A 576,716-nucleotide genomic window follows, 5' to 3' on the forward strand; every position below is an offset into this window, starting at 1 on the left:
CCGCCGGGGCGGGCAGCTGCGCTTCGCCAGGGGAACCTCCTGCCGGCGGCGCGGCGCGGCCTGGGGCACACCCCGCTCCGGAAGAGGCGGCGCCCTGAAGCCGGCCCCCAGCGGCGCTGTTAGCGGCCCAACACCGACCCCACCGCGAGTTGTCCTACCCCTGCCTCGGGACCGCTGCGGGGCGCGGTTAGCCGCCCGCCGCAGCTTCCCCGCCGCCATTTCCCAGGCGGTGCGTCCCTCGGCCTGACAGGACAGGACCGGACAGGACAGCCGGCGCGGCGCGGAGCTGCCGGGATGCCGCCTGCTGCGAGGTACGGCTGGGAGGTGGCGGGGTGTCCTGTGTCCCGCCGCTCATCTCTCCTAACGGCTCGCTGTCCGTGGTGCGGGGGTGCTCGTCTGTGTCGCGGCTGTTGGAGACGTTCCGTTAGAGCGACCGGAGCGAGGGCCTGGACGGACCCCGACCCCCCTCAGGGCCCAGGCCGGCCGCGCCCGGCGGAGCTCCGCGGTGTGCTCCGCGCTCTCTCTCAGCCAGGGGAGGTGTGTGTGCGCCGGGCTCGGCGTCCCCAGCTGCAGGGGTTTCCTGGAAAGGCCGCTGGTTTGTGTTAGCGTTTCGGTGGGGGCGTAGAGGAGGCCGCTGTTGCCTGAAACCGGTAACCCCGCAGCACGGCTTGGTGTAATACCAGCGGAATCGCACTTAAAAACGGCGGGTTCTGGGGATTGTTCCTTCGGCGATGTCACTGGCTGCAAAACAGAACCTAGTGATATCCTGTGGGTTGCATTGTAGGTAATCGTGTAGCCCAGGAACACAAATTTGTCAGAAAAAAATGAGCAGCGGTAGAGTCTGACGAGGTTTTTTGGCATCAATGCTGTTTCACTGTGTCCTCCCCGCCGTGCTGGAGCGGCACACCACAGCCGAGGAGTTTGTCTATCCCTCTGTTTTAATGCTGTATGACCCACGCTGGCCCTTCCAGGGGCATGCCTGGCTCACCAGGAGCACTGCTGGCAGTGTATGCAAGATGGACTTGTGGGTAACGGACTTGGATTATTAAGGTTAAATTCTTTCAATATCCTTAGAAGCAACTTATCCAAAGTCCCCCAGCAAAGCCAAGAATAGAGCATGGGCATAATACTACAACCCACAGAGCGATTCCATAGTTCACATGGTTTCAGTAGTAAAGTTAGTTTGTACATTGTATTACCTGTGTGTAGATTTAGGACAATTCTCTGCTGACTTCTCTGCCTGAAACGTCTTCTGTGGTTTCTGTCTCTCTCATTCTCACTCAACGTTCCAATAAGTAATTTATATAAATGAACACGCCATCTGATTATTTTGAAGAAAAAGGTGTGTTTTCTGCTTTACTGATGTGGAGCTTTTCTGAAATACAAGTCAGTGGCTTTCAAAACCTGCTTTGTCTAGTTGGAGGCAAATACAAAACAACCCAGCCTGAACTCCAGTTCAGGACTCGGTGAAGTTGAGTTTTGATAGTGCTGAAGGCTTCAAGCAGCTCTGAGGGGAGTTACTGTGAGCTCAGGCTGATGAGGTGGGCGAGGGCTAAACTCACGGGTATTTCTGTGACTTCTCTCCAAGGACTGCTGGGGCCCTGAAGAGGAAGAGTAACAAAACCTAATCAGAGTTCTGACAGAAATGGTTTCCCCCTGGAATTTCCTCTGGAATTTACCTGACATTGATAGATCTGCGGATGACATCCACATTGAAACAACTGTGCAAAGTCAGAGATAACCTTCATTTTTTTCACTTCATATATACATATATATATATGTATACATATATATATGTATACATATAAAGTTAATATATGTGTGTGTATATATATATACACACACATATATTCTATGGTGCTAAATGCATAACCTGACTTTGAACATGCATCATTTAAGATATGTGTGGTGTTCAGCATACAGAGCCATACAAGAGTCACTTTAGATTCCAAGAGTGGGATAGTTGTTATTCACGACAGCATGTACAGCAAGGATCAAAGATATGCAAATATATCTATTGCATAATACCATATATGGAGTGGTTTCAATATGGTTTGTGATTAATTGCGAGGATTAAGACAAAGGATATATTTTGTGAAGTAAATTTGGGATCCTCAAAATTTTCACCTCAAGAGAAAATTCTGAACAGCCTAAAACTTCAGATCCCAGGGCTGTAACTGTTCTCTAAAGTGACTGTGAAAGTAGTATTGTTTGGCACTATGTTTCTATGTGACTTCCGAACAAAGCTGGTAACCTTGTTGAAGTAAAAAGATATTTTTTCATATATATATACATACATATGTACACACACACTGTATAACCTGTACACTTGATCCGAATGAGAAAGTCAAATGATTTTTTTTTTCTTCTGTCACATTCACTAGTGCCAAGACTAAATGGACTTGGTAGGTATGTGACTTAATTGCTTTCTAGTTTGCTGATATTAGTGATAAACTTTAAGATTTTGTGATTAGTAAATTCTACTTATCGATAGTTTTTCATTTTGATTGAAAAGAGGACGACTGGTATTTTATATCTCCTAAATATTCCTTGTGCTTGAATGAATTAATAAATGAACCAAATCGAATTGAAAAGAACATTCTCTTTGTCTGTGAAATGATGATTATCAGTTGCACAGATACAGGTTTTCAACATTTAACTAGTGGCTTCCTATAGTCATGCTAAAACTTTGAATAGAGGAAGGTTGACATCTCCAATCAGATTTTAACATACTGTGTTAAGTTTGACCATAGTATGCTTTGCCATGATTTTAAATTTTAAGCTGTGGTTTGTTTGGTTGTTATTTTCCAGAGAAAATAATATTTTTTAAAGACAATTTAAATTATTTTCTCTGAAATGTTATGTTCCACAAAAAATAATTTAAGTTGTATTTGAAAAATAATTTTAAGTGTAAAAAACATTTTTTGTATTAATCCTGAGGAGAAGATTCTTTGGAAATAGTTATACCCTTGCCCAGACATCTGTAACTTCACAGTTGTTCCTTAATACTTTGCCTATAATCCGAAACCAGATCCTGCAAATATTAACACTATGGGGATAATAAATAAAATAAAAATACAAAATCAATGAGAGGAAATATTTTAATAGATCATCTGTATTAGAAAAATGTAGCAGAAACTTCATAATTAATTTTATAATTGTTTTTTTTTTCTAACCCCCCTCTTTCTGCCAACAATTTTTACAATGATGAGTTCTTGTAATATTTGAAATAAAGCCAAGTAGTGCTTATTTTCATTGTACCATACAGTGTTTTCTGTGTTCATTTAAAATTGTAAGAGATCTTTCCACAGAAAAAAACGGAAGGGCTGTTGTCATAAAGTTGCCTGTCTGATCTGAGGATCCTGGCCTCACTCACTGATAGCCGTAACTGTTTCAGAACCTCTGCCTCTCCCTAGACATTGAGGAGGTTAAAGTAACTCTTTGTACATAGGCCTGTTTTTCTTGCAAGTAATTTACTGAGGTGATTTGCTGAATGTGGTTGGTTTTCATCTGTTTGCAGGTACAGGAGCAAAATGGTTGTTCTGCAATCAGTAGGTTATATTTCTTAACTGCCATGGAAACACTGATGAATATACCAATGCATTTTCATCAACTTGGTAAGTTGCCTGTATCTTTATATTGTAAGAGGAGTAATAACGCTAATTTTTCACTAACACTCCTCCTGAGTTACTGAAGTAAGATACCATCATCTTATAGAGCTTTCCCTGGAATAATTCACAGTATCAAGAATCTAGTGTATTACATTCTACACACTCATTCTATACATAAACATGGATTTTTGACATAATAAAGAAATGCTTTGACACAGCATACTGCATTCTGCCTATAAATGTCCAATGAACTCTTAGTTGGATATGTTGTTTTTCATCTCTTATTCTAACTTTTTCAGGATTCCTTAGTTTCTGAATCAGCAGGCACAACAGACCTAGCTTGTTAGCTAGGTTAGCTCCTAGCATGCTAGCTGGGAGCTGTAGTTATAGCGAGAAACTGCTTTGCTAGGAACACTTAATTCTGTAAAAAAGATAAGATGGAAAAAAGTTCTACATTTGATTTGCAAACCGTCTTTATCTCTCCAGTCTTAATTTTCCCTCTTATCTGGTCTAAGTTTTTTTTTCTTGTGTCTCTTACGTAAGAGCATAACCAACAAAATTTTGCAACTCTCCAACTGTATTAGCTAAGCATGTTTGTTGAATCAAAATTCTGAGGCAGGTTGAACTCTTGATGAATGGAATTTGATTTTGAGAGGAGAGACACATTTAAAAATTACAAATATTGGCATAAAATTGCCTGTCTAATCTGAGGATCCTTGAATGGAAAAAACATTGTGTCGCCACACAATATATTGGCAAGATGGCTGACACGTGTGAGGTGGCTGGTGCTAGAGAGAGTGACAACAGACTGTTTACATTCCCTAATCTGAAAGGCTTGCTCCAAGGAAGTGTGTCATTACTAGAACCTGCACCCTGAAACTACCTGTTTCTATAATGGGATTAGTCTTCATGTGGTAAAGGCTGTGTGCCTGTTAGCACATTAGAATTCCTCACACAAATGATCACAAATTTGAGCTTGTGTTCAGGTAAAGAATAATAACTGTTAAAGTATTGCTTTGTTATTCATACCTATAGGATGTTTTTTCCAGATAGGTGATCTGTTGCTATATGACAGGAAATTAGTTGTTCTACTTTTAACTGCACTTCTCTAAGGGGATGTTTATTACTCAGTAATAATGTAGAACAAGTACTGAAGGAAGACATGCAAAAAAAGAAGATGTCTGTGGTTTGGATGGCAAAATGAAGCTTGAGAGATGAGTTTTCTCTCGTGAGTTGCATATGCAGCAAATTTATATTTCCACAAGTGATCTGCTTAATCTCTTTGCATCTAATTTCAGAAAGGATGCTGGGAGCATTGTTTAATGTTTGCGAGACAGATAACTGAAGAGCCAGATTTATAAGAGATACTTGGCTAAGTATCCATCCTAAATGACTTCCACCAACTTAGTGCCCAAGCGTATTTGTGTGTGCTTCTGTGTATGCCCACTGCTAATTAAAGGTCATCTTTTAAGACACTTTCCTGCAGCCGTAAAGGTTTGGTCCAGGTATCTCTTTAATTAACTGAGCAGGAATTTTTTTCCCTCTTGCAGCCCTCTCTGTAAAAGTAGACAAGGATTGTAAAATGACTGCATTAATACATTAGGAAATTCTCCCAGTGTCTCTGGGACAGGACAGTTCCCACTGACCTGCTACTATTCTGAATCCCCTCTACTTGACCAGGAATTTGTATCCTGGTACTAGGATGCACATCACAGTGTAGCACCTGAGAACCTTAGTTGTGGACCAGAGTGCTGCTGTGTTAGTTGCTGTATAAATGTAAAGTCAAAGACATTTGTCATGCTACAGAAAATACCATTCTAAGTGAGATTAGGAAAATAAAAGAAAATGTTAAGGCAGTATTAATCAGCACAGTTCATCAGACACAGCAGGCCGGTGGTGTTTGGGGTATTGTCATATTTTTGGGTAGAGGGTTTAGGTGTCAAGGAGAAAGAGAGTACATAGTGAAGAGTTTTAAGGAAAATAAGTTATTTTGCAGATATTTCCATGGAATTATTCTATAGCATGAGAACAAGCATATATATTTGAAATTAAACCAACTTCTTTGGCCAACTAAATATGGGAGTTGACATCAGTAGAAGGACAGATCACAAAATGCCTTTAAAATGAGGACAGGAATTTTATTTTTGTTGCAGTCAGAAAGCGGAAGGGAAATGAAGGATCCTGAGGAAAAAAAAAATAAATAGAAAGGTCAGAACAATTATTTCAAGAGTGTCTTGAAGCACTGTGCTGAAAATGTATGAATGATGCAGGACTGGGTTGGTCAAAGAAAAGAACTCTGTATACAGTGAGGATGTGGGTGAACAGTCTCGTACAGAGGTTATACAAGAAGATGTGGGATCTCTAAAATGTCAAGATCTGCAAGAAGGCTGGGTTCAAGAGTCTACTTGGATAGTAAGGCCTGACTAACAGTCTGAATGTGGCCTCAACCACGTTCTGTGGCAGAAGTGCTGTGGCATCTGTTGGTGGCGTTCTTTCTGTTCCTTTGCAGGCAGAGAATAGAATGCTGTAGAGTTAAACACCACAGGGAAATGTTACTTCTGTAGCATTGCAGGACACAAAATAGAGAGGGAGTTACAAAATAGAGACTGAAATACGGAGTTAACAAGTGTTAGCTGTCTGGAGACAGTGGGTGGTACATCAAAGTTGTTAAAACTACAGCTTTGAGAACTCCCCACATTTAGCAAAGAATGGCATCTGTGAAGTTGATTCAACAATGTTCTTCAAGCAGTAACAGTATTTTTTCCCAGACCAGCCTTAAGATTCTTTTTACGACTTAAAACGGTGTTTAATAGGCAGGGTGAGCTACTTGAAATATAGTCAGAATCTTTTAAGACAATATTTGATAAGAACATCCTAAGAACATTTATTCACACTGAGTCATGAACCTCATCTGTCAGGGATCAGCATAAGCCTGAAGCACAGTATAGTAGTGTAGTTATCAAAGAGTTAGCTCCTGGGAGCCTTCAATTAATGACAGAGGTTGGAAGGGATCATCCCATACTCTAAGGAGGGAAGGGTAGGGGAAAGTTGCAGCAAGAATATGTGAAAGAAACAGTTCCACTGACGGAACTGAGTATTGTCTCTAATTGTTGGAAATTAATACTGCCAATAGTAGGCTAGTAATCAGATATATGTACAAATGCATTAATACATAGTTTTATTTTCCAGTGTTAATCAACATTCTATCTACGGCTTGTCACAGCTTGCCTGGTAAGAGGCTTTTATTGTCTTTCAAATGATTTTCTTAACAGAGTTCAAAAAACTTGCATCGTCTTAAAACTTCATGCTTTTTGAAGGAAGGACTTAATAAAGGAGGACAGTCCTTTCCATTATTGTTTCTGTTGTGCTGAACTCTATATTTTGGGACAAATATTGGGCTGCTCTAATTGGGTTTATTTATTAGAATTGTTGCAATCTCACATTTGTTTGCCATTCATGTGGCAAACAATATACCAAACATACTGATTGTTTCTGGGTGTTTTTTTTCCCCTTTCTAGAAAGATTTCTGGGAGAGCTACCTCAAAAGCTACAAATGGAATCTTACAATTTTCAGCACATTTTGTCCTGGCAGGCAAAAAGTGATCCAACTATGCCAACATACTATCGTGTGCTGTACACTGACCGCAGGCAAGTCATATTTTATGGCACAATTTTTAATTTTTATGTTTATCAACTCAAAATATTAAGACTAGAGGGGGGTTTATTTGTCTGTTTTTCCACTCTGAAATGCTTCCTCCCCTCCCCCTGCCCCTTACTTTTTTATACGAGAAACCCCAGATAGATTGTTTTGGTCTTCTTTTAACTTGTCTTAATTTACAGGAACTGGAAGACTGCTAAACAATGTTCAAATATTATGCAACTCTCCTGTAATCTGACAGATGATTTTAAACAGGTGAACACTCAGTATTCTGCATTGGTTCAGAGCTTTGTAGGAAATCAAGAATTCAATTCTTCTGTACTTCATTTTGTGCCAATTACTGACAGTAAGTTCTTTGCATTTGCTCATTTTAGTAGTTTTTATTCATAGCTCATGTGTAAATGATATTCTGCTAGCTTTACACTAAAATACAGCAAACTAACTGGGTCAGTAGCTTATTGTTTTATGTAAGAGAAGATGGATTTGTATCTAATCTAGCACATATGAGTTACAAGACCTGGAATATATAGATAGCTTTCTAAAATAAGTGGCTACAGTAGTAGTTCTGGTAAATGACAAGGCTCTGATTTTCAAATAAAATGTATGTGTAAATATAGAGGATATAGGATCATATGACGCATTGACAAGCAAAAAACTCTAAACGCTTAAGATACATAACCCACAAAACATTTTTTTTGTGTGTCTTCAAGTAGTCAGTGTTAAAGTGTTAAAGAAATACTGTGCCTGCACTAGGTGTAGGGGAAGAGATTTACTTGTTTGCTCATCAATGTGCTCTTCTCCCTTTCCTTGCTGAAAGAAGACATTTATTAGCTGTGACGTCTTCTAATGCCAGAGGTGGTTTCACCCTTAGTTGTGCTTAGTATTCAGTTTTTAAGTAACAGAGTGAATGAGGAACAATTGGAGGACTATGGAGGAGAAATTGTAGGTCATATTACCCCTAAATTCGACACAGAGCTAGCCACTGCTGTGTCCACTTACAGTCTCAGAAATGATGAAAAATTGGATGGGATGGAGAGAATAACCACAAGGATAACAAAAGGATTTGAGAACATTCCTCCAAGGTGGATGTCTTCAGTCTTTCAGCAGTTAGTTTTTTGAAAGTGTAAGATCAGAAGGTGCATTGACCAGCAATTAACATGGTGGCAAGCTTCTTCAGTCTCAAAACCAAAGCATAACAGCATGCTCTGACAGGAAGCTGAAGCTAGATTTAATTTTAGCTAGGAACAGAAGCATATATTGGATTGACCACTGGAACAAAATATCAGGTGCTTTGACCGGTTGTCCATTACTGGCAATTTGTAAATTGAAGTTGGATGCTTTGCTAGTAGTTCTCTAGTTCAAACCATAAGCAATTGAGTAAAGTCATGTTTTCCAGGGCACAGGACTTAGATGAGCCCTGTAGCATTTTCTTCTTTTACAATGCCTGAATAGGAAAGAATCAATATTCTGAGATATTTTCTTACTGGGTGTAGTTGATGGCTACCTTCAAAATACCTATGTTGGAATCTCACTACCATTGACAGATGGATTTGAGCAAAGACAGAAAAGCTTCGTGACAAAGAGCCAGCAATAATAAAAAACACTTCTGGCTGTAACCAGATTTAAGTTAATTTGTAACTTAAAGCAAAAGATGAGAAAGGAATAAGTGTGTAATCATTTGACTAGGACATACTTTCCTGTTTGGGAGTAGATGAAAGCTCACATTTGTTCTGAGTATTAAACTTGTCTGGAGTTTGGCTTTTGGGTTGTTTTTTGTTTGTTTGTTTGTTTTTTCTTTCTACACTATTTCAGGAACAGAAGTAGTTAGCAAATGCGTGTTGCTTTTTTGAATTTTGCAGAGATTGGCAAACCAGTCTCTACCTTGATCAAAACGCACATGCCTCTGGAAAAGACAAAGTGAAATGCAAACTCTACATTTTGATGTTTCCCCCCACCCTCCCAGTGAACTACACAGAAATGGAGGTTTATGGACATAGTTTGTTCTCCTGCCATTTTCCGACGTTCCTGCTCCTTTCTTGTGTGCAGATCCTAGGCTTGATTCACTATGGAAGTTCCTCCAGTATTGATGGATGTGTAGTTGGGGAAAGGAGACAAGCAGCATGCACGGCTCTTGGAACACAGGCGTGTTTTGAGGATCTGAACGCTCAGTGGAAGTTTCACAGAAGTGTCACTATGTTTCACTATGTTCTCTGTCCCACTCTCAGTAGAGTTTTAGTGTTTGGAGCTCAGCTGTTTAGTCCTATAGCCTTTCTTGCAACTAGCATGAATATGTGCAGGACTACACGCCACTGAATTTCTACAAAAATTTCTTCTAGAGAGTGGCTAGAAGATGATGATGAGCAAGAAAATAAACAGCTTTTCCTATACATTAACCTCAGCTTTGTTCTCAAATAGATAAAAAGCTCACATCTCTGGAGCTGAAGCAAAGCCTTTGTCACCTTTCTGCTTCTTCCCTCTTCTCCATTGTTTTCTGTTTTTCAAATCTAGTCATGTGGGAAAAGACGTTTTGACTGTGGAACTTAAATGTTGCAAGGCCTTGTGGTTTTATAGCAGTGAAATGCTCTGGAACCTGATTAGTCAGCTACATGTCTGTCACCAAAATAGAAGTGGTACTGAATACACAGTGTATATTTTTTCCCCCTCTTCTTTTTTTCTTTTTTTTTTTTTTTTTTCAATAGCATTCCTTGGACCACCAGAAGTTAATATCAGTTCCTGTATAAACTGCATAAATGTCTCCATAAAGCTGCCAACCTCTTACTTCAGAGAAAATGGAAAGCTACTGTCTTTAATTGATATATATCAAGAGCTTGATTATGATATAACACTGAAAACACTTAATGGAGAGCATAAGGTAAAGATTTTTTTTTGTTTTTTTTTTTATGCATTAGAGGAGAAATATAGAAAACATAAAATGGCACTGGTTAGCAGATTCACAGAAGCAAATATGTGAATATATGAACAGAAGATACTTAGAAGGAAACAAAGAGAATGGCCATCATAACCTCAGTTTCCTTTTACTGCATAGTAGCGGGCCTAGAAGAGGAATACTAATTGTCCTGTATCTTTACTTGAAATAATCACTTGAGCCAATGCTCTATGTTTTATTCCCTGAGAAGACAAGGGAAAGACATTTTAGCAGAAACTACTAGCAGGTGTAGGCACGCTAGCAGGTGTAGAGCATGGAGTGTCTGTACTGGAAGTTGTAAGCAGTAGGTAAGGCAGATACCTGTTGGGAATTTAATCTAACTCATCCTGCCAGGAGACAGAGAAAGGATCGCAGCTTTCCCACCACAGATTTTTTTTTTATTTTTTTTTTTTCTCTCCTGATTTCTGAATCAGAATGTCACTTGCAGTTTCAAATCTGTAGCATCTATCTGAGGCTACTTCAAGGGAACATACAGTGACCAACAGTTAGGGACAATAGGCAACTTACCTTTGATAATACTATGCTTACAAACGGATGTAAGGTAGGCATCTTGACAACAGCGACAGCTAGGGATGAAGCAGCTGGCTAGGTAAACCATTGAGTTACTGTGTCAGTCTTTGCAGTTTCACCAGCTGTTGGGGATCTTTTTTTAGGCACATAGCTAACTTTGAAACATTGTCTTTCATGGCAGAGGCCCCATGAGAAAACCACTGAAGATGTTTTTAATACTGTCATTGAAGAATTGTATCCAAATAGAAATTACTGTGTGTCTGTTGTGGTCACTGCATCTCTAAACAAACATTCCATCCCATCCACCTGGAAATGCGTAGCTGCAGGCTCTGTAGCTCACCAAGGTAACTGTCCTATGGGGCAGGAAGGGACTGTGTGACTTAACTAGGTGCATGTGGGTTTCTATTTTGTTTTTTGGTGGTTTGTTTTTTTTCTTTTGTTATTTTTGGGTGGCTTTTTTTTTGTTTTTGTTTTTTAATATAGGAACAATTACAAGTCAATTAATCCTAAAAGTACTAAGAGAGGAAGTACCTTTTGAGTGATAAACATTGTGGGGACTTTTAAGTGAAACATAAACCCCCGTCCACTTTGGGGCTATAGATCTATTCTTAATCCTGCAAGCCATACAAATCTTCACTAACTGCATTTATCTGCAGTTATCAATGATGCCGTAATTTCTTTTTTAATTCCTGAATCTGAGATTTGGTTTTGTTTTGACTTTGGACCAGATGACCTCTGATCACAGAGGTTCTGTGATTCTAAATAGCTGTTCTGAATGTGAAATATGGATACTGGAAACTTCATTTACATATGTTAATTGGTTTTGTTTTTTTTTCACTTGCAGATTATTATGCAGTTGTTATCACATGTGCTGTATGTTTTTCACTGATGTTAGCTGGTGCCTTGAAGTGTGTGCATGCAGGAGGCTATATTCTTCAAAATAAATCACTTCCACATACTTTGGTATGTATTAATTCTCATTTTTAACCTTCCTGGTTGGGAGGAGGAAGTTTTACCCTCTGAAATTTCTAGTCCTGTTCATTAGGTATGAGTTATATAAGTACATATGGTTTAATTTGCAGTTTACATGTGTCAAAGATAGAACAGACAAGATTCAGCAGCCTGTAGGCTATGGAACAAATATTCAGGCTTTTGCAAAACCATTTCTTGCTACTTCTGTGGCAAGTTACTAACAGATAGAGATCATTCCACCCTACTCAGCATTTGTCAGGCCACACCTGAAGTATATCTGTTTCTGGTCACCACAGTGCAGGACAGATGTGTACAGAAACCTGAGTCTACTGAGTAACATCACCAGTAGCTTCTCAGTCAAAGGAAAAATGCTACTAGAAAAATCTACTGAAAGTAGATATACTCTGCAAGTCCCCAACCTTTCAGTTTCACAGGTGTCTCATACTGTAGATTGGAATGCAGTTATGTGCAAATATGTCCCTGCCAGAAAAGTATCCTACTTGTTACTTCCAGAATTGTTACTAGCAAGTTCAGGATCATTTCTCTGGGTCACCTGTCTTCTTTCTTCCATCTCAGTAATGTTTTTTTACTGTATTCTGATACACACAGGTGATAGTGAATGCCTGATTAGTGATACACTTAGCAGAAAAAAAAAAAAGGGTATTCATATGCAAGTTACCGCTGCTGGAACCTAGAGCTAGGCATAGCACCTTAGAAACTAACTCCTGGACCAGGCTGTTGGGATCTACCCAAATAGTGGAGTTGAATGAAAATAAAAAGCAAAGGAAAAGAAACAGTGTGGCTCTGGAAGAAAACATACTTGAGCTGGGGACTGGGGGAAGGAGGTGCACATACAAGCAGATTGGTATCAACTCCTTGTGTTTCTGTCCTTTGCTGTGTCCTTACCTTCACATCTGTAAAATTGCTGAACATGGCTTTGCCAAGTAATGTCTAAGGTTATTTTTTTAATTATTGTTGGCATTTCCCCCCAGTGCTTTGAACTTTCAGCAATTCACAATCCAGGGAGGTGCAGAGTAAAGCTGAGCCCTGAAGTCTGCAGAAAAAGCCAAAAATGTGGCACAGAGGGAATACTTTGTTTGACAACCTTGTGACTGAGGGTTTTTTCATATTTTGCATATGTGCAAATTTGACTGATTTTTTTTTTTTTTTTAATTCATTTTGTTCTTTTAGGTATTCATCAGGAGGTTAGCCTATCCGCCTTGGACATTTGAATCTGAAAAAATAGCCTCTATAGAGATCATTTACAAAGAGGCTAAAAAAAGGGCAAATAATTCCAGTGGTGGTGTCAGTGATGAAGACGAGAGTGATGACAGTGATGTCATAAGTAATCATGACTATACAAGGCGTGATATCTTAAACAGAGTACCTCATTCCTCTGACGTACCAGATGCATCCATGCAGTACTCTGCAAGTAGCATGTGTGATGACAGCAGCAGCCAGGCAAGTGAAAATCCAAACACTGACCCAGAAGATGTTGAAGAGCAGGAGTCGGACATTGAAGAAGACAAAAACACAAGTTGTGAGTTACTTAATCCTTTCTCTGAGGCAAATTGTAACTATTCTTCGAGGCCAAAGGACAATGCTTGTTTTACCATTAACTTAAAAACTGTGCTGTTGGGAACCTCTGAAGAGAATGTGGATAGTTCTGCAGCTCTTCTTTCTTCCCAAGAAGATGCAGCTGATTGGCAATGTACTCACGCTGTTGAAGCAAAACTCCTGGATGATGCAGAAAGTGTGCAGAAACCCCACTGTCATAACAACTCTCACGAGTGGCAAAACTCTTCTGATGATGAAAGTGACTCATCAGATTCAGATATGTACCAAAAAAATGAATACATAAGAAGATGAACAAATAAAAACCACTATTGTTTTATGACATACAAATCAATGTTGCCCAACAACATTGATTTATGGACTCAACATACAGATCTTCTGTTTGTTTTTTTTAACATTCTGTGAGTATATGCCTGAACATTGAAAATACACAACATGCATATTTAACAGCTATTTTTCTAATCTCACCAGGTATGGTTCAGGTTGGATGAGCCACAGAGAAACAAAAATGAGTGTTCAGATGCAGCAGAGTAGTTACTTCATTTTGCAGTTGGATAGTGAACTATACCTTTTAGCTGTTCCAAAGCAAGTATTTCCTGTAACTCAAGTGCAAAGTTAGTTTGCAGTATAGGGCCTGTGAGTGGATGGTTCCTCAACCAGACCACTTTTTTCTTTTTTTTTTTTTTTTTTTTCTTTTTTCTTTAGCGCCATTGCTGGATTACTCTGGAACCTGTTTTGCTGGATGGATTGCTGTGTTTGAGTCAGAGAACTGAGTTCTACATTTGTGCAGAGAAACCTGGTCAAGTGAAATAATGGGGACAGAAACAAGAATATTCAATCTTACAGAAGAGTTCTTACTGTGAATGAAGGCATTAAATATACCGTTTTATATATTTTTTAGTATAATTATGTGCAATTATTGAATACTACACTTTTAAAATGTTTTTATGATGTCAAACTGTACACTGTAGTAACTGTTAAACATTTGTGCTTCATAAAATGAAAGTTTTTTCGTATCCCTGTCAAAATTTTTACTGTGGCTCTTACATGCTACATGATTATGAGCATGTACTCCTTATACTTCTAGGTATCACACCGCTGGAAAAAAAAAATTCTCAGCTTTTCTCACCTGGTGTTGCTCTGTTTAGGTACTAGTTTTCTTGCCCCAGTTTAGTAACCACAGCAGTCAGATATTCATTTGGTCAGGATAGCTGAGACCAGTTTCAGAGGTGCTGGAATGTACGCTGCTGCTGTACCTGCTTAGTTCAGAACAAAGTAAGTGTAAGTACCTGGTATCTTGAATCTTGAGTAGCTAATTATTTGCAGATTTACACATCTGTAGCATTAGTAGGTGAAACCTGCACTCACACTCACCCTGCGCCACTGGGTGCAGCTGGTGTGCATATCTCCAGGGTGGTTGGTTCCAGGAAAATTGTTCACATGTAAATGAAGGCTGGGGGGCTGTGTGCAGCCCCATTTAACGACAGGAGGTGACAGATGGGCTGGAAAAAAAGTCTATTAAACCCTCACAAAGAATTGGCATTTTCAGTCGGTGACATTAATCAGTTGAGAAACAACTGGTTTTTCTCTGTGATTAATAAAAATGCTCCCTCCTTCCCCCAAGTTTATGCTGATTTTGATCAGGGATGCTAAATGGTCTGGTAGAAGTACTAGTGTTGGCATCTGGTGCGGGCCAGATCCTGAAGATAAAAGGCAAACCTTTCCTCAGGTAACATTTGTACTGACTGCAGAGGAAATTTCACTCAAGGTCAGGTTTGACGCTGTTCATCGTCTGGCCTCTGTTTATGTGTTATCTATCTATCTATCTATCTATCTATCTATCTATCTATCTATCTATCTATCCACTTTGTAACGAGCTCCCACCTCCTGCCTTCCCAGCTGCCCGCCTGAAGATGCTCTTTAGCGATCCTAAGTATCCGAGCAGCCAGCACCGCCGAGATACTTAAAGCACAGTGCCCATGAGCCCCCTGCGAAGGTTTCAGGCTCTGGATGTGCTTCTGCTGGAAAGGCTTTGGAACCGGCGGGGTGAGCCGGCCGCGGTGCAGGCCGTGTCCCCTGTTGCTCGCAGGCAATCAGCCCCGCTGGCGGAGGGTTGAGCCCCGCAGCTGGGGGCGGCAGCGGAGCCGTACACCGCCCCGCCCCGCAACGGGAAGACGGAAGGGTTTCGGGGCAGCCCCGCTCCTCGTCGGAGAGGGCAGCACCCGGTGCCATGGCGCGACTTCGCTGGCAGCCCCACTGCTGAGGGAACCCCGCGCCGGGAGCCGCCATGGCAGCCCTTCGGTCTGCCCTCTGTAGCTGCCTCCTACTCTGCGGTGAGTCCGCCCCAGGGCCGGCGGGGGACAGCGGTGGGTTGCGGCCCCCTCGGAAGAGCGACCGTCCTCCCGCGGGGAGCAAGGGGGGAGGCGGCGGCGGGGGTCTCTAGAAGCGGCCGGCTTTGTCCTCCGGGGCCACGCTGCCTCGAGATTCCCAGGACCGGCTGCTGCGCGGAGGGCGCTCCCAGGTGCCGCTGCCGGCGGGCTTTCCGCCACCTCAGAGGCTGTATCTGTGCAGGGAAACTGAAATTGCCCTTTGGACGCTGGTGCAAGTCCCGATGGTGAAAAGCGTGTGTGGAAGAGAAACCACGCTCCTGCAGGCACAACGAGCTTGGCACGGGAGCAGCGGTGCCTGAGCGGCCGGCACGGGCTGGGCTGCTCCGGCAGCACACCCTCAGCGGGGACGGCCACGCGTTCCCCAGGCAGGCCGTGGCCGAGGCTGGGGTGTGCTATGAGCAGTGTACAAACCTCCCGCTTGCAAAGTGTAAACCCACAGAAGTATATTCTCATCAATTTGGGTCCACAGTGCCCAGTAAAAAATTGAGCTGGAGGCTTTTCAAGTAGGAAACACCATCTGGGAAGCGAACCTTCAAAGGCATCACGCTTACTGCGGTTTTACCATCCCTGCTTCAGAGGGAGCTTCCTCAAAATGTAGGCAGCGCCCTAGCAAGGGTTCTTCATAGCAAGGACCACATCGTAGGGGACAGGAAAAGTCAGAGGCCTTGTACTAGCCAGATTTTCTTCAGCTGTGTTGTTTACACTGGGGCTTTGCAGTCCATTGTTACCTGTGCCCATCTTCCTTAGCGTCCTGCACACCTGGGGTTTTGCAGGGAGGAGACCATGTGGGAGCAGGAGGCTGGAGGTGCCTGCAGAGGGGCACAGTGTGTGCTTGGGCAGAGGTCTCTGAAGGAGAGTGCCCGAGGTTTGTACAGGGATGGCATCTCTCGAGAAGGCTGGGGTGCAGGGAAGCAAGCAACTTCTGCTTTTATAGCTCGAAGTGCATTCAAGTTGATTTGTTGGGTGCAAGGCAAACATTGCAGGAATTGAGTCTGTGAAACAGTTTTTATTTAAGCAGGGTCTCGATTCAAAACTCATCTGCTAAAGGTGGGTAAGCAACACATTAATTTCATGTATTTATGCATCAACTGTAGACATACAAGTTATTTATCTTAGAACGTGTGTCATTAGGTTTTATTCCTATGACATTTAAGCACTAGTCTGACCTGATGGGGATTTCTTTGCCTTTGCAAGTATGGGCCAAAATCTTTTTGATTTTAGTTTCAATATCAACAACTATTTTAAAATAATTAAATCATAACAGTAATGGTCTGTTCATCAATACTAACTTAAGAATTTCCTTTATTCGGTTTCAATAAAGCAAGATAATTGTGTCTCCATCACTTGTGAAGAGTGCCAGTTAATATTATATAGTGTATTTAATGGCTCTCTTGCCTTCCAAGGTAGTTTGTGTTTATCTCTTTTTCAAAAGGGTGGTTGAATAACAGCATGTATAACAGCAATGCTACTCCATGCAGTGATGACACAAACATGCTTATGGTGGGTGGATTTTTTGAATTATTTCAGCGTTATACACAGGTCTATGTATAAAGACTGTTCATGTTCCTCTTAAAATAAAACCAAAACCAGCACATCAATCCCCACAGCTGTGTTATTTCCGTAGTGCTAGTGAAAACAACTGATTTTGACAATCTCAGTGAGAGTTCATCCATGTAGCTTTATGGGCCCTGAGTCTTAGGCAGTAACAAGTTAGTCATGCATAATAAATGATGATATCATGAAGACTGCACTTACTGGAAATCACTGATGCTGGCTAACTTGTTTTTGTTGCACAAGGTCACAAGGAAGGGTATGCATCAGGATTAAAATTAATCACATTAAAGTCTGTTTTAAAAATGTTTCTGAGGCAAGGTAGAGAAAGGAGGCTGTATTTAAGTTATGGATGATTGAGAAGTGGGCAGAGGAACATATACTAAAATGTTTGTTTGGTTTTGATTGCTCCCACAGTATCTGGAATAGTGCCAAAACCCCAAAACACAAGGATTACTTCAGTTAATCTTCGTAGCATTTTACAATGGGATGCACCTAGGTTTTACAAAGGGAATATAAGTTACACTGTCCAATCTAAGAGGTAAGTGTGGAAAGCTTGCTTTCTTTAGTCCATGTTTTACAGTTTTACAGTACATGTTGCACACCGGATGAGGCTTCTTCATTACATCTACACGCAGAAGTTCCAAGGTAGTACACTCCCAGTTAGTGGTTGGTCAGTAATCTACAATGATTGGCTCTTAGATTCTCTGTTTAAAGGCACAGTATGGATTTCTTTCACTACACGTTTGTGAGTAAGTGTCTCTGTGGGCAAGGGTCTCTTATCTCAAGGGGGTGTGATTTTTAGTATTATAATGGAGGCAGTTCCCTTCAGTAATGCCTCGAAAGTTAGTTCCATTGCCAGCTTCTTGTTAATGAGATATATGTCATTGGTCTGAGGATGTTACCCTCCTCCGGGGCCCTTTGGCCTTTGTTCATTCAGTCATCTACTCAAAACAAGACAGTTCTTCTAAACCTTGACAGATATTCACATAGTTTCTCCTGCGGTAAACTTCGATCTTCCTACTGCAAACCCAGCATTAAAGGCAGCTTTGCACATACTTCTTTTGGAACCAGAAACACATTTTAATGTTGGCTGTTATTAGCTGTCTGTGTGGTTTTTTTCTCTATCATGAAGCTGTTACCTGTGATTCAAAGACTTAGTCCTGCAGAGTGTTTAGGACTTTATCTGATCTTTCACTCCAGTAGCAGTTTGTTCTCTGCCACCAATGCAGTCAGCTTGCCTGTGCCCTTAGTGGAAATGCCTGATGAACTGCAGGCTGGTGGCTCATCCATTCAGTGCCTTAAACTTGGGACACATTTTCTGAGGTCTCCTTTTGTCATTTTTGGTAGGTTGATTTAGCTTTGATTTGGTTTTGGCACTGTGTCGTTCCGAGTTGGTCCTTCATGTTGGGAAAAGTGGTCTGTGCAGCTGAACCAGGGAAGGCGGCCACTTCCCCAGCGCAGTGGTGGGCTCCATACCTGCCTCTGTGCTTGGCAACAAAACTGTGTGGTGGGGCAGAAGTCTTGTGTTCCTGCCAAAAGTTGAATTCTTTGGCCAAGACAAGGTAAAAGCCAAGACAGGGTGTAAAGTGGAGATGGTGGTGCCCACAGGCAGGCGCCTTTGAGGGAAATCCCTCGTCTTAGTTGAAAGAAGATTTTCCTGGGTTCTGGTAGCAAATACCTTTTGATCACTACATTCCTGCATGGGCTTTTGATGCAAACCAGAAATAGTATCATGTACTGAATGGTTGCAGTGAGTTTTCAGGCTCTGTTTTCTCAGGCTGTTCCTTATATGTGTATCTAAAATTTTCTCTGGCTTTTCCTTATACGCATATCTTAAAGACAGTTCTGAACAAAGTCCAAGTTAGACAGCAAAGCCATGCATAGCGATGCTGTCTTGATATTTGCAGACTTGTCTGATAACTACTGCCTGTTGAATCAAGGCAGTAAATGTTAATAAAAGGGCACCTATTTACTGTATCATAATTTTAATCTCTAACTTTATCATGGCTTAATAGATGCATATAAAATGCTCAGTGTGTGTGTACACACTAGTAATGGTGTTTCTTATACACTGCATCCAATTTTTCTTGTTCATGAGTCATAGCTGGTTGTATTAACAAACAGATATTGCACTTTTCCAGTTAACTGAGAGGAAATATATTTATTCATGTATAATTTAAACATCATAGCCATGTTGTTTCTCTTCCATACAGCATCAATTTACCTGGAGACACATACGAAAATGTGAGCACAAATTTGAGACTCACAGAGTGTGATGTCTCTTCTCTGTCTGCATATGGAGACTACATTTTACAGGTCCGAGTGGAGTCAGAAAATGACCATTCAGACTGGACGGCCATCAGATTTAAGCCAATGGATGACAGTAAGCATTTTTGTAATCTTCAGGAAAATCCACCATATTGCATGCTATTAATGCACCTTTACAGTTTGACTCCATAAGAAAACCTATAGCATGCAGATAATTTTTAAATGTAATTACATTGAACAATAGAACCTTAGTTGTAACATTTCCAGTTTTTGAAGGCAGAAGTTGCTGTCAGAAGGCACTGTAGATTCACTATTATAGCTAGATGATAGTATTGGTACTTGAAACCTCTTTTGAGGAGGTTTTCAAAAATGTATCTTTCCCTTAAAATGAGGGTCATATCAAAACAAGGGTCATATATATTTTTCAATCAGGGAGATTCAATCTGAGCCAAGGATTCAGATGTCCTGTATATCTCAGTAAGTTCAATTACTTTCCTTTTCATTGCTATGCCAGGCAAAAAGCTTTCTTTCTTTTTTTTTTTGTTGAAAATGTCACAGAGAAAGGTTAATTTTTAGGTAAGAAATCTTCATTACACAATACTGCCATTCTTTTAGAGAAGCTTGACAGTCTTTCATGAGAAGTGATTTAGGCATTGATTTGCATTAGAGTGTACAACAGAGATGTTAATCATGTTGCTGTCACCTGAGCTTGGGAATGAGAGGGTGGTTTTTACCAAGTATTTTGTTTTGTACGTTCTTACTCCACTCATAAGCAAAAATCAAATTATTTTAGATTACATAGTTAATGTTACCCAAGACTTTTTCCCCTCACAGCTGTTAATACAAAACGATTCATGAAGTTTCTGTTGCATCTCATATTTGAGAAAAAACTTTACATTTCTTTTTCTTCTCCTGTTCTGCCTCCATTTGCTGAAATTTCATCATTCTATTCCTTGGATTTCAGAATGCAATTTTACAGTTTACAGCTTTGTTTTTCAAGATGCTTTTATTACCTCTCCAAAAGTGTAATGTTGATATAATTTAATCTGCCTATAAGGGAAGCACTGAAACATAGTAACATCAACATTGCAATTATGAGCTACAGCCAAAAGAAGATGTAATACAAAAAGCATGGGTAGATTTTCAGAGTAGAGAGCAAACTTGTAAATCATTAACAGAGTTGTAGTTTGACATATAATTGAAATAGTGTGTGGCCTTCAGAGCAGGCTTGGCTTTGGAAAGGCAGCTTATTCCTGAATGGGAAACTCTAGGTATCAAACTACTTGAAAAGAACTACCTGGGAGTACTGGCCAAATCTCTGAGGAGGACATGAGTATTTTTAAGGTCGCCATAACTGATCTGAGCAGGGTATCATGATCAAAATGTCTGATATTCCTTTCTGTGTTACTATTCCTATTAGTGCTTTTTTACTAAATTCCACTCTGTATTATAGGAATAGCCTAAGAAAAGCAGAGCAGCCAAGACCCTCCTCACATTGTTTTTTGTAAGCTCAACAAACCATTCATGACCTTGCATGAATGTATGGTTCAGCGAGCAATTTGTCTGAGGCTTTTTATTATTATTTTTAATTATAGAAGCACATATTTCTAGAGGAATGCAAAATCATCTTTTTTGAGCTTTTCCTTTCTTAGACCCTTTATAGCGTGACTGCAGCCAGGCAGAACTTTGGTGAGGCAGCCAGGGTAGAGATTTTTGCTGGAATTATAGGAGACTTTAATGGAGAGCTCATTTCTGACTAAGGTGAAGTCATGAAATAATTTAGGTAAGCTGCACAAAAACACAATGAGGAAAAGCCATTTACAAATGGCAAGAATATAATATTCAGTCTAAGGAGTACAAGAAATGTAGAAATAATTCAAATGCTTCAGTTTTTCAAAATTATCACAATGAAAGAAACATTAAAACACTTCACTAGAGGTCTCCTCAGAAAAGACAGATGTTGCAGCAGCTTGGCCGAGAAGGAGAAGTGAGTAATAACCTATAGAAATAGTCCTTCCGCTCCCAGGAGTCACACAGCTGGCAAAAGGGAACTGAGTTAATTTATTCTATGGGAAATGTAGTCTGCAGCAGCATCTGTTACCTAACGGCAAAAATAAATCCCTTTCAAAAGCAACTCTGTAAGGAAAGGATTTATTTATGCCTGATCCATGATAGGAAATAACTTTTTTCTGATAAAATTCTTTAAAGCATGACTTGTGATGGGTTGTATAAAAATGTCAAACTGAAAACAACATGAAACTGAATTCTGTTCTTCTCTTCCACTGTTCTCATGTATAGCCATCATTGGGCCACCTGACGTAAAAGTGAAGTCAGAGTCTGGGTCCCTGCATGTGGATTTCATAGGCCCTTTTGCTGAGCGTGACAACTGGCCTCTGAAGCAGTATTACGGTTCATGGAATTACAGGATACTGTACTGGAAGAAAGGCAGCACTGCTTCCAGGGTATTGTGACTCCATGATTTTGATTCTTGCTTTTCTTGGTAAAGTACCATACTGATGAAGTTCTGAAAGCTAACAGTGCTGAAATAAAAATGTATGTCTGCTAACTAGTGTAAGAAAGTCTAGTCACTACAACTGCTATTCGGAGCAAATGACAGCTGTGTAGTTAAACAGTAGCATTGATATCATTTGCTCTTTCCATAATTGGAACTAACTGCTACATTATGAGACTTTGTTCTCTCAGTTCAGTGATGTGTTTATCTGCGATGCAGGCTTCCTCATCAAATCCCTGAATTTCATACATACAAGCAAGGGTAAATTTAGAAGCTGTAATGTCAGCAGTGTCTGTGATCATGGCTACAAACTGACTTAGATTCAAATCCCATGTCATTCAAGTGTTTGTGTTCTTTGTGGGACTTTGGGCTTTGAATACCACCATGGATGAGGCTTTATATTAATTGTGGTCACCTTTACCTCTTCAATTTCGTGAAGTTGTAATTTGCTTCCTTCCTCTCATGGACAGCCTCTTCCACAGACAGATGTGTTACTCAGCTTCCCACAGAATGCATGAAGAAAGATCATAAATAATATATTAATTATAGGTCATAGGTTCTATTACAGGAAAAAAAGGAAGGCCTTTACTGGAAGATACCAGTCACAGTGTAATTAGTGCTTTGTACATCAGCACAATTTTCATATAATAGGACTCCACCACATATAATTGTGATTTGTATTTGTTATCCTGGAAAAATTCTTAGGCATTCAATTGCAGAAAATGAGGGATCATCATTTCCAAAAAACAGACTACAAGAAGTGAAGGTATTTCTGCATATGCGATGCAAACTTAGGCAAATATACAGAGAAAGTGAGAGGTTCAGGTATAATCTGTGCTTATAACACCTCAGAGCAGAAGTCTGGAAAATTTCATAGGAATCAAAGAAGCAGAAGGCATAGACTATGTAACTTCATAGGTTGTTTTTCAAATAAATCCTTGCTTATAACGTTAAAACTTAGCTATACAGTCTCCTCATCCCTGAGAAAAAACCTGTTACTGCATAATGGGCATCCTCTAGGGGCTCCTATACTCTTCAGGAACCCTATAGTTACATGGACATAACCAGTCATGCCTCTAAACAGCAAGTTGCGTCTGCTGGCAGTCACCTAATAGCAGCCAGAAAGTCAGTGATGTGAATGGTCTCAGAGCGACCACAGCTGATACCCGAGTTATCAGCTATTTGCCACAGGCAGGGAATCTCATTCTGCCTTTAAAAGCCTTGTTCACATTGCAGCTACAACTGCTGGGATTTGTCCTACTAAATTATGAGATGTCCTACTAAAGGATGATCAGAGGGCTGGAGCACCTCTCCTATGAAGACAAGTGGAGAGAGATGGGCTTGCTCAGCCTGGAGAAGAGAAGGCTCTGGGGAAACATTGTAGCAGCCTTCTAGTAACTAAAAGATGCCTAAAAGAAATCTGGAGCGGGAACTTTTACAAGGGCAGTAGTGATAGGATGAGGGGGGATGCCTTTAAACTGAAAAACGTGAGACTTAGATTAGACATTAGTAAGAAATTCTTTACTATGCAGGTGGCAAAAGTTGCCCAGAGAAATTGTGGCTGCCCCATCCCTGGCCAGTGCTCAAGGCCAGGTTGGATGGGGCTTGGAGCAACCTGGTCTCGTGAAAGGTGTCCGTGCCTGCAGCAGGGGGTTGAGACTGGATGATCTTAAACCCAGACCTTCCAACCCAAACCATTCTGTGATTCTAAATGTAATTGTAATTACTTAGCCAAATGATTGGACTCATGCTTTTCTTTTCTTTTGTATTCTCTGTTATTAGGTAGCTCATGTAGACACTAAACATAACACTGAAATCCTCTCTCAGTTGGAGCCATGGACGATATATTGTATTCAAGTGCAAGCAGTTATCCCCGAGTGGAACAAAACAGGGGAACTGAGTGAAGTGCTGTGTGAGCAGACAACCCACAACGGTAATACCGGGTGCAGCGCGGAAGGACACACACTGTAGGGAGCTGGGAAATGTGTAAAGCCATTCAGAATGGCTGTCAGTGTAACGTGTAAAACTTCCAAAAATGGATGTGTTTGTTACTTCAGTATTGTTTGGTGGTTAATAGCTATGTACCTTTGGAGTGCAGGAATTGGAAACAAAGTGAAAACTACAAGCAATATGGCACCAATAGCATGATGCTTTACTTCACTCCAGAGCCCTCTATGTTCCTCATACACTGCAAATCAGAGTTAAATGGAGCACGTACTCTTCACTAATCATTCTCTGTCTGAATTTCTTTTACCTTCAGCTGTATTTATTATCCTATGAAAGTCTTTGTTGTGTATTTGTCACTGAGAAAGGAACTGGCCCCTGTTTTGCAGTCTGCTTCACCTGTGGTGACAATGCCCGTGCTTGTCACTAGGGTAGGCCATGCTGCTCTTTCTCTGTGAAACACAGCATGTCCTAATCAGTAATATGAACAAGTATTTTGTTCAGGCACTTCCATTCTCATTTTGAAGGTAGTTACATAAGAAAAGCACTTCCTGACCATGCCGCCTAGGCTGCTGTCTGTGGAGTCCAGCAATTAACCACCATGTGGTCTGACCCTGTTGCCTTAGCAGGGAACTTCATGTCCCCAGTTAAAGAAAGGATGATACACATTATGTCTCTGAAAAAGTCAGTATTTCAGCTAACACGCCCTCAAATAACATGAAAAATCAGAGGCAGAGGCACCACAAGAAGGAAGGTCTCTGTGGGAGCTGCTGGGCTAAGCTGTTTCTCTAAGTTTTTTTTCTTGTCAAATATTTCCTCACATATTTCTCCTACATGAATACTACCTGCATGCACTCGGTTGAATTGCATGTTGGTTTTGGTGGTGGTGTTCCTTGTTAGTTCATGGCTAGACCAGTGCTTAGCATGCATAGGTTGGTTTAAAACATTTATACAGGGATGTATGGACACATCTCAGTTCGCATTGCCTGTTGTGAAATCTCCAAGCATGCCTTTCTTTTTAATGGCTAAGCAGTTTTGAATTTTATGGTCATTTTTCCCTTGCTGTCTTTACTTTGCTGCCATTTTTACATGATACTGCCTTATGGATGCTTCTGTTGGTCTTTTTTCCTTTAATCATTTGCCTAGTCTTGCATGTAGAATCACCTGTACATATAACCATAAACGTCTACATATGCTGGCTTGTAAGGTTGTATTGAGAACTTCAACTCAACCTATTCAGGCTAAAAAATTAAGAGCTAATAAGTATTTTACATCTGAAAATGAAGACTTATTTTTGCAGTTACGATTTTGTGATAGTTTGGTTTGGGGTTTGGGGGTTTTGGGGGTTTTGGGGTTTGTTTGTTTTTGGTTGGGTGGCTTTTGGTTTGATTTGGTTTTAATTCCATGGAGAAAGTGATAAATTGAAAAGAATGTATCCAGAAATTCATAATCACAGGTTTAAGTTTGGTTTGGTTTGTTTTTATCTTGTCTTGCAGGTGTAACTCCTGTGTGGATAGTTGTGACCATTCTTATAGGATCAATGTTGGTCGTTGTGATATCTGTTCCTGTCTGTTTCTTTTTGGTTTTGTATCTGTATCGACTCACCAAACATGTTTTCTGTCCTTCGTATGTTTTCCCACAACACTTGAAAGAGGTTTGTTTTCTACTTAACACAGTTAAAATTGGCAGAAGCGGTTGCTTTTCAAAAGCTTTCTGGGCCAAAACCTTTAGAGCTTCTTTTATTTCACCTTTTTTCATTTGCACCTGATTGTGAGCCATCTGTAAAGTGCAGGCTGTTCTGAGGGGGGGTTAGACTAGAAGGAGCAATGCTGGTTATCTGTTGTCATACAATTGTGTACAGTGAAACTCACTCTTCTGCCAAACACAAAAGCCATTCAAGTGAGTGTAAATGATGAAGTTGCGAACTTTAGGAAAAGCTGACAAAGGAAAGTACTTTTCTGTGTGAGAAAGGTAGTGGAAGTTAGTTCATTTAATATTCAATTTCTGGTGTTATAAGGTCATGCATTTTGTATGTATGTTATATTCCAAGTTCTGTGGAGCTGCATAGGCGTAAGTAAGAAGCAGTGATATTAGACTTCTTTTTGAAGTATACAGATGTGTAATAAACTCTAAAATACTGTCATCTTGAACTGTTCTGCACAGAATGGTCCAAAATGTTTAAAGCTGAATAATTTAAAAACCTGGCATAGGCTTTTATTCCTAAAGTAACTGCATAATTTTCAGTGTGAAGCTTTCTACGGCTTAGAAACAAGATGTTTTCTTTCATTTTAGAATGAGAGAATAACAGGTGTTAACCTTCTCTTCCTCTTTTTAGGTTGTAAACAATTAAAATATGTCTCCCCATCTCATTTTAGATTTAAACTTGCACATTTGAAAGGAGGTTCTTTCACAAACACAGTAATGAGTTTTAACTTCAGTGAAGAATGTAGTGAAGTCTGAAGGTTCAGTGAATGTTAGCCACTACTACTGGGGAATACCACTGGCCCTTGTTACCCATATAGCAACATAAAAAGATTGTATCAGAATCTCCTCCAAGAAACAAGGCTATAAAGATTGCCAAAGTTAGCAGCTGTGCTGAATTTCATAGAATCATAGAATAGTTAGGGTTGGAAAGGACCTTAAGATCATCAAGTTCCGACCCCCCTGCCATGGGCAGGGATACCTCACACTAAACCATGCCACCCATTTCCTGCAGTTTCTCTCATCCTTCATTTTGACTTAGAGTTCATCAGATGAAGGCTTTGCAGCAAACTTAGCAATTGTCTTGCACTTTAATTTGAGCGCATGCTCAGTGCACAGTGAGAACCCGGAGCAGAGCTGCTGGGAAGGTAGCATTGCTCTTATCAATACAGGATGTGGTCAGATTTCATTTTGCTCACAAGCTTCTCACAAGAAAGGGAGAATTTTCATTTTGTGCTGGTGGGTTATAAAGGTAAATCAAAGTAATCAAAGTCAGTCGTGCCTACCTAAAATTACATTTATCAAAGGCAGTGGTTTCACTACATGAACATTTGAGATTGCAGGTTACTGACAGAACATTTCAAATCACAGTTTGCTAGAAGAAGGTCTAATAGTAACATTAGGTTATTATTGGGGGGGAGTGTATTTTGTAAATAAAATGAGCGGGGCTCCTGATAGAGCATATTGTTTCTTATGTAAAATATGCTAAAGTAATAGACAGGAGTCAGGTTACAAGAACACAACACAGTTGTACTCTTCCAGCCACTAGCATTAAAATGAATTGCCATTTCAGCTGACAAAGCAAGTGGTTAACATGTTATTATGATGTTGAGTAGGTGTGCAGTTCTTGTTGACATTCAAAATGTTGACAGTCATGACATCCTGTGAAGTCCATGTTGATTCTTGAGGTTCCATCTTACCAGTAGAACAGGGAGTGGGAGGAAGCTGTGATTTTCTGGTACTAAAATTAAGTCATTTTTCTCACTGAACTGCATAGCCTTGCAAATTTCCGTCCCTCACCTTTACTTAACAAAATGGTTATGGTTTATGTTGGCATTTAAAGCATCACCATTTGATGTCTGCACAGACAGCGCTCTGAGATGGCAGGAGCAGTTCACATCTCTTGAAGCTGTTTGGCAAATCTCTCTGCGAGCTACTTCACCCACAGCCAAGTCACCATTTTTAGGTTTTTTGTTTCCAAACAAAACCTAGGTTTTTGTTTTCTGGTTGTTGGTTTTTGGTTTTTTTTTAAGAAAGTTTATATTCCAAAGAAATCACTAACACCTAGGATATTTTCTTGCAAATAAAGGCACTTCTGCCTTGCTTCCAAGCCTTGCACAGGGTGTTAAAGTGAGCAGGCAGGTTATTAGGTTGTTGCCGCTCTGAGACTTCTTAGGATTGAGAAAAGCAATTGATGTGTGGAAAATAATGTAAAACATATTTCTAAGCAAACAGGATGGTATGGCTGGTGCCATCTAACTCTCATTTCCTCTTCCCTTCACAGTTCTTGAACAAGCCTTCCAGTGGTTCACAGATTTTTTCTCCAGTCCCACAAGAAGAGCATCTCTTTTATGACAAGCTAACTGTCATTTCGGAAGAATCCAAAAGTCACAGTGATGAGAGTGGAGATGAAGCCAGCAAGACACCAGAGCACCTTCAGGACTCTGAACAAGAAAATTCTGATTCAAGAATAGTATCAGTTTCAGAAAAGGCCTGAATGCACTCCTTACACTTCACTCAGACCAAAGGAAAATCAAATGGTCTGTTGAACTTATTTTCTACTTGCTACAGTCTTAAGACAGTAAAAATGAATACATGAAGATGTGTACACAGACTTTTGACAGACATATTATTTTTTTGAGTACAAGAAACTTGACTATAAATGAGGAATTAAGCAATACATAATTTTTGCTACTGTTTGTAGTGGTTCACTTTTAATTTATAGCAATACCTGACACTGTCATGACATTAATTTAATGAGCAATTACATATAATACTAGTTAATTTAACTTTGATGAACTATTTATTGCAAAAGTTAATAAAACTGAAACTTTATATAAGGTTTGTAAAAGAAAGTCCTATTTTGTAAAGTAAGACCTGATCTGACTCATATTTTGTAATGAGAAATTGTGTGTATTTCTTAAGGATATCCCTAGTGGTGTGATCTTTTTATTAAATGTTTTTTTTTACCTGATGCAAAGTTGTAAAGTTATTCTGATGGTATGAACTTGGTATGAATAAACCAAACACAAATACTCGGTGTGTTTTGCAGTGCAATGAGATGTTACTCATATCTCATTGCTAAGGATAATGGGAGTGTACCGGTGGACTGTTTGATAGCCCTCCACGTTCAGGTATTGCTCACTCCCCTGAGCCTCTGCCCCCCAGTTTCTATGGCTAATTAAATTTTGGCTGCCTAATCCAGAGTCCAGTGGAAAACTGCAGTTAAAGTGGGAGTTAAAAGGTAGGTTCATTTTATTTATCTACTGAAACATCGTCTTAGTTAACAACAAAAGAAAATCCAGGTTGATGTGACTCCCATATTACATAATATAATCTCATTGGCATGTGAAGGTTACATCCATGCTAACGCTGGGGCATAGAGAGTGACCCTTGCACTGTGTACTGATTTTGTAATGCGAGTCTTTTTGCATGTATTATTACATCAAAAGAGAGTGAAAAAGAAAATTCTGTCAGCAGAAGTAACGAGTGAAGTTGTGCGTAAAGCATAATGTTATGCTGGCATTGCAACATTTTGGGCTATGTTTTTGAGGTTTGTTAATTAATGCATGCATACACGCTTCTAGGGAACCATTGCAGGAGAAAACATGAGGAAAACGGGCATTGATTCTTTGTACCACTTTGTAATCTGCCACGTCTTTCCTGCACTTGTTGATTTTCATCATGTTCTGGTTCAATGTGAATATGGAAGAAATGAGGAAGGATTTTCATTTCAGTTTTTCTTTAAGGCATTTGTTTCATTGGTGCTTTTCTTCACATCTCACCAAAGCTGCTCTGTGAGTGCTGATCCCAATGACAGTCAGTGTCCTGTGTCTCGTATGCCTCTCCACTGTAAAAATTCAGTTCCCCATGTGTTCCCTACCCTTTCTACCACAGTAGCAGCTTATTCTGTGAAATGGTTTTGGCGGGGTTTTTTGGGCTTTCAGAAGATAAAAAACACCCAGCATAGATTGTGTGGGCAATGCATGTGCTAGCTGGCTGGCCAGCTGCTGCCAGAAGAGAAAAGGGTTGAGATTTCCCTGCCTTTTCTTCACTCTTTTAGTAGAGCTGCTTTCATCTATCTAGTGGCTGATTTTCATAGAAGAGCAGGAAGTTGTTATCTATCAAGTGTGGCTGAAATCAATCAGCTGGTTCAAAGGCTATGATGACGGCATAGACAAGGCAGTCCTACGTGATTTGTCACTTCATTACAGGTTCAATGGTAAGCCAAACTTGGGGAGAGAAAAAAAAAAAAATTGGCTATTCCAAGAGAGAGTCTTTTTAGATTAAAGCAGGAAGAATGTGTGCAACAACATCGCCTCTGAACTTTTGAAAGGTTGGCTTCTCCCATTTAAAAAGAGGAAGCGTTTCCCCTCATGTGTTTGCCAATACCAATTGTGCTATCACATGAGCGGAGAGAGAAAGACTGTTCTCAGAATGCTGCTTCCTCTTTCAATGCATCAGACAAGGGGAGAAAGGAAGGATTTGTTCTGACCAGTTTCTTTGTTTAACTTTTCTTTGATATGGAACATGATGTCTCTAAAGAAACAGCTGCTTTAAGTTTATGTGAGCCCATCTTCAACCTATATAAGATCTATATCATTGTCACAAAGCCTTTACATAGTGAATTCCAGACTGCAAAATATGTAAGATTCCAGCTGCACCACAACTAGCATAAAATAGGAATGAATTCTGCAACTCTGTATCTCAGTAGGTTGATGAAGTTTCCAGAAAGACCTGCACAATCCTAGCAAAGGTTCAACCCTCAGGCATACCATGCTCCAGTTGTCTGAGGACATCAAGCTGACAGAGCTGTTAGACTATGCTGTCACTGGTGGCGTTCTAATGCAGGTAAGCTGGTAAATAAAGTTAGGAAACTATATGCCACACAAAACAAGAGTGAAGTCTCCAATGCAGAATATATGCCTCTCTGAAAGGGCAGAGAGACAGCCTGTGATTGTCTGGTGCCAGAAATCTTACTTCACACAGAGCTAACCTTGCAGTCAGGGCATCCTGCAACACTGATATCTGTTTGCTTGTCTGCTCATCCTTTGGTCATATAAGCATCCAGCATGCGGATTTGTGAGTGCAGTGAAGCATTGTTAGTTTTCCTGGTTATAAAGGAATTCAGAAGTAATATTAAATAATGATTTGACTTTTGCAGTACTGTGATGAATGCTTTGTTGCTGACTTCTCACCTCAGGTCAAATCACTTGGCTGCACTGTCCTTCTCACTCCCTCAGCTCTTAAATGAGGATTATGTTATGCAGGTACCACAGTGATGGGAGAGACAGATGCCTCCTAAGTAAGCAGGCAAACACCATGTGAGTAATGACAGAGAAAGCAGGACAGGGGCAAGGCCTGTAGCTAATGTACAGCACCCGAAAAATCTCAGCAAGATCCTCTTGAAGGGGACAGGGGAAGCTGTACATACAGCGACTGTTAGAAGACAAGTTAACTTGCTGAACCAGGCAAGGTATTTCTTGGATAACTCCAACGGTCTTTGCTAAATTCCACTCTTCTGACCTCAGAAGAGGGTTTATGACTAAAATAACAGCAACAAGCTGTACTTCAGAGCTCCTACATGCGCTGCTCATTGAGACCTGACTTGCAGTAAACATGGAGCAAGTTCACCTCCGGGCATGATCCACAGCAGTTGAAGGAACCTGCCAGACAAATGAGGTTGTTCCTTGCCACAGAGCAATCAGTCAGATTGAACTGCAAATTAGAATGAGAAGGGATATTGAAATACTTTGGAAAACTTGACCTGCTATTATGTAGCTTTCCTCAATGGGAAGTACCCCAATCCCAAAGAGAATAAAGTCTCAAAAGCAAATTTTTTAACACATGAAAAAAGAAACAGGGGAGGGAGGGAGAAGGCACACATCTACTTTTATGAAGTGGGGTTTCATGTAAGCACAGGAGTCCAACCCCGCTTTGTCCAAGAAATGTAGAAATAGTGCCCAAACTTCCAAATGCAGTCCTGGGAAAGAAGTGGAAAGAAGCAGGGTTTGGTTTGGCTTGGTTTTTAATATATACTTCACTTATAATGTTTTGAGCTTCCAAAACTATGTAGAAAAACTATCACTCAGCTGCAGAGTATCAATATATTCGCAAAAGTTTGCTCTAATTCTTTTCAATGAACACCAGCAAACATTGTGCAAGAGGCAGAACCAGTAGGTTATATTTTGACTTTAGTAAGATTTTTCATAGTATCTTACAAGATACTGTCACAGACACATTAAGGAGTAATGAATAATTTGTGCTATGTCCATGACAGAGATGAAAATAGTTAGAAGACCACAAGAAGACAGAGGTGAGGAAAAGTTTTCTAATGATGAAAACAGAAAAAGTATAGGAAATATTGTCTGAGAAGTGGCATATTAAAAAAAACCCAACCAAACAAAACCTACAAAACCAACAGCTAAGCCCAAATGAACATTAGGAAGGGGGGAGATACAACTGATCCTGCCTTGAGCCTGTACAATGAAATCCCTAAGGTGCTTCCTTCCCTGAGCTTACGTTTCCCTGCTTTTCAAACAAGATGAAATGCTGTATTTCCTTCTTTTATCCTGTTCCAGAGCTGACATGAGAAGAAACAAGCAAATGATTTCTCCTTTGTCTGTCAGCCAACTGAAATAAATTCAGTGAGGCCTGTGTGGCTTGGTTTCCTCCATCACATGTATGTTTTAGTACTGATGACCACAGGTGCACACATTGTCTTCCTTTCTGTTTGGTTGCCTGTGCACTGGAGATAGAGCATCTCTTCTAACAGATTGTACCAACACCAGGTTTTGTTTCTGTATTCTATAATATCAGTCAGGAAGCTGTACTCAAACTTACCAGAATACAAACTGTAAATATTACAATATATTTGGTAGGTTATGAAATATTTCTACAAGTAATAAAATAGTAAGCGACGTGTAGTTCGTTAACAGGAGCACAAAATAGTTACAGTGAAGTGTAGTTTACATAAAATGACTCGCCATAAAAAATGTTTCCCTATAAACTGCATGAAGACAAGATAACAAATTATCACAGAATAAATCTGACTCAAGGTCAGAAATGCAATGCCGTATGCCCTAAACGTCATGTTATATCCGTGTACTTATCTTCTACAGGCTCAACCATAATGCATCACTTATTTTGTAATAGTTCACTCTTGATGTGCAGAATGTAGATTTGGTTAGGTTTGGGTTCAGTTTGTTTTTTTCTGGCAAGGCTTTCATAGCTGAGCAGACTTTACCATGATCAGCTCTGCCTTATAGATGTTTTTAACCAAACTCATCATTTTAGTATCACAGTACCCTGTACCTTTCAAGAATACATTTTGCATAATTCCTGTAGCCAGCTCCTACCTTCAACAGGCACAGATTTCCTCCCACTAAGATGAAAAAAAAACCAAAAAGCACTAGGTATATATCTCAGCTTTTAGCACTTCACAATAGTGCTGGTAGTCACGTACACTCAGTCACCAAAATCTTCAGATGTCCAGAGCCTTCCTCTCATCCCTTAGCAACTGCTGCCAGCACAGCCCATAGCCCTGCGCTCCCTACCTTGGTCCCAAGAGTCTGTGGGAAGCTGAGAGAGACCCTATGAACCACTCCGATAGCAGCAGCCTGCTCCTGGTGTTGCTCACATCTCTGCAGCAACAGGCTGCAGGTGCAGAAGGTGTCTGTCCAAGTGTTCCTGTGTGTCTTGCATCAGAAAACATGACACTTCCATGAAACAGTGAACCTTGTGTGCATGTTTTCCACACATGGTCTGCACATGTACAGCAAATCCAGCAGCCCTGGGAAAGGGAGGAATGACCCTTGAGAGACACATCTGCTGCTTGTTCACAGTAATGACCATCTTATGATGGGAAAGAGCTGTTTAGCGCTGCCTCTGTTGGACCCCATAAGGGTGTACTCCTCCTGATCTGGAGAAGCATAGCATCAGTGATGCACAAAGTGAAGGCCTGTTTGGTGTCAGCCATTAACACTGCGGACATAACAGTGTGCCACTTGAGTTCCTACTCAAGGAAACTGCCAACCTAGAGAGCCCTAGTTCTTGTGAGGAGCACAGCCACTCGAGATCACCAAAGAACTGTCCACAACAGACTACCACCAGCAAGGCTTGTCTCCTGAAAATGGCATGCCTGATTCCTATGAACTAATAAAAGGTTGCCATTTCATCAAACAGCACCGAGAGTACAACTGCTATGCTGAATGTTGCTTTGAAATCCTCCTGTTGAGATTGCAAAGGCACTTCAGCAATGCTCATCTGCTGAGTTGAGTTTTTTTGCAGCTTCAGAAAAAGGATAAATAACAGCTTTTGTATTAAAGAGCAATGAGTTTACACAAAATCGCACAGGAAGTTGTGGTGAAGCTGACAATACTTCACAGATTATGTCCTACTTTGTTACCTTCATCACAACATGCTTTCTCCTCACTGACTGTCCACTGACTATGTCATAGGATAATCATGAAAGATATGATGGCCCACACCAAGTGGTACGTCATAGGCTATTATTCACTATTATTCTGTTACACAATAAATACACTTCCACATTATATATTGCATTGCATATTTATTGATGCAAACAAATTAGTAATGGAAACTAGGAACTAAAATTACATTGATTGTTTAAACACTCCATAAACTGTTTTTTGTTTAAAGAAGTTGTGCTAGGTACAAGCACTGGTATCATACTAGAGAACACTAGACATTGTGCATTTCAAAGGACATGGTTATCCACAACCTCTTGTCCACAGAGTTCACTGTAATGGTATCAGCCTCTTCTCAATCATCAGATTTTTTGGCAGGACAACTTTGGAGCTTTTACATCCCTGAGTTGGGTAATGCTGCGGATATGTTCATTCATTTACAGGAATCAATAGCATCTGCATTTTGTAAGTACAATTAGATACTAACGGTATTGGCTTTTAACAAGCAAAACTGACATTGGGGTTAGCTGCTCATGACCGTCTCAGAAAAGGAAATCATTGAAAGGTTATCATATAGAAAAAGACGATGCAAACCATAGAAATACTTTGGATCAAATTTTGCCATCTTAGATGGTAGAAGTGATTTGCCTCATGGACTCAAGAAAGATCCCTGCACTTACAACCCAACATAAACTTAATTTTGTGGATTTTTGCATCTTGCCCTCTAGCTACCCTCAAGCATTTCTTAAGACCTACAGGCCAAAAGAGTTAAACTCTAGTTACGTATCGCTTTTTCAGTATCCCAAAGAGCCTGGGCTTAGCAGATGTGCTCAGAGCATGTGTAGCACCTCACAGGAAAAGAGACATCAACAACAGCTAAGAACACCTTTATTCAGAAGTACACCTGGAAGGATAATCATCTCCTTAAGCAATAAAAAACTGCAATGTTTATTAAATACCTAGGATGTAGAGGACACAGACCTTTTCCTACCAGAGTTTCAAATCCTCATCTCTGTACACATTGCTGTGACCACTTAAAAGCTTCTTGCTCTGAGAGGGTAGGAAGCGAAAGGTAAAACCTGACTTCTACCCTCCCAACCACTGCAGCTGGGCAATCTCATGAAAAACATGAAACAGAAAAGATGAGGTTTTTAGTCATAAAACCAGAACTTCTGCCTGCAAAAAAGCGAGATGGGTCCAAGCCCCACTTCAGGAACTGCAGCATGCATGCTACATTCAATACTCGCTGCAGTATTCATTCAACCGGACTGCACCACAACACAAATTTCCCCCAGACACGTGCCCTATTGAACGAGAGGAATTACATTCTCTCTCCATGACTCAATGCATCTTGTGGATTCCCAATTTTTAATTTTATTTTTGATTAAGCTGGATGGGGCATTTTTTTGTGACCTGTGTGAATGGGCTCTATTGACATTTATAGAATCATAGAATAGCTAGGGTTGGAAAGTGCCTTAAGATCATCTAGTTCCAATCCCCCACTGTAGGCAGGGCCACCTTCCACTACACCAGGTTGCTCAAAGCCCTGTCCATCCTGGCCTTGAATGCTTCCAGGGATGGAGCATTACAAACTCCTTGGGCAACCCATTCCAGTGCCTCACCACCCTCACAGTAAAGAATTTCTTCCTTATATCTAACCTGAACGTCTCCTGTTTTAGTTTGAACCCATTACTCCCTGTCGTAACACTACAGTCCCTGATGAAGAGTCCCTCTCTGGCATCCTTGTAGGCCCCCTTCAGACACTGGAAGACTGCTATGAGGTCTCCCTGCAGCCTTCTCCAGGCTCAACAGTCCAAATTTTCTAAGCCCAGGTTTTCTTTTCCACAGGTTGGGATGAAGTAACAGTGACCAGAAAAGGACAGAACAATGGGTGGAAACACAAGCGCTGTTAAGACAGCACATCAGAGCTGCCCAACCACTAACCCCCATCCCGGAGGGCAGAGGTCCTGTTAGCCCTGCATGAACCAGGACACCAAGCATCTCCGCTGCCAACAGCAGGCCGCCTGCTCACACCGACCGCAGCATTAGCTTACATTTCTTAGCGCACACCCAGCAGCGCGGAGGCTGCTGGGCGCAGGTAAGAAAGCGGAGTTGTGCTCTGAAGCAGATAAAGCAGCCCTCCGAGGAACGCTCTTCTCCACCCGCCGGGAGGCACGGGGCAGCTCGGCACTGCCCGCGCTGCCCACAGACCAGTGATCGGCCTCTCCGCTGCTGCTCCTGCTTCAACCGGCCGCGAGGGACAGGTCCCCATGCTGGGCGAGCTGCACCAGCCTCATAGCAGTGAAGTGCTGGAGCGGGTCCAGAGAGCTAGTGAAGGTTCTAGAGCACAAGTGTGATGAGGAGCAGCTGTGGGAACTTGCGGGGGCTTAGTCTGGAGAAGAGAAGGCTCAGAGGGGACCTTATCGCTCCCTACAGCTACCTGAGAGGAGGTTGTAGTGAGGTGGGTGTTGGTCTGTTCTCCCAAGCAACAACTAGTAAGGCAAAAAAAAGGTAATGGCCCCAAGCTGCATCAGGGTAGGTTTAGACTGGATATTAGGAAAAAATTCTTCACAGAGAGGGTGCTCAGGCATTGGCACAGGCTGTCCAGGGAAGTGGTGGAATCACCGTCCCTGGAAGTGTTCACAAACCGTGCAGATGAGGCCCTCACTGGCATGGTTTAGTGACGGACTTGGCAGTGCTGGGGTAACGGTTGGACTTCATCTTAAAGTTCTTTTCCAACCAAGGTGATTCTGTGATTCACGGGTAGGCGGCAGAACCTGGGAACATGCGCAACTGCCGCAGCTCTCCGCGGAGCACCCAGCCTCCCTTCCTCTCCTCAAGCGTGTCCCATTGCCTCCACCGGACAGTAAAAGCCTGAAGGAGCACCAATGCCCCCACATCAGCCGCTCCTCACCCCACCGAACCTGCTGCTGCCGGGGCTGCCCGGCCTCCACCCCTTCCCGCGCATGCGCAGCCGCGCCAGGCTTCCGGTAACGGGTGCGGGCGCCGTTAGCGCTGAGGAGTGGATGGGTGTGGGTCATGGCGGCGTTTCTGTACTGGTTCGTGGTCGCGCTGCCTCTGTGCTGGGCAGGTGGGTCCCGGTGAGCGGGCATGGCACCCGGATGGCATCTGGGGTTGTTGTCCTACCCGTTCTCAGAGGGTGGGGTGTCACCGGCACCCATTCGCGAAGACGTGCCGCTGCGGGCGGTTCTGCTGCGCTGGGAGAGGGAACGTGGTCCCGGAGCCCGTTGCGGGGGGTGCAAAGGCTTGCAGGCTTTGGGGTCTGGGTAGCGTGCCTGTCTGCCTCGGTAAGTGGGGCTAGGCTTGTGTCGAGGGCCTGGGGTTCAATTCCAGAGTTCAGTAGCTGTCTACGTCTCGTCTGCCTTCATCTGGCTCCGTCTCTTCAGGCTTAACTTGCTGTCTGTGAGCCGTAGCGGCCGTAGCTTGAGTGGGGGACAAACAGGTTTTGAGTTTTATTGATTTGCTTTTGCTTTGGGTCCAGTGGGGGTCCGCAGGGATGGTCGGGGATCTAGAGCATCTGTTATGAGGAGAGATTGTGGGAGCTGTGCCTGTTTGGTCTTGAGAAGACTGAGAGGGGATCACATTAATGCATATAAATATCAAAAAGGTGGGTGCTAGGAGGATGGTGCCAGACTCTTTCCAGTGGTGCCCAGCGACAGGGTGAGGAGCACTGATCATAGACTAAAACGCAAGAAGTTTTATCTCAGCACGAGGAAGAGCTTCTTTCCATTGAGGGTGGCAGAGCACAGGAGCAGGCTGCCCAGGGGGGCTGTGGAGTCTCTCTCTGGAGACACTCATAACACGCCTGGATGCATTCTTATGTAACCTGCTGTAGGTGGCCCTGCCTTGGCAGGAGGGTTGAACTGGATGATTTCCACAGGTCCCTTCCAACCCTGATGATTCCGTGGTTGAAAGGCATCTCAGTCTAACCTGACGGAGCCTGAAGTATAAATGAGGAAATTAGAGTAGTAAAATTTCAGGGCAAGGATTTTTTTCCTCGCAAGATGGTAATATGTGCCTCTTCTTCCTTAGGCAGGAAGAAAGAACTATTGAACAAAACCTTTCTCAAGGGGGAAGTGTTGTGTAGCCTGGATGAGCTGGGCTTAAGTAAATTATCTTCCTGCATACTTAGAGGATATTGTGACATGCAAGAGAGAGTATATGTGCTAAGCTAGTTTGAGTAATGGAAATATCATAGCTGTGGGCTAATGTGTGCATGCTGCTTCTGATGCCACCTAAACTCTTGATTTCTGTAGGAGAGTGTATTATTCTAATTCAGTGCACCCAAAAGAAGACTAGAGAGAGGCTATTTTCAGTGGTCTGCACTTTGCATTCATGATCGCATACAGAAAAGCAGCAATGGGACCTCTTTTCTCTCTTTGTTTTCTTTCAGCCATTTGGTTTGTAGGTGAATTGTTTGTGTATCAGCCCCAAATTTCATCCCCAGACTGGAAGCATGTGATACATGCAGGTACTTTGATCAACCCACACGTTATATCAGATGACTAGCATGCCACATACTAAGTTTAAAATTGGAAGTAACTGCTCTGCTATAGTGACCTCTTGCCTTCTACCTTGTGAAAATCAGCAGTTCTTTGCTGCACCTGTAGAAAAGTTCTTGCAGTAAGAGTTCTGCCTCGTTCTTTAGAGCCCCTGTCTGCTCACAGAACCAACAGCAGTTTAGTTGTTCTGGTGTGTGTTTGGCTGTGGCATTCTGATTTATTTTTTTTTCCTTCTTCTCTTTTAATGTCACATGTAACAGGCTTCCTTTTCTTCCTATGCGGAAAGGTTGACTTTAAGTATGAGGCAGAACCAATGGAAACTTTATGTGATAATCATTGAGCCATTATGTAGTCGATGGGATTTCCCCTTTGCTTTCTCCTGAAGGAGTATACTTTTGTCTGGCTAAGTGATGCTGAATGTTTGAAAGTGTTTTGAAAGTGATGCTTCTGTCTGGTTCTTGTGATGCTGAATGTTTTTTTGCTATTCTATAATGTTATTATTTTTAACCATCATTTATTCAAAATATTACTTAAAATGCTATAAATTGTGATCTTTATTAGAACAGTTCTGTATTTATTTGAGTTCATTAAAATTTGCCAGGGGGAAGGAAGATAGGCAATCATGCTAAAAGATTTTCTTTAACCTCTTCTTTCCATAAAGTCTTATCTCTTAGTGTTGTCCTGGACACCAAAGTGTCGTTATGCTTTAAGTGAAGAAACATTAATTCAGTTTAAATTTCTGGCTTTTAAAAATTGATAAAATAAGCCAGGAAGATGTCACGATTTTTTGGTATTACTTTGCATATCTGGTTTCTAGCTAAATAACAAAATTTTTCCAGTAATTAAGCTTTACTGAGTTTACTCCTTCATTCCTGGATTGTTGTTCACTGGGATATAAGAAAACTAATTAGAGAAGAACGCACAAAACACTGAAACTAAGGAGTATTATGTAAAAGGATGGTTGGGTGTATTGTCTATGCATGTCTGTAGTACTGAGAACAAATATCATACTAAATGAGTTTCTGCTATACTAAAGTAAAAGGCTGTTCAGATAGAGGAGCTCCAGTTGCATGTATTTTGGTTTAGTATTGCTTTTGAATCTATGTTGTGTATTAATATCTTAAGCATATTGGAAAAGATAGTTTATGTATGATTTTTTTCCCAGCTCATCAAATTTTTTTAACAGCTCACTGTCAAGAGGGACGGATGTATCAATTGGGTTCTGCTAGTAATATGCATGAGAGAACAGTGCAAGCTTATTAAATCCAGGTATAACTAAATGGGAGGAGCTCACAATGGCTTTGAAAAGCAGGCGTAGGATTGAGAAGTATCCCAACAAACTGGAGAAATACTCTAGGAAAAAGTACGCTAGTACTGGAAAAGGACATGTTGGGGCCTTTTAGAGAGTATGACAAAGGATGGTCTATCAGTTCAAGGGAGAGGGGAAGATGCAATGTTACAATGCCTTGTAATTTATGTGTAGGAGTTTAAGTGCAATGCTGTATAAACCCTCAAAATATTGGGGCACAGCAGTGCTAATTAGAATGAAGATGTTGTGTCATGTGTTTTATAAGCTACGTTTCTGTTTATTAATCTCAGCTGGAGTATTGTAATTTTCTGAAGCATGCTTTTTAAAGCAAGTTCAACCATTTGGAGAGAATGCAAAAGAAAACAAAAGTTATTCAGAAAACTAGAAAATTTGTCTTGAAAACTAAAAAGAACTGTTGCTGCCATTCAGTTTTTATTGTTAGTCATGGTTAACATAGTTTTCAAGTATGACTGACTTAACGAATAATATGCTTTAATATCCATTGACAAAGTTACATGGGCTATGTGCTTAGGGGAGATGTAGGCTTGACTCTGGGCTTTGCAGTATGTAAACTTGTGGACTATGAACAGCAGCTAAGCAAGTGTCCTTGCTGTAAGGAAACTTGGATCTGTTCTGCAAAGATTCAGACCTCCAGTAGAATCTATTAGGAAATCTGATTTGGGAGTTATTTGCTTTTGATTTACAGAAAGATTTCTCTAATCTCTAGTGGTAAGGATAGCAAAATATTTCAGGTCAGACACCTGTGAAAAATAGATTATTTGGTGGTGGAAACCATAGGGCATCTTTATGCAAACATCTGTTGTGTATGTAGAATTGGCCACCTGCTTTCTTCAGTGTGAAGTACAGGTGACCTTACAAGGTTTCTTACAGCTTAGTTTCTGTGCTTCAAATATATGAATGGGTGATTATGAAGTGTTAAAATTTATAGAATCACAGAATGGTTTGGGTTGGAAGGGATCTTAAAGCTCATCTAATTCCAACCCGCTGCCATGGGCAGGGACACCTTCCACTAGACCAGGTTGCTCAAAGCGCTGTTCGACCTGGCCGGGGATGGGATATCCACGGCTCCTCGGGGCAGTGTGTGCCAGTGCCTCACCACCCTCTTAGTGAAGAGCTTCTTCATAATAGCTAATGTAAATCAAATGGAATTGATTATCATTTAACTTTTAACAAATTTCAACCAAAGACATTCCTCAGAGTATAAAAATTACAGCTGTCTCTCTGACTAGATCCCTCTTTCTATCTGCAACAGGAGATGAACAGATGAAAGAGCATAATTGTGACCTGGAAACCTCAATAAATAGGTATTTGAATAAGATATTTGATTTTGTGGTAAAGATAGTTTGATTGTCAGTCAGGACTGGGAGCCCCTTCTGAAGCAATCATCTGGTTTCCTTACCAGGGCAAGGAGGAAAGTATCTCATCAAGCTTGAGATAGGTCTACAAAGAGTGCTGTGTGTGTGTGTGTGTGTGTGTGTGTGTGTCCAGTCCAGTGCTCATCTACAGCAGTGGTTAGGTACGAATGAAAAATCAAGTATATAGTGACACTTCACAACATAGTGTTATGGCAGTCTGTAGTGTTGAGACTTTGTATTTCACTCTTGAGTTCATAAGCCTGGTAAGGGTTGAGCATTCAGAGGGTCCTGAGGGAAGGAATTCCACAGGTTGACTAAGCATCCAGTAAGGCAACAGTTCAGTTTGTTTGCTTAGAGCAGAGTCGTGCTTGATTTGATGCTTCCAGCTTAGTGCTAAGACAACAGCAAACAATCTTTGGCTGCTTGCATTCTTCATGCCACTCACTAGGCGTCTGTAAATCTATCACAGCTGCCCTTCCATCTCATTTTCAGGCTGAAGAATCACGTTCTTACTCCTCCCAGGACCGAAGTTGTTCCATATCTTGGGTTGTCCTTGTCACCCTTCTCACTCTTGTTCTGTTCTATGACAAGAGTGGGCAATCTAGAGCTGCATGCAGTGTTGGGAAATAAGTCTAAAATGAATTTATATAATGACGTTAAGCTTTATATTTTACTCCCATAATTCTGTATGAGTTTTTAACTTTCTTCCTTTTTGACCGTTGCTGTGCACTGACTGTAAGTGCTCTCACACTTGTACATTGTTGTTGAACGTTTTGAGAATTTCCTGAATTGTAATTGGTACCAGTTACTTTTAACCCTGTAGTGGATTTTAAGTTAATTTTACAGGTGATATCTCTGAATAGTATGTTTCTGTTTATTAAAGTAAAGGTAGTTGTGTGCCATTGAAAACAGCTCTTAATACCTTGTTTCAGCAGTTTGTAAGGAGGATTAAAAAAGGGTAAATGTCAAGTTGGAGCCCAGCTTTGTTCAGAATTGCATGAGGAAGTTCTCCAAGAAAAAGGCAGTCAGACCCAAGGCTTGCAACAGTCGTCTTTTGGGCCTGTGACCAAAGCTGTTCTGGAATAAATCCCTTTAGTTCTCCGTGTGTACTCCTACTGCAGGGCTGGAATGCTGTATCTTCTTCCAAAAGTTAGAATCCAGACCCATTTTTTTACAATACTGTTTGTATCCAGGGAGAGGATATGATTATTTCCCGTGGTATTTACCAGCTTTAACAAAAGCTGGCCTTACTTAAACATTAGTTGGATGTCTTACATAAGCATGCTTTGTGTAGCTTGGCAAGAAAGTATACCTTGTTAGAGCATGAGTCTTGAAACCGTTTTGTTTCTGCTTCCAGGCTTCCTTTTTCCTATTTGACCTCAAATGAAAAATATTTATTGTAAAGCTTTATGCTGTGTATAAGATAAGGATTTGGAAACGTGGAAGAGCTCCTTTGGGAGTGCAGTGAATATTTTATTTCCTAACAAGAAAGACAAAAATAATAGTCTTAAGATACAGTAGCATTTTTTTTTTCTATGTTGGAGCTCTGTAGGTGCATTGTTGTTCTCAGCTAATACTATGTGTTATCTAACCCTATGTTTTTATGGTTTACTCTGAGGTTTTATGTTGTTCAAGGTAAAGAATGTACATTGGGAATCTCTTGTTGTAAAGACTTCTAGAAGTTTAGTACTGCTGTGGCACGTTTTTAAACCTGGTATGTGTGCTACTAGAGAATTCAGGAAACCAGATCTTACTTTTGGTCTGCTCTAGGAGGCTATTCAAATGTCAGAGGTTGAATCACATTCCAAAAAGATGGTTTGAAACAGGTTTTTCATCATACTGTTTAGTAAGATAAATAAACAGATTGAGTGTATAAATTATATTTTTTAAGTCTCTGCAAATACATGAATACACATAGTTACAGGGAGAAGCACTACCCTGCCCTTTAGATGTCAATGATGTCAATCTGTTGATGTTTCTTTACAACTGAAATTGAAGGTGTTATGCTGTATCACGACACTTAAATAATCTTCCACTGGCTCATGAAGCAATTAGTTTTGCTAAGCAAGATTATAACGTTCAATCTCTCAATTCCTGTAGGTGGTGATATTTTTCAGACAAATCTGGTGGCTCTGACAGGCTTATACGTTCTATGGTAATAGCAGAATTGTGTGTGTGGGGGGTGCTTTAAATTATGATTATTATTATAATTATTATTATTAAAAGCCAGTGGAACCTTTTTCTTCCAGACTTTTTGATTCTTAATGCAAACATTCTCAAATAAAGTGAAAATAATGTTTTCCCATGAAGTGAGCATTTCCTCTGTGAAGAGCTATAAATATTCAAAACTGCTGGTTTTTTGGAAAAATCTGAACTAGCTGCTTATGTTATCATAAGCTTTTTGGCTGAACTGTAGCCATCTGTTAGATAAATATCTGAAAAAAATAGTTGCTTGCTTACTTATTTTCTGATGATCAAATGTAGTTTGGCGCTCTCTGGGCTTTCAGCTTAGAGGAGTAACAAATTAATGCATTGTGGAAGAAACTCCTGTAGTGGGATCCACAGGGTTTTATTGAATTAGTTTTCTTTCAAGTTTTGTGCTTTCAGGAGTCATTTACAAAAGTCTGTGCATACCACTTCAACTCCAAGACTTCAAAAAGGTCTTGGAGACTTCAGTTTATAGATCACTTTTCCATATACCTTTCCTTTTCATAAAGAGAACTTGGTCATCATGTAAAATATGAAACAGTTTTTGCAAGGAAGGGCCAGTGTGAAAATCAAATTCAAGATAACCCATTAGATGTGCAAACAGACTTTGGTTGCCCAGGAGAAATAGGATGTATTTATTCTGATTTCTTCCTAATATAATCAAAAAGCAGTTTCAGAAACATGGTCACTAACGTATGTTTTTAGAAGTTGTAGCCATTGGGAGGTGATTAATAATGTGACACATAACTGGTTAAAAATAGAGAGTCAAGCCAGAGATGTCCACGGTGATTTGATCTTTTAAAAATTATTTTGTTGAATTTATTATTTTTTCCCCTGATGTGTTCGAAGATTAAAGTGCATTCTTAGAAGACAGAGGTATTTGCTGGCTAGATTGTACATAGCCTGGGTTGTCAGCAGTACCTGGTATAGGGTAGCAGGCAGAAGGATTTAGATGAAGCTTAAGATCTGTAAATCTGGATATTGTTGGTTGGTGGTTTTGGTATAATTTTAGTGGCTTCTGCCTGAGGTTTCTTCAGTTCACACATATTCCCTGTGCCTTCACACTGTTTACCTTTGCTCTGTAAACCACAGCCTGGTTTAGTTTCTCGTAAAGAAAACTTCCAGTCCAGACTTTCAGCCCTGATTAGAACTTTCTTGCCTCACCGCTTTGAAGCAGTGCCAGATACTGCTGTGAAGTAATTCAAAATAAAGTACCTTAGAAATAGCTGGATAAGCTTCAGTTTCTGTAAGTATCAGAGTAATTCCTTCTGCCACAGCATTGTTAGCCTCATTGGCCTCTGATACTTGAATTGTATCTCGAACGGGACACCTAGGATTCTGCATATCTCGAAGTTAATGGTAAAAGAGTCTTCTTTAGGAAGTGGAATATAAGGCAATTACGAGGCATTTGGGGGTTTTAAAGTATTTTTGAATGGTGGAAAATAGAGGAGAGAGCAAGCTCTCCAGCAGATGATTCTAGCATGCATGGTTCCCTCCTGTTGGCAAGCTGCCGGTTAAGCTTTCTCTTGTCATGGGCTGGTTCTTCCCTTGATGTTATGGACATTCTTATACGTGTCTTGAGACTTAGCACTTGCCCTCCGTAAGTCCATAAGCACTGCAATTTGTGTAAAAGAAAACCCAGGATTACTCTGAACAAGATACAAGATCTGCCATGCGATGAAGTATTGCATGAGGGGGTTTATGCTCAATACATTTAATTTATGGGAGTAACACGTGACATAAAACAAGTCTGCTGTGTTCAGTCTGTTTTGCAACTGTGAAATGACAGTGTTAGGTCAATCCCGAGCAGTGTGCAGCTGAGATCCAGATGTTGGATCCAACTAATAAAATATGTGCTTAAAGGCATTTCAGACTGCTTGTAATCAAGAGAACACAGGCCTTGAATGTTACAACTGTACAGACCTTTTTTAAAGGAGTGTGGGGAGAAAGATTTTAAGCACAGAGGAAGGAGCTGTGTAGTCAAACAAGGAGAGGAGCTACCTGATGCACCTCTGATAATACATATATATGGCACTTGAGTATATACCTCCTGAGCTATATATTGAAGTGTCATTTGAGTAGTGTGGTGTTTTCTTAACTCTTACGTTTTTTGTTATCTCACTGTAAAACTACTTTTTTAACAGAAGTTATTCTTGGGAGTTGTGTACAAAGTATTTATCACAATCTTTATATACCTTTATGTTACTTTCTTGTAGGCCAAACTAATCTGAGGAGTCCGGAGGATGTTCAGGTCTATGTTGTAAATACAAATTTCACTCTAAGTTGGAACTACACTGGGAATGATACCAATGTGACATTTTCAGCAGAATACAGGTGGTAAATAGTAATTTTATTCTAAGCCAGCAATGTCTGACACATATTTGTGTAGAACAGCATATTAATTAATTACTATACTTCTCAATACTGTCACATAAAACTCCTGGAGATGGTTTGAAATCCAGAAAGTAGAGGCTGGGAAGACCAAGTCTTGAAGTGGAATCCAAGTATTGTCCTTCATTTCTCTAATTCATATTTAAAGTTAGACTGTTCACCAATTGTGACGTGTTATAAATGCAGGACACCCCTAGTAGTAATGCTTAACAATCAAGTGGTTCTTTGAGAAGATTAACCTGTGCACTAAGAAATGCAGTATTTAGATTTATTTATTCTCTGGTGATTTGGATTGGGTTTAGTTTTTTGGTTTTCTTGGGGGTGGGGGGCATGACATTGTGTGTGTTTGTTTTGCTTTTAAATTAAGGTACATTGTGGCCACACACACAGATTTTGAGAGAATTTTCAGTGTAGTTTTTGGGTAATTTGTCACTGTTTATGAATCTAGATTTCTTGTCTGCAAATTTTAATCACCAGATGTGAAACCATATTTGTTCTTAAATGTTTCCTTGGTTTTACACATTTGGTATTTTTTTAATATTTGTATTTTTCTGACAAGAAACTAACAAAACACAGAAAGTTCTTTATTTTAGGATTGCCTAGTGTATAATTTTAGGTTTATTTAAAAAGAAAAAGCCAACACCAAACACTTCCTCATCTTCAATGTGTAGATGAAAGAGCTGCTTTGAAAACAGTTTTGTTTTAAAAATATAATACTGGTCTAAAAGATAAAATAGGCATTGAGGATAAACAATTACTATTTCAAGTCTGTGCCTCTTTTCTGGTCAGGCCGTATTTAATCTCTGTATGAAATGTCTCTTTCTTAAATAAGGTGTGTATGTTTGTTAACCCACAAGAAAAATAGCTTCTATAAATCTACTTATTCCAACACTTAGTGCTGAACTCCCTTTTTCTCCTTTCTTTTTTTTCCTCCGAATCTACATTCTTTGCTGATGTCAGAATTTGGATTTATTTTTGCTGCTTTTATGCTCTTTTAAGCACATCTTGCCATCAAGACTTTTAAATTTCTTCTGACAAATTATAAAATCCTTGGCAGCCTGGGATTGTGTACTAAGGATATAATTCTGGATTTCGACCATTCTTTGATGTTGTTTTCTGATACCATGTGTTTATGTGGTAAATAAAGCAAGCTGGTGTCAGACTTTTCAGAGTGATAGTTAACTTTTGGCAATAAGGTTAACTTAATACATTAGTAGATTCAATTAAAGAATTAAAATTGCAATATGAATTCCAGGGTAACTAAGTAGATAAGATTGATTGCATTGGTGTTGGTGATAAAACAGCTTTAAACGGTGTGACATTTACTAGCATTAAGAAGAATAGGAAAAAGAATCTCAAGACTTAAATTGCGTCTTAGTTTCATTTTGGGGTGTGTTTTCTTTCTTACAGGTTTGAAAATACTGAGACAAATGGAACAGAGTGGAAGGGGTTGCCTGGGTGTCAAAATGTTACTTGCACAGAATGTGACTTTTCCTCAGCAATAACTGAATACTATGATACTTATCATGTGCGTATAAGGGCTGAAAGAAGGGAAGAAGTGTCTCCATGGTCTAGCACTTTTGAAATGATTCCATATTTTATAGGTATGAGCTCCGTATATACTGTAACATTAAATGTTCTTCAGGACATTAATGTGGAAAAAAATTTGTATGGTTTTTCCATTGCTCATTACAACAGGAGCTGGTGGTTTTCTCAATCTTAACATAATTTAAGGTGTTTGCAGGTCATGGAGTGTTATGATTCTCTCTTTCCAGGAAGGGGAAAATATTGTAAGTGATGTTTTTTCCTGACAATTTTCTGTCAGTCTGTATTTTTCTAGAATTCAGAAAATCCTTTTTGACATTGGGCTTTTCTGGAAGTTTTCTTCTAACCTTGTGACTTTTCAGTAGTCACAGTATAGTATGCTGCTGAAGCCTTCCCTCAACATTGGATTGATTTCTTTGAGCTAGGTTTCTTGCCTTGCATGTTTGAGGAAAACTTATGCTGATTTTCACTGCAGATTCTAAAAACCATTTAATAAGTAACATTGCTTTTAGAACCAGGTAGCAGTGCATGGTTGTTAAAATAGATTTCTATTAGGTACTGACTGAGATTCATGAAAACTAAGATCCTATAGGCAGTTACTGCGGTCTTGTTGTTGTCTTAGAATAGTTAAAAATAAGATACTATAGGCAATTAGTATGGGTTTATGAATGTAAATTACTTTTTTTTTTTTAAGTAATCATGCTTGACTTTTTTCTTTTAATATTTGCAGCTCAGATTGGACCCCCAGGAATAGTGTTGCAGTCCATAAATGGAGTTATAAAAATAAAGGTTTCTCCTCCAGAAGAAAATCAGGCCCGAAAAATGTGGATAACCCCTCTAGATTTTAAATATAAAGTCGTTCTCTGGGAAAGTTCATCAAATTCAGAGGTATGATCACTTATTTTATTATTACTTTTTAACCTTAACATAACTGTCAGAGATGCACTTTAATTGTTTCATGCTCTAAAATAGAGTGGTTTAATTAGGTAACTGTGTATAACTGCTATGCAGCCTAAAAATTGGGAGAGGGTGTTTGCTTTTTTGGTTTTGTTTTTACTGGAGGATTGCCTTAGATATTTTGTAGGAAGAGTCTCTATTTCTATGAACCCGATTTCCAATGCATGAGGAAGAAGCTGAAACTATCTCAGATGTGTTGGATCAGGAGCCACCCTCAGCCAGCAGGAACAGGGAGGGAAAGAGTTCAAGGCAGTGGGAAGAAGCATTTACAGTAAGGCAAAGATATAGGGGAGAAGCAAGAGGCTAACTTGATCTTACCGAGACCATAGAGCTTGACTAAAGCTGTCAGTATAATGTTCTGTGTCATTAACTAAGGTCTCTGTTTCTACACTGTAGGTTGGGGTTTTTGAGGGATTCTTTTGAGGTCTTGAATTTGTGAACTAGTTTCCAAGCCATAATATGCATCTCATACAGCAACTCCAGTTATTCTGTAAAGACCAAAGTAGAAGCAGTCTTTCTTTTCCCTTATTCTTTTAGGGGAATGGGTGCCAGCTAGATTAGGGCAGGAACTAAAGAGTATCTATGTTCCTTTTGAAGACATAGTTATAATTACACATCAAAGTGTGTGGGGAGGAAGCTTTAATTTAAGTACAAGCTGTGTGCAAAGGTTAGTCACTGGAAAGTCAGGTAAACTGAAAGCAGAGAGGTAGCGAGAGAGGGAAGGGGAAGTTTTTGCTCAATTAATTGAAGGACGGAAGTGTACTATTTCTCTTCTGACTGTATGCCTGAATCTGTGTGGTGAGTAATGCGTTATGTAGAGCGGTGCCACAATCCCTCCACACTTTCATGTGTTTAAAGGAGCATGATGTATTCCTTCCTTTCAGTCACGTGGCTAAGTTGGGACTTCCCTTTAGCATTTATTCAGCTTGCATATTGTCCTCAATTCCCTATTTTAGCGCTTTCAAGGCATAATATATAAATGGGCTGAAACCTGGAGAAGGGATAAAAAAAGTACTGCTCATAAGGAAGAACAGTTCTCTTCAAACGCTGTTTGCAATTGTTTCTTACAGTTCAGAAGTCAAAGTATTTTTCCTACTGACACAATTGATGATCTTGCACCAGACACTACCTATTGTTTGAAAGTTCAAGCAACTCTTCCTTTGGAACTGCAGGAAGGTTTATTCAGTCCTATTCATTGTATAAAAACAACCCGTAAAGGTACAGAGTAAAATCATCTTATCTTAAAATGATTACTTAAATTGTTGCAAAGTAAATTGTTCTAAAGCAATAGAAATAGTCAGAAGTACTACATTCTTATTCATTTTGGTATAACAGCAGTCTTGACAGTGATGTAAATTTTCTATTTTAAATCAGTATAAAATATGTCACCTATCAATATTAGCCTTAGTAGTACAAAAAAGATTTTGCTCTGAGGCAAATTCTATCCATTAATTTGTACTGCAAAAGCTACTTGCTGTATTTTGGAAAATTGAATATTTGAATTTGTGACTGAATCAGGAGGAAAGGGATGTGTATGTAGGCAAAACAAAAGCTTTTTGTATACTTGGCAGTAAGTGAATGCATATGAAGTTGTGCTAACCTTAAAGTAATATTGTTTTTTATGTAGGCCTTGGTGAATTTATTATTACCGATTTTGAAGAATGGCTTAGTGGCAGTTTGCTACCAGTTGCTTGTTTTGCAGCTCTAAATTCTTTTGTGTGTGCTTCAGCTGGGAGTTTAAGTATTTCTAAATGTTTGTTTCAGGAAAAGAATTACTGTCGGAATGTCAAAAGTCAAACATTAGATTGAATGGATGGTACATCAAAATTACTTCATGTTTATACATGTGTATTTTACATGTTTTTCTCATCAAGTTATTGCTGAACCAGGTTGTTTCTACTAATCTCAAGTTTCTTAATTTTTCTGAATTAAGTAATTTTTCTTTTTACTAAGGGCTTAATATGCTGTATATTATATCACTGACTTTGGTTTGCCATCTTTATAATGAATGAAAACAGACTTTTTTTAAGTATTGGACCATTTACATGAGAAATACCCATTCAGTGAGAAATTGTTATACATAATATAAAACTTTCCAGTAATTGTATATTTCCTTTTTATTTTGAGCAGTGAATGACCTACTCTGTGCAACAAATCTGAGAATTCTTGCTTTGAATATGGAATTTCATCTGCATTGGACTAATCAGTATAAACAACATGTGAGCTACAATGTACAGTATCTCATGTGAGTTAAAGATTTTCCATATCTCTGTTTAAAGAGGCTTTGTCGTTCTAAATGCCATCCATTGTATTTTGCAAATAGTTACTAGAAGTTAAAGTGAAATACTTACAAAAAGTAGCTCTTCATTGTTACATTGGGGTACCTCATCTGGACAGTGTGGCTTTTGAAAGGATTGCATGTAACATCATATTCTAGAATTTCAGGGTACTAGGCTTCTTTAAGAGTGTAAATACCAGATGGAATGGACTACTAAATACATATTAAGTTGTAAAAGATGTTTGCATTGCTTCATTAGAAATTAGATGAGTAGAAGTGGGTAAAAATGAAGGTATTCAAGGTTTCAATTGTCAACATGTTTGATTACTTCTGGTCAAATCCCAGCATGGAAAAAACCCCATCACGTACATAAAACTGTATCTTAGTATCCAGTTGTTGCACAAATATTGTGGTCAGCATCTAAATGAAGCGGAGAGAAACCTCTATCATTCTTTCAGAATTCCTTTGTCATGACAGAAAAATATTCAATTTAATGGAACTATATGAAAACTTACTTGGATTTTAAAAATTTATAAAACTGATACATAATCCTTCTATTGAGGCTTGGTAAAGCACTAATTCATGTTTCCTGATCCAGTTAACTTCATTGTTTCAGTTATAAATGAAAAAATGATATTCCAAATATAAGAAATTTCTAAGAGGCCCATTCTTCCAAAATTAAAAACCCCCTAAGTAACTAACACAAGTCAGCATGCTCTTCCTCCCCCCCCCCCTTTTTACCCTGAGTTCAAAGGCCTCATGTCAAAAACTATTAAAATATCTCTTGCAGTGGGTATCTGAAGAAACTTCATGATGATTACTCAGTGAAGTGGCTCAATGTACACGGGTGTGAAAACATCACTGATAAACAGTGCAACTTTTCGTCTATCATCACTACTACTTATGGATCTTATTACCTCCGTGTGCAGGCCATAAATGAATATAATAGATCATGTTTGTCTAATGAAGTAAAAGTAGATCCTCTGATAACAAGTAAGCAACGTGCTTTCTTAAATTTACATTTCTCCACAAACTTGTACTTAATGCTGTTATTTGCAAAAAGAAACTTGCTAGATTAGTGAAACTGAATACACAGTTCCTCTACAGAAACTGTTGTGAATCCTGACCTCATCTAGTTAAACAGGAGTTTTTTCCATTGTCTTCTCAATTCAGCACAGCCAGTATTTCACTGTATTTAGAATATCATTTCCTTTACAAAACTGAACCATAAAACTGCCTTTATGTGGCATTTTATAATCTCACTGTGTACTACATTAATCACTGTGTGTGTTTGTACTAGAAATATCCCTAGTCTGACTTTTTCCATTCACAGGGAGCACATCTTTATCTCAGAAAAGTGATGCCAAAGTCGAATAGTTTCAGAATCTACTGCCTTTATTTTCTTGTGCATCATCTCTCATCTCCTTCTCTCTACCACTGCACAGTGCACCCTGAATTTTGTGCTGATGCAGTATTACATTCACATACAACCCTGAAGAGCTTCATGGAAAAGCAGTCTTAAAAGATAGTGACTTCTAAGTCAAAGACACACCTTCCAGAATGAAATTACAGTAATTTTTATCGTTGTTGTACTTTCTGATTTTTGTGAAAATGTGACCTTACTAAAAGATTTGACTTCAAGTCCGTCATAAATGTCAAGAAATGTTTATCTCCAGAGTCTTGGTAATTAGATTATTCTTCAGTAACATAACAGAACCTAGGTAAGTAATGCATCAAGAGAAAACAAAACTGTCATGCTTCTCACTTTTCAACTATAACTGTGAAAGAGGGTATATATGAAAAAGAGGGTCCGTATCGTGATGAGCTGTTTCACTTTGGCAGGCACAGAATTGATCCTATGGCCTGTGTATTTCATGTCACTGAAACTTGCAGAAGCAATATATGAACGTGGAAAGAGAAAATAACTGAAATATTTCTCAGGACTTGAGATTCTGAATAAAGCTATTAGTCAAGTTAGACTTTGAAGTACACGTTCTTTAAAATGGACACATTTAATTTACAGTATGTTATGCATTTATTATTTTTATTATTATTATTTCAGTCTTATTTTTATTTTTTTCTTTTTTTAAAACATCTTAAGATGAAATTGGCCCTCCTGGTGTAAAGCTGGACATCAGTAATGCTTTGCTCCATATCCAGATTTCTCCTCCAGGAGGATCTGAGAGTGAAGTCATGAGGGACCATTATGACTTGTCTTACCGGGTTCTATATTGGACGAATTCATCAAATAATGAGGTATGAACTAGTTCAGTACTTAAAACAGTAGATAAAATTTGTTATGACTTAAATACAGAGTTTGAGCTCTCCTTAAGAAGCTTATTTTCAAAAGAGGCACGTATATGGTTTATCAGTCATGCAATTGATTTGTTTTATTTTGCTTTGCTGAAAGATTCTTTTAAAAATCTGGTCAAGATGACTTTTATCACAAAGTAATTGAGATTTTAATCTTCTTCCATTGATGTGGCTAAAGTGTAATGATTTGCAGAATTGCACTGAGTTTTGTACAAACTGCTCAATAGCTCACTTTAGTATGGAAGTTGTAGGGTTCTTGTGCACTGTCTTTGTTACCATATGACTGTGTGCGCTGCCTGAATTAAATGTAGCTTCCAGCCTCTCAAATTCTTTTCTTTGTGTATTTGTAGTTTAGCTATATGATACATAACTATATGTATCATAAAACAATGAAGGCTTTCATGCTTTTAACTCATGTTTTAATGGATCTTTCCATATTCTTTAAATGCTACTTACAGTAAAATATTTTACAGTAATCGGTAAATGTGTATGTGTAAATGCATGGAAGAAGAAAACAAACTGCAACAGGAAAAGGTTTTGCTTTGCACACCACTTTGAACTGTAAAATTTCAGTATGGTGAAAGCAGTTGATTTTTGCCAAAAAGTGTTTCCTGAATGTGTTTGCTTAGGAGAGAGATGTGTGGTTTCTTTTGTTTAAGCCAAGCACAGAGCAGTGTCTGACCTTACAGAATTACTTCTTCAGTAGAGGCCAAAATTCTAATCTATTTGGGTGACTCTTGCGTGTTATTCTTCCATTTTTTTTTTTCCTTTTCAGGAGGAAATCAAAGTGAAAGAGATAAAACAGACAATAGGGTCAATCTCTGATCTAAGACCCTCGACTTTGTACTGTGTAAAAGTACAGGCATTTTCAGAAGCTTATAACAAAAGCAGTCATTTCAGCAAAGAGGAATGCATCAAAACACCTGGAGGTAGGAAGAGTGTGGGAATTGTTATACCTCTGGAAGGAAAATTGTTAACCCCTTTATAGGCTTTTGCAAGTCTCACTAGTTAAAAAACATTTGCAGCATGAATTGATGGCCTCACAGAGTTGGCACCTAGTTGGGCAGAGATCAAAATTGTCAGTCTTGTTACTTTGCTGATCTGTGTTCTCTCCTACAGCTAAACTGCTGCTGTTCTGACCTGATCACAATTACATTTTGGTTATTCTAGAATACAACTCAGTTTAGAAATTATCTCAGGTTAATAACTGTAATGATTATGAATTACAATGTATAATGCCTTGTTAATAGGCAGGCTTTAATTTCCAGTGCTTTCAAGATATTTTAGGAGGATGCAAGGAATCACTAAATGCTGTTTTAAGTAGTCCTTTTTTTTGGTCTTAATTCTGCTGTGAATTAATTGTATTCAAAAAAACTCCTGTGCTAAAGTGTGAAGAGACAAATCATCAGGCTTGTTATAACTGAAAACTTACCTTTTGCAAAACAAGAATACATTTGTAGATGGATTATACTCAGAATGTAAGAGGCAGTTATCTGTTGAATTTAATTTGGCCAGTTATCTTGTATTAGCAGCTGTAATGCTGGAAACATTACTAAATACCCAAACTGCCTTAAAGCTGAGAAAATGTAATAATAGTAATGCTGCTTTCTCATATCTTAAGCTTTTAGGATTCATTTATATTGTAGTCCTCACTGCTTTGTCTTTATCAAGCCTAAGAAGAAATAGAAGTTACTTTTTTACCTTCATAACATAATTTATGTATTTTACTAGTCGGCTACTAGTTTTCCCTGTATCCTTCTATATAGATATCTATCTATATCATATTACAATAATGAGGCTGTTTAAGGTCAAGCAGTACATCCCAAGACTCAGTACTGAGAGACAGCCCTGTACTTCTTATACATTCTTGTATCCCAGTGAGGAAATCTTTATTTCTTTGATCATTTGTACTAACTGGAAATAGAGATAAAAAGACCTGATTTTCTCAGCTTGTTTATTTGTAAAGTGTTTCCTGGTATGTATTGGTTTAAGTATGTTCAAACTCTCTTCAGTTTGTTTGTTTGTTAAAGAGATAGTGCCAGAGAATATGTTGTAAAGCATAAGGGTGGAAAGGAGGAGGAAGCTTGCAAAACTCTTGCAACTTAAGCACTGAATAGCTCATGAATATACAGATAAAAGATTTCTTTGACTACGATATTTTGCTATCAAAAGCTGGATTCTGTCATGTAAACTCCTTCTACCATAACGTCTCGCCTTTAAGTCCTGGAATTGAGTCTAGCTTATTACAAGGTTTTCCGTATTTCCTGGGTTAAAACAGGAATGCAGGACTATAGACTCACGGACTGGTTTGGGTTGGAACAGACCTTAAAGCTCATCCAGTTCCAACCCCCTGCCATGGGCAGGGGTACCTTCCACTAGACTAGGCTGCTTGAGGCCCCATCCAGCCCGGCCTTGAACATTCCAGGGGTGGGTCAGCCACAACTTTTCTGGGCAGCCTGTTCCAGTACCTCACCACCCTCTTCATAAAGAATTTCTTGCTTATGTCCAATCTAAACCTACTCTCCTTCAGTTTAAAACCATTGCCCTTTGTCCCATCACTACAGCCCCTCATAAAAAGTCTCTCTCTATCTTTCTTATAATCCCCTTTTAAATGTTGAAAGGCCACAATAAGGCTTTCCTGCAGCTTTCTCTTCTCGAGGCTGAATAACCCCAACTCTCTTGGCCTTTCTTGCTAGGAGAGGTGTTACAACCCTCTGACCAATTCTGTGGCCCTCCTTTGGACCTGCTTTAACAGGTCTGTGTCTGTCCTGTGCCGGGGTCCACAGAGATGCAGTATTCCAGGTGGGGTCTCACAGAGTGGAATAGATGGTGAGAATCACCTCCCCATCACTTGTTTTCATTCAGCCCAGGACACAGGTGTTTTTCAGGGCTGCAAGCACACATTGCCAGGTCAGGTCCAATTTTTCATTTACCAATACCCCCAAGTCCTTGTGCCTTGGAGTTAGGCCCTGCATGCACGCAATAGCACAATAGATACACATGCAGCAAGTGCTTCATGGTAGCTATGTGCAGCCTTTTTGTCCTGCTGTCGAGTAGTGAAATATAACTGGGAATAACTTGATGATCCTGTTTGGAAATGCCTGTGTTCTTATAAAGAATGAGTATTTTGTGCTGTTTTTTTAATAACTTTCAGATATTGGAATGGCATCATTTGTTTAATGATCATCATGGCTGGTTATAATACTGTGGAAATGCAAAGTGTACTGTAGCTGATTTGGAAATAACGTGTTCTGTAATGGTTGTAGTTCAAGAATACCTAGGCTGAACGTGTTTTACTAACTTTTTTTTAGATAAAATTTTGCCTCTGGTCATTTTAGCAACGTTTGTAATTGCCCTGATTGCTGTCTTCCTTGTGGCTGTGCCTCTTGGTTTTGCCCTGTATCAAGCCTACAGTAAAATCAGATACGTGTTCTTTCCATCATGCCAACCTCCTTTGAATATAGAGGTAAGATGAGATGTATTTTTCTTATTCGTTAAGCAGATGTATTTTTAGAAAAATGCATGCGAAATATTATTCAGAAGTGTTTAGCTGTTATCCTGTGGTCTTAGGGTATGCCAAGATTAATTATAGAAGTTTTAAGAGAGTGCAGATATGGAAAAAATGGGTACTGTTGATTTCTAGAATTCTGTGCTTAGCAAATATTTTAAGTTCTAAGGTTTTATTTCTATCTGTGCAAAAGAGATACACTCATGCCGGAGTGTGTGCATGTCTACCCAATGTGATACTATGCTTTTGCCCTGCTGAGACCAGAAATCCTTTCCAGTTGTGTTACCTGGAAGAGCATGCTGTAGTTTTTTTGCCAGCCTTTAATGCTCAGAGGAGGTGAAAATGCAAGCCCAGTCTTTAGAGGAAATTTTAGTGTAGCAGGCAGCAAATATTTCTACAGTGTCCTGACCTACCAGCCTACCTGGTCTCTAAAAAGGCAGGTGTTGTCCAATTCCCAGCTGAGCTTGGCACAGGTAGTACTTGGTAGGGATCCTGTTCTGAAATGAACAGGGCAACATGTAAGTATTGGTGTATTTTGAAATGCTTTTCACTGTGTTTTTCTCTGTGAGTCTCCAAACACTGATGTTGAGCACTGTATTACCTTCCTACATAGGTCATCATGCCATCATCTCACTGAAGCTCCTAGGATAGGCAGCATATGAAGCTTTCTGAATAAAGTGGTAATTTAAAACCAGTCTTGTAGTTTACAAGGGCAAATCTGAATTTAAGTTATTTGTAAGGCAGCATTTTAGCTGGTTTGTTTAGTAGAATGGTAACATAATTAATGCATTACTGGTAAACATAATAACTGCAGTGCATATTTGGAAACTTTTGTGATGGGTTCGATATAAATGACCACTTCAGAGAATAGATTTAAAGCACATAGAATAGGCAGGAGTGCACTGTTGAGAGCTTTATAAGGCTTGCAGCAGCTTACTTCCTCTTCTTTGTTTCAAACTTTGCTTTATAACTGATGATTTGTAGACTTCACAAGCATACACCTCATTCCCATGCTACCATATGATCTTTGAAAATTGTCTAAATTAGGGTTTTTCTTTAGGTCTTCTGTGGCCTCATAAGTCTATAGTCAATAAAGTACCACAATTATATAGATGATTGACAACTACAGGCATAGTGGAAGAGTTAAGATTAATGGTAGTCATTCTTCAGTGTTCGATTTTACGAATGCAACTAAACTTCGCCCTAACTTTGAGTTTGTGAACTTAAGGAAACAAATGGTATTATAGGATCATAGAATAGTCAGGGTTGGAAAGGACCTTAAGATCACCTAGTTCCGTAGAAAACCTCATGATGCTGCTGAACATGATAAACCAGATTTGTACAGCTGCGGTGTTAAGCAGAATCATTATTTAGGTATTACGCATGAATGTTCATCTCTTTTTTTTCTGCTTCTTTTTTTGCAGGGTTTTGGAGGACAGCTTTTTAGCAGTCCTTATTTGTTAACTGCAGAAGAACCAATAGAAAATTGTTCTATAATTGAGACTATCATCACAGAAGAAGTAAATCAAATTGTTCTCAAAGATTACAAATCTTCTAAACAGAGAAGTCGAGACTCAGGAAATTATTCTAATGATGACAATACTTCAGGAAGCAAAGTATCAGAAGAAATGTTAGAAAAGGAAACAGTATAACATCTAAGACAATAAAAGCCATAATGGGACTGGCAGCATAATAAACATGTAAAAACTTTTAACTGTGACAGTGGCAGCTTAAGGAGAGCAGTGTCACTTTGGGATCCTTGTCCTCAGGTTTCCAAATCTGCACTTTGTTAGTGGAAAGTTACATGCCCTCTCTGCTGCAAGATAACTGAAGTTCCATTACAGCACAGTTGATTCCTCATACCTTACAGCATTTTGACTGAGTCTTCATCACGTGAGAAAAAGAATACTGTCTGCGTAAAGAGGAGCAGATCTGCACACTTTATATATTTGAACCTGGTAACCTCAGCAAAAGTATACTCTGTTCCATGAGAAGAATTTCTGAAAATCCTAAAGATTTGTTTTAAATGCCAGTGTGTACTGTGACAGAAGCCTTAAATTCCAGTATTGAATCTTACGATGTTTACACAGGCAGAAGGGAATAGACGCCTGATACAATTTTAGGAACTTTTCTGACATTCTCTTCCAGCCCCCTCAGGGGCAGTGCTTTTTGGTTCAGCTGGTCCAGAACAAGAGATGCAAAGAGCTCAACAGTAGCCTCAGTGAGGTAGCTGCTCTGAGCCTACTTGTAGAATTCCTTGTGCCCACTGGCATGTTCACATATCTGTGTCACTGTGTCAGGGTGCTCTTTTCCCCTCTCCATACTCACCCTATGGGAAAAAGCAGGAAGGAGGTTCACTTCATTTCACTCTGAAATTTTCCTTTATGGTAAAAGTTCTTTGTAAATAGAGGTTGGGTCAAATAGATTTTCACTGCATTTAGGATGAAAAATAAGCAGAAACTAAAATGACAAAAGCATGTTAAGAGGCCTTGGTTTGTTTTTTTTTTTTTCTGTTTTATGCATCTAATTGAACTGTATTTAGAAGTGTGAATCCTTTTTTTTAAAAGGAGGAAACTTCCTTCTGTAATTAGAAGGACCAAAGCTGAGTTTAGAAAATGCCTTTTAACAGAAAGGTGAGGAGCTTTTCCAGCTTAGTCTCATTTTACCAGCAGACTTTCCTTTGGAAAAAAATGTAAGATCTGCTGCAGTAATGTTTCAGTTTTCATACCACTTTCTTCTGAAGTAATTTTTAAAAGTAGCTTGTTTTGTATGAAGAAATTGATTTAGAGTAAACCAGTTTTGAGCTTCATGTGGGCTATTGTTTATTGTAACAAACTGTTGGTATTTGTTTATTGTAACAAACTGTTGGTATTTATATATGTCGGGTTTTTAATTTTGAAGATGTGATCTAATTTTATAAATTGTATGTCCCTGTGTTCATTGAAGAACGTAATACATTTTGCACATTTACTTCATTATCCGTTTCTTGGTTCTGTGTATTTTTGACATAGTGACGTTGAAGCTACACTGTGGATATTTGGGAAGTTTCCCATAAGCCTTCAGTTATTTTTCCTTCCTAAAAAACCCAATGTGAAGAATATCATATATAAATTTAACTGGGGCTTATGTTGAGAGTGTTGCATGATTTAGACAAAAAGTGCTAATTCATTTTCTGAATCAGGGCTTAAAACAAGAATTCTGAACATGAGCATTCCAGTCATTGTGGTCTTTGGTAAATAGCTTCTGTCCGTGGATTCTTGTGGGATACTTAAAGGAAAGATGGTATGAAGTTGTCTGTATTTGTGTGGTCTCTTCAGCATGATCTGAGCTTGCAACTTGTTGATGCAACTGTACCTCTTAGCGATGTATGCTGTACCTGGCCTTACTGGATGTTTTTTTTTTCTCCTGGACACCTTCAGTTTCAGCCTACTTTTCATATTTGTGATCTACTTCTGTAGAGTCTGGGGATATGCTTTCATTTGGGGCATTTGCAAAAGTGAAGCTATTCTAAGCACATGTACTGAAATTGTGGGTTTGGATTTGTTTTTTCCCTGCTCTTCTAGGGAAAATGTTTCATCCAATATTTCAGTGGCCAGCTGTGGGCTGTAATTTTGATGGCTGCTTTCTGTGACACAAGACGTTATTTGCCTCCTGGAGTTTTTACTCTCTAGATGAAAGCTATTTAAGGAATTTCACTGTCAGATTTCAAATGATGGCAAGGGACTCTACAATGAGTGTTCCTGAATTTGACAGAATTCATAGTTTGCAGGCAACCAACATTTTTCTTCAAGATGTAGAACCAAATGAGTGGTAATGAATATATATATACGTGCTTGAAGTTTGATTATAAGGTGAGTTACAGAAAATGTTGTATCGATTGTTTTCAGTGTTGCCAGAAGAACCAGAACTAGAACTGTAGATGGAAATACTCATTCTAATACTTACACTGGAAACTTAAGTTTCTAAATACCTGAGGCAATCTCATTCTGATCTGTTTCAGATGTATCCAGAAATACTACAAAAATACTATGACAGCCTTTCTTACAGGATGCCTTTTAAGAGCAGTTTATTACAGTGCATAAAGGAACTTTGTTTAAATGTCGTCTTTTAAATTTCCAAAGCCTATCTAAAGAGTAAGACCCTTGAAGTGGTTTTCTTTTTCCTTGTTCAAAATATGTCTGACAATAGAAGCTAATCTTTATTCTCTGGTATGGAAGAAGCCCTGAGTGTGCTTCTCTTCACTGAAATTATTCAGTGGGATGAGATACGGTATTGATGGTAAAAATCACAAGCAAGTCAGTCGAACCCAATGTTTTTGAAACTAGAAGCACTTGCCAGTGTCAGTACTGTGGTATACACGTAATACCAGCTTTTGGGCTCAATGTGATGGAGCAGAATTTTCCTGTCATGGGATTGCTGTTGAAGGGAAACCAGCATCTGGTAATGATTTTGCATATTGGGTCACATGCTGTGACTTTCCCATGACTTCTGCTTTTGGAATGGATTTTGTTACTAGGATTGTTTTTGCAAAACCTTTAAGATGGAACTAAACCACTTTTTGTTCTGGTTTTGGTTCGTTTTTCTTTTTTTTTCAGATTCTTTCTCAAAGCTCCATTAAAAGTATAATTGCAGGAAACTTTAAACTGCAGGTAGCTGATAAACAGCCACATGCAAATAATCAGTCTCAGTGCTGAGCAGTCAAACTTAAGCTAGAGGAACACCAGACTTGACTTAGTCCTCGTGACAATCACAGTTTGTTAGGGCTACAGATAAGCCCAGAAAATTTCTACAGATTGAATTGTGGCACTGAGAGAGACCATTATTAAGGAAATTATTAAGTAAATTATTAAGGAAAAAAATATTCTTGATGCAGGTTGATATTCATCAAAATACAGTGAAAATTCTATGACACTTAACTTGCATTTCTTAACTGTCCACCCATCCCTCCCCCAAATTTCCCCATCCATAGCACCCAACTAAGAAGTGCAATGATATACTTTGAGAATTCCAAGACATCGGAAGTGCCACTTTTTGGTAAATGGATTTTTTGCCATTGCTGTCTGTGACAGATAACCCAGATTTTCAAAAGACTTAAGTGATTGATCACATACTGAGTATTTTAAGTAAATTTCTAGAAGTGTCAGCAAGATTGCCTGCAAGTTTTCTAGCAAGAGATCTTTTTCTAGGCCATTAACCCTTTATTTACTGCAGATATTTGGATGATACAACTGTGGATACATGTGCAGTAGAAAACATAGTTGGTCTTTGTAGATCATCTTCCTCTATGTTGCCTGCATGCCTGATACCGCAGCTAGCTGGCAAGTGAATGTCACACACATCTTGGTGAGGAGTGCTTTCCAATTACATTAATTGGTGGCCTTTGTAAATTCTTGTTTTCATCACAGATGATATTTCCTAGGTATCTGTTTTCCCACTGAGGCCAAAATTTGTATTGGCAGAGTATTTTGATTTGACAAAAGATTCCAAAAGATCTTGAAATGCAGCTGTTACCTGTTTTCCCTTGCACAGGAAACAAATGTAATACCAGGAAATCCCATTTTTAATACAGACAGATTTAGACTGTGGGAATTTGTTCAGTGATGTTGAATTGATGGTGCCAAAATGGCCATCTCAGCATGTGTTAGCAAGGACAAAATTAGTGTTAATAGTGGAGGCTACCACCATATAAGCAACACATGATGTAGTTAGTCTGACAGGAAATGACGGAATCGAGGAAACTTCTGCTTGACCATGTACCAACGTTGTGTCATGGAGATGCCAAACTTGAAAAGTCCTTATGCTTTTAACTAGTTGGGTTTTTTTGTGTGTGTTTCTGGCATCCCAGAAATAATGTCATCATTAGTACCAGATCCAACTCTGTTGCCTCAAAGATGTCTTTTTCCTTAAACAGCAAAAGCAAAGCATATTCAAAAAGAAAATGGTGTCAGTAGCAGCTTTGCTTAGCTGCCAGTAACTGTATTCCCTTTCCTTCACCAAGTGTCATGTTACTGGCATTTACTAAACCTGCCAGGAGCTGTTATCCGAAAGCAGAAGTGAGGATCTTTCCCTGGCCTGCCTTTCTAGCTCAGTGCTGGTACCTAGTGCTTTGAGCTCCCTCTACTGGACTCCTTACAGCAAATTAAAAATCCACAAAACAAGAGCTGAGGTGGGAGGGACAAGGACACGGGCAGTATTCAAACAGACTTGTAAAAATAATTATTTTTTTGGTTGGGTTGGGTTTGGTTTTTTTTTTGGGGGGGGGGGTGGTGTTTTTTGTGTTGTTTTTTTTTTTTTATTTCAGATTCATTAAATAATCTCTTAAAAGGAGACTGAGTTCAATTTAAATATACGAACTATTTAGCCAGTAATTTTCTGCCACAATGACCTTATCCTTAGAGCCTTGCCCATAATCCACATATATATTTGTAACTGACAGGCTATGTAATAATACAAAGCTGTGGATTTAAAGTAGGTTATAATACTTTATAATACATATATTACATATATATAATACAATATTTTTGTCTCTCCTGTAGTTTCAAATGAGATTTAAAGTTCACTGTATAAATGTATAATTTTGATTTAAATGTATATTTTTGATTAAAAACATTTCTCTTTTATTAGTGACTTCTGAAAGAAACCTGTACTTCATGTATGGCAGTTGTCTTTGTGCAATACATCTAGGTTTCATAATTATCAACAACAGAAGGGTGGGTTCTGTTGCTGCTGCTGCTGTTGATGATGATATTATCTAATACCAAATGGAGAGAAGGCCACAGCTGTTTGTCAGTTATTTCAACATCAGGTGGCTGCTTAGGCATGTGTTGCCAGTTAACTGTCTAGGTTAGATTAATGTGTGTATATATATCCATATTACCTGATACTTCAAAGCAATTCTCAGCTCTTTTGTTTCAGCACTGTCATTTCCTTGGGTTGGGAGGTGTCTGATTAGCATTTCTACATAAAACCCAGGGTAGCTTGTTCTAGTATCACTTCATAAAGAGAACTTCCAAAACCAGCTTTCAGGTATTGTTTGTGGAATTACTTGCAGTGTATTTTTTGCAAGATGTATTCCAAAGGAAACAAAACTTCAGTATTCATCCATTCTGTAATGGGTTCCATGTGTGCAGTTTGCAGCTAGTTTTGAGAATCTGTCTCTTTTTTTTTACCCTCCTCTAGCAGCTCTGTCCTAGGACTTCTTCCTGCCTGGGGACCTGGGATCTCTGCCCAGGCTGGGGGACATGGCAGTGACTCTGCGGTTTGCCAGTAGCGAAGCTGAGCATGGCCCTGAGACACACAGAAGACACCGATGTGGCTGGTTACACAAACTAAGAGATGTTGGCAGTTTCGTCTTTTCTCTATGGGAATGATGATACCTTAAAACTTTTAAATCTTTTCATGAGAGGCTCAAAAATGTTTTTCTTACATCATTGCTTCCCAAAATCTGTGTGTGGTGTGTGTATGTGCATACATACACTGGTGTATCTGCTTTCCTCTTCGGCATGTTTTCCGCTGAACATCTGTAGGAGTTAATTTCCTCCTTTGATTTTACAGGCCCTATTCCTACAAATCAAGCTCCAGAAAACACCTATGCTTGCTTACCATAGCTCAGTCTGCAGGGCTGGGGCCCTGCTCTTCTTTTCTGTTTTCTTTTTTCACTTGTGCTGGCATTAAGGTTGTAAATGTGTGAGATACAATCTGAATTCTCTTTCAAATACAAAACTAGATTTGCATTCACGATAAGCAGCTGACATGTACATGCTGTAGTGGCCAGACTGTTCTTTATGCTGGTTGCACCAGTCATTCCTGTCTCTGTGTGCCCTGTCTGTTTATAAAAGGAGCAGCGTGCACTTCCTCTCAGTTCTTCTGAATTTCTTGTCTGAGTCATAGCAAATTTCCTTTCACCTCTTCCTAGCAAGCTGCTTTATTTTTTCATAAGGCCCTTGCTGACCTAAAAGCTTATTCAGTTCACTGGTAAGACGATCCCCCACTTTCTCTTCATACTGCTCTGAAACTCTGCCTTTAGACATGTTTCTTTGTAATGGGTCTCCTCTCCTGCAGAGCTGCTGCCATTACCTTTACTGCTTTGACAAAGAACTTGGAGCATGTGTTGCTATTACCAGCCTGGCCTTTCAACTAAAGGCTGAGCATGCAAGTGATGACAGTAGCAAGTAATAGTCAAGACTAAGGTTTCTGTGGTGCTTTCTTCAATAAACAGCTAGGAAACTTTCTTAATTCTCTGGGGTGGCCTCAGGTTTTCTTCATCAGAAAACCACATCTCACCTACCACAGAAGCAGCATGAGATCATAGAGCCATAGAATGGTTTGGGTTGGAAGGGACCTTAAAGATCACCACAGACGGGGACACCTTCCACTAGACCAGGTTGCTCAAAGGCCTGTCCAACCTGGCCTTGAGCACTGCCAGGGATGGAGCAGCCAGAGCTTCTCTGGGCAACCTGTGCCAGTGCCTCACCACCCTCATAGTAAAGAATTTCTTCCTTATATCTAATCTAAATCTCTCCTCTTTCAGCTTAAAACCATTTCCCCTATTGGTATTCCTACATGCTCTTGAAAAAAGTCCCTCTCCAGATTTCTTGTAGGCTGCCTTTAGGTACTGGAAGGCTGCTGTAAGATCTCCCTGGAGCCTTCTTTTCTCCAGGCTGAACAACCCCAAGTCTCACAGCCTCTCGTCATAGCAGAGGTGCTCCAGCCCTTGTACCCTCTTTGTGGCCTCCTCTGGATTCTCTCCAACAGGTCCATGCCCTTCTTTGTGTTGGGGACTCCAGAGCTGAATGCAGTACTGTAGGTGAGGTCTCACGAGAACAGAGCAGAGATTGCAGGATCACCTCCTTTGACCTGCTGGTCATGCTCCTTCTGATGCAGCCCAGGACACAGTTGGCTTTCTGGGCTGTGAGTGTGCACTGCTGACTCATTTTGAGCTTCTCATTGAAAACCACTCCAAGTCCTTCTCCTCAAGGCTGCTCTCAGTCCATTCTCCACTCAGCCATAGTTGCGGTTGGGATTGCCCAAACCCAGATCTCTAATGACAATTTACCTCATCTTTGCTGCATCGTTTCTCTGCCCACAGTGACTGCAGAAGAGGGTCACCAGAGTTCTGGGTCCTTTTGTGTTCCATCTACAGCTGTGATATTCTGTCTGCTCATGCATGATCAAAGGCAAATGGCCCAAGTAATGTTCCTTGTCCCTGTACCAGAGGTCATAAAGGAGTGCCAATGCCTATACATAAAGCAGTGTCCTTTCTCCAGTCATAGGATCAATCTGTTTACATTGACTAGAGGTCTGGATGCATCTTTGGCAGAAAGCTGGGTTCTCTTGGTGTCCTCAGCTTCCCTGAGAGATCAACTGCCATATTGGTTATCCTTCAGAGACATTCTCGGGCACGGATTTCTGTTTTTAAGTGCTGAGGACTTACTATTTGCAGAAAATAATACCTAACAATTGGAATTAAGCACTTTGTTCAACCAAAGTTTTTCCAGAAAACTTTTAAGAACTTGAATCCTCCCTGCAGGAGGAAAACCACTTTCTGCCCATGCTGTGTATCTGTTCTTTTGCAAAAACTTCCTCATACAGAAGCCTCTGAGATGTAAGCAGAATATTTGTTAATGCATCAAATTAGTTTGGCCATATTTGCACGGCAACCCTTGACTCTAAAGAACTTTTGAGAGGAACCTAAGGGGCACTGATCACTACAGTTTTCCCAGTTTTAGTCACTAGTTCCCTTTAGAGAGTCTAATCACATTTGGCAGATTATACTGTTGGACAAATAGATGGCATTTGGTTACGATGTCTAAAACTAACTTAAAGCATTACCATTTCCAAACCCAGCTTGCCTAATTCATTTTCATGGACCCTGTTCCATCTCTTGTTGGAGGAGATTCTTACAAGTAATAACAAAGCCAAGATGTGAATGCTCCCCAAGTCTTCTGTCACCAAATGAGGTTAAGTCAGGAGAGAAATGGGCTCTGCAGGTGCCCATAGGCCCACATAGTTTTGGTATCAGGATTTCATAAGGCTCTGTGTGAAAAGCCAGGTCTCTGTTTTTGCTTCCAGATCTTCTGTCAATTTGTAAGGCCAAATTCTTTGCCTGAATCTTAGTTTGTACCTCATCACTGAGATGCTGGAAGGTTTAGACGGATATAGTCTAAGCGTTGGCAACACCCATCTGAAATTCCAGTAATAGATGAGATTCAGCTCCTGTCATAGGTCTCCACTCATGCTTTTCAGTAAGCATTATGGTCTTGTTCAGGCATCAAAGAGGAATGTTCTAAGGGTAAGGCAGTCCTGCAGGTTGAGATTTGACCTAACAGAAGAGCTGTCAAGACTGGATGAGTGTTGCTTGTTTTCTACCCCAGCCTAAAGCCTTTATCTCCCAAATCCTTCCTCACTCTCTTGTGCTGGATCTAGTAACTACCTGGTGCTGGGATGCATCAGTTCAACTAACCCCAAGAAGAGCTGTGTCAGATCAGCCAGGCCAGCGGGCCAGTGCCACAAGACAGAGAGGGGATACAGCCTCCTCCTTACAGTGCAGTGGGCTGTGCAGCTGGCTTGGCTTTTGTTCAGGCAGGGAGCTGGGAATTCTCTCCCAGGCATTTTAGTGTGGTTGCTGCCTGTACTTGCCCACAATATAAACATGTATGTTAGACAAGAACTCAAAGGAGAAAGACATGTTATTTACATGCAACTGGTTTTGAACACTCATGTTTTCTGGAGGTGCTTTTGTAAGTCACTTCTCAGTGCTGCAAGCCTTCCGTTACCAGAAATAATATAGTAATAATGGTGCAATGTGCCTTAGGGTGTGCTTGTCAAAGAAGAATGACTTATGGAATTAACCTCTTTTAACCTCCGACACTGTTGCCTTGAAAATCCCCACACCAAAAATTGTACAGTCCAAGCAATTACACATCTGAACATCAGTATTTGAGGAACTTGTTTTTTTCTGTCACTGTGATCTTTTTTTTATTAATGTAACTATTTACAATTATCAACTACATGCCCCAGCATCTTAAATTAGTGGTCATTTTCAGAAATCAAGATATGCCTTGTCTTAGAAATAATGATCTGGAAGACAAGTTTATCTATCGCAGATATGGGGTTTTTATCTATCCACACAAGCATATCTGCTTCTGCTGCTCTGTAAACTGCTCTAAATAGGCATGCCATGACTAACTGACTGTACTTCCTCTCTCTTTCTATAATTTATTTCATCAGTGAATGAATCACTAAAACTTTTTGGTTTAAAGCACTACAGCATGCCAAAATGCACGCGCTGCATGGGCTCACACCCACTGGCCACTAGGAAAGCCTGTTCTGGTTGCTCAGTTCACCAGTAAACAATCTAAATAATGCTCTAATTCCAAGTATGCAAGCAAGATTGAGGGAGGGAAGGGTTTCCTTTTTTTTCTTCCTGATCTCTTTGCCTTCTCTGCTTTTGACAGGCACAAACAGCATAGCCTTAGCCTCATATGAGTACAGCTTGCTGCTGTGACTGTGAGTGGGAGAAGGCAACCTGAAGAGAGCTTAGTGGGGCCAAGCTCCTGCTGTAATACATTTGTATTGAATACGAAACAAATAAAAATATTTCCTACCTTTTCCCTTGGTATTAATTGCTAACTGATATGCCCTGAGATTAAAAACAACACTTCCCTGTGCTACAAGGTCAAAATGCAAAGCATGACAGCACCAACTTTCCAGTTAAAATTCAAGAACTAGCACAAGGCAAATGTCTTTACTGGTATGACATAACTTCCTTAACTCGCTTTTTCCCTTTATAATCTTACCTCAGGATGCATGGGAGAAATAAAGTAACCTTTCTTCTCTGAGGAGAGGTCCAATCTTTAAAACCTCACTTCACATGATCAGGCATTTATCTTGTTGTGTAATGCTAAGGAAATCCCCCGGAGTCAGCAGTGGAGCCTCCCTCTGTGGTGACACAGAACTAATGATTTCCCAAACTAGTGCACATCCGTCTTACTGCCGGAGCTGCTGATTTATGGGAGATGATGAAGAATATCAGGTTCAACAAAGAGCTGGTGAGAAGTCAGACTCCTCAAGATGCTGGCCTGGGAAACCTGTGGCCACATGGCCACCTTGCCATGGGTCTTATCAGGTTCCTGCTGCCAGAGTCCTTAGAATACCTTAGTTTGCAGGGCCACATGTCAAGCATTTCTGACACTGCCTGGGGCTAGAGCAGGGTCAGACACTACTGGCTGCTGTGGGTGCTCATATCTCTTTCCAGGGTGAAGTCTGTTTTACCCAGCATTTCCTTCTGAGCACAGGCATCACTGCAGCCCAAACACCATGATGCCAGCTGTCTGTGCAGCAATTTATGGATGTTTTTTCTCCTAGTTGCGTTCCTGGCTCCTCTTTCCCAGTTTTGGATTCTTTTCCTCTTTTCTTCCTCTCAACTTTTTCAAGAGGAAGTGTCAGAAATGGATCCTGCAGCAGCTGGAGGAGCATGAACGCACCTGAGAGAACAGAATGGGTGCTAAAGAACGACTGACAGGAGCACAGAGGACCAAGACTTATGTGGCTGTGTTGAGGGACAACAGGAAGAGAATACATAGGTGTTTATCAGCTCTTTAGCACCATCCCAAATCATCTCTTCCCATGCATTTGTGAGATGAAATACTTGTTCGCTCTCTCATACACTCAGAGGGTTGTGTATACAGGATGTCTGAATGCAAAAATACAACATAATCTTTATCGCAAATATCAAGATATTAGGAGCTTTTTTTAAAATCTTGTCATTCACTTTTAATTTTGAACTATTTGATGGTAGCAGCTCTGCCTTTGCAGGTTGGGAATAAGACCATAGGAAGGTAAAGTGCTTGCTGTCTTCAACCATTTGCTATGCAATGATGTTTCCCATCATTACTGCAAATCTCTTGTGAATAAAGAGGGCTGCAGAAGGTTTAGTCTGTCAGGTGCTGGGGACCAGAACATTCTAGTTACTGAAAGTCCCACAGGGAGCAGAACTTTGAAGAGAATGAAGATGTCTTGCTGATTTGCTTTACACCCCTAAATACCCTTCCATCTACCTCCAAAAGGACTCAGTTTGCAGATGAGGGCCCAGATCATTCCAGCTTTCTCCCACAGGTTAGTAGAGCTGTCACAGAACAATCTGCAGGGAGAGGCTTTGTGTCTAAACAGACCGGTATGGTTTTCATGTTAGGCCAGTATCAAACAACTCAATTACATTTCTCTTCCAGGAATAACATTAAAAATCATAGCAGCAAACACCATGAGTTGGAAGAAAAGAGTTTGAAGAGCTTGTGAACATCTGTAAGTTCACATTACTCGAAACATCAGCAAATACCATAGATGAATTCCAGTGACTGTTAAAAATTTTTAGTCATTTACAAATTGGGTGGGAGGTGGAATTTTTCTTTTTTTATCTGCTTCCTTTTTTGTTAACTGAGTTAGCTGTAGCTCTTTACATGAGATGCCTGGAAGAGGGATAATGGAAGAGCACAAGGAAGATGGTTGATTTCCCTGTTAGACCACTGTGGTCCAATGTTGTTCACCTGCTGATCACTACCTGATATATGAGGCATCCACAAGTCTTACAATAGATGCATTTCACCTCTTTCTATGTGTTATATTTGGAGAAATTTCTTATATTCCATGGATTCAATTTTTGTTCAAGTTTATGTGCCAGAAATTGGGCTGCAGGAAAATGATTGCCTTGATATTGATTATCTGTGTTCTTATGGGTGAGTTGGTTTCAGTTTTACAAGGGTAAACCCAAGCATCCACATACAATAACTGTCAAGGCCGGACTTTAGAGTAGTAAATAGTTTGCACAATGAATTTTCTTTTTTTAATACACATAAGATTTCTCGGTGATTTTAAGAGCCTGACGCTTGAAGTGGCAGATGGAACCATTTTCCCTCTGAAATGTATTTCTTTCTACCTTCACTTGCTACCTTTCATGTTTTTATGTTGGTAATTTTTAGTGAGGGAAAAAGACCATCAAGAAAAACTAATTTGTTCCCTACTTTCTGATTTGACATTAGCTTTGCTTCTTGCTCCCTAAGCTCAAAGAAAATAAAGCAATATACAGAATTACCTCTGAACTCCTGTAGGTTCTACAGATTTCCTGGGTTAATAAATATTTTTTTCTTTTGGAGCTGATTAATAGGATCAGATGTTGCATTGACTCCAGTTCTCTCATCTCTATCTCCATAAAATCACTATTTTTTCTCAGTTCTCTCCTCCCTCTCTTCGACTCTCCTTAAGATACCAGTTTTAAGACGTCCTTATCCACTGATGGTGAAAACCATATATTTCATTAACCTTTTTTCATGGAGGCACAACCAGTCAATCTGACCTCCCTCCTAGCAGCCTGCTAGACTGTTAACAGAGTAATTTCTTTGACTCAGTAGGAAGCTCAAGGTGAGAGAGAGACATCAGCTGAAACAAAACCAAAAGACTGCAAAATTTTCCTGTCTGGTTTGACAAAGGGAAAAAACAAAACATGACCTATTATGGGATTTCTCTAACAATTGCACTAAATATGTGTCTTTCAGTGCAAGTGTAGAAGGAAACCCTGCTTCAGAAGTCATGGTTTGAGTTGCTCTTTAATAAGTTTCCTCAGTGAATCAAAAATTTTGCTAATGTATGAAGTAGAGATGCCACCAAAATTAACATGCCTTCTGGACCTGCTGTTTTGCTATGTAAGTTTCACAGTTAGAAACTGCCAGTGGCTTTCCCAGCTGCCTGCTTTGCTGTCAACAGAAATGCTCCACAGTCAGGTTAACAGTGCATGACCAAAATTTCTCCACTGGCTTCAAATATTATAGTTAAAGAATCTTTGTCTCAGCACAGAGCTGGCACTGGGAAAATCCCCAGATGAAGCTCGTGGAGCAGAGGGTTTCAGTAGAACAGTGCTGCTTGACTGAAAGAGTTGAGTCACTCTTCCCAGAAGGGTTCAGAAAGAGGTCAGCCATATTAAGCAGAGCGAAACATAACTCAATGACTTTAATCTCTAACATCCCTTTCCAGCCCATCTTATTTTGAGAATCAACCAACCAATCAGTGAGTTTTTCACCATTTGCTTTTTTCTTCCCCCTCCTTTGTTTGTACTACTTTCTAGCTCTTATAATTTGTGTCAGTATTAAAAGGCTTTGACTGAGATTCTGTTCTGCTTTATTAGTGTAACTCCTTGCAGAAGGAGGATCTTTGCCCTGAAAGCTTGCAGTTGATAAAAGCAAGCCACACAGGGCTAAGAGAAAGGAGGAAACTCTCGACTGAGGAGGAGTTGAACTACAGCGAAATCAAGTGATTCATACAAGCTTGGAAATCAAAGCTGCCCAGCCCTTACCTAGTGCTCTGAGCACAAGATACTCTTGCTGTACTTGCCCACTTTCTCTTCGTCAGAAATCTGATGGCAGTGGTGTAAACTTTGCCCAGGGAGCCTTGAGGTGGCCAAACATCATCCTTATTAATATTAATTAAAGATGTTTTAAGTACCCTAACTCTTCATGGTTTCCTTTGTTGGCAGTTCTGCTGGTTGCAGTTCTGCTTTCTGCCCAGTCTTGTACTAATCATAGAATCTCATCATCACTTAATGGTTTGGGTTGGAAGGGACCTTAAAGCTCATGTAGTTTCAACCCTCCTGCCATAGGCAGCAACACCTTGCTCAAAGCCCCATCCAACCTGGCCTTGAACACTGCCAGGGATGGAGCAGCCAGAGCTTCTCTGGGCAACCTGTGACAGTGCCTCACCACCCTCATAGGGAAGAGTTTCTTCCTTATATCTAATCTAAATCTCTCCTCCTTCAGTTTAAAACCATTTCCCCTTGTGGTATCCCTACAAGCTCTTGTAAAAAGCCCCTCTCCAGATTTATTGTAGGCTGCCTTTAGGCACTGGAAGGCTGCTAATAAAACGTTTTCTCTCCGAAGTGTTGAAGAGAGAGCATTCTGGCTCTGTTCAGAAGGCACCCCTCTGCTTTACCGTGCTTTTAAGTAAAGCACTGCTGAAAGCTCTTAAAGACAGGTCTCTGCCTAGTGAATTATTTCAAAACAACTGCTCTGTTAATAATTATCTGGGAGGAATGCTGACACACCACCCCCCGGCACCACCTCTAGATGTTTTAATCGCAATACCGTCTAATAATTAGCACCGGTTTAAGGTATGAGGTTAGGCTCAAGCACGGTCGGTGCAGCTTACGCTAGGTGCACCAAAGAAAGGTGGGGAACTTCAACCGCTTCATGGCAACATTTTCTCACATCGACAGCACGCCATAAACGCACCCGCAGCCCTCTGCGGTGCTGACCGCGGGCAGCCGCCGGCGCTGGGCCGTGACCCGCCTTCACGCCAGGCCGGGGCCACTCCACAAGCGACGACGCGGCCGCAAACTCTCCGCCCCCGCTGGGCCCGCTGGTCCCCTTGGTCCCCGACCCCGCGACGCTGCAGGCGGGACCGAGGGCGGGGTCTGCCTCTCGTAGGGTGTCGTGGATTTCACCCTCCCCTCGGCGGAGGCGGAGCAGAGCTGGGATGGAGGGGAGCGGTCGCTCGGCTCCCCGTAATCAGCTGTAGCCAGAGCCGCCGGCCCGCGGGTGTGAAGTGGTCCCCGCGTGGTCTGCCCGCCGCCGGCCCCGCTCCTCAGAGACCGGCGAGCAGCCACTGGCAGCGAGCGGGGCCGGGTGGAGGGCGCTGCCAGCCGGGCCATGCCGTGTCGGGCGTTGCTCCCCTTTCTCTTCCTCCTCGGCGCGGTGCGGGCCTCAGGTGCAGGTGGGTGCAGCGGGGCGCGGGGCTCGCTGCGGTCGCGGCCGGCGGCGCAGGGCTGGGGGCTGCCGCCCGGGCTTCGCTTCTCGGTGCTTCTGTCCCTCGACAGGCTTCCGGCCCGGGCGTCAGCGGAAGCCTGTGGCGCGGGGCCCCGGGCTGGGGCGGCCCTGGAGGCGGCTGTGGTGGGGGCAGCGGGGCCTGTCCAATGGGTGCGGGAAGTGCAGCAGGGGGACAGCAGTGGGGAGAGCGGGGCTGTCAGCGGGTTTCACCCTTCCCGTGCGTGTACCTCTGAAGGAGGACAAGTCCGGGTTTCTCCTGCCCAGCCCGGGGTTGCTGCTCCTAGAAACGTGCCGTGGTGTGGGCTGCCTCCGGCTCTGCTGCCGGGCACGGGGCAGGAGGGTCTGTGAGAGAGCAGCTAAAACTTGTGCAGTTCAGCCGGGGGCGGGGGGGTTGGTACGGTGTATGTGTATGTGGTTGTAGTTTGTGGTGTGCCACCCATTTGTCGACTGTACTAGAATCGTAGAATCAAAGAACCAGCTTGGTTGGAAAAAATCTTTGAGTTCATGGAGTCCAACCGCTACCCCAGCACTGCCAAGTCCACCACTAAGCCATGGCACTGAGGGCCTCATCTGCACGGTTTGTGAACGTTTACCGGGGCAGTGATTCCAGCACTTCCCTGGACAGCCTGTTCCAATGCCTGAGCACCCTCTCTGTGAAGAAATTGTTCCTGATGTCCAGTCTAAACCTCTCTTGGTGCAGCTTGAGGCTGTTACCTCTTGTCCTGTCGCTTGTTACTTGAGGGAAAAGACTGACCTGTGCTTGACTATGTCCTCCTTTCAGGTTGTAGAGAGTAATAAGGTCTCCCTGAGCCTTCTCTTCTCCAGAGTAAACACCCCCAGTTCCCTCTGCTGCTTCTTGTAAGACTTACTCTCCAGACCCTTCCCCAGCTTTGTTGCCCTTTTCTGGGCCTGCTCCAACACCTCAGTGTCTCTCTTGCAGTGAGGGGCCCAGAACTGAGCACAGAATTTGAGGTGCAGCCTCACCAGTGCGCAGTACAGGGGACAATCACTGCCCTAGTTCTGCTGGCCGCGCTATGCTGGCACAGGCCAGGATGCCTTTGGCCACCTTGGCTGCCTGGGCACAAGCTGCTCATGTTCAGCTCCATCAATCCCCACCCCCAGGTCCTTTTCCACTGAGCAGCTTTCCAGCCACTCTTCCCCAAGCCTGGAGCATTGCATGGGGTTGTTGTGGCCCAAGTGCAGGACCTTGCATTTTGCCCTGTTGAGCCTCACACCCTTGGCCACAGCCCCTTGACGCAGCCTGTCCAGATCCCTCTGCAGAGCCTTTGTGTCCTCCAGCAGATCAATGTTCCTGCCCAACTTGGTGTTGTCTGCAAACTTACTGAGGGTGCACTCGATCCCCTCACCCGGATTATCAATGAAGATGTTAAACAACAGTAAAAAACTAGAGCCGCCTCTATCTGATTTTGTGAATTGACAGTTTGGGTAGGAATGGATTTAGACTTATATGTAAATGCTTTGCCATAATGGAGGCCCTGAAAGCAAAGCTCTTCAGGCTGGGTCTCAGCTGTAGCTGATGAGTATATAATCCTGGCTTCACTCTGTATCCCAGCAAGTGCAGAAGAGCTGCTGTGACATATCTCGAATGAGGTATGTGTACAGTGTGGGCCTTATTCTATCATGCAAGTACCTCCATGAGTTCAGTGTGTCCGCTGTCACCTTTTGTTGTGTTCATCAAGGTCTGGCTGACCAGCCTGTGACTGGTGAGTCCTGTGCGGCTGCCTGGCTGTTTGGGAGCAGCTGACTTACCAGGCTTGCAGGCTGTAGATGGACTCAGGAGTCCTAATGCCCATGGGTGGGTTGGGGCAAGCCAGGGGGACCTGCTGCAGTCAGTGTTGCCCAGTCCCATCCCAGCTGCACTAGGAGGGTTTCCTACGGAGCTGTTCTTGTGTTGGCTTGTGTGTAGGACCTCCTCAGCCTCTGTTCTCTCTTTTGTAGGCACAGTGTACCATGTTTCTTCTGGTGTAAATGGTGATGCTACACTTCAAAATCTGAGCCAAAGGAATAGCCAGCAATTGCTGCCTGTCCCCTCCTGGCCACACACTTCTGCTAGTGACATTTTGCAGGTTTTGGTGCTTGTCTGATTATATGAGAAGCCAGTTTAGTACCAGAGGACAAAAGTCCATTAACACACACACCCCCCACCCATTTTACCCCCCTATTGACTTCTTTTTTTGACAGCAAAATGATGTATTCTCAGGCTGATGCGAGGGAAGGAATCAGAAATTATCCAGGAGCAGGAATGGGTGCTGTGAAACTGATAGCTAGGCCAAGCTGAGCTGCTTTCACTTACTGTAACTTGTGGCTTCACACTCTGCTGTGTGAAAGCTTTGACTTGCGGTTTGAAGAGACAGGAAGTCTCTGCATCAGGAAAAAACAATCTGAGTGTTGTTTGGGAGATGCTTTAAAAGAACTGGCTCAGCGAGACCACCTTCCAGAGGGGAAGGAAGGATAGGATGTTTCTGCCTTGCCCTGGCTGAGGTGACTCTGTTTTTTGAGGATACTTTCATATGTAAGTGCTTTTTTTTTCTGAAGTATGTATTTTGTTGCTTTGGCTCACACAAGCTGAAGGTCATTACAGAGTACAGTGCATGATTTCAGCAATTTAAGTAACTTCCCTTGTCAAGTTGAGATGTCTAACTGAAATACAGATGGGTTCCCTTGGTGCTCTACAAACCCAGCTCTTCAGTGCAGTAGTAAGTGCCTTGTGGCACGCAGCATCTTGATATCCAACTGCAGAGCCGTATATTTGATAACTGTCAGTGTTTTTGAAGCTGTTAGGGGAAATGTTCTGGTTTTGAATGCTAATCTAAAGCAGAGTAATCAGTGTGAAGTCCTAATTGAGGGGAACATGGACCAGCTGCCCTCGTTCTTCATTGCTTTTTATTATTCCCCCCCCCTTTTTTTTTTTTCTGAGGGGAGAAACCCAAAGCCATTGCTTGTGTTTCGTTCTGACAGCTTTCTTGGTGTCTGTAAAATCAGTTTCTATCAGATTACTGATGGTGTGAGATACCTTGCCACATGCCAGACCAGTGGTAAGAGTGCAAGAAAGAATCTGGTGTCTGGAAAGTGAAAACTTTCCTTAAATGAAGAACATATGCAGGAGATTAATAATTAGGTCGCGTTTATAGGTATAAGGAAACTCAAACAGGTTTGCAGTGCTCAATGATCCATCTGTAGCCTACAGCAATGTGTGTTTACTTAAGAGCACTACTTAAAAGTAGTGGCTAAGAGGCTAAGGAATTAGTAACATGCCTAATTAAACCTTTGAGATCTTAACCTTGTTATTTTGTAAATGGACTTAGGGTTTAAGGAAACTTCATGAAGATTTGTGTCATCTCTTTCCTGTACATGGAGGTTGTTAAGAGCCTGGCATGGTGTCTCTTCCCAAAGATGGCACCGCCAGCATCAGTCTGCTGTCTAGTGCTGTGTAACAAAACAGGTGTAGAAATCAAAAAGAAAAAACTTTTTAACGTTATCCCCATGTTCCCAAAGAAGGCTGGGGACAGAATTTAGCTGAAGTGCTTCATCATCTGATCTTATTTATGTGAAAAAAAAAAAAACAAACAACCATATTTTAGGAGATTATTGTTTTAAGAACAAAAAATGAAATCTTATAATGTGATATATCATGTTGTGGTTGTCTTTGAGCTTAAGATCTGTTGACCCCCTATGTTTAGTGTCGTAAGGGGACCCGCTACATAGGCATATATGAGTCAAGTATAGAAGGAAAACCTTTCTCCCTTTTAGGACAGGCAGGCAGTGAAGCCATTGCCCAGCAAGGCCATGCAGGCTCTGTCCTTGGAGGTTCAAGACTTGCCTGGAGAAAGCGCTGAGGAGCCAGTTTTAATGCTGGCTCTACTTGTGGCAGGGGCTTGGACTAGAGAGCTCCCAGAGGCCCTTCCCACTTGAGCCACTGCAAGGCTGTGGTTACAAGTGTGAGGCTGTTTTGGTTTTGAAGGCATTAGATGATTGCATTTTCCTGCCTTCCTCACCTCAGCCTACTGGTGGTAATCATAGTCTCTTGCTTTTGGCTGTCCCAATTCCTTACTGTTGATCTCCATGTCTTTCAGTGTTTTATAGTTCTTCAGCCTGCTGTTTTGCCCTGTTTACTAACACCTCCCTCCAGCTGCTCCCCCACCTCTCATCCAGCTTTCTTTACTTCACCCTCTCGCCCTGTTTCTCCAGCCTTTGGTTCTCTGCCTTTTGCTCAGCTGCCATTCATCCATCCAACCTTTTCTTCCTCTTTCCCTCCCCTCCCTTGTTTTTCCTACCCCTCTGCTGCGTGCTTGGTGCCTGGCCTTTGGCAGCCCTCCAGTCCCAGTAGACAGCTTCCTTCTCTACCCTGCTTGGGTCAGCAGAGATGCAACCTTTTGCTCTCCACTTCTGTGTTGCTTGCCTCCTGAAAAGCAGCTTAAGCATGACTGCAGTCCTTGTTCACCCCCAGGAGTTCATAGCATGACCAAATTTGGATGGACATTGCTACTAGTGGAATGCATGCCTCTAACAGAGGTTTCTGTTCTTTTTTTACATTGTGAAATCAGTTTCAAAACAGATGAAACTTGAGGCTTTGCAAGTGGAATGGTGCTTGTGAATGGCTTGAGAAGGGTTCCCTACCCCCTTTCTTGGAAGATTTCAGTGAAGCAACCTCCGTGTTTTCAAACAAGTTAGCAGGAGACAGATGGGCAGGAAAAATGTGTTCCGAGAAGTTAACACAGTAAAATGTAAGATGTGGACAATTTAAATAGATGAGCTTTTGTAATGGGGTTTATTTTTTTGTACTGGACTTACAGTACTATCTTCTGTATGAAATAAATAAAAGTAGTAAGTTGCATTTCAGTGTTTTATGGATAGTGGGGACTTAAATGTATTGGTACATGTGCAGGTAGAAATGGAAGGAGGAAGAATGGTTTGCCTGCAAAGCAATTAAAATATAATATATGGTGAAGGAATTTAGAGATCAAATGCTAGCTACAGTGTACTTGAATGTTTCAATAACTGGTTTTATTCCTCTTCTTACTTTAGAATCTTCTCCCCGTTTACCAGCACCAAAGGATGTGATGATTTATTCCTATAACTTTCATAGCTTGCTGAGGTGGTCTCCTGTTGAAGTGGGTAGAGGCTTGGTGTTATACACAGTCAATTATAAAACGTAAGTAAATAGTTCTGAAAACAACCAAAGTGATTTTGTACTAATCCAGTAACAATTAGTTAAAACAAACAAACAAAACCAACTGAACAAAACCCACCTAGAAATGAACAAACACAGAAATAAAAGATGTCTATTACATGTGCTTTTATGTATACCTGAAAGCAGAATCTGAAGCCTGGTAATCTCTTAGCCTGTGATACGTCCACTGAACTGAGAAGATTGAAGACCTGAAGTGCACCTAGAAATGTTGCATAGTTTCCTGTGGAATTTTAGCCTTACCAAATTCTCTCTTGCTAATTTTAATTTTCTCCAGATCCTGAGGAGGTGCAGGTGCTGAAAGGGCTGGGGAATTCAGATGGCATGAAAGTGGTAGTTTTGTAACACGTTCTTTCATCCCCAAAATTGTCTTAGTGGAAGGGATTGTATTTTAGATTGTTGCACAGTTCTGCTGGTGCTTTATTTGTCCTTTGTTCTGCATTGCAGAGGGGCCTTCAACAAGTGGGATGAGATGAACTGCACCCGGATCACCCACACTGAATGCAGTCTCCCCTGGTCACTTAAGGAGCGGCGCTGGACTCTTGTTTTGCGCGTGAGGGCTGAGCTGGGGCAAGTGACTTCTGACTGGGTGGAAACAGATCCCTTTGTGGCAGAGAGAAACAGTAAGTGCTGCTTATGGTTTCAGTCTCTCTCTCTCAAAGATTTCTTTGGGAAAAAAAAAAACCAAACCTGTTGTTTGCTGTAGACTTTCTGACTCTATTATGTACAAAAGCCAAGTGAGAGAACCATAGGTGTTCAGTGAATGAAGACAGCAAGGCCTTGGTGTGTTAGTAGGAAACTGATAACACTTAATTCCTCTGAAGTGGGATTAGCAGTGCCCTTTTTCAATAAGTATCAAAAGAGAAACAGATGAGATTCCTTCGGTGGTTGAGCCTTGTTAAGAGCTACAACATTACTGTGTTAAGAGTTTTCTGTTTCCTTATTTTCCCACTTAGCACTGCCACACGGACACATACACTCCCTTGATTTGTTGTGGTCTGAGTACAAACTACCTGTTTCTGTTGAACAGATCCCTTTTCTAAGAAATATAAACTGTCCTGACTACTGTGTAGAAGGGTTAAGGGTGCACGTTAAATCCTGTTAAATGTGTGAACAAGCATGTTGTTGTTCTTTATAAGGTCTGCTCTTTGCCCTGCTGTGATTGGTTACAGGATTAGAAGAAAGTAAATTTCAGAGTTTAAAAACACCTCTGAGGTAATAATGAAGCAGAGGAATAGATTTATTAACTCTTTAGTTCAAGTTCTCCCATATCTTGTGAGGAGCAGTGGTAATCCATGCTGCAGAGTGTGATGCTTTCCCTGGTGACTTCTGTTCTAAATCTTGGAATTTCTCTAGCAGTAAAGAGTGCAAGGCTGAGGAATTGCCTGAATCCTGCATTGAAGTCTACAACCGATGTATCTATACCATCCTTGTGGTACGCGATTGTTCAGGAGTGGGATCCTTTGAGGTTACAAGAGCTCTGGGCTCATGGGAATGCAAGACAAAGAAGAGGCTTGGTGTGGGAAAGACATTTATGTGTCTGTTCCTTGGTGGGGAGCAGGAGGAACATTATGTGATCATTCCTGTGTGACTGCCCTGGAGATCAGTTCCTAGGCACTGAGACCACTGGCTGCTCAGTCAGGCTGTTCTCTTCCTTTAATGTTTGGTTCAGTCCCACTTGAGAGGGGAGCTTTAGGAATTTGCAAGGACACACAAGGCATTTGCAGTTATACAGCAACAGGAAGTAGAAAGAAACTGAAATTTCTCTACCAATAAAAAGATCCTGGGGGCAATTCTCTCTAAAGCGACAGAGGACAGAGCAGGTTGTGCTGGGAGTTTTGAGGTACAGTGAGTAATGGTTGCATGCAAGGATTGATTTTTACTTTAATAGTTACCCCTCTTTAGTATTCAAGCAGCTGTTAACTACTCTAATATTTGCATGAGTGGGGTTGTTTAGAGATCCAGGAGTGCTTTAGAAATGCTGGTAAGCTTAACTGCTGAAAGAAGCCAAGATACAGCAGCTAGATGACTAGTGACCATATATGACCTGTGATCGCACAGGTCTCTGGTATTAGGACTGATAGTACTTTATGTAATATTTTTCATGGTTTAGACCTCAGAGTACTTGACTAAAGAAAGTTATCATCTTTAACCTATAGGGCAGATGGAGATATCAAAGCAAGGAGTGGGAAACTAGTTACTCCTTTTCCAATCTATTGACCAGTGTGGTTTTTAGTGAATATAGAGTATGTGGCAGGCTAGTTGAAGGGTAAAAGAAAGGGGAACAAAATGGTATCACCATTAACTGCAGATAAATGCAGATACATTCTAGTGAGTATTTACTGAATTTCCAGGGAAAGGTAACAGGAAACTTTTTAATTGTCTCGTTTCACTTACGCTTTCAAGTCTTTTTCATTAGATTTGTAATAAAGTAGATATCATAAATGCATGAAGTAGATGAGAAAATGTTGTATTCCCCATATTTAGCATGTTTGCTGAGAGTATCAAAGTAAGATTGGAGACAGTACATGAAGCTGTTCTGCATGGCAGAGGTTCACTGCTCTTTCTTTATGTGCAGCTACTATAGGGCCTCCTGAAGTGAACAGTGTGACTGTAAGCTCTGACTCACTTCTCATTAGTGTCACGCCCCCGTTCGGAACTGAAGCAGGATACTCTCTTCAGTATCATGTGTCCTACTGGGAGAATGCAACAAGTTCTATTAAAAAAGTAAGACTTCTCTCTAATTTACTTTGCTCATAATGCCGTTGTGGCTAAGAGGTGCGAGTCAGTGTCTCTAGGCAAACAGCAGAAATGGAGGAAGAAAACTCTTTATTTTTTCCCCTAGTGGTGAATGTCACCATTTGGTGTTTTGAAAAAAGTGAATTTGGTCTTGGCACAAGTACTGCATGCCTTACAGAATTTCAAAACCATCTTCTTTTCCTCTGTGTGAAACAAAGGTTAAATTACATTGCACATCAAGGGAGAGGATCTGCACATTATCAAAGGTGGCTTTAAGATTCCAAAGGTTGCTTGGGCAATTTGGAAGAACTCTGAAGTATCCTTCCTCCTTTCCTGTGCTGGGCTTGTTTGTGCTGGCAGCTTTAGTAACAGGCTGCTTTGGCCTGATGTCACCCACTCCTAGGGCAGAGAAAGGCAGAGTTACTAGAAACATGCTGGGGCAGCTGGGATGAGCTGTTCATATTGAGACTTAGAGGTGTGGGTCTCGTTGTATACTTACACTGCTGTCTGTGGCCCTGATAATTGTGTTCTCGACAGGCCGGCATTGCAGGGGAGGAATTAAGTTATATTTAAATAAAAATAAAAATGAAAAAAAAGAAAGAAGATTCACAATAATGTCATTCTCAAGTCAAATGTTAAAAAACAGAAGCAGAAAAAAATAATTTCTTTAAAAAAGGCCTTTGTTTCAGGCTGAAAAATGCCTCCACTTCCTTCCTCTCTTGCACTAATGTGTATTTTTCTGACACACCTAAAATACTTTCATGTTTGAGATTCAGACAAGAGGTTACTCTTGTATGCTTCTGTAGGCCTCCCTGAGGCCCTTCTCCTAGCCCCTCACAGGTTAAAAATAACCAAAAGACTATGCTGGCCATGTAGAGACTGGAGGTTTTGCACTGGCCATCAGCTGTTTTCCCCTTCAGTAGAAGGAGCTGAGGGGATGGAAGCTCTTCACTGACTACACCTCCGTCAGTCTCCTCTGGTGGTGGAGGGGCACTTCTCATGGCTTGTTTTTTCCTTCTGCTTTCCTATATTGTGCTTGCTGCCTGAGCTGTTACTGAAGGTGTATCAAAGCATCCAGCAGCACATGGTGGTTAAAATGAGACTGTGCATCCATTCTCATGCCTCTGCTGTTCGTGCTGTCACAGATGGTTTCAAATGGCTGAGCTTCACTTAATTGGAAAAAAATTTTGCATTGCATTCGAGTAGGGAATTTGGAATATATTCCATGGCTTCTCTTGTTCGAGAAAGCTGAAGTCTGAAAAACAAAATCTGTGCTTTTTGAATGAGCAAATTAAATACGGGAGGGGATTTGTGTTGAAGACGGGTCTAGTGTTTACAGTAACACTTCTTTTTTTGTCTTTTTAACAGGAGACAAAGATGAGCAATACACTATTCAAAATCAGAAATCTAAAGGAATTGACACTTTACTGTTTTAGAATTCAAGTAGAATTGTTGGCATATCCAGAATTCCAGTTACTTGGACTGCAAAGTGTCCCAGAGTGTTACAGAACTACAATCAGTGGTATAAATAGAACTTTGTTACATTTTTCTGTGTATTGGGATGAGTGTAACATGAGCCTTAGCTCATGTAACTGTTAGTCTTATCTTGTGTTACATACCCGGGTATATACCAAGGGTATATTTAGATATTATGAAGAAGTTCTTCCCTGTGAGGGTGGCGAGGCACTGGCACAGGTTGCCCAGAGAAGCTGTGGCTGCCCCATCCCTGGCAGTGTTCAAGGTCAGGCTGGATGGGGCTTTGAGCAACCTGGGCTAGTGGAAGGTGTCCCTGCCCATGGCAGGGGGTTGGAACTGGATGAGCTTTAATGTCCCTTCCAACCCAAACCAGTCTGTGTTTCTGTGATTTGTCAGGAGTGCTAAGACAGCACCACTGATAGTAGTTCACAGTTGTCATTAATGGCAAAAGAATGAGGAATTTTTCAGTCGGTAATTAAGAGTCTTCATTGTACTCTTCCCCATGTCCTTCTCCTTTGTAAATACTGCTGTGGGTATTACTCGCTACAAATATGCAAGGAAAGAAAATACAAATACTTGGTCTTCAGGGGAAGCCATTAATGAAGGAGATGGTGTTGCTCTTGCAAATCCTCTCCCTCGGCCACTGCCTGCTGCAGGACAGGAACATCCATCTCCCCTTGGACCTGCTTTCTTCTCTGACAACATGTTGAGTGCCATGTTTTTGTGGGAGATAAGTGAGAGGGAGAGTGCACATACAAGATAATGAAGCTTGTTCCTCTCTTGACTCCCTCTGTGTGACCACCATTGCCAGCACAGCCCATCTTTAGAATGCTTTTGAAGGTGCTGGAGTACGTGTAGATGCAGTTTCTGAAGCCCCACAGGAGCTGACCTCCTGAGTAATATTGATCACATACTTACTTAATCACGAGCCCCAGAGCTGCAATTCTGGAGTTTCTGATGCTCCCTTGGCTTGAAAAGAGGTGCATGTTTTGAAAGAGAAACCTCTGGCAATAATGGCCCTTGCTGACAGCTTGAGGGTGGAAGGACTGATTGTGCTCCCTGCCTGCTCTCTGATTGCCAGTGATTCCTCTAGCTCTGCCTTTGCCCTGCTGGTGTGTCAAGCAGGAGCTTGCCTTAGGCTGTGCTGGTGACTGCCACATGGAATCACTAAACAAGATACTTCTGAACACATATATGTACTTTTTATATATATATATATATATATATACACTTTGATTACCAAGTATAGTAAATTTCAGCTTGCTGTGTATTCTTTTACATTTGTATAAATATGAACCTGCCATATGTATATTTGTTGTGGTTTTTCTCTTTTTCAGAGGCAAGCAGAGCTGTATATATTGTACTAACGTTTCTGTTGGTGTTAGTTTCTGTAAATCTGGTAGCAGTTGGTTTGTTATTACTGTGGAGATACCACAAAAAACTTAAATATTGGTCTCAGCCACCTTTACAAATCCCACCACACTTTGAAGAGGTATGTGAAAATGTTTTATATTTCTCTCCCCTGTAAAAGACTGCAATGCTCTTGGAGTGAATATGAACAAAGCTGTATGTTGTGTAATGGAAACAGATGTAAACAGTTGACTTACTTAGTGCATAGAAAAAGAAATAGTTGAGTAGAAGAGGAATAAAATGGGGGATCATAAGAAAAGTAACAGTTTGTACTAAGATACAAATGCTACTCTAATCCTGTTATGAAACCAGAGTAAGATTCTCTGTTCCTTAACTACCCCTTGTCTGCCCCTTTCATTGCTTATCTAAGTCATCAAGCCTGAAACAGTTGCTTACTGGAAGCAAAAAGCTGTTGTGTGTTGCAGAACACATACTTGGGACCTGGGTCTCATTAAAAATCAAATATGGAAAAGCAAACATTGATGGCTTTAAGAGCAGGGACTGCCTTGAAGGCTGAGGACTACTTCGGGGACCTTCTTGGGCTTTGTTCTTTCCTCTGTAGGTTTATCAATACTTGGATGAAAAGGTCATCCTGGGACTTTTTCCTCCTTGTAGCTCACACATTTCTGCACTAGCCAGTATTGTTTCAGTCCTGTTCATCTTCCTCTTTTTAGTGTTTAAACCGAAAGTAGTCTTTAAGCCAAGTTCCCAATTTCCAAGTCCTTGTTTAGCATAAATTCCATGTTTTTAAAAGCCTGTATTTGTTTGCAGGTCTCTAGGTCAGTTCTTTGTAGAGATCTGCCTGTCAGAGTAGTTCCTTGTACTATGGTAATTCTGTGATTATGGAGCTCTGTTTCCAGATTATTATAGATGTGTGGGTGAATGAACCCAGACTTCTTGCAGACCCTGGAGTAAATCATTGTCTCTCTTCCTGCTACCTCAGCTACCATTTGATGAGGCTCAGTGGAGGCACCTGTAGCACATATCAAGCAGAGCCTAGTTCACATAGGAGGAAAAAAAATCCATGTACTGTGTTTTTAAACAGTTCAGCATCTTATGCAGAGGACTCACAAGAACAGAGTCTGTCATCCTGTGTTCTGGAGTAATTGTAGTCATCTGGAAAATACACAGGATTTTTTATAATGGGTATTTTTAGAAGGGATCAACCAGCTTGGGGCTTCTCCTCTTTAAATGTAGGAGACTGCTTAAAGCCAGTTTCATATGTACTCCTTGAGATGTTCAGAAAGATCACATGCTTCCTTCTTTTACAGAAGGATCTTAGCTGTGGGGAGGAGTTCTACTGCAGAAATGCCTTCACAGAGCAGAACCAACTTTTGAGGTTCATTTATGTCTTGAATTTGAAGTGGATGTATTCGAGGTTCCCATATAAAATGTTTGGGTTTAACACCTGAAAAGCCAGCCTGTTGCTCCTTAGCCATTAGCTATGATTACAGAGAGGGTGGTACCTTAATTGAAACTAAGGTTAATACTGTCCGACAACTGATGTGACTTGAGCTGCCATCCCATCTCAGCCAGATTATGACACCTCCTACAGTACAGAACAAGCTTTTGAGTAAAACTACAAGCTATGCCTGTCTTTCAACAACACGAAGGTGTTCCAGACATTTATTTTATTTTATTTTTAAATCAGGGAATAAAATGTTCAATGGCAGGTGTGGTTTTTGGTTCAGTACCTGAAGATGGCTCCAATTCCCTGTAAAACACATCATCAGATTAGAGATAAGAAGAATAGGTGGGGGTGGCAGGAGCAACAGAAAGCGTTTCCTCTGGCCGCTTTCTAATGTTCCTTTCTTTATGTGTTCCTTGTAAAGCTGAGGACTTAATTTGGGAGGAACAGAAGGCAAGTCAAAGCAGAAAGTAGATACAAGAGAAGCATGTCACTAGAGGTTGCTGGTAGTAGTATGTAGATCTGACTTGCCTGGCACTGAACAAACCAGAATTTTGGCTTTCCTTTGCTACATCAGTGCTTTAGACAAGCGGTCAGTTGCTAGATTCCTGCTGTTGGAAGATGTGTCCCCAGCAGTATAATAGTGTTTTCTTCTGTGGCTTTTTCTTAACTAGTAGGATTTTGCTTAAACTGACAGGAAAACAATATTAGCCAAAAATTACTGAAAAATAGGAAATGCAGGTGGCTTTAAGTCAGCTTCAGTGGATGTTTTCATGATTGATTTTCTTTTTCCTCCCACAGAAATAAGGTATTTTTAACTTTCTCCTTGTTCAGTGTAGTTTCAAGGAAATCCGGAATGGAACAGCTGCCGCTGTGAATTCTGGTCTGCAGCAAGTTCGTGGTATCTGCTCTGTCTTGTAATGCATCTGTTAAGTGGCTTATATACCTAAACTGTTGTTTCTGGCTTTTCCCAGTATTTGAAGAACCCGAACATGCCTGGTCTAGAGGTGCTGCACAATGATGCTGAGGATGACCCCGACAACTCATCTGTTGTGTTTTGTGGAGAAGGAAGCCAGGCCCATGGCGGCGGTTTGGCTGGTCAGGCTCATTCACGCAGCATCTCCAGCAACAGTGATGTAACTTAAGCACAGCCTGGTGCGAGTGTCTGTACTGAACGTTTGCAGAAGCTCCTGCCAGGGGGTGGTGCATGTTGCTGCTGGCGGGACACGAGGAGCTCTGGACAAAATGCAGCCACTGATGCATCCTGAGTGAGATATTGCTTTCTGGGAATAGCATGGACCCTGAGCTGTTCAAAGGGCTTAAGCTGCTACACCAGCAGCTATGCTCTGCCAAAGAGACTTAAAAGGCAGAATATGAAAGGGAACACTAAATTGCCAGCAGACAGATGGCTATATTAACGTCATCACCTTTCCCACCCCAAATTGAAATAAATCTTTGAGAATGGGAGGATGTAGTACAACCTGGACTGTTTCAGTGAGTGAATAATTGCACCAGGAACTACATTTATAGTGGCTTTTGTTTTGTTGTTTTATTTAAGTCAGTGTTAGTGCTCAGTGTGTATTATATCCACCCCAGTATGCTTTTCTGAATCATTGTAGGTATGTGCAGGTTTCTGTGACAGCTTCTTCCCTCCAGATAAAAATAGCAGTCTAATAAAAAAGAAATAGTACTTTACTCTCCCCAGCAGGAAACTGTAAAGAACAAGGCCCCAGGAAAGATCTCCTTATTCCTGCCTCCTAACACTCATGAGAAGCATTAATCTTTGCACCTGCAGTGAGACAGTTGTTCTTCGCAGCAAAACAAACTTTAAATACTCTTGCTTAGAATTTATAACACATTAGTAATTATCAAACACTAAAACCTCTTGTTGCCTATCAATCAATCAGCTTAGTTCTGCAAATGAGAAGTTGATTGAGGGTTCTGGTTTGAGTGCCTTAAAGCAAACAACTAAGAAGTTAAGCCTCAGATCGCAGTCCTGTGGGGCCTGGAAGGTGTCTAATAAAGCACAAATAAACCACCTCTGTACTAAAAAGATTGGTTTTATTTGTCTGATTTTTTTCCTGGGTTTGATACAAGAGGTTAAAAGAACAAACTTCTTCATTTGCAAATGACTTGTTCAAGTTGCCTCACTCTGTTCGTGACCTTGGCTACTGTCTGAAGTGCATGCTACCTGTGGTAGTGCTGTTCTGCCCCCTCCAGGGATACACAAGTCCAGCATGAAACACCAGTACCATTCTTCCAAAACCTTTGTCAGGTTATTTCCTCATAGAACTGATCTTGCCACTTGTGCTGAGGCAGCATGCTCAGACGGCACACTTACTTAAGTCATACATCAAGGCTCGTGATACATTTCCAGTCAGACAGAGGCTGCAGAAGCTGCCTGCTTTTAAGTTCATCCACAGCCTTTTCCTATACTGTGCTATAAATAAATGAAGACTCACAGGCTCACAAAGGAACGACTTAACTGCATTACAGAGGACATACATAAATAAGGGAGCAGTTAAAATACATGCTGTGACTAGCAATACAGCATATGACTTCCTGAGCAAGCCCTACACGAGACGTCTGTTAGAGAAAGTTGTTACTGAAGAATTTTACAGTTACACAAATTGGCCAAAGCGAAAAACCTTTTGTTAGGAGCAACTCAAGGGTTATTTATCTTCACAACTGCCAATGATGGTGGGCTAAGACACAAAGTGAACTGTCCCTAGCCACCTTGGCCTGTGCTGGAACTGCCTGGGGTGTATAAAAGCAGACCTCAGACACTTGTAAATTTCTTGTACTACCCCTGCTTTCAGCTTAGGCTACCACAAAAGACAAATGCTCAAACCTGTCTCTGTTCTCCTCCTAGCAGCTGTATGGAGGGCATGAACATTCCAGTCAAAAGCGATGACTGACTTGTTGAGAAATATTTGCTAGAAAGCAGACATCTGGTAGAAAATGAGGTAACCCCAAAGAAGCTCCTGCGCTGTTCTAAAGAAAAACTTGTTTTTTTAAGCAGGAACTTGCATTAAAGCATGCTGTAAGAGCCTTCCAGAGTCCAGCAGCCTGTGCTGTTCAAGTGGCCAGTGCAAGATCCTGCAACTGAGATTAGTTATAGGCCACACCAGTTTCTCACTTAGGAAAAAAAAGCTAGCAACATGCCCAAGCTCCTCAGCAAGAAATGACAGACCTAAAACCACAAACGTTGGGTTTTACTTATTACCTGGAGTTACGACTTGCTCAAAGATCAGTACTACTGGACTACTTCCGAGTACTCCTGCTCAATTCACTAGTTTGAGAACATAAGGTAAAGTTTATTGCAGTTTTCTGAAATGACAACCAAACAGACAACTTGTGTACACAGCTCTGATAAACAGCAGTGAATCTACTGCAACTCACTGCAGGACGGTGAAGCTGGGGTGAAGTTGGTCTGGCCAGTAGCACAATTTCAGCTGCAGTATTTGCTTCATATTCTGTCCACTGGAGAGGTTCCCCCAAGGGAGCAATTAATGATGAACAGGATACAGTAACCATGCACAGAAGGTACGTTCTGCAGTTCAATACCATTCGGTCAGCAGTCTTGATAGATGGAGCATCATAAAAGCTCTTCGACACCAGGTAGATTCAAATGCTTTAAAAACCACACTGAACTCATGAAGTCACCAAGAGCCAGATGAATATACAAGATCAGGCCAAAGTTATAAAGCATAATTGTTCTCCCTTTCTGTATAGCTAGAAGAAACTGGATTTCAACAATGGAATTATTCCCATAAACTGCCCAGCAAATTTAGGAGATAAATACATTTTAACCGGAGCAAATGGCTGTCCTAAAACTGGCAATTATTTCAAGGTAAGACTGTGAGCAATAAATACATCTACTATATCCCCACTCAAAATGATCTCCTGTTAAATAGCAAAGGTAATGGGCAGCAGGGTAACTGTTCATTTATCAGCAAAAAGCTTCCCCTGAATTCTGCTAGCATAATTTTAAAGATGCTAGTTCGACTCACGTTTATAGTCTTTTAAGTAGGACTGGCATCAGTGTGTTGGGTTTTATTCTAACACCAGTAAATACCTTAAATACTAATTTGTATTTATTACCCAGAACAGCATGAAATTAATTCTCAGGACTGTGGTGCTACCGAATGCTGTTTGTGCTGTAGCAATCAGAAGTCAAGAACATTTTCATTTGCCATGCGGAACCTGCTTGATGGAGGGCCTGGTTTAAAAATTCATAACCTTTTACAAAAAAATAGCTACTTTGTATTTTTCTGAACAGTTATATAAAATTCTTAAAATCAGCTTTTATCTCAGCATACAACAGAATTTCCTCTCATTAAAAGCAGGCTCAGCCGTGTCACTTCCATGCGCTGGCTACTCCTTCAGGTTACACAGGCAGCCCTTGCAGAATTGGCTTTGTGCTCCCCCCTACATAACAGTAATCACCCCTTTCACAGGGTACAGCCTTTGTCCTGCTTGTTCACTAATGGTTCCCCTGAAGTCTCTAACACACATGAAGGTGTGGAAGATCAAGCCTCAGGGGTTGACAGAAACCCCTGTATCTGAATAAATAAGCCTGAAGGTTTCAGAAGGAAAGCCTGACATTCCCTTTTTAAGATATATACAGTCATATGTACATATTCACAAATCTGTCCTGTGAAAAGAGGGAGCTTATTACAGAAATTGTAATTTGCCTCAGTTCATTCAATTTAGAAAGCAAACCAAGAACAAATAAATGTAAATATATCTACATACATAGTACGACATAGCAACTGTGGAATAGAAATGCCATAGGCAACAACTCATGCCCATAACTCTTCTGTTCTTCCAAACTTGTAGATCAGGGTACTAAAGGGAAAAAAATAAAAATCATACATACATAAGGTTGGAAAGTAATTTTAATAGTATTCTTAGACTCTTACACCATCTACACTGCAAATCAACATCCCCCCAGTAACCCTGACTGACTTTTATTGATGTTAGTATCTGGGGTTTGTACTTTTACTCCATTTACTATGCCTTGCTAAAACTATGAGGCGCAGCTGAAGAAACTGCTCCAATGAAAAACAGTAAAAGCAGCTGCCCTTCTGAAGGAAAAAAATGCAGAATTTAACTGATTGTAGGACCAATCCAGACAGTTACAGAGCAGCAAGTCTCATCCTGGCATCCGCCAATCAGCTGAACCTAACGCATTATGCCAGGATGAAATGCAACCTATTACATTTTTAGGAGCGAATCAGAAAATACCCTGGGGGAGGTAAGCGAGATCCAAATTACATTTTGACTTCCAAAATTCCTTTTATAAGGTTGGATGCAATTACATATTGTCATAAATGAAAAACAAAAAATGTTGAGGGAACAAAACCAAGCATGATTTCCTGATTGTTTCTTATACCATGAATTATTTCCCCTTATAGCCAAAGAGGTGGCAGAGTCACACTAAATCACAAGAGAATGAAGAGGGAGGGAAATGAGAAATACTGACCCTGAGAACAACAGTAATAAGTGATAGACACCTGGTCAATTAACCAGAGAACAACTAATATACAACGTTAAGTAAAAAACACTGGTGGGGTAACAAGAGCAGAAGCGTGAGTCCTGACGGATACATGCAGTTCAAGGGATAAAAAAAAAGCTTTTTTTTTTTTTTTTTAGTAAGAAGACTGTCATTTTGCAAGTTTGAGAAGACAAAAAGAAACAAATAAACCTAAAATACATCTAGGTACAGAGAACACACTTTCAGAAACAAGAAGCAGCTTCAGAAGTAAGTTCACCAAACTACTGAAATAAGACTAAAGATTTCAGGCATGATGAAACAATTCTCCAAAGGCTGCCTTCAGCACTATCCCATTTAAACCGTGTGCAAGACTACAAAAGAGGTTTGGGAACTGCTGTTTTCTGCCAGAACACAACTGATTTTCCAAACAGGGAAGCAAAGTGGAGCCAATCTAACTCGCCGCAAGGCATTTGGTATGGTACTAAAAGAAAACTCTTAGCACCGTAATTCAAGTGAGTAAGAGCTTGCAAAAGAACTTCGGCAGTGACTGATCTTGGAACTTACACTATTTAATGCTTTCATTGTCTTTTATTAAATAATAAAATCCATGGATTAGAGAGTACAGGATATAAAAAGTTACTACAGATATAAATATTTCTGAAGTGCCACACGATATACTTACTGATACTAAGCCAAATAAAAGAAATTGATTTAAGTGTAATATTACAAAACATACCGACATACTCTTAGGAAAAAAATGCTATTGGTACGAAACAGTCAGGAAAAGGGCAATATGATCGCCCACTCAGTTCTGTTAGGATATATGGCATGGTATTTGTAGTACAGAGATTAAAGTATTCTTGCCATTCTCCTGACACTGACAGCATCTTATCAAGAATACTGTCTATATTCTTGGTCAGGCACATTATAGATCAGGGCAAGCTGGACTAACAGGAACTTGAAGGAAATGAAGAGCCTCTCATGGGCTGAGAAGGGGCAAATAAAAACAGTGGTTCTGAGCACTGGAGCTAAGGGAGTAGAAAAAAGTAGCAGAGAAAAAAAATGCAGCTTTTAAGAAATAGTTTGATCAGTTTATGCACTGAATAATTTCACATCAGTTCTGTGTAATTATGTTGGTTTACTCAAGTGACCCAAGAGGTCCCTTTGGTTTACATGTCACCCCCCTCATGTTAAGGTCACGGTGGGTAATGAACCGATAGACAGAGGGTCCTGCATTAAGAGCAGCAAACTCCACAATGTGTCAGGTCCAAGCCCGGAGTCAGCCTCCAGCTTTCAGAACTCATTTTCCAGGAGTATTAATGTCCATGGAAGCGGGTTAGGTCAGATACCCCTTGGAAGGAGTGATATGTGCCCAGATAACTTACCTGAAAAATATCAACGCATTTTGGAAAAACACTGCTAATCCAGGGTAAACATTAGTGTCTGCAAAGTAAGTAACAAAGGAAACAGTAAATTCTTTTGTACTGTACAATTTAGACTGCTGCTCATAGTATCACTCTGACTACAAAACCAGATGGTATGGCTCTGACAAGAACTCACCACGTGCTTCCGTTCTTCTGGATTTTCTGCCTTTTGGCTGACAGTAAAAGTACTTTTCTATATGTGAAAATAAACACAACTTACTCTGTGTTACATATGCTCCAAAAAGAATCCACATTGAAGCAATAAGTGAACCAAACATCAGCATAAAGCCAATGAAGAGCCAGACACGAGCACCTGCGGGAAATATTAAAACCTCTGAGAATTACATAGGCTATTATCTGTAGCAACAGACAATCCAAGGTACTACTCTGTTATGACGTATTATCTTGCTGGAGGCACAAAGGGGAAGTGTTAAACCCTGTATCAAGGACAAGATAAACCAAAATTGGCCTTCTCTAGTAGAACACATAGTAGCTGGATTCCCCTTATTTTAGTGAGCAGACACAACTATCAGAAATTTCTCCTCACCTGTAGGCAATGCCTGTAACATCATTTAACACAACTTGGAATGGACTAATGACAAGGTACTTTGCCAAACCTATACTGTTTCTAAGGAAAAGATGGCATTCCAATGGGGCACATAAAACAAACACTTCCTGTGCTTACTTCAGAGAGATATTTTCAGATGGGCAACATCTGAAAATACCTACCACAGCTAGGCATTACTGCCTGCAAAAGGAAGATGATGCCATGGAAAATAATCAACCTGCTCACTCGTGGGAAAGGAAAAGTACTTCTAGGCAAAGATTCTCTCAAGCTGACTTAGGAATGACATGCAAAAAAAAAGCATCATATGCCAGTTCAAAGAAATTGGTAAATCCTACCAGATTTCTGGTCTGGCATTCTACAACTCGCATGAAAACAGATGCTGGGATCCACATGGGAAATAGCAAGGGAATTATGAATGAAAGCAAAGAGAGGACAGCAAGTCCACAGACACCACACAGTAGGTGACATACAAAGGAAACAGAATGTTTACAATACATTCTAAAATAAGACATTCTTATAGAATGTCTGGTCCATAGCCTGCCACGAAGCAGAAATCTTTTTCTCCTAGCAGCTATACGGAATTTGCAGAGGAAACTTTAGGTATTTGAGATACACACAAGTTGAATTTTTCTAAGTTTAGCTTTTTAACAATGACAGTACTTATCTCCAAGTGTTAATTTTGTACAGAAATGAACTTCTGTGAAGTTCTCTCCTACTCCTTAACTTCTATGATTTCTTTAAACACCAATTAGAAAAAAACCCAACACCTAAATAACCACTTTTTCAATTTAGCATGACTTTTAGAGTTGTTTTACCTGTTCTTCCTAAACATCCATCACTGTAGCTGTCTCCTCTCACCTGCGCATTTGATACAGCATTTATCCTAGGAATAAAGAAAGTGTATACACTTCAGATTATTAGAAAATCGATTTAAAGCTGTAAGTAAAAAGCTGGCTTTTTTTAAGATGCAACAAATTCTGGGAAAATGATTTGTCGTTCTATATAGTCACGTATTATTCCTTAACTGAAGGATTCCAACTGGATTTCAAGCAAACCCTGTATTTGTTCCTAAGTTTTAAGTCAATTTTTATATTACCAAACAGGTAAGATGACAGAATCGCCCTTTTTTAGTGACTGTAATATTTCTGGTCACTTTCTGGCTGTTCAAGTTTTAAAACTATCTAAAGCCACTTCACAGGAATAATAACAGCCAATAATGAGTGCTCTCATGATTCTGATATAAGTTGCTTTCCTTCACAATGAATACTGTAAGTTTTCAAGTGAGAGACACCCTTTAAGGAGGGACAATACATTTTCCTAAAGCAAGTTACACTGCTGAGGGAAAAAAAATACAAAACACCAGAAACTTTCAGACACCAAGTGTTAAGAAGGTCTTGCATATCCAAACGCATCTTTTTCTCACCATCACTCTAGGATTTGATAAAAGCTATTACTTCAAGCTTGCCACATTTACCTCTTTATAACAACACTAGCTATAATACTACCTCTCCCATTTGAGGAAGTTTTGGGCCAGAGAAGCTGTAAAAAATATTTAAAATTAGGGGCAAATGCAGTAAAATGTTTTATATTGAAGTAAGCAACTGGGACAGCATTATATAATTTCTGATCTAGGAATCTAAATACTTATTATAGAAAGCCACTTGCATAATGTCTGCTTTCTAACGTTCAGCTGAAGTGCATAGGAAAAGCAAGTGACCCTAAACAGATGGGGGCGCAGATAGACAGAACAATGAATAAACAGACTATGATCAGAAACAAAGGCCACAGGTAAAATAAAAAAAGCCTTTACACTGCCATGCAAAAAGGTACAAGATTACTCTTAAGTCATTTACAACCAAGCGATTCAAAGTTTTATCATATACCACACAGTCTAGTAAAAATTGTGTTTAACAGCTCATGTTTATAAGAGCTCCCTTTACATAAGAACACTTACATGAAAAAAGCTAGTGTTGAAAACACTCCACAAGTATGGAACGCGTGGTTCATTTGTTCTGGCTTAGGGTAAACTACTGCAGCATCTATCATAATCCACCAACCTGTGAAAAACTAGAAATAAAACAGAACAGTATCACAAGGCTGAAAGGCTACAGAGACACACTGACAAAACATGGCAAAAGTTCATGCATACCATTGGCTTAACTGTCATTCAACAAGTGCAAACTACTCTAGGAAGTTATTAGCTTTAAGATGGACTCTAAATCTGTTTGATATGCAGTTTCCACATAAAACTTAGCATCTTCAGAGAAGCATCTGGTCACATTTTCTATTCAAATTAAGTATCACTGTTTGTTTAAACTCCCTGAACAGCTTTAAAAACAAGAATTCAAATTATAAACACATGAGATGCAAACCATGTGTAACACTGGTGTTCTCACATACCTAATTATGCAAAAAAATCAGTAGGAATGTCAATTTTTTTTAAGGAAGAGTGCAGAAATGGTACATCGTTATCAGACAAAATGCAAAGTTATGTAAAAAGGCTTTTTAATAATTGCACTTAAAAACGATCTTAAAAAAATACATGGGATGACATGCAATTAACAGTGGAACTGTACAAAACTTGAAACAAAAATGTAACTGTTCGTCATAGTTTCAAATTTGTCCACACAGTTCTCATTCGTATCCTCTCAAAACTTACCAATACACCAGCAACTATTGAAGCAATAGTATTTCTTCTTTCACTCCAGTCAATACACTCACATTCTGGCCAGCGGAAGTTGTCCAGGAATCCTGCCATCTCCTCAAAGATTAGATTGCTCTTCTTATTCTGTACTTACACATTAATTTTTCCATTAACAGCTTTGTCCCCAAGACCTGAAACACAGCCAAAGATGCATTTAATACAAAGTAGCAAAACCTTGAGATGTTTGACAACTCTCATGAGCAATTCCTACAATACCTGGGTTTGTTTTCTTTACAGAATTAAGTATCCCATTTTCCTCTATGGATTCTATATTGAGCTACATTTAAAAAGAAACAACAACCTACCCTACAAACAGAACTGCAAATGAAGATCATCACACAACCCAAAAACTTAGGCATTATATATAAATCATCGTATCTGAAATGGAAAAGAAACAGAATAGAATACACTGTTCAAATTAAACACAAGAACAAATGCAAGCAAAGAAAAATAGCAAACTAGCAACTATTTCAATCTAAGTTTCATCTTCAAACCACAATGTTCTCCCTGGCATTGTAAGTTCAAAACAGTAAGATACATACAATAGGGCTTCCTATGTAGACCAGAAAATGATCTTTGAATCAGGCCAGGGAACCTTGCGTAAGATACCCGTATTTTCAGTCTCCAAAACAGACAGCTAATACAGTGCCCTTTTGACAGAGGGGAAAAAGGGATCAACACAGTGAATCAACAAATACCAAGGATAAAGAATGTCCCACTTCACAGAGAGAGCATCACACAGAACTTTAAATGCAGGAAGAAAAAAGCAAAGTTAATTAGTTACAAAGTGACTGAAATAAGACAGTTCTCAATTTGGTGACAGATGATGATTAAATAAATAAATGATGATTAAATAAATAAATACATAATCAGAGTTTGCCTGTGTCATGAGTCAAGCCCAGCTAGCAACTGAGTACCACCTCCTCCCTCCCTCCAGTGGGTTGGGAAAGAGAATCAGAAAAAAAGGTAAAACCTGGGGTTGAGACAAGAACAGTTTAAAATAAAAGTAAAATGTAATAATAATAATACTACTAGTAGTGGATAAAGAGAGGAAGGAAAACAAGTGATGTACAGTACAATTGCTCCCCTCTGGCTGACCGATGCTCAGCCCGTTCCCAAGAAGCAACTGGCACCCCCAGCCAACTCCCCCCAGTTTACATACTGGGCATGATGTGCTGTGGTATGGAATACCCCTTTGGCTAGTTTGGGTCAGGTGTCCTGTCTCTGCTTCCTCCCAGCTTCCTGTGTCCCTCCTCACTGGCAGAGCATGAGACTGAAAAGTCCTTGATCAGGGCAAGTGCTACTCAACAACAATTAAAACATTGGTGTGTTATCAGCTTTGTTCTCAGACTAAAGCCAAAACACAGCACTGCACCAGCTACTAGGTAGAAAATTAACTCTATGCCAGCCAAAAGCAGGGCAGCCTACACTGCAATCACAGGCCACCTCCTGTGAATAAGATTAAAAACTTTGTCCTGCTAAATCTAGTCCCAGAAATCCATCCATAATTATGAAGCTTCCTTAAAGCATTAAAATCAACCACTCAATTCCAAAATCACTTTTACTTTTGTACAGTACCTGGGCTCAACCATGTATTTGTTTTCCCAGACTACTCTTTTCCCTAGCAATTTTCAGATCCCTGTTCCTCTATAACTTCCACACACAACTGCCGCACTGTGCTACTCCAGATTTATGACTGCTCCTACAGCCCTCCCTTCTCTTCCACTCTTAAAATGGCTCCGTCTGTACTTTTTTTTCCTCTTCAAGTGTGAATGTGTCTCTCCCTCATCCTGCAGTAATCCCTCCTTTTCCCTGCCAGCTCATGGTTTCCACTGTTGTCACCACCACATGGTTCTCACCCTGTGGTGCAGCTGGCCACAGGTAGAAGTAAACAGGCAAGCATGCTGTGCTATTTCTTCTCCCCACTGGACACAATGATGGTTATGTCAAACCTACAGAAGTCATTACCTTGCCTGTAAATACACTTTCAGGCATCTTCAGAGTAATTGAAGCTGTATTTCTTCAAAGCTCTATTTTCCTTTGGATTTCTTTCCCATAAAGGACCATTTAAATAGTATTAACATAGCTAAATGTAATCATCTCCTTCAAACAGAACATAAAGTACTGTAATTCAGAAAGCAGGTCAAGACAAAAGACTGGAAAAATATTTCTGATATGTCAAAAAGGAATTATTTTTCACCCTCTACTTGGATGCCCCCAGAGGTACCTTGACAGGGTGGAGAAACGTGCTGACAGGAACCATGCGAAGTTCAGCATGGGGAAGTGCCAAGTCTTGCACCCAAACCACTCCATTTGCCAGTACATGCTGGGGGCCACACTGCTAGAAAGCAGCTTGGCAGAAAAGAACCTGGGGGTCCTGGCTGACACCAAGTTGAACCAGAGCCAGCAATGTGCCTTATAGCAAAGAGGTGAATGGTACCCTGGGCTGCATCAGGCACTGCCAGCAGGTGGAGGGAGCTAATCTTTCCCCTCTGCTCAGCACTGATGAAGCCACACCTGAAGTTCTGTGTCCACTTCTGGGCTCCCAGTACAAAAGAGACATGGAAGTGCTGGAGAGAGTATAACAAAGGGCCACAGAGATGATAAAGGGACTGGAGCATTTCTCCTGTGAGGAAGGGCTGGGAAAGCTGGGACTGTTCTGCCTGGAGAAGAGAAGGCTCAGGGGGATTTTATCAATGTCCATGAACACCTAAAGGAAGGGTGCAACAAGGACACAGCCAGGCTCTCTTCAGTGGTGCCCACTGGCAAGACCAGAGGTACCTGGCACAAACTGAAACACAGGAAATTCCCTCTGAATATCAGGAAACACTTTCTCTCTGTGGGGGTAACTGAGCACTGGCACAGGCTGCACAGAGAGGTTGTGGAACCTCCATCCTCGAGATACTCAAAAGCTGTCTGGACACAGTCCTTGGCAACTGACTCAGGGTGGCCCTGCATGACAGCGATGGTGGACAAGATGCCCTCTTGAGCTGCCTTCCAACCTCAACCTTCCTGTGACACTTAATAGCCTGTTAAATGACTGGATAACTTAATGAAAGAAATCTTACTTCTACAAAACAGTTCTAGTTCTAAAAGGCTGAAACAAAACAAACAAACCAAAACCAAAACCAACAACATTCCCTTTTATGATTTAAAGGGGATGTATAATTTGTTTCGTCAGCTAATATAATTAAGTCAACTTCCAAACCAAAAACTAACTAGCATTCATTCTAGCAAAACTCTTTCAACCTTGCAGTCAGCTCCAGGGAGACCTTACTGAAGCCTTTCAATACATAAAAGGTGCTTATGAGAAAATTGAGATTTTTTTACCAGGGCCTGTACTGACAGGACAAGGAGCAACTGTTTAAAACTGAAAGAAATGGCTTTAGATTAGATTATTAGGAAGAAGTTCTTTACTACAGGGGTGGTAACACTGGAACAAGTTGTCCAGAGAAGCTGTGGCTGCCCCATCCCTGGCAGTGTTCAAGGCCAGGCTGGAGGGGGCTTTGAGCAATCCGGTCTAGTGGAAGGTGTCCTTACCCATGGAAGGGGTTGGAACTAGGTGATCTTAGGATTCTTTCCAACTCAAACTAGTCTATGACTCTATGACAATGTTCCATATATATCTAGTTCTCAACACCCACAGAAAAAAAAGGAAAAAAATAACCTGTATTTCAACTGTGAAAGGCCAATGACATACTGAAGCTGAGTCTCCACCAAGACCACAAGAGCTAGGCTAAAGTTTATCCTCATATGCGTTTCTATGGACACATGCACAGGTTTTAGTCCAATTATATCTTACTACACAGACAGAAAACTCTGATGAAGACAGACACTTTCAGCTGGAGTTTCTTACCTGAATAAAGGTACAAAACTTGCTCTCTTGGTTTAAACTTTTACAGCCACATACTTCACGGCAACGGAACAGGTAAAACCCCTTTCATTAGCTGTCCTTCAACGCCCTTCCTACAATCTGTCTCCTCCCCTTTTCCAAGGGCAGACAGGTTCTCCCACTGTTCTGAGGAAGCATTTCTCACTTATGTTGAATAAACAGAAATACAAGAACACTTGAAGAACAAACTGGTGACTGAAGACAGCTATACTCACTGCAAAAATAACACTTGGTGGATACTAGTGCTCAGGTTAAAACAACTACTAGATTATTAAGGCAAATGAAGTTAAATGAAAACACAAGAATCGGAAGTATGTTTCTCTCTCCCAGAATGAATGGATTTCACTTGAACAAAATATTAAAAGCAGCTGCAAGAAAATGCAAAAAGTCTGCTAGAAACAAACTGTCTTAAGCTGCACAAAGGCCCTGAAAACCCATCAGGTTAGTGAAGAAAGGAACCTCCTAAGAAGAAAGTAAAAAATAGAATGAAGAGAGAAATGTAAAGTTAATAAGAAAAGCTTATTTTCCTTGAAGAAGATGACAGCATCTTCCACAAGTAACCAACCAGAACATGCTTCAAGCCATATGCTTTCCCCATATGAATGTACTATGATAAGATATTTGGTCACTGGTCACTGTAAGGAGCTTATGTGAACATTTCTGTTAAGTCCACTATTTTTTTAAGGGGGATCTTTAGACCACTAACTCATTTCAGTCATTACGCGTGGTTTTGCTTTCAGTTTCCCACACCACTATGCTATATTGGCTAGTTTTTAAATATCACAGAAAGACAGTAAGAAAGGAACTTTTAAATGAACTTACACAAAAATGAGGCTCTGCGTCAAAATTATTAAACGAGTAATCACCTTACATCAATCTGTGATGCTCAGCCATAGAGCACTGTGGCTGCTGTCTACAGCAAGCATTCTTTAAGAACAATATTAAAGTTTGAAGACTGAAGGCAGAAATAAAGATCAATTCTGCAATTATCCACAGGCCTATTTTTGCTCATGAGTATATACTAAGTGCATCGATATTTCTTTAATGGGCTCACACAGGGCAGTATGAGGTGGAACCCCAAAGCTGCAATCAGTCCTGACAGTAACTGTTACGCTGAGGGCAGCACTACTTAGACAAAAAATAAGTCATTTTATAAAGATGTCCTCTTTACACCTCAAACTTTCCCTCTCAGCGCCGCCGCTCCCTTTCCCAGGCGCGGTTAATGGCACTCCGAGGGACACCCGACCGCGTCCCTGCAGCGGCCGGGCCCCGCTGCCACCCGGTCACCCTCCTCCCTGGGGAGAGCCATGCCCGTGAATTCCTGCGGCCGCGGCCGCGCTATGGTGAAAGGTCGCGGCCCCACCGCGAGGAGACGGCACACGCGGACGGCCACCCCCAGCACCGAGCCCGGGCCGCGCCAAGCCGAGCCCCTTCGCTCTGCTCCAGCCCAACACCCTGGGCAGCGTGCGAGCCGCGGGCACCGCGCCGGGCCGCACGGGGCCGTCTCGGGCGCAGGTGAAGGAGGGAAGAGCCGCTGCTGCTCCCCACGGGCACGCGAGGGCCGCTGGAAGCAAGCGGGAGCGCGCCGCCGGCGGAGGGTGTCCCACGCTACCCTCCTGCCAACACCTTCCTCCCGCTACCCCTCCCTGCAGCACCTCCCTCGGCCCCCTCCGGCTGCATCGGCCGCGAGCTGTCCCCTGCCCCGCCGGCCCCCCCTCGCCCCGCCTTCGGCGCCAGCGGAGCGGCACGAAAACCACGGCCTCACGTACCCCGTCCTGGGCGAGACTCTTCCGCCTGCGGTGAGCGCGGCCGCGGGGGCTGAGAGACCCGCGAGCGACGCCACCCACCGCCAATCGCAACCCAGCGCTGCGCGTCACCAGAGGCTGGCTGAGGACGGGGCGCCACGATTGGTCGACGCGGCTGCACACCCCAGCGACCGGAGCGACAGGAGTCAGGAGGGGCCGGCGCAGGCCCCGCCCCTTTTCTTCCTGAGCTGTCTCCTGTCCCTCTGCCAAGCGGTCCTCACCACCTCCCTTTGGGCCTGGGGTGCCACCTCAGGTGCCCACAGCCATCTCCCAAACCACCTATGAACCAGGCTGGAAGCGGCTTTGACCAACCTGGCCTAGCTGAAGGTGTCCCCGACCACAGCAGGAGCGTGGAACTAGACAACCTCTAAGGTCCGTTTCCAATCCAAGCCAGCCTATAATTCTATTTCTGTGTCATTTTCCACTGTTCCAAAGGTAAAGTACAATGTGCTCAATTAATGTTTTCCAAGCACCTCCCATAAAGGAATATATAAACTTCACTACAAAACACCATTGTGGCTTACCCCTAGGCTGAGCTTAATAAAACCAAGCAGAATTAATAATCAATTCTGAGTTCCCCTTTCAGCTGTCCAGGAAGAAGTATCTGAATTCTTCCGTTCCAACTTCATGGCATTTCCCAAACACAGTCAGGGCAGCAACTGCACCACTGCTATGCCACCTTCATCAGCAACCTGCTGATGCCAACATCGTTGCTCCTCATATTCCCAATTCCCCAGTACAATAAGTGAACATGATTTGGGGCCGAGACAGGAGTGTGCCCTGCCCCCCAGCACCCCTCCATATCTGCTATGGCTAGGCAGAGCCAAGAGTGTTTCTACATGTTGCAGTTGCACAACAGATGTGAACAGATGTCTGCTTTTGCAACATCTTTTTGAACATGCCGAAAACGTATCAACCCAAAATTTCTGACTCTCAATGAATTCCCTTTGATACTGAACTAAAACAAGTATGGACAAGGCTACTAGGATTCTCATGATAAGGAAGGCATGTAAGGAGGACTGTGTGTCTTCTCTCAAATCAACGTAGGCCTTCCTCCTGTTGGTAAAGGCCTAAGAAATAAGTAAACAGTTGCAAAAGAAAACAACACAAGGAACATCTCAGGGTCCTAAATTAGGCCAAACAAGAACATACAGTTAATTGGAAAGACTAATTACACATTCCAATGTCCTTAACCATCGGATTTCCGTAAGAGGGTAAAATGGGGGGGGAGGGGGAATTTCTCTCCAATCACTATGACCCTCAAAGACCACTACTCGAATTTACAGTGTCTGCACCGCAGCCCTGTCTACCCGAATTACGATACGCAATGATTCACAAGAATTGGGCAGGCATTTCATAGAATTATGATTACTATGTATATAACAAAGGCATGTAAACTGCCTCTTCTCAACGTGCATGATAGGTAGAGATATTCCCCATGCACCCCAGTAACAAAGTAATAATTACCCATAATAAAGTTTTGTCAGCTTTCTAACCTGTCATTCTGGTTGGAGAGGTTATTTTCCTAGATTTTGGTGACACCTTCATCCTTCCCACATGCGGGATTCGGTTCTCTTCTCCTGTCTTTCTGGCCTATTTCTTGCCAAAGCATCAGAAAAAGAGCTTTACCAGCACCAGAGATACCTTAAGAAAGACACATCTTCTTGTAAAATACAGACAGTTGCCTATTATAAAAGATTTGATGTCAAGATTTTAAAGATACTAAGGGGGAATGCTGCAATTGAATTAAGTATCAAAATAGGAAAGTGATTAGTTTGAAAATTCACACTCTGGTAAGATAAAAAACCCCACAGAAAAGCCAGAAGTAGAAATTAAAGAGTGGAACAGGATAAAAAAAAAAAAAAAAAAAGAAGAACGCGTTTCAGGAATATTGCTCAAGAACAATGAACAGCAATGCAGGACACTAAGTAAAGGAGCACTGTGAGAAAGGCAGTGCAAAATAAAGATGCAACCAAATGGCAACGGAATACTCAGTTCCTTGTTAAAAGACAGTTAAGCTGTGGCTCCCTAAAATCCCATGCAAAAGTTAAAAGTCTTACTCTTATCAGCCTTCTACTCTTATCAGCCCCCCTCCTTTTTTCCTTCATTTGTATGTGCTCACTGTGTTCCACCAAGTCTGGAGCAGAGCCCCTGCCTTAGCAAAGAGGGTATCAACTGCAAAAAGGGTCAGTGTAAACAGTTGTTTCTCACTCATGATGCTCAGCACCCTACCATGAAGATAAAGTTTGTAACAAAATTCTTGCCTTGTCGTTCATCAAAAAGAACCATGTACTCCCCAACTTCTTTCCCTGTTACTACATGTGCCACCATCTTCCCACCCTCACCTGGAAGCATGATATACTAACCTCCTTTCTCTTTTTCAGGCCCTTCGTATCATCTCCCATCACCTCCCACCCCGCCACGCATGCAGAAACACATTTGTTTTCTTTACAGCTGTGGGAAGGTAAACAGTGTGGCGGTCACATCCAGGCAGACAGAATGGGTAGGGAAGTAACTTCAAGGGGGAGACCACACATCCTCTTCTCCCTCACAGCAGCAATTTCTCCCACTAAGAATGAAGATTTACCGCTTGTCTTTCTTACAGCACGCCCTGCTCTTGCTTCTCCTGACTTTTACTTCTCTCTTCAGAGCCTTCTCTGTAACTCTGAGTGCATCTTGAGAGCCATTATTACCCTGAAACAGAAACATGTTCAGCAGGCCTCAACATTTACAGCATATATAGAAACTCCTGGGTTTTACAAGACAGCCCGAGATGTTACTTCAGATAGCCTACAGCTCTACGTCTTTCCTTTTATTGGAAAACACTAACATGTGCAATTGTACAGCTTGCTGATAGTGCATGAAAGAACCATCAGATTGCTGGGCAGAGTTCTCACCCTGAGAAAACCTGATACCTCAATTAATATATCCTATATAACAAATATAGTATTTTTTCTTGATACTAAGATGTCATCTAGCTAAGCCTTTCAAGCCACAAGCTATATGGTAATCAGACCAACACACAGGGAGTTCTGGGAATAAGCAACATGAATTCATGTCTGGAATCAACAATGATTTCATTCTTTTGAGGTCAGTAATAAGGTAACCATTATCAAATTAACAGTCTAGCGTCAAACAGAAAAATTACTTCTGAGGGCCATACTCTCCTGGCATTTTCTAATTCATATGCAGTACTTGCTATTACCTGCTCTAGATGTACTGGCTAAGTACTGCTCTCAGGATTTTGTGAGCTCAGAGAAATAAAAAATAGACAGCCCTGCAAAAATACACTCCTCCACACACCTGGGGAAAACAAAAATCTTAACCCCTTTTTTCATCCTCATTGCCATAAATGTTGAAGAAGTGGATTTTTTGTGCCTGGCAATTTTTCACGACAACAGCGCAAGGCTGATTTAAAGTGCTGAGAGTCAGGTCACGTCTATTCCATTTGACACCAAGTAGTTTCAAAAGAAACATAAAAATCACTCAGTGTGCTGACTCATCCATTATGGCAACTTAAATATTTAAACTGCTGATACTTATCTTCATTGTGAGCCAAAGTGGATTCCATCAAAGCTGGATTTATTGCAATCTGGTTCTATTTACTCTTGTGCAATGAATTCAATTTGCAATTAGCTCTCTTCCAATCTGACACTGGATTAGCTTAAACAGCAATTCAGACCCAATTCCTGTAGCTCATAATGCAAATCAAAACCTGATCTTTTTAAAAGTACTATGTCAAAGAATTTCCATAAGAGCATGTTTTAGTTTTCATTAAAAGGAAGAATGCATGGATAAGTTATTTCAATAAACAGACATTCATACACACAGCTGCTAAAATGAGTGAGGCGTTTAAGAGGTCAAAGCCTTCTGGTATCACCTGGTCCAACACAAGGATCTAAATAAATCCTACTCACTAGCATACCTCTGCCTCCTAACTGAATCTTCACAGGAAGGAAGTAACAGCCATGCTCTCATCCCTTCAGCTAGCACCAGGGCATGACATACCACAGCACAAACATCCCAGTGGCACAACCTAGGGGCAACAGATTCGTCTGCACGTAAGGCCATTCTTCCTACTTTTTCCACCTTCATTCCTACAAAAAAAGGTATGTTGAAGGAAGCTGAGGTTAGCCCTATTTTCTAAAACATGACAAACATCTTGTCATTATTATTTATTTACTGTAACACAAAGGCTTGAAAGACCTACAGTGTTTACCAGTGAATAAATAATATTAAATAGTATCACTAGATTATAAAATACTCTCTGACAAGCAATATATCAATTAGTTCATTCTACCAACAAATATAAATAATGACCTGTCTCCTGGTTCAGACCTCATCTATACAAGCAAGAGCACAAAGACCAAAAGGAGCGCATGCAATGTTTGTTACCTGCCCACAAGCAAATGCATTAACCCAGACTGTTGGTGCTGGGGCATCTACCAAAAGGATGGATGTGACCACCACCTAACTTTCCTTTCTAAAACTCTAAGAGCTGATATCCCCCCTCCCTGGCACACCAGAGACCATAGACACCTTCCTATGGACTGGCAGAGTACAGCACAACTCCTGCATAGGTGGAGACTGCGACAGTCTGGGTCACAGAGGCGCGAATGAGAAAGGAGGCCTGCACAAATACTGATGTATCCAGTGACACCTTTCCATAGGAAAAATCCTCCAAGAAAATCAGATTGTGTGGAGAGCTGACAGATTAATAAATACAACTTTGGCACCATGGAAATTTTCCATTTTCCAAGCCACTGCCCATAAACTCTAATAATACAGCAATATTTCACAGTAAGTTCTTTGATACCAGTATTCTTAAAACATTTAAATGGCGCAATTACTTTTGCAAAATAGTACTCCCTTCTCTCACTTCCAAAACGCCCTCTGACTAAGGTACAGTTTTGGGCAGGCTTCCTTATTTACTCAAATTTGCTTTCTGAGACCTCCTTCTGTATTAAAAGCCAAATCCAAAAATGGACTACTGCAGAATGTACAGCCCAAGTCCAGACATCCAGAACCCTCCCTTCATTCCCATTTCATTTAACCTTGAAGAGAGGAATGCACTACTTTACAAAAAACCATAAACCATAAAACAAAGCATGAAACCTGTCAACAATTTATGAGCTGTAAGCATTTAAATAAGAAAGGATAAAGGTCAAAGTAACAGGGCACAGCAAGACTTTTACTTCCACTTTGTCCTTATTATGTTTTTGTTATGCCTCAGTTTCACCTTTTGAAGATGTAACAGCAAAACCACTTTAATGCCCTTTAACACTGCTAAAGGGAAGTGTTAATTTTTATTTAAACAGAAGCAAAGCAAGCTGCAAAAGGCTAACCGATTTTTTCCTGCTGTGACTTAACCCCAGCTGGCAACTAAGCCACACAGAGCTGCTCATTCACTCCCCTCATGGCAGGATGGAGGAAAGATTCAGAAGGGTAAAAGTGAGACAACTCACGGGTTGAGATAAAGACAGTTTAATAGGTAAAGAAAAAAACGTGCACAAGCAAGCCAAAATAAGGGAATCATTCACCATTTCCCACAAGCAAGCAGGTGCTCAGTCATCCCCAGGAAAGCAGGGCTCCATCACACATTAACAGGTACTTGGGAAGGCAAACGTGATCACTCTGAACATCCCCCATTCCTTCTTCCAGAACTTTATATACTGAGCATGATACCATGTGGTATGGAATACACCCCTTTGGTCAGTTTTGGTCCCAGCTATGTGCCCTCCCAGCTCCTTGTGCACTCCCAGCCTACTCAATGGTGAAGTGGTATGAGAGGCAGAAAAGGCCTTGGCTCTGTGCAAGCACTGCTAAGCAGTAACTAAAACATCCCTGACTTGTTTCCAGCACAAATCCAAAATGTAGCCTCATAGCAGCTCCTGTGAAGAAAATAAACTCCAGCCCAGCCCAAACCAGCACAGTTACTTAGCAGTGTTCACAAATAAATCAATTAAGGACCTGCAAATGCACATCAGGCAACCCATTTCCTTTTAATTGGTGTAACAGTGCACAGCTGGATTTTACATTTTCAGTGTACCTGAAATTTCACTAATGTTACAAGTTTTGTTAATAAAGTGCATTCAAAATCTTGACAAGACAGATAGTGTTATTTTGATGTATAGTTTAACCACTTCAATAGAGAAGACTTCCACCCAAACCTTTTAACATTTTCCTCCTCATTTTCCTTTGTGTCTGAATTAGAAGCCTCTCCATTTTCCATCAGTGCTTCGTAAGTCTTTTGTGCTCGGCCAATTTCTTTGTCAGCATTGAAGTGCACCATTTGTCTGCTCAGAATAGGAACAACTAAATTGAAGTTGTCAATTCTTTTGTTTAATTTCCTGATATCTTCTGTGAATTGCTCACAAACACGATTCCACTGCTTTTGCCTGTATGGTATCATTGGCTCTCCAAGCTTGCTTCTAGATGCCACTATGCTCTTCCTTAACTGCTCAATAGTTTCCCGTATTTCCTTCTGCAACAGGATCCACTCCGGCTGGTACCCATTGTCTATCAGAATTCTGTTCAAGTTGTGAGTCATAGGGTCAACATGTGGACAGTCTGAAAACTTCTGCAGAGGCTTCCCTTTGCCACTGAGGTTGTCAAAGTCTCCCTTTGCCATCGATTCCTGGATGAGGTCCTCCACCAACCGTTCAACCGCCTGAGTTATCTTCACCTTTTTGCTCTGCCTCACATCTTTGGCTTTCATTAGGTCAGTCGCGACAAACTGGCTTTCAAGTCTCTGCTTCCGGTACTCCAGCACTTGCTCAGTCGCACGGTCTACACGAAATTGCATGTACTGCTTTTCTCTTTGGCTGGGTGTTCCGAAACCCACACCTTCAAAACTCAAGTAGTGTCTGTGCTGTGGTGCTTGCATTTTAAACTGATCCTCCTCCTCTTCATTTTTGTCGTTTGCTTTCTTTTTGGTCGTTGCGTCGCTGAGCACTACTCGGTACGCTTCTTCTACTTTCATAAATGCTTCAGCATCAGCTGTGGCAGAACCACTGTCTGGATGGTACTTCTTGGCAAGACTTCGATATGAGTTTCTGATATCATCAAGGGAACATCCTTCCTCAAGCTCAAGGATTTTGTAAGAGTCCTTGATGTTGCTTTTAGGTCTAAAACCCGACAACATTCTGTTGCCACAAACGTAGGGAAATACCTTCAGGTTTCTTGGAAGCATTGCTTCACGCACCACTAAATGATGCCCTATGCTGTTAGTCAGCATGACAAAGCCACTTTGTACTCCTTCAGATGTAGCTACATTATACACAATGACCTATAAACACATTTTTATAAAAATGGTGTTAAATATGATTTTTTAAAGCATTTATACTATTAAAGTCTTAAAGTGGTTATATTATGCTAAGAAATACCTACAACATTTCAGAAAAGCACGCAATATTCTTTTCCTTTACAGATTAATACTGAAATCTGCAATTTTTGTTAATTACTACTGACACAGTATTATTACAATGTAAATGAAAACTAATTCACAATATAGCTTTCTCATATAGCAACTATAGCATATGTTTGTTTTGCACTGCAGAATTCCACAAAGCCTAAAGCTTTATTGCTTTTCTTCAAAGGCAGTGCACTGTCAATTGGAAATATGCTTTATGGTGAGCAGGAACTGCTGAAACAAACCTCGCCTTTTCCTCTCTACAGCTACATTTGGCCGTCACCCGAATTTTCTATTCACATGCATTACTGCCTCAAGATCTACCACCTGGTACATTCTCAAAGGATTTCTTTATGGTTCCTTTTTGGTACTTCACAGCAACAACTCAAGCAGCATTCAGATTATGGATTCCTTTAGATTAAACTCTTGTGCCCCAGCAGGGATCTTGCATCCTAGTGGCCAACCTCCTTCACTTGTGACAGGTGAGGTTATAAACCTGGAACTCTGCACAGTTCAATAGCATACAGTATCTCATCCTGTCAGGAAGACCAGTGCTTCTGAATCATTTTGGGAAACAGCAAAAGGAGCACCTTCAGCAAATGACAACCTAAGTAAGTCTTCACATAATGTCAAAAGTAAGAAAATATCACACTAATTGCATATACAACTTCTAATTTCTCTTTATGAATGAAAATCCTAAGACAAATGCCTCATACACAGTGCTAAAGAATCTCCTTTCACAATACCTGCAACATATCCATTGCTAACTGCCTTTGCAAACAAAAGGCTAGGTTAAATCAAGGTTAAGTTTAAGGAATAAACAGTATTTATATGTCCTGCATGTAACAAACTGCCTAACACAGTGCCTTCTGCGCTAGCCTATCTGAAAAGGGAAAAGAGATGTACTTGGGACTGGATGAAAGACTGGAGCAATCCTGAACATTTTCAGTTGATTTTGATCCAGGTAACGTATTAAGTCGTCAACTTGTGTTTATTATAAGGTATGTTATTAACATGGGGGGGGGGATGGTGTTCACTGATGATATAGAGATTTCTTTCCCTCGAGGGAGGTGGCTGGCAAACATAATTTAGTTTCATACAGCCATAAAAATCGACATAACTACTACTTAAATGTAAAGATCAATGAATACACTTTTGATATTCAACATCCTGATCAGAAGTGAAGCTTTCTCGTAATTCCATCGACTCGATTTTAACATATTCGTACTTAAAGCCCTGTATCAAACCGCACGCACGGCACTCTCTCTTCAGCACCGAAGGGTGCCGGCTGCAGGTATTTATTCCCGTTAAATTCAGCTCTCCCCGATGCAGTCAGGTATGGGGCGACAGGACCGACATCTCCTTTCCCCACAAGACAGGCCGCGGATGGCAGGGGCACCGAACGGGGCCCTGCTTACGAGCCCGGCCTCCCCTCGCACCCCGCTGCCGTTAGGGCCCCCATGGCTGCCCCCAACCGCCACCACGGCCTGGGACTGGCGAGCGCCCTTAGGCGCCGTGCCGCAGGAAGGCTGAAGGAGGCGGGCACTGGCAAGCGAGAAGCTGGGCGCTCAGCACGCCTCACTTTCCCAGTGCCGGTCGGGGGAAGCTCCCCGTAGCGCGCCCACAGCCCCCCTGCCCGCTACCTCACCTGCTCTCCGCCGCCGCCGCCGCCCGCCCTTGCCCCTCCCTCACAGCGACGTACGCACGCCGCGGGGGCACGGCGAGCGCTGGCACAGAGCCAGCAACGGAGGAGAAGAAGGAAGAGGAGGAGCGACTGCTTTTACCCTTCGCTCAAGGACGGGCGGCCTGTCCTAGTGGCGGGGTGAGCGCATGTGTGACCGGGAACGCCGGCCCGCCCTGCTGCACCGCTCACCGGCGGAGGGAACCCGAGACCTGCCCAAGCCGCAGGCTGCCGCCGCCTTCGGCCTGAGCGCCTGCAGCAGCCGGCGCAGCGCCACGTGACTAGGCTGCGCGTGGAGGCAGCGAGAGCCAGCAAGGCTCAGGCGGCCGTGGCGGGCTGGCCGGCTGGCGCATGCGCAGTGTGGCGAGGGAGGTGGCTTTGCGGTGCCGGGCGTGGCGGTAGGCCGGGCGCGCAGGTGGGTTGCGGGCATGGTATTGTAGGATCATAGAATCAGCTTGGGTGGAAGAGAGCTTAGAGTGTATGGGGTCCAGCCGTTACCCCAGCACTGCCAAGTCCATCACTAAGCCATGCCGGTGAGGGTCTCATCTACACGGTTTGCGAACACTTCCAGGGACGGTGATTCCAGCACTTCCCTGGACAGCCTGTGCCTATGCCTATGCCTGAGCACCCTCTCTGTGAAGAATTTTTCCCTAACGTCCAATCTGAGCTTACCCTGGTGCAGCTTGAGGCCATTACCTTTTGTCTTACTACTTGTTACTTCGGAGAAGAGACCAGCCACTTCACTCCATCCTCCTTTCAGGTAGTTGCAGAGAGTGATGTGGTCCCCCTTGAGCCTCCTCCAGACTAAACACCCCCAGTTCCCTCAGCTGTTCATCATAGGACTTGTGCTCCAGACCCTTCACCAGCTGTGTTATCCTTTTTGGGACCTGCTCTTGCAATTCAATGTCTCTTGTAGTGAGGGGCCCAGAACTGAACACAGGATTCGAGATGCAGCCTCACCAGTGCTGAATACAAAAGGACAATCATGTCCCTAGTTCTGCTGGCCACACGATGAGTGGATGAGTGTATAGGACAAGCAGCTTTTCATGTTGTTTTTTTTTTAATAGGTACGTTTACACCTGTAAACCTTAACTGCTTTATAACCTTCGTTCTCCTGAGTAAATTCCACCTTAGTAGGTGATAAATTTCCCTGCCTCTTCATGGGTTTGTGAAATGGCTTTCCCTGCAGCACTTACCCAGACAAAGGCTTGGTCTTTCACAGCATCCTCACCCGTGCCCATAACATGGTTTTCAAAAAGCTGTGAGTGCCCCTAAACAGCCATGCTAGCAGTATAGTGTTAGCATAAGAACTGACACATAACCACTGGAATGGTTATATGAGGTGCTTTATTGCAGCGCTGGGAAACCAGGGGCACGCGCCCAAATCTGGCTTCGACCCCATCACATCGCGTTCACAATTTATACACTAAAAATTTCGTAACTAATACATATTCAGCACAGATTACATCATTGACTAATTACAACATCAGCCTCTCCTGTGCTTGCCCAGCCCCCTCTGATGGTGGTCCCGATGAAGCAAGGAGTCTTCCTCAGATGAAATAAGGAGTCTTCCTCCCCTTGTTCTTTTCACCTTTCTGTTCTTTGGACAGGCCCCAACCATTATGTGGACGCCAGCATTCTCACTTCCTCACTTGGCTTGTCCTTTTATGTTGCAATGATTTCACAAAGCTATCAATATTGCAGAGATGAAATTTTCTGCTGCTTAAGATACATGGTTTCTGTTTCTAGACAAAGCTTCCTTGTAAACAATACAAAAATTATGAACGTCTGTATTATCAAGACACACAGTTAGACAAAGCTTCCTTGTTCTAAACCACAACGTCTTAGGCCAGACACCCTGTGTCCTTCTCATTGTTATGTTAGTTTCTACTGCTGAGGCTACCACAGCAAAGTTACAACATTCTTTTAATATACAGAAGTCTACTATTGATTCGAAAACTTTTCAAATATAGTCATTTCTGTTGCTCTATATAATTATTTTAATGTAAAATTTCACTCTCTTTCTAACAGTAGGATAAGCAGTCATTCACTAGGCTCACCCTGAAAGGCTGTGCAAGGCCTGTAGTGACCCAAGTTCCCAGCCTCTGCTGCCTTCTTCTGGGGCAGTCAATGTTCCTACAGCCTCCATGAATGGCATCAGCTGGCTGTTGGGAAATGGTGACTTCAGCTAAAGAAAGCTGAAGCCAAGAAACAGTTCTCATCCTCAGCCTGAAAAGGAGGGCCCAGATGCATGAACTGAAGGCCCAGCAGATGGAAGGCAACAATTTATTTCCTCCTTGAACACCAGCATGTATTATTAAAAAAAAAAAAATTGAAAAAAACCCCTGTGTTTTTTTTTTAATGGTTCTTGGTGGGGTGTGGGTGAGTATGCAGCATATCCAGCCAATGCAACGGTGGCATTGATGTCAGAAAGGAAGCAATAAACACACAGAGCAATCTGCTTTGTTTTACAGCCTCCGATGTTATACTCTGGCTGCTCATCCTGATGCAGCTTTGCCAGTATGCTATCTTGGTGAATAAACAATTCTAAAATCCACTGTTTCAGAGATATTTTTTATTTCTGTTCACTAGATAATGGTATTCTGCATTTTTAAATTTCAGATTCGCCTTCTGTGAAAATCAGATTCTGATATTGGAACTTTAGGTATATATTGCCTCTATCTACTGCATATTCACTTCATTACCTAGGAAAACAAATTGATCAAATAATTGCAATACAAATTGACCCACTGAAAAGAACAGAAGTTTAAATTATGTTCTGCTGTCCAGTCATGTAGCAGAGAGATGTTTCAGGGCTGCAGGAGTTCTGTTCCTGACTTATATTGTCACAGCCTTCTGACAAGAAGAAAACAATCTGAAAACCGTTGTAAAAGAGAGAGAATTTCTTACGAGAAATAAGAATTTTCTTTCCTTGTGCTGATTTGCTCTTCAGTCACAGGTAGACAATAGAGAAGTGGGAGTTTGCAAGTCTGAGGAAGGCAGTCCACAGATACCTGATAAGGTAGGAGGCATGTCTTCTTAAACTGGGAGGTTCAAGTACAGCATCTGTTTAACAGCACATAAGCTGTTAATTTCATAGAAGTTTCAAATAAACTTCACCAATTTCCTTAAAAATGAGTTCTAGTGGTGTAAAAAGAGTGGCTTATGTTTCTATTAATGTGGTTTTATTTCTCATTGCCTAATTTAAGACACACAGATGCTACTTAGTGTTATGTTGGGATACATTAATTTTGTTTTCAGCAACGAGTAGTAGCTCTGCAAGCTTGTCAAACATTAACCAAAGGACTTCAGATAGTACCAGGAAAGGATTAGGGTAGTGAAGAGGATGTTATTAAGAACCAGTAAAGAATAAAATGACAGGTATTATATACATTGTATCTCTGGCACTGCTTGTATTAAATTTCTTCAAAATGTAAAAAGAGTAGTATTTAAGGGGGCACAATTCCAGTGTCTGCTAGATATAATAACCTTTACATATATACATGTAAGGGTATGTCGTATTACAATGAGTAGGTCTGTGAGAGTTATGTGTGCAGGCTTTAACTGCAATGTTTGTGTTTAGCTGTAATGGTTGGACTTGATGATCTTAAAGGTTTTTTCCAACCTAGTTGATTCTATGATTCTATGCTTTATTTTTACAAGTTGTCTTTGAGATTCTTTACTTGTCAGATGATTTAAAATTGCTCTTAACATGGGAACTGTGCAATGATCTCAGATTTTTGATACGTATTGTAGCTCTTTTTTTTTTTTTCTTTCACTAGGGTTGAATACCATTAACATTGTTAATTGATTGATGGGGAGGAGTTGTTTTTGTTGTTAGCTAAGGAAAAAAGGAAAGAGAGGAGAATGGTCCACACTGCTGAAATCTGTGGGAAGGTTTGTTTTGAAGGGTGGGTGGCAGTAAGGGGATCCTGCTGGGGATTCTGCTCTTAGGCAGTTTGCAAGTCTGTCTGTTTCTTTCACCCTCTCGCTATTCTCCTTGGCTTTATGAGGTCAGAAATCATTTTGATCTGAAGCAGGAGGTGAAGGAAGAACTCAAATCTGTCTGGAGGACTCTTCAGTTTTTTGTGTGGACAAACAGCAGGGTCTGACACGGTAAGGGAAGATTATTCAAGTGAGACACTCCCTTTACAGCCTTTCTGCTAGGACCAGCTTTCTTACCAGCTTTCTTTTCTTCTAGCACGCTTTTGAATTGCTTTGCAAAAAATGTCATTAATGTCCTAACTATGATATGGAATGGAAATGTGCATTTTTCTCCACAGGGTAGGTTTCACTCTCTTCCCAGTCAGGAACTTTAATCTATTTTGCATTAGAAAACTTCAATTAATTACAAAATTATATTTAAGGGAAAAAAATAATTATGCTTTCAAAAACACTTTGCATTTTATTAGTAACTGTTGGACCATGGTGCCTAATGAAGCTTTATTGAGAGCATGTTGATGTCTTTGTTAGAGACAGAGCAGCTGTAACCCTTTACTTTTAAATTCACAGCAACTTCCTAGTGACTCCAGAATTATTTATCAAGCAGTGACAGAAGGAAAGACAAAGTCTGACATATTGGACTGCCACACAGTATAAAGACTCAGAAAAATCTATTGCAGGGAAATCAGTCTGGTGATTGATAGAGGATTAAACATATGTTCTGTGTTTATACGCATAGAGTGCAATACTTAAAATAAGTCTCTTAGTTAATCCATGATCATCTGTAGTCCCCATGGACTGGCTACTTGAAGTACTAACATTGTACTTGAACAATATAATAATGATGAAAATATATATAGTTACATTTTAGTTTGTTGATACCAAGTTAAGACATCTTAATACTCTCTCAGGAACTTTAAACATGATTATTGATTTATCACAATTCTATGAACTTATTTTCTGAAATATTATACCTCAATGTCACCATTTAGCTTCCCTTTGCCTTTGGAAGCTATGCAGTGAACTCAAACCAATGGCTATGATTTCCTGGGAAAAGAATGCTGATATGTGACTTGCAAACCTAGTGTTTTATGATATCTTTAATTTATTGTCTATTTCCTGGGTAAGGACTGGTTTATGCCATTAGCAGCTTCCTTAAAGGTCATGTTGTGCGGTGTTTTTTCTTTCTGACATTTGTCTACATTCGGCACATACAGAAAAATTAAGTTTGCAGATGTGACCTACATTGAGTATGATAATATTCCTGAAATAAATCACAACTAATTTACCAAGAAATATTACTGAGGACCTATTTTAAATGTCAGTGTGCTAGTGAAATTAACTGTTGTTCTTTCATTGAGCATTCTGTTCAATTGTCAAAGTATAAAATCTGTCTTGAAGACTGTCTTTGCCATTTATTACTGAGCATGTTTGCACTCATAAAGTTCCTAGATTGACTACAGTGTTACATTTATCTGGTAAGTTACCTAGAGTATTTGTACGAAACTTTCAGTCCAGTCCTGTGTAGTTCATGCAAAGGACTTGATGAGGCCTTGTCATGACAAGATTATTTCAGTTTGGATACTTAAGAGAGGAAATCTTAACTGTGCTGAAACAAGTGGAAAAAATTCTCTGTGATTTCATTGTTGGCAGCATTTAAATCAAATGTGAATGATGCCTCCATCCAGTGACACTGCTGGTGCAGTTACTTTGTTCAGATGTCTCATAGGTACCTTTCTAATGCAAACTGGCTTGATATTACCAGTTATGAGTGATGTAGTTTCTATATTTTTGCTTTTTTTTTTTTTTCACAGGTTTGTGAAATAAATAAATAGTGCTATATATGTTCACTCTGGGTTTGCACAGGTTCATGGCTGATCGGGTGCTTGTGATTGGCAGTGGAGGGAGAGAACATGCGCTGGCCTGGAAGTTGGCCCAGTCTCCACATGTAAAACATGTGTTTGTTGCTCCAGGAAATGCAGGAACAGCTGACAATGGAAAAATTTCAAATTCAGGTAAAAAGAGGGGTGGGGAAAAACATAATATGCATCAAGCAGTCAGTAAAACAGAACTGAAACAGTTTGTTTCATTTGGAATTGGCCACACTTGTGTTGAGTTAGTAGGAGATAACAGCTACTCTTTTCTTTTACTGGTACCACTAATTATTTAAGGCAGAAAGTTGTTTTTTTCTGGATGTTTTGTTTCTGGATTTTAGAGCTGCCTAATAAAACATTGTACTGTATCTATTTTTAGCCTAGCTTCTTAAGATAGTCAGGCTTACACAAGAGTCTGTATTTCTACACCTCATCTCACTGTTAGGCTTGAATTCACTGGCCAATTTCAGCAAAACTTAACAGAGGTATAGAAGGCTTAAAGTTACTAAGTTCTGAATAGAAACTCTTCTGGTGTCAGCCCAGGCTGCTCATCTAAATTTAGCTACATCATGCACTGGCATTGAGTAAATCTCTGCTCAGATGTTGAAATTGAGTTTCTGTATGAACTTACCATTTTATTTTTTGAAGCTTTTATCCTGTTATGATAAGCAGCTTTTAAAAATTTATATTGATTACATCCAGCACAGAAAATACATTTAATAAGTTAGTAGATGGGTATTTAAAAAAGTAGCACAAATTGCAAATGTTCTCTGTTGCTTCTGGACTCTGTTATTATTATACTGTTTGTTGTACTTTTCCCTTCATGGATTGTTTCATTATTTTAATATTACTTATTAGGGAGATAGAACAATGACATTTTCATCTCGGTCTCTTATTTAGGCTTTACAGTAGTAACTTAATTATATTTCCTTTTCCTGTTTTAGCTGTATTGGTGAGCAATCACACTATTGTTATCCAGTTCTGCAAAGATCATAACATTGGACTTGTGTTAGTTGGAGAAGAAGCTCTTCTGGCAGCTGGTAAGGCTAAAATAAGTTGACAATAAAAATCAGCTCCTTAAATTCTGCTTTAAAATGTCTTCTTTCAGGTCTTAGGATACACACTGACTTGATTAAACAGAAGAGCAAGACAATTTGGATTATCTTGTAAATTGTAGTTACTTAAAACATGTGGCTTCATAGCTGTGTGCTGCTTTTTGTATGCTAGAGATCAGCAGGGAAATCATGCAGGATCAAGATTCAGTAATGGTTACAAGTATTCTTGTGTCTTCTCTTCTGCTTTCCTTTATTAAAGAATTTTCTTGCAGTAGTCCTCATGTTGTTGCTGTATGCTACAGTACCCAGACCATCACATGCATTTATTGTGATGTGGTACAGTAAGATCTCCATGTCTTCAACAGTGAACGGAAGTACCATACAGTCCTAACAGTAGTCACGGGGTGGTAATGTAAAGAGCTAAAGATCTCTTAGAACTAAATGATGAAATAGGTCATTGGATATGCAGAACTTTATTTTAAGGATTAGTTAGCTCTTCTGAGACAAGGAAACATCGTAACAGAGTGCTGAAATGGTTATGTGGCTTTCCTTTTGTCAGAAAGGCTTGGCGTTTCCAAAGAGACAACTCGATTCTTCTGCTATTTTTGTTAATTAGGGATTGTTGATGACTTGAGAGCAGCAGGAGTTCGGTGTTTTGGTCCATCTGCAAAAGCAGCCCAGCTGGCATCCAACACCAGTTTTGCCAAAGCCTTTCTGGATCGACATAGGATCCCAACAGCAAGATGGAAAGCCTTCACCAATCCTCAGGAAGCTTGTAGATTTATTATCAGGTAAATATTTTGATACTGGAAACTCCTCTGTTAGGTTAGCTGTGCATTTGGCCTTCACCCATCATAGTTGCCTAGAACTTGGTAACTTTTCAATTGTTGTTCTTCTCAAGTAGCTACCTAATGTAATTAGAGACAAATGGTGAAGATGAAAGGGACTTCAACAGGTTAATCTTTCTGTTCACAGGTCACAGCTCTTATTCCCTTTCATCAGCTTCCTCAGGATGCTAGTTAGCCTTTTAAAAGACAGAAAAATTGAGAGAGAGAAAAATATTTCAATAAATCTTTCTGTAAAGTTAAGAATAATTTCTACACAGACACATATTAGCAAAATGCTATCTGTGGAGTGATTTGGGAGGTACTGGTCAAATACAACTTAAGGAGGATCCTCTTATTCGTTCAAGGCTTGACAGCATCTCTCTTACATGGGGAGAAAAGTAACTGCATATCTCCACAATTGCTTTGAGCAGTAATACCTCTTAAGTCACTGAGGATCCTTTGGGAAAGCAACTTACTGCTGTGGCTATTTTGGTGCAGTCTTACAGCAGCTGCTGTGTTCAGCTGCGCTGGTCTGTGGCTGTGTGTCAGTAGCAGGGACTTCTTGTCTTTACTGTCATGTGCTACTAGCTCTAGTGGAACTTTTTTTTTTAAATAAAACCAACCTTTTCACTGCCTTTGCTCTGTAAGTATTTAGTCTATATTAGGGCCATGCAGAGAAACAGGCCAACAACTTGTATGTCTGTAAGCATGCATAAGACTCAAAAAGGAAAACTGTGTCTCAGGTCAGCACACAGAGATGTGGAGAAAGGGAGTGTTGTGTGAGCCTGCTTTGGATGCTTGTATAAATCTAGGGTTGAGATTTATCCTAATATAAATACTGATGTGGAAAAGAGGAATGAGATGTTGTTTCAGAAAACAGGGTAGTAGTGTGTAGAATCAGCTCTTCAAAAGGAACACAAGCTAAGAGAGATGAATGGATAAAGTGAAGTTAAAATGTGTTAACTATGCTGTTTTGTTCATTTTTTTTCCTTCTAGTTTTTGTTTGTGTTTAAGAGTAAGTGGAGAAATTCTGGGGATACAGTGTTAATACACTGTTCTGTTATATCCTTTACATGGAAGACCTAACTCAACCTTAACCTTACAATTCTAAACAGGACTTCCGTAGTGATTTATAGGATTATGTACTGTAATCTGGTGTTATAAACCAATAAATCATGAATGCGTTTTTCTTTCCAAACCTACGACAGGAATAAAACAGTAACCCAACTCAGGGAAAAGAGGAAGAAACTGCGAGGTGTTAAAGTTTGGTGACTTCTCCAAGGGTATGCACTGAGCTGGTGCCAGAACCAACAACAGAATTCATGGATTTCCGGTTCACAGTCCTGTGCTAAGGGCTGTTAGAGTCCATTCACCTCTATGACAGGATGGGCTAGCAGGGAGCATGTTTTTCTGATATGTTAGTCTTCAACCATTCAGAAAAAAAAGAAAGACTATAGGAGGCATTCAGCTTAAAAAATGATAGTTCCATTGGATATGATAGGGATGTCTGAATCTCAATTTTGCTTTCATTTAAAGCACAGACTTTCCTGCACGAGTTGTACGGGCAAGGGGCCCTGCTGCTAGAAAAGAAGTGACTATTACAGCCAGCAAAGAGGAAGCCTGCAGAGCTGTCCAAGAGATTATGCAGGTGGGTAAATCTTTAGTTAATCAGTGGGAAATCCAGTTCTTGATGTTCTCTAGCCTGTGAGTTTGTAATTTCAGCCACAGGAAGCAAGTGTTTAGAGGAGAAGCTTGCCTATTTGACTCAGGAATTTCTCTGGGTATCATCCTCAAATTCCATTCAAACAAGCCAGACTTTTCCTATATGTTGGTTTTGGGTTGTTGTTTTCTTTTCAGTTAAAAGAAAATGAAGAAAGGATTTAGACAATAGATGTCATGTTTACTAACTGGAGCCTTTTTTTTTTTTTGTACAGGACAGAATGTTTGGAGAGATGGTTGTTATTGAAGAACTCCTTCAAGGGGAAGAACTTTCTGTATGTGGTGGATGGTGTGATTAAGTGCTTTTTTCTTTGGCATTACGGTTATGCTCTATGCATAAATGCATGAGTTCATTGTTTCAAATAGGTTTTCTGTTTTGTTTGCACTTACATCAACAAATCTGTAATCTAAGAAACTTGCTATCGTAATAATCAATGCATGTTGTCAGTAGAATTTTCTTCTACATTAGCCATGAAATTGCAAGTATGGTGATCTTTTTAGGTGAAAATGATCTTTTTTTCCCAAGGTGACCTGAAAACATGTTTGTATGGACTTTGTCTTGGTAATTCTTGTTACATCAATAACTTTGTGCTAATGTTTAGTGCCTATTTTAGTTAGCACTTTCCTTTCCCTGGATTACAAGACTTAAGGAATGCTTACTATATGCCACATGAAAACTGAAAACATGTTATTGTGCAAGTTTTGTCCTGCACTGAGAATACCTCACACTAGTTCAGGCCCCGGATCTGCAAACACACAGGTTTAACTTGAGCCATGAATAATTCTGTCCAGTCAATGACAAAGGCAATTCACGTGCCTTAAGGTAAGCATATGTTCACGTGACTGATAGGTCAAGATCTAATTAATCAGGAAGGGATTGTTATGAGGGCCACCGTTTCTCTTGATTATTTAAAAATGAGAAAGAAAACTCCATGAATCCTTCAGGTCAGTGGGCTTGCAGTAGAATCCTGCTGCATGTGGATTCTATTGCTTTCTATCTTCGATTCTTAAATTTTCCTGGCAGAACTGAGCCTCAGCCTGTGGACCAGCAGTGTTAACTTCTCTTGTGACAGGACACTGTCACTGTTTCTGTATTGTGTGCATCTCTTAACAGTGCTTGTGTTTCACGGATGGTGTCACTGTTGCTTCAATGCCCCCAGCCCAGGCCCACAAACGATTGCTGGATGGTGACCAGGGTCCAAACACTGGAGGGATGGGAGCCTACTGTCCAGTTCCTCAGGTACGGCAGTCCTCCTCAGCCTGCAGTAAGGATCACATGTGTGGTTAATAGATCTTCCTTAGGGCTCAATCTTGTTTCTATCACATAGGTCAGAGTTCTTCTCGAATTGATTGACACTTTGCTTGTATAAGTGCAATGCAGGGCTCAAACCTTATTAGCCGTTCTTCAAGATTTAGTGAGCCAGTATTCTGAGGAGTGGTCTCTTAACTTTTTAATTATTCCTGAACTTAGCGTTTCTCTGCTGCTATTAGCATCCCTTGAAATGTGCCTACAAAATTCCCCACATGCATGAAGTCTTTGTGTCTTGAACATAGAATCATAGAATAGTTAGGGTTGGAAAGGACCTTAAGATCATCTAGTTCCAATCCCTCAGCCATGGACAGGGACACCTCTCACTAAACCATGTCACCCAAGGCTCTGTCCAACCTGGCCTTGAACACTGCCAGGAATGGAGCATTCACAACTTCCCTGGGCAACCCATTCCAGTGCCTCACCACCTTTACAGTAAAGAACTTCTTCCTTATATCCAATATAAACTTCCCCTGTTTAAGTTTTAACCCGTTACCCCTTGTCCTATCACTACAGTACCTAATGAATAGTCCACCTCCCCAGCATCCCTATAGGCCCCCTTCAGATACTGGAAGGCTGCTATGAGGTCCCCACGAAGCCTTCTTTTCTCCAGGCTGAACAGCCCCAACTTTCTCAGACTGTCTTCATATGGGAGGTGCTCCAGTCCCCCGATCATCCTCATGGCCCTCCTCTGGACTTGTTCCAACAGTTCCATGTCCTTTTTATGTTGAGGATACCCAAACTGCACACAATACTGTTTTCCTTGTTGTTGATTCCTAAAGCTGACTGCATTTTTTAAAATATATTGCACAAGTATATTATTAGTGCTCTTTTGCTGTGAGTGCAGGAACAATCTTACTGTGTGCAGCTCAGGTTTCCTGTGTCTCAAACCTCCTTAAAATTGGCCTTCTGAAGAAAGAACCAAACAAAAAATCTTGGGAGACAGAGGGTTAGTGCAGTTGGCCTTCAGACAGCAGCACTATAATGAAAAGTGCTCAGTGGTTGGGGTTGGAGAGCAGAAAACATAGCTGAAGCATCTACTTACCCTAGTCCTTCCAGGTCCTATGAGGTAGTTCAGCAAATGTCATCACTGTCTCAATCAGTTTGATGTTGATCATCAGGTTCCAGAAGTTCTTCTAGAGAAAATCAATGATGCTATCCTTCAACACGTTGTTGATAGTATGAGACAAGAAGGAACAGCATATGTAGGTAAGTAAGCAATTCACCTGAAAAGCAAAGTCAGGTCAGGGGTAGTTTCCTTGTTAGAGATTGCTGCTGAATTCCAAATATATATTTTTTTAAGTAGTTAATTTTTCCTTCAGTATTAAGCCTCACTGGTTTTGCCTTATAGCTCTTCCTTTGTCGAGAAGAATTTACCTTTTCTCCATAAAACATATGTATTTTTATTAAATTTTTTTTTATTATGAATGTTGCGATCAGACTCGTTGTAGTTCAGGATATACTATATACTTCAATTGTACTGTTCTCTAAACAGCAGTGTAAATTTTCTGAAGATCTTTGTCTTCAGCCTGTTTTGAAAAAGGCAGGTGATGCTCACAACTGTCACTAAAAACCAGTGGCTGCTTTTGATACTGAAGAGGTACTGAGGACCACACACTAGATATCTAAAGAGTTGTGTTCCAGCCTGAGATGTGTTCTCTGCTATTTGGTAACTTTTTTACAATGCCCAAATCTGCAGTAAGAATGTAGTTCGAGTTGAGCATTTTCATGATGATGGTGGAGGACCTGATCCTTTGTGGGGTTTAAAATCTAAGACTTGTTATTCTCTGGCAATTGGTTTTCTGATTATACAGTGAAAGACTTTCTTTAGTTCACCATATGCATATATGTGTGTTGCAGTAGAAATTACCTAGTACCAACTTCAGTAATTTTTTCTTTGATTTTGATTGTTAACAGCAGTAGTGGTTTGGTATTTTTGACTGAAATACAGAGTTTTGCATCTATATTCATGTATAACAATAATGCACTTACTTAGTGGTAAGAAAATCACAAGGCCTGTGTAATGAATGGGGTTTTATGAGAACTGGGTTTTTTTTATCCTGTCAGCTCCTTCTGATCTCTGAACACCTGCATTTAGAGAGCTGTAACAAAAGGCAGAACTTGACTTTCTGATGCAGAGACATTGCTTTCTGCTGTATTCAGTCTCAAATGCAGTGGAATGTTCCTCAGGTTGCCGATTCCCTTTTTTTTGGTAATTGTGGAATTTTCATGACTTGCGTACAAGTGCTTGCAGAATCCTTGCTCCTGATTCCTTATGATTTGCAGAAATGCATCCCACATTCCAAGATATGGTGTTGCATTTCATAGAATCATAGCATAGTTTGGTTTGGAAGGGACCTTCAAAGGATATCTAGTTCCAACCCCCCCTGCAATGTCAGGGGGCATCTTCAGCTAGATCCGGTTGCCCAGAACCCCATCCAGCCTGGCCTTGGATGTCTTCAGGGATGGTGTGTCCACCATCTCTCTGAAGAACCATAACCTTTTAAATGTAATTTAGAGGAGTTCTTGAAAAGTAAGTGCTCAAATTAATTTGCTTGGCTGTGTTATTTCTGTTCAGGTGTGCTGCAAACAGGTTTAATGCTTACCAAAGATGGTTTGAAAATTTTGAACTTTAAATGTCAGTTTGGTGACCCTCAGTGCCAGGTGAGTGAAAGATACTAGCAACTTAAATATGCTTTGTTTTTTTACCTCTGAGTGTTCTAGATCACCTCTAGGGAAATGTGTGCCATGTCTGAATCTGTATCTTCCTTCCCCCGAAAATGCAGATCTGAATGTGAATGTCTTAGACAATGTATGTTGTGACTTAAAATTGTGGTTAGTCAGCTTCTGTGAATTATTAGTTAGAGACTGTAACTTAAAGAGCTCTTCCTCAGGTTTTATTTTTCTGGATAGAAGCAGAGTGGGAGGAGCCTAAATTCATGTTCTTTCTACATAATCTCACATCTCATGTTTATAAATTTATGACTGTAGCAGAAAGATGCTGCAAATTAATGCTCACCTGTAAGTTCCAAATCTACTGGTATAGGGATTTTCAGTTTGGCAGGTACAGAGTTTACTTTATTAATTGAATTTTCCCTAAGTTGAATTTCAGGAAGTCAGCAAAATAAAAATTACCTTCTATCATCACAATGAAACTTTTTTGCAGGTAATTCTTCCACTGCTTAAAAATGATTTTTATGAAGTGATTCAAGCAACAATTGATGGCAAACTCTGCAGTTTCATGCCAGCCTGGTCAGAAAATAGTACAGCTGTGTGTGTGGTCATGGCAAGTCCAGGATATCCAGGAGACTATGACAAAGGCATGGAGGTGACAGGTAACAGCAGTAGTACTTCAGTAGGTTTGCATTCTTCTCCCAGAACCTCCCTGTACAGCTTTCCTCCATCCCACCCGTGACATCTTATTAGAGTCTGCTTTGATGCATCACCCCTTGTGGAGCAAATAGCTGTTCAGCAAGATCTTGTAACTGGAGTGTATGCCTGTCCATAGCTCAGTGTCTAAATGTTTAAAGGTACATTATTCCATAAAGCTCTCTCTGTAGCTGGTTACTGAGATAAGAAATTGATGGGGAACTCTGTCCTCCTGGAACAACTCTGGTGTGTCCACATGGAGGACTTTCACAAACTGTGCTAGAAGCGTGGGCTGCAATGTTGTCAGCACACGACTGCTTTTTCCTGTCTTTGCTCTCTTGCCAGCAGGTCGCGTTATCTTGGCTAATGCCTGATGAGTGATAAGGGTGAGTCTTGAGGACCTGTGGTCTTTAAAGTAGGAGCCGTGCATTCCTCCACCATCAGCTTGGTTCCTTCCCTTGTGCCAGCTAGCCAGGGTCATTGCTGTGTAATAATAGTAAGAACCTCTTCACAGGGCTGAAGGGTTTGGAAAGGTGGGCACATGGGCTCTAGATCCATATTCATTTTATGTGTTAAAATTATTGTTGCTTAATATCTCATTAAGATTTTTTAAATGTTTAAAAACAGACGGAACTGTTGCAGGACTCTTTCCTTCCCCCTCAGCTGCTGTCTTGCCAGTCCAACACTGTGCCCTGTGTAAAGCAATCCAGACAACTGATCTGGGGCCGCCTTATTTTCATCATAATTCCAGTTACCCTACATCAGCCAGGGAGAAGGTCATGTTATGTTGCTTTTGCCCTTGTTGAGATTTCTGTTGTCGCATTCTCCTCATCCATTCTCCTAACTCCCTTGTTGTATTTATTTTTTGTCAGTGGTATTGTGGGGAACTCTGCATTTCTGTAACTGTGAAAGTCCATGCCACATAACTGAATGAATCCTTCTGGTATCAAGCTAGCTTTTACTAGTCACACTCAGGAACTTAAAAAGTTTCCAGGCTGATATTCGTATCTTTAGGAATGAGATGGTATGACCCCCCTGCTTATTAATCACACACAAAAAAAAAACAAACAGTTGAAACAATGAAATTCAGTCCATTTGTTTATTATTATAATCCAGCTTCTGGAGTTGTGTGGGTTTTACTAGTTTTTTTCCTACGTTTCATGTTGATTGCCACATTTTAATGGCTTACCGAACATTTTATTCTGGAGTATTCCTTAAAACATGATGGGAAGGAATTAGGTTTCCATTGCTGCAAGGCAGCTGGGGCTCAGCTTTGACCTTGTCAGGGCTATGCTGTGGCAATGTAACACACTGTACTTTCAGCAAGTATAAAGGTCCTTTTTACTCATTTATAAAATTCATATGACTGATAGTAAGAGGGAAACTGCTTTATTTTGCTTTTTCCAGATGATGGCAGCAGCTCCTCCTTTTCCCTTATTGTCTCCTCAAAATATGAAACTGAACCCCCCCCCCCGAACAATTTTGCTTTCCTCTAACAGGGAAATACATGGAGAAAAATGAAAAGAACACACATCAACTGTTTTAGCTATTGGACAGCCACCTGCAAGTGTCTGTAGAGCAATTCCAGGGATGGAATTGTGTGGAGTGGACACTGCAGAACAGCTAGGGGAGTGCTGAGGTAACATTAGCATTAATGGTTTAATGTCACAGAGAGGGAGGAACCCAGGCAGTAAACTGTGATTTTTATGCAGGAGAGCTCTACACAAATTACTCACAATTACAATATACAGCACACCTTTGCTCTGGCACAGGGTAGTTATATTGTGGCTCCTGGATCTCTTATTTCTGTTTCTGTATCATCTGTGTCCTTACTGGATGTCTCAGAAGGGAGTCTTAGGGCCAAGTGGAGTGGGATACTCTTCATTGGTAATGCTATTTCCCAGAGGGAAGTTAAGGTGGGAAGCTTCATTGTTGTTCTTCCTTGTCTGAAGAAAGGACTTCAATCTTCGCTGCTTTGCCAACATGGTATGTGATTTAGAAGTACTCAGAGAATTCCTTTTACTTTTGTAGGGCTGCTGCAAGCCAAAGAATTAGGGCTGCAGGTCTTTCATGCTGGCACAACGCTGAAGGATGGCAGAGTGGTGACAAGTGGTGGCAGAGTCCTCTCCATTACTGCTGTTAAGGAGGACCTGATGAAAGCACTGGGAGAAGCCAACAGGGGTGTAGCAGCCATACGTTTCAAGGGTGCCACTTACAGGAAGGACATTGGCCATCGGGGTATACAGCTTCTCAAGCAGTCTCTGTATGTAAGCAAAAGCACTAGCAGAAATAGATGCTAGTCCACAGTTTTGGATCTGTTCCCATTTGTGTGCTCAATAACGATTTATGCAGAAAATATCACTACTGCTCCTAGCATGTCCTTTACTCTCTTCAGGGGTCTAATATACAAGGAGAGACATATGGAAGCTGTAACCAGTGAAATTTTGTTTCATCAGCTGGAAACATCAATTGTAAGTGGTACCAGATCAGGTAAGACTGGGAAGAATCTTTGAATTTCTTTGGTCCATTGAATGGAGCAGAGCCTTTTTTCCCCAGGAGGTGAGCAATGCATTCTTGGCATTGAAACTTGTGCTTAACAAGTTGGGCTGGGATCACCAAGAAAACTCGCACCTCTTTCTCATCACTCCTCTTTTGCCTGATTAAAAAATAATTGGCTTACCATGGAGATGACTGCACATTGTCAAGGTTAATCTGGGGAACAGAATAACTCCTGGGTTAACGGAATGGAATCTGTCACTGGACAGAAGTGATCTGGCTGGCTGCATAGATGAGTACAACATCTGAACAGTTATTAGGGCGTGGCTAACAATCACTGAACATGTTATTTGCACTTCAGACTATGTCCTTTCCTCTTAGCAGTGATCTACTGAGGAGAAATTCATATTGATTTTTTCCCCTTAGAAAAAAGTTATTACGTAAAAGGTGAGCTGTTAACTGTTTGGTAAAATGTTTAACTTCTGCTGGACACAATCCATAGGTCAGAAATACAGAATAATAAAGATCTGTTTACAGCACCGTGAAATATGTGACTTTGGAGTCCATGCTTCATAAAGCTGTGCATGTTTCTGTCAGTGGACACAGTGCTGTTTTCTCCAAGAAATCATAATTTGCAGTACTTTGTCTTGTGGAGTGTTTCGTGTCTTTTTATTTCCCTTAAAATGATCCTTGACATGTTTGTATTTGGCAGGCTGTCATTCAGAAGTAGGAGGCTTTGCTGGTTTCTTTGACTTGAAAGCATCTGGTTATGAGGATCCTATCTTGGTATCTCGAGCTAAAGGCCTTGGAACTAAACTGCAGGTAGCTTGCAAGTTGACTGTAGCATGTTATTGCACTGTCTGAACCTTCTGAGCATTATAACCACATCCCAAGTCCTCCACAATGGTGATTTGAGCTTTGTAGATGATCATTTGAGCAAGGCCTGTGCATATCTTACTGAGAATATGAGGCTCTGGATATTTCGTGATGAAATGATAATAAAAAAATTAGCTGTGCACTTGAGGAACTAAGAAACAGAATTTCTGCAATAAGATAGAGGGTCCATTGGCTTCGAGAAAGGTCAGTTCAGAGGAGTACGAGAGAGTGTTAAAATGATAACTGTCATCTTAATAAACCGTATTCGGAGAAGTGGCACAATTACCTTTGTCAAGGCACTGGGAAAAAGAAGAATGGAGATAAACATTAAAGGAGAAGAGAAGCCAATAGGTAAAGAACTCTAATTACACAAGAACACATAGGATAAATTGAGTCAGGAATATACTTATATGTTGAATCAGAATAAGGATTTCATCAGAGTTCTGAGGCTGCCTTTCACTGGTCAAGCACAGCAAGTTGTCATGTTTCAAGTTGTTGTTTATACCTTTAGCAATGGGATGATATGGTGTGGCTTCCCACAACAGCAAAGGACTGAACCTAATAATCCAGAAGGTCTTTTGCAGTCTTACATCCTTGGACACCTCTGAGTGTGAAAAAAATTATTGGTGCTGGCTCTTGTGCGTCTTTGTTCCGACTGCTTGGCAGAGAGACATTTCCAACTGCGCTTGCACAGACTGTTCCCAAGACTCTTCCTTGGCCAAAAAACGTTGGCTGATGCCTATACAAATTGTTACTAGATCAGTGGGAGGGAGATGCCATAATGCAGCAAAGGAGACAGGATGACTGGTTTCCATAGCAGTTCTACATCCACTAGATGGAGAAAGAAATCAGACTTGTAGTTCAAACTTGGGCTGTTTTGATCTGTTACCATTTTGAAGTCAGTGGTAGCGTGTATCTACATTTTTCACTTGCCCATCTTTCTGTAATGAGCTTGTCTGCACAGTTGTAACTACATTGATAGAGCTTTGTCAGTAAAAGGTAATTACCTTTAAAATTTATTCATGCATATTCAATCTTTGTCCTATTTCAGACCCTGAAATGGTAACTGAAAGAGGCTACACAGTGTGAGCTGGTGCTGTGCATCTACAAGCAGAACTGCTCTAATGTAGAAACTTCTGCTTGTAATAAAGTAGTGTAAACGTTTCCACTTTATAGAAGCCATGATGTCTGAATGAGATTTCATTACTTGTAGGATGCAAACACCTTGATAACTTTTTGAAAACCAAATAGCAGCCCTCCTGAGGGAAATATTACTGCTCTGTAAAAGACCTGGCTTTCAAAGGGACCTAGAGACCAGGCCCATGATTTTGTCCATGACATGAGTTGGCTGACATGAAAAAATTCCTTGGGGATTGTGGGAGTGAAGTCTCATTTCCTGTGGACTACTAAGAAAACTACTTAACAAATTGTTTCAGTTTTGCTGCGCAACCCAGTGAAATTAGTAGGCAAAAGTAAAGCAGAACAGACAGTGATGTTTGAGCAACCTCATCTTATGTTCTGAAATTGCTAGGATGTTCTATAGGTTGAATATCCTGGGAATTTGTAATTGTGTTTAGACACCTTTTATTCTGGATTTAACATAAGTATTTCAAAAAGCAAACGAACAAACACTCCAAACTGCCGATTCCTGGGTAACTGGAACTAGATTTTGAATTAATGTTTCAAAAAAACCCAAAAATAGCTTTATCTTTCCTCTGCAAGAAAGTGAGCTGTTTTCTCTTGATTTAAACTAGATGATGCACCACGTTATTTTCTGCATATGTTCTGTAGTGATTCTTTTCAGGAAAAAGAAGGTTTCTGCTTATTTGGCTGATTAATATTGGAGTTTTGCATATTTCTTGTCACCACTGCTGCTTCCCACCATGTTTTGCAGATTGCACAAGTGTGTAAAAGACATGACACCATAGGTCAGGACCTGCTTGCCATGTGTGTCAATGACATCCTGGCTCAAGGAGCAGAGCCTCTCTTCTTCCTCAGTTATTTTGCCTGTGGCAAACTTGATGCTGAAGTGACTGAAACAATCAAAGAAGGAATAGCTGAAGGTTGCAGAAATGCAGGATGTGCTTTCCTGGGTATGAATGCTTCTCTCCTTTGAGATTTGAACATTCTGATGTTGAAATGATTACTAATGAAATAGACTTTGTAGGCAGGGGCAGTATGTGGCATTAGAACTGCTGCTTTCTGTTTGGTGGGAAAAACAGTCAAGCATTTGGGCTTATATGCTTCCTTATCTGTATAATGGGTCAGCACAGAGGGATGATTTTTACTGTTCATGCATTTGGATTCTAATTCTTGCTCCTTTACCCTTGTACAAAGGAGAACAAAGCTGGATGCCTTACATTCTTCAAGTGTTAATATGTTTTCATTCCCTCTCTGATATTCAGTCATAGCAGGGAGGTGCCAGATGAGTAGCATAAATAATAATAAAAAGTTTCTTCTTTTAATAACTTCATGAAGCTTTGTTTTGTTGAAGTCTTGAGGTGAAGTAAGAAACTAAGAAGGATTTTTAAAATATATCTGAATGTATTTCTTAGGCTGTGTTTCTGCAGCTGTCCTGGATACATTCCTTATTTTAGGAGATTCTCTAGATTTAAAATTAACAATAAAACATACTTACAAGTAGTGCTGTCTGCTTTCTGTCCCCACTTAGGCAGGGAGATGACTGAGGTGACTGGCATGTACTCTTCTGGAGAGTATGACCTGGCTGGCTTTGTGGTTGGTGCAGTGGAGCGAGGGCAGATGCTTCTGGGGCTGCAGAGAGCTGAGGAGGAGGATGTGCTTATTGGACTGGCCTCTTCTGGGATTCATGGCCGTGGCTTTAGCATCATAAGGAAGATTCTCTTAATGTCCTCCTTACACTACTCCTCACCAGCACCTGGCAGTTGTGGTGACAAGACTCTAGGTACAATATCTTTCATCTCAAAAGCAAACCTGCAATTGGATTGTGTTCAGACATTTCCACAGCTAGGTGCTGCCAAGGGTTGTTTACTTCAGGATGGGTTAGTGTTCATTGAATTTTGGGGTAGGTATGTGGGCTTGTGTCTACAGTTTTGGAAAAGCAGGCCAGCACTTTTTGCTACTTCCCAACGTTGTCTGCCACAAAAAGCAGAAGAGAACCCGCTCAGAGAAGCATTCCCATTAAATACCTAATGAGCTTTTAAACAAATTGATTGAATTGACACTTTTGTTTGCAGGAGATATGCTTCTGACCCCAGCAAAAATGTACAGTCCATCTTTGCTGCCTGTCCTTCGCTCAGGGCACGTGAAGGCTTTTGCATTCATTGCTGAGGAGGGGTTGCTGGAAGGCATCTCCAGAATTCTGCCAGAACATGTCAGTGCTGTCCTAGGTAAATATCAAAGATGACTGTTTCTGTTTGACAAAATTTAGATATAGCATGGACTTGACTTTTCAGCTTCAGTTACAGAGATACTCAGAAAAGTATGTGGCTATGTAGTTGGAGACTGAATGACCCAAAGTCAGTGCTTTTCCAAAGTACCTACCAGAAGCATTCCTATTGCAGGTAAGCATCAGCACTTGATGAGCACCAGTCTCTTGTTGGAGACAGGAAATTTAAGGAGAGTTTGAAGGCAGCTCATCTCTAGGGCAGCAGGTGTTTGAGAAGATTGATTGTTCTGCAAGACATCTCTCCATACTAAACACTTTGACCATACAGTGAAGCCGGTTGAGAGAATTAATTTGCATGATTCACTATGCACACATACACAAACACATACAGATTTTATGCAGTTTTATGGCAGGTGGTAGCTTCCCCACAACAGATTAGCATTTGACATGTGTAAGTAAGCTAGATTTTTCTCTGCTAGATTTTGCTTTGAAGGAAAAATTGGGCAAAGTACTAAAAAGTTCAAAATATTAAAGAAAACCATATTCATGCAAGTCCAAAAATATTGTGGAGAGGGTAAGGGGGAAGGAATGAGCCTGTATGTCTGTCTGTATTTCTCAAAAATGAAATTAGAAAGGAAAGAAATAAATCCAGCTGGCAAGGTGGTGCCTAGCTTGCTTGCCAGTGCCTGGAACCACAGGGAAGATAACAAGCCCAAGGGACTGTTAGTTTCCTAAAGTGAAGTCATGATGTCAAGTCTGCACCATCAGGCCATGCCCGTATGAGTAGTATCAATGTCAAAGCCTATCCATGCTTCCCATCCATGTGTAGAACACTCAGCCCTTTTCCAGTCTGCCCATCAATACAACTAAATATAGACTCTTATATTGATTCTTTGAAGCAGAAAATCAGGATCTGCTTAAGTAGTCTAAAAAAGCCAGAAGGCGATTTGTCCCATGGCTCCTTTATCTCTTATGGAAGAGATGTAAGTCGTCTGTGGCTTTTTTATTCTGGTTGATGAGGGATTCGCCATCATTTCACACATGTTCTCATTAGACAGCCTAGGAAAGACTTGCCTCACACGAATTATGGCTAGAAACCTCTAGGTAAGCAGCACCTATAAAGCTGACTGGAAGTTGGGTCAGTGTCCTCCTTGAACAGTATTCTTAGAATGGCAAGAATTAGTATCTATCAGTTCTTGCAATACACCACCGTCACTATATATAATAAAAGACATGCAACAAACATTTGTGCTGACCATATACACATTTCAATCATTTTCAGATGCTTTCAGCTGGAAGATTCCTGAAATCTTTTGCTGGCTTTACAGAGAGGGAAACCTCTCTGTGGAGGAGATGGCTCAGACGTTTAATTGCGGGATAGCTGCAGTGCTGGTTGTGCAGAAGGACCTGGCTCAGCATGTTCTCAAGGACATACAGCGACATGAGGAAGCTTGGCTGATTGGGAAGGTTGTTGCCCCTTGTGATGCAGGTTAGCAGGTGTCCTAATGGGAAAGGAAGACACTCACAAAAAATAAGCAGAGCATGCTTTGATTCGAAGTGTAACAGATTCACCTGGTCTCACTTCAGAGAAGTTTCCACTTAAGCCTGTGCTACTTATTTTTTAAGTTGACCCAGGGTAAGTTGTTTCGGAGTGTAAATCTGTAAAACGCTGAATATCTTCTGGGAGGCACCGGTTGTCATCAGTTCTGTAGGCACTGAGGAGACTCCCTATTGCAAAGTTTGTGTAGTTTACATCATTTTTCTGTGGTTTCACTAAGCTGACGTTCACATCTAGATTTCATTATTAAATACACAGAGAAGTGACTGTCTTGTTTTCAGAGTCACAGTACTTGAATAATGTCTTACCTAGGTACCTGCTTGAGACTTGAGTAATTCCTTCTAATGACGGTAAGGACTCAAACATTAGGTGATTATATTTTACCACAATCATGGTGATCAACCCCACCTCCTTTGCAACCCCTTCCTTAACTCACACTGATCCTGTGTAAAGATTGAGGATAGGCCACAGCTGTGTATAGTTGCATGTGATTGTAAGTCTTCATTCTGGTGTGTCCATTGATTGACATGCAGCAAGACATGAACCAAAATCCCTCTGGAAACCGAACAGCTTTGTTGGGGGAGCAGTTTGAGCAGCCAAAATGCAACATCATTTTTAGAGTAATTTTGCAACACAAGAGAAAGAGGAAGACAGGTATAAAAAAATGGGGATAATCCTTGAAAAGACCATGCCTTACCTAGGCCTTTGTAACCAGTTCTGCGAGTAACACAAAAGAGATCAGCACAACTAGTGTGAGTTGGTTTGTTCAAGTAGTACATGTTTTTGTAGTCAAGTTAGTGCTAACATAAATTCACTGCTGATATGTTTTCTTTTATTTGAAATTTGTATGACTGATAAACTACACAAAGTAAATTTAGATGGAGAAAAAAATCCAACGTATTTTAACATTTTCCTCACATATTTGGAGAAGGTTCTCACATCGAAGTCGAGAATCTTCTAGAAGCTCTGCAGAGCAGCCCCCAGCATCTGCTGAATAACGCTGTTGTTGAGAGTCAACACCAACCCAGAAAGAACAAAGTTAAAGTAGCTGTTCTCATCTCTGGAACAGGTGAGCTTACATTCATCATCACTGAGATAAATGTCCTTTCAAAGGAGTGGCTGAATCAGCCCTGATACAAGTGCATCCACCTTGCCTGTTTTCAGTAGAGTCTATGGAGCCTTCTAAACCCAAGGTTGTATTTTGACTAGAAATCAAGAAGTTGTATTGTACTGCTTAACAAGTGAGCTTTATTAATGCCCAAATTCCTTAGTCCTCTTCTATTTGTGCAGTTGTTGAAAGCAAGATTTTTGTTAGCTAAACAGGACTGAGAGCCAATTGTCAGTGACACAGGTGCTCATCTATTTCATGAATGTTTGCTCTCTTCATTTGAGGCACAAACCTTGCTGCACTCATCAGTTACGCAAAAGAGCCAGGCAGTTGTGCTCAGGTTGTCCTTGTCATCTCCAACAAGTCTGGTGTTGAAGAACTACGAAATGCAGCCCGGGCTGGAATTCCCACCAGGGTAAAGACACCCTTTTCATTTCCTTCTTATGTTTCGTGTTTCACTTCTGTTTAAAACTTTTACTGAGGGTGAGTGGATGTAGCAGAAAGCTGTCAAATTTACCAGCAGAGGCAGAGCTGAAAGCTCTTCAGTGCTCATTGGAGGCTGTGAGTCTTTCCGGTCTCTTCAGTGAGTGCTACGCTCCAGAGTTAGGAAGGGACTTCAGACCACAAGTGTTGTGATGATTTGGGTCTGAGACTGTAGCCCATGCAGGTTCAAGCGTTTAACTTAAATCAGTAAGACTTTAGGCTCTGCAAAACACATAAGTGTGTTGTCTGCTTGGCTAATCCCTTCTTAGAAAGACCTTTGTCTCGTGTTGTGCTCAATCACTTTCAGTGGCACCACACTAGCCTTTTCTCCTGTCTGTGGTCAGTACAATAGCACTATGTTACAGAAATTTTCACTGGTTTGTTTCATCAAAAGAAATCTAGAAAGGCATTACCATCGTGTCACTGTGTTTGTCTAAGCTTAGAACATGGCTTTTGAAAACATTCACCAACTTGGGATTTCAAATGCCACCCACCAGGACTCTTCCTTCTAACGTTAAATAAATTGGAACAGTTACCATGTCTGTACTGTGATGCACAGATGGAAATAGAGGCTCCCCATGCATTAAAAAAGCTTCCTCAGCGGCTGAGTTGGATTCGTGATAATTTGTTTCTAGCAATATAAAGACTCATCTCTAGGAAACAAAAGGAGATATGTCAAAATCCATTCACATTTTCATAGGCAAACACACAACAGATTGTTAGCTCCTTATTTGAAAGTCCTCATGGACAGAATCAGGAGTCAACAGTTACCTTAGGAGCTGAGGCTGAGAGGTGGAGTAGACATAAGAAAAGTTCCCGACTTCTCCTCCCCTTCCACAGAATGTCTGGCCCATGTGTTGTCTTTTAGATGAGTTTGTGCTTTTCATTGAGCCACTTCAGACTAACTGGTGATGGTGATACAGTGAGTCATTGCTGGTTTTACTTTAGCCTTTGGCTAGACCTTCTGGAATCAGAGGTCAGTATCTACCAATGTGTTCTGCCTTATTTCCCTCTGTACCACATTACCCACATGTTTCTCTTTTCACAGTTGGCTTCTCTTTGCACCGTTTTTGTACATGTCCTAGAAAGCACCCTGTGTGATACAGCCACTGTCAGCTAGCAAGTGATTTGGGTGTTCCCAGGAATGTTTATATGAATGTGACAAATCACAAATGTCCTGAATAATGTACCCACTTGTAACGTTTTAAATCCTCAAGTGCCCTGGAATAAATGCAGTTTGCTTTCCCTTTGTTGCCCAAGTAGCTGCTCTCATTCACAGGGGGTTTATTGCCTTAATATGTTTTTTGATGTGTTTTAATGTTTTAGGTGATTGATCATAAGTTATATGGGAGTCGCTCTGAATTTGACAGCACCATTGACCAAGTTCTTGAAGAATTTGCTGTTGAACTAGTATGTCTTTCAGGATTTATGAGAATTTTGTCCAGTCCTTTTCTCAGAAAATGGAAAGGTAAGAAATTAGAAATGTAAAACAGAAATTAAAATATGGATGCTTGCTCTCACCACATTGACACAGTCACAGTTCTTTGTCCTTTGGTTAATCTCTCATGGCCTTGCTGGCACTGAGGTTTGCATGTTAATCAGTGGGGCTGCCCTACACTTTCATTTTTTCCAGCCAGTGGGACTGTGCTGGGATTCTTACTGCGCATTGACAGAGAACTCCCTTGTGCTGGCATAATGAGGAACAGAGGGGCAAAGTAAGGGTCACAGATATGGTCTGTCTGCCTTCCTTCTGGGAAGGAGGATTGCCTGTGGACAGGCAGGAGTTTTGTTCTGTCTGCAGTAGGGGACAGGTAGCATAACGATGTTATTCATCAAGGAGCAGTGCTGGGGAGTTGTGCTGACCTTACTCCCTGCAGTTGTCACTCAGAAACAAAAGGGTGAGAGACTGATTTCTCATTCATCTCCCTCCTGTACTGCCCTGACGGCTACACAGCATAGCATCACTCTGTACTGTGTGCTGTAAGTACAGCCTTACAGCCCGCTGAGTGAATGCGGCTCTGCCATGGGGCAGAGCTTTCTTTAGACACATTCCAGGCCAGTGGAGGGGAAAAACGCACATTCCTCTTTCCTCTGGGTGCCTCGTGTCAGCTCCCAGGGCTTTGCTCAGAAGCTATTCTCTCACTGTGCGGATTGCATTTGGACAGACTTCTTTGGGAATGATGTTTCCTATGAAAATCACTTCCATCTGTGCAGTGTCTCTGCTTGCGGCTGCAGTGTGAAGTCCTCCGCTTCCAAGCCCCTCTTCTGCAGCATGAGGGCTGGTCACCTGGTAGGGGAGAGACTTACCACTATCTGGCCATCTACAGACACAAAAGCAAATGAGGTCCTTGACCTTAACTGAAACAAGCTTGCCTGGCTACTGCCAAAGCCTGCACACCATCACCTGTGCTCCTGGAAGAACACCGTTTCCTCAGATCAAGGCAGTGCTTTCTCAGATTGCCTTGGAGATCGTCACACCGTGTGTGTGTTTTGCTTTTTAACCTGAATCTGAACATGCCCTGTTACATTCTGACTGCGGTTGAGACCATTTAAACTCCTGAGTGGAGATCAGTGCTTCTATTTTAAACTGATGATCACATCTCACTTTTATTTTTAAAGGAAATTCAGTTCAAATTGATTTTTTTCCTTTTTTTTTTTTTCTCCTCTCATACCAATGCCCAGGGAAAATTCTGAATGCTTCCCCATCACTTTTCCCACCAATAAAGGACAGAAATGCCCATCAGCAAGCCCTGCAAGGTGGACACAAAGTCACAGGCTGCACCGTGCATTTTGTCCTGGTAAGTATCCTCTTGCCCAGCATTGAGTAAGTTATGAAGAGGAATGTCATGGTTTAAGCCCAGCTGGCAACCAAGTACCATGCAGTTGCTTGCTCACTCCCCCAGCCCATCCCCAGTTGAATGGGGAGGAGAATCAGAAAAGAGGTAAAAATCTGTGGGTTAAGATAAGGGTTAATAATTGAAATAAAATATAATGTAATAATAATAAGAAGAAAGAGAGAGGAAGGAATAAACCCCACCGGCCAAAAGAAGTCCAAGTGATGCTCACCACCCACCGACCAATACCCAGCTCGACCCAAGCAGCAGTTGGTCCCTTCTGGGTGACTCCTTCCAGTTTGTATACTGGGCATAATGTGCTGTGGTATGGAATACCCCTTTGGCTAGTTTGGGTCAGGTGTCCTGTCTCTGATTCCTCCCGGCTTCTTGTGCCCCTCCTCACTGGCAGAGCATGAAAGGCTGAAAAGTCCTTGATCACAGTAAGCATTACTTAGCAGCAGCAACTAAAACATCCGTGTGTTATCAGGATTGTTCTCAGACTAAAGCCAAATCACAGCATTGCACCATATACTAGGAAGAAAATTAACTCAAATTAAAGAAAATTAGCTGTATTCCAGACAAGACCAGGACATGGAATTTGCTGTTTTCTTTTATTTCTGAAGGCAGAAACAGGAAGAGGTAACAGGAGTGTGTGGAAATCTTAGGATTGGTACCAGTAAAAACCAGAAGATACGGGGATTACATTGTGTTTGTGGTTTCTTAAGGTTCTGTCTTCTCTCTTCATATTATGGTTTGGGTTTTTTTCAGTTTCTCCTACTCAGCAAACTGCCCTCTCAATCTTCTAGCCCATGTCTCTTTTCCTGCTGTACCCCCTGAGGTAATGTGGGTACCCCTAATGGAGGTGCAAGCCTCTCTAGGTGTTCTTCAGGCCTCCTGCACACAACTGCGCACATGCATGCTGAGATCTCTCACGAGACTTTCTCTGCCCTGTCCACATTGTCCATAACCTTTCCAAGACTGTTCACCAGCCTCTTCTAAAAGATTGCCACTATCCCCATTTCAGGAGGAATCTAGTCCGAAAGCTATGATCCACCAGGAGCCAGTATCTGTGAAGGCAGATGACACGGAGGAGATGCTGTCAGAAAGGGTTAAAGAAGCTGAGTGTCGGGCTTTTCCTATTGCCCTGCAGCTGGTGGCCAGTGGAGCAGTGCAGTTAGGAGCTGATGGTAAAACATACTGGAAACAAGAGAGCCAAGGTCTGTGTCTTCAGGAAGAGAAGAGAGACTGCACATCCTCTCCCGTGGCTCTGGAGCCTCAAGAAAACAATGTGGTGTAGCCAGGTTAACAAGTGGCTTGCTGTCTGCTCATCTTTCCCTCTTCTCTCCTCCTCTATGCCCTTGATGTGCTCCTTTTTGACTGCAGGCATATCAGTGTCACAGGTTTCCATTCTGAGCCATGATCCCTTTCCGTTAGCTTGCAGCTTTAGTTACACTTGTTTTGCAAAATTGGCAGTGGAAGCCAAACTCTCATTCCAGATTTTGAATTTTTGTTCTGTTCTTTCATCTGTGAAGGAGATGCTGTGGTACAAATCAAAGAAGCGGCTTAAGATGTAAAAGTGGCCTAGTGCTTTGGAGGGAAATTAGTCCAAGTTTTGTTGGCTGCATCACCACGATGCAGAGCACCAGGAGCTTCAGAAAACAACCACAAATAGGAGCCAGACATGCCTGGGCAGATCAGAAGTGAGGTACAGCCTGGCACAGTGTGGATTTGTGGGTGAACAAGCATTGAGAATGAATGTATAGTTCTGTGGGAGGAGGTGGGAGCCTAGAAGGACCCCATCCTTGTGAGCCCCACCACTGTGGGAGCACCTCAGGGTGCAGAGAAGAGGATACATAAACAAGCACCAGTGTGGGAGCCAGAGTCTAGTGAACTCCCAAGCAGAAGACCCAAAGGCCAAAAGGCAGGGAACCTTAAAAGGCAAACCAAACTGAAACAACCCCACCTTCACAGATTATCAGTATGATGTGACAGTGCACACTGAACATACAACTAGACACTTTTTCCTGCTCCTTGAAAGGGAGAAGCGCAGAGACATTCCCAGAGTTCCAGATTAAAACATTTGGATCTTGAGGGATGACAATTTGATTGGAGGACTAGAAACACAAATTTCAGGCATTTTTCTTCCCTCGTCCTTGAAATCAGCAGAACAAGGCATGCTCAGCTTAACTTGCAACAGCAGGAAAACCTCTTTGTTGACTGAATGACTGGCTTGGTCCAGAGTCACTGCTGTTAAATAAAACCTTTTCCATGGAAGCTATTTTATAGCTGCCAGAATAATGACTTCCATGCAAGTAACAAACCAGAGGAGGAATGTTAGCTAAGAAGTTACTTGAACAAATTAGAAAAGGAGTAACCAGAGCTAGTATTCCATTGGAGAGATCCCTAATATCCATCAGATACAGTGAAAAAAATGTATTCTTATTTTGGTATTACACATACTGTACTAGTGAGGGACATACTGTATATTTCCCTCTTGGCTTTATCAGGCTGTTCGAGAGCATGAGTCAGATACAGTTAAAAGTCTAAATTTGTCCTTTCTTTTCTAAAGCATAGCTAATGGTGTTTCAGTAGTTGGGGAGGGAGAAAAATTCAGTTCCCTCCTGTGAGGTCTGCCATACAGAAATCTGTATCTGTCTTTTGCACTGCAATGACTGGAGAAAGGAATATGTGTTTTTCATGACCTGGGAGAAATAAGAAGATCTGTAACTAGGCAAGATTAACAAATGTTTGGTATATAGAGATACTTTTTTATGATATGCACATTGCTTAATTTGCTTTTGGTTTGTTGTAACTCTGTAGAAACTTCCTGTTGTGTATTATTTGAATTGCATGGCATGCATGACTGAATGTTCCAAACGTCACAAATAAAATGTTAAAAGAGAACAAGGCACAAGTTATGGTTTCCAGACAATCACCATGGTATCAAACAACTCCTTCTCCAGTCATGCTGCTGGCATCCCTCTGAGGTTGGGTGCGGTATATTATTAATCTATTATTATAGATTATATATTAATCTATCTACTCTTTATACAGAGTGGTAATTGAAGCAAAGAACTGGATCTAAGATCCAGTTCACACTCACATTTCTTTTCATGCATTTGTAGAAATACAGATAAGTGCTAAAACCCCATTTGCCATCAGCTTTAGATGGCAGAACACCCTACTCCCCCTCAAGCTGTCTGTGATGGAACAGGGTATTGGGTTTGGAACATCTGAGCCTTCTGTTGGCCTTCCTGGCACAGATCAAACTGCTTTTATCGGTATTGTACTTACTAACTGTAAGAGTAGTGATTTCACCTCTAGTGGTCTTAACTTCCTCTAACCTGTGAGTTAAGTACAATTTGTTTTGACTTGTAGATGCTTTACTTTGCAATGTAGCTCTGGCACTGAGCTCGTGCGGGCTGAGCCCCTGCCAGGGCTGGACTCTCCCTGCATCTTCTGCATCCTCACTGAGCCAGGCTGGATTTCAGACCTCGGTGGGCAGTTTGCCTGTGGGGATGCCCTTCTGTGGGAGGGCAGGTTTGTAAAGAAAAACTCTGGGATGAAGACTTGGCTTTTACTCTTTGCCCTTTACAAGCAAATCAGATTGGACCATGTCATTTTCCTCTGTATTGGCTTGAGCTTTATCCTCAGTGACAAACAATGACAGGAGTATCTTGTCAGCAAGTTTCTTCATCACGGACCAGCTGGCCATGGACACAGTAAGGTCACCACACTCAGTGAATTGTTCCTGACTTACTCAGGACTGCACATGTTGTAACCTCACAAACTGATTTATGGGTGCTGTACTTCAGACAAAGTTAAATTCTGGTTCACAGACTCCTTCTCCAGCTCATCCCCCTGGCAAAGGAATTCCACTGAAAGATTTTGATGTTTAAATTTTTAAATTTATTAGACATGATTTCAAATCCAAATTGAGATTATGTTAACGCAAAAGTACCATGAGGACTTTAGTGCACAGAATACAAATTAGCTTTCTCTGTATTAAAGGGGAGCCCTAAAACATACATAATCAGCTTCAGTCAGATGCTTCTGGATTGTATGGGGGAAAACTGATTACTTTAGTGAATACATTAAAATGTTTCTACAATTAATATTAAAATATTAAAAAAACAGGTGCTTTTTCACCAGAATTGAACTGTTCAAAACCCTTATTGTTTCCATCAGTATTTCAAGTGAAAATACGGGTCCAAGAATAAAGGCACTTAACTTTACCAGAATTGCTGAAGCATGTCTCACAAGCCAAGAACACATTCTGTATCTAGTCCTAACCCTCCTTCTGCTTGTTAAAAAGAAAAAAAGCCAAACAACTATGTTGCTTCTGAACAAATCTTTGAGGCAAATTCGTATGTGGATTCACATGGGGATGCCCAAGGGCAAATGGTCATTGGATATTTAATCTATTCAGCACCTGATAGCAAGTCCAGCGCTTGAAATTACGGGCTATTTCCAGAATCTGGGCCAGACAAAATCTACCAACTTTAAAATAGAAACTGTATGGGAAAAAGCCAATTTTATTACCTGCAGGAATACTTAGTGTTTTGGGAGGCCAGTTCTTGTTTTGGCTAAAGATTTTTGTGAGTAAAATTTTTGCCTTTAGCTGTCTCTCACATTGTACCAATTCCATTACTTTTCCCCACAGACACTTCACAGCACATGAGAAGAGTGTCCTCTGTTATAGCCCATACGGTCTGTTAGACAGTAATACTGATGTTCCCAAGTCAACCTGAGGGATGCCCAAATCCTTCTGTAACCAAGAGAAGGGGTTTTTTGTTTGTTAAGAAATTGATTGAGAGCCCAAATGTTGGCAAATAAAGTGATTATACTTAGGAAACATGTAACAGAGCCATCACTGAAACTACTGAGAACAGCCCCCTTCCTCAATATTTCCATTTGTGGCTTTCTCCAGATTTTCCTTTGAACCTCTATTCGAGTGAGAACATGACATGGTAAACTCTATGTTGAAAACACTACGCGAAGAGAATACATCGTCCGTGTTACTAGTCTGTGACCTCTGTTTCTATCAATTAAGGCATCCAGCTGCCCCACCTGAGGACGCTGGCAGATGTGATGCTCCTACTTCCAGTAGATCTTACCGGCTTCCCCAACCTGCACAGCCCCACTGGCGACAAGCTGCAGGGCAGCAGGGAAGGCTCGGTGCTCAGCCTCCTTCACCCTTTCGGACAGGGTCTCCACTGTGTCACCAACCTTAACTGGAACCGCCTCTTGGAAAATGATTGCTCCAGCGTCAACTTCCTCCTGTAAAAGCAATAGCCAAGAAGTCTATGCGGTTGAAAGAGGACAACAAATGTAACCCAGCTGCCTTGGGGATCTGTTTATCATTACACTATTACAGAGAACATGAATTTGGGCTCATGTGAGGAGTGCAAAAAAGATGCTGGCATCCACACTGGCCTGCAAGGCACTGACAGAAGTGTAGTGTTCACAGAAAAATAGGAGGTAGGCAGAACACCATCGAGTAACATTTCCGCTACAGAAAAGAAAAGAAAAAAAGCCATGCTAACTGGGGACATGATAGGCTAAATCGGACCAAATGATGACATTTCAATTCAGAAGAGTGAATTAGCCAAGCCATGGCACAGAGCCGGAGCAGAGGACACCGCAGGTCTTTCTTCTGCATGTCAGTGAGGCAGATCCCCGCTGCTGAGTTACTGTTTCTCGGTACATTGCCACACAGAGAAGAAACCCAAAGTCATATCATGGAGAAAGGAATGCAATTTTTCCTTCTTTCTGGAAAATAGTTTTTATCTCCTTTTCCAAGAGAAAGGAAAAATCATGAGAACAGATGTCAGGAGCAGTGGAAAAGGAGAGGATAATCTGAAGAATGCAGCAAAGAGGAGGAGACTAGTTACTGTCAACCCTGAGAACTGAACAACATGGAAAAAATGCACCCTGAGGTGATAAAAATGTGCATCTTCCCAGTGGAGACATCCCTGGCTTTTGTTTTCTTAGTTTCTAACAGAAATTGTGAAGTTTTTCTCCATTACCACAAACACTGGATTACTTCTCAACAAATCAAAGCTTCTTGCACCATTCCCAGCGTTGTTGGTTGTCGAGTTCTCTTTTTTTCTTTTCTTAAAAGCAATGACTCAGGAAGGTTCTACAATAAAATCTAAGAGTTGGTGCTGTGTAGTAATAAAGATCTGGGGTTAGCCAAGGCCTTATATGAACTAGTACCCCTGCTCCAACTGGTGCTGGTAGGAAGCAGTGGGATGCTTAGGGAAGAAGTTAGCTTAGGTAAAGCCTAAACTCCTGTATAGACTATTAATTTCCAGTTCCTTCTCCAGGGATGGCAAACTAAAGCTCTATATTGTCTAATAATGTTACAAATGAACAAAGGAGCAAAGGTGATGGTATAAAGGTGTTCCAAGCAAGCTCTGAGGTGAAAATCTTAAGACTAATGAATTACAAAGGGAAGGAGAAGAAAGTACTTACAGCTACAAAGTGTACAGTGCAGCCTGTGACCCGCACTCCAGCCTGTAACACCAATTTGTGGGCATTTGCACCCTTAAAAGAAGGCAGTAGAGATGGGTGGATGTTCAGTATTTTTCCTGAAAATTACAAGTAAGATCATTGCCTTTCAGAATTCAGCCTTACCAGTGTGTTCAAAAGTACCATAATCAACAGAGGAACAAATGACATTAGTGAAGATTTTTCACACCTTCTGCATACACTTCATTTAAATGATACTGACAGACAACCACCCAAAGCATTTCAGAATGTCTCGCTCTTTCAGCAATCAGTTACAATCAATTGCATGGCTAAAGCACATTACTCCAGTGACTAATAGTTTTGATGTAGCTGCTCTTTCCCTCAGCACCTTGTTCTTCTTTGCCTTGATCACAATCCTCTTTCTTAGAAACTCGGTGCAGTTTCAAATGATGTAACAAATGCCCCATGACATGGCAAAAATTCTTTAGCCTGGACTTTTCCTCCACACCTGTTTTGGCTTAATGAAAGACAACAGCTGCTCATACGAGAGCCTTCTCTCTGCCCTTCTGAAAAGCACTTCTCTGTCACTACTGATTTCTATGTGGAAAGTTGGCAGGGGGCTCTTGAAATTGATAATGTAACCTCTAACGCTCAGCCGGATGCAACCATAGTTATGTCCCCAGGAAGCATGTACCTTACATTTGCTTTAGAAGAGAAAGCATATGCCTGCGTTCCCACCTAGATGTAAAGTAGGGGAGAGTGGCTGCTCATGACCTCAGGGTCTCACCACTGTGGTAATGCAATGGTTAAACCATGAGAAAACCTTTCTTCTTGCAGACTTCCCCTGTTTGCTCCTAATAGTCTGTGATAACTCCTCATGCCCATTGTGGAGCAGAGTGAAGTCAAAAGGTGCTTGACAGCCCCAGATCTTCTCTTAGATACAGTACAAACCTTTACAGGATAAAAAAAAGTGGCCATCAATACTATTTATACCCCAGAATGTTTCGCCCACGCCGTCTCTGCATGCCTCCTGTTTAGGAAGACCGTATGTCATAGGGATTCATTGAACACCACCTAAATGCCAAGCAGCGAGACGGAGCTGACAGATGCTGGCGGAGGCAGCAGTGTACTGAAATAGAGGCTTATGATTTTGTAATGTGAAGGGAAGGCCATTCCTGGCAGCACCGTGCAAAACCTGCCCGCTCAATGCAGTAATTCATGCAGATGGGACTGTGCAACTTAAAAGAGGCAAATGTATTGGCTGATCTTCAGCAATATCTCAAGTGTGGTTTGTATCTCCAAAATACCCTTTTTTGAGCATCAGCACCTCCCTGCTTGCTGCTCGAGTAAAAAAGTATTGGGGACAGTAGGCTGAAAACAACACTCTGCCCTTTTGTCTTAAGTTTCCCCACTTATTACAATAGCGTCAGAAACTGCTCTAAAGGAATGTGGGTTTCTGTTTGCTTGGTCTTGTTTTGTTTTTTAATCTGTCCTTTACGTTAATATTGAAAATTAACATTTCAGGGCCATTAAGCCAGACAGAGTTTCATAAGTAACTTCACACTCAATGTCCTTGTGACTGCGAGAGGAAGAAAAAGCAACAGCTTCTAAGAGAGCTGCAACAAGAAGTGATTACTGGTGGACAATTTAGGGCAGTCAGCACCTGGACATGTCTTGAGTCAGAGTTTTACAGCAGGTTCCAGTTAGCTGGCACAGATCCCTGAGCTCAACTTTGAGCTCACACCTGAGACTCAACTGAAGCATACTCTTGGTCAGAGCTCACACAGGTGTCTATTTACAAGCTCAATTCAGTGCTGGGCATTTAAAAAGTGAGTTAACCATTCTATACTGAAACAAGTCTTTTCTTTTGCTCTCAGGCCAGTCATATATATAATGCAAATCTTGCACTGTGTAGGGCCATCATGCTCTGTTCCTAAATCAGAGGGAACTAAACCCACCCTTTATTTACAAGGTCTTTGCACTGGAGAAAGTTCTTTTCCATCCTCTACACAGATACTCAAAAGACATCTCCTGTAGCGTGGAATTCCTCTCTCCCAACTACAGCCATCTGCAGCACAGACTTTTATGTCTTCTGGACTCCATAATGAATGGGAAGAAACAAAAACAATTCACCTGACTTTAGCTGACAGCTTTAGCATAAAATGAATTGCCTCCTAGGAATGCCTGGTTTGCTCCACTGGTTTTTAAGAGAGGTGTGAAAAGTAGTTCAGGTGTAAAAGGTCTGTTATCACAGACGCACCCAGGGGAACACAAAAGTCACCCTGTGAACAGTAAGGCCACCCAATGTGTAGGCTGACCAGCCTGCAATTAACTGGTATGAGCAAGAACTAGTTTAAGTAACCCTGACTGAACCCAAAGCAGAGCAAACACTGAAAAGAGCAGCTGTTTGTGTGATTCGGGACACCCTGAAAGAAACAGGGGTAAGAGGAATGTAACAACTGGGGGAGGGAGAGCAGCCGCTGAAGTAGGCAGAGGTGTTACCAGCCTGTAACAAAGCCCTGGGAAAACTGTAAAAGATGACCAGAATGGAGACACTGTAAACATGTTGGACCTATGTGCCTGTGAAACCTGCCACTTGGATTCAGACAGCTCCTCTGATGTCTGACCAGACGACTGGCAAGGTCGTGTTAACAGGAACTGCATGTTACTGCCCAGTTCTGCAGTTTTACACGCAGCTGAAACAGCTAATCTGTTAGGGGAACAAATTCTCAGTGTGTGGATGCTCACATCTGCCTGACCAACACCCTCTGCTTAGGCAACAATTTGCTCTGCATCTCATGTTTGCAGAGATCTAAAGCCTTCACAACCTTATTTTTAAACATTTTCTAATAAATCAAAGACTACAAGATCTTCACTTGCCCTTGGCTTCCTTAAATCTCTGTGGAAATGACAGAGGGAAGGGGAAAAATACTGCCTTTCTCTTTCTTATACCTTTCCTTACAAGATGGGAAGAGTCTAGTTTCCTGCAAACCCAGAATTAGTATGATCACATCTCTATATTTTTCCCATTTTCTTCTTCCTGAGGATAAGGTATAAAATTTCTTTTATTAAAAACATGCATATAGTACTATGCTGGCTTACCTTCCCATTTTTTGACAAAAGGACCTGACAGTATTCGCATAAATCCAGCCAGACAGATCAGTTCAACCGAGAATTCTTCAAGGACTTTGTCAACAGCACTGTCAAATTCAGTGCGACTTTCATACAATTTATGGTCAATAACCTGTGATAACCCAAAAGACACAGAAATAGGGACATGGTGTTAGTTTAATCGAGCCCTAAGAGCACAATCAAATGATAGCCTGGAGTAATAAAACCCAAGTTAATATCCACGTGTGGCTCAAGTTGGGTGCACATGCACAGCAAGAAGAGTTCATAAATGCATGCAGCTCACAGGCAAACTTGCAATCTTTATTCCTGTTCACAAAGAGCTATCACCAGAATAAACAAGAATTTGGTTTTATTAGGCCCACAGCTGTAGGCCCCAGCATTCTGACACCATGTAACAACCTACAAATGTAGGTCATTAAGACAACCTAAAGTCTTACAAGTATTTCATTCAATTTAAGGCCTCTGACAGTTTTAAGCAGTTGAACCTTGCTAAAAATTTTATCACAAAACCTTGACAGAAAGGCTAATCACAACTCATAAAACAGCCCCTACTGCATAAGGTCAATGTTCTTGAGTTACATATTTTCCATCCAGGACACATCCCCTCGTTTAAGCAGGAAGAAGGCAGTGCTATGTAACTTAAAACATCCAGAGTCTTTAAAATAAAAGTATCTGTTAATGCCTACCAGATTTACCACAGTAGTTTTGAAACACCAGAAGCGGTTAGCTGAGAAGGTGGTAGAGAGCACTGGAAATAGAGCCCAGCTCAATACTGGGCAGAACTACCCAGTTCTGGCACAACATATTCCTCAGTGCCCCTGTTTCATCACTTTCCATCTTAACCATTGAGACCATCAGCCACCCCAGACTGTATTTTTTCCCCTCATTATATGTTTGTTCTTCCCTGCACACCATGGACATACTTTACTTGTGATCCTTGTGTACTCCCAAATAACAGACAGCAATGCTGATGTTCAAATCCTGCTACCATTAAAGTTAATAGCAAAGCTTGCATTAAGCACAACTCTTCCCTGTGCCCATAGCTATCAGTGAGAAAGAAGTGTCTGTAAAATGCTAAGTTAGAACAGTAGCATTTCACATCTGTAATACAAATGACTGAACAAAGAGCAAAGCAATGAAGTGCTCGATTCAGTGACACTAAGGGAAATGCAGTTTGGTTTGCATTTATACTGAAGAGCCTGAAGCAATGCCCAAGTAGTCGGTGGAAAGTCCTACTGTGTTTGACATCCCTGTTTCAGCCAAATGAACTACCATGTCTGTTTAGCATGTAATTTTAAAATTAAATTTGGATAAAATAGCTTGTTACTTCAGTGTAAATGCACTACACTTAAATACATGGCAAAGTTTAAACTGTAACTCGTGACAGTTTTGCCCTTGTTTAATATTGACTGCTCCCATCAGGATTGCTGGCAGCATCTCTCAGAAGGAGAAAGTTTGCTCAAGGGCATAAATTCATGACAGACTGAAAAAAGAAAAGCTAAGGCTTCCTATCAAACCATCTTTTACCCCAGTATAATTCGTTATGTCACAGTGCCTTCCCACTATAGTCAGAGACAATGATGGCTAGTTTTAAAAAGATGAGAAACACTTACCCTTGTAGAAATACCAGCTTTTTCAGCTCTCCTTAAGCCCTCCACACCAGCTTTGTTAGAAACAACAAGAACTATTTGTGCAAAACTGGTGGGTTTCTTTGTGCTGCTTATGAGGGCTTCCAGATTTGTGCCTATGAGTGACAAAATAATTAATGAATATTACATTCCTGGAGAATAAATATAGTTAAGAGCCAGAAGAGGTTTTAAATAAGCAGCAATGTGAGTGAGACCCAATCCAAAAATCACTGATGTTAACAATAATCCTTTTTTAATTGGTATTACTGGAGGCTGAATTTGACAGCTGGAGGCTATAGGGCTTTTACTAGCAATTAGATTTGCAAACTATAATTCATGGAATTGAAATGATGGTCTACCCCTTAGCAAGTGAGAATACTGGAAACCCTAGCAGAGCCTATCTGGCAAGAAGAAATTCTGATCTATTTGTGAAATAATGCTGTTATTCCTACAGTGCAATCATTATTTGGATTTGGAGATATGCAGAGTCTGTAGATAAAATGAACACAGGTGTAATTCAAGTGAGTTTGCAGCAGAGGTTAAAGATCATTCTGTTTGTGACTGAAATTAATCCATGAGCCAAATCCATCCTGCCTGTTACTGAAAGCCTGCTAGAAGCCTATCAGAACCTCCATGGAGAATTGAAGGACTTATGAGATTTTACATCTAAGATCAAGTTCTGTTTTCAATAGTCTGTTTTACACTGTATTGAAGAATATAACTCTCACCTGTTCCAGAGATAAGGACAGCAACCTTCACTTTCTTTGTTTGGATTTTGCCTTGGATATGGCTGCGCAGAGACAATGACCTATTTGCCTGCAAGGCTCGAAGCAGATTATGGACTTTAACATGGGCAGAGCCTGAACACAAGAGGAAAAAAAAACAAACGAAGCAATGCATAAATAAAAGGAGAAACAGAGAGGGGAGGAAAGCGCTCATGAAAAGAGATTAATGACACTGCTTTACTCCTCATTATTTATTTATAGTTATGGTGACATCTGACATTGCTAATCACGTGTTCTATGGACTAAGACTGAAGTCATAAGGGCTGTCATTTTAATACCTTGTGCAAAAAAGCCATGGAGGTGTCAATCAAGAGATTTTCAGCTAACCTCCATGAAGACCCACCAGCTAAGGAACTAAGCTCTGCATTTTTTCTTTAAGGAAAATAAAAATGTAATAACCTTTTTGAAGGGAGACAACTTTCCCAATCAGCCAGGCTGCCTCATGTCTCTCTATGTCCTTGAGGACCTGCTGAGCCAGCTCCTTCTGAACTATCAAGACAGCACCGATGCCACAATTAAACGTTCGAGTCATTTCCTCCTCAGAGAGGTTCCCTTCTTTATGGAGCCAGCAAAAGATTTCAGGAATCTTCCAGGTAAGAGCATCTGAAGAGAATTGAAAATACAAATGAAGAGTGGAAATCAGTACTAACGGACAAATACTAAAAGTATTAGAGTATTGAGAGGCAAGATCTGTGTGAAAAGTACAGATAAAGTCCCACAGCAGCATTAGCTTGAGTGAAATCAGCTTCCATGCACAGAAACAGGATTTTTGTTTTTGCTTCCTTACTGAACAAGGCTTGGGAGTAGAAAGAAGTATCACTCTGGGAAGAAAATAATCATATTGCTCTGCTGCAATCCACTAATCAGTAATTCAAAGTGGGCTCTGAGGCATTCCTTGGAAAATCCTTGTCTTGAAGATGACACTTCTGCTTCTAGAGAAACTATTGTACCAGAACAGTAGCCTTAAAGCTGTCAAAAAAGTCTCATATTGCCCATAATTCTGACCAGGTAAAGATGATTTACAGCAGCATGAGAAATGCTTCTGGACAAGCTACTGTAAAGGAACTCCAAAGACACTAAGTTTCTTTCTTGTGTTATTTTTAAAATTGCATTATCTCCATTTATATATACCAGTGCCCACTAGGGAAAAATGGAAGAATGATTTACATGCAGTTCTGGAGTGCAAAAGTCATTATTAGTTCTCTTACTTTATTCTACAACACAGTGAACACTGCATAGACTACAGTAAGTCATCTACCTTTCCATACTACACTTTGTAAGTGAAATACACTTTCTACCACACCTGATGAGGTTGTGGTGAGGATTAATTATGGTATGTCAAATAGCAAGAGATGTACTTGAGCTAGTAATCGTATTTGAATGCTAATTCAAGACTTCATGATTATCATTTAATTAGCAATAATTCTGTAGGTTATTGCAAATTGTGACAGCTCACTTTGGATTGCTTTTAAAGTTGTTTTATTTTAGAAGTATGAATAAAATCCAATCCAAAGCACCACCAGGGGAAGTGAATTCAGTGGCAGCAGTCCTAAGACTACAAAGTGTTTTGACTGGCTCTGATTCAGACACAAGGAGAAATTCAGCAACAGTGAAGAAAAAAGCAAACATTTCTAGAGAGGCAAGTCTAGCTCTTACAGCACAAGTCAGCTGACACAGCCCTACTACAGAGGTTTCCACATCAATCCATATTAACATGAGGATGCTTCCATAGCTTTTCTTTTTATCTCACCTAAAACGACACCAAAGGACTCTGGGAGAACTCTGGGGATATTTTCCAGCAAGCCCCCTCCAGTGATGTGAGCATAGGCTTTCACATGGCCTGAGCGGAGGACGGGCAACAGAGTCTTACTGTAGATTTTTGTTGGGGTTAACAAGAGATCTCCTGTAGATGAAAGAGGGTGAAAGAAGACCAGTTACAGCACAGAAAGAAATGTTAATCAATATACAACTGAGGAAATCCCAAAATATTAATTTGCTGGAAATTAATAAGCATTGTACCACAGAGAGAACCACAATGTTCTACTTGTTTGGCATATGATTATTTATTTATCACCCTCCCCTTAATTTCTTTCCTGCATATGTGATTCAAGGGAAAAAAGAAGATGAAAACACATTAAAGAATATTTTTTTTAGTGCCTTAGAAAACTTACAAAAGCAAAAGAACAGATAAAACAATTGTGATATTTGCATGTTCAGAAGTTCAAGTTATAATGAAAGAAACTGCATGGTAAATGGTACCTAATGTCTGATGACCAGAGACCTCAACCGGAGAAGAGAAATCAAATGATGACTTTTCCACAATCTTCCTTACAAGGCTGTATCCATTGCTGTGAACCCCTGAAGAAGCTACTCCAATGACCATGTCTCCATCAGTGATTCTCTCCAGCTGGGGCAGCATCTGCCCTCGCTCCACTGCACCGACAGCAAAGCCAGCCAGGTCATACTCTCCAGGTGGATACATGCCTGGCATTTCAGCAGTTTCTCCTCCTGTGGGAAACAAAAAAAAAGAGAAAGGGGATGTTGTAAAACCGATGGGACTGGTAGGCTTGCAATTTTTCAGTTCTAAATTCATAAGGCATTAACAGAGTAATTTTTAAATTACATTAACAAACATTAAAAATAATTAAAAACATGCTTGTCACAGGCCCTTCAATTGACCAAGCAATACCAAATCAGGAAAGAATGCTTCCTCTCTCACTCTTGTGAATGCAAATCAATCCGATACATTTAATATTTAGTCTTTCATATTTCCAAATTTCTGTCAGGTTTAATATTCTCCATGCCAAGCTTACAAGATACAAGTAACACAAGAAACTCATTCAAGGACATCAAGGGAACAACATAACTATGTAGTCCCACTTGCCTTCATAAAGTTTTTGAACACAGTGCTATCCTGCTTGCCATTCCTGCCCACAACCTGGCCATCATTATCACTATTTGGGCTCCAAATTTACATGAGTGATGGTGGAAGCTGCAGTTGTGCTCAGTGATTGCCATTGCTCAATACTAGATTCTCTGGAAGCTTTTCCAGGTTTCTAAATAACATTGCTATAATCAACTTTAAAATCAAAGTGTATTTGCTTAGGTACATCTGTTTAAAACTGTATTTAATAACATTTCTGCAAAACCAAGCATGTAGTTAAGCCTTTCAGTACCTTGCTATCAAGTGGTCTGATGAGCTTAAGGTGACTGAGCTGAATACTCAGTTATTGCAGAAATGTAATGTAGAAATTTAGAAACATGTTTCAAATGAGACTTGTATGAGATGGTACTATACAAAGACAGGCTGTGCGTGTGCACAGTTATATGAATGTGTGAAGCTAGAGCCCAAACTGAACTTTATTTCAATGCTCCAGGCTACAGGAAAGCATTTCCTCCTTAGGTTCGGAGTTACTGCATTATCTCTGTCCCTTCTTTTCCAAGAGTGCCAGAAATTCGGAGAACAAATCATGGTTGTTTTATTTATAAGTTCAGTGGACTTATTTTTTTATTAGCACAAAAATGTATTTGCTAACTCATTTACAATCCCAAGACATTGTTCTTCAGTAATAAATTTAAAACATCTAAAGCCCTTTGTAGTCTTAAAGTCTTACAACTGGAAATAGAATCTTGACATTTCAGTAAGTAATTTCACACCAAGATTTCACATAACATGTACTTATGCTAAAGTATGAATGGTTTGATTATACTGGGTAAACTGAGAGAGCACCTTAAGAAAAATATAAAGCTGACTAACAGTTCATGCAGAAAAAATTAAACCAGAACATAAGTAGCCTCTTGTTAAAAGCTTGTAAACTACCTCAAAATGACACACTCCCAATTACAAAGGGCTTTTGTTACTAACTTTCTTAAAGAATTAGAAAAAAAGAACAAAATTACTGTATTACAAATTATAAAGTGGTACCTAATGTAAGACACTTGAACTGTCATTTTTAGTATCAAATTAAAGGTAATATTTGAAAAATCGTGGCAATTCTCCATGTCTGGTTTTATACAAAAAGAAGGAAAAACAAAAATTATGTGAGGAAACAGAACTTTCTGGGTTTATTACTCTAAAATTTAACATTGTACTCCTTTTATAAACTAAAGCCTTATACAAAAGAATGTATTTTGGACTGACCTAGAAATATTTTTATTGAGCTAAACAGTGTTGAAGCTGTAATTTTTAAGATTCAAAAAATATTGTACCATTTTCACAGATAACTAGACTACTGTATACCAGAATACATACATATGTTTTAGTAAAATGTAATGTGTACTTGTATTACAGAGTTGAAAAGGAAAATGTTTAAATTTGAAATTAACATTTTGGAATATGCTCATCTTGGTGAAACAAATCTTCAGCAGACAAAGATTTTTTTCTGTTAGTTTTGTAAGTAGTGAAACCTGTTTCCTTTTTATGTTTCTGTCTTGTGGTTAATGCCTGCGTCTTAAGTAATGAGCCCCAGCCAAAGCTTTTGTTGCATTCATAAGGACAATCTTGGACTTTCTAGTTTTATGAAGCTTGCAGGAACAAACAGCTCTAAGATCTCTACCTTTCCTATTAAATTGGTTAAAATCAGCCAAGAAGTTCAAAAGATAGTATGTACACACATAGGTACAGATGCATTCACAGTAACACATATAAAACTTGTTTCTAGTGGAAAACTTGAGGATTTCCTTAGGATAAAGGATAAAAAAGCCTATTTGGTATATTTCAAAATTTACTTGAAAAATACAGAGGATTAAAATACATGAATTGTTAGTTTTCTAGATAGCTGTTATTGTTACAAAGTTAAATGAAAAGATACTAATAAGAAAGTTTATATGCAACTTCCTGAGCTAATGGCAACATTTGCATGGAGTACTGTCGCTTTCCAGGGGAGATCATGTTCTCTGACAGGACTGACAGAAAAGACATGTGACACTGTGGGGCTTGTTTTCACTCCTCTGAGATTTTTCAGTAGAGTAGGAAAACAAGCACATTAAAAACAATTATAAATGTATTGCATCCGATTTTTCATATCCTTCAAAGAAGCATGTTCATACCTAAAAGTGCACATCCTGCTTTTTTGCAAGCTTCAGCTATTCCTGCAATGACGCCCTGAGCTACTTCCACGTCAAGTTTGCCACAGGCAAAATAGTCAAGGAAGAAGAGGGGCTCTGCTCCTTGAGCCAAGATGTCATTCACACACATGGCAACCAGGTCTTGACCTATGGTGTCATGTTTCTTACACACTTGTGCAATCTGCAAAACACATCGAGAGAGAAGGAACCCGCTGGTTAGCTTCGAGAAACTGAAATGCAAGCAGTCTGCAATGGAAGGGGATCAAAAACATGCTGTTCCTCCTGATGCTTTATGAGGAGCAGCTTCATTTCTTATCCTCGCTGTGAGCCTCTCCTAACATTTCATTTTAGGAAGTGTTACTTTCTCAAATGGCAAGTACAAAAGGCACTTTACGGAAGGGGACTGGACTGGAAAGGGTTTCATTGCAGTTTGTGTAAACACAATAGCAACTGTATAGTTAAATGTTTTTCCTCATAAGTAACCTTTTTGAGGGTGGAAACTCTACCTTAATGAAATGGAGTCCCCAGTTCCGTATTTAATATTAAAAATGAATTATTTTAAGCATAATTTTAGGTATGGCTATTTACATGGCATAAGCTAAAAGTATATTTAATTATTTTGCCTCAAAGAGGGCAATTTCATTTTTCATACCCTTTTTAAAAAGACAAAGAGGTGTTTCTAAAAGACAACTGGCATTTTCTGCTGAAACATTTTCCATTCTGTGCTATTTTCCTTACTTTACATGGATTTTCACATTACCTTGAGTTTTGTGCCAACACCATCAGTTCCAGATACCAAGATAGGATCTTTGTAACCAGCTGCTTTCAAATCAAAGAGGCCAGCAAACCCTCCAAGTTCTGCATTGCAGCCTGCCAGCCAGAAAACATGAAAATAGTAAATTTTTACTTTCATGGCTTTCTCCAGGATCCCCAACATAAATTTGTCAATATGACTTTGCTTTGTCAACAGGAATCTTTTCTCTGACATTTAGACCCTCTTCATAGAGGCACAGGAGCTCCTAACTTTATGTTTGCTTTGTCTTTTTTCTTCATTACCTAAGGCAATGCAAAACTTTGTGATTGAACATTCAATAATTACTACGACCGATATATTTCACCCTTGCACTTAGTATTTTTATGGACAAAACCAACCAAACAACCCCCCCCAAAAAACCAAACAACAAACCAAAGAAAAAAAACAGAAAAGAAACTGTAGTAACAGATTGAAGCCCACTGCTTCCTGGGAAAAGATGATATCTAGACATTTTCCACTGAAATTTCTTATCTCTTTGTTAATACTTCTACTTACAGTATATTAAGACTCCTTGTTCCTAAGACTGGGTGTGATAGGTAAGTATATTAGCCTTGAAACTGAAACTGGCTAAATCCTAAGAGTGAAACAAACATGAGGAGAAAATACTATGAATGCTAAGAAATGACTAGTTGTACTAGTGTGTGTGCATGTGTCTATATTTTTCTATGTATACTAATGTTATCTGAAGGTTCTCAGTTAATTTGAAGTAAAATGTTTATTTCATAAGTGAATGCTATTTTACATCTATCAAAAGTATTGCAGGGACTTGCTAGAGCAAGATATGCCTGAGAGACTCCTAACATCATGACACTCAGGACATATAATTTAGAATAATTTTGTGAATAAAATCTGTAAACTTAATGAAGCACATCTTGAAGAAATCACCGGCATTTGCTTACCACAGATATTTCTTGTGTAATCTAGCAAGACACAGAACACATAAATATAAGCATTTGTATCCAGATCAAGATCAAATTATAAGCCTCATTGCCATGAGCTGACTGAAACAGGAATAGAAGGTGCAAGTCTTACCTGACCTTGATGTGGCTGAAGCTAGGGGTTTAATTTTCTGAACCAAAGTATTCCCTGCTGCAATGTCTACCCCACTGTTTTTGTAAGTCAAGCCTCTGTAAGAAGTTAAAAATAATGTTACAACATTTGATTACTAAATTCATAAACATTTTAAAATATTTATTTCTTTACATCATTGCATCACAAAGGGATGAACCATTCAGAATCCTATTCTGTTGTCAAGTACCACTATTTTCCTGCTTGCACAGTAACTAGGCTCACAGAAAATGATTTCTAAGTATTGCAGCACTCATTTCAGGCAGGTTCAATGTCTCAAAGGTTAATCTTTTTGCTGTTTGGAACCTGTCCTGAAGCAGGAAGTATTATACCAAAGACAGGAAGTATTACACCAAAGATAGGAAGATAGGAAGTATTATACCAAAGAAACAAAACTTCATGGATCTGCACCACAGAAAATCTGCCATAAGCAGTATTCAAATAGTACCAGATATCTTGAAGACAACACCAGAGCATCAGGATCATACTCTATACGGTCAAATACTAAACCAAAATGCATGCAAAAATGCACTGCTAAATCAGAACACCTCAGCACCCTGCAGGATTAACTCAACACAGAAGTATTACAAATATCAATAGTCCCCTAGGATACTTTGAGTTTTACAACTGTAACTTGCCTCTTTATCACCTGACATGGTACTACCACAAAACCAACTACACTTCTTTACTTAAATGGACTTTCTCTTAAAGTATATATTTTAAAGTTTATTCAAAAAGACCTAAACTCTTAAGGACCATTTGAACAATCTAGAAAGAAATCTCTGTAAACTCCAGGTGTTTCTTTTTCACATACAGCCATACAACAAAGAAACAGTACAAAATGGTATATGTCATTTGTCTGTCCATATGACTGATTGGGGACATTAAGCCTATCCCATATTTACGGAAGACTGTTTTCATTTTGGAGATAGTGAATGTAATGACTTAATTCTTAGTTGCATCACACGTATCTCACTCCAGTTAAGAAACTGTTATTTCTACACTGTCGGTAGCATGAACCAGGCTATATGGTGCATCCCTGTTCTAGGTTTATACTGATTTTAGCTCTATGATGTGATTCAGTATTAAGTTTAAATTCAAAGGGTGAAACACACCATTGATTACTGAGGACAAATACAACAAAACAACTGGCTGAAGAGCAGTACTACCAGGAAAATACAATGGTATCTGTACATATCACAGTTCAATAATTTGCAAGACAAAAACAACTTTCAGAAGCAGCTGTTCAGCCTGTGAATAAGACTCAAGGAAATACTAGCCTGCAATAACAAGTGACCAAAGTCAGCCCCGTTTAGTCTGGACACAATAAATATTTGCCATATTTTCACCTTAGTTTTAAAGGCATGGTATATACTTTGACTCTCCAAATAATTTTTTTTTTTAAATTTATTTTCTTGAATATTATTATTAAATAAATATTCTGGATTTTTCCACAAAGTGAAATGCATAGGACTTGATCCTGCAAAACTGCCAAGAGGAGGTGCATCCCCAACTTTACAGACCCAACCATCACTCTTCCTTAACTATGTGAAACACAGAGTCCAAGTGAAATATGCCTGTCTGTTCTTCCAATTTTAGGATGTCTGAGCAAAAGTTGGTGCAGACTCAAGGACAGTGAAACAAGTGTTCACTATGCACAGCTTTCATAAGCTAGTGATCCCCTGAGCACACAGGCACTCCAGTCAAGAAACTTGCGGGCTATGGCCCATGAACTCAGTGCTTTAGAGAACAGCTCATTAAAGAACCTTCTTGTCTCACCTTACACACTGACCTGATTTTTTTCCTACTACAATACAAATAGCACTTACACATTTTCATAGAAATTTCTCAAAAGATGCACAGCACTTGAGAGAGAAAGAAGACTGAATACAAACACCCTTGTTCATTTAGTAGGTTTATTGATGATAATTTTACAATATACTAATCAGTATACACTGGCAGCAAAAACGGAAGTCTTACTAATATGCTTCATGGACTAAAAAATACTCTGTTATCAAAAGTTATTGAAGCATAGGCAAGCAGATACGCTTCATATTAGGTAAAAATGAGTTAATCCTACATGCTTGTCACTGTAGCTTAACCCAGATTTGAGAGAATAAGAATATGGACGAGAGAGCCATCAAAAAGTGTGTTCCTTCCTTGGTTGGTCTTGCTTAGATTGCTTACACAGATGTTAGCTAAAACTTGTCTAGATTTATACATAGTATCAACATCAGTTTACTAACGTAAACTAGTGAGGCCTTTAAGTCCCTTTTACATCACTTATTTGCATTTCAAATACTTCAAATATCTACCTGGGTTGTTTCAGGAAAGCTATAGCCCGATAACCAATGTCCTTTCTATAAATGGCACCCTTGAAGTGTATGGCTGCTACTCCCTTGTTGGCTTCTTGCAGTGCTGTCATTAGATCCTCTTTAATAGCAGTTACTGTAAGGACTCTTCCTCCACTAGTCACCACTTTGCCATCCTTCAGGGCTGTGCCTGCATGGAACACCTGCAATCCTAGTTGCTTAGCCTTAGAAAGTCCTGCGATTGTTGTTTAAGAAAATAAAAGCAGAAAAATAAATTTATTAGAACATCCTCTATTAAATTACAAACAGTTATTCAGCACTGATTGACTACGTCTGGAAACCACAACTGAATTCAGTGTGATCATGTGGGAAAACAGGAATAAATTTGTAAAACCTACATTCTATGGAGAGACAGGTCTGCTACTTGTATGCTCAGAGACAAAGAAAGAGGTATTTAGCTGAGACATCTACATACAACCTCTAATTCCAGCTGGATTTTATACTTCACTGATATACAAACCACAGAACTTATCAACATCATTATGTAAGAATCAGTGATCAGTCCAGAACTACTTTACTGTAACACATATGAAAGAAACGCTAGAGAAGTTAATAATACAGTGTAGAAAATATGATGGGTGCATTAACAATAAATGTCAATGTGTGAAAACTAATTCATCTTTTCCTTACCCATAGCCACAAGACCTATAGTTTCTATGTGTCTGTGTTACACTGATACACCTTCATCCAGCAAAAGAGAGAATGGAGAGAGATCAGGAGAGAAGTCAGACTTCTGAGGTTTCTCCTGCTATATTTACCTGCTATTTCCAAACCCTTCGGATATGGTCCTGGATACCCTTCGCTAGCCATGACCACTGTCACAGCTGCACTGTCTTCAAACCACACTGGCATGGAACTAGACAACTTTTTATTGATAACTGCTTGCATGACTTCATACAAATCACTTTTCAATAGTGGAAGAATTACCTACAAAAACAGAGATCAGCAAATTCAAGAAAACAGTATAGATTGTTATATTTTCTCTCACCAACCTTTTAAAAATACTAATGCAACTGTAAAAATAACATTAAATACGTTTATATAGTATATTTTCACACATATATACATAATTTGCACAATCTGTGTACCTTTAAAAATACTATTCCTTGAAGGTAATTTCGGAGAGTAAAAGATCTGCTACATACGGAGGAGAAAAAAGTAGACAACAAAGAACCCTATTTGTTCTGAAGAATTAAAATGAAGTGGTTTGTTCCACTTATTAACAGGGAGTGGGGAAAAGAAGTGTTCACTTATAATAAAGTAAAAAAAGAATTCAAGTCCATTCCAGAAAAGATACGAAAGTGCCAAGTTTCACTCAAGCTTACCCTTGTAAAGCCCATCTTTGAGTATAACCTGCTGAAATCTTCTCTGGAATGGAACAATTTCATAACAGACCTTTTTGAGTAAACTCACCAAATATTTTAAATCTCAGACAGCTAACTGTTCATCTGAAAGTTAGGTAAGAATAGTAGTAGATGGCAATGGATATTTCTCCTCCCATAATGCCAAACTGTATTTACCTACACAATAACTCACCTGACATTCTGGGTCGCCAAATCTGCAGTTAAACTCGAGAACTTTAGGTCCATCTTTGGTAAGCATTAACCCAGCATAAAGCACACCTAAAAAAAAAAATTCTATAAAAAGCCATCTAAGCAACTGCATAGGTCATATGTTTCATATTTGTAATAGCATTGAAGCACACTTCTGCTTACTTAAAGGTAGGATGTTGACACTTGAGAAGTGTTAAAAAGAAATCAGGCAGAAACAGTTGTGGTTACAATTTTGCAGTTAATTTTCAAATGTTCTTCCCTCTGTTCTTCCTTACTTGACGATTATCCACCATTAATAAAAATTATATCCACTGATTTCAATGGTCACTAAATCAAGCCACTGATACCAAACCCAGTCTCCAAATAAATCAGTTATTTTCCTTAACTTACAGGGTGAGTTAGGCCTATGAAGAGGACAAAGTAAAAAAAATAGTCTTTCTCCTTATGATTAAAACCCCCAAACTTCTGTACATACCAAAATAGGGGACACCTTCTTTCCTCATGCCATCAACAGTTTTTTGAAGAACAGTATCTCTTATTTTCTGCAGTAAATCTTTAGAAATCTAATAAAATAGGATTAGAAAACAGTGTTTGTAAAAAAGGGAGTGCACAATTTTTCCTACCCTGATGGCTAGTCTTTTTAAGAATCAAGCAGAATACTTGGTGTCCTGCTTACTCCAAAGTGTTTCATGCTAGCTTGTTATAGAAAACTAGTATTTATTTCTCTCTCCTGAGACAACACCATTAAAACAACTGTTTGCATTTCTTCAGACACTTTTCCATGCTTAGATCTATATGTGTACACAATCAGCCTGGCTTCACTGGAACAAACCATTTGCACAGATTGGAATTTAGAGAAGGCGCCCCAAAGACAAATCAGCTGGAAAGTACAATGATCAATGAGCACATTTTATTCAATAAACAAAATTAATAGTTTTATAGAATAATAACCCCCTTTTCTAAATAACAGCCCTCCCCGCCTCAAATCACTGGCCATGACGTAGGTTAAGAGAAAACAAAGTAAGTCCTTTTGCAAATAGAAGTTCCTTGCCAAACGACCTTAAACCACAACAAAAATTCATCATTAGCTTAGTTCAGCACAAGATAAAAATGTGGTTTTAAGCACCTGGTTCAGTACTTCGTAACATTAAAAAAAAAAAATCAAAATATAAAGTTGCAGAAATAACATATCCACCCTTCCACTTCCTCCTGTTCATCATGTGGAACTGAAAATTCACACATGCTTTCCATGCTAGAGCTGTAGCACAGCTGTAGAGGAGCATCTCCTTATCAATACATTTTTACCTGAGGTGCTGGGGAATAAGCTCCCATCCCGCCAGTATTAGGGCCTTCATCTCCATCCATTAATCTCTTGTGGTCCTGGGCTGGAGGCATGGAAGCAATTGTGACGCCATCAGTGAAACATAAGCACTAGATAACAAGGAGAATAATTAAAACTCCAGTGTATGATTAAAATTAAAGCACAAAATTACAAGTATATTTGATTTTCAGTGTTGCAATAGATATTTAAGAGTATAAATTCTGTCTCCCTGATAAACTATATTCTGAATTTTCCCCTTTCCCCTCAGGAAGAAGTGCCTCATTTTTTACTATCTTGCTATGAAAATTACCTTTAATATAACACATAAAAATTACAAGATAGCATGGGTACTGAAAGAAAATACTAAAAAGGTTAAAAAAACATTTAAAATATTCATGATGGAAGCTATTTCCTCCCTCACCTTCCTCCCCTCCCCGCCCTGGAAGGAAGGCATTACATTCCTTTCAAGATTTCCTGTTCCTTGATAAAACTATTTAATTTTAAATTATTTATAAATCACTTATATAGCAGATGCTTTTAACCTCCTTATATTCATAATAACAGGCCTGCTGCAATCTTCTGAACCTCAATGATGATTTTCACTGACTGGACTACTGCTAGCTGTACTCAAAAACATTTTAGAATGCTAATTAAAAAAACAAACAAGGACTTCCCTACATAACCTGAAAATGCCCAAATATTAATACATGAAAAACTGTTAACAATTTTTGGAAGGTGAATTATTTTGACAGCCAAAGCAAGCAGCATGTTTTTCACATTTCCGTCAATTATCACAGAAAAAATCCCCTTTAAACTGCATGTTTGTATTATTGTATTAATTTACAGTAAGTATTTTAAGGACTAATTAAGAATGTTATATATTTTCCACCACAGAATGAAGATCTGGATAACCCTAGTTCCTAAACAGGTCAAGCCAACCAGGAAGGAGTAAGGACGCCTTGCGCATCTGATTTCTTCATAACAGGCAGGAAAACAGACTATGCAAAGATTGGCAACAGTTGGAGATGATTGCTTGCTTTATAAATACCATCACCTTCAAGATGAATGTTCACAACATCCAGCACAAGTCAATTCCAGCTCCAGGAGCTGGGAACCTGAGCTGGTACTTGGCTTTTCTACTTTATGGGAAGCAGGTGTCAAGTTGCTCTGACACCTCAAAACACAGGCTCTAAATTCTCCTTTTCTCTTTCAAACTCCACTAATCACATCAGATATACTTTTTTAAACAAATGAGCTGAATTAGTTTAAAATGAAGGAAATGTCCATTCTGCACATGTAGAGTAAATCAACGCTGTCAAAATATTCAACAGCCTTTGGTTCTGGGTCCCTTGTCCCCAGATGCACTTCCACATTGCAGTATCTAGTCCAATGAAACACATTAAAAAGGATCCAGAAGGTGCCTGTCTTGAGCTGATTGTTCTCTTGCTCCAAAGGAGTTTATGGCTCCCTCATCATGCAGTTCAACATATTTCCTTCATCAGCAAAGCTGATTAAATGAAGTCCCCATGCTCCTTTGCTCCGAATCACTCCTTGCTTTGCTCTGCACTTCGCCATCCTGTTACTTATACTGATTCAAAGTATAAGGTGATGGTGCCGATTTTGAAAAATGATCCTCAGATTGTAGCTTCACAAAGAGGTAACTAGTACAACTGAATCAAAGGCAAACAATAGTGAAGAGGTAGGAGTGTGGAAAGGAAGGGACATCTTATGCTGTCTTTGCTGTCAGAAATACTAACAGAACTGCATGTTCGATGATACTCAAAATTTTTAAGGTTTGATATTTTTTCCATGTGGTGAGAGTTGATTACTCAATTATTTTTATTTAATTTTTTTCAACAGACTGCAGGATGTTTGGTTCTTAACACAGCTGTCTTTAATTAACATAATTAAATTTATAAACAGATAACTGTTTTTAAGTAATAAAATCCTACACATCACTGCTGTAGGTACTTACACAATATTTCCTAAAACAGTTTAGAACAGGTATAATCAAAATGTTATAGTGAGATGCACACTTACAGAAACTTCTTCTCCTTCAAGAAGTTCTTCAACAACAACAGTCTCCCCAGCTGTGCCAAAAGTCTTATCCTACAGTAAAACCAAAATCTCTTTAGTTCTGTTTCTGTTATTTTAAACTATTCAAAATGCAACAAGAAAAAATATTTCTGCTACAGCAAGAAAGGTGCAGCACAGTTTTAAGACTATTAATCCATTCTCCACCCTGGTTATGTCAAAAATGGTAAAATCTTTTCTCCTCTTTTCTGTTTATTCCTAAATAAATGCAGATTTTATGTGTCAATGTTTTTAAATTACAGATGGTATTTATAACTTACTGAACAATTCCTCATGCTCTAGCTTCTGAAGTTTTGACCCATTATACTAATAGCAATGACTATCAAGTCTATAATCTGAACTTTTATTTTACAAGAAAGTGTCATTCTATGGAATACATTGGAAGAGGGCAATATTTTCATATTTCAATGCAATGTTTAAACACTGCCTGCATATTCAGGCAACTAAAAACAACCAGCCCACACTGACAAGGTAATTTTGGGGATCTGTAAGATACTTTTCATTTTTTGGTCAAGACACTGAGCCACTTGTTAAGACATATATTTGTCCAATAACCATACACACATAACAAAATGTGAGCGTAGATGCTATCTGTATTCTGACTCTTGAAATACAAGTGTCAAATAACACCTACGAATCAGGATAGCTCCACTGCACTGTAACATGCTGTGCTGCCAACACCAGCTGAGGACCTGACCTGTATGCTTCTTATTTTCCACCCTATATTCCTAGCTCTTCAGATAAAATTGCTTCATTTTGCATCTCTTCAGATTTTGATGGTCCTAACGTATTTGTTAAATATTGTACCTAAATGTATTTTGCTTGAAATAATTTCTCTGGAATTTCACTACACACTTAAGTACTGTGTGACTGGAGTCCTAAAGCTGATGTTGCTTGTCATGACCCAGGTCAATTACAGTGTTAGTGTTACAGCACTGTAGTACCTGCTTGATAGCAGCAGTTTCAAATGGTACAGGCAATCCATATGGAAGTAAGTGTGGGTTTTATTTAAGAATGATTCTATTTTAGCCTGAACTATGCCTAAAAGAGTACCCTGCCTCAAGCAATAAATATGACAAAGCTTCCTAGCTGTCCACATAACGGGTAAAAAATTTGATGCCTATTAGCCAAGTTCCTATTACACAGAAATAAAGAATATCTTTGAGATTCTGAGATGGTTAATAACTTATTTTGTGTGAGAATTCCTCCAGTTAGTGCATGACATTTCTACTAACCTGCATGATTTCAGTAACAGCTTTGCATGCTTCTTCCTTGTTTGAAGCCACAATTACTCCTTTGCCAGCTGCCAGGCCACTAGCTTTTACGACTAAAGCAGGGAAGTTTGCACTTCAAAGACACAGAAGACAGATTCAACATAAACACTCTGTATTGCAAATATATTTTGTAGACATTTTGAACATTTCAAATAGTTGAAAAATCAAAATACTTATAAGTTTTCATAGCAACCATTTTACCTTATTGATTAACACATAGATAAACACTAGGCTTCTCTCATGCTATGCCTGTGAGGGATTTCTGCTTCCCGTTTTTTTCTCCACCACTGGATTTCATTACTGCTGCTTTCCTTTTAATAATTTACTGCTGTATCATTTTTGGGTCACCTGAATTGTATTCTGAAGAGTAGAACAGCATTTGCTGAGTAAGTCTCCAATGCAGAATTTATATTTGTGGAAAAAAGGTACAAAGAAGGCAGAACAAATGACTACAAGACTTCAAGCCGGGTTTCCACAGTAGACAATTCGGAAAAAAAAAAAAAAAAAGAAAAAAGCTTGTCCTATAGTCTCCTGTAAAATGATTGTTTGCTTTGGATACCTAGCACAATGCTGTAAAAAGAACTATTTCTAAATTGACAAGAACTTTACCTGTTAATAAAGCTACATGCTGCTTTGGGATCAGTAAAAGATTTCCATCTTGCAGTTGGGATCTCGTGACGATCCAAAAAGTTTTTGGTAAAGCTCTTACTGGACTCCAGCTGAGCTGCCTTTGCTGTTGGACCAAAACACCTTACTCCAGCTGCTGTCAAGTCATCAACAATCCCTAAAAAGTACAACACATAAAAGTTTCATAAATCACCATATGAATTGAATGATTTCTCCCCATTCTTCTACTTATCACTTAACTCAGCTACAATTCATCCTGAACATCTGCTAGTTTTAGATAATCTTTATCTACATGTCCTGGTTTACTTATCATAAATTTTGGACATTCTGTTTTGCTTACAATAAATATTGTACAAGGTTATAAGGTCCTATAACTACATCAACTATGGTCATTTATCTTTTACAAGGATGACCACTAAGCAGAACTAAACTTACTTACTTCTAATAGGTTACATTTCATCCTGTTTTCTCTATTTCATCAGGTAGTCCAGGTCTTGCAGAACGCACAAGTATATCACAAATAATAAGCCATATATATCTATCCAGTGCCTATTTTAGATGCATTCTTCACTATAATCAGAAGCAGGCAACCCTGCAATATCTGGGGCTAAGAAGATATGCTGCATTTGGTAAGAGATTACAATCTCCCCTTGTTTTATTATAGCTTTTAGTTAAAAAGTTCACATTAGTATTTTGTGAAGATGACAATTGTTGATTGTGTGAAATGTTAAAACAGAAAAACTGCCAGCATGTTTATAAATGTTGTGGTTTTGTGGTTGGTTTTTATTTTGGTTTGGTTTTCTTACCAGGTCTGAAATTATTATCATTATTTGAAGAAATGAAAACTTCATCAGAAAATCAAAATTCTAGTTAAGTTTCCTATATGGAAACACTTTTGATACCTCCCCTACTAATTCCAAGCACTTAAAAAGAAACTGAATATTTAAGGATATTTTAAGTGTTATATTGTTCACAAAATACCTTTCAGAAATTCATTTTCACCACACCACAACCCTGAACTTCAGGGAAACTGACACAGAGAATCTGTTTCCGTTCCTACTGAAGACACTGGGATATGTCAGTGGTGCACAGAAGACAGGAACTTAAATTTACTTTTCTTCCTAAATCATGAAGACTGTTTTTTTAGCTTGCTTTCCCTTACCAGCAGCAAGAGGAACCTCTGGACCAACCACAACCAGCTTGATCTCCCGATCTCTGCAGAACTGGGCAAGTGCAGCATGATTGCTGACTGAAATAGCTGTCAAAAATACAAAAGAGTGGTAAGACTGGATTCATTACTTTTGCTTAGCATTTATACTATCAACACCTGAAGCAGCACTTTCATCAGTCTCACATACTTGAATGGCAGGTCGTTATGCATCTGGAAGAGTGAGGTATACACTAATATATAGACTTACATGCAAGGGTTAGACCAAAATACACTCTCAAGCCCCCAAGCAAAGGCTGTGGTTTGAAATGCAGTGTCAACCCACTTTGCTCTTGAAGGTGAGAAAACTAATTTTGGGTGCCCCTACACTGCCATACATCTCTAAGAACATCTTGTTTGCCAGCACAAGAGGTGTTGTGAAGGATTCAAGTGAAAATAACTCACAAGCAAAAAAAAACATAGATTTTTTTCAGCCAGTCTCCTTCCTGAGTCGGGTCACCATAAAGCTTTACACATGTCCATGCCAGTACTGTATAAGAGACAGGTACAAGGGGCTAGTGGCGGGATTGCAACTACTTTCTTTTCTTTTTTCCTTCTTTCTGTAGTGCCATGTTAAACTGACACCACTGAAACAAAGGGGAATCTCAACATTTTTTTATTACATTAGGCTAAACTTAATAAGGGCAGGTGCTGTAATTACGGGTAAGGTTATCTGGTCTTAGGTTTTTATGAACATTATTTTTCCATAAACAAACATTTAATATAACAATTCTTGGAATACCAAAAACTATGTAAACAAAGGAAAAAGCTTGCACAAAAGACAATAATGACAAGCGCCATGATAAAAAATTTACGCAAAGGCAATGCAATTCCACTGCTTTTATCAAGAATAAACAAAGCCAAAGTCTACAGAGGATGGGAATACAAACCCAGAACAGCCAAACCAGCAGTGAGCGAAGCCTGGTGTGTATTGGCTGACCCTGCAGGGAGGAAACTAACACATCAGCGCACAAAGCTGGCAAAGGGAGTATCGTACAGCACAGCACAAACCCTCCTTGCAACTGGACTACCTTCCTTTTAAGTTCTGTCTGTGATGTCCTGTTAGTGACTGCACTGCCAAGCATGCCAGGAGCTGATGGTCTCTTCCAGCTAGTTTCCAGGGAAGTGATAAGAAACAAAAGCAGTGGCAGTGATACAGCTGCTTCTGCTGGACAGACATGATTTTGTGTCAGTGCCCACTGTGCTCCTGCCATCCTGTATGACTAAATTGCCTGCTTCCACAAGGGAAGCAGCTATTTCTGCCTAAAAGACAGTATTAAAAACAACTATCTGAAACCCACACTGTGGTTGTAGATTCACCCTATTTGGGTGGAATGGGGGGAACAACAGACTGAACACTAATAAAAATTACCTCATTGATAGCTATTTCAATTATATTGTTCCACCAATATTTGTATGTAAGCAGAAGTGAAGGCCTTTGACTTCCTTGTGCAACATGTCAGTTGACTTCTGGCTCACAAGAGAGCAAAACCAAAAACATTAATACGCTTGGCTTTAAACTACTGATTAACATAAAGGTCAATATTGTATTTCAGTCCTATGAGGGTGTTGTGAAAGCAGCTGGAGAACAGCAGATCCCGACCAAAGAGAGTGGGAGCTCTGGTGGCCAACAGGGATGATCCCTGTTCCCTACAAGATTAATCCATGTGAAGGGAAGAAGGGAAAAGAAAGAGCCTGTACAGTGATTGTACTTTACATTCCACATTGTCTTGCGTTAGGTCTGATCTAATAGTGAACACGGCATAAGATTTACATGATGTGGAAATGTCCTAGTAACAAACAGAAAGGAACAAATCACATTGTTAATACATAATTTTAAATTTCCCCCAAACACCATTTTCCTCAGGATGCAAACTGAAACGGGATATTTTTGTAGCTGTGTTTCATACCTCAAAACAACAGCTAAATATTCCTTTTGAAATAAACAGAAGGACCTTGGACCAAGGTTTTTAAAGCTTAAAGTTAAAAGAGTATAAGTTACACTGACAGCTATAATGTGACTGAAGGAGGTGTCAGGGTGCTGAAGTCCATTCACAGACACACATACATCTATCTCTGGATTCAGCAAGCCCTTTTGTACACTTCTGGCACCAAAACTGCCATGCTAATTATATATAAATTAAATACAAAACTATATTTAGCCACTCAACCTACATCTGTCTTTACTGTCAGAAATGATTACTAACTCAAATTAACCATGAAAACTTTTTTTTACTTCGATACAAGCAAGTTTGAAAATTTTAAGTTTATAATTTTAAGCTCACATTTACGTATTTCAGAAATCATCTGAGAACCAGAGTTGCAATGCTAATTAAAGGCAATCTCATGAGCCATGAGAGGAGGATGAACTTTCAGAGACAAATCTTCATTGTACCAAAAAAAAACCAGAAACAATGGCAGCAGTTTCACAGACATTGCTGCCCAGGCTCACATAATCAAATAGACTCACATGCTTCTGCAAAGCTGTTTTCCATTCTCTCCCCCGAGTTAAAATCTAGACCCCGATGATAGGACTAAAATGCCTGGGCAGATAAGACAAATTGTTTCCTTAAAAACAAATAAGTCAAACTCTTCACAAATTCTAGATTCTGCCTGCCTCCTGGTTGGCTGAGCATTTCTCTCCCCCAAAACATGTGAACCCCTAGCCTATAAAAAAAGGTTTTAGTAAAAGATTTTTGGACCTGGCTCAAGCATTACTATGCACATGCTCAGACATTCTTCACTGTTGAGGGTGCAGTATTTTTTATAGACTAACAACGTGAGAGAAAAGTGCAGCAGTTTTTAAAAGACACTACTTGAGAAAAAATACTGCAATTAACATTCTGCAGGCCAAGCAGACTGGCAGTGTCTCCACTTATCACAAGGGTAAAGATTTTTGTTTGAACTTCTGGGATGCAAAGGAAACGTATGACTTTCCTGTGAAGCTCTTCCTTGGACCCACTCCTCAGAGGCCAAATTGAACAAAAAACTTATGATACTGTGACTAGTCAAAGAAATTAAGGACAAAGTTATTTACCCAGCCTGTAATTAAGTATTCCAATGTATTTGGAATTAAATATAATTACCTGCTGTACAACAGTCTGACAGGATTCATGTTTCCACATGAGGTGGTAACAAAATATTTTACTTGCATACAAATATGAATGCATAAAATTAATGTATATAATTCATGTTCACATGCATACTGTGTTAACTGTAATTAAGTATGTTACCACATGTGTTAAAGTGGAAACTTAAGCTGGTTTTTTAAAGTACCTAATTCAGGTTCTATTATATAAAGGACACAAGACATGAATCTGAGTAATTACGCTGGGTTTTGCAGTGATTCACTCTGTGCCTCCAGGCAAGCACCTTAGACCAGTATTTTTTTAAATGCAGCACACAATTTTGGATACTCAATTTGAAATACCTTAAGCTTGATTTCTCAAAACTACTAACTATGAATAATCTCAAATACAGCCAGTCAGAGCTTAACATATTAAGCTAGAAGCTCAAAATAAGCAGTCAGTACAAAGACAGAAACATCTGAAAATAACCATAACTTCTTAAGGTCACCAAGACAAAGGAATGAACATCTTCCTATGGTGGAACATTTCAGGCAAGAAAGCGTTCTCATCAAAGATTGTAGGGGGCTTCAATGCACTTGAGAATATAGTTGTGAATTTAGTACTTTAGGTGCTGATGTTTGCTTCAGGCACTTTTCAGTTGTTCACCAGGCATTGTTGAACTGCAGTGTGTACCAAGAGAAACCACCAACCACCACCCCTTCTCTGCTAGGCTGCTGGGAGTTGGGAACCACAGCAGCTATCTATCCTGAGCTGTATTCTTGGAGAAACGTGTATCTTGCAGATGGGAGTTTTAGCTGCATCCTCCACCCCCAAACCTAAAGGATTAGATATCACAACTGAGATAATATAATTAATTAATTCTTAACTGCATCTATGTTCTATTTCACGTGCCTAAAACATTAAAAGATAGCAATAATCTTTTCACATCAACAGCTGTGATTTCAGATCTATGACAAGAACAACCTACCAGTTGAGTTACCAAATTTAAAAGTGGTATTTCTGGGGGTTTTACCTGAATTTGAAATTTTTCCACTGTCAGCTGTTCCTGCATTTCCTGGAGCAACAAACACATGTTTTACATGTGGAGACTGGGCCAACTTCCAGGCCAGTGCATGCTCTCTCCCTCCACTGCCAATCACAAGCACTTGATCAGCCATTAGTCTGCATAAAACCAGAACACAAGCAAAACAGCCAGAATTAGCCGCGTGAGGTTAGGAAAGCAAGAGCTACACAGACCACAGGTTTTAAGTGCTGGATGCAACACAGTTCACAACAGATACAAACGTCACGTTGCTTCAGGCAACAGTATTTCTATAAAGCTTTTGTTGATCCAAAAACAAAAAAGGAGAGAGAGATACGTATATGAAAATAGATAACTGACTTAATCAGATGTGATACAAATTAAATATCAAAGACTGAACTGCTCCACAACACAGAATTAACTTGCAGAGCAATCCATCTTGGGTTTTCCTTTAGTCAGATTGGCAACTGCTACAAGTTATACAGAAGTCTGTGATATAGGAAAAACATGAGTGGCCAGACTTACAGAAATTCCTGGTGAATCCAAGTCTGCAAAGGGCAAAGCCCTTCTGATGAACTAACTGTATGAACACAGTACTACAGTGTTTAGAGCTGAATGGGAAATCAACTTCCAGCTCTGGCTTTCCTGAGAACAACCACAATGCAAACAATAGGGAAGACCAGGTGACATTAACGAAGAAGATTCCTCTGAGAAGGTACTGCAGGACATCCACTCCTCTCTCCCATTCCACCGAGTTTTAGGAAAACACATTAATGCTGTCTTGGCCTGAATAAAGCAGGTGTTTCAATGAAGGCTGTAACTTCATTACAATTTTAAACTGTCCAAAAACTTTTCAGCAGTGTGGAAACAAAATGGTCACAAAAATGAAATGAACTCTCAGTTTTGCCTTCCCTATGTCATCTGTATACGTACATGTAACTTACATGTATTGTACTGATGTCAATATTACAATTTTTTCTTTGAACAATTTTGAAAGTTAGCCTTTGCTTTTTAAGAAAACCTCTATGTGTATTCTTTACATATTTACTGATGTACACCACCTCAGAACTGCTACCCCCGACAATGATAGCTAGCAAGGAAGTAGGAGAATTTGCTTACACTGAAAAAACCCCACTGGAATTCAGAAAATCCTAAATAAATGAATAAAGTATATAATTTATAAAATATGTTCATATGTCTTTATTTGGAGCTCACAGAAAAGCAAGGGCTAACCTCCTAAACTATTCAAAGAATAAGCTGTTAAGAGTCACATTTGTCCAACCATACTTAGATTACATATACAAATGATGCCACCACACTGGTTAAAGTGAGAGTTTTATTCATAGAAGTCAAATGCTCCCCAAAGAAGTTATTCAGTGGAGACGAAAGCAAGCAGCTATAAGTTGGCAGGTGGCCCTAAGCCCAAGTGCAGCATGCTCTCACTACTTGCAAAAAAAACCCAAACAATCTAAAATCTTTAAATCCTAACTTATGCAAAATAACAATCTAAACCTATTTAAATCTATTTTTAAAATGGCTTAAGCATTTTAAGTAATGAGAATAAAAAAAATCAGTTCAGTGTTGAAAATGGCACAATTTATTCAAAGGGCTTTGCCTGGCCAGTGAAGGGGTGTGATGTGTCCCTCCCCTGTAGGAATCATTTCCCATTCATCAGGAGGAGGAATGCAACTCAGATAAAAGCCTTAGCCAAAAGGAACAACCAGTCTCCCTGTTGTAATCCCAGCATACGTAACGCGCAACCCTTGGTCATCCCTGTTCCTCTTCCATTAAGCAGCTGGTCATTGACCTGCACTTGCCAATGTGTACAGTGCCTCCCAAGGCAAGCTCAGAAAAAAAATCCTGACACACACCATAGCTTGAATACACACAGGTGACAGCTCCATTTCCAAAAGCAGTGAAAAGTCAGGTCTCCTCTGCAGTTCCCTTCTTTGAGGGAGGACAAGAGATCCTGACTAGAACAAAAAAAGCACATCTTAAAAGAAAAGGAAAAAAATACAAAACCACCAAACAACAGATTTCTAAGAGAAAAACAAAAACACATGACAGAAAGGAGATTTTTAGCCAAATGATAAGACAGTGACATGTGCCTCTCCCTCATCTCAGCTGCTACAGCTTCACTTGAATAGAGCTGCTCTGATAGTTCTGACCCTGAAGAAACCTGCCCTTCCTGAGGATCTGGACTATGGAGGAAACAACTTCTGCTCTGAGGGCACTATGCAATGTATACAGTGAGCCTGAATTTTAAATCCAAGCCCACTGTAAGAAACTTTAGATCAGAAGAACCCACATGTGTTATTCACTATGAACTAAACACACTGGAGTTAAACTTTAATTGTTGGTTCAGGCTGGAGGAGATCAATAACTTTCTAATCAACAGTGTTTGACAAGATACACGTTGCAAAGTTGCAGAAATGCTTTAGTTGCAAAACTCCAGACTTACTTACAATAAAACCAATAAAACAAAAACAAAAAACAAAAAACTTGGGGTAAAAATTATCAGTTATGGTACACATACTTGGGAAACCAAGTTATGCTAAGTCTCTTTGGTATTAGAATTTAACCAAAAAGAGAAGATGAAAGATTAAGGGATTGGCTACAACAAGGGGATGACTTAGATAAAGGCAAAAATAAGTAACCTAGGACAGAAGAATACAATATAAAAGAATAAACATTTATCATGTAGCAGGCAGCTATCTCCTACACTAAAGTTAAACCAAACAAGCATGTTTCCAGTGCTGCCCAGAGACAGCTATCATTAAATAGTAATTTAATTTTTAAGGCAAACTTTATCAATAATAAGTTGAACTACACACATTATCTAATTTTCTTACAACTACCTCAAAACTGCATGCAGAGATTTGAATCTAAACAAAGAATATACTTACTCTACCCTAACTGCTGCCAGTCAGAGGAAAGTAGTGCTCAAGAGTTCAGATGTGCAAAAAGAAAGGAGATAAGCAGCCTCTGGTTCAAAAGTAGTACCCCTGTCCCAGTACTACCGCCCCACTGACGACACCACAACTAGCCAATGAACAGGAAAGACCAGCCATTCCAGTCGGGAAGAGGGGACAGAAACTTGCATACAGATAGATAGTCTAGGAGTGAAGAGCAAAACCTTTGCAGAGCAGACACAGCACAGCCTGTTGTTTCTAAACATGCACAATGAATTCTGTCTCATACCAGGTATTTTTTGCAGTTAAAATCTACTTGCTACTCAGGTTGTAAACATTCTCTTTTTATCTAAAAATGAGGCTATGCATCTTGGTTATGCATAAAAATGAGGTTATGTATAGTCCTATGAATATCAACAGCATGAAACAACAAGGTGCATGATGCACTTTCATGCTCTGCTAAGCCTACTGCTTAAAACTAGTAGGACAGGTGTGAAGATCCAGTGACACTGTTGCCAACGAAAGTAACCCACCATGCTGGCAACTCAGCCAAAGAACCACTTCCTTTTTTCCCCTGAAGTAACATATTGTAATACTACTTTCAGCTAAAAAAAAAAAATTAATAATATACAGCATGAAGTTTTATATGGGCGCAAGTAAAATGAACAAGCATATGTTCAAATAAAATGTAACAAATTTTTAACATAGTGTGAGTAAAAATTAAGTTTCAGCCATTTGTTTTGAAAGTCAGTGTTATTTGTGCATCCCACAAGTGGTATCCTAGCAACTTTTATTTAGGGATGTAGCTTGAGAAGAACTTCTGGTGGCAATCCCAGTTTAGGAGGCTCAAATCTAGGAGTAGCAGCCTTTTTTTGCACTGACATAGAAAAATGTCATGTAGGCCCAGCAAGATCTTGCATTAAAAACTGAAATTCCAAGAGGCGACACTTCCTTTTATTTTGTCACTAATACAAGAGTCAAAAATCTGTTCTCAAAAGACTTAAAGCCATTATTCACAAGATAGGTATTTCTTCTGTGAGGATTATCACACACTTGGGTTTTTTGGTAACAATCTGTGAAATCCTTAAAAAATTCCAGAACATGGAGCATAATTTCCTTAGCAACCATTGTCTGCTATTGTAAAGAAGGATGAACTTATATGAAGTAAGAACATGATAGCAAAACCAAGCTGATCACTCCGTGCATCCAAGTGGAGAGGACATGAGGATAGAGTGAAGACAAGTCAATTTCTAGAGTACTGAGTCAGCAGAGAACAAGCATCAGCCTAGAGACCTTTATCCACCACAAACATAAGGCTCACCAAGAAGCTGGGCAACTCTTCCAGTAGGTCAGAGCCTGTGGAGTAGAGAAAATAAAAATGAGGAAGGCAAAACCAACAGTATTTCGTAGCTTGCCCTATCCTGACTCCAAGGCACATTCAGATTTCAAATACAGGTAGAACTGAGAAGAGGCTACTAACTCGGCTGCTGCCCCTTCCCTATTGCCATGGAAGGACAGGAGCCATTGACTCTTTCTAAAACTGATCCTGTGCACAGACTTGAGTGTGTTAAACTCAGCTCCTTGGTTGTGTTACTGAAGATAAGAAAATGTAAACTCTTTAAGCAAGCTCTTCCCAGGATTCAGTTTCATATCATAAGTGTGCAGCGTAAGTTACCTAAGTATTTTATCTCAACTAGGTGGACTCTCATAATAAGCCATTGCCTTCTTACCTCACCACTAACTAAAGCAATAAAAAGGTGCAATTAAAATAAGAGCTATGCAGTATAGTGCAAACAGTAAACGGTATGACTGGCAGCAGCTCACTGCTTCAGATAGTGTCTTTTATTTTTTAAATTAAGCCGCCTTAGTGCTCCTTGATTTAGAGACCTGGTGGAGTGTGTTTTGCTTTGGTGAGCCAAATACACCAAATCTTGAAAGCCAAATACACCAAACCTTGAAAACCTCTGTGAAAAGGTGCCTCAAAACAAAGCAGTTAAAAAAAAAAAACAAACTTTTAGTGTCTTAGTTTCAAAAACATCTGAGCTGAGGCTGGAGTAACAATGATAACAGGTGTATTTAAAATGTTGCACTGTACAGGATCTAAAGTGCTGCTGCCCTTCACTGAAAAGTACTTGCTGTCCAAACAGGTTCACACTCCGCTGTGAACATTTACACCTGTATTAATGCTGGACCCATTCATATACCTTGTTGCCATTGAAAAGGGATGTTGTGAGCCCATACACACTTTCCCTTTTCTTTTACTGGCTTCAGAGCAGACCTGAGCATAGTCAATTCACTGATATTTCATAAAACTAACTGGGGGGAGGGAATAAAATAAAATCCAAACCAGATCTCTGTAAACTGAACTGGATTGAAGTGCCATCAGCCAAGGTCTAGAGACAGTAACAGTGAATGGATGGGACACCTGAGCTGAGCAGAAGAATTTCAGGTCAAGACCTGCCTTTCAGACAGCAACAACCTACTGTATTACTGCACATTTACTTGCACACTACTGTATTACTATAACATCTAACCTCCGCCTATTTAAAAGCTGAAATACCTTAACTTTCCAACACTGGGATTCTGGAAACCTAACACAGGCGTTCAAGTCTCTTTATACAAAAGGCATGGTCATTCCCCAGAGCATCTTAACTCCTGCTTTCCTAGAGCTCAGGCTACAGAATAGCCCCGCAGAGACAGCACTTACCCCAGACTCAAAGAACCCAAGCTCAGCATCACCAAGAAGGTTCAAACACACACCCCCTCAGTCCCTGGAATAGAGTTCTTATCACTTTCTTTCTGAATTAATGCTATAACCAGCAGGCTAAGTCATATCCTTATGACTTTGCCTGCTGCGTGTCATGAGTGCACACAGATCTCGGTACACACAAGGTGAGTTCCAAGCTGGCCTTCTCGGTGAACCTCTGACAACTGCTGGACCCTGCTCAAGCTTGGAGAGGAACCAGAGGCTGAAATGCGCAAGCTGCAGGTTCATCAACTGGTCTTTCACACTGCCCTTTGATGGTGCAGCTTCCCATTGGTCCCACCAACTTCTCCACCTCCAGTCTTTCCTTCCCTCTCCCTCCCGTGTGTGCCAAGGGTGTTCAGTCACTTGGATTAGGTAGACAATAATGCTGGAAAGTTAACACTGCAACAGTAGCTAACCCAGTAAATATACATATATGTATGCACTTATAAAAGAAATCTTTTCTGCCAGCTTAGTGAGCTAAACTAACTCACTGGGGGGTGAAGTGATCACCAAAGAGAGTACAAAGGAAGAAGCAGACAGCCAGAGAGGGTGAAAAGAGCTTAGTTATGCTGCAGCAAACTGCTCATCAGACCAGCTGTCCTGTGCACTGCACCCTCAGATCATCTTGACTGAGCAAGAGACCATAACACAGCTGGTGGCAAATGATGCTTCACAATTTACCTTCTAATCAACTGCTCGTTCCCACCTCTTGCACCAGCTTGCTACAGGGTAAGCTGGATCAGAAAATGACATGAGGGCTGAGGAAGAGAAGAGATGCATGCCTCTCCATGTTTTTTTTTTTCTTATGTGTATCAGTTTCCAGGCAGAATTCACCATGCCAATTGTGCAGATAGCTCTGCTGGTGCCACGGAAGGTAAAAAAAAGCAAAGAAACAGCCATGGCACCTAAATTGGCAAAATGGACAAATCACAACCATGGAACTAGAAGTTTAGGCTAGAGCACCATTAGACTCATCCTGAAGGAAAACAACACAACCTTAGAGAATATATTTCCTCAGATTGCAATACCATCAAAAGTTGCTTAAGGAGAGACCTCCACAATCAGGTGGCATTTATGATATTTAATTATAGCTTTGGGTTTAAATAAGCTGCTTTTGCTTACGTGTTTTATTTCATGGCTCTCAGACAGCCATGTACTGTGGTGTATCACTTTAGGAAATAAAATCAAACAAGAAAAGTCATTATTATCTATGTTTCACTCCTGCAGAAATCGTAACATCAGGCTGAAGGCCTGAATCAGAGCTGAGAATAAAACATGTCTTTCACAGCCTGAACTGAGGCTCTGCGGGACAGGCACCTTGCCTCCTGCAAACAGCCAGATTGTGCATTTCCTAGGCAAAACATTACCTCAGCTTCAGCTGCTAAAAATAAATAGGGTCATAAACTTTTTACAGCCATCCCTTAAGTACTGATTTTTTTTTTGCTTCAAACTCCATGTAGGAAGCTGTCTTTCACTACTAATGCCTCAGCTGAAGTTACTAGGTGAGAATCAGAATGAATGGTGAGAGGGAAGAGAAATGCCCATTCTGTGTTCCTATTTCAGTTATACACACAACACAGTTAAGTGTTAAGTAAGTATTAATTTTACTGATTAATTTCAGGTATCTAATGGATCGACTAAAAAAAAAAAAAATTAAATAAAAATGGAAAAGGGCCAACTTTAAAGTCAGTAAGCCCCAAACTTCACAAACAGCAGGGAAAGAATCAAAGGGAGTCAAAGTCCAAAACAAAATAGGCTGAAAGTTTTATATTTACTTAAAAGCAAATATTTCATCACTTTTCCAAAATCAAACAGAGCAGAAAAAAAAAATGTAGGTATAAAAGCCACATGCTTTTTAAAATACTTTTTAAGTGCAGTACATTTAAAACGCTACACATCAGGCTCCCCAGAAGTAAATCTGAGGAGACAGGCAGTTAAAATATATATATATGAAGAAGCTGTTTGCAACTGTATCTTCACAGACTCCTTCAAAGCCACAGGTGCGGGTCAGAGCAGGACCCGGGCTAACCCACAGTCGCCAGGGGTTTCCGGCGAGGCCCGCTCCCAGAGACCGCCAGGACGGCGCCAGCCGGTCGGCCGCCATTTTACCGCGCGGGTAGCAGGCGCACATGGCCCCGCAGCCGCCTCGCCCCTCTTGCTCCGCCGCCAAGCCTGGCGGGAGGGCGGAACTTGTCTGCGGGCAGCGATACCGGCACCGAACGGCCCATAGAGCCCGCCCTTCTCCAGAGCGAAAGAAAAACTTACTTTCTTTGAGGGGGATTTTAAGGAGCGGGAGGGCATCCTCCGCCGCGCCGCCAACGAAAACTACAGTACCCAGGGCACACCGCGACATGGCGGCGGGTCGGGCCGGGGGCGTGGGCCTGCAAGCGGGACGGGAAGGAAGGAGGGGGGAAAGGAGGGGGGAAGGAAGGGAGGAAGGAAGGGGAGTGCGGGTATGTCCCAAGTTTGGAGACTCACTAATTGGCTTTTAATGTAAATTGTTCAAGTCTAGAAATATCTTCCGCTGGGGGTGGCTGCTGCCTGGGGAACGTGCTGAGCCAGGAATGTACTAGAGCCGGCCAAAACCCCATCTCAGTGTGTAGGTTATTGGTTTATTCCTTTTGAGGGTAGCTTTCTGCAAGCTGTACGTGATGGCTTATGAAGTTGGCTGGACTTGCCTGTGCAAAGATTCATTTTGTTTCCATGTCCTCACAGAGAGAATTCTCCTACTGCGTAGGAGCAATTCCTTAGTTTGTACCACATTTTACTGTCTACTTTATGAACCCAGAGAATATTGGACAATACTTAGTCCAGTTTAGCATTACAATTTTTGCAACAATACTGTTAATAAAACCAGATTTGATCCATAGTTTTCTCTCCCCCCCCCCCCCAGCTATAATGTGAAAATCTCACTGTTCTGTGTAAATTAGCTTATGAAATGAAGAATCAGTAAATCTTGTTTGCATATTTAATCACACCTTTGATTCATGCTTTAACAGGGAATGGCCACATGAATGAATGCTCTAAGTAGCACTGATGATAGCAGCAGAACTGCTATTAGTAAAGTTCTATAATTGTTATGTCTACCAATCAAACACTAAATGCACCCCAAGCAATCACTGGTCTTGACAAGATGAAAGTAAAATATTAATCTGAAAACTATGCAACACCTAACTGAATAAAAGTGATTAACTCAAGGGGGTTTTATACAGCCAACAGAGATGGGAATTGGATAGCAACAACAGTTTTTCTTGTGCAGGACTGTGGATCCTCATTTGTATGAGAGGTGACTTTTGTATTTATCACTCTGTGTCCATTTTTAAGGAGCCAGAGGAAAACACGCAGCATGTGCTAAAATCCTTCTCTGGCTTTTTTTTTTCTTTTTTTTTTGTACCTTCCATCATGATTTGCCTTGTGTAGATGGAGGCCTACACTGGTCACGGTATCAGTGTAGTAAAGTTACTGTGAATTAATTAACTGCAGATGAAAATGGTCCATTTCTGGATGGCAGGGAGGTTTGTGCTGTGGGCTCCCAGTGGCCACATCAGAGGTGTGGTCTGCAACTGGAACAGTTTTTCTGTCTGAAGCCCCTAACACAGGCTAAGTTACATTGGTCAAACCTGCTGTTTCTTTGAGTACAGTTTTGGGGCTTCTTATTTGGAAGGGGTGAATTACCATCCCATCCTGCCTTTGCAGCTTTGCATTAGGTCAAGGCCTACATAGAATACCACTAGTTGGTTCTAGGTAAAAGCATGCCTGGTTTAGACAAGGCTACTTGCATCAGGGGAATCTTAAGTATGTCTGAAACTGTTCAAGTGAAACATTTTCAGTCTTTAGCTCACTGAATAACAGAGATTATGTACAGTACTCTACTAGAAAGATCTAAAAGATTTTAATGTTGGCCTGGCACGCAAGATACAGGTTGTGAAAGGGCAACTTAAATGGAGCTGCTTTCTATTTTAAATGTAATAAATTATCTGTGACATAGACGTAAGCAAATTGATCCAAGTATGAGATCCATTATTTTTCCAAATTTAGTATTAACGCAGACCACCTCCCAGCAACATGCAGTAAAGAACAACACTGCTTTTAAAGGGGCTTGGAAGGGTCTTTAAGACACGTTGAATTCAAGACTGGCAGTGCAAGTGAAGACTCTAGCAGAAGCTAAATGCTTATACCTAGGTTTTGAGATATTTTAAATTTTCAGGTCAGCTAAGTTACTCCATCATGACACCAGAAGAAACAGTAGCCAGGTTGCTTGGGGCTTTGAGCAACCTGGTCTTGTGGAAGGTGTCCCTGCCTGTGCTGGGGGGTTGGAACTGGATGAACTTTAAGGTCCCTTTCAACCCAAACCATTCTCTGAGTCTGTGAAGAGTCTTCCAGCTGTAGGATTATTGGTTTAACGGGGCATGACAAAGTCATATTGGTACATATATGAATCAATATGTATATATTAATATCTATATATACACATCAATATATATATCAATATACCTATCGATATATCTTTATCTATGATTGAATGTTGGTTTTGGGGTAGCATGAACGGAGCCTCCAGGGTGGTTGTCCAGGGGACACACTGATTTTGGTGCATTCCAACAGAACACCTCGGAGAAAACACTGCTTTGCCAGTGGGTTGAGGCCGGGGTCGGCTTTCACTCTGGCGCCGTTTATTTTATTCGGGGCATTTCATCGGCGGCGTTTCCCTCTTCTCTTTCTTTGTTCCTTTAATTTTCCTCTCATCCCGCGGGGCGCCCAGCCCTGCAGACAGCCCCCGGAGCACATGTGCGTGTCACAGGCAGCCTGCTCTCCCGGCGGAGGGGGAGGGCGCCTTTCGCATGGATCCGCTCGCTAGCTGAGGGCAGCGCCGCGCCGGGCCGGGTCCTGTGATGCAGCAGTCGTGTGCGGGCAGGCCCCCCTTCTAGGCGCTGCCTGCGCTCTGCGCACGGGGTGGCGGAGGCGCGGGGCTTGGCCCCGCTCCATGGAGACCAATGGCATCGCTTCCACCCACCCCCACCGGCCCCGAGCCCGCCGGCACGCACAGCTACACGCTACAGCCCACCATGGCCCCACCGCCGCCGCCGCCGCTCCAGCCGTCGGCGAGGTGAGTGCGGGCCTCCGGGCTTCTCCGCGGAGGCCCAGACGGCTCCGGTAGAGCGCGGTGGAGGAAGCGGGGAGGAAGGGTGGGCGGGTGGCTGGGTGTGGGGAGGAACGGGGGACAGGGCGGCAGGAACCCGCGGTCACCGGCCACCATGGTGCCCTCCACACACTCCCCCTTCTTTTCCTCCCCTCCCCCGGGGCTCAGGCGCAGTTTTTCGGTGTACGGGGCGCGAGAGGGGCCGAGAACGGCGGAGGTGGAGGGGGGACAGGAATGGGTCTGTGTGTGTGGACGGAGCGGCAGTTAACGGTTTCATCTGGGGGGGGGTGTGGGGGGGGGGGCCCGCCGCGGCTTTACCGGAGGGGGGACGGGAGGTGGGGAGGGCGGCGGGCGATGGGGGGAGGGGGGGATGGTGAGTGTGTGTGCGGGGGGAGGGCGGGCGGCGGCCTCGCGCTAGAGCGGCCGCCCGGAGGCCCGGGTTGGCCCTCTCGGCTTGTGGGGTATCGGAGGCCTCGCGTCTCGGCAGGAAGGAAGGCGGAACGGCGGAGGGGGGGCAAGGGGAGGGGGAGTCGGCCCGGTGCTGTAGGGCTCTCATGGCGACTAATATCGAGGAGATCTTTCGGTCCTTTGTGGTTAACAAATTCCGGGAGATCCAGGAAGAGCAGCAGCAGCAGCACAGCGGGTAATGAGCCTGCCCGGGGTGGTGGGGGAGATCGCGCGGCCGCGGCCTCTCGCGCGGGGAGAGGAGGGGTGTACGGGCAGAGGGGAAGTGCGCGGGTCCCACCTCGGCGCTGATGGAAGGAAGAAACGAAGGAGGGAGGGAGGAAAGGAGGAAAGGAGAGGGGCTGGGGCCTCGGGCTGTTGCGAGTCATTTCGGCTTCAACATGGCGGGAGTCGGGGGGCCACTGCGGGCGGGTGGGTTGTCTCGTGGCGAACTCTCACCCGTTTTCTCTCACGGGTTTTCGGTATTGGTCTCTTGTGCTGGGGCAAGAGGGGAAGGGGCGAGCGTCTGTTAGGTTGCTGTTGCCGATTTCTCTACGTTTAAGCTCGCTTAGTTCTTCCCAGCCTTATCTGCAAAGGAAACAAAACCTACTGGAGAAGAGTGAGTGATTGATGCTTATTTTCTGAGGGGAGCCTATAAAAAGTTCCTGCGTAAAGGACGGGGGCTGTGGCACATTGAAAACCACGTTTTCCTCCCTTGTGCCTAATATTCAGTCGTCACAATGTGTTCTGTTGCAAGTGTATGAAAGCTAAACAAAAAATAGATTATTTGCTAAAAGTATGGCTTCTTCAGGAGGCTAAAATGACGTTTTGAAGGGCTGGGTATAATAACTGCTTATGAATAAAAAAGGTCCAAAAAAAGCTCAAAATTGCTTGTATTATGTTGATATTTTTTTTGGTTAGTGGAAAGGTAGAAGGCCAGCCCAATGGTGACACAATCCCAGCTGAGCAAGCCAACCCTTCAGATGACACTGTTGCTGGTGCTGGGAGTCGTCAGAATGATCAGATAGTGCAGAAAATAGAGGAAGTGCTCTCTGGAGCCCTTGATACAGAGCTGCAGTGCAAATCAGGTAAACGAAAACATATTTGGCAAACATGTTCTTGTTTAAGAAGGTTGTCATAGTTCTTAAAATGGAATAATTTTTACAGAGATTAAAAGTACTTTTCAGTACTACTCTCAGCAAGCTTCATCTGAGAAGTTGTGTGCTGATTTTAATGTTTAAGTTTTTTTTTAATCTACTCTAATTTACAACCATAGATGGACAGAGAAGTACATAATATAAAAACTTAAGCTGTTTATTTATATGAAAGCATTACTTAGTCTGCAAAAAGTTACTTTTTTCTCCGTTACAATAATGCTATAATGTATAAGTAATATCCATTTATATATATATAATTGTACTTTATTTTGTATATATCTACTTTAGGGCTTCAATGGGCAGTTCTTGCTAACAAAGCTGGTACTGACAAACGTGTTGTTTTGGATTGGTTCACAAGATTATTTCTAAAAATCATTTATTAGACTTCAGTACTGTAATTAACTGTTCTGTCAGAGTAAGATGCTGTGTTGTTTTAAAACAAATAATGCAATTATCTTTAAAATGTAGATACTCAAATTACATTCTTCTAAAGGTTAAGAATTTTTTTCGTCATAATCTCAAAACTTCAATAAATTACTGGATTTATTATGCCAAAAAGTTGAATACCAGTATCCCTTCTCATGAGACTAGTCATTTTTGGACATTTCTGGGAGAGTTAGGGAGTTGAAGGCTCTCATTATTGTGTTTTCAGTGTTTTTGAGTTGAATCATAGGTAACTGCTATGTGCTTGGTAAGTATAGTTCCAGAGGGACTTTTTTTTTTTCTAAGAGGCAGCATAGAAAATTTCAGAGGTTCTGTTTTGCAAGGTCTTAGAGTTGCTGTTTCTTTCTTTTGTGTACAGTGGTTTGTTTACCTTAATCATTTTCAACAGTCACTTATGTTGCACAAGCAGCACTTTTTGCTGGCATCTGGGGTCTTATTGTTCTTCTGTCATGGAAGAATGAGGCACGCTAACATGTTAATGAATGTAAGATCTATTAATCTGTAAGTTAATAAACTTCACCTATGGTAAACGTTCCCACTGTTCATATCTGGAAAGGAGCTATTGTTGCTGTTGTGCAACAGGTTATTTGAAAAGGCTGTGTAGAACAGGTCATTTGACTCTGCTTCATTGTCCTTCGTTACATTCACAGCAGTGATGGTGGAAACACTATTTTTTAAACTGTGTGTGCTCAAAACTACCTTAGATACCTCTATAGAAACGTAAGTTATGTTAATTGGATAGGACTGCAGTATTAGTATTTTTCAAGTTAGTTTGCACTGTTCACTTGAAAGAGTATGCTTTGAAATTACAGCAAGATTATAATTGAAGAATCCATCTTGCTTCACTGACCAGTATAATCACTGAATATGGAAGCAGGCTTAAATATATAGCTCGTAGTTAACAGGAAATTACAAGCTGCCTTTAATAAAGTAGCTTTCTCCTCAGAAGAGCACCTCTTCTATGAAGACAGGCTGAGGGAGTTAGGTCTGTTCAGCCTGGAGAAGAGAAGGCTTAGGTGGGACCTTATTGCAGCTTTCCAATATCTGAAGGGGGCCTCCAAGAAATCTGGAGTGCAACTTTTTACAAGGGCATGTAGTGACAGGACAAGGGATAATGGCTTTAAACTGAAAGAGGAGAGATTTAGATTAGATACTAGGAAAAAAATTCTTCACTGTGAGGGTGGTGAGGCACTGGAACAGGCTGCCCAGAGAAGCTGTGGCTGCCCCATCCCTGGAATTGTTCAAGGCCAGGTTGGACACAGCCTTGAACAACCTGGTCTAGTAGAATATGCCTCTGCCTGTGGAAGGGAGGGTTGGAACTTCTGACTTCTAAGTCCTTTCCAACCCAGATCATTCTATGAAGCCATGGTACTAGATCCAAAGAAGGGTAAGAACCTAACACAGGTTAAATTCAGAGGGAAATGAGGTATAGAATTAAAAGAAAGCGATTGAAACCTAAGTCTTCCTCCTTTTATTTATTTTTTTTTCTTTTTGCCTCAGTGGTTGTTTGTACCTGCAGTTACCTGAATTTCTCAGTTACTTTCCTGTTTGAAGCAAAAGCTCTGTTAGGTACTTTCAGGTTTGCCTGTGGCAACTCCAGTCTGAGCAGCTGGTTGCCTGCAGTGCCTTAAAGCTTCCATGGGATTGGGGAAGTAGATGCTGTTTCCCAAAATTTGTTTGAAACACTGTGTCAGTGAGCAACTTACATCAGTAAACACACTTCTATAACTTCTAACACACAAGTAATACTGATCATGCTCACAAGTTTCAGTATAGTAGGGAATAATGGGCTGGCCACATTTTATACAGTAAGCATACTACCACTTAGATAAGTTGTCTGAAAAATGGGAGTTATTTTTTTATGTGCAGCTTGGTGTAGTTTAAAAGCACATCCCCACCCTCCTGAAAGAATGAACTGCACAGTTGAATATAGGTGGAAGTATATCCAACTACTTATTGGGAGGAGTCATTTTCCCACTGGAACTGACCAAGAAGATTTCTTTTAACTTTTTGAAAGAAAAAGTAGTTATTTTTACTTCCAAGTGACACCAGAGAAGGGTTAGAGTGCTGAAAAGGGAGTGTGCAATTTTGTGTGGTAGTTTAGTGAAGAAGGCGTGGGTTTCAAGTTTAATTTTTCTGACTGTCCATGGCTTGGTCACTAGTCAAAGAATTTCTGAAATGCCATTTTAATAAAATTTACAAGGAAAATATCGTTTCTTCTAGATGTAGACAAAAATACTGTGAAAAATAGTTCTCAGCCTACAAAAAGAAGCTCTACTGCTGAAGATGAAATTCCTAGGAAAAAATCAAAGAAGAACAAGAAGCACAAAAGCAAGAAGAAGAAGAAAAAGAAGAAGAAAAGGAAGAAAGAGAAAAAGCATAAAAAGCAGCCAAAGGAGGCAAAGCTGAGTGCACGTCATGGAGACCGTGGGGACGCACAGCCTACTTCTCAGTTAATACCAGAGAAATCAAGCTCCAAACTGAGCGTACAGCATGGAGGATTTGAAGGTGCAAATCTGGCTGTCCATACGCAGCCAGAACTGTGCTTGCAAACAAGTGAGGAGCTTGACAGACAAGCTGTAGGGCTTGTTTCTCATTCAGGAACTGATTCTCAGCAATCTACAGAAAATCTTGGGAGTGAGAAGGGGACTTTGTTTGCAACAAATCCTCCATTTACTTTAGAAGGCAGTCAGTCTGATACCCAAGGAGATGCTAGTATAGCTCAAACTAGAATTTGCACTAGAGAAGAACAAATTAAACAGTCTCATGACAATATTTATCCTATAGCTATTAATGTGAGTGAAAAGGGTGTTCTTGTTGATACTGGAAGTAATACTTCATCTAGCATCCTGTATGAAGTCACCAATAAATCTGACATACAGAAAGATTCAACAGTAACTCTAGCTTCAGAGGTAGTTGAGGCACTAAAAGGTTCAGAAGTTACTCTGAAATCTAAAGGCACTGGGGAAGTAAAAGCTTTGGATACAGCTCTTGAGTCTGAGTCCATGGAGGTGTTGACATATTCAGAAGCATTTCTACAGTCTGTGGCACAGGGGGGAGCAAAAGAAATGGAAGCAACTTCGGAGTCTGTGTATTCAGCAAGTAATGTAACAACTAGTCCTAAATTTGCAAGTCAGGCAGATCTGAGTACTGTGAATGTAGGTCACATGTCTGTGGCCATGGAAGAAGTGAGAATTCAAGAAGCAACTGAAAAATCTCTGCCTATGGGAAATGTGGAAAGATCTTTGGAATTAGGAGGTCTGAGCAGAACTTTGGAGCCAGCCGTGAAACTCTCAGTTACATCTGATGACTTGAGAGTGATGCAGGCCAGTCCCATTGAGGGTTCAAGTGTTTTGAAGGCAGATGCGTCTTTGCAACATCCTTATAAAGTATCTGCAGCGGCTGCTGTGACCCAGATGGAAATAAAAAGTGTCAATATGGACCAGGGCTCAGGAGCTGTTACAGAAGTGAAGGGTACTGAACCAGCTAGAAGCTCTGGACATACGGAAAATGTGAAAACTTTGGAAGGAGCTTTGCAGCCAGTTGCTGTAGGAAAGCCCGAAAGTTTGGAAACAATCCTGAAACCTGTGGATGTTGCAGCAAAAGATGTCACAGCAGCTCAAGAACATCTGCAAGCTGAAGTAAAATATGTGGAAGGTACCACTGGTCCTGCAACAGTGTTGTATGCATCAGGAGTGTTCCTACAGCCTAATGTCTTGACAGACACAAGAAGTGTGGATAGAACCCAGGAATCTATCCTTCCAGCAGAATTGACACATGTGAATTTGGTTGCGGAGATAGAGGGTTTAAGATCAGCTTTAGAACCTATTGGCCAGACCTTTGCTCCCCAGACAGTTCCAGAAATCCAGATGGTGGAGTGTTTTAAAGGTCCACAAGCAACTGCAGAAGTTGCAGCACTAACAGGAGTAAAAATTCGAGAAACAAGTCAAGCTGCTCTGCAGCTGGAAAATACAGATGCTTCAAAAATTTCAGAATCTACTTTCAAGCCTGTTGCTGTAACAGCAAAAGATTCAGAAGATACTTCATTACTGAGACGAGAGGAACCGAGAGAATTAAGATATGAGGGTGAATCAAGTGTGAGAGGTCCCCTGTCTTTGCAGAATGAAGGTATGAGTGGCCTAGGAGGAGTCCTAAGACCAGTGGCTGTGGTGGAAGCAGAAACTTTGAAAACAATTTCACCATCTTTGCAAATGGAAGGTGTAAAGGCTTCCGAAGTTGTGCACTGTGGGACTGTGGCCAGAGGTTTAGCAGCAACAGTGGGTTCAACAGTGGTGTCAAAAGCTTCAGAGATAAATTTTGAGGGTATGGCAGTAGAGGCAGGCTCAGATGCCAGTCTGGCTATGAAAGTAGAAGCAAGTCCAGGGCTTCCTGCCTTGGAAGAAACGTCGGAAAGGCCTCCTGAATCTGTGGCTGCATGTGTAAGCATGGAAGCGGTTAGGGAGTCTAACGCATTAGCAGGAATGATGCATTTGAAAACCACAGCAGATGGAGAACCAAAACATACAGAAGCAGTTGCAGAACCTCTTGGTGCAAACAGAACAGAGAGTTACATTTCACAGTCTCAGGTCATGGCACATACAAGAATGCCACAACCTGATACAGTAGGGGACATAAAGGATTCTGAACTAGCTACCAGTTCTGCCACCGTAGAAGTGAGGGATTTAGACAACTTGAAAGTTGAGGCAGTTGCAGAGGTAAGAGATGTGGAAGTGAGATCAAAAACTTCACACTTAACACAGATGAAAAATTTGGAAATGGTTGTGGGATTTGAAACAAGGGCCCTAATGGAAGGCATGGGAAGAGCATTGGCATCTGAGGTGGTTAGGAAAATGAGATATTCTGAAGTTGCTCCAGAAGATTCAAACAAAGCAAAGGCAAGGAGTGAAGAAGCAGTATTAGAACCCCAGCAAACTGTGATGGTGCAGACTTTAGAAACAAGTTCAAAATCTATACAGGAACAAATAGTAGGTCATTCAGAAGCAGTATTAGAGCATTTGCCCAGAGTGGAAGAAAAGACTATGGCATCAGAAATGGTGACAGAAGTAAGCAACTTGAGAGGAACTTTGGAATCTAAGATTTCAACAGATGTGAGAACTCAGGGACCTACTGTAGAATATATAATTGCAACAAGGAAGACAAGCACACAAAAAAATGAGCCCTCGCTTAGCGATGTCAAATATTTGGAAGAAGCTTCAGAAATGGAGAAATCAGTGAATGCAGAATACTTGGAGCCAGCATCAGAAGCTGGAGAACTGAGGTTGGAAAGTATGAAAGAGTCTGCAACAGTAGAGGTGAAAGGTTCTGAAACAGTCGAAGTGCCTGAGGTACACATGGATATCCAAGGAAATCTGGGGGCGATGAATGTTTTAGAGCATGTTTCAGAAGCTGTTCCAGAATCTTTACATATTGAAAAGGAAGAAAATCTGCAAACCATTCCAGAAGCAAAAGCTGCTGTAGAATGGAAGAGTACAGAAGAAGCTCCAGAAATCCTGACTGCTGCTGAAGTGAAATCTTCTGAAGCAGGTCTAAAACTAGGGGACATGAAACATTTGGAAGCATCACTGGAACATGAAGTGGCAGCAGAAGTACGATATGCAGAAGTGCAGTGTCAGCAGGTGGAGGATGTGAGAGCTCCAGGTCAAGCTCAGGAATGTGAGATTCTAGTTGAGAAGAAAGATACAGAGCAAAGTCAAACATCTGAGCCTTTTACAGCAGAAACAGCTTTCAGCTCTTCACATGCTGCAGATGAAAAAGAGACTCCTGAATCTGAAATAATCGGAGACGTGAAACAGTTGGAAGCAGCTCCAGCTGATGTGGCAGAAACAAAAGGTTTGGAAACCGTTTCTCTTCCCGACACTGTTGTAGAGCTGAAAGATGCAGAAGCAGCTGTGGGGTTGGAGGGAGAGACACAAGATTTGGAAGCAGCTTCAGTACCTGAGACTGTTGAAGAAGCAGAGCCAGTACCTGTGGCAGAGGCAGGCCAGGTGGAAGTCATTCCACAGGCTGAGGCTGTCAAAGAAGCAACTCCAGAACAGGATTCAGAGAAAAGAGATTCAGAAACATCCGATGTACAACCTGATGTGGCGGCACGAATGAAAGAGACTCTGATGAGACTCGAGAAAGTTGTTGAAAAAAGTAGCCATAGAAGCAGTGATAAAAAACATGATGCAAAGAAACAAAAAAGGAGTCGCTCCAAATCTCACTCCAGGTCTAGGAAGCGGAAGAAAAAATCAAGGTCACGTTCCACTTCTAGACGTTTGACCTCTAAAAGAGCACGTTCTAGGAGCAGAAACTATTCAGATTCCAGAAAAAAGCATTCCAAATCTAGATCCCGATCTGTGGAGAAGAGAGAGAGAAGAGTGTCTTCCCGGAGGTCTAGGCGCAGACGTTCCAGGTCATCTGACCACTACAGGTCTAAATCGAGATCAGCAGAGAAGAGAGGGAGCAGATTGTCCAGACGCAGACGTTCCAGGTCATCTGACCGCTACAGGTCTAAATCCAGATCAGTGGAAAAGAGACTGTCCTCCCGAAGGTCCAGACGCAGGCGTTCCAGGTCGTCTGACCGCTACAGGTCTAAGTCCAGGTCAGTGGAAAAGAGACTGTCTTCTCGAAGGTCTGGGCGGAGACGTTCCAGGTCTTCTGACCGCTACAGGTCTAAGTCCAGGTCAGTGGAAAAGAGACTGTCCTCCCGAAGATCTGGGCGCAGACGTTCCAGGTCATCTGACCGTTACAGGTCTAAGTCCAGGTCAGTGGAAAAGAGACTGTCCTCCCGAAGGTCTGGGCGCAGACGTTCCAGGTCGTCTGACCGTTACAGGTCTAAGTCCAGGTCAGTGGAAAAGAGACTGTCCTCCCGAAGGTCTGGGCGTAGACGTTCCAGGTCTTCTGACCGCTACAGGTCTAAGTCCAGGTCAGTGGAAAAGAGGGGGAGCAGGTTGTCCTCTTGGAGATCCCGCCGCAGACGTTCCGGGTCTTCTGACCGTTCTAAATCTAGATCCAGATCTTCAGAAAAGAGAGGAGGCAAAGAATACTCATGGAGATTCAGACATAGAGGATCTGGTTCCTCTGATCGTTCAAAATCTAGGTCAAGATCTGTTGAGAAGAGAGGTCGGAAGGCATCTCTGCGGAGATCTAAACGTCAGCGGTCAAAGTCCTCTGACCGTTACAAGTCTCGGTCCAGATCAGTAGAAAAAAGAGATCGAAAGCAGTCTTCACGGAAGTCTAAACGTCAGCGCTCAAAGTCTTCTGACCGTTACAAATCTAGATCTAAATCAGTGGAAAAAAAGAAAGAGTCTTCACGGAAGTCTAAGCGTCGCCGCTCAAAATCATCTGAACGTTACAAGTCTCGGTCTAGGTCTGTCGAAAAAAAGCGCAAGGAATCTTCAAAAAAATCCAAACGGAAACGTTCCAAGTCATCTGATAGTGTTAAGTCAAGGTCAAAATCTGTAGAAAAAAGAGGGAGTAAATTATCCTCAGTGAAGTGTAGCAGCAAAGGTGTGGAATCTTCTGAATGTCAGGATTCAACCCAGTGTCTTGAAGAAGGAGAAATAGTTGAACAGTCTTCTGCAAGTGAAGACAGTCCCCGCAAATCCTCTAATGGTCCCATGTCAGTAGCTTTGTCTGATGAAAGGGTAAATGGCCCAGAGCTGCCTCCAGCATTTGATAGTGGGTTTTCCAAAACTTCTGACAGTCTTGAGAGCAGTTCCTCGTCTGTTAAAGAAATAGCAGGTCTACAGCCTTCTGTGGTGTCCGAATTTGATAGCTCCAGAATCTCAGATGACCAGGAAAGATCACAGGTTTCAGAGCTTTCTGTGACATCTGGAAATGGATCAGCCGAAAAAGCAGTGGCTCTGGAGTCCTCACTACCTGAACTTACATGCTCCACATCCAAGTCAAGATCCTCATCTGTTGAAAAAAGAGATCCAGAAACTTCTTCGTTAACAGAATTTCAGCTCTCTGCATCCCATGAGGATGAGTCGAGATCTACTTCTGTCAAAGAAATAGAGGGTCCAGAGTCTCTTCTGACACTTGAAAGTGGATGCTCTGTGTCTTCAGATGATTACAAGACAACCTCCTTAGCCTCCAGAAGAACAGAGGTTCAGGAATCTTTGATGTCTGAAAGTGTACTCTCTGGCTTGCCTGATGCTCATGAATTGAGACATACCCCAGTTGAAAAAACAGAGACTCAGAACTTTTTACAAGTACCTGAAAGTGAATCTTCTGAAGCAGCAGAGGCTCAAAATTCTTTTCTAGCACCTGAAGTTCCATGCTCTGCATTCCCTGATGACTGTGAGTCAGCCTCCTTGCCTGCTGAAAAGGGCCAGATGCAGGAGCCTTCTTTGGCTTCTGACAGTGGATGCTTCAGATCTCCTGATGCTCATGAACCCGGATCTAGCTTTAATGCACAAACAGAGGAGCTTCTGTTGATGTCTGAAAGTGGGTCCTTCAGGTCACCTGATGGAAATGAACAAAGGTCTTTTTCTGTTGAAAAAGTCAAGGCTCCAGATGTTTCCTTGCAAGCGGAATGCGGCCGTGTTGAGATCTTGGATGACCTCGTTTCATCATCGTCATTTGGAAGAGTACAGGAAGCTGGACTGACAACTGTAGGGCAAAGCTGCAAGTCTTCTGGAGTTCATGAGTCCAGATCATCTGTTGACAAAGATGGTCTAACACTTCCACAAGTACTCGAAATTGAGTGCTCTGAACCTTCTGAAATGCATGAATCGAGATACCTGCCTGCTGGAAAAATAGAGGGTGCAGGATCTGTATTGATGTCTAGAAGTGGAATTCCTGTGTGCCATGATGGCCATAAAACAAAACACAATTACTTTGAGAAAACAGAAGGTGCAGAACTGTTGTTGGCATCTGAACTTAGGTGTTCTGTCTTCCCTGAAAGCTATGAATTGACATCCACTGCAGTTGAAAAAATGGAGATGCAGAGGCTGGAAAGTGGATTCTCCAAGTCTGGTGATGTTTGTGAAGCATTAAGCACACCTATGGAAAAACTACAGGCCCCAGTGACTTCGCTGACATCTGAAGGTGGGCTTTTCCCGTTGCCAGATAGTCATGAACTGAGACCTGTCCCTGCTGAAGAAGTGGAGGTGCTAAAGTCATCTGAACTGAAATGTGTTGCATCCCCAGATGACCACAAGTTGAGATCTGTCTATCATGAAGAAATACAGGTGCAGGAGCCACCTCTGATAGTGGAAGGTAGATGTTCAGTTTTGTCTGATGGTGATGAGTTGACGTCCACCTCTTTTGAAAAAGTTGAGGTAGAGGAGCCTTCTCAGTTGTCTGCAAATGAATACACAATTGGGCTTGATGGCCCAGAGTTGACATCAACCCCTGCTGAAAAAACAGAACTGCGGGAACTTTATCGGATGTCTAAAGAAAGATGCTCTGTGTCTGCTGAGAGTGAGGAGTTGCGGACACCCCTAATTGAAAAGATAGAAGTGCAAAAGCCTGCTCTGACATCTGAAAATGAATATGCTGTGTCTTGGGAAGGCCAGATGGCATCTAGCTCTCCTGAAAAGGTAGAGATACAGGAGGCTTCTGTAGTACCTGACAGTGAACATGCTGTGTCTTCTGAAGAACACGAATTGTCTTCCCTTGCTGAAAAAACAGAGATACAGGAGTGTTCTTTGCTGTCTGAAAATGAATATGTTGCATCACCTCACAGCCAGGAGGTGGCAGCCAGCCCTGCTGAGAAAGAGGTGCAGGAGCCTTCTCTGACATCTGACAGTGGATATACTGTCTTCCCTGAAGGCCAAGGATTACAGTTTACCCTTGCTGAAAAAATAGTGGTACAGGGACCTTCACTAATATTGGACAGTCAATATGTTGCATCCTCCGAGGGTCAGGAGTTGCACTCTGCTGTCACTGAAAAAACAGAGGGACAGGAGTGTTCTTTGCTGTCTGAAAATGAGTATGATGTATCCCCTCAACGCTGTGATTTAAGGTCCAGTCCTGTTGAAAAAGAAGAAATGGAGGAGCCTTCTGAAACATCTGAAAGTGAAAGTTCAATGTCCACTGATAGCCAAGAGCTGCAGTCTGCTGCTGTTGGAAAAACAGAGGTGCAGGAGTTGTCTTTGTCTGAAGGTGAATGCGCCATGTCCCCTGGAGGTCAGGAGATGCGGTCCAGCCCTGCTGAAAAAGTAGAGGCAAAGGAACCTTCTCTGACATCTGAAAATGTTCTGTCCCCTCAAGAATGTGAATCAAGGTTGACTCGTGCTGAGAAAACAGAGGATATGAATTCTTCTTTGACATCTGAAAACGACAATCTTTTGTCTTTTGAGGGCCAGGATGTAAGATTCACAGCTGTTCAGAAAACAGATTTGCAGGAGCTTTCTTCAACTCCTGAAAATGAACATGCAGCATCTCCTTATGGCCAGGAGTTGAGATTCTCTGCTATTGGAAAAGAAGGTGGTTTCGAAGTTTCAACGCTAAATGATAGCATCTCCATGTCCCCTGATGATTTGAAAGCCATCCCTGCCGAAAAAATGGACGATGCAATGCCATCTTTAATTCCTGAAAGTGCATCTTCCATGTCCCCTGATGGCTACAGTGTAAAATCGGGTCCTGGTGAAGAAACAGGAGATCTAGAGCCCTCTTTGATACCTGAACGTAGACATTCTACATCCTCATATCAGGAGAGCCATGAGCTGAAATCTCCCATGGAGGAAGAAGGTCTAGAGTCCTCTTTGACTCCTGAACATAGACGATCTGTGTCCCCTGAGGGCCATGACCGAAAATCTATCGTAGATGAAGAAATGGATGATCGGGAGCCCTCTTTGACATCTGAACATAGGCGCTCCACATCCCCCGATGACCATGAGTCAAGATCTAGCATTGGTGAAGAAGCAGAGTATCTGGAGCAGCCTTTGACAACAGAACGTAGGTGCTCTGTGTCTTCTGATGAGCATGAGTCAAGGTCTACCGCTGGGGAAGAGGTAGAGGATGTAGAACCCTCCCTTACAGCTGAACGAAGAGACTCCACATCTTCTGATGAGCGTGAGTCGAGGTCTACTGCTGGTGAAGATGCAGAAGATGGGGAGCCCTCTTTGACAGCTGAACGTAGGCACTCCACATCCTCTGATGACCGTGAATCAAGGTCTACAACTGGTGAAGAAACAGAGGATTTAGAACCTTCTTTGACAGCTGAACACAGACGCTCCGTGTCTCCTGATGGCCGTGAATCAAGGTCAACCACTGGTGAAGAAGCAGAGGACCGGGAGTGCTCTCCAACAGCTCAACGTAGACACTCCACATCCTCAGATGAATCTGAGTCAAGGTCTACCGCTGGTGAAGATGTGGATGATGTAGAGCCCTCCTTGACAGCTGAACGAAGAGATTCCACATCATCAGATGATCATGAGTCAAGGTCTACCACCGGTGAAGAAGCAGAGGATGCGGAACCCTCTTTGACAACTGAGCACAGACGTTCCACATCCCCTGATGGACGTGAATCGAGGTCTACCACAGGTGAAGAAGTGGATGATGTGGAGCCTTCTTTGGCAGCTGAACGAAGAGACTCCACGTCGTCAGATGAGCATGAGTCAAGGTCTACCACTGGGGAAGAGGGTGAGGATGGAGAGCCCTCTTTGGCAGATGAAGATAAACAAGATTCCATGCCTCTTGAGAGGTCGGAGGAACAGGACTCTTCCTTTGTACCTGAAAGTAGGCGTTCTGAGTCTTCTGAACGTGAGAAATCCAGATCCAGATCTGTTGATAAAATGTCTGACAAAGAGTCTTCACAGAGATCCATAAGCAGGCACTCAAAGTCTCCTGCTCACCAAAAGAGTCGATCTGCATCTGTTGAAAAAGTGGCAGACAGAGAATCTTCACGGAGATCTAGACGTAGGCGCTCCAGGTCTACTGCTCACCCGAAGAGTAGATCCACATCTGTTGAAAAAACAACAGACAAAGAATCTTCACGGAGGTCTAGACGTAGGCGCTCCAGGTCCACTGCTCGCCAAAGGAGTCAGTCAACATCGGTGGAAAAAGTGGCAGACAAAGAATCTTCACGGAGATCTAGACGCAGGCGCTCCAGGTCCACCGCTCGCCAAAGGAGTCGATCCAAATCTGGTGAAAAAACAGCAGACAAAGAATCTTCACGGAGATCTAGAAGCAGACGCTCCAGGTCTTCTCAGCGCAGATCCCAGAGATACGATACAGAATCTCGTTCTAGACGGAATCGCTCCAGATCAGTAACACGGAGAAGAGCATCAAGATCAAAATCTAATCGTCGGTCTCGGTCTAGTTCGTTGTCGCGTTCAAGGCATAGAAGGAGGAGTAGGTCAAGGTCAGCATCAAGGCGGCGGCGTTCTTTATCAAGAGACAGGCGTAAGAGATCACAGAGAAACAGATCAAGATCTACTGATAGAAGAAGAAGAAGATCAGATTCAAGAGATCGTAGAATATCACTCAGACTACGGAGCAGGAGTCGAACACCTATTCGTCAAAGGCGATCAAGGTCAAGAGGAAGAAGACGGAGCTCTAGTAGGTCACCAATTCGGCTGCGGCGATCAAGATCTTCAGGGAGAAGAAGATACAGCAGATCACCTGACCGTCGTAGATCAAGGTCATCGGAATTTTCAAACAGGTCACCTAAACGTCTTACAGACTTGGGTAAGTGATAAGTTTATTTTCAGTATTTCCATGTTTGGGTGGTACTGTGCTCATTCACATAGTATTCCTTAATTTAGTATATTTCTCTAGCATTCATAAAGAATTTCTTGGAAGTCAGTTCGAGCATTGTTTTCAGGCAGTGATTTCCTGTAGGAACTTCTGTGTTGAAGCTGAATCAATGCTTGCTGTTTGGATGAAACTGTATTTAGAGCAAGTTATATCTTGGTTTTAGAACTTTTATACAAAAGTAGTTTGTTACAGTCTTGGGGAACATTGCTCACTCTAATAGTCAGTAAAGGCCACATACTCTGTAAGAAACGTAGGGATTTCTAGTTTTACTGAGAACAAAATGGGCATGAAAGAACACTTGAAAGTAAGTGACAAGTGGAGAGTTCTTAGATGTGTTGTCAGCTGTAATGATTGTTTATTTGTTTGCGTTACCCTCTCTGTATTGCCTCTTTCCCATGGTAAAAACTTAATGACCAGAGAAAGAGAGGCCTTGGGGTTTCCTTAGGTAGTAAGTTACACAAGGAGAGTGCAGGTTTTAATTTTGAGAGATGAACTCTTGTACAGTGTGTGAGGAAGCTTCTTTTTTTGCGGACCTCGGGTTCTGATCCTTTTAGTCCTGTCTCATAAAGTTCCTATGAAAGCCCCTCTACCAGAGAAGCATTTCTGTACAAAACATGACAATTAATAAGAGTCCTTGAATCTGCCTTCATGCTTTTATTATGCAGCAAGTCTGTGTTTATATACTTCTGTTGCTTAAGAAGCAAAGGAATATTGCCCTTTTAGGATTTTCTTAAAGCTGAATGCTTGCAAGAGATAGTGGTAATTCAATTTATTTGCAAACTGGCAGATCAAGCAAGACATACTTCATTTTCATCCTGTATTTCTGTGGTACATCCACATGTACTTTTTTTTCCTTAATAAAGCAAAATACTGTTTTATTAACAGTTTTGCATGTAATTTTGTTTTATGCAAGTGCCCATCTTACTCAGTGCTTTTATTTTTCTGTTGGTTGATAGTAAGTAGCTTTCAGGTTACTTACATGGAGACTTGCAGGGATTTCCTCAAGACCTTTGAATGCTTTTCAGAGATAGCTAGGAAGTAGACTCATTATTTCCAAAATGAGAGTGAGTTGGTGAAGTCAAACAGGCATCAGAACTTGTGGGGTTTGGAGGATTTTGACTGTTGTAGTTTGGACTCCCATGCTTTGAGTTAAATTTGCAATTTCACTTGTCTGTTGTGTAGACCAAATTAAGTATGGAGTAACTAAGTACAATTTTAACTGTTTTAGATATTTGCATAGAACAAAAAAATGAAGTGTGTGTAGAATCTTTTGTCTTTGTACTTTATTTAGTCTGCAATAAATGCCTAGTTATTATTAATACAATCTATAAAAATAATAATTCCTCTTTAAAAAAATCATTTTAGACAAGGCCCAGCTACTCGAAATAGCCAAAGCTAATGCAGCTGCCATGTGTGCTAAGTCTGGTGTTCCCTTACCACCAAGCCTGATGCCTTTGTTATCTCAAAAGAAAGACGACAAAGCCAACCAGAAGTCATCAAGAGATACGCTAAAGGAGCTTACTGAGGTAAGTAAGAGCAACAGTAGCACACCTGAAAATAAGCAGATTTGGTTTTTTGTGACTAGGCAACCTGTCATTTTGTGTGTTTGGTTTGTGTGGGAAATGGCCTGTGGTTTGAGACCTTTTTGTCTACACTTCGGTTGTTGTTTTAAGTCATGAAAACAGGCTTTTTAATTCCATGGAAATGCATGAAGTCCAATTTTTTATTTTTATTTTTTTTTTACCTTCTTTCGTGGCTTTGATTTTGTTCTAATTTTGCACAAATTAGTAGTTCTCTTTGCAGTCTTGTTAATAAACTCCAAAGCTTTCACTTCTGGTTTCTGGTTCTGGTGATGTTAGTTATTTATGTTCCTACTTTTGTCAGTTAGCTTCACATTGTTCAGGTTAACTTGGGCTTAAATATCTGGTGCCCACTTCATATAGTTCTGTGTATATTAAAGTGCACTCTGAGATACTTACTGTTGCATTTCTATCCTGTTGCAGTTTAAGTCTGCAAATGGGATGGTTTTGTCTGATTGTGGGGAAAAAAAAATGCTACTTTTACTGTAGTAGGGTCACCTTGTTCAATTTGCTAATTTCCTCAATTTCCCGTTATGTTTTCCCCCAGAAACTACAGAAAAATTTGAATGGGGGGAGGAGGAAAAGTGCCTGCTTTTAATTTTGTTTGTTTGTTTGGTTTTTATAATTGCATCATCAGCGTGACAGTTCTGAAATAATCTGTTTATGGAAATACACCTGAAATTTAGCAGTGTCATATCACTGAAAAGTAATCTCTTAGTTGTGTGGGGGTTAGTAGAAGTCAAAGTACGTGTTAATGAAAAACCAGATTGTGCAGATAACAGTGTGCAGACCTTCGGTAGTTCTTGATGTAACCTGAGCAAGACCCAGAGTAGCTAGTACCAATCTGGAAGCCAAAATCCTGCTCCTTCCTTGTTCTTTCCAGCTGTTTAGAATGTGTTCTGTTGAATCAAAATAGGCCACAGAAGCAGTCCAGGTCGTTGTCATATGGTAATGTGTCCAAGCAAAGGATCCTGACAGAGCCTGCTCACTTTCTTCTAAAGCTGGCAGTGTTGTCTTTCTTTCCTCTCTGCAATATAACCTGCAAACAGGACAAACTGCTTCCAATTAGTTGGGAGCTAACTAATAACTCTAAATAATATATATTGATTAGCTTTCCAAGTAGTGTAGGCTTTTCCTGTTGCCTAAAGAATGGGCTTCAGTCATTGTTTGTAGGCATCTTAGTACAGGAGAGTGCAGAAATCTGTTTTTATAAGGACTGATGAGAGCAGTGCCTTCAATGTGTCTTGATTTTTAGTGATGTAGCTGCTGTTTTGCTTCTTATATGCCAACAATGAGGTCCTCAAAACAGACGTGACTTACAGTGAATGGTCTGAACTTAAACTAGAATCCAGCCAAATGATGGCTGCATTTTGCCAGTATTATTTCCTCAAATATTATGTCCTCAAATGCCTTGTAAGTCTTGTAAATATGCTTCTAATGAATGGAGACATAATAAATGCATTATACTAGACTATAATATTTTCTACTGCATTTTTGAGTTAAGTTATAGTTGCTGCTGATAAACACTTGGTGCAGATAACTAATCAATAAAGAATTTTTCATCATAAAATTCTAGCCTCTTTAGAATGTCATTTTGTTGGGTTTTTTCCTTCACCTGGAGGCACTCTTCTGATTTGACTGCAGTATCCCCATAGTACCTACATGTTTTATGTTTAACTCCTGTTGAATATAAGATGGTGATGTCAGGCATAAGTGGCCAACATAAAAATATCTCAGAAGAAATCTGAGGTTTTCTGGAGCCAGTGCTTCTGACTGGGTCTCTGTGCTACCTGTACAATTTAGAATTACTGTTAATTCTTAATTTTTCCTGTGTTGTAATTTTGGAAGTTATGCAGAAGCTTCTGTCAGATTGCCACATGCTGGTTACATGGGATGCGAAACAAACAGTGAGCACCTACTCTGGAATGTCTGCAACCTTAGGCACGCATCCTGTAACTACCATTGTGTGGCAGGTTTTACAGTATGCTGCTGAAATACAATGTCTGAAATTACTCACTGCATGAGTGCCTAGCAAACCTAGGTAGGTGTTTGATAATGTGTGTCAAATGTCAGGTACATATATTGATTACATTGCTAAAATTTCATCAAAAAATTTTCTCATTTTATACCTCCTTTAGAAAATATGTTGGGGTTTTTATTTATGTTTTGGCTGAAAGTCCAGGTTTATTCAAAGCTGTCATGTTTCCCCCCCACCCCTTCTCTTTTTAAGAAATGCAAGAAGATTGCCCAGAGCACAGATGATGTGATAGTGAACAAACCTCATGTTTCTGATGAAGAGGAGGAAGAGCGTCCTTTCTATAATCATCCTTTTAAGCTCAGTGAACCCAAACCTATATTTTTCAATTTAAGTGTAAGTACTTCTTTAATTTTCAATTTTTTGAATTGCAGTTATTTTTAAATAATGAAAGTAATTTTGTAAGAAATTAAAGAGGGATCAGTAATTTTGATGAAATTGCGCTGGATGTTGTCAAAAGTACTCTCGCTACAATAAGGAACTTACATATAGTCTATGAAATTGTCGTAAGTCTCAGAACTGGATTGGAAATGGTTTTGCCATTAGTGCCTTTGCAGCTTTTAGATTAAATGACATTAAAAGGGTCAGTTTACTTCGTGTTTTCATGCAGAAATACTAGTATGAATTTGCAAACAGTACTGGAATTGGAAAGCACTTTTGGATAGGCACTGCTTTTCTTTAAAAGACAAAAATAAAACAACCCATCAAAATTCTAGAAGCATTTTAAGGTGTTCTAAATAAGATGATGCCATCAGCTTTGCACAAACTCCAGATCTTGTCTGCTTCTTCAGTAGATCTCAACTGTTCACTAAAGGAGAGAAGAGTTCTGTTAGTCTTGAGATTAGCAAAGGCTGTTTAAAGAATGAGGATCACTGATGCTGCCTGTAGCTGAGAGGGTCTAAATGGTCTATTAACCCCCCCTCCTTGGGGGTCTGCCTTTGACTGTGTCATAGCTTGTGTTGATGCTTTCTGGGTATGAGCATGTTGGAAGGAATAAAATCATAGAGTGTTTCTTTAACTGCATCTGTGATTCATACACTTTGAAGCATGGATCAGAACTTTTCTAGGTTTGGGTTGTTTTGTTTTTTTTTCCCTTGTATTTTCAGGTTTGTTTTTTCTTTTTGTGCGTGTGAAAGTTGCTCTGATTATGCAGGGTATAGAGTACTATAAAAGTGTTAATATGCTAAGTGAAAATATAAATAGCATGTATATTTTTATGTACAAATATATATAACTTGTGGCATACACAAAATAAGCAGTAATACATGTTTGTGTATGCTGTAAGGTAGAAATAGATTTATACTTTATATTGTACTATGAGAAAGTGGTACAATGTGAAGTATATTCTGAAGTTCAGTAAACCTCGGGATTCTTACAGGCTCCAAAGAGGAATGTTCTTTAGTGGTTAGGGCTGCTCTGCCTGTTTTCCAAGTCCTGACATTTAGTGTTATTCTTCCCATTCTTTCTGGATTCTATTCTTACTACCATTCCTGTCCATCTTCCTTTGATAGTAGAAGTTTACCCAATATTTTCAGCTGTCTGGGCTCTGTTTGCTTCTTAGAAGAGGAACCTGTCAGAGATTTCTGAGAACTCCTTAGCAGTACTCTCTAAGGAAGACCAGCTCATAGACTTAATCTACTTTAAAATTCATGCTGCTATTAAAAAATAATCAAAACCTAGAAAAGAAAACATCGAAACTACTTTCTCTATGTATAGTAATGTAGAGCTTTTTACCATCATGTAAATATCACAGCTGATGTGTTTTGCTGCCCAGGAATTTCATTTTTGAGCTTTCCATACAAAATACATGTGTGGCAGATGAAGATTGTTCTCTTTATGATGGTGTCTGGGTGGAGGGAAAGCAGGAAGGTTAATTGTGAGAGTCAGGTTTTGTGTACTTTTTTGGCTGCTGAAGCTGACTGAAGTGATTTTAGCTTCAAAAAAATCTGTTTGTTGCTCACTTGTGTGTTTTTAGGGCTGTGCTAAAATGATTTGTTATAAAGGCTTTTGGTTTAATTATGGCAAGAAGGATGACTGTTTTGTGAAAGCTTGGCACCAAGTATAAGCAGTAAATAGTTTCTCAAAGACGCGTTGTGAGCATTGTGTGTTTTCAAGTTTTAACTTCTTCTAATTTTATTTCTTCAAGACTCCCAGCATAAAACCAGCACCACCTCCACAACCAAAAAATCAAGTCAGCCTGTCAAAGGAATTCCCTGTTTCATCTGGGTCTCAGCATAGGAAAAAGGAAGCAGATAGTGTCTATGGAGAATGGGTTCCAGTTGAAAAAGGCAAAGAAGACAGCAAGGATGATGTTTTCCCCAAACCATCCATTGAGGTAAGGAAGGGAAGGAAAGCTTATCATATAAGAAAACCCAAGCCATTACCTGCTCAATCTGGTGTCAAATCACAGTCTGTGAAGAAAAAACACGTACATAGGTAGTATTTAACACTTGCATAAGCTACTCATCTGAACTTCTGCAGTGTTACATTTGGTGGCTATGCTTGTGTAGGCAGTGACGAAAGTAGCCTGTACCTATATCTTGTGCTTTTGTCAACTACTGACTTCTTTGCCTCAATAGAATTTAAGCTTTTGCTTGAACGTGAAAAGCAAGATTTTTGTCCAGTTTCCTGCAGAGGTTAATAACCAAAGTTGAGACTTTCACAACAATGAAGTTAAAATTATCATACCAATTTTAGAGCAGTAACGTTGCATTAAAATGTAATTCATTCAAAATAGATTTGAAAGTAGTTTCTAAAACTGCCATTTCATCTGGGTTTATCTGCTAAGTTTTTAGCTTGACAGTTGCATTTTCTCACAGTTGTCTTCCATGTGGCCTTCCAAAGGAAAATCTAATTGTATGTATAGTAAAATAAAAAAACCTGAAACTAAACAAAAAAGCAATTTTTTTCCCCTTGAAATGTCTTCAAAAGGATATTTTGTGGGGTTTTTGTAATTAAGTAAACTGAATATTTAAGACAGATGTTAATCTTTTCAAGTTGCTGTTACCTCACTCCATCTGAAGACTTGTTCTCATACCTTTCAAAGCAAATAAAAAAGCCTTGGCATCAGTTTCTGATGGAACAATATTTCCACTTGGTGCATTTTGTCTTTGAAGAGCTTTCTAAGATTGTACAATTCAATTCCTGAAGCACAGAAGATATTTTCTTCTGAGTCTTTTACAGCACCAAAAGCACAGTGAATTTAACTCATTTAATGGACATTTTCATGGTATACCTCAGAGTTCGACAGTCAGGCATCCAATTCTTTGTTCCCTCAGTGTAGATTGTAACTGCTGTTTGGTCTTTGTCATGAGCCACTAATAAGACAAACATTCTGAAGTGTTTGTGCAGCATGTCTTTCCCAGTTACTAGTGTACATGTAAAAAGTCCAGAGCATAGGAACATTGTATATTAATATTTCACTGTGTTTTTACCAGGTGGTGGAAGTCTTGTCCTTCACATGGTTAGTGATATGCTTTTAGTTGAGGTGAGCTCTGTAGAAGTGTGCATCCAGGTGGCCAGTGACGCTAGGCTTGTGTCTTTGACAAATGGGGTTAGCTAAGTGCTGATGGTTTGTGTATTGATTGTAGAAGAGGCCTTAAAAATCAACACTGGAGTAAATATATTAAACAAAACTTTCTTTCCTGTCATGTGTATCTTTATAAATGCTTGTAACAATATTGTCTGTTTTTATATTTTGTAAATAAATATTTTTGTTTGCATTTACCTTAACTTGGTTTGTGTTAAGGGTGATTTCAAAGGTCATTAGCTGACAACAGAGCATACCGTCTCCTTGGGTTTGGCAGTCCTTATTTTTGCAATACAGCAATACTCCTGTAGTGGCAGAATCCCCGTACTTTGCTCCAGGGAGTCTGAAAGGGAGCAGAGGGCTTCTCTGCTTTATTTTTTTAAATGTTTGTGAGGACTGTTTTTAGATGAAATGGGTTTCTTTGGGCAAGATAAGCCAGATAAGCTCCCTTACTGTTGGAGCAGGATAGTGGGGGAGTGTGCTTGGATCCTCAGAAGTTTGACATATAATTTGCCTCTATGCATTATTGCCAATTTTGAAATCTGATTGTGACAATCCTGATGCAAGTCGATACTGACATTAAAAAATACGTAATTAGTTTTATTGTGTTTTTTTTATTCAAGTCACAGAATTAGTGATGGGAATAAGCAGTCTAAAATAGCCCTGCCTATTACATTATGAATTGTGTTAATAAAACATTATGCTCTTAATATAGTTGTTTGTGGTGGTAGGAGACGGAGCAAAAATTCTTCAGTAATTGAAGGATCAGCATGTCTCTAGAAGCCAGGGAAACTTATGAGAAAGCAGCTATACTTGAAAGTCTGAAAGTTACAGAGCTGAAGCGTTGTATTTAAGTTTAGAGTGTACACAGGTGACTATTACACAGAGAAGCCATTGTGATCTAAAAATGCAGTCAATGCATTTGGTATATCATTGGACCTATGAACTATGTAAAAAGTGCCTGCTTTGTATTGTCAGCCTCTTCCTTCTTGCTTCAATATTTGTGATGTGTGTCTGTGGGGAAAATGGTATTAAAAGTCAGGATTGGAAGGGCAGAACTCTTGCGGAGAATAGCATGCTGAACTTGAAACTGTTTTACTTGACTAAATAATAACAACTTTTCATACTTCAAGCAGAGATTTTTTTTCAAGATCCAAAGCTGCCATCGAGTGTCTTGACATAATACAAAGCCATGATGGTCTCCAAAATGGTGACTGACCATGTGGGGAAAGTGTATGGGAAATCTAACTAACCAGGGTATCTACTAATAGGCCCCAGTCCGGTAAAGCACTAAAGTACACATGTATGTTTAAGTATGTGAGTGGTCCCAATGTGGTTTCAGTGGACTACTTGCATGCCTATGTGTATTGCTGGATTGAAGCTTTTGGTGAGTAGAATAACTTTTATTATCTCCTGAACCAGTTTCACAAACAAAACATTACAGAGTTACTTTAAGTATGTAAGGGAAACTTACTAACTCAAGAAAGTGTATATTTTAAACGCGCATTCTTTTACATACATGACTGTCATGTTAGGTGATGGTTAGAAGATCTTTTAATTCTTCTTGTGCCTTGTTTATGATCTGTATTTTTGTCAGCTTGGACAACAAATAAACACTGAAGTCAGTTTCATAGACACGTAGGACTTCTGGGATTTTTAAATCTGCTTTGGTCAGTGCCAGATGTTTCAGCAATGATCTTCCCAACAGAAACACTGTTTATCCCAGGCAGTAAAAAAAAATCCCCTTAAATAAGATATAATAGTTAGAGTACAAAAACAATTACTCTGTTTTATGCAGTTTTAGACATTTGTGTTTGTCTTACTGTTTTTCAGCATTTGCTAAATTTTTTACCTGGTCCCTGTGACAGAGATTTTGTGGTTTAACTGTATTTTCCTGTTCAGCAGAGTCACTTCTAAATTAGTTTCAGTTTCTTCTACTGGCCCTTTACTCTTGTGTAATGCGTGAGAGGCTAAGGTTATGAGATAGTGACTAACAAAGGACAGAAATACTTTGTAAAGCAAACAAAAAAAAAATGAAACTGTTAACTTACTTTATGTCTATATGCCATGTGCTGTTTTGATTATTTGGTTTCTTCTCTGCTTCAAATGGTTCTAGCCCTTTCAATCTCCTGCACGTGCTCACCTCCAAAGAAATTTTATTTGTCCCTGAGCACTGTTCTTTTTCTTCTTTCAAGGTAGAATGATCCATAAAATGCACATGATCTGAGGAACAAGGCACAAGTAATTTTACAAAAACAGCCAGAACTTGTTACATCTTTATATTCCCAAATGTTTTGTATTTCTCTTGATTGCTTTGCATATATAGTAGACTTTTGCATTCAGCTTCTGCGTTTGCTCCATATTTTTACCAAAATGATTCTGATTAGTATGTGCAGGATAGTTTCAAATATGTTTTTCTTTTAAATATGGGGGGGGGGGGGGGGGTGTGTGTGTGTTTGGTTTTTGGTGGGTTTTTTTTTTTGTTTTTTTTTTAATTATTATTCTAGTTCAGCAACACAGATCTAAATAATCCATTATAAAACAGTCAATTTTATGAGCTACCAGTCTGGTTTTACATTTATACAAGTTTGTTTTAGGCTGAAGATAAAGATTTGAAACAGTAAAACTGAATTCATGTAGTACATCGGATTCTTCTTGTAATTATTTTATACATAACCTGAAGTTTTAGTGTGGCTTAATAGAAGGTTGTTCATGTGAACAGTGCTGCATGATGGCTTTTTTTCTTTAAATTCTTAACTATTGCGTTTAGTTTTGTTGATTAATAAGATTCTGTTGAGCATAAAACGATACACACCAGAACTTTCTGTGACCAGAATGGTTCTTTCAAAATAATTCTTATAATATTTTGTACGTACAGATGATATTACCAGGTTGTTACACTTTAACTTCAGATTTTGTATTGGTTTATGAAAGCCCATATTCTATGTACATACCAAGTAGTCCCAGCATTTTTTTTCTCACTGCCTATTTATAGTGAAACCAAATATTCAATGTGTAAAACAACTTTGTAGCGTTTGTTCTACAACAGCTTTTTCCAGATCAGCTGGATATTACTGTGGTCTGATGTATTTTTAAAAGTAATGTTTTTCTTCCTAGGGCGTGGACATAACTACAGCTATGAATGATCGAGCAATAGCTCAGAAAAGGCTTAATGAAAACACATTTGATTTAGAGGCCATGTGCATGTTAAATCGTGCACAGGAGCAGGTATGTTGCAAATTTTCATCAGCATTTTGATGTACTTCAAGTAAATGTTAACCTTTCATACAAGTTTTTCTTACGCATTTAAGTACAGGCTTTTGGAAGCTCATTTTATCAGCATGTGGTTAAAAATTCTGCCTTTATTTTGCACATGTCGTGGTTTAAACCCGGTCAGGCAACTCGTTCACTCACTCCCCTGCTTCTTTCCCTCCCCCTGCTCCTGGAGGGATGGAGAGGAGAATCAAAAAGAATGCAACTCCCACGGGTTGAGATGAGAACAGTTTAGTAACTAAGGTATAACACAAATCACTACTGCTACCACCAGTAATAACAATGATAAAGGAAATAACAAGGGAAGAGAATACAACACCTCATCACCAGCTGACCAATAACTCACCCCCCCCAGCCCGACCAAGCACTGACCGATACCTCCTCCAACCCCACAGTGCCCTAGCCCTTCCGGGTAACTCCCAGTTACATCCTGGGCATGACGTGCTGTGGTATGGAATACCTCTTTGGTCAGTTTGGGTCAGGTGTACTGTCTCTGCTTCCTCCCAGCTTCCCCTCCTCCCTGGCAGAGCATGAGGCTCACAAAGTCCTTGGCCAAACCAAAACATCATTGTTATCAGCTCTGTTCCCAGGCTGAAAGTCAAAACACAGCACTGCACCAGCTACCAAGGAGAAAAATGACTGCTACTGCTGAACCCAGGACAGCACATCATAGCAATGATTTTGAGGATAAGGAAACCGTGAACCATAAACTTGCTAAACTGAGTTTGGGCTTTTGGGTTAACATACAAAGATGCTCAGCTTTTCAGAATGTCTGCTTACAAATGAGTGAGCACTAAACATAAGTGAAGAATTGTTATGAAAATAAGAAGCAACAGAGAATTGCAAAGCAAAAGTGTGCAAATTTTTATTTTGGTCTTACATTTGATTTTTATTTTGTAGATTGATGCCTGGGCTCAATCAAACTCCATACCTGGCCAGTTCACAGGAAGTACTGGAGCACAGATATTGTCCTCGGATGAGCTGACCAACAGTGGTCCCCAAGCATGGATTAGAAAGGTAGAAGTTATGCAGACATACTTGTCTAACTATCATATTTTAAATAGTAGAAGTATTAGAAAATGCACGAAACGTGCCTTAAAAACCTATGGTAATGCATGTGTCAAATATAATAGGTTGAGTTAAATCATTGTGTTTGATATAGATACATGCTGCTGCTGTGTCTCTTTTGTTGTGCATTAAGGTATTGTTCATGACATAGGGTACTTCAATAAGGTGTGCGTCTGGTATTTGAGTCAGATCGGTTCATACATACCTTACGCTGAAATGACATTTATAATAACGTTATGGTTGCAGTGGTAGGTCCATCACTACTTTTACAGGATTGGGACAGATCAGGCAAGGTTTGATCCTGATGTTACTGAAGTCAGTGATGTTTTGGCATCAACTTCAGTGAGCTAAGTACCAAACTGACATATTGTTTGACTTGGTTTTGTCTGATGGCTACTTGGCCTCTGTTTGTATCACCAGGTTTTTCTGGAACCCAAAGATTTAAAGTATTTAACAGTTGCAGTTTGGTTAATAAGTTAAATGTCACCCTACAGTGAAATAGTTACCTCTTACTGCAGAGTAATAGTGGCATTTGGAGTGTGGTGCGTCATACATACATGCGTTTTATAAGTTTAATAATTCATGCTTCATCTTTGAAAATGAATACCAAACTGGTTCTCTTTCAAGAAGTAGAACTGAGGAATTCAAGCACTGTCTATCTTTCATGCAAAAAGAACGAGATTACTTGCAAGATTGACTGCTGTTATGTAGTTGAGTATATGTTGTATCTGCTTGTCCTTCTGGAATGCAGTGTTAAGACAACCCTCAAAACTGGTAGGTTAGATTTGAGGCTGAGGCAGAATTTTCCATAAAACTTGGTGTAAACTGAACACAAAAGTCTGGAGTTACAGCATCCTAAAAATAGAAATATTTTTACCAAGGTTCACTAACTTATTTTTCCACTTTATATAGCCAAGCAGTACAGAGAGCCAGGCAACACAGGGATCCAAGTTACTTGCTAGATGGGAATCTTTTGAGCTTTTCTCAGTATTAATACAGAACATACGTGACAAAGTCTTATTTTAACAATTATTAACTTTTTAGATTGTAACCAAATGTTGGCTGTGATTACGATAATTGTCCCTTGCAGAGGAACTTAGAAATATAAAGCACTCAGCAGGGATGCGTTGGTGAGAAAAGAGCTTTTCCACCATGAGGCTTGTGAAAGAGATCAGCAAGCGTGTGAGGGTTCTCCCTTTCTGCAGTACCTTGAGTGGGTTCCCAAGGCAACAGAAAGGGAGCATCTCTGATCGTCTCCTTCCCAAGCCGCCTCATCCTGTTTTAATTCCTTAAGTTTCTGTGGTGGTCTTCTGTGCCTTACAGTAACAAGAGTGTACACTAACAAAAAGTAAGTGGAGGAGGCAAGTGAGTTTTCCCTCGGTCTTCTAACTTTTCACTCTGTGATTGGCTTTAAAAATAAAATCAAAAAAAACACCAATGAACTGAACAAAAACCCCAAACAAACCCAAAACAAAAATCCAACAAAATGCTTTATAGAGAAAAAGTGAGAGAAGACTCTGGTCTCTGGCTTGTGGGCATGACTGCTGTGAGGAACAGAAGCATACTGGAACATTTTGTTGAATCTAGAAATAAGAGTGAGCAAGCAGAAACACTTCTGTTGTTCCCATAGCTGTAAGACTGTAGTGGTTTGCAGTAGTAGGCGTCCTCCCTAGCAAGCATCATGTGGTTTGTCAGAAAGGAGGCTGCTACTGGAAACAAGAAGAGTTTGGTGAAGATCAGGACTCAGCCCTCTTTCCTGCTCTGGCATTCCTCAGCTTGACTTCTTTTGTTCTTTCCAGGTTCCATATTTGCACGCACATTGCCATCAAACTCATGAGATGACAAGTAGATAAGTCACACACCTTCTGTGTATTAGGGGCTGCACAGGACTCAACCTGCGTTTTTAGGAATGGTGGGTCCTGTGAAAGCCTTCACAAAATTTAGGTTCGGTGAATTTAATGTGGACTTACAGCCTATGGTTAGAGAATGATTTCACAGAATAAAGTGAAGTAGGGATAATGGGTTATGAATGCATGTTATCTTTCTCAGTGTCATGAATGCAAACCAACCATGAAATGCAAAGTACAGGTTGCATTTTACTTAGGCATTTGAAGTTCTGTAACTTAGTTCCTGGTAATTATGCAGTGTAGCACTGGAAAGTCAGATTTGTACTCCCTTATTTTTTCGTCCTAAGAAAATGCATTTTATCATTAACAAAAGACCCCAAAACCAAGAAACTAGTGTTATCTAATTTTTCACCTGCTAGTGGGCTGTGGAGTTTGTTAGGTGTGTTTTTATGAGGGGAATGGCTTTAAACTGAAAGAGAGTAGTTTCAGATTAGATACTGGGAGGAAGTTCTTCTCTGTGAGGGTGGTGAGGCACTGGCACAGGTTGCCCAGAGAAGCTGTGGCTGCCCCATCCCTGGCAGTGTTGAAGGCCAGGCTGGATGGGGCTTTGAGCAGCCTGGTCTAGTGGAAGGTGTCCATGCCTATGGCAGGGGGTTGGAACCAAGTGAGCTATAAGGTCCCATTCAACCCAAACCACTCTGTGATTCTGTGTTGTGTGTGTAAATTAATGCATGTTTCTGACTGAAGATGTTGTTTACTGAAAGCATTTTGCTTGAGAGATTGTCATAAGCAATTGCCATAAGGGGACTTGTGGGCCAGCAGAAACAGAGCCCATGTCAGCTTGCTATTTGTGTATCTTTAAACAAAGAACATGTACAGACATTGTGCTTGACAGATAAGCGCAAAACTAGACTGATGTAGGAGAAGAGCAGTGTCAGGAGGGGAGAAAAACTAAAGTATTTGGGGAACTTGTTTTGATAAGCGCTGTCTTCACTTTGCATTTCGTGGATTTCAGCTACTTTTTGTTGTTTAAAAATAACTTCGGAGAAGGTAATATGTACTCAAACCAAAATATGCTTGCAATTTCAGTTCAATCTCAAAGTTCTGAGGGAATTAGTTACCAAAGTGGTTAACGTGGCATGCTTGAGTGATCGGCACACCAATTAGAAGTATGGTTTGTTTTTCTAAGTCGTGTGTTAATTCATGCTGTTCATGGGCAGGGTTCTGAGCAGTACTTAAGGAATAATATGTTGTTAGGTTTCTTGTATCATGAAAGCAGATTTATGAACAGTATTATCTCTTTCTTTTGAAAAGTGGCTTCTGTTTCAGTTTATCGTCATTGGTGTAATCAGTTCACAAATATGACTGACTTATTCTGGAGGTTGCTTCTTGTTTTTGTATTTTTTTTTTGATGTTTTCTTATGAATACACTATGCTGCTGAATGAATGCTAAATCAGAGGAAGGGGTCAAATACTTTTCCCAGGCAAATTCTGTTGAGGTCTACTTACTCAGACTTTCCCAAACTTCACCACTTGTTTCTGGATTTATCAGCCTAATTCTCCCACCTAAACTTTATCCCCAGACAAGGTTTCTGCAGTGTTTTATGTGCCCGGGATAGTGTCCGAGATCTGTTTAATTCAGTTGGGCTAAAGCATGACATGCAGTTTTACTGTGACCATTAGAATACTCTGTGTTAGCTAAAGTTACGAAAACTTAAAGCATTCTTCCATTCTTCCATGGTTACAGCAGATGAGCAAACTCATGCTAAAGATGGATGTAAAACTAAGTCTTGTGATTGTCACTTGCAGAAGGACTGCTGACTTTCTCACAAGGCCATTTGTATTGCTATTGCCTTAAATGACACCATGAGCTTTCATTGGAAGTGAAGGCCATGTGGCAAGGCCAATCAACTATGTTAGTTACATTGGACTGGCTCCCTGTTCAACCCTCAGAATGTTTGGGGATTTTTTCCCCACTGTCTTCAGCTTGCTTTCTACTGACTGTATGCAAACGCTGCGAACAGAAATCCTGAAGCTGATTGCTTCAGGATTTCAGGAGTGTAGTTTTTGTAAGGCATTTGATAGCATTCTTCAGAAAGGTATTCTTTCTCTTCTACTGGGGAAGGAATGTGGCTGCTCCTAAAAGTGCCAGTTTATTTAATGGAAGATTCAGCTACTTTGCAAAAGTTTTGCCAAGGATAGATGCTTGTTCTGGTGCTTGGCTTTGAGGAATTTCTCAGAGTTAGTCTTAAAATAATCTTTAAGACAGCCCATTGTACTATAGCTGAAACTGTCCACCAAGTGCCTTTAAGGCTTTTTTGTCTTCTGCTTAATGAACTATTGCTCAAAAGAAATAAACATTATGACACAACTTGTATTTTAGTGCATGTCAGCAGTGTGAGAAGGAATGGGTATTTTCTTTTTACAGAGGAGAAATTGATGGTGTGTTTTAAGATCTCTCAATTATGGCTTTCATATTTTGGTTGCTGTGGGTGCTGTTTCATGGATTGTTTAGTTCAGTGCTGTGTACTGTCCTTTCCCCAGAGACAGCTGTTGCAATTAAATGATGGCAACTGTCCAACTTGCATTGTGTTTCAGAAAAAAAAAGTGTAAAGTTATCTTTCAGGTGTGATTTTTTTATTTGTGTGTGTGTGTGTGTGTGTGTGTGTGGTTTTCCTTATGTAAGCCCTTAAATGCCAATTCAGGCACTCGTGTCCCCAAAAATGTGTTGCTCTAACATAGCTTTAAAAGAGGAATAGTTTTTAAATTGGTAAAAAACCCTCTTACGTGATCAGGTTTTACTGTGTAGCCTTCTTTTTAAAGCAAGTGTTGACACAAGAATGTGGTTTATTGATTGTCTCCATCTACTGGCAGAATGGAAGTGTACTTTATTTGGCTGACCTTCCATGGAGTTTAGATAGAGATAAAAAGATGAGAGGAGTGGTACTGAATTTTCATGCAGACTTACTCAAATTGAGATTAGTGAATGAAAGAGAACAATTATTTTGTAAATTTTTATTTTATTTTGTTGTTTTGGGGTTTATTGTATTAGATACTCTTCAATTTGATATCCTCCTATGGGCCAGATCTGCAAGGGTATGGAGCTGCTGAAGAGTTTTGTAATTTTTAAAACTGAATAGAAATTTAGATCTTGTTCCAGCTCTTGTTAACATTTCTACTGCAATTTTAACATTTTCAAATGTACTTACAAAGACAGCTCTAGTTGTACCCATACTCTGTTAAGTCATGGGCTGAGGGAAGTTATCTGTCACTGCATTTAGTTAAAGATAATTGTACAGGTGACATTAGAGGTTTATGTTCAGTTTATTATTTAAAACCAAACCAAAACTGAAAGAACACTTTCCTCCTGCTGCAAGCCTTCTTTGCTTCTTCAGTAAACTGAATCAAAGTGGGCTTCTGACTCCTCTCATTTAGGAGAATTATTTCATTTAGCCTTCTAGTGTGATGTACAAGTACAGCTATTCTGTACTGAAACAAGTCTTTCATTTCTAATCCCTTGTTGTCTTGCTTCTATTGTATATGTTGAAGACTCAGCATAGTGTGAAAAATTCCTGCTGAAGTTACCAGATAGGGCTCCGAATTCACACATTAGAAGCGGTGTTTTTAATAAACTCCACTTTGGGATTTAGAAGACTTTTTATTTCCAGGATTTGGAATTTTATTCGGGCTCTGGTAATTCCTATGTAGGAGCTCAGGGCTTTGATTTTTAACTAAGAATAGCAATATTTAGGCTCTGGTCTTTCTTTTCTACACAACTACTAAATGTACTATTAGTACATTTACAGGTGTGATGAAAAAACTGTGTAACATGAAAATGACCTCATCTAGAAATGGCAATTTTATCATTTGTGAACTGAATACACGCTGGTGGTAATGAAACAGATGTTTATATTGAAAATTCTATCATTGCAAAGCAGGTACAAAAGAGGAATCGGAACCCAGGGTGACATTGACTGGGGTTTGTATCATTCTCGGCAAGGTTACCCTTTTCTTATGAGAGGTTCCTGGAAAGGAGAGGGGAGGATGAAAATGGAAGTAAGTAAAAGCCATTCTAGGTATATAGATTGAGGCAGTTCATATCGAAGAAACTGATTTTGTACGCACACACACTGCATGGTCTGCACCAATCAGAAAAAGAAGTTGAACTGGAGAGGTGCATGTAGCCTCTCTACTTTTCCGTCAGACCACTTTGTTAAATGCAGCATCCGGTTACATGATTGCTAGGTGTTTAATGTTTAATAGGGAAATATTTGGAGAAGTTCTGCCACAATCTTCCACAATTATTATTATTTTTGAAAATTTTTTAACACCGTGGGGATTACACACATGCTTCAGTGTGTGTCAGTTGCCAGTTTGAAATCCCCTTGATATCCTTAGTCTCTGCAAAAGTAAGACTTCTGGTTTTCTTTTTGTACGTATCAAGACCAAGGATCTATCAGTCCTGTGTCCAAACCTGGGAAATGCTTACTTTTGCAAGCACAATTCAAAATGAAGAAGAAAAACCCCAAGCAATGTTCTATTAATTTGCTTTGATAGTAAGTAACATTTTCACAAAGATACTAGGCATTGTATCATCTAACCTACTATGCGAAATAACGGATGGACTTATCAGTGCCAGTGTGTAAACTTGTATATTTTAAGGCAAGCAATTTTTTGCTGTGATGGAAATGATTGACTTACTTACTTGGGTCAGCGGGGGGGGCAGAAGAGAGTTGATAGTTCACAGAATAACCTGTGAACTTTCACCCCTCTATATGGAAACTTGTTTCAGGGTCAAATCCTTGTAGCTGCCTTCTTGCCACGGTCAATGCCAGCCCTACTATTCACAACACTGCGGCCATCGAGGCCTAGGTACGTAAACATTTAAGGAGTTTTTAAAGTTCTTTACATCAAAACAGATTTTTAAGATTTCTGTTTATAAGCTTTCACCATTTAACAGCTATTATGTAAATGATGATTTGAAAGAATGTGAAGACTTCTCTACTGATGCTAAACTGTGTGGCTAAGCGCCTTTAAAAAAAAAAGACGATAAAAACCTGTATGTTTCATGTGGATTTTCAGAGTAGAACTTGAATGTGCAACTGCTGTATAATAAAATGGGGAAACTTTTTTATATATATATATATTTAAAATACGCCTAAACACTCTGTGAATGTCATTACTAAATGTGCTTGTATTTTGTTCAGTAACTAGGTACACTTGGCACGCATGTTGCCAGTTAAACAGTTAACACTGCCTCCTTTCACGAGATGAGAAGAGATGCATTGGAACCAAAGTAGCGTGTTTAAAACTGGACGGTTATCGTTTTAATATGTCTGCAAAGGGTCACCTGCCACTTTTGGATCACATTAGAATTTTCTTAAGTTGTTCTTTTTTGCAAATATTGATTGTGTCTCGTGTGTCTGCGTGAATTCTGGTTGCTGCCAAATGTTAATGTATATAAAGCTAAGGTGTATGTTTTTTTTTTTTTATTTAATTGAGTCTGTGAAAGGTTGTTAGAAACATTTTTTTGGAAGCTTCCCCTTAAGTTTTAAAACCCCAGTGCTAACTTTAGGACTTGTTTTACTTTTCTTTTTCTGGATAGGATCAGTTCTTAAGAGCAGCCCCTGTAACTGGAGGAATGGGAGCTCAACTGATGAGAAAAATGGGCTGGAGAGAAGGAGAAGGGCTTGGGAAAAACAAAGAAGGCAGTGTTGAGCCAATTATGGTGGACTTTAAGACAGATCGGAAAGGTAAGCCCTTCTTTACTTGTCTTGTGGCAGTATAAACTTCTCATGTCTGTTTTGGAGATGGGCAAAATAACTTCGAAGTAGTAACCCTTTTCTGGGTACAGCACCACTGGAAAAACTAAAAGAATGGCGTAGGTGATTTTGGTACAAGGTTTTCATGCCTTGGATTATATATATAGGCTTTGTCTTTATGCTTGTGGACTCTTCAGACGTTCTTTAACTTTCCCTAACCATCGCCCTCCATTTTGAAAGTGTTTCTTAGTAAATTAGGGATGTGCTTCAGTTGGATGCTTGGAGAAGGCATGGGGCAGGGATATTGTGGAAAAGCCACTGTGGTTGGTCTAGAGGAAGTGGCTCACGCAGAAATGGGGCTGGATAGAAGATTGACTAGATCAGTTTTAAACTGGGGTGCAGGGCAGAGATGAGACCTACAGAGCTGGGTTTGCTGCTGCCTTTCAGCTGAAGTCCTGACAGGAACAGTCTCACACTGATGTTTTTAGGTCTTTCAAAGGGATTCTGTTTCCTTTTTTGTCTGTCTGCTCTCTTTGCTTTTCCATCTCCTCATTTGATCCTGTTGCAGGAAACTCTGCTCAACTACAGTGATGTTGGCCTGATTGTTTCCAAAGATGATTTTTTTTAGTGGTCTTTTCTGCTTCTCTTTATCAAAAGTCCATGGCCACAAGTGGAGAACTGTTGCACTTGTTTCATTTGATGCAAGAGAACCCTCCTTTGAATTGCAGGCAGCATGCTGCTCCTGAGGCTGGGCAGCGTGGTTTGTATGGTTGGCCATCTTGCCAGTACATTCAGCAAGAGCTCTCTTTTTAGAGTGAATGTTTTTGGAAATTTTTCATCAGCAGTACAAGTTCTAACCATTTTAAATGCCAGATTCATAATTTTAGCAAAATTTCAAGATTTATTAGGCATGTTAGCAAAATTAACAACACTGCAGGAAAACATGTTCTGTCTGTTGTTCTCCTAATATGTATTTGTTTTTTTCAACTGGGAAACTTTAATATTTTAAATAGATCACATCTAATATCAAAGCATGAAAATACTTTGAATTACGGATTTATGTTAGCTTTTATCAATGCTCATGATTGAGCTTGGAAGAAAACAAAGCATATAAATGCAAATGTTGTGAAGTTTGTTTGCAGAGATGCTGCTGGAGGAATCTTCAAGTGTCAACAGGATAGTTCTTAATACAGAGGTAGTTCAGTACTACTCAGGTGACAGCAGTGAAAATACAGTTTAAACATTGAAATATTAAGCACAGAGAGGTAGAAAATGAGGGGGGCCTATGTTATGAAAATATTCATTGCTTTCTAAATCCTAAAGACCTTCTAGCAGCATAATGTGGGTTTTATAAATGGAGAAATGCAACAGTCTCAAAGTACTGAACACAGTAATACGGACTTTGCTTTTCAGCTGGTTTTCTTCTGTGCAACGTCTCTGTTTAAAGAAAGGAAAAAAAGATAACCCGGTGACAGAGTGGTTGCCAAGAAAATCATTTTTGACAAGTATTTTGTTACTGTTACTTAGCTACTGTCGTCTTTGTAAATGTTGTCTTGGAAAGTTTTCGGTGCTGGCAAGAGTTCCTTCAACTTAGTTTGATTTATAGCAGTCAGAGAGAAGAAACTGAGAACAGTGTCAGTATTATTTTCCCAAACAGCCTGTGTAACATGGTGATGGATTTTTGTGGTGAGGAGGGAAGAAGGGTTAGCTCTGTTCATCATGTTGTTTGCTTCTCACATGAAAGAGTCAGTTTTGCTGCCCAACCTGTGAACGTTCTGAACATTAAAAACATTTTAGTGAGACGCAGCTCATGTTGCAGCTCAATTTTCCAGTTACAGAAGTGTGTCCCAGGATCTTCATGTTGTTCCTAATACAAATTTCCTTAGTGCCTGCAGAATTTGTTACCAGAGTTTCGAGCACCAAGCCCTAAGGCCTGAAACAGGTCAGGTCCTTGTTGTGCTGGGCATTCTGTAACAGGTAGTTTGCTTTTTCTTCTTCAGAACATTCAGTCTTCAGTAACAATTAAAAACGTTTAGTGGAGTTAAAGGATGCCTCTTCCTGGCCTGTCTGAAAATACAGATAACCTTAGTGATGGCTGCGCTTTGCTCGAATTTAACTGGTTTTCAGTTAAATTCAGCTCGAATTTAACTTGATTATCATCCTGTATGCAACCTAATCTCATCGTTTCCACCAAAATAAAAAATTCTAAACATGTTCTGTGTTGATAAAGAATTATCTTTAAAGTTGAGCCAGCCAAGCCTGTAATACAGGGAGGCAGTTTGCATTGTGAAGAGGCTGCATGTTTCATGCATTACAAAGAAGCAGCTGAAAGGTGATTGTACATTTGTATTGAGTAGCTAAAAAGCTTCTTCAAACATCAGAGTTTTTCGATGCTTAAATGTATAAAAAATAGTATTTTTTAAAGTTTTTTCTAGAGGTTTAAAGACAAATCAGGAATTTTTAGAAGGAATCTGTCTGTTACATTAAGTATCCTGGTTTTGTTTCGTAAGGAATGTTTTGTCATGTTTTTAGAACTCATCACCAAATAAAATACTATTCCTAGATGCAGGACCAAGCAATTTGCTCAGAGTTACTCAGTAAGCTGCACTAGGACACAAACCAAAAGGTTGTCTGTCTGCCTTTGTCGTAGCTTTCTCTTAGACCCTGCTTTTTCCAGGCACTGAGCAAGATCTGTAGTTCTGTCACAGGCAGCATTGAGCCAAACCCTCCTTGGCTTTGATATCAGCCAGTAAATTCCTGGTAGTCTGTGTTCAAAGAACCTTGGTCCATCAGCGGTACTTGGCGGAATCCACTGTTTTGACAGTCCCTCTTGAGGTACCAGGGACAAGATGCAGAAGACAAGTGTCAGTGACTGTGAGTGAGGGAGACACAATATTAATCAGAGAATGACATGAGGTTTTTTTCTTTGGAAATCTTTGGTTACTTTGGATATAAAATTCTGTACGGGGAAGAAAAATAAACCTTGTTTCAGTGATTCTTGTCTGTGAGGGTTTCATACCACTTGAAAAGCCCTTACTCAGGAGCTGCGTGAATATTAGGATGACAGTCTGGTCAGGAGAGAAGGATTTTCTTCAAAGGCAAACCAAATCAAAATGCCAGCCAAAAAACCCTAAAGGAACAGGAAGAAACTGGAAACAATTGCAGTATCTCCCTGTCCTTATTCACCAAAGCCAGGAACAGAAACAAATAGAGGTAAGAAACAAAGTAGTATTTGAAGGACTGCAGTCCGAGAAACTGAAAACTGGGCAGGTATTTTTGGTATTTAAGGTAATGGCATGTAAAGATGTAAAGAAACTTGAGTCACTGTATGAGCATGGCATGGTTACTAGCATTTGATATGTTTTTAGCAACTGTTGCACTTAATTTCTTATTCTTGTAAGCTTTCAAAAAGAAAGAGACTTCACGGTGACTTTCATTGGCACTTGTGCTCTTTGTGTTGTCTTGTGGCCCAGTTGCACGCTCTTCTGCTGTTTTATATTCAGATGCAATTGAAGGCACGGAAACTGGGCTGTGAATTTGCACTTAAAGGATTTGAATACTGCTAAATGAAGAGAGCACATCAGGATGGTGCTGTGTTTACTTGTATTGCAAAAGAATGTGCTAGGTTGCACTTCTTACTGTTTAGTGGAAATACTTCAACTGCTGAGCGTGTCAGAGGCAAACTGTTACGGTAGTGGATGGCTTTTGGGTTGCACAAAAACACTGAAGGAGAGAATGTTCTTAAACTTGTCTCTTGTTCAGTGTTCCAAAGAGGGCATTGAAAACCAGGTGTTTCCTGACTTGCATGAGACTACTCAGAGTTATCTACTACCTGGCTTGTTCAGAGTCTTACTAGAGCAGTTGAGAAGAGTGTTATGTGTAGTAAGTATGAAGGGGGAAAAAAGTTGGATGAAAGGGAGGTTTGAAAGACTTCTGAAAAGACCATTGAATGGTGTTCAGACTTCACCTCCACTGAGTACATGTTATTGCTTTACTGCTGGTAATACAGAAGTCGGGTGAGGATCAGAAATGTAAACTTTCTTGTGTTTTGTTTAGGGCTTGTTGCTGTGGGAGAGAAGGCACAGAAGAGATCTGGACATTATGTTGTGATGAAGGATCTTTCAGGTGAGATTTTTGCTTTTCTTAAAGCAGTCTCGTTTAAAATGATGGCTTCAGTAGTGGCATTGAAATTTCAAATACGTTTTCTCTTCAAGGTAAACATCCCGTTTCTGCTTTGATGGAGATCTGTAACAAAAGAAGATGGTCACCACCTGAATTTGTGTTGGTGGATGACAGTGGGCCTGATCATCGCAAACATTTTATCTTTAAGGTGCGTGTGAGTTTCTTTGTTTGCTGTTGGTCTTTTTGTTAAAGGTGATGTAAATTCTTGCTTTTATTTGCACATAAACATATAAACCATCTTACGGGTAGTTGAGGGCTGCTGATCTTACGGGTAGTTGAGGACTGCTGAGCAGTGTCTTTGCTAAAATTTCTAAGTCGTGTTTCTGTAATGGCCAGATCAGACCTCTGAAGTTTATTAGTCTGTAAATCCATCAAGAAACACATTGTTCCACTTCCTAGTAAAATTATTGACTCATGTGGTACCATATTCTTGCTGTTTGCTTGCAGGCGTGGTGTTGAACCTTACTGTTGTAAAGGCAGCGAGCAAGATTGGTTTGTCCTTCAGTTATCTTACAACATGAGCGTTCTTTTTCACATCATACCCTGTATTAGCAGTTGATGCTCAGAAATGATGATGCTTATAGACCAGGGGTCTATTGACTACCCCAAGAGGGATGTGTAGGGAATGTGCTTAAAGGAGGAGCTGCAAAGGGCTGCCTCAGAGCGGTGGTTAAGAGGCACTTTGTAATGCTTTCTTTTCCCATAAACAGGTGAGAGTCAATGGAAATGAATACAGGCCTACTTTTGCCAGCCTTAACAAGAAGCATGCTAAAGCCACAGCAGCAACTGCGGCTCTCCAAGCGATGGGACTTGTACCAAAGGAAAGCATGGTTAATACCACCATGTTTAGGAGTGCCTCACACCGCTAGATATTGTTTTTTATATTGACATTATTTCAGATAATTTTACTCTGCACAAAAATGGTATTTGCCCTTTCATGTTGTAAATACATTGGCAATTCCCACGTTGTAAAAACTGTACAGACACCTTCAGGTTTTTCTTTTGTACCATCAAAATGTATTTAAATCATACTTAGTTTTTGGTATGTTTATATTGTTTACATTAGTGATGTAATTATTTCTTAAATGACTAAATCAGACGACAGACTCTGGAGGCATCAGTAATTGAAACCCTTGTTTTAAAGCTCGTGCGATTCCTCTTCAATACGGAATGTTAACACTTTCATACTGTTTTGTACGATGCTGCAGTTTTCCCTGGTCTCGGTAAAGCTATCCGTGCACTTTGCCGGCAGCTGGTGAAGGTCACCCGCTCACCCATGGCTGGTCGAGGCTGGTGCATGCTGCCGGATAGGTACCGGGCAATGCCGCGGCCCCGCGAGAAAGCACGTGGTGGTAGCCCTGTTGTACAGTGTTAGCACCGCGGCTGCTGTCTGTGTTCAGTCCAGGGTTGGACTTGGTGGTGTACTGCAGCTGGCCCCGCAGCCCATGCTCCAGGATGTACGTGATTTAGGCAGAAGACATGCACTCGGAGGGACGGCAGGAAGTCCAGCAGTGGATCCCATGAGACTCGCGATGTGAAGGTGACTCTCCCTGCATGTTCTAAGAAGGGAGATGATGGAGTTGTCTATTCCAAACAAATTAACACACTGCCTGATGTTGATTGTATGATTTTGTGGTTAATGTGAATTTTAAACTCTTAACAAATCTACAACTGGATTTGGGGGGGGGGGGGAAGGGATAGAATGACGCTTAAGTTGTTGTACCCAACTTGGTCAATAAAAGCAGCACAAGTTCATAATCTTAATCACTGGTCAGTAAGCAGTAATTCAAGTGTCTGCCAAGTTGACTTGTGGAAGAAGGGCACAGTGTAAGAGTATCCTGAAGATCACCAATAACTGTTAGAGCTGCAGGGTCACTTCTGGTTGCTTTGGAGTATTACCAAATTAATTCCGTGGGCTTCCACTTTCCATAATGGTACTCTGCCCTCAAGGAGAAAGCCTGATCCAGAGTTCAGGCAGTTTGACAAGGGAGAGGATGTACAAAGCTTTTCCTTCTTTTACATTTCTCACCCCCCCCCCCCCCCCCTTTCTTTTTTCCCCCTTTTAATTTAAGAAGTGTTAGTACTTGATCTGTGATCACTTTGGATTGGAAAGGGCATTGCACACCTCTGTCTGGATTTGTCTGAGTTATGATCAGGTTGCCAGGATTTATGGACTTCTGCAGCTCAGGTGCTTATTTCAGAAAAGTCTTTTTGAGGTTTCTTTGTATTACACCCCCTGAGCAGAGCCTCGTCTGGGATAGGAACAAAACACAGTTTGTACACAGCAAGGCTGCGCTCAGGCCTAAAGCGTGTGAGTTTCTCCATGGTAATAGGAACACAGAGGTGAAGAATTACTAGTACCTCTTCCACAAAGTAAGATGACCTGTGTGTATTCTGCCAACTGTTAAAGAACAAGGTGTCTTTCTGTGCCCTGAAGGGACAAGGGTCATGTCTTATGTACAGCAGAGAAATGGTGTTTGGTTGTTGACTGCCCACTTCCAAAAAATAAAGACCCTTACTCGTCTGTCAAAGCGCTCTAGGCCTAAGTTAATTTTCATGAACATAATTGTCTGTAATTAAAACTTTTTTCCCTTTGGCTTCTCGCCTTCAGTCTCTGACTAAATCTTTGGAGATTTCCTCGCCGCATTTGCTGCACTCCTTGGAAGGTGTGTATAAAAATAATAGAATATGATGGTACAGCAGTGGAAGGATCCACCCTAGGAGAAGTGGGTGTTGTATGGGTCTTAGCTCAAGTCGGGCTTGTTGATGTATGACTTAAGAGTAATTAATGGGGGATGTGGGAGCAGCTCTTAATCAGACTTTTGTGTAAATGTCTGGTTTGATAGAGCTGAAGCAGTTGAGATGTTGATTGTTCTGTTCACTCTGTCCATGGTGTTCATGTCAGCGCTGGTGTCACAGCTGTGCAGCATCACATCTGGGAACATAACAATCTCTTGTACCTGTTGCTTTGCCTTTTTTAGGTCTGTATTCCCCATGTATAATGTAAAGACATGTTACTGCACAGCAGCAAGGAGCAGATGAATTTGGTCCCACTGAAGACTCCATTTAAAAAATATTTAGGAAAGTTCTGGATTTCACGCCTTAAAGATGTGGTGCTGTACATGGATTTAACCTTTGGTCTTAAGGAAGACTTGTGAAAAAAGATAACTAAGGTCTGTAATGCCCTAATTATGACAAGCTCTTGATTTTGAGGCTTCTGTTCTAGTTCAGTTCCTTGTTGTTTAAGATGATCTATGGATCTAAAGCTAGTGCAGCGATGTGCTTCTGTTAAATCTGTAAATTTGAATTGGTTTGAGTGTTCTTTGCATGCAGGAATAGATAAGTAGTGATACATTAAAAAGAACAACTAGGAAAAACTCTCTTGGAACCTGGTTATTTGTGCAGCACTTGAGCCTGAAGGGGATTAGCCTGTGACTCCTCCCAGCTCTGGCTGCGGGATTTCCTTTTCTTGTAGAATTCTTTCCCTAGAAGTAACTTCTCTTGAAGGTGCTTCTGCGCCTTCCCTGTCACACAAGAGGGGAGCCTTTAGAAACAGTCACCCGAGGACTTGTAGCCGGCTCCCACAGGGACAGTTTCTTTGGATTCTTCCTTCCCATTTGTAGTTTTTAAACAGTTGGGACTGGAGGAGCAGGAAGAAGGCCTAGTGCCTGTACCTTGGAAAAGTTGGAATTGCCTCTCCCAAATGAAGGCCAGGTTAATGAAATGTTACTCATTGGGACAGGTTAAATAAATAAATCTCGCTGCTCTACACGTGCCTGAGATAATGGTAGGTAGTACTTACTGAACATACCTGTAGGTGGGGCGGGCTAATGCCAGAGCTTTTCTAGGGAAGATTCCCTAGTGCCAAGTATGTGTTGGGAACTGGACCAGGAGCAGTGGGTGCATGCTGCTGAAAGGGCAGGCAAATCTCTGAGTGAAAGCCAACAGTTCAGAGTACCAAGAGGCACTACAGCACACGATAAAGAATTCAGTTGTAGATATTTGAAGTTGCACAATTTTAGACTACCAGAATGTAACTGTGATTCAAGAATGTTAAGTGCATGCTAGATGTGAAAATACAAACTGAAACAAATAGTACTTAGGGACAGGCTCTAGTCCACATACCAAAATGGGCATTGGCTCAATTAAAATTGCCTTCCCATAGAGGCAACTGCAGAACTGGTTTTCCCTGTTATTTTCAGTAACATGTTCCATGTGCTAACACATACTCTGTAGGCCTGTTCCTCAAGCACAGACTGGGAAGATGCTGCCCAGTTCAGAACTGGATGGCGGGCTCTGAGGTCAGGAGCAGCTCTCAGAGAGGCTCACCCCTGGGACAACAGGGAAGCTCAAGAGAGACCTGGATGAAGCCTCCTGTTGCTGTTTTAGAATCCCTGGTCAGTTCTGAGGTGGTGAGCAGAACAGTACCACAGTGAAGATAAGGGTAGCTCACCACATGGCCCAAGCACCGCTTTGTTTTCTGTGCACAAGCACGATGTTCTACATACGCCTCTTCAGATTTATTTTGCTGCTGCTGAAATCTGATCACCTAAATAGCTGTGTAAAAAGTGACACACCTCATAAATAACAGCTCTCAAGTGAAGCAGACTGAATTCAACCTACTATTGCTATGAACGTATGGCAGCAGCCCCCTTCTGGCTCTCTGTTCTCGTACAGGTGCCACAACTATTTACTCCTCTAATTTGTTTGTAGAAGTGGCTCTTTAAAAGCCTGGTTAGCTTTAATGTGAGCGTGGGTATGGGAATACCAGCTAGCTATCCCCAGCAGTCCTGAGGAATTGAAACCTTTTAATGCAATCCTGCTTCAGCCAGAACACTCTGTCCATCCAGCTTTCATCTGTCTTTGTGGAGTTGAGAGTGGACTCGCTCTAAAGCAAGAGGTGCAACATACCCAGGTGCAGCTACTGAGCTCCTGGCAAGGTGCTGTGAGCAGTCCTGGAAGGAGGGGGGGAAGGCTGTGCCAAGAATTCCACGTGTCCAAAATGGTGTGGCAACTGCTCTGTGTAACATCTGCATGACATGAGGAATACAGACCTTCTGGCCACAAGTCAGACCAATAAAACAATCATGTTTTATCCAGTTTTATTTAAAAAAGGCTTTCTAAAATACAAAAGCAAATGTCCAAGGCCTTTTCATTCATTTCCTTTAGAAGTCCTTTGAAGTGTTTTATGCGATAGTTGTCTGTGTTGCGCAACTAGATCGTATCCCTACCAGTACCACATGGGTGCTGCCTGTGTAGATGGACGTGAACGAAATAACAGCAACTGCACGCTTGAGCATTCTCTCCCATTAAATGGGACTAGCATACCTAGGACTTCCAGGTATAAGCATAATCCTTCATTTCCAGAAATCGGATGGAAGATTTTCTCAATGTTGGACGCTGACTCAGTTGATCCAAAGTCTTGGGATGCAGTCCACATGTAGGAAGATCTTTGTGTACCGTTTCCTGTGGGAATTTACATGAAGAGGAGGGACACGGCATAGGTATTTCTGTTTGAAGTACCTGCAGTTCTAAATGTTCATTTGTGTACCTCTGGGGAGCTCCAGAAAAGCTGATTTCCTGGATGATTCCATTTCTAAGGGAGGGACAAACCCTGCGGACTGCCAGGTGGTGATCACAGGTAGTTGGGTGTAAACCCATGTGTTAAGGGGAAGTTTTATGTCATTCTGTGTCCTACAGTTTGCAATAAAGATACTATTCCTAACAGAAAAGATTGTCGGTGCTAGTTTCCTTACCTCACTCAAGGCAGGGCACGCGCCAGCAAGATCAGCGTTAAACACAGCAGTGGGTTCATGCGTATAAAATACACCAGAGAATGCTCCCCCCTGGGCAGCCTTGAGCAGCATGGTCAGTGCATGCAGAGAATGAGGCATGATGGGGCCCACGATCTCCAGGCTGAATATGTTCTCGTATGCCAAGCGAACCCTGGCTTTGGCATTTATACTTCGAGCCTGAGGACAAAACCACGTAGGATTAGTTCTTGACACACCAAATCAAGCCCTAATTTTAATTTATTTCAATACTGCAATGCTACAGTCCCATTAAAGGCTCAAAATACTTCTCAGTATCGTCAACTTACTGTTCAATACATGAGCATGAGGCTTTTACTGTCTTTCTAGGAACTCCTAAAACATACTGACTGATATGCAGGAATGCTATACAGCATTAACTGCTGAAGAACAGGGAGAACTGCCCTCTGGTGGGCGAAGATTGTACTACCTCTATTAATAGCATCTCCCTTAGTACCCACTACCTCCCTATAGTAACAGATGGTGAGCCATGGTTTAGAGGCTCCCTCCATGCAAGCGATACCTCTGATAGCTGGAGAACCCGTAAGATCTCAGGAGAACATTTTAAGAACTGTTTTAGTATTTGGGAAGTCCATTTAATCCCTTATTTATCAGGGTATGAAGAACAGAAACTTGGGTATTTCAGTTTAGCAGCACAGATCGATGTGGACAAAGACTGAGGAGGCAGTCTGTATTGCAGCCAAAATGCTCCCTTGGGCTGTAGCAACAAAAATTACTCTGCAGTACCTGAGGGAAACTATACAAAGCCAGTGTCTGATCCACTGGGTGAAGAAACAACTTGCTTTATTAGAAAATAGAGACAGTGGTGTGACTTACTTTGAGCGTTTGCATTGTTCCACCTCGGAAAGCAACAGGGGACAGCAAAGTCGGCGGAAGCCCTGCCTGCGGGCCTGCCACAGCCACCAGGCTCTTACAGTTTATCAGGAAGTTCAGCAAGGTGAATGTGTTTGTTCCTTTCACCAGCGCAAGGGACTGGGGTTTGTGATCCATCTGCACCTCATGATTATCCTTACGACTGCATTGACTGAAGTCAAAGGAAAACCATGAGGAATTGAAAAGCATCCATGCACCCAATTTAGAACTGGAGCAGCGCAGCTCCAGAAGACGCCCCTCTGACCAGTCAAGTCAGTTAAAACAAACAAAACCTACCAAGATTCACACTGATCTGGATTTGTTCTTCAAATATTAAACATCTTAAGCCAGGGTTCTGATTTCATTATTAAAACCTCAGGTGCTCCCCATGTGCAAATGGAACCAGAAGACGACAGAGTCCATTGGTCCCTTTGAAACACCTAAAGGTTCTCAGCAAAAGCTGTCCTAGTCTATAACTTTGTCCCTGCTATGCCACACTACTTCCAAATGTAAATTCAGCATACGTGAACAGACACCCTTTTCTTTCACACTGCCTTTTCCTTCAAGAAGAAAAGCATCTAGAAATACTTGTCCTAAACAAACAAAAAAGGCATGCACAGTCCCTGGCTATGCAGTAATATGAGGACTGGTATTTGGAAATAAGCTTTCAAAAGCTTTTACAAAACTCAAATTATACCACAGAAAGATAACATCTGCATGGTCTTCCACTGTCATACACAGTGATGTGCACAGAAAGGATACAGTTTAATAGAAATAGCATCTGGTTTCTTAACCTTGTCTTGGACTCCCATCTCCTCAAGCCAAGAGAAACTTTCATCATCGTCATCATCGCTTGGAGCTGGCTCTCTGGGAAACACAGAATCAGTGTTAGGTGGGCAACACTTCTTATGAAGGTTTCCAAATACAACATTGCGGATTCTGTAGATACCCTTGAATTTTAAGCATTGTGGAAGACCTAACATATGTAATACGTACTCTCCACCTTCCATGCTGTTGTCCACTTCGAGGCTGTTGGCACCTTCTGTTTCCAAATTCACTTCAGAGTTTTTCTGTTTCCTGCTTTTACTTTCTTCTACCAGAGGTAAAGAAAACTGTATGCCTTGAACAGAGGAGGAGAGCAAGCAATGAATGGTTCTGTGCTGCAGCCAATGCACTTTATCAGTTATAGAAATCCTAGCTGGACTCGTTTCACCTCACCTTCATTTCTCATGGCTTCCCTCAAACCTCTAGTTGTGGGAGAAATTACAGCTGTGATGACATCACTTCCTGCAAGACCGGCTGCACGGAACAGGACAGTAAACTGGTAGGTACATACGTAGAAGTAGGGGCACAGTTTGGCTTTGAGCAAATTGTACAGAGAGGTAAAGCTGACGGACCTGCATCAGAAGAAAAGGTTTCTGTGACTGAAGGCAATCCTTGGCTGTTGACATACTCAGCTGGGTCTGGCTGGGTGTTGGTGGGTGTACTTTGCACAGGTCTGGCTGGCTGTTGGTGGGTGTACCTTGCACAGGTGTGGCTGGGTGTTGGTGGGTGTACTTTGCACAGGTCTGGCTGGGTGTTGGTGGGTGTACCTTGCACAGGTCTGGCTGGGTGTTGGTGGGTGTACCTTGTACAGGTCTGGCTGGGTGTTGGTGGGTGTACCTTGCACAGGTGTGGCTGGGTGTTGGTGGGTGTACTTTGCATGGGTTTGAGAGCACTCTGAATGATTGGCCAGATCCTCAAATGTGCTCAGCATCTGGGAAGCCTGTTTGCAAGCACTGTGCTCTTCCAGCACATGTGCTTTCTAGCACATGGGTTTACAGGAAGCCTCAGAGGCAACCTGGATTTATGGAATACTACCCAGATTAACAGCTAGGATCAGAGAGGAGCATTTAACACAAGAAAGTAGCTTTAGTCTTGTATCTCTTTAACGTGATCCTCAAAATAATGCGTATTCTAGAAGGAAAAAAATAAATTTAAAAGCTTTCTAACAAAAATGGAAAGAACTTGTACATTAATTAAAATCTCAGTATCTGAATCTTACTAAATACAGTGTTTGATTCCACTTACCAGTCACTCATTAGCACTTGTTGCAAGTCTTCATCCTGTGACCAAGGACTGGCCTTTCCGACTATTTTCCTGTCTGCTCCAATGCGAGGGAACAGCTGCAGCCATGGCAGCGAAGGGTGAAGCCAGTAAACGAGGCTTTGCTGAAAGGCACAACGCAGTTCTGTCGACAGCTTTGGTTCCTAGGCGTCAAAAAGTATTTGGTGAGGACAGTAATGCTTCACTTCGGGCAGTGTTGCAAGTGAAGGATTAAAGAAATATTACATTAGATAGTAAAACAGAAAAATCCCGGGCTTGTGAATAAGGCAGACTGAAGAAAGATGGACAGCAACTGGCAACTGCTCCACAACTTAAAATTTACCTTAATTTCTAAGTGGTCATTTAAGACCACTCACTTACCACTGCTTGCTGCTGTAGGTACAAACCATGGATGGAATCAGGTTATTAAGTAGGCCTTATTCTTAATGTAAGATGAAAATAAAACAGAATCAAGCCTTCACTGCCAGGACACTTACAGAAAGGTGCAAAGGTACAGTCTCCTTTCTAAAGCTGGAGCTTCAAGCTACCCTCTTACGTATTACCTGTAAGTTCTGTGGCAAGTTTGTTTCTATAGCTCTACAATGCTGAGCAAATCCTTGAGCTTCCTCTTGTGCTTTTAAGTGTTCTGTCCAGGTAAAAGGTTGTGAAGACATAAATAGAAGTCGCGTTTTAATACTCCAGTCTGCAGGAAATTCATGTTTTGGTGAGGAGGGGACTTCAGGTACAGCAGCAGGTGAATGAAGGTCCTTATAAAACAGAAATAGCATCAGTTAACCCCTAGAAAACAAAGAAATAAAAACCTAAAACCGAACAACCACCAACAAACAAGAAACCAACCTATGTAGCTACCTATTTATATTTTAGCATTGTTAGGTCTCCTCCCTTGTGAATTTCATATACTTTTCCTGGCAGGCAGACCAGGTATAGGACTGCACCTATCATATGGAACATCTTCAGTTTAGTAGCCTACAAAAAGACAAGTTAAACCTGCCGTCTCCTGGTTTTGTCCAATTCAGTGCACAGCAGTATCATAGACTTGTTTGGGCTGGAAGGGACATTAAAGGTCATTTAGTTCCAACCCCCTGCCATGGGCAAGGACACCTTCCACAAGACCAGGTTGCTCGAAGTCCCATCCAGCCTGGCCTTGAACACTGCCAGGGATGGGGCAGTCAGAACTTCCAAATGCCTAACTCCTTTTGTTCCAAAGGAAATACCTTAATTTAAGACACATACTTAAAACAAAAACGCTTTTTCAGACAAAATTTCTAAGTTACTCAGAGTTTCACTGTTCACAGGAGAACCAAAGTCACAGTTTATACAAAACTGATTATTTTAGTCAGTAACAGATTCTACTACAAAAGTACACCATTATATTGCTTATAAAAATGCAAAAGTAGGTTTTCAGTCACGGGAGTCTTTCCAAAAGTTACAAACTAGGAACAGATAAAAGGATGAAGGACTTAAAAAAAAAAGAAACCAAAAAAACCTCAACAACTTAGCCTGAAGTTTACAAAGACAAGAATTTCCATGCCAAACCAGTCACTGTTTAATTTCATCCTCTCTTGGTGGCTGTAGTGTCAGACACTTTTCCTAGAGGATACAGGAAACCTCACTGGGGAGCTCTAGGACAGTTTTTTCTCTCTGAGAGGTCATTTTTCTGTTTTGCTACGTTAGTCTGAACTCCAGTTTCTGAAACTATAAGAATGTTAGACATTGCCTGCGCAAAACTGTCTTTCAAAGACTGGTTCTTTAGTATTCTCTTTTGTGTGTGCTGAGTGAAGTTGTTTGTTCCCTTTCTGCAGCTGAATAAAAGACCGCAGGAGATGCATCACCTTGAAGAACATGCTTAATCTCAACAAAATATAGAACTAAGGAACAGGAGAATTATGGTGAACATGGTAATAAAACTGGAAGAAGACAACAACCTCTGCCAACTGGAACTACAATAGTGACGTCAGGCTGGCTTTAGACTGTTACCTGAACAGCAAATGTCAAGGCAATTTAAAGCAGTTTCTTGAACACTGACATTTTAGTACATCACTTTATACAGAGATGGGCCATCAAATATTGAATTAAACAATTTCAGCTATTTTTTGTGAACTGAGAACAGCTTAAAACCATTTCAGAAGCGGTATGTGTTGTTTCATACATCGGTTGGGGTGAGGATGTCAGTTCTTTCATAGGGCTCCGCTCTGCTGGTGGGCGTATCTTCAGAAACAGGCTCTAAAAGCTGAATGGGAAAGAAGCGTAAGACGCAGCACAAAGTCAGCACGAGGTTCGTAATGTATAAAACCGCCCTGCAGTGAAATTCCCGGAGTGAGGACGAGCACGTATACTCTGCGAACACCCACCCTCGGTGCGATAGAAAGGCGCCTACCCAGAGCAGTGCAATGGCTCGGTCTGGTCTGTGCACAGAGCCAGGGAAGCCCCGGGCTCGGAGCTGCCCTTCCTCAGAGGAGCGGGCTCCCGGCTGCCGCGGCCGGCTGAAGGCGACGGCTGCCGGCGCCAGCGCGGAAGCTCCTTTCCCTTTCACCCCGAGCCCCTCCGGCCCCACAGAGAATCCCCCGGTCCCCGCAGGCCCGGCCCTACCTGCCAGAACGGCGCTGCCGAGGGGTACCCGTCTGCCGGTGGCCTCCAGGCCCGCTCCAGCGGCCGCGGGGTGCCGGCCGCCCGGAGCGCGTTGTCCAGGCTGGAGAAGGGGTTGCGGCGGGCGGGTGCGGAAGAGCCCCGCGGGGCCGCGACGCATGGCGGGGGGGCGGCGGCGGCGGCCGGGGGCTCGCTCCTCCGCGGCCGTTTGCGCTTGAGCCGCAGCACGGCCGGTGGCTTCTTGAAGCCGGGCGAGTACCCGGGCACGGCGTGCGCTGCCATGGCCCGGCGGAGCGGAGCGGAACGGAACGGAACGGAACGGCCGGGCGGGAGCCGATGTCCCGGCTTGGCGCGAAAAGGGGCGAGCTCCGCCCCTGGGCGGTACTAAGGTAAGGCGGCGGGCACCGCCATATTTTCCGCCCCCCGAGGGCGCCTAGCGGTGACCTGGTTACCGCGGCCCTGCCGTGCTGCCTCCCACCCCCCCGCCCCTCGGATGGAGAGTAATGAATGCGTTACTGCTAAAAACCGTAAAGGCATTTCCGAATGCATCCTGAGCCCAGCCTGAACGCCTCCTCAGTCAGGGACTGGGGAAAGTGCCACAGAGCTGCACCGGCACAAAACTCACCTGTGCAGATGCTAGATCACAGCTTCCGTTGTGTGAAACGTGAGACTGCGCGCACGCTGTGCAGAAGACTGGTTCTGACGGTGAATCATGGTACTGGCGAGGGCACATGCTGGGCTATTTTACTGCCTTCACTACAAAGAAACGGCAGTAGCTTTCAGCCCATGCTAGGCAGATGATCTTTTCTTTCCAAAATACAACTCTGAAGGCCATTAAATAAACTAATGCTGGATTATTGATCTAATCCCGGCACAAATCTGTTTTTGAAGACACATGGCTGCCCTTAACAGCAGTCTGTGTCTCACTGAACATCATCTGGCTGTGTGGGGCCTGGGCTCACCAGAGCCAAAGCATCACTGGCATAACCTGGGCAAAAGCCTGAGCCGGCACAGCTCCTGGCATGCCTCTCACCATTACCAGCACCAGAGGAGACCATGGGCAGCTTCATGGGGCTGTCACCAGTGAAGCACATGCCATTTTCTTGTCAAAGCCACAAAGGAACCTGGCAGCCTTTGTCCCCTGAGTTAGGGAGCCTTGTTCTCACCCTCAAAACAACTTTCTGCTTTTTCTGTCAAGGGATGTATGAAAGAGGAAGCAGTTTCTTAGGAAGCCTCATGAACACTCTTGCTCAAGCACACACAACTCTAGAGCTAGCATTATTAAAGACCATTAGAAAATGTTGACACACCTCAGCCAGCTAAGCTAAATGGACCAACAGGCAGTTTAACACCCAAAGTACAACAAGGCATTTGCTTCATAACCTGATCCAGCTGAAATATTAAGACCACTTCAGAAACAATTAGCCTTAGTCCATCACATGTAGAGCTCAAAAGACATTTATGTATGTATTTAGGAGCAACATACCTACTGACAAAAGAGCCAACAAAATACATACTATAAAAATACTTCCCCTGCAGTTTTATCAAGCCTTATTTTTAACTCTGATTTTTGCTTCCTCTGGTTTATTTTGCAAACTATTTTTTATTATTTCTTTTATTTATTATTATTTTGCAAACTATTTTTTAGTTTTACTATATAAGCAAAAATGAACAACATCAGGAAAAAACAAGCAGTTGGGTACAAAGCTTCAGAATGTCAAACTAACATCTGGGATTCACATGCTTTAGATGTGCTAGTGTCCATTGCTTGAGCTATGCACACAGCAAAAATGAACAGCACAGCTGAACAGAAAAAATAGTTTTGCTCTCAGATGAGAGCAAGTAGAAAGCCACATGCTTTGAAGAAAAAAACCCAGCAGTTCCTTCCCTGATACAGTTCCTTCCCTTGCTGATTTACAGATGGTTCATGGTAATGGAGAATGTTGGATAAACAGATCTGAGGCATTGGAATGGTAGGCATAGGAAAGAGGTTAAAAGAGGGAAAGTAAAAGTGTACAGCGTAGGAAGGTCTTAATGGAAAGATATCAAAGATAACATTACTCTGACTGGATACATAAAGTGCCTCAAACATCTGAATGGCACAATCATTTCAGCTTATGGACTCTGGATTTACGGGGCTTACTCCCTGGTTGCTAAAATGAAGAAAATCATCTGTGGGGGGAACTCTTACTGTCAGTACCATATCCTTCCCCCTCAAGCATCCTTTGCCAATTCTAATGGTTTTGCCTCTCTTTCAATTAAATAACAATTCTAAATGTGGATTAAAGACTAAGTGTACCACAGAAAGTTCTCAGTCTCAATGCAGTCAAAAGAGAAAGGTAAATACAAAGATGACTATTAGTAGAGGCTGGAGACGGGAGGACAAATATATCTCACCAGATTTTTTTTTTCCCTTTCATTTCTTATGTTTGAAAAACAACAGCAACTGAGTTTGCCTGTAGATATTACTGACATTTGTAATTGGGGCAGGGCAGACAAGATTTGTATGTCAAGACAGCCTCTTCAGAATTTGCTGATGGGAACATTCTACTCAAGTTAATGACACCCCCCCCCCCAAGCTCTAAAGTCACAGGAGTCTCAGGACAAAAGATCTAAATTCCAGATACAGAATTATTTGAAAGTGTACACAAATTTACTTCTCAAATACATTACGTTTCTTTATCTTCCACAGGCTCAGAATTCAGGAAATTGTGTGTGTCAGAACTGGATGACTTGTCTTTTTCTTGCTTGATTCTTTTGAACTATTTCCATAGAAACTTTGGCTTCATACAATGGGATCGGTTCATCCAGCTGAGGCCTAAAGTGGAACAACATGTCAGAAGTGCCTGGTGAGCATGCTTAGATCAACAGAAATATTGCAGGACTACTGCTGTAGACTTTACTTTCACTATGTAAACTTTACTCCTTAAACAAAATAAAAGTTTTGTAGCTTTGCTTGGGTTCAGTAAAGAAGGGAAGAGCCCAAAAGCAAACAGAAAAGAGAAGTTAATGAAAAGATATCCTTCTTAAGGGGTAAAAAATAGGTGGTGGTGGTGAGGCTTTTGCTCAACAGCAATACAGTCAGACTGTATAGAGGTAAAGAATCTTCCATTCCTACTTTATTATGGGAGTCTTCATACATAGTGAAGCTGTTACTCTTCTTAGAAGAGTATTAGACCCATCATCTTCTACAGCCAAAACCATTTCTCAGTCAGACATGTTGCTGAGCAGCTAGATACATGCTCTTCCTCCACCAAGAAAAGAATATGCTGCCTTTGTTAAATTTTGACATATAGCCTAATCATGGGATTTACCCAACCTCCTTGTGCATTAGCTTGCTGTATTACAAACAGAAATAGACCATAAACTGCTCCATATAAACTATGTGAGGCATCTTTTCCTGAGTATCCCCCTATAAATCTGCAGTACAGTGCTGGCAAGAGTTATCTACTCTAATGCTGAATTTCATTAAAAGAAGAAAATAATAAAAAAAAAAATCAAATCACATCTCACCTGAAAATGCTACTTGATAATTTCTCCATTATATCTTCTAAGATGGGTAGCTAAGAGGACTGTCAAGGTAACAACGTATCTACAGATAAATCTTTCCATAATCGTGTGCTGGCAAGAGCCCTGTACTGATACAAAACCAGCAGGATCAAGGCAAAAATGAAAGTTAACCTTAATGCCAATCTTTAGATCACCTTTATGCACTTGCTTATATATCATAAGCCTCCTTTCCTGAAATAGTATACAGAAATGAAATATGGAAAGTAAAATATCAAAAAATAAGGCAAAAGTGTTAAGACTGACAAATGCAGGCCACACTAGTTCAAAGTTCGTCAATCAGAATGGCAGCTGTGGGTTTTGTGTAGAATGAAGAGGACAGACTTTGGTACCAATTAACTATCCCTACTCATCATACAGACATCTGAGGTGAAAATCAAAAGAAAGTTTGGAACACAGTGAGTCTGTAAATTCATGAAGCAGCACTGTGCATCTGTAAGGGATCTCCGAGTTAATGACTACCATTCATGGCAAAGCAGCAGATGAGGCTGTATTTAGTCTTTATATGAAACTCAAAAATTAATGTCCCTTCGTTCATTTTTAGAGCAATCTGGTTAATATTTGAAGCTCAAGTTATTTTAAAAAGCAATCACCTTGTGTTTTCTTCAGATGTTATTAATGCCATATGCTCAAGAATTTCACAAGATACACAGATCCAAAAAAAACCCCAAACCTAAACCAGATTTTTCCTTTCAACTTTAAAGCCTGTTGTGATAAAATGTGCTGTTGTTATTAAAGATACCCCAGGAGACGACAGAAGAAATATTACTGTTTAGTCAGCTTACCTCTTATGTGGATAACTACTCAGTAAGTGTTCAACAAAAATACCAAACGATAAATTGATTCTTGATAACCTGCATCCTATAAACATTTACTTAGTGTGCCTGACCTTGCCTAAGCAACTTTGCAGTTTAGTGGAGAAGGGAGGACCTCCTTGCAGTACAGTTAGCTGTTTCACAAATATAATGACTTAATCCTCACCTGCCTCTGCCGCTCTGCTAAACTGCAAAGGTGATTCAGCAGATCTCAGTCTGCAGTGCAGTAAAGAACAGGGAGGGTCCTTAAAGCCATAAACAGAAAAAACCTCCCAGTACTTGAAGTGATCCACTGAAAACTATTGTGCCAGTAGAAAGCTCAGAGTCCAGCTGCTAAGACCAAATGTGGGTAATGCATAATGCAAATGAAGGACTCATTCCTCTGCCCACACCCACATCTTTGCTCAATAAATTTTATGTACATAACATTACAAATAAGGAAAAGGTTATGAAAACAAAATATTTTAACTTTTACAGTTAAACTAATTGCATTCAGATTTATGGATGATGCATTTACTGCCCAAAAGAACAAAAAAATTAAAATCAAAAATATCATATGCATAATATAAAAACTTATAGAATCAAATCTTAAACTAATGGGGTCAATCTTAAATCAAAATACTGCATTTTCTCCAGGACGCATGTTTTCTATTTCAGCACTGCTTTTAACAGAGCATGTGGAGACACAGAAGGAATGCAGAGGCTAGCTTAAACATGAGGGAATGTTACATTTCAGTTACACTCTAAGCTTAACTGTGCTGAACTTTTATGTCTGTCCTTATGTGACTGAGTAGAAGAAAATCTGTTAGTTGGTTTCTCAGTTGTATTTCCATCCACTTGTATCAGCAGTCAGTATTCAAAAGGACCATCGAAAGGATATAGAGATACTTCCCTTGCTGTACATTGGACAAGTTCCATATCTCATCATTCAGAAAGGAGACAGTGGCTCCTTTAAGAAACAAGGAATGGCTGTCTGGAGGATCCAGCTATAACAAATTGAAGAACAATGTTATTTAGTTATGTTTTCCTATATAAAAATAGAGGATAAATAGTTATTTTATGCAGATGGTTAAAAAAAGCCCACAAACCACCCTTTGCCCATACTTAAAACTTAGCAAACTTGTGATATTTACAGCTTTAAATGATACTTTTCTGTCTTGTCAAGCAGTTTAATACACTCAGCCAAACAAAATAGGTCCTTTAAAATTTGTCAGTACAGCTAAGCCATTAACATCGCTTACTATCATCTCAGAGAAGACAACCCCGAAACTGTCCTAAAGGAAAATAAAAAATGTTATTAGTGCTGTCTACTTCCCATTTTCTGGATGTGAAAATTTTCTTCAGTGAAAAGTGATAGTGTTACCAGTGAGGAACCACTCGGCCATGACCAAAGCTCACAGACACATCCATGGATGTACTGTGGTACAAACTAACTTTCTGATACAGTATCTTTACCTGAAGATTTTTTTCTGTTGTAATCCAGTGTCCCCCTATACCAAGAAGAGTTATGATATCATGCTTATGAGGCAGCAACTGTGATTTTGAAGTTGATTCATCTTCAGCACTATATAATTTCACTGGGGAGGAGGGAAAGAACAAAATTTATTTCAGCTCAGAAGAAAATTCGGTTCAGAATGAAACAGCCATCTCTTCCTGTACTTAAAAACACATTATCTTGGGATTCTTTACAATCCTGTGTCTTCAGATACAAAAGAGATGGAATATATGCACATAAATACACCCAATGAAAGACACCTGTCTGGAACACCACTACAAATAGATTATGCTGCTAGTCACATGAGAATATCTGAGAAAGTAGACGATTTAGGAAATTCAATATATATTTATTTTAACACATTTCAGTGGAACTCTAAGAAGTTCTTCAATTATTTCAGCTAAAAATAGTAACAAGAAATTTCAAATATGATGGCTGCTTTAGAATACAGGTTGACAGTACTGGTGACTATGGCGTAATATTTGTATTAAAATAAGGTAGCATAAACAATGATGTCACAGCTCTACTCTTTAAACACATTTTTTTCCTTCTCAGTTTTAAATATAGGAAAAATTCAGACAAATTTAGCAGATGACTGACAGTATCAGACACTTCCTCTAGAGGGTGGTATGAGGAGATCTTAAGGAGATTGTACTTAAGCAAACCTATTGAATAAAGATATGTACATGAAATTGCATGGGAACAAGTAAATGTAATTGTTTGAGGTGATGCAGCCTCCACCTATATTACCTGGAAATTCTACTACTACTACCACCACCACCACCTAATAGTGCTCTGAAGACCAGTTTTTCATCCATTGCATACCTCCAGCATCCAGAACAATATCCACTCCCAGGCCACCCGTTTCTTCCAAGCAGCTCTCTGCCACATCAATCTTGCCATTTGACACATCTATCACACGAGCTAGAAAGAGCAGCACATTTGGTTAACTACAATAAAAATGCAGAGTTTAGATTCAGAGCAGAACAAAGTTTCTAGTTACTGAAAGTATTACAAGCAAGTTTGCAGCCAAGTCAAAAAAAACCTAAATAGCTATTAGCTTAATGCAGAAATCAAACTCACAAATCTGTTTAGGCCAAAAAAAATAAAGTATGCCATGACAAGAATTGGAAATACTTCTGTAAGTTCATTATTTGCTACTTTTTCCCAAAAGCACCTTCAAAAATAGCAAGTTCTGGAGTGACTAGCCATGTTATTGAAGAAAAAGAGTGGCCAAAAGATAAGGAGGGACCTTATTTCACATCTCCCAGCTTTCACATTTTCTATCAAATAACCATAGCAGTAATGCTTTGGAAGAGCTTTCCAATCATTGTTTTCTTCCCTTAATCTCCATAGACCCCACCACTTCCTGCTCATCCCTCGCAGAGCTCTTCTCTTGCTCCCATATCACAGAGGGAAAACAAAAACCTATCCTCTCTCGCATGGAGCCCTGTCTCACAGTGCAAGTCAGAAGTAAACATGTAAAAGCAAAAGCAATTCAGTCACTTGTGAGGCAACGACTTGATGTTTCTTACGATTCCAGCAAGTCTTTTATTCTTATTATATCCATCTTTTCTTTAAAATAATGCTTAGTAACCTCATTATTTATCTCACAGCATGGATAAGCTCATTAATGTATTACTTTGTGCAAGGTGTTTTTAACCTCTAAATAGCCCCCTGGGTCATAAATATTTAGATAAAAGTATTTACATCTCTTCTTGAAATATTTCTGAACTGAAAGTCACTAATACATTTTCTTCTCATATATCTGTGATACCATATTTATAGATGGTTGTAAAGATAAACCATGGAATCAGGAATAACTAGAGCAGAGAAGAAGCAGATAAGGTTCTTAGGTCTTTAGTTTTGGTTTATAATTATAAGGTAAAACAAACATTTAGAAACTAAACAGACCAAACACATCTTAGCAAAATGATAACTGAAACAATGTCAAATTTGGAAGCTCATTTCCAAGGCACAATAAATTAAACTCAAATTTGCAATCTTTACTTACCCACTAAAGGCTGCCGTACACCTTCTTGAATTTAATCAAAAGGGTGGGAAGGAACAAGAGAAGAAAGGTGAGAAACCAGTCATTAAGAAGAATATTAACAAATACTCAGTTAATGCTTTGGGGTTTGTTTTTAATCCCCCTTCCAAACAAATCATAAGATGCTTTCAGATTTTTAGGTCAATCATCCAGGTTTTTCACTGAAGTCAAACTATGTGGCTAAGGAGAACAGACATGGTCATAAGATGTCACATTCATTTAGTAATGATAGTCACATTTCCTGTATGAAAATAAAACCCCACAATATCATTTTCTTATTAGTTTCTCAGTCAAGAGGTTAAAAAGCTTTTCTTAACATGACAATTTGACATGGTAAAAGGTTTCTGCAACTAATTTTACTTTCTGAGAATAATTCTGATTTACAGACTCAAAGCCTGACTATCAAACTAAAAGGCAACAGTTTAATCAGTTTGACTATTTCCTGATTTCTGCTTAGCAAAGATTTTCAGTTTTGTTATTTGAGTCAATACAGTAATTTAAACTGTACTCATCAAAATCCTGTTCAATTTCCTTCCTAGCAAAAGGCTGTAATAATCTCTCTCCACTATGGAAAAGGCTGAGCAATAAATTATAATCTAATTTTCTATAATCCTTTGTCACTTATGCAAAATTTCTTGCAAAGAATTTTAAAATCAGTTCAGTTTCTTCTTGCACAACTTTTAAAGTAACGTTATTCTGACCAGCAAAAAGGCTTCAGTTTCTCTCCTCTTTCACTGTTGGTGAGAAGTAGCAATATCAGTATTTCCCCAATGTGCTACCAGTGTGCACTCTCACACAGTAATTTCAGCTACAGAGTTTAAAAACTGTCACACAAAAGATTTAAGATTTGCTATTTTGTTTGCTGAACAGGCTCAAGCCATGGAATCACTAAGGAGTTCTTACCAGAAATGTATCCACTGAAAGCTCAGTAATGGTTTTAAAGAAAGAAAAAGAAAACCCAAACCAAGCAACCAAACAAAAAAAAAAAACAAATGAAAAAAAAAAAAAAAGGTGACCTAGGGAACAGAAGAAATAGATGTGTGTGTGTGTGTGTGTGTGTGTGTGTATCTATCTATATATTTTTTTCTTGTTTTCTAACAGAAACTCATCATATTATTTTGTAACGTTCTGTCTCTAGTCTGAAACGTGGGCATTAAAAGTTCAAAACTGGTTGTAATCCCCTCCTTCATACTGTTATTATATTTACTCCAGAGATTACTGGAGAGATGTAAGGACCCCACCCTGTTGGCCTAAATATAAAATCCTTAAACACTAACAGGAACTTCTACTTCAGGCACTGGAATCATATTTATTAAAACACAAAACCCAAAACAAAAAACCCTGAAGTGCAAGAATAGTGAGTGGCTTTTTGCTTGCACACTCAAACTGTTTCTCCTTTTAATGTTGTAATCAGGTTATATCTCTTTATTTGGAGTAAAGATAAAATTAACTTTTTTTCCCTAATGTTTACGTTCCACAAACATTTGGAAAACTGCTAAATGAAACTTCTACTGTTATAGTGCAAGCACGTACATAAGCAATGTAAGTGATGGCCTTTTCACTGCAAGAGATGGTTATTTCAGCCATTTTATGAAGCAGCTGGTTATGCTATACACTGATAACTCAAACTGCTGCTCATTGACAACTGACAAACTCTTTCTAAAAGCTAAACAAAGAACCCAACACTAAACAAGCACAAAACTAAAAAAGCCTCACATGCAGGCAGGCATTAGAGCATTTATTTTGTCTTAAGATTCACAGATCTTTAAAATGCCAGCAAAAAGTAAGTATGCCAAGCAACCCAAAGTCATATTCATATGTGCTGACAGGATTATGATAATAAAATTGCAAACTCCTTTCTTAACTAATAAAGTTTTCATATCATTAGCAAGCTACAACCCTAAATTATTAAAAAGCAAAGTTTTAGGTCTTTTGTATTTACTCTTTCACCCTGCAACAGTTGGCATAACAAACCTCTACATAATATCAGCATTCACAAAAATGCATTATGTTCTGATGTCTATAATGTCTACTATTACAGTAAAAAAGAATTCTGAGGTAAGAAAAGGAAAATCTAGCTTTTCAGAGGCTATAGAAAAATGTAGAGAAATAAGTCTGCCGGGTCTTAGAGGAAATTATGACATCCCCAGCACAAAACTTTGCAGTTCCCTGTTGAAAACTGCTAAGGTCAGACAGCAAAAATGTCTTTCCTGCTCTTGTGTAATAACCTCTGCACAGCACTCCACTTCCTGCTGCATTATCAGCACACCAAAGCCACTACTGGAAGAGCTAAATACACACTTGGTAGGCTGGAAGTGAATCACTCCCCAACACTGCAGATGTGTGTGAACGTGCAGACCCAGAATGCATTTGCACACTGTGTTGTCTCTGTGCTTCCACTGCCAGTTCTGTTCTTGGGAGCCAGCAAGGCATTGAAATTGACAAGAACTCTGTTCTCTCTGTGTCTAAAGAGCAGCTCTCTGGCTTATTTCATCCCTCTGTTAGCTTACTATTCTTGAGCCAGCAAGGGAGAACACAAGGACAATACTATGTGCACCTGCATATCAGCAATGCCTCATTTTAGTGAGTCACTAAGAAGAGAGGAGATTTGAAAACAGCTCTAATTCTCCACTTGGAAAGCAAAGATTGCTGACAATATTAAGTGAAAAAAAAAACCACAAACCAACCAAAGGAGAAAGGAGTCAGAATGAGGGACAGCTAATCTTGATATTAACTTTTTAATCAGATCTCTCCTTAACCCATATATATTTTTATTGCTGCAACTGTAATGTACGTTGATGTGATAACTGACTACAGAATGCTTTCCCTCAGAAAATGTTCTTACAAGAGATGCAGCTACTCTTTACATATGCCTCTTTCAATGGTAACAAAAATCATACACTGAAAAATAAACTTGGCGATTATACTGTGACAGTCTTTGCATTTTGAGGAGGCAATAACATACAGTGGTTTTAAACTTCTACAGGAAAGTTCATGGACTGCAATCAAACTGGACTTTGCAATGCCATCCTTTAAACTGTCTGAATAAAGAAATACTCTACTTTCCTCCACTCTGCAGCATTGAAATAGGAAAAGGTCTGTTCAGGAAGGATGTTAGTAGCTTCGTATAGTCCAAATAGCACTGTTACTTTCAGGGACACCACCCTTCTCCTTCAAACTTAAGTATCAAAGAGAAGAAATGGAAAAAGTCATAGATGAATGCAAGTATTAATGTCTAAAACAAAGTTCATTTAGACATAGGAAAATGCAGAGACTTTGACTATCCTGTCATAACAGCTACTGTTATGACAGTACTTGAAACAGAGCTGCCACACAGCTTGATAAAATACTATTAGAAGTAATCTGAGTCTGATGAATACTGTATCTCAGGTATGTGATTGCATCTGAACTCTGGCTCAGGTACCTAGATTACATAGTGTGATACTGGTGCTTTAGTAATGCTTTCTTCTTGTTCACAAGCAAACAGTTTATAAAAAGACTTCTGGAGTAGTTAGGCCAAAAGGCAGCACTCAAGCACTATAGAAAATAAGAAGATACTGTCATTACAATTTAAGTGAAGAATAAAAATGCCATTAAATTCACCTAAACCAGAAATTAAATACCTATGGAGTACAGAATAAATTTTAAAACTATTTCATTAGACTATTTATAATTTTGTGTTTCAGTTTGCAGCTACTTGAAATAAGTCTCTAGACTAAAAAAAGTGTTTTGAGACATTCTTCAGCATAAATTTTAGCACTGAAGAATATAACTTACCCACAGGAGGTCTGAGCCTCTCCAGGTGCTGCTTATCTTCAAGACTGTATGCAGTAGAGATTACTTTAGCTCCTCTGTGTTGTGCTAACTGAATAGCTATTGTACCGAATGGCTGCAGAGCAAAAAAAGCAGATGAATTTGTTTACAGCAACAACTTGATACCATTTAAGAAAGACTATACTGAAAGAACATTCAGAAGAGTATCTCAAAATGAACTTACTCTTCTAATAAAACACATCTAAGCCAAGGTTTTGAATATTCATAGATCTGCTTCTGTTCTAAATGAAGCAAAAAAAAAAAAGTCTTCTCATCGACTAGAAAGCTCTGAACAAACTTTTAGTAACAACTTCTCTTCTTCAACATAGTATCGCAGGTTCTGCTTTAACTAACACAGGTATCATAGCTTCAATTGTAACTTGTAGCTTTGGGCTTGCTTGCTTGTTGAAGGAAGAAGTGCTACCAAGGAAAAAGCCCCAGACACTTTTATATTACTGAATCTTGGCTGAGGCAAGCTCCCCATCTTCATTAGCAATAAAGACTGCAGTAATGCAAAGGAAATTATTTATATCTAAGAAAAGTTAAAAAGCGGTGGGAAAGGAATAAAAAATGAAGGCACTTTCCTCCAGTTATACCTAAGGGCCTAAGGTAAAACTATGTCAATATAAAACACCAGGAAAGAGCTACCTCTCTTCACTACCCACACAACTTGTAAAGGACTATATTCTTGGCTCATTACCTTCTGTGGGAGGGCCCTTCCTATTAATCCATTAAGGGTGCTGCCAAGAGTAACATATAAGGCTTGATAAGTTTAGTATGTTGTAAGAAATCCAATTGTTCTGGTGATAAGGCAGTTATTTACAGCAGAGGTAATCTTTCTGTTCTGAAATTGTTATTATTGCACAGTTGTTACCTACACTTGCTCCGTCCATTACAAGTACAGTTTTTCCAGGAGAGACTTGAGAAAGGTAGTGTAAAGCTGTGTATGCTCGGACACCATCACGGACAGTCCCGGCTGCTTCAACCCAACAAACTTTTTCTGGTTTACGAACTAAGTTTGGGAAAAAACAAACAAACAAAAAACAGATGGGGGAAAAAAAAAGCAGCAAGTCCCTCATGTTTCACTCAGTTATTTTTCAGACTTCATCAATTTCTAAAACATGAAAGAAAATTCTACAAGTCAAATCATCTACAGGTGTAATTATGATTAGTTCACAAAGGCAATATTCCGATATTGTGGCTCATGGCAGTCTTAGGTCAGCTAAACAGAGTCAAAGTGGAAAAAGGCAATTATTATTCCATGAATAATCAGTTTGCTTTTGCAGCACTCACGCGAGCAAGTTCAGATACAAGCGCAGTACTTAAACAAAGATGTGTACTTCCTCCTATAACCTCCTGTTAGAAGTGATCTGAGGAGCTCTTTTTTCTGTGTCAGAGTTATTTTTGTGAAAACATACAATGCAAGTTCCAATCCACGAGTTCCTAATTCTCATTCTCTATAGGTTACAATCTACTTCATAATCCATTGGTACAAAGAGTTTATGCAGGTTGGAACATATTTTAAGAGAAATAAAGGTCAATATACCATTATTTTTCATCTCTGCTTTCTGTTGTCTCTACCTACAAGATGCTTCAGAATTTTCCTATTCTATCAATATGCTTAGAAGGAAGGTAATGTTAATGAAGTACTCTATTAAATAGAAATCACAAGTTCAAACACCGTTTTCCATGTAAGCAATTTAAATGATTTAGCAAAGACTTTAATGCTAAGCTAGAAATCATCATAGCCCAGCTGACAGTCTGGCACAGAACTGAACTAAGTAAGCTCAGTCCTCTTGAAGGATACTACAAAGAAAATAGTGGAAAGGTTTGGTCTGTCGCTTTAAGCATAGGAATTGACAGGGTAGCATGAATCAGGGAAGCTATAAAACAACATGAGCAATGTGATCACCCGGGATCATTTATCTGTGTTGGAAAAGAATTCTAGGGCTCATCACCAGCATCATCACTTTTTGTGCCAGTTCATCCTATTTAGCATGAAGTAAACTACTGCAGGTAATACAAAATCTTAAATATTTTCTGCCTATAGTTACTGTGCCTATAGATAAGGCAGCACAGACCTCTAGATTTCATTTTGCTTGATTTGTACTTTTAAGCGTTATCAAGAGTAAACCTTGTTTTTTTCCATCTTCGTAAGTCCATGGTTATTTTGCAGAAGCTGCCAATAGCCAGTCAGGAGGATTTCATCTTCAAACAAGCCAACATAAATAATAATTCTTTACCTCTCATATATATGTTAAAAAAACATGGAGAGGATATTTTACCATATTTTATGCAGTTTTACTGTAGGGATTCTGATTTGGCATAAACAAATTCAGAGGAGTCACCTTTAATTACGCAGGTTGAATTCATGGACAGGCACGGAAACAATATAAACTAATCTGAGCTAAAGACTAGCTTGCTCAAAGTAACACAACAAACCGCTGGGAAAAGCACAGAGATTCCCAGATTTAGTATCCTACACGTTAAAGCACTTTATGCCCAGAAATGGGAAACTGGAAATTCACAATAATTGAAAAAAGTGTTTCAATCCTAGGATTTCCCTGACCCTCAGTCCCTGAAAATTCCTTTCTCCACCTTCTAGTCTGCTAATCTTATCCCATCTTTTAGTCCAGTCACAACTGATATTCCTGACTGGGTCAAAGTGAGGAAAAAAGCAAATGTCTCCTTACTTAATTTTGTGACAGATGAGGTGAAGAAAAAGCAGAAAGACAATGGAGCAACAAAAAGGGAAGTTACAAGGGGGTTAAAACAAAAAAAACCCACAGCTTGTGTGGTTTGGCTTAAGGCAAAACATTAACCCATTCAATCTCAACAGCAAAGAAGAATCCCTTGAGAGTACATAGTATACAAAGTTTCTATGAACAGGTGGAGTAGACACAATGTCTGAATGTTGCTATACAGAACAACTTTGCCCATAGCTCAAAGTTAATTAACTCCCTATTAGAAAAGCTAAACTGAACTCTAAAGATACAGTAAATATAAATATTGGCAAGATATATGAACTACTTACCCAAATAATGCTCATGAACTAGAATAACTTCACAAAGACCAGACTCTTCAGAATCTAAGGGCAAAATTCCTGGGGAAAAAAAAAACAACAAACAAAAAAAAGAACATAGAGCTTAAATTTCAAATAAGCATACATTATAACCAAAACAGGCTCCGAATGAAACTGCCAGTCCTGCTTGGGCTGTGGTTCTGTTGCCCTCCTGTCAGGTTTTACGACAGGTTAAGAAAACTTGGCTAGGTAATAGGCTATCATCTCCATGGGTGCAGTGCACAAGATGGTTCCAAAGGTGCTCCAAGCAGCATTTTGGATTTGGGAAGAGAAAGAATGGGGACACTACTGAGTGCTTTTTGCTTCTGGCATGCTTCATTTTTGTCAAGTCATGTCTGAACCCGCTTCCCACTGCTCTCACTCTGATGAGCGCTCCTATTTCTGCTCCGGGCCATGGCCGACAAAGAATAAAACCAAGCTCTGTATTGCAGACAGGCACCAACCAAGCCACATTGCAGATACCTCTACACTTCCATCCTGGTGCCTGCACATGTGTTGTTAGCAAAGGCAGCAAAAAAGGGACAGAAAGAAGCAGAGAAAGAACAAGCAAGAATGCATGAGTGTAAGTTTTAAAAAGCTGGAATAGAAAAGAGGAACTGAAAGAAAAAAATAATAAATAAAGAAATCCATCCTGGTCATAAATGCTTTTTTCCTGCACTGGAAAAGGAGGAGATTCATTAACAGTAGGTTCTGGCATTCATTCAGTCTTCTGAAATACACGTACCCTCTATCCTCGGTAAAACCAGTATTTTTCTTTCCTCTTCTTACACTCCATTTAGATCAAAGTAAGGACTTTGGCATAAAATCCTCAGCAAATCTGGCTGTTTCCAGGCTTTCACAATTCCCATTAAAAATGGTTACCCTACAGTGCTTGTATACATCTGCTGATCTCTCAAGGGTTTATCTATAGAATAAAAGTAGTATCAAGTCTAAAGTAGCTATCTATATCAGCTATTGTGCAATTAGGAAATAATGCAAGAAGGGCAAGAATCTCAGAACAGAACATACGTTCTTACAACAACACTACTGATTCTGTCTTACTTTCATAACTTAGGTCATTCTCTAATCCTTCAATTTAGCATACAAAATATAAACCTGTGAAAGAATGTCTTAAGAAATACCTTTTCTATCCTAAAGCATCATTCAGTTTTTGATGGTTAATACAATATCATATTTCAAATGTTAAGAAAAATTTCCTTATAGAATACTAAAGTAGCCTTGGCACCTAAACTAGTTTACATTCTAACATCTTACTATAGAAAAAGCAAATCAGAATGAATAATCCATGAAGTGATTCCTTTTCTTGACAGACGCAAAAGTTCAGGAACAAGTCACATTAGCTCCTAACACTCAAGACAGCCTCCAAGGAGTCATTATACGTTGCTATAAACTCACATTGATTTCAGGGTCTCTAAAACCATTCACAAAAACATGACCCCAGTAATAAGGGAAAGACAAGACATCTTACGAACTGTCCTCTCGGTACTTACAGAAGCTCCAACTTACATGTTACACGCATCAAGCATTTGCACAAATGCAAAATTAGATTTTTCACCTTACCTGCCAGAAATACTCCACAGAGTGTAGGGCTTTCATGCATTGATTATTTATGTATTCAAGAATGAGGCATCTGGAAGAACTGATAAGCAAGTGGCTAGCCACCAGCAAATCTAAGTAGGTATGTTTATATTTAGGTTCATGTCTCCAAGTATTTGTAGCCAATTTAACCCTCAGAATATTTTTGCCTACACTTATTTTAATGAGGAAAATGGCAGAATTGATTGCTAAAAGATTCTCAGAACAACAAAGAAAACTGACTGTAACTTCGAAAGGAAGTCAAGAATGTATCTCAAAACAAAAGATTTTTGGCTGGTCCGAGGTTTTACTACTGCATTTTTTCTTAACCAAACAAATGATTATGTATAAGAGAATACATTACATAAGCAAAGAAATCTCTGGAAAATTAAAGAAGGATCAGAAAACCTTTGAAAGTGAGAAACAATCCTGGTTTGATTTTAGGAATAGATTTAATACACCAGGAAACTCCAGTGAGCACAGAACTACTGTTACACAAAAAAAAAAGAAGAGATTCATAAATAAGAACCATATTACCATATTATTACTGTTAAACTCAGTAAGGAGTATATACCAGGACTATACCCTTTGATAAAAGGACAGGCTTTTTTTGCAAAATTCAAGTAGAAATACTTTCCTGACAATTGGGTATTTTGGGACTGTTTCACATTACTAAACACACAGCTAAGCAGACCATTTGGCAATAACTCATTTTCTTTTAGATCTGCTCACTCATAAACTACAAATAAACTCAGAGCAATAGTACCCGGGAAGTGTGCTCATTAAGGAAAGATTTACCATAATAGAAATGTTTCACTCCTATTTTTTGTCTATACTGGATTCATAAGGTTGAATAGCTGTTTGAAAGTAAATGCCATGAGATTTCAGTATTTAAAAAAGTGGGTTTTCTTTCTTTTTAGGGCTAAAAATACATAATGCTTTTTTCTTCATCTTCTTATTTCCCTATGTGTAATTCTGACTTTTCTGTACCTGCATTCACAAGCATTCGGTATTTAAGAATAAAAAACACAGACAACAGAAGTCTCAGGCAAAATGAATCTGCTTTTTTCATGACCCAAGTAGATATGCTATTCTCTTAAGGTGAGATTCAGTCTAAAGTAGCTCAGCTGATTCAAACCGCTTATTCTATATTTGAACTAACAAGAATGGAACAAAGTTCTAAATCACAAAAAAGCCCAACAGCCACTTTGGATGTCACTTATGACCTCTCTGGTCCACAGTTATATTTTCAGGTTTCTTTTTTTTCCCCTCATTACTTACTGAAACTGTATTCCTTCAGCTGCAACAGAAGGTGATTGAAACATAAATACTATTTAAAAATATTCAACAGATGCAGCATATCTCAGTGAGATATTTAACCAAATGAGCAATACTGTTCACGATAATGATACTATTCATAGTTCAAAGTTAATTCATATGCAAGACTAGAAAATGCCTTGCCATAACTGTTCTACTTCATTATATAAAGCAAAGCCTCTTCTGTATCTCATAAATGGAATATTAATTCCCAAGTGTAAGGATTATACCTTTTTTTAGTGAATAAATAGTAACAACCACACATCTTATTCCATTAGATTTAAGGTAATGATGTGAAGGGCCTGCAAAATTCTGACCAGGAAAAGGAAAGCCCTAAAAACTTTTGGTCTGATTTTTTACCTGGAAGTTTGTTCAAACAACAAACAAAAAAAAGTACAGCAACTACCACTTGCCTTTCTGATGGGCTTCTCTGACAATAATGTCATAGCAGGATCATAAAAGCACTGGTCCCCTGTGGTTAAGTTAGAGGAGAAACAAGTCTGCTTTGTAGAACTCCACCAAGCAGTAAAAATGAAGGGTCTGGAAAATGAGCAGCTTGAATCAGTGCTTCTTTTTAAATGTGGTCCTGAGTATGTTCATTGCTTTTGGCAACTCAGAAAATCCAGCAGAACTGGTGAACCTACTTGCATGTTTAAGCTAAGACCACTCTCTCATTTCTTTATTCAAACAGGAATTGACATGACTTAGAAGAAACTGAACAGTCTTCAGTACACTTGAAGAAAAGATTCATCATTTGAAGTTAAAATTGTATTTTTATATAATTCTTAAGAAGCCAGGCAATACAAGTCTGGACTTTGCATTATTGTTTGTATTACTGGTGACTGAAGTAGGACCATGACAGACTGCATTAGCCAGGGACCTGAACTTTCAGTCTTATAACTAAAAAGCTTCCTTAAGAGAACACTTTTAGAATAGAATTCTCATTTAGAAGAGTTTATTCATGTGACACTAGTTGAATTTTTGAAACTATGTGTCTAATTGTAGCTTTAGAATGATTATAACCTCAGCCATTCATTATAAAAAGATTACTGAGCTAGTTGATAAGGCAAAAAAGCATTAACTTACCTACCACTTCATCATCGGGCTGAAAAAAGGTCACCTTTCTTCCAACTCATGAAGAATATATGAAAGGAGGAAGGAAGGCATGAAGAGAAATGTTTATAGATGAAACTGAACATGCATTTGAAAGCACTGTTTATCACTAGCTCACAAACCTAAAAGTATACCCTGCTAGTGATATTTTTTTCCTATTAAAGACACACATACCAAACCCAAATGTTTAATTCATTAAAGTCTGGCACCCCATCCACAAACAGTTACATGCAAGCACACACTCGTACATGTTTTTGAAAGATCCAGGCTTTAAACTACACATCAAAGGTGGCTATGCCAGTGAAACACTGCAGAAATTCCTGAATGTTACTTTGTCTTCACTATTCCAAGGAATGATTTTTATAAATAAATTAAAGATTATTACAGCATGTGCAGGGGAGATCTTAAAATCTCTGTACGTTTTATTTAGAAAGCTCCCATGCACTTTTTTCCTTTTTTTTTTTTTTATTTTTTAATTGATACGCAGGAATTACAATTCAGTTCCTTTTTTTCCCCTTACTTTCATTTAAGGATCATTACTGACTTGGGGGAAGCCTCATGAAGAAAGCATGAAGTTCCTACTGCTACAGGAGTATCATACAAACAATGTTTATTTGTTCTGGATTACCAGACCTTAATTCTTGCTCCGTACCCTCACAAGGCAATTATACAAACTCACCTTCCAAAACAACTCCAGAAATTTCTCGACCAACAGGTAGAAGCTCCTTCTCCAGTTTAATTTCTGATAAAAGCTAAATAAAAATAATGGTTACAACATTCTTACTAAGGCTTGAAATTTGCATGTTTATTACCATATTGCAGTGTCTGGTATTCACAGTAAGGAAGTTGGGCCATTACCAAAATGTTACCTGGGGGAAGAAAGTACACACATTCCTCATTCAATATTAAATCCTTTGCACTGAGTTTCTGAATTTAAATTTAGAAGCATAAAAAAAAATAAACCCAGAGAGTTATTAACAGGCAAGCCAAACTGTGACTTAAAGTCAGTATGCAGACGATGATAAAAGGGATTTACTGTAAGAGAACTCATAAATGACAACTGATCTTTCTCCATAAATTAGGAACTAAATTACAGGTGCTTTTTATTTAGAGAGATATAAAAGAGAGATATGCAAGAATACCACATCAATCCTGTGCCTTCCTTCTCAGCAGTAAAGCCATATCCTCAGATGGCATAAATGGAATTGTGCCCATTACCAGCCAGGGCCCTGGCTTAGATCTTCAGCGGAAACTATAAACACCTCTAGCTTTTAAAAAATACAAATAAGCAAATACCTTTGTATCTATCCAGCTCAGTGCACAGGCTCTAACTTGTACTTTCACATCATTGTCTCTTGTAGGAGGAAGGTTTTCCTAGGACAAATTTACAGACGTTATATTATACAATGCAACATGAATGTGCTAGTAGGATTTTCTCAAGCTCTTGAAAGCACTTTTCCACAGAGTCTTTGTTTTAGATTGTTTTGTAGTCAGAACAAGAATTTATCTTTTTTTTTTTTTTCTCAATTAAAAGAGAACTTATATCACAATGGATTTACACACCATTTTGAGTACACAGAATCATGGAATGGTTTGGGTTGGTTGGGACCTTAAAGGTCATCCAGTTCCAACCCCCTGCCATGGGTTTGGAACACACAGAAAAGTGTTCTGTCAGTGAAGCCTCCCCTAAGTATTTCAACTTTTGGTTTGAGGATTAATATCTGAAATGATTTTAAGTAGCTGAATACTGCTAATTAAAAGTATTTCATTAGCCAAGTTGAGGTCTGGACTAAGGACTCCATACTGCTGTTCAAGAGCTACCTCAGGTCCTGGAGGCAAAATCATGTTATTTCCATGTTACACTGTAGTCTGCAGTGTAGACATCTGTTGAAGTTAAACAGTTAAACCACCAGAAAGTCACAAGAGTGCTTTGTTTCTGCTTCTGAAGTTAAGATGTATTCTTAAGTGTTTATGATTTCTTTGATTTTTTTTTTTTTTAACTCTTCCAAAGAAACAGCTGTTGCTTTTCTCCTAGGCTTAGCAACATGAACAGTAACCTCTATCCAAGGAATACTGAGCTGAACTTTTTCTCACCCCAGCTGAGTTAAACACATGCTGCTCCTTTAAAACTGCAAGGCATTTTGCCAGACTGACCTCCTGCTTCTCAAACAAACCAAAATGGGTTCTCGCTCTTCATTCCACAAAGCAGAAAAGCCAACAGAAAAAATGTTGAACTATACAAATACGGTATCTTGTAAAAAAAAAAACCACCAAAACAACAACCAAACAAAAAACCACAAAAAAAACTCCCACCAAACCCCTCAAAAAACCCAACCCAACAACAACAAAAAACAAAACCCCAAAAAAACAAAACCAAACCCACAATCCCACCCCCCAAGCCCCAGACCAAAACCTCCCAGAACTTAGAATTTAAAGGACTTGTGTAATTTATGTAAAGATAAGGTTATATTGTCTTTTGGACCTATGCTTTTGGTAGAATGCTCATAATAAAATTGCTTTTTTTTATAAAAGAATACAAGTCTTAAGAACAAAAAGAGATAATATAATGTCTGTGCTGTTAACTGGCTCCTGCCTTCATAACTATGTCATTATTTAATTTATGGTGCTTGGTTAATTTAGCAATTAACCAAGCCCCATATAAGGAAGGTTTCCTATGGAAGTTCTTTATGCAAGATACTGACTTTTTGTTATCCACCGTCTGTTCTTCTAAAGTCTCCTCAGCCAACTAGCTTTCTTATTTCTCGCTTTTGTCAGTATTTATTTCTATTTACAATGAGGATTCCATAGTGCTGGTCATTACACAGACAATCTCAGAATCAGGTCCTCTCTGAAGAGATCTAAATAGAAAAGTAGGCAGCCAAAGTCTATGCCCATGAATGAAGTTTCAGGATCTGCTTTAGCTTACCAAAGACTGTACACCAGAGCTGCCTGGCTCACTTGTTGCCAACATCTACACATTCCTATACCCTTCTTTGTGTTGGAGCTAGCAACCATGGAGCCACAATGATACGAACTTGTACGAGGTACCTGGGTAAGTAAGCTGATCCATCTTACCTTACAGCTGCATGACTCATAAAACCATTACAAGGAAGAGACTAAAAATGTGCTGCTAAAAGAGTAACAATTTTTTTCAGCAAAAGGACAATTCTATAATTAAAGTAGATCGAAGACTGCTCCATGAATATACACCTTGGTTATATCAAAATTACCCATCTAATTGCATCCTTCTCTTCAGGCAGTTTATTAGATGTGCTTCACGACTGGGACTTTATAAACTGCTCCAGCAAGATTCTCACCAGTGCTATATTGTTTTATTTTCATCTATGGCTCATAGGTATATTTAGGTATCTATATCACACAGGTAATATACATAGGTATATTTAGGTATCTATATTACACAGGTATAACTAGGTATCTATAGCAATTTCTTTTGTACCTATATTAAAGAATACAAATTCACACCCTCAAAACCATGTAAGAGTTTTTTCTCCTGTTCAGACACCCACAATGCATCAATATACACTCACTGACATCCTATTTTAGGCTTATGCCACAGCTGATGTATACAAACTTGCCCAGTTAATAGCGACATCAAACTGACAAAGACCCTTAGCACAATAGTTTCAGCTAAATTTGACAGAAAAATAGTTACCTTCTTGTTGTCTCTTTAAGTTGTGGGAAAATAGGTAGGTTAGACAAAAGTGACTTATTGATGCCTCTGAGAATAAGGCTGCACTGTGATCTCAATCCTCGCTAAAGGCAAAGCACTTGCAAGAAGAAAGCAACAGTAGAAACACTCTAAACACAATAATTTTCTGAAGCTATAATTCTATTTTTTTCAGTGGTCAGAAAATCCAACCAGGAGATGGAAAACCATATGGAGCCAGAGTACATTTTTTACACCTGCAAAACTTGTTCTTAAAATATGGACAGCAATACTGCAAGAAATCTAGCATTGGTCTTGCCAAGTGCTACATGATGATGGCAAAATACACCTCCCCTACTTTCATTTACCTGCCTGTGTGCAAAGATTACACCAGCTCTTTTTTAACTCTACGGAAGAATTAGCTGTTACAATTCCCTTGTGGTATTCAGCCACGCTCTCTTCTACTGAATGATTAATAGCACTATTATGATCGAAACTCACTCTTTCCTGGAAGACAAATGTAATTTCCTCTCCAGGTGAATTCTGCTGACCATACAAGGCCTTCATAGTGACCTGAAAAAAGATACAGCAACCAAATTATAACACGTTTGGTATCTATAAGGCAAACAGGTTACTAAAGCTTTATATTACTTTATAAGCAGAACAGTGATTGTTTGCAAGCAACACAGGACCTATTAGTCTTTCGAATACGTAAGATCTAAACCGGATCAACAGACAAAGCAAAATATATGGTGTTACATGCAACAGGTTACATCAGTATTGTTGACCACAATACAGCAAATCTTAGGGTCTGAGGATCTACAGCAAAAGGCAATGAATGATACACAGGATTTAACAATTAGTGGTCCAACGCAGCAGATCAGTTGGTTGCCACACAGGCTGGAAGGCATATAATTTGACTAGCTCAGACAAAGGCAGTGAAAAGAGCAATATAATCAGCAGGAATATGAGGACCTTTATGTATAATTTCACTAAAAATCACAACTTGGGGTTTAGGTCTCCTCTCCCAAGTCGGCATGTGTTGTCCTCAACAAACGAGAGCCTTCTGGAGAGAAAAACAAAACAAAAATCAAAGTAAGAAGAAGATGTCTCCAAGTTAAAGGAAAAATAAAAGCAGAGACCAGAGAAGCAGGAAAACACACAGCCATTACATTGCTTCTGGCAGCACTAGCACTTCGGGGGACGCTCAGTGTTGAGGAGACGGCCCCTGGCACCTCGCCTTTCAGGAGAGCAGCGCCGCAGCCGGGACTCGGCACAGCCCCCGCCTGCCCCGCAAGGGGCCCCAGGCTCGGCAGCGCTGGATCATTTCGCCTGTTTCCCGGAGCGCTGCGGGCCCAGCATCCAGAGATTCCCCGAGTGCAATCGCCGAGCTGCGCCCGCTTCCCTTAGTGCTACCGGCCACACAGCCACCGTTATTCCGGTGCTTTACCACACCGCAGAGCAGCTCGGCGACGGGGAAAGAGCCAACGCCCCAGCAGCGCCCGGCTCTGTCTCCGCAGCAGACCCTGAGCGCCCACCGAGACGACACTAACCCCAAGCGGGACACCCACCCTCCCTCGCCTCGGGTTCTACAGCGGAAAGAGTCCCCGGGGCCACGACAACGCACCAACAACCCCCCGGCAACTCCGCCACTCCGCGGTTGCCATGACAAACCGTTACTTCCGCCGCGCTCCCACCTCGGCGCCCTCCGGCGAGCACAAGCACCGCGCCCCGCCACCCACAGTGAGCTCATGACTGGAAGCTGCTGCCGCCAATCAGCATAAAACAGGGCATACGGTTGGCTAGAACGGTTGTCACTCGTTACAAGAGGCGGGAGCAAACAGCCTTCTTCCCGCCCCGGCTGTACACGAGACTACGAGGCCCAGCAGGCTGCGCGGCGCTTCCCTCCCTGCGGTGGATGAGAGCGTCCAGCGGCTGCCCCGTGTGACCTCCTGGGAGCAGGGCAGAAAGCCAGGACACGGCCGCTGGGGAGGGCTGAAGAGGGTTAAAAACACCGTCTTGCATTACCCCTATGGTAAATAAAGGAGCCACCCGTCCCCGCAGGCACGTCTCACTGGAGGCGAGGAGGGAACCCCTTCTCCTCCATCACCCACCACGCTCCGGCTCCTCTCCCTGCGCGCTGACCCCTCTCTGGGCAAAGAGCGCGGGCCTGGCGGAGCCCGGATTGGCTGGAGAAGGCCGCGTCCCCGCGGAGCTCCGTGCCTCTGATTGGCGACACCCGTTTGCCCGTCTGGCGCTGGGGGCGGGAAGGAGGCCGCGGCCGCGCGTCAGTACGGCGGCTGTAAGGGTGAGCGCAAGCCAGGGCTCCTCCTCCCCGCCCCTCCGCTCGCCAGACGGTGGCTGAGGAGGCAGCGGGAGGGAATGGTGCGTCTGGCGGAGGCGGTGGCGGACGCCACTCCGGCTCCTCCATCCCCCCGCCTTCGCCATGGGTATGAGTAGAGTCCCCCGGCCTGCGCAGATATGAGGTACTGCCCAGCAGCGGCGGGAGGGGGTGGTGGGGAGAGGAGGAGGGAAGGGCACGACGGTTCACCTCAGGCCAACGGCGCCCGGCAGACACCCGCGGGGAGGGGGAGGCAGTGGCGCCCCTATGGCCCCCGCACGATACCAGCGGGCGGGCGTGTCCCCGATGCCTGGCCCCCTGACAGGAGCCGCGTGCCCGCCGCAGAGCGAGGCGTCCCGCTTTTCCTCGTCTCCCCCGGGTGCCGCGGTCGTGGGCGGCCCGGGGGTGGGCGCAGAGCCGTGAGGCGGGATGCGCCCCCCGTGCGAGTCCGGCCCCGGCGGGCTGTGTGTGCGCGCCGGCTGCTGCGCGCTGGGGAGGGCGCCGCTGCTTGCCTTCCTCTGGCTGCCCTTTTTTACACTATTATCCTTGCTGGTACCTCCCCGGGGTGGGTTTCGCGGGTGCTGTTTCGCAGCGACGGTCTTGTGGGTAGAGGAAAGCGGGGCGATGCAGCGGAGGGAGCGCCCCGGTTCGTGTGCGCTGGCTCGGTGGTAGCACAACCCTCGCCGTCACGAGACAGCCATCGCTCCCCGGAGGCAGTCGTGTCCCGGCCACCCGTGTCCTCCGGGGGATCTCGGAGGTGGAATGCAGGGGGTGGGTTGTGCGGCTGAGAGTAGAGCGTTTCCATTTACCGTGTTAAATGACGATTATTCCTTCTGCCTCTGTGGTCTATGCCCCTTCTACGCATACGGTCCGCCCTGGTGCGAAGGGAAGGAGGAATGCTATCCCTTACAGCTTGAAAAGGGCACACGACCAATTGAACGAGGGAGTGTTGTCAGGGCATCAGGAAAAGGAAACCGGTACATGGCCGGTTTTTTTGGTCCCTTCATTTCTGTTTCCTCGTATTAGTAGACAACTTTGTGGAAAATATTTCCTGTGGACATCTTTTGTTCTGGTTCAGCTGCATCTTTAATTTGAAAGAAATGTGGTGTTTGGTTTTAGAAAACAGTATTTTCTTTGAGCTCTATCTTTCTGTGGGGCGTGGATGTCACAATAGGGAAAACCCTTCCATCGATCGTTAGAGAGTATTATTTAGCAAATCTTGCTGGTAAAATAGCTAGCGTTCCAGATGTGGTAGTGTGGTACTCATTGAAGTGAGATATGCTCTGTATTCCTCTACTTCTTCCCACCTCCCAGTTCTAAAGTATGCTTTTTGTTTTGATCTTGTATGGCAATACGTATTTAAGGTAATAGCTATGTATTTTTAACAAAATATTTGAAGTCAGCCTCCAAGGCATGCATTTTTTCCTAAATCAGAAGGCTAAACTGTGTATTTTAGGTATTGGTGACTCTGGAGAGTGTTAGACTGTGCACTGTTATTCCACACTGCCTTAGACAACCTTTCTTTTTGTATTTTGCCTTTTTGTTCTTGTCACCAGTAAATTCTCTTGATGAACGTGACCTGGTGATGTTTTTATGCAGTATACTTTTTAACATATTAGTAAATTGATTACTGAATTTTTCTTTTTGTTTTAAAATGCTCACACTGCATGTCCAAGTCCTGCTTGAGGGGATAAGGTATAGAAGGAGGAGTATTGCATGTCAGCTGTATTCAGATCTCCAAGTACAGGAGTAGGGGGGGTTATGCTTGCTCATGGATAATGAAGAAGTGTACTGATTGCATGTAGAAGTGCAGGTAAAGAAAACAGTTGCGTTCCTTTTGCAAACTCTTAATCTAGGATATGCAGTCATCTATGTTTAGGCATGCATGTAAGTCAAAGCAGCTTGAGCCATTTTAGCTTGCGTGATTAGCACTTGTATGCTCTCACTGATTTTGGCAGCTTTACAGGGGTCATGTTTCGTACAGATGAACTGTTTCTGAACAGTTTCTGCAGTGTATTACGCTCAGACTTCATTTGAGCTGAGTGGGCTGCTCTTTGCACTTGCTGCTTCGCAAGCCACACTTAATTCTTTCAGTTCTGGTGTTCCTTCTATAATAGCCCAGTGTCTTTAGTTCCAGGTAAGATCCTTTTCAGAGTAGCTGTGTTTTCTTGATAATTTTCCTTTATATCCTGGTTCAGTGGAATAACTACTTAGTTACAGTAAAATAAGAATTGGCACCTCAAAATAAACCAGTGACATGCAGAACCTCTTCTGTCTCTTGCTGCTGTTAGCTGTTTGGTGGAAAGTCTGTATGCCCTTTCCTTAATGCCTCTAATCATGCAATTAGGATAGATTCGGATTCAGGAAAGAATGTGAATGTAGCAATTAAATAATTCCAAATTACGGTGTTGAATAGCCTCTTCTGATCTATCTTTGTACTGTAATCATGAATTGTAATTTTAGCTTCTAGCAGGATAATGCCCATGAAAACAGGAATATAAGAGTTCCATTTGTAGAATAAAAATCAAAATAAAGCAGGGAAAATGTAAGCAATGGCTTGAGGGATGGGGAGAAGCTCATCATGGAGAGTTATCTACTAAGAACTTTTGCTTATGCTGTCTTATTAATACAGGAGTATAAATCATAAGCAGACATATTTGTTTGTAGTACGCATTTCAGGTGGGGGTGGCTCAGTAGTTAACCTGCATGAAACCAGAGAGATCAGATTTTATTTTTTCTTTTTTTTTACTATACGAGTAACCAAAGATTTCTTCCGCTCCTGTTGTCTGCTGGAAGCTTTGAATGTTCATTGCTATTGTATTTAATACAGCTGCTGAACTTGAAATGCCCCCTACACAGTAAGCTGCTTTTGTTTTTACTTGCATAGCATGAAATTGGGTGGTGTGGTAGACAATTAGAAATTTGGTCCAGTCTGAGATCTAATGATAAATTACTTCTGCACAAAAAACCTTACTGTGAAGTGCTAAAATTTATGTTGATACGGGGAAAAGGAGTTACCCTCATAGTATGTATTATACAGGGCAAAAGTAGTCACCCTTTTAGTATGTATGATACAGGGCAAAAGTAGTTACCCTCTTAGGAATACATTTTGAAAATAAGAAACGTACTGTTTTGTTTTGTTTTTTTTTTTTTTTTTAATTAAATTAAAAGAAGGATATAGCAGATTCCACTGATTATTTTTGGGTGGCATTGTTATGTTATTGTAGGTATGCCTTGATATTTTAATTGTGGATTGCAGTGTTCAGAACTGCCAATCTTTCCTGCAACAAAACAAAAACTGTATATTTTTGGAGTGTACATGTAGATGTTTAGTTAATCCATCTGTCTAGATTGAATCTCTAGACAGCTCTGTGTGTGTGGAAGGCATAGAGTTAGTCAAGTTTTTGATAGACTGTGCATCTTTTTTATAGGAAAGATTAGTTTCTAATTATTGATCTTAAATGCTTTTCTACAACTGGAATTTTTTCAGTGTCAGAGGATCACCTTCCTGACCAGAATAGAGAATGAATGAACAGTAATTAATTTTCTGTGGGGATGAGTGAAGAGAGGTATCTTTTGTCTTCCCCAGGAAGAGAGTTTTTTCTATTGGTTTGGGCTTTTTTCCCTTTTATTTCTGATGCAAAATGTTCATTTTTAGAGCATTCTCTTCATCGCAACCAGTCAAAATGCAAAACATTTAAATGACATAGTATGCACTTGACTTGTTTTTCTCTTATTAAATATGTTAAACTTTTATATGTTGGACATTTTCTGTTTTCATGTGTTGTAGCTAAGGCAATTGGATTAATTAGTGCTCGTGTCATTCAGTGATCACCTTTCCTTTTCTGTATAAAGTCAACTTTTCATAAGCATTGTGTGTGTAAAATGTGTCTGGAATTTAAAAGTAATAATATTATTAATTGCCTGAAACCTAAATCCCTGCTGTATATTTCTCTTTCACAGTAGCTCTCAATCTCCCTTCTCTTGCTCTGTCTCTTGTGGTTGTGTGTACCCACAGGATATTTGTGGTGACCACAGTTTTGACACTTGAAGTCTATACTATGAATTTATAAGAGTAAATTTTTGTGTGATGTCAGTCCTTGAAAATCATGGGCTTGATGGTACATTCTAGCTAGTATTATGGATATATATGTGCTAGGAGTAATATTATAGATTAGCAAGACCTAGTAATACTATTAAAATAATTTCACTGAAGACCTGTTTTCTCAAGAGTTCAGGTTTTCCTTTATATTTTGATGGGTAGCTCCTTCTAATTTCCATGGGGATTCTCTACCTAAATATCTTTTAAGGATCTAGACCTAAGGATGACTAATCTACTGTAAATGACTGGACAACAGTCTTTGCATTATTTCAAGATGCAGGTTTATTTGCTCCATATAAATGCACATTTTTTAAATAATAGTTATTAATTTATTTCCAAAATACCCAGAATGGTATTATTATTATTAATGGTATATTATTATATACTAGGTTTAAATCTGTAGTTTCTGAAAGAGAGTTCATGAGGAGCCACCTTGGAATGGTTGGGACTTCTCTGGAGGACTCATAATGAAACTGCTCTTTAGAACCTTGCTTTTTAATCTTTCGTACATAAATGAAATATACCTATAAAATAATTCAGGAGCTATATACGAGGACTTATTTGCCACATTTAGAGAATTTCTTACTCAAACCACACATAAAAAAATCTTAAGTACTATCTTTGGACCAGTTTACTAGTTAGCTGCTCTACTTACATTTAGCCATGCTTTCTAAAGATACTTTCCAAAAGTAATTACCAGGCTTAGCAACTGAGAATAAAACAATGGAAAATGAAGCTTTTCATAGAATATATACTTCATAGTAGAAATTTACAGCTTAGAATCAGATGTGCTGTGAGCAGGTAGTAGGGTTTCCCAACATCCTTAACAGTTAACTGCAGTTTTTATCCTGTTCTGGTCCCCCACTTTTTTAAAGAAAGAAGCAATCAATTTCTGTGACGGGTGTTATGATTTGGATGTGTTTTTACTGAACAATGTGTTAGGTGTAACTAGGTCACCTTCATTGTATTAGCTGCCCACAGATAATCTTGAAGAGAATTTTTAAGACGTAAAGGACTAAAATAAACAATTTTGCATTAAAACTAAAGCTGTATATTTGAGGGCTTACTGAAGACGCTAAGTGGCAAGTATCACGAAACACAGATTTCTAGTTTCTCAAATGTGACAGCCAGAGTTTCTGTACTGATAACTTTATTAAGGCTTGAAGATCACCACTATAATAGCTTACCAGCAGGCAGCTTCCCTTGGATTTGTCTTTGTTCTGTGATCAGATGGGTCTGTGGAACCCTAACAAGGTTTTGAGGTAACGACTGTATGAAAACTCTTAAATGAAACAGTAATTATTTTGAGGAAACAATTGTAGCTTTGCAGCATTTTACAGAGTAATTGTTTTGTAAATAAATGTAACAGATACACAAATCAAATTGTTGCATTTTTTCCTGTGATTCTGCAGGTCTGCTAAGGTTCAAAGGTGCCGTGTCAGAGTTGCGTTGGAGAAACAAGAACTTTTATTCATTTCTGACTGCAATTTTAAGTCTTTCAGTGTGAGCACCTAGAAATGGTGTATGAGAAAAATATTAAAGTTATGTCTAGTTGTGTGTTTAAGAAAGGGTAACCACCCATCTTGGGGGAGAAAAGAAAACAGGTATCGATTGTGTGTCAGTACAGAGGAGAACAGTCATGGGTGCCCATTTAGCAAAAGAAGCTGTGTAAAGTCAGCTGCCATATTCAACTTTTAAAGGTCAGGGTGAGTTTATGCAGGGACATTCAGATGTTTATCAGTGATGACTGATATGATCTTCATATTATGTTACAATAGTGCTTGTATATTAAGTATTCATATGACTGATTTGAAAACTGAAGATACAATCGAGCTAATTTTTGTGTTTTGAGAACACCAGCTCTTTATTAAAAAAAAGCGCCCTCTTACTAGTAACTGTGAAAATTCATTTTCCATGTACTCTAGCTTTATAGTACAATTTAAAATTCATGAATACATGAGAATACAGGCTGCCTGTAAACTATTTTTTTCAAATAATTTTTTTAGTAGGTTATGGCAGGATTGGTCAAAACTTTAGTGTTGCATTTTCTACCAGTCTTGCAGCCAAAGAAAATAAAGGCTGAGCAGATCCTGGTTCCAGTTATATTACACTGTGTTTAGACATTAGCTTCACATTGTTACGCCCTCATCCTGCAAGCTGTTCTGTATGAACACATACTTGTACCCCTACAAAGCTGGCAGCTGAAGAGAATCTTAGGCATCCAATGTAATTGGCTTTTTTGTCATTAACAGTTAACTCTGACCTGGTCCTTCAGTGCATCTACTGCCTGTGGTACTATGATGTTTGCTTTCCTAGCTCCTTGACTTCAGCAGCCAATATTATTTTTTTTATTCTTTCTCCCCTCCCCCTTTTCTTTCTTCTTGCATCTGTATTTCTTCATTTTAATGGTCCTGTAAATTTTGGTATTATCTGAAGGCTGGCAGGTGTTCTTTCCCACTTAAGCTTTATAATTTGATATTCCTTGTTCTGTTCTTGTTTGTAAAAGCCAATCCCAACAAGGAAAGACTGTGTAAAGTAAATTACTGGAAATAGTTTGTGGAGCTACCTGAAGTACTTTAAAAATTTTCTCACAAAGCAGCATTCTGTTTTAACACCTCTGTTCTTCAGTGTGTGCCCAAATTGCAAACCAGCATTAAGAAAAAACAAAAAGGAGGAGAAAGAATTTTTTTTGTTAGAATAAAGTAGTGTGGAATTAAGTTGCTGTAGGTATTTTGACAGGTACTAAATTTAAAACCTGGCATGTTACAAGTATTCCCCCTGTTCTTTTCCAGCTATTCCTTATAGTTGTCTATTATTTTTATTTTTTTTTTTTTTGCCTGGTTTGGAAAACTTAAACCCACAGCAAAAGCTCAAAACGTAAAAGTATTGAAATATGTTTTCACATAAGGTCATCTGTACTTAACTTTGTGGCAGAACTTCATGGGTTTTGGAGGTGTTTAGTGCTGAAGTTTGAAAACATCCGTTATCTGGCTTAGGAATTTCTGCATGTTCTGCTATTCCACACTTAGTCTACTTACAGCCATAGTAGACTATGGTTCTACTCTGCAGCCTAGTAGGAGCATAATATACTCCTAAAAGAACAAAAAGCAACATAACATATGAACATAATATGCCAATTTTAACAAATATGATAGAAATTAAGATAGTTGTGTATATAGGCTTGTGAAAAATGGTATTTCTTCAAGGAAATGTTGCCAAACTCTAGGATGACGTGGGCAGGGGAAGAAGGCAAATGCATTTAATTTTTGGTGTGGTGCAGCACTTGCCTAGATGTGATGATGGCGTTACCAGTAAGCTCTGGCTGTGGTCAGGAGTCAGTGACTTAGTTGATACCAATAAGTTTGTCTTAGTGTTGAAAATTCCTGTTTGCCATGAGCCCTTCATCTAGCAGTAGTAGTACAAAGAAGGTGGTACTGGACTTATGAAGAGTCTTTAGTTGAGGTGGAACTAAAATAGATCCTCCCACTCTGGTAGTGAGTTCCTCCCACTGGGATGCTTTCAGGATCTTAGTGGGATCCTGAACCAGGCTTGCTGAGAGGAAATTGCTAAAGTTGTTATCCATGCTCAGAATATGCTTTGTTACCCCAGTTCTGATCAGAATAATCTGAATGGAGTTGAGGGCTGTGCAGCATTTTCACTTTAACAGTCTCGTGCTCATTTGATTAGTTTTTTTTTATTTTTTGCACAATCGGAAGTTATGGGTGTACTGTAGGTCACACAGCTCTGCACAGTAACTAACTGCAATCTGCTCTTGTGAAACAGAAATATGAAACACTCCAATGCAGTGCTGGGTTTAGCATACCAAATGCCGTAATGGATTGCTTCCCTAAACGTGTTGCAAATGTACATTTTGGTGCTACTATTTAAACTCAACCTCTAAATCTGAGGGAATTGCCTCAAACTCGTTCTGTCTGTAGATGATGCAAGCAAAACAATTTTGCTTTGTGGGTTGTTTTTTTCTCTTTTGAGGGGGAGGAAGGGGAAAAAATGAATCCTTTTGAGTCAAGTACTCAACATTATTTGGAACTGCAACCAATGCTATTGTATGACTAGAAAAAATAGCTTGGTTTTTGGTAAGTAGTTGCTTTAAGTTAACTCAGAGTTTAATCTGCTATTATTTTAGAACTTAACAAACAAAAGCATGAGTACTTCTTTAATAACTCAGACACATCCCTAAGTAAAACTGCTTTCTAAAAAAAAAAAAACAACCAAACCCCCAAACCACAACCCAATCCTGTATGAACTTACCTGATGTGTTCTACAGACTTATATAAAGCCTTGATATTTAAGTATCTCTTCCTGTTCGTCCTCTGTCTTAGGAAACCTGGCAAGTATTATTTTCATCTCTTTGTGTTATCTAAGACTTTTTAGGTGATGATATGGGGAAGATCCTGGTGAAGACTGTGGACTAGTTAGTATTTGTATGGGAATTTAAATGGAATTTAAAAGCTGAATTTGCATTGTAAGCCTATTGTCCAGAACCAAGAGTTCATGTTTGACATGCTGTGTGAATAAGAGAGAATTGAAGGAATATTGGATTAACAAAAGCAGCATAGTATTTTGTGTGTGTCTGAGACTAGCCATTTTAGCATCGGATCATCTTAGTGCCACAAAGAAGAGCCACTGGTGTTGTGGGAGAAAAACAGAAAAGTTTTTGAAAATATTTTAAAAAACCTTTATTTAAAATAAGCAAGACTAATCCAAACAAAAAAGCCAAAGGCAAGCCTTTTTGATGTGAACATCGTCTGCTCCGTCAGAGTCTAACCCTTACTTTGTATACAGTCTTAGTGCAGAAGAGACTAAAGTTCATGTGGTGTGGTATCTGAGTATTCAGGCACCAGCATTTGTTTATGCTGTTGCTTTGTTTTGGTATTAGAATTGAGAATTTTATAGGCAGGTGACAAACTGGTAAGATCTGAGCTAGTTTCACTCTGCTCCTGCTTGTGTGTTGATACAGATTTCAAAGTCCTTACCGAGACAGGAGGAGAGCTGTAGGACTAAAGCCAGTAGGAATATGTAGAATTGTTTTTCTTCTTGCTTCCCAGCCTCACCACTTTCTCAGAGGCAGGAATAAGAGAAATGGAGCCTTGACCTTTCGGCATCTTGGCTCTCATTAGTTGTTGGCTTGAGGAATTGAATGTATTCCAGGGATGACATGTTAGCTGAAATTTCAGCAGACTGAAAGACTGTAGTCTTTTCAGCTGGTAGTTGTTTCTGGGTACTTGGTAGGCTCCATTGATGGCTGAATAATAAACCTTCTGCCTATTGTGTGTTGTGTGGTAGTTTGAAGGGTTTTTTTTGTTTGTTTGTTTTTTTTGTTTGTTTTTGTGGAGTTTTAAGAACTTTTGTATAAGTAAGAGGAAGGATTCTACCTTTGGTGGTTTTGATACGTGATGAAGTTGCTGTAATCGGATATTTCATGAAACTTCAGAAATAGTTTTGCATCTTTCTTTCTGCTGTAGTGCTTCAAGCAGGAAAATGTTACACTGTAGCTCCAAGGAAAATGGGATTCCCTGCTGGAGTGGCTTTCTTCCTAGAGCTTCTGGAATTTCTTATGGCAATGCCAAGTTCCTGCTTTTCCTGGATTACCTAGATGCAATCCTGAATTAAACCACCTGGGGTTTGTTAGAAAAGCAAAGTACAGGCTAGTTAGGGCAGGGAAACAACTACGTCAAAATATCTCTCTTGAGGGTATGTAGGGAATATAATCATGCTGAATCTCTTAAATTATTACCTTATGTACCAAAATCAGGCATTTTGCTTGGGCATTCAAAACAGTGTCAGAAATTTAGTTGTCTTATTTAAACACAAACCCTCAAAACCCTGCAAGCATTGTGAACAGTAATGCTGACTCAGCTAAACTTTCTGTGCTGAAATAAAACCTAGGAAGCCTGCATATAGAAATTCTTGTGATATTTCATTTCCTTTTGTCTGGAGATTTATTTCTTTCTTAGCTTCAAAAAAGAAAAAAAAATGAATCATTCAGGGAGAACTATGCATGCAATTGTTCTTCACCTGAGATACTTAGTAGCTAGAGAGGTTTAAAAAGACAGTAAATATAAAGTCAAGAAAAGGGTAGAAGGCTACAAATAGTGTAGATACAACAGTATGCAGATTTCCAACCTTATTTTGCCCTGGTTATTGTTTCTATTTCCTTCTAGTTCTGTACCAGGCCGTGTACAAGAGGTTGACTTTTCTGGCAATCCTCAGGTACTTTTCTGAAGTAGCTTGGATACTTCCAATGAGCTCCACAGCTAGGGAAGAGAGATGGAAAAATACTAGGTTAACAAAATTAGCCAAAGAGGGAAAATTGGATCTTTTCTCAACTAAGGTACGTTTAACATCTACTTGTTGAGTTCAGTTGTTATCTCTTTACTATATTGTGAAACCAGATGAAGATAGCCTACCAATAACTTCATATTGTATTAGCTTGGCTTTCTCTCCCATGAAAGACTTTATTCCGTGAAGATTTAAACAGAAACAAAGTCTTTTTGCGATGGAATGAAACAGTTAGGCTGCTTCCACCATTCTTTTGATTTGTAGACTTCTAAAATATGTCTTCTGAGGATACATGCTTGGGATAATGTATGTAAACCTAATATTAGGCTTCATTTTTCTTGGTTATTATTTCAAGTTTCATAGATGTTTCCTTTGTCTTGAATGTGAACTAAGGGAAACCATGCTTTTGAATTCTCATGGTCTCTCACTCTTCTTTTGCTGAGAAAAATGCTTTAGCTGATGTGCTTCTAGGCATACTGTTGGGAGGTTGAACCATTTTTATGGATACGTACATCAGGAGACTTATAGCAGGAGTAGGTATATCTAAACACAGAGACAACCAAATGACTGCTTTGTTCTGAGAGTGTAGAGAACACAAATTACATGTGTGAGGCTGCCACTGTGTAGTGGGTATATTCATGTGACTGTTTTAAATCTCCAGAAGATTTCCTAATAGAGTCTTACAGGGGACACGGGAGTATTAGTGCAGTTGACCTGCTGCTGAGGAGTAACCAGTGTGGAAAAAAGTCTCATGGAAGTGCTGTTTCAGGGGAGAGGATTCTTCAGAGATGTGTCTGTCCTTGCAGAGTGATGGCAACTTGGGTACCTACAGTTTGTGTATCTATTTACCTATTCCTGATTATCCAATTTATTTTAAATTGCCCTAGTTTTCTATTGACCTCAGATTTGCACCATCTATTGAGTCATAGCAGTGAACATACTTTCCTCCTCCCACTAGGAGTAGGCTAAATTTGTTGGGAAAGTATTTGGCAATTATATTCAGTTCAGTCTGTTTGAAAAATATCTCAGCAGCTGGTTGCTATAGAATCATTCTATCTCTTCCAGATTTTAATGTTTAGAGGGTTGGATACAGTGGGGAGGTTATTGGCAAGGTAACTGAAAAAATGTGTTAAGTTCTTTCTCTCTTGGGACGACGCTGGCTTAGTGCCTCTTTGTAGAACTTCTTTATTACTGTTTTTTAATGGCTTGCATGAGCAGTGCTGTTGGTGGATGCTGTGACCTCTGACGCTGTGTATCTGGTTACTGATATTTTTGGCCAGGCTATAGCATTTTAATGCTATGGCTCTTTGTTTTGTTTTTGTTTTTTTTTTCCTTGCATTTTTGTGTATCAGTTCAGTTGGTATGCCAATCTAGAGAAGTGCTTAAAAATCAGGTTTAACTGAATTTCCATTACAGGTCTGCAACACTCTGCACTAAAACCATTAAAAAAAATTAGATTTCTTTTGCAGCTGTTAGCTATCACTTGGAGCAATTATGATTCTCCTCACTCCTATACCCTACCCCTTACCCAAGCTTTTGGGTTGTTCTTTTTTGTTTTGTTTTTTTTTTTTTTGTTTGTTTGTTTTTTGTGTTTTATTTTTTTTTGTCATAGAGCTTAATTCATAAATGATTTGCATATGTTTTTGGGGGCTTGATACTCTGAAATTGCTGTTTTCCAAAGCAGATGACTTCTCCTGTCACAGCGAGAATCTTTTTCAGAGTTCAATTGCTATATGCAGTCATCTAGAAGATCAGATCTTAAGGATTTTTCTAGGTAACCAAACCTTTTTTATTATTCAGAAATAAATCAGTCTGAAATGTAGGCTGTGGTCAGGGTGGTTCATGAACTTTGTCTGTACTCCTTCAGAATTTTTTAAGAATGGCCTTATCTCAAGGGTTGTTGTATCTCTATGTATGTTGTACTAATGCCTGCATCTTGCTTGTATGTTCAGCCATGTAAGTTTAATTTTGTCTTAATATTCTAAATGTTTCAGCTTAGAAGCAGTCTCATAATGTTCTTAATTATCAGTAATGAAATTAATTTCTTGGAAAGACTCATGAAAGAGGTAGATTAGTATAAGTGAATAGTTAATGTAAGTGAGTAAACCAGGAAACTTACTACTCTGTGTAGGCTTATGTCAGTCACCAGCTGTCATTTCTAGCCTTAGCTCTGGCATACCAATCTTTGTTTCAACAAAGTTTGTCTCCCTCTTCCATTGTTGTTAGACAGTAGGTTTCTTTTTAGTATTTCCTGAAAAGTGAATAGTACACATACATTGTCTTAAGGTATTACATTTTCTTGTTTGTTTTGTTTGCACTGTTACCCAGTTTCTTTGCCTCTATTTCAACTTGATTCTTTCAGTTGGTACCTTCAGTTCTCTAGGGATTTTAACATGGCATGCTTTGGCAATGGACTGGCTGCTGGCAATCAGATTTCCTGAGGCCTCCATTAAGACTTCAATTTTAGGCTGTTAAACGAGCAGGAATTTTTCAAAAGTACCAATTGCAGGGTAGGAATATGCTGATTTTTCTGCTGGGCCTAATTCAAAATTCCTTCTCTTTTGTTGGTATCTTGAAGGAACTGGAGATGCTGGGTTGTTTTGTTGTTTGGTTTTTTTTTTTTCTCCCTACTTCTCAAGCATTCCAATTCTCTGCCGTACAAGCAGTGATTAAACGAGCCATAGACAAATATATATCCCAGATACTTGTGTTACTCTCTCAATTGTCATCATGTATTTAGCATTTAAGAACTGGTATTCAAAAAAAATTAATGATTTTTTTTTTCAGCAGGTCTTAAAGTAAGAACATGTACCATATAGTAGAACACCTGTAGTGTGAAGCAGTTGTCATGGACATTGTTGGAGAATTAAGAAATAAAAAGCAAAAAGAAAAATGTGTGAGTAAATGGCCTACTCATTCTAGCATGCCAGTGCATTTCTTGGCAATGCTTGCTGGCAAGCTTTATTGAGGATTACTTGCTGCTGCTTTTTTCTCTTTTAAACATATGAACTGGCTTTTTTTTTTGTTAAAAAACTGGAATTTTTTGTTGCATAGCATGGGATTTCCTGCAGGAAAGTTGCACTAAGACAGCTGTACATTTGAAGGAGTACTTTGAGTACTTAGGTTCTGAAACTGTCAGCAGCAGTATTTAAGTATATGAGAACTGAGGCATTTTTATGTAAATTTTATCCCAATGGGTACTTTATTGATCATTTATGTGAGAAAGTAAAGTTGATTTGGCTTATGTATGAGATTTATGCTAGTACTGCTCTGGAAGCTTTAAAAGTGATAGAAAATAGTTCTATAGCTGTAGGAAAAACAGTTATCGTCGCTGGGTTTTCAGAGGAAGTAAATTTAACAATCTCCCTCTCACTGTGTCCTACGCTTACTAAAATTTACTGTTTCATAGAACCTGCTATGACTGCTCACAACCCTGGAACGGCACATATTTAACAGAAAATGTTGTATATCATACTTGGCATATTTAGTGCCTCTGCTGGTTCTTGGTTAGGCATGTATTCATTGCTCTGATGTCAAATTGTGGTTAGTGTTACTACCTTATTCTTTCCCCTGCAAGTAGCCAACTCTTCTCTCCAATAAGTTCATTTTGACTTTTGCCTTTCATTTCAAGTGCCAGTAAATGTCATGTATGTTGTTCAGGAGAGCTGAAAACCCTGTGGTTGAGTTTTTGAGGAAAGCTTTTTTGTCTGATGAAGGTTTGATTGCAAGTGCTTCAGTATACAGGGTTTTTGAATAGCTGAAATGTTGACAACTTATTTTTTAATGTAAAATATCTCAAACCTACACTTCTGTAGACAAGTGATTACAAGAAAATCTTGCTTGCCATTTTAGAAACTAACTTCTTAGCTCTAATGATTGGTGAAGGAGTGGATGCTTCATTATAATGCTAGTTTTCATTTTCAGGTCTCGGAAGGTAAATAATCAGGAATGTATTTTTAGAATCCAAAGTTTATTTTTAAGATCTTGTCAGTGGCCAACTCTTGGAGTATGCTGTGCTGTACTGAAGCCAGCCAGCATGGGCTGAAAAGTCACTGCAGAGTATACTGCCAGTTATGCTAGCCTCTGCTCTTTCAAGCTTCCTGCACAGCTGTCCCCAAGCCACTTCTGATGATTTCTCTGCTGCAGAAAATGGCCCTCAAGCTATCTTCTGTTGAAGTCATAAGACTCAGTTTTCAAGGTAAACTCGCTCCTATTTTTAAGCAAGCCAGATGGAGAAAGAAAATAATCCTGATTCAAGAGTGAAAGCACCTGAAAAGTTGTAGTAACTTCTGGAGTAGATTGAATGAATGCGGACTACAGTCATTCCAGCTCTGGGGTTTTAATCCACTACTTCAAGTGTGAGCTATAAATTGTGTAAACTTGTATTCCTCCTGAGCTATAAATTGTACAATCTTTTCATATCTATCATTCTCGCATGAAGGTATGTTAACATACTTGTCATGGAGAATAAATCACTAAAATATCTCTATTATGGTAGCATATGAATCCCTTCTGTTATGCCAGGCAAATGTTGGGTTGTTTTTTGTTTGTTTGTTGTTGAGTTGTTTTGGTTTTTTTCCTAATCTTACATATGTGTATACATATATTTTATGTGAGCTGTTTACTTCACATTCTTTCTGAGCTTTGGCTGCATGCTTTATCCTGAACTTGAAATCAGCGTAGAAAGGAAGGCACTGTTTTGAGATTAAGTTTAAGGACTAGATGTATTTTTTTTATGTGTATATCAGTGTGTTGGTTGCTATCAGTGTATGTCTTTCATCCTGTCGATCTTGAAACCATAAGAGAGAATAAAATGCTGAAGATGCACAAATTTAATCATCTTTTCAGGAGCTTCAGCTGTAATTGTTAACAAGGCATGGGAAGGAACATTCTGTAATTTCTCTTACGTTTTTACCAATGGCAAGTTTAAAAACTAAGAGAAGGTAGACAGCTTCATACGCTTTGTAATGATGTAATTTAAACACTAAATATTTTTTTAGTGTGATTATTTCCTTTTTTTTATAGAACAGGGTTTTTTAGGCACAGAATTCTCATTTTAGTGAAGATGATGTAAATTTCTTGGTCTCCGGATTGCCCTTGGTAACTGTTTAAATTGATACTAGAGATGGCATCTCTCTCTGATTCCCTACAAATTGTGGCTGAGTCTTGACAGACACTAATTTTTAGTGAAGAAGAGTAAGCTAATGGTAACAAACGTACCAAGAGAAAACTGTCTGGGTGAGATCTAGTGCTGATGACTTCTGTAGGAATTTGACGTTCACTCATTTAACCAGATGGCTGGAGTCTTTCAAATCTTCAACATTTGTGTCCTACAAGAACCTTGCTCAGGGCTTATACTGTGAGGGAAGATGAAAAAAAAGGAGTGTTACAATCTGACTAACTTATTTTATTAAAAAAAAAACAACACTCCAACCAACCCCCCAAAATAAAAACAAACAAAAAACCCAAAACAAACCCACAAAACAAACAACCCCCAAACCTAATCTCTAAGCAAGTCAGATCCTAAAATGAAGCTATGCCTTCATATCATCGTTTTGTGTAATCATCCCTTCTCAGGAGTGTGAAACTTGAAAAGCTTAATCTTTGTGAGGTTTTACATGAGTAAAACCATAAGAGCTGTGGGAGTTTGATGAAGGAAAGAGATGGGTTGGAACTATGAGGTGGGTGAACAGTGAAGTCTGCTGTAGCATCATGCCATTCCTGTGCTTTTATCAGGCTTGTCTTGCTTCATTTCTTCTTGGCCCTCCTCTCTGTGACTTTCTTTACTGCTACCCCTATAAGTGTTTAACTTCACTTTTTTTTCTCTCTCTGCCTTTGCTGAGGAAACAAGTCTCTAGAGGATGCAGAGTTCAGGGTGTCTCTTCATAGTAATCAATCTGGTGGCACCACACAACTTTAGTGAGTAAGGATCACATTATACATACCAGCAAAACTGTATTGATGCATGTAGCTGGGCACTGATTAATAGCATGTTAAAAACTTGCAAATGTTTTAAGGAGTTCAGTAGGCTTGTTTTCATAGCTGTCTTCACTTTCTGCTTAAATCAAACTTGAAAGGTTCTATAGCTCTATTATGGTGGGAAATCAGAGCACTGTAGTACAATTTTGCAGTTTGACTTTTTTTTTTTCCCTAGCTGAAGACAGCCCTGCAAGCAGGATGTGATTTGTTACAAATTTTCCTGATTACTAGGTACTGAAAAACAGATGACTTTTGAAGTACCCACAGAGGAGAAATTTGTAAGCTACAGTAAATAAACCTCCCCATGCTGCAGATTTGTGACTTACAGTAAATAAACCATTAGCACTAACAATAATGTTAATGTTCTTATCCTCTTTAAGGAAAGGAATTTTTATCCTGGAAAGAGGTACTAAAGCATTTCAGTACAAGGAAATTATCTTTTCAGTATTATTAATCTTATAGACTTCTTTGGTCATTTACAGAAGGACCATAACAAAGTTGGCTGCTTCCAGATCAAGGATGAATAATGCCTGTGCATATAATGCCCCCCCCTTTAACCTGCATTCTTAGGAGGATCCATCTTCTCGCTATAAATATTTACATACTGAGAACGAGCATCTCTTTCCTAACTGCTTGATATAGCTATCTTTAAAAAAAACCAATCCTGTCTTCTGTATCTTCTTTTTCTTGCAGTTGGTTTGTTTGTGTGCATGGCCTGTTTCTTTCTTTATAGAGTTGAGATAATTCCCAGCCCTTGGTAGAAATGCTGTTTGTAGCCTGGAACTTGGTGACACCATGCTTTAGTGATCCCATTGCTCCATCAACTGCTGAACAGTTAGAAAGTGCTGCTGTGGAACAGTGTTTGCAGTGCAGCACTGTTTGTTATGTTGAAAGCTGAAATCTGTCTGTTCTTCCAATAATCTCTTGTGTCTACCTATCTCTTTGTAGTGAGAAAAACCTTACCTTTGCTGTAGATGTGCTTTAAAGGAATCTGTGTTCCACAAGTAGTGGCAGTTCTAGTTAAACATAAGGAAAGCCTTAATTGTTTTGTGTGTCTGTTTTTATAATTTCTTTGCTGCCTCTGAACTTGTTATTACCACTGGTAAATATTCAGCAGAATGACTCCTGTCCTTGAATCATAACATTTGAAAAATCTTTTACGCCAACCAAGGACTGAAACTTTTCCCACTGTTGTTAAGATGCAGGAGACTGACTTACGTGGAACTGATAGAAAACACACTTGTCATCTGTGAAGGAAACTTGTCACATGCCCTTACACAATTTTTAGTGCCATTCCGCTACACTTGCAGTCAATTGATAATTTTGTTCATTATATAAACAGGATTGGAATACATTTTTAAAATTGTTATATGTGTATTTACCATTTATGATTTCATCTTGCAGAACATTTTTCTTTCCCTTATCCTGTTGCATGTATCAGTTGTGGATACACCGGAAATGGTTTTGCTCTTTCGTGAAAATTGCTTACAGGTATTTTGGAGGGGAATCGGTATCCTGATGGAAGGAGGAAACAGAAAACAGTGTACTTTGGGATGTACTCTGCCTTATGCAGTTAAGCTCTTTATTACTTCACTCATGTCCTTTAGTATATTTTAAATAGACATCACCTCTGGCAGTTGAGCTTTAGCATATTTAATTCCTTGTTTAGGGCAACTGTTGTATTCTTGACAGTGTAAGATAATCCTTTATCCTTTGTTGTCTGATAAGCAACCTTTCTAGTGTAAGGAAATACCTTAATTTTACAAATGCCCAAGGGTCTGTCCTTATCTCTATGTGAAAAACAGCGCAGGAAGTTTCACTATCTGTTCATCTGACATTTGCATTTCTTCTCAATAAATCTTCTATTTAAAGTACTTTGTCTTTTCATTGTCTGCTGAAAGCATATTTGTGTTAAATGGTATACTTCTATCCTTAGGTAATGTTAGGTAGATCTTTGGAATATTTCTTCCCCCAGGGTGTTTTTTCCTTTATCAAACTGCATTCCATTGCTTTAATTGGATTGGTTTTAAAAGAAGTATTTCATTTTCTATAAAGCTGAGAATTGATAATCCTACTAAGGGAAAATTCCAGATCTTGGCATAAGTGAAACTTGAATGGTCTGCTTCATAGAAGAAATGAAGCTTCAGTAACTAACTCCTTGCAGTCTGTCAGCTGCTTTAGACTCAAGAATGTTCTCTAGTCACTTGGGCACTATTATTTGTATTGGTTTATTACTAAAGATCTCTAAATATTCTAGTGAAGGTACCTTTAGGTGATGTTCAATTTCAGGCAGACTGAAAAGAGTTATTGAATTTGTATCTCGTATAGCAGATACTGCTTACAATCATAGAATCAACTAGGTTGGAAAAGATTTTTAAGATCATCAAGTCCAACCACTACCCCAGGACTGCCAAAACCACCACTAAACCATGTCACTAAGGGCCTCATATATATATATATGATTTTTGAACACTTCCAGGGATGGTGATTCCACCACTTTTCTGGCCAGCCTGTTCCAATGCCTGAGCATCCTCTCTGTGAAGAATTTTTTCCTAATATCCAATCTAAACCTCCCCTGTGCAGCTTGAGAGGAGAAGAGGCCCACCCCCACCTCACTACATCCTCCTTTCAGGTTGTTGTAGGGAGTGATAAGGTCCCCTGAGCCTTCTCTTCTCCAGACTACACACCCCCAGTTTCCTCAGCTGTTCCTCATCAGACTTGTTCTGTGGACCCTTCACCAGCTTTGTTGTCCTCCTCTGGACCTGCTCTAGCAACTCAGTATCTCTCTTGTAGTGAGGGGCCCAGAACTGAATACAGAATTTGAAGTGCAGCCTCGCCAGTGCCGAGTAGAGGGGATTCACCAGTTCCCTGCTCCTGCTGGCCAAACTATTTCTGATACAGGCCAGGATGCTGTTTGCCCACCTTGGCTGCCTGGGCACAAGCTGCTCATGTTCAGTGGCTGTCAGTCAGCACCCCCAGGTCCTTTTCCACTGAGCAGCTTTCCAGCCACTCTTCCCCAAGCCTGGAGCATTGCATGGGGTTGTTGTGGCCCAAGTGCAGGACCTTGCATTTTGCCCTGTTGAGCCTCACACCCTTGGCCACAGCCCCTTGACGCAGCCTGTCCAGATCCCTCTGCAGAGCCTTTGTATCCTCCAGCAGATCAATGTTCCTGCCCAACTTGGTGTTGTCGGCAAACTTACTGAGGATGCACTCGATCCCCTCACCCAGGTTATCAATGAAGATGTTAAACAACACTGGCCTTAACACTGAGCCCTGAGGGACACTCCTAGTGACTGGTTGCCAACTAGATATGACACAGTTTATCACCGCTCTTAGAGCACTGCCATCCAGTGAGATGGAATCCTGCCATCTTGTTGTATATGTTTCTTATTTGAAGTAGAAAAGAGACTCTTCTTCTTTAATCTTTTTGCACATAATTTGTCACAATTTCCTTGACTTAAATGTAGCATTGATAATTTATTCACCATATAACTGTTTTTAGAGAACTTTGGCCCTGTCCTCTTACAGCCTGTTATGTGCCTAATGAGTAGAAGCCGAAATTTGGTGATCTTGTATGAGTCAGTCCACGCATACTTTCAGTATTTATATATATTTACATTATATAGAAATAATTTCTTAAGTCAGAATAGTTTTCTCTGTTCATGCTTTTTCTAGTTGTATGGCATTTCCTGTGTAGTCTCTAAAATTTCCTGAAGGATCAGGACCATCTACAGATGGAATACTGTTTTTTTTTCAAGTAAGTTAGTATAGTGTCATGTGTTGACCTTAGGTGGTTGCCAGATGCCCATCCAACTGCTTACTCACTCCCCTCCTCAACAGTACAGAGGGAGAAGATGAGGTGAAAAAGCCTGTGGGTGGGGATAAAGACAGGGAGATTACAGAACAATAACAGTCTTGGCTTGGGAAAAATTAATTTATCACCAGTTAAAATAGGTTTGGCTAGTGAGAAACACCTTTATCCCCTCTTTTATCCCAGGCTCAACTTTAGTCCTTCATTTCTGACTCCTCTGCCTCTGTCATGCCTCAAGCAGTACAAGAGGAGGGGAATAGGGACTGCGGTCAGTCCGTAACAGCTCCTTTCTCCCTCTTCTTACCCTGCACTCTTCTCCCCTGCTTCAGCATGGGTCCTTTCTACAGACTGCAGTTCTTCAGGTAAACCTGCTCTGGCCTGGGGTCTTCCATGGGCTGCAGTATGGATGTCTGCTCTGTTGTGACTTTTCCGTAGGTTGCAGGGGGATGCCTGATTCAACTAGCCTTCTCCAAGGGCTGCAGGGGATCCCTGGAGCACCTCTTCCTCTCATGTGGGTGCTTGCAGGGCTGTTTCTCCCACTTTTCCCTGCAGTGCTGGGCAGTGTTTTGCCCTTTCTTATACACGCTTTCCCTGAGGCACCACCATCTTGGCTGAGGGCCTCAGCTTTGCCCTGCGGTGGCTCTGTTGGAGCCTCAGAAAGGAGCCTCTGCAGTTCCCCACTGCTGGCACTGGGACACCTGCACTTCACATAACCCACACATATGAAGCTTGTGCTACATGTATTTTTATAGCTATATACTTTTTGTTGCGTAGATTATGTGTGTTGCTTGTGATGAAATCAAAAGGGTCAGATAATTGGGGTGAATGCAGTACTTGGATCAGTGCATTGTACATTAATGCATTCAGTCACCTTGCAGTGGTGGGATCAGGACTGTACCTGTGTGTTAGTGCCACAGAACAGAGAATTTCCTTCCATGTGCTGCGTCAGTAGCTTTATAGGTCAATAAGATACTTTTAGAACAACATGAGACTCTTCATAATTAAATCTTGAAAATTTCGTTAAGTTCTTGCTTAGTATAATCTCCACAACTGAACCTGAAACTTTTTGCGAAGTGTTTGTGTGTCTCCTTTCTCTGGGAAGCTGTTATGGAAGAAAAAGGTGATTTCCAAAATAAAGTTAGGAGAGCATTCTCATTTTCAGGGTTTGTTTTAATGCCTGTTTTGTTCTTGCCCCAAAGAACAAGCTTCTCTAACAATATACTGCTCAGTGGTGATTTCTTTTTGCAGGTTTTTTTTTTTTTTTTTTCTGAAAACAAACCCAACGAGTGAGTCTGCCACTCATCTTCACCGGCCTGGGGAGGTCTTTTCTTTTGGTGAAGTGCAGGGAGGTTCAACATCTCTTAGGGGTTCTATGCATGTTCAGAGCAGGTTCAAGGAATGCTTGTATATTTTACAAGGTCTCTCTCTGAGAGTTTTGCCCTGAGATCAAAGTTCTTGAATTGACATGCACAAGGAAATCAGTATGACTAATTAGAGAAAAAAATAGAGGACTCCACCACAGAGAATGACTGCTATCAACCTGTGCCTGAACAGCAGGTTAAGTGTGACCAGAGGGAAGGTGAATAACAGCAATAATCGTCTAAATTAAATAATACACATCTGTTCTTGTATCTGGAAGTGCTCCTAATGTCATGCAGAAGAGCTAGGAAGGCAGAGCTTTGAAGAAATTCATTACAGAAAGTACATGGGTGGGAGATGGTGGCTACTTCAGTCAGTAGTGATGTGGTCTGACGCAACTGCTGAGATGCTGATAAGGCTTGGTAGATGGTGAATAATTCCTTCTATTAAAGCACTGTTTTGAAAATCTGCTTGACCTGTAGCTGCTTTTGCTGTACCCCTGCGTTTATGTAACTGGTGATCCCTTTTCCTCTAAGAGTTCAGAAGAGGAGATACTTAGGGAGGAGAAATGGACCTGCACTGGAGTAGTTCAAAGGACAGAGCCGTCTGTGCCTTCTCTAACGTCGCTGACTGTACTATCTCTGCCTACTAGACCTTTTATCTTACAGTCTTTCCTCGGAGAAGAGGAAAGGAAGTGGACACACAGGTCCTGAACTCTCTCTACTTGCACTTGTGCTGACTGTGCTTTTTCTTCCTTCTTACACTTCCCCCCAAATAAGTGTTACTATGGAGCAGCAATGGAGAACTCTGAACATCTGATTTTATTTTTGACTTTTTCATTGTTCTTTTTTCAAATGATTAGCTATCAATACCTGAAGGGGGGCTACAAGGATGCTGGAGAGTGGCTCTTCATCAGGGACTGTAGTGATAGGACAAGGAATAATGGGTTTAAACTTAAACAGGGGAAGTTTAGGTTAGATATAAGGACAGAGTTCTTTACTGTGAGGGTGATGAGGCACTGGAACAGGTTGTCCAAAGAAGTGATAAATGATCCATCCCTGGCAGTGTTCAGGTCCAGGCTGGACAGAGCCTTGGGTGACATGGTCTGGTGTGAGGTGTCCCTCCCTGCCCATGGCAAGGGGGTTGGAGCTAGATGATCTTAAGGTCCTTTCCAACCCTAACTGTTCTATGATTCTATAAGTTCAGATAAGAATGCAGATTTGTGCAGCATAGCTATGTGAGCTTGGGTTAGTCCTACAAGTAATGAAATCTTGGGGTGGAAGACTACCACTGCTGTCCAACAAAGACTTGATGGCTCTGATGTATTCCTTTGGCTGTCCTCATTCCTCTAAGAACATCAGGCTGTGTTATGAGTCCTTTGATTCTTATCTGTTTAATGTTACAGTTATGTTGGCCTACTCAGAAACAGGGATCTAAACTGTGACTAATTCTTAGCTTTTCAGTCCTGTGTCTGAAAACACAGTTCTTGGATCCACAATCTCCATCCCCCTATCATTTCTGAGCTCAGACAGGGGTATGAAAAAAATAATCCTTGTGGTTAGCGTGGCTTTAGCTGCAGTAGAGATGAGCAGCAATGATAAATGATGCTTTGCGAAGGTAGAAACACTGGACTAATGCTGGAACAACATGATGGAACACGGGAGAGTTCATGCAGAGCTGTGTAGTGGGAATCTGTAGGAAAGTGGGGGAATATATATACCAGGTATTTACCTCTGATACATTTACATGATCTTCTCAACTTGCAAGTAATACGGCAGTGTCCATGTCACTATAGGAGGTGGCCCAATGGAGAGTGGGAGCAGTTTTGATGTGAAGTTGATGTAGGAATAAGGAAAATCTGGAGGGGAAAAAAAAACCCAAACAAGAAACCAAACAAAAACCATAATCATTATTCTGTAGGTGGCTATTTCTTGCTGAGGCATTAAAGGAAGAAACAAAGGTACTTGTTTTGTGGACTGGAGAGATTACAAATCTAATAAGTGAAAATGCCCAGTGAAATAGAAGTGATCCAGTGCTACACTGGGCTTTGAAAACAACTGTGCTCTACTCTCTGAAAAGCTAGAGTTGAAAGGTTAATGATGGCTCAGTTAAAGGTGTGACATGACTATCAGCCTCTTCTTAGAATAGTACACTAATATACAGGTGACATAAGACTAGCACTTAGGTATTACAGAGCACTTCATTTGCTTTCTTTTGACTAAGGCTGCTCTCCAGGCTTTAGCCACTTTTCTCTTTTGTTCCCAGCATATCTTGTAAGTGCCATTGCTTAGTGATCCTTGAGCCATGGAGACAGCCAGATTAACAGTTCTGAAATAAAGCATGACTGACTTAATTTTATGTAATGTAAATAGCAGAACCAATCTGCTTTATCCCATTTTATTAGCATTCAATATAACTCTAAGCCATTACTTACTGGCAGTTGAGATCACTGCTCAAGTTCATGTTTGTGAAACAAAACAGACTTTGAGGGTCAAGAGAATACAACACTTTTATATCTAGCAGTTTCATCATGCATTCCTTGTCCTCCTTACTGAATCATTCTGGAAGTTAATGCCAGCCTACTGTTAAGGCTGTCTTGTAGATGTGGCATGTATTCCTAACTCCTAATTCTTGTTTCAGAAGTTTAGTTTCAGAATTTGTTTTTTAGGGGGAGGAGTCAGAACTTGCCAACTGCAATTGTGTTAATGTAGCTTTTTAACCAAAAAAAACCTCCAAAACCAACCAAACAAAGCAGTTTATTACTACACCTCTGTAAGTAAAGACAAGTAGAAGGAGAAAATGGAAGTTGTGAGTGCTAAGAAACTGCTGAAAGTTCATTCTAAAATATAAGAATTCATACTTTACAAGGTCTGGTGGTTCAGAATGAAGTCAACAAATATTAAAGTGAAAATAAATCAAGGTACTTATTTCTTATTGTTTTAGAAACAGTTGAGTGGTTCAGTGGATTTTCCATCATGCGAAAACTTTTAAAATGGAAGCCAGTTGTCCCTTAAAAAAGATACTGTGATTCAGCTACAGTTCACCCAGTACTGGAATTACTGGGTGAAATGCTGTCAAGATTAAAACCAGCCCATGTATATACAAGATTAGAAACAGCCATTCAAATTGTGCTAGCTAGACTATACAACAAAGTGATCTTATCACTGCAGCCTTTGCTTGCTTTCCTCCTGAAGTTAATTCCATTTGATTAAACTGGGAACTCCTTAAGGGAAGGACTTTTGCTTTGGTTATGTAGCCTGTACTATCCTGTAATATTTTAACTATAATGCTTGGGAGCTGTTTGAGTACTGCAGGTGATACATAGTCATCAGCAACATTTCTTATGTAGATGAAGATTCAGAATGTAATGACACTGGAAGATCTCCAGTTCTTTAACTTCTCATTTTCAACCTTACACTTTAATTTCTGTTCTGCTTGTAATACCCATGTGGAAAATATATGTTCTTGTGGTTCATGATCACACTGAATTAGGTTTCTGTACCAAGTTACACTACTAACCTTTACCATGAATTAGAATGTTTTCCTGCCATAGTTTCCCCAGCTTTGAAAAGGGGATTGTCATTCTCATTTGCTTCAGAAGGGTAATATTAATGCCAGTGACTAGTTATCTAATTGTTTCTCATCTATTGGAAGACGAAAAGGGCTAAATTTTCAACGTATTAATCTCTGAATTCTCCTGAAGAAATAATCTTACATGTTTGTTAAGATAAATTCTGAGCACCTTGCTCAGATTAAATTAATAATTATTAATAATAAATTTAGATGTCAGTTAAAGAAATTAGAAATACCTTCTCCCATAAGTGTATAAGTTAATATAGCCTGGAAAACTCCGTACTTTAAGGAAAAGACAATTTTACTTTAAGGAAAGACAAATTGTGGAAAGAGCAACCCAGCTGTTAATCTGGGTGGCAAACAAGTCTGTTGTCTGGATCTTGTCTGAGAATTTTGAGCAGTATAGGTCTGATTTCACCAAGAATGTTCTTAATAACCTTCCTCTTGAACTTTGGCTCTAAGGTCTTGAAGTAATAAAAAGTGTTTTGGACAGTACGTCCCCTACGTAGTTTTCAGCAAGAACAGACAAAACCCTGGTAGTTCCTGTGAAAGTAGCTGTGGAAGGCTTTCCTGCAGAAACACTTAAAGCTTACGTGACTGAACAAGATAAAGTGACAGTGAGATGTCAGGAAAATAAACAGTGTCCTTAAGTGCTTGCAAACTTGTTGTACACAGAAACACCATTTTTATTGTTTGTCTGGGGCTTCCACTATAGTTGTTGATAAATGTCAGCATTAGGTTGATAAATGTCTCCATTGTTCCTGGTTTTAGGAAGTAAGGAATTCTTTATTTGTTAGACTATTGAGCTGACTTCTGACTTCATTGTGAGGAAAGGGAAGGGTGTCTAGCTACTACACCTGTTGCCCGCATGGTCGGTTCATAGTGACTTTTCTTCCTTTGTGGTCAGGGTATCCTTTCCCCATAGCAGCAGATAGATACTGTGAATGCAGAAGCAACCTTCACAGTTTGATCATTGCCACAGGTATGAAAGGTGTTTGCAACACTGACTAGCTTTGTTAATCTCATTTGGGTACTTGGCAAAAAAAAAGAAAAAAAAAAAAGAGAAACAGTAGAATTTAGCATTTGTGCAGGTTTTTACAGTTAGAAGCCATTCCTGTGAAGAGCAGAAACTCTGAAATGTTTGAAACTGGAAATGCTATTAATGATCTGATCTCCAAAGAGCAAGAATCAAACGTAATACCTCAAACTGTTTTTATTTTCCAACATCTATCTAAAATATTTTAATACTACATACTTTCCCATGTAATATGGGAAACCAACGAAACCTGCTGTTAGTCTGTGATACTTTCATGTGACATCCTGCTTCGGGGGTTTTGTCATAATTTGGAATTCTTGTGAAGGATGTGGGGGTTTTATCTGGTTGGTTTTATTTCTTTCTTTTTCCTGTAGGAGGAAGAAGGTGACTGATAAGTTGCCTCAGGAATTAATTCTTGAATTGTATGCCCAGATTATCTTGTGAATGATTATTTAGGGATAGAAATGCTATGATGCATTTTAAGGGGGGGGGGGGGGGGGAGTTTTTTTCATGTGAAACTTGTCCATATAAAGGCACATAACACTGAAATAGCTAAATCTCTCTGAATTTATACCTCCTATGGCTTTATTCCATATTTATTTGTAAACATGTCCTTAGAAGAGCACAAGTAACTTGAAATAGAAACTATAATAAAGTTTTGAGCCATATATAATATGTAGTGGAAGACATTTTCACACGTCTGACTTCTATGCATAAGTGTTGTTACTGCAATTGTTTTCAACCTGACCATTTTTTCAAGGTAAACACTTAGATACGACATCAGTACTTAAATTTACAAGTGGCAGAGAGGTAAAACCCCTGAACGCAGTAGATGTTGAGTGAAACTAAAAAAAATGCTCACAACCAGCATCCTTTCTGCCTGCTCATAACAACGTAGTGTAATAATCCTACGCAGAAAAGAATTACAGACAGCAGACGTCTCTAATGGGTCTCGTGTACATTTGCAAATTATTGATTGATGGGAACATCATTTGTTCAATACTCTGCGTTTGCTGACCTGAGAGCACAAACATGCTCTTGTTCTGAACAGATCTTTGTGGTTGCTGTTGGTACCACACTGTGAATTTGAAAGCTGGTGTGTCTGCCTTTTCTGGAGAATTGGGAAATACGAAACTTGTGAATGATTGTAGTGTTTAGTGGTTTATGTTGTGTGTAAGTTTTTCATAGCCCAAGTGCTGTATGTTAGAAAGAAGTGTTCAATATTGGGTGTTTGTTAAATCTCAGTGCGGTGATGGCATAAGCTTTTTTTGTGAAGTCAGTGTTCTTAATTGTTCTTTCTAAATAATGTAAAATATCCATTGCATCTTCTGATTCTTGTGGAAAACAGACTATTTGATCGACTGTACTAATCAGTTCATTACTAGCATAATTTTGCTTATGGTAAGAGTTTGGGGCTGGCTTTCCAAGGAAAGTGCATACAGTTGACTGACAGTGCAGTTATGGTTCCTCTTATTGTCTCTCCTTCTTCCTGTTTGAATAATTTCTGAACTTGTTTGTCAATGTCAAAGGAATTTGTCAGAGTTCAAAAAATTGCTGAGATACCTAAATTCCCACAAATATGAGTATCGGTAGTTAGTTAGCGAAAAATTGTTGTTTTTTTTTTGTTAGCTTTCTGGTCAGGTGATTCCTGCATAATTTTTCTTTGTGCCGTCATGTATTCTCTCTTTTTGGGGGTGTCAGGAGGAGCAAGAAAGTCAGAGGAGTAACACTGTTACTGTAATCAGTGGAGATTAGGGTACAAGGAATGCAGATCTAGAACAGCTTGTTACTATTTCAGAATAATGTTGCAAAGTGGTATGTCTGTGCTTGTATTTGCATTACCATAATTTGCAAGTATATGGTAATTTATAATAAAATATCTATGCCTGATGGTTTTTTTTGCATAAATTGTACCTGGTCTCCATCCCCAGAGATCTTCAACCCTAAACCCAGAATCATAGAACAGCCTGGAGCAGAATAGATCTCGAAAGACCATCTGGTCTGACCTTTCATGGGAGCAGGAGCCTAGATGACATTATCTAGCACCCTGTCCAACCACATATTGAAAACCTCCAGTGACAGGCACTCTGTCACATCCTTGAGGAGGTTGTTCCAATGATTGATCTCGCTGTAAAAAATTTTTTTCTTGTATCGAGAAGAAACCTTTCATAGTGCAACTTGTACCCATTGCCCTCTGTCTTGAGAGCCTCTGTCCTGTTTGTAACCACTGTATAAGTACTGGAACACTCTAATGAGGTACCCCTTGAACCTCCTCAAGGGAGAAAAGACCTAAGCCCTTCAGGCTTCCTCACAGGGCAGGTTGTCCAGCTTTTTTATACTTAATCAAAAGCCTATGAAGTCAATATTGGAATGCTTTGAAATTCATGATGTCTTTTAGCCTTCGTTTTCCTATATAACAAACCCCGAGCTTTTGGAATCAACTGTACACAGTTGTGAAGTTTGATTCCTGCAGAGTTAAGGCTTACGCTGTCACCTTGGGCATGTAAAATGAAACCTCTGTTTGTGGAAGTTGGGTGTGATATTGGCAATAAACAGCAAACTTAAATTGCTCTCTTCCTGGAGTACGCTGATCTTTATCTCCCTCTGTTTGCTTTCCACTGGGTGTCTGTCTGCAGTTTCTTTAATTTTCTTTTTCAGTCTCTCAAGTTTAAACATAGCCTTCTTCTCCTTTTCTCCATTTTACCTATCACTATTTAATCTGCTTTCTGCTGCTAACCCCATCCTCCTTCTCCCCTCCCCCTCTTCTTTCTCTCCAGAAGCTCTTTGGAATGATTTTATACTTCCTTTGGCATCCAGCACAGGGCTAGTCTTGAGAATTCCCACTCCCTCACCCATTTCTGATGTGTTCAAGGTAAAGCAGGAATAAACTACCAATTTATTTGGAGTAGTAACCTGTGGAGGTGTATCTTCCCTTAAGTGGCTGAACACTTTTAATCTTTTTATTCACTCTTTTATCTTAGTATTTACAATACTTAAGCTTTATTATCTTGAAAAAAAAAAACAAACAAACCCCAAAACAAGCACCACCCATCCCCATCCGTCCCCCAACCCACCTTCTAGTTCTCCTTTGCAAGTCTCTTGTCCTCCTGTGGCTGTCCTGGATGCTTTTCCTGTCCTTCTGCAAACTCTGGGAAATTGAAGTAGGAAGAGAATCTGTGCTCTGCCAGTCTCTCTCCTGTTACCTTTTTAACACTCAAGTGTAAAAACTACCTGTGTTGTAAGGTTCCATGGTGCATGTGTGGAAGTTCGGAAAACTCTTCCGTTTTCTTGTTTTTTATTTTGTTTTTTTTCTTCTTTTTTTTTCTCCTTCCCTAGGATTTGCTTGCAGGTTTAAGAAATAGAAACATAATAGAGCCATTGCCTTTAACAGAGTACAGTAAGAAAGTATAAGCTGAGATTAAAGTGCTGGTCATCTAGCACTTGAGAAGTGCTTTTGGAAGAACCATACTACTGAAATAGCTTATTCTGAAAATACTGTATCAGTTTGCATGTGGTTTTAAACTTTTGAGATAATGCTTGCTGAGCATGGAATTAGCATCGGCTGTGTTACCTGGCATTTGGGAGAAGGTTTCTGAGTCATGTACCACGCTTGGCTGCTCTGCCAAGTTATGAGGAAAAAAAATAGCTTTTTTCTCATAGTTCCCTCAATTACAACTGATGGGGAGACTGGCTTATAAAAGCGCTGTGGGTTTTTCTGCAGTGACATCTGTGGTGTGTATATATAGTAGGTTCCTAAGTTGGAAGCCAAGAGTATGTGGGAAGTGTGAAAGAGGGTTGGGGAGGGGAGCGAACAAGAAATTCAGACAAAAGGAAATTGTTCATGGAAGTTAGTGCCTTTTCTTAGTGATATTGATAAATTTCTGCTGCTGTTCAAACAGTCTAAATTATTCTCCTGATTCTGTTTCCTTTTGCTTTTTTCCTGTTGCCTGGAAAACACGAGTGGAATCTAGTAGGACAAGAGGCTGCTTTTGTATTGTTTTGTGGCTCCATTGCTAGCTATTGTCCTCTTAGCTCAGGCAGTTCATGTCAGTCTTTGTGTGGAGTAAGAAAAATGTTTTCCCTTTTTTCTTTAAAGATTAAATTTCTAGACTGTGAAGTTTGCTTTCATTTGAAAAGCAAGCAGTGTTAAGAATGTCTCCCACCAACCAATGCGTTTTTGCTTGCCATGTCACCTTTAGCACTTTGTTCATGGGGATGTACTTATTAAATTTGTGGGCTAGTTTGGGGTAAAGCAGTCTTGAAATCTAGTTTCAGTTTTTAATGTACTTTGTTTAAAACAAAGGAAATCCAAGCAAGATGGTGCATTTCATGATTTTTTTCTCTCAGGAATAAAAACCAAATTGCTGACAATGTTGTATGTTTTCAACAGTTGGAAATAGAGCCAATTTTGCTCTTAAGTATGAGCAGAGCTCTAACGTGCCATAAAGTAATGTAGCCTTGAGCCGTGTTGCTGAGATCTTGTCTGTTGTAGCTGACTTAACTCTCTTCTTTACTAGACCAGTGATAGTTTGTAAGTGAAGATTGTTTTTGAGGGCATTCTTGGAACAGAACTGAAATGTAGCTGTTTGCTAACATGAAAACTCACTCATGGATGCGTAGCGTGGTTCCAAAAAATTAGTTCTCTTGTAACAGTTTTTGCTGATAGTATTTAAATGCTCCTACTTCTTCATTGCCTTTATTTTTGCTGTATTAATTAATTATATAAGAAGGAAATTCTTTCCTGTTAGGGTGGTGAGGCCCTGGAATGGGTTGCCCAGGGAGGTTGTGAATGCTCCATCCCTGGCAGTGTTCAAGACCAGGTTGGGCGAGGCCTTGGGTGATATGATTTAGTGTAAGGTGTCCCTGCCCATGGCAGGGGGGTTGGAGCTAGATGGTCTTAAGGTCCTTTCTAACCCTAACTATTCTATGATTCTGTATGGTAGTACAGAAAATATATTGAAAATGGAGGATACTGTAATTGATTACCTGTTTTGGTTTTTCTCTTTCAGGCATCTCTTAACAAGCTAAAACTTGCAGAACCATGGCTCAGTTTCCAACACCTTTTGGGGGTAAGTTGTTTATAGTGTATTCTGAGCTATTCTGATACACAAAAACTCTGCATAAATCTGCTGCTTTCTGAATATGTTCTCTATGGAAGTGTTCCTGTTTGTGGAGTATCTTTCTGAAATGATAGTTTATGTGATTTTGTGATGTTTATGCAGACCCATTAGAGAAAACATACAATTTTGTTGAGGCATCTCAGAAAAGTCAAACAGAAAAGCTGTGCTATATCCCTTTTTGTGCATTGATCCATTACAGTCCTATAGTTTGTAACTGTAGGGCAGGTAGGTCTAGGCCACTCAGCCACTGGCAGTAGGACATAGCCTCATTCTGCAGTAGTTACGACTAAGAAGTGGAAATGCTTTTTCCTTTGAGGATTCCTGAACTTTTTAGTTACTAAAAAGCACTGCAGATGTCTATGGATACTATCACTTCAAATTTCTTTTCCTTATTGTCCCTAAACCCATGTTTAGATTACAACAAAGGTGCTGTATTTTTTTTTAGCTCTCCATTTATAATAGAGGAAGGTAGAGCATCTCAAACTTCAGTCATCTGAAAAATCCAGGAAGGGCCTCTGTGTAGTGCATCAGACTGTTCTACAAAGAGGAAGCTGAAATAAGCATGGGGCTAATGTAGTTTCTGGAATAGCTTTAATTTGTAGTGCAGTGTGAGGGGAGTTTGTTATGATATTCACACTTGAACCAAGTCTACCAAGGAGCATCATACCTCCTCTTAGAAGAATGACAGCAAAAGTCTAAGAATATTGTGAGAGGAAACAAATGGTGTCAAGAAAATTCCAGTTTTTATGGGGAAATTTATCATCCTTTAGAGAATGCAACATTTTCTCTTACCTGTAGTCACCAAACAAGATGGAGAGGAGAAGATTTATGCTGTCTCCATCTTGGGACAGCCCTCACTCCAAATGTGCAATATCTGGTATCCCTCTCCTTGTGAATAGCAGTAATGATGTTTTTTGGTTTTAATTCACTTCCTTTCTTTTTAAAGAATCTTTCAAGTCAGCTTGTGTATGGAGAGAGCACAGCACCCAATTTTTAAATTGGGTGACTCATTTATATTCCAGAACACAGCTACTTTTAAGGATGACTAATAAAATAAAAGGTTTGGTTGGATTTTTGTAATTGCTGGGGGAAATGTGCTATGCCTGACCTTCTGTTGATTTGTCCAGGAGAAGAAAGTGCTCATTTCATATGAGAGCCCACTGCTTCCCTTTTGCAGATGAGGGGATTGCTAAGCCATGTCAAAGAAAAGATGGTTAGAGGCTTGCTGTTGCATAGAGAATAGCTTGCTTATGAGTTAATTTTGTGGTTTGGTGACTGCCTTCTTTGTACCCAACTGTACTGAAAAGCCAAACCACCTCTGTATTGGCATCCAGGATCTGAAACCATGAACGATGGCTTAGTGTTGAGTAAGATCTTGCCACATGTCCTCCCATGGCTCTTATTGTTTCCTCAAATAACAGAAGATGGAAATAAGGCAATGCCAGAGATGCCAGCCATATTTTTTTGACTGAAGAGAAGCTACTAGGCTTGCTTGGTTTAACATTGGCTCCTTTGATATTTGTTTCTCATAGTAGATATCCTAAAGGAGATTTATTGTTTCAATACCAACTGAATCTCTATCTGGAAGAGTAAATATTGACAATTGTGCATGTGTTCCAGTTACAGAGACTCCAGAGAACAAATCGACAAAATTTGTTGATAAAATAGTTAATAGAATACATTTTTAGTTACCTCATGCCATAAGAGTTTTTAGGTTTGTGTTTTACTGACTTCTTTGTAGAAGGATGGGAACAGCTGCGTTTGGGGTATTTTGTTGTTTGGCGGTGGAGAGTTGCTTGGGTTTTTTGGGTTTTTTGGTACTGGATCATGCATACCTCAAATTGAGAGAGAGCGAGCCAGCAAATCATTGCAAATTTCGTATTGGTTTCTTTGTTCGTTTTTTTTTGTCTTTCTGCTTTATAAAGAAATTCTTTCTGCCACATCCAGCCTTGGCATCTTAGGCAGGAGCAGTCATTTCCAATACAGGGAGAGATGTTCATCTGCTTCTGGTTGGCTCAGTCTGCATACTGGTCATAAAGTCTTAATCAACACTATTCCTTTCCTCCTGTCCAGAGTTGTAACTAATTTTTGAATGAGCCAGTTCATGAGAAGATGGGGGAGATAATTGCTTACCTGAACTGTTGTGCTTTAGGATGTTCATCCAAAGAATCCTGTTCCATCCCCACAGGGAGCACAGCCATGAAATCTGTTTACAGTGTTTCTGTGAGCTTAATCACTAACATTCTTGAAGTTTTGGACTGATCTTAATACATCCTTTCATTGAATTAGATATTATTAGCCTGTCTGCTTCTAGAAATATATAGATTACCTGAAACTGAGATAATTTTTTACCAAGAATATAGTTTTTCTTCTGTCAATGAAATCTACTATTTAAAGGAATGTTTTTCTTTGCCTTGTCGACTTTCTTTTCTCTCCAAAGTACATTTTGCCACATGAAAGTAGATTTTAAATAGCAGTAATTCAGGAGACGGGGAATTCTCATGTTCTTCATAACTGCTGAGTCTGGTTCTGCAAGCAGTTATATTACTTATTATATTATCTTACTATAGTCTTGAAGTAGTTTGAAATACTTGCTGTAAATGTTTGTGGACCTTATTACCTGAAATTTAATCTCTGAGAATTTAGTGCTGAGACAGAGTGAATGCTGAATCTCCTCTGTATTTTTCTGCAAGTCTACATTTTATCTTTTACTATTACTTCAATAAAACAGTGATTCCATTAACTGGATGCTTTCATATCACTACGTTCCTATAGTGTAGGAGTTACAGGAAGATACACTGGTGCAATGTACTTGTAGAGATGTTAAAACCAGGATTTGTACTTGTTAGAAATTGTTCAGAGAAACCTGAAACACGGTGTTAGAGAGTTCATTGGAGGCCTGGAGGTCTCCAGTGGAAGTTGAAATATGTTTGCTCTGAGTACAAATAATCTGGAGGATAGAAGTGAAAAGTCTGCAAGAGGAGAGAGAGGAGAGAAACTGCTGCAAAAATAGAGAAAGCATTGCACTGGGGAAGGGTAGAGCATCTTAATGCAAACTAAATATTCACCTCCAATTTATGAGTGTGATGTGAAGAATCTGTCTGTGTAACATATTTTTACTCAGATTTCTTATTCTCAGAAGAATGAGGAGCACACTTTCCTGTGCTGTTGTTGCCCATGAGAAATGTTTACTATCTGGTTGAATCACACTTTTCCTAGACAAGTAAGGAGAATTCTTCTCTTACAATAGTGCAAAACCATGTAGTACACAACTGATTATTTGAGGTATCTTTTCAGTTAAAAGAACTTGCATTTCAGCTGTGTATACACTGAGAGGCAAATGATCTGCAACCCCCTAAATATCTAGTGTTAGGAACTATCTGCATTGTATCCTCTGGTGTGCTGATGTTGTCTTTTGTTGCCCATTTGTAAGTTTGATTGCTCTTTAAGTAGCCTGGTTGTAACTTTAATTTTTGAATGAGCCAGGTAAATAAGTCGGTGCTCAGCAGCCCTCTTCATTTGGTATCACATAGTTCTGGTAAGTTCATAAGTCCTAACTGGCTATTTAAGGTTTCAACTATAGGCTTTGGATGAATGGCTTCTGTGTGTATGTTTATCATTATAATTATAATCTGTGTGTATGATTATAATTACACTCAGAAATACAAATAGTGTAGTTTTTAGATAATGTTTCTTAATTTTATTTCTCCATTTCTTTTGAACTAGGCAACCTGGATATCTGGGCTATTACTGTGGAGGAGAGAGCTAAACACGATCAGCAGTTCCACAGTCTGAAACCAACATCTGGATTTATCACTGGTAATGAAATAGTTTTCACTTCTAATTTCATTTAATAAAGTCTTAACTAATGAGCCTAAATATGGAGAGAGTTGCCTGGGAGACATTTGGGCATACAAATTTATAAAATTGGGCAGATCTTGCTTTTAAAATGAAAAATTGCATAAATGAGAATGTTGCCTAAATGAAAAATTTATATCCAATTTTTCCAATGCTTTGCCACATCAACCCCATCTTTTCTGATGTTTTCTGGTGTTTTTCTGGCACTTACCAGCTATATACCTGGTTTATGCCACTTAATTTTTCTGTAAGTAGGATTAAAATGATTTATAATTATTTATAATTCTACAACTGCTCTGTAAAGCAGTTCTATTGTGTAGAGCCAGCTGATACTTATGAACTGTAGAGCTGGAATTTAGGATGTGGAATCACCCTGATGCCTGGTGATATTTATAGTGCTTTTGATGTGCTCAGTGAATTAGCTCACTGTGCTGAGTCTGCCTGAGATGGAGTTAACTTCCCTCACAGCAGCCTGTATGGTGCTGTGTTTTGGATGTTTTGGCTATAGCTGAACAGTGTTTGCAAAGCCTCAAGGCTTTCACGATTTCTTACTCTGCACTCAGTGAGTAGGCTGGGGATGGTCAAAGAACTGGGAAGGAGAAAGAGCAGGGACAGCTGATCTCAACTGACTGAAGGGTTATGCCATACCACCATACTCAGCAAAAACTGAGAAGGGGGACTGTTGTTTTCCAAGGTAGCCATTGCTCAGAGCCTGAGCTTGAGGAAGGTGGTGAGTAATTACCTTTGCATCATGTCTTGGTTTGTTGTTTTACTCTTTCACTTATGAAACTGTCTTTATTGAGGCCAACTAGTTTTCTGAATTTTCTCACTTCTGCTCTCCCTGTTCTCTTCCCCATCCTGCTGGGGGGAAGGAAGTGAGAGAGTGAGTGGGTGCTTAGTTTCTGTCTGGGGTCAACCCACCATGCTAACACACTAATAGGTTAAGAACTCTATAAATGAGGGTGTATCAATTTAACTGAAATCTATTTCAGAAACTGATTGTTTAAACAAGTGAAATCAGCACGAATGACCTTTTTAAAAATTCTAAATTGCAAAATCAATTGAAGTTGTGGGAAGCAAAGCTGCAAGTAAAGGAATTATACTGATACTACTAAATTTTCATGGACCACCACTGATTTGTTTTGGTTTTAAAAGCAATAGGATGCCTACTTTTTGTCAGTTTGTTTTTTTTTGCATTTAATTTTCTTTAGAGCTATCTAAACTCTGGTGCTCAATTGAAGTGAAAGGTATAGAAGTGTTTTTCCTTTCTTACTGTCTGATCCATCCAGAAGATTTCCAGAGTGTGAAATTGGAATTAGATTCTTAGCAGCATCTCATCAGAGCCAAACATGCCTCCAAGTATACAGTTTGATTGTTTCTGCTAATGTTACATAACAGATATGGTGCAAAATAATACTGGCTTTATTGACCTCCTTGGATATTTAGTGCTATTTCTGTTCTGTTTTAAATTTCCTTTACAGACCACATTATTTCCAAATGCCTAATCCTTTTGTAACTGTTTTGCTATCCTCAACTTAAACTGATAGTTGGAAAATGACTTGGAAATATACCAAATATACCATTGCTTTCTTTAATAGTGGCTTATCAGGGTAAAGATCACTTTATTTAGTTTGTGCTAGTTGACTGGCATTATACTTCCAAAGAAATCTAAGATGGAGTTTATATTGATACATACCTTCCTGGAATAAAAAATTTCCTTATTCTCACAAGGTGTAGGATTCCTGCAAACAGAACCATAAATGCAGGTTGGGGACTGTGAACCATGAGCTTCCCATTTCCCTATATGTTTATGCACAGTTGACTTCATGTGGTGCTGATTGTCTCAGACTTTAACAGGACATGCTTGCTGGAAATAATCTGGTAGGTTTGCAAGGGACAAGAGAAGTTTAAATCTTATACTCTGTTATGTATGTCTAGCATTAAGTATTTATGGTTTTACTGTTGTTTCTGTTTAGATATTTTTGACTTATTATTTCCTCTTTCTTCTTGCAGGTATTTTTAGCATATTCTAAAATGATGTCCTATTTATTTTATAGGTGATCAAGCTAGAAACTTTTTTTTTCAATCTGGGTTACCTCAACCGGTATTAGCACAGATATGGTGAGTATATGGGAGGGGATGGGAGAATTGCAGTTATGTCATAGAATGAAGCTTACTGGTACAGACCAGGACAGTAACTGTATTTCACAGCCTGGTGTTTAAAATCAACAATTTAGTTCAGTGTGCATTCCAAAGGTCTACAAGGTAATGTTTTGTAGTATGTTTCAGCTGTGTTTTTTAGTTACTAGTTCAGTTATTAGAAGCAGGTATCCTTCTGCAAATGGCATTTTTGAAGTTGGCGATTTGCAACTCTCTTTTCAAATTACTAAATGCTTTCAACTTTATTAAAACCATACTAACACAGCCGCTAAGCACAGTAACTAGTATTAAAAATCTTCTACTGGGAGACCTTGTACGAACCTTGCAAAATTTGTTACAAAAATTAAGACTGGCATAGACTATTTCTGTTGTAGTTGGAGGTACAACTTGAAAGCTTGAAATTTTTACTATTCTTTGGTGAGTTTAGACAGATCAGAATCTCCATTGCTGTATATTACACATTACGTACATTTCTGCAATCTGCCAGTTTCTTCGTTCAGGATTGTAATTCTTTCTGCTCCAAATTATATGATTTCAGCATGCTAACTTGCATGGATTGTTCATAACTTATATAAATTACATTATTACTAAGACTTTGGTGCTAGACAGAGTGAAATAATGCTGGTCAAATTCTAGATTTGAAAAAAGCAGCAGAGGGATGGATAGCTTTTGCCAAACCTGTTAACTTTTCCTCTGTTTTTAACTGTTTGAAAGAGTAGTGTGTTGCAGTTATAAAAACGTTTTAATGTAGTAAAGATTTCTGAAGGCAGAATGTTGTTCTGACTGGAGAGAGAAAAGAATTCTTGCAAGAAAAACAGTTGCTTTGGAAACATAGGGTTTACATTGCTGGATTTACATGGCTTTTAAATAAATAGCTTATTTTCTTTTAAAATTCTCTTTATCTTACAAATATCAAATCTGGTCTGGTTATCTTATTTGCCTTAGATGCAGTGAAAGTTCAAATGTTCCTTTGGAACTTCTCTCGCCTTTTAATTAAACAAGGAAAAAAGTTTTGTCTTAAACAAGGTATCCTTTCTTCAAAAAATGTTCCATAGGCGTTAGCTTAAAATAGGTGTTAAGAAAACTGAATGATTGTAAATAATCTGATAAAAAATCTCTTCCTCTCTGAATTATTCAGTTTTTCAGCCTCTTGAGAAGGGAGGGAATCATTCCACTAGTTCCGTAGTTGTCATAGAGACCAGGCCTGAACTTGCACATTTTTTAAATAAAGCTGAACTAAAACTTATTCATGCTGCCTTTATAAATCATAAAAAAGTATGTAGATGTGCCTTTCTCACTGTCTCCTTCCCTTTTTCAGTTATCTTTGAAGTAAGAAAAGTAAATATTTAAGTAAAAATCTAGATCGCTTATATATATTCCCAGTTGGAATTAGAATAACCAAGTAGGAGAACAGTTGCGTAGTGGTAGAGGTCTTCCTCTTAAACATAAAAAATAAAAAAAGGAACATCCTCCTTTTATTCCACAACTTGAATGATTTAACTCTTTTGATCTATCAGTGAATGTTTATTTGTAACCTACGATAGATTACTGCTGTCCCACAGAAACAATAGAAGTCAGACTGTTTAGTGGCAAGAAGTCCTTTGCAGGCTGCAGAGGACATCACAATATGCTCAAGACTGCATAGAAAAATGTGAATCATTGTTTGTCTTAGCTGCCAGGGGTAAGATCTCAAAGGGGCACACTTGCTTTGTGGATTAATAGCAATACTCTGATGTTGCCTATCTAAATCTCTAGTAACATGGACATAGATCCATGAGTATTTTAAGGGGGGGCGGGGGGGGGAGTTCTGGAGCAGAGATCCCAAAATCTCTGAGACAGATGAGCTGCATAAAAGTTCTTTTATGTCCGAATTCTTTATTTCTTGACTAGATGTATTTTTTTTTTTATTTTTTTTTTTAAGAGAGAATATAATTACTAGTGGGAGAGAACGGGAGGTACAACAGTCTTTAAGGAAGGAAACTTGTTTATCTGAGTTAGAGCAACTTGTGAAACTCTTCAAATTAATTTTCTGATCCTAGAAATATGTAGCTGTGTGTATGTGGTGTTTTAGAAGTGTTTTCCTATTCTTCATGACTTATTGTGAATGCAGTTGATAGTATTAATCTGCTTGCCACCTAAGAGCCCAGCATTTATTTCATGAAGGATTACCTACAGCTGTATGTAGACAGCCTTATGTTAATACAAAGTTTCATCTGTTTTGTTGGCTATAAAAGTTATTGTACAGAAAAACGCAACTGGGAAAGGAACTGGGGAAGGATTGGCCCAATGATTGATTTACCTTACTGCTTTCAGAGCTCTTCACAGTAAAAGCAAACCTTGTATCTCTCTGAGTTTCCAAATGTATTATTTCATGGGTGAGAGTGTTTTATTGGCATGAGCAATATAAGGATTTTGACTGTCTAATTTTAATTAAAATTGAATTGTCTTTTTTGTATCATGAAAAAATTGTTTTGACTGGAACTTCAGGAAATGCTAGCTAGGTAGCTGAAGTACCAGTTAAATGTCTTCTGCCTCAAGAGCTGCTTTGAGAATATTATGCAGTTGATGTAATTGTTTAGAGGATGATAAGCTAAGGAGTATATCTTGTAATTTCTTTCTGCTATTAATCAAAGCTTCCCCAGAATTCATGTTCCTTAAAAATAGCACCTCCATGATTTTTAGCATTGAGAATTCCTGTGTCCCTTCTACTCATCATTCATTTAAGAAAAGTCTTCAGGACCTCAGTAGAGCAAATTACTGGAATTATTAAGGTCTGTCATGACAACATACTTACTGTTCTACCTTTTACAAGCTTTGGAGTCTGCCAAGCTGGTAATCTATTAAGAAGGCTCTAAGTAGGCTTTGAATTGAGACTGCAGTGGCTCAGAAGATAAGTGTTTTTAAGTAGGCAATAATCTGGCTTTCTTCTAAAGCTGTTATGAATGGTGGCCTCAAAAAGCAACTTCCATGTAGCCTGTTTCTCTGGAATTAAATGAGAACTAAAATAATCAATGCCATCTGTTTTTCGTGCATTTAGAGTTAACTTATTTTTTCCAGGACAGATTTAAGCCATTGGTTGACTTACTGATTTCTGACATGCTTCTCAAACCTTCTTAAATTTGTGTCCAAGTGTGGGAGTAAAGGGTTGTACTCTCACGCTTGTATGAGGTGTAAGGTAATATGAGGTTATATGAGTTGTAAGTCTTACTACATATGTATTGATTAAATGACTGATGCTAAAGACATAATTTCTTCTCACTAATTATGTCTGCATTTTATAATGCAACATGTGATTGTATAATCTAATATGGGAATGTAAAGCTAAATAAATCCAGATTTTTTTTGAACTGCAAGGAGATTTCCTTGTTTTAACACTCTGCTGTTTTCATAGAGGTAGACATTTTATAGGCTGGTCATAATCATATTTGATGGAAAAAAAAACCTGTACATGATCAGTTTCTGTGCTTCATAAATGCAGAATGCATGCTGTAGAAAAGAGGAGATAAAGGAAGAGGAAAAGATCTGCAGAGGAACAGTTTTGTCAGCACCTGAAACCTAGCATTGTGATGAAGCCCACTGCAGCTATTCTCATTAGAAAACCCCTGTTATAATCACAAGCCTGTTGGATAAAATATGATAAATATTTAGTCAAGGTTTAATCTACTTACTGCTCTGCACTGGTTCCGGCCAGACCTTAAATGAAACAAATTTAAGGACATTACATTCTTCCAAATTTCATTAGAAGCAGAGGAGGTTGTGTGTACTGTCAGCCACTCACTGCCTTTAAGGTGATGTTTATTCAAAAATAGCACTGCAATCTGACAGCATGATACTAGGCTCAGTAATTAGAACTTAAAATTTGTCTTATTCTTGCACTAAAGATTTTGTAAGACTAGCTGATTTTTGTTAGCATGCTGTAAGAATGTATACATTCTTACATACAGAATGTATAAGTTCTGTAGTGTGTACATAATTTTTCTTACAAATTTGTGCTGTTAAGTTAAATAACAAAGCCATTGATGTAGAGTAAATGAGTTGAACAGGTGGTCAGACAAAATTAAAAGCTACTGATGAGTATGTGAATAGGATTTCATTAAAGCAGAGAGACTGGTGCACATCAAAGTTTCTTATTACTGGACAATTAATATTTTCTTATGTAGAATGCAAAGACTTACAGTATTCTAGCAGCAGACTCTGTAAACAGTGCCTGGAGAATCAAGGTTGCCTACATTATGCTATTTACTTTTACTGTATTTTCATGGCAATTATTGAGGGACTCTTCCAGTGCTTCACTAATGGAAAGGCTTAAATTTTGTAAGTCAGAATATTTGTAAGTGTAGAAGCCTGTTAGGTTGAACAAATACGACTATTATAAATACAACCTGTGTAATTATTTTGCTTGAAAGCAAAGATGTAGGGAACTCTGTGACTATTTATTTGAGCTGTTGGTGCCAGTTGGTCACTATGGAGCTTACTGACTTCTCTGTATGTTGAGGAATAAGCTGTCTTTGGGAAGACCACTGACTTCTTTGAGTGCAGTCCAAAATCTGCTAGAACAGGTTTATCAGGATCAATTTCTCTAGCTTTGTTCCTATGCACATCCTCAACTTTCTAGCCATACAAGCCTGTTTTTCACTCCCCATTTCGACTGGGCATTTGACAGAAGAATGGATAAGCAAATATTGAACTGAACTTTCATTAAAAACACCACACATTTTACTTGTTGAATATTTTCTAATTTTCTTTGGTTGCCTTCAAAAAGGTGTGCTGTCTGTTTGTAAGCATCAGCTAAATGAATCAAATTATCTACTCCTGGGTTTTAGTGTTCTTCAGAGTCTTAATTTTCTAATGAGGCTTTCTCACCCTTAGTATTCATTGAGTGTATGTCAGTTCAGTTTCTATTGCAAACCCCACAAATGACAGTGCTTCAAAATATACATTTAGCCATTAAGTTTCTGACATTCTAACATTCCAAATACCTGTTGCTTCTTGAATGTTTTGGGTTTGTAAGACCTGCAGCATGTTTTTTTCCTAAGTTAGACTTCTAACATTGCTGTTAATAGGTGGTGACTAATAGATGTTTCATGAACTGTTTTGATAGTAAAAAGTAAAAGGTGCATGAAGAAGAAAATGAAATGAACTGAGTAATACTATTCCTTATAAGCCTAAGAAGTGATTTTGGGCAGCAAAAATTCTACAGCATGTTGTGGGACACTTCCATCCTGCAGCTGAAAAATAAGCAGAGTGGATAGTCTTAATTGTCATAGTTAAGCTATGAAATCCTTAAAAATTAATTTGGACTTTTTACAGGAATTTTGAGTTGATACAAACAAATCAATTGTAGAGAAAATTTTAGAGAGATAATAAATGTATTTTTGAGGTTTATACCCATTTCATTGTATAGGAGGAAAAGCACTACATACTGCATACGTGCAATCTTTTTGCAGGTTTATTTATAGTGGCTTGTGGTACATACACCCCACTGGACAGAAGAATAAGATGGAAGCTAATAAACTCTTAGTATTTTTATGTCCAGAGAAAGCCATTGTACTTCAGAATTAACCAAATACGGATAACCTCAGTAACAAAATGTGAGAAACCTACTTTGTGTTCTTAGCTATTTTCTAGAAGTAACTGTACTCTCATTTTATAACATACATTAATCATTAACAGCTATTACAGTCTATCCTTGTTGCTAACACTCATAAGAGGAAGGCTTTTCTGCTTTCAGTAGGGTTCTTCCACTTCTTTCTGCAAGTTGTGTGAAGACAAAACTATTGCATCTTCCTCTTTAACTTAGCCTGCCAGTACATCAGGAAGCATTAGTGTGTCTCTTGCTCTTCATGGAAGAGTAATCAGAAGCTGAGGCAGACTTTAGAGCAGTGGTGTCCTGCAAAGAAGAGGAGGCATGCATTCCAAATTGATGCTTCTCTTGGCCCAGGTCTGCCATGCTGGCCTTCCTTCTTCCTTCTGCTGGTTGGACTACCATACATCAAGTCTGGCTGCTACAGTAGGATCATTTTTATTGATTACTTGTCAGATGAACTTTATACTAAGTGATCGTGACTGAAACTTGAATCTGAATTGCATTGTGCTGTGTGGGTCCCAGGATAGTCCCAGTTTATACTAAATTTAGGCTCCCAAAGGCTTGGTGGTAGTGGAATAAGAAGAAAGTTTAAAGTTATAAAAGAGCAGACAGATTTTTTTGTGTAAATTAAACTTCTCTGTGATAGGAAGCTTCAGGAAATAACACCTAGAAGTTCTCACATCCAAAACTTGTTCTTCAATGAAATATATGTAGTAATTCATTATCTTTCAGGGAGTGGTGCAGTGTATACTTTTCTTTCTTACTGTAAGCCTTAGAGTCTATAGTTTCTTTCACCAGGCTTTCTCTTTCTTTAGATACTGTTGCCAGTTTGTCAGTAGTATTATTTAGTCTTGTGACATCAAAATTAGTGGATTAAGACAGTTGACACTGCTGAAATACAGTCTTAAAAGTATTGGGAAGGGTTGGAGTGTCTCCATTTTTGGGGAAATGCTATTGGTGATCTAACCAGGGGAAACTCTTTAAGATGTATGGTTGGCCTGTGGCAACCGCTGCTGGGATCTGCCACTTCGTTGACTTTTCCTGGGTTTTTTTTGGCTGTGGTGGGAGGGATTTCATTTTTGTGAATGCTTTGCCATTGCATTTACCTGGCTGTCTACTTATTTAATTTTCAATTATAAATAACTGTCAATTTATTGCAGTACTTTTTTGATAACTGTTCACATACTTGCATGAAAGCTTTCCTTGACAGGGATTTGATCAGACATAAAGCTCTAGTTTAACTAGTCTGCGAGGGTCCTTTACGTTGTCATGTCCATGCCATATAAATGTACTCATAAAATTTCAGATGTCTATTATTCCAATACTGAAATGTGCACTTAATTCTCCAAATGAACGCAAAGAAATAAGCATAATGTTTAAAACTAAGTTTATAACCGATCACATTACTAATGTGCATTTACTCTGTTTTTCTGGTTTGCAATTGCAGCAACTAACATTCTTCTTCCTGCTTTTCTCCCGCCAACTGCCTAGCCCTATTCCCTGCTGAGCATGGTTTTCTTAACCATCAAATGAAGAAACAAAAAGAAGACTGTTTTAAGTCAGACTGCTTTGCATGAAAGCCTATTCAAGGTCTAGGCTCAATATTTTATCTTGAGTACTATTGTTTAACTGAAAACATTTATACACTTGCAGATGTAGCAAGTGTTTAGTAAAGTGCACAGAATTAAAGAATGTTTCATTTTAAGTGCAGCTGAAGTGCAGATTTGCAGATTAAATAATTTGATTCTCTGTGGTGCTGTTTGCAGTACCATTTATTTTCATTTGTGTGATTTTGCAAGGTTTTTGTAGAACTACATTAATCCTTCTTTAGGTGCTCCACTGTAATTCTTCTAAGAATTGAAAAGTGAATTAAACAATATTCATTAATCATGCAAAGAAGCTCTCGGTTTAAACAGTGTCCAATTTTATGATCACTTTTAGCCTGGCATAAATATTTTTAAGGGAAATTAATTAGTCTTAAACGAACATGCCTTTGTGTGCATGGTCTTAGGTCAGTTCCTGAAGTTCATAATTTAAGAATCTAAGTGTGAAAATCATGTATTTTGTAGGGCTCTAGCTGACATGAACAATGATGGGAGGATGGATCAGTTGGAGTTTTCAATAGCAATGAAACTTATCAAATTAAAACTACAAGGTTATCAACTCCCATCTGCACTGCCTCCTGTCATGAAGCAGCCACCTGTTGCTCTGCCTAGTGCCCCAGGATTTGGTAAGGTCTTTGTTTTCCTCCTTGTCAGCTTGTATTGTAGCAACCTAAGTTGAATTTGATTGTTGTTTTGCAGTTTCTAAAAGAAACTTTTAAGAAAAAATACTTCTAAAAGTACGTGAATTCAAAGCCAAATGCTGCCACATGCCTGCGTGTGCTCAAGAAAACCCATCTCAATGAATTTTTATCACCCAAACACACTGAATAGCATAAGCTGAGGTCCTGTTTGCTTCAGGTCTCCTTACACTGCTCCCTGTGTGTTTTAAGCAAAAGTGATTCTGGGCAAAAAAGATGGATCTGATATGAGGGCTAATACATTCCAAAGTGATGGAGTTTTTGTTTGAACTGCTATTATCATCAAGGAATCTCCAGCTTTGGCAAGATTAGCTATGTTTTTTTTGACTTTTTACAAGTCATGGTAGTAATGCATCCCTCTGCTGTTATTTTAGAAACAGCGCTGCACTGTGATTAGCTAGAACAGCTGCTGATTCAGTTCTCATAGTTAAGTACTGCCAAAGTTGCCATCATTTCAAGGTAAAAAGTAGGGAAAATGGGATGATGAGGGGAAAGTAACTAAATGAAGCTGAATCTCATGTTTGACACCTTGATGTTTTGCTGTATTCTGTAGGGAGCAGTTCTTTACATTTCTGTTTTAGTTGTCACTGTGACTCGATTTGGTTTGGGCCTGAGAATCACTGCTGTCCTTAAGAAAAAAGAACAGTGCATTTGTTAAGCTGTGTGCAACCATGTTGTTTGATCAGTTGTTGCTTCCACAAGTTTTAAAAACAGTTTTATTTCTGACTGTAAGAAATCAGTGAAATTGAAGAGATCAAATACCGGCTTAAGTGAGAAAAGGCATAATAAAACTAAACAAGGAAACCAGCAAAACCTGTGATTTTAATTCTCAGTCACTGTAGACTTGATCTCAGCTGTTTGCACACACCCTTATTCTTCCTATTGGCATGACTGGAACTCCTTATCCTTCCTGTTATCCATGCAACTGTGCATACACCTAAAATACCTCATTACTGTGCTTTACCTTATTAGCTTTGCACTGTTTCATCTTCACAATAGGCTGCAAGCAGTTACCCTGAATCTTGTTCTTTTCAGCTGTGGCTAAATGTAGGCTGTGGGTTCATTACTCACTGGAAGTTGACAGTGCTGCTCTTCATTTAGTTTGAGGCAAACAATTCTTTTTTTCAGCAAATGCTAATAGACTTTTTTGGTTAGTGTTGAATCCAATGCGATCTTATATGCATACATTAGAAAGTGCTGCGTTGTTCCCTCTGCATTGTTTTATGTTCCCCTGCCATGCTAGTGGTGCAGTGAACTGTAAGAGTTCTTTCAAGGGTTGTGTGAAAGTTTCCATTTCAGTTTGCTCTTTAATTCTGCTTTTACTGCTGGGTTGCAGGCTACAGTTAAATTGTTGTATCGTATTAGGAGTCTCGAGATTAGAAAAAAAAATCTCCTTCTCTTGCCCTTAGGTATTGGGGGCATTGCCAGCATGCCATCTCTTACATCAGTTGCCCCAGTGCCAATGGCATCTATTCCAGTAGTAGGAATGTCTCCACCATTAGTATCTTCTGTTCCTGCAGCAGCAGTACCTCCCCTGGCTAATGGAGCTCCTGCTGTTATACAGCCTCTGCCTGCTTTTGCTCATCCTGGTATGCTACACTGAGACTTTGTTTACTCTCTTGCTATTAACAAATTATTTTGCCATTTTCTTTGGGTCCAGAGAACAGTAGACATGGATTTAGCCATTCTAACTCACTTTAAAGAGTGACTTTGGGTAAAGACTATACTTTGGTTTAGCCCAATGTAATTGGTTAGCAAACTTGTATAAAAGTTAAAAAAAGAAACATGGACATACCATACTGTAACAGTCGGTCATGTTGAGAGAAATATTAACCCTGTTACAAGAGCGGTGTGATAAATCTAGCTTGCCAGCAAAATGGAAAATGGTACTCTACGATATATTTATAACCATTGAAGTACTGCTGTTTGTTGGGATTACATTAAAATACTGGACTACATATGACTTCTAACACAATCTAATTGGATTAATCACAATCTAATTTGATATCAACAGTGTTTGCATAAACTGTGAAAGTAAAAACGTGAGGGAAGTGTGTTTTCGCCTATTCTGTTAGACGTTGTTAGTTTATTTTGGTATTTTTAAAAGTGGTACCATCAAAAGGATCATAATGCTTGTATTTGATGTTAGAACCTAACTGAACGACACTGAAATTCTACATTTTAAAATGGTAATATAATATATGTATTCTGTTATTTACAGCCACATTGCCAAAGAGTACTTCCTTTACTAGATCTGGTCCAGGATCACAGCTAAATGCAAAACTGCAAAAGGCACAATCATTTGATGTGGCTAGGTAAGTTGGTAAGGAAGGAGCGTATGTGTGTATCTGGTTCCTCAGAGTTAGAAAAATGACTTCTCTTTCACAAAGTTGTTTTCTGAAATAATATTTACTTGCAGAAATCAATTCCTGCTGAGATACTTCAGGATTTCATAGTATGTTGTGGTTTCACAAGGAATGCTCCATGAGTAATGAATCATTGAAATATAATAATTAACTATTACAGTATGTGTTGACACTATTTACAAACTCTTGGAAACTTAATTTTTAGAAAAGCATTTGCTTCTGTAAACATAATCTGCATTGTGTAATACTACATAGGCCCTCCTCCTGTTAGTGAGAAAACAACAAGCAATATTCTTTAAAATTAGCAACTGTAGGTTAATTTTTTAAAGCAAAATATTTAATAGTTCTCATATTTTAAGTGCATTTCACATGAATGTTTCTTGTGTATTCTTCAAGTTCTGCATGAAAAATCACCTAAAAGGCTTTTAGATTATTTCAAGGCCTAAGAAAAGGTATGGTTAGGCAAAATGAAATGTATCTAACAAAATCAAACTTCCTTAGAGGGGGTAAGAGAGTAATTTCCCAAGTCTTTATAAATCAAACTTTCTTACAGGTCTGTACTACAGATTTTTTTAAGGAGAAAATGGCTTGGGATGTTATTTAATTTATTTTTTAATTTTTTTTATTTTCCCAATTTTTCTTGCGCCCTGGTATTAGATAAGGACACTACTGACTATTGTCAAATAGGATTAAAAATCTTTCAAAGCAAACAATTTTTTTTTCTCTTTGAAACTTAGTAGTATTAGGAACATAGCGATGCTCTGATGTAATTTTCAGAGATACAAGAAGTTATCTGCTTTGTCATAACAACATTTAGTATTTATAATGAATGGAGCTCAAGCAACTTCATCTGAGATGGCTTCTAGATATTCCATAAGAGGGCTGTTATAGTTTTGGGGTTCACTATATCTGACTCTTACTGGTCACTTCTATTGCCAACAGAGGCCTGAACCTCAGGTGAGATGATTTCTTTTCTGAGGTGAAATTGCATGGTTCTCTAACTCTGGGCTGAGACTGGAGCTTCCTCAGCTCCACACTGTTACTTCAGTAACTCTGAAACGTCTGCCAGCAATTCCTTCCCAGACTGCTGCTAATGCTGAATTATGAACTGGTGTATGTCTTCAAGTTTTATTTTGGAGAAAACAGATAGCAAGGTAGTTGATTTGCAGAGTTTATGGAAAGGGAGGAAGAAGAGCTAAGCCCATTAAATTGAAAGGTAAAGTTGAAGGTTTGTTTGTTTGTTTTTTTTCATAACCGAGAATTATTTTGAATTTTGAGAAGGGTGAAATTCAAAATTTCATTTGTGGTGCTTTTATAATTCTGTCTGCCGAGTCGCCAGTAGTGAACTCTTGGCATGCATGGTGTTTGGCATACAGGAGTCAACTGTTTCGTCCTCCAACCTTTTTTTCCTCCAAAAGTACCATTTGAGTATCTATGAAGGAGAGTTTCATTACTTAATGTGTAATAACCTTACTTCACAGATCAAGGTACAAATATAGGTAAAGAGTAAAGTAGACTTAATGTGTGGAAACTCCAAATCTGGCAAAACTTGTGAGGGAGGAACTGACATGGATAAAACTTCAGTAGTCAGCTTTTTTTTTTGTTTGAGTTTCAATTCTTGTTTTCATTATTTAAGATGCAGCTTGGTTTTGCTTTGTTCCTATGATGGAGGATTATTTCAGCACAGTAGTTTGGAAATAGAAAAGAGAAATAGAGGTATTAGCTGTTTCAGGTGTTGTCATGTGAAAATAGGATGTGAGATCAATTAGTAGAGTGAGAGTGTTCACATAATCCTTCTTAGCTCAACCTTGAAAGATTTTACGGTGCTATCTGCTCAGTGGAACAGGGAAGAGCGATTTGCTGGACTTGGTTCTTTTTATTTTATTTTTTTTAACCTGGAATTTGGTGCTGTTACAAATGCTTATTTAATCTGGCTGCTTTTTCTGTGTGTGTGTCTTTTTTCAGCCTTAACAAAAAAGGACAAAGTTTAAATGTGCCTAAAGACAGAAGAACTGTGCTCATTGTTTTTCAGTATGAAGACGCATCAGCCTTCAAACATGGGAAATCATAGCTACAAATAACAGCACTCAACACAACCTATTATGTGAATGAATTAGAATGGGGAATATTATTTTTGTCATTAGAGCTTCATTACAAGCACATTGATTGCTTTCAGATTTAGCTTTTTTCACACTTTTAAAATGTTTTCAGTATATTTTACGTTTGCTTTCCTTAATCAGTTTATGAATTATTTGGCTAACGCAACCAGTTAAAGACAGGGTAAAATGAAGTATTACTTTCTGCTGACTGCTGTCGGGTGTTTCCTGTTGTATGTTTATGTAAAGGCTTTTCACTGTGAGCTGTTTAGGTTACTTAATTCTCTGCTAGTAAAGAAAAAAGCAAAACTCTTAGGCCTGTCATTCAACTTTGTAAAAAAACATCTTCTAAGATGCTGAATTATGATAAATGTTTTCAAACAAGAAATCAAACCTGTTGTGGTTTCGGGAGTAGAAGGGAATATTTGTGAAAAGAACCATATTGAGCATAAAACTTGATCTCTGTGCAGCATGTCATGTTGTTGTACCTGTTAGCTTCATGTGAATAAATTTAAAATCATCTTCCCCCCTCCCCCCACCCTTATCCTTTTTCTAATTCCAGTGTGCCACCTGTGGCAGAGTGGGCTGTACCTCAGTCATCACGACTGAAGTACAGACAGCTGTTCAATAGCCATGATAAAACAATGAGTGGACACTTAACAGGTATTGAAGCAGTTTCTGTTCTTTCCTTTTTTCAATCTGTAAAAAGCCAATTATAGTAGCATTTAAAATGCTGTTCCCATAGTAAAGGACTAGTGTCTCTCTCTGTTGTTGCCATCAGCATTTTTCTGTTTGACTCTCCCAACTGCTTAATGATCTTGTTTAGAAACAAATATTCATTCTAGCTGGGATAATTTTATCACCTTCTTTCCTTTATTTTCTGCAAAGTAAGGTGGTGCTGGGAAACAATTCTTGGAAAGGGTACAGTGGGTTATGTGAAAACTTGTGCAGCCATTTCCAGTTTCAGCTCATCCACTGATGAGGGTGCCTACGCAGTCTCAGAAACAAACTGGAATGATACACTGGCTTAGTTCTACTACCTCTGACTTTCATAGCTTGCCTTTTTTTTTTTTTCTTTTTTCTCATTTATTTTTATTTAACCTGTTATTGAGAGGGGAAAGGTTATGAGGCTCTTTTTAGTTTTCTCCTTTGGTGGGGGGAGCCTAGTTAATGTTGATAACATCTTTTCAGTGTTATCTATTCAGAACTAAGCTCTGCTTGTGCTTTAGCTACTTGGTAATGCAAGAAAAGGAGAAAGTTGCTTATGTGTTTGTTAATCTTTGTTTCCCTTTGTTAGGTCCACAAGCAAGAACTATTCTTATGCAGTCGAGTTTACCACAGGCTCAGCTGGCTACAATATGGTAAATCTATCAATTTCCAAACTGGGAACAGTACTTGAACCTCTATACTGAATACTGTGGGCTTTTTCTCCCTTTTCAGTCTTCCTCCACTGATAAGTCATTACATGTTGCTTTTTTAATGTATAACTTTATGCAGTGCTTTTGGTTAAATGACACTTTATAGAACAAAACCTGCACTGATATGCTTATATTAATATTACTTGACAAAATTTAAATATAGTATCTTTTACACTATGCACATAGGTGTTTTGTAAGTTGGGTTTCAATTATGAGTTTTTTAGGCAGACGAAATGTTGAGCCTCCTATATCTTCCGCATCCCTGGCCATATGTGATACAGCACCAGTGAAACTCACACATTTGAACAGGTAGTACAAAAGGAAGCTTAATCCAGAACCCTGCTTTTTTGGGGGACTTCTGTGCCTTTTAGATGAGTTTCTAAGGGCTTATTTCCAAGGGACTGAAGTTACATACACTTAAAATAATGGATTTTAAAAGGATTTGTCTCAGCTTCTTGTTTTCCTTTCAACTTCTTGTTTGCGGAAGTTTAGTATGCTCTTATCATTACATGGAATGTTACTTCTGATTAACTGCTGTACTTTTTACGTCATTGCTTGAAAACCGTTGTCAACTCACTAACCCATCTGACTCCTGCTTGAGGGTTTCAACTGTGTTGTCAGTTTAATGTGGCAATTAATTTGTACTTCCTTTCTTTGCTAAGCACAGATGTTTGTATTACATCTTAAAATGCACTCTCTCCTCCTGTTTCCTAATAAAGCTACTGTAAGGAAAAAAATATCAACTCGGTCATCCAGCAGATGATTAACCAAAAAATACTGTGCTTGTTGCCAGTGTTCAAGCAGGCTGTGTGGGCAGGGGAATGATGTCAGTGTAGTGCAGGAGCTCTAAACATAACTCTCTTTTGACATTTAAAATTGCCAAGTCTACTGAGATAAGGAATTGATCCTACAGCTTTTGTTGCCCGGCTTGTAGCTCCTTTTTCTGATACTTTCTCTCTGGTAGTGGAACCCCTGTGGCTGTTCTCTGGGGCCAGATTTGTCAGTCTGTATTGGGTCTGGATTCACTGATTCATAGATGCACAAAGTGAAGTACAGTGAAGTAGCCTGTCAGCTACTCTTGTAGCAGCTGTTCTCATATTCCTGGTACAAAGATGTGGATCCAGACTGTTAGGACAGCTGATCAATCATATCTGCCTGCTAGATTTTCATTCTAGTGACTTGTTCTTATGCCCCAGCCTGAGCAGTTCATTAACACAAACATGGGTCAAATGAGCCTGTAATTGTCTTCAAAATTTAAATCCTGTAAAACAGTCCTGTACCTCCAGACATCAAAAGAATGTATCAGTTGCTTATCTGTGATTTTTCCACAGTATCATCAGACATTTTCCTGCATGATTAAAGTGCAGCACACTAGTGAAACAAAGCTGATGTTTAGGCTGTTAAATTTTGTCCAATGCCATGTTACCATGAATAAAAGCATTTTGTGCATCTGACGGGTTTAGGTCATCCAGAGATGTTACTCCATAATTTTTGGCAAGTGTATAATGCTAAAACATTTTTGTGCTTGTCAGGACTAGAATGTTAATGGCTTTGATTTTAATGCAGATGTGTGCTCTGGAATGTGAAATAGGAGCCTCCGGGGAAGAAGGATTCCAAACCAAAAAGTTCTACCAAACATCTGAGCTGATTCTTTTCTAAATGATGCTGTGTAGTAGATGTTCACAAAGTGTTCAAGAAAGCTCCACTGATTAATGTTATTTACATAGTATCTGGTACAGGCAGCACTCAAAGAGCAAGCAAAGTAGAAGCCATGGCTATAAAGATAGTTTCCAGGCAGATGTGTGAGATATGTGGGAAATAGTGAAGCATTTGGGTTTTGCTTTTTGTTTTGAAGAAACAAAGTAGTGTGGAAAAGAAAAGTGAAAAATTGAATTAATTTCAAACTGAATACTATGCTTTTTAACAGTGCTTTTTAATATTTAAGAGTTTACTTACTTTGTTCCTTCCCTTTAAAAAGGAATCTTTCTGATATTGATCAAGATGGAAAACTTACAGCTGAAGAGTTTATTCTGGCTATGCACTTAATTGATGTAGCTATGTCTGGTCAGCCGCTGCCACCTGTACTGCCTCCAGAGTATATTCCACCTTCTTTTAGGTAATGGGTTATAATTCTGGAATCTCAATCCTAAATTTTTATTTCATTTGGGAAAGGTGTCCTGTGACTATGAAGTAGAAGAAATTGAAAAGTAATCCCTCTCCTTTTTGTACTGCATCTATGTCACAGAGTGCTGCCTTGATGGGAAATGCTTGTGTAGCTTTTTGGTTTTGTACAGTTACTGGATGCTGGAAGTAGCAAGAATTCCTTGTAAGAATACAGTTTCGGTCAATGTTTTATGCTAGCATGCCTTCCAAAACTTAGTCTAGCCATATAAATTTCAAGTTCAAGCCTATATTTCTTTAGAACAAATACTATGTATTGGAATTCAAAACATGATATGGATTTGCACTATAGCAAATTTGAGGTTTTTGGCAGTTGTGTGTGTGAATAGTAGTGATGAGTCATTACTTCTGTTCCTCTATTTCACATTTTTTGTGGAGAAATGGCTGGGAAGACAGTGACAGCAATGAAAAGATGTTTCCATACATGGTAGCTTCATGTTCTTTAAGTATCCTCCTGAAGATTACAATTTTGTTGCATATTCCATGTGGGATCTTGTTTTTAGCTTGACTATCTTGAGCTCTTCCTCTGTCTTTGCAACTTTTCCTGTAGTTGAGATAGGCATTTCCCCAGCTTCAGACTGGTCACAAGTAAGAGATGTTGGGGACAGGGTTGAACACATCTGGAAGCTGCATGGTTCTGTGAACCTTAAACTGGGTTTTTCAGGTCACTGGTCTGTACTGTTGAGACTCTAGAGGGTACTATTATCTTAATGGCGATGGCTGAGTGAAATCCTCTAGGCAACACTGAGGGATCATTAAATATCAGTAAACATTTCATCATGGCATTTCATTTATAATTTCATCATTAAATCATAAATATATTTGGCAGGCATAGATTCTTTTAAACAACTTGGAATTATCACTTTATTGACAGAAGAGTACGCTCTGGTAGTGGCATATCTGCTGGAAGTTCAGTGTCTGCAGACCAAAGGTTACCAGAAGAACCAGCATTAGAAGACGAACAGCAGCAACTGGAAAAGAAATTACCTGGTGAGCAAGCAAAAACAGAGATACATTGTGTGCTCTGATCAGAGAGATGCTATCATCAGGTTATGCTGTGGAGTTAAAAAGGCGTATTAAGAAATGCTTTCGAGATCAGTTTCTGACATGTCAGGGGCATAACCAAGACATTGCTTGGTCCAGCTAATTCCTTACTATTGCATGATACTTTCTGTTAGTGACAGTGGAGAGATGAATAACATTTGGGTTGCTCATTTTATGCACTCTCAACAGAGACAGCACTTTGCAGTCCTCCTACAGTTGTACAATGAAAACTTTTTACTAACTCCACACTCTGACTTAAGTGGAGTGTAGTTTGCCTTATGTACTTTTAAGATCACAGTATGCATACAGAAGCCTGTTTCATTGAAGTCTGTGTAGCTATGTTTTTTGATACAAGCCTTAGCAGCTCTGCTTTTGGGGAAAATAAAAAAAAAAGGGAAAAAAAAAGAAAAAGGCAGTAAAGGAGGAAAAAAAGGGACTTAGAATCACAGAATCATCAAATACTTTGGGTTGGAAAGGACCTTAAGATCATCTATAGAATCATAGAATAGAATTATAGAATAGTTAGGGTTGGAAAGGCCCTTAAGGTCATCTAGTTCCAACCCCCTGCCATGGACAGGGACACCTCACACTAAACCATGTCACCCAAGGCTCTGTCCAACACGGCCTTGAACGCCATCAGGGATGGAGCATTCACAGGCCCATTCCAGTGCCTCATCACCCTCACAGTAAAGAACTTCCTCCTTATATCAAGTCTAAACTTCCCCTGTTTAAGTTTGAACCCATTACCCCTTGTCATATCACTACAGTCCCTAATGAACAGTCCCTCCCCAGCATTCTTCTGGGCCTCCTTCAGATACTGGAAGGCTGCTATGAGGTCTCCACGCAGCCTTCTCTTCTCTAGGCTGAACAGCCCCAACTTTCTCAGCCTATCTTTGTATGGGAGGTGCTCCAGCCCCCTGATCATCCTCGTGGCCCTTCTCTGGACTTGTTCCAACAGTTCCATGTCCTTTTTATGTTGAGGACACCAGAACTGCACACGATACTCCGAGTGAGGTCTCACAAGAGCAGAGTGGTGGGGCAGGATCGCCTCCTTGTACCTGCTGGTCACACACACTCCTTGATGCAGCCCAGGATACAGTTGGCTTTCTGGGCTGTGAGTGCACACTGAAGCCGGTTCATGTTCATTTTCTCATTGACCAGCACCCCCAAATCCTTTTCCACAGGGCTGCTCTGAATACAATTGAATCTATTAGATTTGAGAAGCAGCACTTTCCTGCAGTGATTCTTCCATGGTATCGTGTTTAGTCATGTATACTACCTCTCTGTCTATTGTAGCCTCTGCTACTTTGCCAGGTACTTGTTTGTACCTCTCAGGATCATTATACTGTCGTTTCTTAAATACTGATGTTGCAATTGTCATCGTGTAGTCTTACAGCACTGATGTTGATTAAAAGATGGATTGCACAGCACAGCTCGTAGTTCATGAATTTTGTATTTGAACTATGGATTGGAATTGTCTTTGGCAACCTGTTATTCTTCATTTTTTGGTTTTATTTTTGGTTTAAAGCCATTTTTGCTTTCAGTTGAAGAGGAGCTAGAGTGTATAAGCCTTTTACTGTATTTGATGTGCAGATTTTCCATTGTAAAGATAATAGTGTATGTTATCTTGCTTTTTCATTGGCTTTGCTAAATCTGGCTAGGTATTGTGGGTTGTTTTTTTTTCTTATTTTGAGATATTTGAAAAAATTTTTATTGTTGGCTTTTATAACCTTTTAGAAGCTTTCTCTTAAGCATAATAACACAAGCCAATAGCTATGTATTTAAGTTGCTAGAAGTTTCTCACTTCTATTTTTGTACTTTGGATATGTTTTTTTTTTTTTTCTTTTTTTTGTAACTACCTTGATTTTCCTGAATAGCTATACTAGCTTGTTGGACTGTCATCTTAGAATCTGCTCTTTCTGAGCCTTGAACATGGTATCTTATTGTCGATGCTATTTGCAAGTGTTTTGTCTTTCTACCTATTCCTTTTAACTAATTTTCTTGAAATGACTTTTTTTTTTTCTTCTTTTTTCTCCTTTCTACTTGGTTTCCTAAATCAGTGGGAGTTATAATCACATTCTCTATCAGTTTGTATCTTAATATTCTTTGAACCGAGAAACTAATTTTAAACAAACTTGACAGACATCAAAGGTTAGATTTTTTTCAAGTTTTATGAAAATTGGCAATTGGCAATAGGAAAGGGGGCCCAACTTAAATAAAGACAAGAGTTCAACTGGTTCAGCAGATGTTGAGTCAATGTGTCAAACAGTGCATGCACACTTTGAGGTAAATATGTGCTATCTCTTCCCTGCCAAAAATGTACATCTTGAGCATGCAGGAAGAGAAATACAGAATATGGGGTATGGGAATACGACATACAGATTTCATTATGAAAAGAGACAGAAGGTGAAGCGGAAAGAATAATTTGGAGGAACTGTAAGGAGTGGACCTAGGAATGTGGAGCAAGGAAAGGACAACTCCTGATATTGCAGAATGTCAGGGAATGCCTGCTGGAAATGAGGTCATTCCTTTAGGACTGTAAGTGACAAACGTGCAAATCTGCAGGAATCCAGTCTTACTGAGTTCAGCTGCTCAAGAACTTAAGCAAACCATTTCTTTTCCTGACAGTAATGAGTAATCTTATGAGAATATCAAGTTTCAATACATTCTGGTCATTTGCATAATGGCTTCTTGATAATATCATCAGCTGAATTCTTTCCCTTATAGTAATTGAAATGTTGGTTCTTGTTGCTGCTACTATTATCAAATGCAAATAGTAGCAAAACTGCTACTATTATCAAGTGTATACAGGAACTCCAGATCCTGTGTCCTCACAGAGGACTAGCTGGTGAATGGTTTATCTAAATTATACCCACCTGTAGGGCTTGAGGAGAATCCTAGAAGCCTGCGAAATAGGGATTGAAATTTACACCTTGGCTTCCTAACGATGTGGATTTAAGGGGATCTACAATGTAAATGCTAATGATAAAACCGATAATTTCCTATATTGCTGTATTATCAGTAGTTTATAGCTGTGTCTAGTACTGTTGGAAGGTTGTTTCACTTTGATTCAGCATATATAGATTGATTTTGATTATTTTTTTTTTTAAGTCAGTAGCAGAGTTTAATTCTCTTTTGCCCCATGTTTTCACGCATTAAAGTTACATTTGAAGATAAAAAACGGGAGAACTTTGAACGTGGCAATCTAGAACTTGAGAAACGGAGGCAGGCTCTCTTGGAACAGCAACGCAAAGAGCAAGAACGTCTAGCACAGCTGGAACGGGCAGAGCAGGAAAGGAAAGAACGTGAGCGGCAGGAGCAAGAACGTAAAAGACAACTGGAGCTAGAGAAACAGCTGGAAAAACAACGGGAATTGGAACGGCAGAGAGAAGAGGAAAGGAGAAAAGAAATAGAAAGAAGAGAGGTAACCAACTGGATAAAAAGAAGGTGGTTATGTCACTGGCAGCTGTGCTTGATTAGAACAAAATGTAATGTTTACACTAAATATTTTGCTGTAATTTTTAGTCAGCAAACATTTAAAGAATGAACTTAAATTTCTGGGGGTTTGGAGGTAAAAAAAGAGTCAGCTATCTGCTTCTTTGTTTGTCATGTGAAAGAATGAATATTTAGATATAAGGCAATGTACTCCTAACATCTGGCTTTCTTAAAAATAGTAATTATTTTCTTGATATAAAAAGATGCTTGAATGAATGAAGAAAAACTTACAGGCATTGGTGGCATTCATGATTCATAGCATAGTTAATATGTTAAAGGAAACACGTACTGGTTAACTTCCAAAGTTATTTTTTTCTCATATTGCCAAATGATGACGCAGTCAGTGCAGTCACATTTGACTATTTGCAAAGCTTCAGAATGTGTAATGTTGGAGGCTGGAAAAAGATTTGGTGCTGTCCTGGAGAGTTCTTCCAGTCTAAATGTGAAACAACATGTTAAATCAGAAAACTGGATCTTGGGAAAGAGATTAGAATAGAGTGATATACTGTTTAGTCACCTATCTGCTCTACAGCAAAACCCCATTTCACCAGTGCTTTCAAGTGAGCATTTAAACAATTGAGCAATTTCTGTGCTGAAAGAGGCACGTATTTTAGTCCACAGCTTAGCAGTGTGTGTTTATATTAATGTTTGGATTGCACATGAGAATCTGGATATGACTGACTGGAATAGTTTCTCAGAATAGACGTCCTTTTCTTTTTTTTTTTTCTTTCTCCAAATGGTACAGGCTGCAAAACGGGAACTTGAGAGGCAGAGGCAACTTGAGTGGGAGCGTAATCGTCGGCAAGAACTACTAAATCAAAGAAACAAAGAACAAGAGGATATAGTTGTTCTGAAGGCAAAGAAAAAGACCTTAGAATTTGAGCTGGAAGCTCTAGTAAGTGATCCTGTTGCAGATAAAACACACAAGCACAATATTGGCTGTGATATGGCCATGTTTATTTTCTATAATTTCAAGTTTTCAATGTGGAATAAAAATACTTTTTAGATCCTGACTTGCCTGACAAACCATTCTGGTAGAAAAAGAGAGATACCTTTTTTTTTTTTCTTTTTTTAAGAATGATAAAAAAAATCAGCTGGAGGGAAAGCTACAGGATATCAGATGTCGGCTGTCTACCCAAAGACAAGAAATCGAAAGTACAAATAAATCTAGAGAACTGAGAATTGCTGAAATCACCCATTTGCAGCAGCAGCTACAGGTGGGAAAACATTCTCTAATTTTGTTCTTAGCTTTGCATTTTGACCTCCTCAACTGCATCAAGATCCTAACCAAACTTGCCTCTATATATGATGTGTTTTTCCTTGTACGTAAGGAATTGTTGTAGATAATTTGTCATTCTTTTGTATGAATGTTCTTCAGACATGTCTAAGAATTGTTTCCTACACTTGAAGATGTGTCTGTGATTATCACTTCAAACTCATGGAATCCTGTTGAGGGGAGCAGGAAATAAGCTGTTTGGCTGAAGAAGTTAAAGGGTTTGGGGGGATGAGGAGAATGAAATTTTATGACTTGTGTTTGTGTTGGCAGTGATTGCTCTCTGTATGTGCTGAAAGAAAGAATTGACTTCAGTGAAGTGGCTAGTTGATGATCCTTTCTTCTTTTTTTTTAATTATAAAATAATAAACTTTCAAAATGAAATTACCAGTTAAACCAGTTACTTTTTCATTTAATCCTGAAATTTGTCTTTCCTACTTCTCTAAAATTCTCTGTCAAATTAAAGATGGAATTGTGTAGAGGTGTGCTTTTGGTGACTGAATAGCCTTTGCAATTTGTAAAGGTTCCTAGATGAGTGGTAGTATTTGATTTGGGGAATTTTTTTCTTTATTAAATATTTTATATTGCTTCAAATTAATTATTGGTGAGTAATAAGGGCTTTCAATGTTTTTTTCTACCAGTCAAAGCGAATCTCACACTTAGGAGTAAACCATATCATAAAACCTAATCCAACTGTTCCATTCCAGCTTTCTAAGCATAATTAATATGGTACATTCATTTGAACAATACCAGACTTGAAAGTTCCAGGTTTTTTGTTTTATGTAGCAGTATTTTTTGACTTATTTGTTTTTTTAAAAACATCTCGCATTTCTGTTTTGTATATTCATATACACCATTACACCTTTTACAAGGCATCTTTCTTTCCAAAGCAGGTTGTTGCAAAGAGTATAAGTGTGTCCACTTGATGCAAACAGTAGAAAACAATAAATGCTTGTGACATAAACAACTGTCATAGTTAGGCTTGAAACTACTCTTCTCTCTTTAATGAAATGCTTCTGTATTGGCAACCGAAAATGTGAAGGCAAACAGCATTGAATCAAGTGTTTAGGCAATAAAGTTACACTTAGCAGTACTGGCTCAAAGAGACAAAAAAACTTGGTGCTTGATAAAATGTGTGAAAATCCCTCATTTACCTGAATAAGTTGAACGCTACTGATTTTATGTGCACAGCCAATCTCTATGTAAAAGCAACAACCACCTGAATTTCTCTCTAACCGTTCTATTCCAAAAGCTTTCCATAGAAATGGTCTGAGGTACCGTAACTCACTCCAGAAGAAGCTAAGCAGCTACACAGGCATTAATAGATAAATGCTATTTCAACAAATTGAATGGAATTCATATCCTACTTTCATATGTTGTTTCTGTTAGCTTGGTAATTTTTGTTCAGTTAGCCTCTGTAGTCAGAAAGGGTAAAGTATCTCTTTGCTTTTGTCATAATATAACAAGAAGAAAATGATATGTTACTGTAAAAACCTGTAAGCTGTTTATGTTATAGTAAAAAAAAATGTGCTACAGTTTAGTTAGTCTGTTTACAACAGACATCATCAAAAAAAAAAGTGAGAGAGTATCATTATTGTGAAGAACTTGGAATGAGCTTCCATGACTGGGTGTAATAAATGGGAGGTGCAGATGGAAGGAAAAAAATGTGAAATCAATATTATTGGGAAATGATTAATAAGAAATCTGTTCTATCCACCATTAGGTGTGCTTAAATAGGTTATTAAAAAGTGCAAAGGACAGTGTTCTCTGTAGATTTATTAACAATTTTTGAATTTTTAGTCATAACCTTGGCTGATAGTAGACATGCTTTTTCCTTACCTACAGCTTTTATGCATCAGTTTTAACTACATCACCATGAAAGAAAAAACTGAGGAGGGCAGAGGGATTCTTCACCTTCCCAACACTATTTATGCTACCCAATCATAATGGTTGAAAGGAAATTAGCTTGGGTTTTTTTTTTTGTTTTTTTTTTTTTTTGCTTTAGCATTTTGACGCCACTTTGAAATTTTACTGAAACATCTGGTGAAGTACAACGAATTTTGCACAGTTGTCTACATTTTACTCTTGTTTTGGAATCACTAGTACATTTGTAGTGACTTTTAATCATCTCTGCTCATTGTAATCGCTATGAGATGTATGAACCCAGCAGCTTAGTTAATGCCTATTCACTGAATTACTTTGTTCATGACAACTGTAAGAGCACTTCTGTAATGAAAAATCACACTTTTTTTTTTGTTTTGGTCTTTAGTTTTGTGTTTTGGTTTGGTGGTGTTTTATTGGTGGCGGTTTTTGTTAGGGTTTTTTTTTTTTTTTAGGTTGACAGCAATAGCTGTGGCTTTGTGGTTTTATCTTCTCTCAGTTGATCACTAATGTCAACCACTATATTTTAGTTAGTGTTGCCTGAAGGGTTTATCACAACTGTGATCCCAGAAAGAAGTGTCACTACTTAGTAAAAAAGGCCAGATTTTTACCTGGGGAGAACCTAAAGAGTGGATAGGTTTTTTCCTGAAAAAAAGATTAGTTTCTAACATATCATATAATTTTTACTATCTGATTTGTGGAGGAAAGACTTAATAAATGACTTTTTAAAAAGATTTTGATCCTCTTAAACAACAGATAAGCAAGTCAATATTTTTAGTTACCTTTGTAGGATCATACATCTTCACTTGGAAATATTTTAATTTAGTACATCTGACACTTGATATAGAAAGATGACTTAATTCAAAGGAGTAATTATTCTTTGAACTATTAATTAGTTTCAGGATGGAGTTTGATTAAACCTGTGAAAGAAACTGTGTAACAACCTTGGGTGATGAAAAATTGTGCTAGTTAAATGAATCTGGGGTGTCTGGTAGAGTGGTATCTCCAGGGATGTTTGGGAGGATTCTGCCTTTCAAACACCTGAACTGTATATGTTAGAATCACATTTATGGTGTCTGCAGAGCTTCTGCTAGTTACCTGCAGGGATTATTTGCCTCCCTGATGAACACCTTGGCTCCCAAGTAATTTGGCTTTCCTCTGGAGCACTTGGAAGCAGGGTATGTGGCAGACACTTAAGGTATCTCTGTTTCCCGTATGCCTTCTTGCTCAGGGTGTAGGATAAGAAGAAAACTTCCCCCTTTAGATTTTCAGGAACTATTTCTTGATTGCTTTGTTTGCCTTCTACTGCCGTGCGGGGCATTATTCAATTCTTGGAAATTTCTTGCTGCGTGAAGCTTCAGCATTGGTGATGCCATGAATTTCTATCATCTGTTTCTTCAGTACTGCTAAAGGATGTGGAATAGAAATGCTGTGGATGCTCTCAGTATAGATGCTTATTTGCATGGTTGTCTGTGATTTCAGGAAACAGAACTCGACCCACATGATCCCTTGATATTCTCAGCCTTAAATACTCTCCAAAGTATTCTGTATATTAAGATTGAGTAGTCTGGAATTTGGACATATTCTGGCCTTTAAAAATAACCAGCTAAGGTTAGGATTGCATTCCACCCTGAAATACTGTCCTATGTTACTTTTTGTGCTTGAAGAATGATAATTTTTCTTTACATCCTTTTTTATTTTGATATCCATTCTGCTGTTTGGCTTACCTAAATGATTCTTGGATTGGAATGGTATTATTTTGATATCCTTGTGTTTTGAAAGGTGATTTCCTTTCCTCTTTCTCTTGAGGTTTATCCACCAATACTTTTAGTCTACTAAACGCCACATTTCTTGGATTATACAACTTGTAAACTTAATTTCCATTATGCCTGTGTGCTATACTAATTTGATAATACTGTTTAAATATTTCGTGCTGAACCACGGCATGGGGCACGAAGACATTTGAGTGAGGGGATGTAGTGGAAGGGATAGTGTAAACACAAAGGACCATGTTTTGCATGTAGTTTAAGAACATCATAACAGTAGTTGTTGGGAAGGAGCCAGGTCCCGTCAGGCAGGTGATTTGAAAAATGCTGCATTATAAATTGCTCTTTCTCATTTGCTTCTGGGTACGTAGTAACAGTCTCATGATAGGAGTATCTGGCCTTCATGATACTGTTGAAGGGCTGAAAGAGATCTGCTGATGCTATAGGTGGTGCAGCTGAACAGAGAGGGACCCACATAACTCCTAATAGTCAAATGCATATTTTATCTTAATTTTGATACTTTGTGAATTTATACAGTCCTTGAATCTGCTGTGCTATCTAAGTATGTTTTCTGGAACACAAAGAGATTACAGTAGTCTGCAGTCATTGCATAACCATAAGATTTGAGCTGTACACTGCAGAAGCCCAGTCAAAGATTGCCATGAGGGAACTGGGACAACTAGGAAGTCATGTCAGCATGGCCATCCTTGTGTTGTTGTACAAAACCTAAAAACTTCTTATGGGACTTACTCTAGTATTAAGTGATTAGGTGACATTTATTCCTAGGATTGTATTATGTCATTTACAATCCTTCATGACAAATTGAAATTGTCTGATGAGAAATTTTTGATTCCTCAAAAGCCTGCAACTGCTGAAATATATCCCTTGGTTTGTCTGAAAGATGGCATGTTAACAGGTGATTTTTATAAAATAAGCCATTTCACCTTCTGTGATATGTTTTGATAACTTGAAGTTGGAGGTCAAGGCTTCTGAAAGGTGTAGGAAGTAGCACTTCATCCTCCAGGAAGAGCAAGGATTATATAGGATATATATCCACCACAGGAAGAATTTGTCATCCAAAGATGTACAGTATTAGGACCGTGTGTTGAAATTGAGAGAGATCATAATCCTTTTTCATGCGTACTATCCAGAAATCTAGGACGCAAGTATTCTCATCTAACAGACCATGTTTTGCACAGCTTTGGGCCATATTCCTTTAAAGTGAAAGCCTTTATTTTCTCTTATTTAAAGAAACTGTAAATATTTGTATTCCTATGCTTGGTAAAAGTTAATATTAATTTATTAAAATGAGAATTAAACAGTATGTGCCGGTGTTAGTATTTCCTGGAATCCATCCATGTCTTTTTTCCCCAGAATTTCAAGTAAGTACAAGCCCAGTTACATATTCAGTGAGAATCAGTTCTCAAGTAATATGCTTCAATTTGATATAGTCAATTTTTTGTATTGGCACAAAACTATGCCTGAGTGGTAGTAACACACAGGTAGTGTTTGGTAGCAATAACACATAATTTAGTGTGGGAAAAGGAGAATGTTTTCAGAAAGAAATGCAAATGAGAGGTCACATGGCTAAAGTCATTCCTCACCTTTTTGTTTCTTTCTCTTCTTGTTTTCTCTCTTCTTGTTATCATCCATTCAGGAATCTCAGCAGATGCTTGGAAGGTTGATTCCAGAAAAGCAATTGCTTAATGATCAGCTGAAGCAAGTTCAACAGAACAGTTTGCACAGTAAGTATATTTTTATACATGTCTAAGTCCGTATAGGACATAATGCTGCATTGCAGTGCAGTCTGTAATTTTGGGTTTTTCTGTGTTGCAACATGCATGTTGAAAAATGTTGCTTTCTATGATCTAAAATTCTCTGCCTAAGAAAATACTATTTGACGATATGTTTAAAACCAGGAGATTCTCTTCTTACTATCAAAAGAGCCTTAGAAGCCAAGGAAATAGCACGTCAACAGCTTCGAGATCAACTAGATGAAGTAGAAAAAGAAACCAGATCTAAACTTCAGGAAATTGATATTTTCAATAATCAACTGAAGGTAATCCTAGACTTTTTAACCATTTCTTCTAAATGTTCAGTTAATTATTTTCTAACTTCATTATGGAAAAAAATGCTGAACTAGAATGATTGATTTAGAATGCCAGTTTTGTGAATGTTCTCAAATTATCTTTTTGTGAGGTTTTTTGGGTATTAGGTTTTTTTTTAATTAATTTTAAGAAAATGCTATTTAGCATCCGTACTCAGATTTTGAATCAATTTTATCTGCAGAATCTATGTAAGAATAAATTTGAGCTCTGATTCCAGATCCATGATTGCAAATATGAAATTGCTGGTTTCTGCCCTTTTTGCATCAAAGAAGTGCAAGACTGTAGTAGGTCAGCAAATCAGCTGGAATCAGTAGTTCAAATTGAAATCTTTATTCAAGAGACTTGTCTTTCTAATGACACACAGAATTTTTATCTGCTCTTGTAAGCTCATACTTGTTTCTGAATGTAGTTGTCTGTTGTTTGTGGTTTCATGCTTTATTGATCAGTCTTTGTTAAAACTGTGTGATTTTTTTTTTTTGTTTATTTCTGCACAAGAAAATGACAGAAATTGCAGAAGTCAGAGAAATTTTTCTTCAGTCTTTAGTTACAAACTTTGATTAGCATTCTTTTTTCATAAAATATTCTAATGTTGAAGTAGTCTATCTGCTAATTCAATTGATGGTTTCTGCTGAAAACTGAGTAGAAAAATACCCAATTTCCTCCAGGGAGTCGTTCTAAAGTATTTAGAAGGAAAAACACTATGATAGGTACACCAACCTTTCTGTAGATGTTTTGAAATTACATCAACCATGATTACATCATATGCCTTCGAATGGAAGGTGTGGTTGAAAGTTAAGCAACAAATAGCTTGTTTTAACATTAAAGATGTTAATAATTATAGGAAAAATTAAAACCTATAAACCATACCACTACCTGTTACAATGCCAAATCAGAGATGACTTTCACGATCTTAAGCAAGGAGGCAGAAAGAAGGGAATCTCTTCAGAGCCATAAGAGTCACAGACAAACAAAATGTGAGCAATTTATTCTAAAAGATAACAGAATGGTTCGCCTCCAGTTTTGTTTATATATTTTTTTTGACACGTTAAAATGTAATGCTTTTTGTGTGATTATTTTAAATGGAGTCCTTCTGAAGTGTTTTGTGGTAAATATAAACAAAGGATATTAATTCTAAGATTAGTGTCAGCATTTGGTTTGCTCATAAAGGACCTAACCAATTTATATATGGGCAGAGAGGTGAATAATTTTAGTGCTGTGACAGTAGCAAAACACATGCCAAGACCAAACAAAATGCAGTATTTTAAGTAGTAAAGAACTCGACTTAACAAGTAACAAGCTAATGATAATTAAAAATTGAAGATGTAAATTAAAGACGTTGACAGTGATTTATCAGAATGCCATCTACCCAAGAATACATTGAGTCATTGTAAACTATTTTAAAATTTAATGGGAAAATTGATTTCTGTGTTTGAATCTTAGTATTTAATTTTAAATGCTGAAAATGAGTGATGTAGACAGTTCTTTGGGATGACTTTGGCAAGCTTTCTCTGGCTTGAGGATACTGTGTTCTTAACTTTGTAATGTGTAGAAGCAGTGTTTAATAGGAGGACCACTTTTTGATGCTGTATGTTGGTATTTTTGCCTTGCTGCGGCTTTCTTTGCTTTCTTTGAAGAGGTGAGTTTAAGAGAGGCAGTTGTACTATTGACACCGAGCAGGTGGGAGCTTAATTCAGGCAGTTTTATTTTCCCTCTTGGTAGTTTCATTAGATATGCAAAATGTATTTTGGTTGACCTGAATGGTTTTATTACTAGATTTAAATATCTACAAAGGCATATATACCTTTTTGTCAACTTAGCATGGGTGGTTGTAGCACTCCCAAATGCCAGAGAAACCGTTTAAACCATGCTGTGTGAGCAGCGGTGATTTAATGGCTGTTGTTCTTTTAGAGAGACTTCTCAGAATGCCTTGCATATGAGACTTTATGGACAAAGCTAGTGAAAACATCCATGAGACTCATGGTTTTATTAGGGTTTTGAGAAGTGGAAAATCTGTTTGTAAACCTAGGTAGAACACACCTATCTCTTCGGTAATAATATTGCTCAAAATAAAGTAGTCTGGGAACTTGCATAAATCTCAGATACTTCTACCTGTTTGTTTTTAAAATGTATTTTTATTAAGTAAATTAAATCCTCATTTTTTTGAATCAAGGTTGCTTCTAAATTATCTTGTAGATTTAAAACTGATAGAGCAAATCACCATAAAAAGTACTACTTTGCACTTCAGTATACTGAGATGCACAATTGCTGGGATGGCTGTTAGGATGCAGCACCATAATTGACAGTGTCATGTACAGCTTTGGTACTCTGACAGGTGATGGAGAGGTACTGGTGCTTGCCTTGTCTTTTCTAATCCAGCTAGCTTCTGGGCGAGAAGCAGGATGGTGTGGTACTGTTTGCAAACTCCCCCTCAGAAAAGTATATCTAAATAATCTTTAGGTATATACCACCTTACAGCATTTCAGAATTATTTCCTACAGAGAGAGGGAGTAATACCCGTTTTTACTTTGTCAAAATGTGTAATTTAATAAAAAACAACCAAAATTGTAAATATGTAAGCTACTGCTCCCTGAGTACCAGTATATGCAAAATTAGTATGATGAAATGCTTAAGAGAGAGGGTAGTTGACAGCAACGTTAAATTATAAACTTTTGTCGTTGCTGAGATTTATTCTTTGCTGACTATGAATATGGGTTACATTATCTCCTATGTGAATGTATCCTTAAAGTTTGCAAAAACTGTTTCTGATTCATTCTCTTGAAATAGGCTACGCTTGATAGTGAATACAGAAATATGCAGTGATAGTACAAGAAAAAAATCAAGTCTGTAACTAGTATCAAGTGTGCATTTTCATTAATGAGACCACAAGGGTTACCGAATATTCTGATATATTTTAGCTTATGAGTCAAGTTGTTAATACCATACTCCTATACATTGCATTGTACTGCATTTGCCTCCATATTGTAGCTGTTATAGTCTTCATTAAGTGAATTCTTGAAACAAGCATTTAATTACCTCATCTTTCCTTCATGTCTTAATAGCATATGTGAGTGACTAGGGAGATAAATGCAGTATTTTTTTCCATGGATCTTTTATCTTCCCTCCAAAAGAACTGATTTAAAGTTCCTGTGGTTAGTCCTTTGGAACTCAAGTGTTTTGGTCACTTTAGTTTCAAGTTAACATCCCAAGGGTTGGAAATGTTTATAGAATTTGGTTACTTTTTTAAACTTTTCTAGATGCCGTGGTTTAAACCCAGCCAGCAACCCAGACCCATGCAGCCACTCGCTCACTCCCCCTCCTTCCTCCCCCTCTCCCGTACAAAATGTTACTAATATTTCAAAATGGATCGTTTCAAGAATCTTTGTTAACCAGGTAGAACCACATGGTTTTAGGAAACTGTTAATACTTGCTTGGCAGAGAAATAAGTACCTTAGCCTGCAGCTGGTCAACTATTCTTTTAAATTAGATTTGATGTGTTTTATAAGCATAGGAACTAGTCTTGTGATTGTGCTGTATGTGGTTATAGAGCAAGTAACTGAGTTTGTAGCAAGGTTGAAAGTTGGGCCATTTTTTTAATGTCCTGAATTGTGGTTGAAGGAGTCTGTTTTCCATTAGTCTTTAGAAATCTTAGCCTAGAAACCTAAGAATTAAAATTGATACATATATTAGTAAAATGTAACTAGGCACTTGTTTATTTTCTCTGCTTTATAAAATAAACCTGTGGAATGGAAGGCTTTATATAGGTTTCCTGTTTGTATATTTATAGCCCTACTATAATTTACCTTTACAAATTTTTTCTACATTCAGTGTGAATGTACATTTAAATGTTACAAAGGTTGGCCATTGCACACTGTCAAATAAAGCAATAATAATTCTTAATATGGTCCTCGTCTCCAGAGACCAAATAATAATTTCATATAGTATAGAAGAATCAAATATTTAAAACTTATCAGCGTTACTGCACAGAAGAAGAAAACTAATAAATCAGTATTTCTGAAATGCATTAGTCTTGCTGAGAAGCTTTTCTCAGTGCCTGGAAAAAGTGGTGAACAAGTATAATTAAGTTCTTAAAAACGTTTTACATTTTGTGTCATGTTCCAGTTGTTGTCAGTCCCTGTCTAGTCAGTGTGCACTGGACAAGTCTTGCATATGAATGCCTGTTTACATTTGAGCATTTCTTTCTTCCAGTCAGTGGCAATGGAAGATGCAATGCTGCAGTGCCTGGCAGTTCTCCTGGGCTGCGTCAACTACTTAGACTCCTTTCTAAAGGTCTCCATGCCATACTCAGGCAGTACACAGCTATCTCAATCTGAGTGATGAACTTCCTCCAGTTATGTGCTTCACTTTACCATAAACAGATGAGTGTGCAGTGTTTAACTAAGTTAGTATTTTAATAAGAGATGCGAGCACTAAAACATAACCAAAGAGAAGAGTTTATAATTGTTATCTAATCCTTACAGTCTAGATTTGAATTGCAACTTGGGCAAGGTATTAGTTATTTTTGTCTTGCTTATCTGTAACTTCAAGATTTTAAGTTATTTGCCCATTTGGTCATGCTGTTCAGAATTTTCAAAAAGAAAACACTTTTATATTAAGTATTCCTACACGGTACTGTGACTTGTGATTTCAGGTATGAGAGATGGCAATATAGTCCCTTTGTCGAATCTCCCATAGCTATACTATGGGATGAACAAAGGAACTGTTTCAGTCAAGGAGAGAGCAGGCTCTTTGGGAGCTGGGGAATGGGGTAAAAGAGTATTGCTGTGGAAAAGCCTCAGTGAGCACAGAACTGTAGGGTTCTTTCCTCTTGGGTCAAATGCTCTGGTTTGTCTCAAGGGGAGAGGATTTGATAGAAACATTGTATTGTTATCCCTGAAGTATCCTAAATTCTATTGTCTTTTGTCAAAAGGCAAAATTTGAGCTTAAACAACTATATTTCTAATGTTAAGGTTTTCATAGCAATACGACTTGTCTGTATATAGTGAGTATTACTCAGCTGTATGAAACTCATTTTTTTAATTCATATTCAGTATTATGTGGAGCCTAAATGTGGCTATTGTAACATCTCAAAAATTTTACTTGTTAGTCTGTTTGTGAATTAAATAGAAAAGTAACAATTTATCTCTGCTTTTAAGGTAAGACATGCTTTGTCCTGCCCACCAGAAACAAGCAAAGCATTGTTACGTCTTTGGAGTTACAATATATGATTTGTAAATGTACAGCTTTGAAGTTGCTTGTGTCTGTAAAAGATGAGTGTAGGACTGTGCTGAATATTCAGCTGGCAAATGTTTCATTCTGTTAACTGTTGAAGTGTTATTATACTTTTGTTCAACTGGTGTCCTATAGCACTGTGGGAAATGCTGATTCTTTCTCCCCATCCTCCCACTGGTACTTGGCAAAACAACAGAAAATCTATCTGTTGCATGAGATACAATATCAAATTTTTATTTCCTCCTTGCTAATGCAAAGAATTATATATATTGCATTTTTTTTTCTCTCCAAAAATATTCTACCCAGTGCTATTAGTATAACATAGGTTAGACTTTCTTAACTGTTACAGGTATGTCACAGAAAAATCTCTTTACAAAATACTGAACTGGCACATTGGCTTAGACGGGGGGGAAATAATGTGATAAAATGTCTATGGAAAACTTAAGTAATTTATTAAAATGTCCCTTGAAATACAAATTCAGCTGAGCATATAGGGGAAAATGATGAAATAAGCAAACAAAATAATTTTATTATTTGGACCAGAGTTGGCAGGAACATCTAACTGCTGTCATGCAGCAGTTAATGATCCTACTACATGTACTCGGTTTGAGAAACTCCACGCTTCAGACAGACATGGAGGCATGGCTCATAGGTACCCCTTCCCCAGTTTTTGTTTGGCAGTAAAAGTAGCATATATCGTAGGGTTAGTGGTGACATAAACATACATGTCTGTACTACAATTAAAATATAAAGATTGGGCTAGCCTTGTAGTTGGACGTCTAATGGAAGTGAGTAGTATTAGTTCACAGATGTCTTGCAAATTGTAACTTGTTTTTATGTATTTGCAAATTCAGGGAGTTTTTCTGAAGGAAGGAAAATACCAGTATTCTGAATTAGCCGTAGATTCCTCCTGGTTCTGTGTATAAAGATGAACTGAAGCATTCTTTCTAGTTTAAAAATGTCTTGTTAAAAAGTAAACTAAGCTCAGATACATGCATATGGGTTGACTCACTTAAAACTTTTGGCATTTATAGGTTTTTTTTTTGTTTAAACTGTGATAGCTTTCATGTTCTTTAAGTGGTTATTTCTGTTTAACTGGTCAAACACCAGAGTTTGGGATAAAGATGCAAAAAAAAAACAACAAAAAACTGAAAGCACTTCAGGTTATCTTCAGTGCTGCCTTATTAGAAAAGTGTGGCTATCCCAGACCTCTCTGTTCAATAGCAAGAAGAGTTTTCATCAGCCAGGACTCTTGAGCTTGTTGGCATACAAAGTTAGGTGAAAGGAGGGAGCATGATTGTGAAGGAAAGCTAGAGCAAGTGGAACAAAGGATTTCTAAATGGAAGCCTGTGTTAAAGCTGAACTAAATGTAGGAGTCAGAAACCTGTGCTTTGTACAGAAGTCTTTTTATCCAGAAAACACAAACAGCTTGTTAAAAATCATGAGTACTAGTCAAGATACTTGATACTTCTTGAAGTAGTATTTTGAACTTCAAGAACTTTGTAGAGACTTTTATGGATTTCTGCAGTCTACAAAAATTTGTAATGCTGTTGGCCAGGCTTTCACCTGTACCATTTTTTAATCTATGTCCTTTCACATGAATGCTTGTAAATCACTCAACTGCTGATGATCTTATGGTTATATAATTTGTCCTTTGCACTTGTGCATATTTTTGATACGAATAAGGGTTCAGGTGATCATACAGAGAAGATGGGGGCTGTCATTCTCCAGAGAATTTAATTTGAAACAAGGGCCCAGTGTTCTGTACCTCAACATATTACAAGTGTAACGCCATTAAAGAAGCTGAATTAGTAACATACAGTTATTGAAATGACTGTTTCTTCTAGTTAGCACTTCAGAAATTTATAGTTAGCTCTGAGACCACCTCCAGCTCCAGGTGCAGTTGACCAGCTGTGTATTCACTGCAATCTCCTGATCCTTTTATTTTCTCATTGTTCATTATGGGCCAGCTGCTAAAAACTCATTATGTTCAACATTGCTAATGTATTTCCTTTTTACTAGCCCTTTTCTTTAGTCCAAATGACACTATGCATCAATGTTTATAACCATGGGCATTCAGGATTTAAAAATTTTCCCAGAAGGCAATATCCTACCTGAATAATTATGGTGAACTACTCTTACCTAAGAGTAGTTTATTTTACATTCTGTAATATCCATTCTAGACCCTAACTATCTTTACTATGGAAAGTAGTGATGCTCATAAATTACAGCATACACACAGGCATAATGGAAATTAAGTTTACAAGTTGTATAATCCAAGAAATGTGGCGTTTAGTAGACTAAAAGTATTGGTGGATAAACCTCAAGAGAAAGAGGAAAGGAAATCACCTTTCAAAACACAAGGATATCAAAATAATACCATTCCAATCCAAGAACCATTTAGGTAAGCCAAACAGCAGAATGGATATCAAAATAAAAAAGGATGTAAAGAAAAATTATCATTCTTCAAGCACAAAAAGTAACATAGGACAGTATTTCAGGGTGGAATTCAATCCTAACCTTAGCTGGTTATTTTTAAAGGCCAGAATATGTCCAAATTCCAGACTACTCAATCTTAATACACAGAATACTCTGGAGAGTATTTAAGGCTGAGAATATCAAGGGATCATGTGGGTCGAGTTCTGTTTCCTGAAATCACAGACAACCATGCAAATAAGCATCTATTCTGAGAGCATCCACAGCATTTCTATTCCACATCCTTTAGCAGTACTGAAGAAACAGATGATAGAAATTCATGGCATCACCAATGCTGAAGCTTCACGCAGCAAGAAATTTCCAAGAATTGAATAATGCCCCGCACGGCAGTAGAAGGCAAACAAAGCAATCAAGAAATAGTTCCTGAAAATCTAACGAGGGGAAGTTTTCTTCTTATCCTACACCCTGAGCAAGAAGGCATACGGGAAACAGAGATACCTTAAGTGTCTGCCACATACCCTGCTTCCAAGTGCTCCAGAGGAAAGCCAAATTACTTGGGAGCCAAGGTGTTCATCAGGGAGGCAAATAATCTCTGATGCTCATAAAATATGGTATTGCCCAAGTTACCTCTGTGTTTCAGTCAGTTTCATGGCCTTAGCAGAGTCTTAATTAAAACTTGCATTAGAACTGATTATCTCATTAATGATTTTGAATTCAGTTTTCACTGAATTTAAAGTTGAGGATCATAAATAAAATGAGACTAAGATCCAGGGCATGAGATTCAATTTAAGTTGTTTTTTTTTTTTAACCTTTTATCCTTACATCCGGAGTGTTTTTATTAACTTGCAAGGATCATGTGCTGCTGCTCTTCGTGACATAGTTCTTCTGATGTCTTAAAATTTGATGCACACAACAATGTGCAGTCGTTCAGCACTAATGCATGTATTATTTTCACTAACTAAAACTTGTAGACACAGTGCAAGTGCAGTTTGTAAACAAACGGATATTAACTTTCAACTCTTGTGAAACTACAGCTAAGAAGTTACTGTTAATGTTGTGAAGTTAACTTACTGAAACTTTCCTAATTTTGGCCCTTTGAATCACTTTGATATTCAGGTTTGGGGTGTTTTTAATTATTATTCATTTTTTCTTACACAACTCTCTACATTGTGGTCAGTGCATGAGCATAGTCTTCATTTGGCTAATTTTAGATTGTAAATTTCTGAAAAACTTTACAAAGTTAGTTATCAAAAAAACCTGTGAAAATTGGCCTTTTTAACCTTTTATGGATACAAGAATGAAACAAACCTGCATGACATAAGTCATAACATATTTAAATAGAAGTGGACACTATTAAGATGAAGATTTAGAAAGAATTTCCTCCTGCAGACTTTTTCTGCATATTTTTGTCTGTCCTATATTTTCATTAAAACATAACAATTTTTTAAAGTAAAATTTTATTTTCAATGGAAAAATTCAGTTGTTGTAGGTAAAATTGTCCTTTTTTCCTCTGGTATTGCTGAGGAGTTCAGACACAATATTCTAGGTATGCAAAATGATTACAGATAAAACTTGTATTTGTGTTAATAGGTGTTAATGCAGAAAACAAATCTTGAGGAAAATATGATGGTTTTATAATTAGTTATATTCTAAATGTTTCAGGCAACATCTTTCAAGTTAATTAGAGGAAAACTGACTTGTATATGGTTGAATACACTCTATGCCATGATTCATCCCAAAGATATTGCTTAAGGAATTCTCCTAGGTGCAGAATCAAAGGATCAGCTAGGTTGGAAAAGACCTTTGAGATCACAAAGTCCAACCATAGCCCCAGCACTGCCAAGTCCACCATGAAATCATGTCACTAAGGGCCTTGCCTACATGGTTTTTGAATGCTTCCAGGGATAGTGACTCTACCACTTCCCTGGGAAGCTTGTTTCAATAACAGCACCCTTCTGGTGGAGAAATTTTTCCTAATATCATAGAATGGTATTACAAAGGACCTTAAGATCACCTAGTTCCAACCCCCCAGAGACACAGGGACACCTCACACTATATGTTGCCCAAGGCTCTATCCAACCTAAACCTCCCCTGGCAAATATATAAAACAATATTGTATATGTATTGTGTAAAACAATCATGAAGTTTCTTCAGTAAATCATAATTAATTTCAAAATAAAACACTGAAAATCAAAATCAACCGAAACAGTTGCTGTTATGAGCAGCTGAGAAGTCAGTTTTTTGTCTGGAATGTAATACATAAATTGAACAAACCAGCAAACAACTTAAAATAATTTGTAAGTGATTTTTCAGATAAAGCTTCATCAAACTTTTGTTAACTTTTTAGGGTCCCATTTTAAAAAGTTTTTCTTGTTTATTAATTCTTTAATGTCTCAGATTACATGGATAATATAGGAAAACAGGAAGTGATTTGTAGTCCTTTGAATCTACCTTAAATGTCTGCCATTACATTTGGCAATACTCATAAATTTGAACAGAGATACCCAACTATTTGCAAGTTTTGCCACTTCACAATTAAATACATGGGGCCATTAGTTATGATTCACATAATATGTGTTTACATATGTTTTACTTTCTTCTCTAGGAGTTGAGAGAAATACATAACAAACAGCAACTACAAAAGCAAAAGAACTTGGAAGCTGAGAGGCTGAAACAGAAGGAACAAGAAAGGAAAACAGTAGAACTAGAAAAGCAAAAAGAAGCTCAAAGGTAACTGCTCTAATTTAAGCCGTGTATTAAAGTGAAAAGCATTTTGCAAACAAACTCTATTCCAAGGAGTGTAATCTGATCTCAACTAATATATCAGTAAAAGGCAAGAGTACCCAAGGCCTAGGCCAAGTTTCATTTCAGTGCAGATGATCCTTTTTAAAACTCAGAGAATCTCTTGATTAATCCTTGAATAAGAAGCATGCTGTTGAATTGAGCTTCTGCATCTGTCTGTGACTGTCAGTGATACATACAGGTTTCAGCAGCGTTACTTAAATGTGTAGTGTACTTCTATGCCTAGAAAGGTTCTTAAACAGTCTAACTTTACTGGTATAAAACACAGAGCTAATGTTTTTCTGCTACAAAGTTGGGAAATTTGTTTTTGACAGTTCGATTCTGACATCATTTATCAATAGCTGTTTAATTTAATTTTTTGCAATTGTGGGGTTTTTATAGTCTTAATGTAGGCAGATGTTGGTCATGAGATGAAAACAAAGGCCTGGGAACAAGAGGTCTTAAATTATCGGTTATAGCATTACATGGAGTGTGACCTAAATTGAATTGATAGCCTGTGTTACTGCATGGTGAGTCAAGTTAATTTTCATGTTTCAGGCAAAGCCAAACCAAGTTCTTGGTGCAAACCATATCTTCAAATAGAAATCTTATGCACAGAAAGCAATTAACTTTAGATAATTCTTAAATATTTCCATAAATCCAATGTCTTTAAAAATCTATTTCAGAAATAGCAAACTTTCTAAAAAAGCAGCTTTCCATCATGAAGAAATAGCTACACAAAATATGGTAATTATGATGGAACTTGAAAATACGAAGGCTGCTGGGATACTGGAAGTATAGAAAAACAAGAAATATTCTGTTTCTGAATACTGAATAAAATACTCTTTCTTTCCAGAAAATTTGAAATTTAAAAAAAAACAAATCTCAAAAAGGAAATTATTCTGTCATGGAAAACTTAATCTCTAACTTTTCATGCTATCTGAGCATTATTAGACATTATTGGTAATGTAAAACTTCATGCTGCCCAAATATTCAAGCTTCTAAGTAATTGTAATTGGTGATAATGAGCAGTCTGCCAGTCTTACTGATTTCCACTAGTCACCAAGATGAATAAGGTAAATGGTTATACTTATAACCTGCAAATTGCCTCATGATGATTATGGCCTTTTAATAGCTCTAGTGAAAGCAAAGAAACAAAGAATAATCTAAGATCATAGTTATGCACACTTAAACTTTTGGCTTGATAATAACTACAATCACTTTATACTGAGAACTGTCTTAGCAATTTTTTGGTAATTATGCACTGCATTATGCACATAATTGAGCAAATAAAGATACAGACATACATATTTGGGGATGGTAGAGGTCTTTGTGAAGACCTCTTGTAGCTAATTAGTCTTAATTGGTTTAGGGCTAATTCCATGAAGACTTGTATGATTGTGGGAGTAATATACGGCTCAGAACTAAAATGAGTGTTTGGGATAAGAACTGCCTGAGCGATATAATGCAATTGTTGGGAGAAAAAAGGAAACTAATAGAGTAAAAGCAAGTATATGTAAATCCCAGATTAGAAATTGTATTCCACAATAATTCACACATGAGGAGTCTTGAAGTAGGGAAAAGAACAGAATGTCTTTCTGTTCCTAACCCCAAACTGTGGCACTCACGTGTTTCTTTAGCTTCTATGTCTCTTCCTATTCCCTTCCCTATCTTTAACTCATGATATTAGCTTCCATAACAACCAAAGAAAAGAATTCTACAGCTGCTGTGGAAAGAAAAAAGAAATTGCACATATCCACTGTCCTCCCAAGGGACTTTTTTTTTTTTTGTCTTCTTTTTCTCTTCTCACTCCAGCAGTTAGAGCAAACTTAGGTTAGAGGTATGGGAAGACTTAATTGCTCTATTAGAAACATAATTAAAAACTCAATTTCCCATTTAAAGCCCATCTGAATAAACTCACTAGGTAAGACGCCACTCAAGTCAAAAGAAAGTTGAGCTCTGTATGCCTGTGTGGTGCAGCCTCAGTGTTGCAACAAAGCTATTGAGTAATTGGCTCTGAATACTTTGTAAATGAACATATGAAGGACAAATTGAGCAATTAAAATAAGAGGTTGTCAGAACAGTGAATTTATTAACTTGTTAAATGACTTTATATTGAAGGCAGAAATGCATGGCAGTGTTTCACAGAGGAAGAAGTGATCTCCATACTGGTGTCTTAAGTTCTACTTGTGGCATACTGATGTGGCATATTGAAATAGTATAGGCAATTTCATTGAGAAACAAAGATTTTTTTTTTTTGAGCCTGTAGGTTAGCTATCATTTTAAGTACTTACTTCAACAGGTACCTTGATATCTTTCAGAAATTATTCTTCTTAAGTCAAAACTTACATTGATAGAGATGAGATTTTTGCCCTCTGGTGCCAACCTACTGTTTGGAACGTGTATTTTTCCCCTTAAAGATTTTTTTTTTTTTTCCCCCACACAGTTTCTGGCCAGGAATTCATGTTATTCTTGGTTCTGTGTAGCAGGCTAAGTCTGTAATGACCAGCTTGTTTTCATGCCTTTGTCACTGATTCTGTGAATAGGAAGGAGGTATGGAAGTGGAATAGGTCATCTGCTACAGCCTTTTAGAGTTATCTTTACTGGTGCAAATTGTTTCTAGCAGAGAATATTTATTCTTTTTGCCTCTTATTTTGCCCTCTGTTGGAGGGGAAGGACTTGTTAGCTTTCACAGCTGGGAATGTGTAATTGTATAGTTCTGCAAGAATTCTGTGTGATGCTTGCAGATATTTTTACTCCTTGCCCATCTTCAGAAGGATCCGGATGGACATGTTTTCTGATAACTGGTTGGTTATTTGGGTTTTGGTTGGTTGGTTGGTTTTTTTTTGTTGTTTGGTTGTTTTATGTTTTTTTTTCTGATTTGCTATTTTGAGTCGTACCTAGGGAACTTTGCAGCTTTGAGAAAACAAGCAGAACCAGGTTATTTTATATTCCTACTTCTTTTATGTTTTAGAGCTGAAGTCAGTACTGACCAAATTAAAACTGAAGTGTATAATTTGCTGCCTATTGGATTTCAGGGAAAACTTTATGGTAATGGTTAATTTTGAAAATGTCTAGTGACAGCTGTAGCTGATAGCTACAGGCCTAAATTAAATAAAAATTGTGGGGCAGTTGAAAATGGTAACTTACAATGCTGATATACTCAGATTGCTTGAATTGGACAGCTCAGGAAGAGGTTTTCAAAAGCAGCCTTAGAACTACATGGAACTGAAGGGCATATGTCTGAGTTCTTGGATGCCAAGGAGTTTTGTTTCTTCAGCCAAGGGAAGTTTCTACTCCCCTCTTCCTCTGCTTCCTCCTTTCTCCGTATGGTTCATCACTTAAAAAAACTGCATAGGGTTTATGAATCCCATGGAAAATAATGAAAAGAGACTACAGTAATATTGTTCAGTCCCCAAGCCAAAACGGGGACTGAACATGTAAGATACTAAATTGTTATCAAGCTTATAATTTCCAGAACATTGTGAGCTGACTAAGAGTGTTCTAAGATACCTGTGTAAAGTTTCATACAATTAGAAAAACACAGGTAGATACATTTATTTTCCTGTCACTGTAGAGGAGAAGAGATCACAGCCTCAATAAAGAAGGTAAAGTTTAGCATTTACAGATCGCTAAAAACTCCAGCAAGAAGAAATAGCATTGAATGTTTTTTCCCCATCTTACATTTAGCTCCAAAGTGTAACTAGTTTATCATTTCTGTATGCTTAGGTTGCTCTGCTTTTAGAGTTCTGCGGAATTGTATTGTAAAGGTGCAAAATTCATATGCAAATTAAAAAATTGTATTAAAGGTAGGTTTTTTTAATGCAAAGACAAAGCAACTCAAGGTAATAGAGACCTGCACTTAGTACCTGGTTACATGAAATTGTGTTCTCTCACTTATCTGAGAGTCACAGCTTTGTCTCTATGAATACATATGGAGTAATAGCAAATCTTTCTGAATATTTCTCCTTTGCCCTCTGGGAGTCATTGTGTAAGAAGATGATGTGGAGTGGTTGCTAACTCACCAAAATAAAATTAACACCTCTTACAGGGTGTGCAAAAGCCATAAAGAGTACACTTTATTCTAGAGATCACATGAAAGGACAACTAATTTTTATGGTCTTTTATTTGACTTGCTTAAAAAAACCCCACCTTAATTATCCAACAGACGAATCCAGGAACGGGATAAACAGCGGCTTGATCGAGTGCAACCAGAAGAAGAACTTCAGTGGCAAAAAAAAAATCAAGAAGATGAGAAGCAAAAAAGGGAAGAAATAACCAAGAAGAAGGAAAGTGACGATAAGGGGAAACAGGAAATGCCAGAGAAACTGAGCAAGCTTTTCCAGCCACATCAAGAGACAATCAAGCCGGCTGTCCAGGCTCCTTGGTCAAATGCAGGTAGAATAAAAAATTCAAGAAATGATGTTGCCTCTTGAACAATTCTTTTCTGTTTTGTCTTCCCAATTCATACAGAAGAATGTTATGGTTCAGGATTGGATTGCTAGTCTTATTAAAGTAGATCATGTATGGATTGAGTTCTAGACTCCAAAAAGTTGTTTGCTTAGGCTTCACTATTCTTCTAAAGGGATAATTTTTAGCAGAGTAGCAGAGTGTGAAGCACAGTTGATGGCACTCACTCAGTGCCAGCTGAAGAGAGAATCTTAGCTAAAATTGTTGTAAGGTCTTGATGCAATATATCAAAAATTATTTCTGTATTTTTCTTTACAACTCTTTTTTTTTTTTGCTATGCACACAGTCACTGTCAGCTAAGAGCTTTTTCTCTTCATTCTAACCTAACTTTTCCCTGTATTGGGAATCAGGGCTCCTCCTTAAGTGGCTTTGATACATACACTAAAGAACTGACTGGAAATGTGATCTTTGTCTATATGTTTGTTAAAATATTGCATAAAGGGAAAATTACCTTCTATGTTTTAGCCCAAATCTAGAATTGTCAATCTAATATGTCCTCTTGCTAGATTTTATTTGTGCAGAGTAGCAGAGAGCTTTTTTATGACCAAATAGGTAAAATAGGAACTACGTTATACAAGAGCAATTTAGCTTATATCTTTGAAGGGTTTCTTTATTCTTTTTCTAATGATACATCTTTAGCAAGTAATTTATTTTTTTAAAAACCACCATTTATAAGTGACCTCTTTTCAGGCAATCTGTATGAGGATATTTTGAAACATTTTTCTTGGGAGCATAGTCAGGCTGCAAATGAAGCTGCTACACAAGCAGGCTGTAAAAGTATTTGGGTTACCATCGATAAATGCAAGAACATCACTGTTTGAACTGAACCCATAGCTGGTCAGATTTAACTACAAAATCACTGAAGCATGTGAGAAGGTATATATTTTGCATCAGAAGTACACCACTCTTTCTCTGAAAATAGCTGTATATATCATAAAAGTTAAAATATAGCAATATTTTACCTGATCTTTAGAAGAGAAAATAGTAAAAGTTGTATTTTAAATAATTCCTTTTCATATTTCCCCTTGTGTAAAAGAGGGATAAAGTACTTCCTACAAACAAAGTATAGTTTGTTAATTTTTTTTTCCACTTTCACCTAATTTTTCAAAAATTTAATTTTTTTTTTTTTTGTATCTGTGCATTTTTTTCCTTTGCTCAGATAAAGCTCCTCTAACCATTTCTGCTCAGGAGGATGTAAAAATAGTGTATTATAGAGCACTGTATCCTTTTGAATCAAGAAGCCATGATGAAATCAGTATTCAGCCTGGCGACATAGTCATGGTAAGAAGGGATTGTGATATTACTTGATACAATTACTTAAGCTTTTGTGCTTGTGCGATTGAAATGACATTTATGGCAAGATTTTTTACAGAGTTGAGAAAAATATGTCAGTGAATACTGAAATCATGTGATACGACACGTAACCCTGCTATAATAACGGATAGCTTCTTACAGTTCTTTGTAAGTGTAAAGTTTAAACAATCTGTGAGTATATCATATCAGTTTCAGCACGCTGAACTGTGTTTATCTGTCAATGGGTTTAAAAATGTTCCTATACAGAAGCTATCTCAGTGAGAGGTTTCTTGTCTTCCAAGGTACCTAAGAAACAAAGTTACTGTTATTTTCTATTTAAAAAGTGGCTATTATGTGAGGAAATTAAAAACTGGCTTTGACAAAGTATGTCTCTAATAAGAAATTACTCTTTTTTATAAGAGTAGGACAAGAGCAGTGTAAAATTTCTAATTTGGAAAATTGCCTTTATTAAGAGAATGTGATGTCCAGTGTAATACTGTGTGAGACAGTTATGCAAACCCACAAGCTGGCTACACTTCTTAATGTCTTTGTATGGTAGTGGTACTTCTTCAGCAATACTGGAAATTTTTGTACAACTCTTGATGACAACATTTGATGTAATGATCTATTATAATTGTAGCTTGGAGTTGTGTGTATGATAATTTACTCTTTCTTTTCATCTACTTAGCTCTTATGAGATGCCTTTAAATTTATTTTAAAGAGCATATGCAATAAATCAAATCACATTTCTAAAAATGGAAACTTCAAAACCTAAAAATTTGGTTGCAGGTGTGTTGATACAGAATAGTTTCCTTTCCTTTTTATAAGTAGCTGTTGAAATACAGGGATATGACCAGCAGTTCTGGTGTTAATGACTGCAGTTACTGAATGTATATATTAATAAATTCCGAGTATGATCTTAGCATACATGTATCTATGCATAATGAAAATTCCTAGTTTAACTATTAAATGATATCTTAATCACTGATAATATGATTATCAGTGGGAAATTATTTTCATTATAGTGTCTACCCCACGGAATAGATGTTAGGATCTGTTGTGTTTTGGCGCAGTTGAGAAAGAAATGGACTTGGGAAAAAATACACTTTATAGACTCTCATAAGTTTTAATGGTAACTTTTTTTTTTTTAATGTGTGTATTCGGGGGAAATGAGCCTTCATCTCAGCCTTTTTATTTTAATTGTTGGGTTTGTGATGTTAGAATCTGCTTTAGAAAATAAAAGGCAAACCCTGGATTAGTAGCACTACTGAATGACTAGGGAAGAGACCCAATGCCATTCATTCTAAATAACAATGCAATGTGTTGGTTGTTGTTCTTCATCAATAGTATTGGTCAGTCTGCTGTTAAATGAGAGAGGATGCAGGTACATGGGTCTCATTAGGCTATTAAAAAATGTGTTGTCCTGTTATCTTGGGAAACAGATTGTAGCCTAGGCATGTAAGTATTCTGTTTTTTAACTTGAGGAAGAGCAATCACTAGTATTAAGTAGACTTGCAGGGAAATAACATTTTGCCAAAAAATATATGATTTTTAAGGAGCATTTCACACACTTAAGAGAATCTAAGGTAATCGGAATCTTTTTGTTTGTTATTTTTGGACTTTATTTTAGCTTACTCTACAAAACTAGGGTAACTACTCTCAGTTTTCTTTATTTAACTTACTTTTGACAATAATTAAACCTGATGGCTGATTCTTGTGGGATTTATCTCCTGCTCTGTAGTTATTGCTTAAATGGGCTACTCTTAGAAAAGTTAATATAAGACCCTTTTGTGAAATGTGTTATAATTCTGCCTTGCTTTAATCATTGCTTTCCTGATGGAGGTTAAAAGGGAATGGGTAAGTGTGCTAAATGACTGTTAGGAAGTCTATGCAATATATTCATTTTCATAAACACAGATTTTTGTTGCCATGTAGTTTACTTGTTTTTGAATTCACCTAGGGTAAAATTAACCAACTAGCTCACATTGTCAAAAGTAATTTAAGTGCAATGAGCCAGAAGTTACTTTTGATAATGGGCATTTGGACTCCTAGGTTATTCCCTGTCCTTAAGTGTTTGTCGTGTCTTGTGGTGCTGAAAGGTTTGATTACATTTTTTGGAAAATAATCATTTACAAGCTTACATGTTAAAGTGTGTCTAATCTACGACATAAATGCAACTCTGTAGTTAAGATGACATGTACATTTAGGAGTTTACTGTGTGCAACAAAATAAGCATTGCTTAAGATAACTGTGTTCTAACATAAGCAAATTCAGCACTTCACCATTGTAATACTTATAAATGGCTTTGTATGTGCAAGCTTGTGCAATCATGTCCTGTAATCATATAGCTGTACAAAAGATAATATCCAAACTGTAATTGCCATGAGCAGAGAGTCCAGCTGAAGCCCAAATCCATTGACCACGCACATGGGAACCAGGCCTAAATCTTGGATGTAACTAGGACTGCAGAATTCATTATGTCAGAATGACTTGTGGCTTTAATAGATGTATAGCTTGTAAATAGTTTTTACAAGTGTAATGCACTTTTACACTATGTGTGAGTCTTGAGACCTGTCTTGGTGGAAATGAGAGATGAGGGCTTATTCTGAAAGGAAAAGTATTTGCAAATTTGATGAGGGCTTTCTTCTGCCTGACTTTCCAGTACATGTATTAGTTCTCTATAGTGGTGATATGTCCTGTGTAACTGTTTAGGGAAGGCGTGGGGTGTGGACAGTGTTTTTTTGTTTTTTTTTTAATTTAATTCTTCTGCTTTTTAATTACAGGATTCTTGTATTTTCTCAACTTGGATTTCTGCTTTCTCTGCTTCTTGCCTTTCTATATACTTTAAATTTCTTTCACTATTGATTTATTTATAATCAATTTATTTATAATATTGATTGATTTATAATCCTAATTATAATTAAATCGTAATTATAATTATAAATTATAATCCTAATTATAATTTAACCCAGCTTTTGTCTGGGAACAAGTATTCTGAGCCAAAAAAGCCATGCCTTTTTCAGGGCTCTGTCTGTTCAAGAAGTTAAGTTTCTAGTATGTATATGAATATATATATATACACAATGTGTGGAATTTCTTTTGGATAGCTCTCTTAAAAAGTCCTCCTGGCATTTGATGCTGTTAGGCTCCAGTTGAATGGATTCTTTTGTTGCTGATTATGTTTTATATAATATACCTTCTTTAAATAAATTAAGCATAATTCAATGAAATATAGGCGAATTATTGAATTACTGAACTGTAGTGGCTCTGGTAGCAGGGGAATGTAAGTTAAATGGGAAGTTCATAAAGAAGCTTCCATGGAAAGTCTAAACCAAATTCAAAAGTATAGTTTCTCATCAGTTGCGTTAGTTACTGATTGTTAGAGACATGCAGACAGTTTTGTTATGTTAGATCCAGCTTATGGCCTCTGGCCTGTAGAGTTTATATTCAACATTTTAACAGGAGTACCACTAGTCTCAGAATATCTAGATCAAACGCCTGAAAGGGGAATACAATTAAATTGGACATTTAATGGGTAGATAGTTGAACAAAACAGAAGATGGTAATCAGTTTTTCTTTGATTAAATACTTTTTGTGAGAGTATTAGAGTTTGGCTTTGTAGCTAGAGTGAGTATCTACCGTAAAACAGGGCTTCTCTTACAGCGTGCATGTACTGCTGGTGATACATGAGATAGCTCAAAGTGAGTAGGCCACTGCAAAGCTAGTCCCTCTGTTGATTGCTTTTTCTACTAAGAGTTGTGTTGCTGTTATTCCTGTCACTTCTTTTCAGTTGCTGAAACTAAGTGGTTGTAACCTGTGGCTCGAAGTATGGTTTGATAAATAAAAAATAAACCCATACACTATAATTTACTATGTTAGTTATGTTTTGGGGTTAAACCAATATTTTTAAAAATCATAGAATTGCAGTATGGTTTGAGTTGAAAGGGACCTTAAAGCTCATGTAGTTCCAGCCCCCTGCCATATGCAGGAACACCTTCCACTAGATCAGGTTGCTCCAAGCTGGCCTATCCCAAATAAATTGGGATGGTTTGTCACAGGGACTTGGGGATACTGGGTGTAAACATATTAGGAAATTAGAAAAATTGAATTCTAAAAAGGTGCAAAGGTATTTCTTCAAAGTTCCTGTACTGTACTACAGAAACAGATGCAAATTATACTTTATATGGATGACTGAGAAACCAGCGTTTTTATAGAGTTAAAATGATCCTTCAAAGTGCCTTTTTTATGAGTGTACATAGAAAACTTAATTGGATCAAATAAGCGTAAATTTGAGTATTCTAATAGGCTGTTTTATGAATTATTTGAACTTGAAACTGTCTTCTAAAGAGACATTGAATTGGTTGTAGATTTTTTATTTTCTCTGAAAATTTCTATCTGAAACAGCGGTTTCAAACATCAATTTCAAGCACCACAATAACAGATTTTTGGCTTTTCAGTCCTGATTTTATTGTATGTTAGTGATTCTAGTTTCTACCTGCAAAAAGTTAACAGCAATTAAATGATAGTAGAAACTATGTGACTATTATTACTGTTTACATTGTTCAACTTGTTATCAGGTGCTGTTAATCCATTTCTCCTTCTCTCGCAAGATTCACCCTCTGCTGTGACCTTTCATCACTCATACTGCTGCTTTAACAATCCTATTCAGTGCTGCAGTGGAAATTTTGCTCTGCACTGCAGTAAAGCCACACTGAACCGGTCATGCATGTAGCCCGTTTATTTCTGCGTTTGCTTTGAGTTAAAAAGGACTGAGACAGAAGATGGACCCAACAAAGAGCAGAAATAATGGATTGTTTAGCACCAGAAGAGGGGTGTGGGTTACAAATTACTATAGGAGGCAAAGAGACAACAACTGGCTGAAGGCAAAGCAATCTGTCAGCAGCTCAAATGAGTAGTCCAGGGACAATCAGAGGCAAAAGATTTTCTGCTTCAGTTTCAGTCATGTCCAGGCAAAAGAATGGTCTCACCTTTGGTCTAGAGTGACTAGTCTGCATCATTGCCACAAAATAATTATTTTTTGCCACTATTTTTTTTTTCTTCTCTAAATAAGCAGCTGATGAGGTTATATTTTGTTAAAATCAGTAGAGTGGATTTGTAGATGTGTTTCCAACTGTAGAAGCATCTGGCTTGAGCCACTACTATATGCTATTTTCATATAATGTACTATACTGAAAACTGCTTTGACTGAAAAATATACTATTTCTTATTCCTGAGCTCATGAAGCATTCTGTTATCAACAGATCCCTCACACTGATAATGGATTTTTAGGAAGTAGTGTCAGGTGATTGAGAAATACAGATGTAAGCATCTCTGACTGCCGTATTATCTGCCACTGTCAACTCTTGAGTTACTCTGTAGTTTGAAACCCATGTATTTTGAAATACCAATTGCTAGTCGCCTAAACTGATGAGAGAAATTCTTGCCCAAAACCAGCCATTGTGTAGGGTTGGTCATCTGACTTCATTACTGGCCTGGTTTTACAGCTGACTTGACTACTGTTGGGGAATCTGCAGTACAGCAAGTTACTGTACAAAGTAGGTGTTATTTACATGTCAGAGGTGCAAACCCTATTCAAATGTATGGGTTTGCTTGAAAACTGAGATTCTTTTGACCTATCAAAGAGGTTAGATACCTGGAACACTTAATTTACCAAAATTATTACTGAATACAATTATTGTCTTTTTTCTTCTAAAAAATTTCTGCAGCTGACCTTGCCTTGAAGGTATTTAGCCACCCTATCAATTCAGCAGGGGTAGGACAGCAATGGTGAATTACTTTTCTTCCGCAATTCTTGCTGAATATGGTTAGCTGCAGCTCGCAGTATTTAAACTTATTGCTTCTGGTGAAATAACAGACTAAGACAATAAACAGTCTGACAGTAGAGCATGGAGGAAAAAAATATATGTTTAAGAAAACTTAACAGGAAAGTATGGCGTTTACAACATTGTAGCTTAACATGAATATAATAATAAGTAGGAATTAAACTATAGCTGCAAAACTAGCCCCATTTCATTCTTTCATTTGTGGCTTGGCAAAGATATCAGAGTGAGGGGAAAGAACAAAGGCCTGCGAATTTACATATGAAAACTTAACTATGGAATTGTTTTGTACAAATACATTAGTAAATCTGTGGCTTTGTTTTGAATTGTTCAATGGATGTTGTTTTTAATATGCTGTGGTTTTCATTGTATTTTCTGCAAGAGAGAATCTAGGAAAACTTGTTAAAAACTATGTTTTGTGTTAGTTAAACTGGAAATACCAGTATTTCAGGGATTTTTCTAGAACTCAGTTCTCCTAAGTCTGCTGCTCTGTGAAAGACTTTCAGGCAACTGTTTAAAAACCTATGCTTGGCTTATGCATCAAGACTGAAATAAAACTCATTTTTACCTCATCAGAAGGAAATCCTTTTGATTTTTGGCTTGGGGAAAAACAGGAAAATAAAAATTAAGAAAATAAATAAACAAATTGCAAGGCAGTATTGTGCTGGAAAATGTTCCCTTATCTATTAAGATACCATAGAAGAAATAGCTGTTGACATTCTCCAAAGGTAAATTAAATAACAACAACAAAATTCTACCTAGGTGGAACTTACATTTGTAATGAAGGTGTCATGTCTCTATAACTAGAGAAAAATAATTGCTGTGGAGGAAATGGATTGCTTAAAGGAAAAATTCCATTTGTATGTGATGTTTCTTAACTTTCTAACTTAATGCATCTACAGGTGGATGAAAGCCAGACTGGAGAACCAGGGTGGCTTGGTGGAGAACTGAAGGGGAAAACTGGATGGTTCCCTGCAAACTATGCAGAGAAAATACCTGAAAATGAAGTTCCAGCTTCTGTAAGGCCAGCAGTTGATGCAACTGCTGCACCTAAAGTTTCTGTGCATGAAACCACTACGTCAATAGGAACTCCTGCTTCTACAGAGTGTACTACAACCAGCAATAACTGGGCAGACTTCAGTTCAACGTATGTTTGGGTAGTGATTGTCACCTTTAATGTGCTGGAGTCCTTTTTAATTGATTTGACTGTGGTGACATTTAACACATCACCTTTAATGTGCTGGAGTCCTTTTTAATTGATTTGACTGTGGTGACATTTAACACAGAGTATCAAGGTTGCAAAATAAAAATAGCCTGTTTGAAGGAAAATATTTTTTCCATAGTAAATAGTTAAGATCGCAACCTTGTGGAACTTTAACCGTGTTTCCATCGTATTTGCCTGAGCAATGCAGAAGGGCACATCAGAAATGAGGATGGTGGAAATTTCAAAGTGCTCACCTTCTCTTAAATTTAGTTAAAATTCTTTGACATTAATCCTCACTGAAGCTTTCCAATTTAGATTATGCAAGATAAGATAATGACAAAGTTAACATGAAAATATGACTTACTAATTCCTTATCGCAACATTAGTAAGACTGATACAAGGAGAGCATGTGCTTTTCCCTAGATATCTTGTTAACTTAATGCTCTGTACGGTATTATCAACACCTATGTAAATGGGGCAGGGTAAGTAATAGTCATATCCTTTGATCATGTAACACATATTTATAAATTAAATTTTTAAATATATTTGTGCAATATTACAGTACATAGAATCATAGAATAGTTAACGTTGGAGGGGACCTTAAGATCATCTAGTTCCAACCCCCCTGCCACTGGTAGGGACACCTCCCACTAAACCATGTCACCCAAGGCTCTGTCCAACCTGGCCTTGAACACCACCAGGGATGGAGCATTCACAACTTCTTTGGGCAACCCATTCCAGTGCCTCACTACCCTCACAGTAAAGAACTTCCTCCTTTTATCTACACTGAACTTCCCCTGTTTAAGTTTTAACCTGTTACCCCTTGTCCTATCACTACAGTCCCTAATGAAGAGTCCCTCCCCAGCATCCTTATAAGCCCCCTTCAGATACTGGAAGCTGCTATGAGGTCTCCATGCAGCCTTCTCTTCTCCAGGCTGAACAGCCCCAACTTCCTCAGCCTGTCTTCATACAGTGCTCCAGTCCCCTGATCATCCTCGTGGGCCTCTTCTGGGCTTGCTCCAGCAGTTCCATGTCCTTTTTATGTTGAAGACACCAGAACTACACACAATACTCCGAGTGAGGTCTCACGAGAGCAGAGTAGAGGGGCAGGATCACCTCCTTGGACCTGCTGGTCACGCTCCATTTGATGCAGCCCAGGATACAGTTGGCTTTCTGGGCTGCGAGTGCGCACTGAAACCGGCTCATGTTCATTTTCTCATCAACCAACACCATGAAGAACGATACATTCTTTTTCAAAATTTTCATCAACTAGGTCACAGTAGCTTTTCCAGTTATTTAACCTTCTTCTGGTTTACTACAGTCATTTTCCTGAGGAGGGAGAATAAGACTAAATCTTGAGCTTCCTAGAGATATCTGGCACATACTGGATTTTTTTGTTTCAATAAATCATACTTTTGACAAAGCTATTTCTACCCTAGCTGGATAATGTATACTTTCAGGCTTTTCATAAAAATTAATACTCAGTTTCAACACAAAGTGAATCCCAGAACATTTATACTAATAGTACTGTCCTTGACATAATATAAGGGTTAGGGATGGCTGTGGCCTTTGGGCACTTACAGTTTAGGTGGACAACAATTGATTACTCCAACTAATACCACAAGCAACATGCAAAGGCAATTTGTGTGTTTAAGATAGGTGCATTGTTTAAGACAGGTGTTTTGTTTACACTCCCACAGTTCAGGGGATTTTGTTCATTTAAGTGGGTATCTGGAGGTAGAGATGTGGATTATGAAATTTAGTAGGCATTTTAAAGGACAAGATATAACATAAAAAAGATTAAGAGGTTGCATAAAACTAAAGAGTTGAAAGAAGTCAGTAGGAAATAATTTTAAGAAAAAAAGGTAAGGATTTGAATGAGAAGCAGCAATTATATATAAGGGAAAGGGATGTAAGAGGTCAGTGGCATGCAGGTGTGAAGATTTCAAACCAGTTTTGAAGAGAATAATTATTTTTTTAAATTAGTCCTTTGAAATGTGTATAATATAGACTGCACTACTTCTGTTGTATCGGGGCACAGCTAAGAAATGAAAGTAAATTACAGGAACAGCTGACCTTAAGTAGCAAGGACAAGCAACTCTATTTAGAGATTGCCTTTTTAAGATAAACTTAATTGTTAGCCTATGTTTGCACTACTTCCACCTGAGAGTTATGAAGTCTTCAGTTAAAATAAATTAACCTGGAACGTATAAATATTTTTCCTGCACAATCTTCCTGCATGAATATTTTTATTCAGTTGAAAATGATAGGAACTGTGTTATTCTCTTCAGCTGGCCATCAAGCACTAGTGAGAAACCAGAGACTGATAACTGGGATGCCTGGGCAGCTCAGCCGTCTTTGACCGTTCCCAGTGCAGGGCAGATGCGGCAGCGATCAGCCTTCACTCCTGCCACTGTTACAGGATCATCTCCCTCTCCTGTCTTGGGTCAGGTGAGTGTCTATACTGATTGAAACTGTTCTGATCCAGCACAAATATTTGGGAAGCAAATTATGAACACTGTGACCATGCATTGTAACAGTCACCTGAGATAGGTAAGCAGTTCCATTTTGGAGTGATGAACAGGTAGCGGAAATCCATTTGCAACATCCACGGACAATTTAACATGAAGGAGTTTTTGTTCTGCTATTTTGTGCTAACTTTTTTAGACTGGTGATCCAGCCTTAATGTTTTGGCAGAATGCCAGTTTTGGATCGCTTCCTTGGGGCTTTCCTGAGTCACCTGACAATAACCTTCACTCCAAAGTGGATTATGTAGTTAAGTGAAATAGCAATGGCAAAGCTTCGCATCAGATGAATTCTGTCCATCTGCTAAGGCATTTTCTTTTCCTCAATTTAACAACATACTGTTCTTGTAAGCTAATGTGTTCTGAAAAATGCTAAATATCTCAGTATCTTAGAGCCAAAAGAGTTGGAATGTACAATGAATAACTTGCTGCAAAGCATAATTTTCCTTAAAGTTTACCTTAAGTCTTGCCAAAATAGCTTCATGAAGGTTTATTACATGTATACTTTAACTGTAAAACTTGATTTGTTAAGCAAAACCTCTGGTAATCTTGCACTGTATTGATTATGTGTTAACAAATAGAAATGTAGGAGGACTGTAAATGTTTCAGGTATTACTTTGTAAGTTTAACTGACTGATTTTGCTTTACGCAGTTGATGAGTATGTGGGTATTTTGTTGCTATATAAGTAGCATAAGAATATAATTCCTTAAGCAGCTTTCTTTGTGAAAGGTGGTGCACATCTGACTTCTCTTTTTTTTTTTTTTCTTTTTTTTTCTTTTTTTTTTTTTTAATTTGCATTAGGGTGAGAAAGTGGAGGGGCTTCAAGCACAGGCTTTGTATCCCTGGAGAGCAAAAAAAGACAACCACCTTAATTTCAACAAAAATGATATCATCACAGTTTTGGAGCAGCAAGATATGTGGTGGTTCGGAGAGGTTCAAGGACAAAAGGGGTGGTTTCCTAAATCATATGTGAAGCTTATTTCAGGGCCCATTAGGAAGTCAACAAGGTATTTTACTTACTTTCACCATAGTTCTATACTGTAAAAGATAACTATGAAGAGTTGCATGCTTGAATCTTAAAGTTTAGCATCTACTTTGTAAAAATGCCTTTTTTTTGTGACTCTTTTGTGCAGTTTTGACTCCCAAACCTGGAAATTTTTGTGGGAGGAATAAGAAAATTGACCACAGTTCTTCTTGGGCCATGCATAACTAACAAAACATATAAGGTCTTAATTCTATTTGACTTGCAACCAAAAAAATAGTGGATTGGATTTTATGAATTACAGCTATGTAACTCATAGTTTATCTTGCCCCAAAAATAAAAAGATATACTTCAAAACTTAACCACTTATCATCACTCTTGGAGGATGAAACAATCAAAATCTGGTTCTTTGTGAAGGCAACATTAGCACATTAGCATTAGTAATACAAATGAGAATGATTTTAGATTCTTTTTTTTCTTGAGGAAGAAAAGGAGGTGTGGAAACTTGTATATTAAAGGCAGTAACCTAAATGTAACCATGCCTGGCCATTGTACATTTAATTTGCACATTTACTGTCTCTTCTTTAAAATTGTAGGGAATTACTTATGGATGCATATGGTGGGTTTTTTTGGTTTTGTTTTTTTTTGGGGGGGGGTGGGGGTGGTATTTTTTTGTGGTTTTTTTTTGTTTGTTTTGGTTTGGGTTTTGGGGGGGGTGTGTTTGTTTTTTTTGGTTTTGTGGGGGTTTTTTTTTAGTTTTTAAATATAATAATACATTTTCTGAAGAGATTTAATTTCTTAAATAATCATTATTTTCTTCTAAAGCATGGATTCTGGTTCCTCAGAAAGTCCTGCTAGTCTGAAAAGAGTAGCGTCACCAGCAACAAAAGCAACCATATCAGGTGAAGGTAAGCATTTCAAACTGAATGGGATTATTAGTATTTTACTATGTAGTTAAGTAGAATAAGTCAGCTTATTACCAGAAACAAGCTTAGAATCAAACCTTAGTGTTTTAAGATCAGGCCTGTAAAATTGAAGTGCAAATCAATTTACATTTAGAATGATTTAAAATTATTGTAGCAAGAATTTATGTAACTTGTGTATAGAGAATGATAATTTCACACGCTATTAAAATATCTTCCATAGTTTGTACTGTTTCTTGTACAAATATTTCAGTAACAATTCACAATCTGGAATGTTTTTTCTCAGTGCACCAAATAAGCAAAACTGTACATGTACTGCATGATGTCAGGAATTATTAATGTCTCGTTTTCACGCAATGCTCATTTCCAATGTTTCATTACAGCTCTTAATTGAAGAAATTACAATCAGTTACAGAATGTTGTGATGCTTACAGTCAAGGCTACATCTCATTTTTAAAGATGAAGCCTGGGGCATAGACAGATAATTGTCAGGCCTCTGGAGGGTTTTAAAACTCACATTCCTGGCTGTTACTACCCTTCAGCTGGAGGTTAGTGTCTCTACATGAGCTGTGTTAACAGACTGTGTGGGCACTCTTAATCCATTTCAGTGCAGAGTCAGCTAGATTAAATCACAGTCAGAGTAAGTCAATGAATCTAAATATAGGTTACAAATGAACATTAGTATGTAACCCCTACAGCACACCTGATTTACTATTATTATTATTTTTTTTTAATTACAATTCTAAAGGCAGTTTTAAGTGAGAGTCTCATTGGTTACCAGTGTATTTAATTTGCCAATGGCATGAGCACTACAGAAATTAAAAGGAGGTAATTGTAAAGATCCATATAACAAGAAAAATGAGATAATTGCAAAATACAACTAGTCTTGCTCAATATTATTATAATACTATCCTAACTATAATATTATATATACAAATTATTATAATACTATCCTAACTATAATATTATTATAATGTTATCCTAACTATATAAAAAGGATCACAACTTTTTAATAAAGCACTTCAAAAAAGCTGTATTTTTAAGAAATGGCAAATCATGGATTTACCATCTTCTATTACATTTAAAGGATTTAAGAAAATTTCCATTGTATAGCATACATTATGATGTTTAATGTGTGTGTTGGTGTGTATGTGCATACAGATGTGGGTGTTATTAAGCTCTAGTTGTTAGACAAACTGCTTCATTGAGGATAGTAATTGTGGCTTGAATTCTCACTGAACTTCCCTGAGCTAAGCCTTTTGGTCAGATTTAGTGTTCCAGCAAACAGAACAATTGCCAACTTCAGTGGATGCTTGCATGTTTTTGTTACATATGCAAGAAAGTCTTACTGAAATACTGTGAATTACTCTTAGGTCCAGAGCTGGTCCTAGAAGCAGAGGGATATGATCTTCGGAAATCTGTTTTGTGCCCATATAAAATGTGATAATGCTCAGTTAAATAAGAATGTATGAAGTTGTATAGAAAATGTTACTGAATTTTATGTAGTTCTTATTTGTAATCATTTGTGTAATTTTTTTTATGTAGTTCTGTGGTGGAATTATGCATTGCATTTCTCAACATCAGTCTGCTTTAGTGTTTTTGCACTTGAATACTAAGTAGTTGACTGTGTTTTAACAAAACAGAACACATACAGGCTTTGTCTTAACATTTCCCAGCCATCTGTTGCGTAAGATGCATTGAGATGTGTACCCTTCATGCGAAGCTTCAAGTAATGAAAGACTTCATTGTATATGAGAGCCAAACAGCATATGTAGAATGAAGACTGTACAGATATTTGGATACTGAGGCTTTCCATCCCCAAGACTGAACAGTCCAGCCATCAACACAAAACAGAGACCATTGGGAAATATGTTTTCAGAGTAGTTTCTGTGCGATTTATAATTTATGTACATTTTAATTTACTAGTAAATTATTTAAAAAACCAAAACAAAACTGCAAATAAACCAGAAGCAGTTTGATAGATTGCATTTAGTTCTGATGGATATCGTTGTATGCATTAAATATTGAGGTTTATATGAATCGTAATTAATAGATTTCTGTCTAGCCTGTGGATAGACTACATTATATTAGTTAGGTTTTGCAAATGACAATTGAGTAGTTTTATCAAGTGTTTTCCCATGTTCTCTGTTTCTCTCTTACAGAATATATTGCTATGTATACTTATGAGAGTTCTGAACAAGGAGACCTAACTTTTCAACAAGGTGATATGATTCTTGTAACAAAGAAAGATGGTGACTGGTGGACAGGAACACTGGGTGATAAATCAGGAGTTTTCCCATCTAACTATGTGAGACTCAAAGATTCTGAGGTAGAGACGTATTGAAATGTTATAAACTTGAGCTGGGGAGGTCTGTTTTATTTGGTTAGAGTGATAGTTGCAAGTCAGTGGATCTTATATCCATTATTCTTCTATAAGGGAGGTGTACAAATATTTAAAGTTTTACTGAATGTGAGATTGAAAATGGAAAACAATAATAGTTGTACTTTAGAACATGATGTCATAAATAACTTTGGATCATATATTAAAATTAATCTTGCATATGTTAATAGTTAACTTAGCAGTTTTGTAGATTCAAATCAGAATAACTATGACTACCTTGTTCCTGGGGCAAGTTTTTAAAGACTAAGTAGTATCTTACTGCCGTTATTTTTGAAAAAAGATAGAGTAATCTTTCAGTCTATTATATTTCCCTCCCCCTCCGTATTTTCTTGCAATCAAGGGAAATAAATTTTACAACAAAACTTAGATAATGACTATATTTATTTGAAAGTTCTTGGCTGGATAATAGAGGTTCTGTTTCATCTGATTTTTATGCTGGAGTAATCCAACAGAACATGTCCCTATTACATTTTGTTTTTCCCCTCTCTTTAGGCATTCTAAAGAAAGATGTTTTCTCATTTATATTCCTCATCTGTTTGAGAGGATAACTCAACTACTAATGCGCAGTAGGTTAGAATCATAGTTGAATACAATACTAATCTCTTGCCAAGAAGGAGTTCTTGTTTATGTCTGTAAGAGTAATAGTGGTTTTAAAAGTAAATATATAAGTAAAAATTACTGGATTTTTAGGAATCTAGTTGATAAGGCTTTTTCCACAAGTCTTGAATTCTGTGTGTAGGTGATGCAACTCAATGACTTGCAATATAAAGTTTGATCAAAGTCACTCCTTAAAATTATTTCTGTTGGTGGAAAAGCCAAAGAATAAAACCTGCATTGAAGTATGTACCTGAAGAAGGCCTTTATATAATAAATTTCTAGATAGTAGAGAAATTTCAATAACTGAGGCAGGATTAAAACCAATTTTCAGGTAATAGTATTTAGTATTGCAGTCCTTGGGAGAAACAGTATTGTGATATTTCTGTCAGAAACATTTTAGAAACATTACTCATATGTATTTTACATCATGTAACAGCTTTCTTCAGTCTCTAGAACTAATCATTTTAATACTGGAGAAGTTCTGTCCCAGTTTTGATTAGTTATTCCCTTCTGTTTGAGGTACACTTTCCTGGGTACATTAAGACTGTCGTTTAATAGAATAGAATTGTAGAATCATTTAGATTGGAAAAGACCTTTAAGGTAATCCAGTCTAACTGCAAACCTACCATTGCCAAGTCTACCACTAAACCATGTCTAAGCACCTCATCTGCACATCTTTTAAATACCTCAAGGGATGGTGACTCATTCAGTTCCCTGGGAAGCCTGTTCCAGAGCTTGACAACTCTTTAAGTGGAGAAATTTTTCCTAATATCTAATCTAAACCTTCTCTCGTGTAACTGGAGGCTATTTCCTCTTGTCCTACTGTTTGTTACTTGGAAAAAGACTGACACCCACCTCATTACAACCTCCTTACAGGTAGTTGTAGAGCAAGAAGATCTCCCCTGAGCCTCCTTTCCTCCAGACTAAACAACTCCAGTTCCCACAGCCATTCCTCATCAGACTTCTCCAGACCATTCACCAGTGTTGTTGCTCTTCTCTGGACCCGCTCCAGCACCTCAATGTCTATCTTGTAGTGAGGGACCCAGAATGGAATACAATATTCTAGGTGCAGCTTCACCACTGCTGAGTACAAGGGGATGATCACTTCCCTAGTTCTGCTGGCATCACTATTTCTGACACAAAATGATCATATGCAACCCATTCTAAGTGAGCACAGGTAGAGACCTACCTGCCACACTTTTGCTGCTGCTGTCTTTCATCTGACCTATTAATAAGCCAGTTCAGGACACTACGCAGAGTAGAAAACTAGTCTAGTAGAAGTAATACATATTTCTAATATGTTACAAAAATATCAGTAGCAGAATTAGCATGGAAGGAGATTAGTGAAGGAGGCAAGATTGCCACAGCATTGGCTTGTATTAGCTTGACCTGATTTTGAGCTGCATTCTTAGCTGGCTTTTGTGTTAAGTACTTCATTTTAGAAGCAAAACATTGTATCTTACATTTAGTAGGTGGGTTCAGATATGCCTGTGCTCAATCCTACCTGTTGGTTGCATCAGATCTAGTGACTATGGACCAGGAGATAAAGTCAGATCAAGTCCCAGACTAGAAGAGGAGCATTTAATGGTTTGTTTAGTTGGAGCAATGTAGCTGTATCACTATGGATTCTATCACAGCAGGCTAGCTTGTCTTTTTGACAATCAGAGTAAATTTTGTACAGTTGTAAATTGTGGCATTTAGGCGGGATATAGGTTTACCCTGACAGCGTTGCCCAGTGAGAGTCCAGACAAGAGATTCTGAACTCTCTATCCCCAGTTCTAGCAGCTTGGTTCTCCTCTGAGTGGTGTGACATCAGTTGTGGCAGTAGAGGCATTTGTGGGTCTGTATCAAGAAATTTACCTGGTTAAGAAAAGCACTCCTTTTGCAGTCAAGGATGTGGATTATAGTTCAGCCCTGACATACAGCAAAAAGATGGTGGCTTGTCCCATGGCAGTTGAGGAGCAAGTGTACAGTTGATTGCCTAGCCTGTAGAATATCTTGTGATCATGAAACTGAGCCCTAAGTCTCTTTATATTACCTGTAAGTTTGTATTGTACTTGAAGAGTGAAAACTTGCACTGTTAGCCTCCTTAAACCCTTGTGAGTACCGGTTTGTAGGTAGATAGTAATAGTTGCTAATTAGTTACTTAACCTCACCTACATTCTTGTTAGTTAAGTCTCCTTTGAACTTTTGTGAAGAAACTGCTTTTGTTTTCTCTTAAGATATTTCCATCAGAATTTAGTCTCAACACTTGGGAATTTATATTCAGATGTGCAGAGCTGCCTTTTGTGTGCCTTTAAGAACTGGCTACTTGTCCTTTTTTGTAAGAGACAGGCACACACGGTTGCAAATCTTCCTTTTTCTGAGAGAGCTCAGAAATAGATATTTAGTACTGAAAACTGTTTTTATTAGAGAGGTCAATTTGGTGTTTCTCTGATCTCAACTTGTCTGGGGTTGAAAAAGCTACCTGCAGTTCATCAAAACATGCTCCAAGTGCCCTTTTTGCTGGTGAAAATTGCATCTTCAGATAAAATCTTGATGAGGGAGGAAAAAGCACAGAGCTCATGAGATCTCGATATCTGGGATGCTTATTTTCATAAAATGATTCATATGCCCTGCAGGACATATTTCTTCTTCCAAATGGATAATTGCCATTACACGTACAGTGTTTTGCTATTCAGCTTGTTCACAGAGCCAGTTTTTACAAAGGATTTCACAATAGTGGCTGTCTGTTAACTTTCAGATGTGCTGCTGTGCTTGGACAGCTGGCTGATTGTGGAAAATGTTACTAAAAGAGTAAATTAATTTAATGTGTTCTGCACTATTGACTTAGGCCCAAATAAAAAGTAAGGCAGTGCTGATCTTTAGACAACAAGCACAGAGTTTGGAGAGATGGTTGTAAGCCTCAAAATATCAATGGTTTATACATCAGAAGAAATTATTTTTTTTATCTGTTCTTGTGTACCTAGTCCCAGGCTACCCATTTACCTCAAGCTGCTAAATGAAACTATTTCCTGTTCCTTAAAGTTTTATCTTATCAACAGAATGAAAGTCTTTGTTCATCAAATAAATGACAACACTGGTTCATGGTCTGTTCTCAGAGTTTTCATTAGATTGAAGTAGATGGCTAAAGATCTGTAACAAGTATTTATTATATCCTTCCTTTCTTGAGACTGGTGATAATTGCCATAAGATATGAAGCTTGTATGGTGGACTTGGAAGCACAAAAGTTTAGATGCTTCTAGTTACAAAACTTTGTATAAATATCCTAAAAATAGTAACAGTCTGAATGTATTTATTCTGGATTCTGAAGGTCTTCCTGTACAACACAATTGGCAAATGTACTTCTGTGTCTTATTAAATTAACAAAGCAAATTCTGCTTTACTGTTTCAAGAGGCTTTATTATCACTTGTCCCAAAATATCCTCAAATGCAGTTAGTCTCAGGTGTGTAAAAGAGAAATAGAATGGGTTATGTCTTCTCCGCTGTTTTTCTCTCGAAAGAATAGAAAATACTTCTCCATCTACTGTGTGGGCCAGGAGTTGGGTCCGTCTTAAATGCATTATTTCTGAATTATTTATTTATTGAAGTATTGCAGGACTGCTCTATGTATTTCTTCTACATTTTTACCAAGGATTCAGACAGTCCTCAAACAGAATTCAGACACAGTTGGTCAAGGTGATTTTTGAAGCTTCTCTCTTAAGATAATCTCTGTGTGTTTACCAGTTAACTGTAAAGATAGTGTCACAGGCTGTTTCATCTGTCTATACACTCCTAATCTGGTAACATGGATGTTGACTGAGTGATATTTTGAAGAAGCGTTCTCTGAAGGTCCAAACACTTGTTCTTTATTGAGGAGGGGGGAGGGTGTTTCTCTGCCAGAAACATTTTCCAAAGCAGAATTACTTCCACATACTACCATATCATTGCTACTTGCCACCTTTGGTTCCATACAGTTGTTTTGTCTGAATCATCTTCTCTTTGTCCCCAGAGCTAAACTTAGTCTTTGCACCTGATCTCTCCATGATGCTTTCCTGTCACTTTTTTTTTTTTGTTAATATAGGTTACAGGGGTTATAGGGAAATGTGGAGAACTGAAGAGAAAGAAACAAACATAGGGAAGAGAAGATTTATTTGCTTTGTAAAAAGTAACCAGAATGAATCTTTTACAATTACAAGAATGGAGCACCAAGGCAGCAGTATCCAGATATTGTTGAACTTAAAAACATTGCTTTTCCACAACCCTTCCCAAAATCTAAGATGTGAAATGTCAGAAAGTGTGATATGCTAGATGTATGTAAGGTGCTTTGGTGCCAAATTAAAAATAAATAAATAATTAAATAAATTCTTCCCATCCCCACTCTCAGCTTTCAACATCAGTTATAGCTTCTGAGGTAGGCAATGCCAACTCTGCTGGGTTTTCTGCTCTTACTAGATGGGGTTGGCTTGACTAATTCAGCCTTGTGAGGTGATATGGTTCACTCTGAAAGATCAAACTTCTGCAATAGTTTTGCTGCAGTAGGTTTTCTGCAAGATGTTAAAAATGTGGATGTCTCTGAGCAGCTATGTAATCTTCGAGACAGATTGAAGATCTATCTAATAATTTATTTTATGGAGCCATTAAAAAACCAATACCTGTTTTTAAAATGGCCCTGTTTTCTCCATCATTTAACTAGTCTTAGTTACTAGTCATCTAGTCATCAGTTAACTAGTCATCAGTTAACTAGTCTTAGTTACTCCTTACATTAGTTTCTGCCAGAATCCCCAAGTTTTCAAAGCATCAAGTTAATATGGAGAATACTGAGGATAAAGCTGTTCCTTTCCAAATAGGATTTAGGATTCTGTGAAAACTTTCAGGTCATTTGATGTAGGCTCCCAGATTGTAAGGGAGATCCTAAATGAGAATTTCAGGGGAAGTGGAAGTGTTGTGAGCCTTGCTTGAAGGCAAGGGGGTATTTATGGTTATTCGTCATTCCTGGCCAAAGTACAGTTTAGATTTGTTATGTTGCTGTTTTCCATGTCAGACCTTTTTATTGCAGCAGATAAGACTAGCAATGTCTGGGAAGAAACTGAGGTAATTACTTTGGGGCAGGGGAAAGCTGTCCTAGACAGGGGTGGTGGCTGAGGGTTGATGATGACTGAGGAAGGGAAGCATGCAAGGGACAAATTTGAGACCACAAGCTGTTCTGAATACTCAAATTGCGTGTATGTAAGTAGACCTGTGAATGCATTAAAATAAATAAATAGAACTCTTCCCAAATAACCAATTGCCTCAAGGGAAAGTTGTTCAAAGGCTTTTCTTGCAAATCTCTTGGCCTTGATGATAATGATGTTCATCCCTTAAGTCACCCCATTTAGGTTCTGAGGAAATAGCTACGGATAAATAGCAATTTTTGCTCTCACTTGGGCACAGAAATGGTGGGGGGGATTTTACTACTGCAAGCACACACGACCTACAAAGTTCAGATGACTTGTCCAAAAGATGCAGTGATGACACTGACAGTGCTAATGTGCCATATGAGAATTTTTGTAATATGTAATATGGAGAGTATTGAAATAATTATATCCAATTAGTTTTTTAAGCATATTTACAATCTGACTATTTGTAGAGTTGAAAATTACTATTGTTATCTTAATAGAACTTGACAGAATTCATATTCTGTAGATATGCAGATTTATAATTCAGATGCTATAAAATTTGGAATTATATTGGTACTTGCAGTCCATGAGAGGAATTAAAATTCAGGAAAGAAGTCTACACATTTATATAGATGATCGTACATACTTAGGGCTTACATACACTGCTTGGTATCTATTCCTAGATATAAATTGCTATTTAAAATATTAAGGGTTTCTGTAAGAACAGAATCTTACTATAAGAGTTTTTACATGCTTGTTTAGTGTGTTAAACTGAAGCATTGTAAATAGTTTTCATATACTGGAGAAATAAATATGAGTGCTAAACTTACATTTTACTTTCTATTTCAAGGCTCCTGGAGCAGCTGGAAAAACAGGAAGTTTAGGGAAGAAACCTGGTGAGTCATATGTTGTGACAGCACCTTATATTTGTTCTTAAGTACTCAAGTTCAAAGGCAACAGAATCTTTTCCATGAAAATAAATTATGTTTGTTTGCTCTTGGTCATTTTGTATAAATCTGCACTGCTGAAAACTGTTGGATAGCCTGTCAATCAATTCTATCTATCACTAGATAGCATGTAGCTAGAGAATAAAATTCTCCTTGCTCAAAAATGAATGAAAACTTGATGATACAGAACAGTGGAAGCTTAGAAAAAGCCCAAGTTTACCTCTGAAAATCGAAACATGCATTCTTATCCTGTGGTTTTACAGCATTTTGCCCAGAACACTTCACAATATGGTACACGTAGGTGCTGTGAACTCTTGTGCCTGCTTCTCATTTTCAGGAGCATGTACTTTGTATCCATGCTGTGTAGCTTACTGCCTGTCAAGCCTGGTCATACTGCAGACGATCATGTTGCAGATTACTCTTGGCTAGAAAGAAGTCCCTGGCTCTTGGAGTGGTGAGGGCTGTCCCTCTAACCAACCATTGTATTCCCAAAGATTGTTAAAAAAGGGCATTCTGTGTCACTGGCAGGCACCTGTAAGCTTTCCAGAAGACACCTCTTATTTTTTTTCCCCTCAGTGTATTTGTTTGCTTTTGTACCACAATGATGACTTGTACATTGAGCTGAATCAAACTAGAGAGGGAGTGCTTCATGCTTCTTTGTCCTTTCCTTTGAGCCTTGTTCAGTTGCAGTGAGGTGGTTCAAGGGTGTATCTACCAAGTCTTGCCTTTTTCCACGTACAAACTGCATATTTTGTTTTGTAGTGAGGAAGTTTTGCTTTATCTGCCTGAACTGGTTGACTATGTAAGAGGAGAAGGGGAACACAGCCCCAGATTAATTTGGCTGCTTTTACTTTGACATATGAGCAATGGGCTGCTCTTGTCTAAATCTTACTGATCCATCTGTGGAAAGAAGGGCTTAGAAGTAAACAACTCCTCCCCTCTCTAACTTTCACTTACATGATAAAAAATAGTTATCCTAATAGATACAAAGCTCAGAAGAAGCAGACAAGAAGAGAGATCTGGGAACTCTGAAAGTGATACCTGGTAGGAATAGTGAGAAGATGGTGATAGGGATGGCTGTTTTTTTGATGTAAGAGAATGGTGGATAGCAAGACTTCAGCTCAGAGTACCAGCCTTATAATCACACCAGTCTTCTGGATTCAAATCAGTGGAGACTGGGGGAACGTTGACAAAAGCTGTGTTCAGAGCAATCCTGCCTATTTTTCAGCAAGCAGATTCACGGATGTTTTTACTATAAATGAGCTGCAAGTACGGTGAAGTGCTGGTGAATGAGTTGAAATATTCCTGTTTTTTCTAGAAACAGCAGGATGAGTGAGTGGGAGTTGGTAAGAGTGTGTGTTTGAAGGGCAAGGGCAAAGAAACTGCTGTCTGTGAATCTGAGCAGCAGTGTGGTGACAATCACCTCTGTGAGAAGGCATTTATGTTTTTTTTTTTTTCTAAATGTACCTGTTTTAGTAGAGGCCACATTTTTTGGCCTGGCCTGTGATTGAATTGGATCTCTTCTCAGTAATTCAATACTTGAATAAATCAAAATTAAAAAGGCCTTCCTGGAAGGAAAGCTTTTTCTCTTTTGTTTTTGTTGCGGTTTTGTTTTTAAAAAACCCAACTTTTTTGCTGAGTTGTTTTCTCTGACTTTCTGCTTCTCTGTGACATGTAAAATGAATGTTAAACTTGTAGTTCATATTGTAACTTTTTAAACACATAGTCTACGGTAAAAATTCTTTATTCTGCTATTTGGTGAAAGTGGGTATCTCATACCTGGAGCCTTGTAAATCACTTTTTTGTGGATAAAAATGAGAAATTGCTTGTTATAAGATGCACAATACAAGATTTTTGTTCTTTCAGTATGATAGACTGAATATTACAATTGCCACGGTAGTGAGAGAGGGTTTTGCCTGATTTATATCTATATACATATATGTATACATTTTGACAAATTCCCACAGTTAATTTGTTTGCTTATGTTCACTTTGCTTCCTGAATGCCTCTAGGGTGGACAAATTCGTATGATTCTGTGAAAAAAAATCTGTGAATACAGGGAGCTTGCAGACTTTCTAGCAGTATAGCCGTATTTCCTGCCAAATACCTTGCTTGCTTTGCCTTGGTATAGGACAGACTGCCACTGCTGCTGGCTTTCTCTGTGTAAACCTTTCCATTCTCCTATCATCACCTACTATATTTTACTTAGAAATTCTTTATCTCCTGCTTTCACACTTTGTGTGCTAAGTTCCAGATCCAGGTTTACAGTATTTTTCTGTCAGTCGCTGGCTTTTTATCACCTGTTCAATTCCACCTCTGTGTGCCTGCCTCTCCCCTCTTTGACCTATCATGAGGGAAGTTCTGCCATAGTTAATTCTGCGTGTCATTTGCAGTGACCTCAGATTGTTTGTCATCTCTCTGCTTCCTCCTTATGTTGTTCGTTTACATCTTGAATGCTTCTCTGAGCATTTTTAATTTTCTTAATCATCCTTGTCGTCTAAATTTTAAGTAAACTATCTTATCGTTTTCCTGGCAGCCTTCAAATCACTTTGTTGTTTCTTCCCTGAAACAAAACCTCCCTCTGTTTCAAAGGAGTTGGCTTTGTGGTTTTCTCTGCCTACAACTGCATTTTCAATGATAGCTCCCTTTCTCTGCCTTACCAGCAGACTTCCCCCATCCTCCCCAGTCTGTGGGTGTTGTGTTGTTACTGAACCTCTGGTGTTTCTCTTGGCCACAGGAAGTTTGGCCAAGTAGGACATAGACCAGCACTGCATTACTTCCTCTGTATGGCTGCCCATGAGAAAGCTGGAAACCACTTCTGTGTACTTGCTCCCTTCAGCCTCAGTCCCTTTTGCTGCTGTTGCTGTGTTGACTGCTAGTCCGCCTGACACTCTGTCACATTGCTTTCTGCTGCTTTATAAAGGGGCAAACTGAAGGAAGGTTTGACCTTTCTCTGCTTAGCCTTCCAGTGCAGTTCTTTAGGATAGACTATGTTGAAAATATACAGTAATCATAAGTGAAAATAACTGATACTGATATTTATTATTTTACCAAGATTTTTAAATAAAATCTAAAATCTCAAGCAGTGTATTTGGTCTGTGATGAGATAATTGCTGAGCTTTTAAGTTAAGCTGTTTGCTTTTGCACTGAAGCAGTTGAGATACGTTTCTGTGATCTTGAGCTACTAGCTCTGCTGTGGGCTTTTCTAGGATAGTCTTAAACCACGACCATAACCAATTGAACCCAGTGCCCACACTGGCTGTTTGATGGTCCCCAATTTTATGTGATGCATTGCCAAATAAAAACCTCCTTTGTCTTAAACCCAGGGGCAGAATTTACTCTTCCAGGAAAGTGTTGGGGTTTTCATTGTTTTTTTTTTTCCCCATGAAAAACCCCAAATTCTCTCCCTCCCTCGTCACCCTCCCCCCCCTTAAAAAAAGTTAAAAAAAATGAAAAAAAAAGACAAAAAGCCACCAACCAACCAACCAAAAAAAAAAACACTCCAGCCCATAGATCATTCTGTGAAGGAGAATACTTATGTGATGAATGACTGTATACTAGGATTCTAAAGTAGAGTTTTCAGCAGTAACAACACTGCTTTTGTTTTGCTTTGGGTGTCTGAGACCCTTTACAATTAAGTGAAGGTCAAAAACTTCCTCTCAGATTCCCCTTAATTCATGACTAGAGAGGGACTATGTAAATGTAGCAGTCTAAAATGTTTAGCTTCTCAAAAGCTAAAATGTTCCCAAATCTGCCATGTTTTGTTTATGAAACATTCCCAGTTATCATAGTATTAAACATGTTCTCCATCGCCCTAAACATGTTCTGATAACATGCTAAACCTTACTTAAAAGCTATCAGTAGGAATCAAAATGCCTACAGCCACTTACAAGGTCCTGTTAGTTCAAATTGGTTCAAAAATGGATTAATCCTCACAAACGTGGTGACTAAGTTATCATCTGTCTTTCCACAACCACTTTAAAATGGAGTAAGCTGCATTGTCTACTTTGTCTCATTTAATGGAGAGATATTTGTGAGCTCATGGTTACTCTGCATCTGATTTGTTCTGGTAGGTGATCAAATTAGGCACCAGTATTGTATTAATGCTCACAGAGTAAAGACTTCAAAATAAATCCGGTTTGTTACATTCTGAAAACTTTAATGATTTTGTCTAACCTGGTGGTGAAAAATTTTCTGTAGTCCTTCATTAGTTTGCATCTCTGTTACTTCAGCTTCACCATTTTATTGTCATATATACGTATCTCCTCTTTTTTGGGAGCTTGGTCCAACTGATGCTACAAAAATGTATTTATTTGAAAGCAGTATTATGGTACTTGATTTTAAGAGCCATATAGTTCTGAATGATGGTCATTATTCTTCTTTATTTAAACTATTTTGTATATCATACCCATAGAGCTGCTGCACCTCCATTTTATTGCTGTAGTGCTATGAACAGACCTGCTGTATAATTGCCAAATATTTTCATTCAACTACATACATACATAACAATTTCATTGAAAGAAATGCAGAATGGATATACTGTGCAAGTGATAATAGCAGAGTTAATGTTGTGTAGTTGTGTTCATGTTTCTCCAAATTAACTTTTTTCTTTTTCCTCCTACTTCAACAGAAATTGCCCAAGTTATTGCCTCTTACACAGCAACAGGTCCAGAACAGCTTACTCTTGCTCCTGGTCAGTTGATTCTTATCAGAAAGAAGAATCCAGGTGGCTGGTGGGAAGGAGAGCTCCAAGTTAGTTACTGTTTTTTTGAAATGAACTTCCATGTAAAAAAAATGTGTAATTTTTTTAATAGTTTAAAATGAATGCATCAGTGATAAATAATTTTTAAAGTGTTCTGCAAGTAAGCATTTACAAATAAAATGCCTGTACAAAAACATGCATACATTCCAATTCCTTGAACTTGAAATAACTTTGGGGGCAGCAGGAGGCAGCCAATGTGCCTCATTGTAAGTCAAGGACATCCATTGCAAACTCAGATCCAGCCTGCAGCCTACTCCCTTGTACATTTTCTTGAAGGGCCTTCAGACATTAGAAATAAGGGGTTTTAGGGCATTTTTTTGCCTGCTTTTGAATCCTGCCAGTCTTGTGTCAGTAGCCCAGAGCGAAAAAGCAGCTGCCATGTCAGGTAGTGGGGAAAGCCAGCTAGGCAACAGGAGTGTATGGAACTATTGGGTTAAGAGTAAGGATCTATTTCCAACTATTTGCAACAGTGCCCATGCATATCCTATGCATTTGGATCAGCCGATAACCCGTGTGCACTGTGAAAGTAAAAGAAATACTGGGTGTGCAGTCTTGAATGTCTTCCTAAGCAGCTTTCTAAATTGCTGCCACAGTTTGGCTATCCCTTTTGTTGAGAGATTGAGACATATTTCACAGTAGTGGTTTTGTAAGATGGCCACCACTTTTTTAGGTTGCTTAATGAATGTGACAGCATAGAATACCAGTCTAATGGCCCTGTCTCAGCAACAGCTCTATTTAATGTAGAAGAGTGAAAAGAATGGTGTGTGGTGCAAGCATCAGATAGGAGAGAGCTTTAGTGTTGTATTGGAACATAGTAAATAGTGAAATATTTTAAAGTGGCAGGTTTTTTAGAAGTGTATGTACAGTTCAGTTTCAGCTCAAGTAAATTTTGGCGATACTTGTCTTACATGTTAGAGAAAAGGTAAAATATGGCAAATGGGTTAAGCATTACATTGCTGGATTTAATGCAGTTATCCAGAATATCTTGAAATGAATGATCTAGATAGACTTCAGATCAAGTGCTTTCTTTTTTCAGTAAAGACAGAGGGAAGGAAATTGTTAAAGAATAGGATATGTTAGATTACTTGTTTCACTAAAATTATTATATATTTTGTTTGTAAAGACTAAATTCTACATGACAAAAATGCCAACCTTGTTCTAACAATGCAAAAAAGAGAATAAATAATTTGTAAGACAGATTTAATAGTTTTAAAAGCAGAGATTTGATAAAAAATTTTAGAATAACCTTGCTTACAGTAAAGATTTTTCTTCTGATTTTATTTGCAATGAACAGTGCAGTTGGTGAAATAACAAGAAGCAGTTTCTGTCAAATTCCTATCCTGCTTTGTAGACAAGCTTTTTCATACTGGATCAGACCTACGGTTTGTCTGTCCCAACATCCTGTCTCTGACAGTGACAAGTTGCAGCTGCCTTACACGCTGTAGAGCGCTGCTGTAGGCCAGGTGTATGGTAACCTGCGGCTCCCTCAGTACAGACATGGACCACACACACTAATACATGTGTGCACCACATGTTTCATACTGATGTTCTCTGATTAGATAGGCATGAGAACATCTGGCATCCTTTCTAAAACCTTAACATCTGTTAATTAGGATCATTTGGACAGTGTCTATCCATATGTATTTGTAGTTGCCAAAGCTTAATTTTTGTTTGATTGGAATCTGGCTTTGGGATTTTGTATTTGAATCCAAACTTTTCCCTTTTTTTCTTGCCATAATGTTCTGCTGTTCTTCTAGCACTTGATTAATGTGACATATGTTTATACTCTTGTCTGTTGTTTGGGCAGGAGAGACTATTCAAAAGTTTAGATACTGTTTCTTTAAAAAGAAAGAGATGATTTCATTTCTTAATCTCTACTTAAACTATCACAAACTAGGTATCTATTAAATGCTTTTTTTTTTGGATAATGAAAAAGCATTTAAGTGCTGCCACTGAATGCAATAGCTAGCCTAATATTCTAGAATTTTGGTTTAAACAGAATCGGGAAAAATCTTTCAAAAGAATCAGGGTTGTAGTATTCATTCTAAAACACACAAAGTAGGAATACTCTTAAGTGAAAAATCACTCAAAACAGTAGAAAATAACTTCTGTTTATATGTTATTTTCTTTTGCTTATACATTATGAAAGCTTACTTAATAAACAGAAGCATCACATCATTAAAGTCATTGCCACAAAAATAGCTGACTTTTTCCTTATAAAATGCATTTTTCTTATTCTAAAGTAGTCATTGTGACTGCAAATATTTAAAATACTGGCTTAATTACCTTGTCTAAGGATCTATTGATATGCTTAATCCTTTTAAAATAATTGTTTTTTTTTTACTAGGCAAGAGGGAAAAAACGGCAGATAGGATGGTTCCCAGCTAATTATGTAAAACTTCTGAGCCCTGGTACCAGTAAAACTACACCAACAGAGCTACCTAAATCAACAGCATTACCTTCAGGTAAGCAGTACAGTTGCATTAACAAATTTGCTTTTGTAATGTGTGTCATTTACAATACGACTTCTAAAAATAATTATGGGCATTTAGAAGGATATTTTTAGTATCTGTTCTACTAGTCACTTTGGTTAAACTCTTTTTATTTTTCTTGTAAGTGAGAAAACCACACAATTGGTCTGTGTATTTATAGTGGTGGCTCTTCAGGTCTGAACTGTTGAGTGCTAAAAAGCCATCTGTGACATTAGGTCTTAGAGCATTCCAATTATCAGTCCTATTTCTTGACACTAATTGTAGTAAAGAAGTTTTTAAAGGTTCAGGATGATCTGTGGGCTTAGCAGGTGAGGTCTCTCTCTTTCAGAACCTTTCATTTTTCCTAAAGTGAAGTGGAAGAAAGCCACTCAAATGAAGATGTAGATTCTTGTCCTGTATAGCTATCTATTTAAAGGTTTATGAAAGGACTTAAGAGTGATAGATGATTATATTTTTAAAGCTATTTGTTACAGCTTCACCACAGGTGATGTCAAACAGTCCTGTCAGTCTAATGCAAAGTATAAAGGCAGGCAGAAGACTGAGAACAAAAAGTTCATTCCTTGTCACTGTTTCAGTCTTGAACCATTTTGGGTTTGTGAGTAAACTAAGGAAAGAGGATTCTTGTCCGTCAACATGTAGGATGGACATATTTTCTTCCATAAGCCACGCAAAAGACTTGACATAGTTTTCTATCATTTGTTTGGATTTAGTTCGGGTTGCAGGGGGGCAAAAGCTTGCTGATTCCCAAGGCCAAGTTTTGACAGTCTATCATTAAAATGAAACAAATGTTTCATAATGAAAAATGGTAGCGAGCATAATTTTTTCCTTTAAATATGTATGAAAAATTATGCAGTTATGAAACTAGAATCAAATACTGAGGTATTAGTTTCACATGTCATTGGATAAACTCAAGTGCTGTGTCAGAGAAGGCAGATGTTATAAGTGGTTGCTAATTGGCTCCTTTGGTGGTCATGAAGATCAGACTTCTATAAAGACTCATGAGTTTGGGTCCTGCAGTTAAAATGGTAGCTCAGTGTTGTGACACATACTTTTACCAGGCAATATGATGGGATTTTTTTCATTTTTTAGTTATTTCAGGTTTGACAGCCTGGAACTTTTCACACATGCTAATAAAACTTTTACTGAATAAACTTTTTAGCACTTTTCTAATTGCCTACAGAACATAAAGAATCTGAATGACATTTAATTTTATCAAACTTTGTTATAGACCTTTAATTTTGGAGGATAAGAAGCTTTTCTTTCTGTTGTGATAGATGGCCTCACTAACTGTGTGGTTAATGTAAGAGGTTAAGAGGTTAATGCTTGACAAGCGTCTTTATAGGAATTATGTTAGTGGGGAGGCTTACTATAGCAGAAGACATGGAAAGCCTGAAGAAAATGATCTACAAGGGCTGAATAATCCCCAAGGTGGTACATTATGAAGGGTCTGGGAATGTGCCATTACAGTCTGAGTTTTAAAGGTAGCCGATCCATCAGAAACTAGTATCATCAAGACCTCTGTTTCTTTTGTCATTTTGCTTTAATGTATATGCTGTCCATCTGCCATACTGTAATGCAGACTGCATGACTTTAACAACTCTTTTTTTTAAATTCTGTTGCATGGACGCTTTTGCTTTATACTTTGAGGTTTCCTTAATTTCCTGCTGCTTTGTACATGTTCCTTTCTAAATCTGTGTTATGAATGTGTTGTTCCTGATGTTGATAAATTAACTGTTTTACTGATACTTGTGGTTAGTGAGGCACAGAGAAGTTCACGGTATCGGAATAGTAGGGAAAGAATATCACCTGTTCTGCTTGTTTAAAGAAAGATGACATTATAGATTGTACTGGTCGTAAGTGTTATATGAGAGCCTGGATTCCTTCTGCTGTTGCAGCAGGAGTAGTGTTAATCAATAGGCAGTCTTTCTAAAAGGAAACTTTTAGGCTGAACAGAAGTGCAGCTCAGAGAAGGTAGGCTATAGCTTGCTCTTGTAGTTAGCGATGGCATTTGGAGTTCAAGTAAGTGAAAAACTTCCTTGCTGGGACTACTGTAAAAGCTTCCTATATATAGGACTAAGGTGAATTCTAATTTTTGTGACCAAGTGTAAATAAGACCAAGATGAGGCAGGTCACTGCTTCAGGTTCAATTGAGGAGTCCTGTCTCTTCAAGAATTCTCTTAAATGGCCTCCCCAAGTTTTAAGGTGATTCTTGGGATCCCACTGAACTATTTAGATATCCTGATGATACTGCTGGACCATGCCAAATTTCCTAAAATTCTTTGAGGTAGAAGAGAATAATCTGAATGAAAAATTCGTCAAATATAAAGAATTTATTCTTCAAATAAATTAACTCTAGAACGGGTTACAAATATGTTAATGTAAGTTTTATATTCCGGTATGGTCCAGCTTAATTTTTTTTATTGTTCTTAATATTAGTAATAGCCTGTAACAAGAATGCTGTAAAAGAGCTTTAGAGGTCTTTAAAGTGAAATGTGAACATCAATGGTGTTTAGAGTCAAACTCGTGTTAGCACAAACCAGGAGTATGGCATAATAGATATTCCTTTAGAAATGCTAGTTTATCTCCAGTATGCCAGGGAAATGGACACTTTGGTTGCTTGATGTGCCAGGTGTTACAAATGACAGGGAGTGCCTCCTTCTTTTTTTAATTTTGTTTTTTTTTCCCCACCCCCTTTTCAAGTAACAAAGCTAAACATTGAGACATTTGCGGAGTCCCGTTAAAGGATTATGATCTTTGTGAACAGGTACAAAGTGTTAACTAAAAGCAATTGAATAATATTAATTAAAAAAGAGAGGAGCTGTTTGACAAATTACAGTTGCTGTGTACAAGAATGAAAATAGAAGAAAATTTTAGGTTTAATATAAAGGAGAGAACCTGACAGCAAGGCTAATTAGAAGTTTTGTGTCTCAGGGAAAATGCCAGAAGCAGTGTGACTTGGCACAGAGAAAACATCAGCAATGTAGAGGCAGTATTTAAATAAACAGTCCTCCTGTTTTAAAGAATTACACACTCTGCTCTATTATAATTGAATAGAAGCAGCTGTATTCTGAGAACTTGTCAGACTTGATGAGTTTCACAATAAGTAAACAGAAAGTAGGCTGTTGGAAGCAGTCCTGTGGTGCCAGAAGGGCAGCCTAAATCACCTAGGATGCTTTTTCTTTTTCTCATCTTTTCGAAGACCTTTGTGTTCCTAACACCTCAGTGGTACTTTAAGGATAGCACCGTTGCCTTTCTCTTGAATTATAGAGCTATGCTGAGCATGTGCAGTGCTTAATTAGAAAAGAGGGTGCCTTTTTCAGGCTTCAGGTAGTGGAATTTAACATGTTTCTCAGACTTTTCTGTCCGTTGCGAACAAATTTAGTGCTTTTGTGGGGAAATGTGTATGTGTAAATATTAAAAAAAACAAAAGAGAAGTGTCAATAGAAAGCTAACATCATTGAAGTGTTTGACTTCTTGCTAAAAGTAATGGTGAGACAGTGGAACAGGTTGCCCAGAGAAATTGTAGATGCCCCATCTCTGGAAGCGTTCAAGGCCAGGTTGGATGGGGCTTTGAGCAACCTGGTGTAGTGGAAGATGTCCCTGCCTATGGCAGGAGGTTAGAACCAGATGATTTTTAAGGTCTCTTCCAGCCCAAACCTTTCTGTGATTCTGACCCCTCAGTAAGCTGATGGAGAGAGCAATGCTGTTAGGAAACTTTGTTTTTTATAAATCACTTGAGCCAATTTATTGAGGGCTCAGCTGAGGACCAGTACAGGGGCACAGAAGAGTGCAGCAGGACCATGGCAGGACTAGTTCAGATCAGTGTGACACCTGTAGTGTTCATAGTTGGTTTATACATAGCTTGTGTTTTGCTGAAACATTACCAGTGCGATAGACCTCTTCCTTTATCTTACAGTGTGCCAAGTAATTGGCATGTATGACTACACCGCACAGAATGACGATGAGCTAGCGTTCAATAAAGGCCAGATTATAAACGTCCTTAACAAGGAAGACCCAGACTGGTGGAAAGGGGAGGTGAATGGACAAGTGGGTCTCTTTCCATCCAACTATGTGAAGCTGACAACAGACATGGACCCAAGCCAGCAATGTAAGTGACCCTCTCTGCTGCCGTGCTGTGATTATTTGTATAGTACTTTTAAGATGAAACATGCAGCATTGCTGTGATTCTGCTGTGGTTTGCAGAACTCAAAGCTTCGCCACTGCTGCACTTGTCAAAGTCTCTTTGAAGACCTTCTGTAATGCAAACCTTATTTTATGTTTGTTTTATTTTTAGTTCCCATACCCTTTGTAGCATGTTACCCTTTATCATTTTTGCACCATGCTGTTTACATGCCTGACTCATTTTCCTAGCTTGAATTTGCTCATTGTTTTGTTTTGCTTATGTGTTGTTTTCCTCCTTTTTCTAGGAATCATATGTTGTCCATCCCCCACTCAGGCTTGAAAGTCCTCAAAGAGACCCACTATCCCATATCACTGCCCAGAGGGATGATGGGAGATGCAGCCTTGATCATGTGGCTTCCAGCATGATCATCTACTGCCTTCTGAGTAGAAGAACACACTGCAGAGCAGTTTACCTCATTTTACATTAGTTGCATGTAATCACAATGTTTGAGTTAATTACCTACAGATATAGACGCAAAATTAAAATGAAACAAAAAAACACAAAAAAATCAGAGGATAGTGGGTCCTTTTGTGGCTTTCACAGTTACCAAACTAATTTTTCCACCTTGGCACAGGTGCTTTCAGTAGTTTTAAAATTATTTTTAAATATATATTTTAGCCTTTTAAAGGAAAAATATAAATTAAATTTCTTCATTGCAATTTTGTTTGTGCAAAAAGACCCACTATCAAGGAATGCTGCATGTGCTATTAAAGTTGTTCCAAATGTCCATAAATTGGAGACTTTATGTACCTTTCTTTTATATTGTTCCCTTGTCCAGTGTTGTCAATATGTCTTTTTTTTTTTCTTTATTTTTTTCTTTATTTTTTTTCTTTAATTACAAAAGAACAGAAGGAGTTAAATCAGTTTAAGGAACTTTAAATGTGCCCAATTACAGATAAGGTATTCTTTTGTAGTTATTGTACTGTATGTATCAGGTGTTCCTTGTTGAGTGTGTAATACATTGTGGAGAGAAGAAATTAACTTCCTTCCAATGCAAGAGATATGAACCTTGCATAATGTTTTTATCCCAGTTATGTTAATTTTATTTTGCACATTACTTTTAGCTGCATACAATTAGAAAAACCCCTGGTTTAAGTTTGTCTCAGATGTTCCAATTTTTGCATTTTCTTATCAGAAATCAATAGAATGCTACATTCATGTGGGATTTGAGAATTACCTTCTTCATTTTCATCTTGGTTACATGAAGTTTGATTTCTCATCTTTACTTTCTTATGAGTATGGAAAAACACATTTTGAACAAGTCATTTTCCTGACAAGAAAGAATGTATAGGAATATCTCCCTGCAATTAATTTCCAATGTTTACATTTTTTAAACTAGACTGTGGAATTTATACAAATTAATATTAAATGGAGCTTACAGTCAAGTTTATGTGGTAGATGTGCTGTAGCTAAGCCATGTTTGTCCTTCCAGCATTAGTTACAAACTCTTGGTGAAATGCCTGGTGCTGTCAATGCAGAAACCCTCTCTTCCCAACGCCTCAAGCACAATGTAGCTGTTTTACTAATTACTTTACCATTTAGTTATGTTCTGGTTTGTGTATTTCATTATTTCTAAATTTCCTGCTGGCAGCATTGTAGCGTTTCTAATCCTTCCCGTCTCCCTCCTTCTGACCTGTCATGCGGTGCAAAGAACAAGTGAAGCTCCTTATTCAATTGCACTTCAGTATTTCATCAATATGAATGTAAATTATATAAATATATAAAAACCTGCAGCTTTAACAACTGTAATACAGCCTTTAAAATTAGTTACATGTATAGATAATTAAATTCTTCATATAAAAGCTAGACTAAAATGTGTTTGTTGTCTCGTTGCTGTGTGCACACAGAATTCACCAAGTGGCATTAGTGCATGTAATGAATTTACCGCCAGAACAGTCTGACGCCAACCCGCTAAATTTCAGAATGACACTTGTCTTGTTTCTTTGAATATTATTTCAGTATAATTACTCAGATTTGTCACAATTACCTGCAACCTTTTGCACCTTTCTTTCTCTACTCATTGGTTTCTACATGTTACAAATCAGCTGACTTTTTTGACACTACACTAGTAGATGAATCAAGTATTGTTATTTTACCATGGGTTTACATTGACTTAGGCTCTGTGTTGTATGCCAGAAGCTCTAGTCTTAAAACATGCACAATTGCACAGTGTTTCTTTCTTTTTAGAATAGTATGTAACATGAACAGATTTTTCCTTCGCCACTCTGCCATTAAAAAAAAAAAATAAATAAAATTGTCTTTATCATAGCCACTTGCTGAAAAAGTAGGCTGCCTGGTGTGACAGCAATTGAACAGAACGTCAGTGCCTGAGGATGGTGTACCCAGATTTTATTCCACTGTTTCAGGATTTTGTGCATTAAAATGTTATTTTAATGAAAGGATCTCTCTATTTTCCCGTAATAAGCTGTTGTGTTGAAAGATTTATAACTTGACTAAAAGTGTTTGTCCTAAAGGACATGTTTTTTATGACTTTAGGCCAGAAGCATACTTTTTCTTGCTATTGAAATACTGGCAAAACTTTGGATATAGGGATTCAGATGCTGCTTTTTTTCCACCATTGCTTCAAGTGAGAAGAAAAATAAAGCTATTATGATGATTTGCAGGCTATATGTTTTCTAACATTCTTCTTCAAAGTGTTGAGCGATGTCTCCTGAAAGATTTTCAAAATCACGGTGTCCTAAAACTTCCTGCAGTCAGCTTTCCACTGAAGTGAAAAGAACAGCCTTAAAAGTCTACAGCTCTCTGTAGAAGACACATACACAAACACAAACAGAGATGTATGTTGTGCCAGGACTCCACAGACAAAAAAGTGCTGTGTACTGCTCAACAGAGCAATATCTTTATCAATTGATTGTTGAGAACAGTTAACTCACAAAAACTTCAAAGCACATTTAAAATGTCCTACACAAAGAGATTCAAACCATTGTGGCTTATATTGACATACATTGTTGAAATACCTATAATGTTTATTTACTCAATTATTAAAATTCTTAAGTGTACTATTATTGCTTGGCATGGTAGTGTTTAATCTTCCTCATAATCAGTGATTTCCCTTGAGTAGCAGGGAACAAGATACTGCACTTACTGTTTCTTACCTGTTTGGATTTTTGTTTATATCTATTTATGAGAGAGTATGAAAGTAATTAATAAAGAAAATTGATTATTTCCATCAGAAAGAAGAGTTTTCCAGGATTGTGTCTCAATCCAGTTTTGACCCTCTCCCCTCCTTCCTGGTTCATCTGAAAAGATCTTTAATCTCTTTAGGCACAAGTCCCTTCCCAAAGCCGCAGATCTGGACTGCAGCAAGCAAACCTGTTTCCAAAAGAACACTTACTTCCTGCAGGGGAAATGTGCCCGCACTCTTGTTTTTTCGGTCCTTGAATCTGTGGCTGTAAAGTCAACACAAATCCCAGTCAAGGCTGAAACAAGACTTACATAGACAAAAATAAAGCATTCAGAAGATTTTTTAATCTCATTTGTATTTTAAACTAACAGTAAGAAAAGGGGCAGCCTCACTGCTGTCTAGTCAACTGAACTCATTCTTTACATTAACTCTCATGTGCCGAGTACGTTTTTCTCTTGCGCAGGAGCTGTCACTTGAAGGATGTAAAGGTGGCTGGATTTAGAGACCACTCCAAGCAGTGGTGGGTCTTTTGTTCACAGTGTTTCTGTTTACCTTGAAAAGAATTTCCTCTGTATTCAGTTGCTGATGAAGTATTCCTGTAAATGTTCTTTCAGGGAATTTGTTAGTATCAATTCCAATACCTGAAATCTGTCCAAAGCATCTGAGTCTGGACAGAGTGGGTTCATCAAGAATGCTTGGCTTTATACTCAGAACCAGTTTTATTTAAATCTCAGTTCTTTTGGACCTTCAGTGGTATCTCTTCCAGTCCCTGTGAGATCACTGAACGCATTTGAAAATGTCCTATTACCATAACCTTCCTGCAAGGCAGCAAAAATAACTGCATGTTCTGGTTTTGTTCTCTGGTTTTAAAACAGTTCTTTTTAGTTCTTTGTGATTATTGACACCAACTATTTAACTTCTTGTTCAGTAGCTCCTTATATGCAGTCCTCTTCTGACCAGGCAAGAAACGGCTTATTTTAACTTCTTTTTTTAGACAACTTCAGTAAATCCAGGGACAGCACATCTCAAACATTATTTAATCAGCTGAATTGCAAGCTACATGCATGCACACAGACAACTGGATAACAAGCTGCTGCTGAGCTAAATAGAGAGCACTAAGGTGAACTTTTGATTCCAAACCCTGAAAGAACGTTTTCAGAAGGTTGTCCTGGATGCAGTTAAAAATGTGAATTATTTTCACAAAGACTTCATTTCCTGCATGTAGACTTTATGGGCTTTTGTATTTGTTTGATAGCTTGCAAAGGAGTACTTAGCCATGAATAAGGATTCATCTTGAGTTATTGCCTGTGTGAGGAGAAACTGTGAGTTAACTATCTGGCGTAACCTGGCAACGTTAATAGTACATGTAAACAGAATTCTGATATACACAAGTTTCTATAGCTTGTTACAGCAAGTTTCATAGCTGTTTTGCTCCATTCCTCTTTTCATACATCTTAATTTGGTAACTTCTTTAAAAAAATAAACCACAGCCCAAGAAAATCCCCTGTAGTGCTCCTCCTCAGCACAAACATTCAGACTGCAATGTCTGCATAGAGCCAGGAGCTAATTTGAATCAAACCTGTTGCTCTACTTCTGCAACTGTTACGAATCCTGTGGAGCAACATAGAAAAAGAAGTCAGATTTTAGAACAAGCTCTATCTTGTGAAATAGTTTTAATTAAGCATTTTGTGGAAAAGATAATTAGTGGCTGAAGGGAGAAAGATGTTTATGCCTAAGGTAGCTGTTTTACAGCAAGTGGGCACAGAGCTTTTAGAAGGTGTTGGATTCCTTGTGGTGGTGCTTGATCACAGGATTTTGCTGTATTTTCTAGCACAAGCTTTTCATTCATTTCTTTGTGTCATGCCTGTCTTTTTGAGTCTGACCCCTCAGCAGCAGCTGGCCCTAGCAGTGGGAAGGAAGCTCCATGCCTCTATGGCATTCAGTTCCCGACTTCTGTTTGGTTTGTCCATATACCAGCTTTCACCCGCAGAGTGCTAGTGTGAACTGGACTCAGACTGGTGTCACAGATAAAGGTTTCCTGTGCCCTGGCCCAGATGGCTGAAAGTGGATTCAGGGGATTTTCCATCACATTCAACTCTGCCAAGTGCATTTTTTTCTGCTGTTTCATTTGTTGGAGTCATTCTGGATCCAGATGAGCGTTACAATGAATGTCATTTGATTTCTTCAGTTTCTTTTCTGGGGGAGGGGAAGACTTGAAGCCAGGAAAGATGATGACTGGAGGTCTGCCCAAGAAAGTGAAAAAACTCTAAGATGTTGTTTGGTAAAAGGTTTTAACTTCTAGAATATTGTGTTTAGTTACCACATTTCTAATTCCAAGTGAAGTGCCTGTACAGCGTCTTTATTTTTATGGAAGACAATGTAAAATTGGACTGTGCAGTTCCTTCTGCTTGGATCCGTGGCTGATGCTCTTGACTGGTTTGCTGTTACTGTACAGTAAGCGGTCAGGGCCTCAAGATAAGTGTGGGTCTCAAGGTGAGACTGAAAGTTACCTGACGTGATATAAACCAGTCCAGAAGTCTGTTAACTCTGCCAGTTTGTATTTTTAAATGCATCCATGTCCTCATACGTAGGATTTTATTCTCCCCAAGCAGATTCTGGAAAGGGAGTGGTAGTCATGTTCTGTTTGTTTCTGAAAGGATGTAGTAATTTTTTTCCACAACTGTTTCACATGTTGCCTTCCCTTCCTTCCATTGGCTGAATACTAAAATACTATTTTTATTCATAGAAAATAAGGTATTAACCTAAAACACTGCAGGAAGCTTTTGCTCTTGAAAATGAAGATGATGTTAGTGTATCACAAGTGTGTGCTATTGAGGGCTACACTCATGCATGTTCCAGAATTAAAAAAAAAAAGGAAAATGGAAATCATTATTAAAGATTCTTGAGTTTCTTGCTCGTGTGTAGATTGGCAGTGGCAATTCCTCCACCTGGTAATAGCTGACTGGTACGAGCAGGAGGAGGAGGCATACGTGCTGGTGTGACTGGTGTTGGCAAAAACAAAGTAATGCTTAATATTTTGCAAGTTTCCAGACTTGTTTCTAGATCCTGCATCCATCCTCAGGCTAACTTTCTGCTCTAACAATAAATAGACGTACTCGTCCGCTTGAGAAATTCTAAACATGCTGAAATTATTGAAATTAGCTGTGAAATGGGATTTTGCAATACAGAAGCTTCAGGTGGAGAGATCTGATCACCAGACACTGCTGTCCTCAGCAAAAGCTTGAGATGGTCTCTCAGTTGAGAGCCCATCCCACAAGATATTTATGGGAAATTGGTGGTCGCACCTGAGGCTAGTTGATAAGAAGACTGAATGGTGAAATGCTGTAATTTGACAGTGAAGGAGTGCTGTCATGGTGTGCTATTCCACCCTGCTTAAGGATTTCAAGGATAACTGTGATATATTTTACGGCTTCTGGTTCCCTACAATAGAACAGATTCCTGTCAACTGTGATCTTGTCATCATGGGCCGGGCCAGCATGAGGTTTACAAGGAAATCTGGCAGTTAAATTGTTTAAAAAAACCTCCCCAAATTAGGCTAAATTAGAAGTTGTGCCCATATCGTAAATCAGCAAGGACCACAGCAGAACCTTCTTTCTGAAAAACAGCATCTCTTGTACATTGCTTTCAAGCTTAGTGCTTAGCTTGTAAGACCCATATTTTCAGGCTGACTTTGTAAGGAAAAGGAACAACATGTTTCCTCTTAGAATGATTATTTTTTTCATTTCTAGAATCCCTTAATCCTACAGGTCCTATGGTGGTAGGAGGTCAAAGCACAGATTTCTAGTTACAGCATTTGTATATTGGTTCCATAAATCCAGACAGATTAGCCAGTCTGGTGAGTGTGCAAATGCCTCTGCTCAAGGTCATAGTGGTTACCGAATCAAAGGGCAAAAAATTGGGTATTCACAGTACTATGAACATTCCAAGTTAGCTACTGCAATTTCTCCATTTCTTTTCTGAGTTTACCAGCTTGTAGCTAAGGATTCAAATTTGGCACTTTCCAGGTGGGATCAGTCCTCTGCTTTCTCAGAGCAGGAGAGAAATGAAAGAATGGGGCACTCAGTAACTTGAAATACAAATGCCAGCGCATGATTTTAAGTACCTGTATGGCTGTATGAATGAGGGTCTATCTGTGTGCTTTAAATTAGAAACATTAACCAGTTCTACACTGAGGTAAGGTCCCATACACACACACACACACACACAGTATGCTAGAGATTGGAAGGGACCTCAAAAGATCATCTAGTCCAATCCCCCTGCCGGAGCAGGAACACCTAGATAATGTTACACAGGAATGTGTCCAGGCGGGTTTTGAATGTCTCCAGGGAAGGAGACTCCACAACCTCCCTGGGCAGCCTGTTCCAGTGTTCCGTCACCCTCACTGAGAAGAAGTTTCTTCTCAAGTTTAAGTGGAACCTCTTGTGTTCCTAACCATAGCAGAGCTTTCCCATCTGTTGCTTGAAATGTCCAATATCAAAAATGCTGTCTAGACCCTAGCAGGGGTCTCTTTTAGTGATTTGTATTCATGAATGATATTATTACAGCTGCAAGTGGAATCTAGATGTTCATAAAAGTACTTTGCATGGTACTTTGGCATCCATGAAAAACTAGCTAGAGGCCTGACATCTGCTCTTGGAAAGGAACCCAGTTCTTCTTGGTGTTTTTAATACAAAGACAAAAAAATTCTTTGTTCTTGTGCACCTCATGAAGAAAATCCCTAATATGAAAAGTGTCTCCTGCATATTCTGCTCAGATAGAAACAGGCTATTTTCCCAAATATTTCATGTTCTAAAGTAGACCATTTGTTGACGTTCAGAGCAGCCCATTTACATCCCAGCTGGGAGGCTGTCAAGCTAGCCGCTATGTTATATTATGGTTCAAAATGTTAAATGCTTCCTTTAAAAGGCTGATGTTTGGAAACCACACTTCAAACCAAGGTCATCAGCATCTTTGAATAGAAACTTCCCCGGTCTCTGGAGAAAAATAATTAAACACTTTGTTCAGTTTAATGAAGCTGACAGTGCATGGGGAGAAATAGTTCTGCTTATTAGACTTCTGATTTACATGATAACTAAGAAAATGCTCTGAAAGCAGCCATTTATTAAACAGAAATGAAACTTTTGGCTTTGGAAATATGCCCAGTGCTTTGATTGTTTTGGCATAAAGTTGATAATTCTGAAAACCTACTTCTTATTTCACGTTTCAGTTGCATCTTCTAAAATACTGTACCACCAAGGAGCATTATCAATATGCTTAGGCTTCCAATCTGACCTGTTCTCAGCTTCTTAGTCATAGAGGGACTACCTTGACTATCTGTATTGACTTTTTTTTCCTTTTAAATTCTTAAGTCAAATTTCTCATAACCTTTTCAGGAGCACAGATTAGTTGAATCAGCAGTTGCAGGCATTCCATGGAAAACTTACTGGTAATGCAGGTGGATCTTGCTAGTGGCATAGTGATGGACCACTTCCTAAGTTACATTCAGGAAGCTAAAAATGGAGTAAATACTATTTAAGTATTAACTTTATATACAAAGAACTGAAAGAGTTCTCCAGGGTGTGATGTGATTAAGAGCAGTAGAGCAGTAGTGGTTCACTTTGTGAAAGCGTATGCAAAAATCTGATACAAACATTTGTATCAGATCTCAGCAGGTTGGTGTCATTGTTGATGCTGCTGAACAATGTAAAAAGAAGCCTTGGCCATTTTAACCCCCTGAAGTGAAGGTCCCCTAGAATATTTTTCAGTCAGAACTTCTTCCATAAGGAAAGTTTGCTTAAATGGGGAATATACCGAGTTTACAGAATCTTAGAATCAGGGAATGGTCAGGGTTGGAAAGAACATTAGAACATCTAATTCCAACCTCCCTGCCCAAGGGAGACCTTCCATTAGACCAAAGCCCCATCCAGCCTGGCCTTGAACACTTCCATGGATGGAACATTCACAACTTCTTTGGGCAACCTGTGCCAGTGCCTCACCACCCTTGCAGTAACGAACTTCTTTCTTATATCTAACCTGAACTTCCCCTGTTTAATTTTGAGCCCGCTATCCCTTGTCCTGTTGGTACAGTCCCTAATGAAGAGTCCCTCCCCAGCATCCCTATAGGCCCCCTTCAGATACTGGAAGCTGCTATGAGGTCTCCATGCAGCCTTCTCTTCTCCAGGCTGAACAGCCCCAACTTCCTCAGCCTGTCTTCATACAGGAGGTGCTCCAGTCCCCTGATCATCCTCGTGGCCCTTCTCTGGACTTGTTCCAACAGTTCCATGTCCTTTTTATGTTGAGGACACCAGAACTGCACACAGTACTCCACAGTACTCTCACAAGAGCAGAGTAGAGAGGCAGGATCACTTCCTTCAACCTGCTGGTCACGCTCCTTTTGACGCAGCCCAGTATATAGTTGGCTTTCACTTGCCCATGCTTTACTGAGGGGTGGGGGCAAGAGCTGAACTGAAGAATTTTGATTGTATAGAAATACTTGTAAATAGTGGATTTTAAAGCAAAGTGTTTTCAGCCTGTTTCAAATCGCTGTTGCTTTTTGAAATGCATTTTACTGCAGAAAAATAATAAAAATAGTTTTAAAAATAAAACTGGAAGAAAATGTTCTGCTTGCCAGTTTCAGAAGAATTTAATTAAGGTCAGCTGAAAAATACTGGCTTAGAGAAAATGAATTTAATTAAGTATTCTGTCTAATTCAGAACAGAAAATAAAATATGAGATTCTAGAATTTATACAGAAGCTTGAGCATCTACACAGGATAAACACCAGGCAGGCGGTTTGCAAAGAACAAAGGGCAACACTGATGGAAGATGCATTCTTAGTTACAAACTCTTGCCATGCTTTTAAAGATAGGGAACAACAGTCAACCCCTTTGGCTTGGCCTATAAATGGGTGAAATCCTTGCAGTGATGTCATAGAATCATAGAATAGTTAGGGTTGGAAAGGACCTTCATACATTTCTGCTGAAGTCCTTCAAATATTTAGAAGCAATTTTTAATTGAAGCATGAAGAAGTGGATAATCTCTGCAGTACCTTCTTGAATAGGATGCTTACTTTGACTGAAAGGGTAAAGGTGAACCCTGAAATTAGAGTATCAATAAGCTAAGGGCTTATATATAATTCCAAAGTGCCTGTTTGGGTCACTATAGCACTGTTTCCTAATTCTGTTCCCTTTTAGGAGATCTCTAAATTTTCTTTGGCAGTAAAACCACATGAAGGCTTTGCCCCCTTCTTTATTAACTGCCGTCCATTGGGGGATTTGTTTTACAGTGTGGTTCCAGTTGAACGACACAACTGAAGGGTACAGTGAACTTCAGAGTCAGGTTGGAAACCGGCAGGTAGTGGTGAGGGGGACTTAAGCTTTGTCACCAGAGAAAAAAATAGCACTTAGAAATGGCCTTGATTTAATAACAATAATAATAATAATAGTAATAATGTGTTAAGTACTATGTTTTGAGTCACTAAGAGTTGAAGCATTGTTAGCATTGTGCTGTTACCTATGAATGATTAAGTGAACAGAACAGGCAGTAGTTACTTTTCATTAAGTGTTACTTGAACCACTACAGACCTGAATCAATCTGCAAACAACTCTGAGTAAGATCTAGGATATTTTTGTGTTTTCCAGGGTGTGCAGACTTGCATCTTTTGGATATGTTGACACCTACTGAAAGAAAAAGGCAGGGATACATCCATGAGCTCATTGTCACAGAGGAGAACTATGTAAATGATCTGCAGTTGGTCACAGAGGTAAGATGGCACAGCAGCTTTAGGAGCAGGTTTTAATCACTCATCTATTCATTTTAAATTAATAACTTCACTGTGCAAACTTGTTTCATATCACTGCTGCGTTTGACTTCCCAGGGATGATTTGTATGGGTGTGGGTGTGGGCACAACTAATGTTAAGCCTTTGTGTTACCATCCCCGAAACACTGATGTTCAAAGTATTACTCTAGTAAACCCTTTTTGCTCCTGATTTTGAATGTTTATTTCTCAAGTATAAGTTCTTAAATCACATTCACTGTGGCTCTCAGTAAGTTACCACTTACTGTGATTTTCTTTAAATGTTACAAGGAGCATCTCTTATGTGGGAAAAAGGGAATCAGTACAGCAGCTGACTTAGTCCTTTTGACAGCGAAGGAAACCCCTTTTTTGAAAAAGAGGTCAAGATGTGCAAATGTGAGGCATTATGAGATAAATCAGAACTTCCATGAAGGAGTGCAAAGTAAAATGTGTTTTCAGTTCTAATTCTGCCTGAGATATTTTGCAGAGACCTCTGACTAAAATCCCCAACTGTTAAACAGATTATCCAGATCATAATTAACACCATCAACATAAATTCAGGGTATTCTCTTTTAAAGCCATACCTTGCTCACAAACAAACCTAGTATCAGGGATTATTATGGATCTCCAGGACACAGTGCATGTTGGAAGTTTGTTCCACTGACTGTCAAGTGCTACTCTGATGGGGTTTTTTCACCCCCAGACAAATGAAATGAGTCATCAGTCATAGTCACTTTGATAATACTTACCATATACTCTACCTAAATTGCTTTCATTTTCTGAATCTGTAGATCTTCCAGAAACCACTAATGGAATCTGAGCTGCTAACAGAAAAAGAAGTTGCTATGATTTTTGTTAATTGGAAGGAGCTGATTATGTGCAATATAAAACTACTGAAGTAAGTATTTTTCCTCCATACTTAGCAATAACAAAATCATGGGCCTCTCCCCCCCCCTTCTCCTTTAGGTACCTGAAAATATTTGCCACTTCAGCAAGTAGTAACCAAAAAGGGCCATGTGTTATTTCTTCTTGGAAAAAGCAAAATATTAGCAACATTTCTATGACTTACTGTTGTTGTTGAGAAAAATCCAGCAGTTCTTTGCTGAGTAAATATTTGCACTTACTTTGCTTTCGGTGTACATGTGCTCCAGAAAGCAAGATCAACCTCTCCTCAAGAGTAGTGCCTCAAAGGCTACCTACAGGTAAACTTTTACTTCCTCTGTCACAGCCCATACCCATTTCCAGTCCTGTCATCCCTGAATGCAGAATAAGGCACAACAATCTTTCCATCCCTTATTCTGAGTTATCTGATGTGTTCCTTTAGTTATTGTAGCACCTGAACGAGCTGTTTTGTGAGGAGAGGTGCCAACAAAGCCTGGTTTCATAAGGATTTGTGTCCAATGTACCCTGCACCCTTCCTTCCAAAGTCTCCAGCTACTGCAACTCCAACTCTCTACCATTAAACTCCAGGCAGTGCAAGTGCCCTTACTTCTCCCTTCATTCTCTGTGGCCTCTGATGGATTCAGTTCCTTCCTACTCACTCACATCCTTCTTACCAATCCCTACTGCTTCATCAGGACACACTAAATGCTGTGCTTTCTTTAAAGGCATGTGCATGCAGGTTGCTTATCTAGTCATTGACAGAGAAACTGGGTGAGGATTGGGTTAAATCTGCATCTTCATAAACAAGAGGATTAATAAAGTTCCTTTTTTTGCCTACTGAGCTGCTAATTTTCTTTGAACTTATAGGGATTTTATAGCTTTAAGTTATCTACTTTTTTTTTTTGCAAAATGTATCTGAAAATGGCCCACAAGTTGAAAAGTTATGGCAGTGATAGGATAAATGCAGGCAACTCAATGACAATTAATCTCCTTTCCTTAGGAAACCAGGCTAAAAACTAGAAGTAGTTTTGAGCTTAAAGTAATGGTAAGGTTTTTACCCCTCATTCATGAGCATGTCTGTTACTCTCTATCTAAACTACTACAAAAGGAAATTACATTTCTTTTAATATCGTATCTGATCTGGCATTGCATTAACTTAAATAACAGCTTGGTTACTGCAAGTGGGAAAAATGTTGGCTGAAGGTGCAATCTTGATTATTGTGTTCTTACAATGTGTAATAAATCTTGATCTATTTTATTATCTAGGGGTTCTGTGTATCAGTAATGAGTAAGAATCAAACCTTTTATTTCATAAATGAGGAATCATTCTTTAGAGGTCTACTTATGAAATACTCATGACATTTTAATGTTTAGGGCTTTGCGTGTGCGTAAGAAGATGTCTGGAGAGAAGATGCCAGTGAAAATGATTGGTGACATACTGACAGCTCAGCTGCCACACATGCAGCCGTACATTCGGTTCTGTAGCTGCCAGCTCAACGGGGCAGCACTCATCCAGCAGAAGACAGATGAAGTCCCTGAGTTCAAGGAGTTTGTTAAAGTAAGAGATAAAGCAATCGCCATTACTTTTGTGCAGTGTAAATTTAGCTCATCGTTTTATTAATTTGCAAAGCATAGTCTCAGATGGTGCTCCATGTTGGGACAGAATGAAGAGTCTTCAGCCTTAAGCACTCATTGAAGAAATACATTTTTGTTGTTTGAAGGAATACATTTTTTCAAACAACTATAGTGCCATAAAATACTTCACTTAATAATGGTTTTGCTGTAAAGTGCTGGGACAGGAAGAAGATCTTTTCTTTTACAGACAGGGCAGGTGAAAAATAATGTGGTAAAAGCTATAAGAAATTCTGCTGCACTGCCACTGCGATCTAAGAACAGATTTAGCTGAGGTGTGGTGTTCATTTGTTGCCTTAGCTTTTCCTTTCTTGGAGGAGCTCATTTTGCAGGGTTTTAAACAAACTGACTAACAACATTTTACCTCTCTAATGTTTCAGAGGTTAGCAATGGATCCTCGCTGTAAAGGAATGCCACTATCAAGTTTTCTACTAAAGCCTATGCAACGGGTAACAAGATACCCACTAATAATTAAAAATGTACGTTCTTTTGCAAAGATGATGTTTTTGATGCTGCTTTGCTCATAGCTGAATTACAGGGTAGTTTCCCTGCTTATGTCAGGATTTGTCACTGTTAGACATCTAATGTGTTAGGGAATGTGAGCTATACTTTTATATTTGATCATACTAGCGAAAATGAGGTAACTCATTTGGCTTCAGTGAAATTACTTCATACTTCCATTAGAAAGAGGTGAAACTTGCACACAAATAGCCAGAAGGCAGTAAATGCTGAATGAAAACTTAAAAATTTAGATAAAAGGAGTAACGGGTCGATCTTATGCTCATCTTTGCCTTTTTCCACAGTGTCATTCCCTCCCCTTAGTCTGGTAAATGACATTCAGTGTGCAAGCCTGAATGCCAAATTATTGCAAGTTACCTTCCTGCACAGCTTATATTGCTGGATAACTTACAACCCTTTCCTAACTTTGTTGCCTAACACCATCCCAAATAATGCTGCTGAACTTGGCCCAAGACTTTTGCAGAGACAAGATATAAATTGGATATTGGCATTTAAGCGTTTCCTTAAACAGTTATGGATATAATCCCATATATGGGTACAATTTGTGTACTTAATGTCAGAAGAATGAGCAGTGTTCTGATGCAAAGGCTCTGCAGGCAGGCATTCATTTTAGCTGTTCACAAACAGACTGTGAGTTTGCCTCTTATTTTTCATGTTTGCCAAGGAGGAAATGAAATTTGGAGGAAATGAAATACTGGCTGGCTCTGATGAAAATAAAGAAATAAAACAGAAGTGTAGGGCTGGCAATATGAATACATTTTAACTGCAGATACCAGAAAAGGCTAATGCATTTTATTTATCTGTAGATAATAGAAAACACTCCGGAAAACCATCCTGACCACAGTCACTTGAAGCATGCTCTTGAGAAAGCAGAAGAATTATGTTCTCAAGTAAATGAAGGCGTGCGGGAGAAGGAAAATTCAGATAGGCTGGAGTGGATCCAGGCTCATGTTCAGTGTGAAGGCCTGTCAGAGGTAAACTAAGTGCTGTCTAGAGTAATGCACATGTGGGTGCACTTCTCCACCAGTCGGAAAGAAACCATGGCTCACTTACGGCTCTGCATCAGGGGACAAACAGTGTAATTAATCAAGTCAAATAATCTTCAGTCCTTTGTTTTCATCTTTTGTTTGCTCCTGCACGTGATCCTTTATGCTGCTCGTGTTATTGCCTTCTGCGTGATAAATGCTGCTTTTGTTGCCTGGCTCTGGACTAGTACCAGGTTCAACGCTGCAATGTTCAACCACAACTTTCTGGCTTCATAGCTCTTAATAATACCGTGGTTATTGTTCTGCTGTATCTTATCCAGACCATTCTGGAGGGCTTCAAAGCTCATCACAGGAAATATTTTTTGTGATAAAACTTTGTATACATTTTGAAAACTCAAGAATGCTGAGCAAGTCTCTCCCATGACTTCACAGAGAGAATCACTGCCTCCCATTACATATTGTTTTTTAAGGTAACAAGCTAAGTTTCTATACTGAAACCACAATAAAACATTGTGTCTATATGTCCTGCAAAAGGATGGGAGGGTATTTTGATGGTCTCCCTATTATTGGTGAAAGTAATAGAGGCAGACAGATCACAGCTTGATTTTCAAAGTATGCATTGAGTTGTTTTCAGTTCTAGAAGATAAAAAAAAAAGGTCTGGTGACCTTATTGTCTTGAAAAAATTACATTCCAGCTTATTAAATCTGTTTAAGGGGAAACATACATATCACAATGTCAAAAGGGTCAAAGCACATTCAGCTGTCTTACAACTACTGCCTGGAGGAAAATGGCTGCTTTTATCTCCTGTACATCATGTCTGGCCCTAGAACACTAAAAATACTACCTGAAACACCGGCTGGCTGCTTGCTGACACATTATGCCAGTAGCAGCAGCCTTGAGTCTGTGGCAAGGAGCAATCCAGCCTTCTCCTGGTTTTGTGTCTGAGATGATTATAATCTGTAAATCCACCCGGCCAGGATGGAAAGGAAAGGAGCTGGTACAGGAAAGAACTGTACCATCACCTAGTGAGAATAAACCTCAAAAGGACACTTTAGGAAAGGGCAAACCTTGGCTTGTCTGGTAAAAACCTCCAGATAAATCTCAAATACTGCCAGTTACAGTCAGTGGTCAGCAGCTGTCCTGTAACTCCAGGTATCGCGGTTACACAGAGACAGGCTTTCTGGAATTCCTTTGGTATGTTTTAATGGGTGAAAATAAAACACAATTCAGAAATTCAGGCCTTTATAAGGAAGCTCATCATCTGGAGAGACCATTTGCATAGCTGCTGCTAATCCAGGACAGGTCCTCATCAGCTTGGTTCAACTCACAGATGCATGCGTGTGGCAGAGAAACTTGAAAGGAGGCACAAATGCTTTTGGCTTCTCTCTGACTGTCCAGGCCATGCCCTGTGCAACTGGTGGGCTGCCTTGAAGTTAATTTTCATGTAGCCTTTCTATGACTTGCACCGCTTATCATGCGCAAGGCAGAGACATTGCTCGTCATCCCTGTGACACAAACTGAAACCAATGTCAGGACTCAAAATTATATTTGATCTCTTTCAGGGGAACCTCGATTGTTTTACTTTATACAGTGCGTTGTTGTTCTTCTTCTACTTTTCGCAGCAACTCGTATTTAATTCTGTTACAAACTGCCTGGGACCACGCAAGTTTCTGCACAGTGGGAAACTCTATAAAGCCAAGAGTAACAAGGAACTGTACGGCTTTCTGTTCAACGATTTTCTCCTCCTGACTCAGATCATAAAACCTCTTGGCTCTTCTGGCACAGACAAGGTCTTCAGCCCCAAGTCGAATCTGCAATACAAAATGTACAAAACCGTAAGTACCACTCTAATGGTGACAAAGATGGTCAGATGCTAACAGTGTGGATAGCAGGCAGCAGCTCCCATACTGGGTGTGTGGGCAATAACTTTTATATAAAGAGGCATGAAAGCTTTGGCATTTGCTGGGGATTCCAGGGACTGATGACGAGAAAGCTGGTTGGTTGCTTTAGTGAGACAAGAGTAAATGCTTTTGAAGTTTTGCTAAAACAACCTTTTCAGCAAGAGGTCATGTGTACCAGGGGGTAATGGGGAGAGTAGTGCTTGCTGCTCTCTGTGGGAGAGATTGCTATGCTTCATCAGGCTGCTTGCTTACTCAGGAGAAGTGTTCCCAAACTCGGGAGGCACCTATATCTTCAGTAATAAGAAAACTTTTAAAAATGAAATATCTGAAGAAAGATGGGAGGCAGGCGGAAGGGGAAAGATACTGCAGGCACAAGATAAATCTGTTGTAAATTGCTCTATAATTAATGCATCTGTTCAGATATTGTGCAGTAGAACTCTAGCTTTGCCTAATGTTTTACAGCCCATTTTTCTAAACGAGGTACTAGTGAAATTACCCACAGACCCTTCTGGAGATGAACCCATCTTCCATATCTCCCACATTGATAGAGTCTATACCCTCCGGGCTGAAAGCATTAATGAAAGGTAAGTACCTGCATAGGCCATATTAGTACTGAATTTGAAAAGTCTGGTGCAAATGTATATGGTGTACACGCACTTAGCAGTTTCCAAGCAGTTTATCTTACAAGGCTGGAGAATTCTTTTTGCTTGAGAATACAGTGGTATTCAATATATGAAAAGGAGGGAGAAAAAATGATGCTTCCTGAATTCCAATGATACTACTGGTGAAACGGCTGGGAGGGCTGATATATAGGCCATATTCACAACATTTTATGTTAGCATAAGGAAGCCAAAAGATGCAATTCTATCTTCTTCTGTTAATATTTGTTTGTGCCTATGCAAGCATTTGTATGGCTGTATGTTCAGTGAGATAGAGAATTCGAACTTGAAGCAAAACCCTACTGAACTAATCCCAATTAGTTTTAATCTGCTTCAGTTCAGACTGAAACAATCAAAGGAATGGCAACCTCAAAACCTCAGCTGGTGATTTTTATCTGTGGCAAGCTTATGGAGAGTGACTACACTGATTTATACTGAAAAAGTTTCTCTACACAAATGTAAGGTCTTGAAAGATAACTTTTGTTAAAAAATGAAAGCTGAAAGTGCAGCATACCCTTTCCCCATGGTATAGACATTGTGTTATGCCAGCTCGCAAATGTATGGCCCCTAAAAATTCTGACGCATAAAAATGTATAAAACATCATTGCTCCCTGCCTGCCTGACAGTGTTATTCATTATTATTTATATGCATGGCTTTTCTTGCAAAGGATGGTACTTTTATGGATAACATTTGCCCTGTGGTATATTGTCTGTTTTTCTATGGCACAGAATGAACAAGCATCATTGTTAGACCCTTAGTGATGAAAATTGACACAGCCTTTTCAACTTAGGCTCTGTTCCACAAATCAGACTATAGCAATAATCATCTGTTCTGCATCAGAGCACTTGCAGCAGTAGTCAGAAACATCTAAACTCTGCACCGCATTCATCCTACCTGGCAGGAAGAACTTGAGGGAGATGCTTAGGCACCCTCCACGAAACCATCCGTGGAAGCAGCCAGATCTTCACATACTGAACGCCCTCTGGAGGTGTCTGTCTCTGTATTCACTACAGAGAGAACCCACAGGAACTGCTGCCTGAATTTGGGTGATCTTATTAAATGCTTTTACTTATATGGGAGGCAGCCTTTGATTTCCTTTTATGCACCTTTGACTTTCTTTTTTACCAGAATTGCTAATAAATGCAGCATTTTAGGTGAGATACCTCCATGTTTTCATTATTCACTTGCTTTTAACTAAGAGCAATGGGAAAAGAACATTAGCATCAATGAATGATTGCCATTTAATCTTAAAAGACCTTTGTGATCAAAGGCTTGGTGTACTTCTGAAGTTGCAATTTACCATTTAGGGATGATCTGGAAGACAGAATTGTCCTCAAGTGTTTTTTTTTTCTTGAACAGCTCTCTGTGCAGAACACAGGTAAATGGTCAGACCCAAATCTAGACCAGTGTAAGTAGTTACAATGCCCTGAAGAGCAGCAGCTCTTCATTTTGGGGTCAGAAATGAATCCACAGCTTCTAGATTCTCTCCTTTTCCCTTGACTCAGGTCTGAGGCTCCCTTGTATGTCACAGCAATTCTTCTAAACCCTTGAGGTCCCTTCTTCCATGCTTTTTCTCTGATAGTCTTTCTAGTCAGTCTCTTAAGTATGAAATTATTTCTCAGAAAGGCCTGCAGGGAACCATGATCATTCATCATCTGTGTACTCCATGATGTGTCCCATGGCTCAGAAGGATTTTGGTATGAAACCTTAGGGTAAAGAAATGCGGCCACTTCTGCATAGCAACATAGCAGAGCACTCACAGCAGTAGTCGGAAACATCTAAACTCTGCACGGTATTCATCCTACCTAGCTGGAGGATCTTCAGCGAGATGCACAGGCTTGCTACACTTGATACTTCCTGTGTCTTACTCTTGGGAGTCCCAACCTGGAGTATTGTGTGCAGTTCTGGTGTCCTCGACATAAAAAGGACATGGAACTGTTGGAGCAGGTCCAGAGGGGGCCACGAGGATGATCAGGGGACTGGAGCACCTCCCGTATGAAGATAGGCTGAGGAAGTTGGGGCTGTTCAGCCTGGAGAAGAGAAGGCTGCGTGGAGACCTCATAGCAGCCTTCCAGTATCTGAAGGGGGCCTATAGGGATGCTGGGGAGGGACTCTTCATTAGGGACAAGGGGTAATGGGTTGAAACTTGGAACAGGGGAAGTTTAGATTGGATATAAGGAAGAAGTTCTTTACTGTAAGGGTGGTGAGGCACTGGAATGGGTTGCCCAGGGAAGTTGTGAATGCTCCATCCCTGGTGGTGTTCAAGGCCAGATTGAACAGAGCCTTGGGTGACGTGGTTTAGTGTGAGGTGTCCCTGCTCATGGCAGGGGAGTTGGAACTGGATGATCGTGAGGGCCTTTCCAACCCCTAACTGTTCTATGATTCTATGACCTACTGACTTCAAGATGCTAGTTTATTGCAATAAAGAAAAAGGATTGGTGAAACCAAAGCCTGTTATCTACACCTTTTGTTTCTCACCAAGTCCCTCCTGCTTGTGATTCTCTTGAGCATTGTTTGTGTGGTGAGATCTGCTAGCTTGGGATGGTTAAATTTCTGCAGGAGCTATAAATTCCAATAAGATCTCTATCAGGCAGACAGCTTCAATGTCATAGAACCCGTGATGGGACCAAAGCCTTGGTCGGGAAGGAAGGACACCTTTAATTTTGTGCTCCAGGGATGAAAAATGGGAATGGTATTTTACAACTTTTTTTCCCTTTCCTTCTGAAGGACTGCCTGGGTTCAGAAGATCAAAGCTGCTTCAGAACTTTACATAGAGACTGAAAAGAAGAAGAGGGAAAAGGCCTACTTAGGTACAGCATGGGATGAGGGGGTCACATCTTTTGTGGAAAAGTCCACAGGCAGAAAAATACACTAAATAATTTCTCTCACGTCTTCTGTTTCACCACAGTTCGCTCACAAAGAGCAACAGGCATTGGGAGGTTGATGGTGAATATTGTTGAAGGCATTGAACTAAAACCCTGTAGGTCTCATGGTAAGTGCTTTGGGTTTTTCATAATATGCTCTATGAAGAAGACATTCCTATTTGTCAGACTAACTTTGAAGGAGGTTCTGTCCAAAACATGGTTTTGTTTAATGAAGCAATTTTAATAAGCTTAAAATGTGCACAAGTGATTTTGTGCAGTTCAGCAATAGTCATGCAGTTTTCCTCAATAAAGCATTTGTTTCAGACAAACTTAGTTTCCACCACATTAGAGACCATAAGCCACAAGGTCCTGTGAGGCCACAGTCTTTCCCTTGCTTGTTAGCTGTGGCTGTATAAGGGTATTTAGGAAGAAGATCACAAACCTAGAAACCTGATTATTCTCTTCTGTTTGTTTCCATCTCCCCAGGAAAGAGTAACCCATACTGTGAGGTGACAATGGGCTCTCAGTGCCACATTACCAAGACGATACAGGACACCCTCAACCCCAAGTGGAACTCCAACTGCCAGTTCTTTATCAAAGACCTTGAGCAGGATGTGCTCTGCATTACGGTGTTCGAGAGGGACCAGTTCTCCCCAGATGGTACGTAAGGAGCTGCTGTCCTTCTAAGGGCATTTTTCAATTCTCCCATTCTGAAGAGAAGCATGCCTGCTGAGGTAAATCACAGAAACAGAGAATGGTTTGGGTTGGAAGGGACCTTTAAAGATCATCTAGTTCCAACCCTGGTATTGAACCCCTCTGCATACCAGGAGCCTACTATACTTGCTCCCTCCCGAGTGGAGTCATGTTAGTATCACCACAAGAAGAATCAAGCTTTCTCTGTTTTTCGGGGGGGGCTGGGTGTTCCTTTCTTGTGCAGCTTGACAACAACTGAAGTATGGTGTGCAGATCTGCTAAGTCTTTAAAAAACTCCGGATGCTGTCTGCAAAAGGATGGGTTTATGCAGGAGGAAGAGAAATGTCTTCAAGTAACTGAAATATGCAATAACAGTGGCAGAAATGAACCCAGGATTCCTAACCCATACATATTTCATAACCTGGGGTAAACATATGGAGCACTGAAGAGTGCATTTGGATTCATAATCTCTCAAGAGGTATTTGAATAGGACTGTCATTCATGTGGCCAGGGCCAGTTGGCCCATTGACCTTGTTGCTAGTGTGATGCACCTCTTGGCTTTATCACCTCCTGAGGGCTTCACACTCTGTTTGAATGTGCAGCAGCCTTTGGCCTTTTTTCTAACATATCATAAAACAAATAAGCTACTGAATTGAGGCAGCTGTCAGTTACGTAGTGGATTTTTCTGATTATGAGGCCATTTACTTCTAATGCTGCTGCTGTCTAATGCTGTCTAATACAGTTTAGATACAATCCAATTTGCTGCCAATTGGCAGCCTTTGGCTGCCTTCAACTGCAAAAGATATAGTTGGACTGAATACTTGTTTTCTCCTCTTGTGTGTAGATGGAAGCTTAGTTCCTTCTGCAAATTAGCGTTTCATTGCAGCATAAACCAGTCGTGTCACTCCTGAGCATGCTGTCTTTTTGCATTTCAGACTTTTTGGGCAGAACAGAGATCCGTGTGGCAGACATTAAGAAGGATCAGGGTTCAAAGGGACCAGTTACAAAGTGTCTCCTTCTACATGAAGTTCCAACAGGAGAAATAGTCGTCCGGCTAGACCTGCAATTGTTCGATGAGCCTTAGAAGGAAAGGGACCAATGTTTTCTTTCAGCCTGAGTTCACTGCAATAGGTGTCTGCAGAAGCTGTCACAAAACCCTAACTGGTGTGGTATGAAACTACTGCTTGCCCTTCACGCGTAAGAGGGTTATCAAAGCAAACAGGAGCATCTTTGTGCCTTGATAATTCTCACTGAAAAATGAATCCCAGTTTAGTGAGGAGACCTCCCTCAATTTCTCTATGAGGAACTTGATGTTACGGTTTATGAAACAACCTAGATGTTCGTTGTGCTCCAGTCCGAAAGGCTGGCAAACCACATAGGTTGCTGTGCTTGCTCCAGTTACCCTACTCTTTAATTTATATGAAGAAGGCAATGCTGGTATGTTTTGGAGGCTTTCTGCAGGGTTTTCCCCCTTAAGGAATTCTGTGTCTATTGCTCAGCAAAGTGGCGTGTAAATGTAACGTGAGTGGAAGGAGCAGTTACGCAGTAAGAAGATCTTTGGGGATCTTCATGATGGTACTGAAAAGACTTAGAAAATAAATAGTCTATATGTATAAACAGAGAAGATTCTATTAACATACCACTTCATGATGCACGTTGCCCCTGAAAATAAATTATGTACAGGCCTTCTGCACAGAGGTGAATTGCAGTCCAGAAAAGTCCACCCACTTGGTACCTTTGGAAGTTGCTGTTTTCTGTAGGACTGTAAATGTTTGAACAGTAAGTGAAGGATTAAATGTAGAGCCCTGCTGTATGTTGTGCTATACCACTTCAATGTTCCTTTCCTGCTGCTGCTTGCCTGTGTGACCACAGATGGATGATCCGTCACCTGCAGTGGGGGAATTCACAAAATCACAGCTCTAGCTCTGGAAGCTAATTCCTACCCCACAGCGTCTAGTTTGCAAAGCAATTAGTGGTGACCAGTTATTAAATTGGACCAAGCCTGTGTTTGACACAGTGTCACTAAATTCAGGGCAGCAGCATTCTGTAGCTCACCAGGGTGTTTGTGGGAAGCCAGCATGACCACAGGGTTGGTGGAAGCGATACTGGATGCAGCCAGAAACAGAGTGCTTGTGATGGTGCAGAGTGGGTGACCCCAAAGTAAAAGCCTTGTCATATGGGGGAATGCCAGGGCTTATATATCCATTTAACTCTACAAATACACACACATAGACCCACATCCAGCAAACTTTCCCTGTTTCGCAAAGCACCCAGCTTTAAGCTTGCACTTACGTCTTGTTTCCCTTAAGCACATGTGTAAGTGCTTTGCTGAGTCTGGACTCAAGAGAGAATAGACCCCTAAGAGTAAAATTCCTCTATTCCTCTTTGTTCTCCTTGGATTCATTTTGTTCATGACCTATCATGCATACACTAGTATTTTTGTAAGGACTTTCTTTCCGAATGGGAGGTGTCAGCCTGTTTCATTAGCATGTGAACGTTCTCGTGGAGCCTGTTGTTAGGTTTTGGTGTTCCTTGCATGTCCTTTCAGTACTGGTTTCACCCTTCCTGTATAGGTGGTGTTCTCTAGCACTACAAGTCTTACTGATTTCCATTAGGAAATTAGGATATATTCATAACGGATAGGTAGATGCAGTATGATAGTAAGTGTAAACTGTGCTGGGAAGTGTCTGTGTATTATAATTTCCTAAAAGACCACTGTAATGTTTCAAGCAATGGGAAAAAAAACCCAAGTATGTTGGAGGGACAACAAAGTTTACATTTCATACTTATCAGAATCGCTTTATTATTTATTTATTAAAGATAGTGTAGAATTTTGTATCAGAAATGACAGACATACTTATGTATTTTTTGAAACAAAACAGAGATACACACTTTAGTTGGAAACTTTCGACTGACCACATTTTAGAGGGAGTGTAACTTCCTAGGCATGCATTTGTTTACCACTAACTGGCTAAAAACACAATTAAGAAAACTTTAAGTTTCTATTTTTCAATGTTGTTAAGAAAATGGTTTCAATTAAAATCTGTAAATAGTACTAAACCCATGCTTTCCTAATCCCATATCAATACATTTTATTAAATATAATGTATATGAAAATACACATTGTTGTGGTAGGATAAAAAAGAGTGATAAAAATCTATTACTGGAATAACATTAAATGTCATTGTCCAACCTTTTATCGCTGTCCTAATTTTACTCAGTAGCTGTAAATACGGTGAATGTTAATTTCAGTGTTTAGAAAGTAGCATCACGTTTTTACGGTCTCGTTTCACCAGCATGCATTACAGCAACAGCTAAATAGACCTAACAGGACAAAAAAAGACACTGTGTGCAACACAGAAATCTTGGCCATGTGTTCAAAGGGAGCCTCAAGGAGCTGCACCGGCCTCTGAAACACAGCTGGTGCTGGAAGTGGGGAGCCCTTAGCTGCAGGGGCTCCTCTGATTGCGACCCTTGTCATGGGCACGTACAATTGCACCATTTGGGGGAATTGTAATGGAACTGAGCACCTTCCTAAGCACCATCACTTGTGATTTCCCACTGACCCTCGATGCAGAGGAATGTTTAACTCCCATTAATGTCAGGAGTCACGCAGATAGGATGATGATGAAAGGCTGGAGTTTGGCTCACCAATATTTAATGAATCCCTCATAATGGGTCTAATCCTAGAGAAAACTTGTCCTAATCCCTCTGTGTCGAGGACAGAATGTATATATGCCCTTACTTAGAGCCAGCTGACTGTGCATCAGGATGTCCCTGTTTTCTTACTGCTCTCCCTCAGAGCTCTGTAGCATACTGGCACTGTTAGCTTCCCAGATGGAACTACTTTTCACTAGTGTTAGCCAAAAGTTCTTAGAAACCCATTGACTCCAGCCTGGTTTACCTTGGTCAGGTATGCTATAGTCTTGCACATTGCTTTGCATTAACTTCATGGCTGTGTGGGCTACAGCTTTCTGCTTTTCTATTCATCATAGCTGCATAGGCTTCCTGCTCATCCAGGACTTACTGCTTTAAGGGACTTTATGCTCTTTACTGAAAGAGAAAAGAGACTCATTCACTGTATTCCTCCTAGTGTTTTCATAGAGCAAACTGCAGTTTCTCATAGGCTTGTTTAAATGCCACCTGTATTGAGGAAGGGAGAGGCACGCAGCAATACCTAGGAAGTCAGGTATCTCTTCCTGTCTTTAGAAAGCCAGCTGGCATTACCACAACGTATGAAGGCTGAGCCATCCTCTTATGAGTGCCACATGCTGGCAGTCAGCCCGAACTCGGCTAGTCAGTGCTAACAGTATTTAATACCTATATGTAGATGCTATTTTTCAGATGCTGGTTATTGATATCTCTGAATATCTTCCTAAAATAGCACAGCTCAGCTCACAGGTCCCTTCTCCAGCCCCATCAAGATGTGTGTAAACTTTTCCTAACATAATGCGAAATAACTGTAACAGCAAAATTGAAGCCCAGAAAATGCTTGGATCACATTTTGGATTAAAAAAGCAGATTCATGTAGATGAGCATCCTCACTACAACACAGAGCTTGTAAACCTGTTTTATTCCCCTAGGTCCATTAATTTTAACAAGGAGAATAGTGTTTCTCCTTAGTGCTTCCCTGGTTTTAAGACCTGTAATAGGACTGAGTTAATGGGTCAGAAACTGGAAGGGAACAACACTGCTCCATAGTCTCACAGCAGAACTTCAATTATCCAGGATCCAGAACATCCATAATATAACAACAGTAATAATAAATCCTGCATTTGCCCTCAGCCTGGGAGAGCCACACTGGATTTAGTGCAGCTCTGTGTTTATGCAGGAGTTTGGATGCGCTTTCTTACACAAGTAGAGCTTTTCGGTGTTTGTAACACCCTTGTACACCTCTTTCCAGGAATTCCCTTCTGAGGTACAGGTCTGAAGTGCTTTGGCACTGTGTTGTTTCAAGATCCTTTCACAAGGACTTCATACACTTGTTAACATTGCTGTCTGGCTCTTTGCTTTCCTGGTGCTACCCAGGCAGCTCTCAGGAGCCATCCGGAGGTGCATGGGTCCATGCCCTTTCCATACAGGGGAACCAACTGCACCACCATCAGTGTGCCAGTTTTCTGTCTCTCAAAGGACTTGTCCTTTCAGCATACAGTCTTATGAGGTAGTTGCCAGCAATGCCGTTACACACCAGCAGGGCAGATATCTGTCCTTTCACTTGTATCATCTCCATCACTGCTGTGATTGCTCTAAGGATCAGCCTGGTCTTGTTGATCCACCTTGAGAGCTTTTTCTCCCTGTGGCCAGGAGGCAGCCCTTTAAGATATGCCTCTCAGGAAAACCACCTGAGCTCATTTTCCACAGGTGCATCTGGAAGTCATTTTGTTCATGGCAGCTTCAGCTCCCCCCTTTTCCATGGTCCAGCCTGTCACCTGAGCACACACCTCTGCTGTCCTTCCCCTCTGTGCCAGGCTGTGAGCTGAGCCCATAGCCCCTGGTTCATTGCCATTAGGGTCGAGGCTCATGTTTGAGGTCACCCGGGTCCCCTCACAGACATGATTTTCTCCACCTGCTGAGCCTGTTGCCTCTCTTCAAGCCAAACACCGGCTGTGCTGCACAAGTGAGCACAGTGGGTGACTGGAAAACACATCTCACCTCATCTCACTTCCCTGTTCTGCTGCGTTCCCTCTGGGTTTGTCTTCTTTGTACGTCTTGTGAGTAAACTGGTGCTTCTGCCTTGTAACTAATTAAGTCCTTTGCAAAGCATCACTCTTTCCTTCTCTTAAACCTCAACTCCCAGAGCTCAGCTGTGTGGAACAGTGCTGTTTTAGGGACTCCTTTCCAGACTTCTCCCTCACAGCTCATCTGGTAGCTGCCATTTCTGGCGCAGCCCCTGGCTCAACAAGCACTTCAGCAGATGCTTAACTTTAATTCGTGCCCCAGTTTAGTGCAAAGGCAACATAAAGACAGCCAGGTGCCTACATGCTTTGGTGGGGATGCATGGAGGAATTCAGAAGCCTTGGATAAAGTAGAATCTACATTATGAGCTTGATTCAAGCACTGTAAGGGCTGGAAAACTGCAATAGAGCATCAAGCAAAATGTCAAGATCAAGGTAAAATGCATAAATAGTTCATAGTCTTTGCAGCTGTTTTCTTATCTTTCTGAAAGTGTTTTTAGCCACTAAACTCAGCTGAACTGTATCTACTGGGCAAATCAGAATTCTCATACTTACAGATCGTGACCCACTGGGAAGTGCTGCAAAATAAAAAGCCACGAAGGCTGAACTCAGCCTTGGAAATACTGAGTACTTTGACAAGTATGATGCTGGTAGAAAGCCAGACTGTAAAGCCCTGCATGCAGCCGGTGAGTTGACTTGGGCACCTTGAAAGACAGAGCATGTCACTGAGCTGCCACTAAGCCAAATAGCTGATAAATTACTGAACTCTTTTCTAGATGCACATAATTATTGTGTATTTTCTCAACATGAGTTTTTATGAGGGGACTTTTTAAATGTTCATTTTATGATTTTTTTACCCTTTAAAAAGAAATGAATCACTTTTTGTTACAGGTGAGTAGGTCTGGGGGGGGACATTGTGGATAATGCAGTTTTTGTAATATTATTAAATACATTTTCAAAACTAAGATGTGACAAGTCCAAACTTCTACTGCAACAGCAGTATCATGTTTCACGCTGCTCTGCTTGCTACTGTGATACTTCAGTGTATTCAAATCCAGCAGTCAGAACCCTTGAAACACACAAAAGCTGGGAATCAGGTTATATCACCTTAGCTTTGAGGGGCGTGCTTTATACATACATACCACATGTATCCTGGTGTTTGTTTAGCCCCAGCACTCTTCCCTACATGCGTATTGATGTATCTATACTTAAGTACATGCTTATATATATATATGTGATTATTTGTATATATACTACAAAAACACAGCTATGTTGTTGTTGTCAAATACTGAGTAAATCTAACAGAAAAGAGTTTATAGGAACCCAGTTTTGTTTGTTCATTTAAATATTTTAAAATAGGGGCTGTCCTTGGGAAATTATTTTTCTGTAAATAGGAGGATATATTTAGGACCTAATTTAAGAGAATAAAGAACTGCAGTAAGAATATGTTAAACTAGCCTAGTTGCTTGATACAGTTGTCAAAGGCTCTGCTGCAACTGTAGATGAATTCCTTGTGCTGCTTATAAACCTGCAAAGTGTCCCTAACCCTGGATTTAGCAGCTGGTTCTGGGATGGTCAAGTGTTGTGCAAGTGAAGGGAGCTGGTGCTTTCTCCAAGCCCCGTGTCAGACCTGCAGCCAGCAGCTCCTGACCGCTGCAGGGAGCACGTGTGGAAGGAGAGGGCTGGCATGCAGGGGAGTAAGGGACAAAGGGGAGAAATAGAGGCAGAGCTAAAAAGTAAGAGCTTGGTGAGCAGTGGGATCTTTGCCTCCCCCCCTGAAATGTGGGTGGGTTTCCATTGGGTGGTGGATTGGAGGGTAAATCCCCCCCAGCTGTGGTGGCTGCTCCATGGGAACGGCCTCACGGTGTAACCTGCTCTTGCCAGGAGGAAGAGGGAAGGTTGCATGTGGAACCATAGTGCTGGTCCTGGTGCTTGGCCAGCTCACTGCTCCTGCTCTCAGTCCTTCCTTTCCTATCTCACCACATCCTTCAGGCTCTCCTAGGTTTGCACCCTGGGGATGGGCAGCTTTTGGAGTGACCAGGCCTGGGGTCCATAGCATTCATGTGATCCTAAAAATCACGAAGATATTATAAGATCTGGCCAAACAGGAGAAAAAGGTACTTCTTTATTTTTTTTCCCTCAGAGAAAATGCAATTAATTTGTATTGTTCGTTTTTGTCACATTGAACTGTTCGACAGTAAAACATTTATACCGTGAAGTTGTCTTCTTTTGGTTTTCAAAGCATTTGTAATAGGTGTAATGAATAATTATGAATCAGACAGCGCTGTTTCTAGCAAGACAGTTCCAACTGTACTTGATTGCTGCGAACGTCATGTTTCCTCAGCCACACTTAGTTAAATAATTCTATTATCAGACATGGTCCTCTTAAGCAAAGGCTCTTAAAATGCGTTCACCTGCTTAAGGAATTGTGCTGCTTCCAAGACTGCAGTCACCATGGTGAAAACTGCCCATGCGGTTTTAGGCTGTGCAATTTGTTTGGCTCGGATGAGACTGTAGTTGTGTGAGTGAAATTATGCAAGAATAAATCCCTTTTTCTTTTCAAGTTTAACTGTGTGCTGTTACGTTCTTGAGAAGTGCTGAAGAACAGTGATATGGGGTCATACACATGAAGGAGATCTTCTGGTGAGTATTTTTGACAAAAGGACTACACAGGTATAAGCAAAGTAATAGTTACTATTTCAGGGAAACTACAGCACTTAATGTCATCCCATATGTGCCGCTTTTCATCTTTGTAATGCATTGTTTGCATTTTCTTTCAGATTTGAAAGGTGAGAATTAACCAAATCTATAGTAAGACAGCAAAAATATAAATTACTAAAAAATAATAATTGAAAAGCTAGCCACCCCAAAACCCCCCAAAACAGTTAAAGGCACTTGCTTTACAGGCCAGGTGCCATTACTCTGTGGTATCAGCACTTTACAGAGGCCCTGCTCTGTGGCCAGGCATGCCAGCAGCAATTTGTGTGCTTGTGGCTCTGCTGCCGAGAACATAGCAAGTCCCACACTGATCTCCCCCGATTTTTGTTAACAATTGCTGGATTTGGCCAGCTGCCCTGAGAGCAATACCCTCGGTATCCTGTTAAGCAGTGGGTGCCCATGTCTAGCTCAGCACATGCCACACCTGCACCTTGAAAATGTCCTTTTTTTCACAGCAGTTTTGGGGATGGGTTGGCACAGCAGGACAGTGCTGTAGCCAAAGCCCAGTTGGCAAATCACAGCTGCTGTAGCAGTAGGTGAGGTGGGACAGATCAGGAAGCTCGCCAGATGTTTGGGGCTGCTTTATCCAGGCCAGGGCCAGCATCTGCATGGTGCTGAGCTCTGGAAAACTGCATTGCCTCAGGTACAGCTTGATGCATTCCACTGCTGCTACGGAACAGCACCAGGAATGGAAAACAGGGTGCTAGAGACAACTTTGGGCCTTCCACTGCCCCATGGCCCACTCCACCTGTCCCTCTGCCCTGCCTCTCATCCTCCAGGGGGGGCCAAGCTCCCCCCCCACCCCTTGCCAGTGACCCGTGGAGCTTCAGCATTCCCTCACCTTCCCCAGCACAAGCCCGCCTTGCCACTCCCACTGCCTCCAGAACCAGCACTTCATTCTGCCTTGGACCTTCCCATTCCCAGCCCAGAAGCCAAGGGTGGCCTTTACCCCTCCTGGCAGGATGCATGGCCAGCAACCCCAGGCTGGCCCCCTGGGGAATACACTTCCAGCGAAACCCCAGGTCTAAACCATCCCTCCCCTGCAGGGATACTTGTTTATACCAAAATTCTCTTAACAACAACAACAACAAAATCAAATGTGGCTGGTGAACAGGCTCCGATAATGCCACTGAAATCAGCTTATGCAGCAGGACTGCTCCTCCGCTGGCCTGACAATAGCCTGAGCAAAAGTTTTCCCTGGTGACTGGCAGAACCTCACAGCAGCAGTGGCCCCATTTATCAGCTCCTACACTGTTACTCTCCATTTCCCTCTGAGCAACATCCACCTGCATTCAGGGCAAGCGACATTTTCAAGCTGGGTTATGAAATGTTCAGCAAGAACTAAGTGAAACTCACTGCAGCTTCACTTCTCTCTCTCAGTGCTGGTTTCTGAATCAAAACACTTCACACCATCTATTCAAGAAGAAGTAAGTTTATTGTCTTCATCTGACCGGTTTCACTGCGAGTGACAAGGACAGTGTGCTAGGCCATCTCTCTCATGATTCTGGTGAGTTTCTGGATCTTTGTCCTTGTTGACATGTCCACGTACTTCTCCCCAACGTTGACAATCATGCCACCAAGGATGGCTGGGTCAGTCTAAAGGAGAAACATTGAACAGAAATTCTATTAGCAAAACTCTGTGAGCTCAGCACGCAGTTTTTACACTGGTAAAACAAAGAAAAAAGAAAGCTTTTAAAAGAGCCTTAAAATACCTTTGCAGTCACTGTATTCCAAAGTTAAGATTTTTAGTAACTAAAGCATCATCAGGAAAGTACAGATTATGTATTTCAGCAACTGGATTCAGTGGAATTATTATTTTAAGATCAAGGAGATGAACCCCAGCTTAACATGAACCTGCTGAGATTTATTTACAAATCACAAATTCAGACCTTGGTCTCCAGCTTCAAGACCTCTCCCTTAGCCAAGAATCCATTCAGAGCACTTTTCAGCTCAGTAAGGCTGGCATCATCCAAGGGCTGAAAAATATGAACAGAAGACAAAGAAAATGAAGGACTTGAAAATATCCAAGAGACATAACGAGAACCCAGATTTTCTCTTCAGATTCTTCTAAAGGCAGACATGTGCACCAGGCAGGGAAATTAAGCAGCCTTCTTGAACAGAAAAAGCTGAAGGACAGCACAGAAACACCACAGTCACTTTGTGTCCCCTTAATTTCATAAACATTGAGTTGTTTGTGCAAACTTTTGATGCTGACATCTTCAGACGACATCAGGAATCCGTACCTGCCAAAGTACACATCTGATGGAAAATCCTGATCTGTCTCTTGAAAAGAAACACGATTTCATGTAAAGCACTGGGGAGTGACTGAGGACTTGACGGTGAGCTCCAGCCTGGCTGCAGGCTTGCAGAGTGCTCCTGGCTAAGTACACCTCTCTCCATCACCACAGGAGCTTGATCGGAGGTTCCTAACTAACCTGTGCAGTGGTGACTGTGCACACCACTTCTCCTCGGTATGCACTCATGATCTTCCCAAATGCAGAGACAATATCTGGTGTGTAACGCAAGCGACCATTTTCAGCCAGCAAATCTGGAAGAGGCAGATGAATTGGAAGGGTTTAAAGCAGCCACTAGAAGCAGTTTTGGTTAGCTAACAGTAATAACAAGTAGCCTTACATGTTTTTCTGAAGTCAAATGGTTACTCACTCATCAGGTTGACAGTAATAGGGGACATCTTCTCTTTTGCTAAGGCATCGTTCACAGCTTTCTGTTTAACTGCGCTCTTGGTGTGAGGGTTCATAACAACATTGGATAGCTTGGGGTCTTTCAAAAGGGTCTAATAAGACACACAAACACACACAGACAATGTACTGAAGGCCATGAGTTTCTAGGCGTTACAAGGCCCAACTGGACTACCCAAAGCAAGCAACAGTCATTCCTTGCAAAAGAATGAAGAGGTCTGAAGCTGATGGGAAGTGAAACAACGGCTCCACGTGTAGCTCATTTACAGCAGGTTTTTTTTTCTTAGAGCTGATGTTCCTCCTGCATCTCTTCCAAGCATCTTAACAGTGAGTGGGCGTGCACTGCAGGCAGGACGCAGGCCTGCCCAGCTCCGTGGGAGTCTCAAAACGCAAGAGCCGAGTCCACCTCCCTCCTAGCAAGCAACAGCCTCGTTGCCCCCCACCCCACGTGCGAGCTTCAGCGAACATGAGCTGTAGAATCCCTTACCCACACTCGGCCCAGCTCCTTCTCCACCTGCTCCAGCTTCTTCTGCTTGGCGGCGGCAGAGTACAGCGCGGTGGCATAGCGCCCTTCCAGCCCGTACACCTGGATGGGGGGCTGAGGGCGAGAGACCGGGCGGGGGCTCAGATCGGCCCCGAGCCGGGGACCCGGCTGCTGCCCGCCGGTGGCCCTCCTGCTCCCCTCACCTTGACCAGCTTGGAGACCGGCCTCGCCGCCGAAGTGCTCAGCTGCCGCACCTGCGGGGCACAAAACGGACGGAGGGACCGGGCTGGGAAATGGGTATGGGAACACTCGCGACATGCCGCGCCGTCCCTTCCCGCCCCTGTCCCCCCATGCCACCGCCGCCCCACAACCTCACCTTCAGGGAGAGCCCCGCCACTGCCGCCATCTTCCCCGGCCTGCGCTCAGGGTCACCGCTGCGGCGGGGCACTGAGCATGCGCAGCTGCAGCCACCGCCCCAGCCGCTCTCTCCCCGCGGCCTCTTGCACAGTGCCTGCCGGGAGCTGTAGTGCCCGAGGGCGGGCAGGCCCCAGCGTCGCCTCACGCCCGGCCCGCTCCGCTCCCGCGCTGCCAGCTGCCCCTCTCCCCAGCGTCCTCCGGGCTCCAGCTGAAGCCCGTTCTCACACCCTGGTGCTGGAGGTGGCTGTCCTCAGGGTCTGGCGGTGCGGGATGTGTGGGGGTGAACCAGAGTGACCAGGGCAGTGGGTCCCCTCGAGTGCCTCGGTTCAGCCTGGGGCTGTCTTGCACACACAGGTACACCCAGCCCCTCAGCTGGCCATGGCTGTGACTATGGCTTTGCAGGTGGAAGGCCTATGGGATGGGAAGAGCTCCAGGCAATCTTAAAGGCCTTGCAGGCTGCAGTGGCCCACCTCCCTGTCTCATTACTGTAAGGGTCTTGAAACTCTCACACCCATGCACATCCCTCTGTTCAGGTGCTCCAGGAGAGAGTGTCCCATGAGTTCTTCACAGAATCACAGAATCGACCAGGTTGGAAGAGATCTTTAAGATCATCAAGTCCAACCGTTACCCCAGCACTGCCAAGTCCACCGCTAAACCATGTCAGTGAGGGCCTCATCTGCACCGTTTGTGAACACTTTCAGGGACGATGATTCCACCACTTCTCTGGCCAGCCTGTTCCAATGCCTCAGCACCCTCTCTGTGAATAAATTTTTCCTAATATCCAGTCTAAACCTACCCTGGTGCAGCTTGAGGCTGTTACCTCTTGTCCTATCGCTTGTTACTTAAGAGACCAACACCCACCTCACTACAACCTCCTTTGAGGTTGTTGTAGAGAGTGATAAGGTCTTCCTGAGCCTTCTCTTCTCCAGACTAAACACCCCCATTTCCCTCCGGTGTTCCTCATCACACTTGTTCTCTGGACCCTGCATCAGCTTTGTTGCTCTTCTCTGGACCTGCTCCAGCACCTCAGTGTCTGTGTTGTAGTGAGGGACCCAGAACCAAACACAGAATTTGAGGTGCAGCCTCACCAGTGCACAGGGGGACAATCACTGCCCTAGTTCTGCTGGCCGTGCTATGCTGACACAGGCCAGGCTACTGTTGGCCCACCTTGGCTGCCTGGGCACAAGCTGCTCATATTCAGCTCCATCAATCCCCACCCCCAGGTCCTTTTCCACTGAGCAGCTTTCCAGCCACTCTTCCCCAAGCCTGGAGCATTGCATGGGGTTGTTGTGGCCCAAGTGCAGGACCTTGCATTTTGCCCTGTTGAGCCTCACACCCTTGGCCACAGCCCCTTGACGCAGCCTGTCCAGATCCCTCTGCAGAGCCTTTGTGTCCTCCAGCAGATCAATGTTCCTGCCCAACTTGGTGTTGTTGGCAAACTTACTGAGGGTGCACTCGATCCCCTCACCCAGATTAGCAATGAAGATGTTAAACAACACTGGCCTTAACACTGAGCCCTGAGGGACACTCCTAGTGACACTTTCAATGGAAAGAGTGTCAGCTGTGTTATTTCCTCACAGACATTTCTGCTGCCCTCTAACACAGTGAAACTACCTCTGAAATGCAATGAGCTATTTCCTCCCCTCAGATAAACTAGATCCGAACATGTCCTGGGGCAAAGACACAATCTTCCAGGTAAAGCATAGGGTAGGCAGCTTGACTTTGGCAGTCTCTGTGTGGCCTTGAGCAACTAAGATCCTGCCCACTAATGAGCTATCTTGCACTGTTAAACTCCTTTTCTCCCTAATTCTTCTTTTTTTTTTGTATGAGAAGATAAAATGCCTGCCTGGTTTGAGGAGCTGTTACCAGATTTAAGTAATTATTTCAGTGGTGTGAGTAGCTCAGTTGGGTACAGCTATTGAAATACAAAGCATGGCATTAGTGAAAAGCAGGGATGGCTTTCAACACTAGATGTTGCTGTTGCTACAAATTGAAAGCGAAGTGATCGCTTCAGCTACGTCAAACCCCAGAGAATTAGAGTAAAGCTCTTTAGGAATACAGTTTACCATCCCACCAGAAATATGTCACCAACAGACTTTATCCTGGATGTCAGAATTTAGTTCCCTCTTCTATCTCTGGCCGTATGTACTGTGTTGTCATTCAAAGGCGCAAAGTATAGTCCATGATCGGTTCAAGCCTGGTGGAACACCATTGTTCTCAATAACTTTTATAACTACAGTGCTAAGAACAGCATATTTAAAATGCAGAAAAAAAAATGTTTTTCTTTAGCAAAACATCAAACTTATCCATTTTTTATTTGTGATAATGTGCATGCACTGAAGTTTTGGAATGATGCAGAGAATGGATTTGTCTGAAGTGGGGTTCCATATCCAAAATTTTGTTAGTGTAATTCTGAAGCACTCTGTGATCTTGTAGCATTTTAAATGCACATGGAATCATGGCTTATTGAGGCCAGTCAAACCACTGAATGCCGAGGGTACTTTAATGAACTAGGGAATGGGTCAAATCCTGGTAGCGCTTTCAGGAATTAAAATTAGAGCACCTCTCACAGGTTAATTTTGGGCAAGTAAAATCCCACAGGTATTAAACAGTTTGTACCTTTATGCCTTATACTGGAGGGAAAGTTTAAATCCTAATAAAGCCTGTTCTTGTATTTGGATTCCTGTTATAATAATGGATTCCTCCATCATCATTGTATGGGTGTTTTTAGGAGTTACTTTTCATCTAGAAAGCAATTAAACTCCCCATACTGCCAGTCACTAATTATTTGACATTTACCCCTGTCTCTGATTTCAATTTGGTCACCTAGTGAGCACTTGAATATTTACAAGTTCTTCCATGAGAAGCACCTGAAAGAATATTTACTTGTGGGTCTGCCACTTCAGTGCTTGAAGGACTGAAACATTAATGCATTCTTTCATAATAAATGTGGTGATATTATAAATGTCATATTTTTCTCCTGTTGAGACAGACTACAACTGAAATCACACAAAACTTTTTATTTTCCTTTTATTGAGAAATTTTGAAAATAACTGGTTTGAGTTTAGGTACTTTTAGATGCATTCTTGTTTATACTGAAGATACATGGACTTCACGCAGGCATAAGAGCTGCAGAGTTCACTGTAATCAGCACTTTTACATCTCTAGAAAGAATGTGATGATCCTTCAACTGTGATAGTGGTGGGATGTGTTTGATGAGGGCCCAACTGCATGAGATGCCACAGAACGTGTAGCAAGACTAAGACCATTCCACAGATAATTTGCAACATGTAGAGGTAAAAAGGAGATGAGATTTGTAACAATACATCTGGAGTCCTAACAGTGATTAGAGCATATCAAGTCAGTGCCAAAAAACATGCCAGACTTACTCTCCATCAGACTATGGTCAGCTCCTTTAAAAAAAATCAAACCAAAAAACACTGCTCATAAAAATCTCTAGTAATTGTACTAGTGACCCAGAAATTTTAAGCAATGCTGCAAACACTGAATACTTTTCTCCCTTACCTTGCAACTCACCTGAAACATGAGCTTTTGGCCTGTTTTGAATGCTGTTGTGCACCTGCTAGTCAGTAATTGTACCCGGCTGTTTCCCTTTGGCTGAGCCTGGGATTGTGCATGGGAGAGTCCCAGAGGAGCCAGGGTGTAGCTGCAAACAAGTTCCTGACAAGTTCCTCTGTAGAAAGTTCATCTTATTTACAAGAAGTGGAGGAGTTTTCCTCTCCTGGTCTTGAGCTGAGCTCAGAGAATGTCGCACAGAAGAGTTAGGACCAAACTCCCCTCCCCATTGCTACTGTGTTTTTGTTCCTGCAGCTGCTGAGGGAAGGTTGTTGTTGTGGCTTTTTTTTTTCCAGTCTCCCAGGGACTGCCCTTTATCTTCCACAGGAACAGTTGGTACTTTTGCTGAATCTAATTCACCTGGTTGTTTTCCATACCTCTGCTCCATAAGCAGTTCCGCTCTGGCAGGTAAGTTCAAGTGCTCTGTCATGCTGACTCCCTGGGGACTAAGCCTTTTTACACAGTGACCCACCCACTAAAATCTTGCTGCCTGGGGAGGATCTGGCTCTTTTTCCCTGTAAGAAGAGGGTTTTCCATTCAATGTTCAATGTCAAGGGACAGTAAACATTTCTTCTCCCCCACCCCCCCCTCCCCTTCAAAAGGGGAAGAATGATTGTAAAACCACAAAAATGGTTAGGCTTGTTCAAAATAGGAGCAGGAACAGTACTAAGTGAGTTAGGCAACTGAACTCACTGACCTTGGCATCAGAATACTCTCCTATTTGCAAAACCAAGTACCTATGCCTATGTTTCTTGTCCTCCAAGGAGGTTTAACTCTAGCATTCTCACATGATAAAATGATTAATTGTTATGATATTATTGTGATACTTTTGGGGTTCTCATGGTGTTCTAGTTTATTTTCCATGCTACCATAGTAATCTGTTATAAAAGGGGTAGAAAAACATAAGTAGGTGTTTGTAGTTTCCTTGGCAAAATATCTACACTTTTTAAGTGTAGACTTACAAAAAACCCCTACACTCTAGATAACCTAGAAAGCTTGAAAAAATAATTTAAGGGTAAGCTATGACATGATTTTTGTAGGTTGGTGAAATAAGCACTGATCTGCAAGGCTTTATGCTAGAAAAATTGATGTGGGCTCACTTGGACATTTGACTGTTTTAGAGGTTGTCCGTGAAATATCAAGGGTAAAAAGAACTGGTTTGGGAAAATATGTGAATAATAGACATGCTTTGGTGTAGATAGTACTAATAGCTGAGCTTTATCATTTTACACAATGGCAGAGGAGCAGTTAGAACACTGCTCTGTGACTAGGGAGATTTGGGTTCTATTTTCAGCTCTGCTTTGGGCCTGCTGATTGGCTTCTAATTATTCTGCACCTCAGTTCTCCCATCTGTAAAAAAAGCAAGAATGAGACCAACATCCTTTTGTAAACAGTTTTAAATTGTGTTGTTGCAGCACACTTTGTTAATAGCAATGATATCTTCTCGCACATGCTTGTCATTAAAAAAATTACTGTAAATTCACAAATGTCAGTCAGACTGTGGTAATGTGCGAGTGGCTATGGAGAAAATAACAAAGAGGAGATTCATAGTGCCTGCTCCAGCACTGCTGTGGAAAATGAGGTGTTAACATAGACTCACATCTGGAGTCAGAATGTTAACATACATAGTGAATGAGAGGTGCTGGTCCATGTTCTTGAGGTCTGTCACAGAAATGTCCACTGACATGGCAGAATCAGCAGAGATTATTGGCTGAGCAGATTTGGAACATGAACCACCTTTTCATTTAGGACTGAAAGTGCCCTTTCAAGTGGAAGACCTCTCTTACTTCAGTTTAAACTTGGGCCAGTATCTGCCCAGTTCGTAGCACAGTAGATCTCCAAAATACTCAGAGGTCAGAGGTATTTCTGCAAAGCTGAGACCCCAGCCTGCCATCCACTCCCCACATGTAGATCTTTGTGTCTGCTTCAAACTGAAATTAACCTGTCTTTTGCATCGATGCAAGCATCTTGCCCAGTGAGCGTATTGCAGCATTTTGTGTTAGATAGATGCCTCAGCAGATTCTGGTTGCATGTTAGGGCTACAGCTTACTCATTACCACAAGAGGGAAGCCAATACTAATATTATAACTTTCTGCATGTATTACCTATGGTTATTGTGGCAAGGTTTTTATCCATTTCAAGGCTGTTGCACGTCTCCTTTTTCCTTCTAGCAAACTTGCATTTGATCATATGTCAGAAACTAAAGAACGTTATTCCACATTCCATTTGCTCAATGTTCTGTGAAATGAATTTCATGGATTTGCCTATCATCTTGTTTAAATGGCAAATACATAAAGCTGAAACAGAAAGTTGGTACAGAACTAAGCTGGTTGCTTTCTTAGTGAATTTGAACAGTCCCACATGCAAGTAAGAGGAAGTTTGGTGGCCATGGGACTTGAAAAAATAAAGATGTTTTCCCTCATTTGGATGAGCATGAGAAATTGAAGATTATTCTAGAAGTCATAGACATAGCTATTTCTAGTAGTTCTTACCCCATAGTAATGACAAATTAATTCAGCAAGTCTTCTGACACTTGTTAGCCTGTTTCACAATCTATGTGGGCATCTTCTTTATGAATTCATTTATTATGGCAAACCTGGTCTCATTTACTCTGCTGCAAACCAGAGTAACTTTGCTGATTTCAGGAGCTTCATTGAATCACTTATCATGTGGTATGGTATCTGTGAGAGTCACCCTTGTTCAAATCACATGCTGAAGGCTTCAATCTGATAGGACGAGATTTGGCGTTACATTTAATTTTGCAGCCAGACGTTGAAAAAGGTTTTTGTAAAGTTGTGAAAGCAGTGCTATTGCAAGCAGGGATTGTTAAAATAGTCTGGGTGTAACACTGAATTCATCAAATTTCTTTGGTTTATGTTTTCCTGTGTTCTACATTGCTGCAAGATATAAATATAGAAGAGTTGCTGTTCAGAAGGTTTCTGTAGAGCATTGCTGACATAAGACACTGGTTAGAAATCATAATTCTTAGTGTTTGGAAGTCATGTTTTTTGAGGAACAGCAGCAATGTGAAGTCAGAAGCAGTGCAGAAAATCATGTATGTTGAGGCTTCCTATAAAGACCCCTAGGGTGTTCCCTGCAAGTGCAGGAGAGAAAATTAGGACAAGGTTACGAAAGTCACAGACATAGATTGCAGTCCCAAAGGACATTTGCATAACTGGCTTCTTTGGGTTGGTTTTTTTTTCTGGTTTTGTTTTTGGTTTTTTGTTCAATATTTAGGAGCATTTTTGATATTTTGTTCTCCTCACCACCCTCACCCTCTCCCTTTACAGCAGTTATACCTTAAAATGCTTTCCTAAGAATCCTGCTGGTCTCAGAGAAACTGTCAAGCTTAAATGAGGAAACATAGCCAGAAATATTACTGTTACCCAAGTGGAGAGACACTCTTCACAGACCCTCGTGGTACACTGTTGTTCAGGTATTCCTGAACCTATTCCAACCCAAACCATTCTATGGTTCTATTCGTACACTACTTTTCTTTCTTTTTTCCGTCCAGTGCTGTTTTAGGCCCCAGTCCTGTGTGTATATATGCATGCATTTAACTCTAAGTACATGAGCAGTCACACTGCCTCCAGTGAGAATATTCACATGACTAAAATCATGCACTTGCATATGGGTTTCCTGAATGAAGGGCACAAAAGGAAATAGCCAGGTTAAAAATAATGAGTTGGTTTTGTCCCTGATGTAATGCTTTTGACACTAGTGGAATTATACAGAGCTGAAATGGATCCAGTATGTCCAAAGAACTATCTCCAGCTCTCTCACCTGCCAGTTTCCATATCTATGTTTATAGAGTAATAAAATTCAGTCCTCCTTTCCCTGTGCTTGGGTGGCTGAGGCTGAGGGGGGAATTCAGATTGCTTTACACCGGCAGATGCTGCTTTCCTCCAAGACAGTATCTCGCAGTTCCCATGTGGTTTTGCCATGTAGAGATGTTATGCCCATGGAGCTTCACCAGAGCCTGTAATTTGCTGTTGCATGGTCATTGTCAATGCCACAGAGGGAGGTCGGGGTGGCTAACAACAGAGCAGGTTGTGTCTGTTCTGCCACTTACCTGCTCCTGTCTGAAGCTGAGCCATTCTGTGGCCTTAGCAAGAGCTTCTGATCTTGGAGAGAGAGCCCCTCTTGCCTCAGTTGATGCTTCTAGGGTGCTTCTTTTTGTCTCCTGCACCAGCGCTGCTTTATTCTGTGTGGAATATGCATTATTAAATGCTCCAGAGGAATGCTCACACTTGGAAACACCTGGCATGTAAACATTAAAAAAAAAAAGAAAAAAAAATATTTTTAGGCTTAGAAGAAACCCCTCTTAAAAATATTTCTACCTCCTTCCTGTGGCTCTCCTGCCCCATGCCCACATGGTGTTTGGGAGTCCCCAGAATGTGCTACTGTGAAGCTCTGACCTGGGACCTGTGTGAGACTGAACTCACACCCACAGGTCGGCTGCTGTGCAGTCTAATGTTTCCTCCAGATCACCAAAAGCATATGCCCATACCTGCCTGCTAACCCAAATACTCACTAACATGGGATAGATAGACCTCTGAATGTGAAAAATTAGGGTGTCAGGAGAGGGAGAAAAAAGAACCCACCCCAAAACACAACGCTGAATAAACAATCTCTAGCATCCAGGGCTCATGACTGCTTTTGACAAGATCTATCTTTAGTTATAATAGTGAGTCACATCATTGTGATCTGACTTTACGGTTAGTTTGAGGTATGAGCCAGGCCATGGGATTGAGAGCGAGAGCATCATGGGATGTAGCTGTAAAATTCCACTACTCGCTACTCTCTAAATCAGGTTTGAAGAGCATTAAGAAACAGGAAGCGTGGGGGTTGGGGGGGGAGGTATTTTTTCAGCAGAAAATTACTGCGGCGCACGGTGCATTGTGATGCATTTCATCAGAGCAGGGAGAATAATAGGGGAGACGTATCAGTGATCAGAGATGCCCATAATAGTCTTAAGCAAAGCACACTTCTCTCTACATCGCTCTGTGTGCAAAGTGTCACGTCTAACCCACCCCACCAGCCACTACAAGCTAATGCAGGATTTTCTTGGATGGTGCTGCGTTGCTTAGCAACATTGCTAGGCAGCATGCTATACATCACGCACCGTGCTGGCTACTATGGTGTGGCAGGGCGGCTGCCAGTTATTTTTCTCTGCTATAAAATATTCATTTTCTGCTCGCCAGCAGATGCTGCACCAGGGAGGTTGAGGGATGCTGCCTCCCAGGTGGACACGTGCAGCTCCTGGCGACTGTAATGGGAATCGCAACCAGCCCCAGGCTGAGCTGAGCTCCAGGTATATAAGATGTGGGCATGATTCCCAAGATATAAACACCTGCCATGCCTGAGATGGAATACAGGTTGGCTTTAGCATAAATAAATAAATAACGAGGCAGTGAAGGTGATGTGACAGACAGAATAATACATGTAACCCACACCACTCCTACCCACTTTTTCTTTGACTGGCATAAACAACTCCTGGTATGAGAACTGTGTGTTTGTGTACACAGAAAGAGGGGCATTTACTCGACATTCTGCCATAATTCTGAGGCTCATCCATACCACAGCACTGTTGGATGAGACATATCCAACAAATGCCAGTAGTGTTTTTTGAGACTGATGAGTGTGATTTCAGTGGAGTCTGCCTGCCAAGCCCCCTCCCCGAAATGATTGCATAACGAGCTGTTGCATGCGCACACACACAAAAAGAGAAAACCAATCCTATTCTATAAGAAGCTGAGGTGTTTTTACAGAAGGCAAACAGCAGAGATCCTGGTTCCCAGAGCTATGGAGAAGATGGAATCTGCAGCTCACTTAGGTGTGTGGACCCAGAACTAAGAGCTGTCTTGTCTGAGGGCAAAAGAGACCCCTACAAAGGTTCTACACAGGGCAAGATTTGAATAGTTCTGAAATCTGTGCGCCTAAAATGTTGTTGTTTTTTTTTTTTTAATATCATTACTGATACTGTCAGCAGGTGGCTAGAAGGGAGGGGTGCAAAAGAGCTGATAAAAGGCAGCAGATAGTTTCTGGATCTGAACAATGTGTTTTAACTCTGCACATCAGCGGACAGACTCATTGTTTGAGCCAAGCAAAGAGGGAAGCAAGAGGGGAAAACCACACTGTCAAAATACACAACGGTTTGTGAGATGAACAGCTGCGTTACCCTTCGTTTACACTTGCAGATATGGCAGCACTGATGAAGTCAGCAAGACTGTGGTTTGTACGACAATTATTTTTGAAGGCATCAGGAATTCAGTTTTAGCTTAACCCATCCTATTGTAGGCACATCTTGGGATGTATGATGGAACCAGAAGAATCAGACTTTTCTACAACAGAGGGGTATGTCTTGACATTACAAATCCTGGAGGAGTACAGCAACTGCAGTTTGATACAGAAACTGTTCTTATGGTGTTCAATGGCATTTGTCCAACAGCAGAACAAAGACAATGACAGAACTTCCATTTCATATTTGTCACCAAATCATGGCAGAGTGAAGTGAAGTCTGTGCCCAAGGCTCAGCTTCTCCATCAGGCTCCTCAATCTCTGTACATAAGGCCAATTTAATCCTAGAAGATGTTCAGAATTTGCGCTGAGAGTAGTACATGTCCAAAGTATGTACAGACTTTGGAATGAAAACTACTGCTACAGACAAGGAAAATATCATCCTTCTTGTACCTGTGCTTCAGGCACAAGTGTAGTCTACCAGCCTGTCCTGCTTTTGAGGCCATTTTTGTTGCATAAAAAAAAAAGTGATATAAGTTGTCCTCTTTTTTTTTAACCTGAAGGACTTTAATTGGGATGATTGCCCAGTTTATTGCTAGGTTTTCAGCAAGCTCTTTCTCCCATAAAAAGCTTCAACAAATACTGACAGCAGTGACAGTAAAATTTAAGGTGTATGAAAAATTTGCAGAATTTCACCATACGTTTGCAAATCTTTCTGCCACTTCATAAAGCCTCTCAGAACTGATCACTTGAACTTGGACAGAGCTGCTCCACTTCTGGTAAATGAAGACCAAACAAAAAATTACACAAGGCTTGTAACTGTGCACATTCACTGATGTCTCAAGGAATTACTTCCCCTTGTTATTCAAGAAGAGGCGTGGATTACTCCAGGAGGACAGAAGAATGTCTGTGAGTGGAAGAATAAAGAGGAATGCCAGACCCGGTGCACATCTAGGACAGCCAGGGTACCATGCCTTGTTCCTGCCAACACATGGAGTTCAAACGAAAAAGGTACTTCTCTATGAGTGCAAATGTCATTTATACCTGCTGCAAGACCCCTGCAGAGTCTTAATGATGATCTGTCTCAGCCCTTCCTGAGGGCTGAGAGTCACCACAGCAAAATTTGAAAGATAAATTATGCCTTACCACAAACCGGTGCCAAATACACATGCGAGCGTCTAAGTCTGTGCAGAAAGCAGAATACTGTTCTGTTGGGGAGGAGTAAAAAAAAAAGAAACAAGCTAATCTCTAATGAAATTGGAAAAGAAAATAGCCAAAGGACTTTTTCTCTTTGTGAGTTTCATGGTAAATACCACTCAGTTTTTGGTATCATTAATATCTTCTTCTTATTAAGGAGTAGTCCACCTACTTTTCTCTGTGTTTTATGGGCATGCCTCGGCATTTTACAAGTTGGAGGTTGTGCTGAGAGCTGGAAATATTGTATCATCATCTCATTGCCACCTGGCTTGAAGAAAGGATCCATTAATCTGGTTTTGCAGGCATCTGCTGTGAGAAAGTAAGGGAGGAGGCTGCTACAAACTGTACTATAGTTACTGGGAAACAGAAATCATTTTTGAAAAGAAAATGCAATATTTCTCTTCTACTTCCTTAAATTTGTCTTCACAGCTTCATATCCCCTCCCCTCCTTTTCCTAGTTATTTGCAAGAAATAATGTTTGTTTGTTTCATGCTACAAGAGGTGTCAAAGTCTTGTTTTTCTCCAAATGACTCAGGGTCAATGTAATCTGAAAAACAACTGTAACAGGACAAATTTTTCACAGATAAACCCAGAAAAACCAAATCCAGTGCTGGTCTTCTCCAAAAATTATTTGCATGTTTCCCTTTCCTTTTTCTAGTATGTGTGGATAAGTGACAACATGTAGTTATGTTCAGAAGCAAAAAAGCTCTTCTATAAGATGTGGACAAACATGGTATGTCAGAGAGGTGACATGTCACATACTTCACCTGGAAGAAGTCTTAAAATGAATACAGTTGTGAAAAAAAAGTGAAAACCAGCCCTTAATAAGAATTAAGGGCAATCACATAGCATGTGGGATGTGTTTGTGGGGGGTATCAGTTTCCCTGACTTTCTCTGACACTTTAAACAACAGTATTAAAGTTTGAGACAAACCCTGAGAATGGATAAATGAAAGAAGGAGACTAGCCTGATCATTTGCCTCTGCATGTCTGCTTTAGGACAAGCTTTCAGTTAAACAGTCAGCTGCTATTTGTGTATAGAATACCTACCTCACTGACTCAAAGCTGGTGGCACACACTGAATAATGTTTTCAGACACCTTTCTATCAGAGTGAAAGTGTGATAGAAATGCCTTCAAGAAACCTCCCAGTGAAGGTCTGGAAGCATGCATGCAGAATATAATGCAGAAGTCACAAGCCAATTAGTGAAAACGAAAAAGTCAGCTTAATCTTCAGCTCATTACTCTCAGTTCTGAGCTAAAGAATGTAGTAGGTGTTCTTAGATCTGATCTTGTAATAAAAGGATAGAATAATTCAAATGCACTCAAAGGCTTGTTAAACCTATTTGGACCATCATAATCATCTCATCATAATTCCTGCAAAATTCAAGCTCTTGATCCTTAAACTACACTTCCTCTGACTACTGTTTGAGCTATAATTGTAACAGTGCTGTGATCATATTCTTTAGATGCTTATTTTAAATAAGCACTTTGCCTTGCACTTTTGATTTGATGTTGCAGAGCAGCCAGCCCCGGTTTGCTTACAAAGATACGCACAAAGGCTTTGTATGCAAAGTTGTATTTCTAGAGGCAGTCTCACGTGTATGTTTTTAAAATGTTTAGTTTTATTTATATTTACTTTTTATTTAAACATTTACTTATGTTTATATTTCAAATTCCAGTGAATTGAAAAATGAACAAAAAATTATGGGTTCTTTGGTTTGTTGGTTTTATTTTTTGCTTGAAGAAATACTTCTCCTAAGCAGAGAAGAAAAAGAAATAAGGATTTTTGTAGATGTAGACATTTCAAGATGTTTTTCCTTTTTTTAAATGAGGGGAAAATTAAAATAAAAATAGTTCCAACTCCTTCCTTTATTCAGTCATTTTTAATACAAGACTCCTAAAAGCTGGTTTGGAAGATGAACATTCATTACAGAAATATCTAAGCATGCATTTTTTTTCCCTTGTCCTGGATCAGTGTCAGTAACACCCTCCTAGATATTTTTCCAATACACAGGAGGCTGCTGATTACTGGTTTATAGATGTTGGGGCCATTTTGTTTCTTCCTTAAAATCATGTTAATGTTGCAGGCATCTCACAATATCGAACTATGCTGTTGCTACAAACTAAGAATTCACTGAAAAAACTCAGTTGTTGAAAACAGTTACAGAAATCTTTCTGATCCATGAACGTAACCGTACTGATTAGGGGTAATAGCAGCCCTACCACAGCCAGCTTACTCTCTGTCAATAAATCTGTTGTTTCAGTCTGTGTGAGTAATGTGATCTAGCTTTTGAGATTACGCTGTTGTTCTGCACAGTAACATTTGTGCTCAGGTGTAACGTGAACCCATTGTTGACAGCGTGTCAAGGAAAGTGATGCTAACCTATACTTTAGCCTGCATGTCATTGTGCTCCTTACTCCAGAAAATTGTACATTCTTCTCATATATGTTAATGCCCAATGGGTTGTTGTTTCTCTTTTTTTGCTTTTTTAGTTTGGAAGAAGGTAGAGTTTGATTCTGATCTCATGGGCACGTGAGGCTCATGGTGCTGAGATGATCCATGAATATCACTGCTAATTTAGTTAGAACCATTGGAACTGGATTGCTCTAAAACTGGAGAACAGCTTGAAGAATTAACCCATGGTTTAATTTACACAGCAGTCCTTCTCTTGTAACTCTATTCACTTTGTCAGTGTTAGGAGGACAGAAGTTTCCGCCTCCTTGCCCAGGCTCCCTGTTGCGACACAGCCTAATATCTGTTGCTGGCTTCTTGTCACACTGTCTTCTCCTTGCTGACCTTTGTGATCCAGTTTGCAGCCCTGACAGTCTATTAAAATTCATGTTAAATTCTACCTGCAGGTCAGAGGGACTTCTGTTCTTCTTCAAGAGCTATTCATATCGTCACATAGCCGTTCAGTTCTTTCTCCCAGGTGTTTTCATCATCTTCCATAGCTTCAGGTTGTATTTGGTGAAGTGACTTCTTCAGAGGAATCTCATTTATCTTTACAATGCCTTTCAAACTACTCTGATAGTACAAACATAAAATAAAAATTAATATCAGTGAGTTACGTAGTGTAACGCACTAAACAGTTCTGATGAGCAAGTCACAGGAAACAGAGTTGAGAAAATCTATTTGCTCATAAGCCCCTGTCAGTGCTTTGCTGCTTCTCCACAGGATATTGTCAAGTGCCCTTTCCAGCTGATGTTTAACTGGCATGTTGTTACTGGCCAGACTAAACATTCCCTTGTGGGATCCCATTGGGGGGGGGGGGGGGGGTGTCTATTGCAATAAATGCTGCAAATACCCTTGAGCTCAGCTATCCTTCTCTGGGCTTTTCTGGCTTGTTGAAAGGTGCCAGCAAAGGAAAATTGATACAGAACATGTAAAATTGCTGGCTAGAGGTTTGGAATAACTTCTGATGCAAAGAAGGGAGATAAAGATGGCATTTCTAGGAGATTTGTTTCCAATATTTAAATTTAAACGGGGTTAATTTGGGAACAGAAAGTTCTAGATAGAACATATCTGTTTCCAGAAAAAAAAAAAAAAGAAAAAAGCATGTATTTCTCAATCAGCTAAAATGTCCCTGGCCATATGTACTGGCATTCTGAGACCTCTTTCCACACAAAACTAACCCTGGATTTAAGAATGCAAGTAATTTGCTGAAAGTTAAGTCTAGAAATAAATCTTTTCAGAATCCAGATCTTGTTAAATATTTTGTGGTGCTGGTGTTTGCTGGACTGGACAGAAGAAAGCTTGCAAATTTCAGATTTTTAGTTATAATTAACTCTTTGGAGGGAGAAAATATTCTCTGAGTTTCCTTATCCTTTTTCTTTCATCCTTCAAAGACTTTGTATGGACAAATTCTACAGTTGCAGAATTGTAGAAAGTATTGAAACGGTGATGGTGGTTAAAAACTGGAATGGTTCAAGTGCTAACTTAATGTAAAATGTTACAGAGAAAAAAGGACTAAAGAATGTCTGCTAACATAATGGTCAAAACAAGGAAATATAGGGCAGATTTTTTTAAGATTTAAACAAGATTTTAAGAGAATCTGTTTATTTTCAACAGGAACATAACAGTTAAAATCTGCCACTGTTTCTGCATGTGAAACATCTCTTCTGAGAGCATGACTGTCACACATCCAGAGGTACCTTCTTCCACCCAGAAGCTTTGCACTGTCACAAAAGGAAGAAGGTAAGCATCCACCTTGAACTTCAGCTGCTGGGCAGATGTCCCTGGTCTCATAGAGGTGGCCACTGGGCCTGTGTAGAGTAACAGTGCAAAGCATGTGTGACAGGCCCAGAATATTGGGGCTGTGCTACGCACGCTCCTCGTAGTCTGTAGGATTGATCCGTGTGCCCACGCTATGTCCAGAGCAGTTACAACACTGCATCATCTTGTTGTAGTGAGATTTCACAGATGGAAGAATGGCAACCTGAAGTGGATGGAAAAAAAGAATGGAAAAAAAAGGCTGTATGGGTCTTCTCAGAAGTCTGGGTGACACACAGTTTTAAAAATTACCACTGAATAGCCATATATGCACACAGCAGCTGTCAGCCTGCAGTTTGTGATCTTCTTGTTGGTCTGTGACTGTTCTTATGCAGTCATTGAAAGGTGTTTAAAGAAAGAGAACCCACTGGCCTGGGAAACTAATCACTACAGAGGGATCTACAGCTCCACTGGAAATTTTCTAGGGGTGAAAACTGGGAAACCTTGAAAATGGAGGTTGGGTAGAATTGAGTTTAAGTGTAAAATGCTGGTGTGAACCAACGTGGCAGACTTTGCAGTGCCTGTTTTTACAATTTGAATTTTGGCATAATTTGATGTTATTTGATGCCCTTTTCTGTTTACTCAGAAGAGATTGGTGTAGATAAGTATGTATGCCATTGATACTTCAGATACCTACATATACTTAGAAGTATGTGTATGCACACATATACAGGTATATATACAAGCATATATACACATACCTATACTTACATATGTACATTCATTTATTTATCTATACGTACACATACCTCAAAATTCACCTCTGTTACTTTCCTGCCTGTGTACTTTTTGTGTGAAACACAGAGAGAACAGTGAGAAATCATTCAAAGGATTCAGAGAGGTGGTTCAGTAAACAGCAACTGAAGTGTCATCACCTCAAAACCCAGCCCCTATCTTTCTTTCTTATGTATTTCTTTGTTCTCCTCGCTTTCATACTGCAATACCAATAGCAACCTCTGTGTAGGGAATTTTTTGTAAGTAATAGCTAACTAGGGCTAATGGGTTTCCACTGTTTCTCAGGTCATCATCTCCTCCCAGCTGGTCCCTAATCCCTGCAAATGCCTTGCACCTCATCTGTTCCCTTGTTACCTGAAAGACAATGCAACAGACCTTTGGTTTTTCAAAATGGGTGAGCCGCTTTGAATCACATTGAAATAAAATACCCAATTTTATCCTAGTCAATCTTAAATCATTACATGAGTGCTTAATTTTCTTTCATTCCCTCCCCTTCTTATATATGGCAGCATGTCTTTCATAAATGCCAATAGATAGAGAAGAATCACTTTTAGTTCCTCCTCCAAGGTCAGCAAATCACAGCTGACTCAAGTGTATCTGGTTCTTGTTCCTCGAAAGCAGCTATGACTGTTTGAGAACGTAGCTGTTTAAATTGTTCAGATTAATACTTTCCTGAGGCAGTTCTTCTTATATCGAGGCTTTCTTTTGTAGTTCTCAAAGCACTTTTTAGGGGGTGTTTTACAGAAGATGAGAACTAAGATAAAGGTCTTGCCCAAAGTCCACAGGAGAGCTGGGAGTTTGATCTCAGGAGTGGTCTGCAATGTCCCAGTCATTGCTTTACTCTCCCTCACACTAGGTGGGATGGCAGAGAAGCAGAAAAGCAGTTCTGAGGAGGCTGGCAGCATAGCTGCCATACACACTGGTGTATGCTTATACTAGCTTTTACACATCCACTGTTGAATGAGTGTCAGTGTGTATCTTTACAGGTAGGGATTTACTGCTCTCTGACATTTCTGCCAGTGTAAATGCAGGATAATTTCATTGTTAACCACGGTAAAATTGGTAAGAGGCAGTACAATCCAGCCCACACTGCTTTTCAAATGAAAATAAGGGACCAAAGATAAAAGTGGCTGTTTGTATCATAACTACAAAAATGAGGAAACAATTGGTTGGTTTAATTATCAGTCATATTCCTATTATTCCTGCTGGGTGTTCCAAGCAAGTGGCAGGTCTTTGCTTTCACTGGGACCTGGAAAGAGGCCAGTTTCACTCTCTGCTTTTTTGTTATTATTTTTATTATCTTAGTAGTACATTGATCAGAGTTAGTTGGCAAGTATTTAGCACAGATCACAGGCATTCCTGGTGTTGTTTTATTGAAATGAGTAAAATGACATCAGGAGGAAAGTTGACCCAACATGTTTTGTTTTGGTTATAATCACAAAATCTTGCTGGGCACTGATCAATTCATTTCTAAACAAGATTGCTCCAGATTAAACAAGAAAAGTACAAACCAGACCATGCAGGGTTTGCTTGTTTTGGACACTGTTATTGAAGAGGTGTAGCTTATAAGCATACTGCCAGTCTGATCAGTTTAACTGCACAGGAGAAATCATATGGCAAATTGATTATTTATTATACCAACTGCCCATGCAATTGTTTGAAGCTCCTTAGTTCACCTGACCTTTAAAACTTACTTTATAATACAATCACTTTTGATCAAGTGGAGCATTAAGGTCAGTTTTTCCTGTCATAGCAAATTAAAGCCCTCCACTGTTGTGCAAGCAAAACTGGACCTTTTAAAGGATATACTTGTTTTACAACTGCAAGAGAAGATTACTTAAAAAAAATAAAGAATAAAGCTGACGTAGTTTTTAACTATGTTTTAGATCCAAACAAGCAGTGCCAAAATAGGTCCAAATATAAAATGCTGACATTCACACAGATCATCATATGTCTCTTAAACTTGATTGTGGTTGTTTTGGGATACTCCTGAGTAAAATTAAACATGTATGAAAACATGTGCAGAATTTGGCAGAATCTTCTGCATTCACAGAAATGGACTGCTGTTAAGAAGAGCATGTTTCAGCTTTATGGATCATCTGAAATACTTTTTAGCCACATGATAAGACTGAAATAACAGCTATAAGGCCAGGAAGTAAATGTTTCCCTTGTTCCACTCCCCATTCCCCCTTTCAGATTAAACTCCCACTGACTTCATTGACAGTTTGTCTTAATTGAGTGATAATTGAGTAAATCTCAAGGTCTGACTCATGCAGTAGCCATGTGATCCACCCAGATGCAGTGGGTTCTTACTCTATTTTAAAAAAAGCAGGCCTGTTTTGGGTGATGTTATCTTCAAGGAGGAAGACTTTGCCCTTTGGCATCTGTTGCTGTGAGAACGTTCACCTCCTGTCAATATTGCGATATCAGATTGGGACCTCGTGATGCCCTTCATTTGGAGGTGTGGAAGCTCAAAGTTTAGCAGAGTGGTATGGCATGTGCCTTTATCTTGGCCTTCACTTGTCTGATGACAGCAGAGATGTGCCTTGGCCCTGTTGGTTTTGACAAGAGAGGAAGCCTACAATCTAAGCTGTGTTTCTTGCTAGGTCCTCAGTGGACTTTGAAAATAAGTCCAATTTTAAATCTCACAAATCATCCTCATTCAATTGACAAATTGTCAAGGGAGTAAGATACTTTCCCCTTGTTTCCACTCCATGTTCCATGATAACATTAACAGCTTGGCTTAAGTCCTCTTGCCCATTTTCATCACAGAAGCTCCCTCTTTTTCACCCATTTATAGAGTTTGTGTCACTGCCTTCCACACCTGGTACCACACATACGTGCTCCTCCAGAGCAGAAATATACCTGTGCTATGGTTGCAGTGTAGTTTCTTAGGATCGTGTGTTAGGTGCAGTACGTATTCGATATACCTGACTTTAGTCAGACTCTATAATCATAGAATCATAGAATCATAGAATAGTTAGGGTTGGAAAGGACTTTAAGATCATCTAGTGCCATGGGCAGGGAACCTCACGCTAAATCATATCACCCAAGGCCTCGTCCAACCTGGTCTTGAACACTGCCAGGGAAGGGCCTAATTGTCACTTTGATAGCACAGGAAATACACTGAATTACTAACCCTCCCTCTCCCCTGCCAAATAAAACATAAAATGGTATTTATTTTTCCTGTCTCAGTATTCTGAGGGAGTTTTTACTTGTGGGTCCCTATGGTTTTTCTGCTGCATCTTTGTGCTTCTTCTCATCTCTGTCCAGCTCATATTGGTCAGCTTTTTTCTAACTTTGGACAGTTTGAAGCATCCACCCAACTGTGAGAGCACTGATTATTTGTTCCTGTCTTCTTCCAGTGGATATAGGAGTCTCCCCACTTACCTTCCCTTGGAGGTCTGAAGGCTAGTGTCAGTATCTTGCTTACCTTGCCATGTCTTAGCGCATTTGCCAGCCTAAAATAGGGGACAGCTTGCTTCACATAGCCCTTATCTGAGTAGACAAAGACAGAGGTGGATTGAAAACTGGCTGAAGGGTGGTGATCAGTGGTACATAGTGGTACATAGTCTAGTTGGAGGTCAATGGCTGGTGGTGTACATCAGGAGACAATATCGGGTCCAATCTTGTTTAATGTCTTGGTGGACACCAAGTTGAATTTAAGCCAATGAAGTGCCCTTGTAGCAAAGAGGATGAATGGTACCCTGGGCTGCATTAGGCAAAGCATTGCCAGGAGGTGGAGGGAGGTGGTCCTTCCCTTCTACTCTGCATTGGTGAGGCCACACCTGGAGTGCTGTGTCCAGTTGTGGGCTCCACAGGATAAGAGAGACATGGAAGTGTTGGAAAGATCCCATTGAAGGGCTACAGAGATGATGAAGGGACCAGAGCATCTCTCCTATGAGGAAGTGGCTGGGAGAGCTGGAACTGTCCACCTGGAGAAGAGAAGGCCCAGGGGGATCTCATCAATGTCCATAAAAACCTGAAGGGAGGGTGCAAAGAGGACACAGCCACGCAATGGGAGCAAAGTGAACCACAGAAGGTGCCATCTGAACATCAGGATTGTGATGTGTGAGGGTGACCAAGCGCTGGCACAGGTTGACCAGAGAGGTAGTGGAATCTCCACCCTTGGAGATATTCAAAAGAAGTCTGGACATGGTCCTGGGCAACCTGCTGTAGGTGGCCCTGTTTGAGCAGGTATGTTGGACTAGGTGTACTCCAGGGCTACCTTCCAACCTCAACCCTTCTGTGATACTGTGAGAAACCATTAGGATTTATTTACCAGCCTTGCTCCTGTGTCTTGCAGTAAGCGATATAATCCTTGTCAGCAAATGGTGAATTCCAGAGCCAAGCAACAGTATCTCACAACAGCTTGATATTTCACAAGTTGTATCTAGATGAATGCCACAGGTTCTCTCACATATATAAATATTAATGCATGTGTGAAGTAGGAGATGGGCATAGATAAAGCGAAACACTGTATGTGAGTGAATTTATATCTCATAAAGAGTGAGGAGGGGTTACTCAATGAATTAATCTGCAATGAGTCATAAGGTAAATTTAAGTAATTGCTCACTGTTTTGTGTAATAAAAGTGGTAACCAAAGATTTATGGATAGCTGAAGATTTCCCATTTGATAGTAGGGAGCAATATAATGCCATTAGGTGATATAGTTTGTATGTGCGGAGTGAGAGAAACTCTTGCCAAACAAGGCAGCCCGTAAAGATACATGCCAATGTCATGTGCCAAGGGAGGGAAAGGACTCTTCTAGGAAGACAAAAGGTGAGGGTAAAGGCCCCTTACTCCACCACCTCCACCCCCCCAACCCCATTAAGTCAAAACCTGTATGCGCCAGAAGTGACACTGGTCTTGAATAGCTGTAACTTAGTTTCCGAAAGAGCTGAGGTTTATGTAATTACGGTCAATCTCTTCTTCCTTCCCAACTGCTTCAGACCCTTTTGGCTGACTTCAGCTACGTGAGATAGAGGGGCTGGGTTTTCAAACATACTAAATTCCTACCAGTTTCATGAAAATCAGAATCTGGAGAGGGAGAGAGGGTCAACTCAACATCACCACTGAGGGGTGGGCAGGCAGAATTCAGGCACTAGTTTGATAGCAACTGTTTTGCAGACTTAACAGCCCATACATGGCCTTGGACTAGCTGCATTGCGTCCTGTTTCTTCCTTGATAGGAATCTCATGGAGAAAGGTGCAGGGAGATGGTTTGGGTAGGGGATAAAGAGTGACAAATGGCAGACAACCTGGCTTTATTCATACCACTGGCTGTACAATAACATGTGGAATTTTCCCTTGTGATGTTTTCCTTCTCTGTGTTTAATTTTTATAATACAGTGATTTAATTAAGGGCTTCAAGAAGCTCAGCTTAAGGTAGTTTCCTGAATTCAGTCTTTCTTGATATTTAAGGGAGTACAGTAGAGAGACTTGTAATGAGAATTTGGAGCCTTTTGAGAAGGGTCCAAAATGAGTGTTTTAGAGATAGGTCTTATTTTTCTCAAAATTTGAGTGTTTTCAAATCCAGAATTCTGGTTCTGACCTCTCTTGGATGGTAATTTTTTCCTATTGTACCAATAGGAATTTTTTTCCTCACAGGCTGGGTGTTGGGGCTTGATGGACAAGCTACCTCATCTGTTGTGGCAGAGCCTATGTTTCTCCTAGCATCTTCTCACATAAATATTCCATGCATCAAATATGTACGACACGCAACATAACTGCGTAAAAAAGATGACGTATGAAGAAAAATACACAGTGCCTGTGGCTAAGAATGTCTTAATCAGATGTTCAAAATGGACATCTACGTACCAAGGAAATATTTTGAGGTATATTATCTAAGCCTGCTATGAATAAACATTTTCTTTCATGTTAAATATTATAGCTGTCATTGGAGGACAAATCGTTGGGATGTATTTGCAGTCCTCTTTTTCTGGGGCAGTGGAAATTTTCTTTCTTTTTTCCTTGCACTAATTCAAACAAATCCGCTCTTTGGTCTTTCCAGCCAGATTACTTCAGTTGTTGCCCTCAGGACAGCTTGTTTAAGCATAAACTTATGTAGGGCTTATGCTTTTGTGTGAATTCCGAGGTTTTTTATACTGGGTTTCCTATTAAAACTGAAGAAAGAGAGAATTACTTTGTTGTTGTGACTATTCCCAGTGAAGACGAGATACTGTTTCATCCCAGACTGTGGAATTCCCTCACTTTAAGATCTAATTTGTTAAGATTGGTAACTTGTAGTGCTTAAATTTAAGAAGTGTGGGATATTGTAAGAATCAGCTGGAGACAGAGCTTTAGGTGCAGAAGTACCACATAGACTTGCAGGACTGAGGATTGAAAATCTTGAGTAGGGAAGCTGGGAAAAAGAGAGGAGACTGTGGTGTTGTATTGTCATGTATCCTTAGTGAAGTACAGTGCTGAATTTATGACTCTTACTGAGGACAAGTTGCTTTTAGAATCACAGAATCATAGAATTGTTAGGGTTGGAAAGGACCTTAAGATCATCTAGTTCCAACCCCCCTGCCGTGGGCAGGGACACCTTACGCTAAATCATATCACCCAAGGCCTCATCCAACCTGGCCTTGAACACTGCCAGGGATGGAGCATTCACAGCCTCCCTGGGCAACCCATTCCAGTGCCTCACCACCCTAACAGGAAAGAATTTCCTTCTTCTATCCGACCTAAACTTCTCCTGTTTAAGTTTTAACCCATTACACCTTGTTCTGTCACTACAGTCTGTCACTACAGTTTTGCCATGGCCTGTTAATTTCTAACAGGAATGAATGAATAGCTGAGTGGGTGAAAGCGGCAAAGAATAACAAATAAATAATACAACTTAAAGCTATATTAAATAAATGAAATGTACAGTATGTGACTATGCAAGAAAACCTGGGGGAAGTGCAAAAAAGAAGGCTTGAAAGGGAATGGGAGTTTGTAATAGAGTAAATACAAATTAATGCTAAGCTACAGTGAAACTCCCAAGGAAATATATTTCGCATTCATACGAATTCTAGGGTAATTCATCATGATTAATGATGTTACAATGAATCCTGGCATGTGTTGAAATGCTTTCCTGTTCTGAAACTAAGAGAAAAATGTTTACTATGAACAGCTAAATGTGGACATTAATCATTATGTCTGTAATGCCAGGTCAAAACTATTTTCCTGCTGCAAATATTCTGCTCATTATTATAATAGTTACAGTTAATAGACTGACTGAGACAAGTATAAAGTTCCTAAAGAAATTGTGTAGTTGAAGCTAGAGTTGCATAGAAACTCTCAGACTTCTCGAAATGTTTGGGTAGTCTCCACTGCTACTTGCTTTTCACAAGGCATGGGTGCAAAATAGCTGGAGGAGCAACAAACAACATGAGGTATGTTGACACTGATTTCACAATATCTTTTGCAGTCAAGGTGTGGAATGAAATTCTTAGTCATACTTTCTCTGTGAAGGACAATGTGGACCCTGGATGAATGGGTGCAATCCTGATGACTGCAGTGGCATGTCCTTTGGTAAGCTGACTAGGAGCCCCAGTGTCTGGCTTCTCTGCTTGGAGCTCCTACGTCCTGTGCATGTGCTTGGACAATCTTCTCTGAAGCCCATCCTGCTGCTCTTGCAGTCAGTGCCACAACTGCTAATCTCACCAGGAGCAGGATCAAACTCCTAATTTACCTCTGCCTCTCTTCCCTATCTGGAGGACATGCTTTGAGTCCAGTTATAGAAGTCTTTACCCAATCTCAGTCTCCTGATTTCTGCTCTCCTTGCATCTGAAAGCATAATGCCACCACCCCTAGACATATCTTCTGCTCTTCTGGCCAGCTTGTGCTGCCTTTCTCCATGCTGGCACCAGTACTTTGTGTGATCAGGAGTTGTCTCAGGTGTTTCACAGGGCTAATACTCAGCAGTTTCAGTTCCCTGATTTGCCTCTTGCTTGGCCTTATGAAAACTAGAACTAGCTCAAAGAAAGCAGCAGGACACATTGTGATGCACTCCAGCAGCAGCCTGCACTTTGGAACTCCACTATTGGCTGCTCTTATGGCTTGGAGGGAATTGTAAACTTCAGCCTGATCCTGGTATTCCATTTCCACTGACTCTTTCCTTATCTGTGGCCCATCTACATTGGCCTCCTCTGATCAAGCAGCTCATATTATAAGTCCTTTTTGGGTACCTTATGATAACTTGGAGCCAAGACAGCCCACCTACTGAGCTTCCCCTCTGCTTGGCTCAAGGCTACGTTGATGATCAGTGGAAGAACTGCTCAGCAGCAGCAGCCAGGAGGAAGACTCTGCATGAGCTAACACTAATGGCCACATCCAAGGTGGTACACGTATTCTGGAGAGCCAGACCCCTCTGGGGAGTATGTGACAGCTCTGGCAGCATATGGGAGCACAGGCCACAGCATCCTTGAGTGCCAGTATCCCTGTTCGGAGTGAGGTGGCCCAGCCTCTCTGGCAATCCTGTTAATGACATGTGGCAGCAGGCTGGCGTGCTCTTCTTCCACAAGCTTAACTCCTGCAAACGTGTGTTTGAGAGGCTCTTCTCTTGCTGGAGTGGTTTTATTTAGGGGAAATTACACTGGCAGGCAAATACCCATATCTGTCTGTTTACATTTTGAAGCTTCTGGGGCTGTGTCCAAAGTCCACTGAAATCAGTGGGAGTCTTTCCATTTATTCCAATGAACTCTGATCAGGCTGCGTATCAACACTTAAAGGAGACTTACACTCACTTTACTACCTCCCCACTCCCTTCCTCCCTACTTCCCTTGCCCCTCATCTTCCTCCTCTTCTCTCCACTGACACCATCACCACATAAACCAGAAAGGCTTAACCAAGATTTGTGATATCAGTGGCAGGTAAAGCTCCCAGAAATTAGAAGTCTTTCTTAATCATGGTTGCAGGCTTTGTAATCCTCCTGTGCCAGTACTGATTATACAGGTAATGGGGTGCTGTAGCAAATGTTATTACTGCTAATCCAGTGACTAGAAAATTAATGATCGCATTACATTTACATGTATTTCTATCTGTCTAAGGTACTGGAATATCTTGGTTTCTTTATTGGATTTACTTTCTTGGTTTGTGTTCTCTTTTCCTCTGAGGAAACGTAACTAGCTCCCTTCTGTTGCCACACACAGTGAAAACGATGTGGACAAGGCAAAGCAGGCGGTCTGTTGCAGAACAGGGAACTGAATGTGCGTCTCCAAGCACCACACTAGAGCAGGAGAGTAGATCCCATTACTTCAAATAAAACAATGATTTGTTTTTTGTAAAGGGCAAATTGGTGACTTTTTGCAACACAAATGGCTGAAGTAATCATTACCAAGTAAACAAACAGAGGTAGGAAAAGGGCAGGGAGAAGAAACTGTGTATTTCAACATTTTTTGATGTTTCAAGTTCTTGGAGAGAACAAGGCTTCTATCTTAATCCAAGCTATACTTGGAGGTGATGCTAGAGCAACCGAGTGGCTTACACATGGGGACCAGTGAAGCTAACAGTGCTGCTCTTATCTCACTCTGATGATTCTTTCAGTTTATTAGGCCTGGAAATAATTTTACAATGCTGTGTGTCCTGTTAAGGGATGTTAATGTTTTATGTCATGGAAACAGGATTCTAAGCTGTCTCAGATGAGTATTTAGAGGAAAAGTTCTCTGGAAAATAAGGCTCGCTACCTTGCTCCATCCCTTCTTATTCCCAGACACGCAGCACCCTCAGCCTTTGCTAGAGGCTGGCCCCTCTGCCTTGTGCTGGTGAGTGGAGGGGCAGGAAGCCTGGCTGCTCTCAGCATTCAGGGTGGGGGCACCAGCAGGGAAGACTCTTGGGCTGGTGGAGGGATTTGCTGCAACCCCCTCCTGCAGCCCCTGGCATGGGAGTGGAGCCAAGGGGAGTTGGAGGGGAAGAACAGAATGTGTTGCAACCGGTTACTCTGGGCTGACATCAGAGCCCCTGTGGGGCTGCCTGCAAGCCAGTGCAGCGTAAGCAGGCCTGCTGGCATGGGTTATGAGACATGAAAGTGGCTTGGAGCCACCTTTGTTCCTCCCCTTGTAGCCCCTGCGCTGAGCCCAGGAGTGGAGGATCCCAGGGAATTGGGATGGAAGCAGTGACTGGCCAAGAACCCATGGGGAAGAGAGACATTTAGACAGTGATAATTTTGATCAGCTCTGCATTCTTTTAATCTCATAGTCCTTACAAGGAGTTGCAAAGACTAATGGCCTATGTGGAAAGATACAGAGAAGAGGATTTTGTTTAACATAGTGGGGAGTGTATGAAGTAGCAGACAAGAGCGTTGGAAAGATTGGATTAAATTCAAAAGATCTGGAAGAACTCTGTGTATGTGTGTGTGTAAACCCTGGGGTCCTTAGCTTTGTCTTTGACCAAGCGCAGGCTGACTCATGGCTGCAAAGCCTACATAAACTGTAGATTATCCTGATCTTAGACTGTCAGTTTTTATCCTATTTCTGATTTTACTTATTTCTGAGTAATTTCTGAAAGTTAGCTAAACGTCTAGTACACATATGTTCAAATGGGTTTTCTATGCAGTAATCTTCACATGGGGGTTTCAGTCCTGGAAACAACAGGAGCTTTCTGGAGTTAGTAACCTGAGTCATGCGAATGCTTCTGTGTCATTTTTGGAGTTTATTTGCTCACATTAAGATAAGCAGGTATACAGGAATGGGCCTATTAGAGATCATGTAAAGGGCTAATTAGATCTTCCCTATCATCAGGATATAAAACTGTAAGAAATGGGCTTTAGAATGAAACAGAAAATAGATTTTGCTATTTTCATAATTTAAAGTAAGAGGTAGTGCCTTACCTCATTGCTTGAAAAAGACTTGGTAAATTAACTCAGTCAATAAAATGGTGACGTTTCTCAACAGTGTATGGCATTCCCTCAAACAAGCATTTATGTTTTTCATAAGCAACTATGTTAAATTTTTAATCAATGTTTGGCAGATGCTTTTATGTTTCCAAGCATTTCATTAATGTTTCAGCAAATGTGTCATATCTCCCAAAGCAGAGTTTTTGCATGTGTGAGCACCCCAGAATCCTTTACCACAGATAGGAGTAATAGTTAGGAAAAGCCCATGGTCTTGTGTGGGCTTGAATGGCCCCGTGGGAAGGCATGGATGTACTGGTGATTTTCATGAAGAGCATTCAGGCAAAAAGAGCATGGAGGAGATCACAGTGCGGAATTGAGGAGGTCCTAGATGTGATGGGTAGTGGAGGACCAGCAACATTGAACAGCAAATATATAACATCCCAGGAACCAGAGGGTACTGGAAGACTTAACTGTGGTCTAAGATAGAGCAGTTCTTGCATGGCCGTGAGTGACTGAGATAATGAGGTGGGAGTGAGTGATGAAGGATTATATTCAGCAGGAGGGAAGCAGTTTGATTCCTTCATTGCTCATTCCCAAGCACTCTAATGTTTGGGTGGTATTTCAGTGGCAGGGTTTTTATAAGGGAAGTGTGATGTTGTTTTATGGGGTGCTAGCCAGATCCCACTGAGCCATACTCTCAATCTTCAGTCTTCTTAGTCACAGCTTTTTCAACAGAGCATTCATCTGTTCATAAAGTTGCCAGTGTTTCAACATTATCATTGCTAAGGACTGGCCTACATTTACATTTTTTTGCTAATATAACTCTCTCAGTTAGCAGTGGGGGTTTTTATGGTTTGTTACTGTTGTAATAAAGGTACAGTCATTAATAGGAATGACCACAACAAAAATCACTTGTGGTGACAGTATCCCACTTAGTGCAGGGGAATTACCTGCATTACCAGCTACCATTAGCACACTGTGCTAGCAAGGTCCTTCGGTCTGCTGTCTTGATGGAGGGGATGGAGATCTATGCGGCAACAAAGACTCAAGGGTTATTGGTGTGTTAAAACCATGGAATTGCCTGAGAATGGTCACATAGGAATTAGGGATTCTCCTTTCAAAAAGGTGTTGGGATCAATAGCCCAACTGAAGTGCATCAACACCAATGCATGCAGCATGGGCAACAAACAGGAAGAACTGGAAGCCGTTGTGCAGCAGAAAAATTATGCTGTAGCTGCCAAACATGGTGGGATGATTTGCACAACTGGAGTGCTGCAGTGGATGTCTATGAATTCTTCAGAGGTGAGAGGGAAGGAGGGAGAGGTGATGGGGTAGCCCTGTATGTTAGGGAGTGTTTTGATTATCTAGAGCTTAATAATAGTGATGGTACGGTTGAGTGTTTATGGGTAAGAATCAGGAGGAAGGCCAGCAAGGAAGATACAAGGCAGATACCGTGGTAGCAGTCTGTTATAGAACACCCAACCAGAATGAAAAGCAGACAAAATATTTTAAAGCAGCTGGGAGAATTCTCACAATTGCTAGCACTTGTTCTCGTGGGGGACTCTAAATTTTCAGTAGAGAGGAAACAGTCTAGGAGGTTCCTGCAATGTGTGGAAGATAACTTCCTGACACAGCTGGTGAGTGAGTCACCTAGGGAAGGCACCCTGACAGACCTGTAATTTGTGAACAAAGAAGGACTTGTGGGTGATGTGATGATTGGAGGCCATCTTCGGCATAGTGATCATGAAATGATAGGTTTTTTGATTTTCAGAGAGGTAAGGAGGGGAGTCAGCAGAACTGCTACCTTAGACTTCCAGAGAGCAGACTTCAGCCTAGTTAGCAGACTGGTTGACGAGTCCCTTTGGGTGCAGTTCAGAAGGGTAAAGGAGCTCAGGAAGGCTGGGCATTCTTCAAGAAAGAAATCTTGAAGATAAAGGAGCAGGTAGTCCTTGTGTGCTGAAAGATGAGCCAGTGGGGAGGATGACTGTCCTGGCTGAACAGAGAGCTTTGGCTAGAAATCAGGAAAAAAAAGAGAGTTTATGACTTTCGGAAGAAGGGGCAGGTAGTGAGGTGGATATTGGTCTCTTCTCCCAAGTAACAAGTGATAGTACAAAAGGAAACAGCCTCCAGTTGCACCAGGGAAGGTTTAGATTGGATGTTAAGTAAAATTTCTTCACTGAAAGGTCATCAAGCATTGAGACAGGCTGGCCAGGGAAGTGGCTGAGGCACCATCGCTAGAGGTATTTAAAAAACATGTAGATGTGGCGCTTAGGGACATGGTTTAGTGGTTGACTTGGCAGTGCTAGGTTAATGGTTGGACACAATGATCTTAAAGGTCTTTTGCCAGCTAAATTATTTTAATATTCTATAAACAACTCTTCCTAGGGTTGTATAAAAGAGGTATTACCATGAAGGTTAATAGTATGGGAATGACAGTGAACTACAGAGTTGTAATATGGAAAAAAAACCTTGAAAACAATGTTGGAAAGTTGCTGCTGAGACTTCATAGCGTTTCTTCTTGGTTTTGAGTTTGAAGGAGCTTTCTGATGCTCTAGAGCTTCTGCCTTTTCCAAGAAGACACAAATTTTCTAAGTAGTCCATGTCTCCAATCTAGTACATTCCTGAGTACTTAGCTTCAGTTATTTTCATGACATGCCAACAAGGCATTTAGAAAAATTCTTGTCTTCTTTTCTTTAGCTGTACTGAAACAATGGCGCAATGAGTGGAATTTGAAACAAACACGTTAGTTTCCCCTTTCCTGTGATACCCCTTCACCAGCTGAAGATAGCATTATATTGTTGTTGCATGTTAGTAAGGTCTTGTTATTTCTTCCCCTTAAGAAAAAAAAAAAAAGAGTTCTGAATCCTCAGAAACAGCTTTTCCTTAGTGGGCTAGCTTTTAATCTGTGATTTTGGGCTCCAGTAATCAACATAAGACATCATAAAAAACACTTGGAACAACACTGTCAAATTGAAGGCAACTGAAATTGAACCTGTATGATTTAAAGCCAAAGTATCTGTTCAGGGCAGAGGGCTTTAGAGCACTAATAGTGCACACGTGAGCCGGAAAAGAGCTTAAGGCAAAGGACACGTCAACCTCTCCAGCAGCATTTTGGCTGACATACGGTGACAAAGGATGCTGAAAGGCTTCTAAGCACATACCACACTAGTTTTACAGATGCCCACTGTGGCACAGTCATCCTTTACCAGGAAGGTGCAGTGACAGTGATTTTTCAGGATCAGCTACAGACTCATCACCACAGTTCCATAAATAGGGTTGCTTGTTGCAAAACATGCTCATTCCATCATGCTAGAACTGAGCTACAGGTACTAGTGGAGCACTGCTCACTTGCTCTGGTTGAAGGTCTTGCAAGTAGGTTGTGTATGCAGTTTCATTTTTCTCATCTTGAATGTTTCACTCTCTGCTCAGAGGGTTTTGTGTTATACTTTGCATTGTGATCTTAGTTGTAGTGGTCAGTCAGCAACAGTCTTATCTCTTGTGACAATTGATATCCAAGGAGTTAGTTTACGTGCATTGCTATTCCTGACTGCAGAAAAGGAGTAGGTTGGATTTTATACCTGGAGACACTGCTTTTGTTAGGGTAAACATTACAGTTGCTAGAGTAATTGGACACATGCAACTTACCTATATCGACACGCTAGCCCTGCCCAGATTTCCTTCAGTAGCTACAGTCAGATTCTGCACTGTCAAGGTCCAGATACACTTCAGATTTAGAACACTTCATTGTCATTAATTTGTAAAAGAGTACAGTGTATCGTACCGTTGTATCAGTCAAGTTGTAAAGCAGACTCGTCTGGGGATAGATTTGGAAAGTTTGGAAAGGGCTTTGCCAGCATTCTGGAGGCTCAGTACATAAAAATTCCTCTGATTTGCTCTGTAGCTACATTTTAAGCCAAAGAGTTCAACAGCTTCTGTTACTGTAGGACTGAATTGCAGTGATCAAGTTAATGGGGTTGTTGCTTGTCAGGATCAAAGTGTCTTTGTGTTCCCTCTAACTGCAGTCATTGCTTGAAGAATGATCATGTAATCCCATTAATAAAAGTATGACTAGATACCAACCTGGGTTTGGGGGTGAGAAGTAAGGCTTGGAGGGGGGAGAGGCTGAGATTGGATAGCAATGCAAGTCATCCAGTGAGTCAGTGGCAGGAGGGAGGGGACCAGGACCCCTGAAATATATTGCCAACTCTAAATGTAGGAGCAAAATATAACAACAATATAAACCCTTTAGCTCCCTAGAGAGTCCTAGCCAGATGGAAACCTGGTCCCCGTAGCAGGCCCTGTAATATTCTGGACCCATGTTAAATACTGAAATAAAAGTGACTCAGTGCCAGCTTTTATTTTAGAAATGCTATTAAAACGTTTTTTAAAAGCAAAATAAAACCAAGAGACACATGATCAGTATGAAGCAATTATTAGTAAAACTACACTGATCCAGGATTAAAATACTTTATTAAATAAAAAGCAAATCAATCTTAATACTGAGTAAGAATTAAGTCACCAAATGAATACCAGCTCTAAGCAATCCTGAGCTCAACTCTAGAGAGTGGAATACACAGTTTAGCCATAAATCTCACCTACATTATTGTATTGAATACTTAATGATCTGAAACTGTTGGTTGTTTCATATTTAGTTCAAAGGATTATTTTGGGTGCCCCTTTTTTTGAAGAAGAAGACTGTATTTTTAAAATCTCTGTTACATTTGTACACAGGACAAGCACACTGCTACATTTTTACTTTTGTACCTTTAAAATTAAGAAAGAGATTATGTCACACATACAACTGATTAAAACAAAAGATGAGAGGAATTTGTTCCACAAGAAAGAACCTTTGCTTCCTGTGGGTTTGTGCCTTCTCTCTCTCAACCATCAATTTCCTAAATTCTCTTCCTGTTTGACTGAGCAACCAGCTGGCCAGAGGTGTCCTGACTGCCCCAACTCATAGGGGCACTGGTCCCAAATGTCTTCTTTGCCAGGTTAAAAGGAAGGCATAGAAGCTTCACATCTCAGTTCTTTAAAACCTCCCCTTGTCAGTCAGTTTTAGCAGAAATAGACCACTGGTTTGCGATATTATTGTGGAACCTGATAGTTGGGTGAACAACGTAATCACTTAACTTTGTGCCCTTGGGAAACCAGAGTAAGGAGCAGAAAAAGTAAGAAAGAAGATGCTAAAAATACAAGGGCAGTGCAAGCTCTTTGGTTCTTAGAGTCTTCTGCACGCTTGTGTATTAGGCGCTGGGAGTGCAGAGCAGATGTGGCACTGTTTTGCTGGCATACTGTTTTCCACCAGGAGAGGTTTTTTTCAGTCTGGAGGAAGAAGATGATTGATTAGTCAGCTACTGAAGGAGCTTTAAAAATGTTGATGCAATGACTTGCTTTTCCCGAAATGATAGCTGTTGATATTCTGAAGCAGCAAAATTCCTTCAGGTTGCTTGCTGACCCATAAGACAAGGCTTTTCTGTGTCACCCTTGAATTTTGTGGGTTGCCTTGCACTGTTTCCCTTAGGGCCAGGCATCTTTGTCCAATCAAGCTTGAATTAGGTCACTGTTAACTAGTGTCAACTTGGAGGAGTCTTGCTGAAGCTGGCAGTCTAAAAAAAAATTAAATATTTTCCATGCCACAGAGACTATTGGTCTGTGACCCACCAAAATATCAAAAATCCAGATGCATAAGACCAATTCTGATGAAGTTGGCATAGTCTTATCTGGGTCAATTGTCTTAACAAGACATTATGTCACCAGTTAGGGGAAAATACAATCTAAACCCCCTAAAAATAACTAATGGGAAAAACCTTGCACAACAAAGCCAGTTGCACAGCATTTGATCATCAGGAAAATAAAAATAAATTCAGACTCATGATATATTTAATCATCGGTATTTATTCCTCTGCTAATCTAAAAACAGGCAAATGTTCTTTTTCTTCTTGGAAACAAGGCAATTCCGGAAAACTTCATATTTTAGGCAGCTCTTCAAACAGCTTTTCTCCTAAAAGTTAAATTTCTTTATTTGTAACGAGGAAAACCATTGGAATAAAAAAAAAAAAAATTGAATTGTATATAAGTTCCTTTACCATACCAGCTATGTTGAGAAGAACTGTTCTCTAGGCTCTCAGAATAGGCTCGAGAGGAATCTACATTCTGTGGTTTGTCACAGAAAGAGAACTTGGATGTCATGACAATCACTCTGACCTGGCCTGAAGAAGACAGAACTGAAGACACCTGGAGGAAGCTAGACCAAGGATGAAAAAGTGTCATATAGGAACACATACTTAAGCCACATTAGCTGCCATTTTGTGCCAGAAGAGGAGTGGCAGCTAACAGCAGTAGCAAAAAGAGCCCAAGGAAGAAAGGGAAAGGCAGAGGAATCTCCAGATTTGTAATGTGTATGCAGGGAGCACCCTGCATGTGAAAATATTTCGCAGTGCTGATGACTGAAGTCTTCAAAAACGCTGCTCTGTTAGGACAGAAGTTATCTAGATATTCTCAGCCACCAACTTGCAGGTCTTTTGTATGGTAAAGCCATGCAGGGGAAAAAATTGAGGCGGGAGTACTCAAAAAATACAGTGTGAACCACTTAGGGAGTTTTCAAGACCAACCTAGATTTGAGAAGGAAAGAAAAAAGCAATGCAGTGAGAGGCCTGCAAAGCAGGTCTCAAAGTCTGTGGTGCTGCAAAACCACAAAAAGGTCCTGTGGGCTTTCATCACAGCAATATCCAGAAAACCCAGTAAGTTCTAATTGAGGGGATACCTTTAAGCAAAGAGATGAAGTAAAGTGTTTCAGATGCCTTGGAGATTCTTGAAGACTCTTGGAATCTAGAAAACGGTCGTTTGAAGCTTTTTTCTTTTGCTAAGTGGATTAGAGATTTGGTTGGATTAGGGCCTTAATAAATACCCACAGTGTTTGTCTTTCATCTGCAAAATGTTTGCCTGCTCTTAAATAGACTATTCTTGTTTGCTCCAGTGTTGTCATGTTGATGTGAAACTCTGGAAACAGGAATTCTGCCCTTAATTCAAATAAAAGGATTTGGAAACCTGAGGCTAAACCTCGCTTCAAATATAACTGGTATAAATCCAGAGTAGCAGGACATTATTTCAGTGCTGAAGAAGCAGCAGCAGACTAGCTCCTTGATGATTTTTGATGTCTGGATGACTTGTTTATTTGCCTCATGATAGTTTGTGGTAGTGTAGCTATTGTTTTTAAAGCTCAGCCCTGGCCAGAGGGCAGCTGTTCTGTTCCACACAATGGGGAAACCCAGCAGTGCTTCCCTGGGCAGGAGACGGTTCCTTCATCTGGAGAGCAGAGGACCACTGGATATGGCAGTGGTGAATGGAAAGGTGAGGCCTGGCCATCTTTGCTGGTCCAGCATCTGTGCAATCATTAAATGAGAGGAGGTGTCATGAAACAAGAGAGGATCCCATGAAATCTGTAGGTGGCACCGAATCAATGGGGTGCAAGGAAAGGTGCAGTCCAGCTATGCTCTTTCCTTCTGCTGTGCAGCACTGCTGCTGCTCCTCCCTCTTAGCTGTCCTTTGTGGAGTGGCTTGGGTGGCCCTGTGTTCAGATAAGCCTGTGTATGGGGTGGAGGAGATGCTGCCTGCTCTGTAGCCATAAACAGAGGAGTCATAAAACCTGCTTCCCATCAATCTGGCTATCCTCTGGATGCTGTTAACTGATGAACAATTCAAAGGTGATAACTCGATGATGACAATTTATTGCAGCAATTTATAACTTCAGTCATGTACAATTAACAACCTACAGGCAATAGGAGGGCAATGATGAAAATTTACTGCAGCAATTTGTCATTTATATTGGTGGCCAGAACAAAGTACATCAAGGCACAAAGACAGGCCACAGACCAGGCAGTGGGAGCCAGCTGTCAGCATTGCAGATCAGGAAGCCCCCAGCTCCAAGTACTGACCCATGGCACATCAACTGCTTTTCACACCTTCTCCCATGAGAGCGCAGCCACATAGGTTTTTGGGCCTGGTTGTGTACCGGCACGATGGGAAGAGTTTCTTACTGGAAGCCACCAGTCAGGCTATTGTGAAGTGGGGTGCAAGGTAGAGCAAGAGGCTGGGGAGTTGTGAGAGGTGCGGTTGTATGAAGAGGTTGCATGGCACGCCTGTTCCACAGTCTGAGGGTGTTGTTCATCAAGATGGGCTGTGTTGGCTGACTCCCAGCAGGCTGGCACAGCAGTTGTGCTGGCCCCTTCCCTCTCCCATACTGTCAGCACCCAGTCTGCAGGTCAGGGCTGCTAACACCCATCCTCACCAAGAGGTGGTAGTGAGTCACAAACCCAGCAAAGATTTTTCTGATGGTGTAGTGAGTCACACTGGTTTGTCGAGGGTTCAGGTGAACATTAAGGCATGGTTTGGAGCCAAGAAGAAGGCAGTGGAGGAGAGGGAGCAAGACCCCTGCCCCTTTTGGTGGTAGTGAGATGGGGGACTGTCTGCAGTGACTGGAGGTGAGACAGTCCCAAGTCTGCTTCCCAGCAACCTGGAGAAGGGACAGGGTTGCGCCTGTTCCACAGGCAGAGGTCTGTTTCCAAGGGCATTATTGACAGTCTCTTTGTAGAGCGGAGATTAGCTCAATAATGAATGCCTCAAAGTAAATCAATGGTGGGACAGCTTCTGGACCTGGTGATTTTCCACCCTCTGCAGCTTCTAGGTAGCAGACTAGCACAGGCTGCAGCCTAGCAGGGACAGCAAGGCATACTTCAGATCCACCTTGGAAAGTGCTTAAGAAGCCCACCTGCTTTTGCTTCAGTTCAGGAGTGTGGCCTTTTTTCTTCAAGATATCCTCCAGTCTTGTGTTTTTGCTTCAAGGAGCTTTAAAGGTCACTGACAGGGCTGTTTAGTTGCCATTACTCTCTCTTCTAGTAGTGTTCTACTCCTTTGCCATCTGATCTTTTAGTATTTGTGATGATGGGACTGGTTTTCATTCTGCCTGATGAAGACAGCTGGTAACTTGCAGTGTTTATTTCTACTGTCATAAAATCTTTTAAGAGAACTCTATTGATCTTTAAAAATTAGAATTACAAGGTCATAAGACAATTATAGTCTCCTGAATTGTGCAGTGTACATCAATACTGGAGAGGTCAAGTCCTGTGAGTGAAGGTAAATTTTAGATCTGGAGTATAATTATAATTGACCTGCATGTAACGTCTCACAGGGTGATACAAATTAGTACATATTATTGCTTACATTTTAAAATCCTGTTTCTCTGGCCACCACAGCCACAAATAGCAGAAGGACTCCCCTTTGCAAAGACCTTATGGTGGCCATCTACTTACAGGACAAAAACAGCAGGTAGGAAAGATCTGATCACAAATGTCAACATACTGTCTACCTGCCCCTTGTTAGATGATTTCTAGACATAAGCAGTTGTTCAGCTACCATATTTTTTTTTACAGAAATTCTTTTGATACAGCTTTTAGTTGTCTTCTTTTCCTTCATTTTTTCCCCACTAGAGCAGGACAGCAGGAGACAAGACGTTCACAGAAAAGAAGCAGCAAAAAAGGAACCAGAAGGTCCATGCCTGAGTGGAGAATAAACAGGAAAACTGTTTCGTGATAGTGAGAGAAAGATGTCAAATGACAGGCTGAACAGTTTGAGCAAATGGAGGTGTTACTCTCCATGTCATTTCAATAGCTGATAGTTAAATAATATGAAAGAGAGGGCAGGCAAGAGTGCTTTGCTATTAGAAGGGACAAGAAGGAAAAACCGTGTGATCTCTTAGGACAGGTCACACACCCAGTGCTAAACTTGTCACAACAGAATCAGGTTGATTCATGAGTCTGTGTGCTGCATGTAATTATACCTTATTTAAAAAAAAAAGAAAAAAATTAAAGAGAAGAATGGTCTTATGGTTCAGACATGCTGCTCTTGCAGAGCTAAATGCTGCCCAAATTAGGGAGGAGGAAATGGTGCTGAAAAGCCCTGAGTCGCAGGGCTCCTCCTGGCCAAACCAAGATTCCTTAGGATGGTTGAGGCAGTATGTTCTAGAAACGAAAACACACCCGGGCCTTCCTCCAAAGGCATCTGTCGTGCTTAAGCCTAATAAACTAGCCACCCCCCCAAAACCACAAGCCGTGGTAAGCTCTTGCGTGAGCTTGCCCACATGGTGAGCTGGTCCTCTGTGCTAGTGCTTTCTTGAGTGTGGAGAACCTGATCAGCTACATGGGCCGGAAAAAGAGGCCCTCTACATCTGCTGAACAGCACATGATAGGATTTAGCCAAGAGATGACTTAATTTCTGCGGAAATAGCCTGTTCTTTTCCAAAGTGGTTGAGCACCACGCACATCCTACTGAAATGAGGGGAGGGGGAAGATACAGGCGCTCGGCCTCACTGAAGACCACTGTGAAGGGCTGTGCTCCTTGGTATGATGAAGAGCTGGGAAAGGCTGTCAGGTCCTGCACATCTTGCAGATGTAGTTTTTGTTCTTGCAAAATTCAGCCGTGGCTGAAAGGATCCAATAAAATCTTTTCTGACGCAGAGACAAAGCAGAGAGACTTCAGCTTGAGCAGAGAATTACTCAAAAATGTAGGAATGGGTGGTAATGGGATTCAAAAAAACAGCATTGCAGCTTGAAGTGAAACCATTGCTATCCTAGAGGCTTGTGCATTCTGATCAAGAGTGGGAGGCAAATTAGTCTGGCAATACCTCTGTCTAGTCACCCCACCTGCAGAGTTTCCAAGCACGTATTTCTGAGCTTTTCCTATTAAACAGCTGAAGTTCAGCCCCTTCCACAATGCTAAAACCATTTCTCTCTCTCACTCTCATGTCCTTGATTAAGTGATGGCTACTGATAATGTTATTTCTCCTTTGCCAGCTCCCCTTCATCTAAACTGCCTCTCTTAGTGAAGACTTCCAGTCCAGCTGGCTGACTTACTGCTTCAAAGCTTCTGTTTTTCCCTACTCCCTCTGTCCGGGAATGTAGCAGGGAAAGGAAGGCAGCACTGCACAGAGGGCACCGACCAGGAAGGGACACAGACAGCCCAGACAGGCTGCCAGAAGTGGCTGGGAAACACCCCAATCCTTCTCCATGCTCACATATGCTGGCATTGGACAGCCTTTCTGTACCTCACCAATGGCACTGTCGACAGTCTGGAGTTAGGTCATTTAAAAAATGTACAAGTTAGAGCTACCTTCTGCACCTACACGGTTAATCACACCATTAAATGTCAAACAGCTTTTCTTTCCATTTTCTGCAGATCAAGTGCCCAGTCTGAAAGTGTGTTTTGCTCACCTACTCCATAAATTCTCACCATTTTCATCTTCCACTATGATTTATTGTTATCTCTTGCCTGACTTGTTTGCCTTTGCTGGTGTCATGGTTGCAGCCCTGGATGCTTCTCAGTCTGGGACACATGTATTTCTGAGGTGTGATTGGTTTTGTGCAGACGTTGTTCTCCTGCACCCTGTTGACTTAGTGGGGGTGGCACCTCTACACTGAGTAGCAGAGCGTTGCTCTAAATGTGAAACACACTAATAAATAATAACCTTGTTGACTATTTTGTAAGCCTATTTTGTAAGCCTAGAATTGATACCCCAGCAATAGCTTGGTATTTGCTTGCCTGGTATGACTTTTTTCCATTTTGCAAGCCCAGTGTGGGATAGGCATGGAGGAGAAGTGAACATTGGGCTCCATCTTTTTGGCTGGTTGGGTGAGCTGAAGCACTCATGAGACCACCTGATGCAGAGTTTCGTGCTCATCTCAGTCCATGAAAGCATCTTCCTCTCCATGCATATCCCCTGTTGATGTTCCCCTCTGCCTTGTTATCCTCATGGTCATGCTAGTGACGGTATGATCACATGAGCACTAGCATGAGTATGAGTATATCAAGGTGGGAGGGAACATCAACAGGGAATATGGATGTAGGGAAAAAGGAGAAGGCAGGAATATGCACCAAAGGGAAAAGGTTGATTCATTGGTGATCACAGAGCCACTTGGACATATAGCTGATGGCACATGAATCCACCTGTCTTCTTAGAAGTCACAAAGGTCAAGGGGTCCTGGCCCAGCCACCTCTACCTCTTGCTATACCATAGTTTTGGATGTGGAATAAAGATGTCCTGGAGGTTTACTATTGGGGACAAGATGTTTGTGAACGTGACAGGGCTTTTTTTGCTAGGTAGCTAAGATGGCTTTTCAGTCACTTTGCATCGTGTGAATGGGGGTCAGGACTGAGCAGAGTTGTATGTGCATGCTCAGGCTGCCTGGCGCTTGATGTTTAGACATCAAAAGAAATGTTGAATTGAATCCCGCTTTCTCCTTAGCACTGTATTAATCTTTAAATAGGAAAAGACCAAACTGTAACCCGGAAACTCTATATCCATGGAAACATGGAGCTTAGCTCATACGACTCAACAAGCACAAGAATAATTATTTTGCTGTCATTTCTACAGTTTCATAGCTTAATGGTATTATGAGACCCTCAGCTCCTCTAGTTGATTATTATCTGTCATTTGTGGTTAAATAATGCTGTCAGAAGAATATTACTGAATTTTATGCTCCCATTCAAAAATGACACCTACCATATACTACTGTGTTAACTAGTATTTGAGGTTTAAACATTAGATAGATAGATAGATAGATAGATAGATAGATAGATAGATAGATAGATAGATGGATGGATAGATAGATAGACAGATACGTATTTTGTCTCTTTTCTCCCCTCTCGTTCATTTTCAAATGGAGATACAAACACATTCTATAGTTTTATTATAACCCTGCTAGATCCTGTTAGCTAAATGTCTTTTTTCCGTGGTTGTCAGGTTGGTCTTTCACTCAGCGGTGAAGAAAGCTTTTTGTAAATCGGAAACAAAACCACTGTTTCAAAACTGAAAAGGCAACAAGAATACCTCTGGCAGGACCAATTTATGCATAAAGACTGTTTTTTTTTTTTTTTACTGCAGTAAACTGATGAAACTGGTTTTACCAGAAAGGAGAATTGCTCTTGTTAATGATAGCTTTTTTGGTTTATCTCAGAGCTTTGGGGAACAAATGGGGCACCATACAAACAGGACGGGGCTGGGGCAAGTGGTTCTCAACTGAACGTGATCAAGCTTTGGGTGATAGGAAGTTTTGTGTTTTAAATAAGATTTTTTACTTTATTGAATACCATGGTATTGTTTACTTCATAAATATGCACTTATTCATATTGAGGAAGACTGTCTCATGCCACGTCTGGAACAAACTAGTTTCAGATAGAGTACTTTTCACTAGCTTTGTCATAAGTTAATGGCAGGCTAAAGACTGCGTTGGAAAACCTGCGCTGAACCCTGCGGAGAAGGAATGAGGTGGTCTGATTTCCTTACCAGAGCCTGCAGGATGCTCCCTAAGTGTAACAAGTGGTACTGCAACTTGCAAAACAAAGGGCTCATAAACAAGGGAACCTTTATTGCAGAAAAGTTTCCACTGCAGCAAGTTCTCAAATAGTCCATAAAAGGGCATAAATTGGCTCTTTCATTTCAGAAAAATAAAATGCCTTCTCACTTGATAGCACAAATAGTAGAACCAGAAGCCAGCTCTTGTTTAAGGTGTTTATGGGATTAGGCACACACCAGAGGATGGAAGTGGAGTAGGGCAAGGGAGGAGCCCAGGCCACCCTGGATCGCTGCGTTACGTACCTGGACCCAGAAGATCCATTCAGGTTTTATGTTAAAAAAACCCAACCAAACAAACAACACCTTAGTGGTTTAAAAAGCACTGGCAAAAGAGAAGCACTAGGAAATGTGCTGGGTTTTGTTGCAGCCTGACAAAAAGAGAGAAGGCCTTTAATTTTAAGAGTTCCAGGGCTTGCTGTTTTTTTTTTTTTTATTTCAGTTATTCGCATGAGAAAATAACTAGGCATTCCAACGGCATCATTTGGCAGAAATGAAATCTAAGTGCTCCAATCTGAGTTTCAATAAATCAGCACTAGAATTGGCTCTGTCACTCTATAAACTCTTGGGCATTAGCTTTTATACCCTTTTGGAACTGGCTGGCTGCACTCTGAAGCACGCTGATCATGATGCAGTGATGGTTTCATCATGACACGCTCTAATGAAAAAAAAAGAAAAAGCAGGAGAATATTTGTATTGTGTATATTGTTGTGTCGTCCATCCCCGTCCCGTCCCGTCCCCTCCGATGAGTAGGTTTTTAATGATTTTATTACAACCTAATGAAAATAGAATAGTTTGTTTAACATTTATAGGATTTCCTTTTTTTTTTCCTTTTTTTTTTTTTTAATTATTTGGAAAAATCAAAAGGCAATATGATACCATGCAGCAGCCACTGCTGTTAACACGATCTTTCTGTAATGGTGTGTGGAAAGAATGCACAACAAAGGAACTAGAAAACCTTTGTAAATATACATTGCCCATTTTGGCAGAGAATAAACCTGTCTGATTGTCTTTCTGCTACTGCTGTGAACAATATTGCCCTTTTATGGAACAGATGCAAGCCCTTCCAAATCCAATTAAAGGCTTCTCAGGTTTGCCCATATAAGCAAATGCTGGATGCTGAGGTGCCTGTGCATTGGTGCAGTGGGTATTTCTGTCATAAAAGCTATGAAGGCCTGGGTACAAGTGTGTGTGCACTATTTGTCCAGTGTAGATGCTGTCAGAGGCTCTTGGTATATAAAAAGCATTGTTGTTTCCCTAAACGTTATGGCAAAAGCATGAATGGAATTACAGCATTTCTAAATATTTTGCCTAATTAGTCTGTTGGGAAGAATTTGAACTCTACTTGTTCTGGATATGAATGCAAAGTGTTGACTAAACCCAAAACATGCTTGCTGGCCATCAGGAAGGCCCAAGGTCAGTATCACCAGACAGCTGCAAATCCCAAAGGATGCTTTTCACGAAACCCTCCTTCCTAGCCTTTGCCTCTGGAGCCTTTTTGACTCTGAACCAGAAGTGTCTCAGATAAGAAGCCCAGGTCTTCCTCCCATGTCTTAGAAGCATGTAATACAAACAAAACTGAAGGCATAAGCCATTTCAATAGAAAGTAGCCCATGAAATTATTATATCCCTATAAAACAGCTATACCCTGTTAGTCATAGCCCCAACAGCTGTGTTCCTCTCTGCTATGTCTGTCGGAGGGACACCCTCTGATACATTATTCTCCAGCTTATTCAAAAGCAAAGCTAACTTTCTGTGGTAGCAAAACTAGCTGCTTTCCCATGGGAGAGAAGTGCTGGAGCAAGGGAGCCTGCTGTCTGTTCCACAGCCGTTAATGGAAGGGCTGGAAACGGTGGAACAGGAGATCAGAAGGTTTTATCACTGTAACACAGGTTTAAAAAGAAAAGAAAAGGTCCTTAAATGCTCTATCTGCCTTTGGTCCACTGCTACAGCTACCAGCACTGCCACTATAACAGTGAGTGGTGGTGGTTAGGTTTGCCAACAGAGACATGGCACTCTTCATATGGAGGTCTCCCTGGGAGCTTCCAGTTCTTGGGAAGGTGTTTCCACCACTAGACAGCTTTGCAGAATACCATTACGCTTGGGTATGTCTGAGCAGGTTCCTGTATCTTTTCAGTGTAAATCTCATTTAAAGAAACCCTGCGTCCAGTTGGTAGGGCACATCCTTCCCATATGCTTCATCACATCATGTCTGCCAGAATTGGGAGCCAGCAAAGGAGAGAAGCAGGATGATGAAGGAGTTCAGAGGTAGGCACAGGACAGAGCAACATTAAAGACACTGTTGAAGCAGAGGAAGATCAGTTTGGCCTCATTCTTCTTATTTGTGTGGATGACAGGCTCCTGTTGCCAATTTCTCTTCCATTAGTAGGAGAGATACCCTTTCCAGAATTGTTCTGGTCAATTCTTCTGCTATGTGTGATACGCAAGAGTCCTGGGTGCCAGAAACTTTTCCAGGTATACCTCTTTGTGGGTGACCTTTAGATGTCTGCCTGTTGCAGAACACCTGAACTGTGGTCACCTGGAGATGGATCTCACTCAACTTGGACAGACGATATAAGCCCTGATCCCTTTCAGAGCACGGATGGCCCAGAACTCAGAAAAAAGGGGTCCCACTACTTGTCCATGGGCTAAGACTATCTGTGCAAGTGAAAAATACACGTGCTGTTGTGTGTGGTGTGCAGGTCTGCATACACTTCAGTGAACATGGGCTAACCTGCCATCATCTGGTGAATGAATTATCAATCTCCTAATAAATTCTCTTCCCACTGGGTTCACTTCTGCCTCCCACTGCTGTTCCCCTCCTCATCTTGCTCCCAGCCAGCCTGAATCCCACATCACCTCTCCCTCAGCCAACCCTTTACCCAGCTGAGGAGCAGAAAGGCCCTCCTGCTTTTACACTTTCACCTCACACTTTGCCCTGCTTCTGTGAAGATCACTCCCTCTCTCCTGCAGTGTGGTCCTGAGCTTGCTCCCTGCCAGCCTTTCTCCTGGGGCAGGGGCTGTGCTCCTGCATCCCCAGGATGAGGATCGCAGTAACCGGTGCCAGAGGCAGGCAGTGACCTGCTGCTGGCTAATTGCCTGGGACAAGGCAGCACTATCTCGCTGATAGTGTAGAACAAGATTACCTTGAATTTGCAGATTCAATATGCAGTGGAAGGAAAATGGTCTCACAGAGTTCACGGGAAGTTTTACTGCTTACTATGGAGAAGCTGGTTTATTTTCTGCTCACATTTTCACACAGAACATGAACGGGCTTGCAGAGCAGTGACAATTCTTCCATGTTGCCTTTTTTTCTCTGAAAACACATTGGGATGCAGTCTTGGCTCTACAGAAGGTACAGCAGGCACTGAGGTGGCACCTACAGTCACTTTAAGTTGTAGCCAGTGACTTCCCAGGTATACTCTAGAGTCCTCTAGTTGCTGTGCCTTCAAAGAGCTAACCTATAATCCACACTGGCTATATTAAGAATCATGTATACTGTGAAGATGGATTTGTTACACTCAAAATAAATAAATACCTAGGAAATGAGCATGTTGAAAAAATCAGAAAAATGAGTGTGAAGATTCAAAATTAGTGAGGAACTAAAACTAGCAAAAATGCCTACTGAAGGGGAAACAGCCAAGAAATTAGTGATGCTTGTTAAATTAGCAACCTGTTGTGTCTGATATTGTAAGGCTATTAGCAGGCTTCCCACTTCACTTTTGCACATTGGGTTTGTTAATGTATGCTTCAGTCCTGTGATTACTTTCCAAGCTATTTTAATGTGTGAATTTCTTCTTTATTTTACTGTGGGAAGGGTTTGTTGTATGAAAAGAGAAAGAGGGAACTGTCAGGTAAGGTGCTCAGTATTTAAAAAGCATCTTCTGGCCATAGCCGTCATGTAATGTTATCAGTAAAATGTCAGTGGTTTCTTATGCTTACTATAGGAAATAATAATGAGATTTTTAGATGCCTCAGTGAGGTTGAACTTACCAGATGCAATCACTTTAGCAAACTTTTTGCCTTCAGAACCTGATTTTCTTGAGTCAAGTGAACAACTGATCTGTCTCATTTCTACATGCAGACAATGTTTATGGTAAATTATTCTTTGGTTATACTTTCCTGTGCCTGAAGGCTTCTACCTAGAGCTGAAATTTGTTCTTTTATTTCAGGAAGTTGTCTAGATACGGTCACAGCAAATGGCCCGTGGCAATCCTTAATGCTAATCCTTCACACACTTCAGGACATTAGGTTAAAGGGAGGACAAATACCATACTTGCTCAGGTAATTGATATGTTCCTCCTTTCACTTACCAAGATTTTATCCATAAAAGCAAGGATATGCCGTTTTGCACATCTTTTCTACAACTGCTGGTAACCTTGCTCCTGATCAGGCAGCACAAGCATATGTTACACTATCAGGTCTGCATGCAAGTCTTGTCCTTCAGGACAGAACTCAGAGGTGAACTTTCCCTTCCTAATGTTTCTGAGGTTTCCTGAGTACACACTGACTTTGGGCCATGTTTTCAAGGGTGTACTGTGGTTTAGGATGCCTCCTTTCTGAGTTATAAAGTTGAGATACTTGGGATTTTATTTCTGGACCAAAGGAGGCCTCAGTGTTCTACCTGCAATTGGTGGCTGCCTAGCAGAAATTCAGGCTTAAGTGAATCCTGCTTGAAGACATGCAGAATGGGTATTACTTTTGAAAACATTGGCTTCTATCTTGCTTTTCTTCCTAGAAATTATTGCAAATATTAATATCCCTCATCAGGAGATAATCTGACTGATAAATTATCTTTCTAGTCTCTGATGATTTCTGTTTGATGTGCAAGGTGACTGAAATAGTCAAACTTCAGCAAATTTAAATTAAGCACAAACTGCATTTTCTTATGTGGTAACATAGCCTATTTGCTAAGCTCAAAGTGGCTCTTCTGACCCCTTAGATGTGTGCCTGAGTTATTAAGTGAGCGCACGTCTAGAAATAGGGAATAAGAAACACAAATAGATAGCATGGGGAGGCATTGATTCATCTTCATTTGTAAAATTGACTGCTTAACAAGTCTTTTATAGCAGTGACTTCTGGGATCAAGTCCATCTGGGATGAATACCTTTTATATAACATTTGGGGTCTAAATTAAGGCTGGATTCTGCCTTTGGCTCTTCCCCTAAGTAAGAGAGCAGAGAAGCACAGATGGTAGGAAAAGCTCAGTGTAAAGTAGTGACCTTACATGCAGTACGACTGCCCAGCCAACAAATCTGCTCTCTCCCGTGGAAGATACTGCTCATGTAACAGACTGCACACTGAGGTAGCTCTTAGTAGCTACAAAATAGCTATTTCTTGTGTTAGTATATGCATACATTGTCTCAGCGGTGAAAGCAGCTGCTGATACAATGTGCAATCAGTTGGGGCTGGAAAGAAGAGCAAGGAGCATTCCACAGCACCAGGCTGCCTGGTACAAACTGGCCTTCAGTGATTGTGCTCTTTATGAACTGGGGTCCCCAGTGTCTCTGTTCTTTGCTGACTGGGGCAGGACATATGGGCAGAATGGTCCCTAACACTTCACTGACAACAATTGGTTTAGAATCCTAGAACACTTTGGATTGGAAGGGACCTGCAATGAGCAGGGACATCTTCAACTAGATGAGGTTGCCCAGAATCACATCCATCCTGGCCTTGAATGTCTCCAAGGATGATGCATCTACCACCTCTCTGGGCAACCTGTTCCAGTATTTTACCACCCTCATTGTAAAAAATTTCTTCCTCACATCCAGCCTGAATCTTCTCTCTTCTACATTAAAACCGTTACCCATCATCCTGCAGCAACAAGCCCTGCTAAATAGTCACTCCCCGTCTTTCTTATAGACCCCTTAAAAAGAACTGAAAGTCTGCAATAGATTCTTCCCAGAGTTTTCTCTTCTCCAGGCTGAACAACCCCAACTCTCTCAGCCTTTCCTTATACGAGGGGTGCTCCATCCCTTTTTTTAATGCTTTAATGCTTTTAATGTTTTAAAATCCAAATCCTTCTGTGCAGGATTGGGGTCATCTTCTTTTTCCTGGTTGGTTTTCATTTTGAAGAGAAGGGAGTGAGTGTACCTCTTGCTGGAAAAAGGCCTTCCAGTCCAAACAGTGCAGGCAACTGAGTGCCCTTGCATGGGAGGTCTTCGCCAAATGGGGAATAAAAACAAAGGGAAGGAATATGTGACCTCCCAACCTTAAGCTCTGCGTGCCATGTGGCTGGTGGGAGGCATTAGTGAGGCTCCACTGTTCATCGTTGTGGGTGTCTTCATGAACATTAGTGACAGAGAGCCAGCAGGCTAGCCATGAATACAGACGAGCACCAAAATTCACATTAACACTTCTCCACTCTGCTGACAACAGAAATTTGAAGTGACTGTTTTTCAAAAGTTGTGTGTTGAATTTGGTCTGCAAAGCAGAGGTATTTAGGACCATGGTGACATAATATATCCCATTAAGAAAGGAGTATTTGCAGGGGACTGTGTACAAGCCAGCTATATATGTGCTCTAGCCCTACTTAAAATAAACCTACACATACCATAATTTTCTTATTCTGGGAACCAGCTAAACAGAACGAGGACTGCAGCAGCTACATATCAGTATATACTGCACATACGCTGATTACTCCCACTCTTGTCACGGCCATTTCTACTCAGCTGTTGCCAGCGTTGTGAAGAGGCATAACTCCTGATATTTTGGAGCACGCAGGAACAGGGAGTCAATGTTTGCTTTGCACCCTTGCTGTTGTCAACCCAGGTGATGGGGTTGCCAGCAGCATGCGTGCATGTAGAAAGCAATACATATGCACACAGGCAACTGGGTTAAAATTCCTTGCTGCTATGGAAGAGAAGGGTGTATTTATTGCCTGAGGGCTGCCCAAGCCTTGATCCGAGCATCACTGAAATCAATGGGAATCTCTCTGATGGTGTTACAGTTGTAGTGTTACAGCTCTCGCCATGGCAAAACAGCAGTGGAAAATATGCATGGTGCTTACTCAGCAAAGGCTACAAACACAATGCCTACCCCCCCTCTCCCAGTCCCCCCATTCTCTTCCACAAAAGTGTGCTGGACAAGCTGGTAGAGATGAAAAACTAAATATTTTGGGATAATGATGCTGAGTCATTAACCATGTGATTGAAACAATTCATCCAGTTATCAACAGCCAGCTCCACCTCCAGCCTCCCCATAGCTGGGGGCTGATAAAGTGCTGTCCCTCCTCCTCGGAGCCTTTTGTATTACAATTCCCTCTGTCCACATACAGGAGCAGGCACTCTGCTATATGACTCATACCCTGGGCACAGTATTAGCTACGATAATACTTTCTTCTCAGACCCTTTCATATTTAACACAGTTGGTAAAGACTGAAATGAGCAGAGTAGGGAGCAGAGAAAGATTAGCTCCCAGTTTCTTTTCTTTTCTATGTTTGAATTTGTATCTGAAAACTACCTTTAAAAGGGACCTCAGCTTGGCCTCTACGATTGTAATTCTCAAATTTCACATCTATTTCTGCATATGTACCATCCTGGAAATTGGTGCGTATATGCTGCAGATGCTAGTTTGCATACAGAAAAGCTGTTTGTGCAGCTTTTCTGAGGTGCAGGAAAATCTTTCCTATACGCAAACCAACATCTAGATTTTGAAAATGTGTCATTCAGTCGTAGGTTATCACATACTTTGCCTTCCTTCCTTCCAAAACACTGTATATGTATTCCATCTAACAATGGAAATTGCTTACAGTGCACAACCTTCAGCCTACTATGGATTAAAATGCATTTTGGAAATCTCCCCATATTCCTGGCACATTCATTACACAACTCAAAAATATAGAGCATTTGGGATCTTCAGTCTTCACATTCCTGTAATAAGAAAAGTTGTATAATCCACCTCTGAAGGACAAATCCTTATAAAACTATTGCGGCTAAATACTGACAGTAGGCTTTCTTTGTATTAAATCTCTCATCCATATTCAGTGAGGAAAAGCCTCTCATTTTCCTGTAGTATGACCTTTTTTTTTTTTTTTCTGTTGAAAAGCGCCCATGAAAACTCAGCAGCCTATTTCTAGAGGTCCACTTTCCCCTTCCATCCTGCTTTTCCTCCACACAGCTGGCTTCTTGCACTGGAGCAACTTGAGGGTGGGCAATGATGGAGTCACAGCAGTGCCCGCTGAAATGGCTGTGGCTCCCACTTGGGAGAGGAGTGAGCCCAGGGGATAGACAAGCAGGTTGAAAGGCTGGGTTAAAGTATGTTGCATGTGCTTCCTATCCTTCCCTATTTGGTGTTCTTAACACAGTGCTGGAAGGAGCAATCTTTCTCTGGCAGAAGTCTTATGGGTCATTTCCATCCCTAACTTCTAAAGTGCTAAAGTTAATGGCGTCTTATTGCTCCTTTTCCAGTTCACCTCTAATAACTTGGCCTCCATACACTGCAGCTGCAGATAAAATATATACATGAAGGAAAATTCCACTGAACATATTGTTTTTCACTTTCTCCTTGTTTCCAAACACCACTCTCAAAGCATGCAATGCCAAGTTACATATTATATATTAGTCCTCCTTCTTCTATTCCTGGGTCCTGTACAGAAACTTGTTTGTCATCTGTAAGGGCAGCTGAAAAGCAAGAAACAAATGGATCATTCTTTCCTGTGCAGTCCAGAGAGCAAAACAGCTGAGCTGGTCTGTTGACAAAGACCTAGTATTAGAAAGCATACAATTTTCTGGAAAGGTGCGTTGTTCAGAGATCATCTATCCAAGGAGTGATCTTTGGATGTGACACAACATGACAAAGTCTAGCTGTTACTTGGATTCTTTCAGGGCACAGACATTGTGTATTGCCTGCAGAATTTGAGAAACCAAAGAAACTCGAGTACCCTACTATGGATAATAAACCATTGTTGCTGGTTATCCATTATGGAAAAAATGGGATTGAACCTATCGGAACTTCAACAGGCTTAGTTCAAAACTTTGACAGCCATTTGCTGTGTGATATCTATATCTTTATCTATAGATATAGCTAGACCTGTTGCTATCCTTGCCAAATGAAAGGATAGATAAATCACCTACATAAAACTGAGATATGGGACCATGGTTTATATGATATGTAGCAATTTCATGATTATTAACTATTCATTTTGGTAGGAGTACAAAGCAGTAAAAAGCTTTTATTAAAATTTATTTTAGAAAGACAGGAAAGGAAGCAAACTTAAAGCATTCCAGAGATTTTCATACTGCTAATGGGCTTGCTCAGCTTCAAGACTTAGAAATGCATAGTGCCCAGGAAGTTAAGGTTAAAAAAGCTAAATTTTGCCTTACCAATCTGCTAAAGGCCATTTGTCATTTCCTATATGTTTCCAAGTGCAATTTTAATGCTCTTTCCAGTGTGACTTCCTAAAACCACCATAAATGCTACACAGGGCAGAGCTGCTGTTTCTTACAGGGAACTGAAATTCTGTTTCTTTTTTTTTGGTTCCTTCCTTTGTTGTTGTATTGCATCTTCATCCTCCGGCTCTGCAGCCCACACTCACCTTATTAATGCCTGCATGAGTGTCCTGCTTGCAGCTTTGCAGCAGGTGTAACACATTTCCACAGCAGTTCAAGCCACCAAAAGGACAAGATTGTAGTGATGGCAGTTCCACAGTTGATGCTGTTGCTGCCACCAAAACCACAGTCACACCTTGCATCTGCTGCTCTTTCTTCTTGTTTTCCTCCCATCTCTGCTTGCCAATGCTAGCAATTATTTAGCTGATTGTTGAGCTGAACCATGGATTTGATCTGGCTGAAAATTAAGCAAGCCCCACAACTCCTCCATGAACATGTATGCGTGTGTACACACACATGTATGCCTTTGGAATTGCTATAGAAGTCCTACCATAGGCTGCAGGCACAGGTTATCAAACTGTAAATAGTTTGGGCTTTTTCTTGTTTCCTCTTCACAGAGTGCCTGGCGCACACAAAGCACTAGACAAATAACAGCATTGCCATGGAAATGATCACACCCAGTAAAGATGATTGCTTGTATTAGGATCGTCTGCAGCTGAAGGATTCACTGAGATATCATTGTATTGGTACCCCAGTAAGTAAAAATGTCACGTCATTTAATCACTGGCTACAGCTAAGACTTCAGCCTCTGTTGCACATATTCTATGAGCAGAGAAGCCACAGGGGTGCTGCAGGGGGCTTTCTGTTGTCAAAGTAATCCTCTAGTGAACATTGCCTGAAGCACCCCCAGTGTCTGCAGTGGTCCGTGACCACTGTGGAGAAGTTTTTCTCTCCACTGGTATCAATCTGTGTTATCATAAGGTGCCATGGCAGCGCTGGATAGCACGGCTCCTTTGTGCAGAGTTCCCTCTGTGTCCATAGGAGTGGATGGCTCAGGCTCAGTTGAAACCGCTGCCTAAATAGGTGAGCAAACAAAGGAAGGCAGGATGTGGTCTTACTGTTCTAATTTTACATCAGGGGATGTTGGCACAGTGCTGAGCATGAGTAGTTGGCAGTGCCAATGGAAAAATGCCAATATTGTCAGCTGCTGCATTGCCAATATTGGAGGGGAAGAGGGTGTAAAGCACTGGGTATAATTATGTGCATTACTGCACTATTAACATGAGGTAGGTGTTCGGTACCTTCTATCATATAATCTAAGTTTTCCATGAGAATTTGGGAATGCGACACTTCAAAGAAGTGCCAGATGAAAGAAGTGATCTTGAGAATTACTGATTGTATCATATCCTCCGCACAATTTTGTTCAGGGAGGGAGCTATGCAGACTCCACTGCTAAAAAGCAAGGAAAGGAGTTGCTGTTTTGCCCTGAGTTATTCTGCTGAGAATAGCATAAGTTGTTCTGCCTCGCAGACTTGTAACATCTTATAACACAATACAGACAATTCCACATCCCATACAGCAATGATACATTGTTTCACAGTGTCTATTTTTTTTTGTATCTAATTTCACCAGCGGAAATAGGAATTGCTAGGATTTTTTGTGTGTGTGTGTGTGCGTGTATCAGCATTCATAACATCTCTGCAAGGGGCTATTTAACTTCCTACTTTCCTGCAACTGTCATCTGTTTTGCTGTATCTTCCGCATATTGTTTTTCACACACATTTGCTATAGGACTTGTTCTGTGACTTACCTAAGCCTAACTTCTGTACATAGATCCTCACATTTTGCTGATACAACATACAGTTCTGAAAGCAAAGTTCTGTTCTGATTTACCTCATTTTTGGTACCACTGTCAGTGTTGTAATTGCCCTCCACACATTGCAAGTTCCAGTAAATGTGACAGATAAATCTTCCACTAAAAAAGATGTGACTTTCGCAGACACTTTTAGCTGATGAAGCAAGTCTGCAAATCCTTATTTTAATTGGATGCACTATTGAGGATCATTGTGGTACCTCAGAGACATAGCCCTTTCATTCTCACTTCCTGGACAATAATGTTTGCACACACACGTGTGTGTGTACACACACACACTTGAGAGGGCTGTGTGCACTGCTGCCAGACTACGTGCTTGCCTTAACTTGCTGTGCTTAGTAACTCAGGTTCAACATACTCTTGCTCCTACCAAGCTTGCTGTTGTTAAATTGTATGTTAAATTGCAGAACAGACTCAGCAGGGCTGTTAAGTAGAAAGAAAATCCTACTGATTTTCTTGAAAGCTAAAATGTTAGAGATTATGGATGCAGATTGGTATCTACATGAAATGATGCTGTAAATGGGTTTTGCTTGTTGGCTGTATCATTTTTGTCTCTTTTTTTGAGGTTGTGGTCCTGAGAGAGGTTTTTGAGTTTTTATTCAAAGCATGGAGGGAATAGCTGATCCTCCATTTTTACAGTCAGATATTCTCATTTGCACTGTTTTCTTCTGATGCTTTTGCTTTGTTAATTCATTGTGAATTAAAAAAAAAAAGACTGAACAACCTGCAGCTTTTTCTCTCTTACAGGTAAGACAAAGCTGTTTACTACATTAAGTTAACTCTGTGCAAACTCACTAGAGGCAATGGGGTAGCTAAGATGCCATTAAGGGCATAAAAGGGCCAACAAGTGTCATGACTGGAAATTACGCATATGCTATTAAATACCTCTGGGCTGATCCTCAGAACCCATCCTTTTTTCAGGTTAGGAGGTCAGAGTATATTTTAATTTCTAGGTGGAGCACCTTTACAGCCCAAATCATTGAGACAAAACTATGGAAGCCCAAATTCCTATTTCAGGCCTTTTTTTCATGGTAGCATCCCATTTAGGAGTTCAGACTAATTGAAAGTTTCATGCTCATGAATGCAGAACTGGCCAGTAATTGTCACTAAGATAGACTGTTCAATTACTTCATTCACTGAGGGACTTGCAGTATATTACGCTTAAGATTCACCACAAGCTTCATTAGCTTTTTGAAAACTACTAAGTTCTTAATGTAGATTGGTTTGAGTATACCGATGATTTAAATACACTACATCCACTCACTGTTTTTGTTTGCTGTGCATTAGAGATAGCTAAATATATTTACCATGTGGATATGTTGTATTGGTTACTATAAATCATTTCACAGAATCACATATTCTAGTTAAATTTTAGAAATATAATAAAAAGCAAGACAGCAGATTACTTAATATATGTGTTCATTATATTACATTCCATGAAACAAATTGTAAACTTGTATCAGTTCCTTTTATAAGGGAACTTAAATTATACCTGTAGCTGAATTGGATAGGTAAAAACAAAGTGATACCAAACCCAGAGGTATTATCATTGTGTTATATCCTTGTTGTTTAGCTACAAAGTTTCACTGGGATAATTTAGTATGAAATTAAGTGTTTTTGAAGAAAGAAATAGATCTGGGTGAGCATGATGGGTCATTCCAAATCAATTGCTGCTAGTGGCAGAAAGAACATTGGCTTACTTTCCCTTTTTGTTTCAGTACTTCTGTATTGCTAAGACCTGCTGTACTGTCATTTTCCTCCTGTGTGGTTTTCCCCAATATCCACTGAGATGACTTATCATTTTTAATGCTTTAATTTCTGGTGATCATTTTTCACACCTGCAGAGTTTTTCATAGCTTATTTACAGTGTCTTCCCTTCTTGATTAAAGTGACAAGTGAAAACAAACAAAAACCTAAACAATTTTGGTTTTGCAAGATCTGGGTGAATTGTCCTGGCAGAGCTGATTCCGCAAGGAGAAGAAGGGAAGAGCAAATGGTTTAGAAATCTGTCAAGAGTCTTAGTTCTTAAAGCGTGGATGATCCTAGTCTATCACCAGATAGCATCCCTGTGGTCCACCTGTGGGCAGCTGCAAGACCTTAGGACCAAACACCATTTTTGTACCCAGAAATACCTTCACATTAGAGATGATCTTCAACTCAGTGTTTTCGCCAAGGTTATGCTTTTTCTTGTGTGACTTGAGAAGCGCAGAAAGACCAAAGTTAGACAAGGATGCATCCCCACTCTCTGCTCTTGATTGTGCTATGTAAGATTATTTTCATGATGCAGAAGTATGTGAGTCAGCCAAAATGTTTGCATGTTCATCAGGAGGAAGTGAAATGGTTTCTGAACTGAAGCATGGAGAAAGCATTTCTTGCAACCTGCAGAATCAGGAGTGATTCTTTCATACTTCCTTGCTAAATGAAGGGGCAGCACTTTAAACAGTGGCAGAAGCTGGTGTGCTTGCCAGCCTCCTACAACATCTTGCCTGCCCCATCGTGACTGTGTTGGTCCTGCCTGATCTCAGACTGAGCTGTTCAATGCTTCCTTAGCCAGCTGCTAGCCTTCTATAAGCTATCTATCATTTTTCTATGACATAATTGACTCTGTTTGCTGAGAAGAGCCAAGTGATTCTCAAAGTCATTCCAGTGCAGTGTGTATCAGTCTGTCTCATAACTTTTCCAAGGCTCGCATTTTTCTCTTGTGAAAAATGAAGGCAGACTCAGACATGAATCTAAAATTGTATTCCAAACCCCCAAAATCTTCAAGATCTTGGGGGAATTCAGACAAATGTTCCGGATTTTACTTTCTGTTCTGAAGTCTTGTTGTTGTGTGTGGTGTTGAAGAGCTATCAAAAGGATATTTTGCTACTGAATTTGGGAACGGGAAATGTTCCCATTCCCATCCAGACAGAAATACAGATGACCAGAAATTTCATAATAGTTTTAGAAAAGTGTTACTATTACATTCTTAAACGTACATAATCCCCATGTAGATGATATCAGTAACATTAAACTCCTGTAAGCAGGGTGCCCTCTGTAAAGGATACTACACTTGCACAGATGTTAATTGTAGAAATTGAGTAACAACTGCATTAGTCATCTGTAAAAACTGAACTTGAAGCTTCTGGCTGTAGCAGTATAGGCATCTAGTGCAGGTTACACGTGCATGCATAAATATATTACCTGAAATATTTTGAATTCTGTAATTGAAATTATTTGCATTGCACTGAACAGCTTTCTTAGCATAATATTGATAGAACTAAATTCCTTTGTAGTATGACTCAAGTGAGCTCTCTTCACTGAAGTTAATACTGAGAAAAATATGGGATCCTGTTGGTATGGACAGTTATAAAATGTAGCTCCATAATAAAGAAACCAAGACCAATAGCAAGGCCTTTTTTTCCCCATGACAATCTTTCTCTGGCTGGCAGCATGAAAGGGAAACAGAGAAGGTGCCTGATGAATGCTCTTTATGTCATGCCAAGAGAGAATTCCTTAATCTTGTGGAATGAATGATGTGGGATATATAACACTTCTCAAAGTGGGAGTATAGCATGTCACAGCTAGCTTACTTGCCAGGCAGAAAGCCTGGGGAGGGGTAAATCTGCCTCCTCACCTGCTAAACATACTTGGCATAAACTGACTGTTTCTCACAAATATTTCTCCCCCTTTTCAACAAATTCTCACCTGTTCTCTCCCCTGCACCTTTGAAATAGCATAACATAAGTTAGGTCTTCAGGTATCTCCACAGAGACCTATAGAGGCTATTTTTTTCATAGGGATTTCTCAGACAAAACCAGATGTGCATGTTCTGGATAGCACATTGTACACCAAATCTGAGGCTCTTTCGATCTTTAGACTTGCTCTGCAAGGTGGTATAATTGGTCTGTGAATGTATAGTAAATCAAAAAGGCTCCTCTTGCATAAAAAGTCCTGCACAGGTGATAATCTATAATATACACAACAACAGGCCTTGCGCTTCTTGGAAGCATCAGCCTTACTGTGTGTGAAGCATAGAGATGATCTGCAGGTGTGCAATAGGTGAGTCAATGATAGTTGGACATCTATCAGCCATGCTCAAAGCCACAATCCTAGTCAGACTGTCTGACATCTGAAAATCCTGAAGAAATGTATGAAATCTGTGTTTCTTTCCCACACACATTTTTTGAACAGAAAAAGAATAAATGTTGAAGGAAACCTAGGTATATGGCAACCTGGCGCAGAAGATATTGTCTCTGTAAGAGAGGCAGAGATAAAGGCTGGCTGAACAGTCTATGCTTTCAGAAACTAGAGTTTGGAAAGAGAATAATCTGAAGCCATGATGCAGGGCTTTTCCTGGGAAGCAGGAGACAGGTGGGCTCCACTGAAACAAGGGAGAATTGCATTTGCTTGCTTATTCTTGCTTTTCTCATATACTTACAAGATTATGAGCATACCTGGACATGTCAGCATTATTAATAGCAACATAATAGCATAGGTTTTGCATGTGTGATTTATAAGGGTGATGGGATCGAATCTCTTTGCTTCTCTAAATTAATCTGGGTTAGGTATTCCTTTGAGAAAATATAGGTTTAAACTAGATTAAACAATTGGATCACTTTAGATTTCCTTGTTCATGTTATTTTATTTCCACAACACAATTTATTATCGGCAAATGTCCTCACAGAGAACATGGCAAACAGCTGTAAAACTAGGGAGAAGCATTATACATGTAGGAAGCATAATTTTAATTACATAGAATTACATTATCCCTTTGATATCGCTTGAAAGATGCCTTACCAATATATGCATTTTATTTTGGTAATGACCAACATAAAATGCAACCCTCACATGAGTTCTTTGTAAAGAAAACCTAACTGTTGAATCCAATACTGTTACAGTGTGACAGCAGTGCAAGAAGATGGATGGTTCTGATGTGAACATCAGAAAGACCTGGCTTTTATTCCCAGTCATGTCATATATGTTTTGTGCAGCTTGGTGCATGTCCTTTCCCCCTCTTTGTATCTCTGCTGCTTCTCACACCATTTTCTTGGCTTGCCTATTCAGAACAGCAGGACCCCAGGACAAGAACAAGGACTGGTGCTTCCCAAATGTTTGCAAAGCAATCCAACAAAAACAGTCTTTCAGGTTCATGACAAAACCTTTCAGTCCTCTCATAAAGAAGAAATGCTAGTACTTGGTTGTCTCCCAGGTGATGGGTTTTGAAGTGCTTTTGCCAGAAATGCACATGGTGTAGCTAGATTATTTTTTTTTCAAGTTACCAATGAATGCTTAATATCTGTTTTTCTCCAGTAACAGGAAACCACTGCAGCAGTAATTTGGGCATTCTGTCACAGACTGTGTCTATTTACAATTGTAGATGGTAGGAAGAGACCACAAGAAAACATCTAGGGGTCAGAAACCTGTCAAAGTTTGCATATTAGATCTGATTTCTTTTTTCCTGCTTTGAGGTTACATGCTTAATGTGAGCTGAGAGACACTTCATCCAGTGACGACACTCTCATGATGCCATGACTCCCAGCTCCAGATGCTACATATGCCTTTCAAATATGTGTCTGCAAGTCATTATGTAGACTTGCCTCACAAGCTGTTGCCCTTTGGTCTAGAAACCCCCTTCCCAAACACACTTAACAGTACTGAAATGATGCCTTTTCCAGCTGCGTTTAAAACAATCAGTGCTAAAGACTCAGTGGCCTCCACTGACACTAAGGCTTTCTTAGCCTAGCCTAGCTAGGAAGTTTTTCCTTATATATAGCAGAAACGGTAACCCTAGATACTACTTAAGCTCCCTGCTCCCCTTGAAGCATTGAGACTTAGTTACTGCCTTCCACTAAGCAGCTACCTTTCACATATTTGAAGACTGTTGTCATGTTTCTTCCCAGTCCTCTTTTCTCTAGATTAAACAAATCCAGTTGAGATTTCCCTCCAGGGTCAGTTTTTTAACTTTCAGTACATTCTGTTGTTCTCAGGACTTTCCCTAATTGTCCATTCCTCTGTTGCATTCAGTGACCAAAGTGAATCAGCCCATTTTCCAGTTTTAGACCTCACCGGTGCCGAGTAGGAGTGGAAGAATTATTTCACATATCCCACCTAGCCAGTTTATACATTTCAGCACAATACTTGCTTTCCCACACCAGCATGGCATTGTTAATTCTTCGTCAGCTTGAGTTCTTCCAAAGTCCCCATGGCATTTTTGTGCAGGTCTTTTGCCTTGCTGGCTGCTTTCCATTTGGGGGTTTATTCTTCCCTAAGTGTAATAGTTTACACCTGTTCTTGCTGCACCAAATCCTATTGTTTTCAGACCATTTCTTCAATTGATCAAGATGTGAATCCTGCCAAGGTGCTTGCAGAACTTTCTCTACAAATTTGGCAGCCACACTTCATATGCCCTTTCCAAAGCACAATAAAAATAGTGAGTGTTAAGAGTCCCAGAAAAGGCATCTGTGGAACTTCTTTCCATAAGCCTTCCACTTCAACAGTGAGCCGATGATAATACTCTTGTAGTACTTTTTTCTTTTCCTGAAGCAGCTATGAGTCCACCTTACAACAATCTCGTTTTAGTTTGCTTACAAAAAATCACAACAGCCTGTGTTGAAAGCCTTGTTCAAATCAAGATATGTTAATATCTATTGTCCATAAGACCTGCTACTTGTCAGAGAAGGAAATTAGCCTTTGGTTCGGCACGATTTGTTCCTGGCAAATCTTTTTTGGCCTCTACTTATCATTTCATTATTTCCCATACACAAAAGAAAACTTTAATTACTTGTTTCTATGTATTTCCAGCAATTCAAGTCAGGCTGTTTTCTCCACCTATATTCTTCAAGATGCTTTTCTTCTTTCTAAAAGTCGAGTACTGCAATTACCTGTCATGGCTCTTCTGTCCCCCAGGTGCTGTGGGAAAGGATCCCTTGTTGCTTTAGGATTGCTTCAGCCAGCACTTCCCACGTGCTCTCAAATGGTTTCTCTTCAAGTCTCACTGACTGGAAAATACCTGACTTAGTGAAGTAGCCTATTCTGTTATTTCTGTTATTTAGCTTTAGACATTACTGGTTAGTCAACTGATCATAGTTAATCCTTTTTGCTGAGGACTGAGAGGAAAAAGACATTAATCACTTTGGCTTTTTTCTCTGTCACCTCTTACTAGCTTTCCATCCTTGTCAAAGGGCAGATAATTTTTTTTTGCCATTGTGCTCCAACTTCTAATGCATAGAAGTGCCTTCTTGTTACCCTCTTTCCTTTGCTAATAATATTGACATTTTTGTATTTTCCTTTATGATTTTATTCTTACAGGCTCCTTTTATGTTTTATTCTTGTTCCTGCTCATGCACTTAGAGATGTTTCCTCATTATCTTGTATTCCCCATAAACCACCATTTGTTACCGTTACTTTTGGAATTGTATCACTGACCCGCCTACCTCCTAGTTTAAAGTCTTACACAGTTGAGCCCTCTTTTCCCACTTTTTTCCCTAGGCCCCACTGGCACTCAACAATTCTTGAAAACTCACCTCAGCCATCCTGCTGATCTCACCTTCCCAACCATGCATTAATTTCCAGTGTGTCAGTGCCAGGGCATTTACCTGGAAGAACTGGACCCTATCGGAACTTCTGACTCCTCCCCTGTAACTTCCAGCACCATGCAGCTGTATTTGATTTGCCCATGGTTGTAACTGGCAGAACCATTAACATACCTGCAAAGGAGCAGTAGTAAGAGGGCCTCAGTGAGAGGGCCAGATGAGTCACATCAACCTTACTGTACCATCCACTTGGATGCACACCAAATCCACTTGGATTTGGGTTTGTGGTGGGCAGGCACCTTCTGGGATATCAGGCTGAGCAGCAAATAAGATGCCTTTTCCTCCTCTTTCCATGTAAAAGAAGCCATAAGATACATTTTGTTACCCCCTGGGTGCAATGGCTTTGGGATGGGCTTGGGTGGGAATTATGTGTAGTTTAAGGTTTTGTAGATTCTGGTTACTCAGCCTGAGACAGTTAATATTTCAAGTGAATATTTGAAGAAGGTGGTATGTTCTTCATTCGGAACACTTTATATGTCTAGCACCCCATTGAATTCAGTTTCATCTGGGATCATTCAGCACTCCTTCAAATTAGACCACAAAATGTCAATCCAGATATGCAGAAACTAGGAGCATGAAATTCGTAGCCACCTGCAAGAAGTGTGGTTTAACTGACTTATCCAGCATCATACAAGAACTATGTGGCAAAGGATGGACTGAATCCATTCCTCAGGCAGCACTCAGCTATTTTAACCAACATCTCATCCTTTTCCACATGATCCTGTACTGTCATTTACCGCACATCTTCCATTTGCCGAAACAAATGTGGAAAAACTCCTGTAGACAGCGGCCTCCTCCACTGTGTTGCCCTGACACAGCTCCAGAGCAGCTCCACCCTGACAAATAAATGTGGCAGAGATCCCATGGAAAGAAAAGTATGCAATTATACACTTTGCATATGCATATGCAAAGGAGAGGAAGGAGAAAATAACACTCCTCATCATGTAGTATTGATTTTGCAACCTAGTCCTCATTTAAAGCAGATTTTGTCTGTGCAATTATCTAGCTTTTTAAAAAGCAAACAGTAAAAAAAAATAATCAAACCCCCTTCCATCATGCAGCATCTTATTGTTGTAAATGTCATTAGAGCTGAACCCTTTAGCTTTACCACAGAGCTCTCTGTGACTCTGAGCTAACAGAGAGACTGATAAGAGCAGTGAGTTCTCATCCATGGGTGGCCAGCAGGAATATTAGACAAATGGACTTTGCTGGGGGATTCATGGGTATTTGCTGACAAGAGGAGGGCTTGTAGTGGGGGGGTGAGTGGGGTTGGGGAATCTAGAGATCTGTGGTTTTATTAGAAGGTATGAAAACCATGATTCTTCCTGTCCTCTTCTAGCACAGCCCATTCAGCTTCCTACTACCCTGTTTTCCCTGTCCCAGTCTTCTCTGAGACTGCCAAGTGTTTCTCCATCCAAGTCTTCTTCCATCCAATCTTACTTCCCCCTTTCTCCTTACCCTCTCTTCTATATCCTCTCATTAAATCCTAGGCCCACATTACAGACACCTCCAGTCGTTCCCTCTTGTCCCTGCTGCGGTCCCTCTGGCCCACACTTTACCCTGACAATCCCACTTTTCCTTCATTTCTCAGCTCTGTTTCCTTTCAGTCCTGCCTCCAGGAGCAACCTTGCTCATGTGTCTAAGAGCCACATTCCAAACCAGAAACTTCAGGAGCCCTGTGTACAAGCTTACAACAGCCCCACCTTTTAATACTACCTCCTTCACAGCAGCGTTGCTCGCTCATCTGCTCCCTTGGGACCAGATGACTCCAGATATTTCACTGTTCTGACTCAGCTCCACCTGTCACCTCTCTGGAGTATGTCAGGACCACAGTCATTGCAGTGACTGCAGAGCCATGCAGCTATTTCCATGCAGGCTTTGTACTCCTTAGTTCATCTGCTGTTATCTCAAATGTATAGTGCTCATCTGCAAACCTTAGTGAGGAGGTGAGTAAATACTGGGGAGAATAGGCATGTATCTGTATTTGTATCCCTATCTATAGTCCATAGACAAACACCAGTACAAGCAAAGAAAACCACACTTGGCAGAGTAATTTTTCTTTCCACAGGCAATTCCTGTTTTTTTACTAACTCCTCTGAAAATCTGTCCCAATCTGAAATTCAAGACAGTAAACATGATAGTCCTAAACCTGTATAAATTCTGACTTTACTTTGATATTGTGCAACATATCACAGCTAGAAATTAAAGCTTTTAAAAGGAGAGAACTGGCTTTTCCATGGTGCACAAAGTGTATGTTGCAAAACTAGGTATATTCCACATAAAAAAGATCACTGGAGCACAACATAGTTCTGCTTAGAGAGGCTATTAATGGTAATGTTGAGGTTTTAAAAGTGCAGTGTTTTTTCTTTCATTTCCCCTCTTAATCCTGCCATGCTGGGCTAGCTTCTTTGTCAGACATCTGTGAGATATCCCATGCCATTTTTTAATTGCCTAAAACATTTCCAATAGCTTTTTCACAGAACAGGTTCTGTATTTACATATGTACATGGATTGCATGAGGACATATTTTTATCTTACGCTTTATTAGAAAGAGTGAGGGTATTCATTAGTGCCCTCTGTGCTGCATAGGGATGGATGTGAAAGATACCAAGATGAAGAGAAGATGGTTTGCCTTTGCAGCACACCCAATCTCAAGCATAAAAAAGTCATGACTCAAGCCTCTCAAAAGTCAAAAGTTTTGAGAGCCAACCTGCCTGTATTAGGGGAGTTTATATTTCCTTACTGAGTATTTAGGGCATGGCCACTATGTGTTTTTCAGATCTTCCTCCATAACTGTGAAGTTTTAAATATTAAATGTGAGTTTCTTATGGTCTTTGGATACTTGTGGTTAACACTTAGAAGAATAAACAAACTTGTGAAATTACTAGTAGCTCAAACCTGGTGGACCAGTAGTAAGAAAGTCAGAAAGCATTAGGCACTCCCATAAAGATACGGGGCATCGGAGACATATGTGGTAGTCAGTCCATGAGTGTTCATAGCTATACAGAGGCATGATGCATGAGAACTGATGGCTGTAAATGTGCAGCATTCAGACAGTCACTGTATTTCAAATCATCACAGAATGGTTTGGGTTGGAAGGGATCTTGAAGATCATATAGTTCCAACCCCCCTGCCATGAATGGTGGACTTGGCAGTCCTGGGGTGGAAGTCTGACTTGATGATCTTAAAGGTCTTTTCCAACCTAGTTGATTCTATGATTCTGTGGGCAGGGGTACCTTCACAGAATCATAGAATTATAGAATAGTTAGGGTTGGAAAGGACCTTAAGATTATCTAGTTTCAACCCCCCTGCCATGGGCAGGGACACCTCACACTAAACTATGTCACCCAAGGCTCTGTCCAACCTGACCTTGAACACTGCCAGGGATGGAGCATTCACAACTTCCTTGGGCAACCCATTCCAGTATCTCACCACCCTTACAAGAAAAGAACTTCTTCTTTATATGCAATCTAAACTTCCACTAGACCAAGTTGCTAAAGGCCTCATCCAGCCTGGCCTTGAACACTTCCAGGGATGCGACAACCACACTTTCTCTGGGCAACCTGTTCCAGTGTCCCACCACCCTCACAGTAAGGAATTTCTTCCTTCTACCTAATCTAAATCTACCCTCTTCAGCTTAAGTCCATCCTCCCTTGTCTTGTCACTGCACACCCTTGTAAAAAGTCCCTCTCCAGATTTCCTGTAGGCCATTTTTAGGTACTGGAAGACTGTTGTAAGGTGTCCCCAGTCTTCTTGTCTCCAGACTGAACAAGCCCAACTCTCTCAGCCTGTATTCGTAGGAGAAGAGACCCTCAGGCACACAGATCTCACTCAGTGAGTATATATAGGAATGCCTGTCTGGGAGCATGTTTATTAGATCTGATGCACAAGTGTTTTTGCATGTGTGAGCAAATCCCAGGCACAGATGTATATTTGTGGGGCTTGCATGTGGAACGTAGAAGTAAGCTTGAATGGTGAATATAAATGTATAACCAACTGAGAATCAAATATTGGCATTTGAAAGTGTCACTAGATATTTCAGTGTATAGACTTGGGGATTTGCATAAAGTTCTGTGTCTGAGAAAGACTTCAGCAACAGGGATTGAATCCTTTTCCTTTTTTTCTGGCAAAGGAGTGTTTTAAGCAGGTAGACCGTTGGTAGCACGGCAGGGTGTAAGGCTTTCATGTGGGAAGAGAACAGCATGGCTCATGTGTGACTGTGCCATCACTGGCAGGGTGCACTGAGAATGTGGGAATGGCTGTCCAGTTGTTTGTGTATGGCAGGGTACCTGGCGATTCTCACCTTCATTGGGGACCATCACTTACAAAGTGCCTGGATCACCTCTGGAACTCACCAGGCATCTATTAGAACATGGATGAAACTCAGGCCAGACAAGACTGTGCTGGGAAAAAAAAAGGCAAGCAAAGTAACCCAGGGAGAGCTTGTATGTGGTAAGCACCAACAGGCAGCAAATTATACCTGTCAGCTGACTGCCAATTACTGCCTGAGCCTTGCTTGAGGTGTGGGAGTTTGGGAATATATGTAAATACTCCTGCACAGGGAACGCATCCTGAACTGCTAGCAGGACACAAAACAATTCCTAGCACCCAAGCAGGCTTTGTTGTGCCTGTAGGGCAGGGTACCTGTAGGGAACTCCCTACAACTTGCATCTGCTTAAGATGAGGAAGGCCCACAGCAGTACCAGTGCTGGTTGTGCTGCAAACCACGATGGAAAGTGCTGGTAAACGTTTTCAGTTAGCAATACCTTGGATTCATTTCACCAACTATGGTACTACTCATCGGCAAGCAGAGCAAACCCAAGCCATGCTGCTTGTTGGTGTAGAAGGGCATAGCTGGGGTTCCCAGGTCAGGTACTGAGGCCTCTCTCAATAGGGCAGGGCTGGGATTTCATAGATAGATATTTTACTTCAGTTTTTTAAAATCGAGTTCTGACTTCTCTGCTTCCCTTTCCTCTTCAGCCACGGTGGCTTTGCTTGCCCATCCCCTGCCTCGCTCTTTCTCTGAGAGCAGCCGTGATGTGGACTTCAAAACCCCAGGCAGAAACTTGGCATAAGTTTGCCCTCCTCAAGCCACCCAGTGTATCGGGCATGCTGAGGTGTGAGGGAAGGGGCTACCCCCAGAGGAATGAATCTCTTTTGTGGCAGAAAGAAATACTGTTGAAACAAGCCTGATGTACCACCAGGCTCTCCAAGTGCCCCTCTTTAATGGATGCAGGCTTCTCGCACAGCCACAGCTGGACGCTGGTGTCAGATGTGCTGCTGATAGAGGGCATCTGTGTGCCTGACCTTGATCGCTGCATGGGAGTACAATGCCGAGGGTGCCCACCCACCACTGCCAGCTGGGAAACATTTGCCCAGAAGGTCCCTCACTCCCTCCGGGAGCACACAGGCGCCAAGGTCAGCTATGCAGTTCCACCTCCGCCCCACCAGTCCTCCTCCGAGTCCCAACACCCAGCCCACTTCAGGTGGACCACCTCCACCTGCGCTTGTCAGGGACAACCAAGGCGCCGGGCCATAGAAGGTTCTGGAAAAGCTGAGGGTGCCCCACACATGTAGCCCCAGCCTCCCACGGCACCCTCACCTCGCCCTCCACCACAGGGCAGCTTCTGCCTCGCCGTGCAGCCCGCGGCCGCTGCCAGCCCACCCAGGTGCCGGGGGACGATGGCCGCAGGCCCGCGTCCGCCCGCGGCTGGCAGCGAGGCGCAGGGCCCCCTGCGCTGTCCTCCCCCCGCAGCATGTGCGGTCTCGGGTGTGTGTGTGTGCGCGGAGGGGGGAGCGAGGGGGCGGACACAGTGGAAATTTCCACTCCCTGCAGCAGCCACAGCCACCGCCGCGGCGGCGGGAAGGCGGGCGCAGGCCCTGAGCCGCCGCGTGGGGGGGGGAGGCGGTGCCTGCGGCGCGGCGCGGCCCGCCCGGCTCAGGTCCGCTCCCCGGCGGCTGGTGTCCCGTTCCCTTTCCCTTCCTCCCTACCGGCCGGCCCCCCTTCTCCCCGGACCCGGGCGGTGGCAGCCCCACAGCGGGCGGGCGTGTGCACGGCGGAGGCGGCGCTTGGCGCGGAGAGGGGGCGGTGCGGCGGAGCCTGCGCAGCTGCCGGCGCCCTTTAAGCCGCGCCGCCCGCTCGCCCGCCTGGGTGTCTGTGCAGCTCGGGAGCCGCGCGGGCAGGAGCCGTTACCCGTACCGCGCCTCCCTCCTCCGGTTTCCCTCTTCTCTGCATCGCTGCCCCCTCTTCCCCACTCTCTGACCCGCCGCATCCCCGCTCCTTCCGCCACAGCCAGCTCTAAGATGCCCCGCTATGAACTGGCTTTGATCGTGAAAGTCATGCAGAGGGTGAGTGAGGGAGGGGAGACGGGGGGGGAGGGAGCCAGGTGGGACCCGGCAGACACTTTCTCCCTGCCCCCGGCGTCCCCTTGGTGCCTTTTCTCGCCACCGCGTGCTGCCCGGTGGAGCACGGGACTGCGCGGCCGGTCCCTTCCCGGGGGCGAGCGCTGCCCTCCCTGGCCTCTCCCTCCGCGCCATGCAGCGGGGCCGCACAAGGCGCCTTGGATCCCCATGTGTCTTTCTTTGCCTTCTCTCCCCTTTCTCTTTTTCCTCCCTACTCCCTTGGAGAGTTTGCTTAGTAGCTGCCCTCGAGCCGCAGTCACCTTCTTTCCCCCCTTCCCGTTTGGTCCGCAGGTAAGCAGATCCCCCGCTGTGCGAAATCGATGCGTTTCTCCCTCTCTTATCCCGCCCTTCCCTCCCTGCCCCTTGCCTGGTGCAGGTCAATTTAGCCCTTTCGTTGTCCCTATGCGTTGGTGCAGGCAAGTCCCCCTCTCCTCCTGCAGCACCAGCGCTTCCCATTGCCGTGTGCCAGTGCCTCATCTCCCCCCCTCCCCCAGCACCTGCTATGGCTTTGCTGGGCACCTCGCTAGGTCGCAGCAGCCCCATGCTAGGTCCCCTCTCCTCTGCGAGGCCTTGCGGGGAGCCTCCGTGGGGCAGAGCGAGGGCTTGCTCTGGCAAGCTTCCTCTCACGGGAGGCCAGCTCCAGCCTCTCCGGCCCTCTCCGTACCAGAGGAGTCTCGAGAATTAATTATTCCTTATTTTTACTTCCCTGCCGTTGCTAGCACCAGTTGAGCTCTGCTGATATGGCTCCCCGTATCATCCACGGCAAGGGTTGCTAGCCGTTGCCGCTGTTTTTGGTGGCATAATGATAAACCGTGGTGTGAGTGAGGTTATGTGATGCTCTTTTTACGAGAGCTGAATCTGTGCAGGGGGTGTGTGCACTTGTGTATAGAAATAATAAAATAGAAGCACCTCTGTGTAGACGGGACCCTTTATTTGGAAAATAATAGCTGATACCAGGTCTTCTTTGCCACCTTCTCTACCCTTTATCTGCTACTTTCCAGCTTAATATGCAGTGCTGGTGTTGGAATGTAGCAGCACTTCTGCTAGTCTGTAGCCTTCCGATCTGACACATCTGACACAGTGCAGACATGCTTGCTCTTGCATTTAATCTTCATTTAAATGAACATGTGTATCTGTTGTAAAATAGCAGGAAGCTAAATAACTTTGCCGTATTTCTTTTGTTGTTATAGGAGCATGTCTTCATGTGTTATATGTGCTACATCTACTAGTACATTTCCATTCATTTTACATGTACCATCCACATGTCGGGATTGGTTTTTTTTTTAACTTGGTTTAACTGCAGAAGCTTGTAGTAGACTTCTCAGGTGAGTCCTCTAGTGGAGAAATACAGCAACAGGGAGAAAAAAATCTGGTGACATTGCTGCACCACTTCGCAGAGCAGCATTTGCTCTGACAAAACATGATGCATTTGAACTTGGGTTGTCAACATGTAATTATTTTTTCTTTTTCCCCACACCCCTAGCCATCAGTGTATGAGCCATAGGTAAGGCGTTGAGATGCTTTTTGTGAACATGCTGTTAGTGTGGGAGATGTATTATGCCACGCAGACTCTATAAATGCGGAGTAGGGCAGAAAGTGTAGCAAATATGACATAATGCCGAGATACAAATGAACTGACTACTCGGAAAGGATGTTAGGGAGTGCTTTCTGGTGCAAAGGATCATTCAGGGTTAAGCTTTTAGCTGCAAGATGCTTCTAATAAACATGGATGCACTCAGGTTTTAACATCTGCAATGTTCTCCTCTGAAGTTTAACTCTAGTATAGTCTTTCCTGATAGATGTATTTTAAGGTGTTCTTTTAGCTCCATGGTTATGTTAAACTGCTTAAGTTTTGGTTCAGGTGTACTGCTGTTTTTAACCTACACCTGTTGTATTCTAGATGCTTTTTTTTTTTTGTTGCTGTTGACAGTACACCAGGTCTAGGTGCTTTTTTTTTGTGTGTTCCAGTGTCTTGCTACTGCTGCTGCTCTTGTGTAATGAGAACACTTGGAAAAAAAATCCTGTAGTGCTTATATGCTTCATGGTGCTGCTGAATCCTGGGAATGGGGTTACTTTAATGACCCCCTTAGCAGTGCATAATCTCAACTGAAATGCTAACTTCAGTTAGCCAAAACATGGGAGATCTGAATATGTGGCTGATAAACCAGTCTGAAATTATGGAGTGACTAAATAACTCCTTCCTTTACAAGTTGGGGAGATCACGTACAGGCCTGAATAAATTGTATTGCTTCTTGACACCAGTGTTTCTCAATGAAGCTACCGCGGGCAAGGTGTTCACTGTCCGGCTGTGTCAGTCCCTCTGTGCGGTGGCTGTGTGCTGCAGTGCCTGCTTTAGGCTGAGGCTTGAGCAAGCGCTGACTCCTCTGTTGGTGTCTGTGTTATCCTTCCTCATCTCTGATAGTTCCCCTGCTTTGCAGGGAGAAGAAAAAAGTAAACTGCTGCTGCTCAGCTTCATTGCCCTTCAGGGCTGTCACTAATTCCTGTGAGCTCCCTGGCAGCTTGAGTGCAAACCTTCTCATAGTTACAGTCTGGTAGACTTTCACGGCTCTCTTCAGAGGCAAACTTTGTGATTCTGTGGGGTTTCCCTTACCCACAATTGTTTTTAATAGTTACCTTGGCATTTTAATAGATCTAGGCAGAATAAATCCCTCAATTTTTTTTTTTTTTAATAAACTCTGTTCCTTAGAACTGCTTGTTCAAGTTGAGGATTCCTCCTCATTCTGTTCCTGCATGTGGTTTCTGTTGTGAGCTGTGGAGCTTGCTGTGCAGCTGATCTCCCTATACAGCTAGCGTCAGCATGGGCACAGGGCAAGCATGACCCCTTGGTCCTGCCTGATGCTGTAGTGTCTGCTTGGCAGACTCTTCAGCTTTCCTTTTGTGTCTTAAAAATGCAAGACCCAAAGGCTTGGGGGTAGGGAAAAGCGGCAAAGGGAGAAACTTTTACTTTCCAACTTTGTCATCAGTTGTCTGCATGTAGTTGTCACAAGAGCTTGTGACTTTGTTCTGAAGTCAGAACTGCGCACTCTCTGTCCTGTTGTGTAGGTAGTGTATGAGCCTGTGGACAGGGTCCTTGATCAGCAGAGACCCCAGTCAGTGACTCTTAGGAAGACAGTAAGAAAAAATGTAAAAATAAAAAAGCACTGCAGAATAAATAAAACCCCATACTTCTCTGTGGTATCACTGTATTCAAAGAGTAGTCGCAGTGAGGGCTTGGAGTGTGTTCCTCCATGTGTGAGTATATGGAGGAAACGCTCTGAGAAAATAAAGGTATGAGGCCAGTGAAGTGACAGGAACTTAGAGTGGAAATAATGAATTTTGCCCACGTGTGTGGCTTTCTTAACTCCAACATGCAAATGACAAATAGTAGGGTGAGCTTGGGGAGTTTAATGGCAGACTTGCTATCAGTTTTGTGCAGACATATGTAAACAACATGTTGCCTACCCTCTGGAGCCTGAGTGAAAGACCACAGTTGTGGTGAAGGTAGAGGTGCAAAATGAAGACGCAGCTGTTCATGTTCTAAACTTTACTATTCATAGCAAAAGATGAACTTCTAATTATTTCTGTCTTTCTCCCAGGAGAGTCATCTTTGGCTTTCAGCTGGGGGACTGTGGCAGGGCAGGACCTTCAGCAGGAAAGGGTAGTGACCCGCTAGTGCATTAGCAGGAGTTGTGGCTGCCTGGAGAGAGCTTTTCAGAGAGGCTTCCTCTTCCTACCCTTCTCGTTCTGCCAAAACGCTTTCGAGAGCCCGGGGGAAGGAAGTGTGTGGAGGGGGGGAGGGAAGGGAAGGAAGAGCTGGAAATGGCTTCCTATTGCTCTGATGCTGTTTTACAGACTGACCACAGGGCGGCAATGCGAGATACCCTCCAAGAAAATTTGGCATCCTGGGGAACCTAGGACAGAAAGAGAAGGTGGCGGTATTTCCGTGCTGCTCTTGGTGCTGCTCGACTCTTGCTAGTGGGGACACCCGTCTTCAACAGAACAACTTTGTAACTAGAACTGAAGTGAATGGACAGTTTGAAAACACTTTATATTCGAGTAATTTGCTAAAAATGAAGCGTATCAATATTTTATTAGTGACATACTCTTCTCCCCCACTTCACCTGTAACAGATGACAAATACATAGTACTGTGTCATAGTCTAAAACCTGATTACCTTGTTTCAGTAAATACTAGACTAGTGGACCCATCCACTCACCTCAGTGCATCTGGGCTCTCAGTTTGACTGGCATGTTCACACAACATAACTTGTCTTCAGCATCTGTTTGTTGCCTTTGGAGTGGATTGTTTCAAAAATTCCCTACCTGCTGTGGAAATTGTTAGCTATTTTAGGAAAGCTGAAGTACTGGGCAGTAGTGTTGCTTGACATCTTGAATATTGCACTTAATTGCTGTGTAGGCAGCTGTAGCAATTGGGCTTTTGATATTGTAGTTGCTAGGAAGAAGTGGGGCAGAATGAGAAGGCAGTGAGCAGGCAGATACTGGTTTTATTTTTTGGTGAACGTACCTGTTCCTGCAGTTGAATCGTACATATTCCCTGCCTCTCTCCTTTACTAAGCAGGTTAAAATTACACAGAAGTTTTCCGCTGTTTCCTTTGACTTTTTTAGTTGGCTGAAACAGGCTGCTCTTCACAATAGTATGCCTAGCAGGGAGGGACCCTTGTGTTTGGGCTGGTGCTGAGAAGAAGACCAAAGAGTTGGAACTCTAGAAGACAAGACTGGAAGACAGCAAGATCTAGTATTGACTCTGCTTGTAGGATTCAGCTTTTTGTTTTCTGCCTTAAGCATTTCCATAAGAACAACTGGATTTTTAAGTGTGTTATGCAGACAGCATTTCAGAATGATACCCTCTTGGTTGATGTCTGCCTTTTTTTAATCTTAAGACTTGAGAGTGGTCCTTTCCTAAGTTTTTGCTAACTGTGGGATGTGTGCCTGGCTTTGGTTTTGGGGGAGATAGAGGTTTATTCTCTTCTGAAAGATAGCTTAAGCCCTTAAGCAGGTAGCTGACAGTGAGGTGAATTTGGCAAAGATGTCCAAAGTGAGTACTAAGCTGATGGTAAGAATAACGGACTGGAAAGCCTCTTGGTTTACACTGGCTTCTGCAGTGTATTGAGTGGCGTGCTTTGGTAAGCGTAGGTAATGGGATGCCCTGATTAATTTTGCCACTCTTGCTCCTTATGTTATAGAGCTGCAAGCCTGAGTGCTGAGGCAGGGCTAGGGGCAGGCCCTTGTGTCCATGATGGGGCTGGCAGACTTGGGTGGGATTTGGCTAGCCCCTCTTCCGTGGAAGGAAATGGCAGCTTAACCTTTCAGATAAGACTTCTTGCTCCTGTTGCCTAATTAACAACATGCTCTTCTCTCTTGGCTGTGTATCTCTCATAATTTGTTCACTGTGTATATGTATACATGTGGATGTACCATGTATGTGAACAGGGAGATATAATATAAACTTTGGCATGCGAGCATATTCTGTCCTTCAGCTGTTGGGGAGGGGGGGGGGGGAGAGAACTTGTTGTGATAAAATAGCATTATTGCTCTCCATTATTGTAAAAAGCCTCAAAAGCGACTACTTTTTGAAGATATCAATCATATTGCTTAGAATCAGCTGTTAAATTCAGATATGAATGTATGTGTATGTTTCATTTCTTCCAATGCATCATACATGTTTGGTAATGATGAAGGTTCTTGCTTTCTTTATGTATTCTTTCAGGAGCTGATTTCTCCAATTCTCTTGTTCCAGAGCCATAATGCTGGCAGTTTCCACCCCAGAATTACTTTGGTTGTGGGTGATTATTGATCTAGTAACTTAGTAGCCTGCTCTGATAAAAAGCAAGATTATTCTTTGATGCACAGCTGCCCAGGCCTCTTCTGTTACAAGTTTTCGCAATTGTTGCTTATGTGGAAGCAGCTGGTTGATAGAGCTGCATATACTAGCCTCTGTGCTGCTTATCCGAGGGCAGCAGGAGTCACTGGGCTGCCCAGTGGATCAGGAGGAATATCACTAGTATAGCATTCTGGTACAGCATTCTGTGTAAGAGCTGATAAGAAGGTGAAAGGGGGAAAAGTACAAGGCAGGACAAATCTGCAAAACATAACTAATTATAGAGGAGTGGAGCAGGGAAGATGGGAAGTAAAAATATGGGAAGTAAGGTAAGATCTGTACGAGACAAGGACCTGTAATATGGGAGCATTAGTGCAAATACTGGTGCTGGAAATGAAAGAAAATGCGTCACTGCTTTTGAGAGATGGGAAGGAAAGAAGCAGATAGTGTAAAGGAAGGTTATCAATCCTAGAAATACAATTGTGGGGAACTACATAGAAACTAGCCTGCTTTTTTTTTTGGTTTTGTTTTTGTTTAATCCTGGTTTGCCCACTTGCAAGCCAGCCCTTGTGCTTCAGTTATGCAAATACCTATGGAATAATAATTAAAAACAAAGGTACATGCAGAGCATGGATACAGGAAGGGAATGTGTTCAGTGGAGTTGATGTGTTTGAGACTATTAGAATCAATGTTTGCTAGCTTTTAATATAGGTAATTATAAAGCTTGTAGGATAGCACCACTTGTTTTATAGCCAAGATCTTGTTTTGAGATCTTAAAATCATCAGGAAGGTGCAGGAGCACCCAGCAGACTAGTCGTCTTGGAGGGTCTCGCCAACTGGATCACATCTTTGTACCTTGCAGCTAAAGCAAACCTTCATCTTCAGTAGTGGTGGAGTTTTTGCAACATTTTCTGATGGTGTGCTTCTAACAGGGTGGTAATGCTGGTTCTTGATGTTTGGAACACTTAATATATGGTCCCAAATCCTCTACAGAAATGAAATGCTTGCATGTTTATGCTTGTTTTACCCATTCTCTTGCTGTTGCTCTTAGTGACTAAGTAATTCATTGAATTAATTTAGGTAAATAGTACTTGCCAGTGGCAGTGAAATGATTGTGCTTCTGAACTTTAGGTTGCCACAAGAAGGAATTCCAGTCTTTCAGCTCAGTGTCCCTCTGCAGGATCCAGCTTAGTTTGCAAGCTGATGCCTTGGCACACTTACCCGGCAGGGAAATTCTGCCTGACTGCCATCTCCTGAAGGAGACGCCTCTTCCCACCTCTGTTAAATGGCTTGCTTTCCCTGTTTGCTCTGTTGTGCTCTTGGTTACTGTTGACCATGTGCCTTCTCAGTACCCTCTCCTGTTCTGCTTCCAGTTCCTGTGTAGAAGGAAGAATGTCATCTGCAGTTGCAAAGGAAAGCATGGTTCCTGTGCTGAAGGATGGAGCTGCTTGCAGTGGCAACCCGTCTTTGAGCATCTGAGCCTCTGGTGGTGATCTACTTGAGTTATGGCAGAGGCATGAATGATTCTGTTTACCTGCCAGGGAAGAGCAGCCCAGTTCCTCAGCAATGCTGAGTGGTGGCTGTACTTTCTGCTTTCTTCAGAGAACCCAGATAACATCTGGCACCCATGTGAACAAGCTGATTCTTTGGGCTGACGAGGGGAAGAAAATTACCTACGTGTTTTCTTTAAACTAATAGTTTATCTTAACCTGATGGACTAGTCTTTCTTAAGACCCAAGTAAGGTAACTACAGTATATCTTGGTAGGCACGGAGAAGATAGTCTTTCTGGTGTCTGTTTATTTAAACAAATAAGAAGGAACGATCTCCTTTCTTCTGTCCCCAGCTTAAGTCCCCCCTTTTCCCTTTAGTTGTTTGGAGTTTTTTGGAAGAACAGAGGAAGCAAATAAATCCATTATTCCTGACAGTGTTGGGGACTGACTCACAGCAAAAGAAACTGTTCAAATGTGCATGCCACAGGCAGTGGCAAGAAGTGGCTTGCTGAGATGCTGCTAGTGATGTTTGTTTCAGAAAATAAGCGAGCTTCCTCTTGCTTTGCAGTTCAACAGTACTGTAGTTTCTGTTGTGTTTACAGAGTGCTGAATGAGCACTGCCATAAAGCTGCATCCTCTTTCTGCCTTTTTTTTTCCCTCTCTTTAATTTATGACTTGGTGGGAGACCTAAATGGGTATGTACACTTGGGATGGGGGGGAAGAATGGTTAAAAACAAAACCAACTACATTGATCTGCTGCTCTAAAACTGACGGTCACAGTGCTCTTCAGCTTCAGTTGGCCTTACAGAGCTCCAGCAACTGCTTCTGTAATAGTAGCATTACATTTTTGACTGGCAAATGCAGTGTTCTATTTCTTCTGCTGAACTGCATGCTGTGAGGTTACTTATTTGTCTCATGTCTCCTTCAGCAGTCCTTTAGAAAAGGATCGAGAAGAATGTGTTGAGGAGCAAGCTTCTTTTTCTGATGCTGCAGTTAAATGAAGACCAGGACTGGAGTGATTCCTGATACCTCAGACAAAAAAGTGCACTGTGTGTTCATAACTCCTTTGAGTGACTGACTTGAACCTTGCACCTCAGATTGAACTTTTATGCTAGTGATGATCTATAGAGTTGCCTCTGGGGCACCTGTGTTCTCGAAGGCCAGCAGAAGTGTTGATGCAGCAGAGCACATGTGGCAAACAGGTTAGTCAGGTCATCGCTGGTTTGGGTAACTTGTAAATATGGTACTTTTCTACTTCAGCCTGTTGAGCTCCTGGAAATGCCAGTCCAGACCCTTAACTGAAGTTATTTATTAGATGCTACAGGTCAACTTGTGCCTCTGAGCTTTCCTGCTTCCTGTGACATATGCTATTTGTCTCAGGTGGGATTCCTGCCCAGCTTTATTCCTTAGCTTCTGGTTTACAAGGGAAAGTCTTGAAACTGTGGTCCTGGATGTTTAGTGCCGTATTCAGCAGCTGCAAGGATGGCCTCCGCTTTCTCAAGGGCGTGTATTACATAAGGACAAGTATCAGTTATTCAGTTATTGTTATCAGTTCAGTTATTTGTATCGGTTATTCCATGAAGAACGTTTGTGCTCCTTTTTTGTATTCTAGAGTGCTGCAGTAAATGGAATGAAGCTTTTTCCTCTTTATTTTTTTCCTTTTTTTTTCTCTCTGAGATAGGCTACCTCAGAATGCCTTGTGTTTGCTGTGGAGCAGGTAGGAACTCACCTGTGTGTCTGTAGCAGGTAGCCTGCTGTGGAGCAGCCCAGCTAATACACTCAGGGGGTTGGGTGTTGTACAGGCCTGCTCAAGGCATGAGAGACTGTTGGATTGTTGTTGTTTTCTGTGTAGGTGTTGGGCCTGACGATGTGGGTATATTTCTTCCATGCAAGTGAGTTGTCCAATAGGTAACATGTCACCAGCATGAGTTAACATAACCGCTGCTTGAAGGAGGTGGAGAAGAAATCTGTTGCTTCTAAGAAAGAACCTCAAAACTACTTTGAAGTCTAGGAAAACAGTTAAGTATGTATTTTATTTGTTAACAAATAGTAGCAGTGGACGCTCCTGTGTGATATGTGGGCATTTGCATCCTCAAAATAACCCTTAAAACGTTTGCCATTGGGACTGAATTTTTTTTTTTTTTTTAACTGCAAAAGAAGAGGAAAGTCAACTGAGAAACTTCCCATCTGCTGAGAAGAGAAATACACTAAGCAGAAAAAAAATAGTTGCTTTAGGGCTGGAGCAGTTAGATTCTGGCATGCTTAAAGACCTGTTTTATTAGAAAAGCACTGTGGAGAAAGTTTTCCTTTAAAACAGTCATAAAAATTTCTCCTAAAAATCCCACCCTAAATCTGGTTCACATTATCTGATATCTCTTCAGGGAATTGCTTGAGACTTTTTTTTATTATAGGACAGGCTGCCCATTGGAGAGACATATGCATTGTTTCACCAGAGCTGTAGCCCTCTATCTTCAGACAAGAGGGAAGCACATTGTTTTGTGTCTTTGATATGATCCAGCCAGAAAACAGCCTTAGGGGAAAAAAAAAATCAGTCCTTGGCAGCAGTGCAGTCTTTCTGTCTTTTTTGTTTTCTGTCAGTGCCACAATGTAATGCTGTTCTAATAACTTGAGATTAAACTCGCATGGGGCGTCTCAAAAGTCCTTCTTAAGACTTGAGGTCATAACTTGCTGAAAGTTCAGAGGGACGAGTCTCATTTTTGTAATGAAAAAAGTTCCAGGGTTATTTTAGAATTAGGTCTAATAAGAAACTGGTACAAGAAGCTACTTTAGTACAGTAATTTAGTGACAGTGCAGCAGATTTGTAGCAGCTACTGAAAACTTTCCACCTTCCTGCTCAAGCAAGCTGAACCCTGCAAAATTCAGATGTTGATTACAAAGGTGATGTTTCAGGTTCCTGTAGGCTGATCATTTCAAATGCATGGTCTGGCTGTGCCTTGAGGTGGAAATGCTCAAGAACTTCATGTATTGTTTATCTGGGTTAGAATGAGCCCATTGTAGTTTGGCAAAGTATCCTAATTGAGAAATGTCACAATTTATTCAAGGGCAGCTGCATCTAATACTTGCACACTTTTTGGTGGGGTATAACATGCTTGTAGTAGTTCTACTATTTGCTTGGTACCTCTTGTATCAAATAGATGTAGTTTTAACAAATATTTTTTTATTTATGTATGTTACAGTATAATATAGTTTTGCAAGGTCATTGGTTAACATACAGGGGAGATAGTGGAAAGTGAACTAAAGTTCAAGTCTAACATTTTCCAGTAACAGTCCCGTATCTGAAGGGGGCCTATAGGGATGCTGGAGAGGGACTCTTTTTAGGGACTGTAGTGACAGGACAAGGGGTAACGGGTTAAAACTTAAAAAGGGGAAGTTTAGGTTGGATAGAAGAAGGAAATTCTTTCCTGTTAGGGTGGTGAGGCACTGGAATGGGTTGCCCAGGGAGGTTTTGAATGCTCCATGCCTGGCAGTGTTCAAGGCCAGGTTGGACGAGGCCTTGGGTGATATGATTTAGCGTTAGGTGTCCCTGCCCACGGCAGGGGGGTTGGAACTAGATGATCTTAAGGAATAGAAGAGGGAAAATACCAATTATTACTATTTCCATAGTTTGCCTATTCCTCTGATTTTTCTATGTGGTACTTTTCCTTCTTTCCAGTTTGAGGAAAGTATCTTCCCCTTTCTTTAAAATACTTATAGTTTAAATATAAACATTGCAGTGTAGTTGCATTTGAAAACTTTGCTGAATATAGTAAAAGATGCAGAACTATTAAAGTGTCACTCAAAAGTGCTCAAAACGAAGAATAGTACATTATACTTGTATCTGATCATGTCATATGATCTGAAGTGTTCATAACTTTGTATTGGATTAAACTAATAGACCATTTAACTACCACTTCATTTGTGGATGAGGGTAAATGTGAATCCTTCTGTGTAAGGATTTAAAATACATCTGTGGTTTGAGGCTTATGAGCATGATAAATTTAGCACACTACTGTAATCAGTCCATGCTGTGCCATGTCTCTGTAGTCTCTCTTTATTGGCTATAACTTCTGCAGAATGAATATCTATTCTCATGTGGGTTTGTGGTGGTGGTGGGGAACCCTTGTTATCTTTTTTGATTCTGAACTATTCTTGAAAATAGCCCGCTTATATGAATACCATGAATGTGAATTTCTCAAGGCTGAAGTTGTGGTTTGCTGTAAGCTGTTTCAAAAATACATTTTTCTTAATGAGAAGTGCACATTCTTGCATCAGCACTGTTGTTGCCTTTAGTAATGCACAAAGTAAGGTGGGGGGGGGATGTCTGCATTTTCAACCTTGACTAGTTTTTATTGTGGTCTCTCTGAGAATTTGTAATGTTTTTATTTGCTCTCTATTTTTTTTTTTTAACATAACGAATATGCTGCAGGGATGCTGAACAAGAGCCCACCCAAATACTAGAATGTTACATGATTGTTTTAGTTAATCATAGATGAATTAATAAGGAAATGAGAGCTTCCACATAGTGCTAAAGCACTTCTACAACTGAAGTGGAAGGGGGGATGCCTGAAGCTGTTGCTTGTAAGACTTCTAAGGCTGGCAGACCTTATGGTCAGAAAAAAGATCCAGTGCAGTGATTTTATTTTATTTATTTTTTGTGCCTATATTACTTTTACCAGTGGGTGGGAAAGAGGAATGGAGTCAGACCCTGTTCCTTACTCTTCTGTAATCTTCTGTAATAATCTTGAATACTAAAGGTTTGAGTTCTGATTTTTAGACTAAATGAGTTCTTTGCTTTGGTCTTCCCATTGTTGTGCACATTTGGTGTAGGAAGCAGAAAAATCTTATGTCCAGCACTCTCTAAACCCATAAAGGTTTGGGTGTATACAGCCAGGACAGGTGTGTATAGGTAGAGTATACTTCCCAACATGTAGAAGGAGATAGGATTATCCTGTCTTCATAGCAGAAGCAGGACCTACTGTGCAGCTCTTCAGTGCCTCTTCCTCTCCAACCTGTTTGGTTGTCTGCTAGCAAGTCATATTATCCCTTTCCATCCTTTGAGCACTTCAGACCTACTTGCTGAAGTGAGTGCCTGTTTCCTGACATGCTTTGGTAGAATTGGGTGTGATTGAGGGTGCAGGACTAGAGTGGCAGGGTATGCTTTGCCTCGAAACTCTCTACCTCTGATGTTAGTGATCCAATTAGTGCTTGGATACACATAGTTAATGCTGGGAACTGTTTCCTGGCATCCTAGCAACTGTGACTGCTACAAAATCTATCCGGTTCTCTCCCATGTGCGTAGGGTGCTCCCCAGAAATGCTGAAACCATGCAGGCGTGAACATCAAAATGCTCACAGCAGACAAATACCCTTAAGCCAGATGTCAGGCATTGTTTTGATTTTGCCCTTTGTTTGAATGGGACTTTTTCTTCACCTAGATTACATGGGATATTGTATGAAGAGCTTTCAGAGTAAAATGTAAGTCATCTGTACTCCAGACAGGTCCAAGCTCATCTGAATAACCTTGAATTTTTATTTTTTTTTTTCAGCTGATCTTAGATATACATTGTGTTTTTGACAGTATTGCAACTTCACTTTGATTTTTAGCTCTAGCAGCCAGCTGGTATCTCAAATGCATGCATGTGATGCCAGGATCTATGAAGATTTGTGGGATGCAGTGCTAGAGCAATACAAAAAATGACTAGCCAGGTTAATGCTCCTTAGTGGCTGTTTTTTGTTTGGTTTTTATTTCCCTAAGATTGCTTGAAAGAGGAAGGGCTATTTAATGACTTGTGAAGTAGACTTGTGAGACTCTAAAGAAAAATGAAATATATTTCTGTTCCTTGCCTTGTGGGGAATTTGGGTCATTTTATACTCCAGAATTGCTGCGTCCCTTAAAGTACTTGTAAACATTAAAGTTGACTAGCAAAAGGCATTGCTGTTTAGTTCTACAACTATTTAATTATGTCTGTTATGGATTGCATAAATACAGCAGAAAATATAAGGGGGAAAAAATCTGTGGTGTTCAGTCATTGTTTTACTCGACTTCAAATTTTTTCTCATTACTTCATGAAATTCTTCTCTAATTCAATCTTTGTCTTTTGTCTTTGCTGCCTTGCAGGGTTGGTACAGTAGGCCTCACTAAACTTAGCTGCAACTAAGAATTTCTCCTACATCAACTGAGTTAAGGCTGATGCTCTTGTGGAATGTGGATTAAAAGTGCGTGCTAAGTTCCAAATTTCCATTTGAGAAGCGGAGAAAGTAAATGTACCACAACCACCAGCATCAGGACAGCAAACCAAGGGACAAAGAATTTGATCCACAGTGTTGATATATGTTAACTGGTTCACGTGTTGCTTAAAAGACATTTGCTGGGGGGCGAGAAGTGGACATCAGCTGTGCGAAGGCATTTTGTTTACAAAAATGAGGGCTTCTTTGGAAACAGCAGACATTGCCATTGTGGTGCTGTACTTCGTGCTTGTAATGTGCATAGGTTTTTTTGCCATGTGGAAATACAATCGGAGCACCGTAAGTGGCTACTTTTTGGCAGGGCGTTCTATGACCTGGGTAGCTATTGGTGCATCTTTATTTGTGAGCAATATTGGAAGCGAACATTTCATTGGGCTCGCAGGATCCGGAGCGGCGAGTGGATTTGCAGTAGGTGCATGGGAATTCAACGCCTTAATGCTTTTGCAGCTTTTAGGATGGGTCTTCGTCCCAGTCTACATCCGGTCGGGAGTATACACCATGCCTGAATACTTGTCCAAGCGTTTTGGAGGGCATAGAATTCAAATATATTTTGCAGCATTGTCTCTAATTCTTTATATCTTCACCAAACTCTCAGTTGACTTGTATTCAGGGGCACTTTTTATTCAAGAATCGCTGGGGTGGAACCTCTATTTGTCAGTTATCCTCCTTATTGGAATGACCGCGCTGTTGACTGTGACTGGAGGTCTTGTGGCTGTCATCTACACAGACACGCTTCAAGCTCTGCTTATGATTATTGGTGCCCTCACACTTATGATCATAAGTATTATGGAGGTTGGTGGGTTTGAAGAAGTTAAAAGAAGGTACATGTTAGCGTCGCCAAATATTACGTCTATCTTGTTAACCTACAACATTTCCAATACCAATTCCTGCAATGTTGACCCAAAGCCTGATGCTCTTAAAATGTTGCGTGAGCCAACAGATGAAGATATTCCCTGGCCTGGATTTCTGTTGGGACAGACTCCAGCTTCTGTCTGGTACTGGTGTGCCGATCAAGTCATAGTTCAGAGAGTTTTAGCTGCAAAAAACATTGCTCATGCCAAAGGATCCACTCTGATGGCAGGCTTCTTGAAGTTGCTGCCGATGTTTATTATAGTTGTCCCAGGAATGATTTCACGAATACTGTTTGCAGATGATATCGCCTGCATTAACCCGGAACACTGTTTTCAAGTCTGCGGGAGCAGAGCGGGATGCTCTAACATTGCCTACCCACGTTTGGTGATGAAACTTGTGCCGGTTGGTCTGAGAGGACTAATGATGGCTGTGATGATTGCTGCACTGATGAGTGACTTGGACTCTATATTCAACAGTGCCAGCACCATATTCACACTCGATGTCTACAAGCTCATTCGGAAGAGCGCAACGTCTAGAGAACTGATGGTTGTAGGAAGAGTCTTTGTCGCGTTCATGGTAGTTATAAGCATTGCCTGGGTCCCGATAATTGTAGAAATGCAAGGTGGTCAGATGTACCTTTATATCCAAGAGGTAGCAGACTACTTGACCCCACCAGTAGCTGCTCTGTTTCTTATGGGTATCTTTTGGAAACGCTGCAATGAGCAAGGGGCTTTCTATGGTGGAATGGCTGGGTTTGTTCTTGGAGCGATCCGGTTGATACTGGCATTTATCTATCGTGCTCCTGAGTGTAACCAGCCAGATACTAGGCCAAGCTTTATCAAAAACATCCATTACATGTATGTTGCGACAACTCTGTTCTGGATCACTGGGATTGTGACCTTTGTAGTAAGCCTCCTCACACCTCCACCTACGAAGGAGCAGGTTCGGACAACCACTTTCTGGGCTGTGAAAAACAGGAATGTGAAAGAGAGCGCTACAAAGGGGGAGCTGTACAAAGTGCAAGAAAAGAGCATCCTCAAGTGCAATGAAAACGCTAACCATATAATTCCAAACGGCAAATCGGAAGAAAATATTAAAAATATTAAGCCGGAGGATATCAATCTTCTGGTTACTTGCAGAGATGACAGCAACCCGGTGATTTCTGTGAGTCACTCTGAAGTCGAGACACCAGTTGATTGTTATTCGAATGGACAAGCAGCTTTGATGGGGGAGAAAAAGCATGAGGAAGAGACTGATGAGAGAGAGAGACATTTGAAATTCATAGATTGGTTCTGTGGCTTTAAAAGTAAAAACATGAACAAGAGAGCTGTTCGGGAGATGGAGGAAGAGACTGTTTGTTTACAAATGCTGGAAGAGACTCCAAAAGTTAAACTATTACTAAATACTGGACTGGTCTGTGTCTGTTCGCTTGGAATATTCATGTTTGTCTATTTCTCTTTGTGAGTGAATAGTAAACTTTTAAGGGTATGGCTAAACATACAGAAGGTCTCTAGAGATTTTTTTGTTTTGTTTTAATTTTTTTTTCTTTTCAAATAACACAACTGCAACCCAGGCATTGTTTACGCTATAATTGTAAGATCAACTCAATTTTAGCCTATTTAGAGACCATTTGAGATATGTTGTCCTATCTCTGCTGAAAGCAGAGCCTGTTGTGTCGTCTTTTCCCCCTTTTGACTTTTTCCTTTTTTTTTCCTATTTGCAGTACTAACCTTTTGTCTTTTCCATGTACATGTGTATAAATATACCAAAGGTGGCTGCGTTTGAAGTCAGGCAGTTACATAGCTCAATCAGCATTAAGATAACGTATCATTTGCTGATGTATAAAATCTAAATGATTAAAGCTGTGTTGAAAGATTTTTAAATGTAGGGCTGCGATGCACATCATGGTGTAGTTGTTCTTTGTAACATAGCTAAATCACCTTGGCCAACTTGGCACTCTTTAATTTTGTTCACTGCTTTTAGGTTTTGTTAGTTGTGTTTTGTTTTTTGTGTTTTTAGTTTCTCATTTCTCTCATAGTAACAACAGAAAGATATTTTGTCTCATCTTGTAGCACTTAAACCTTGATAGCTGTTAGTAGCTTTCTGTCTTTTTTCCTCTGTAAGAATATCCACTGTAAATTCCATTACTGAAAAGTTGCTGTATTTAAAAAAAAAAAGACAAAAAAGAAAAACCAAACCAAAAATCCTGGAGATGACAGACGGACAATGGAGGAGAAGGGGGAAAGGAAAAAAAGAGATACTCTTTGGTTAGGTTTTGTAGTATGTTGAAATACAAGAGCCTTTATCCAGCCTCCTCAATGTCCAAACCTTTAGCACACAATTAGGGTTAGCCTCTTTCTAGAAGAAAAAAATCTCTGCATAGGTTCTACCGCATGAGGAAAAGAACTGTGCGACTTGGCATGTCTTCAGTTTGGTAAGCACACTGTAAAATAAATTCTCTGCTGTGTATGTGTAGAAGGGCAATATGCTGCCTTTCAACAGGACAATACTTTGCAGCCCTACCATTTTAGAAGGGCAACACTGTGCATCCCTACCATTGCTGCACGCTGAGTCTAAGGGAAGAAAACCAAGTGGGAAGACAAGAGGCAGGGGAACTGAGGGAAGGTACTGGAAGTGGTCCTTATTTTCCAGAGTCCTTTTGCCTCATGTCTTTTCCCACTTCCTCTTTCTACCTATCAGACTTTTGTTTTTTTTCCTTAAGGAATGACTCCTGAGGGATTCTGTGTCAGGAGATAAGGAGCATGTGCAATTGTAATCTGTGTCAGCAATTGAGGTCTGCACACGATCCTTCAGATAAAAGTGAAACTTTTCCCAGGCGATCACAGGTGCTCAGTAGGTGTAGAGATGCTGAGATTCTTTTCTTCTGAAGGTTGGATGCCCAAGGCAGGGATGAATGGTTTCCAGGTGTGGAGGATGTGTGTGCAGTAGGTTGGTGGAGCTCAGCAGACCACAAGGTCCACTTCTCCTTGGTAAAGCAGGAGAATGTGTTGCTGTCCGTGGTGTTCTTGCCCTTACACTAAACCAAGTCAGGACCTGTTTTTGGGTGCAGAGGCCAGTTGACAGTGTGTGGCTGCACTTGTGGTAGTAAACTCCCTTATCCTCCATGACGGAATAGTCATATTCAGGCTTCCTGTGAAAATGATTCCTCTAGTTGTCTTTGCTCCAGAAGTTGTCTGGGGATTTGTGAGAGCATGACCTGGCTAGGCCAGAAACACGGTCTGAGGGACCATGCTGATTCTTCAGCAGCATTGATTCAAGGTTCCAGCAATGTTTCCTTGGCACATACAAAAGAACCAATCCCTATGGGTGAAATGGTTATGTTGCGATGGAATTCGGGTGCATTCTGCCTTTGTCTGCTGGAGAAAATTTGCTTTCCAGTACAGTGGTGCTGTAAGCTGCAGGCTGTCCAAATAGCTTTTAGTAGTATCATGTATAATACATATTTTCAGATAAAATTACTAACTTCCATTTTTGGGGGGGTTTTCTTTGGTGTGTTTTTTTTGGGGGGGGGGGGGGGGTGTTTGTTTGTTCATTTTGGTGTTTATTTTTAAATCAACTGAATCCCGGTCATTCCAAGACTTTAAACAGAGGCCAAGATGCCCTGCCTTTCTTAGCTTTCAGTTGTTGCTGCTGGAAAGCAGACTGTTCTTAACTGGAAATACTGGAATAAGTGTAGGAGTGCAGTTGCAATATATGTAGAAGAGGAGAGTTGCCATACTTGTCTTGGTGTTAACAGCAGTGTGACAAGACACATTGTCTTACGGTTTGTGTGGCTGGCTTCATTCAGAAAAAGTATTTTAAATTGTTTGTAATGGTAAAGTATGTGAAATGGGTAGTGGCATCTCAAGTTGCTTCATTAGTAGGCTGAGTCGGGAAGGACAGTACTGTTAGAAAGCTGTAAAACACAGTTGATTATTATTTTATTTTTTTTTTCCTATGCTGGATAAAGTAACCTAGGGCAATTGATTTTAGTGGGACGAAAAATAACTTGTGGAGGGTAAAGATAAGTCTCAGTCCAACAATATCTTCTTGAGAAGGCTGGGATCTGGCGAATACGCCTAATTTGGCACAGGAAAAGAGACTCATGTAGCAGGCACTGTCCCTTAGTAACTTGGCATGTCTTTCTTTTAGCAGCTGGTACTTGGATTTTCTAGACCAGTTCTTTCTGCTCTCAGTACTAACAAATGCATTGCCACCTAACCTGTGAAGCCAGGTTAGCTCAGGGACCCTTATGCTTGGCTGCTGGTGCTTCATCTGCGCTTGCTTTTTTCCCAGGGTGCCTTACATGGTCATGAAGCTGAAGGCATGGCTTTTATAGCCGCCTGAGGAGTGGGTTGCTTATAATGGCTTTTCCCAGCTTGTTTATCCTCCTCTCTGCTCCCTCAAGTCATTTGCTTTTTTTAAAAGAGAATACTGTTTAAAGAGTTAACATACAGGATGCCAGTATCCTGTTCAGTGTAACTGCAGTCAGATCCATGGTGAAGTTATCCTTTGACAGCGGTAGGGAGTCAACACTCCTTCATAAATGTTACAGTGCAACCTTTGCTGTTGAATCCAAGATACTCCATCTTCCAGTTAATGTCTTCTTACTTTTGCTAAAGTAACAAGTTGCTGCATTAATCACAGTGGCAATTGGCAGTCAGTCAGGATCTTAATACTTTGCATCCCCCCCATCTTTAGACCTATTATTGTGAGGAAGCTTTTAAGCAAATTATTTCTCCAGTGCTTTTTCAGTCATTTAAAAATGTTTCTATGCTACTCTCTGCCTAATGCCAGCCTCTTCAGTCTTGCTGTTTTCATGTCTTAGGTGTTATAGAACTTGCTAATGTTTTTTGCTGAGTATAACCACTTAATAAAATGCCTTTAATAGAAAAAAACCCCATATATATATATATATATATGAAAATATATATATGTAAAGTTTCAAGCAAACTGTCTTTTGGTAAGCAAGTACCTTGCCCTGTGTTATGGACCTTAGCTTAAGAAGTTGCTTGAGGATTTTTTTTTTTTATAGCGTAAACATGCCTTTGCTCATCTTCTGATTATGATCTACATGGAAGAGATGTTAATCCAGGTTAATGTTTCGGTATGAAGACCAACTTTTTGGTCCAGTAAAACTACAAAGTGTCTCCCATAATGGACAATCAATTTCATGAATTCTAATGCCTGGCTGCCTCCTTGGTGGGACTGGCTAGTCATGCAGGGTCAGATCCAGGAGGACACATGCGTCTGTCTTGTAGCAGCTGGTTTATTTATTGCCTTGAGCTTAGAATTATGTCTTGAAAAACTTATTTTGGAGTGACACCTTTTTTTGTTACTTTCCTTAACTTATTTTTCTGTTATTTGAATTTTCTCCCAGAAATTTGTTAGAAGCCTTTTATTTGAAAGAGAGGCTTCTTGAGAAGCTTTGGGAGGCTGTTCTTATTTAACTTTTTTCTAAAGGACTGATTTGATGCTATTCTCTGCCAAAGTTTAGGTTGGGTTTTTTTTTGTTTTGTTTTTTTTTTCCTGTTAGCTTTTACTAGAACCTGAAAGGAAACAGTGAGAGATTGTAAGAAGTTAAAATGGCCTTCAGTATACCGCTTGTGTATTTTCTACTTCTCCACTTCTGTGTTCCCCTTTCCACCCTAATCCCAGAAGGTCCAGCATGAAAGTTCTGATGCAAGTCATGAGCGTACTGTAACTGAGTAGTGGAAAGGATTTCCCACAAGGTTACAGTGTAGTGGGGAGAGCCATCAAAGGATCTCTGTGCGAGCACTTAAAGCAGAAGATGCTTACAACTTTAAAACTTACAGCTTTATTTTTTTTATATATATATTTTTTTAAATCCTAAGATAAAGGAGGTGTTGGGAGATGCTCCCTTTCAGAGAACAGGATGCATGGAAGAAGTTGGAGTTGCTAAGCTCTGGCTTTCTTGAGGAAATCTTTGGATTTAGCATGTACAGTGAAGCAAAATACTCATCTGTTAATTTGGTATTCTGTATGTTCTGTGCCCTTAAATGTAATTGTTTTGAAAATAAAACTAACCTTGTTATGTGGTGTTAAAAAGCAGATGTGTGTGCAATGGTTTAAATTTTTTTTTTAAGAAAATGTTTGTATATAATTAAATGGTTTAATGTGCTTTAATTGGCCTAAGGTAAAGAGTAGTCCTAGAATGTAAACATATATAATTAGGATTTCTGATTTCACTGTGAGATCTCTGAACTCTCTTGTTTTGCAATGTGGTTTGTTTTGTTTACAAAACACTTTCTGTTGTTTCTTTTATGGTGTTGGTTTAAAGGCATTTGCTTCTCTTCTAATATTCATGATATAGTGACATCTGGTGACACTTAGCATTATCAGTTTCACTGTGTAAAGTCAGACACTTTGAGCAAAAATGGTAATGATATGACAATTCTCTGTGTCTATGAATACACGTTTTTAAATGAGGTGGTTATAAAAATAGTTGCTGTGCAAAATGTTAGTAGTCTTCTTCTTCAAGAAGAAAGCAAATTTTCTAATATCACTAGAGCAGTCTCTTCATTCATCTTATTTTTAAAGCACAGTGTCAGAGTGATGCTGCTTTACCTTTATCTCTGATATAATGTTTTTTTAGGTATCTGTGAAGTACTTTTATTTTTTGTTGCTGTTGTATTTTTCTGCAGATTTTATATAAAATACCAGTTAATGAACTGCCTTTTTGGTGTTGTTTTTTTTGTTTTGTGTTTTTTTTTTGTTTTGTTTTTTTTTTTAACCAACTAAACTAATTTCAGACCAAAACCAAATGATATCATAGAGCATTTGAAACCTGCATTTTTTCCTTGTCTCTTGTGTTTTGGTTGGTTTGTTTTTGTTTTAATAAGCCAAATGGGCATGTAGATAAGATCGCTGTAATGGATCCAGGTCTCTTTTGGTAAAGTGTTATTCAAAGGTCTGTTAAGATCTTATAAGACAATATACTGAAAAAAATTACTGTAGTAGGAATATAGATTTAGAAGTGTTACTGAGATTAATACAGCTTAAGTATATTGTAAGTTGCTACTGTCCTTAATGACAAGCTTTTTGTCATAGAAACAATGTATGATAAATTAATTTTGGTCTAGTGTATAGAATTATCATATTGCTATAAATCTTTGAAGTAAATCTGATGCAAAAATTTCATAGTTAGCATTGCTGGCCCTGTGTATACTGTTCTTTGTATACTGTATGCATATTATTTTGCCTACTGCATTAGTCTTCAAACTAAAACTCTTATTAGAGAGTATTTGGATACTTCAGACTGTGTTTCTTGCAGTTTACATTCCTTTACCATGGCATTTTGTCCTGTCTAAAAGTATTGTATGGAAATGTTTAAAACTTCTGTACAAAGTTTCAATAAAAATAGAGAAAATCCAAACAACAACAGAATAGATATTTGTGAAGCTATTTTGGAGAGCCTGTCTCTAACTGTCATAGCTGTTCTTACTTTTATAGTAAGCCTCACATCCCTATGTATAAAGATACTTTCCATTTTCCCCCATTATTAAAAGGCGTACCTCTTGAAGCAGGGTGTGGGTATCTGGGTAGGAAACCCACCCGAGCAAACTAGATTCTTTAAAGCTGCAAGAAGAACTTAGGGAATCCAAAATATGGGTGCAGCGTTTGTCTGCAAAAAATCTGAGGCCAGTTTATGTTCTGGGAAGGTGGGACTGGGGTAGGCTGGACTAATCTTTCTACACACTGAAGCTGGCAGGGCAAGGTTAGCTGAAGCGCCCTGGAGAGCAGCAGCTTGCATGCAAAACAAAATAGGAGTGAACCCTCATTTAGCAGGGCAGCCTTGCTGGTTATTGTGCAAAATTATGATTTAGTTTTTTCTTCCTTCTCCGCTACCCTCTTCTTTAAATACCCTGTTCAGCTGCTGCCTGAGCAACCTTGAATAGGACAGGCACCTTCTTAGTTGCGGAGTGTCTTTAAATACCTCCAGTTGTACTTTGCTGTCTCTCTGGGGCTGCCCCAGCTTGAATGCCTCAGTGTCTGTCTTGTGTTTTATTTCTCACTGTGATCTAGAAATCGGTCCTGGTGCCCAAGTCCTCAGAGAAGCCTGTGCCAGCAGTCATGCTCTGAGAATGTGTGTGATGCTGTCTTTTCCCTTGTAGGAAGAACTTATAGTGGTCGGTGCTTAGCCTTTGGGGAGGGAAGGGTACCTTTTCACTGTTTGAAAAAGATTAAAACCTTGACACATGTAAGCAAAGAACATGAGTCTTCCACTACCTTCTCCCTGTTGTACCTGTTCCCCCATAAGAACATCTTTGAACCAACAGCCATGGAAAGCGTGGTGTGAATCATGCCTTATTCATTGTCCAGCGGCAGGCCTGGTGTTAAATCACCTGTGCATTGGGAATTAAAATGTACTTCTAGATACAGGATGCTAGCAAAAACAGTGAGAAAGACCTTAAACCCAGCTTTTCAGCAACAGAGGAAATGTTGCATTCATCAAAGTTATTCTTGGCATTATCTTTGTTTGCTGCTGTGTTGCAAAATAAAAGTGGAAGCTTTGCTGTTTGAAGGAATGGATAAAAAAATGGCTTTGGAGAGGAAACTTTGGATTTGGGATAGAAAAATAAGCAGTTTTTCTGCCTGCAGACTTGGTTTGGATTTGCGATTTCCAGGAGGAAATGGGACTCCTGTGTTTTCATTAGTTAGCTGTTAATTAATTGGCTAATTAGTCTATTAGGTGATTAGTCAGTGAGCGGCTTTCCATTTCATTGATTTTAAAAGAGGTTCAGGAAGCCTCTTTGTCACCAGCTGCTTCAGTTTGTATTAGTAAAGACTGTCAGTCCCCAATTCACTGATGTTTGAGAGTGGTTTTGGGTATGGAGTCCTGGCCCAGGCAAGCTGTGGGTGGGTTCAATGAATGCTGCAGCAGCATTTATTTTGAGGGTTCACTGAAAAAACCCAAGGAGGTGGTGGTAATGAGTACTCTTTGCCTGCTGGCTCTCAAGTGAATTCTCCCTCCTTGGATGTGGCTGTCCCAGTTTGCCCTGTGCATGTTCTTGCACCAGGAAAGTGAACAAGCCAGGAGGTTTCAGCTCTCTGCTTTCTTCCTCCCTGTCTAGCAAAAACTGGGTTCTATTTAGGAATTGGCTTTTTTGATTTTACTTTTTTGAATGTGTTTGTAGACTTACAGGAATAAGGTGATGATTTGGCTTCATGGTTGTGAGGTAACTTGAATTTGTTAGCAACTCTTTTTAATACTGAACCTTGAAACTAGTTTTGTAAATTAGCTTTGAGTATCCCTGTATGCGTGCTGTAGTATACAGGAGAATTTGAGCAAGAAATTGCCAAGGTTCACTTTCACTTCTGCATACCAGTTGGTAAAACCAGTGTGACTTCCATCTTAAACACTATTCATTTGGTTTGGAGCCAAAGGTAGTTACTTTTCTGCAAAAGTGTGAGGATTTAAAAATTGTGGCTGCTGTTCTCACCACGCTCTTTGGAAAGTCTGGGGTTTTTTTTTTTGTTTGTTTTTTGTGTGTGTGTGGGTTGGTTTTGGTTTGGGTTGAGTTTTTTATTCATTTATTTTTTAATTTTTTCTTGCTAACCACGGTCAGCTTTTTCTTAGGCCTGACTCTTTGTTATTCTATAGAATTAAGCGTGATGTGTGTAACAGTTACGTGTTAAGAACCAGATCTGTAGTCCTTAGAAGATATTTTTCACTGAAGGGAGCTTTTCATTGGCTTAGATTAGTCTGGATGGTGCTAGTTGGTACATCCTGTGGAGTACTGGGACTTGGCTGGGATGTATCCTGACACCTGACTGCCACAATGGATACTTTAGACAATGTTACTCCAAAGGCTGGACTATTGCTCATGCTCCAAGGCTGGAATCCTCCAACCTGGAGAGCATAAAAATTAACTGTGTTTGGCCTTTATAGCTGTGACTCAAAGTAGTGTTTGTCTTCTGGAAGCCAAGCAGTGCCCTTTTCCTTTGCTGCTATTGAGATTTCCCCCAGCTACAGAGGTGTGTACAAGCTGATTTGAAAATGCTGAATGTGCCCAAAACAATTTACACTGGAAGAACCTCTGTTTGTTTGGAGCTGCGTTCACGTGTGCCATGTTGAACAAGGGGTTATTCCCTGTGGGAAAAGTACCAGGCTCAGTATCATGCGTCAAGGAGGTGACTTGGGTTGTGAGCTCCAGTCATGCATACCCTTCACAACACACCAAAACCCTTCTCCTTGGTAATACCACTGACTTTATCCCTGCAGCATCCAGGGAACCAAATAGTAACAGCAGTGTGACAGTGATTTGATTCATGTTGCTTCCCTGACTTACAGAGAAGCTAGTGAATGGAGGTGCCAGGCAGCTGAAGGGGTGAGGAGCTCTGCGTTCAGGCAACCTTTTCCTGTCAAACACTTGGGGTAAGGGGTTGATGGGCTTCAGTTTCCCTTGGAAATAGCAGCCATCACTCTCGGGCCCTTTCTGACAGTAAGTCTTCCAAGCTGGTGTTAAGTACGTGGGTGAATGGAAAAGCTTAAAATAAGCTGATGAGAGAAAATAGTAGGGAAGCCATGCACAGAGTGTGGAGATGGAAATAAGGCTGAGTTAGAGGGGAGAGATTGAAAGAAAGAACATATTTGAGATATTGCTAAGAATTAAAATTCTTACTTAAAATTAGTCTTGATAAATTCCATAGTATAGGTGACATTCTTGAGAAGTAAGCTTCCAAATTTTAAGTGCCAACTTAATTCTTGTATGCCACTTGAACTTGTTGGATGTGTTATTTTTCATCCACAGTTTGTTTTCATGGGAATTACATCATAGTGAACATCTTACTATGTAAAATTGCACCACAAAACCTCTTACCCAGAGGATGCATAACCAGCTTTCTCAAGAAAGCAGTAAACTGTAACAGTCAACTGTAATACTGGAATATGCGGAGGAAGAAAGAGCAACTTCTAACCACTGTGGTGGTAAAAATCCTCAGTATTTCTAAAAGCACTGTTAGGCACTGGATTTCTCTTTTAAACTTGTCTAAGGATGACAGTGCAAATCTTGATTAGTCTTGACTGTGCAGTTAAGTCTAGGCTTTATATGTTCCTTTCCTTATGTCAGGGTCTTCTGAAGGTGGATCTGTGAGGCCGGGCACTTGCAGTCCAAATGAAGGGAAATTTGGAGAAGTCAGAGCTAGCAGCTCATTGTTTGGGTAGAGGAATTGATGACCTGAATTAGCGAACTGCAACCATGTATCCCTCACAATGTGCTCAGGAAGAGGTTTAGGAGTGAGAAGTACTGAGTTGGTGAAAGAAGCTCTGGCTTTGGGACTGTGGTTCCAGCTTCTGTATCACAAGATTGGAGAAGGCTTCTTTTCCTCTCACCTTTGCCTTTTCCTGCTCCTGTTGCCATCCTTTTGTTCAGTGGCATATCTTCTGTGTTTCAGCTGAAACAGACCAAGCGTGGAAACAATAGGAATTGTGTATGAGTGCGTATGTGCATGCGTTTCAAAGGCCGGGAGAAAAGGTGTTTGAAAATAACTCCCCATGTGTGTTTTGCTAAGGCTGCTTCCCCCCCACCCCCTTCTTTCCACTCTTGATTATTTAGGCTTAATGAATGTATAAAGTAAACCTGATAACATGAATTCACATCTAAAAGGCATGATGAGAGGGACACAACTTACTCATAGTGTCTGGTAAGCCTGGTCTTTGCAAGTTCCTGATAAGTAGACTTTAGCTGAAGTCGGTATTATAATTTATTGTGGTTGAGAGGAAGAGGGTACATTTCTCAATGGAGTTTTAAGAACAGTGTTTAATTGATTCTGAAGTTGTGGCCAATTGCTACAGTAACTTTTTCTAGTAACAAAACGTTGAAATTGCCCTGAATCAAGGAGGTTTTGGTTTCTGTTTACTTCAGATTTACAAGACACCTTCTAGAGTTCTTTTTAGAAATCAAGAGTATCAACTCTCTAAATTAAATTTGGCTAAGTTCAGTGTTGAGACTGAGTTAATTTAACTGTAACTTGGTATTTATACGGTACTTGCATTGCTTGAGTTTTCAGTTCAGTTTCTTTAACATTTAAGATCAAAGAAATCACTGAGTTTAAATTTTTCTCTTAAAAAAATTATACTGTGGAATTTAGATTCTTTGAAGAAAGGTTTATTTTGGAACAGAAGAGACACTAGCATCACTTTGACTTTAAAAGTCGCTGCTGGCTCTGCATCCAAGTCCCTGGGCTTCATGTTCACATCAGGTGAAGTTGCTAGTTCCTTGGCTTATACCCAGTTAAAAAGCTAATTAAAGATGTGTTTTCAGTATGGGGTGTTATTTTTAACTCGGACTGAGTCAATTTTGATCTCTCCCCCGAATTTATTTTTGGTGACTTGCCTATTACAACTTTCTTGCTATTTGCCAAATCTGTTTCATGCCTTTTTGTTCAATCAGTCTTTGATGGAAAAGCAAAACTATTATCACATTGAGCAGCACCTGGCTTTCTCCCACTTCTTCCTTATTCTATATTGGGAAAATCATACTGTTGTAGTTACAGAAACCTCTGTTCCTGCCTAGTGCTGTCCCATGTCCAGCTTTCCCTAGACCAATCCCTCCCCACCCTTGTCTGGGTCTGAGCTTCCAGGCAGGTGTCCAGAGTCCTCACACTTCTGTTGCTCAGTTTCCGGACATCCTGATTGCACTCATCTGTCATATGCAAGCTGTTTATTGCAGGGGTGCAGCATGGCTCCCACATCTTTTCCTTGCTTGATCTACCGCTTTAATCTTTGTTTTGATCTTTTCTGAATAGAATGTGTCCTTCAGTGGTTGTACCTCACTTAGGACTGCTGTTCTGTGTTGTTTATGCTTTTATAGTAATTGCAGCTTTGCATCTTGCGCCAGGAGTTCAAGTTTGTTCTCTAGGCAGATAAAGAACGGCCTTGCCACTAGCTGTGTTGTATGCCTGGCTGTGCTTTTCACTAACGTTAGCTCTAATTTTTTCTTTGCTGTCCGTTCATGCTGATTATTTTTTCATCTGTTTGCTGTGTATTTTTGTGTACTAAACCAGGGTGTGACAATTACATGACTCTTTCCAGCTTCCCCTTGTTTCTCATTGCAAAGCTCTTCTTTCTTATGCCAGTGTTGATCTTGGCTAGTTCACAAACGCATGTGTGGGGTTTTTAAAATAATTTTCACTAATAAGTTTCTAGTGTTTTATTAGGTAGTAAATGACAGTAAGAAGTTGGATTTCCCCTCTCCTCCTTCCCCCAGTTTTGCTGCTTTTGAATTGCAGCTTTCTTCTAAGCATAGATTGCATTTTTTGGTTTCCACCTCAGTAAATAATCTCAGAACAACCTTTTGTAACCGTTTAACAACCAAAAAAAGACATAATTTTATCCTACTATTACTACATTGAAGGGGTAATCAAGCTAATTATGATGGATTTCTTTCTAATTTAAGGAGATGTGCACATTGACCTCAAATGCTTCCTGTTGAACTGAATAAGTGGCCAGAAGAACCCGAGTACAGTCCTAGTCCTAAAACTGAGTACTTGACAAGTACTTGCTTCCTTTTCTCTTTCTCTCTAAAGACTCTTTTTGGGGGAGCTTTGGTGGCTTGAGAAGACTTAGGTGGGATTTTTTTTTAGCCAGTTTTGGTTTTTTTTTTAACCCTTTGCCTGATTTTCTGTCCTCTCTTGAGGTCCTTCTGGCCAGCAAACAAGATGGAAAATAGAGCAGTGCCACACAGTCCTTTCATATGGCTCTAGTTCCAGCCACAGCATTGTCCTTCCCTTTAGGATTGGATAGGTGGTTCCCTGTTTTTTAGGAGACATAAACATTACAAAAGCTTTATTTCAAGCCCTTGCTGCGTTTGGTCTGTCTCTAAGCTGGCTGATGAGCTACTGTCTGGTTGGCTTCCAGTAGAACAGAAAATACTTTGCCATCAGAGTAGTCCACGTACTCTTTCTGTTTGCCCATTTTTAGTACGCTTGCTGGTTGCTGCCATGTGGGTTCTCTATGACTGAAAAACCATGCTATAGTTTTTACTCATGCTAGTGATATATAACTTCCCCTCAAAAAACAGGTGGTTGGTGCTGTGTTGCAGCACTTCCTGGTTATTACCATGAGTTCATGGCTTTGGTCGTAGGTGGTAATTGATGATGCGCCCCATCCATTTCCATTTGCACAGTCTGAGACGCTGAACAAGGCTGTGCACTAAACAGCTTTCTGTTCACTTGGGTGGTGATTATGCTAAGCTGAAAGACTGGTGAGGAGAGGAGGAGAGCCAGAGGTATGAAGGAAGTGCTTAGGGCATGGTGTTCAACTCTGGTTTGTGTGACACTTGGAGGTATGTAAAACTTCATGGGGATAGTGGAATTTTAAACTGAACTGGACTTTTGGTTTAAAGGTGCCTGATGATCTATCTCAATGTGTGCAGTTCCTGCGGCATCAGCAGCTGTGTGGAGTCTCCCTGGCAGAGCAGCCGCCCAGTAAATGTGGCTGCCGCGATCCTCATCCATGGAGAAAGACAGTGATACACAGAAAGTCTGTGTTGTAGCATACCTCTCTTGTGATTGTTTTGCCCAGCAGGTACAGGGCTCACACGCTAGTTAACACATTCCTTCTGGGCAGCTGTAAGTTTAAAAAACGTGGGGGTAGAAGAGTGAGGAATTTTGGTGTATAGACAACGCTCCTTCAGTTCTTCCGGGGCAGTTTTCGAGGGAAAAGTCCTTGGACAGTGCGCAGTGACATCCTTCCCCTCCCACAACTCCATCAGGTCCCTAGGGCTATACCTTTTTAAGACAAGGTAACTGTGGCCGAGTGATAGTGAACCAAGTTCAGTAGCAAAGTTCACCAAGTTCATTCAGTAAGGGTGAAGCCAGTTGAAAGGACTCTGGCTTGACTATGCACGCAAGAGGGGGAACCAGCACTAGAATTACATACCAGGCCTTACGCACTCTTGCTAGCGCTTCCTGCTCTCCGGCATGCATATCCTGGCACTGGCTTCCATTTTCTCCTTTTCTCTCCCACATCTGTGGTACTGGAATTACTGCTGGCTGTTCAGGAAAAAATGTTGTGGCTCCTGGGTTGGGAGCCAGGCAATACCATTTCCTATGTCCTCAACTGGTCTGGCTCTGAGGCAAACCAAGGAACCTGTGTCTGTGGATATTATGGTTAGCAATGGCTAGCCTATATATAGTTTGTTGGACGGCTTTAGGAAAGCTATCATAAATCATGATCTTTTTTGGAGAGGAAGAATGAGAGGGACTACAGTGACAAGCATTCAAAACCAACAGTTTATATTTTCAAAGTATGGCCACAAGTGGGGACGTTGCAAAAACACGTAATATTTTACAATCCTTAATGTAGAAATCTGTGGCTTTCTTTTCTTGTTCTTTTTGTTTTGTTTTGTTTTTAAATACGTGGGACTTGATCTTCGGCTTCGTTGTGTTTAGAAACTGCACATCGTGTTGGACATGCAGCCACTCAGGGAATGTGCTGATCTGTTGGCATGTAGAAAAGAGACAAAAAGTTTGTGTGTAATTTGAGGCTATGGGGGATGCAGAGGAGCAAGTTTACCCGATAACCTTTAACTTAAATCTGCACGGTTGTTAAGAAGCATGGGTCAGGCAACTCCACCGCTGGACGTACAGCTGATTGTCTTAAGGTCTCAATCAATTAAGACCTCTTTTGGACAGAGCTCTGTTTATGAATCAGCGTTTTGTATGCAAGTGGGAGACAAGTAACAGTCAATGGTATTTTTATTCATTGACCTGACGAATTTCTCCTGTGATAATTGTGAGCACCATGGAGGCTTCTGTAACCTAACTGCACACAACAGGCATGGTGGGAGAGGAATTGCAGATCCTATTGCTTTCCAGGAGTGTGTTTTCAAGTCTGGGGATGGACGCACTACAGGTGTGCTGCAATGCACAAAGTATCAAAGCTGTTAGGTTAGCTGCCCTTTCTCTCTAAAATTGGCTCTTTTCCCTCACTAATGTGGGTAAGTAAAATCCTAATGGTTGTTGTCAGATTCTTGTTTTAAAGGGAAAACCTTCTAGTTAGTAATGTGTACCTTGGTGTCTGCTTCACAAACTCAGTTGTTCTTTTCCTTTTCTTTCTTGAAACCAGATTTCTGTAATGGTTCTTACAGGATTAAACAATGGATATCACCAGCAGCTCCGCTACCCTAGTATTTGCCTTGTCTCTGTGAAGCTGCTGCTTTAAAAAGAATGAGGGGGTCTTATCAGTAGCTCCTGATTTATACAGGTTTGAGATCCTGCACTGATGGAACCAACATAAAACCACTCTATAGTTTGGGCCAGCATCTCTCGCCCTTATGCCATGAAAGTCAAGCTAAAACAGCCATAAGGAGCATGGGTAGAAATGGGGAAAGTCTTAAGAAAAGAGCCTCTGCTTCCCTTTCTTCCCTTGTGTTTTGGCATTTGTGAAGTGTTGAGGATGTGGTCAAGTGAAGTGGAGCTGCTCCTTTTCTCTTGCTGTTACTGATGTTTCTCCAATATCAAAAGTTTGAAAGAACATTTTCCAATATAGCAAAACAACATGCGGGTGTGATGCAGAGTAAGAGATTTTGTTCTATGCTCTCTCCTAGTTGCTGGCATTATTATCAAGACACTACTTGGACTCCTGAGTTAGCTTTTCCCAATTCTTTTCCTCATCTTCAGTCTTGTCGGTTCAGCCAACAGATTTCACTGCTCAGCCAACTTCCCACTCCTTGAGTACTGCTCAAAGTACTGAGGGAGTAACATACCATAGCTGCTGCTTCCCAATTCTTCTCTAACAGTATTTGCTTGTCCTTCTGCTTTGGTTTATAGATTGGGGACTGTATATGACTGCCTGGTGGCAGTTGTCAGACATACTAAAGGATGAAAAGTAATGCAAAGTATGAGGGTATGGAGAAGACTAAGAATTCAGTCTTTGAAGAAATCCTTTTTTTTGATTGGATACTCTCTATTATTTGCATCTAGTATGCAGAAGCATTTGAGAGGAGAGATTTGAAGTGAGAAAAGAAAGTATTAACTTGGTCAGCATCGTCATCTGGAGTGCCCACATGATTTTACAGAATTGGTTTTACACTGTTTTTCTAGCAAAAGGCTGTATGGTTGCAATCTGACTGTCCATGTGTATCAGTCTCCTTTGTTTGTAAGTTTTGCACACGCTGGTTTTGTCCCAGCTGAGCTGGAATGAGTTTTGGAAATCTCAGAAATTGAGACTCCTGTAACATTTGTGGGAATGTCTTCCTTTGTGGCAAGAGGCCAAAAAGAGTTGTAAGAATACCCAATTAGACATGCTAAGCATGAAAGGTATTTGAAAATCTAGTAAGTGGTAATGGAGGCAGCAATTCTAGGTCAGTTGAAAAATAGCGTTATTCCCGAGTTTGAACTAAAATATGATTTGTGTAATCCCTTTATCCTAACTTTTCATGCTGTGACAAGAGATACCTTTAGTGTTTGTCTGTAGTGAGAAACAATAGTTTTAATGCATTGAAGAATGTTGGCAAGGTAGCAACAGTTCTTGATGTGTAAACATACTTGTCTGGCCTCTGTAATAGTTTTATAACACAGTCTAAACATATGTTGGAAAAAAAGGCCGAGGTGTTTTTGCTGACTTTATAACTGCTTAAGCTCTTTTTATGCGGCTAGAGGGGAATAAAATTTCTGATTGATAGTGAGGAGCAGTAGGTGTGATCCCATGATTGACCCTTGAGTGCCACAGGGCAGTAAGCCCATGGAAACAAGGAAAGGTTTCAGTCTCTCCGTACTTCAGGTCTTTCAAAGAGCAGTCAGTGTTTGCAGAGACTCATATGTTGAACATCTCTGTTCTGCATTTAAAAGCTCTTTCATATCTTATTGTATCCTCAAAAAAATGAAAGAGAACTTTTATGTGCTGGAGCATTGGCTGCGCTGCATGTTTCGCGATTCTGGTATCAACTTTTTCCAGCAATTTCCATTATGAGATCTGGACATTAAATAACCCTTCCTTAGTCAAGTTGTAGATCTCTACCTGAGAATTAGGAAACTTAACTTTCAGTCATCCTATGTATAAGGTGATTGAAGGCTCACACAAGTTCTCTTGTGGCTGAGATGGGAAGTGAAATTATTACGGTGGTATGATTTAACAAAATAAAATCTGAGTAAAGCTGAAAAATCAGCTCTTAATTACTTTTCCCTTTACAGCTGTTGCCGTCTTCCTGGACAAGTAGACTTGGGAATGTATCTTGATAGGAAATGTTGCAAGGTACACAGAAGAAGGCTATGCAGTTTGTGTTTAGCTGGACATCCGTTTAGCATCCTTTCTCTGTAGGAGATCCGTTTCTTAAAATACTTCTTGTTGCTGAGAGCATGTAAGTTTGCTGTTGTCTTCAAAACATTCTAATTCGTACTTTATTAACATTTTTATAGATATTGTTGAGTGTCATTACCAAAATGATTCAGCGCTCTAAAGAGCCCTGACACACAGTGAGCAAAAAAACATTGCATCTGTTTTACTACTGTTTTTTGGCTGCCTCAGACTTGTTTTTCTAAGGAGTGAAATCTCTGTGTGTTAGACTAATTACTGCGTGTCAGCTCCTTAAGTCTTAAAAAGGCTTGGATGTCAGCTAGGTAAAAGTAATGAGATGTGCAATGATTTAGCAATGAGTCCAAATATCTATTACACACGTGCAAATATCTATTACACACGTGTTGAAAGGACAACATGAAATGAATATGGTGCTAACTCTTGTCTCTGTAGCAAGCCACAGGTTAGTATTCCCTCCACACAGTTCACTGCAGTTGTGAACAGTGAGCATAGATGGTCCAGGGACCTTAAAACTGTTGCCAATGCATAATTGGTCTTTGCCACATATATTTACTTACACCTGTGCCAGTGGCAGCCAAAGTGATACCAGGTAAGTTAAATCCATTAACTATTTTATTTTTCCTGTTGTTGTTGGGAAACTTCGAATTGTTGGAAACTTTTCTGTTGCCATAATTCACGGAAGAATTGTCTGTTTGTTCTTAAAGGCTTTCTTCCTAAGGAGGATGTCGTCTTCTGCTTCCACTTTGCTCTCCCAGGTTACGGAATGATCTTTTCCAGTGCTGTACCATGCAAGTACAGGTGTCCTTTTAATCACATAATAAGAATAATCAGATTTATGTACATTTCCCACTTTCTTTTTTCTTTTAAAGCCTGAGACTGCAGCTGTGCTGAAGCGCACTGTTGAGGCTCTTATGGAGAGAGGAGCCATTGTGAGGAACCTAGAAAACCTGGGAGAAAGGTCTCTACCTTACAAAATCTCCAAGCACAGGGAGCGTCACAGAAGAGGAGGGTATGTACAATGCCTTTTTCCTGAAAGCCCTTTAAGTGGGCTTTTTTTAAAATGTACATAAATAACTCTCATTGTTTGGTCTTCCTTGTGCTTTTTGGGAGTATGCCTGTAATGCCTGTGATCTCGGGGCAGTGGTGTGTGGCGGTTTCTGCGTGTGTGTGTTCTGCTTCAAGTATTTTGTGTCTTTTGTGTGGTGTCGGCTTTATTGTTAGTGTTTAGTCGTCATGTTACAAGTAGCCTGAGTCCAGGCCTTCAGAGCTACTTTCCCCAAGTACACAATGTTGGTTTATGTCATTTTTACGTAACTCTTTTCCAAGCTAGTCAGGCGTGTTTACTGATACAAGTAGTACTTAATCTTCCAGTTGGTAATTGGCAGGATTGATTCTTTTTCTCTAATGCTTCTGAACTAAATGTTAATTACCATGTGCACCCTGTAAGACTTGCTTGTGTTTCTGATACAGTTTTAGTTGAGGATGTTAAAGGTGATCGTGCGGTTTATTGGAAGTACAATAAATGTAAATGAAACTGAGATTTGGCATCTTGGATGCCAGGCTTCCCCTGCAGTGCGAGAGGAAGGTGCTGTGGACCACATTCCCTGCTTGCTTACACCAGTGTGTTGCTCCTTGAGGCTACCTCCAAAATGGATGCTGGCTCTGGGATGCTGGCTCTCGCAAGGACTGAGAAATGTTGCTAAGCAACCCGCACTGTGCTGGGGCTGCCTGCAGTAATCAAAATAACAATTAGTGATGCGCTCCTCCTAATCCGTGTAACACAGCTGTGCTTAATCTTGGGTGTCTGGCCAACCTGCCTACCTACCATCCTCCTTGAGGAGCATTTGGCACTGAGGAAGGTGAGGTGACTCCAGATGTGCACTTTTTTGGGAAGCCCTTCTTTGATCCTCTCCCTGGGGGTGACTCATGGTTTCACTCCCTCTTCTGAGGACCTCTTCATTTTCCTGTGTAGTGGGAGTGGTGACAGCTGCCAGTTAAAGCAGACTGACAGAAAGGGCAGGGGAGGAAATTTCCACCATGTGCCTATTGCTTAAGTGAAAGCAATGGCATTGTGGTCGTGACTGTTTTGCTCCACGGTGCCCTTCAAAACATGGCTTCATGCTGCCAGTTTTGCATTTTAGGATGAAGTCTTGTTGCCTACACACAGGAGCTAATCAAAACCTCGTCTGAGGACAGAATTACTAATTACCTCATCTTTTTGTTGGAATAGAAGCCTTTTATAACCATTCGTCTTTTCTGATGGCTTCCGCAGAAGAAGGAGCTGGTGTTACTCTCCTATAGGTGGGGAGCTAAGGCAGAAGAGTTAAGTTCCACTGAGTTTGGATGCTGAAGTTGCGGGTTTTAGCTTCTACATTATTTTTTTTTCCCTAGAGTATATTTGGCACTCTAGCATTTCATCACTTTGGATGTCCACTTGGCTTGGGTGGCAGTGCTTATGCAGGTCAGGTCTTGGGTTCTTCAACAGGAAAACAAGTTCAGGAGAAGACAATAACCAGCATCACAGGAACTATGTAGCAGAGATGAATAGAAGCCATTTCTCCAGGGCATTTTCAGACATGTAAACTATCTTAACTCACTTACTGTAGCAGATTACCTACTTAATAAGCAGGACAACCTGTAGGCTATGACCCTCTTCTTTGCAGAGTCTGCAGAGCAAACATTCTGTGTTCTGAATGAGGCAAGGGCTTACCAGCAAATAATTGCTATCATGTCTTGAAATACAGGCAGAAAGCCATCAGATTAATGTTGCCATTGCTCTTCCTCCTTCACCTCCCAGTTTAAGTGTCTCTAAATATTTAGCAGTCATTCTGCTTGCTCTGGATTTGAATGTGACAGTTCCCTCCCCTAAATTGCTTGGCTTCTTGAGCAAGAGAAGTGATTGAGAGAAGTTGTTACTGTGGGAAAAAAGTTGCTTTGTGTGAGAACTCAAATTCAAGGGGACGTGGGATATTACCAGCAGGCAGTTTCCGTACCTGGCAATGCGGGAGAATTGTATTCTGTAGCTATTGCTGGGGAGATGGCAGTTCAGTGTACAAGTATGATGGATTCCTGGTATAGCATCCAATATTTTATATGGTCTGTAGAGTAAGTTAGTCAGGATATTAAACATAATCTAGGAATAGGAAGAGAAAAGTCAGTTCTTGATCCACCTTATAAAATCAGCCAGTTAAACTTTACAGCATCTGTAAAAAGTAGTAATTCTTTTTAAGTGGACAAAGTCTAAAAAAAAATAAAAGGCTTCTCAGGAAGCCTCCCTGAGCTGAATTACACCCATATGTTCTGGGAAATCCTGAGGTATTTTCTCCTTCACAGACAACTTTTAATTCTGTGTTCCCTTTCTTAGCAAGGCAGTGTAAAGGGGTGTAGTAAGTAGTAGAGAGTGTGTCACCTTTTCCTTAGTCTGGGCTTTTTCTAAAGTAGCTTAAAGGACTTCTGTGGGAGTGCAAATGATGCTGTGTGTCTGGGGTGGAGAGTGTTGAATCTTTCAAAGCTTTTAATATTTCTGTTTGCCTTTTTGAAGTTGCGTGATTCTTAGCAGAGTTTATTTTCCAATAGCATGTAGATGGTTGGACACTTAGGATGGATGCTGAATCTGTTGCTTCGTTGGACCTCTCGTCTAGTGAATTATATGGAAATCAGTGAAACTCAATATTCGTAGCAACAAGTTATATGAAAATTAATGCCATACAATATTCATGGGTCACAGCTGAGTAGCATGCCTCTTAGAGAGAGCTCCTGTCCTAGTGACTGCTGCACAGTCTTCCTATCACTCAGGCAGCATGGCACAGAATCCCCCCACCTGGGTGGGGTGTTTGAATGAAAAACAAAACAAAGAGCAAAGCAGCCTTCCTCACCAGCATAGCTTTGCTCCCTTGTAAAACTCCCAGTGCTATCCAGGCTGTCTCTTAACCTCAGATTAGGGGCCACCAGTAGGGGAGCACCAGCTATTCACAGGTCAGCTGTGCCAAGTAGTCACTGTTTCTCCCAGGAGAAGGGCATTTCTTCAGTTACTTAATTCAGTTTTTAACTGCAATTCAAGTCTTTATATACAGCATATTGTAAAACTGAGTGGCAGTGAAAGGACACACAAGTGCAATGTGCGTGGCAAAGCCACTGCTGGACTTTGTCTGTTTCTGGTGCTGGTTTTGGTGAACAGTGAAGAATTAAACTGGGAAATACATACTCGTAAGTCAATAGGGAGGATTGCTGTCTCTTTAATAAAGTGCTGCTTCCCCTATGAGTCTGTAGTGCTTCAGCATCATCTGTCTCAGATATACTGCATTTCAGGCATGTTACAAATTAAAGAATATCCAGGAGGCTTTACAAAGAATGAGAATCTTACTGCCAATTGATCTGTAAAGCTGAGAGTTTTCAAAGCTTGCCATAGGGGACTGTGGCCCACAGCTGTCACTGGAATGAGCAGTGTTACTCTCCCAGGCAGCTTTGAAGACCTCAGATTGTATGTATAATTGACTTGTTTCTTCTTGGGAAATTACATTCACTGAACAGGTGGCGTGTGTGCATTTGAGGGTATATTAAAGCAAATTTAGGTCTTTCTTTTCAATGCATCTCTTTTGGCAGAAAACACTTTTTTCTTTTTTTTTGAGACCTAGTATTGACAGCTTTTGCGTTTAAGTAATTATGAAAGTCGTGTGTTTCAGGAGCTGTGTGGATATGTCTGAGGAATCAAACTTTTAAATCACTGGCTTACTGATATTAAACTGAAGTTGAATTAGCTGCTAATTCACACTTACGGTATTGCAGAACATTCATATTTCATTTTTATAGATGAGATGTAAGAGTGATTCCAATAACATCTCACGAACTTGTAACAAATACTTGTCACATTTTATTAATCTATAAAGTGACAAGGACGCATTGGTTCCAGTGTGGGCTAGGTATGTAATGTTAGTTGAGGCCCTGAGCCTCAGTAACTTGTGCATGGGCACTGTCTTTCTGAAAAAAGAGTGTGAGAATGTAAATAAGGATTACCAACCTTATTTCCTAATGGGCTTTTACATTTGTGCCAACTATTTCTTTCACTCGCCACTACTCGTTTATCATTTTTAATGAGTTGTTTTTAAACTGCTTGTAACGCGATGCATTTCTGTTTTTAAAATACTGTATTACCTGTATTGGGAGGTGCTTGCTTCTGGAACAAACAAAAGTCAACTGATTTAAATAAGGTGTGTACTAGTGTTTGAATTCAAGGAATGTTAAACTCTGGGTTTGTTTGCTGTTTAAGAAAACACAGAAGCACTGAATCCCTCAAAGCAGCTTTCAAATAAAGGTCCAGATCAGGGCTGGGTGATGACGTTGCAGAGCCACTGCGCATATTTGGTCAGTACCAAAGTGGAGAACATTGCAACTGGTTGTAAAATGATACATCTCAGTAGCACAGTTTGTGGGTTTGCACTTTGCGGCATACCTGTTTTCTTTGGCCTTGCCAGGCTATGCCTTAATCATACGCTTGTGACACTTCATGCTTCAGGGCATCAGATAAAGAGGGTGGTTTGGGGGACGTGGTTGGTATGTAGGATATTTTTACTTTAGGGGAGATGATACAAGGGTGGCCACAAAACAGCTCTTTAAAAAAGTAAGGTTCAGACGCTCCTTTGGAAAGGTAATGACTCAAACATTTTGCAGACCAGGAGCCTATTAAACTGGAAGGAGCTTTGGGGAGAAGAAAGGTTTTGAGCACTGAGAATCTTGCTATGCCCTACAGATTTGTTGTAAGTGATTTTATTCAACCCTTCCCCCAAATGTTGCTTCCATTGTTATTTTGTTATCTCTCCTGTAGAAAGGCTGATATACATCGGCCTGGGCAGTGCTCAGATTAAGTATGGTTTTGTAAAGCAATAGAGCACTGTGGCCTTTCTGTTCTACTTTGTTTTTTATGTGTGCTTGCTTTCCCCTATTACATCTACCTGTAATACAGGGATGTTTTTAGACCTTTCTCTCCACATTTTTATTATTTCACTTACTTTATTTGCAAGTTCTCCAGCTAAAGTGTGTGTAATTCTGATTATTCATAACGATTTCCATGTTTTATTTGCCAGTTTTTCGTTGCCTTGTTTTTTTTCTCCTTTCAAATTTGATTTTGAAAAGATGGAAATTTTCTTTTGTTATTTGCTTGCTTGTCTCTTAATCCTTTTGTTTTGCTGTTCACTCCCAGTTATCTCATCAGCCCACTTGTTCTCTGAAATAGCAAACTTGGGTCTTTTGTTCTTGACAAATTGTATTTTGGGAGCTTGCGCATGGGGAATTTTCTGTAGGAGGTGTGCAGGGATCCTGGTGATTGCCAATGGCCACTGGGGAGCACCGCATATACAGTGATAGATAGCATCTAATGGGATCAGGAGTCAGAAAATGCAGGTTGCAACTTTAGTTGTGCTGTGGACTTGTTTGTGTCATAGGGGAATATGTAAAGGCAAAGAGGTCCTTTCCCAAGAATGCAGCGTGGTCTTAACTTGGCTTCCAGGTCTTGCAGTGCTACAATTGCTCCCCAGGAGCTGGGAGCACTGAACTTCAGTACCAGCTTCCCCTCTGCTATGATGAGGAAGGCTTGGATGTCCTGGCCTTCCCCACCTTCTCTGGGTGGTTTAGGGTCTAAAGCAGTTGGTCCTTCTGTGACAACATCTTGTGTTTTGCCTTCATTATGTAGTATGTGACATAACGTTGCTTTGCCAAAGCACGGTCTCAGGAGAGGGGGCACAACTAATTTCTTGGTGCCTCAGTGGTCTAATACACAAGGAATAGCTAATTACAATAGGAGTATTTTAGCAATTGAGCACTGTGTTAAGACATTCGAACACTGTGGAAACATGTCTATGTAAATTATGTTACAAGTTCGACCTTCTCTTTCCATAAAGTAGCTGAGCTACTGTATTCACGCAGCTTATTTTTAAACAAGCGGCTTGTGGCCGAGTAGCATGGAGACAAAAGATGCTGAAGTGTCTTTCAATAACCCACGTGGTCTGGATGTGATTTTATTTACTTTGTAAGAGTAAAATGATAGTTACCTGTCAGAACTGTTCCCTGGAGTGTTTACGAGTTTCAACAGCTCTCCTTGTCTTCCCATCCCCTAGTAAAATACAAACTATTGCATAAGGGACTTCTTCCCGCAGATAAATGTACAGACATGTTTAGCTCCACTCAGGTTAGACTCTCGTGATGATTTCCATGGCTGCTGAAAACCAAAGAGGAGGAAAGAAAAACAGATTAAAGGGGTTGCAAAGCTTTCCTTTCTTAATAACACCAGACTAAATTTATAGCTAACACACAACCTATGTTGTTTCTAGTCAGATTTTAGAACATCATGATCTGTTTCAATAAAAAGGAGTTCTGGGTCTGTAATGCACTTGGATGAGAACAAAAATAGTTTGAATACTTGAGTATTATTCACATTTGTAGTACTTTCTGCTAAATTGATTGTCTTCTTCCACTAGATGGGGCTTTCTTCATTGATGAGTTGAATCATTACTTTCCCTTCAAGTGCTGTTGTCCACATGCACGTACGTGTAAGTGTGTATGTGCCTCAAGTATCAGAGCCCTGAAGTGTTCACCTTACCTGTGGGAATGCAACTTGCCGTTTTGGTGCTTTTGAGAAGGAATGATGCTGCGCAATAATTTGTGCTGTTGAAGTGCCAGTATCATTTTCCAATGCACTGAATTCTGTTAGCATCCTTGTGTAAGCACATTGATTAAATGTCTCAAATAGTGGGCTTGATGGAATGGGGATCAGTCACCATTTTGGGTTGTTTTTTTTTTTTAAGCTGTAAATTATACAGAAGGCAGAGAAGTGACGTGAGCAGAATTAATACTTGCTGTGTAACTTCAGTCCCGCTCATAACAACTTTTCAAATGCAGCCCAGTGAGCATGGCTATTCAGGTACACAGAATAGGTCAGGCTGCTTTCTCTTTTGCAGTGTAACAGTATTTGTTTTCCTTGCAATGCTGCAAAATGCTTTTTCCGTTATTTAATTAGCTTAATAACAGTCATCTATGTATAGAATTTGGCAAATGAAATTTCTGAAGGGTAAAATGTATTTTCCCCCGAAGTACTTGCTCATTACGGGTTGCGTAATTGCTGTGGCACATTCTAGTTTCTAAGGCACCAGCTTTTGATTTTGATCAGGTACTTCCCCTTTGCTGTCCTTGTGATTTTCAAGGGACTTCCAACTAGTCTGTATGCATTTTCTAAAAGCTGAAAGTAACACATGTCCTTCCAGCTGCAAAATGATGATCTTTCTGAGCATGAACTTGCCTTCCTGCTCTGCTGAGGAAGGGTAGCTACCACAAGAGTTGAGTGGAAAAGTGAACTGCCTCTCTTCGGAGCAACACGGTGGTCCCAAGGATGAAGTGATCTTTCAGGTAGCAAAAAAAATTCATTTATGTAGGATTACCTTCTGAGAATAAATGTCCAGCAGCATTCACAAGAGTGCTGCGGCTTGCTTTCCTCCAGGCAGTTTCCTGGTTTACTGTTCAATGCTTCATCTCTACCTGTTCATCAGAACATTTTCTTTCCTTTGTATCTTCTACCTCCCCACTGGGGAAGCTTACATACGCTTACTGCCACTGTGTAAAGGAGAAATTGAAGCATACAGATGTGTTTTGGGCACAACCATGGGACCACACACGCTCCTCCAAGTCTACCATAGTCTACTACTTTTCCCCCTGCTTCCCAGTTCGACAGAGGCATATTCTAGGAGGATTTCAAACTGAGTTGTAATCCAGGTGCTTGTCAGAGTTCTTTGAAGTCCTAGACTGTCCATTTGAAAGCAAAATATTTGAGTATCCTTACTTCTCAGGGTTCAGTTTCTGGCTTGGCTATGCTAAAAAGGATAAATGAAACCTGGCATCTTTTTCCTCATTTCTCCTTCCCTCTCCTATACAAAGACATGTCCTCCTTTAATTGAGATCATATATCAAGTTAATAATTTTTTTTTCATTTAATGCATTGTTTTAATGTTTCACTTGGCTCTCCTGTATTTAAATCATCTTTCTATTTGCAGTTGAGCAGGATGACAAAAATAACTGTGGTCTCATAGTCAGTCAATGGAATTTTCCTGCATTTCTCTGCTGATGACTTGGCTGACTCTTAGAGAATCTAAATGCTTTTGCATTTTTGCTTGCAGGAATGAGGTGGTTTCCCTCCTGCATTCCTGTATTTTTCCCTATCTGTAAGTCTTACTGGGATTTGGTTTTGTTTATTACGCAAACAGTAGCTACAGCATTGTGTATTGGGTCATAGATCACTGCCTGAAATGAAGGTTGCTGCAAGCCTCATTGAGGGTGGGTTAAAAAAACTCCATGGCCTCGTGACAGCCAATTTAAATGTGTATATTTGGGGGGGGGAAGAGGTTCCAGATCCCCTCAGGGCTTGCATTGTCAATTGTGTTTGGTTATTGCTTTTGCAGCCATTAGTTTCTTCTCTTTCTTTAATGCAGCAATACCATTTGCTACGCTGGCCCTCTTTTCCTTCTCGGATTTTTGGCACACGAAGGCAATCATTGCTTGTTAACATTGAAGAGTGGTGGTTGTTTTTAAAAACTCACATTGTCCCCAGTTACTGCAGTTCTGTACCCTCAGATAAAATACCTATTCTGCGAGGAGTCATAAAGATATGCTGTAACAGCTCATCCTCCCATCCCCCCCTTCTCCTTCAGTTATCAACAGTGCGTCAGTGGAAATTTCCACCATTTGCTAACGTGAGAGAAAGCACAAAGTTGCAAAGCAGCCTTTGGAGGAAAAAAAAACTATTGCCGTTTTAGGAGCACAATGAAAAGCAGCGTCCGACTTGCAAGCAGAAATGAAATGAAATTCTTGAGGAGCTGAGGGACAAAATGGTGCGGCAGAGGGCACAGATTGCAATCCGAATGAATGCTTCTGCTAAGGGAAGGGGACATGAAAGTGGTGGAGGATCACTAGCTAGATTTTTCTCCCCCCATCCTCCTTCCTGTTAGTTGTAACTGTGAGAGCATCTGGAAGGCTTCTTCCCAAGGAGAAGAGTCAAGTGTCATCTGTTAAATTTACCAGTGGCTTTTAATGGCTTTAACAGAAAATGACTTTCCCTTTTTAAGGGGTGTGCATCCTTCAGATGTTGCTGTGCAGTATTTCTAATGAAACAGTAGGTTTGGTTTACCAAATATATTAAGCCAAATCCTGTTCCCCGTTGAAGCCTGTGAGAATTTGTGTGGAGGACTGAGCCCACCAGAGTTCCTCCAAATTCATCCTGAGGCAAATTATTCCTTCAGCTTTCAGTAGCCTTTCTGCAGTCAGAGGAGCAGCACCTTTGCTGACATGACCTGGCACTGATCCCTTGGCTTCAGAGATGCTAGGCTGCAGTCCACACTGGCTGGGCTTCTGTTCTGGAGCATTCGTTGCTTCAGTGTGGGCTGCAGGGAGATTTTTTTGCTATCAGACCTCTCAAGTACAAGAATTCAGTGCTTCAGCCTGGCCTTTCTGAAAAAGGCTTCAGAGATGAATTGTGGCTGTTAATGCAGATGCCTGTGTAAGAGGTTCAGGACTAGATGCAGATTTAAATTAGATATTAGGAAGAAATTCTTCCCTGTGAGGGTGGTGAGGCACTGGCACAGGTTGCCCAGGGAAGTTGTGGCTGCCCCATCCCTGGCGGTGTCCACGGCCAGGCTGGATGGGGCTTTGAGCAACCTGGGCTAGTGGAGGGTGTCCCTGCCCTTGGAAGGGGGTTGAAACTGGATGAGCTTTAAGGTCGCTTCTAACCCAAACCATTCTGTGATTCTGTGTCTGGCTAAGGAGAAAAGCATCTTCATCATATTTTCCCTAGGTAGATTCCACCCCTGTGCAGTCATCCAGCATGTGTTGCTTGAATCATTTCTGGCCCAATGGGTCTGCTGTGTGCAATGTTTTTGATGTAGCACTTTTAGTTGGATGAAAATGAACTCCATGCAGCATAAAGAACATGAGCAGATTCATTGTTCATGACCTCACCTCCTGTATTTCCTGTTCAGAGTCCCAGTTCAGCTTCTGGTCTTGGGAACTTACCCTCCAACAGTACCTTTATGAAGATGGACTGTCGCTAGCTTAGTAAGAATCCGTACCTCTTGCAGAACAAAGTCCCCTCTGTTAGGTACAATTGTTAAATCAAAGTGGGATGCTTGATCTTGCTTGGGTAATACAACTTCAGTTAAGGGATATCGCTTTCAGGTTGTACTGATGCTTCATGGGGAGGTGTGCTTGAGTGGACTAGGAGGAAAGGGGAGCTTTCATAAGAAGATGTGTAAAGATGAAAATGAAATAGCTAGGTGGCAGGTTCTCTGTTGTACATTTAACCTTTAGATTACTTGGAAAGTAGTTGGAAACAAGGGGTTAGTTCTCTTCACCTGGATTTCTGAGGCAGTGGTAGTGTCTTTTCGGTAGTTAGTGCCATGCCAATGCAGTCAAATGTGTTACAGCTCTGTTGACAGTGCTACTATTTCATACACAGCATTTCAAGGAAGGATGGATGGCCAGTGACATGGCTCACTCATTTTTTCACATTAGCATGATGGCTGTCACTAGGTCGCTCAGAACTTGCAGGAATAGTAGACTTTATGTTGCTAATGAATTTAAGGTATATCTCGTATTAAAAGATGGGATCTGAATTTGCATATCCGAGATTAAGTTAGTGTGCAGCTTTCAGTTGTGTCCCTTGTCTGAAATGGGACTCTTGAATTGCAGTAGACTGCTTTGCTTGTTTGGGTGTACTGGCATTTTGAAAGCCTCTTCCAAAATTATAGTTGAGCTCAGGAAGAAAGGGCAGCTCTTCAGCAAAGGAGTTTCATTGCAGTGGTAACCTTGGTGACCTAAAATATTAATGGGGTGCAATGTTCTTTCCTGTAGGTAGGTGGTTGGCTTTTTCTTTATAGATGTCGAAGACAGCTTTGTGGTGGGCAGGAAGCACTTACCTGAAACACTGCGTTTTACACATGCTGTGCATGTGTGGAAGTAAGACCACCTCGGTCCCACCAAGTTCAGCAGGGCAAGTCCCAGCTGTGCAAGGGGAGTACACAGCTTCAGCTCCTACCCTCAGATTAAAACTTTAAGCCATGTTCCCATCAAAGGTGTACCTGATTTGGGGTAAATCCATCTCCTTGTGTTTCCTTTGCCCCCATTTTTTTTTATAATTTCCATTCAGCTCCGAAGCAGAACTTTTAAGGAAGAAATGTGCCTGTATGTATGTAAGCTTGAGATGGTTCGCACTGGCATCTGTTCCCCAAAGAAACAATGCCATGAATTTGAAGAAGAAGGATGCATGTTGTAACTGAAATAAATGTGTCACCTCCCCTCTTTGAAAGACTGTTCGCATCGAGAGGTGGAAATGAATGTAATAGGTACAAGAAGAGTAAATTCTCTTTAATCTCCTTGGGTAGGCAGTGCTGTACAACAAAGAAGAGTTCAGGCTGAGCCTGCTTCAACTGAATTTTTCTTATTTGAAATTAAGATAATACCGAGGTTTTATTATAACAATTCTGGTACCAAAATGTAAGCAAAAAAAAATCTTATTCAAGAAATCCCACAGAACAGTTAGTTGCATGACTTAAAGTTGTTGCAGTACAGGTAGTTTTTTTACATTGTGTGTATGTTTCTCATTGCAGGTATTTTTTGATAGACTTAGAGGCCCCACCTACGATTGTAACGACCATGATGGACCATTTAGGACGTGATATTGATGTAATTAGACGTGCTTTTATAAAGCATCCTCTATCAAAGACAGAAGAATGCAGTGGCATAATCCCAGTCAACTATAACGATAAACTAGTTGCCAAGAAGTGAAATACTCAAAATAGTGTGTTTGAAACCTTTACAAAATTTTTTACTCCTGTTTTGGAAAACAACTGTGTTAACTGATGTCCATTATAAATAATCATTTTTGGCCATGTTATGTGTGTGACATAGTACACTAAAGCTATTGTAATAGTTGAGGTTTCTTTTTGTTTAGAATAATTTGAATAGATTTAATCTGTATGCTTATCTTGATATTTGACAACTCTGAAAATTGATTTTCTTTCCTTAGAGCATTACATTGATAATGAAGATTTGTCCATCACCAGAATGCTAAAAATAGCATTCTTTTTCCAAAGACAGATTACTGCAGAATATGTATATTTACATAAGAGATTAAGAAATCTACAGTGTAAATGTAGCAGCATAGGATGATTTGTTGGAGGGGGGTTTTGTGCTTGTTTTTGGAAAAAGTTAATAAAAATGTGATTAAAAATAAACTGAGTCATTTTTCTTTAAAGCGGAAAAGGTACAAGAAAAAACAAGTTATGCTGCCAAAAGACATGTATCATACTGCTTTCTTTAAGGTAATAACTCTGTTCAAAGTACAGGTAAAAAAAATACAGAACAGGCCAGAAGCTTCCAAGTGACAGGTTAGAGAACGGCTGTACTTGTACATGAACAGAAGAATGACAGATGCTTTGTTTTACCATCAGCTAGACCCAGGTGGACACTTCAAACTGAGGAAAACATCAAGACAAAGGTCTTATTGCATATTTTGTCTTTCTTCTGCTCTTATGAACACAGAGAAAAAAGCAATGCACATGGAAGATGACACAGGACAAGCTCCTGCAGGTCTCACAAAAATTCAGTAGTTTCCAGCGGATGTCTGTATTTCCCCTATGCTACTGGAGGAATGCACTGGCAATTTCTCCTTCTGAAGGAGTGTGTGTATAGTTATTTCTGTAAAAGAAACCTTGGAAGCCAAGATCAGATTCCGAGAGACCTGTGATGGGTCTTCTTGGTGTGACTACTGTTTTGCGTGCTGTTTCATCATGAGTTTGTCTCTTTTTCATGGAGGTAGCTGGGTCATTTTTTGGGGGAAAGGGGGTGTTTGTGTGCTGCTTTTTTTCTTGGATGCAGAACTTGGGGGGGGGCTGGGGTGGGGAGGGAGGGAGGAGAGAGAAACCAATGTTTTTTTTCTAAGTATCTTCTTTTTTTTAAAGGAAAAAATGCATTAGAAAAATAAGGAGGAGGCTTTCTTTCTGTATGCCTTTATTTAGGAGAAATGAATGCATGTGGTTTTGTGGGGTTTGGTTTTCTGGTGTGTTTTTCTGTTTTTTCAATCTGCTTTTCTTCTAAGAGCAGACTGTCACATTTTGTCTCTCCTGGAAAAAATGCTGGAAGAATGGAGGGAATGCACTACATGCTTACTGAAGGTGGTTCTATATTAGATGTGCTTTTATTTTTGTAGTTACTGCCACTTTTGATCATGTGGTTGTGTCTGCTCCGATGCCTGCTCCAGGCAGAGCTTTTCTTATCAATGATATTTCTTTGTAGAACAGGCCCTCCTTCCGTACACGTATGAGCTTATGTTTGTAAGTCTGCTGCAGGTTTGGCTCCCTGGGCTGCCCTTTCTGTTGGGCTGCTGAAAATTCAGATTGGCAGCATAGAAAGCACAAATTACAGGTAGGGAAACACAGAATGCTTTAAGTAATGTGTCTTACTCAGGGGTTTCTCAGAAGCTTTTATTAAATAGAATGTGAAGAGAAAACCTGTAGTTTAAAGTCACTTTGGGCTTTGGGCCCTAGATTTCATTCGAATAGAAAAGGGAATATATAAGCTTCTGACGTCACAAAACAAAGATGATGGTCAACAGAGGCTGTACACACATGAATGTTGTACGTTTGCCTTCATTCATTTTCCTTCAGCATAGTAATAAATTTTGCATTTAATTTGTTCCAATTTCTAGGTTGAAGCCTGTGTTCAGTAGGAAAATCCTAGCTGCTTATTGGAGATGAGCCTAACAGCTCATTATTCAATACATGATGTTATTTGTTGTGAGACTGACCTTTGGTCAGTCAGACATTTGTCCCACTCCTTTCTGTGGGACCCATTTCTGACCTTAACAGAAGATTGATGGATGTCAAGAACAGAAGCCTGGAGCTCCTGAGTCCAGCTCGTGCCAAGAGCAGATCACCCGTAGTGTATCTTTTGGAGCTGCAGCTCCTGTTTTCTGAAGTACTGAGCATGCAGAGGGAAGTAACCAAGAGTCTTCTTTGCCTTTAGGATAGAAACACTGACCCCTGAAACCAGTGGCCACAAGCAGAGCTATGCTTGTCTTCCTGGTGCGTGGGGTACATAAGCATTGGTGCTTTCTCAGCAGCAAGATTTATTTATAAAAGGCCTGCTGAGTAGCTGGCTCTCAACTGGATGTGCTATTTTCCTCATAATTGATAGTTTCTAATATGAACATTTTTTATTTTGCTGTTTTAATAGCGGGTGGGGTGGGGGAGGCTGAGGAAGGAGCCTTGGCTTGCAATTTGTTTAGCCCAGTCAGCCACCCAGACTGGTAGGTAGCTATTTTGGGTGCCCTTCTCTTTCAATAGCTGGAATAAACACAGGAATGGACATGAGTAGATCAGAAGATTTGAGTAGTTCTGTGTTTGAGCAAACATTCTGAGTTAAGCCATGGAAGAAAGCTAGTAACTGTACCTTTAATGGTCATAAATTATCTTCACAGAGGAAGAGAAACCTTAGCACATCTTTCAGATGGGTTTACCTTTTTGATCGTCAATAGCTGGCTTGTCCCCCTAGGCTGTGAGCGACTCTTGATCTCCAAGACTAGAATTTCAGGACACTGCGATGTCACTCACTGGAGAGCCAGAAGAGCCTGTGCAGCCAAACTATGGCCAAATACCTAAAATGTCAAACTCCGCTGGTATTCCCAAAGGCCTGAACGGTTTGAATACCAGTACTTTAAATTTTGTTTACCAAAGAATCCAGTAGTGAAGCTCTTCATCCCATCCTTAGATTATGTTTCTGAGTGTATAAAATAGGTAGCTTTATGCTCCTAGGTACTCTGGTTTTCTTGTTTGTGGATTGTGGAGATACACAGAGTTGGGTAAGTATTAAAATAACAACTGGCAGTTCTCCTGGCTCAGAAGTGTTTTATTTTCTCAGTCTCAACCTTCAGCAAACAAACAAGCACAAGTGGTTTTATGGTGAAGATCTGAGGTATGTCTTTAATCACTCCTTTTTTCCTGATCTTGTTTCTCTCAGCTCAGTCTCGAGCTCTGGAGGTTTCTTCAGTAGACAGAGGGTGCTGCAGCAATAAGGCATTCTGCAGAGCGCTCTGTGTTGCAGCTGGCTTGACCCCAGGAAGTTTGTGCATGCAGTGATTTGCTCCCATGGACCAAGAGTGCATCTTCTGATTAGTCTGTCAAGATCCCCTTTGTTGATAGTGTGAGTTTAAAGAATTCCAGGATCCTCAGTGTCAGTAGAATACTTCTATCACTAAATGTTTTCATGGCACTCTGAAAATCATTTTTCTGCTGGGCTTCTACTTCAGAGCTGCAGGCTGAGCTGAGTAGAGCAAGCACACAGGGATGTATTGTTTTGGAAATCATCCGAGGAATAATTAGAATGGCAACAGTTGACATGACTCATGGACTCCTACTGTTGAATCTAGGCTTTGATCACTGAAACATATCACCTGTCACTTAATGAGATCAGTTTCTGTTTAGTAAGTTGCTATGTTCTGTTATGAGGAAGACTTGGAAATTTAAAGCAGTGCTGTTGGAGTCATAGAAATTTCTATTAAGACATGAGCAATCTGCCACACGTTATTTCTGCTCAAAGCAGCTCCTAGGGTCTGTCCAGCGTGCCATTGTCTCCGGCATAAATGTTCAAGAATCTGAAGGCAAAACTTCCAGATACTTTGAACTTGTGGCATGTAATCACAGGCTTAAAACTCATGAGTACTGTTTAAAAAGGGAGCTCTTTTTATTGGCCTTTTAGATCTCATGATTCACTTTTTTCAAACATCGTTGCTGGCACGATTTTCACATCACATCTGACTGAAGAGTTCTTGGAAAAACACAAGCTATAGCAAATGAGATGCCTAATAAATTCATGGGGACTGGTGCTATGTCCCTCCACCCACTGAAGCAGAACAAGAGAAATTAAAAGGAAATCTGTGTCCTTTCCTAGAATGCCGAGGTTTAGGTAGGATAAAAGTGAGAATTGGTGCGGCACCAAAACACGCCTTTTCCCAGCTGCTGCACAGAGGAAAGCTTAAAAATGTGTTGCTGTCTGTGACCTATGTGATCGGTTGCTTTCTTAGTGCTGCTTCAACAGACCTTTAAAAACATGTAGGCTGCAGCTGCAGCTTAGGCTAATGCTGCTCCCCTTTGCACAGCTATTTGTGGGGTGCTGCAGAGGAGTGGGAGTCACCACTTATTGAATGCTGGTTAACGTGAGGAGTAATGTATTGACAGATTCCAGTTTGGAGCACTTAAGTTTGCCTTCTAAAAGCATTTTTAATGGGATGTAGTGCTCACTGTAAACCTAGGGAGTTTTCATTCCTGGTATTTTTTGCATTGTGCTTGGGCTGCCAAGTCAACCTTGTTAAGAGAACGGCACAGGGAAAATCTGGCTTATTAAGATCTTTGACACATTTGCGTTGAGGATAGTGTTGGGAGTTTGAATAGTTTTGGCTCCACTGTATGCACTAAGAGGCCTCTGGCTGAATTCTTGGAGCAGATGTATCCTGACAGTACTTTCTTGATGCACTTCTCTCCCTTTAGCCACCTTAGCAGGGCTTGCAGACTTCTGAACTGTTGAAGACTCACATGATTCCCTTCCATGCAGGGGTTTGCTGGTGCATCTTGGAGAACGCCCAGCACATGCAGGGCTCCCATGGAGCTTCTGACTGTGGCAGTGAGGTAAGTTCAGCTCAGTTTTCTGCTGAGGGCTGATGTGAAAGTTACATGCAGGGAGAAAAAGTCTTCTTGTTTCCCTTCACGATTCACGTTGATAGCAGCAGTGGGGTGAGGCAGGGTGGAGGGGGCTTGTTGCATATTCACTGTTCTTGCAGGCTGTCTGCTCCCCTGTTTTTTGTATGTGACGAGCAGAATGAAAATGTCATATAGAATCTGTTCTGTCTGTATGCACTGCTAACTGGGAGATACGTGACTGAGGAAAATGTAGAGAGCAGGATGTTTATTATCTTATTAATGCACAGGCATCATTCCCATTCTTTTGCTGAGTGGGAATGTTATGGAAAATATACACTTTTTAAATGTCAAGGAGGTAAGCACCTTAGAAGTTGCAAGGCCGCATAACGCTGGGGTAGTGGAGTGGATGGGGCAAGGCTGTTTGGAAGTAAGTATCTGCAGCTGTGGTCATAACAGATCACAGTGTGTGAAAAGTGTGATGCAGAAGGGTGTCAAAGGAGTAGAGGGTCTGTGTGGTGAAGCTGATGGGACCCACGCTAAGTACATGCCACAGAGGTGTGTAGGAATGTTGGGGGGGAAACCCAAAGTGCATCCCTCCCTCCTGCCCTGAAGCAGTCTGTATGTTTGCACAGAGGAGTACTGGAAGCAGCTGGTGGGTATGAGTCTGTGCCCAGCACGCTCAAAGTGTAGACACAAGACTTGCACTGCGTCAGCATGCTGGAGGAGAATCAAACCAGAATTGTTTGATCCCCCAACTTGCTAACTATGAGGCAGGCTAGGATATCGCAAGTTGTACCAGCCACTGGAAAGTGCAAATGGTTTGCTTTAGTAATCCCTGTAATCCCCTATAAATAATGCCCTCCCCTATATTGATGAAAAAATTATGTAACAGCAATACCCAGCCAAAAGGGAAAAAATAAGCAAAACAGAAAATGAACTAGTGCACTCATGATGCTGGTCAGATTCATCTGGGCCGCATTAGGAGAGTTTAGGATTGCTGCCAGGGAAAGGAGGACTATCATCAGGAAGGAGAATCTGCATAATCTTGGGCTGGAAAAGTAGTTTTCAAGAAACTTCAGACCCCAAGGCTTTGTTATACAAGTTTCAGGCTGATCTGGAAGGTGGGGAATTGGTGTCTTTGGTCATGCTCAGCTTGTTTATGGAGACTTTCACTGTGGGATTCCTACAGTAACTGGCCTCCAGGTCAGTTGTGGCCACCCCTGCCTTGATGTGGTGGCTCTTCCCTGTTCCACGTGCATGGAGAAATCACTACTGGTTTGCTCTGGCACCCTTGTTAAGCTTTGCTGAAAAGGGATTTAGTGGATCAGGAGATAGAGCTAGGACGGGTTTTTCTCCCAGGGCTGGAGATTCTGGCAGAGCTGCTGGGAGATATTTGCACTGTGGCTGAAGGAGAGTTTGTTCTCTGGTTAGAGAATTGTGAAAGGACTGTTGACTGCTGTTTGATGGGCGAGGTTTGGCTTTAAAAGATGTGTGCCTATCTGTTAAACGCGTGCCTACATGCTTGAAGTTGTCCTGAGATCTTACCGTGTCTCAGGCTGTGCTTTGGGCTGCAGTCTGCAGGAGTCGCATCTGATTGATAGAGCTGACAGTAATGCCCATTTGATGGTCCTTGGATATGCCATAGGGGTTGTGGTGTGCACAGGGAGGCACAGCCACTGAGTGTGGGTGCTGCATCTGCTGCCTTCTTTCCTCCCTCCTGCCCTGCCTTACCCACCTCCTGAGAAGCACCTCCACCATCATTTGCTATCTCTGCCCAGAGACAGCCAGCTCAGCCACCTGAACTTCTCATAAGACCTGGGCTTACATGTTGGTGGCACACTCAAACTGTCCTGGGTTTGGCTGGGATAAAGGTGATTTTCTTCCTAATAGCCGGTTTTGGATTTAGGATGGGAATAATGATAACACACTGATGTTTTGCTTGTGGCTGATCGGTGCTTACATGAAGCCAAGGACTTTTCTGTCTCTCACACCACCCCACCAGCAAGGAGGCTGTGGGTGCACAAGAAGCTGGGAGGGGACACAGCCAGGACAAGCTGATCCCAACTGGCCAAAGGGCTATCCCATACCATATGACATGATGCTCAGTATATAAACCAGGGGGAAAGCTGGCCAGGGGCTGCTGCTCAGGAACTGGCTGGGCATTGGTCAGCGGGTGGTGAGCAATTGCATTGTGCATCACTTGTTTTCTGTATTCTTCTATCATTATTGCTACTTCCCCTTCCTTTTCTGTCCTATTAAAGTGTCTTTATCTCAACTCATTAATTTTGCTTTTTTATTTTTTTCGTCCCAATTGTCTTCTCCGTCGCACTGGGGGCAGTGAGCGAGTGGCTGTGTGGTGCTGAGCTGCCAGCCAGGAGTCCTTTATGGTGCCCTCAAAGGGTTGAGATAAGGACAGATCTGACCAGAGCATGTTAAAACAAATGTGTTATAAGCATTCACTGTGTTAGTTCAACAGTCTCTGGTCACAACATTGCTTTATTTGCTCTGAATTGGTTTTCTCAGGGTTGCATTATGTCACACCTTGCTTGCTGTGTTTGTTCCCTCTGGTGCTCTTTATCACCTCTGGGGGCTGGGTTAAAGTTATTATTTTGCTGCACTGTGTTAACGCTGGTTTATGATATGGTAAAATTGTGGGGTTTGTGATTAATCTGGTATTTGTACTCAGCATTGCTATCACCTCTGTACTTTGGGTACCATCTCTCAGAACTGTTAATTTACTCTTTACCTTTACTCCTGGGACACTTCCCCCCACTCCTTCACCCTCCCCTTCTCCTCCAGGCTAGTTGCAATAGCTCTTGAATTTTGATTATCCTTGGGCTGGTTAAACCATGTTCCTGCTGCTGTGTCTCCTGAATGTATTTCAGGTCTTGTGTAAGGTTAAGCAACTATTTAAGAACATCACCCAGAGGTCTGCTCAGAGGCTGGATAGTTATGGGTGGCAGGGTGTGTGGGATAGAATGGATACCTAGGACAGTGTTGGAACTGCACCCCTGAACAAGTGCAGAGTCCTGGAAAACTAGTAAAATATTTGGAAAAAGTATGCTTGTCACCCTGGCAATTCCAGAGAGGCACAAATCACTGCAATGTGCTGGGGCCTGGCCTATGCCTGCCAAGCCCTGCTTAAAACTATTCAGTACCCTAAAGGGGAAAATAAGGTCTCTGGATCTGATGACAAAATGGCAGGCACAGCAGCCAATCTAACCTCCATGACAGGCACTGCAGCTGAACCAGAGAACCAACCTGTGCCAATATATCTATACACAAGAAGAAATAATTGGATGTGAAAGTCAGCTCATTTGCTAAGGTAAGAAACTCATCCTAAGAAGGGAGAAGAAGCAGATTGAGGGAGGCTACTCTGAAGCAGTGCCATCACAAGAAGAGGAGGAGGAGGAGGTAGAACCCATAAACAAGGCAGTAACCACCTGATGATCCCTATCCCTGAGTGAGCTGTGAGGTACTCAAAAAGATGTCGACTGTTGTCCAGGCAAGTACATTGTCACATTGCTGCTCCAGTGCTGGGATAACAGGGCCCATAGCCTGGAATTGGAGTGTAGGGAGGGGGCATTGGCAAAATGATTAGAAAAGTGGCACAAGTTGCAAGGAAAAACAATCACAGAAGGGGTTTCTTCTGGGAAAATTGCTGCTTCAGTTTCCAGTGAGCAGTTCCTCAGAGTAGAAGGGCTGATCTTACTTCCAATCTTAATAAAGGGACTTATGATTCATGCTTACAAGAAGTGAGTAACAAATACCATGACCAGGACTAGAGGAGTCCTGACTCCAGCCAGGTGGAGGAGAGAGACAGCTGGACTCTGTGGATTTGATGGCCTGGCACATCAGACCTACAGGAGTATAAAGTTCTAGTGGACACTGGTGCACAGTGCGCATCAAGCTATAAAGGGTCAGAACCCATCTGTATTTCTGGAGAGACAGGAGGGTGCAAACAGCAAACTATTGGAGGCAGAAGTGAGCCTGACTGGGAGTGAGTGGCAAAAGCATCCCATTGTGACTTGCTCAGATGCTCCATGCATCCTTGGCGCAGACTGTCTGAGGAGAGGGTACTGATGGAATTTTGGTGTAGCTGCCTTGGAGATGGAGGAAATGAAGCAGCTGTCTGCTTGCCTGGTCTCTCAGAGGGCCCTTCTGTTTGGGGTTGCTGAGGGTTGAAGAGCAAGTGCCAATCGCAACCACACAGTTTTACTATACATGCTACCACAACAGTGCGCTGGTGGCAATACCGCACCAACCGAGACTCCCTGATTTCCATCCATAAGCTGATCCATAGACTGGAAAGCCAAGGAGCGATCAGCAGGACCTGCTTACCCTTTAACAGCCCCATATGGCCAGTGAGAAAGTCTAATGGAAAACGGAGACTATGTGGCCCGAATGAGGTCACGCTGCCACTGAGTGCTGCCGTGCTGGACATGCTAGAACTTCAATATGAACTGGAGTCAAAAGCAGCCAAGTGGTATGCCACAGTTTATAGTGCTAATGCATTTTATCAGTCCCTGTGGCAGCAGAATGCAGGCCACAATTTGCTTTTATGTAGAAGGGCATCCAGTACACTTGGAATCTACTGTCCCAGGGGTGGAAACACAGCCCTACCATCTGCCATGGACTGATCCAGACTGCACTGAAACAGAGGGAAGCTCCAGAACACCTGCAATATATTGATAATACTATTGTGTGGGGCAATACAGCAGAAGTTTTTGAGAAAGAGAAGAGAATAGTCAAAATCTGTCTGAAAGCTGGTGTTGACATAAACCAAAGTAAGGTCAAGGGACCTGCACAGGAGATCCAGTTTTTAGGAATAAAATGGCAAGATAGACATCGTACATAGCGTAGAAAGGGATAAAGCCCATGTACTGTGTGTAAAATACATGCTGTGAAAGACAGTCTGGGTGATAACCCAGCCTCGGGCAAAGGCAAGCACCTCTGTGGAACTGCTTTTGCTCAGCAACCTGAGTGCACTTCCTGTGTAATGGGGGAGGATGGGGAAGTCCAGTTTGTACCTCAAGGGGATTTGATTTTGGGTGAGAATAACCAATGATTTGAATTGCATGATGTTACTTGTTGTGTAATACTGTATGTCTACACTACTATGCTATATGCCTTATCAATGGTATTACAGTAAGAATTGCCCAAATTAATGAAGGATGTATTCTGATGAAACTGAGGGAAGTACAACAATGATAGAACTGGACAAGCACAGCAGTGATGGAACCAAAACTGGCTTCAGCATGCAATGATCCCATGGCACACGCTATCTCTCTTACACTGAAGGTCAGTTGTAACAGACGGAGCCCAAACTCATGGACTAAATGGGCTCAACAGACTTTTTAGAGAGATGGCCCATAGATTAAGGGAATGATATCTGCATGTATGCATCAAAAAATATGAAAGGTGATGGTGATTAATTGGGATGTATTAGGAAGTTTGGGACCTGGGCATGACATGCATGGCATGGGATAAGGGGAGGATATTGTCTGGTTTTGGCTTGGATAAAGTTAATTTTCTTCCTAGTAGCTGGTACAGTGCTGTGTTTTGGATTTAGGATGAGAATAATGTTGGTAACACACTGATGTTTCAGTTGTTGCTGAGCAGTGCTTAGACTAAGTCAAAGACTTTTCAGTTTCTCATACTGTCCTGCCAGCAAGTAGGCTGGGGGTGCCCAAACAGGCCAAAGGGATGTTCCATATCATATGGTGTGATAGGGTCACCCTGCACCGGTGTGCCGAGTGACACGCGACTCCAGAGGAGACATGTTGCCTTTGGCAGGGCAGGGAGCAGTTTGGGTGCGCAGTGATTTCACTAGCACTTGTTATCTTGCAGTGTGTAAGGAGTTTGGGCAGCTCTGAGAAAGCTACTGATGAGTTTTCCAGCCTGCCATACCAAGTGAGAGGCTTTTGTGGCACCTCTGCAGACAGTCTGAGGCCAGGGCAGCACAGAGGGTCAGGGAAGGGATGATGGGAAGCATGCTGACAAAGCAGCAGAGACACAGCGCATCTTTCCAGTTGAAGAAGGCTGCAGGAGGTTTCTCCAAAGACTGTACTTGGTAGGTGAATCACTATCGAGAAGCGCAGCTATTCTTCTTGTGTAGGTCTGTACTGCCAGCTTCTCCACAGCCTCTGCTGACAGTGACTAATCACTTGGAGACAAGTGGGGCCAATGATGGTGAAGAGGATTGTAAATCACTGCATTATAATTGCTTCTGCACGTGACATTCCTCTTGACCTCTGGAAACTCTAAAAACAGCTGTGGTCTAAAACCCCCAGTTAATTGCACTGTGAAGAGCAAGAGCCCCCTCTGAGTGTTATTATGATTTGAATTACATGGTCCTTTAATGCTGGCATTTAAGAAAATACAATAGTGGTCTTCCTCATGTGAGAATCCACAGAAACGTCATGGGTTCTTTTAATGGTAAATGTGGCCAACCTACGGAAGCCAGCTGGAGTCCATGGTCAATGTTTTTACCAGAAGTATTTGCTAAGGTATTTTTGTGAGGATGAAAATGAAGAGCTCCAGATGGTCATCAAGGTATCTTATCCTTGCAATCACAGTCACATGCTTTGTTTTATTCCTGTGTCACTGATTTGTCCTTGTATCGGGGGGGAAATGTGTTTACTTTGCTTGCCCTGTTGATTTCGATCTGACTGCCTACTTGCACAAAGCTAACTGCATACCTGAAAGTTCCAAATATCAGACTTTGCTACAGAGTTCTCCTAAAAGATGTCTAAATAGCATTCCTTGAAAAATAATAGGTTCGTTTTGGTTTGGGTTTTGTTGGTTTTTTTTTTCTTTGTTTTTAAATCCTGAAATTAAAGACTAGCAGGTTACTCATACCTGTTGGTTCCTCATTCAGATGTCAGTTTTTCCTCTGGCCTGGGTGAAAGTAAAAATTTTGGATGATTTTACTAAAATTCACTGTTTGAACTTTGGTCAGTGCTAACAGAGTTCTTGGAATGGGGCAGGAGAGGAAGGAAAAAAGAAAAAGCAACTCTTGGCAGAGAGAAACTCTCTAGGTAGGCCAGTCAACTTGAATGAGTTTTCGTCTTTTTGCTGTGTGTGTCCATTACTTGAAAATGCCTCATAACATTTGGTTGAGATCCTTCTGGAGTTTATGGAAAGGCTTCTGCCTTCTCCATGCTGGTGTGTTGTATGCACACTTGGAGAAAAATGAAGATTTTTTCTGACTGCAGATAAACAGATGCTGTTTGTTTCTGGTATCTTTCAAAGTTCTGTCCCTTGGAGGTTTGACAGAATTTCAGTGGAAATGCCTGAATCCTCTTTTTTTTCCCTTGTCCAGTTCTTTGTACATTTTCTACAGTACTTTATACCATAAGGAAGTTCAATTATAGTTTTTAACTTGAGCCTCATTGTCAGGAAACAAACCATTTAAAACAGGATATGTCAATCCTCTTTCCTTTGTAGGAAACCGCAGTTTGGAGGTACTTACACTTACTCGACTGTCAAGATGCTTCAGGTGTCTTTCTGTAATTAATTTTCACATATTCTTCTACACTTCTCTCATCTCTTCTTCAATGCATTCCTGAATCAATTTTTTGTCTTCCATCTTCTGTCATTGTCCCTGGCCAGTGAGCTGTTTGAGGAACTTTGTATCATGTCCTCTGCAGAGATTATGGAGGAGAACAGTGAGGTGTACAGCAAATCTTGGAGTATTGCTTTAGAACTGCACTCTCCTGGCTTCATAGTCATAACATGCCTTACAGGCCAGGAGGTGCCTTAAATCACATAGTTTAATCTACTTGCTATCACAAAGTCTACTTACTGCCATACTCCAACCTGTTTTGGGTTGGCCCAACAAGTTTATTTTGGCATAGATTTTCTCTCTGAAAGGTAGCCAAACTTCAAATAAAGACTTCAACTGAAAGCTAATCTAGGCCCTCACCTGAAGAGCCTCTTCCACTGGCTAATCACTCTCACTGTAAAACAAGTTCTGTTTCTGCCTGGCTTTCTACAGCTTGTCATCTGTTTGGGAGAGGCAGTTTTAGGTTTGAGAAATCCAAGGATTTAGTTTCTGAAGTGCATCTTCTTATGGACCTTTAAAAAAAAAAAAAGGCAGATGCGATCTCCTGTTGTTCACTCTACCGATGGGATGATAAAAGCAACCAATCTCTTTTAATACAAAATTTTGTTAAAGCAGTGATTTTTAGATGCAGGAAAAGTCATCTATATTTATATAGTTATTCTGTTTACTTGTACCTTTGTATATATTACCAGCAAGTAAGTCTATTCCTTCCAAGAGCTTTTCCCTGTAGTATCAGTAGAAGGCATGATATCTCATTTAACAAGAGGAAAAAGGGAGGTAATATGGGGAAATAAAAGGTAGCGTAAGGGATGGCAAAGCTTGATATTTTTCAGCAAAAAAAAGGAGAGACTTGAAGCAAAGGAAAATAATGAAATAATTTGAGAAAACACTTCACTAGAAAATGCAAGTGGTCTAATCAGGAAGAAGAAAATTCAAGAGAGAGTGAAGAAATAGATGAATTTTAGAAACAAATCACCGAAATTACAGCCTTCAGCACTCTTATACTTGATTTCCTAAGTTGTCCATAAATTGTTTGAGATAAAAAGGTATAAACACAGAAAATGTATGTGTAGTGCGTAGTTACTTCAGGTTGTGTGTCCACACTTCAGCCTGAATTCCTTGTTCCCACTCCCTGTGTGTTGTCGTTGTCTGGCCATTGCCTAGAGTGCAGAATTTGTCCTCTGGGCAGGAAAGAGGAGGTGCAGAAGGGGATAATCTTACACTCAGGCTTTGCTCCTGTGGGCATTTTCAGTGCTACCAGCTCATACTACTTGCACCTCCAAGCTCAGGCCTGGCCTCCAGGCCAGCTACCTTGACAGTGTGGACAAAGTCAGGGTGACCAAAGATGATTTACTACTACAGCTGTGAGATCTGCCTGACGGAGGTGGCCCTTGTGTGGTCCACTGCTTCCAGTTTGCTGTCAAATATCTTCGTCAGCCTTCAGGACTGACCAGTGTGTATTCGGACTGGCATGGCCAAGAAAAGATCTGTCCTCTGCAGATAGGGCTGCAGCAGGTTGGGCTAAAGAAGGTAAAAACACAGAGCAAGGCCTGATAACAAGAACCTGAATGGTCCTAAAAGGCTAGGGTCTTGGTTTTATATCTAGTAACCTGGTAACTGAATCTAGAAGGAACTTTCCTGACTCGGATCACTTCCCTTACACAGGGGACTCCTTACACTGAATGCTTGGCACTTTTATGAAAGCTTAGGCTTGCTTACTTGGCTGGGAACAGATACTAGGGCTTTAGTTTCACTGTAAAACAAGGAGTTTCCAACTGTTTATCCAGCAGTAAGAAGTTAACCAAAATCTGGGCACAAAAGCCCTTGAGCTAGGTTCTGATAGTCTTCTAATGCCTTCCCACATCAATCTAAGTCTACATTTTCTGGCTTGTGTACTGACTGCTCATTCACTGTCTGTATGCTTAAAGCCGCCTCCTGGCATACACACACCTAACATTTCAGTTGTTGTATCATGAGACTCCATTTCTGCACTGCTCTGCTCCGGGCAGTCAGCTCCAGAAGTCCCAGTCTGCTGGCAGTGGACCAGAGGATCCCAGTCTGGGCTGTAGCTAACTACAGCAGGGAACGTTCCGCTGGAAGGGTCATTCAGCCTCCATACTTGTGTGGAAAATTGCCGGGGAAGGAACTGGCATCAGGATGGCATGAGTAGGTTATAAAGCTGGAGAATGCCTACTGCAAGGCAAGCAATGGTAAGTGTGGGTAGTGTAATTCTCTGTCTACTTGCTTTTACTGTAGGGAGTTTGTCCCACCCTGAGTCTTTAAGCTGTTCACCCTAGGATATCTGGAATATAGAGCCTCATAGGCATGCAGACACTTGGCTTTCACTGGAACTCCCACACACATGTCTTATAGGGACAGGACCTGAGCACCTTCTCAGTCCCTGCATGAAATGTGCGTCAGTGCAGTCCCAGTATGGCCATGGATGTTTAGATAAAAGGTGTATGTAGCTCTGCTGAGGAATACTCCAGAGTAAGGGCAATGAAGACGCTCGAGGACATGCTGTTACACTGCTCAAATTGTCTCCTGCGTTGCACTGCTCCTTTAAAGAAAGGTTTTATTTCCTCTTCTGGACAGCTGCACCTCAGGAACAGGCGCAGGAATGTGCTAACGTGCATGTGTGCTTATACAGGTTTGCAGAGCTTGTAAAAGTCTTTGAGAAACATTTGGCAATGAAAGGCTGCATCTGAGCATGTGTCATTGTAACCTGTATGAGCTTTATAGACGCACAGAAAGTAAATTAACTGCCTATTTTAAAAGCATGTGTCAGAGTTTCCTTCATACAATGTTCTGTCATACTCAGGCTGTGAGAAAAAGTCCTCCTCATTTCTCCTCATCTGTGCTCAAGTTAAGATTTGTAGGGTGATGTTATGGCATGAACAAGCCTGCTGCCCCCCCTTTATACCACCATATTTTAATGAAATGGTTTCATGTTAAATCAGGAATGATATTAAGATAAAGATCATGCATCCTCCAGCTTCAAATGTTTATTTCCTCTGAGAAGATGTGGGATTTTGTTGTCACTGTCAGATGCTATCTCCAATCTCAGCCTACTGCAGTCTGCCTCGAGCAGGTTCTCAAAATCCAATCTCAAGCACAGGGAGGGGACTGCTTCTGATGATGAAGCTGTTTCCTCTTCTCCACTCTTCATGAGAAGAATTTCTTCCATTTATGTAAATGGGCATCCTTACATTTCAGGCTCTGTGAGAAGGGGAAAAGGAGAAACCAAGCACCCAATTGTCTCTGACGTGCTTCCTGCACGCTCATTATGCTCTTCCCAGCAATAAGCATGGAGGTACTCATCCTTCATGTTAAAAGCAAAGGGTAGCAATGGCTATGCCTAAAAAGCCTCATGTCCACCTTGCTGCAGGGCTCGGCAGCCAGCAGCATGAGGGGGCCCTGGGAGTGTGGCAGTTTGAGGTGTGCAGGGAGGAGCAGCCATGCTGTCTTCTGACAGTGGGGTCTTTTGGAGCTGATGTCCTCTTGTTTAGACCCTGAATCTAAAATAACCCTCTATTTTATTTTTATTTTACTTTATTTTATAGTTGCTTAGGATAGCAATTAGGTAAAGCCTGGTAGGGCTTGAGGGGCAGGTGGGGACCTGGTGGCTCCTGGGGAAGTAATGGCCGCCACTCACTTCTTCACGTGTTGCAAATGGCATATGGAGGGCCCAGGGATTTTTTGGGTTTATTTATATATATTTTAAACCTAGTTAAATAAAACCTGCCTTGCAGTTCAGGCAACAGAGATGCTTGAGTGCTCTCTGACAAGTGTTCGTACTTCAGCAAGTTACTTCGCCATGGGCCTGCTGCTGGCTCTGAGGAGCTGCCCGCCTTACCTTCCAGGAGGAATGTGCTTCTGCGTGACAGCGGCCTGGGGGTGTTTTGCTGCTTTTCTGTGCTTCACAGCTGCAAATTCCAGTTTTATCTCTGCTCGGTGGCTTGGTGGGTCCCTGATGGGTCACTGGAACAGACAGACAGCATTTTGGGCTTTTCCCTTCCCTTGCAGAGGCATTGGCAGAGCTGAAGATGGTGCATAAGTATGTCTCCCTACAAATGAGAGAAGTCATGAAGGGGCTGTATGTTGAGGTTGGTTGTCTCAGCATTTTACATGTGCTGGGGCAAATTACTTAGATGTTACCCTGTGTATGTCAGGTCATCTGAAGGTTATCAGGGAAAGCATAGAGATAAGGCATGATTGTCAATTAGTAGTAACACAGAAGTGTTTAAAAGAACCAGAATAATTTTGTGTATACGTATATTTATCGCTTCCTTCCTTTTGAGAAAGACATTTTCTGAGCCAATTCTTTTTTTTTTCCTATTTCAAAGAAAACTGCTTTCATCAGTAAGATGGAGCCAGATTTGGGCTCAGAAATTGCAGCAGAATGAAATGGATTGCTACTCTCCTCCTCCTGCTGCACATTGTTTTTAAGTAACCTAGTTTTACATAATTGAAATGCTCCCCCCCCAATATTTTTTATTGTTTTATTTTTAATTTTCATTGTTTGAAGTATTTCTATTTATTGTGTTAGCACTGATGTAGTACATACAGTATGTCATGTGATTCAAACATTCTATTAATTAAGCTTTATTTTTTATTTTATTCTAAATGTATTTTAGAGTAGCTTCTGCTCAGTACTGACTGAAATATTTTATCTTCCTTTTCTGTGTCAAAGCATCAAACTATCCTACGAGAGAAAAAAAAATGTTTTGATTGCTACCAGGCAGCAGCTGCCCTTAATGGTTTTAAAAGTAACTATTTCTGGTAGAATAGAAGGATATTTAAATTATGATATGTCATGTTATGAAATGTCAGTGTAAGGCAGTGAATAATTCTATTGATTAATCATGAAATAACAGGAAAATATGAAGTAAAAGAACTTCCATAAGATAGAATATATTTTAAAATGAAAATTCAAAATCCTAAAATTGACTCTGGAAACCAGATTTCATTTAACTCATTTTAACCAGCTCCTAATTGTTGTTTTCCTTCACATTTCCATTTATTGGGAAACTGCTGAAATATTTGGTTTTATCCTTAGATCAACTCCAGACTTCAAAACATTAAAATTTGATGAGAAAAGAAGTTCAGAGCTTTAATCAGCTGTAAAATGAATGTGTGCTGCTGGACTACAGTTGCAAGATGATCTTGGGTAGCTCTTGTCTATATTTCATTACTTCATGCTGCTATACAAATATAGTATAATATCAATGATCATTATACATTGAGAAAATTACTTTTGTGAAACTTGACTGTAGAGATTTTATGCCTAGAATAGAGTTTTATGTTAGAATTTAAAATGTCTTATAAGCTCTATACAGCATCTGATATACAAGATCAGTTTTAAGTATGTGCTTAAGTTCCTTGTGACAGCAAGAGAACTTAAGTATGAGCCTACAAATAAGCAGATGAGTATCCTGTAAAGGCTACCGCATTCCCTTGACCTCTCCTTTCCACTGAAATGCTTGTGGTATTAATGCCACTGCAGCTGCATTGCTGTACAAGGTGGATCATCTCAGAACCAGCCTAACAGGTGAAAAAAGAGTTCTGCAGGTGAACTGGTTCCCTGATCTGGATCACTGTTTGGCTACTTGATTGTTTGCTGCATGAAAGCCTTTAGAATGGAACAGGAGCATGCTAGTGTGCTTTAGGGTAAAGGCAAGAAAGAGGCAAACAGCCTCAGCCAGTGGCAGCATAGATTTGTATTGGGTTAAAATAATCATTTAAGCACAGGCTAAGTAACTTCAAGCTTTGTTTACCTGTGTGCATAAGACTGTTTGGGTATACTAGTTCCTGGCTAACAGAACAAGTAGATACAATGCCATGTGAGAGCAATGGCTACAGATAAACATAACACCCGTTTACTCCACCCCAATCAAACAATTCCAATGTATGTATCCTTTTGTGGCCAAAAATGTGAGCACTGAGAATGCAAAAATGGGAGTACCATGTGATAGCCAATGCCTGTCTACTTTTTAACTCTTTTCTAATCCCTCTCCTGTGACAGCATCTGGTGAAGTCAAACTACTTTCTGTGTGTCTAGTAGATAGCGCCCTGTGCAGTTTAAGTGAATGGAGGGTGCTGACAATCCCAAACCCTCTGTATACATGGGAAATGAGCTGCTGATCTGAGCAGATAAGGGTTGTAGCTTCCAGGATGACCACAAAATTTGCTTAGCTTCATCTCTGAGTGCTGGGGCCACTACCTGTCCCTGCCTGCATAGCAGTGAGAAGACAGGAGTGTTACCTCTGCAGCCTTGGGTACATTTTGGAGTTTCTAGTGACTGTGAGCATTTTACCCTTAGGGGCTAACAGCTGGGACATGTCACAAATGCTCTTTAGAATGTCTGAGGAGAGATTTCAATGAGAACATGCTCTCAGTTTACTCTTCTGGATCCTCTTGGCTTAACATTCACCACACTAGGCCTGGAAAGATTGATTCGTAAGACCAGTACTCAGAACATTTTATCTACCATCACATTAAAATGCATTAAATGCACTTACAGTTAATGGTATTAGATAACTGAATAGCCTCATTGGAATTGCCCTCTGGTTTCTGGGTACTGTCAATCCATCCTGCTTCTGGTGCTGCAGTTAAATGCTGTCACATTCTTTACCCCTTCACACTCCTCCAAGCTTGTCCCCAGCTATTTCTCACATGCCACTGCATAAAGAACTTATTTTGTCTCTGATTTGGTGGTATAATTGCCTGTGTTAGTACTCCATAACCTGTTTCAATCAAAGTGAGGCTACTGTGACAGCAAAACCCTACTGTATAAACTGTTTAAATTAACTTAGCTTATTTTGACTGAGTTGGCAGATAGAAGAGGACAACAGGAGGTCAGTGATCAGTACTGACTTCTGTGATGCTGACTTTGAAATGAGGTGACCAGTGCCTTTTCCCAGCTGCTCCTCTGCTTATGTAGGAAGCTGGAATGATAATCTCTCTGCATTGTTCTGTAGGCCATTTCTCCTACAGCCAAAGTATCTTTGCCACACTCAAATCCCAAGTCAGGACTCATCTGAAGTGGCACACATAGTCCTTTGCTGAGCTGATGCAGTTCTGGCAGAGATCTGCAACAATGAAAGACAGTTTTCCCCTGCCCTGTGCATTATTTATGAGCATTAGATTTTGCTTGGCATCATATAGCTACTGTCCATCCCTCTGGAAAATCTTATTGCCTGACTAACCTAAATAATGGCACTATTTGGCAGTGTGGCTGTCTCCCTGCCTAAATTCCCTTTCCAGGTCATCTGTGCCTGTATTTAAAGAAAGCAGACCTAGCGTGGCACTGGAAGGGTCTCATTGCCACCTTTGGCCATAAGGAAAATTGACTCTTCGTTTTCATATTGTTGCTTCCTGATTTTTAAATCATTTTTGCTGCATGATATTACCTGGACTCGCAGCCTAAGATAATTTTGAGGATGCAAGGTCCACATGCTCTAAAAATTTCAAGGGGCTTTTATTTTAAATTTGGTCTGGCCTGGTCCCATAACGTGACCACCTACCAGCAACTGAAGTACATTCAGTGCATTCCCAGAGTGCATCTTCTGCTATATTCTGAGAAAAATTTAGATTGTCTTCTCTGCGACATGAACACAGCATATGAAGTGAAGATGAAGAGATTTGCTTTAAAACCATGCCCCTGATAGGAACTGAAGCACTAACGCAGACAAATCCTGAAAGGACCTCTCGTTGATTTGTTTTAATGCTTTGGGCTATTTATTTTTCAAACTCAATTTTGGCTCTTCTGATTTCCCGCTTGTTTTTTTTTTGTTCACAGTCATTTATCATTGTCTTCATTATGACTAGTTTTCCAAACATGCAACTGCATGCTTGTCCAGCCTGAATAGCCTCTTGAAATTTCCCATTTAGCCATACGCTATTTCCTTAGGGTATTTCATTAATGAACTACCATTGCTAATGATGATTCTGTGTTGGCCCCAGGTGGTTTGTGTCTTTTCCATTTCTAATTTCAATGATTTGTGAGTCTGTACACAGTACCTCTCCAGTTTCCTCCTGCCCTCCCTCCCCTTCATGTAACAATTATACATTTATGAATGCATTTGTCATAGTTGATTATCTAGGACTTACAACATGCTTGTTTCACAAGTGTCATTTCTACTCTATTGTTCCTTAGGTCCTTGTTCTCATTTGCTTGGAAGCAAGACAGAACGAGCAATTACTGTCAGCTGCTTCACAATTGAAATGAGGGACCGGCCTTCTGAACTGTTCCAGGAGATGGAGCAGAGCAGTGCACTTTACCTTGATGAAGAACCTTCCTGAAGTTTATATATGGTCTCACAGTAGTGTGAAAGATGACTGTAGGGAAGGTAGTTCAGTAGCTAGGAAAAGTCACCTCAAAGTCAAATGGTCAGAAGCGGATTGAGAAGTTAACTGAGTGCCGTTTATTTTCATGATAAGGTTGTAGAAGACATTTGGAACTCGACTTTGCTAGCTGCCTGTCACCACAGACCTTTTAAATTTCACTTTTCAGAATGCACATATTCATTTTGCAGGTGGATTTGCATAATCCAGCCTGACAGATGCACGCGCAATTAGATGGCTGATTATATGTGAACAATTCACTGAGTTATTATCTCATTTATGCTCAGCAACTGGGAGACTGCAGGCAGATATCATTATAAGAACTGGATTCTTTACTGAAAAATTGTCAGTTCTGGCATTTTCCTGGTCACCCTTTGCAGTCTGTAAAATCAAGAAGTGTGTCAGCTGTCTAAAAGAAGCCTACATTTTGACTCCCAAGTTCAGCCATGTTCAATGTCACATCAAAATTGCCTAATTATAGGCCTGCCTACTACAGTGGCTTAAGTCCTACTTGTATGCATGAGAACATTTTCGTGAGCACATGTGGTCTGGTTTTCATGGGTGCAGGGCATCAAAAAGACAGTTCATGAAATTCTGGGTTTGGCCTGACTCATCAAATTTTTACCGCAGTGAAAACATTCTTAGGCTGGGAACAAATGTGCTCTGGCAGTTCTTCATCCTGGCGAGTTTGCCTGAGGTGAGGTGTCATTCAGGAGTCAATTCCTTAGATGCATTCCCACCTCTGCATGTTTTCACTGATTCCAGGGTAAAAGCTTTTTTGCAGCTTTGTGGCAAGAGACGAGCCTTGCTGCTGTAGGATTATTTCTGCACCAAACAGCAGGGGCTGCAGGGCAAGGTGGGTAATTTTGGCCCCTGCTGTTCCTTCTTGGCCCCCTCTAAGTGCCAATGTGTTGTTTGATCTAATTCCTGGGAATGCTGTCAGAGATAATCGATCCCAATTTTGTTGAATGTGCTCAGCTTCCAATTAAGGCTCTGCATGCAGAGAGATCTAGTGCAGATAAGGTATGCCTTGTTTACTCCTTAACCAGATGGGTGTACCAAAGGGAAGCAACACTTACTCAGGTACTGCAAGCTGCTCCTCAGACCCAAGGGATTGAGAAGCATCCATCTTGTCTGAATTTTTCATGTTGTTCTGTAGGAAAACTATAATAAGCTCAGGTTTCCCTTACAGCTGAGCCTTTACTAAGGCAAAATTGAATTAGTCTGCTCATTGCGTCTTTTATGGCCTGATAAATAGCTGTCACAGCAAATGGATTAGGGCTTGCTAATGCTGATTTTTTTTTTTTCCTTTTTTTCTTCTTTTTTTTTTGTGTGTGAGAAATCTCAGGCCTTACATCCCATCTCTTAGCTGGGGGTTTCTCTAAATGAATGAGGTATCACTTGAGGTTGAAACCTAAACTGCTGCTCCCCTTCCTTACCCCCAAGGAAGGGGGACTAGTTGGATTAAGCTAACCCTCTTGACTCAAAACCTCATTGACTTGGATATTAAATGACATTCCAGATGGGACCACACCAGGAGCTCTGTGCTCTGTTCTGGGCATCGCAATACCAGAATGGGCCTCTTCTCACTCCAGTTTCATTTGTAATGTGGGCTGTGTGGTGCTGTAGGGCAATGTTTGACCTAAAAATGAAGGAATTATTTTCATATGTCCCCAAGAGTGGCGCTTTCCGCCATGGTGAAGTTAGTGTCATCTTAAAACAATTGATTAGAAGAAGTAGTGGCATCTTTCCCAGAAACTGTACTCCCTGGCATGAAAACGTAGGATATTTCCTTGATGTAGTAGACTGCATGTGGGAACTGTGAGGGTACAGTGGGCAACTCGAGTTTGGGTTTCTTTCAACAAGCTGAACCTAGGAAATGAGCTGGGAACTGACTGCATCTGACTCAGTCAATGCAGACAGTGAGTCGAAATGGATGGAGAAGGACTACAAACTTGCTGAGGCTTTCTTTTCTTTTCTTTTCTTTTTTTTTTTTTTTTAAGTGTTTTTCTGACCACATGCTCTGGACATCCAACCAGCTGGGTAACCTCCTTATCAGCTGTGGGCTAATAGAAAGGCTTGTGAGGGTTTTGGTTCAGTAGCTAGTGTTTGTCTGTGTGACCTGGGTCAGACAGCACACGGCTATGTGGCAGGCTCAAGCTGTAAACTGTAAGGTGCTTAGGGCAGGGATGTGGACTGAAACTGGGTCTACTGAACAGCAGTTTTGTGGTGGAAATCAGCAGGGCTCCACTGCCTTGTCGTGATGGGTATTACCTGAAATAGAGAAGCAGACCTTCCCTTGTCCACATTGTGTCCACACAATGTGCCGTCCACATTTACGATGGCAGGCAAATAGTGCAGAGCAGCCCCTTGAAGTGTTTTCATGGGGCTTGGAGTGGTGAAGTAGCTGCAGGCAGACAACACAAAGAGTTATTCTGCTCATTGCACCCACCAGCAAGTTGGTGTGAACTCATGCCAGTGCATATGGGCTGCCGCTAAGCAGGGGCAGGTTTTTGGCTGAAACAGCATGGTACATGTAATCTTATTTTAAGATTTGCTCTGCTAAACATGTAGATTCCCTTACTGGGACTGTTGAGAAAACAGAAGCTTAATCTCCAGGGAAGTGCAACATTTCCATGGGGCTGAACCACCTTCCTTCATTCCTTCTTTATTACCTCCTCCCTTGTCTGCTTCACAGCATGCTGTAGAGTGAGTTCAAAAACACACACTGCACAGAGAAAGTGCAGTGCATTAAAATGGGTAGCCCAGTGTAGTAAAACGTGGCAAAGCTTAGCTGCAGGAAGCAAGGCAGGGAATTAGCCTCGTGCTGTTAAGAAATAGATGTGTTTTCCTACAAAAAGAAAACTGTAAATCTGTCTCTCTATGATGTGACAGAAATCCTCACTGGGATGGAAATACAGCTACTAGGGCAGCACAGAATCTCTGTCCTTTCTTGGCACTCGCTCTTGGGCACATCATGATGACTGAACCACGTCGTGAAAACCAGGTGTGGAGGGGAGGATCTCCAGGCTTCAAAAAGTGCTGGCTGGTTTGCAGGGGATGTGACTGCCCTTTTTGGGGAGCTTTGGCATTGCGCCCACATGTGGGAAACCTCCATGCTGAGCATTCTATTTGCTTTTATTCCAAGTGGTGGGGTGGCTGGGGGGGAGGTCAGGAGCTATGTTCAGGGAGTGAGGCTAACTCTCATATTCTGCCTGGGTGAGGTATTCAGCTCAGGGATGACAAATCTGTATCCTGGAAAGCCCCATATCCTGGGCTGCGTCAAAAGGAGCGTGACCAGCAGGTCCAAGGAGGTGATCCTGCCCCTCTGCTCTCGTGAGACCTCACTTGGAGTATTTTGTATACTTCTGGTGTCCTCAAAATAAGAAGGACATGGGGCTGATGGAGCAAGTCCAGAGAAGGGCCATGAGGATGATGAGGGCTTGAGCACTTCCATACGAAGACAGGCTGAGAAAGTTGGGGCTGTTCAGCCTGGAGAATAGAAAGCTGTGTGGAGACCTCATAGCAGCCTTCCAGTGTCCAGGGGGCCTACAAGGATGCTGGAGAGGGACACTTCATTAGGGACTGTAGTGATAGGACAAAGGGTAACGGGTTAAAACTTAAGCAGGGGAAGTTTAGGTTGGTTATAAGGAGGGAGCTCTTTACTGTAAGGGTGGTGAGGCACTGGAAGGAGTTGCCTAGGGAAGTTGTGAATGCTCCATCCCTGGCCAGGTTGGACAGAGCCTTCGGTGACATGGTTTAGTGGGATGTGTCCCTGTCCATGGTAGGGGGATTGGAACTGCATGATCTTAAGGACTTTTCCAACCCTAACTATTCTATGATTCTATTCTATGATTCTGTCCCTGGTGGTCTATACACAGAGTGTGTTGCTGCAATTGTTTTGCAGACGCTGAGGTGAATGTGTGCAAATTTGCACTTCCAAGATTCCCTTGCTCCTCCTCCTTTTTTCTGGCCAAAGAAGCAAACTGGCATTCTCTGGCAGCAGAGCTAGGCTCAGTGTTGCCCCTCTGGGCTGCATGCTGTTTGCTATCAATTCAATGCCATTTGCTATCAGTTCAATATCAGTGTTATTGCTAATCAGCTGTTTGCAGCAGTTTTGAGCTGGATAACAGTTCTTAGCACCAGACTTGGCTCTCTGGGTTTTGGATTGCACTGTATTCAAAAGTTTCTTTTAATGCTATTTTCAAATGCCATTACAACCAAAACACAGATGGCTTAATGCCAGGTTGGAAGGGGCTTTGGGCAACCTGGCCCAGTGAAAGGTGTCCCTGCCCATGGTATGAGGTTTGAACTAGATGATCTTTAAGGTCCCTTCCAATCCAAACCATTCTATGAGTCTATTGCACCAAGCTTATAAGAAAGACAATCCCATAAGACGTAACATTTACATGAACTCTCATCTGACTGCTTATGGAAAAATATCGAGGTGGTTGGTGCACTAGGGCAAATTCTGCCTGACCCAATTTGGTGGCCTTCGACAGACTGACAGATGGGGTAGAGCAGTTGACATCATCTACCTGGACTTGTGCAAAGTGTTTGACACTGTCCCACATGACACAGAATCACAAAATCATAGAATTGTTAGGGTTGGAAAGGACCTTAAGATCATGCAGTTCCAACCCCCCTGACATGGGCAAGGACACCACACACTAAGCCATGTCACTCAAGACTCTATCCAGCCTGGCCTTGATACTGCCAGGGATGGAGCATTCACAGTTTCCTTGGGCAACCTGTGCCAGTGCCTCACCACCCTGACAATAAAGAATTTCCCCTGTTTAAGTTTTAACCCATTACCCCGTATCCTATCACTACAGTCCCTCATGAAGGGTCCCTTTCCAGCATTCTTGTAGGCCCCCTTCAGATACTGGAAGGCTGCTATGAGGTCTTCACACAGCCTTCTATTCTCTAGGCTGAACAGCCCCAACTTTCTCAGCCTGTCTTTGTATGGAAGTGCTCAAGCCCTCATCATCCTCATGGCCCTTCTCTGGACTTGCTCCATCAGCTCCATGTCCTTCTTATTGAGGACACCAGAAATATACAAAATACTGCAGGTGGGGTCTCATAAGAACAGAGGGGCAGGATCACCTCCTTGGACCTGCTGGTCACTCTTCTTTTGATGCAGCACAGTGTATGGTTGGTTTCTGGGCTGTGAGTGCACACTGAAGCTGGCTCATGTTTAGTTTCTCATCAACCAACACCCCAAGTCCTTCTCCACAGGCTGCTCTGAATCTCTTCTCGTGCAACCTGTAGGTGTGCCTGGGATTGCCTGATCCAGGTGTAGGGCCTTGCACTTGGTGTGGCTGAACTTCATGAGTTTGGCATTGGCCCATCTCTCAAGCGTGTCAAGGTCCCTCTGGATGGCATCCCTTCCCTCCAGCATGTCAACTGAAACACATCACTTAGTTTCATCGGCAAACTTGCTGAGGGCGCACTCAATCACACTGTCCATGTCACTGACAAAGGTGTTAAACAAGATCGGTCTCAACACTGACCCCTGAAGGACACCACTCATTACTGGTCTCCAGCTGGACATTGAGCTGTTGACCACAAGTCTTTGTGTGCGGCCATCCAGCGAGTTCTTTATCCACCGAGTGGTCAGTCCCTCAAATTGATGTCTCTCCAGTTTAGAGACAAGGATGTCATGCGGGACAGTGTTGAATGCTTTGCACATGTCCAGGTAGATGGTGTTGACTGCTTTGCCCCTGTCCATCAGTTCCGTAGCCCCATCATAGAAGGCCACCAAATTGGTCAGGCAGGATTTCCCCTTAGTGAAGCCATGCTGGCTGTCACCAACCACCTTGTTGTTTTTCATGTGTCTTAGTATGCCTCCCAGGATAATCTGCTCCAAGATTTTGCCAGGCACAGAAGTGAGGCTGACTGGTCTGTAATTCCTTGGGTCATCCATTTTCCCCTTCTTGAAATTGGGGGTTATATTTCCCGTTTTCCAGTCATCGGGAACTTCACCTGACTGCCATGATTTTTCAAATATGATGGACAGTGGCTTAGCAACTTCATTCGCCAGCTCCTTCAGGACCTGCAGGTGGATTTCATCAGGTCCCATGGACTTGTGAACATTCAGGTTCTTAAGATGATCTCAAACCAGATCCTTTCCTACAGTGGGCGCAAGGTCGTCATTCTCACAGTTCTTGCGTCTGCCTTCCCAGACTTGGGTGGTGTGGTCAGAGCCTTTGCAGTGGAAACTGAGGCAAAGGAGTTATTGTGAAGCCTCAGCCTTTTCCAAATCCAGGGTAGGCAGTTCTCCCGATAGCTTCCAGAGAGGGCCCACATTATCCCTAGTCTGTCTTTTGTTTGCTACATACCTATAGAAGCCCTTTCTGCCATCTTTCGCATCCCTTGCCAGATTTAATTCTGACTGGGCCTTAGCTTTCCTGACCTGGTTCCCACCTTGCCAAGCAACGTCTGTATATTTTTTCCAGGCCGCCTGTTCTCACTTCCACCTTTTATAAGCTTCTTTTTAACCCTCTAAGTTTCCTCAGCAGCTCCTTATCCATCCATGGAGGTCTCCTGGCCCTCCTGCTGCACTTCCTTCTAGTCTAGCAACACTCCTGAGCTTGGAGCAGGTGATCCTTGAATATCAGCAAGCAGTCTTGGCCCCCCCCTGCCCTCTAGAGCTTTATCCCATGGAACCTTACTAAGCAGGTTCCTGAAGAGACCAAAGTCTGCTCTCTTGAAGTCCAGGGCAGTGAGCTTGCTGTGTGCCCTTCTCACTGTCCTGAGGATCTCGAACTGAACCATCGCATGATCGCTGCATCCAAGGCTGCACTGGAGCAGCCCAGCATTCCCAAACAGCCCCTCCCTGTTGGTGAGCACGAGGTCAAGCACGGCACCTCTCCTTGTTGGCTCCTCTATTACTTGCAGAAGGAAGTTGTCTTCCACACAATTGAGGAACCTCCTGGATTGCTTGTGCCAGGCCGTACCGTCCCTCCAACAGGCATCAGGGTGGTTGAAGTCCCCCATGAGGACAAGGGCCTGTGAGCGTGAGGCTGCTCCTATCTGTGTATAGAGAGCTTCATCCACAGAGTCCTCCTGATCAGGTGGCCTTTAACAGATACCCACAGTAAATGTCCCCCATTGCTGTTCTCCCTTTGATTCTGACCCACAAGATGTATGTTGACTGATCACCTGTCCCTAGACAGAGTTCCATTCTCTCCAGCCTATCACTGACATAAATAGCTACTCCCCTTCTCCATCTGCCTTGTCTTTCTTTCCTAAAAAGCCTATAACTTTCCATTCCAACACTCCAGTCATAGGAGCCATCCCACCCTGTTTCTGTGTTGGGCGCTCCCCATCCCACTCGCGCCGCCGATGCCAAACCCCGGCCCACGCGCCATTCCCGCGCTCCCCAAGGCGGGGCCGTCCCTCCTGGCCCCCCCCCGTGAGTCCCTGCTCGCCTCAGCGGAGCTGCTGGCTCACGGGCAAGGCCTGGCGAGGGCTCAGGGCTCCCTCGGTGGCTCTCGCCCCTCGGAACTGGGGCTCTGGGACGCGGGGTTTCCCCTCGCTCCGGTGCTGAAGGCTCCTCTCTGGAGCCGCTCACCTCGGGAAATGACCACTAATGGCCGATGATGACCGGTTTGAACCTGTTCAATGAGAACCTTAACATGAGCCGGCTTCATTGTGCGCTCGCAGCCCAGAAAGCCAACTGTATCCTGGGCTGCATCAAAAGGAGCGTGACCAGCAGGTCCAAGGAGGTGATCCTGCCCCTCTACTCTGCTCTTGTGAGACCTCACCTGGAGCACTGTGTGCAGTTCTGGTGTCCTCAACATAAAAAGGACATGGAACTGCTGGAACAAGTCCAGAGGAGGGCCATGAGGATGATCAGGGGACTGGAGCACGTCCCCTATGAAGACAGGCTGAGGAAGTTGGGGCTGTTCAGCCTGGAGAAGAGAAGGCTGCGTGGAGACCTCCTAGCAGCTTCCAGTATCTGAAGGGGGCTTATAAGGATGCTGGGGACCCTTCATTAGGGACTGTAGTGATAGGACAAGGGGTGACAGGGTCAAACTTAAGCAGGGGAAGTTTAGGTTAAATATAAAGAAGCTTTTTACTGTGAGGGTGATGAGGCACTGGAATGGGTTGCCCAAAGAAGCGGTAAATGCTCCATCCCTGGTGGTGTTCGAGGCCAGGTGGGACAGAGCCTTGGTTAACCTGGTTTAGTGGGAGGTGTCCGTGCCCATGTCATGGGGGTTGGAACTGGATGATCTTAAGGTGCTTTCTAACCCAAACCATTCTATGATTCTATGGAGATTGCAGTCCTTGAACTCCTTAAACATTTTACTTCCGATGCATACTTGACCTAAAGCTTGTCTATCTTCACCAGTAAAGCCGCTTAATGTCCAGAAAATGATTCTGTTCTTTTAAAAAAGATAGTCGTGCTGCTTATCACAATGACTTTTTATTGTAGAAAAATTCCGCAGGCTCTGGACCTCTTTGAGAAATATTTCCTTTTGCTAGTTCCAAATGTATGGAACTGTAATCTCGTCAAGTGTGTGCTTGTTGCTCTTGTATGGCATTATGGTTCTTGGTAACATAGGTATTAATGTGGGTATTATTATCTTCTGATCAGCGGCAAAGCTCAAATCCGTTGAGTAGCAAATTGTTTTCTCCAATTATATGGAGTTTTTAAATCTTTCTGTAATCTGCTTTTAAATCCCATCAACCAGAATTATTTTTGAATATCATTTGTGTTTAGAAAATTGAAATCTAGAAAATAACAGTTTTTCTCAGGGAGTGTATCAAGTTAGAAAAATGTCAGTATCATTAGTTTGCTACCTAAAATGTGGCCATACATGCTTGTGCATACTCCTACTGCGGTTTTCAAGCAAAGTATCTGAATGGAAGACTTTTATTAAATTACTCCTGATGGTTAAACTTGCAGCTAAATCTGTTTCTGTCCAATCTTTAACAATAGGGCACAATGTAAACTATGTGGATTAGAGGCAAGCTCTGTGAGGACGCTTTGCACTTCAAAAGGTGATCAACAGCAAATCTCAATTTTTGATGCAATTGGCTACAAGGTTCAAATGCAGTCAAGCATCATTCCAGTGTCAATTTAATAGCATGGCAATCAAACAAAAAAGTTCTGATCCCAAAGGCTTACACTCGTTTTCTATTCACTCAGAGCTTGCTCTTCTCCCTTTGTGCACCAGACTTGTTTTCTTAGATGTGTTGCATAAAATAACTGTGAAAAAGCTATGTTGACATCTAGATCAGTTATGCAGACAGCTTCTCTGTGACTGTGAACAAGTCATGGGGAATTTCAATGATGGACTAGATTTCAGGTTAGTAGGGGGTTAGTAGCAAAACTGGTATAGTGAGCATGATCCACTGATTTTTCTTGCAGTGTTTTATGTCCTTCCATCACTTGTTGCTGATCTAACTCAATCCTTTCATCTTTATAATGTGGCAGTTACACTCATTTTGGTATTAAAGCATAAACTCAAATGTGTCTGTGTACTCAGCCATGGAATCATAATGATGAGCTGCCTGAAGACCTGTATCTAGAATTTACCAGAGCAGTGTTTTTTTTTGCAGCCCAGTGCGTCAAGTCCAGCAGCTGAGCAGCCATTTAAAATACATGTATGCATGGATTACACATCAAACCTGCTATGTGCAATGACACCAATAATGCCTAACTCTCCAATAGTGCCTTTCATAAATAGTTCTCAAAATGCTTTAGAAGTTATGTCAATATTGACGTCCCGATTTTACAAAAGAAGAAGGGGAGACCTGGGGAAGTAGGTAACTTAGTTGTGGTTGCTCTGCAGGCCGGTGGTATAGCTGGCAATAAAACCAGCTCTCCGGCATCTTCATCCTATGTCTGGTCTCTATGGTGCATGACTCTGAAACAAGCGCTTAAAGCTGTATAAAGTGCACAGGCCCCTGTTCTCTCAGAAGTTAGGCAAGGCTAACTGGACATGCCCATCTTGTCAAATATACATTGGAATTATGAAGGGGTTTTAGCAGGATGCAGTCTGTGGGGTAGGATTATTCCTCCAGAGATGAATCATGGTGTAGAGATTACGCACTGCTGCCTGGAGTCTCGTCACTTGTTGCTGAAGTAGGAATATGCATAACGTACAAAACCTGGGCTTGGGCTTGCAGGTGGTGGAAGGACAGCTGCCTGATAAATGCCTCGTGCTGGCCTATTCTGATGCAGGCTGTTGTTCACTTTCTCTGCCACAAAGCCCCTGTATTATCCTGGGACAGTCAATGATGCAGCCACAGGTGGTCATGAATGGTGTGTTTCTTATTTCCTGAATTACTTGCAAGCCTAGGGACTCATTTGAGGTGCATGCAGAACTGCTGCCAATAGTATGCTGCAGAAAGAAATTCCTGCCTATTTCAAATTGGGCATCCACTCTGACCAGACACTTTCATTGCTTCAATTTCCTAACGAGGGAATAATATTGTCTGCCTTGCCCTCCGGGAAGTGTTGTGAAAATAAATGAATCGATGTTGTGCAAGCACAGAAAGCCAGATTTTCAAAGGTGTTTATTCAAATACAGACAAATATGTAGGGCAATATACCAAACACTCCCAGCAATGCTGGTCCTAATTATTTAAAACTCCAAACGTCTGTCTGCATTCTTGGGCTCCTTAAGAAACTATTGAGTCTTTAGGCCTTGGAAATGCTAATACTGCAAATGCCACAGAAGAGCAAATTGTTAGGAAGAGAAAAGGATATATTTAAGGGTAGAAGCTGAAGGAAATAATGAGATAATGTGACTTACATAATGTCTTTCTTCAGAGACAATTTAAATTGTCTGCTGTAAATAATGTTTGCAAATACTGAACAGTTATGGGAAAACAAACTAGTGAATAAGTTTTTGTCAAGAGAGTGTAGCACATTCCATGAGTGGATTGAGGCATGGGGTGAAAGAAAAATGACATGTGATTGTGTTGTTAAAAGCTGTTATCTGAGCATATAGATATGAGAGAGGTAAATGAGGGTTCTACAGCAACACTGAGAGTTTTAAATGCAGAACTTTTTTGTGCAAATTCCTTGGTTGCTTGGGGAAAAAAAAAAAAGGGAAATGATCCTGTGTCCAGTCCTCTGAATGCTAAGGCTGGGACATTTAGTTATGGAGGGTATCTTCACAGCATATGCAGGCACTTACACTAACAAAGAGTGGCAGCAGCTGCTATTCCTAGTCTGGACCAGCAGCAATGTCTCACAGGTGCGCTGGAAAGGTGGCTGCAAGCACCCTCAGTTCTGTGCAGTGCCCAGCTACATGACAGCCCTTTAGTATTGCTTCATGTTCCCCGCCTTTCTCTTGTCCTTCCTTGGGTCCTGCCCTTGCTGACCCATCCTCCTGCCCCATCCCAGTCTCTCCTTCTCAAAGGTCCTGGCTTGATTCTGTGGCCCTACTTGTTCTCCTTACTTGGCAAATTTGTAATTTTCCTCTCTTCCCTCAGGAATTGCTTTTGAATCCATGCATACTTCAGTTCTCTCTCTGATACCTCTCCCACCCTCTATGATTTTTATTTGTGCTTTGCCTCCATGCTACAGCCATGTCTTACATCCGCTGGGTTTTATACATTATTGTGTCCTTCAGTCTAGACTTATGTTCCCAGACCCTGCCTCCCTGACTTACCTCAGTGTCTTTGCTTGAAAAGGCTCAGGTTTCTCAATGTTTTGTAAAATCTGACTCCCCTTTATTCCTCTTCTTTCTTTGACTTCTTCTCCCCCCTTAGATGCTTCCTCTCCTAGTGTCTCTCTTCAGTAATTTTCTGCCAGTGTCTGTTTCCTCACCTTTAAGGTCCCCATCTATTTCTGTGCCTCCCCTTTACCTGTTTCTGTTTCCTTCCATGGCTCCAGCTCCTGCCCCTAGCAGAGCCAGATACCCTGTCCTCTCCATCCTTGTGGTGGTCAGTCATACACCCTTTGCCTTGTGGTCCTAGCTTCCCCTTCCTATGCTGTCTCCAGCTCCTAATTCAAGGAGCTCCTTTCCAGATGTGGTCTAGTCCTTTCCTCCAGCTCTCTTGTCACAATTTCTTGCATATTGTCTCTTTTTAATTCTCCTGAATCCTTTTTCTCTTTTCAACATCTGAGTCACACTACTATTGGATGGCAGCAGAGACAGCATCAGAATGTGGCAAAAGAATTTCCCACTCTCAGGTCCAGTTCCCTGCCTCATGCTAGTCTGGAAAAGCCAAATACAGCTTTTGCAGGTTTTCCCTGGTTTTAGCTACAGCCTGAACAATCCTAAGAGCTGTGGAATGAATGGGCTCAGGGAAGAAGGAAGATTCAGAAGGACTGCCAGAATCATTAGCTGCTGAAGTTGAGAAAGTCACTGTTAAGGATGTGTGAAGTGTGGTTTCTCTAAGATTTATAATAAAATTCACTTTGACTTTTATGGCAGAAGGTAAAGCCATAACACAGGCTAAGTTTTAGGCTTCTGCTAAATTTTAACATCCTTTCCCATGCTATACCAGTAGTGAAGTTCTTCAGAGGAAATTTTATTAGAGTTTTTCCTTTAAGGGGTGAGAGAAGTTATCAATCAACAGCAAATCTTATTCTGGGAAACATCACAATGATTTTGGCTGAACATTTCAAAACATACAACAGACAGAATTTCACCTGAGTTTAGTGCTTGTCATACACACTTTCATCCCAAATTGTTGAAGTTTCATTAGGTAATGAGTGCACAAAAGCAAGGTGTTACCACAAACACATTGTGCTGTGTCACTAGTTGGCACAGTTGACTAGTTCTTGCTAACCCCAATTGGATTTCGGTAATATTGTTTCATTATCTAACATTCCCCTTTGCAAAACTATTGGAATTAGAAATGCATTTTAGAATTTGGCCTTCAATAATCATGGCACTGAGTGGTACTGGCTGCCTACCAGGCTATGTGTGTGAGAATTCTTTTTTTTTTATCCTGTGTGGAATTTGGTAATTTTATAGGATCCCCCCACACCCTTTCTCTGCAGGAGTCACTTAATTTCTTTGTGAGCTTTGCTGCTAAACTGTGCATAATTTGGGGTTTTCATTGTTCTTACCCTGCTTTTGAAGTTGCTTTGTGATTTTTGAAAAGATGTTAATTTTCCTTTTGTTGTTTTCTGTTGGCCACTTAATCCTTTCCCATTCTAATTGTTATTCTTATTGGTCTCCTCAAACTTTTCTGTTGTTTGAAATGTCTGTCATCTAAAACTTGCCTTTGTTCTTCCAACAATGATTTTGGGAGCCTCCCTGCTGAGCTGCATTCCAAATGTGTGTGTGGCTGTGGATGGGGGGGATTTTGGCCTTCCTTGCTCTTTGATGCCTCTCTTTCCTATATCTGGGCTATCAGCAAATACAAGCAGCTGAGAGAAAACACTCCAGTTCTGCTTCCTTTGACAGTGATTGCCAGGCAGCACAGAATCACGAGAAGCTGAATGTCACTTTCAAATCCCATTGCCATTGTGTTAGACTCCACCAACATTTATCAGTTCTAATGCAGGAGTTGTGGACTGATGAGCCTGACTGCACCTTAGTTCAGACAATCCTGTTTGAAAATATATTTCCTTTTGAGTCTTCTGCTGGGCAGCTCTGCAAACATTTAAGAGCTATGTATTTAAGAGCAGAAGCAAACGAAAATGACGAATAATTCCTTCAAAAATAGTTTGGAATAGGATGGAATACCTGAAGGTATCTCTGGAGATATATACCAATCAGAGGGGAAGTCCAGATATTTATAGTGGACTAAATATTTTCATTTCAGGTCAAAGAATTTCACTTCAAAAGACCTAGGACCCTTACAACCATCATCAAAGAGGGTATAGGAATCATAGTTGTGTTGACTTCTGAGAAACTTGGGATCTTAAGGTCCAGATTTTAAAGCTGTTTGGGTACCAGGGGTTAGATACAGGTGTATAGCAGCAGTATTAGCTACCTAAGCCTGAAGTGGACATTACGGACTCAGTTTTAAAGTGGGTACCAACTCCATGGCCTGGAGGAGTGTTATTGGATGAAAATGGGATGTGGAACCTTCATTTCTTGGCAGTTTTTTTGGTTTTTGTTTCTTTTTTGTCTCCAGATGGGTAGGTATAAGTACCAAATATGAGGAGAAGATTTAGGGCTATGACTTCTGCAGGGAGAGAGATGCCTCATTGCCATCCTCTGTAAAATGCCAGGTTTCTAGTGTGGGTGTGATTTAAGGAGCCTGCTAGTCCTTGGAACTCCACCGTTGGCTGGCTTAGACAGCTCCTTGCTGACAGTTTCTTTGTGTATTGAAGCAGCTCTTTGCTGAAGGCCTCAATGCTCACACCAGCATCAAGACTTCCATTCAGTGAATTAACAGCTCAACACTCAGCATCACAGTGTGAAAGTCTCCTCTGGAGATATGACACTGAAATGTGTGTGCCCTGTTATATCTACATATCTTCTGGGTGGAAATTGCTTAGGAACCTGAGTCACCGAGGTGCTTGGAAAAATGTGTTCCTTTAGGAGAATTTGCCCCTTGCTGAACTTCAGGTGACTGGACATGTTGGAACTGTGATAGTCTGGTCTTCTCATGAGTGACTGTTGTGTCCTGGCACAAACTGGTTAGGTTTGAAGTATATATGCCTGCAGAGCTCATTCAAAATTATCAGCTATTATTAAGGAGAGAGCAAAAATTTAAGGAAATGCTCTTTTTGTACCACAAAAGCTGGTATTCTTGATCAGTGCTAAATATTTTCTCTTTCACTAACATAATAAAGACTTGGTTCTGAAAACTTTACTCATCAGTTTTTCAAGTTATTACAGCACAAAGTTGTAGCATGAATATACCCATAAATTATTTTCTGTTTTGCTAACTACAGTCATACAAAGGCTACTCAATGGCCTCTGCAGGTCTCTTGGAAGCCTTGAAAATTGAGACACCCTCTTTTCCACTTCCACTCTGTTACTGTAAAGCCTCACCTCTTGGCTTCCTTGTGGTCTCAAGCCAGTGCTGTGAACTGGCTTTGAGTTTGTTGAAGAGGCTAGTGTCTTGAACTGACCAGTTTCCTGGCTGGCTGCTGGCCTAGGGCAACAGTTTCTGGGCTCAGAGAAGTTTGCAGAACAGAAAATACTGTCCCGATGGCGCACAGATTTGCAATTTTCACCCAAAATGTTTTAGTTCCTGAGAAAGCAAGCTTGGGATTGACCGTGAGGCTTTGTAAATGCATGCCTTTTGACTGCCTTGGACAAGAAAGATCCCAACCCTAAAGGAATGCTGGAGAAGATCAAACATTTCATTCAGGGTCTGTCTAAATATGGCTGGTTGTAACTGTGCTCGGTTTTACAGAGGCAAACTTCTCTCCCCCGCCAAGGGAAACTTGCCAGGGTAATTAGGTCAACAGTTGGGCATGCAGCAACTGAAGTTGTATAGTTGGAGGTCATATTTTCTCATCATCCTGACCATCTCAACTGGCTCAGCAAGCCTACAATGTCAACTTAGCCTTACCCCAGCACCCCTCCCTCTCCACAGCTTGCCACAAATGGCAGATAAAACAAATCCACTCCATCCTACCTGCCAGAGAAAGGTCTTCTCCTTCTCCAAAACTGTGCCAATTTCCTAATATATCTCCCACCCCTGATTTGGGCAACAGTTCAGTTTCAGGTAAGGAGAAGTTAGCTTCCTTATATGAAACTTTTTTAACTTAACAGCGTCTCTTGAGCTAGTGACAAACTGTGTTTTTATGAAAAGTAGACAGTAACTTTTCAGTGATGGTGGTTTGACTGGAGGTGATTTGCCCAGAGCACATTGCTGGGAATCAGTACGCTGCTGTAGTTCAGTAGTTGGTCTTTGTTAGATATGATCTTTACTCCAGTTAATTCATTAGCCTTACAGTGCTGCACCAACAGAAAGACTCCCTTTTGACAATTAACACCACAAGGGAGGGTTTGGGAAGATGATTGCTCCCTCCTGGGAAGAGATGAAAGACTACAGTGGTAAAGAGAAGAGATTTTTCATTATAGATCTTAAGATTAAACCCGAGGGACTGCTTGTGCTGGAAGTCTGCCTTATGTTTTGTATCAATAAGTGATTTCAAATACTTGGCTCTTGGTCATGTTTTTCAGGTAATGGTTCTCTAGTTTAGCTCATTGATTTCTTGGAGATGGATTAGCAGATAATTAAATATGTGGAACAGTGTAACGAAAAACATGATTCTATCAAAGCCTATTAACTGCCAGGTCTGGTTTTAAACTTAGTAGAATCACTGCAAACAATGAATTTGCTACATCTTCCTTAAGTACTTTCCTACTGCTCTATTTACATTATAATCCTTGGCACTTACTGCGAGCAAACATAAAAGTAATAATTTTCTTGTGCAAATAAAATAATAGAGTGGGAGACTTACTCTTTGTGTTTATTAATCCTTCTGTGTCATCTGGTGGAAACTAGTTGGTGTAAACTATACTTAAACCCCTATTAGACTACTCGAGATTTGTAAATGAGCCTTCTTGGAAATGAAAATCAGGTCATTTATCTTCTGTTACATCTGTAAACAGTTTTTCTTAAACAGCAAAGAAACCATTAGTGCCTGTCCACTAGTGCATCACCAAATATTCGCTTTTGTGATAAGAAGTTCAGGTGGAAACAGAAATTTAGAAGAAATCTGAGCCAGAGGTGGTTTTGGTCTATGGCTCCATGGGCAACTCAAGCTTCTAGAATGCTTAACCTGGCACTTTCCACAACTGCTAAATGGAAAGGCAGCACTGCTACCTTGTAGAACAGGGCAGGGAGAAGGTTTGCTGAAGGAAAACTTTTAAATGTGAGAAAAGCTGAAAGTTCAAGCAATGCTGTGAATTGTCTTTATGGTAAGAGGCTGCTTTGAAGGTGAATGAGTCTCCATCTGTCCCATACACCCTTTCCCTGTACTCAGCCTCAGCCTGTCCTTTTCAGACTGCTACATCTTCTGGGGAGCATGAAGAAGTAAATGGAACAGAAAAGGGGGTCTGGCTACCCAAAAGCTACTTCTCTGTTCCTGTGGTTGCTGGAATTATGTGTGTACTTACATATGCTTTTTAAGTGTGAGGTGCTTATATTACATTCATGCAGTTCTTTGGATTTGCTTTAATTTCCGTTTTGATTGTTTCAGTTATTTTAAATGAGAGGAAAAAGTTTGCTTACAGCAACACGAGCCCTATAACAGACCTGTTTAATCCTCAGCACCTTGTCTACCGCTACTGTGAACAAGAAGAAGCAGAAAGCTGTCCACCTTGGTTGCTGCTGCTGTTGGTTTGACAGTTCTTGGCATGACTGGCTTTCCCAGAGGAGCAGCAGCCCAACTATTTATACTGTGGTTGTGTCTACAGTAGCATTCTTGAGGAAATCTCCCATCGTTAGACTGCTGGCAGAGACAGTAACAGTGGGAGAACTCACGCTGTCAGGGCATTGGAGCTTTTAACCATCAAACTGGCTAACCCTCTGGGTATTCTTTGTGCCTCTCTAAGTAAAAATGAAGGCAAGCAATCCAATTCAAGCTGAATGCAGCTTTACTTTTCTCACCTTGTTTTCTGGGTCCACTTCACTGGTTCAGTGCACACTAGTATATAAGCCTTACTGAATTCCCGAGGTTTGCTCTCACTTCATCCAAACAGATAGAGATTTGCTACTGAATTCTGTGAGAGAATAATCAGGCTTTGATACTGAATTATCAGATTTTTATAAGGACAGAAACTAATTCTATTGATTATTTTGCCTTTGGCATAGCCTTGCTTTATGCTAAAAGCGCACACAGTTGTTAACCTAGTTTTCAGAGCTGTGATGTGTCCTCCAGCATGGAAAGAAGCAGTGCTGCAGTGGTAGACTTTTCTGTCTGCAGTCAGAAGTTTTTGTTTTTCTGCTCTCTGAAATGCAGGCTTAGGGACTGAAGAGCTAGGAGTATGGCATCGTCAGAAAGAGAATCAGACATCATTTCACTCATCAAGTCACAGCTTTTCTGTGTATCTAATATTTCTGAGTTGATGGCATGTCAGTCAATGATGGTTATGTCAATCTGAGTGGTATCTAGCACTGTTTATTCTGTGAGATGCCTCTTTGTATCATTTCAGCCAACCTTGGAATCCAGCTGTATCTAGGCTCTTCATCCTCTTTCTCCCCAGATACTGCACTTATCTAGACACCCACTTTCTGAGGGCTCCATCTGTGCTGTTCCTCCTGCAGGCCTCTCTTCAGAAGGCACCTTCCTGGACAGAAGTTTTCTGATCCTGTTGGTCTGATCTACCTTCCATGAAGTGTCTGAAGAAAAGCCACACAGATGAAAAAAGAACCCGCCTAAGCACAGATTTCATCAGGCGGTCTGCTTCTGTAAGCGTGATGTCTGAGGTCAAAGTTTTGTGTTCAGATTTTCTTTCCAATTTCTGTTTTACAGGATAAATTTATGGTGATATTCTGCATTTCAGAAGACTTTCAGATTCTGTATGTCACCCTAAAAATATTTCAAGAAGTTTCTTTTGTTTTATGCCAGCCTGCTGGCCATGGTGAAGTATCTGTCCATGTTTTCCAGTCTTCAGGTTGCTTAATTCACCTATTCTTTTATTATGAGTGAAACTCTTTAGGTTGTCTCAGATGTGATTGGTGACCTTGGTCACCCCACCTGAGGTGCCTTCAAGAGTGTTTTCTAATAGTCACTGAGCAACCTGGATGATTTTCTTTCCTGGTTTTGTCTCTGCTATTCAAACCTCTACCTTTGATTGACAGAGTTTCAGGAGTAGCTTCATTCTTCACTATACAAGCCCCATACCACAACCTTTGGAGATCTGAGAGCAAGGGAAGCCCTGTTCTGCCTCACAGGTGGGAAGGAGAGGGCTCTACACCAGACCCTGTGGTCTGCTGTGGGACTAACCTGTACCTGAACCAATTCTTTTATTTATCTATCCCAATGTGGCAGGGGGAACTAGCCTGGCAGCTAGTATGCTCATGTGTGAGAGAGAGATGTGAATCTTGCTAGAAAAGGGAACTGGCCCTGGCCCCTTTAAATGTTTCATCTGTTCCTTTTACCAGCTGGAATGGCAGTAGAACCCATGGAAGACAGGAGTGGCTTAGCCCTGCTCTTTATGAAAGAAAATGCTGAAGTGCTTTAAGACAAGGAAGAGTTCAGAGTGGAGTGGCATGCAAGGCAAGTACTTCATACAGCCCAGAATAAGGCAGATGGGCCTTGGGGTAGATATAGGATTTGACTGGATGTCCTTGGCACATCCTCTGAGCCATATCTGAAGCATATGGTGTCCATTGAATCGACTCTTGTGAATCCCTTTTTATGGGCAGATCCCTAACCCCCGATAATCAGCCTGGCTGCCTAGTTTAGTGCTGGGAATCTTACTATGGAGCCCAGCACCCAGACACGAAGAGCTGCAGTGTTGAGTGCTGTTTGTCCAGGTACTTCTGTAGGTAGGCACCATGGCCGTAACTTCATTTTGAGAAGCACAAGGCTCTCAGTACCTTCAGACTGATTTGTGGATCTTCAGGATACCTTAGCATGTTGTAATGTATATACAGCCCTGAGTCCATCATAATTAGATGGACATATGACAATATTCAATATAAATAGATGAGAATGCACCTGTTAAGAGAGAGAACTACAATGTGCTTTTTCTGCAACACCCCCGAGCCTGTGTGCTGACATTAACAATAGCAAAGACCAGCTCTGAAGTATGTTCTTCTCTTTTGTATTAATGATTAATCCAGATCTAGACTGGCTATTCTGCCTTCACTAGTCATAGTCCATGTGAAATACAGCAGAACACAATGATGGCATTAACTTCTGTGTAAAGAGTATCTTTAATGAAGTAGCTATTTAGTTTTTTGTTATTACAGAACTAAAGTTAGAATTGCTGAAACTTTGCTTCTTTATATGCACACAAGGTTCTTACTAGCTACAAAAACATCTTTATTCAAACTGAAACATCTTTACTGATGAAAATGTGAATTATCCTAATTTGATTGATCTTCTTGACAATAAAATTATTTTTGCACCAATAAATTGGTTACTAATTCCCATTGCAAAGTAATTAACCTCCCTTCTTAATACCCTCGAAACATTAGCTGGGTTTGTCTATCCAATAAAATAAGAATGCATGTTTTACAGAAGGCTCCTTATTCATTCTGCATATAGGTCTGTCCTGAGAAAGTGTGTTACTAAGTAACAGCATGAATCTATGATTGTCCTTTTCTCAGGTCTTAGAGAAGGTTCAGCATCTTAGATGAGTAACTGGCCACCAGGTGAGATAGCCTGCAACTGGAAGCTAAATGAGCATCTTAAACATGAGAACTGGCAGTTTCAAAGTACAGCAAATGCAAAGGCATTTAAGCCTATGTTTTGATTATCTAGTGTAACAACTACAATGTTCTGCAATGTGTGTTCTCAGCAGAATTGTTTATATGGTCAGAGTTTGTTCATGTTTAGCTACATTGCCAAATCAAAGCATCTACTTCTTTCCCTCCTGTCCAGTCTAGATATTTATATTACACCATTGCCTGCAGTATAAATCTCTTCAGAATGTCTTTTCAGTGGAATTTTTTAACTTGAAATGGCTTTTTAAATGAGGACTGTAATCTTAGCCAAAATGGAAATATCCTGGGTAAAAATATCTGGGTTTAATTACATTTTCATGTCTTCCATTAGGAAAATAAAGAGCTAAAAGATCTTCCTGTGTCTGGCAACCTAAACTGAAACAAACTGGCTTGTTGTCATCTGACTGGCTGGATTTTTGGAATTATATTTTCTGACTGTAGAAAACTGGAAAATATTTTGTGGAGGGGTTTCAGTTTTGCAGTGAAATTTTGAAAAATTCTGTGGAAGGCTGTAAGTTAATTAAAATATTTCTATTTAGCATGTACGTTTTTTACATAAAAACAACCTGAACTTCCAAGAACACTTCTGAAAGTAGTTAGTTACTTTGTTCTATTGAAACACTTTAGCTCATATTTGCACTAATTGTAGGTATCTAATTCAGAAGGCTGGCTCCTAGGCTGTCTGTGTAATCCAGAGAGAAAATCTGCTACACAGCATGAATCTGGACATGTAAATCAGACTCTTGCTCTCCATTTCCTCTTGGAGGAACTTCTCTCTGTCCCTTAACCATATGGTATGCCCAGGGAGACCAGCTTCAAAGTTTGATACTTTAAGATATATATTTAAGATAATCTACTGACCAAAACTGGATTAGACAAATAATATAACTACAGCATTTTCTGGGACCATTGTCATATGTGTGATTAGCTGCATTTATCTGTTAACATAAGTAGGTTGGATAAAACTGTTCTGTGTGTGCACCATGTGCGTGTGTTTCTGCGTGTGAGGGAAAGTGAAGAAAAGATTGCGTGAATTGCTAAATAAGGTTTCCAAAAATATTCCGTCCCCAGGAATCTGTGTCTGCTGGCTGTCTTTCCCTACCCATCCTCTTAAATTCTCTATCATTTCTGACATTTTTGTGTCTCTCAAGGCAGCCTCCTCCCACAGCATCATCATTTCTCCCTTAACTTCTCTTCCTTTCATCTTAGAGCTCCATGTTTCTCTTCGCATAGTCAGAATCTCTCCTTTATGCTTTCATAATGTCTTTCTCCACTACCCTTCAAGCTTTCAAAGCTTTCTAAGGACCTCAAAGATTTCCTTTCTTCTAACTCAACTGATGGCCTGATTATGGTCTATTGCTGAGAGTAGCCTGAGCCAAAGCAAACTTAAGAGGAACACTGACGCTACTCAGCTGGCATGGATGATAAAGAAGGTACTTTGCTATAGGAAGTCAAATGGTTCCATAACACTGAAGGAAAAAAATATAAATCATGGACATAGTGAGCTGAACAGCATCATGAGAGATCTCTTAGTCTCCTCCCTGTCCTGCAACAAGGAACATAAAAGTCATTATTCTAATTAGCTTTATTACCCTTTCTGTTCTTTGCTAAATAGAATAATAGCTCAGCCCTAGTCTGCTGGGTGGTGGTTGGGTCTAGGGCCAGAAATCCCAGTTGCTGTAGTGTGCAGGGCCATCACTTGGCTCCTGAGGAGCCCTCCTTTAATATTACCTTTGCTGTGTTTTCAGTTGTTAACTGTTTCCATGAGATCTGAGCAGGAGAACAGTGGACTTCAAACAGTACTTCTCAGCAAATTTGACTTCAGCATCATCTCATGCAGCAGACAGTCCCCTCATGCCCATGTTATGGGAAGGTTTGCAAAAGGCCTGATGCTTCGTTCTCTCCTGTTTGAGAAGCCCCACAGGACAGACCCAGAGACCATTTTTGTTGAAGAGAATGGAAGTCAGCATCCAGTGGCCAAACACCACCTTGTACCATAATATCTCTGAATTCACTAGGTCTGTTGCCTTTTCTAAGGAGGGATTTGTACTAGTGTGGCACAATTTGTTCTTGTCAATGCCAGTGTAACCGTTATCATCTGCCAGGTACTTTAAAAATGGTAGTTTTATTTAATAGGAGTTTCTGTTTTTCAGGGATTCCTATTTTCTGACATGTCTGTAATTCCCTCATCCTTTTTAAAGTTACTGTCTTCTCTATTTACCAGCCATTCAAAGCAAACACTCCAGGAGACTCTCGGATTACTGTAGCTAGCTCCTCATGCAAGGGAGGATTTCCTCAAGACCAAGATGTGGTTTGAACATCCTTAATTTATTGAAATATTTTTCACTTCTGTTTTGTACACTGTGACCTACCTTGCTATTTCCATGTTAATACTAAGTCACAGCTAACTTTTTTTTTTGGTCAATACAGAAAAAAGTATGTTACCATATGATTTACATCTCTGTGGGCTCTTCTCCATTCCTGCTTCGAAAAGCACCAGTTTCACTCTTCTAATTTATTTCTTTATTGCCTTTATAATCCTTATAACTTGACATTCATTTTTATTCCTATGTGCTTTATCTGTTCCACTTCACTCATCCTTAGTTACACACTTTTGTGTAATTATTTGCACAAGCTGGTTTTGATATCCTGGTCACTGAGGGACTCAGAATTGAAGACTCAGAGGCTGCATCCAAGACCTTTCTTTTGAATCTTGTGGTTTGCCACTGCACATGCAATATAGTATGTTTACTAACTCACAACTATCCACAATTATCTTCCTAGAAGATTCTACCAGTCACTTGCTTAGCTGGTGAAGTCTGATCTCCTGAGTATTTTTCTGTTGCTCTCATGTTTCCTTTTCCCTTAGAATACTGAACTCTTGTTACTTCATTCAAATCTCTAAATTTGTCACTTGCCAATCAGCTGGAGTTGGACAAAAGGCATAGCCAAGTCTTAGCATCCTCCTCCACCTAAAATAAAAAGCTGAACTCAGCATGTTGCAGGTGCTTGCCCCATGGAACTGTTTGTCCAAGAGATGCATATACACTATCAGATGTTCTCTTTGGGTACTTCTGTTATTTATTCAAGAAAAAAAATCATTTGTTTCCTTCTCCCTTTTTAAGTGGTCTTCAGTAACTTTCTAACTTTATATTCGTGCCATTTTTTTCATCCCTATTTTTAATCTGATCTTTAACAAAGCCATCTTTTCCTTTATTTGAGACTCGTAGATCTATCTGCCAGAGGGCAGATGAACCTGCATGTTTATTCCTCCTCTCCTTCATGTAGTGCTGCTCTAGTCCAGAAATTTGTCCTGTCAGTGAGGTTTGTACATTAGGCCTTTAAGAGATGACCACTACACTGGGTAGTCTAAATCTTGTTCTGTATCACATCCCTTAGCTATCCATGGGCTTCACAGGAGTTGCATAAGCGCGGCTGAAACTGATGTTTGGGCAAATTAATCTCCAAAACTTTTCTCTCATTCTCTTGTTTGTTTGTGTGTTTGTTTTGTAACAATAATACAAGGATAACAGTGGATTATTCACCAAATTTTCTGCAGTAAAGGCTATCTTCTATCAGCCCTATGCTATTATTTCTTTAGTAAGCAGATTCCTACGTTTGGGGAAAATAGTTTCTTTTGCTTCTAGTTAAGTAAGTTCTTGGATGCTTAAAAATGAAATCTGATTCCTAATTGAAATGGTTTACTTCCATTGTGAATTTGCCAGTTTGTTATTGCAGAGTTTCACATGATTGCCAGGCTCTGGCACTGCTGTGGATAGTCAGGGTGGGGGGAAAATCACTGAAGTGTTTAATTTGAGGATAATAGTCCTGCAAATTAATTTCATAGGTCTTGAAAAAGGCAAAGGGAGCTCAGCCCACTCCATTAAATTATCTTCAATGGGAACTACCTCCATCTCAGGGTTATAGGTTTGAGCCAAGTAATCCTTCTAATACCTAATTAAGAAATTAGGTGATTTTCACATATTACTTTCTGGTAAACAATTAAGGCAAGAGCAAAGCCATGCCTGAAGACCATGTCTGGGTAGGCATTTTGTCACATCTCTCTTTCCGTGGAATGATTTTTGACCTCTTTTCCATTCAAATGCTGCTTGTAAACAATGTTGTTTTTTAATATACTTTTATTGTGTCAATTCTTGGACAGATTTATGGACTCTCAGGGACTCTTTCACTCCTTTTTCATTCTATTTGTTCCCCAGTCTTCATATTCTTGGAGTCAGGGTGAGAGGATATGCCACCTTCTGTTCTGCGTTGAGGCTGTATTTAAGTCCTGCCCTTCAAAGTCACCTCAGGAATATTTCAAGCAAAGTATTCCTCATCTTGGGATTACACTTTCTGCTTTATGCTTTTTCTATTAGCTACCACTACTGTGTAATACTGGGGCATAAGCATTAAGCAAGTTAATATCTTTTCTTTTCCAAACAGGTCATTGGTGCTTTTCTTCTGCACTGCACCACCAGGCCAAATTATCTGACCCTCTTCCTTCTTTGAATCAAGGCTAAGGAACAGGGATGTAAGGAAGGAGTTTGCTAGCAACACTTTTGCAGCCTAGGGAAAAGACCTGTTTGGGCATAGAGATGCTCACAGAGAGGAAACATGGGAAACTTTAGACCCTTCACAACTTTCTCTTTGTGGGAGATGTGAAGACCAACCTTGCCAGGTGTGTGAAATCTGAGGATTGTGGATCCATCTGGGAAAAAGAGAGGAATGTGAGCATATAGCAGCATCCTCTATTGCAACATACAAGTATATGCTATCTACCTGAAGGCAGAGTTTGGTGACTGCAGATGTGAGAAAAGAACCTTGTGGCAACAGATGAACCCTGCTTTATGTGAGAACTAAGATGAAAGAAACATTTGGAATAAGAAGGCTAGTGCTGAGAAGTGGTGAGCTCAGAGCGAGGGTGAAGGTTCAGTCTTAGCTCTGTGTCCTACTTAGGAACTTCCAAGTGTACTTGGTACTTCTTGTTCTCCCCTCACCCCCAGATAGTGCTTAATGTGCTTTGAATGGAAATTTCAAGTCATAACGGTTAAACGGGGAGACATTACACAACTGCGCCTCCTGGATGCAGCCCCAGCAGCTGTCCTGGCAGGTTTGGGGCATGATGATGATTCTTATCGATTTCCATGTTGTGAGAGTGTCTAGAGATCCCGGTGTGCCAAATGTTGTACAAACACCTCTGAGAAAAAATGTCCCTGGCTGAATGAGCATACAGCCCAAATAGCCAAGGCTGGCAAAGTGTTGCTTGGGACATGGAGGTGTGGGGAGATAGAGCGATTTTCCCAGCTCTGCAGTTGGATAGCAATGGTGGGGACAATGTCCTGTTCTCTGTGTTCCGGGAGAGCTTGCCATCTGTGCTGAAGGGTTTGGGTGTTCCTGTTCTACCAGCCTTTAGATCAGCACAGCTGGGAGAGAACCCTGCAACAGGAGAATTCCTTCCCCCATCCTCCTGCACACTCACCTTTGAGCTAGTTCAGTGTAACCTGTTTAATACTTGGGGAACTCAGCTTCCTGAAAAAAATGGGAGCAGGAGTCATGTATAATACTGTAAATATGTTTCCTTGCTTGGCCATGGAGACCTTATAGTGCATTGTCCTGTGGTTGTTCAGTGTACACAGACTGACACTGTAAACTGTGCAAGTATTTCTACAATCAACAACAGTTTTACTGTATGTTAAGAGTGTTATTTTCATACATAGTTTGCTGTGTCTGAAAAGGAGCAGACAGCTTCTTTCTTTATACTATAGTATTGTTTGTATCTCACAAACAATTCTGTTTTGGGCTACAGGACATGAAAGTTAATCTTTTTTCTACTTCTATCCCATGATCTGTGGAGTAAACTGTCTTGAAATAGAGTTGCCTTCAGGGCTGTACACATTCATTATAACGAATGCAGGAACATGAAAGAACAAAATAAATATTATTTGATTGTAAAATATATTTGTTTTTCTAGCCTAATTTTTAAATGGAACAAAGTAATGGTCAAATCCAAATGTTCTAAGAACAGCTTGTTTCAAAGCACATAACCTCCAGCTTGGTCTGTCCCCTTGAAATCACTTTGTGTCTGTTCTAGAGAAAAGGCTTCAAATTCATAAATTTTCCTTTGGTTTCCCTGGACTTTGGGCTGGGATATAGGGAGCAGACCCTTTGGAAGCCAAACCAAGGGGCAAAACACCTGCGCTGGGGTCACAGGGTATCTTAATGAACAGTTAACCTCAACTCTTCTGGTACTTCTAAGTCTCCAAAGTCATGGTGACAATTCATACCATGCTATGAGAATGACCTCTGCAGCATGGTATGCATTAGCTGACAGGCTAACGGAAAAGCTATTAAACTGCTGTCTGATAGATGTTTCTGGAGAATGAAGGGAATATTACTGGGACTGACTTAAGCAATCTTGATCTGCTCTACTATTCTTAAATGCAGCCTTGATTCATACCCAAGTGTGTCCTGACAGTGCTGTACTTGGAGTGGGTTCAAAACTTGTGTGCAGACATAGCATGACGATTGGATGAGTTTTTTGGGGATGCTGCAACACCATGTGGCTTGCACCCCAACAGCATATTTTAAGTTTTTCTGAGTTTATTGGGATTCTTAAATCACACTATTGGAAATCAAATTCACATTAAAATATCACAGAAACATCTGGAAAGGGACTGCTAGATGAGAAAATAGCCATATCCCTAATTACAATGGATTTTACTGCTGCCCAGCTCATAACTTCAGTCTATGTTATTAGCCATAAGTATTTTCCAAAATGGCTAAATTTACTTGTAATTCTCACTGGGGTTTGCCTTGCTAGGCATTTGCAACAGCTGTGTGTATGACTGTTGGCCACCTGCTGTATTGCCACCATGTTGTTGATCTTCTGTTCCCAATGCAATGTCAGAGCCTCAATGCTGCTTCTTCTGAGGGTCTCCTGAAGGATCTGTGGTTGCAACATATGGTACCTTCAGGAGAAGCAGATTTTGGTCTCTAAATTGCACCTTTTTATATGTATAGTATCCAGTGCTATTTTGCCTGGCAAACATTCAGAGCAAGTGTGGTTCTATGTGGCTCCTCCCTCTGCGTTGCAGGACAGGGCTCTTTGTGTGCAGAAGAGTATCTCCCAGATGTTGTGTGTTGGACAAATTTAGCATTTGAGATGGGATGTGGCATCATAGCACGTAGACAGGGTTTTCCTGGAGGGAATGGAGAAGCTTGTAATATTCTTGAAAGAGTAGGTTGCTATGCAATCTACTTCACTTGGTTTTGTGCTGTGAGGACTATTTCTTTTTGTGTGACCTCCAGAGTGGTCATGACAGCCAGGCAGGAGTATACAACATCTAAATTTGGCAGAGTCCTTGAAAATATATCCCATTTCATTTTCTAGATATCCACTGAGACAGGAAAGAACTTTCTCCTGCCCCTTAGGCTGGCCAGAGACTTCAGCAAACCTCCTCCATGGGAATCCTGATACCATTCTCCAATGCCGAAGCCAGGTAGTTCTATTTCAGTTCTCTGTTAAGAATCTGAGCAATTTCTTCAGGGGCCTAAGAAATACGTTCATATCTTCATCATTTGCTGTTATGTTTTTAATATGTGTATCCTTGAGATCTAATTTGGAGATCCTACATAATAACCTCCCAGAGCTGTTGCTTTGAAGTTGTACCTGGCATTTCTGAGTCATCAAGGTAGTCAGGGCTCAAGTTGGGAAAGAGCTGGTATATACAACTTGTTAGCTTAATGCAGATATTTTTGTATGGTGTGAAGATGGACAGGGAGGAGAGAGCAGAGGGTATGCATACCATATGAATGCATGGGGTAACCAACAGTGGAATCTGAATCCTTGCTGTTGTTAGCGTTTTGCTTTTTCATCTCAGTAGCATAATCTGCAAGCTAGGATCTGCTTCATCCTTGGCTGCTTCATTTCCACAGTTGGCTTTGCATGGAGGAAAGCTTTACCCAGTAAAACCTGCAAGGAATTTCAGCCACTAGTTATTTCTGTATTAGTAAATGAAGACTACAAGAGCCTGGGCCCAGTCACTGCAACTTGATTTTCCCCATTGTTTAATTATTAAATTAATAATTCAATAATTCCTGGGGTGATGGTGGCAGGGGGCAGCCAGCTCCCTAGTGAAAGGCAGTTGAAATGCGTCTACCTGGGTTTGTAGGCTAGGAGTATTTAATGGCACAGATCTCTTTCTGCCCCAGAAAAGCAGGAGTGTGCAAATTCTACTAGCATATGAATTGTTAGTTCAAGAGCACCTATTTCCCCGATAACATATATGGAGATCTCTGCAGGCTAGCTGGCTACCTGCAGGGTTGCAGTGGTGCTGCCCTACTTTGGGTTATACTTCTGCTCTCACTGAAATCAGCAGTGACTTCAGCTGTTCAGGACTGGACCACAAACTACAGCATTTCTGGGATCCTCCATGATGAAAGGCACTCCACTTGGGTAAGTTATCATTATTTGTTATTATCCTCTCACTGATCCATTTTGGAAGACAGATGTGCATTCTTTCCCTCTCCCCCCGAGAACTGATGAAACATGAAAATCACTTCTTAGATAAAAAAAAGCCCCCAATGACAACACAATACATTGTGAGTTACTTGGTTTCTAATCTCTGAAAATGAGCCAGGTCAAACAGACACGGCTCCTCTGATAAACTGTTATTCTTAGAGATTTCATCCTTCCATGGAAAAGTACTGAGCTGGCTCTGTGATCTCCTCTTACACTGTCATCAGCATACAGCAGTGGGCCAGTGGAAAACTGGAGAAAACCAGCTGCATGTAGAGTGTTAGGGGCATTATTTTTAGATGCTTCATTTCTTTCTAACTGCACACTCTTCCCTGTGGAAAACAAGGCTGTCTATCCTAGTGACTTACTGGCAGCTGCTGCATTATGCACGGTGAAGCTGCTCCTTAGAAAAGAGATGCTAAACAAAATAAATAAGAGGACAACAGGCCTATAAATTTGTGTAGTGCACAGCAGGAGAGACGGAGGAGATTTGGGAGTGAATGAATGCATGGGAGTCTTCGGAATGAGTGCAACTTCTCCCTTGAGTAGAGGTATGAGTTTGAGGGGTGTAACTCCATCTGAATCTTGCTCTTCCTCTGACTGGGGTGTTTACTTACTTATTTCCACTATCCATTGTGACATTTAACAAGTATCAAAGCTGAATGCCAGCTTTCCTTGCAAATATCCATCTGCTGTTCCAACAGGTCTGCTAAAGAGAGCAATTCCCAGTCCAGATCTGTTGAGAACTACGATAGCAACTAAATACATGATGACTGTGGTGCAGGTGCAGTGGTAGTCTGAAACACATGGACGCATGGATTGCTCCACTGCCTCCTGCTGACAGCCTGCCCATTATCTCCTAAGGGTGATTGGCTAGTTAAATGGATGCAGTTAGATACACAATCTGTTGGTATGCTGGAAAGGCTCAGTCTTCTCCATTCTTTTGACTCTGCAAGGTTTCACCTGAGTGGGAGAAGGAGGTATCTCCAGGAGTGCTGCAAAACTTGCACCTCTAAGTGTTAGGTCATCTTGTGTATAGTGAGAGCAACACTTTATATGAAGAAAGGACAAATGTGAAATCCATGGGAGAAGAACAACGTGGAGGATCTCTCCCCTACCCAAAGTCTCTGTTTTAACCACTTGCAGTAGTCATTCCAATTATAAACCTTTCCTTATCCAGATTCCTTAATGGAAATGGAAGAGTGTAGTGGGGACGGCACAGTCTGTGATGGCTGCATATCTGGGGCTGTGATCCATCATGTAGATTCTGGATGTGAGTAAAAGAGGCTTTAGTTTAATTTTCACTTGTGCAAGTGTTTCACGTTTGGGATGCAGATGGGTACAGCTAAGATAGCTTGTGAGAGGCCTGTTGTTCATTATAGTGCCTAGGAAATGTTTGGTATAAGGCAATGTGTTTCCCCTCCCCCAGAAACTGTTACTGTCCTAGAGGAAAAATGATACATTTTGCCTGACTTTAAAGAAAGCTAACAGTGTGCCAAACCTGCCTGTATCTCCAACAGGCCTTCCTACTGGATTTTGGGGAACTTCAGCTACTTTTAACTTGTTGGCATTGGTAGCATATCTTACCTCTGAGCACACATCTTTGTGAGCATCCTGACGGCCAGTGGGGGTGAAACCTGGGTGTGCTACAACCTCTCTTGCTCCCCAGGAGACTGTTTTGATGCCAGATAAACTAGTGAAGAACTCAAATGGTGGCAAAGCAGGATGATGCCTGTTTCCGAAAAATTATTATTCTGTCCCATGACATGCACAAGTATATGTATGCACATATATAACATAGGTTGGTCTCCTGCACTATCCAAAGTTTAGACCTACACATTTTTTACTTGGTTTTGCCAATCCTGAATCAATTTATTAGGTATTTCCTGGGTCAAGTAGCCACTTCAGATTTATGTTTTTGAGGAAGACTTGCCTAGATTAGTTCAATCATTTCCAAGAATAAGGATATTGAAAATTGTTGTTTTGTCCACATTGCATTAAAAAAAAATAAAATTCTGTCAGAGGTTTCACTGAGAAGCTTTGGTGTTTCCATGCTTGTGATTTCGCAATGGGATGCCATAGTGTCAGGGGCATGCCTTTTGCTATTTTTCTAAGATAAATTGCCTCTGTTTGGCCTGCTTAGCAACTCTTTTATTTGAAAGGCACATGTAGTCAGTAGAGAGATTTAGAAAACTTGACACTGAGGCATGCTTCAGAGCACGACTCCAGAAGCTAAGCAGAAGTTTATAGGTGTCTGCTTATAAATGCTAGGCACAGAAGCTGACAGCAGAAAGACTATTTCGTGTGCTTTTAGTGCCCCAGAAAGTGTGCCAGAAAGCAAGATGGAGGAGTTTTTCTAGATTACTACAAAAGGAGTATAAGTGGCTGAAAAGGAAGGGACAAAGATTTGATCAGCAGAACCCAGTAAGTAATGGAGATCTGTTTTCACAAAGTATGTACAGACTACAACTGGCTATGACTGTCAGACTCAGCATAGGAGATGGTGAGAGTTAAAGATAAGGAGGCAACTTCAGTTTAATTGCTATTGCTTTATGTAAGCATTGCTGCTACCACCTGTATTTACATGGGCTGCTTGAGCATCCAGGAGGACTCAGTCTCCTGGATGAACGGGAGTTGCTCACAGGGTGTTGGCTAAGCTTTGCTTGGAGAGTTGTTGGAATGGGAAGATGCTTTATTAGTGATGCAGAGGGTACAAAGCAGAAAAAAAGGGGGTCTGGGTCTGGGCAGATGAACATTGGCTTGGCAATATGGATTTTCTCTCCCTGCCTCCTGAAGGAAGTGGCCAAGGTTGTGAAAGTGACAGTTTTTGGCTGGAGAAAGGTAATACCAGAGGACTTCTGTGCTACCTGGGGACAAAGCCTCCTGGTGCTTATGCTTTTAGTGACACAAGCTAGCCCCTCTTTCCTGCTTCACAGTGTCATACTGGAGACCCATGCTATGCTCAGCTCTCCTCTCCAGACAAACAGCCAAAGTGTCTTGGGAGAGAAGTCTTGGCATATTGGGCAGACTTTACCAAAACACTCTCAGAGCAGAGTCTGTGGCTTAGTCATTCTACAGTTCCTCATTTGACACTCTAGGCCATGCTGGGCAAACTGGGTCTTATGGAAGCAGCAAGCAACAGGGACACCAGGTCCTATGTATGGATGAGTAAGCACAAATGTTTCTAGTGTTTGTTTCCTGCCTGTTTCCCTGTAGTATAAATGTCCATTCACTCCTGTTCACTTTCTAATGTGAACATGGGTCTGGACTTTGTGAGTACATGGGAAGGTCACCCACTATTCATCCCTCAGTGACTGAATAGTGACCTGGAACCTATTCCCAAATCAGCCAAAAGCCTTCTTCCTCGATGGTGTTGACCAAATAAACCCTGTGGTCATCATCTTGAGTTTGGAGAAGACAAAAACTCATATGAATCTCTAGGGAAAGAGTATAAAGCATCTTATTTGTTTAGACATTTATCCATATCCTAGTATCTTAGCAGTGTTTTGACTGCAAAGGTTCTGGAGCTCTCCACCTCAGAAGAGGACACAAAAAATGCTAATGCAGAGCAAATCAGTTAACTTAGAGAAGCTGACAAAATTGGTTTTGTTTTCATTTTTGTAGTGGCCAAGAAGATTAAGCCTGAACAATGTTTTTGCTGTTATATCTCCGTGATAAACACTAGAAACTGCGCTTGCTGACAGAATACCTGGAAACTGCTTTGTTGTTGAAGTGCTTCAGAGCCTTCTTTTCATTATTTACAGCTTTGCAAGTGGTACGTGGGCAGCTGAGAAGCTGAGAAAGATCAGGGAGGCCTGCATGCCTCAAGGTTATTCTGATTTGTTTAGTCCCCTCTTTTATACACACTGGGACTGATAGCATTTCCCTTCCCTTTTTGGTTATTTTCTATTCCTTCATCAAACCTCAGGAGCCTCTAGCATTGTGTCCTAAGGGCAGCCTCCTGCCAAGAGCCTTTTTATTGTGCTTGTGTCATTATTTACAGGCCTAGTGTCTACTTAATGTGTCTAAGGCCTGATTTATACTTCCAACTAATGTAAATTTACACGCCAGTCTTGTTTAATCTCCTCCCGCCAGGCTCACACACTTGACTGCATAGTCACAGAACAGATTTTTTGTTATTTGACCACGTTAGGCTCTCTGAATTCAGAGCTCTGCCCTATTTAACACCTCCTAATTGCAAACCCTGAGAGATGGCTGGATAGGTGGGTGCAAAACTACTCAGTACCATGATTTAGAAACTAATTTTGTTTATAATTCTGGGTTTGTGCAACAGCATGTTGTGTATAAGCTCTTATATGAAGTCTCTGCTAATCTGCAGAGGCAGCAATGTGATTTAGCGTACTTTGAGGAGCAATAGAGGTCATTATACGTGTGAAAAAAGCAATGGGCTGTGTCTTCATGGTCGATAATATAACTTGGGAGCTGCATCTAAGTACTTCTTTCCTTACTATACTGTTCGGAGGCTGGCTGCTTTGCCCAAACAATACAGGCAGAGCTGCCATTACAGTATTTACATCTCATTTCTCAAGGTGAATGGGGAAGAACAGGCAATGATAATGCTTCTTTACTGTGAATTGCCTCTGCAGATCCTCACTCTTGGGAGCATGCCTGAGCACAGTCTATAGAACATCTCTGGCACATCACTAGGGATTGCTTCATGCATATTTATAAAGCACTTAGATATCTTTCAAGTTAAGGCACAAGGCATGTGTTGTGTTATTTTTAAAATATGGTGAATACACTGCTCCTAGCACTGAATATTGCCTATGCTAGGCCTTCAGAGTCCACACACTCAAAGCATCTAATAGCAGGTGGTAACAGGCAGTGTTCAGAAGGTTTGTAAACCAGTTAGGCAGAGCAGAGCAGTGACATGGGCCTCCACATGCGTGCCCATCAATAGAGTACTATGAGAGTCACTCACCTCTGCTATTTGCAGAGTTGGCACTGTGGCTATTTCTCTTCCTTCCTTTCTTCCTTCCGCTATTTGGAAAATGCTGTCTCAGTCATTGGGAAAGTACTGGTAATGAATGGCTTCCTCCGTGCACAAGCGGTGTCAGTATCTGGGGCAATGGCACCACTCATAAAGCCAGGTTGTGGAGCAGAGGTGGTTTCTCTAAGTGCTGGACTGTGGGAGACCCTGTCTAAGCACTGCCTCTGCCTGGCTAATGAGCAGCTTAAACTGGGTGCCCCACCTCTTTGCCTGTGTGATAACTCCACATGTCCTGACTGCTCTACACTCTGTTGAAATATCAAGCAGGTCTGTGGTCCTGCCTTAAAGATGAGGTCTCCCACCCACTTCTGTGCTACTGAGTCAGTGAATATGTTACACACAGTAGAACAGCTTTCAAGAGCAAGTAAGATGTTGCCCAGCAGGAGTTTGAGCTGATCTCTTTCAAAGCTCCCTGTTTTTCTGGACTGCCTGACACCTTCCACCATAAGGGAGCCCTTACATACATGTGACCACTAGTGAGCTCCTGAGAAAGGCTGATGTGACTGAAGAATCAATCCAGAGATGATATCACAGGCAGCTCTGAGTTCGGGCAGTTCTTGTTGTTAGTGCTGACAGAATACGTTGGGAAATTGAAACTCTGCAGGGAAAAGAGAAGGCTTGTGCCGCCGGGATTTAGATCATATTGCTAAATGTCTTCTATTGAATTTCTAGTGGCACATGAGGCCAGGTTTTAGTTTGATAGTTCAAGTCTCATGCTCTAACTTTTCCCTCATGGAAGCTGAACATGAATGTCTAGATTGAGATAACTGACGCTTGGTACCCCCACATAGAGTAAGGTTTAAGAAAAAAAGTGAATTCATAACCAAGCAGCTTCTGATATGACACTGAGCTGCTGCTTTTTGCAAAGAGCTCACTATGCCTTCTGTGATAGGGTTTTTTTTTAGAAATGTGGCACATAGTATAACAACATAGAAAATAAGGCTTTATATATATGTGTGTATATCAGAATATATAAATGCATATGTAATATGTGTATGCATATATACTCATACATAAACTTAAAGTGGCTTGGTTATTACAGTTTTAAGTCACTTGTTAGCTAGAGTTGCCCTATATTTATAGTGATAGTGTTACATGTACTCTGAGGTTTTAGTGATGGTAGGAGACAAATTAAAGCCACAGTTGCTTAGAAAATAATTTCCAAGCATTTTGGGCACACATTGATGGCATGCTGCTCAATTTAACTTGCTTAGGCACCACAGATCTCAAGGTGTTTTCCTTGTCTTAACCTCTCTTTGCCACTGTAGAGCACTGCTGCAAAACCCAAGCTTAGCTTGGTTCTTGGCAGCTGATGGGAGAGCTAAAACCTGAGCTACTCACTAGCATTTTGCCACTGACAAAGTTTTTTGGATCTGTTGGTCTCCACGTTCAGTTGTGATGCTCTCTGCCGTTTTTTTCGTTGCACTCTGTATTCTGTTCTAGGAGGTGGTTTTGCAGAATATTTATGTCCCAGGGGATGAGATTTAATTTTGAACTAAATTAGGAGTAAAAGGCTACTTCAGCACTGTCCTCAGTAAAATCTTGTTTGACTAACAGAAAGCTCTGCTTGCTCTGAGCCAAAGGGCTGAGGCAGGAGTTGCGTCAGTAGAGGACTGACAAGGCACAGCAGTAGATGAAGAGAGAAAAATTCAATCAGGCAATGCTGAGGAAGAAGGTTTTGAGCAGAATGAGGGAATGAGCACAGCCATTCATATGCATGGACATGCATTTGGCTCAGGTGACAAACTGAAAACTTTCTAGGCCTTTTCTCTTCCTCCACGCAGAGTAGAAAATCCCTCTCCTTTTCAGGCTTTCCGATGGAAAGGGCTCCATGATGCAGGGCTGGCCAGCTCAGCGCAGGACCATGATGACATCTTCTCCTTTCACTACTGCATGTTAATGGAACAGATCAGCTCCAGTCACTGCTCGCCTTGCAGCATCTACACCAGACTTCCTGCCCCAGAGGAGAAATGCACTTCAAGAGGGAAATCTTTACACAGGTCCTTAGCCTTGTATAAGGCCTTTCCTGTCCCTTTGGCTGATCAGTGCCCACACATGCACAGGCACAGGGATCCTGAGCAACCTGATCTAGTTGAAGTTGTCTCTGCTCTTTGCAGGGGGGATTGGACTAGATGACCTTTAAAGATCCCTTCCAACCCAAACTATTCTATGATTCTATAGTTCCAGTGGGGCTGAGGTGCTGGGAATGCAAGGGATATGAGTGTTGGCATACAGAGCCTACCTACAAGAGGTGAAGAGGCATGTTCTGTGCTCCCATTTGGGCTTGCACTGGCAGAAGTGTGAGGCAAGGACTTTTATTTGACCATGTGCATGATGTGAAGCTGCTGTACCAAACGGGTGCTGAAGTGCCAAAGACAAAGCAACATCATACATTCCCTTCTGTGCAGGACTAAAAAGAAAGTCATGTGGGCGACCATACTTGTACTGTGAAATAGGCATGTTAGGCCTTGATGAAGGCCAGTTGATTTGCCTTATTAATGGGAAGCTAAGATGTTGATATCACAATTTTAGGTGTTTACCTTAGTAAAAAAAATGAACCCTGAAAACAGAGAGAACCCTATAGTTTAACCAGCAGAGCAGCAAATTCAGGCTAGAAATAAGATACTTGTTTCATCCAATGACACTAGTGCTTTAGTTTCAAGATCATTTTATACTAGCAGTAACCAGTGAATGAAACAGCCTTGACCTTTCAATGCTCACTTCAATTCCCATACTACCCCTCTCTTGGACACATTAACACAAGTGTTTTCAAGGCTAAAGAGAGAGTTGGTTTGGAAGCCAGTCCAGGTTAGTCACTGTTGCAAAAAGGAAAGGTTTGTTTTAACCCAGATCAGAATCCTGATTTGATCTTGAATGCTTAGGATAATGGGAAGAAGTGAACAGCATGGGATAAGACTGAGCAGCTAGGGGCTAAGGGCAAGATCCCTTTTTTTGAGTTCTAGTTTGGCTGATGGTGATGGTGAAACAATCCCATCCCAACTCCATAATTTGTCTTGAAACCAAAATAAAATCTCTAAGAAGTATGTTCTAGCTCAACAGGTGGACCAGTTCTGTGAAAATCACTGTTTCTGTGGTAACTGATAACAAGCCTCATGCTGCTTTCAAAGTGGTGCCATTCCCAGTGGGTTCATACGTAATTCAGAAGTAGAAAATCAGCAGCTAACTGGTGATATATTTTACCTCATCCCATGGGAGAGGCCTGCAAAGGAGAGATTACTTCTCATGGCGGGTAGAGGAAGCCGCTCTTGTTCAAGACATTTAAAATGATCCAAGGTGGAGTGCTTGAGAATTTACCATCTTCTGCCAAGCAGGGTGTAACAGGACTCTAGCAGTCCATGTTTCTCCAGTAGTCTGGAGTGTGACTTCCAATATATTAATTTGCAGATAAATGGAAATACTCATCTATTCTGGCTTTTGCCTTCTTTTTTTTAGGTTACTTTTTTTAGGAACAGGGGTGAATGTTGCTTACAAAACAAAGTTAAGCCCTTTAAATAAAAAACCAAAAAAAGTAGTCTTCTATAAACTAAGAGTTTCTGAATAATACTTTTATGCTCAACAAAAATGAATGAGGAAGATTTTAAGAGGTTGGGAAATCAACATTTTCTATGCTTACTAGTTCTTTTAGATGAAGTCAGTTGTAAAAAAGAAGTGCTTGGGTAATGAATGGTAAGTTATTCATTACTTTTTTGAAGAAGAAATAACAATGTTCCTTCTGTGAATATTAAGGAAGAGTAACCTTAGGGGGATGGGTTGGGCAGCGTGAGTCACACACAGGTTTTGAATTATTGATGTTCTACAACTGTCAGCCTTTGTGAGCTTGTACCCTTCAAGGCAGGTGGAATAAGTTTCTGCAGATCCATGTAAGTTTTCACAAAAAGGTATTATGGCAGCACAGGAGAAATCTGCATCTGGGCTGATTTTTGAACTACCTTTCTGCAGAGTGCAGCCTCTCTTGCATAACAGCACGTAGCTGTGCTTCTCCCAGGGGCTATTCAGGCACACTCTGCGTGCTCCAGTCCAGTACATTTCTATGAGCTACTTCTCATCTGCCTATTTTGAGTAGTCCTTGATGGCTTCAGGATGTGTTTTCACTAGTTGTTTCTCAGAGCTGAGTTTGATGGAGGTAATAATGATGGTTAATAAGTCACTGTCCTACTGTGTGATGGTACCTTCAATCTAAGAAAAGAGAAAGTGTGAAGACTGGGACATAAAGTAATACAAGGAAGAAGAATTAAACTGCTGATGTGTTGTCCATCCCAACTGCTCGCATGTATGCAGTGTGATGTGGTTTCTGATTACATGCTCATGTACTCTATTTTCTGTGATATGATGGCCCCTTTAGTGTGCTGGCCAGATGGTGCTCATTGATGGTGTAGCAATTCGTTATTAGTGGTTCATTCTCAGTGTTCATGTGTGGCCCAGGCCTTATTTACTGCAAACCATCTAAATCCTGAAGAAACTCTACCCTAATTGATTTCCTGAGCTCTACTTTGATTTAAATTTTACCACTATACAGTATGCAAGCACTACAGGTAAAATTCATCCTTTGACAGGGAATGGAAAAGCTTACGCTCTGTTGAAGGCTTTCCTGCAAGCTCTCTGAAGGGGGTTGAGGGGAATTACAGTGGTCAGTAGTCCTTGGACTATTGGGAAGTTTCATCCTCTGTTTTATGGATAGTAGTAATGGGCAGACACTACTAGGCTTTGACTATCATTAGGACAATCAGCGGGATGACTGTACCAGAGTGACAGAGGATGTTGTGCTGAGGTCCTGGTCTGCGTTTTAGAGGAAGCTCAAGGAAACATTCCCAGGCTGGGGGATTTCCGGTCACATCAAAAGACCTCTGCATAGACGTGCTATGCATGGTTGCATGTCTCCCTTTGCCTGTAATTACAACCACAACCAGTAAGTCATTGGCATGTGCAGAACCTGTGTCAATGGCTGTTCCTGATGGAAGGGTGTGACAGTGGTCTTAGCAGCTGTGGAAAATGGGATGTGTGTCACAACCTCAATACTGGCTGGGGTAGGACAGAAAACCTCTTGCATGTGTGCTTTCTTCTTTTAGAAGACGTACTGGATGCTTTCTTGCTGGTGCTGCTTCAGGCATGGTTATAGTAGAGGTCTCAGTGAATATTTTGGCCCCACGGTCAGTGGTGAGGGATTCCCCAGTTCCTTCCATTGCCCACTAAACCCTACAGCAGGGACAATTCTGGGCTCCAAGCCCATGTGCTGGACAGAAGCTTCAGGGCGTGGAGGCAGGGAGGGGAAAAGCTGAGGGAATTGTCACCCTACTGTGCTTGTGTGCAGCAATATGTATACATGAACAGCTTTCTAATAGGTGTGGTATTATTTATTTCTAACTCTCTTAGTAGGCCTACATTCAGGATTTAGCATGAGTTGATATAGGGAATAATGTGTAATTACTATTAGAGATGGATTACAATAAGAGTAATAATTTAGGATGGATGAATAGTTGTGACAGACAGTGTGTGTCAACATAAAATTAAGTATGTTAAACAGAGATTCAATAATCAGGAAATACTGGAGTTGCGAACAGGAAACAGATGGGCTAGATCAAAATGACAGAAGAAATTCCCTACTAGCCAGGTAGCTAGTCATGTTTTTACCTTACTTATAGTAGGACAAGATCATATGAGCATATCCAGTTAGCATACCTAGGCTGAAATATTTTATATTATTAATTACAATTATTGTTATCTGTTACTGCAAAAGATTAATCTTGTCAACTGTTGTGGCTTCCAAGGTTGTGCCTGGGAGCCAGCAGTCTGGGTAATAGGGACTGGAAACCGCATGGATAGCAGCTCTGACCTTCCTGCTTGCCTGGGCAGGAGCCTGCTGGAACTGCACTGGGGCAGTGAGCAATCCCACCCTCTGTGCAATCCTCCTCATATGGCCCTTTTATTCCCCCTTGCAGCAAATGGTGCAGCTGCCTGTGGAGCCCAGCCAGTATGGCTGGGGGCTGACTGAGAGCAATGAAGAATGGGGCTGAGCCCTGAGAGCTGGTAACATTGCCCACTACAGTGAGCTTTGGTGTCCACTGCCAGGCTGCTGGCTCCCTCTACTCTTTGCCCAGAAGGGCTGACAAATTTTGCCCAAAGGTCTTGGATCAGCCAGTAGGGTTACAGGGGGGGAGACAGAGTCTTGGTCTGGATTGATCTCCCTGCTCCTCCATACTCCTCCATGCTCCTTCACCATGAGCCATGGTGGTGCAGAGAGAGGCAGAGGTTCAGGGAAGGCAGTTCCATGCTCCTGTCCTGCCTCTGCACACCCCACTGAGGCTTGGCTGTGTCTGGCATGGCACCTCCGGACTTCCTCCGTGCCTGACACAAGTGGTAAATGAGATGCCAGACTGTTGTGTCTTGTGTGCAGACGTGCAGCAGGCAGAGAAGCTCTTCCCATCTCCTCTCCTCCTCACACAGGCTTCCAGCTATGGGGAAACAGAGTGAGGTCTTCCAAAGAAGGCCACTACTCAAAGCACCTTAGGAGGCAACCTAAGAGGGTACTGTGGTCAGTATTCCCTGGCTGCTAGCAAGGGTGGAGACAGCTCCTAAGAATTTGAATGCTCCAGTACATTGATAGTCTGCTTAAAATAGAGTGCCAGGGAGTTTGCGACAACCCTGCAGTCTCTTGGGAAACTCCAATGAAGCAAATGGTTCAATGCAAATAAAACCAGACAGGTCAGGAAGAAGCTTTTCAAGCACAAAATACCAGGGCCAGAAATATCAACTGAAAAATGTGCAGACTTTTTTTTTCTTTTTTTAATGTGAAGTCTGTACCAAATGATCCTTGCTGGTTGTAACCATTGCCTCAGCCCTAAATACTAGTCTGTCTTCATTTGCTGCTACGTTTTGCTTAGACTCAGAGCTTTTATAGACTGAGGTCTATCTGCTTTATGTGTTTATAAAGCTCTGCATATGTCTTGGGAGTTGTTTGAACAATAACAGTAAGTAAGTAGCTGGTAATTTGGGCTGAAATGCTGCAAGATATATACTTCATAGTCCTGTAAATTGCTTGATTAAGTATATATTTGTTTTGGGAATGCAACTATGTGTGAAATCAGATGGCAATGGTCCAGGTGAGCTCTCAAACTGGAAGTCAGCTGTGTTGCTAAGATGTTTCCATTCTTATTAATTCCATCCTTGTTAATCCATTCTTATTAATCCTGTCTGAAGGGCCAGTCTTTCCCAGACATCTGTGGTACAAGCCTGGAGTTCTCAATAATAAAAAAGAAATAAAAGTCTAGATGAAAGTGTCTGCATTTTGCTGAGGTAAATGACGGTTGTTGATAAATTGGGTCAGCTGAAAAGTGTGTGGAGGTGGGATTCATGTTACTGAACCTGGAATATCTGGAGGTAGATGTCTACATTAGAGCTGCTCCCCTGAGGTCTTTTTTGCCCTAATTTAGATACCTGCTTGAGGTTGAGATGAATCATGCCTGCAAAGCACCTCATCTGGTTGACTACAAAGGAAGCCAAGCTCAGTGGTTGGTGACTGCACTGGGGGAAACCTACATTTGGGGTAGATTAATCCTGACTTGGAGGTTATTATGCACAACAAGTTGACTAATGTTGTGAAGGAAGAAAAGAAATGTTTCTTTTTACCTATCAGAGGAAGGTGAAAGCAATTGCACCTCTGGAAAATGCAGTACCTTGTTTTTTCCTAGGATGCTTTTGCTTTTCTGGAGTCAGTGCTTCCAGAAATGACACTAGGGAGAACTGCGTGAGGAAAATTTTATTTTCCAGGCTTGTATTTGGGAGTACCAGAAAACCTGACAGAGGGCATCTTCATGGGCAGGTAACAGCTGACTTCCATCCAGAAGTCAAATAGCTGCCTTAGCACACCTGGCCATGAAGACATCCTGGAGCATACAGAAGATGTCAGGTATGTCTGTACATGTCTACATAGGCATGACCTGAAGTAGCTGTCTGAAAAGGACAAAAAAACCCTAGTGTTGTGATTGAGAAAGGTGTGAATCCAGCCTCTTTGAGATACATATGCAGGTTATGCACGGAGGTGCTGGATAATAATAAGTACCCTTGATGTAGCCCAAGAATCTGAATCACAGGAAATGTTTCAGAGATGGGGGAGTAAAAAATTAGTTAGGGATGGAAGGGTTGTGGAAATAGCAGAGAAGTAGTCTTGGAGGAGGTGTCATGATTCATAATAGCTGTGGCATTACAGGATAGCAGAGTCAGAGCAGTCCAGAAGGTATAAAGCCAGCATCAAGCCCCCAGTCTCACTCTCTCTCTGCTGGCATTCTACCTTTCTTGGGAAAAATGAGTGGCAGCTGAGCATGAGGCACTCTGGGACACTGCTGGCAGTGTATCCGTGGCACAAAATCACTGCTGTGTGATCTAGCTAACAGCAGTGACCGTTCACAGTCTGCCCACATGACCATGCCTTCAATTGCTACGTGACCTGGCAGAGCTTTCACATGACTGAGGGATGAACTATGGCCTCAGAGGATGCAGAGTAGAATATAGCATGTGATATTGAGCTGTTTATAGCAAGGTGTTACTAGTTGCCTTGAAGCAAAATCTTTGTTTTATAGTAAGCTCATTGCACGGTGAAATGGGAATCAAAAATAGATGAAGCCTAGTCAGATGCTAAGAAATAAGGGCTGAGATACCCTCTAATTGCAACACGGAGGGTCTGCAGTTACTGGCAATCACTGTATATGAGAAAAAGCAAGTCAACATACAAAACCAGTAAAGTATGTCATTAAAAAAAAAGAACTGACAGAAGGGGGAGACTTAGTAACTGTGAGCAAGAAAATGTTCTGCTATTTGTTTCTACTTTTTTCTTTTTTTCCTGGGAAACAGGACTTTGTGGGCACACTTTGTAAATAGGATTTCACCAAAGAATCTCTCTGATGTTGTCATTAATTTTTTCCTTCTTCCGTAAACAAACCTAATAGCAACTAGCTCTAATACTACGGCAGAATATGCTCCTCAGGAAAAACAAAACACACAAGTTACTTGAAATGAAAATATTGGAAATATGATTTGTGGCACAGTTTTTATTTAGAACCGGATGTAGGATAAGATATATCCATATTTGGCTCCAACTCTTGACATGAGACTTAGAAGAGGAAAAAAAAG

At 40.5% G+C, this 576,716-nt stretch overlaps 15 protein-coding genes and 3 long non-coding RNA genes across 53 annotated transcripts; 11 read left to right on the forward strand and 7 right to left on the reverse strand.

Moving 5' to 3' along the window:
- The first annotated feature begins 255 nt into the window (after positions 1-255).
- On the forward strand, positions 256-13,603 carry IFNAR2 (interferon alpha and beta receptor subunit 2). Of its 3 annotated transcripts, XM_062622224.1 has the most exons (10): positions 256-311; positions 1,337-1,541; positions 3,521-3,617; positions 6,801-6,842; positions 7,130-7,259; positions 7,452-7,615; positions 9,969-10,141; positions 10,908-11,070; positions 11,571-11,689; positions 12,890-13,603. In XM_062622224.1, exons 3-10 carry the CDS (start codon positions 3,575-3,577, stop codon positions 13,565-13,567), a joined length of 1,512 nt encoding a protein of 503 aa, XP_062478208.1. In that variant the 5' UTR covers positions 256-311; positions 1,337-1,541; positions 3,521-3,574; the 3' UTR covers positions 13,568-13,603. The 3 variants fall into 3 exon arrangements, with proteins under 3 accessions (XP_062478208.1, XP_062478209.1, XP_062478207.1); XM_062622225.1 differs by lacking the exon at positions 1,337-1,541 and having other exon boundaries at positions 293-311; XM_062622223.1 differs by lacking the exon at positions 256-311 and having other exon boundaries at positions 613-1,541.
- Positions 13,604-15,418: 1,815 nt separating this feature from the next.
- IL10RB (interleukin 10 receptor subunit beta) lies at positions 15,419-29,124 on the forward strand. Its single transcript, XM_062622237.1, has 7 exons — positions 15,419-15,606; positions 17,632-17,755; positions 19,431-19,600; positions 21,784-21,947; positions 23,780-23,930; positions 25,438-25,595; positions 27,927-29,124. Exons 1-7 carry the CDS (start codon positions 15,561-15,563, stop codon positions 28,137-28,139), a joined length of 1,026 nt encoding a protein of 341 aa, XP_062478221.1. The 5' UTR covers positions 15,419-15,560; the 3' UTR covers positions 28,140-29,124.
- A 7,955-nt stretch (positions 29,125-37,079) lies between these two features.
- On the forward strand, positions 37,080-59,301 carry IFNAR1 (interferon alpha and beta receptor subunit 1). Of its 3 annotated transcripts, none has more exons than XM_062622228.1 (11): positions 37,080-37,162; positions 45,704-45,824; positions 47,289-47,482; positions 48,154-48,311; positions 49,451-49,598; positions 50,511-50,625; positions 51,449-51,651; positions 52,760-52,914; positions 53,747-53,900; positions 56,310-56,437; positions 57,904-59,301. In XM_062622228.1, exons 1-11 carry the CDS (start codon positions 37,111-37,113, stop codon positions 58,129-58,131), a joined length of 1,656 nt encoding a protein of 551 aa, XP_062478212.1. In that variant the 5' UTR covers positions 37,080-37,110; the 3' UTR covers positions 58,132-59,301. The 3 variants fall into 3 exon arrangements, with proteins under 3 accessions (XP_062478212.1, XP_062478213.1, XP_062478211.1); XM_062622227.1 differs by having other exon boundaries at positions 37,081-37,162; positions 56,283-56,437; XM_062622229.1 differs by lacking the exon at positions 56,310-56,437 and having other exon boundaries at positions 57,904-58,082.
- A 13,757-nt stretch (positions 59,302-73,058) lies between these two features.
- Positions 73,059-87,582, forward strand: IFNGR2 (interferon gamma receptor 2). The gene is made up of 7 exons (XM_062622239.1): positions 73,059-73,234; positions 78,334-78,460; positions 78,944-79,119; positions 81,075-81,223; positions 82,604-82,757; positions 84,049-84,203; positions 86,504-87,582. Exons 1-7 carry the CDS (start codon positions 73,171-73,173, stop codon positions 86,672-86,674), a joined length of 996 nt encoding a protein of 331 aa, XP_062478223.1. The 5' UTR covers positions 73,059-73,170; the 3' UTR covers positions 86,675-87,582.
- TMEM50B (transmembrane protein 50B) lies at positions 78,300-110,660 on the reverse strand. Of its 4 annotated transcripts, XR_009965528.1 has the most exons (9): positions 110,618-110,660; positions 95,681-95,856; positions 94,976-95,088; positions 93,837-93,904; positions 92,674-92,766; positions 92,415-92,472; positions 90,288-90,380; positions 85,152-85,237; positions 78,300-78,411 (listed from the first exon to the last, which is right to left on the reverse strand). XR_009965528.1 is itself a non-coding variant. In XM_062622242.1 (8 exons), exons 2-7 carry the CDS (start codon positions 95,777-95,779, stop codon positions 90,335-90,337), a joined length of 477 nt encoding a protein of 158 aa, XP_062478226.1. In that variant the 5' UTR covers positions 95,780-95,856; positions 110,618-110,642; the 3' UTR covers positions 88,826-89,082; positions 90,288-90,334. The 4 variants fall into 4 exon arrangements, 3 of the variants coding, with proteins under 3 accessions (XP_062478226.1, XP_062478224.1, XP_062478225.1); XM_062622242.1 differs by lacking the exons at positions 78,300-78,411; positions 85,152-85,237 and adding an exon at positions 88,826-89,082 and having other exon boundaries at positions 110,618-110,642; XM_062622240.1 differs by lacking the exons at positions 78,300-78,411; positions 85,152-85,237 and having other exon boundaries at positions 88,826-90,380; positions 110,618-110,642.
- On the reverse strand, positions 107,406-110,516 carry DNAJC28 (DnaJ heat shock protein family (Hsp40) member C28). The gene is made up of 2 exons (XM_062622236.1): positions 110,482-110,516; positions 107,406-108,710 (listed from the first exon to the last, which is right to left on the reverse strand). Exon 2 carries the CDS (start codon positions 108,657-108,659, stop codon positions 107,541-107,543), a length of 1,119 nt encoding a protein of 372 aa, XP_062478220.1. The 5' UTR covers positions 108,660-108,710; positions 110,482-110,516; the 3' UTR covers positions 107,406-107,540.
- Positions 110,562-140,480, forward strand: LOC134165439 (trifunctional purine biosynthetic protein adenosine-3-like). 2 transcript variants are annotated; one of them, XM_062622231.1, is made up of 22 exons: positions 110,562-110,655; positions 116,323-116,471; positions 117,275-117,370; positions 118,002-118,176; positions 119,749-119,860; positions 120,147-120,206; positions 121,046-121,171; positions 122,362-122,449; positions 123,819-123,904; positions 124,407-124,575; positions 126,641-126,872; positions 127,005-127,099; positions 127,818-127,927; positions 129,876-130,074; positions 130,653-130,904; positions 131,197-131,349; positions 132,631-132,837; positions 133,838-133,975; positions 134,299-134,429; positions 135,824-135,965; positions 137,180-137,295; positions 138,356-140,480. In XM_062622231.1, the coding sequence occupies exons 2-22, from the start codon at positions 116,327-116,329 to the stop codon at positions 138,626-138,628; spliced, it is 3,105 nt and encodes a 1,034-aa protein (XP_062478215.1). In that variant the 5' UTR covers positions 110,562-110,655; positions 116,323-116,326; the 3' UTR covers positions 138,629-140,480. The 2 variants fall into 2 exon arrangements, with proteins under 2 accessions (XP_062478215.1, XP_062478214.1); XM_062622230.1 differs by lacking the exon at positions 110,562-110,655 and adding an exon at positions 114,506-114,630 and having other exon boundaries at positions 122,344-122,449.
- A 737-nt stretch (positions 140,481-141,217) lies between these two features.
- On the reverse strand, positions 141,218-178,883 carry GART (phosphoribosylglycinamide formyltransferase, phosphoribosylglycinamide synthetase, phosphoribosylaminoimidazole synthetase). Of its 3 annotated transcripts, XM_062622234.1 has the most exons (23): positions 178,784-178,851; positions 175,091-175,125; positions 170,849-170,997; positions 166,703-166,798; positions 165,523-165,697; positions 164,875-164,986; positions 163,586-163,654; positions 161,530-161,655; positions 160,700-160,787; positions 160,208-160,293; positions 159,430-159,598; positions 158,615-158,846; positions 156,264-156,358; positions 155,178-155,287; positions 154,400-154,598; positions 151,610-151,858; positions 151,101-151,253; positions 149,750-149,953; positions 149,294-149,425; positions 148,551-148,681; positions 146,908-147,049; positions 143,809-143,924; positions 141,218-142,611 (listed from the first exon to the last, which is right to left on the reverse strand). In XM_062622234.1, exons 3-23 carry the CDS (start codon positions 170,991-170,993, stop codon positions 142,429-142,431), a joined length of 3,012 nt encoding a protein of 1,003 aa, XP_062478218.1. In that variant the 5' UTR covers positions 170,994-170,997; positions 175,091-175,125; positions 178,784-178,851; the 3' UTR covers positions 141,218-142,428. The 3 variants fall into 3 exon arrangements, with proteins under 3 accessions (XP_062478218.1, XP_062478219.1, XP_062478216.1); XM_062622235.1 differs by lacking the exon at positions 175,091-175,125 and having other exon boundaries at positions 178,784-178,883; XM_062622232.1 differs by lacking the exons at positions 175,091-175,125; positions 178,784-178,851 and adding an exon at positions 173,764-173,923.
- A 2,424-nt stretch (positions 178,884-181,307) lies between these two features.
- Positions 181,308-225,422, forward strand: SON (SON DNA and RNA binding protein). 8 transcript variants are annotated; one of them, XR_009965533.1, is made up of 13 exons: positions 181,318-181,622; positions 183,021-183,187; positions 185,924-196,345; positions 197,780-197,940; positions 200,225-200,365; positions 202,176-202,364; positions 206,676-206,786; positions 207,732-207,848; positions 215,352-215,499; positions 219,565-219,633; positions 219,723-219,838; positions 220,401-222,863; positions 225,058-225,422. XR_009965533.1 is itself a non-coding variant. In XM_062622246.1 (12 exons), exons 1-12 carry the CDS (start codon positions 181,510-181,512, stop codon positions 220,147-220,149), a joined length of 11,766 nt encoding a protein of 3,921 aa, XP_062478230.1. In that variant the 5' UTR covers positions 181,317-181,509; the 3' UTR covers positions 220,150-220,282. The 8 variants fall into 8 exon arrangements, 5 of the variants coding, with proteins under 5 accessions (XP_062478232.1, XP_062478233.1, XP_062478231.1 ...); XM_062622246.1 differs by lacking the exons at positions 220,401-222,863; positions 225,058-225,422 and adding an exon at positions 220,138-220,282 and having other exon boundaries at positions 181,317-181,622; XM_062622245.1 differs by lacking the exons at positions 181,318-181,622; positions 225,058-225,422 and adding an exon at positions 182,145-182,298 and having other exon boundaries at positions 220,401-222,288.
- Positions 224,776-231,367, reverse strand: DONSON (DNA replication fork stabilization factor DONSON). The gene is made up of 10 exons (XM_062622260.1): positions 231,069-231,367; positions 230,629-230,709; positions 229,022-229,225; positions 228,444-228,622; positions 227,592-227,770; positions 227,370-227,493; positions 227,136-227,240; positions 226,338-226,536; positions 225,447-225,662; positions 224,776-225,156 (listed from the first exon to the last, which is right to left on the reverse strand). The coding sequence occupies exons 1-10, from the start codon at positions 231,345-231,347 to the stop codon at positions 225,019-225,021; spliced, it is 1,704 nt and encodes a 567-aa protein (XP_062478244.1). The 5' UTR covers positions 231,348-231,367; the 3' UTR covers positions 224,776-225,018.
- A 2,079-nt stretch (positions 231,368-233,446) lies between these two features.
- Positions 233,447-255,289, reverse strand: CRYZL1 (crystallin zeta like 1). 8 transcript variants are annotated; one of them, XM_062622263.1, is made up of 15 exons: positions 255,234-255,274; positions 254,535-254,622; positions 254,061-254,132; positions 251,189-251,266; positions 250,572-250,644; positions 249,866-249,910; positions 245,840-245,908; positions 243,684-243,817; positions 242,770-242,881; positions 238,957-238,980; positions 237,768-237,866; positions 236,903-237,024; positions 236,328-236,433; positions 234,579-234,624; positions 233,447-233,883 (listed from the first exon to the last, which is right to left on the reverse strand). In XM_062622263.1, the coding sequence occupies exons 3-15, from the start codon at positions 254,124-254,126 to the stop codon at positions 233,784-233,786; spliced, it is 1,074 nt and encodes a 357-aa protein (XP_062478247.1). In that variant the 5' UTR covers positions 254,127-254,132; positions 254,535-254,622; positions 255,234-255,274; the 3' UTR covers positions 233,447-233,783. The 8 variants fall into 8 exon arrangements, with proteins under 8 accessions (XP_062478247.1, XP_062478246.1, XP_062478250.1 ...); XM_062622262.1 differs by lacking the exon at positions 254,535-254,622 and having other exon boundaries at positions 255,234-255,289; XM_062622266.1 differs by lacking the exon at positions 254,535-254,622 and having other exon boundaries at positions 255,257-255,280.
- Positions 255,290-255,872: 583 nt separating this feature from the next.
- On the forward strand, positions 255,873-393,194 carry ITSN1 (intersectin 1). 9 transcript variants are annotated; one of them, XM_062622251.1, is made up of 41 exons: positions 255,873-256,045; positions 287,070-287,129; positions 290,907-290,999; positions 293,096-293,159; positions 300,855-301,015; positions 302,497-302,676; positions 303,309-303,402; positions 306,112-306,212; positions 306,847-306,910; positions 308,946-309,083; positions 310,023-310,138; positions 313,354-313,616; positions 314,433-314,582; positions 314,764-314,904; positions 320,265-320,352; positions 320,527-320,666; positions 324,922-325,002; positions 330,986-331,110; positions 335,330-335,559; positions 336,791-336,912; positions 338,767-338,781; positions 343,667-343,911; positions 346,260-346,419; positions 347,296-347,501; positions 348,302-348,384; positions 350,562-350,728; positions 357,386-357,431; positions 362,113-362,234; positions 364,592-364,709; positions 368,653-368,844; positions 379,704-379,825; positions 380,651-380,757; positions 382,116-382,299; positions 382,754-382,852; positions 383,699-383,866; positions 385,442-385,714; positions 386,243-386,364; positions 389,168-389,250; positions 389,349-389,432; positions 389,791-389,964; positions 390,933-393,194. In XM_062622251.1, the coding sequence occupies exons 2-41, from the start codon at positions 287,102-287,104 to the stop codon at positions 391,079-391,081; spliced, it is 5,298 nt and encodes a 1,765-aa protein (XP_062478235.1). In that variant the 5' UTR covers positions 255,873-256,045; positions 287,070-287,101; the 3' UTR covers positions 391,082-393,194. The 9 variants fall into 9 exon arrangements, with proteins under 9 accessions (XP_062478235.1, XP_062478237.1, XP_062478236.1 ...); XM_062622253.1 differs by having other exon boundaries at positions 385,502-385,714; XM_062622252.1 differs by lacking the exon at positions 338,767-338,781.
- Positions 393,195-399,806: 6,612 nt separating this feature from the next.
- Positions 399,807-402,065, reverse strand: ATP5PO (ATP synthase peripheral stalk subunit OSCP). Its single transcript, XM_062622243.1, has 7 exons — positions 401,950-402,065; positions 401,777-401,827; positions 401,577-401,687; positions 401,055-401,184; positions 400,826-400,938; positions 400,280-400,366; positions 399,807-399,986 (listed from the first exon to the last, which is right to left on the reverse strand). Exons 1-7 carry the CDS (start codon positions 401,977-401,979, stop codon positions 399,873-399,875), a joined length of 636 nt encoding a protein of 211 aa, XP_062478227.1. The 5' UTR covers positions 401,980-402,065; the 3' UTR covers positions 399,807-399,872.
- LOC134165447 (uncharacterized) lies at positions 401,752-440,474 on the forward strand. 4 transcript variants are annotated; one of them, XR_009965532.1, is made up of 4 exons: positions 401,752-401,870; positions 405,863-405,974; positions 417,073-417,198; positions 439,680-440,474. It is a non-coding gene; the product is annotated as an uncharacterized LOC134165447 (long non-coding RNA). The 4 variants fall into 4 exon arrangements; XR_009965530.1 differs by lacking the exon at positions 439,680-440,474 and adding an exon at positions 435,002-435,845; XR_009965531.1 differs by lacking the exon at positions 439,680-440,474 and adding an exon at positions 418,294-418,421.
- A 19,538-nt stretch (positions 440,475-460,012) lies between these two features.
- On the reverse strand, positions 460,013-466,875 carry LOC134165453 (uncharacterized). Its single transcript, XR_009965536.1, has 3 exons — positions 466,607-466,875; positions 461,125-461,291; positions 460,013-460,427 (listed from the first exon to the last, which is right to left on the reverse strand). It is a non-coding gene; the product is annotated as an uncharacterized LOC134165453 (long non-coding RNA).
- A 160-nt stretch (positions 466,876-467,035) lies between these two features.
- MRPS6 (mitochondrial ribosomal protein S6) lies at positions 467,036-513,386 on the forward strand. The gene is made up of 3 exons (XM_062622271.1): positions 467,036-467,358; positions 500,991-501,130; positions 512,760-513,386. Exons 1-3 carry the CDS (start codon positions 467,314-467,316, stop codon positions 512,935-512,937), a joined length of 363 nt encoding a protein of 120 aa, XP_062478255.1. The 5' UTR covers positions 467,036-467,313; the 3' UTR covers positions 512,938-513,386.
- Positions 481,161-489,228, forward strand: SLC5A3 (solute carrier family 5 member 3). Its single transcript, XM_062622270.1, has one exon. It carries the CDS (start codon positions 481,161-481,163, stop codon positions 483,300-483,302), a length of 2,142 nt encoding a protein of 713 aa, XP_062478254.1. The 3' UTR covers positions 483,303-489,228.
- Positions 513,387-530,147: 16,761 nt separating the features above from the next.
- Positions 530,148-551,318, forward strand: LOC134165457 (uncharacterized). The gene is made up of 4 exons (XR_009965538.1): positions 530,148-530,581; positions 531,437-531,689; positions 533,570-533,762; positions 550,847-551,318. It is a non-coding gene; the product is annotated as an uncharacterized LOC134165457 (long non-coding RNA).
- Positions 551,319-576,716: the final 25,398 nt, after the last annotated feature.

Source organism: Pezoporus occidentalis, unplaced genomic scaffold (genome assembly GCF_034315485.1).
Source record: "Pezoporus occidentalis ecotype Australia unplaced genomic scaffold, CSIRO_AGI_Poc_V1 ctg24, whole genome shotgun sequence".
NCBI lineage: Eukaryota > Metazoa > Chordata > Aves > Psittaciformes > Psittacidae > Pezoporus > Pezoporus occidentalis.

Coding starts and splice junctions, on each gene's coding strand:
- IFNAR2 (XM_062622224.1), top strand. CDS start 3,575: ATGGAAACACTGATGAATATACCAATGCATTTTCATCAACTTG. Junction 11,071..11,570: donor AGGCTCTGTAGCTCACCAAG/GTAACTGTCCTA, acceptor TTTCACTTGCAG/ATTATTATGCAGTTGTTATC. Junction 11,690..12,889: donor AATCACTTCCACATACTTTG/GTATGTATTAAT, acceptor TTGTTCTTTTAG/GTATTCATCAGGAGGTTAGC.
- IL10RB (XM_062622237.1), top strand. CDS start 15,561: ATGGCAGCCCTTCGGTCTGCCCTCTGTAGCTGCCTCCTACTCTGCG. Junction 19,601..21,783: donor ATTTAAGCCAATGGATGACA/GTAAGCATTTTT, acceptor TCTCATGTATAG/CCATCATTGGGCCACCTGAC. Junction 21,948..23,779: donor AAGGCAGCACTGCTTCCAGG/GTATTGTGACTC, acceptor CTCTGTTATTAG/GTAGCTCATGTAGACACTAA.
- IFNAR1 (XM_062622227.1), top strand. CDS start 37,111: ATGGCGGCGTTTCTGTACTGGTTCGTGGTCGCGCTGCCTCTGTGCTGG. Junction 51,652..52,759: donor AGTAGATCCTCTGATAACAA/GTAAGCAACGTG, acceptor AAACATCTTAAG/ATGAAATTGGCCCTCCTGGT. Junction 52,915..53,746: donor CGAATTCATCAAATAATGAG/GTATGAACTAGT, acceptor TTTCCTTTTCAG/GAGGAAATCAAAGTGAAAGA.
- IFNGR2 (XM_062622239.1), top strand. CDS start 73,171: ATGCCGTGTCGGGCGTTGCTCCCCTTTCTCTTCCTCCTCGGCGCGGTG. Junction 79,120..81,074: donor CTTTGTGGCAGAGAGAAACA/GTAAGTGCTGCT, acceptor CTTTATGTGCAG/CTACTATAGGGCCTCCTGAA. Junction 84,204..86,503: donor TCCCACCACACTTTGAAGAG/GTATGTGAAAAT, acceptor GGCTTTTCCCAG/TATTTGAAGAACCCGAACAT.
- TMEM50B (XM_062622242.1), bottom strand. CDS start 95,779: ATGGCAGGATTCCTGGACAACTTCCGCTGGCCAGAATGTGAGTGTATT. Junction 92,767..93,836: donor TGGATGTTTAGGAAGAACAG/GTAAAACAACTC, acceptor TATTTCCCGCAG/GTGCTCGTGTCTGGCTCTTC. Junction 92,473..92,673: donor TGGAGCATATGTAACACAGA/GTAAGTTGTGTT, acceptor CTTACTTTGCAG/ACACTAATGTTTACCCTGGA.
- DNAJC28 (XM_062622236.1), bottom strand. CDS start 108,659: ATGCTGACTAACAGCATAGGGCATCATTTAGTGGTGCGTGAAGCAATG.
- LOC134165439 (XM_062622230.1), top strand. CDS start 116,327: ATGGCTGATCGGGTGCTTGTGATTGGCAGTGGAGGGAGAGAACATGCG. Junction 124,576..126,640: donor CAAAGGCATGGAGGTGACAG/GTAACAGCAGTA, acceptor TTACTTTTGTAG/GGCTGCTGCAAGCCAAAGAA. Junction 133,976..134,298: donor TGTTCTCATCTCTGGAACAG/GTGAGCTTACAT, acceptor TCTTCATTTGAG/GCACAAACCTTGCTGCACTC.
- GART (XM_062622235.1), bottom strand. CDS start 170,993: ATGGCTGATCAAGTGCTTGTGATTGGCAGTGGAGGGAGAGAGCATGCA. Junction 161,656..163,585: donor TTGAAGGAGAAGAAGTTTCT/GTAAGTGTGCAT, acceptor CTTGTTATCTAG/TGCTTATGTTTCACTGATGG. Junction 142,612..143,808: donor GCACTGTACACTTTGTAGCT/GTAAGTACTTTC, acceptor TTGCTTTTACAG/GAGGAAGTTGACGCTGGAGC.
- SON (XM_062622245.1), top strand. CDS start 182,210: ATGGCGACTAATATCGAGGAGATCTTTCGGTCCTTTGTGGTTAACAAA. Junction 197,941..200,224: donor CGCTAAAGGAGCTTACTGAG/GTAAGTAAGAGC, acceptor TCTCTTTTTAAG/AAATGCAAGAAGATTGCCCA. Junction 215,500..219,564: donor CTTTAAGACAGATCGGAAAG/GTAAGCCCTTCT, acceptor TGTTTTGTTTAG/GGCTTGTTGCTGTGGGAGAG.
- DONSON (XM_062622260.1), bottom strand. CDS start 231,347: ATGGCAGCGCACGCCGTGCCCGGGTACTCGCCCGGCTTCAAGAAGCCA. Junction 229,226..230,628: donor ACATCCTCACCCCAACCGAT/GTATGAAACAAC, acceptor CTGTTTTATAAG/GACCTTCATTCACCTGCTGC. Junction 225,157..225,446: donor CGTGCCCTGCCTTGAGTGAG/GTAAGGAAACTA, acceptor AAATTCCCACAG/GAAACGGTACACAAAGATCT.
- CRYZL1 (XM_062622262.1), bottom strand. CDS start 254,126: ATGAAGGCCTTGTATGGTCAGCAGAATTCACCTGGAGAGGAAATTACA. Junction 243,818..245,839: donor AGTTCATGAGCATTATTTGG/GTAAGTAGTTCA, acceptor TCCCAAACTTAG/TTCGTAAACCAGAAAAAGTT. Junction 234,625..236,327: donor ACAGCAAGGGAAGTATCTCT/ATATCCTTTCGA, acceptor CCTCTTAGCTAC/CCATCTTAGAAGATATAATG.
- ITSN1 (XM_062622251.1), top strand. CDS start 287,102: ATGGCTCAGTTTCCAACACCTTTTGGGG. Junction 310,139..313,353: donor ACTGGAAAAGAAATTACCTG/GTGAGCAAGCAA, acceptor CACGCATTAAAG/TTACATTTGAAGATAAAAAA. Junction 325,003..330,985: donor ACTTAGACTCCTTTCTAAAG/GTCTCCATGCCA, acceptor TTTCTTCTCTAG/GAGTTGAGAGAAATACATAA.
- ATP5PO (XM_062622243.1), bottom strand. CDS start 401,979: ATGGCGGCAGTGGCGGGGCTCTCCCTGAAG. Junction 401,828..401,949: donor TGGCGGGGCTCTCCCTGAAG/GTGAGGTTGTGG, acceptor TGTGCCCCGCAG/GTGCGGCAGCTGAGCACTTC. Junction 400,367..400,825: donor GCACAGTCACCACTGCACAG/GTTAGTTAGGAA, acceptor CATATTTTTCAG/CCCTTGGATGATGCCAGCCT.
- MRPS6 (XM_062622271.1), top strand. CDS start 467,314: ATGCCCCGCTATGAACTGGCTTTGATCGTGAAAGTCATGCAGAGG. Junction 467,359..500,990: donor TCGTGAAAGTCATGCAGAGG/GTGAGTGAGGGA, acceptor TTTCTTTTAAAG/CCTGAGACTGCAGCTGTGCT. Junction 501,131..512,759: donor GAGCGTCACAGAAGAGGAGG/GTATGTACAATG, acceptor TTCTCATTGCAG/GTATTTTTTGATAGACTTAG.
- SLC5A3 (XM_062622270.1), top strand. CDS start 481,161: ATGAGGGCTTCTTTGGAAACAGCAGACATTGCCATTGTGGTGCTGTAC.